Raw genomic sequence first — 550858 nt, forward strand, 5'->3', positions numbered from 1 at the left:
TCCCTGGGAATGGCTAAAATTAAAGACTGATGATGCCAAATGTTTTGTGAGGTTGTGGAGCAACAATATTTCTCAGGAACTCTCATCCACTGCTGGTGGAACTGAAATTGCTATTTACGTTTTGGAAATCAATTGGCATCATCCATTGAAGTTGAGCACATGCATGCTCTGTGACACAGCTCCACCATTCCTATACATATTTGCAACAGAAATTTGTGCACATTTGGACTTAGAAACATAGACAAGAAGGTTCCTGGCAGCATTGTTCATGGCAGCCTAAAACTGGAAATAACCAAAATAGTAAAATGAATCAGTAAATTGCGATAATCCTTCCAAAAATAACATTTAAAAAACAATTCCATGTGCCTAACAGTGTCCCCCTGAGTGCCTCTTTGTTGCTCAGATGTGGCCCTCTCTCTCTAACTGAGCCACCTCAACCTCAATGGGTGAACTCACTGCCCTCCCCCTACGTGGGACTTGACTCCCAGGGGTGTAAATCTCCCTGGCAATGCAGTATATGACTCCCGGGGACGAATCTGGACCCAGAATCATGGGATTGAGAACATCTCCTTGACCAAAAGGGGGATGCAAACTGAAATGTAATAAAGCTTCAGTTGAGAGATTTCAAATGGAGCTGAGAGGTCATTCTGGTGGACATTCTTCCGCACTATATAGATAACCCTTTTTAGGTTTTAATATATTGGAATAGCTAAAAGTAAACACCTGAAACTACCAAACTCCAACCCAGTAGCCTTGACTCTTGAAGACGATTGTATAACAGTGTAGCTTACAAGGGGTGACAGTGTGATTGTGAAAACCCTGTGGATCGCACTCCCTTTATCCAGTGTATGGATGGATGAGTAGAAAAATGGGGACAAAACCTTAATGAAAAATAGGGTGGGATGAGGGGGTCATCTGGGTGTTCTTTTTTTATTTTTATTTTTTATTCTTATTATGATTCTTTCTGGTGTAAGGAAAATGTTCAAAAATAGATTGTGGTTATGAATGCACAACTATAAGATGGTACTGTGAACAGTTGATTGTACATCATAGATGACTGTATGGTATGTGAATATTTCTCAATAAAACTGAATTTAAAAAAAAGGAACAGATATAAACCAAATTTAAAATAAAAGCTATAAAAGGTTAAAAAATTTCCATTTAAAATAGCATCAAAATGAATGAAACAGTTATAATTTTAACAAAGGAGGTGCAAGACTTGTACACTGAAAACTACAAAACATTGTTGAAAGAAATTAAAGAAGTTCTAAATAAATGGAAAAACACACCATGCTTGTGAATTGAAAGTTTTACACCCCAAATTGATTTACACATTCAACACAATCCCTATCTAAATCTTAGCTGCCTTTTTTTTTTTTTTGCATAAATTGACAAGTTGGAGATCCATAATAGCCAAAACAAACTTGAAAAGAGCATATTTGGAGGACTTACACTTCCTGATTTCAAATCTAGATCAATGGGACAGAACCAAGCATCCAGAAATAAAGATTGCATTGCCAGATTGCCTTCTGTTTGACTCCTCCCATGTTGCTTTTTTGGGACCCCTTGATTATACCAGGTCCACCTCCATGATGAAGTATAATCTCACCGTTTTGTAATCTTTGAGTTGAATACATCTGATATCCCTTTTTCCTGTAACATTCACAGGTTTTGGAGGTTAAAACATGGACATCTTTGGAGGGTCACTATTCAGCCTAAAACAGGTGCCAAGACAATTATTTCAATGAGGGGAAAATCTATATGCAAAATATGTGGATATCTGTATGCAAAAGAATCATGTTGAATTCCTACATCACACCATACACAAAAGTTAACTCTGATAGGATCAAAAACCTAAAAGTAAGAGTTAAATTTATAAAACTCTTAGAGGAAAACATGAGTAAAATTTAATGATCTTGTGTTAGGCAATAGTTTCTTATATACAACAACAAAAACACATGTGACAAAATAAAAAAAAATAAATAACCACAATCTATTTTTGAACATTTTCCTTACACCAGAAAGAATCAGAAAGAAGTCCAAATAATTTGCACTACATCAAGATTAAAAACTTTTGTGCTGCAAATGAAACCATCAAGAAAATTAAAAGATTCCCATAGAATGAGAGAAAATGTTTGCAAATCTTAAGTTATCCACAATATCCAGAATATAGGGAGAACTCTCACAACTCTATATTAAAAATTTTGGAAATTGCCCAATTAAAATTTGAATAGCTATTTCTCAAAAGAAAATATATGAATGGCCAATAAGCACATGAAAAGATACTCAACATCATTAGCCATCAGGGAAATGCAAATCAAAACCATGATGAGATACCACTTCCCACCCACCAGAATGACTATAATGAAAAAGACAGGCAATAACAAATGTTGAGGATGTGAAGAAATAGGCAAATTTGTACACTGTTGGTGAGAATATAGAATGGTGCATCCACTTTGGAAAACAGTCTGCCAGTTCCTCAAAAAGTAAACATAGAGTTACCATATGATGCAGCAATTACACTCCCAAGAGAAATGAAAGCATGTCCACACAAAGCCTTGAATATAATATTCATAGCAGCATTATTCATAATATCCAAAAAGTGGAAATGACACAAACATTCATCAACTGATGAATGGACAAATAACATGCATTATATTCACACAATGGAATATTATTTGGTAATGGAAAGAAATGAAATACTGATACATACTACAACATTGGTGAAACTTGGAAACATTATGCTCAATAAAGAAGCCCCGTCACAAAGGCCTAATATTGGATGAGTCCATTTATAAGAAATGTCCAGAGTAGAAAATCTATTTTGATAGATTTTCAAAATCTATCAAAGAGACAGAAAACAGATTAGTGTTTCCTAGGGTTTTCAGTAAGAGTAAGGGGGAAAAATGGGGAAAGATAGCTAACAGAAATTGGGACAAAAATGTTCAAAAATTATGGTGTGGTTATGACTGAACAACCCTGTGAATATATTAAAAAGCATTGTAGTGTACACTGTAACTGAGTGAAATTTATGATGTGAATTATATCACAATAAAGCTGTTAAAACTGAATTGTGGTAGTGTTGGACAATGGGACAATAGATCACAATGAAAATGAACAAACTATGCACGGAACAACAGGGATGAATTTCACAAATTTGATTTAAGTCAAAGAAGCTAGATTCAAAGACTGTATGATTCAATTTACACAAAATATGAAAATGGGCAAAATTAGACTGTAACATTGGGTGAGATAGTGGTGATGGCAGGTGACTTATGGGGCTTCTGGCATGATGGCAAAGTTCTATTTTTTAAATCTGCATGATGATTATGTGGCTTTTCATTTTATAATGATTTATTAAGTTGTACATTTATGTTTTGTCCATTTTTCCATATGTGGGTTATACTTCAATAAAATAAGCTCAGAAGAAGGACATGATAAGAAAGCGTCCCTGATCTCCAGTTGAGTCCATCACTATGGCACGCTCCTAGAATGTAGATGGGAATGTCCCGACAGAGCAGCTACTTTAAGGAAAAACACCTGTGCTGGATTGGATGTATTGTGTCCCCCAAAACTCCACGTTCTTTAATGCAGTCTTGTGGGACCAGACGTATTAGTGTTGATTAGGTTGGAATCCTTTGATTGAGTGTTTCCATGGAGATGTGACTCAATCAACTATGAGTGAAACATCTGATTGGATAATTCCCATGGAGGTGTTACCTCGCCCATTCATGGTGGGTGTTAATTAAATCACTGGAGTCACATAAAAGAGTTCACAAACAGAAGGACCTCAGAGCCTACTAAGAGTGACATTTTGTAGCTGCAGCCAAAAGAAACATTTTGAAGACGACCATTGAAAGTAGACTTTTGCTACTCCAGAATTTGTCTGGGAGAAACTAAGAGAATACCCCCAGATGCCTAGAGAAAAACATCCTGGGAGAAAGCCATTTTGGAACATAACCTGGGAGCAAAGGAAGAAGTCACCAGCCACGTACCTTCCTAGACAACGCCAGACGCCATTGGCTATTCTTTGAAGGTATCCTATTGTTGACACCTTAGCTTGGACACTTTCATGGCCTTAAGACTGTAACTGTGTAACCAAATAAACCCCCTTTTATAAAAGCCAATCCATTTCTGGTGTTTTGCATTCTGGCAGCATAGCAAACTAGAACACCCAGGTACTCCAAATGTTAGCATTGCACTACTTTTGCATTATTTTTCTCTCTCTTCATTTTATTTTGCAGCTGCATAGTACTCCATTGTGTAGAGTGCCATTTATTCAACCCATCTCTTATGTTTGAGTATTTGTTTCCAATATTTTGTCTTTGCAAGCAATATTTCAAAGAACAATATGTGTCTGTGTTGTTATGTTGTTGGATTTTTATCTTCAGGGTTAATTATAGAAGTGGGATAACTAGGTCAAAAAGTAAACACATACAGTCAATCCTCATTATTAGTGGATTCTGTATTTGAGAATTTTCCCACTCATCAAAATTTATTTGAACCCCAAAATCAATACCTAAGGTTCTTTCACAATCATTCACAGATGTGGGCAGAGTAGTGAAAGCTCGAGTGGCCCGACACACGTGTTCCCAGCTGAGGTCAAACACGGCGATGCTCCGCCTTCTTGTTTCTGCTCCCACATGTAAACAAGTGTTCTTTGCAACTATGTATTTAGTGCCACAGCTTCCCCATTTTGGTGCTTTTCTTGGGTTATTTCACCATTTAAAACGGCCCCTAAGTGTAGGGCTGAAGTGCTGACTAGTGTTCCTGAGCACACGAAGGCTCTGATATGCCTTATGGACAAAATATGTGATAGATTGGCTTTTTCTCAGGCCTGAGTTATAGTGTTGTCGGCTGTGAGTTCAATGTCAATGAATCAGCAATGTATATTAAAGTGTCTTTAAACAGAAACATACATAAAAGAAGGTTATGTATTGATAGGCTGATGAAAATAGTGTGACCAGTGGCTCACAGGAACCTAAGTCAGTTTTTCCCCTAGGAGCAGTGGTTCAGAATTCACTAGTTCTGTGTTTGTGGTGACTTTTCAGAGTGTAACTACTACTGCAGTTTAGATAGATATTGCCAAATCCCTCTTGATAAGAGTTGTACCTATCAATAATACATGAGAGTCTGTGTTTCCCCTTTATCTCACCAAAAGAATTGTTTTAGCTTGCTTTGCCAGTTTGATGGGTGAGAAACACATCTCAGGGTTGTTTTAAGTTGCTTATCTCTTATTATGAAAGATAATATGTATGTATGTATTATCATACATATCATAATACATATGTAGGCATGTTAAGGGTCATTTCTATTTCTTTTATGATAAATTGTTTCTTCATGTTTTTTGTCTGTTTTTTTAAGCCAAGGTTTTAGTTTTTTATCAGCCCTATGCCTGTAACACGTTTCAAATATTTTCTTTTGGTTTATCTGTTGTATTTTGACTTTGTTTATACTTTTGTGTGCATGTGGGGGGGGAGCTAGCAAAAATTTACATTTTTAAATTTTTAGTGAGTCAAACTTATCAATCTTTTCTTTTATTGCACTTGGATGTTTCCTTCTAGTGCTTGTATGGTTTCATTTTTTTCACATATAGATCGCTGATCCATTTGGAGTTTATTCTTGTGTGTGGTGCGAGGCAAGGATCTAATTTTATATATTTTTTCAAATGGTTCACAGTTCTCTCAGAACCACTTATTAAAGTGTCCGTATTTTCCCCAGTAATTTGAGACACCATCATCACCATTTACTAAATTTCCAAATGTACTTGGTCCTATTTCTGGCCTTTCTATGTTATTCCTCTAATTCTCTATTCATGCACCAGGACCAGTCTGTTTTCATTATGAATGCTTTATAGTATATTTTAATTTCTGATAGGTCTAGTCTCTCTCTGTAGCTCTTCTTTTCCAGTGTTTTAAAATATTTTTTTAAATTTTTCTTGGCTATTCTTGGATGTCTATTTTTCAGTATTGTTTAGTATCAGTTTTTCTATTTCCTTAAAAAAACTTACCGTATTTGTATGTGATTGCACTAAATTTAAGCTAACTTGGGAAGAACTGACATCTTTATGATGCTGAGTCATCCTATACAAGAACAAGGTCTGGCTTCCATTTGTTCAAGCCTATTTTTGGATCCTTCTGGAGTTTTTTAAAAAATGTAGGTTTTGTGCATGTCTCATTAAGTTTCTTCCTATTTTATCTTCTTTGTCAATATAGAGAAGTACAATTTCTTTCATGGATGTTGTTTGTGCATGGGGAAAAGATTTGTGGGTCTTTCAATATTTTGGTTCTCTCTTGTCTTTCAGGATGCTAAAGTTTCTCCTTTGCTTCTTTTCCTCATAACCACCCAAACTTCAAAGGGAACCTCTCTCTTGTTTTTATCTTCTTCTCTCTGGGAGAAATATCTTTCTAAGGCTGCTTTATTGTGCATATTTCTAGTTCCCTTCCTTGTTGTAAGTGTTCTGATCTACCAGACCCTTTTTCAGGATTTTCACATTTTAGGTGACTGTTTTCTTTCTGGAAATGATTTTAGATCAACCTTAGGTCTGCTACTAACTCCCTTTTTCTGCATTCTGAGTTTTTTGTTTGTTTGTTTGTTTGTTTTCTTTTTCTGGATTGTCCTTGCTCTCTTCAAAGGCTTCTAGTGGGTGAGTGATTGCTCACCAGAACTTCATGTTAATTTTACTACTTCCAGAACCATTGAAGTTTGGGGAATTTCTGTCTTTTAGATTTGTAGAAGATGTAGGTTTGTGAAGTTGTATTTGCTCATCATGTTATTTCTTTATTGGATTTTGGAGGATACATTTGGAGATTTGAATTAATAGCTGCTATCACCTTGGCTACGCAACTCCTTTGTTTTTAAGGAGGAAAATTTGTTGATCAAAAGTAACCCAGTTCGAAGTGGCAGAGCTGGACCTGGAAATGAGGCGGGACTTAATGCAGGACCCTTCCTATTCTGTCTTGTTAAGCTTGTAATACCAAAACACCCTTCTCACTGTAAATTTGGATTTATACAAGATTCGCAGCATACATGAGTTCTAGATGAAGGAAATTCTGCCAAAAGAAATTCAGCCAAAAGGAAGATCTGGAGAATTTGCAAAGCAGACTTCACACACTTTCCTTTTAGGTTCTAAAAATGCACACCCAAGGTCTATGCCATCCTGAGACCGGCTTGGTCATTCTGGTGCAGGATTTGAATCAATTATAATGAAATAAGTAGTAGTTACAATCAACTCTACTTTTGAATGAGGTATCCATCAGATTTGACTTCTGGATTAATGGTTGACTGAAAACATGTATCTAATTTCACTCCCTCTCTAAAGCTACAGTGATGGAAACTAAAAACAAAACAAAACATAAACCAACAAGGATGGGGAGCAGAGGAAACAATAGCAACATTTTGGAAGCTGGAAAGCAGATGGATAAACCTAAACTGACTTAGTAGGAACAATAAAAGCTGAACCCCTGGCTTGCAGTGGGGGAAACAAAAAGCAGATTTGAGCCTCACTGTCTCATCCTTTAAAGGCACAAGAAGTGGCTCTATCAGAGACCCTGGAGCTGAGGGTGAAGGAAGGAGTTAAACTAAGGGGAACTTAGATAAATGCTGTTGAGAGAAATTTCTTCTCAAGCTCCCTCTTCCCATTTCATCCTGCTGGGCGTTGGCTGCTTCCCAGCCTTCCAGAAGCTCTTACGGCTTTTTCTCTGGAGAAGGGAGAACAGAAGCTCTTGAGAAGGGGACTGCCAGACACAATTTTGGGGGCATTCATACTAAAAACAGGGATTAAGTGATCAACATATGTATGTTGAATGATGAATGTGAAGGCAAACCCTGTCCCTCTCCCAGAGAGCTATGGCCAAGATCTTACACTCCATATGGGAGACTGGAGAACCCTTCTTTGGGGGAATCTAATCAGCCCAAGGGGAAAGACCTCAGGATACAGACTTCAGGGGTTTCCCTGCAAATAGCCCTTTCATATCGCTCACCAGTAAAACTCAAAATCAACAAGCCTTGCTAACATGCTCAGAGCTTCAATTAGCATTTCAGTCTCCCATTTTTTATCATGAGCAGACATGGACGCGTTATTAGGCACCTGAGAAAAACCTACGAAGGATGGTAGAGGACAAAACAAGCTAAAAGAAAAATGCAAACTGGAGGAAACAGACTGCAGGGAGAACACGTCAAAACAAAATCTATTAATCTCAGAGACATAAAAGAAGACATCACATCTATTAGACAAGAACAAGTTGAGTATGAAAGGGGTTCCTGAAAGTTAAAAGCATGATAGCCAGAATGCAAAAGCCAATGTAAGGACGAGAAGGTAAAGTTGAGCAAATCTTCCTGAAAGTAGACAGGAGGAGAAGGAAAACTGAAGAAAAGATTTTAGAAAAGCATGGGACCAATTCAGGAAGTCCAGTATCCGAGTAGGAGGATTTCCAGGAAAAGAGTACAGAGAACATGAAGGGAGGAAGTCACCAAGAAAAGAATTCCTGAACTACAGGACTCTCCTGGTTAAGCTGCAAAACATCTCAAAACACCATTGCTCCCGCCCTAATAACAAGACCGGGCCAGATAAGTTGCAAAATCATGGTTTTTACAAAGCCAGTCAAATAGCTGAGGGTGCTGTCAGGAAAGAAACCTGAGTGAACTGAAATCGAGAAAGTGGGGGGCTTTTCTTAGGAGAGAAGAAACCCCCAGCTGATTTCATCTTTGGTGGAGTGATGGCAGAAGGAAGAATATGCCAAAGACACATTGAGTTATTTTCTCTTTTTGGCTATTGTGCAATTTGTTCAACAGTTTTCTGCTTATTGTAAGGAATAAGCAGAATATTTGTGTATATTCTTGTATACAAATACAAACTAGCTGTAAAAACAAAGGCAATACGTATAAGCATGCTAAAGGTGGAACCACACTGAGTTTTTTTAAATTTATTTATTAATTTTCCCAAAGTACTACATTCAGTAGCTAAAGAAAGCAAATAATGCAGAAGTTCCTGAAGTGTGAAACAATGACAGCTGGCCTCAACTCTCTCCAGCAGAAGCAACCTTTTAACTCTGTTTATAGTTCTTTTGGTTGTTTCCTTCTTGTTATTGAAAGGAATATACTTATCCCAGGATTTCTTCCTGTCTCAACACTGATATATCAATTGATTTAATGTCATGACAGATGAGCTTTTAGCTCACTCTTATCACTTTCCCATCCCAGTATAAAAGATTCTTTTATTGGTTACCTTTGTTAATTCAAGAAATATTCTTATACCTTTATTTCTTATTTTATCAAAATATGCCTCTTGATTCCCCACTTTGTAAGATGAGGATATTCATCCTCTGTACTTTTTGTCATCTCTCTTTCACCTCCCATCTCCCCTTTTTTGTTAGGTGTTCTTTTACTTTTTCATTGTCAAGCGTGATAACTTTTACAGTCTGTTCTGCAGCCAGAATGATTGATTTTGGCTTTTCTTTCTGGTTTATTCTGAAAGTTGAAAATCATCTCCTGGTGTTTACATTATGATGACACTATAAACGTTACTCTCTGCAGAGCTAAGCATGCATTAAGACTGCATTTCCTTTCTTGTACAATTTTTTTTCTTAGAGTTTCTGCTTACCTTCTGGGCAGTGGCCTCGCAGGTCCTCCCTGATGGTGACAAACACGAGGAAGGAGGCACGGATCCAAACATCCACACTTGCTGCTTCCTGGAAAGCCGGACAATCTCTTCCCTGGGCCCGGTTCAGGGCCTGGGAGGGGCCGTGCTCAGGGACCAGCCAGCTGCCAGGTGGCTCTTGCAGACATGCTTGCCCTGCTCACCCTGCAGCTTGCTCCTGGGTGGATCCAGCTCCTCATCGCCACCTCCTGCATGCCCCATCAAATGAATGTTTTCATAGTGATCTTTAATCTATCCTGGAATTGATTTTAGTACATGTTATAAAACTGTATTAGTAACCTATTGCTGCATAACAAATCACCCCCAAACTTAGTATCTCAAAACAATAATAGTGATTTATTTTCTCTTGCTTTGTGCGGATTAAGGATTCAGTCAGGGATTCAGTGAGTCACTTGAAGGCTAGGGGCTGAAATCATGTGTGCTGGTTTGAATCTGTTATGTACCCCATATAAGGCCATGTTCTTTTAATCCAATCTTGTGAGGGCCGACCTGTTATGGGTGGGATCTTTGGATTAGGTTGTCTCCATGGAGATGTGACCCTGCCCATTCAAAGGGGTCTTAATTAGTTTACCAGAGTCCTTAAACTTGAGTTCAGGGAGAGAGAGAGAGCTCAGAGCTGACACAGACCCAGACACTTGGAAATGCAGACAGAAAGATGTTTGGAGATGCTAAGCTAAGAGATGAAGCCCAGAGTTTGCCCTGGAGAAGCTAAGTGAGAACCCACGGACACTTAAGGAGAAAGCCACTGGAATCAGAAGCTGAAAGCAATGCAACCTGGGAGCAAAGGTCCAGCAGACACCAGCCGCGTGCCTTCTCAGCTGACAGAGGTGTTCCGGACACCATCAGCCTTTCTTCAGTGAAGGTATCCTCTTGTTGATGCCTTAGTTTGGACACTCTTATGGTCTTAGAACTGTATATTTGTAACCTGATAAATCCCCTTTATAAAAGTCAATCTATTTCTGGTATATTGCATTTTGGCAGCTTTAGCAAACTGGAACATCATATGAAGACTTGACTGAGGCTGGAGGATCCATTTCTGAGGTGGCTTGTCACATGGCTTGTTGGTTGGTCCTGGCAAGTTGATTTCCTTCCCATGATGGCTTCTTCACACATGAGGAGGACAGCCTGAGTGTCCTTGCAACATAGCAGTTAGTTTCCCCTGAAGTGAGTGATGAGAGAGAGAGAGAGAGAGAGAGAGAGAGAGAGAGAGAGAGAGAGAGAGCAGGAGCTGTGTCCTTTTTATGATCTAGCCTCATAGTCACAAAGCATCATACCTGCTAAATCCTATTCATTAGAAATCAGTGAGTTTGGCACACTTTCTAGGCTTTTGAGGCTTAGGAGTCAGGCTCCACCTGCTGAAGGGACAAGTTTCATGATTAGTAAATATATTTTTAAACCTCCACAGAATCTACCTTAAGTTTCATGCAAGTTTATCTATAGACAGCTGTGCATGCTACACATCAGTCCTCTATAATTCCCATGGCAACCTGAGCCATCACCACTTGCATTTACTAAAATCAAATATAAATTTGGGCCTATTCTGTTCTGAATCTATTTGTCTGTTTTTCAACCTGTAATTGCATAAATTGAAATCTAGTTTTCTGTTCTGGATCTATTTGTGTGTTTTTCAACCTGTAATTGCATAAACTGAAATCTAGTTTATCAGATGAGATGATTTCCTCAAGCACAGGAAGAACTAGGAGAGAAAGAGTTCTCCAGAACCCTGAGGGGCAGTGCTAAAAGAGGAGGAAATCCATCAAGAAGGGAAACGTGTGCTGGGGAAAAGTCAGCAATATACCGCCTTTCTCAGCTGTCCAGCACGGCTCATGTCTAACACTAAAGCTGCTTCCGCTCATTCAGAATTATGGGGCCTGGGAGTGTTGCCTCCCCTCATTGTTACCAGATGCAGAGCTGTCCATTCAGCAACTGGGACATTCGAAGGCCATAGGCAGTCAACCCCGAATCAGGCTGAGACCTCAATGGCACCACTTGGGTGTGGGGAAATGGCCGAGATGCCGGGAAGCAACCTGATTGAACAAGCAATAGCTTGTTGAGTTAAACAATCAGTGTTTCAAGGGGAAGTGAACTTGGGCTTGTTCTGCACTTGACTGATACCCACGGGGGCATGACTGGGTGAACAGGAGTGGTGGCAGCAGGAATTCGTGAGCAGTGACATTCCCAGAGTCAGGCGGGAATGGCCCTGAGGTGAGGGCAGCCATTCACACGGATGTGCCTTGGGACCCTGGGAAGAGAGCTCAGACCCCACGGAGGGGGTGGGGGGGCTGGCAAGATTTACTCAGTAGCTGAATTTCAGGACGGGATCCGGGCTCAGCAGGGAAGGGGTGGAATATAAATCAGAAGAACAGGGCTTTGGAGCTGGGAGGGAAGCTGGTATCTGTGTGTCACTCTTTTCTGGCTTAGGAAGACTGGACTGATGTTAGCGCCCCCTGCTGGAGGGAACATGGCATCTCACTGGCTGTGAATTTAGTCTCCAAGATGAGGTTGTGTTTGATGGAATCCTCCTCACTTACCCTGGCTCCACACCTTATCCCCAGGGTAATGCCTAGGGGTCTTTAGGGCACAAACAGATCAAGTTTACACATGAGTCTTGGTACTGGCGCACACCAGCCACAAATCAAAGAAAATACTGAGTGGGGAATAAAAAGGGTCAAGTTTGGACTAAGAACCTGCAGTCCTGGTTTTACCCTGGTTTATACGGGGGTCTTTGAACATGGTGACACTTGGCAAAGTAATAAGAATGGTCAGGATAATGCCAGCTGTCATCCAAACAGGACTATCATGTGTGAAACACCGGGGAGAGCCAGTACAACCGATCTGCTCTGAGCCAATTCCAGAAAGAGAGCTCAGAAAAGATTGACACTCATCAAAATGGAGCTATTCATAAAAAAACAGGCAGACAAGCTGAAAAGTTTAGGAAATTTGTCAATTGTGAGCTCAGCAAATTGTCTTTTACCCAGAGACCTGGAAAGACAAGCTTCACTCACATCAGCTCTCCTGATGATGAGACTCAGAATCAGACCCTCCAACCCCAGCAGGGTTTTTGTTTGCTTGGTTGTCTTGTTTTAAATCTTCCCTTGAGCCCTGTGCCAGTTTGGATATAATATGCCCCCCAGAAAAAGCCATGTTCTTTGATGCAATCTTGTGGGGTGGATTGAATCTTTTTGATTAGGGTGTGACCTCTTGATTGGATGTTTCCATAGACATATTACCCACCCAACTGTGGGTAATACCTTTGATTAGACTATTTTCGTAGCAGTGTGGTCCCACCCATTTCAGGGTGGTCTTGATTGATTTACTGGAGAACTTTTAAAAGAGCCACAAAGGCCCAGACAGTGCTGCAGCTGAGAGACATTTTGAAGATGGCCTTTGGAAGCTGATGCAGACATTTTGGAGAATGCCATTTTGAAACACAACCTGGGAGCAAGCAGACATCAGCCATGTGCCTTCCCAGCCAACAGAGGTTTTCCAGATGCCAATGGCCTTTCTCCAGTGAAGGTACCCTGTGTTGATGCCTTACCTTGGACACTTTATGGCCTTTAGACTATAACTTTGTATCCAAATAAACCCCCTTTATAATAGCCAATCCATTTCCGGTATTTTGCATGACAGCAGCATTAGCAAACTGGAACAAGCCCTCATTCCTCTGTCTATGCAATGAGATTAAGCTCTGCCCTCTACAAAATTAAGCTAAGGCATTCTGTATTTGTTAAGATGAAATGAGATCAGATCAAATAGTAATTATTTCTTTAAATGTGCCTTCCCCCACTAGACAGGGCAGAGGGTGTTTTCTTTTCCATTTCTAAATCCCCAGCACCTGGAACAGTGTTTAGCTCATAGCAGAATCTTCTTTACTCCTCTAGAGTAAAGAAAGGGGTGAAATTTATATGTTATAGTCTCTCTGTTTGGTAGCACAGTACCTGGCATGTAGAAAGTTATTAAAAAGATTTTGAACCAACAAATGAGTGAATGTATGAATGTATGAATGAATGAATGAATGAAGTTGCTACTGCCTTTCCTTGGCCAATGACTGAGAGGATTCATATTTTTGTGAATTAAGCTGTTGGATTAAAAACAGACCCAGGCCAGTGTTGCTTATCCAGAATTTTCACCTTAACGTGACCTCACAGGTTGTTCCCTGTAAATAGGATCATAATTGTGATGAGAGTGATATAGGGGATTCCCATCCCACTCTCCATTTATAATGCACATTTTAATCAGGACTGCTTTGGGACATCCTGGAGGTATGTGCCCTGCCCCAGAACCCAGAGGATGTGGTTCTTCCCTGGGGATAGTGTGATCTACTATCACATGAAGTACTACCGTTTTGTGTTCTCTGCAAGACCTGGTCTTGCCGTCCAACCACTGTTTGAAAGAATGGTTCAAGACCAACTATTTGAAAACCCAAATTATTCCTTCAGAAAATGCTTTTCAATACTTCTCAACTAATTTATACTGAAAAGATCATGAAGATGTTGAACTGCTTACACTTAGAGATTGTATGGGTCCTGAGTTAGAGCTTTTAGGGCTGTGGCAGGGGTTGGCAATGCCTGCTTTGGACACGCTGTAGCTGAGTTCAGTGTTCTGGTTTTGTTGTTTGTTTGTTTTTTGAGTTTTATCCCATTCATTTTTTTTTTAAATTATTTTATTCCATTCATTGTTAAAAATTATTGTGATATATATAAAACACAAAATTTCCCATTTTAATCACTATCACATAATTCAGTGGTATTAATTACATTCACAGCATTGTGATACCATCACCACCATCCACTACTAAGATTTTGTCACCACCCCAAACAGAAGCTTTGTACCCATCGAGCAATAACTCGCCATTTTCTCCTTCCTCCAGCCCCTGGTAAACTGAAATCCACTCTCTATCTCTATGTATTTGATTCTTCTAGGTATTTCATGTAAATGGAATCATACAATGTTTGTCCTTTTGTGTCTGGCTGTTTTCACTCAACATGATATCTTCATAGTTCATCCATATTGTAGCATATTTCAGAACTTCATTCCTTTTTATGACTGAATCATATGACATTAAATGTGTATATGACATTTGTTTCTCCATTCATCTATTGATGGACACTTGGGATGAGTCCACCTTTTGGCTATGATGACTAATGCTGCTATGAACACCAGTGTACAAATATCTGTTCAAGACCCTGTGTTCAATTATTATGGGATATACCTAGATGTGGAATTGCTGGGTAATATGGTAATTCTATATTTAACTTTCTGAAGAATTTTCTGAAGAATGGTAGATGGCTGTACTGTTTTACATTCCTACCAGCAATGCACAAAAGTTCCAATTCCTCTGCATCATCAACAATACCTATTTTCCATTTTCTAAATAATAGCCATCCTAGTGGGTATGAAGTGGTATCTCATTGTAGTTTAGATTTGCATTTCCCTAAAGGCTAATGATATTGAGCATCTTTTCATTTGTATATATTATTTGGAGAAATGTCTCTTCAAGTCCTTTGCCCATTTTTAAATTGGTCTCTTTGTCTTTTTGTTGTTGAGTTGTAGGAGTTCTTTATATTTCTGCATATTAAACCCTTATCAGATAAATTATTTGCAACTATTTCTCCCATTCTTTAGGTTGCCTCTCTACTTTCTTGATAATGTTTTTGATGCACAAAAGTTTTTCATTTGGATGAAGTACAGTTGATCTAGTTTTCCTTTTGTTGCTCATGCTTTTGTTATCATATCTAAGAATTCATTGCCTAATACAAGGTCCTTCAGAATCTCCCCCCATGTCTTCTGTTTTATGGTTTAGTTCTTATATTTAGGTCATTGATCCATTTTGAGTTAATTTTTGTATATGGCATGAGGTAGGGGTCAAGTTTTATTCTTTTGTAAGTAGATATCCAATTTTCTGAGTACCATTTGTTGAAGAGACTATTCTTTCCCCATTGAGTGGACTTGGCACTCTCATCAAAAATCAGTTGGTCATAGATGTGAGGTTCTATTTCTGAACTCTCAGTTCTATTCCATTGGTCTATTTGTCTGTTCTTATGCCAGCACCATGCTGCTTTGATTACTGTAGCTTTATGTAAGCTTTAAAATCAGTAACTGCAAGTCCTCCAACTTTGTTCTTTTCAAAGATTTTGGCTATTCAGGGTCCCTTACCTTTCCATATGAATTTGATGATGGGCTCTCCATTTCTGCAAAAAAAAAAAAAAAAAAAAAAAGGCTTCTGGAATTTTGATCAGGATTGCTTTGAATCTGTATACTACTTTGGGTAGTGTTCTGGTTTGCTAATGTTGCTGGGATGCAAAACACCAGAAATGGATCAGCTTTTATAAAGGAGGTTTATTTGGTTACAAAGTTACAGTCTTAAGGCCAAGGTAAGTCATCAACAATTGGGTACCTTCACTGGAGGATGGCCAATGGTGTCTGGAAAACCACTGTTAGCTGGGAAGGCATGTGGCTGGTGTCTGCTCCAAAGTTCTGGTTTCAAAATAGCTTTTTCCCAGGGTGTTCCTCTCTAGGCTTCAGTTCCTCAAAAATGTCACTGTCAGTTGCTCTTGTGGTGTTTTCCTCTCTTAGCTTCTCCGCAGCAAGAGTCTGCTTTCAACAGCTGTCTTCAAACTGTCTCTCATCTGCAGCTACTCTCTCTGTTTCTGTGCATTCTTCAAAGTGTCCCTCTTGGCATAGCAAGCTTGCTCCTTCTGTCTGAGTTTATATAGTGCTCTAGTAAACTAATCAAGGCCCATGCTGAATGGGCGGGGCCACACCTCCATGGAAATTATCCAATGAAAGATCTTACCCATAGTTGAGTGATCACATCTCCACGGAAACATCCAATCAAAAGTTTCCAACCCAATCAACACCAGTATGTTTCCTCCCCACACAAGACTGCATCAAAGATAAGGGTGTTTTGGGGGACATAATGCATCCAAACCAGCACAGGTAGTATTGACCTCTTAACAATATTAAGTCTTCCTATCCATGAACACAGAATGTCTTTCCATTTATTTAGGTCTTCCTTAATTTCTTTCAGCAACCTTTTGTAGTTCTCAGTGTGCATGTATTTAATATGCTTGTTAAATTTATTCCTAGATATTTTACTCTTTTGGGTTCTATCATAAATGGAATTGTTCTCTTGATTTCCTTTTCAGATTATTTGTTGCTAATGTATAGAAACACAACTGAGTTTTGCATGTTCATCTTATAACATGAAATTTTGTTGAATTCATTTATTAGCTCTAATAGTTTTCTTACGGATTCTTTGAGATTTTCTGTATAAAGGATTATTTCATCAGTAAATAGAGATAATTTTACTTCTTCCTTTCCAATTTGGATGTCTTTTATTTCTTTTTATTGCATACTTGCTCTGTCTAGAACTTCCAGTATGTTGAATACCTGTGGTGAAAGCAGGCATCCTTGTCTTGTTTCTGATTTTAGAGGGAAAGATTTCGGTCTTTCACCATTGAGTATGATGTTAGCTCTGGGTTTTTCCTATATGCCCTTTATCATGTTGAGGAAGTTCCTTCTATTCCTAGTTTTCTGAGTGTTTTTATCAAGAAGCATTGCTGGGTGTTGTCAAATGCTTTTTTTCTGCATCAATTGAGATGGTCCTTTTATAACATTAATGTGGCATGTTACATTGGTTGATTTTCTTATGTTGAACCACCCTTGCATTTCTGGGATAAATCCCACTTGATCATGGTGTACATGTGCTGTTGGATTTGGTTAGTATTTTGTTAGGGATTTTTGCCTCTATATTCATAAGGGACATTGACTCGTAATTTTCTTTTCTTGCGAATGTCCTTCTCTGGCTTGGGTGTTAGGCTGATGCTAGAGTGAGTTAAAAAGTGTTCCCTCCTCTTCAAATTTTTGCAAGAGTTTGAGAAGGACAGGTGTTCTTCTTTAAATATTTCCTAAAATACACCAGTGATGCCATAAGGTCCTGGACTTTTCTTTGTTGGGGGTTTTTATTTACTGATTCAATCTCTTTACTTGTTATTGGTCTGTTGAGATTTTCCATTTCTTTGTGAGTCATTTTAGGTAATTTGTGCATTTCTAGAAATGTGTCAGTTTCACATCAGTTATCTAATTTTTTGGAATACAATTGTTCATAGTATCCTCTTGTAAGCCTTTCGTTTCTGTAAGGTCAGCAGTAATGTCCCTACTTTCAATTCTGATGTTAGTTATTTTTCTCCTTGTCAATCTAGCTAAAGGTTGTCAGTTTTATTGTGACAAAAGTCCAAGTATTTGAAGAAGTCCTAAAACTCTTCTCTGAAAAAGAAAATATTTTCTCTGCCAAGAAGTCATCTAACAATTCCAGCAAAAAGCAACTGCTTAGGCTCTGTAATTACACCCGCCTTGTTTCTGCTCTCTGCTTGGGCACAGCATTGGCCTCTGCCTTATTCAGCATCAGAGAATAGTTGTCTTCAAGTCCTAGAGGAGGTAAAAGCCATCACTCCTGGCTGGCCAGCCAGTCCTCATCAAGAGCTCAGTCAGGAGAAGTGGGATCCTGGAGGATTATCTTAGGACACTGAATCATTTGTGTTTGGTTGTGTGTCACTAAACGCAGAGCACAGATGCTTAATCACAGAGGGTTAACCAAGCAAGTGCAGTGTCTACTTGATGACATCAGTGTCCCAGGATTCCTCCCTCCTTCTGCTCCGTCTTGTTTATATCTCCCACACTGCTGATTTCCTGCTGTAAGAGCAAATAAAAATAAAAGAAGACTTGAACTATGTTCAAGCCATCATCCTCGTCCATTCTTGAAACTGGACCATATTCCATGAAGACATCAACTGGGCAGCTAGAGACAGGGTCTGGAGCTGGAAGGAGGGGACTGGGTAGAGCTTTTCCCTGTAAAGTGGGAGAGCCTTCTCTGCCAAAAGTGAGGGATGAGGTGGGAGAAATGGACATTAAGATGGAAGGAGGGGATGTGACATCATCTTGCTCTGAGAGGGAGAGGGAGTTGAGCAGAGGAATGTGTTAGGAATGCTGTATGCATTGTGAAGGCCAAAACGAAATGGGCGATGACAGATTTCTCTGCTGTGTTCTTGGCTCCAGTGGTACTCAGCTGCATGCTCAGAAAGAGGAGATAGTTGTGTTTATCCAGGATTGCAGTTCTGCCTGACAGCTGCAGTGAAAAGACATAGGGGAAGGGTGTGCAGCATATTGGCAAGAGTGTGTTTAAAGTGGTGGGCCCTGGAATGTAAGCTGGAGAAGGAGACATGTGAAGAAAGGCTGATGGATTGGGAGATGTGGACTGAGAGACCTTATGGGGTAGGAGTGTTTGGACAAGCAAGAAAAGAAAGGAAGCTGCTTAGAGCTGGATGCTCAAGTTTGAGATTTTGAAGGTACAACAGGTAGTGGTGATGACAAAGTCCAGTATGTGACTGCTGGAGTGAATGGTTGAGCCAGCCTGGGAGAGGGGAGGGAGAAGAGATGGGTTGTCCACATGTAAGGGGCTGATTTTGACTGCATGTAAAAGAAAACCCAAAGAGCTGTAGCTCAAGTAAGATAGAAGTAAAATCTCTTCTCATATAATGAAAAGTCCAGAGGTAGACAGTTCAGGTCTGGCATGGTGGCTCCAAGATGTAATCAGCAGCCCAGAGTTCATCGAGCTTTGTGCTTCACCATCCTTGGGGATGTGGCCCTCTTCCTCATGCTTACAAAATGGCTGTTGGAACTCCAGCCATCACATTCAAAATTCAGGCAGACGCAAGGAGGAAGAAACAAGGTGGAAAAGGGTAAACATCAGCTGAGGGAACCACCTTAAAAGAACTTTCCTAGATCTCCAGCTAGTAGCTTCTCCTATATCTCAGTGGCCAGAACTGTGATGCATGATCACCCCTAGTTGTAAAAAGAAGCTGGGAAATGTAGAATTTTATTGCCAACTTGAATAAATAAAAGGTTCAGTTAGAAAGTATGGAATGCTCAGAGCAAATGCTGAAGATACAGGTTATGGAGCTGCAGGTCCTGAGGGCACAGTGGGAACGCAGCGTGGCTGAGGAGGGGCTGGGATTCGGACCAGGGACAAGGCAGTGCAGAGCATTATGGGGGAAATGCCATGGGAGAGAAAGTTGGAGGGAGGGAGGTTTAAGCTTTCAGTGATGACTGATGAATGCTGGAATCAGGGCAAGAGGAATTCAGACACATCAGGGCCAGACTAAGACCTTTAGAGGGTCTGTCTCTCAGTCACACATCCCCATTTCTAGATTCTGTTGAGATTGAAAATCTGTATCCTACATTTCTGGACTACCTGAAATTTCTTAGGCTTCCTATTAGGTTCTGCCCAAAAGAGGTCAGAAGGTCAGATGGCAGGAGGAAGAGATAAGCATACAATGTGGCAGGAGCTTGTAGGTAGCACCTCTTTGGTAGATCCAGAACCAAACTGTGATTATGCCTTCAAAAGTGCATCAGCAGACATGGATTCCTGAGGCTGGAATCCAACCAAGGACCAGGAGCAGCATATAATGTCTGACCATCATCCCATCTTCAATTTTCTCCTCCAATCCCAAACTCTTATAATCAAATCCCTGTATTAAATTCTTTCTGTTTGAAATACCCAGCATGGTAGCAGTTCTATCATCTTTCCTGAACATTCAATTTAATGTAAAAAGAACACTAAATCTTAACAAAGTTCAGTGTGTATCTTCCAGACTTTTGAATCTATGACTTTATGTACATTTATCTAAGTCCATACAAATGATTTGTTATTTGTGTGTGTTTACATAAGTATTATCTTTTTGCATGTATCATTATGCAACTTAATTTTTTAAAATTGGACAGGTAGCCTTGGAGATACTTCCATGTTGTTTTATACATGGAATTATTACTTTTTTTTGGTAATTGATGTTTGGTGTAATGGTGGATCCTAACATTTTTGCAACTGTTTGCTCTTAATCTGCTGTTGGTGCACATTCTTGTACATGTGCCAGTATTCCTCTGGGATAGTTACATAGAATTGGAATTGTATGGTTCTAGGGTCTGTACATGTTTAGCTTTACTATATTTCGTCCAGTTGTTCTGCAAAGTGGTTATACCAATTTATACTCCTATCAGTGGACAGGAGGGTATCCTCTCCAATACTTGATATTGCCAAACTCTTTAATTTTGGTCAGTCTGGGAATAAAATGGTATCTTGTTCTTTGTGTTAGGGTTCTCTACAGAAACAGAACCAACAGGGATTTATTATAAGGAAATGGCTTTCCAACCATAGGGGCTGGCAAGTCTAAACTCTGTAGGCAGGTCACAGCTGGAAATGCTAATAAACAAGATTTTGAAGTCCTTAGTCTAAATTCCCCAGGGGATGCATCTGGCTGGAAATTCTAGCAAGAGCTAATGCTGAAGTTGAGGTAGAAATAATTCTTCTGACCTCTGAAACGCTCAGTTTTAAGACTTAAAATGGTCTGAAATTCTTTAAAGACCTGCAACTGATTGGATGAGGGGATTCCCTACAGTGTTGAGGGCATTCTCCTTTGTTGATTGTAGATGCAATGAACTGATGACTGTAGATGCAAATCCCATGTACAAAATACCCTCACAGTAATAAGCAGATCAATGCTTGATGAAACAACTGGGCACCATAATGTAGCCAAGTTGACATATGAAATTAACCATCACACTCAAGTTTTAGTTTGTGTGTTCCTACAGATAATGCATTTAGGCATCATCTGATAGGTTGATGATTACTATTTCAAGCCAACTCCTAAGGCAGAAGTAATTGTCCTTGTGAAGTGATGTGGCTGCCCTCCTGTGGCTTTCAATGGCAAGCTTTGAGGTGGCTCTCCTTGCTAAAAACTTGCAAGAAGCTTCCCATGAGTTCCTGTGCCACCAGAAAATACTGCTGAGCCTCAGTGGGCTGAGGCTGCTGACTTGGACACAGTCAAGTAGGAGAAACAGTCCCAAGCCTGGCCCCCAGCTCGCCCTGGGCACCACGAGTGCTGATGCTCCTGGAAGTACAACACTAAGCAGCAGGAAGCAGCCCCTGGAGCAGTGGGAGGACCTGTAGGCTCTGCTGTGGCAAGCCTCTTTGAAGGACAAGTGTCAACAGAACTAAAGGATTCCTTTCGTGCATAAGGTGGGGAGACTCAGAGCAGCAGGCTTTGATGGTGAGAGTGGTGGGCTTTATTGAGAATCGATGACACAGTGCAACCTCAGGGTTCATTAAAGCATGGAAGTTGGACAGCTGTTAACCTCACCTCTTGTTTCCTCCTGATGGTATATAATCCTGTGATGAATTTTAGGTTCTGAGGCCCCAATGGGGTGTCATAATCTTTCTGCTTTGAGAAAAGGGAAAGGGGTCTGTAGCAGGAAAATGAAAAACAAAAACAAATAAACAAACAAAAAGGGAAGACCAGAGAATGGCAACACTTCAGTGTATTGTTTTGTTTTTGTTTTCTACAAGATGCTTTTCAGGAAGCTAAGGGAATCATGTTTCCTGTAGACCTCAACTACATTCTGGTGGGAAGAGAAATAACTAATTCTATTGCTAGAGGACTTGAGTTCAAGTCCAGGCTTTGTCACTCTGCCCCAGGCCCCAGCTCATGTGTTGTAGTTTGCTAATGCTGCCAGAATGCAAAACACCAGAAACGGATTGGCTTTAAAAAAGGGGGTTTATTTGGTTACACAGTTACAGTCTTAAGGCCATAAAGTGTCCAGGGTAACACATCAACAATCGGGTACCTTCACTGGAGAAAGGTCATTGGCATCCGGAAAACCTCTCTTAGCTGGGAAGACACATGGCTGGCATCTGCTTGCTCCTAGGTTGCGTTTCAAAATGGATTTCTCCAAAATGTCTGCATTACACTCCAATGGCTGTCTTCAAAATGTCTGTCTCAGCTCCAGCTTGCTATGAGCTCCTTCTGTCTGCACTTACATAGTGCTCTAGTAAACTAATCAAGGCTCATACTGAATGGGCGGTGACACGCCTCCATGGAAATTATATAATCAGAATTATCACCTACAGTTGGGTGGGTTACATACATCTCCATGGAAACACTCAAAGAATTACAATCTAATCAACACAAATAAGTCTGCCCCCACAACAATGCATTAAAGAATATGGCTTTTTCTGGGGGACATAAATATACAAACCAGCACACCGTGTAACCCGGCTCACGTCGCGTCCTGCCTGCCTCAGAGGGCTCATGCCATTGGCAGTGACAGCACTGTCCTGGAAATCAGGACTACAACTTCTAGCTCTTGCTTTGCTAGAAACTTGAGGGGTAACTTTCTGGCACACTCCTTAAGCTCTCCCTCAGTTTCTCAGTCTGTAGGAGGATATTGCGCATGCCTGTTCCATTGGCTTCCGTGAGACAAAGAGGACAGGAGGTGACCTGTTTTGATAAACACTGTGGACATTGTGCCGAGGTGCAAACTCAGGTGTGCCCCGAAGTGGCCTGCCTGGGAGTCCTCCCAGCCGCAAACGACTCAAACTGATTTTACTTCAGATGCAGAGACTATGATTTTTGGATGAAACTGGTTGGCCGAGGCGATTTCCGGCCTGTCTTCCCGGGAAGCTGGGCAGCAGAGCCAGAGAGGATTTCCAAAATAAGGACAAGCGACTCAAGAGCCCTGAACGAGCCCGGTGCCCTCCCGGTTCCCTCCAGGATCGCGCGGCCCCCAGTCAGCTGCGGCGCGCCCCCTGCTGTCCCCGGCCCTCCACTGCCCAGAAACCACGTGTAAGAAAATGCTTACAACCTAACTACGCACCCGGGTTTGGACCCGTCCTAGCCAATCCGGCAAGGGGAGGCGGGGCAGGGGAAAGCGAGCGTCCAATCATCGCCGGGCTCCCCCGGGAAGGCGGGGCTTGGGGTTTTCCACGTTGGGTTTATCCGCAGCGCTAATTACTTTTTCCGAAGACTGGAGGCTGCAGTCCGCCGGCGCCGCCGCCTCGCGCGCTGCTGCCCAGCCGGCTCGGCCGCCCCGGGACCATGTGGGACGGCGCCCTGCTGCCTCCTTTCGTGCTGCCCTTGCTGCTGCTGCTGTTGTGGGGCCTGGATCCGGACACAGGTAGCGCTTTTCCCCCTCCGTCCCCCTGCCTCTCCCGGCCCCCTTCCTCTGCGCTCCGTGTCGCGGCGTCCTCGCAGCCGGGGCTCCGGCGGCGGACAGCGCCAGGGGCCGAGTGGGAGGCGCGGGCGGCGGCGGGAGGAGACTGCGGGCGGCTCCCGGGAGGCGCCGCCGCCGGCTGTGCTCCCCGGCCGCTGGGGCGGCCGTGCCGAGCCCTTCCCCGGTGGGCGCGGGGCCCAAGCGGAGGCGCCGGCTGGAGTGGAGGCGCGGGGAGGAAGCGCCGCTCCGGGTCGCGGGGCCCCGGGCTCTGGATCCCGGGCGCGGCGGGAGGGAGGGCGGCCGGGCGGCGGCCGGCGGCCGGCGCTGACGCGTCTCCTCTCTCCCCGCAGCTGTCGGCGAGGCGGCGGCCGACGTGGAGGTAGTGCTCCTGCGGCGGGTGCGGCCCGACGAAGTGCACCTGCCGCCGCTGCCCGGCGCCCCGGGGCTCCGGGGACGGCGACCACCCCGTGCGCCCCTCGCCGCCCTGCGGGCCGGGCCCGGCGATCGCGCCCTGCTGCTGCACCTGCCGGCCTTCGGGCGCGACTTGTACCTGCAGCTGCGCCACGACCTGCGCTTCCTGTCCCGCGGCTTCGAGGTGGAGGAGGTGGTGGAGGCGGGGGCGGCCGGGCGCCGCGGACGCCCCGCCGAGCTGTGCTTCTACTCGGGCCGCGTGCTTGGTCATCCCGGGTCCCTCGCCTCGCTCAGCGCCTGCGGCGCCGCCGGCGGCCTGGTACTACCTGCGCGCCCCCCTCCGGGTCTGCCTGCCAGATCTGTGCGCGGCGCTCCGGGTGGTCTCCGCGGAGGGCTGGAGTCGGGAGGTGGGACGCCTCGGCCGGAGTTCAGCCTCCAGGGCGGGTCTGAAGGAGCTACCCAGCTTCCAACCTTCCCGAAGGCCTGGGAGTAAAGGGGGCAGGAGGGGAAGCATGTGCTTGTCCTGTGCCCTCCACTGGCTTGTACCGAGTCTCTGCAGTGTGCAGGTGCTGAGGTGACACAGGTGCGTCCGAGGGAGCTCCGATCTAGCAGGATGAAACCCCTCGGGTCCCTGGACTGAGAGGCGTCTTTCCCCCACGGGTAGAGAGAACATGGTTTCCATACGTGCAGGTGTGTGTGCGCCGTGGGGAACACCTAGATGTGTATATTCCACCTGTGTTTGGACGTGGGATGGAAATGGGGTGGACACTCACCTCCTTCTGTCCTTTTGCGTCTTTCTATGCCTGGAGAAGGAAGTTTGGAGGGGTTCTCTGATGGGCCAGGAGCTTATTGGTTGGAACTTAAGAGCCGAGCATCTTTCCTTGTTTCCTTGCATCTTTGTCCGACGTTGGCACCCACCCCCAGCCAGCTGAGGAAGGCTCTGCTTACATTGGTGGTCAGGCCCTGTCCCTTGCCCTTCAGAAGCTCTCCCCTCCCCTAGTCCTCTTCTGCTGCATTTGGGGCATCTACGACAGGTGCTCTGAGGGGCAGTGGGACATTCTTGTATATACCTGGGGCTGCCACCACCATTTTTCTTGGGCCTCTGCCCTGCTTGTGCTCCCACTGATCACTTTGCTGCACTGGTACCGGGCCAGACACTTCTCAGCTTCTCCATCCTGCCTGAGAAGTCCTCATGGCTGGCAGGTGGGCTGCCCCCCAGCAAAGCTTGGTGTGGGGTTTGAGCCAGAAGCCCACAGGTTGTTTCCCTGTCTTCCATCAGGACCAGCCTCCAGGGCGACAGTATCTGACAGCTGTCCTTCCTAGGCACCAGAAACTGCTCCCCACCTCCTCCTTCTCTGGTTCCATCACCAAGAATTCTCTAGCCCTTCCCCCATAGTCACCAAGAATCTGCAGCAAAGCTACAGAGCCTGGGGGTCCAAGTCATTATCGAGACAGATGAGTAAAGGAGTTGAGGATTATTTCCTAGGGTTAGCCTTGGTGAATTCCCCTTGCAGGAATTTTCTGAGTCCCAATCAGGGTGTGATCTGCTTTTGCTTGGCTAGTTAAGCAGGAAAAAAAAAATGATGTAGACTGTGGTGGGGGCCTGGCAGCAGGATAGTGTGAAGCAGGGGCAGAGAATCTGGGCTGGGGCCAGACGGAGGAGGCATAAATAGGAGCGAGGAAGGACTTAGGTCAAGGCTGTATCATGTTCTGGGAGGGACCGTAAGGCCCACATCATTTTTCCTGTTTTTGCCAAAGTATTTAAAGTCTAGGTCACATCACTGTACTGTACCGGGAAACATCTGAATCCCATTTGCTGCGGTTTAGTAAGTTTCTGTAGAGGTCAGAGTTTATACTTCTTGGTGTAAAGTTTCCAGTGAGGAGCTATCTGTGAAGGAGCTGTGGGTGGAAATCTGGATAGCGGTGGCTTAAAGTCCTCACAGAGATTGAGTTCTCGCCTGCTCACAGATGGGATTTACGCAGGGAGAGACAGTTGACTTAAGTCCTCCGGATTTTCAGGAAGACTGTCCTTCCCTTTGGCACCATGTGAGGGCGCTGTGCTGTAGATAAAGGAACCCCGCCAAGATCCCTGTTCAATATGCACAAGTTGCTGGGGGACTTACGAGACTTCAGATTTTAAGTTCCTGCTTCACCAGACACTTGGCGTGTTCGGTCTGCCTTGTTCGTCTCATTTGTGCAAAGCTGGACATTGAACACTTCTCCCTAATGACACAGAAGTAAAGGACTGAAGGCAGGAGGGAAGCGTGTGTGGGGAAACTGGGAATGGACTTCAGGTGGTGGTGGGCAGTATGAATAAAAGAAAACAATAGGGACTTAGACCAACCGAGTTTGCATTTCATGGAGTCTTACTTTGATTTCAGTGCTCACTTGTGTTTGAGACAGTTCAGATGGGTCATGATTGTGTTGTAGTCCTTGGTGGCTGTAGGGAAAGCGCTGTGAAGTGAGAATGTGGACTTGCGTGCGTCCTTCAGAACAGGCCCAGCTAGAGGCGTGGGAGAGAAGAGGTGCCGAGTAGATGACATCTGGTAGCCACAGATGGGGACATTTCAAAGCCTTCTTGTATCCAAAGAATCACATAGAATAGGATCGGCAAAATGTTCCTGTAAAGGCCCAAGTAGTATGTATTTTCAGCTTTGCAGGTCTCTGTTGCAACTACTGAGCACTGCCATTTTAGTGCAAAAACAGACATAAATGATACACAAGCAAATGGACGTGGCTGTGTTCCTACAGGAGTTTATGATGATGTTGACTATCATTTTAATTGTGAGTAAATTTTGCTGTTTCGAACAACTCCAAAATGGCTTCGTGGAGAGTAGTGCTGAACTCAGGAGCAGGGAGAACGCAGCCTCTGTTCCCTACTGAACGGAATTAGTGCTGTTTGTCTCTAGATATATTTGGCATCTGATGAAAGGAGATGCGCTATTAAAATAGACCATTACTTAATTGTTTAGAGAACATGACAAGTAAATCGTGTGTTTCATTTTGCTTCCTCTGCCTTTGACAGTGGGCCTTGTGACATTCTCTCTTTGTCGTATTTTGAAAAGCTGTGCAAGCTACACTTCTTGGCTCTTCAAAAACTGTAGTCTCGAGTATTAATTGTTTTCTGTTTGTGTCTTCACTTCCGGTACGATTCAGGGAGACTTTGGCCATAGTGTAGGTTTTGGAGAAGAGTTTCTAGAAGCATATATGCTTTACGAATGGGAGGAAGGTGTTTCCATCGTTACTAGTTTCCTGTGGCTACCTTAACAATTACCCCAACCTTGGTGACTTAAAACTACAGACATTTGTTGTCTCACTGTTCTGGAGACCAACAGTCTGAAATCAAGGTGTCAGCAGGTTGCACTCCCTCCAAAGACTCTAGGGGAGAATCCTTTCTTGCTTTCTCCAGCTCCTGGTGACTCCAGGTGCTCCTTGGCTTGTGGCTGCCTCACTCCAGTTTCTGCTCCATCTTCCCATGGTCTTCTCCTCCCCTGGCTCTCCACTGCATGCCTCTTATAAGAACACTTGTCACCAGATTTAGAGCCCACCCGGAAATCCAGGATGAGATCCTTGACTTAATTACATCTGCCAAGATGCTTTTCCCAAATTTACAGATTCTTGGGATTTGGATGTGGACACATCTTTTTGGGGACCGCCATTCAATACCCCCCACCCCCCATGAATTTATTTAAGTTTGGATCTGCTGCTTCTTGTAACTAGGACCAGATCACAAAGGGAAGAATTAGAATCAGGTTAAACTTCATTGGGTATAGTGGACGATGAAGATGGGACTCAAAGGAATGGAATGGGTGTCTGCCTCTGGAAAGGCTCTGTCTGTCTCTACCTTGCTTCTCTGCAATGTTCTCCGTCTCCACCCATAAAGAGAACAGAGAGGAGGGGAAGGCCAGCAGCTCCTACCGTCAGGTTTGGTCTGCCAAGCAGTGACCATTGCTCCTTAGGTGGATGTTGACAAGCTCTGAGAAGTTCACCCACCACACTCTGTCCACCTCTTTTCAGCTGGGGCCATGGTCTGCCAAGAGAGATGGGACAGAGCTGGGGAATGTGAGGGAACTGTTCCCATTTTCCATGCCACCCCAGAGGGACAGAGAGACAGCCGGGCATCCTCTCAGCGTGCCTCCTCTGAGTCACAGCCACACCTGCAGGACACTTACTTTGAGTCTCTCTTGTCCAGGTCAGTTACTGGCCGACCAGCCCAGTTGCAGAGCAGGTGGCCATTTTGGTAGCATATCATTTTTGATGCCTCTTATGGTTGTTATTCTGTACAGCTCTCCCCCACAGTCCACTTGGGAGCGTCTGAGAGAAGTCTCATCCCTGCTTTAGGGGATGAAGTTGAAGTGTCTTCCAGATAAGAAGAGATGGAGGCTGAACTCAGCTGGTCAGTGGTTAGAAGAGCTGGGAAAGCCAGTTTTCAAGGGGTGTCCTGCATTTACACAACTCCTATAAGGAAGAGGCTGGTTTGGGATGTTACTGCTTGTATTTGACAGGGGTCACCAGAGAAACAGAACTGACAGAATATACATTTATCCATTCCTATAATAGATTTATTATAGGAATTGGGTCATGCAACTGTGGGGATTGGCAGGTCCAAATTCCATAGGGCAGGCACAAGCTGGGAACTCTGATGAAGGTTTTGATGAATTCCCTGAGAGAAGCTGGCTGGCAGAAGTAGAGATGGAAATTCCTATTTCTGACTGCTGAAATCCTCAGTTCTCCCTTTTAAGGCCTTCAACTGATCGGATGAGATGTCTCTTCTCCTCAGTTGATTGTAGATGTCATCAGCCATAGATGCAGTCAACAGACTGATGATTTGAATTCACAAAATACCCTCACGGTAGCAGTCAGGCCAGTGCTGGCTCAACTGGACACCATAACCCATCCAAGTGGACATGAGAACTTAGCCATCACATTCCTTCTCCCTTTACAAAAGAGAGTTATCAATATGCCCTATTGATGATAAAATTGTCCATCTTTTGAAACCAGTTGTCAGCTGAGTCTGGTGCAGCATTTGGCCTTGGCTAAAGTTATACAGTCTGGAGACCATTTGGAAGGAAGCAACTAGACCAAACTACCTTATTATAGACCATTCTATTGATACAGGTATGAGGTGCTCATCAACTAATATTACTAAAGCATTAGCACACGTTTAAAGCTTTGTTTAAAGCAACCATTGAGTGGATGTGAAGGGGAGGCTCCTCTGTGTTTTGGTGTGACAGAAAGTAAGAAGAAGGGTGAAGACAGGTGTTTGGAAGAATTAAAGGAAGGAGCTTGACTCAGAGAATTCTAAAGCTTCCCCCCTCTTGAAGGATGTTCATGGATCCTCCTGGTGGCTTCTCATTCACCCCACTTTGAGACTGGATTCTCCCTGCACCACGGCTCGTGGGGGTGACATTGCCAAGGACTCATCGCAAGGGTGTGCAAGCAGAATCCCCCACTTTGAACTTTTATTTGGTTGGCAACATTTTTTTTAAAAAGAAAAGAAGTCCAAGATGGGATGATGAACCCAGGACGTCATCTTAGACCGACTGCATCCTTGGAGCTTATTTAATGCACTCTGGATAGCCTCAGCTGCCTGACGTTGGACTTGTGCAGTGGGAGATGTTTTTGCAGCCCATCCCTCAGAGGGAACCGTGCAGAATCACGGGCTCACCTTTCCACGTGCATGCTTCTGCAAACAAGGACACTGATTCATGGTCACGCTGTCACCCTTTAGGAAATGAAACTGAGGGCCATGTGGGACCACGAATGGGATCCTGTGGTCTTAAGCAAGTTACTCAACTCACCAGATCCATCCCATCTGCAGCCATGCAAGAGGTTGCTAGCATCGCCCTTGCATGGCTGTGGCTAGGATGAACCAAGGTAAAGCCTGTGAAATCATTGAGTGAGAGCTGGGCACATGAAGGCATTAAAAACACATCTCTTCTCTCGCCCCACAGGCAATTCCAGACTTTTCCAGTTATAAATCACCCAATCACTCATCGGTGTTCACTGAATAACCAATCATTATCACATTCCTGCCCTGTATAGGATCCCCACCACCACCACCACCACTCCTCAGGACACTCCCAGCAGGCCTCAAAGAGAATGACAATGCAGCCTCTGTCGTGGAAGGAAGGAGCACTGGAATCTGGGGTGACTGAGGAGGGCAGGAGAAAGTCTTCAGGGAGAAAGGCCACTGGGCTGGGCAGGGTGGGAGCTTATAGGCGGAGAAGGAAGAGGGGCACAGGGGGACAGTGCTCAGATTCTAGGAGGGGTGGCGATGGCAAAGCCACCCAGGCCCCAAGAGTTGGCTGTGGGGTAGGGTTGGGGGTGGTTATTTTACAGACGGGGGTAGGGGGGTGGGAGGGTGGTGGAAATGGACCAAATGAACACGTGTGCCCTGATTGCCAACCTAAGGCATTTGGGATCTCTCCCAGAGCAGGGGTTCTGGAACCCGAGTGGGCATCAGTGTCCCCTGCAGGACTTGTTGAAGAGATGGCTGGGCCCAAGCCCCAGAGTTTCTGAGACCATGGGTCTGGGGTGGGGCCTGAGAATTGTGCATTGCTAACTAGCTCCCAGGCTTGCTGATGCTGCGGGTCCTGGGGCCCCACTTTGACTACCGTTGACCTGGAGGCATTGCCAGCTGTTGATGGGGGAAGCACCTGGTGGAATCAGTGTAGGGTGGAAGGGCTAGGGGAGGCCCGCCTTTAGAAGTCTTGCGTGGCAAGGCAGAAGCCTTGGATTGTGAAAGTGAGAGAGATTTTGAAGGAGGAGTCGACAATCCCTTGTGCCTCACTCCATCTAGGGATCACAAAGAAGGAGAAGCCTGCAGTGACCCCACACCACAAGGGGAGGCAAAGCTGGCTTTGGAAAGAAGGTCAGGAGTTTGCCTTCAGGCGTCTAGAACTCTCAGTGATGGCAGCAGCTGCAGGACTTTGAAGGGAGTCGCTAAACGGGAATTTTAAGAAAAGTAGCTGAGGGGCTCGTGCGTGGAGGTTGGGAGCCCCTCTCACCTGTGCTAGTCGGGGCACGCTTCTCCCATGCAAGAGATGAGAACCACAACTGCCACCCCCAGCCCCCCAGCTCCGCTGCAGCCCCCAGGAAATCAGAGGCAGGTGCAGGGGGCCATCAGTCCTGGATGGTTTTTTCTTTCTTGGAAGCAGGCTTACCTATACTGGAAGCAAGTTCTCGACCCCATTTGCTCCACTCCGTTGGACCACCCGATGCCATCTGATCTGAACGTAGAGAAGGTGACCTAAGACCCACCCCAGTTAACCAAAGTGCCCAAGAAAGGGCTCAGGAGCGTTTGTGGGCCCCCCGTGGCACTGAAATCCCAGCAGGAGCTTCTGTAGGACAAGGTGTTTCACAGCTTCAGATGTGCAGCCTTATTCCCTTCAGTTCCAGAGCATGCAGACAAAGCCTCTCTTTACATTCTTTTAAAAGTCTTTCCTTGTTAATGCTGTTATGCTGAGAAGTTGCGCTGATGTTAGGTGGTGAACCAACACGTCCTTCACATGTTTTCCACACTACAGTGAAGAGCCGATCCTGTTTCAGGACGGGGGCAGGTTAACAGGCCCAGATTTTTAACTCTGTCTTCATGCAGTACAGGAGCCCTTCAAAGCAAGTGCCCAGAACAAAGAGAATTGGGATGGTAACCACTGAGAACTGCTGAAGTATCAGGTTATACCTGATACATTTTATTGGATGCAAACTTCTCCAATAGGATACCAGATCTCAGAAATCTTTAGATTTCTCTTTGAAGGGCAGCCTCTTGTTGAGGATTGTTGTAACCCCTAAAGCTGAATGGCCTCCAGGCAGCCATAGGCATCTTTCTTTCTTCTGATGGAAACTTAACATCCCTACTGGCATCTCCTCACTGCCTTCAGGGGCCAGGGGGGAACTTGGAAGAGCATTGCCCTGCATCCAAGCATCCGTGGTGGCTGGAGGATTGACACAAACTCAGGCTCAGCTCCCAAGGCCACGGGCAGCAGTGGGCTGGGAGCCAGGGCAGTTGGTGGAGGCCCGGGAGCCAGGTCCACGCAGGCAGCGCAATCCAGGGGACGCCAGGCATCGCAAACCCGGCAAGTAGGGTAGGCGGAGTATCTGGCACTGTTTAAGGTTGGGGCCCTGGTCTCAACTCTGGCTGCATAATGAAATCTCCCGGGAAGCTTTTTGAAAATCCCAGTGCCTGGATTGCACCTCCAGAGATTCTGATTCTGCTGGCTTGGAGTGGGGACCAGGCATCAGGAGTTTTCAGAGCCCCCCAGTGATTCCACTGTGCAGCCAGGGATGAGAACCACTGCAGGAAGTCCCATTCCATTATTCCCTGTCCCATTCCCATTCCACTCCCATCGCTTCCCATTCCCTTCCATTACATTCCTTTTCCATGTCCTTTTCATTCCTTTCCATTCCCAACTCCTTCCCCATCCCATTCTATCCCATTCCATTCCCATCCCTTCCTGTTCCATTTCACTACGTTCCATTTCCATGTCCATTTCATTCCTTTCCATTAACATCCCCTTCCTATTCCATCCTATCTCTTCCCCATCCCATTCCCAGCCAGTTGACTGAGGAAGAGAAGACTCAGGCCTGGTTTACAGATGTTTCTGCATGATATGCAGGCGCCACCTGAAAGTGGACAGCTGCAGCACTGCAGCCCCTTTCTGGGATGTCCCTGAAGGACAGTGGTGAGGGGAAATCCTCCCAGTGGGCAGAACTTCGAGCAGTGCACCTGGTTGTTCACTTTGCTTGGAAGGAGAAACTGGCCAGAGATGCGTTTGTATACTGATTCATGGGCTGTTGCTAATGGTTTGGCTGGATGGTCATGGACTTGGAAGGAACATGATTGGAAGATTGGTGACGAAGTCTGGGGAAGAGGTATGTGGATAGAGTTTTCTGAGTGGGCAAAAACCATGAAGATATTTGTGTCCCATGTGAATGCTCACCAGAGGGTGTCTTCAGCAGAAGAAGATTTTAATAATCAAGTGGATAAGATGACCCGTTTGGTGGATTCCAATCAGCCTCTTTCCCCAGCATCTCCTGTCATTGCCCAATGGGCTCATGAACAAAGTGGTCATGGTGGTAGGGATGGAGGTTATGCATGGGCTCAGCAACATGGACTTCCACTCACCAAGGCTTACCTGGCCACAGCCACTGCTGAGTGCCCAATCTGCCAGCAGCAGAGACCCACTCTCAGTCCCCTATATGGCGCCATTCCCTGAGGTGATCAGCCTGCTACGTGGTGGGAGGTTGATTACATTGGACCACTTCCATCATGGAAGGGGCAGCAATTTGTTCTTACTGGAATAAACACATACTCTGGATATGGGTTATGGGTTTGCCTTCCCTGCACAAAATGCTTCTGCCAAAACTACCATCCGTAGACTTACAGAATGCCTTATCCACCATCATGGTATTCCACACAGCATTGCTTCTGACCAAGGAACCCACTTCACAGCAAATGAAGTGAGGGGATGGGCACATGCTCATGGAATTTTCTGGTCTTACCATGTTCCCCATCATCCAGAGGCAGCTGCGTTGACAGAACAGTAGAATGACCTATTGAAGACTCAATTATGGTGCCAACTAGGTGGCAATACCTTGCAGGGCTGGGGCAGTGTTCTCCAGGAGGCTGTGTATGCTCTGAATCAGCATCCACGCTATGGTGCTGTTTCTCCTATAGCCAGGATTCATGGGTCAAGGCATCAAAGCGGTGGAAACAGGAGTGGCACCACTCACTATCACTCCTAGTGATCCATTAGGAAAATGTTTGCTTCCTGCCCTGAAAGCTTAAGCTCTGCTGGTCTATAAGTCTTAGTTCCAAAAGGAGGAGCGCTTCCACCGGGAAACACAACAATAATTCCATTGAACTGTAACTTAAGACTGCCACTGGCCACTTTGGGCTTCTTATGCCTCTGAATCACAGGCAAGGAAGGGGATTACTGTACTGGCTGGGGTGATTGATCTATCAAGGGGAAGTAGCACTGCAGCTACACAATTGAGGTAAAGAAGAGTTTTCCTGGCATACAGGAGATCCCCTAGGGTGTCTCTTAGTACTACTATGCCCTGTGATTAAAGTCAATGGAAAACTGCAACAACACCATGCAGATAGGACTACCAATGGCCAAGAAACTTCAGGAATGAAGGTTTGGGTAGCCCCACCAAGGAAAGAACCATGGCCAGCTGAAGTGCTTGCTGAGGGTAAAGGGAACATGGTTTGGGTAGTGGAAGAAGGTAGTGATAAATATGAACTATGACCATGTGACCAGTTACAGAAATGAGGACTATGATGGCATGAATATTTCCTCCTTGTTTTGGGAATGTTCGTATTTGTAAAGCAAGTATCTTTGCTTTCTTCTCTATGTTATCCCCTTGTCATATGACATAAGCTGTATTTTTCATTTTGTAGTATTTAAGTTAAAGGAAATCAATTTTAAGAGTTAATGTCACCCAAGGACTTGCACCCTATTCTGGAGAGATTTAGTGTGTTTCTGGTTGTACGCAGGATAACAATGTATTGTTAGGTGAAATAGATGTCTGTTATTGTTCTCTACTTAGAGATAAAGTATGGTTTAAAGTGATGTGTATAACTGCCAAGTTGACAAGGGTTGGACTGTGATGATTAGGTTCATGTGTCAGCTTGGCCAGGTGATGGTGCCCAGGTGTCTGGTCAAGCAAGCACTGGCCTAACCATTACTGCAAGGACATTTGTGGCTGGTTAATAAACCAGAAGGCTGGTTTATTAAATCATCAGTCAGTTGACTGCAGCTGTGACTGATTATATAAATGAAGGGTTTGTCTTCCACAAGGATAGAACGCAGTCAGCTGGATTTAATCCAATCAGCTGAAGACTTTTAAGCGAGACAAATAGAGGACCTTCACTTCTTCTTCGGCTGCCCAGCGATGCGTTTCCTGAGGAGTTCATTGAAGTTGCCAGTTCGTTTCCTGAGGAGTTCATCGAACACATTCATCGAAGTTGCCAGTTCACTGCCTGAGGAGTTCACTGAACATCTTCATTGGAGTTGCCAGTTTGCTGCCTGTCCTACAGCATTTGGACTCATGCATCCCCACAGTTACGTGAGAAACTTTTATAAAATCTTATATTTATAGATATCTCTTGTTGATTCTGTTTCTCTAGAGAACCCTAACTAATACAGGCCCTGAGATTGTCCAGGGAGAGGGGAGGCAGAAGTGATACTTTTTCAATGAAACCTTTTATTTCTGGGGTGATGATGAAGGAGATAGCTGAGAGATAGCTAGAGTTGTGAGACAGGTGGGGCGGGGCCCTTTCCTGCCCTGGCTCCCAAGGGCGGGGGCTTTGTCCAGCCCCTCCTTTCCGGATATTAGACCCAGCCACATTGCTGCTTGAAGAACAGGCCACAAGAGGGCAAGTAACTGCCAAGTAGAATACAACCCCTGAGTCCATTCATCCATCTCTCACCAGAGTTGCCATTTTCTTCTCGAAAAGCACAGAAAATAGCATGTGGGTTCCTCTGGAAAAGGACAGCTGCCCCCACAGAGGTTCATTATGCTTATATTTATAAACAAACATGCACAATTTCTAAAGGATTTCTCAGCAAGGTGAGAGTGTCCCTATATTTACAAGCTTGTATCACATTAGGGCTGACTTGGCTGTTTACATCTCAGATGTAAAGGCAAATGCTAGAACAAATGAATGAGAACTGGTTTGGAAAGCATTAGACCCGTAGGTGCCTTTGACCCTCCACAGCCAGAGAATTTTGGGAAGATTCAGCCCCCCTGCCCTCCCTGGCCACCACTTACCAGCTTCATTTTGACCACTGCCATTCCCACTGGTGGCTCTTGAGGTGTCCCAAATCTAGGTTGCTTTGCATCCAGCTATAGCGGAGTTCCATGTTTCCACACCACAACCCTCTGCCTCCACCACTTCGACTCCCCAGAAGTATCTCAGTGAGCAAGTACCCGTTTTCACTTCAAAGGAAAGGAAAGAAAGCCGTGCTTTCCTGCAGGTTGCACAGTGCCACCTCAAGACAGTTTTATTTGGGCAGTAAAATCTCTCAATTGTTGTTGGCAAAAGTTCTAATGAAATGGAAACCTTGAAATCTGCTTAAGAGTAGTAAGTACGGTCTCGCCCTGTATCTTGGGGATGAAAGGCTGTGGGAGATCTTATTTAGTGGGTGTGATTTACTAACAAAGAAGCTTGGTATTAATCCATCTTTCAGAATTTATAAGAGGACTACATCACTTGGCTTGAGTGGGCTCTGTACAGAGCCCCGAGGGCGAGCTGTGCTTTGGTTTACTGGGTTGTCACTCAAACTGTGGTTCCCTGAACCAGCAGTGTCAGTATCACCTGGGAACTTGCTAGAAATGCAAATTCTTGTGTCCCACCCAAGGCTTCCAGATGATTTTGATGTATGCTAGGGTTTGCGAACCACTGGGTTCTTAGGTCACAGCTTTTTAAAGTGAATGGGGAAGACAGAGGAGAAAGGATGTCTGAGACAGCCTGAAAAGCATCCACCTGATCTGTTGAATCTCTGCTAGCAGAGGTGGGCCTGGGGCACTATCCCAGGATAAGGGTCCGTTGACTGCACGGACAACTGTACAAAAGCCAGATCCTCTCCCAGGCCTGGCTGGCTGAGCAGGTTCCTGTGGGAGGTTTATCTTGGTTTGTTGTCTCTGCTTAAAGAGGAGGAGCTCGCAGGAGGTATCCCCAGGAAGGCAGGCAGGCAAATTGTTTTAATACTCTCAGTGTTGTTTCCAAGTGAGGGAAATTCCAAGTCCCTGCATCATATAAATATTATTTATATATTTAGAGTTAATATTCACTTAATTAAAGTGACAAATTACAAACCCTAGTTCTTTTGTAAGTTTTTCACTCAATTTACAGATCATATTCTATTTGTTAAGTCCAGCTAGTTTTCGCTATTACTTTTAAGGAGGCTTTGAATAATATTTGGCCCCACTTTCAAATTAGGTTATTAGCAACCTTTAAACATTTAAAACTATGTTTAGAAAATTAACATATTCAATTTCATTTTTAAGTTCTTTGGTGGTTTGGCTAAAAAACAAGCCCTCTGCAAGTACTTAAGTAGTTCTTACAAACCTAATGACTTAGTCTAATAAACATGGGAACTCTTAAGTTCTCCTAAATGTTCTGATACTGCTTATAAACCTTTAAGATTTTTAATTTAAAATCATAGGTCTAAATCAGTTATATACTTTAAATTAAAATCACAAATCAAATCCATTATATACTCTGCCAAATTCTCTTAAATAGTGTACCAGAAAAAGTAAAAATTCCCTATCTCAAAAATACTAATGCTAGAGATCTGACTGACTTTATATTCTCTATATTTAATTCTAAATATCTCCGGGGAAGTGATGTGTTTCCCATTAAGAATATAATTGTTGTTCCCAGTAATTTTGAGGGTTGTCTTTCCAAATGGACTTTTATTTGTGTGTGTGGGGGGGGGGGGAGGGGATGATTTTAAAAATAATTTTGTGAAGTTTTTCTTTTTTCTTTAAAGTCCATGGTTTAACTTAAGGTTCACAATGTAGTTACATTCACAATTTGTGCTACCATCACCACCATTCATTACCAAAACATTTCCATCATTCCAAACAGGAATGCTATACATTTTAAGCCTTACCTTCCCATTTCCTGTCCCCACCTGTCTCCTGATAATCTATATTCTAGATTCTGACTCTGAGTTCAGTGACATCACACAATATTTGTTCTTTTGTTGTTTGGCTTATTTCATTCAGCATCATATTTTTAAGGTTCATCCATTTTGTAGCATGCATCAGAACTTCATTCCTTTTTGCAGCTGAATACTGTTCCATTGTATGCATATACCACATTTTATTTATCCATTCATTGGTTGATGGACACTTGGGTTGCTTCCCTCTTTTGGCAATTGTAAATAAAGCTGCTGTGAACATTGGTGTGCAAATATCTGTTTGAGTCCTTGCTTTCAATTCTTTTGGGTATATACCTAGTAGTGGGATTGCCGGCTCATATGGTAGTTTTATACTTAGCTTTCTGAGGAAATGCCAAACTGCTTCCACAGTGGCTGCACCATTTTATACTGACACCAGCAATGAATGGGTGCTCTTATTTCTCCACCTCATACCCAACACTTGTTATTTTCCGTTGTTTTAATAGCAGCCATTGTAATGGGTGTGAAATGGTATCTCATTTTGGTTTTGATTTGCATTTCCTGTTGGCTAATGATGTTGAACATCTTTTCATATGCTCTGTGGCCATTTGTATATCTTCTTTGCATAGATGTCTGTTCAAGTCTTTTGCCCATTTTCTAATTGAATTGTGTCTTGTTAAGTTGAAGGATTTCTTTATATATACTGGTTATTAATCCTTTGTTGTATATGTGGTTTCCAAATATATTCTCTCCTTGTGTAGATTGTCATTTCACTTTCATGATAAAGTCCTTTGCGGAAGAAAAGTTTTTTATTTTGATGAGGTCCCATTTATCTATTTTTTCTTTTGTTGCTTGTGCTTTGGGTGTAAAGTTGAAGAAACCATTGCCTAACACAAGATCCTGAAGATATTTCCCTGTGTTTTCTTCCAGGAGTTTGATAGTTCTCGCTCTTATATTGAGATCTTTGATACATTTTGAGTCGGTTTTTGTATATAGTGTGAGGTAGGGGTCCTCCTTCTTTTGCAAATGGCGATCCAGTTTTCCCAGCACCATTTGTTGAAAAAGTTTTTTTAAATTATAAAATAATGCATCTTCTTTGAAAGCAAATGTGGAAAATGGATGCTGTTACATGTACCTCTACATCCTGCCCTCCACCCAACACACCGAATTATGGCTCCCTCTCCATCACAACTACTCAGTGTGATGTTTTCAAGTCACATGAAAGCTCACCCATGGGCTCAGGTAAAACTAAGCAAACTTCCAGGGAAAAAATCCCAGCCATGGAAAACCAGACCCCGGTAGGGGGACCTGGCTGGCCTTAGACCACTGGGGCCATGAGTGTGTGGGGATGAGGACAGTTGACCTCCCTTCTCTCCTTTCTGGCCAGGTTGGTCTCATCCAGCTTGGCCAGGAGCAGATGCTGATCCAGCCCCTCAACAATTCCCGGCACCCATTCAGCGGACACGAGCATCTGATCAGCCGCACATGGTCCTTGCCTTCTAGCCCCACTGCCGGGGACTGGACACCTGGGCAACTCTGCAAAGTTCTAACAGGTGAGTCTGAGAAATGCCCACGCACATTTGGGCATCCACCTGCACACTGTGCCCAAGCACACTGAGGTCACCTGAGAAAGAACTGTGGGAATCCACCGTTCCCTATATTTGGAAAGATATTTTATTGTTCTTAAGGCACTTCCTTCTCCTTTCTTTGTGTACTAGTGTCAATATTTCATCAGTAGCAGCAGCCCTTTGAAAAAGTCACCATTTATTTTTTGGAAGGAACCCAGGCTCTCCTTCATGCAGTGCCTCAGTTTTGTATATCATGAGCAAGCTTCGGCCCGAAGAACCTCAATGGCTTATTTGTTATCAGACCCCAGGTAGCAGAGCTGGGATGAGAATTTCTTCGCCTAACCTCCTGCCATGTTGTCACTGTTTGGAATCCCGGGGGGGATTTATAAACCAGTGGTTCTCAAAGTGTGGCCCCTGGACCAGCAACATCAGCATCACCTGGGACTTTGTTAGAAAGTCACATTCTTGGGGCCATCTCAGACCTGCTGAATCAGAAACTCTGGGGGTGGGTCCAGTACTCTGTATCATCACACACCCTCCAGGTAATTGTAATGCATGCTAACGTGTGAGAACCACGGCTCTGAGAACACGTGCCTTGGCCCCAGGAATCTGGTCTAATTGGGCTGGGCTGGTGGGCATCAGTGTTTGTAAAGGCAACTCCAATATGCAGCGTGGGTGACAATCCAGGGCTCTTCTAGTTTTAGGCTTCTTGGCAACTGTGCCTCTCTTGGAGACATCTGTGGATTATCTGTCAGTTGTTTAGAAACATTTTCTGGTGCCCTGTGCCCTGCCTGTGAGTGATGCTAATGATGGTAGGTAACCAGGCAGGTAACCAGCAGCCTGTGGTGGATGTGGTAGCCACATCCTACGAACCAGGGACCTCATGGCTGACCTTTGGGAACAGTGCTTTCGTTAGTTTGAAGATTTTCCTTTCTATATAAGATATATATATAATATCGTATATAAAAAATATATTATATATATTATATAAAATATATTAAAAATATATAAAACATAATTATATATAAAATATTTATAATATATTATATATAAATATATTTATAATATATTTTATATGATATATTTATAATATATTATATAATATATAAATATATATTATATAAATATATATATTATATAAAAATATATAAAATATATGTATTTCTGGGTTTAGTAGCCCATCAGTGACCTTGGAAATAAATTGAGTCATGATTTGCCTCTAGAATAACTTTGTTATTTTTATATACTATTCTCACATCTCAGTTTAGCTCTTGCATGTAGACCTCATCTTAGCCTGGATGTCACTCTCCTCAGCCTACTCAGCATCCAGCCAGGAGACTTTACAGGTGATTTTGCTGAAACCCCAGGAGGGCTCTCCAAGATAAATGGAGGGAGAATGCCACCACAGGTTATGGCTTTTCTTTGTTCCATCCCTCACTCTTACAAAAGTGGGGCAAACAGACTTGGGCATAACGTGACTAGTAATTACAAAATACCCTTTAATAGAGATTTTGGTTTGTCTGATTGTTGGTTGCTCGCGTGGATATGCTTTCAGTGTGTTATTTTATTTGTGAGCCCCTGACCCTGTCTAGTTTTGTCTTGGCGGATGGCTGTTAGTGAATTCTACCTGTGTGTGTGTATTCCACGGCTGACCTGAACATGTTGGTTCAGAGGCACAGGGATGACCCTCAAGGAGTGGTCCTGGCACTGGCTGTACATTGGACTCACCTGGGGAGCTTGAACAGACACTAACGCCTGGTTCCCATCTCTCAGAGATCTGATTTAATTAGTCTAGGGGGCAACTGGGCATGTGGCTCTTTAAATATCAGCAAGCTTTGAGAACCACTGTGCTGGGGACAACAAAGCACGAGTAGTAGCTCCTGGGTGCCCCTGGAATTGGATTTTCTCAGGTGAGAACCATCTAGCAGGGCAATGAAACCTGATGGCAAATAAGTTTCATTCTCACTTTTCCCTCCACACAAGCCTGTTCTCAGCAGCTGTTCTCTAGTGATCAGAAACCCATACGCACTTGTGGTTTGTCTGGTAACCATTTCCCACACTCTTTAGGGGAGTGAGGGCAAGGATGTGCTGAGAAAATGATAACTTGGGCTTGTTTGCATATTTTGTTCCTAAGGCTAGTTTCAAGGCACCCCCTTCTTTTTTATACATTTTTTATTGTGAACTTTAACATATATACATAACAGTGGTAACTTTCAAAGTATGATTTAACAAGTAGAGAGCAAATTTCAAAGAATGTTGTTGGTTACAGTTCTACAGTTACAGTTATTTCCTTATTGTGAAACATAACACAACATAACATATATACAGAAAGGTGATAACTTTCAAAGTACGATTTAACAAAATGTTATATAGGTAATTTCAAAGAATGTTATGGGTTACATTCCATAGTTTGAGTTATTTCCTTATTGTGAAATATACATACAGAAATGTGGTAACTTTCAAAGTATAGTTTAATGAGTAGCTATAGAGCAAGCTTCAAAGAATATTATACATCACAGTTCCACCATCTCAGTTATTTCCTTCTAGCTATTCTAATACCCTAGCATCTAAAAAAGTATTTATATAAATATTCAGTATTCGTAATCTCAAGGCACCCTTTTAATATATGATTTAGCCTTTAACGAAGGAAATAAAATAAATAAAACCAGGGTGGGGCGGATGTGATGGAAACCAAGTTAAAAGAAGAGCAGCTGTGCAAGACTGCAGAGAAACATTTCTGAATTTGCTTAAAAAATAATCTCCCATTCCCTGCACCCAAACTTCACATCAACTTGCTCTCCTGTTCAGAGGCAATGTGTATGTTTGTTTAAGCTGGTGCCAGACCCAGACTCTGTACTAGGAACACAGACAGAGAAGGGAGGTGTATATGTTGTTTCTGATTTTTCTTGCTTCTCATGAAACGCTCACTGGACTTCCTTGCTGCATTGAGAAAGACACCGGGTCTTTTAAAAGGCTTTGCTTATAAGCAGTCAATTAGTTTGGATTAACTATCAAAGACTGGGAGTTTAGAAATAGGAAAAATTAATTTACTGGAACACCAGAAAAGTACATTCCTGAAGTTGCTTGGAAGGATTATGAATCTGAGATTTCCCATGGGAACATGTACTTTATGGCTGAACGTGGTAGCCATAGGGGTCATTGCATCCTCTTGTTGACCTTGTGCTACCCAAGTAACCTTGGTCATGGTCTGGGGTTAGCCCGCTGGCTCATGCAGGTGAGGAAGACTGACCACCGTCTGTGCTCCATGGAGCACTCCCTTTATCTGCATGGTGCTCCAAGGTGAGCCCCCAATCTCCAGTGTTCTGTATCAGTGGGCAGGGCACTGGGAGGATCTGAGGTTGCTTTTCTAGCAGTCTTTGGGGCTCCCAGGGAGGGGATAGGCTGATCCTCTTTTCTTCATTTTTTCAGGACTGTATAAATTGATTCATAAAATTTCACTCTAGGTTGGAACTTGGCATGAAAATGTGGAGTCTGCAAGTCTTTTTTTTTTTTTTTTTTTTTTTTTTTGGTAGGAGCATGAGTTTCTGAAAGTTTTTTTGGCTTTTCTCAGCAACTAAAGTGGTACTTTGGATATTTTGAAATGCTCCTCAATTTCAAGTGGTTATTTTGACTTTAAAAATGTTGGCTTTCTCTTATACTTATTTTAATTTCTCTGTTTAGATGGAATCTTCCCACTAGTATTTTCATGCCCTTTAGTATCAGTTTTTAATTTTTTTCACTTCTTTAATGATAGAGGTTTAATGAAAGAAATAAAAAATATATATCTTAGTTTGCCGGGGCTCCTTAATAAACTGCTACAAACTGGTTGGCTTAAACAACAGGAACTTACTGCTTCATAGTTTGGAGCCTAGAAGTCTGAAATCAAGGTATTGGCTGGCCATACCTTCTCTTTAGTAATGATTTGAATCTCTTTCTCCTCCACCAATGTGGCTGGTAGAAGTAGATGGTAAAAGAGTAAGTCGAATTTACCACAAGGCACTTTCAAAATAGAAATCCTGGTAGTGACAGGCCCATTAGGGCATGAATATGCTGTCCACTGGTGATGCCTGCAACCATCTCTGCAGTTATATTATAGTATTGTCTTATTCATGTGAAGCATTATAAAGTTAATTTTAGTGAGTATTTAGAGGATACTGTAACTTCAGAATTTATGTATTGCTAATTTGTGCTCTAACTTGCATGCACAATTATGTGGATGTAAACTCTGTCTCATATAATTGGTTGGAATCTGTGTGTTGTATCAATTAAGAGTAGTCTGGTTGGAAATAGCAATTCACGTGGCTTAAATATTCAAGACATGGTTGACATTGGCTCATATAACTGGAGAACCTAGCAGTAGATTGGGGCCTCAGGTAAGGTGTGGTCAGGGTTTGGGCTCTGCTTCTCTGAAGTTCTTTTCCTGTATGGCAGTTTTGTCTTTAGCTGGCTTCTCTTGTGGTGACAAAGAGGCTACAACAGTTCCAGCCTGTGTGTTTTCAGATCACACCAGTAGAAAAGACAGTTTCTGGTTACCAGAATTCCCTGCACATCCTGAGCTTTTCATGAACTAAGAAGGTGCCCTGTAGACTGGCACTGCAGCTCAGCACAGGTCCAAGTTTCTTACCTATTCTATTACATACGGTAAAATACAAAAATCATATGTTCAGTTCATTGAATTTTTACATATGTACATATCTGTATCCACCCCTCAAACCCAGACGTAGAAGGTTTGCATCCCCCCAGGCAGTTTCCTCCTGCTTCTGTGCATTCACCAGCCCTCTTTGCCTCCACCAGAGGTAAGTATTTTTCTGACTTCTATCAGTCTGGATAAATTTTGCCTGTTCTTGTTCCTCATTTAAATGGGATGGTATGGTATGTTCTCTTCTGTGTTTGGTCTCTTTTGCACAGGATAAGGCCTGTGAGATTGGCTCAAGTCATTATATGTGGTTTGCATGTATCAATAGTTTGTTCCTTATTATCACTGTGACAGCATTCTGTTGTATATCCCACAATTTGTGTATCTACTCTCCTGCTGGTGAACACTTAAATTGCTTCCTTTTTTGGCTTTATGAATAAGAGTGAAATGAACATTCCTGTACATGTCTTTTGTGGACATATTCATTCATTTTTGTGGATTTTCTGAATGAAATTTTTGGGTCAGAGGATGGATATATATTTAACTTTATCAGAAACTGCCAAAATAGTTTTTCAAAGTGGTTGTATCATTTTACATTTTCACTATTCGAGAGTTGCTCTGTATCCTTGTCCACACTTGGTGTTGTCAGTTTTTAAAACTTTAGCCATTCTGGTAGGTGTGTAATAGTACCTTGTTGTGATTTTAATTTGCATACTGTTCTGTTTTGTTAAAGCTGCTGGAATGCAATATATCAGAAATGGATGGGCTTTTATATAGGGGTTTATTAGTTCACAAACTTACAGTTCTAAGGCCATGAGAATGTCCTAATTAAGGCATCAACCAGGCGATACCATCTCTGAAGAAAGGCCGATGGCATCTGGGGTCTCCGTCGCATGGGAAGGCGCGTGGCTGAAGTCTGTTTGTCCTCTCCTGGGTTTACCTTCTGGTTTCTGTGGCTTTCTCCAAAATGTCTCTGGGCTTCTGTCTTAGCTTCTCTCTTAGCTTCTCCTGGGGGTAAACTCTGGTGTACATATCTTAACTTCTCTGAGCTCGCTCCAAAATGTCTCTGCCTCTTTTTTCCTCTCCTAGAGGACTCCAGTGAGGGGATTAAGACCCACTTTAAGTGGGTGGGGTCACATCTCCATGGAAACAACCTATTCAAAAGGTCCCACCCACATAGTTCTGCCCCCACAAGATTGGATGAAAAGAACATAGTCTTTTCTGGGTTACGTAATGGACTCAAATCAGCATATACCCCTGATGACCAATTATGTTGAGCACCTTTTCACATGCCTATTGGACATGTGGAAACATCTCTTTTGAAGTGCCTATTTAAAACTTTTGGCCATCTTTAGATTGGATTGTCTTTTTATTACTGATTTGTAGGAGTACTTTATATAGTTGGGATATGAGTCCTCTATCAGATATATGTATTGAAAACCTTTCTCCCATCTGTTGTTTGCCTTTTCCTTTTCTTGATGGTGTTTTTTTGATAAACTGAAGATTTAAACTATCCAGTGTTATCCAGTACTAGAGGAAATAGATATACATGTGGGGAAAAAAATGAACTTTGGCCCCTACCCTCATTTCATAAGCAAAAATTCGGATGCATCATAGACCCAAAAATTTTAAAAGCCTAAACAAAATTTCTGTTAGCCATATTTTGTAGTTTTCAGTGTGTGTATGTGTGTGTGGGGTGGTGGTGGTGGGGGGTGGTCTTACAATCTGCCAACAATTTCTTTCTAGATATATGACATTTTTAGTACATTCATTTTCCAGTTGTTTGCTGTTAGTATATCAGTATACAACTGATTTTGAAAATTAACCTTGTGTATCCCACAACCTTGCTACATTCACGTATTAGTTCTAATAATATATTTGTAGATGCCTTTAGATTGTTATACTTAATTATGCCATCTGCAGTTTTACTTCTTTCTTTTCAACATTTTTGTGCCTTCCTTTTTTCCTTGCATTGTTCATGAATGAGTATACTTTTTGTTGAGTGCTTTTTCTGTATCTATTGTGATGATCATATGATTTTCCTCCTTTATTTCCATTAATGTGATAAATTACATTGATTGATTTTCCAACACTGACCCAACTCTTCATTCTGACGATAAGCTCTGCTTCATTATATGCATTATTCTTTTTATCTATTGCTGAATGGGATTTACCCATTTAAAAATGTTTTTGAATCCAGAGAGATATCATAAATGATACAAGCATAGACCCTCGTTTGTTCCTCTGCGTGTCTCCCCCCCTTCCCCACCCCAACTACTTTCTAAGATTATTTTTGTTACCTTTGGTTTTCTACATTTTGGATATTGATTTCCTAGGGGCGATTGTCTCTGCATTTATTTCACCTGGGGTTTGCTGAGCCTCTCTGTTCTGTGGCTTGAGATCGTTGATCAAATTTGGAAAATTCTCAGCTATTATCTGAGAATAATTATCTCATCAAATATTTCTCCTACCCCATCATTGTCTTCTCTGTTTCTGGGATCCCAAGTACATGCATATTACATGGATATGGTCTCTAAGGGTGGCAGCTGATCTCTCTTTTTTTTTAATTTATTTTTGTTCCCTGCAATTCAGTTGGAGTAATTTTTATTGACCTGTCTTTTAAGTTCAACATTCCTTTCTTTTGCTGTATTCAGTCTTTTGTAAGTCAGTCCAATGAATTCTTCATTTCAGATACTATATTTTTCAGCTCCAGCATTCCACTGTTCTATTTTAGAGCTTCTATGTATGTGCTGAAATTCCGTTTCTGTCTACTCATTTTGTCCATATTTTCCTCTAAGTTCTTTAACATATTTATAGTAGTTATTTTAAAGTCCTTGCCTTCTTTTTCCAACATCTAATTCATGGGTTGGCTGCCTATTGACTGTTACCTCTTGTAATTACTGGTCACATTTTCCTGCTTCTTTACATATTTCATGTATCTGTTTATTATATACTGGATCTTGTATTAAAGAATAGTGGAGCTGGAAGGAGGTGCCATTTACCATAAAAAGATCATGACCTTTCCTCTGTCAGGCAGCTAGGAGAGGCAGTGGATTTTGAGCTGGCTTGGTTTGGATTGCAACTTTAGTTACTTGCAGTTCACTGCTGTTTCCACATGTCTTGAGGGCAGAATCAGAGCTCTCTGTCCAGAAAAGCTTATGTCTCGGTTCCTACATGACCATGGAGATAGCTCTCTGCTTTCCATCCCTGTCTTTCCATCCTCAAGCCAGCATCTACTTGGTACCAGTCTGTTGGAGTAGACCCAGGACTTCCCCATCCGAGTCTGATCCAACATTCCAGCCCAAGTGGTGGTTAAGAATTGGGCCAGTTTCTCTTACTCCCACAGCATCCTCTGCCATCCCACCTGGGCCTCAGGGAGACTGGTGGCTGCTGGTCTTCACTCACTTAGGAAAGACTCAGTCTCTCTGGGATTTGGCTCCTTAGCCCTCCAGTGGGCAAGAAAATAGGATTTTGCAGTTTATCCAGTGTTTTCTTATTACAGTGATTATGATGGTCTTAACTGGAAGCAGAACCTAAAAGAAATGGAATTAAATAGCTGCTTTGAGTCTCTCCATGTTAAATCTTTGAAATATTTGTTTGCTTACACAGGTTCCAATATCATAAGCATTATTATACCACAAGAAGGAGAACGAAGAACCGGGCTAAGTGCACTTGTCGGTCTCTCTTTGGTGGGACCCCAGAGGACTCCCTTAACCAATTTGTGCCTCTGTTTTCTCATTTGTAAAACTGGGAAGCTGGTGCCTGTTTTTCAGGGCATGGCTGAGGAATACCGCAGACAAGAGGTGGTGTTACCATTTCTAGCTGCATTGGTGGGTGTGTTAAAGAAAACGCTCACAAATGCCTGAAAGATTTAAAAAAAAAAAAAAAAAACAAATTGAGAAGAAATGAGAAATGGGCCACATAAAGAGACCCTTTCTGTAGGAATAGGAATCATAGGTGGCTGGTCATCTATTCAGTTTTTTTAATCATATTTTTTATTGTAGAATATAACATTTATACATTAAAGTGATACCTTTCCAAGTGCAATTTAGCAAGTAGTTAGAGAGCAAGTTTCAAAGAATATTGAATATTATAGGTTACAGTTCCAGTTTCAGTTATTTCCTTATTATGAAATATAACATATATACAAAAAGTACTGTCTTTTAAAGTATGGTTTAACTAGTAGATATATAGGAAATTTCCAAAGTTATTATGAGTTATAGTACCATGGTTTCAGTCATTTCCTTATTGTGAACTTTAACATATATACTGAGAGGTACAGCTTTCAAGTTACCATTTAACAAGTAGCTATAGAACAAATTTCAAAGGATGCTATGGGTTACAGTTCCACCATTTCCATTTTGTCCTTCTAACTATTCTAGTACCCTAGCAGCTAAAGAAAAGAAAATTATATAAAGATTCTGTATTCGTAATCCTTTGTTAAATTCCATCTTGTCTGTTGCTACCCCTTCCTCTAATTCAGTCACTTCCCCGATCTTCAGGGATGTCTAGGCAGTGACCACCCTAACCTGTTCATGTTGAAAAGGGGTGTCAACTTTATGAGCAAAGGGGACACATCTGGTTGATGTTCTTGAAGAGGCTGTTGCCTCTGAGATTCGGGACTTAGCTGGCATAGGAGCTCTCTGAAGGATTTAAGTTTCTGACGCATAAACTTAGTGAGTGAAACTTTTATAGAGTATGGTATTTCTATTAATTATAGTCCCTAGTACACAATGTGTGGGTATTTCCCATGTACCCTTCTGTTGTCAACTCTCTTGTGTTAGCTGTGTTAGTGTCTCTATTCAGTTTTACTCTTGATGCGCAGTCATTTAATGTGTTGTGTAAACTCCAAGCAGGTTAGAAAGAGCTGAGCCTTTCTAAGCTTCCATTTGATCATCTACAGCTTAATCATATCTGCCTCTTAGGGTTTTTTTGAGTATTAAATGAGATGATGCATACTTGGCACTTAGCAGTGAATAAATACCAGCGATCGTCGAGCTGCTGTGGTTATTACTGTTTGCATACCAATTCTTCATTATCAAGGGGACCACCTCAGTGCCCTTATTCTCTAATGGGAGAGAAAGAACTGGGAGCTAAAAGCTCTCATCATTTTTCTTATCATTCTTGCCTTTTGAGCAAATCCATGAAGAAATCAAGGAGTCCTGCTATATCAAGACCAGAAGGTACCTTTACAGGGCATGTGCTTGAATTTCCCCCCTCATGTTCATTTACTCCATCATTAAGTTTGTTGACTCCTTGTTGTGTTGCATGCTGTTTTTCCAAACACTAGACCGTGGTGAATGGGATACAGCATGGTCTCTGCTCTTCGGAAGCCTGTGGTTTGATGGGGGAGATAGGTAGTATAGAAGTAATAAATGGAACTAAATTATTTTTAGTTATTAAATACTTAACATGGGCAAAAAATATAAAACAAAATAAAAAGTAGAAACTCACATACTAGATATTCAGACTTAACCAGTGTTGACCTCTGGCCATATTTGCTTCAGAACATTTTTCTCTGTTGAGAGAAATGAAAATTATGGATATGACTGAGTGTCTCTCTAACCCACTGTTCCGGTTTGCTAATGCTGCTGGAATGCAAAATACCAGAAATGGATTGGCTTTTAAAAAGGGGGTTTATTTGGTTACAAAGTTACAGTCTTAAGGCCATAAAGTGTCCAAGGTAAGGCATCAACAATAGGGTACCTGAATTGAAGGATGGCCAACAGTGTCCAGAAAACCTGTTAGTGCGGAAGGAACATGGCTGGCATCTGCTGATCCCAGGTTGCATTTCAAAATGGCGTTCTCCAAAATGTCAGTGTCAGCTTTCTACAGCCATCTTCGAAATGTGTATCTCAGCTGCAGCTAGCTATGAGCTCCTTCTGTCTGAGCTTTTATAGGGCTCCAGTGAACTAATCAAGGCCCACGCTGAATGGGCAGGGCCATACCTCCATGGAAACACTTAATCAGGGGTCACACCCTAACCAAAAGTGTCATTCACAGTTGGGTGGGTCACATCTTCATGGAAATTATCCAATCAAAAGTCTTGCCCACTGTTGATTGAGTCACATCTCCATGGAAACACTCAATAGATTCCAACCTAATCAACACTAATATGTCTGCCCCCACAAGATTGAATCAAAGAACATGGCATTTTGGGGGACGCAATACATCCAAACTGGCACACCCACCCCTCATCATTCCCTCTGGCCTACTCCCCAGAAGTAACCGTCATACTGAGTTAGGTATGACTCCTTCCCTTCAGTGTTTTTATACTTTCTTAACATTTGTGCTATATAATAATAGGCAATATATTGTATTGTTTTGCATGTTTTGAAATTTACGTAAATGGATAACAGACTGTGCAGATGGCATTGATTACTCACAATAATGCCTTCCAGGTTCATTCATGTTAATACATATTCATTCATCTTAATTGTAGAGGTTTCTCTATTTTATTAGTCTTCTCAAAGACCTAGCTTTGATTTTATTTTTCTTCCCTACTGCTTTTTTTGTTTGCTACTACTTTTTAAAAATTTCTATTTGCATTTTTTATTAGTCCTCTCTTCTATGTTCTCCAGGTTTATTCTGTTGCTTTTTTCCTAACATCTCAAGTAGAATAAATAGCTAATTAGATTTTACATTTTCTTCATTTTTAATTTATGTGTTTCAGGCTATACATTTCCCTATAAGCTCAGTTTTAGCTGCATACACATTTTCATATGTTATATTTCCAATGGTATCCACTTCTAAATATTTTCCAATTACCATTATAATATTTTTTCAGACAAGCAGTATAATGTATTGGTTAAGATTTTACAGATAGATTGACTAGGTTTGAGTTCCTGGCCTTACTAACTACTAGTTGAGTGATCTGTTAAGTTACTTAACTCTTTTGTGCCTCAGTTTTTTAAATTTGTAAAATGGTGATGATTATTGCATGTACTTTATGGAATTATTAAGATGATTAAATAAGTTAATATATATAAAGTATTTACAACAATGTTTGGCACAAAGGAAGTATTCTGTATTGCTATCTATTATTATTATTTCATATGGGTTTTTTTTTTTTTTTGCCATCTTTTAAAAACACGTCTAGTGATTGGAGAGTTTGGCCTGTATGATGTTTCCACTTGGTTCTTTTTTTTTTTTTTTTTTTTTTTAATGTTTTCTGTATCTTTGTTGAGATTTCCTATCTTTTCATTCATTGTGAGCATATTTTCCTTTAAGTCCTTGAACATAGTGATAATAGTAGCTTTAAAATTCTTATCTACCATTCAAACATCTGGCACTCATCTTAAGGGTTGCTATTCATTGATTACATTTTTCTTTTGAAAATGGGTCAAAATTTCCAGTTCTGCATATACCAAGCAATTTGGATTATATTCTGGATATTGTGAATGTAATGTGGAAACTCTGGATTCCATTTTATTCCTTTGGAGAGTATTTTAGCTGGCATTTAATTTTGTTAGACTAAAACTGCAAAATTTATCTCCTGGGTGGCAGCTCAACTCTCAATTCAGTTCTTTTAGTATTTCACAGGGTTCAGCCAGGATTTGGGCAGAATTTATATGCAGAATCTGGGGATCCTCTTCTTTGGCTCTCTCCTTTCCTGCACATTCCCCTTTGTTTACAGTCTCTTTGTTTGCCTGAACTCTATCTTTTTGCTCTTTAGACAAGAATGACTTCAGACTTTCTGTTGGAGAATTAGCCACCAGGCTTACTGTCAGGCTCTTGTGCTGTTCTCTTCTTCAAAGTATTGACTCCCCAAGGTCTGTCTGCCTTTGTTCACTTTCCAGGGCCTTCAGGTGACTGGATTTTTGTTTTTTATTTGGGTTTGTATTTGTTAGCCATGAGAGGTTTAGGTCCATTAGACACCTCTTGGCCATTCTGCATTCCGTATGATATTGATTCTTTGTTAATTGTTGAGATTTGCATTGGGGTCTAAAAGATGGGCATTTAAATATTTTACTTTTTATTCATTTTATTATTTTTTTTTTAAATAAATATTTTAAATAGAAATGAAAAAAACATGAATTCTTCAACTGTTGTGAACTGTGTTCTATATGTGTTCATTAGCCCGAGTTGTTGTCATGTCAAAATCATTCATATCCCCATTATTTTTGGCTTGCTTGATTCTTCCTTTTTTTAGAGGCATATTAAAATTCCCGTGACTTATTGTTTCTTTGCCAATTTCATCTTTTCATTCTATCAGTTTTTGTTTTGTATGCTGTGGGGCCGTATTGTTTGGTGTATCCACAACTAAGAACTATATTCCTAGTTAATTATTTCTTTAATCTTCATGTATTGGGCCATTTTTATCCCTGGTAATGCTTTTGGCCTTAGTGCTGTTTTCATCTAATATTAACATGGCAATTAAAGTTTTATTTTGGTTAATGCTTGCCTGATATTTCTTTTTCCTTGGCTTTATTATTATTTTTATATGGTTTTATTGAGATATATTCACATACCCTACAATCATCCAAAATGTACAATCAGTTCTTCACAGTACCATCATATAGTTGTGCATTCATCACCAGGATCAATTTTTGAACATTTTCTTTATTCCAAAGGAAATAAAAATAAAAGTGAAAAAGAACACCTAAAACATTCCACCCCCCCACCCCACCCTATTTTCCATTTAGTTTTTGTCCCCATGTTTCTACTCGTCTGTTCATGCACTGGATAAAGGGAGTGTGAGCCACAGGATTTTCACAATCACACTGTTACACCACATCAGCTACATAGTTATGCAGTCATCTTCAAGAATCAAGACTACTCTTAAAGCAGTCAACTCTATTCCTGAATTGTAATGCCTGTCTCTAAACTTTGAGGTGCTGTTCCCTTAGTGTATAACCTAATTGGTCTCTGGAACAATGCATATCTCTGAGACACCTGAAACTCAGAGCTAGAGCTCAGCAGATATGAATGTCAGTATTAGTGCATACAGCAACTGTTAAAAAGAAAAAGCTGAAAAAGAGCCCTAACTTCAATTAGTGATATGAATGAAGCAGATCTGGTTAAGACTAGGGCAAACCTGGCCAAAGGGTAAAGGTTGAAACTGACTGTGTTTTAAAACTTCACCTTCCATGTGAGACCAAGGGAAGAGATGTCTATTTGGTTCAGGATCTATATTGTCTAAACACTGTAACTCTATAGTTGGTTTGTTCAAACACCACAATTACATGGAACTTTGAATAGGAAGTGAGATACGGTAGGTTAGTATAGGTTAGAGTGAAATGGTGACACATCCCAAAGTAATTTGGGCAGAGAATAAAAAATATATTTACAGCCCCTCCTCACCCCAAGGAACTGGGGGAAGGTGCAGAAGTGTTGGACTTCCTCACCTGGACTGGTGTTGATGTTGTCACAAACATTGCAACTGGTGGTTTGATGTGCTGAGCCCTTGATTGTGGGGCTTGCCCTTATGAAGCTTGTTACTGCAAAGGAAAGGCTAAACTTGCATATAATTTTTCCTAATAGTCTCCCCCTGAGTACCTCTTTGTTGCTCAGATGTGGCCCTCTCTCTCTCTAACTAAGCCACCTCAGCAGGTGAACTCACTGCCCTCCCCACTATGTGGGACCCGACTTCCAGGGGTGTAAATCTCCCAGGCAATGCAGGATATGACTCCCAGGATGAATCTGGACCCAGCATTGTGGGATTGAGAATATCTTCTTGACCAAAAGGGGGATGCAAAATGAGACAAAATAGTTTCAGAGGCTGAGAGATTTCAAATGGAGTCGAGAGGTCACTCTGGTGGACATTCTTATGCACTAAATAGATAACACCTCTTAGGATTTAATGTTTTGGAATAGCTAGAAGTAAATACCTGAAACTACCAAACTCCAACTCAGTAGTCTGGACTCCTGAAGATGATTATATAATAATGTAGATTACAGGGGGTGACAGTGTGATTGTGAAAACCTTGTGGATCACACTCCCTTTATCTAGTGTATGGATGGATGAGTAGAAAAATGGGTATAAGAACTAAATGACAAATAAGGTGGAATGGGGGAGATGGTTTGAGTGTTCTTTTTTTACTTTTATTTTTTTTCTTATTCTGATTCTTTCTGATGTAAGGAAAATGTTCAGAAATAGATTGTGGTGATGAAAGCGTAACTATATGATCGTACTGTGAACAGGTGATTGTATACCATGGATGACTGTATGGTATGTGAATATATTTCAATAAAACTAAAAAAAAAAGAATCAAGGCTACTGGGTTGCAGTTTGACAGTTTCAGGTATTTCCTGCTAGCTATTCCAATATACTAAAAACTAAAGAGGGATATCTATATAGTGCATAAGAATGCCCTCCAGAGAGTGACTGCTCAACTCCGTTTGAAATCTATCAGCCACTGAAACTTTATTTTGTTTCATTTCGCTGTCCCTTTTGTCAAGAAGATGTTCTCAATCCCACAGTACCTGGTTGAGGCTCATCCCGGGGAGTCATATCCTGCGTTGCCAGGGAGATTTACACCCCTGGGAATCATGTCTCATGTAGTGGGGAGGGCAGTGAGTTTACCTGCTGTGTAGGCTTAGAGAGAGAGGGCCACATCTGAGCAAAAAAGAGGTTTTCTAGGGTAGGTTCTTAGGCACAATTGTAAGTAGGCTCAGCCTCTCCTTTGCAGCAACAAACTTTGTAAGACAAGCCCCAAGATTGAGGGCTCATCCTACTAAATTGAGAGTCCTCAAAGTTTGTGAGAGTATCAGTAATAACCCAGGTGGGGAAGTCTAAAATTTCTGCATTTCTCCCCTGCAGTTCCTCAAGGGAGCCCTGCAAATATATTTTTATTCTCTGCCAAAATTACTTTGGCTATATCAGGATTTCACACTAACGTGTACAAACCTACCAGATCTTACTTCCTATTCAAAGTTACATGTAATTATGGTGTTTGAATAAACCGATTGTACAAGTTAAATTATTCAGTGTGCGGCAGAAAATATAGATCCTGCACCCAATAAACACCTCTTCCCTTGGTCTCACACAGAAGTTGAAGTTTTAAAATACAGTGTCTTCCTTTACCCTTTGGCCTGATTTGCCTTAGTCCTAACCAGATCCTCTTTATTCATATCTCTAATTGAGGTCTGAACTTTTTTCCAGCTTTTTTTTAACAGTTGCTGTATGAGGCAATACAGACATTCATAGCCGCCAAGCTCTAGCTCTGAGTTTCAGTGTCACACAGATACCCAAAGTTCCAGAGACTGACCAGGTTATACACAAAGAGTGCAGCACCTCAGAATTTGGAGATAACATTACAATTCAGGAATAGATATGACTGCTGTAAGAGCTTACAATTTAGGAACCATTACAATAAGTGTTCTCCTGATAAGCTGTGCTCTGAGATTCAATTTTCAGAGTTTGTACATTGTAGTTAGTCCATATTGGTGAGGCATTATAATGTTTATCTTTCCGTTTCTGGTGTACTTTACTCAGAAAGCTGTCTACAGGATCCATTCACCTCCTTGCATGTCTCACAGCTTCATTCCTTCTTGCAGCTGCTCAATATTCTCTTGTATACATGCACCGCAGTTCACCATTCTGTTCATCAGACAGTGTACCCTTAGGCCACCTCCATCCGTTGCAAATCGTGAATACTGCTGCCATAAACACCAGTGTGCAAATGTCCATTCGTGTCCCTGCTCTCAGATCTTCCAAGTACATACCCCATAAGGAGGTTGTAGGACCTTATAGCACCCACATACTTCTTGGGGAACCACCACACTGTCCTCCAGAAAGGCTATACCATTCTGCCTCCTAACCAACAGTAAATACATACATCCCTTTCTCCATGTTTTATCCAGCACTTGAATTTTCCCTGCCATTTTATAGAGATATATTCACATACCATACAATCATCCACAGTGTACATCAGTTATTCACAGTATCATCATGTAGTTGTGCATTCATCACCAGTCAGCACTTGAACATAATCATTACTCCAAAAAAATTTTTTTAAAGAATAAAAAAGATTTAAGAAATTTAAAATACCGTACAAAAAAATATAATAATAAGGTCAGACAATACCACCACTACCAAGAATCCCATGTCCCTCCCTTAAATCCCCCTCTCATACACATTTAACTTTGGTATATTGCCTTTGTTACATTTAATGGTAGCATATTACAATGTTACTGTTGACCATAGACTCCAGTTTGCTTTGATTATATTTTTTCCCCACTACCATCCCTTTTTCATCACCTTGCAAGGTTGACATTCGTTCGCCCACATGTAAAAACATTTTTATATTTGTACATTTAGTCACAATCCTTGACCAGTCTAGGTAGCAGTAAGTTATACAGTCCCAGTCTTTAATGCCTATCTTTCCTTCTTGTGTCATGTAAGCCCCTAGCCCTCCTCTTTCAGCTTTACTCACAGACATCATTGTTCAGTGTACTTACAATATTGTGCTACCATCACAGTGTTATGCTATTTCTGGATCTATACAATCAATCCTGTTGAACATTCTATAGTTCTTCAGCATCAAATGCCCGATCTCTATCCTCTTTCTATCTCCTGATAGCCTGTGTTATCAGCTTTTAACTCTCAAAGTTTGCTTATTAATGTTAGTTCATATTAGTGAGACCATACAGTATTTGTCCTTCTGTTTCTGGCTAACTTCGCTCAACATAACATCCTCAAGGTTCATCCACGTTATTGTATGTCCCATGACTTTGTTCTGTGTTACAGCTGCATAATATTCCATCATGTGTATATACCACAGTTTTTTTTTATGGACTAGTCTGTTGATGAGGATTTGGGCTGCTTCCATCTCTTGGCAATCATGAATAATGCTGCTGTAAACATCAGTTTAGAAATGTCTGTGTCTTAGCTTTCAGTTCCTCTAAGTGTACCTAGTAATAGAATAGCTGGATCATAAGGCATTTCTGAACTTTGCTTCCTGAGGAACCTCCACACTGTCTTCCAGAGTGGCTGCACCATTCTACATTCCCACCAACAGTGAATAAGTGTGCCTCTTTCTCCACATCCTTTCCAGCACTTGTAGTTTTCTGTTTTTTTTTTTTTTTTTTTTTTTTTTTTTGGATAATGGCCATTCTGGTAGGTGTGAGATGATATCTCATTGTGGGTTTGATTTGCATTTCCCTAATAGCCAGTGAAGTTGAGCATCTTTTCATATGTTTTTGAACCATTTGTATTTCCTCTTCAGAAAAGTGTCTGTCCATGTCTTTTGCCTGTTTTTTAATTGGGTTGTTTGTCTTTCTGTTGTTGAGTTGTAGGATCACTTTATATAGTCTGGATATTAAACCCTTATCTGATGTGTGGTTTCCAGATTTGTGTCCCATTGCCTAGGCTGCCTTTTTACTTATTTGACAAAGTTCTTTGATGTACTAAAGTGTTTGATATTGAGGAGATTCCATTTATCTATTTCTTCTTTGATTGCTCATGCTTTGGGTATAAGGTCTAGGAAACCACCTCCTACCACAAGATCTTGAAGATATTTCCCCACATTTTCTTCTAAAAGTCTTATGGTCTTAATGCTAATGTTTAGGTCTTTGATCCATTCCAAGTTAATTTTTGCATAAGGTGTGAGAGAGGGGTCCTTTTTCATTCTTTTGGATATGAATATCTAGTTCTCCAAACACCATTTATTGAAGAGGCTGCTCTGTTCTAGTTGCTTTGGCTTGACTGCCTTATCAAAGATTAGTTGTCCATAGATGAGAGGGTCTGTTTCTGAACACTCAATTCCATTCCATTTGTGGGTATATCTATCTTTATGCCAGTACCATGCTGTTTTGACCACTGTAGCTTTGTAGTATGCTTCAAAGTCAGGTAGTGTGAGACCTCCCACTTTGTTCCCCTTTCTCAAGAGATTTTTGGCTATTGGGGCACCCTGCCCTTCCAAATAAATTTGGTTTTTCTCTTTCTGCAAAGAAGGTTGTTGGGGTTTTAATTGGTATTGCATTGATTGTATAAATCAGTTTAGGTAGAATTGACATCTTACTATTTTAGTCTTCCAATTCATGAACACAGTATGTTCTTCCATTTTTCTATGTCTTGTTCAATTTCTTTTAGCAGTTTCTTGTAGTTTTCTCTGTATAGGTCTTTTGTGGCATTGGTTAAGTTTATTGCTAAATACTTAATTCCTTTGGTTGCTGTTTGTGCCAGTTTGGATGTATTATGTCCTCCAAACACCATATTCTGTAATGCAATCTTGTGAGGGCAGATGTATTTAGTCTTGATTAGATTGGAACCTTTGGATTACATTGTTTCCATGGAGATGTGGCCCACCCAACTCTGGGTAATACCTTTGATTAGATTATTTCCATGGAGGTTTGGCCCCACCCGTTCAGCGTGGGTCTTCATTGATTTACTGGAGTCCTTTAAAAAGAGCCACACAGGCCCAGACGCTTGCTGCAGCTTAAAGAGACATTTTGAAGATGGCCGTTGAAAGCTGATGCTGACATTTTGGAGAATGCCATTTTGAAACGTGACCTGGGAGCCAGCAGACGCCAGCCACATGTCTTCTCAGCTAACAGGTTTTCCAGATGCCAGTGGCCTTTCTTCTGTGAAGGTACCCTATTGTTGATGCCTTATCTTGGACACTATGTCTTTAAGACTGTAACCAAATAAACCCCTTTATAAAAGTCAATCCATTTCTGGTGTTTTGCAAAATGGTGGCATTAGCAAACCAGAACACTATTGTAAATGGAATTTTTTTTCTTGATTTCCTCCTTGGTCTTAATTTTAATCCTTCTCTGAAACAGGATTTTATGTATGTTTCTTAAAAGTAATGTGTAACTGAATCTTCTTTTAAATGTCCAATTTGGAAATATCTGTCTTTTAACTGGCAAGGCAAATGTTTTTCTCTTTGATATTACTTATATAATTGAAATTATTTCTGCCATCTATGTTTTGTTTCCTATTTACCATACCATGATTCTTATTTGCCTCTTTTTCTTTCTTTCTTTCCCGCTTTCTATTGTTTAATCAGCTTTTCTCTATACTCCCTTTCTCTCTTCTACTGGTGTGGAATTTCTATAATATATTCAATTTTTGGTGTTAGTGTAACATCCTTTACATTTTTAAAAACATATTTGTCTTAAGGAAGTCTAATTGTATTAGGTATCTTTCATTCTCGCAAGTAATATAAGAGCCCTCAAATGCATTAACTTTGATTTTCTATGTAATTTTTTTGTCTATTAATTTAATTATATTTTGTTTTTACAACCTCCCAATTAATCATTGTAAATATCCTTTACACTTAGGATTGTTTACCAATTTATTTGCCTGTTGCTGTTTAATCCACTTCTCTGGGTGTAATGTCCTCATTCTGAAAGAATATTTTTTAATGAGGATTTGTGAGTAGCTAAATCATTATTTTTGCTTTTCCAAAAGTGTCTCTATTGTACCCTTACACTTGAATGATATTTGGCTGAATATAGACTTTTAGGTTGATTGACTATTATCTTCTCTCAGCACTTTGAAAGCTATTATTCCACTCTCTTCTGACTTCTATTTTTGCTACAAAAACGCCTTCTGTCCATCTCAGTTTAGATTCTGCACAGATAATCTGTCTTTTCTCTCTAACATCTTAAACATGTTGTCTTTTTGTGTTCTATGGTGTATCTACAGTGGGTTTCCCATATTTATCTATTTGAGACGTGTGATTTTCAAACATAAGGATTTATGGCTATGTCAATTCTGGAAAAGGCTCAGCCTCTACCTCATCAAAGAGTGTCTTTCTCCAATTCTACTTATTCTGCTCCAGGAACTCCTAGTAGATCTGTCCAAACTTTATCATTCTGTTCTCCACGCTTTGTAACCCAACATGAAACATGAAAATGATTTTGGTCTCTTTATCTCTATATTCTGTTTTGTGAATGATTTCTGCTCATTGGTCCTCCAGTTCCAATTTCTCTTAAACTGGATCTAATCTCCACTGAAGTCATCCACTGAGTTTTCAATTTGAGTGTTTATATTCTTTACCTCTAGGATTTAGACCTTTTCCAGTTCTGCCTGTCCTTTTTATGTTGTCCTGTTCTTTTCTTGTGGTTTTACCTTTCTCTTATCTCTTTAGTTATTTTTAACATAATTCTTTGAAGTCTTTTTCAAATTATTCCACCGTCTGCATCTCTTGGGGAGTTGGTCCTTCTGTTTATCGTGTCTGCTCCCTCTCCCTTATAATGGACCATTTTCCTGTAAGCTCAGTTTAGACTAGTGTGTCCCCGCATCCCCGCATCCTCCAGTCTGCCCTGTCCTCGTTAGGAGTTCTCCATGCCCTTGGGTTGTGGAAAAATCTTTGTCGAGTAGTTTCACATGTGCTTCTGTCAGATGCCCCAGGACTTTTTCCAAAGTCCAAATATGATTTCAACTTTAATGTTTTCCCTTGTGACTCCTGTACCATAAGTGTAATGTATATTTGTGTCTACCATAGGTTGGTGGTTTTAGACTCGAGACTCTATCTTTTTATTGGGGGGGGTAGCTAAATTTTGTATAGTATTTCTAGGTATTTGACGACTATTTTACTCCTCAGTATGAATGTTTTATTCCTCGGACTCAGGTGTCTTTATAGGAAATGTCACATAATTTTCTCATTTAAAAGTCAAATTACATGTTTCCCCTCCATACTGTGCCAATGTCCTGGGTCCTTATAAGTGCAGGACTTCCAGGGCAGGCCCTGGGTCCTCCTGGCTTTCTGGTCCCTGCTGAGATACACATTGTTTGAGCCTGCGGGACACCTTAAAAGGGCCCCACGGTGACTGTGCCGTCCTCGGTGACACCTCCTCCTTTGTGAGGAGCCGTGTGCCTGGGGATGAGCCCCTGTGACCATGCAGCCATCCCCTCTGTGCTCCTGCCCCCTTCCCTGGGGGCTGCGAGAGTGGGCACACCCCTGCTTCTCAGAGAACCCCCACCACAACCTTCCCAGCCCGTAAGTCTTCCCCGACGCTGTTCTGCCCTTGCCACTTCAGCCCCTGTCCCTTGTCCCAAGGGCACCGCCCGCCCTGATCATTATTCTTTTAAGGAGCTCGAGGTCTCAGAAACTAAAGCCAGGAGAGGTGGTGGGGCCAGACGGCTTCCCCTGTGGCCCCTGCTAAGCGCCTGTGCCAAAGCAGCTCTAGCAGTAACGTATCACACTAGTCTGAGAACATAAACCACGAATACCTCCGTAAATCTTCAGACTGTCGTCACTTGTATTTCTTTCATTGATCTCAAGTAATAGCATTGTCTCCCCTCTCAGTATTGCCTAAAGAAAACATTCAGTGATTTAAAATTATATGTAATTTGCATCTGTTTCCTCATGCCACAGGAGGAACTGTGACACTCCTGGCCAAGTGTGCCTTGGGGGCCTCTGCAGAGTTGTGGCATTTCTGACGTGTGCCCACCGGCTTGTCCAGAGGGTTCTGGGGCTGCTTTTAGCTGGGTGAGGATCTTTCCTCCTTCTGGGACCACATGGTCCATCAGATGCTGTGCCCTCGAGGCTAAGGAGGCTGGACTCCTTTCCCAGGGGGCCTGGCGCTCTCGGAGGCACTTTTTAGATCACCAGCTCTTTGCACCTTTTGCATTGTAAGTGTTCGATAATAATCATTTCTGCATTTGCTGTGGTTTTCCACGGTGATTTTTCATAGGCTTTCGGGAGAATCTCTGATCCTGGCGTTTGGAGCCATGTGTTTGCCTGCATGCCTCTGATTTTAGTTTTATTTCTTTTTAAGACAAGCAATTGAGAAAATCTTTTGGATTTTCTTTTGGGGTGTTTGGGTGGGTGGAGGATGTTTATTAAGCACCATCCTGGAAGGATAAAATTAAATCCTAATAATACTACTCTATACAAGTACCATTGCTGTTACTATTCCTTGAGGCTGTATGACTCAGTGGATTTGAAGCCTGTGAGATGCTGTTGAACGGACACTGACCGCTGCCTGCCCATGCGGCCTGGGAGAGGACACTGAGCTGGACAGAGACCCAGCAGCCCTGGGCGGGTTCTGATGTAGCCACCTAGCACACAATGGCGCAGAGGTGCAGAGACACGTCAGCTAATTTCTTATTCCTAAGTTTCCCCATCTGTAAAAGAGGGATAATACTTTTCTTAAATAGTTTTGCTTCACCAGGTTGCTGTGAGTTAAAGGAGCGAATGCAAATGTATTTTCATTAAGTGGAAAGTAGTAGTATTTCAGAAATAAGATGTCATCTGTCTATGGAAGTGTTTCACTTTGGGCTCCCCAAAAGCAGGCCCTCCTTCCTTTCTTCCATCCCTCTCTCCCTCCTTCCATCCTCCTATCCTTCTGCTCTTTCCATCCATCCATCCATCCATCCATCCACCCTTGCACTCTTTCCATCCTTCCATCTGTCTGTCCGTCCTTCCATCCTTTCCATCCTTTCCATCCTTTCCATCCATCCATCCTTCCATCTTTCCATCCTGTCTTTCTTTCCACCTGCCATCCTTCCATCCTTCCAAAAATTTTGTTATTCAGCAAAAGTAACTCCCAGGTCTCCAAAGGTATGTGGACAGAGCACGGCAGACCTGGGCTACATATCCCTACTTGGAGGCTCTGTAAGGCCATCTGGGAAGGTCACTCTCTCTTACCGTGGTGTGCCCGCCTGCACTCTGTGGTTCTCCCTTGGACGCTCTGCTTTCTGGGCTGGTTCCTGGGGAATCAGGACAAACAGACAAGCCAGGCTGGAGACACTGTTTCAATCTGTGAGAATAATAATAGTATTCCATATACTTTCAAGCTGTTGGTGACTTTGTGGTGTGTGTGTGTGTGTTTGTGTGTGTGTGTGTGTTTTCTCTAAATTGGCTTGAGTCTATTTTACTTTTAGGTCTCTGTGTATATTTGAACTTGTAATATGCCCTATTATCCAAGGCAGTAATTGAGTCATCTGACTTATGTTTATTTGGTGCCCGCCATGTGCTAGGTCTGTTCTGGGCACCGAGGATGCTGTAGTGAAAAGAGGGGAAATGTCCTCAAGGAGCTGACGTTCTGGCAGATGGTTGCTGACACTTGGATTTGCACGCCACGAACAGTCTTGTTCTGGGAAACTCTAGGGATAAGGCCTCCAATCTTCCAAACACCCCTTCCTCGTTGTGCCAACCTAGGGGGATGTGGAGTAGAAGGAATTTCTGATCCCCAGTGGTGTTTGCTGGGCAGGGTGGGGAAGAAAGGAAAGGGAGGGGAGGGACAAATCAGCAGATCGACTGTTGCACCTTCGCAACCTGAGCCAGTGGTGAAACATGGGACGATGCTGTTTGGTAGTGGCTCATTGCTCCCGAAGTTGGTACCTGGCGCACAAGGTGAAAGTTTTGCTTTCCACCCCTCCTTGCCCCCCTTTTCGCCTTCAGTGCAGCATTTCTAGCATCTTTTGCAGCTCTCTGGTTGCCTTTGACCTGAGACCAGTCGGGCTCACAGGGACTGAAGCATCAGAACTCAATCCTAGCCATGTTATTTGAACACAGCACGTGGTTTTTTTCCTCTGCCTTGTTTTCCTGGCACGCACAGCGGTGTTGGACAGCAGTAATCCCTCACTCCTTGTGCTTCTCCCTGTCCTAATTTATGAAATGCTTCCTCCTGGGATGGCCCTGCTTCTCCTCCTCCCCTGCCTCCAAATGTGGACAGTTTCCAGGGTGCACTTGTGGCCTTCTGCTGCTCTTTCTTTTTCTTGCTGCCGTGGAATCCTTATCCATTTCCATTCTTGAGCAGTCACCGCTCGCTGGAAATCTTCCCAGTCTCTGTCTCTAGTCCCACATCTTCCCTCTGCTCCAGCTTCACGTCTGCAGTGGCTGGCCGGAAGCGTAGCCCTTACCTGGTAACCTGGGGTTTCTGCATCAAAGCCTTGTCTGAAGATGCCTGCCTCCCCCAAACCAATACCCAATGTCCTTACCCCAAATTTTCTAATCACCCAGACTCAAGAGTAACTTTTTTCTCTTATCCTTGTCCCCTTTATTTGCATGCCCCTAGGCTTTTTGTGAACCCTTGTTTTCATATAGTTGCAAAGAGCTTTTCTATACCCGTTATCCAAATCTATCAATTGTTAACATATTGCCCAGTTTGCTTTACATTTGTTTGTTCTCTCTTCCCAACTTCCTCTACTCTCCCTTCCTCTCTCCACATACACACTTTTTTCCTGAACCACTTGAGAGTAATTTGCAGCCATCATATCCCTTTAGCTGTAAAGACTTTAGTTTATAGTTCCTAAGAACAGGGACTTTTTCGTACTAACCATAGTACATTTATTGGACTCGGGATATGTAAACATTGACGCACAACTATTATATACAGTTCATATTTAAATCTTGACAATAGTTCCATAATGTCTTATAGTTTTTTCTTTAATGGGTCCAGAACCCAATCTAGGATCATGCATTGCATTTGGTTGTCATGTTGCCATAGTCTTCTCTAATCTAGGGCAATTGCTTCGCCTTTGAGCTTCACATTTTTGGCTCAGAGTACAGACTAGTTATTTTGTAGAACATCTCTAGATTTGGTTTTATCTGAAGCTTCTTCAGGATTACATGTAGGTTATGCATTTAGGGCAGGAATAACACAGAAGTGGAGTTGTGTTCTTCTCAGTGTACCATATCCGGAGGCTCGTGCTGTTTATCCCATTACTGGAGGGGTTAGCTTTCGTTACTGGGTTAAGGCTGTATTTCTAGGTCACTCCACTCATAATAAAGTTAGTAATTTCATTACATTTAATTACATTAATTCCATATGTAATTAATGAATCATTTGTGGGGACACTTTGAGATTATGTAAATATCCTGTTCTTCATCAAACTTCCACACACATTAGCACAGGCTGAGGATTCTCAGCTGACTCATTTATGACTGTGATGGTTTCAGAATGGTGCTTCTCTAACTCCAGCATTTTCTGCACATTTTAGTTGGTGGGCTAGAGCAAGGACGGCTTCCCCGTATTCCCCACTTATTTGTTTTGTATCAGTGTGGTCTTATAGATTCTTATTTTACTCGAAGGATTCTCATTACTGTATTTATTTATTTTGATGCTCAAGTTGTCTCAGATTTGGCCAGTGTGAGTGTAGTTTTTCTTCTAACTCAGAAATGGGTATTGTATTTGCCAAAGACTTTTTCAGCATCGTGGAGGCCTTCATGTGATTTTTCTCCATAACCACGTTAATTTGGTGTTATTATGTGAATGGATTTTCTAATATTATACCAATCTTGAATTCCTGGAGTAATTCTCACTTGGCTGTGGTATATTATTTCTTTAAAGAGATGTTGCATTTTATTTGCTGATATTTTATTTAGGCTTTTTGTATCAATACTCATACGTGATGTTGCTCTGTAATTTTCTTTTTTGTGTTTACTGCCATTGTTAGTTTAGTTATCGATGTTTCACTAGCTTCATAAAAAAAAGTGTGGAAGCTTTCCTTTATTTTCAGTGCCTTGGAGCAATTTATGAATCACTGAGGCTGTCTAGTCTGAGAAAGTTTGGTAGAATCCTTTGTGGAACCTTCGCAGCTGTGTGCTTTTATGTGGCTATAGTTTCTTCATAACTGTCTCTGATTCTTCTATAAAAAGTAATCTATTTAAGCTTTGCATGGCTAATGGAAGCAATTTTGGTAAATTGAATTTTTCTAGCAAATTTCATCTAGGTTTACAAATTAGTATGCATCGAGGTCCCCCCTTACTTCATGTATTAAATAATTAAGCAATGTATTACTTAATGTGGTTCAAACTAGATTGCAGATTTCTATGTCACAAGGACCTTGGTGTATTAAAGCTATGTTTGTCTTCAGAAAATGTCTGGAATGAAATATATATATAACTGTTCTTGAAAATCCATCTTGTTTTTGGAGGCCTAGATGTTGTCACCTTCTCCAAGATGTTACCTTCTCCAAGATGTCACCTTCTCCAAGAAGTCCACCAGGATTGCCTCAGTTTTCTGGAATCCAGGGGTGCTTTGGCTATATTCTGAGTATTATACTTACCTTTTTCTGCTGTTAGTTGCCTCACTTGGGTCCAAAGCACTTTGGCTGGAAGACAAGACCCATACTTTAGTTTCCTGTAGCCACTGTAACGAATTACCACCAACTTAGTGGCCTAAAACAGTACAAATTTATTGCCTTACAGTTCTGCAGATCAGAAGTCTGAAATCAGTTTCAGTTGGCTCCAATCAAAGTGTCAGCAGGCCTTCATTCCTTCTGGAAGCTCCAGAGGAGAATCTGTTTCCTCGCCTTCTGCAGCATCTGGGGACTGCCAGCATTCCTTGGCTCGTGGCCCCTTCCTCCATTTTCAAAGCCAGCAATGGCTGGTAGAGCCTTTCTTATGCTACTTACTCTGACAATTGTGTTTTGCAGTGAAATTTCCCTTTGCCTCCCTCTTACAGGGGCCTTTGTGATCACACTGAGACCACCTGGATATTCCAGAGTCATCTTCCCATCTCCAGATCCTTAACTTAATCCCATCTGCAGAACCCCCTTCTGCCATGGAAGGTACCGTATTCACAGGCTTTGGGAATCAGGGCACAGGCATCTTTGGGAATCAGTGTTCAGCCAACCACAAACCTATACATATATCTCCTTGTTTCTGTCACAGATCTAAGCACTGAGCTCACCATCAATGTTCAATAATTTTCTTTCTCCTTCTTCCTTTATCTTTTGGATATGTTCTCTGTGAGAACACACAAATAGCACTACCAGGCCAGCATATCGGGCCTCTCTTGAATATCCCTATTACTGATTGAGCAAGAAAATTTAAAACTCCAACACCGAAGCCAAAAGAGAAAGGCCTATAGTGCCATTTCTCCGTGTGCATGTGTGTCTGAATCCTTTCTTCCCACAAGCAACTCCACCAAACGGAGGACTTGGATGTGGAGTGCACCCTTCTCTTCCCAGCCCCTGCTGTACTCTTATGCAACACCGGCCCGCCCCGCTTCAGTAACTCAAAGCAGAGGAGGCTTCCAGCTTAAATAGGAAAATCTGCCTCGAGAGGCAGACAGACCAAGAATGCAGAGTTTATTATTTAAAGGGCACCCCGGCTGGAGCTGGCCAGGTGGCTCAGGGAAACTCCTGGCAGCTGCTCTGGGGCCCAGGATGGAGGAGGGACTGTTGGCTCCCAGAGGGCACGGGCCAGGCCGCCGAGCTGACTCGGGGTTCCAGGGAGCCGTGGGGGTGGAGAGCGCTGGCCCCCTGCCAACTCCTGCAGAAGTGTCTGATTTTCGAATCAGCGGGGAGAATGTGTGACTGAGCAAGCGAGTGAGGCCGGGCTTCCATCCCAGCAGGAGGAACCGCACTGGAGGGCAGGAGAGGGAGAACGGACAGGCTGCTGACTGCCGCTCTTCCGTCTTTTTCAGCAATGCCTTTAGGGTTGCATGTTTTTTTGTTTTGTTTTGTTTTGTTTTTCCTTCTGCAAAAAGGTCTAGCCTCATCAGTCCACTCATTGCTCATGGAAAAGCCCAGCTCAGAATCTCTGCAGGACAGCTGCCCAGTCGGGTTGGGCGCTTTCCAGCAGCGAAGGCAATAGGTTGGTGTTGCACCGCCCGCTTGCAAAATGCCGGGCAATTGCTTGTGCACGACCAGACAGGGAATGTGCTGGCTGGAACTGGAACTGGCAGGGGGTTGCATGCACTGCCTTCAGGCTGAGGAGCTCGGGCCCTTCTCAGTCCATTAGCAAGTCACAGATCACACGCCTTGTCACTGGGTTTTGGATGGAGCTGGAAAGTGAACCGTAGGGAAAAAGTGCAAGAAAGCTGGGATTGTTCCTGCCCTGTTGATCAGAAAACGTCAGGCTTCATTGGTGGTCGGCATTGGGAACAGCCCCCATGCAGGAGACAGTGGGGCCAGCTCACTCACATTTGCCGTCAGGCCACCTCCCACTCAGGGCGTCAACGCCAGATCTCAGGCACAGGGAAGATTGGGCATGGGGAAGTTGCTTCTCTCCACTCCAAAGAAACAGCCAGTATTTGGAGCCAGAGCTTATATGCTGGGGTCCCACTGGTCCGTTGGGGGGCTGGGGGGGGTCCCTGGTTGGCTGTCTGGGCCCCACAAAAGTAACGAGCCATTCTTTATGTCAGTGTTTAAAGAAGTGCAGCTTTTCTCCAAGAAAACTAAACCGTCCCCCATCACTGCCAAGGCCGGCTGTCGGTGTTCTGACTCTGCTTTTGGGGGAGTCGTTGTTTCCCCTCACCTGCTCTAACTCCTGGCCATGACGTGGAGGTGTATTCTCGCCATGTAGAGCTAACGGTTGGCAGAAGGCAGAGCTCAGTGTTCAGATTTTCATCCCACACTGTCCCAGTTCATCATTTGAGCCACGTTTGGACTGTTGATTTCCTTTCTGCAAAAGAGTTAATCATTTTGTTGGTAACCGAATAGTGACAGAACCACCGAGGCTGAGGCCCTCAGTTAATTTCTGTCAGGGGCCTTGTTGGCTTGCCTCTAGGTTTGGAAAACCTCCTTATTCCATATAAATAAGGGTTTCCAAGCCGGCCACCTACATCTTGGTTATTGCAGTGACACGAGCTTTTGCAGATCCCCTCCACAGCAGGTTACCTGCTCCATCCCTGCCTCATTTCCCCTCCCTGGACCTGCCCTTGGAAGGGTCTCTGGGTCCCAGCCAATCCCATTTAAAGAGTGAGATTTTTCATGTTTACTTTGAGGAATTGCCTGGTTATTCCTTTCTCTGGTTTGAGATGACACGCTATTGCATAAGAATTTAGAAGGTCTCTTGGAGAATCCATCTGAAGATGCTCTGAGCGCCACTTCCTCTCCATGCAGTGTTCACACCAGAATGTGTGTGCCTGGCTTTTGCTGCAGATCAGGGGCTGGGGCTGGGGCATGGGCCTGAGCCACACACATGCCTGGGCACCCCAACTCTAATGCAAGCTGGGCAGGAGCCAGGGGATCTGAGAAGCTGGAGAAGGAAGGAGGTGGTGACTGGGTTTCGGGGATGCTTACTGGGGGGAGGCAGGGAGCGAGTTTTGAGCTGGGCTTGACACTGCTGGACTTGATATGGAATTGCAAGACAATCATTCCAGCGGAAGGGAACAACTGGTGTCGTCTGTAACTTTGTAAGCCATCAGCACGCCTGGCACCGTGTAGGGACCAGAATATCACGAAGCCAGGGGGTATGGGTTTTGAGGAGCACAGAGAGAACTCTGCAGAGCCCAGTATGACAAGGAATAACCCTGGAGCCAGGCAGGCCTGTGCTTTAGGTCCACAGTACATACAAACTGTGTGGTCTTGGGCATGGTGTGCCTTTTGCAGACCTCCGTCTCCTTAGTAGATTGTTGGGGAGGCTCCGTCCTAGGGCTGACCCCAGACATGGTCAGTGGTGATATGTGGGAGAGCAGGGCCAGGAGGGTAGCTCTGCTGGAATGCAGATTCCAGCCATGGTAGAAAACAGGGAGTGTGCAATTAAAAAGACACATGGGATGTGTGTGTTGTGAAAATATCTGTACTCCCCAGGAAAATGCCCTGCTTACAGTAGGAGCTAGATGATTGCTAGATTTGGGGATAGGGTGACTTGGGAAGAAACAAGACAAGACACTGATGGTCCTGAATCCAGTGTGGCTCCCTTAACTCACCTGGCCCGGGTGTAGAGCGAGTGCTCAACCTGTGTCCAGGTGGGGGGACCTTCCCCCAGCCCCCCAGGGACACCGCTGAGTCAGACTTCCCTGGAGATTCCGCACTGGATCATCCACTGGAGAAAGTAAGCCAGAGCGAAGTTGGAGAGCCGAGTCCCGGGATTCTGTTTTCCTTTCCCATGACTTTTTTTTTTTTCTTTTCATGAACGCTGACAGTATAGACTTCTTGAAGATATTCCAGTTTCAAGTGCATTAAAGAGTAGTTACTTTGAGTTCTGGTACACCAAGAACCACCTCAAAAGGGAAAGCATTTAGCAAGAGCAAGGAAGAAGGAAACCATTTTCAGGTTTTAATATAAATATTACTCTCATTTAATGACCACTTGTATTAACATCATAGGCTTTTTCTTCGGGAGGAGCCTGAGGTTTTTACCCTCGTGTGATTCAGGAGCTCTGTGGCTTGCTTTGTCTTTGGGGAGTCTGAGATTTACAACTGTCACTCTCTGCTTTTTTCCTTCCAGTTGTCTGTGACAAGTGGCCTCTTCTCAGCCCGTTTCAGATGATTGAACATCAATTCTGGTGGCCAGAAAATATTTTATAATAACTTTCTTACAAGGCTCTACTGTAAGACAGTTTGTGGGGTGTGTATGTGAGAATTGTTTTACATAATCATTTTCTTTTTCTTTTCCCAAAAAAATGGGAGAGCAAGATTTTGCTGGAAATGTAGATAAATTCCCAGTCATTATTAAAAATAGGTTTGGAACATTTGTATGTGGGAAAAACGTGGAGATGGTTATGTTCCAGAGGACATGATGTTTTAGGTATTAGATGTTGCTGAAAAGTTGTTTAAAAAGTGAGATTTTGGTAAAATGAATCAAATTTTAAATTAAGTAGAAAAGCTGATCATTTAAAAAGAAATCTGGAGTGGATCCTTCTGTGAAGGGAAGATGTTTTTAGCATATGTGTACCAGCTGTTCAGAAAGCACTTGTTGGTTGATTTTGCACTTTTCATTAAAAAAAATAAAACACACCATAATTGTTTGTCTAGATCAGATGTGTGATGATTAGATTCTCTTAGTGGGACACTTCTATATGAGCAGAGATGGTTTCCCAGTTGTGGGTGTGCCAGGTGTGCATGGCTGGGTGCCTGGTTAGATCCATAGCTGGGAGGCAGTCGTGTCTGCAGAGAGGTCTGCAGGAGCTCACGCTGGTTGTGCCGTTCCAGACGGCATCAGAAATCTGACATCCAGGGCCACTCAGAGGACGTGTGACGTACACCTGGCTCAGGCCCAGGCCCATTGCATCGTTATCTCATTTTATCCCTCCCTAAATGCTCAGCTGCAAAACTGCATGATTCCCAGTACAGCTGAGTAAACATGAAGGCTCATTTAGGGACCAGAAACAGGAGGGGGCCCCCTTGTTGGTGGAAACTCTCTCCATCTCAAGCTCAGGAAAAAATTTAAAAGGGGTATCTGTGGGCTTATGTATGAAAAGTCCTTCAGGTAATATTAGCGTCAGTCATGGCTGGATGCAGGGTTTTCAGCAATGCCGCTGAGACTTTGTTGCTTTCCCTTACTTCCTTTCGCCTCTATTTTCTTCTATTTTGGCTTAATCCTTAGGCGGGTCTTCCCTAATGGCAGCAGAGGTGGCCCCTGGCAGCTGCGGGTTTGCATGATTCTTGGTGCCTGTGAAACCAGTCACATCGGACTTCATAAAATGACCGCATTGGTTCTGCAGGGCCACATGCCCCTCCCTGGGCCAGTCACTCTGCCCAAGGACCGGAGAACCCCCTTGTGTCCAGGTAATGGGGGCACCCATGCAGCAGGGAGGTGGGGCCAGGTGGCAGACAGCCCCGTTGGTTTTGCATGGGCCCAATACACAAAGAGATATTCCATTATCAGGCTGGGGCAAAATGACAGATGTCCCCATAGGTGGCTTAGATGATTTCGCCAAACTTGGCCTCTTATCTCTGGGCCAACCGTTGTCTGGGGGTGTTTGAAAAGTGCTACTCAGTTTCTGGTACTGTCCCCTCTCAGCCACCTTCTCCGTCTCCCAAGGGCAGTGGAGGGAGGAAGTCATGTTCAAGGTCGGTGTCACACATAGGCAGGAGGCTACTCAATGGACGATTCTTTAGGCATGTGTTCTTGAGGGATCCCCAGTGCATAAATCCAGGTTAGCGCAGGTAATAAAGGTAGGTTGTTTTCCCTGATTTGGGCTTTGGAAGCATGAGCAAGGCATAAGAGTATCTGCCTAGCTCATCCTGGGAGAAAACGACAAATGTCTGGATTTACCCCTGTATTAGCTACTATTGGCCGTGTAACAAATTAGCCCAAAACTCACTGGCTTAAAACTACCACTTTAATATGCTTACAGATTCTCTGGGTCAGGAATTCAGACAGGGAACAAAAGAGATAGCTCTCCTGTGTACCACAATGTCGCAGCTTCACCTGGTATGCTAGTTTGGATGTGTTATGTCCCCCAAAATGCCATGTTCTTTGATGCAGTCTTGCGGGGCAGACGTATTAGTGTTGATTAGGTTATTTCCATGGAGATGCGACCCACCCACTGTAGGTGATAGCTCTGATTAGATAATTTCCATGGAGATGTGGCCCCGCCCATTCAGTGTAGGTCTTGATTAGTTTACTAGAGCCTTATGTAAGAGCTCAGACAGAAGGAGCTTGCTGCTACAGCTGAGACAGACATTTTGAAGATGGCCATTGAAAGCTGACACTTTGGAGAACGCCATTTTGAAACACAACCTGGGAGCAATCAGACACCAGCCATGTGCCTTCTCAGCTAACAGAGGTTTTCCTGAGACCAGTGGCCTTTCTCCAGTGAAGGTACCCTGTGTTGATGCCTTACCTTGGACACTTTATGGCCTTAAGACTGTAACTGTGTAACCAAATAAACCCCCTTTATAAAAGCCAATCCATTTCTGGTGTTTTGCAAAACAGCAGCGTTAGCAAACCGGAACACCTGGGAAAACTTGAATTGTAGGGGCTGGAGTGACCTGGATAACTCCTTCCCTCGCGTGTCTGGCACTGGGGGTGGATGACTGAAGGACTCAAACTCATACCTGGAGCACCTGCATGTGGCCTTTCTGTGTGGCTGGGCTTCCTCACAGCCTCGGAGTAGTCATATTTCTTACCTGACAGTGCAGGGCTCCAAATGCAAGAGTGATGGATATGTTCATTGTCTTGGTTGTGAGGTTGCTTTCATTGGTGGGTCCGTACATCAAAGCTTATATATCAACCTGTATTTGTATGTTCTGCTCCAACCAGGCAGAAGCCCCCCACCCCCTTTATGGCCTAGTGTCAATTCTGCTCCACTGTATTGGTTGAAGCCATCTCAAGGCCACCCAGGTCCAAGGGGAGTGGTGACAGACTCCCCCTTTCAATGTCCAAGGATTTGGGGGCCTATTTAGAACACCACAAGCCTCTATAACTGCAGGTAGGCGACACCCCTAATGAGGAAAGTCCCATTCCTATCCTCTTTTTCTTAGAGTTGCCTTTCCACAGGCTACATGGACGAGCCCTCCTAAAGGGAGGAGAGAACATGCCAGCCATTCTTCTCTTTGTCCCTGATCTTTGTGTCAGGAGTGTGGAAGATAATCATTCAGTCAATCAGTCAATCAGTCAATCAAATTTTGGCTTTATGGAGGTAAAATTAACATACAGTAAAATGGACATATTTAAAACATACAGGTTGATGTATGTCTTGATGTATGGATCCACCAGTGAAAGCAATATCACAACCAAGATAACGAACATATCCATCACCTTCAAACGCTTCCTCCTTCTCCCTGGTTCTCCCTCTTTCTTTCCTTCCCTGCATGCCTCCTTGGGAACTGCTGATCTGCTTTCTGGCACTATAGATTAGTTTGCATTTTATATACTATAATAAATGCAGTTATATATAGTAGATACTCTTTTTTGGCTTCTTTTGCTCATCATAATTATTTTGAGCTTCATCTGTGTTGTGTTTTGTATCAATAATTTATTCTTTTTTTGTTGCTAAATAGTGGTCCATTATATGTATGATCTATAGTTTGTTTATGCATTTGTCTATTTCCATTTTTGGCTGCACCAGATAAAGCTATGACCATTTGTGTACAAGCCTTTAAATTGACATGCTTTTTTTAAAATTTATTTTTTCTTCTTGGATAAATATTGCAGGATGGCTGGATAATAAGATAGGTGTTCTGTTTAACTTTTTAAGAAACTGCTGTTTTAGTTTGCTAAAGCTGACAAAATGCCATATACCAGAAATGGGTTGACTTTTACAATGGGGATTATTAACTTACAAGGATACAGTTCTGAGGCTGTGAAAATGTCCAAATCAAGACATCAAGAGATGATTCTACGGGTGATCCCCAGCTCCTCTGTCACATGGCCGGGCACATGGTGACGTCTGCTGTTCTCTCCCTTCTCTCCCGGGTTTTGTTGCTTCTAGCTTCTGGCTTCAGTGGCTTCTCTGTTTTCTCTGTGTCCTTCTCTCTCAGCTTCTCTGGCTTTTCTCTCTCAGCTTCTCTGTAGGCTTCTCTGAATTTCATCTCTTATAAAGGACTCCGGTAATAGGACTAAGACCCATCCGGGACATGTCTCAACCGAAATAACCTAATCAAAATGGCCCACTCACTGTAGGTTCACACCCACAGGAATGGATTAGCTTTAAGAACATGATTTTTAGTGGGGTACATACAGCTTCAAACCATCACAACCACCAAACAATTTTCCAGAATGGTAGTACTATGTTATATTCCCACCTTCAGTTCCGTTACTCAGCATCCTTGCAGGTACTTGGGATGGTCAGTCTTTTTGGTTGTAGCCATTCTAGTGGATTTATTGTGGTATCTTGTGATTTTAATTTGCATTTCCCTGATAACTAATGACGTTGAACATCTTTTCATGTGTGTTTTTTTTTCCGTATTTCTTCTTTGGTTAAGTGTCTATTCAAATCTTTCGCCCATTAAACTTTTTTTCTTATTATGTGGTTATAGGATTCTTTATATATCCTGCATGCAAGTTATTTATCAGATAGATGCTTTGCAAATATTTTCTCTCCGTTCACTTGCAATATTTTCTTTCTTCTATTTTTGGTAGGTAGGTGTTTCTTTTTTCTTTCTTTTTTTAATAACAGCTTTGTTTGCTATAATTCACATACCATATAATTCTCTCATTCAAAGTGTATAATTCAGTGGTTTTTAGTATATTCACAGAGTTTTGCAGCCATCACCCAAATTAATTTAGAACATTTCCATCACTCCAAAAAGAAACTCCATATGTATTAGCAGCCACTTCGTATTTCTTTCCAACCCATGCCAGCCGTAGGCAACTGCCAATCAACTTTCTGTCTCTCTGGATTTGCCTACTTGGACTTTTCGTATAATTTGTGGTTGTTTGTGACTAGCTTCTTTCAGTTAGCATAACATTTTCAAGGTTCATCCATGTTTTAGCAGGCATCAGTACTCAGTCCCTTTTATTGCCAAAAAAAAATTACGTTGCATGGATATACCACATTTTATTTATCCATTAATTTGTTAATGGATTTTTTTTAATTATTATGCATGATATTGCTATGGACATTTGTGCATATGTATTTGTGTAAAAATAAGCTTTTGTTTTTCTTGCATATATACCTAGGAGTGGAATTGCTGGGCCATAAGGTAACTCTATGTTTAAACTTTTGAGGAACTGCCAGGCTGTTTTGCAAAGTGCTACACCATTTTACATCCCCTCCAGCAGTTTAAGAGGGTCCCACTATCTCCACATTTGCATCAACATTTGTTATTGCCTGTCTTTTTATTACAGTCACTCTGGTGGATGGGAAGTGGTGTTTCTTTGGGGTATCTCATTGTGGTCTTCTTTGGAGAACTGTCTATTCAGATCTTTTGCCCATTTTTAAATTGATTATTTCTCTTTTTATTATTGGGTTATAGGAGTAATTTTCATATTTTAGATACAGGTCCCTTAAGAGATACATAATTTGTAAAAATTTTCTTCCATTCTGAGAGTTGTCTTTTCACTTTCTTGGTGGTATTCTTTGAAGCCCAGAAGTTTTAATTTTGATCACAGCCACTACATCTATTTTTTCATTGGTTTCTTGTACTTTTGGTGTCATATCTAAGAAATCATTGCCTAATCTAGGGTCAGAAAAGTTTATGCCTATGTTTTCTTCTAAGAGTTTTATAGTTTTAGCAACTACTTGAGGTCTTTAGTCCATTTTGAGTTAATTTTTTGAATATTGTTTAAGATAGAGGTCCATCTTCCCTCTTTTGTATGTGCATATGGGGTTGCCCCAGCACCATTTGTAGAAAAGACTTTTCCGATTGAGCGAGCTTGGCACCCTGGTCAAAAATCAGTTGTCCCAGATTGATCTAAGATGGTGGCATAGAGAGGAGTGGAAGCTAAGTAGTCCCCCTGGAACAACTAAAAAAACCAGAGACAACTAGTAAATAATCTGGAATAACTGCAAGGGGACAAATGTGACCATCCACTCATCATACACCAACCTGAATTGGGAGGAATGCCTGAGATCACAGCCTAAAATCTGAAAGTAAAAACTGTGTATCCAAATCCGGAGACCCCTCCCCCACAGCCTGAGCTACAAAGCCTCCTGGTACCAGAGAGAAATGTTCTGCCAGCAAGCAAATATAGCTCAGCTGAGCTCCAACTGAGGCTTTAACTAGCGAGTGTGAACTGCTGACCACGAGGTAGGAATCCCCAATAAGTAGACAGAGGCTTTGGGTGACGACTGACCTTGGAGAGCCAGAGGGTCGCTTCAGACTAGCTCTGTTCCTTTTTCGACTCAGTGGAGAAAGCCTCAGCCATTTTCATTCCCAGTTCTGTGACCAGGACAAGAGTATAGCACAGGCAGAGAGAGACCATTGAAATGCTAATGACCTCCCCATAGGGCGTCTATCTTCTATAAGAGGAAAGGGGTGGGGCCCAGCTCTACTACCTGCCTTTCATTCAGAACTTGCACCAGTCAAGAATTATAGGCTAACAGGCACCACCTGCTGGGCAGAAAAGCACAGTGACCAGAGGCATCACAGGGTGTACCAGTTTTCTAAGACACACCCTCAGGGAAACCAGATACTGAATATTTCTTTCCTCTGGGACCTGAGCCTGTTCTGGTCTGGGAAAACCTGACTTGGATAACCAAGGAAACCATGCCTAGACAACAGGAAACTACAACCTACACCAGGAAAAATGAGGTTATGGCCCAGTCAGGGGAACAAACTTGCGCTTCAGCTGTGATGCAGGAATTGAAACAACTAATAATAAGTCAATTCAAAAGTTTAGGGAAGATATGGCAAAAGAGATGAACCGTATAGTGAAAACACAGGACGTACATAAGGTAGAAATTGAAAGTTCAAAAAACCAGCTGGCAGAATCTATGGAAATGAAAGGCACAACACAAGAGATGAAAGACACATTGGAAACATACAACAGCAGATCTCAAGAGGCAGAAGAAAGCACTCAGGAACTGGAGAACAGAACACCTGAAAGCCTACATACAAAAGAACAGATAGAGAAAAGACTGGAAAAATACAAGCAATGTCTCCAGGAACTTAAGGACAAAAGGAAAATCAGTAATGTACATGTCATTCATGTCCCAGAAGGGGAGGAGAAGGAAAAAGGGCAGAAGCAATAGTAGAGGAAATAATCAATGAAAGTTTCCCATCTCTTATGAAAAACATAAAGTTATGGATCCAAGAAGTGCAGCATACCCCAAACAGAATAAATCTCAATAGGCCTACGCCAAGACACTTAATAATCAGATTATCAAATGTCACAGATAAAGAGAGAATCCTGAAAGCAGCAAGAGAAAAGCAATCCATCACATACAAAGGGAGCTTGATAAGACTATGTGCAGATTTCTCAATAGAAACCATGGAGGCAAGAAGGAAGTGTTGTGATATATTTAAGATATTGAAAGAGAAGAACCACCAACCAAGAATCCTATATCCAGCAAAACTGTCCTTCAGATATGACGGAAAGCTTAAAATATTCTCTGACAAACAGACAATGACCGAGTTTGTAAACAAGAAAACTGCTCTACAGGAAACACTAAAGGAAGCACTGCAGACAGAAAGGAGAAGACAGGAGTGAGAGGTTTGGAAAACAATTTTGGGAGATGGTAGCACAGCAGTTTAAGTACACTGAACAAAGATGACTGTGAATATGGTTGAAAGAGGAAGGCTGGGATCATGTGGGACACCAGAATAAAAGACGAACATAAAGACTGGGACTGTGTAACTCAGGGAAACCTAGGATGCTCAACGATTGTAATAAAAGGTACAAATATGTTTTTACATGAGGTAGAACAAATGAATGTCAGCATTGCAAGGTGTTAAAAATAGGGTGAGATTGGGGGGAAAATACAATCAATGCAAACTAGAGGCTAGAATTAAAAGAATCATTGTATTATGCTTCCTTTAATGTAACAAAAGCAATATACCAAAACTAAATGCATAAGGGGACGGGGTGGGGAATAGGGGAAGGGTATGAGACTCCTGACATTGGTGGTGATGTCTGACTCTTTATTCTACTTTAGGTTAATGCTATCTTTCCTTTTGTCACCTTCTAGCTATCAAGTTTTTTTGTTTGTTTCTTTTTCTCTCTCTCTTGCCTTTTTCTTTTGCCTCTCTGCCTTCTTTGACTCTTCCTCCATCTTTGTGGAAGAAATGTCCTTGTATAGAGAGTGGCGATGGTGCTCAATACATAAATACGTGACTGTACGGGAACCAATGATTGTTTACTTAGGATGGAATGTATAGTGTTTGAACAAAACCATCTTAAAAGAAATGGGTTGATGAAGAAACCTTGAGGACACTATATTGAGTGAAATAAGACAGGCAAATATTGCAGGGTCTCACTGATATGAACTAATATAATATGGAAACTCATAGACATGAAATGTAAGTTACCAGGATATAGAATGAGGCTAAAGAATGGGGAGCAATTGCTTATTATGAGCAGAATGTTCAACTAGGGTGAACTTAAATGTTTGGATGATGGTAGCATGTTGTGAGAATAACTAACAGTGCTGAAAGGTGTGTGAAGTTGGTGGAAAGGGTAAGCTCAGAGTGACGCATGTGACCGGAAGGGAAGTTGGAGGTTAAAAGATGGGAATGTATAAGACAGTGAATCTTGTGGTGGACAATGTCCATGATTAACTATACAAATATTAGAAATCTTTCTCACGAACTAGAACAAATGTATGTCACTATAACTGGAGGTTAATAATAGAGAGGCATATAGGGAAAAAATATATACCAATTGCAAACTATATACTACTGTCAGTAGTATTTTAACATTCTTTCATCAATAGTAACAAATGTACTATACCAAAACTATGACTAAATAATGGAGGGGGGGTGTGATTAGGGGTATGGGAGGATGTGAGTTTTTCTTTTTTTTTGTCTTTATTTCTTTTCTGGAGTAGTGAAAATGTTCTAAAAATTGAAAAAAAAATAATTGTGTTGATGGATGCACAGCTGTATGGTGGTGCCGTGGGCAATTGATTGTACACTTTGGATCTTTGGATAGTTGTATGGTATCTGAACAATCTCATTAAAAAAAAAAAAATCAATTGTCCCAAAAGGAATGGGTTTTTTTCTAGACTCTCCAGTCTATTCTGTTGATCTGTATGTCTGTCCTTATGCTAGTATCACCTTGTCTTGATTATTGTAGCTATGTACATTTTCCATCCTTTTACTTTCAATCTATTAGTATCTTTGACTATAGATGTGTCTCCTATGGACAGTATAGAGTTGGATCTTTGTGTTCTTTTTCTTGTTGTTAAATCATATTTCGTCCTATTCTCTGCCTTTTGATTGGATTGCTTTATTCATTTATATTTAATATTATAATTGATATAGTTGGATTTATATTTGCCATTTTATTTTTTGTTTCTATATATCATTTAAAGTTTTTTGTTCCTCTATTTCTCCTTTGTTTTCTTTTGTATTAAGTGAATATTTTGTAGTATAAAATTTTAATTCATTTAATGATTTTTTCACTATATTTTGTTAATTTTATAGTGGCTGCTTTAGAACTTATTATATGCATTTTAATTTATCAGAATCAACTGCAGATTTATATTTTAGTGAGATGTAGAAAAGTTACTCCTACATAGCTGTGATGGTTAGGTTCATGTGTCAACTTGGCCAGGTGATAGTACCCAGCTGTCTGGTCAAGCAAACACTGGTCTAACAATTGCTGTGAGGATGTTTGAGGCTGGTTAATAAACCAACAGGCTGGTTTATTAAATCATCAGTCAATTGACTGCAGCTGTGACTGATGACTCATCAAAGGGCGTGCCTTCCACAATGAGAGAATGCAATTGGCTGAATTTAATCCAATTAATCAGTTGAAGACTTATAAGCAAGACAGATAGAGGACCTTCACTTCTTTTTCGGCTGCCCAGTGAAGCATTTCCTGAGGAGTTCGTTGAAGTTGCCAGTTCGTATCCTGAGGAGTTCATTGAACACATTCGTCGAAGATCCCAGTTCATTTTCTGAGGAGTTTGTCGAAGTTGCTGGTTCATTTCCTGAGGAGTTCATTGGACATCTTCCTTGGAGTTGGCAGTTCGCTGACTGCCCTACAGAATTTGGACTCGTGCATACCCACAGTTGTGTGAGTCACTTTTACAATTTGATGGTCGGAGACACCTCTCATTGATTCTCTTTCCCTAGAGAACTCTAACTAATACAATAGCTTTTATCCTTCTTTCTCTTTTTTTGTGCCATCATTTTTATGTATTAAATCTATATATGTTACAAAGCCAACAATACATTGCCATAATTTTACTTTATCTAATTTTCTGTTAAAGAAGCTGAGAAAAGAAAGGAGAGCACGTATGTATTCATACAGTTTGTTATAGTGACCTTCATTTCATCATTTCTGGTTCTCTCCACTTGTTACCATGACATCATCTAGCGACGTTTCCTTACTCAAGGCAACTGTGATCCCACCTACTTCCTTTGTGCTGTTAATGTCAAATATATTACATTTCTGCATATTAGTGTTCCAACCACTAATATGAATTATGTTTTAATTTAATTTTATATCAGTTAAGAGAAGAAAATAGAAAGAAATATGCATCTCTGCTTTCTCTTACAGTTGCATACTCAGCTTTATCGGTGCTTGTTCGAGTTTGCTGTAGCTGCCATTGTGTAAAACACCAGAAATGGATTGGCTTTAATAAAGTGAATTTATTAGGTTACAAACTTACAGTTCTAAGGCCATAGAAGTGTCAAACTAAGGCATCAACAAGAGGATACCTTCACTGAAGAAAGGTCGATGGCGTCTGGAACACCTCTGTCAGCTGGGAAGGCACGTGGCTGGCGTCTGTTGGTCCTTTGCTCCCAGGTTGCATTTCAAAATGGCTTTCTCCAAAATGTCTCTGGGTCTCCCTTTGTTTTTCTGGGGCAAACTCTGGGCCTTATTTTTAGCTTAGCATCTCCAAATGTCCTTCTGTCTGCATCTCCAAGCATCTCTAAGCATCAGCAAGCATCTGGGTCTGTGTTGGATCTTTCCTTCTCTCTTAAATATTCCAGTAAACTAATCAAGAACCACCCTGAATGGGCGGGGCAACAATGCCATGGAAATAACCCAGTCAAAGGTTCCAACCTAATCAGAAGACTAATAGGTCTGCCCCCACAAGGTTGCATAAAAGAATAAAGCTTTTCTGGGGGACATTGTAGATCCAAACCAGCACAGTGCTCTTTGCTTTTTTCATATGGATTCAAATTACCATCTGGGGTCACTTGTTTTCAGCCTGAAGAACTTCCTTTAGTATTTCTTGTAAGGTGGGTCTGATAATGACAGGTTCTCTCAGTTTTTTTTGTTTGTTTGTTTATCTGGGAATGTCTTTATTTTTGCCTTAATTTTTGAAAGATAATCATGCTGAACGTAAGATTCTTGGTTGACAGTTTTTTTTTTTTTTTTTTTTTGGTGGTGCTTTGAATATGTCATCCCACTGCCTCTAGCCTTCACTCTTTCTGATGAGAGATGACCTGTTAACCTTATTTGGGTTCTTTTTTATGTGATGAGTTGTTTTCCTCTTGCTGCTTTCAAGATTTTCTCTTTGTCTTTCAGCATGTTTACTATGATATGTGTGGGTGTGCATCTCTTTGTGTTTATGCTATTTGGAGTTCATTGGGTTTCCTGGATGTGTAGGTCATTGTTTTCCAACACATTTGGGAAGATTTCAACCATTATTTCTTCAAATAAATTTTTTTTCTGCTGCTTTCTCCCTCTCCTCTCCTGGTACCCCCATTACGTGTATATTGGTGTGCTTAATTGTGTCCCACATTTCTCTAACATTATGGTGATTTTTCTTCATTCTTTTTTTCTCTGTTCTTTGACTGCATAACCTCTATCAATATATCCTTAAGTTTTCTGATTCTTTTTTGTCAGTTAAAATCTACTGATGAGCCCTTCTAATGAATTTTTCATTTTTGTTATTGTACTTTTCAACTCCAGATTTTCCGTTTGGTTCCTTTTTATAATTTCCTTTTTATAATTTATAATATAATTATAAAAAGGAACCAAATATCAATCTTTGGTTGATATTCTGCATTCGATGAGACATTGTCATTGTAGCTTTCTTTACTTCTTTAAGCATGTGTCCTTTAGTTCCCTGAACATTTCTTAACTGATTACTTTGAAATATTTGCCTGTTAAATCTGACATTGGGTGCTTCTCACAGGCAGTTTTTGTTGCTTGCCCCTTGTCCTGTCTGTGAATCACAATGTCATGTTTCTTTGTGAGTCTTGTAATGTTCTGTTAAAACCTGGACAGTTTAGATAATATAGTGTAGGTGCTCTGGATACTGATTTCCCTATCCCTTCTCCAGGGCTTGCTTTTATTGTTGTTTTCTTGCTTATTTCTTAAGAACAACAAGCTAGACGACAGGTCAGCAAGTTCACTAGAGAGAATGGCTAAAAAGAGCCCTCCTGGGATCAGAACAAACCTTGAAGACTAGCCTCAAAAACTAGGACCCCCACCTCTATCTCACCCACTCAATTTAATTGTATAAGACTGTTGTGCTAGTTTGTATATATTGTGTCCCCCAGAAAAAGCTATGTTCTTTAATGCAATCTTGTGGGGGCAGATGTATTAGTGTTGATTAGGTTGGAACCTTTGGATTTGGCTGTTTCCATGGAGATGCGACCCACCCAACTGTGTGGTGACTTGGCTAGACTATTTTAATGAAGTCTGTTTCTCAGTGTGAAACCTTTCGGGTTGTTCCTCAGAGGGCACAGCCTTGAGTATATGCACTGTTACCCTGGGGTGACAGTGGTTTTTAACAGGGCTCTCTTTGTCTAAGTTGTCTGCCTCATTATTATGACATACAGCTATTAGGCTTTCTGATTGCCTGCAGATGGTTCTGTGGTTTTCAACAATGTCCTGGGATATAAATTGCTTCACAGTTGTTCCGGTTTGCTAATGCTGCTGTTTTGCAAAACTCCAGAAATGGATTTTTATAAAGGGAGTTTATTTGGTTATAAAGTTACAGTCTTAAGGCCATAAAGTATCCAAGGTAAGGCATCAACAATAGGTACCTTCACTGAAGGATGGCCAATGGCATCCAGAAAACCTCTGTTAGCTCAGAAGGCATGTGGCTGGTGTCTGCTTGCTCCCAGGTTGCATTTCAAAATGGTGTTCTCCAAAATGTTGCTCTTGGGCCATTTTGTCCTCTCTTAGCTGCAGCTCCTCTTCAAAATGTCATCTTGGTTCTGTTTGTGAACTCTTTTTATAGGACTCCAGTGAACTAATCAAGACCCACCCTGAATGTGCGGGGCCATATTTCCATGGAAACATTCAATGAAGAGGTCACACCCTAATCAAAAGTGTCCCTCACAGTTGGGTGGGTTGCATCTCCATGGAAACAGCCAAATCCAAAGGTTCCAACCTAATCAACACTAATACATCTGCCCCCACAAGATTGCATTAAAGAACATAGCTTTTTCTGGGGGACACAATATATACAAACTAGCACAACAGTCTTATACGATTAAATTGAGTGGGTGAGATAGAGGTGGGGGTCCTAGTTTTTGAGGCTAGTCTTCAAGGTTTGTTCTGATCCCAGGAGGGCTCTTTTTAGCCATTCTCTCCAGTGAACTTGCTGACCTGTCGTCTAGCTTGTTGTTCTTAAGAGGAGCCACCAGCCTTCTTGTGCCGGTTTGAATGTATTATGTCCCCCAGAAAAAGCCATATTCTTTGATGCAATCTTGTGGGGCAGACAGAATAGTGGGGATTAAGTTGGAACGTTTGAATTAGGTTGTTTGCATGGAGATGCGCCCCACCCAACTGTAGATGATAACTGATGGGATATTTCCATGGAGGCGTGGCCCCACGCATTCAGGGTGGGCCTTGATCAGCAGAGCCATATAAACGTGCTGACTTAAAGAGATGGAACTCAGTGCAGCAGTGAGTGATGTTTTGAAGAGGAGCAAGCTTGCTAGAGAGGAACGTCCTGGGAGAAAGCCATTTTGAAACCAGAACTCTGGAGCAGACACCAGCCACGTGCCTTCCCAGCTAACAGAGGTTTTCTGGACGCCATTGGCCATCCTCCAGTGAAGGTACCCAATTGCTGATGTGTTACCTTGGACATTTTATGGCCTTAAGACTGTAACTGTGTAACCCAATAAACCCCCTTTTATAAAAGCCAATCCATCTCTGGTGTTTTACATTCTGCAGCATTAGCAAACTAGAATACTTCTCTTCTCTGCTTGCCACCAAAATCTGCATTAATTTTCAAGAGCACCTTATGCCTTGAACTTTCCCACACTCTGTTTCAAATAGTTAGTCATTGGGAAGAGCCTTGGAGCTTTCTGTTCTTATTGACTGCCTCTCCCTCTGGGCAAGGTCTCTGAGCCACTAATTCCATCACTGAGTGGGGTGGTAGCCTCTGGTTTTCAAGCTTGACTCTCCAGACATGAGACCTCTGTCTTATGAGTGAGCGGGGACGTGGACAGTTGGGACCCCAGTATTCTTGGTCTGCTTTGCTTGTTGTGGAGATTCTGTCCTATGAGTTAGGACTGGGTGGAGGAAGGGATCCCGTGATCTTTCCAGGAATTTAGCCTCCCCAGTTCGGAGATGGAGGGGATGAGAGGTGCTAGAAGCTTGCCCTCCCTTTAAGATTCCATATCCCTTGTCCTCTTAGCCACACTCACCTGGAGTGGAGGTTCTGTCAGGCTAAACTGGGGATGGTTCAAGGGCCACAGGCTCTCACTGTCCCTATTGAATTTTAGTAGATTTTCCTGAGTAATTGTTTCCTCATTTGCTGTATGCCTTCAGGAAAATTTCCAGAGACTGTAACTGGTTGCTTTTTAACATAGTTTCTAGCAGTGATCTTCTCACACTGCCATCCTCAAAGTGTAACCCAGGTAGGTCTTTCTAGCAGCTCATGGACTGACAGAGAAAAATGAGCAGGTAGAGACCACAGTTGTCATAAAACTGGCTTTTCTGGGTTATGGCAGGAACTGTAACTGTCAGAAATCTGAGTTCAGCCTGCTTGTAGCAGTTTAGTCCTGAAGGTCATGCCTCAGTTTGGGCACTGAAGGGGATTTTTGGAAGTGCAGTCTGTGATCTAAGATTACTTGAAGATTTCTCAGAACAAGAGAAGGCCCACTGTTGGCCATTACTTTGGGTGTGGGGGGTTTACTTTTGAGCACCAGGACAGTTCTCTGGCTCTGATTGGGGGTACACCAGAAATAAAACTCATTGGGGGTATTCTCTGAGGCAAGTAAGGTTGGTAAAGACAGCTGTCTTCTGGATTTCTCTAGCCAGCCTTTCACCCTCTCTCATGCAGAATCCGGGCAGGGACTAGGTTGACCTGCAGTGGGTTCAAGGCTACCAAGGTGGTCTCATGTGGTTACCAGTGCCTTGTCCGAGGCTCCTTCTGGGGACTCTTAGACAGGTGTGGTTATAGACTGAGACTTATCCAGAGTTGATCCCAGACCACTGCACTAGTTGGTGAGAGAGTGTAGTCACTACAAAGACAGGAGCACTTCTGGAAGTGGTCAGAATTCCATGTGGCAGAATTTACCATGGGAAGATTGCTTGCTGGGCTGATGAGTTCTGGTGGTCTGCTGTTAACACACTTCTGCAGCAGAAAATTAGTGGGGTAGGTATGGGTTCCAAGGATGCAAGTGATTGGAATCACATCCAAAAAGAAACTGACCATATGCCTACTGGAGAGAGGCTCACTTCTTGCAACACAATGGCTCAAGGGCCACTTGGAGTACTCCAGTCTTCTGCAGTGGATGTTTAGGGCAGGTATGCTAGGATCAGAGCAGGTGTGACATGACCCTGGCTTAGAAGGGGTGTTCCATAAATATGAGTGGAAAGGACTGTCTAAAGAATTGGGCAGCATGCAGTAAAAAGAGAGAAGAGATCATGGGAAACAACTCTGGCTGTATCTCAGTTCCCAAACTGCTGTCAGCATCTGGCATTGCCGTGTGGGAGTGTGGCTTCCCAGGAATTGAACTCTGAGCCCACTGGGATTATGACTCCTCGAGCCTCTTGTAAAGACCATGCCACAGAGCTCAGGGTGGTATGAATGAGTTGGTTAATGGAGACCAAGCAATGGCAGCAAATTGACTCATCAGGTTAGGAGGCCAGAGAAATGCTCTCTTATCAATCTGTGGATGACTAAAGCATGGAGGACATTGCAAAGCACACTCATGGCCTGGCCTGAGATTTCACATGACAACCAGCTGCCGGTCTTTGTTGCCTCATGGGGGGTACCACTACAACACATATGAAGATAGAAAAAGACAAAACGCATTTAAGAAATATAAAGAAAATGGACACTCTTGTCAAAATCTGTGAGGACTTTTCATAGACTGTAAAGGACAGTGGGCCTGGGTTGATAAGGGCCATCAGTGTCCTTATTAGAGTGGCTAAACCCTGCCTATCTGAAAGGGAGAAGAAGAAATATTTTCTTTCCTCCACTTGCTTCTCTTTGGTTCTGAGATTCAGAGGATTAATGATGCTTGGGGAACTGGCTAGCTGTCCCTCTTGGTGTGGCGTCCGCCACTGTCTATCAACTCCAAGATGGCCCAGTGACAGGGAAGCATGTGGCTGGCCCATTGCATTTAACATTGCCCTATGGGCAGAAGGAGACAAGTGTATCCAGAGGTAAGTGCTCACTTAGTTCAGGATGCAACAGCATCCAGCCCCTGGGAAAACTAGATGACCCACCACCTCCTGCAGAGCTGAGTAGACATGGTGTATGTCAACCTGCCCTCTAGCAGCAGATCTGAGATAGGACATTGATCCTTAGGATCAAGGAAGACCCACTGACCCCGGGTCTTGGTACTAGATTAGGCAGATCTCACAACACTGGAGTTTGAGTAAGTAGAGAAAACCAACTTGAAGACAATGAACACATACTACAGCCCAAAGGAAAGGAACCATCCAGGATATTCAGAGAAAACATACCTTCGAAAAAGATTTCTTTTCTAGGACCAGAATAAATTTTAGAAAACTGGCATGCAGAATGGAATGCAGGAAGATAGTGCTTCTAAGAAGCAAAATGCCATAGCGAATACAGGTTGAGATGTAAAAATAATAAGTTTAAAGTAAATGGGAGCTGGGTGAGATAATAAAATCACACAAAGCTTTAATTTGGTACAGCAGAATTAAAATCCACGAAGGAGACAGTACAGGGCAGATATGCCGTTACATATTTAATTAGTGATATAGAGAATAAATGAGACAATTTCCCAGGAGGTGAAGGACAAGAAAGAAGAGAATGGTGAGAAAGAAAATGATAGAAATGGGTTACACAGAATGGAAATCCAATTGAAGAACCTCTGGAGAAGGAACTCTTCCCCACCAGTTGGACTCGGAGCATTGATCAAAGATTTATAAAGAACGACTTTCTGAAAGAGTTAAGAAAATCTCAGTTTCCAGGATAAAAGGTTTACTGTATTTGGTCAGAATTAATACACATAGACTGACATTTAGATTTATTCTGGCAAAATTTGTGAATTGTAAGAGTAAAGAAAAAAAAACACTAGTATTCAAACAGACATAATAGGTTGCTCAAAAGAAATGAAAATCTGGCTGTCTTGCCCATGATGCTAACATTCCAGAAAACAGTGGAGGAAGGACTACAATATTTTGATGGGAAATGGTTGTGCCCTAAGAATTACACTGTCAAAAGTTGCTGTTCAAGTGTGAAGGCAACTGAAAGGAGACTGTTGATAGGTAAGAAGATATAAACTATATACCTGCTTGTCCTTCTTCCAAGAAGGATTTCTTTAGGGAATAATTGCAAGATGATTCTGAGCTGAAGCACAATTAAGAGCTCAGGAATAGGGAAGTCATGACATACGGAGTTGGTGTCGATAGTTGAAACTGATTTGCAATAGAGTTAAGCCTAAGTAATTGATTCAAATATAATCACAAGTGAAACACAATGATTCAATAACTAAGGGATGATCAAGACCCAAGTGTAAGAGCTAAAACTGTAAAATTCTTAGGAGAAAACTTAGGTATTAAATCTTTGTGACCTTGGATTAGGCAGTGGTTTCTTAGTTGTGTCACCAAAAGCAGAAGCAGTCAAAGAAATACAAATAACTTGGACATCATCAAAATTTAAAACTTCTGTGTTTTAAAGGGCACCATCAGGAAAGTGAAAAATTTCACAAGATGGGAGAAAACTTTTGCAAACCATCTATCTCTTCAGGGACATAATATCTGGAATATATGAAGAAACCCTACAACTCAGTAACAAAAAGACAACCCAGCTTTTACAAAAAGCATTACAAACATAACAAACAAACAAAAAGACTACAGCAAAACTTCTGAGTTTCACTGTAACAGAATAGAGTTAACTACAGTTGATATTTCAAGTCAGTAAAATATGCCAGAAGTCAAACAGTATAGGTTTTAAATGGACGTGGAAATAAAGAAAGTTTGTTCATTTATGTTTTATTATTTTTTAAAGGGGCCAACTATCTACATAGACATTTCTCAAAAAAAGATATATGAATAGCCAATAAACATATGAAAAGATACTCAACATCAGTAGGCATCAGGGAAAGGCAAATGAAAACCACGAGATACTACTTTATACCCGCTAGGATGACTAGGATAAAAAAGATGGACAAAAACGGTTGCTGAGAAGGTAGAGAAATTGAAACGCTTATAAGCTGCTGTTGGAAGTGTAAAATGGGTCAGCCACTTTGGAAAACAGTCTGGCAGTTCCTCAAAAATTTAAACATAGATTTACCTTGTGACCCAGAAATTCCACTCCTAGATATATACCACGAGAAAAGAGTACCTTATGATCACACAAAAACAGGTACATGAATGTTCATGGTGTTGACAATATTCATAATATTGAAAAGACATGGAAAGAACCCAAATGCTCATCAGTTGATAAGAGGATAAATAAAGTGTGGTATATTCATAAAAGAGAATATTATTTGACAATAAAAAGAACAAAGGACCAATGCATGCTACAACATGGATAAACTAAAAGCATTATGCTAAGTGAAAGGAGCCAGGCCCCAAAGACCATGAACTCGATGATTCTTTTTATATGAAATGTCCAAAATAGGGAAATCTATGTAGAGAGAAACTAGAGTCTGGTGATGGTGGTCAGGGTCTGGGGAAGGATTTGGGGGAGGGTGGGAATGAGGAGTGACTGCTAATGGATATGGGGTTTTCTTTTTGGGGTGATGACAGTGTTCTAAAATTGGGTGTGGAGATGGTTGCAAAACTCTGTGAATATACTAAAAACCATTGGATTGTACATTTTAAATGGGTGGATTGTATGATATTTGAATTCAATAAAACATAAAAATTAAGGGAAGACATAAAATATATAGTACCTTATCATAATAATCTGTACTTCAAATTTCAGATATATTTACAAGTCAGAGTAGTAGAAAGGAATATGGTAGGAAAAAAAGGATGTTACATTCTTCTCTTTAAAAAAGGGAAAGCCAAAATTCTACTTTGTTCTTGATGCTGATAATCAGAAAGCTGTAGATTAAAGACTGTTTATTGAGATGGTAAAGATATCTTACTAGCAAAATTGCCTATCCAATTACTAGAGATGATAAACTAAATGAAATATAGCTCAGACAGGAAAATGCAAAAAGAAAAGGAACTAAAAACATGACAGAAGATCAAACATTCTTTAAAATAATAAATATAAAGGCCTTACAATCTCTATCAAAAGATAAAGACTCAGAAGTGACACCAAAAGGGTAAAGACTTAAACATCAAACAAAATTAAAAGGTGATAAAATTTGGAAAATAATGCAAAAGTCATTTGCTCTTACATTTACTTATTTTAAAACAAATGCTCCACACCAATGCAAAGTGTTAATAATGGTGGCATACGGGAATCCTTTATTTTATGCGTGATTGTTCTGAAAACCCACAAGTTCTCTAATAAATAAAAATGAATACCAGTATTAGTGAACAACTACTGCATGCTGGGCATTAGGTATAGAGTGATTAGTAAAACTGATGCTGTTCTGCTTTCATTGAGCTTCTCATGGAATGGAAGAGACTAATACTAAAATAAAACAAATAATGACAGATAGTGGAAAGTGCTCAAACGGAAAGAAAAGTGGTGTGGTGATTTAGATTAAAGGGTCCAGAGAAATCCTCTAGGAGGAAGGGACATTTGAATTGATATCTGAAGTGTGCGTACAAGTTAGTCAGTTGCCTGTTGGGAAAAGAAATTTCCAGGTGGCGACTCAGCATGTGCAGGGATCATGGTGCGGGAAAGTGGTGAGGGGCTTGAACTCACAAAGGCCGGCTTTTTAATGCGGTGGTCTCCTACTTGGATTTTAGAGGTAGCCACCACAACACAGAGAGGCTACAGGAAATTGGAGTAAAGGGGCCTAGTGAAAATTTGTGTCTTGGCCTAAGACAGATTTCCACCTCTCCCACTGCTTGGCTGGTTTGCTCACCCTTGGTGGAGCCCCAAGCCACTTTGCACATGGAAGGCCTTCAGGAAATGGCTGACCTGACCACAAAGGGACCATCCTCCTCACGGCACCCCAGTGGGAGCATAGGAAGGTTGGGGTGGGAGCCCCAGTAGAGCAGGGTCTGCCCGTGGTACCCTGAGGAATGCGTGGTCATGCCCAGTGACGGTGCCCTTCTGGGTAGGTGCTGGGGGCAGCCTCTTTTGTTTTTGTGTCTCCCTGGAATTAGGGAAAGGGGTTGGTTGGTTTGGGAAAGAACCATGTGCTGGTGGCTGGGACCAGACCCAAAGAGGAGCCCTGGGTCTTATTTTCCCACCTCTAGGCCTGTCCATTGGTTAGTTGAGCTTTCTCTTTCCTCATCTTAGGGGAAATCTGGGGCATCTGTGCAACTCAAGAACAGTTTGGAGGAGAGAATGTCATGATTGCAAACTGCTCTGCAAGTACTCTGGGAGTTTGATACTTTTGAAGGAAACCCTGACAAGGGCTCCTAATGCTACAGATGTCTGTTTCTCTCCTTAGTGTTCAAAAAGGGGGCTGAAGAGTTGTTTGATTCTCTTGGTCGTTTGTTCATTCACTCATTCATTTATTCACTTATATATTCAAAAGCAATGGCTGAATACCTACTATTTACCCGGTGCCTTTCTCTGTGCAAAAGATATCGAGGCAAAAAGGGCAGCCCCCACCTTCCAAATTCCAGAAGCATGAGCAGTGGTCCAACAGACCACTGTTAGGTGTGCTGACACTTTTGGGGGGACTGGAGGAAGGGAGAAGGATGAAGCCTTCTGCTTTATTTTAGCTCCTATATTAAAGCAATGAAGGAGAAAAGTTGGAGTCACCACTAAGGGATAGCATGGCCCGGACCACTTACAAAGGTGGAGGAATTTCTGAGCTGCCTGCAGTTGCTTGTGACTTCCTTGTCAAAGGTGAAAGACCATCTGTCAAAAGAAACAATACCCAGGATTCCATCTGATGGGGGGGATTCCAGGTGTGGAGGCCGTGCGGATTTCTTTTCATTTCAGGCCTTTGTTTGTCCTGTCTTGCACTGGTTGAAACATGAGCACCTTCAATAATTTTTTCCCCCGAGCTGTGTGTTTTGGGGAATGTTCTTCTTTTTTTTCCCCTCTTCCATCAATTTAGAAGACAAACCTGTCCAACCCCCCAGTAGGCTAGTGAAATCTCTCAGCAACAGACTTAACTGAAAAGTTGTGGGAAAAAAGCATGTGGTTAATTCTAAGCTTTTACACTTGGTTTTTCGAATTTGCCGCTTGCATCTTGGTGGATGTCTGAAGTGACCGTCCTGCCTGTGAATTGCCACACTGACCCGACCGCGTGATTGTAAACACAATCCAAAGCTCAGGCATGCAAAGGTGACCTGCCCGCACCACACTTTTTAAGGCAGAAAAAAAGATGGATATCTTTTTCAAGTACCTTAAATGGAGGCTGGAGCAAAGAGGTTTTCGATGGATGTTGAATTAATCAGAAAATGCAGCATTCTGCTTCATTCTCAGATAGTATCCTGTGACCGCCAGTCTGCAGCATTCTGATCAGAAGGGACACAACGTTCCTTCCTAGATAATGCAAACAAGTGTCTTCCATTTTCCCTGTTTCCTTCTGTGGTGGTACAGCTTTGTCCTTTCCTGACATAACAAATAGGTTTGCTCTCACCCTTTCTCTCCAGTCTGCAGCCAGCTTTCCCCAAGAGTTCTGTGCCTTTTCCTTTTTGTGTATTCACAGAACTGTTCTTTCATCTGTGGGATATTTATAGGACTGTTAAGATTTTACATGCTTGTCTCACTGTCTTGAGGAGCACCCAGGCCACTGCCAGCCACGGAGCGGAGGCTTGATGAGTGCTTGTTGAACGACTGGAGTCTTCCTCAAGTGGTGTGAGCTTTGGGTGCATTAGAAGCCTGTTTCTCCTGGCTGGAAATCTCTAGAGCTGCCATCGCCAGTGTGCCTGGGATGGACAGCAGTAGATTCCAAGTGAAGATGGCAGTCCCCAGACACCCTGGGTTTTCTCGTCTGAAGCTCACGTTTTTCTCATCCCAAGTAAATCTTCCCTGACTCCAGTTTCCTTCTAGCTTCATTCTTGTCTCTCTCCTCCCCAGTCTTCTCCAAAGATTGTTTGCATCATTTCCTCCACTCCGGTCTGCTTTTGGCCACCACTGCCCCCCAGTAGAGCTCTCACTAAGATCTCCAGTGTTGTTGTTCTTGCTAAATCCTGACTCTGCTTGACCCTCTGCTGTGTGGGTGGAGTTGAGAAGCCCCCTTCCCTGAGGCTTTATTTTCCTCTGCTCCTGTAACACAAGCTCCCCTGTTCTTCTTGCATCCTTGGCCACTCTCTCTATCCAGCCATGTGATTTTGAGGTCCTGATCTGGGACTCCTTGTCTTCTTTCTCCCCCATAGCCCTAAGCATCAGCCAGCAATGCCTGAATATGTGTCTCTGAACTTGCCCTTGAGCTCCAAGCCTGCACCTCCAAGATCTCGATGTCTCCACTTGGGTGTTTCAAAAGCACCTGAAAAATTAACCAGATAAAAACACATACTGCTTTTCTTCAAACCTGGTTCTGTTCCAGTGGATCCGCATTGAGTAAAGGGCTTCCCATTCTCCAAGTAAATGAGCCACATACCAGGAGTTATTCTTTACTCACCCAAATGTTTCCAGGATTGTTAGTGTCAACTTCTGAAGACCTCTTGAGTTGACTCACTTATTTCCACCTTCCCAGTCGCCTCCTTTGTCCTGGTGTCTTCTGCTGTCGGTTGAATCATGTCCTCCATGGCCATGTCCAAGTCCTAACACATGGTCCTGTGGGTGCAAACCTGTTTGTAAATAGAATCTTAGAAGATCCTCTTAAGATGGGCCCAACTGAATCAGGGTGGGTCTTAATCCAATACGACTGGAGTCCTTATAAGCAGAGGAAATTTGGACACACTAGTAGAAGCCAGAGGAGACAGAAGGAGACAGATCTCATGTGATGGAGGCAGGGGTTAAGTTATGGGTTGCTGGCAAGCTCCCACCAGCCCACTATAGACTTTGGAGAAAGCATGACCCGCTGATTTCTTGTTGTTAGACTTCTAGTTTCCCCAGCTGTGAGCCAGTAAATTCCTGTTGTTTAAGCCAATCAGTGTGTGGTATTATAGAACTCTGGGAAACTAAGATACAGTTTCCCTCTCACCTGGTCTACTGCAGTAGGCTTCCCACCGTGGCCCTGTTTCACTCTTACCTCTGGAATCTGTTCTGCTCACAGTAGTCAGAACGATGTATTCGAAACCTAGGCCCTTAAATGGCTTCCCACCGCACCTTCCACACGACCCTGCATGTTTGCCCAAGCCTATTGTCCAGTCCTCCTTGCAGGCCACAGTCTCTCTTGCTCTCAACTCCCACACATCCGCCTGTCCCAGGGCCTGTGCACATGCTTTCCCCATTTTCTGCACTGCCCCCAACTTCCCTTTTTCTGCCCCAGCTGGTTAACTCATCCTTCCCATCTCACCCAAGTGTCACTTCCTTTCTTGAATCCCACAGTCTAGATAGGGCCCCTTTCTTGATAGACTCTCATAGCATTGTGTATCCTTTCTTGCCAGTGCTTGTCACACTTAAAATTTGTAATTTATTCTTGTGCTCATTTGGTTAATGTCTGTTCCTTCTGGATGGTGACCTCCATAGTGGTGTTAACCTAGCACATAGTAGGTTCTCAATAAATATTTGTTGCCTGAATTAATATCTTTGGACCTCCCCTATAGGCAGTGGGGCTTGGCTTCTTGGTACCTGTGTGGGTCTGTTCATGGTTAGAAAGTTCTGGATGCTAGCCCTGCTTTCCTACCCCTGGATCCCACCTGATTCCGGACTCCAAGGATGATCACTTCTCCATGCAGGATCTTAACCACAAAAGCACCACATTTTCCACCTTTCTTTGCAAGGAATTTACATGAGAAAGATGCCTTTCATAAAAATGACTTGGCCTTGGGGGAAGTTATTTAAAGAATTCCTACTTGGAGCATGAAGCTTTTTTTTTCCCTTTCAGAAAAAAGAAAAATAAAAAAGCCCATTATTTTTCAAGGATGTTGGATTTATGCTGCTACTGAAAAGTTCACCTGGCTTGGAGCTCTTCTGCCCATGTGGAACCATCGTTTCTAGCCACAAAGTTGGTTTCTCTATAAACAGAAACTTTGCTTTGATTAAAAAAAAAAAAAAGACAGCAGAAAGTAATTTTTTCAGACCAGACAATTTTATTGGAAAGCACAGTGTTTGTAAGCGGATGTGTGTGCAAGCTTTGAAAACCAGCTGCTGGTTCACTGGTTGATTCAGCTATTCTCTAGGTGTTTCCCCACGTTGACTCTGAAACTGTAAAAATGGCTGTCCCCAGGTGCTCGGATATAGCAGTGACAGGTTATTGAGGTGTCTGTAACACACTGTGATGCTTCCATTTCCACTGTGGGGCACCCTCGTGATTGTTTCTTGTGAAAAGGCGCCTAAGAAGGTACCTCAGCCATCCTCTCTGTGGCAGGGATTTGTAGTAGGGAAGTGCACATCCAAAGTCCTTCTGTTCCCTCGGTGAAAAAAATAAATCCTTCTGTATTAGTTAGGGTTCTCTATTCTGTAGGGAAACAGAACCAACAGGAGTTATCTGTAAATATGAGATTTTATGTAAAGTGTCTCACGCAACTGTGGAGATTCACGAGTCCAAATTCCGTAGGGCAGGATGCATGAGTCCAAATTCCGTAGGGCAGGCAGCGAGCTGGCAACTCCAATAAAGGTCTTCTATGAACTCCCCAGGAGAGGCTGGCTGGCTGAAGAAGTAAAAGTTCTCTCTCTCCTCCCTGAAGTCTTCAACTGATTGGATTAAATCCAGCTGACTGAATTCTCTCATTGTGGAAGACACTCCCTTGGTTGATATAATCAGCCACAGAGACAGTCAATTGATTGATGATTTAATAAACCAGCCTTCAGGTTTATTAACCACCCACAAATGTCCTTGCAGTAATGGTTAGGCCAGTGTTTGCTTGACCAGACACCTGGACATCATCACCTGGCCAAGTTGACACATGAACCCAACCATCACACCTTCATTCCACAACTGGGAGGAATCCTTGAAGCTTGACTCTTAATATAGAAAATTTTTTTAAAAAATTCACACATAGGAATTCATAGATAGGAAGTAGTTTGTAGTTTAAGGACCGACTCCCTCATTTTAGTCTATATCAGTTAGTGTCTTGGCAGGAAACCTGAAACCATGCTGGCTATTTCTGTCAGAGGAATTGAATGCAGGGCATTGGTTATATAAACGTTCAAGTCTCAGTGAGCAAGGGTAGGGGAGCTGAGGTACCCCAGAGACCAGCAGACAGCAGCTGGCCTGGGGAAATAAAAGGGAAGAAGTGAATTTCCAGGACCAAAGGGCTTGAAGAAGGTTTCTGTGGGGCTGGGTCTCGGACCTGGAAGGGGTCCCCGGAGCCCAGAGTGCCATACTTCTAATGTGGAAAGGGGTGGCTGGGGCTGGCAATGCCCAAAGGGTTGGAGGCTGGAGCCACAGGTATCCAGTGCTGCTGGAGCTGTGCCACCTGAGCTGAGAACAGTCTTGGCTCCTCTCCTCCTGACTTCCTGGCTCCCTGTAGCGCCCCCTACTGGCAGAGCTCAATAAGACGCCAGCTGGCAAGGAAGTCTGGGAAATAGAGTTTGCAGGCTTCCAGCCCTATTGAAAGAGCAGAAGGTAGAAGAGGGAATTTGGAGCTAGGAAGCAATAGGAAAATAATGGGCACTTGGGAAAGGGAAATGTTTCTTGTAAGTGGCATCTTCAAGGGCACTCAAATCAGGCCCAACGTTCAGCCTGAAGGTATCTTCACTAAACCCCATGGCTTCTTATTTTAGAAAAGTCCACACGGACAAAAGACAACGGAGCTGTTGGAACATGCAGGACAAAACACGCAGTTTACTCTTTTTTATGCTTGTGGCAGTAGTGACTTTGAGGCACTGAAAAGGGGTGGGTGGGACCCAGTGGGGGTTGGCACCCAGAATGCCTGGTTGTGGCAGCAGCCTCTCTCTCTCCCAAGGAGATGGCTCACAATCCGTCTTTGTGTCTGTTTTCCGTCTTGCCAAATGACATTTGATTTTCATTCTTCTGCCCTATGTGTGAAACATCACTAATGTTTCGCAGTGTGAGCAGCTGATTTCCTGTATGGTTATGTTTTATGTTCTATCATGTTTCTGATAATTAACATGCTTTCCCCTCTGGGATGTTGCATTGGGATGCTGGGCATGAGTTACAGGCTACCCCACCCCTCCCAGAGCTCTTATTTTTATATTACTTTCAGTTTACTGTTGGTTGTTTGAGGGTGGCCTGAGGAGAGAAATTCTTTCATGTCCTGTGCCCAGTAGGAAGTATGGAAGGCAGCGAGTCAGTTGGTGAGTGTCTAGACAGGAGGTTCTGGGCAGATGGATAAAACGACAACTCAAACCCTGTGGAATGCATAAGAGCATCCAACTTTGGTCATTTTTTTTTTTTTCCTAGGGACATGCAAAGTTTTAAAAATCGGTTTTTGGACCATGATAGTTAACAGCAGTAAGAAAAAAAGTAATGATAACGTAAAAAATAAGAATAGCAGCGTGCTTTGGGTGTGTTTTACGTCTGACCCCGTGTTATTAGGTACCTTCTCTTAGTTATTCCCCACAGTGATTGTAAGAAGTCGGAATCATTACCACCCTGTTTCATGGGTGAGGAAACTTGCACTAGTTAACACTGGAAGTCCATGGACAGATTCTAACCAGCTCTGCCAGATGTACCCCCCAGGCAAGGCTTTGCTGTCTCGAGAGATTTTCATTTCAGGACATTTAAGTTCCCTGAAAATTAGTTTTAGTTATTAGCTAGGAATTACAAAGAGTTTTAAAAAATTCATTCAGCTAAGTATTTATTTGCAACCCTTCCCATGTACCGGTAAGTGCTGGGTGCAGTGGTGGACCCAAAGATTAACATTTGAGTCTCTAATTTGGCAGTTTAATGAAGATGGCAAGACACAGACCCACGTTAGACTACAAAGTGGAAGGTGATACCTGTGCAGATTGCAGGAGGTGTGGTGGGGAGCTGGGCATCAGGAAGTGCTCCAAGGCTCCTTGAGTTTGGGTTTCCAGAACCCCCCCAGCAGTGGCCCGCCCTGGGTAGTCCCCAGCTCTCCAGACTCACGCTTAGTCTGGCCTGACAGCTTTTGCCATTCCCATAGTTCCTTCTGTTTTCTGGGTTTGTAGGTTTGAATTAGCTTTTGATGTGGCAGGTACTGGAAAGGAAATCTCTCCATCCATGTGTCCCAGCAGCCCCCAGCCAGCCAGGGCCCAGGGAGCCACAGACCCTCTTCTCTCCGGGGTGCTGCCCACGGGGACCCCCCTTGGGCTGTGTCACTGTGCGAGCCAGCAGCCCCGCTTTAATTCAGGTTGCCCTTGTCACCATCTCTCATCTCACCTCTTCCTGCTAATACAGACTTCCTTTCTTGGAATTGTGTTTCCCCATCGCTGCCCTCCACCCCTTACATTGTCCACTGGGCCCTCATCTGTCCTTCCGGGTAACGCAACTTCTCTCCCCGGAACAAGAGACCACTGACTTGGGACACACAAGTGGGAATTTTTCCAGAATTACCTTTGATGAATATTTAAATTTTAGGCCCTTCAGTGTTTTAGAAGGTTCTGTAAGATATAAAAAAATAAATTCATGGTCACATTTGCCATAAAACATTGTCAAAAACATTGCCTGTCACATCACCAAGTGGCCCCTATAGAAATATTTTTATTTTAGAATTTGGTGCTAGGAAAATACTGCCCCCCCCCCCCCCAAGAATGGTATCTTTCACCCTGTTGGAAGAGAGCTATCAACCTGACAGTAATCTAGCATGTTTATCCCCCACCCGCCACCACCCTGGCTTTCAGGAAATTCAGAGCTAAATTTGAAGGCAGAATGGATAAGTGTCTAGTTAGACTGTCTGAGCTGGAATCTCAGGAACTAGGTCAGTGGCCTCGGGCCAGTTAGTTAACAAAACTCTTTGTGACTCAGTTTGCCAGTCTGAAATGTAGGGTACCATTAGGCCCTGGCTCCCAGGGCTGCTATGAGTTTCCATCAGGCGAGCATGTGGAGCCCTGCAGGCTGCCTTAGGAAGTGCATCTGGGTAACGTTAAGGTTCATTATGCTTTTATCATCAGAGCTGCCATGTTGTCCCCTGTTGTTGGTGTGTTTCTATTTTATCTTCTTGGTTTTTCATTTCTCTTTCTAATGTTATTTCAGTCTGCATATCTGTGAAGTAAGCCATCTTAAATCTTTTATGCAAAGAGTAAACTTAGGAGGGTGCTTAGAATCTTTGCTTGCTTTTTGTCCTGTGTTTCTCACACAGCTTTCCATCTTTTGGAGCTGTTTCTTTTTTCAGTGTAAGTTGAGGGAATGCTGTTTTTACAGATTTCACCCTCGACTTGCTTGTTTTACCTGAATGGATTTGCAGTTCAGAGCTATGACACTTGTCTGAAACATTTACCTGCCAACCCTCAAAGGATCATGCAAGGGATGCATTTTACACTGAGGCTGGAATATCCAGAGGGCAGAGGGCTAAAGCCAGACACACTGAGGCCTGTCACTGCCCGACCCCAGAGAATGCCACCCTGTGCCCTGGGGGCTCTGCTGAAGGCCCTGAATGCCCCTGGCTTTAATTAAACGAGTCACACGCTTTTCTGCATAGACTGGCCCCTGATGGGAGTGAGTGCCTGGCTTCGTGAGGATGTGGGGGGGGATGGTGGCTGCAGCCATGGGGTGGACACAGGGACCTTCCAGGGCCCTGGGGGAAGTCAGAGCCTTTGGAGGGTGGGCAAAGCAGGTGTGTGTGGCTTTATCCTTCCCAGTGCGCATCCACCATGGCCTCAGGAGGAATAACTGCTTCCCAAGAAATGACTTTCCAAAATGTGTCTTCGGAAAGCCAGAGCTGTTTCCATAGGAATAAGGCAGGAAAAGAAAATGAGGGTTCTAATCAAAGTATAATTCTCTGAGGGGGAATCTTTATCTAAAAGCCCAAAATCTCTATACCCAAATTAGGTGTTGGGGTATGGCTTTTTACTACTTTAGTGGGTTTCTCCTGGGGTTCGGTGTGTTTCTGGGATGTGTAGGACACTATTAAGTGAGACTGACTGCCCCCTCTTCTTGCTAACAGCAGTAGTGATTGTGCTGGCTTCCTCCAAGCTGCTTTTTAAGCACTTCCTGCGAACTCATGCATTGTTTCCCCACCAGCTTTGAGCTGTTGGCTTCCATGACCTTGTCACAGGCCAGGATACTGCCCCACTGTTGGGCCCCAGGACCCCTCTCCTCATCAGCCACCAACAACCCACCAGGAACAGCACCAGCAGTCATCAGTGATGGCTTAAGCTCGGGTTTATTGAGCACTTATTATGGGCCTGGCACTCTGCTCAGGGCTTACATCTGGATCCCCTTTAATTCTCACACTAGCCCAATAGTATAGGAAATATCATCACCTTTGTTTTATTGAAGGATAATCTGAGGCTAAAAGAGGGTGTTCCGGTTTGCTAATGCTGCCGTTTTGCAAAATACCAGAAATGGATTGGCTTTTATAAAGGGGGTTTATTTGGTTACAAAGTTACAGTCTGAAGGCCATAAAGTGTCCAAGGTAAGGCATCATCAATAGGGTACTGTCACTGCAGAGGTCCGAAAACCTCTGTTAGCTGGGAAGGCACGTGGCTGGCGTCTGCTTGCTCCCAATCTGTGTTTCAAAATGGCGTTCTCCAAAATGTCAGTGTCAGCTTCCAACAGCCATTTTCAAAATGTGTCTCTCAGCTGCAGCTTCTCTGAAGTCCTTCTATTTCTGAGCTTTTATAGGGCTCCAGTAATTAAATCAAGACCCAAGCTGAATGGGTGGGGTCACATCTCCATGGAAACAATCAAAAGGTTCCAACCTAATCAACTCTAATATATCTGCCCCCACAAGATTGCATGAAAGGACATGGTGTTTTGGGGGACATCATACATCCAAACTAGCACAGAGGATAAATGATTTACCCCAGATCATGCACAAAGTCAGGGGTCAGGATTGGAATCTAGAAACCATGACTCTAGGAAGCATGTTCTTAACCATGAGGCTGCATGGCTGCCACCACCACCACCTCCACAGCCACCTTTTCCATCAGCAGCAGCAGCATAGCAAGAGGTGCCAGTTATTGAATAATTACAACATTTCTGGCAGTGCCTAAGTGCTCAGTCAACATCTTGTTTAATCACTACAAAAACCTGTGAGGTAGGTGTAGTTATTCTGATTTTGAAGATGAGTAACGCAAGGCCTGGAGAGTAACCCAAGATTGGAGGACTTGCCCAGCATCCCAGTGCTGGTCTGTGGTTGAGCTGGGCCAGGGTTGCCCCAAACCACAGCCGTCTTCTTAACTCTTGCCACCTTGGGGTGCAGAACTGCCTGCCCCTGGCATTACTCTGGGCAGTGGTGTCTCCGGTGCCTTGGGCAGCCACGATTCTGCCCACGTGGAGCCCTCTCCCTGCATTGAAGGGACTCCTCACTCAGGACTTGCAAAGACCGTGGGGGTTGGATAGAAATCACTGAGTGTGGGCTGCGAGGTGAGAATGAGGGACAGGTGCCTCTCCTGTTACCTAGGTAAATTCTTTACAGTTCACCAGCAGGTTGCCATGGGCTCCGACAGAATCCCTCTTGCTCTGCCCACCAAAGAATTGGAGATGTCTGTGGTCAGCATAGCTAGGAGAATGCCTGGATCCTGGTTCTGGAATTTCTCCACCCTCTCCCTGCCCCCAAGATGCTGAGACTCGTCCGCGGTTTCCATGTGTCTGGGTGATGGCATGGTCTTATATTCAGACCCTGAATGCCATGTGTGGGAACTTTTTATTTTTCTGATGCAAATTACTGCAAGTTTCATTTACATTTGCATCTTCCAGGTAACTCCAAGTAGGTAGATCCCAGCAGTGGCATCTGTTTTGGTCTTTGGGGCCTGCAGCGTCCTCTGCCCTTTGACGGAAATGCCCGTTGCCCTTGGGCAGCTACCTCCATTCCCTCCACTTTGCTTCTCCATTTGGGGAGATTTATCCTTCCTCTCCTTTGGCACATAGAGTAGATTGAGGTCTTACTTGGAAACGACTCGCCTTTTGGTAGAGTCCAATGTGAGGGTGGATGCCTTTTGTGTAGCTGGAAGTTGCAGCAGTTCTGGAAGGGGTTTTGGTCATTTAACTGTTTCACACCCTAACTTTTTTTTTTTTTAAAGACTGAAAGATCACTTTTAATACTGATAATGTTGATTTTGGAGAAAGTGGCTTATAATGTCTGTGGGCAAGCGGCTTCCTAATACTACCCTGGATTCAAATAGCCTTTGAACCTGTCCATCTGGAATTGTTCCCGCAGGGAGGTGGGGAGCAGACCTGGTTTTCTGCTGGCAGCCTGGCTGTCAAAGAAGAGCCCAGAGGGATTGTCTGGGCTGGGCGAGCCCTTTTTCTCTTTCCAACATAAGTAACTCTTCTTCCTCTGGGAAGTGGGATGCTAGCAGATCCCCTCTCCCTACCAATATGTAAAGAAGCCAGGAATCCAGAAGGAACAGTGTCCCTACTGTGTCCCCCCAAAGTCACCTCCTCTCCAGGGCCTTCTGGAACTCCCCTAAGCTCCACTTGCCATGTTGCCCTGTGATTGTCCATTCACGCACCTGTCTGCCCCTCTCATCTGCAAACCATCTAAAGGCATGGACCAGGTAGAATGGAGAATGGAGGGGAGCAGCACCAGGGCAAGTTTCTGCATATGACTTTCCACACCAAACATTTTTTGACCCATGGGTTCTTTTCCTCCGGTGAATATCTTTAAGAATGCAATTTCTTTTTTTCTTAACCAAAGAAGATGTGATTTTAATCAGGTGCTATACAAACTTAGCTTGTTCTCCCCCCCAGCACCATCCTGCAGAGTCTTTCAGGAAAGGGATGATTACTAGAAGTATAACTTGGGAGTCAAAAAAGTGCAGACTGGAACCAGACGGTGTGGATTTGAATCCTGGCTCTGCTCCTTGATTACAGCTGTTCTTGTGCCTCTGGTTCCCTAAGAATAAAATAATAGGACTCACCCCCCACCAAATGAATTCACCATCAAGCCAAGGTACTTCAGGTCCAGAACTGTATTGTTATTAAACTAAAGGAACTTCTATTCCATAGAGACCTTATTAATTCATAATTGAGGCTGTTTTTAGTGTGCCAAGAGCAGAACTAGTAACTACAGTGAAAATTTATGTGTTTGCTCACATTTTCAACCATCCCAAAACTCTTGTGTAACAAATAACAACTGGAATGTCCTAAAAGCACAACATGGAGAATGCCCTTTACATCTGTCTTCCTTTCTCTCCTCTCTTCCCCATCTTTTTCCAAAAGGGTATGTCTATATTTTAGAAATGTAGTAAAGAGACCATGGACTTGCATTGTCTTCCAATGTAGGAGTTCTTCTTTGTGGGTTTGTGTGTGTGTGTGTGTGTGTGTGTGTGTGTGTGTGTGTGTGGTGGGATGGGGGTGGGGGCAGAGTAAATACATAACACTTTCCTTTTTAATGAGCTAATTGGAGCAAAGGGAAAATAAGTGGAAGAAAATGTGAAGCCAGAGATTGAGAATCTACCAAGTTTGGTACCAAGCTCCAGCAATGTGCCAGCCAAGGAAACTGCTGAGCCTGACTTCAAGAGTGATCTTTGGGGTCTGTCATGCTGGGAGAGGGTTGGGGCTTGACGAGGTGTGGTCTGTCCTCATGGAGTGGGGGAGAGGCACCCTTCCGGTTCCCCCAGAGGCTGGAGACAGCAGTCATGGAGCAGAGCTGGGAGAATGTCCAGAGACCAGACAGACACACTCCTGCCTGGCCCGGGCTGAGACTTCTCTGTTGGTGACTAAATCAAGCAGCAATGGCATTCTAGAATTGGCATTTACTTCTTACTTTTCAAAGTCCACGGTCTCTTTTCTACAGTTCTAAAATCCAGAAAACTCCGTACACTAAGGATTTTTGAACTGACAGGAGGCATTCAGTATTTTTCTTTACTCTGCTTTCTACTTTGTACTGCAGAAGTATTAATGCTTTTGATTTGGAGCACTGCCCGAGCCTCACTGTAAGAGGTATGCAATACTCAGCCTTTGCACCCTACAGCCTGGAAAAATCTGGAAAATTCTGAATTCTGGGCTCTGAACCAGATCTTGGGGCCTCTCCTCTTGAATGCAGGAGCAGCACAGGGCACTGGTGTCTGTCTCCCAGGCCATCCGCCAGCCTGGAGCAGTCCTGGCCTGACAGATGAGGTCAGTGAGGTTCCTTGGAAGGAAGAGCAAGCAGGAGCCCAGTGTGTTCACAGGGGCCAGGCGGATGGTGACGTTAAGGCCTCTGAAGGGCCTCAGACCAGCTAAAGAGCATCTGAGTGGAAGGAATGCAGTGAAAGGCTGCCCAGTGGAGCTGTGTGTTCTTTTCCTGGTCAGGCACTGCAGCCTGCAGCTGCTCAGTCTAAGTTCATATATGCTCAAGGCAGAATTTTTCCTGTTGAATTTTCTGTGGTCCCTCTTCACCCTCATGGTTTTTTTTTTGTTTGTTTGTTTGTTTTTTGTTTTTTTGGTTTGCTTCATTTTATTTCTCTCTATGTCTGAAGTCTTCCTCAGTAAAATTTAATCTTTGAATAAGGGTTTCACATACTAAAGGAAGTCAGAGAACAGAATAATTCTGTCTGATCTCATAACTAAAATAATTACTATTTTGTAGGAAATATTAGGCACACCAGATAATTATAAAATACATCTTATATGGGGACACTAGCTTCTGGTGTGGCAGAATTGCTTTTGAGATTAATTTTCTGGTGGGTCCGCATGTGGCGGTGGTATGTGGACGACTGGCGGTAGCTTCTCTTGCAAACGGAGCACACGTAGGGCTTCTCGCTGGTGTGGATTCTCTCATGAGCCTGCAGGTTGGTTTTGTGGCTCAAGGACTTTTCACACGTGCTGCACTTGAAGGGCTTCTCCACTGCGTGAATCTTCTGGTGCATGTGTAGGTCTGATGTCTAGAAGAAACCTTTGAGATACTCAGCACAAACAAATGGTCTCTCGTTCCTATGTCTTCTCTGGTGGGCATCTAGCTGAGAGGGATACCTAAAGATCCTGGCGCAGTCCTCACATCTGTATGATTTGGGGGAACCGTGGACTCTTTCTTGATTTACCCCACACCTGGATGTTCCATCACTGCTCTGGTCAGTAGGGACAGGCTCGGGGGTGGCTTGGGGAGGAACAGGTGCAGGAGTGGCCTGGTCTGGCCTGGGGAGAAACTGTTGATCCAATTTCATAGGGACATCTCCATAAGAGGGTCCTCCTGGGGATCCTTCCTGGGATCTGGAGGAGCCAATCCCTGCTCTTCCAGAGTTCTGCACATCTTCAGGCTCACGGCTATCCTCTTCCCGAATAATAACTAGGGAAGGTACTTGATTGCCTTGACTAGTGATGCTGTCATTTACTTGATTGGTTTTCACAGAAATGTTGCTGCCATCTCTATATTCATCTCCTTGTCCTGTTTGAAGGGGGGAATATCTTGAGGACCCTGAAAGGGTGTCCACATGCTCTCTCCTCTTGGGGTTCCTGCTGGTATTTGTTCTATGAGATGAAAAACGACTTCTCTTAAGGGCATGTTCTCCCAGAAGAGGGCTTCCTGTCCCTGCATGTGGATGTGGACAAGGCTAGGTGACTTCATGCAATCATCGGTGAGATTGTCCATGAGTTTCTCCAGGTTTCTTCCACTTGAATTCCATCTCTCTATCAGTAGACTTGTTTCTGCAGTGTCTGTTCATCACAGACTATTCCAGGATCAATTGAGAAATCATTTCTTCCTTGCTGTGTTTTTCTGGCTGCAGCCACAAATGAAACACATTATGGAGTCTTTAGTTCCTCCCTTGCAAATGAGCCATTGCTGTTTTGATACAAGCTGAGCTGAGGGCCCTGGAACTCAGAGGTTCCCTCTCCCCCCTGGACACTAGATTTTTGGCTGGGTTCAGACTCTAGATTGTCTGACCCAGGATCACTTCTGGATGCATCACGTTGAAAGCAGGTTCTGAGATCTAAAGCCATGCTTCGCAAGACTTCTCAGAGATGCAAATTTGAGGATTCAGGCTCTACTGACTTGTATCACTCGGATCTGTATCAGCAACTGGGAGAAACTCTTCCTGGGTTGATGCTCCAAACTGGGTGATCTCGGCCTGGTTGCTGGTCAGAGTATCTGGATTCATCTCACCCTCATGTTTTAAATTCCAGTGGTCACAAAGGCAGGATGGATGGTGAACACTAGAGCTAAGGGGTTGACATCCTGGGTTCTAGGGCTAAATTCTCCACTGCCTAGTACTTAACTTCGGATTTGTTGTCTGGAATATAGGGATTCCATTCACCCATCCACTCATCTGCCCATCCATCCTCCCATCCGTCCACCTTCCCATCTATCCACCCACCCATCTATCAGTCCATCCATTCATCCATCCATCTACCCACCCATGCACACACCTACCCACTCATCCACCCACCCACCTGTCCACTCACCCACCCATCAACCCACCCATCCATCCATCCACCCATCCACCCAGCCATCTACCCACCCACCCATCCTTCCACCCATCCTCCCATCCCCCATCCATCCATTCGTCCAATGAGAATTTCTCACAAAGTCCTGGGCTAGGTGCTGATTATCTCACAGCATAACAGGAAGAGCAAATGAGGTCATTGTAGTGAAAACCCTTTAAAAAGAATAGAGCACCTGACTATTGTGAGTATTTTATTTGTTATTTAGTATTCTGGGTATATATTAACTCACATAATGTTTCACCCTATTACATCAGGTCTCCAATGTCCATTCGGGAGAAAGGGGCAGGTATTATTGTTCCTACTTTATAGATTAAGAAACTGACTTGAAAGATTGACATTCAGTGCCGCATTTTGACATGTAAAATGTCTGGGATCAACCTGCACTTGTGGTCTGGGAGTTGGGTGTCTACTTCAAGAATGCTCAGTTCTTACACATTGAAACTCCTTGTCCCCCAGAGAAGTATTAGTAATTCATTCTTTAGGCCATATGAAAACTGCAACTCTTTCCATACAAGAACCTGAAAACATATGATGAGGTGTGAAAACAAGTACTGAACAGCTAACATGGGGAAAATCTACAGATGAGAACATAAGTTTATGACTTCAGGAGAAGAGTTATAAATTACCAACTGTGCCAGTTTGAATGTATTATGCCCCCCCAAATGTCATTATCTTTGATGTAATCTTGTGGGGGCAGACTTATCAGTGTTAATTAGATTGTAATTCTTTGAGTGTTTCCATGGAGATGTGACCCATCCAACTGTGGGATGACTGGATAATTTCCACGGAGGTGTGGCCCTGCCCATTCAGCATGGGCCTTGATTAGTTTACTGGAGCACTGTATAAGCTCAGACAGAAGGAGCAAACTTGCTACAGCCAAGAGGGATGCTTTGAAGAATGCACGGAAGCTGAGAGAGAAGCTGCAGATGAGAGACAGTTTGAAGATGGCCGTTGAAAGCCGACTCTTGCTCTGTAGAAGCTAAGAGAGGACAAACACCCCAAGAGCAACCAAGAGTGACATTCTGAAGAGGAGCTGCGGCCTAGAGAGGAATGTCCTGGGAGAAAGCCATTTTGAAATCAGAACTTGGAGCAACGCCAGCCACATGCCTTCCTAGTTAACAGAGGTTTTCTGGACACCATTGGCCATTGTGATGGTTAAGTTCATGTGTCAACTTGGCCAGGTGATAGTACCCAGCTGTCTGGTCAAGCAAGCACTGGCTTAACAATTGCTGCAAGGACGTTTGTGGCTGGTTAATAAACCAACAGGCTGGTTTGTTAAATCATCAGTCAGTTGGCTGCAGCTGTGACTGATGACTCAACGAAGGGCATGTCTTCCACAATGAGAGAATGCAGTTGGCTGGATTTAATCCAGTTAATCAGTTGAAAACTTATAAGCGAGACAGATAGAGGACCTTCACTTCTTCGGCTGCCCAGTGAAGCATTTCCTGAGGAGTTCATAGAAGTTGCCAGTTCGTTTCCTGAGGAGTTCATCGAACACGTTCGTCGAAGATCCCAGTTCATTTCCTGAGGAATTCACTGAAGTTGCCGGTTCATTTCCTGAGGAGTTCAACGGACATCTTCCTTGGAGTTGCCAGTTTGCTCACTGCCCTATGGAATCTGGACTTGTACACACCCACAGTTGCGTGAGCCACTTTTATCTTATATTCATAGATACCTCTCATTGATTCTGTTTCCCTAGAGAACCCTAAATAATAACAGCCATCCTCCAGTGAAGGTACCCAATTGTTGCTGTGTTACCTTGGGCACTTTATGGCCTTAAGACTGTAACTTTGTAGCCAAATAAACCCCCTTTTATAAAAGTCAGTCCATCTCTGGTGTTTTGCATTCTGGCAGCATTAGCAAACCGAACACTAACATTGAAGAGTGCACGACCACCATTTGGATGGTGGCTTTGTTGCCTGGGAGGATGTGGGTGTGCTGGTTCAAGTTACAATAAAGCTCCCACATGGGTGGTCTTTCACTTCCACTGTTTAAAGTGAAAACAAGGCCATTCTTCATAGATTCCAGTTTGGACAGGTCTGCCTGATTCCAGCAGCAAGCGCTTGGCAAGCACACGGGACACCTGAATTTGGCTATCATCCATGTTCTGTCTTCCTCAAGTTCAGAGATAACCTGGTTGGTGGATGGGTGTAGGTCAGAAGACTGCTTTCCAACAAGGGACCATTTTCACTTTACCCAAGGCCATCTGAGATCTGCCTTAGAATGGTCCTTCCCCTTCCTCTATTCCAGAGTTGAAGCCCAGGAGTCTTGATGGGGTGTGTGAGTGTGGCTCTGGAAGAGGAGGGATCCTCTTCTGTGGGACATCTCTCCTCTTGCATTTTTGTGATAAATTGGATGGCAGCTTTGCTCCTTCATGCCTTCTTTTTATTGTTTTGAGCTTAAAGGCTGCTTCTATGTTTTTTTTAAATTCACTTGGTATTACTTTAAATAAAGTCATAGTTGCTTATATAAATTTGGAAAATATAGAAAAGAAAGAAGAAAATAAAAATCAGTTTTTCCAGGTCCGTAGGCAATCTCTCTCTCTCCCTCCCTCCCTATCCCTATCCATTTATCTATTATCTGTCTATTTGTCTATATCTTTTGGGGCCTGTAGATACTTGAATGTAAAATCTTTGCAAAATTGGTATCTAACTATAAACAGATTTATATGTGCTTTTCTCTACCTATTAAATTGTCTTCACAAGCATGGTTTTCACGGCTTCATACATTTTTGTCATTGCTGGATTTCTCTATGGTTGGGTATTTTGTTTTCCAGTTTTTCGCTATCATAAATGACATTGTGTAGAACATTCTTGTTCGTAGACTATGATCCGTATTTCAGATTATTTTATAGTAGACATTTTTGGTGATGGGACGCCTGGGTCACTTTAAGCAGCCTGTTTGTGTATATATAGGCTGTGCTTACTGCATGCAAATTGTAGCAGAGAGGGCATCCGTATAGGCTAGTTCTGAAAAGAGAAATAATAACCATCAAATTAAAGAACTTCCTTTCTATTGGCAGCTGTGTTCTGAAAAGTCCATGTTGTTCAGATCAAATAATGCTGATCAGAGGTGTTTCCATATACAAAGCCTGTGCCATTCTAGGCAGAACAACTTAGAAGGTTCCAACATGATCCTGTTAATGAATAACAATAGCTGTCAAAGTAAGGTCTTATACGGAAACTGTCATCTAAAGAGTCAACGGGATGGTGCCCTCATTTACTCATAACCATCCCTGTTGTAAGGAAAGATCAACTGAACATCTTAGCCTGGATGTGGGTGCCATATGATATTTTTGCTTTTGTTTTTCTTGAAATATTGCCTTGAGGCCTTTTCAGCTTTCATGACTCTCCCAGTGCTGCTAGAGCGCCCCCTCCAAGGCGTGGGGTGTCCCGTACCACTACCCGCCCCCCCCCAGCCTCTGGCTTCCTTGTCTCAGTTACCAGCAGTGGGTGTAGCCCTTTCAGAAAATTTGCTCCTTCTGGGCCTTCAGACCTTTCCCCGCTGGGTCAAGGCTTCCTTTTCCTCCGCAACCTTTGCGCTGCCCTCCCGATCCTCTGAAGGGACAGGTTCCCTCTTCTGTGGTATTCAGGCCAATTTGGGTTTTCCGGTGAGCTGGTAGATGCGGGGGAACCCCACCTGACCCTGGGCTGGCCCTCCCCCGCCGGCTCTAGCTTCAGCCCCCAAGAGTTCTGCCCCCAAGAGTTCTGCCCCAAGTGCCCCGCCCCCTGAGCCCCGCCCCTGAGTTCTGTGTCTGAGAGCTCCGCCCCTGAACCCCTCCCCCAGCCCTGTCCCCGAGAGCCCGGTCCCTTGAGCCCTGCCCCCAAATCCTGTCCCTGAGAGCTCCGCCCCCTGAGCTCCGCCGCCAGCCCTGTCCCCGAGAACCCCACCCCCTGAGCCCCGCACTGGAGTCTGTCCCTGAGAGCCCCGCCCCCTGAGCCCCGCCCTGGAGTCTGTCCCTGAGAGCTCCGCCCCTGAGCCCCACCCTGGAGTCTGTCCCTGAGAGCTCCGCCCCTGAGCCCCACCCTGGAGTCTGTCCCTGAGAGCTCCGCCCCTGAGCCCCACCCTGGAGTCTGTCCCTGAGAGCTCCGCCCCTGAGCCCTGCCCTGGAGTCTGTCCCTGAGAGCTCCGCCCCTGAGCCCCACCCTGGAGTCTGTCCCTGAGAGCCCCGCCCCCTGAGCCCCGCCCTGGAGTCTGTCCGAGAGCTCCGCCCCTGAACCCCTCCCCCAGCCCTGTCCCCGAGAGCCCGGTCCCTTGAGCCCTGCCCCCAAATCCTGTCCCTGAGAGCTCCGCCCCCTGAGCTCCGCCGCCAGCCCTGTCACCGAGAACCCCGCCCCCTGAGCCCCACTTTGGAGTCTGTCCCTGAGAGCCCCGCCCCCTGAGCCCTGCCCCCGAGCCCCGCCCTGGAGTCTGTCCCTGAGAGCTCCGCCCCTGAGCCCCGCCCTGGAGTCTGTCCCTGAGAGCTCCGCCCCTGAGCCCCACCCTGGAGTCTGTCCCTGAGAGTCCCGCCCCCTGAGCCCCGCCCTGGAGTCTGTCCCTGAGAGCTCCGCCCCTGAGCCCCGCCCCTTTGGTCCCACCCCCTTGAGCGGCCATGGCTCGCCCATGTGAGGGTGGAGCCGGAGGCCTCTGTGCCCATCCACTGGCCAGTGCCCGCTGGGCTCTCTGTGTAAGGCACGGTGGAAGGCCTGGTCGCTGTATGGTTTTGAAAACCCATAAGCCAAGGGCGGCACAAAACATCTCCATCGTTTTCTTTTTTTTTTTTTTTTTTTTTTTAATCATCATTTTATTGAGATATATTCACATACCACGCAGTCATACAAAACAAATTGTACTTTCGATTGTTTACAGTACCATTACATAGTTGTACATTCATCACCTAAATCAATCCCTGACACCTTCACTAGCACACACACAAAAATAACAAGAATAATAATTAGAGTGAAAAAGAGCAATTGAAGTAAAAAAGAACACTGGGTACCTTTGTCTGTTTGTTTCCTTCCCCTACTTTTCTACACATCCATCCATAAACTAGACAAAGTGGAGTTTGGTCCTTATGGCATTCCCAATCCCATTGTCACCCCTCATAAGCTACATTTTTATACAACTGTCTACGAGATTCATGGGTTCTGGGTTGTAGTTTAATAGTTTCAGGTATCCACCACCAGCTACCCCAATTCTTTAGAACCTAAAAAAGGTTGTCTAAAGTGTGCGTAAGAGTGCCCACCAGAGTGATCTCTAGGCTCGTTTTGGAATCTCTCTGCCACTGAAGCTTATTTCATTTCCTTTCACATCCCCCTTTTGGTCAAGAAGATGTTCTCCATCCCACGATGCCGGGTCTACATTCCTCCCCGGGAGTCATATTCCACGTTGCCAGGGAAATTCACTTCCCTGGGTGTCTGATCCCACGTAGGGGGGAGGGCAGTGATTTCACCTTTCAAGTTGGCTTAGCCAGAGAGAGAGGGCCACATCTGAGCAACAAAGAGGCATTCAGGAGGAGACTCTTAGGCACAAATACAGGGAGGCCTAGCCTCTCCTTTGCAGCAACCATCTTCCCAAGGGTAAAACTTATGGTAGAGGGCTCAACCCATCAAACCACCAGTCCCCTATGTCTGTGGTCATGTTAGCAACCATGGAGGTGGGGTAGGCGAATACACCTGCATTCTCCACAGGCTCCTCAAGGGGGCACTACATCTTTTTTTTTTTTTTTCCTTGTTTGTCTTTTTTCTTTTTTTTTTTTAACTTTCCCTTCTTTTTTAAATCAACTGTATGAAAAAAAAAGTTAAAAAGAAAACAAACATACAATAAAAGAACATTTCAAAGAGACCATAACAAGGGAGTAAGAAAAAGACAACTAACCTAAGATAACTGCTTAACTTCCAACATGTTCCTACTTTACCCCAAGAAAGTTACATAATATAGCAACATTTCAGTGAACTTGTTCCTACTACATCCATCAGAAATTAACAGACCATAGTCATTTCTGGGCATCCCCAGAACGTTAAATAGCTTATCTGTTCTTCTTGGATTATTGTTCCCCCTTCCTTAATTGCTCTCTACTGCTAGTTCCCCTACATTCTACATTATAAACCATTTGTTTTACATTTTTCAAAGTTCACATTAGTGGTAGCATATAATATTTCTCTTTTTGTGCCTGGCTTATTTCACTCAGCATTATGTCTTCAAGGTTCATCCATGTTGTCATATGTTTCACCAGATCGTTCCTTCTTACTGCCGCATAGTATTCCATCGTGTGTATATACCACATTTTATTTATCCACTCATCTGTTGAAGGACATTTGGGTTGTTTCCATCTCTTGGCAATTGTGAATAATGCTGCTATGAACATTGGCATGCAGATATCTGTTCGTGTCACTGCTTTCCGATCTTTCGGGTATATAGCGAGAAGTGCAATCGCTGGATCGAATGGTAGCTCTATATCTAGTTTTCTAAGGAACTGCCAGACTGATTTCCAGAGTGGCTGAACCATTATACAGACCCACCAACAATGAATAAGAGTTCCAATTTCTCCACATCCCCTCCAGCATTTGTAGTTTCCTGTTTGTTTAATGGCAGCCATTCTAACCGGTGTTAGATGGTATCTCATTGTGGTCTTAATTTGCATCTCTCTAATAGCTAGTGAAGCTGAACATTTTTTCATGTGTTTCTTGGCCATTTGTATTTCCTCTTCAGAGAACTGTCTTTTCATATCTTTTGCCCATTTTATAATTGGGCTGTCTGTACTATTGTCATTGAGTTGTAGGATTTCTTTGTATATGCAAGATATCAGTCTTTTGTCAGATACATGGTTTCCAAAAATTTTTTCCCATTGAGTTGGCTGCCTCTTTACCTTTTTGAGAAATTCCTTTGAGGTGCAGAAACTTCTAAGCTTGAGGAGTTCCCATTTATCTATTTTCTCTTTTGTTGCTTGTGCTTTGGGTGTAAAGTCTAGGAAGTGGCCTCCTAATACAAGGTCTTGAAGATGTTTTCCTACATTATCTTCTAGGAGTTTTATGGTACTTTCTTTTATATTGAGATCTTTGGTCCATTTTGAGTTAATTTTTGTGTAGGGGGTGAGGTAGGGGTCCTCTTTCATTCTTTTGGATATGGATATCCAACTCTCCCAGCCCCATTTGTTGAAAAGACCATTATGGCTCAGTTCGGTGACTTTGGGGGCCTTATCAAAGATCAGTCGGCCATAGATCTGAGGGTCTATCTCCGAATTCTCAATTCGATTCCATTGATCTATATGTCTATCTTTGTGCCAGTACCATGCTGTTTTGGCAACTGTGGCTTTATAATAAGCTTCAAAGTCAGGGAGTGTAAGTCCTCCCACTTCGTTTTTCTTTTTTAGAGTGTCTTTAGCAATTCGAGGCATCTTCCCTTTCCAAATAAATTTGATAACTAGCTTTTCCAAGTCTGCAAAGTAGGTTGTTGGAATTTTGATTGGGATTGCATTGAATCTGTAGATGAGTTTGGGTAGAATTGACATCTTAATGACATTTAGCCTTCCTATCCATGAACATGGAATATTTTTCCATCTTTTAAGGTCCCCTTCTATTTCTTTTAGTAGAGTTATGTAGTTTTCTTTGTATAGGTCTTTTACATCTTTGGTTAAGTTTATTCCTAGGTACTTGATTTTTTTAGTTGCTATTGAAAATGGTATCTTTTTCTTGAGTGTCTGTTCAGTTTGTTCATTTCTAGCATATAGAAACATTACTGACTTATGTGCATTAATCTTGTATCCCGCTACTTTGCTAAATTTGTTTATTAGCTCTAGTAGGTGTATCGTTGATTTCTCAGGGTCTTCTAGATATAAGATCATATCATCTGCAAACAATGACAGTTTTACTTCTTCTTTTCCAATTTGGATGCCTTTTATTTCTTTGTCTTGCCGGATTGCCCTGGCTAGCACTTCCAGCACAATGTTGAATAACAGTGGTGACAGCGGGCGTCCTTGTCTTGTTCCTGATCTTAGAGGGAAGGCTTTCAGTCTCTCACCATTGAGTACTATGCTGGCTGTGGGTTTTTCATATATGCTCTTTATCATGTTGAGGAAGTTTCCTTCAATTCCTACCTTTTGAAGTGTTTTTATCAAAAAGGGATGTTGGATTTTGTCAAATGCTTTTTCAGCATCTATTGAGATGATCAATTGATTTTTCCCTTTCGAGTTTTTAATGTGTTGTAATACATTGATTGTTTTTCTTATGTTGAACCATCCTTGCATGCCTGGAATGAACCCCACTTGGTCATGGTGTATGATTTTTTTAATGTGTCTTTGGATTCGATTTGCAAGTATTTTTTTGAGGATTTTTGCATCTATATTCATTAGGGAGATTGGCTGGTAGTTTTCCTTTTTTGTAGCATCTTTGCCTGGTTTTGGTATTAGATTGATGTTAGCTTCATAAAATGAGTTAGGTAGTGTTCCATTTTTTTCAATGTTTTGAAAGAGTTTGAGTAAGATTGGTGTCAGTTCTTTCTGGAAAGTTTGGTAGAATTCCCCTGTGAAGCCATCTGGCCCTGGGCATTTATTTGTGGGAAGATTTTTGATGACTGATTGGATCTCTTTGCTTGTGATGGGTTGGTTGAGGTCTTCTATTTCTTCTCTGGTCAGTCTAGGTTGTTCATATGTTTCCAGGAAATTGTCCATTTCTTCTACATTATCCAGTTTGTTGCCATACAATTGTTCATAATATCCTCTTATATTTTTTTTAATTTCTTCAGGATCTGCAGTTATGTCACCTTTTTCATTCATTATTTTGTTTATATGGGTCTTCTCTCTTTTTGATTTTGTCAGTCTAGCTAGGGGCTTGTCAATCTTGTTGATCTTCTCAAAGAACCAACTTTTGGTGATATTTATCCTCTCTATTGTTTTTTTGTTCTCTATGTCATTTATTTCTGCTTTAATCCTTGTTATTTCTTTTCTTGTACTTGGTTTAGGATTGGTTTGCTGTTCATTTTCTAGCTTCTTCAGTTGATCCATTAGTTCTTTGATTTTGGCTCTTTCTTCCTTTTTAATATATGCGTTTAGTGCTATAAATTTCCCCCTTAGCACTGCTTTTGCTGCATCCCATAGGTTTTGGTATGTTGTGTTCTCATTTTCATTCGTCTCTATATATTTAGCAATTTCTCTTGCTATTTCTTCTTTAACCCACTGATTGCTTAGGAGTGTGTTGTTTAACCTCCAGGTATTTGTGAATTTTCTAAGTCTCTGATGGTTATTGACTTCTAATTGTATTCCATTGTGGTCAGAGAATGTGCTTTGAATAATTTCAATCTTTTTAAATTTATTGAGGCTTGTTTTATATCCCAGCATATGATCTATTCTGGAGAAAGTTCCGTGAGCACTAGAAAAGTATGTGTATCCTGGTGATTTGGGATGTAATGTCCTGTAGATGTCTGTTAAATCTAATTCATTTATCAGATTGTTTAGGTTTTCAATTTCCTTATTGGTCTTCTGTCTGGTTGATCTGTCTATAGGAGAGAGTGATGTGTTGAAGTCTCCCACAATTATTGTGGAAACATCAATTGCTTCCTTTAGTTTTGCCAGTGTTTCTCTCATGTATTTTGTGGCACCTTGATTGGGTGCATAGACATTTACGATTGTTATTTCTTCTTGCTGAATTGCCCCTTTTATTAGTATGTAGTGGCCTTCTTTGTCTCTCAAAACATCCCTGCATTTGAAGTCTATTTTATCTGAGATTAATATTGCTACACCTGCTTTCTTTTGGCTGTAGCTTGCATGAAATATTTTTTTCCATCCTTTCACTTTCAGTTTCTTTGTGTCCCTGTGTCTAAGATGAGTCTCTTGTATGCAACATATTGATGGTTCATTTTTTTTGATCCATTCTGCGAATCTATATCTTTTAATTGGGGAGTTTAATCCATTTACATTCAACGTTAAAACCGTGAAGGCATTTCTTGAATAGGCCATCTTATCCTTTGGTTTATGTTTGCCATATTTTTCCCTCTCTCTATTAATATCCTTTATTGTACCCATACCGAATGTCTTTAGTACTGAACCTTTCTCCAAGTCTCTATGTCCTGTCTTTGTTTCTCTGTCTGTAGGGCTCTCTTTAGTATCTCCAGTAGGGCAAGTCTCTTGTTAGCAAATTCTCTCAGCATTTGTTTGTCTGTGAAAAATTTAAGCTCTCCCTCAAATTTGAAGGAGAGCTTTGCTGGATAAAGTATTCTTGGCTGGAAATTCCTCTCACTCAGAATTTTAAATATATCGTGCCACTGCCTTCTTGCCTCCATGGTGGCTGCTGAGTAGTCACTACTTAGTCTTATGCTGTTTCCTTTGTATGTGGTGAATTGCTTTTCTCTTGCTGCTTTCAGAACTTGCTCCTTCTCTTCTATGTTTGACAGTGTGATCAGTATATGTCTCGGAGTGGGTTTTTTTGGATTTATTCTATTTGGAGTTCGCTGAGCATTTATGATTTGTGTATTTATGTTGTTTAGAAGATTTGGGAAGTTTTCCCCAACAATTTCTTTGAATACTCTTCCTAGACCTTTACCCTTTTCTTCCCCTTCTGGGACACCAATGAGTCTTATATTCGGACGTTTCATATCATCTATCATATCCCTGAGGTCCATTTCGAGTTTTTCAATTTTTTTCCCCATTCTTTCTTTTATGCTTTCATTTTCCATTCTGTCATCTTCCAGGTCACTGATTCGTTGTTCAGCTTCCTCTAGTCTTGTACTATGAGTGTCCAGAATCTTTTTAATTTGGTCAACAGTTTCTTTAATTTCCATAAGATCATCCATTTTTTTATTTAGTCTTGCAATGTCTTCTTTATGCTCTTCTAGGGTCTTCTTGATTTCCTTCATATCCCGTACTATGGTCTCATTGTTCATCTTTAGTTCTTTGAGTAGCTGCTCTAGGTGCTGTGTCTCTTCTGGTCTTTTGATTTGGGTGCTTGGGCTTGGGTTATCCATATCGTCTGGTTTTTTCATATGCTTTATAATTTTCTGTTGTTTTTGGCCTCGTGGCATTTGCTGAACTTGATAGGGTTCTTTTAGGGTTTGTAGACCTATTGAAGTCCTTATCTCTAATTTATCAGATCTACAGCTTCGTGGAGTACACTTTCTCTAACTAACCAGCAGGTGGCGTCCACGAGCCACCTGTTCTCCACGAGCCAGTTCTCCCCTGCTTAGCCGTTTTGGTGAGTGGGGGAGTGAGTCTTGTGGGGCCCAATTGGTGTCCCAAGCTTGCGTGTGTAGTTGGTGTTGCCTGCCCTGTATGTGGGGCGTGTTTCTGGGCAGTCGGGGAGGGGGGGTGGCCCTAACAATCAAATCTCCCTGATGATCCTAGAGTTTTAAAGCTGCTGCAATAGTCTAATCCTTCAGTTCAGTCCTGCCACAGTTTGTCTCTGCCACTGACCCACAAGTCTTTGGTATTGGCGTATGGCTCCTGAGACTTGCAAGTGGGCCCCTCTTCCAGGCTGTGCACCCCGGGTCCTCTTTTGAGGGATGACTGTGCTATGTCACAGGTGAGTGCCGTCCCCCCAGGGCAGTTCTGGGCTGCTGGGCTGTGTAGGGAGGCTCCCAGTCTGCTCAAATGATGGCTGAATGGGGCTTTGTTAATTCACACTGCTCCACCTTCCCAGCTCTGGGACATTCAGCTGAGGTTGCAGGGAAGGCTAATGTCCACGCCCAGTTTTGTGGTGTGTGCCTGTTATTTGAAGCACTTCCGTCACACTGGGTTGTCTGGGGCAGCTCTGGGCTATGGGGCTGGCGATGGGCAGGAGTGTTTCCTGTCCACCAGGATGGTGGCTGTGAGCGGACACCCCCCTTTTCTTGGGAAGTTGTGTTGTTTAGTGAATTTTCTCAGCCACTGGATTATTGCCTTTTGTCTCACAGCTCTCTTAGTTCTGCTCTTGACTTGACGTGCCCAAATTGCAATTCTTTGAAGCTTTCTGTATTTGGCTTAGATTTCGCTGATCTCAGCAGTTCCACGTTTTCATGAGTGTTGTATGAAGTATGCCCAAAGACAGATTGCTCTGTGGTGTCCAGTCCACGCAGTTCCTGGCTTTTTACCTACTTTCCTGGAGGAGTAACTAAAACTTACAGCTCACCAGTCTGCCATCTTGCCCCGCCTCCTCCATCGTTTTCTAGAAAAGAAGAAGCCAAAGAGGGGCAGGCCCTCGAGGGACTGGCGGGAGCGGAGAAACGCCATCCAGCTCACCAATGAGTACACGGTGGAGACCCTGGTCGTGGCCGACGCCGACATGGTCCAGTACCACGGGGCCGAGGCAGCCCAGAGGTTCATCCTCACCATCATGAACATGGTAAGTCCGCGGTCCGTGCTCCTAATGCGGGGCGGGTTCCGTTTGCTCCTGGGCCAGCGCTCTGGAAGCGGATGCCGGGTTGTCTCCATCTTCTGAGTTAGAGGGGGGTGGGAGCACACAGCCTTGTGATCCCTGGGCCTGGCCAGGGGCTTGGGGAAGTCGTGAGGGGCGTCCGTTTCGGAGAGAGCCTACCCATTGCCTCCACCCTGCCCCCAAATCCAGGGGGGTGTTTGCTTGATGGTTTGTTCCTGCCTGAAATTTGTTACCAGATGACTCTTAAAGATCCTGCTATGTGCAAGGCCCACTCCAAGAGGGCTCAGCAGGTCCCGGTCCCTGCTGTAAAGAGTTGATGATCTGGTAGAAGGGACCAAAATCAAACCATAATATAAAACCATGTGAGGTGTGCGGTGGTTTTGCAAACTGAAAGAAGCAAGCAAGGACTCAAGAAGCTTGTGTCTACATCTGCTTGCTGACTGGGAATAGTGGGAAACTTTGTTTACATGATTGGGGGTGGGGGCTTTACACACATCCCACCTCCACCCGTCCACCCATTTTCCTAACAAATTTTTTAAAAGATCGGTTGGCAGTTCCCCTGGAAGGCACTGCTACTAGCAGATCAGTAGAGCTCCCTGTTACAGTAGACATGTCTGCAGAGATCTCTGGGGTCAAGGTGGAGGGACAGTGAGTGATTGCATCCTGCAGGATGGAGGCTTCATGAAACAGATGCCCTTGAACTGAGCAAGAGTAAGCGTTGGCAGGGGTGAAGGTGGGGACAGATAGGGCAGCTCATGCAGCATGGGCACCAGGATTCAAACCCAGAGGTGTTTCCATTACATCTGGGGATTTGATATGGCTGGATCAGGGGGCAGAGGAGACGGACGTGTGGGGATGGAGACTTGGACGGGGTGGGGGCAGGAGTGGGGCCACTGAAGTTCTAGGCAGGGATGGAACTGTGTCTCCAGCTGGGCCCTGGATGGATTGGAGCAGGAAGAGATAAGTTCATCCAGAAGGGACCAGCAGGAAGCACTGGGAATGCAGTTTGTGGGGAGAGGGTCTGGACTAAAGGAACAGGAGTGAGGATGGAGAAGTGGGTCACATGAGCGGGGCGGATGTGCTAGAAGGAAGGGCTTGACAACTGGGAAGCGGCAGGGGTTGAAGAGGCAGGGTTATGCAGGAGAAACCCAGAGTCCACTCATGCTTCAAGCCGGGTGGCAAAGCAGATGTTAGAACCACTGGCTGAGAAACGAGCAGAGGGTTTGGGGGGCATGGTGAGGAGTTCCAATTCCAGACAAGCTGAAATTGAGGTCCCTCTGGGAGATCAGGATAGAGAGCTGGGTCTGAGGCTCAGCTGCATAGAGCCGGTGGCTGAAGTGGTGGGAGTGGCTGGCCTTGCCCAGGTGGAGGACAGTTGGTGAGTAGAGGGTTCAGCAATGATGGCTCCATGGAGCTCCTGGCCTGGGAGACAGGGCAGAGGATGGGGAGTGACAGATGCAGACGTACAGGCAGAGACCCTGGAGGAGGCTGTCCCTAAGGAAAGGGACGAAAGGGGTCAGGGGGCCGTCGGGTCCCTGATGGGAACAGCTTTAGGGATTGCTGGGGATGGGTGCTTGATCAGGACGAATAAAAAAGTGAATAGTAAGTGAGGAAGCAGAAAGAGCAATTTTAGAATATCTTGGTTGAACGAGAGGAGAGAGAAGAGCACAGCTAGGTGGAATCAGGGTCAAGGAGGGCTTTGTAGAGGGAAAGGGGGAGTAGAGGTTCTGAGCATGGGGTTTAGACCCAGACAGGGCTGGGCTAGATCCATGTTCTGCCCCTCACAAGGAGAGAGACATAGGGCAGTGTCAGAACTGCTCAGAGCCAGCGTCCTTAGCAAGTTTGGGATTATTAGTTCCTGCCACAGTAAATGCACTGTGTCTGACAGCAAACGGTTGTGTTCCTTTGTGGAAAAGAAGTAGAGAAGGAAGGTTAAACAAAGGAGTGGGAAGCATGGGTGGGAGGGTGCCTCCTCCAGGCCCTGGGTTGTGGGGCGTGGGGGATGGCATGTCTCAGTACCCAGGGTCCACCTGGGATTGCCCCTGTTTCCTTGCATGCACCCTATTCCCAGCATCTGCCCCCTCCTCGGGATCTGCAGGACCTTTGGGCTGGTGTCAGCCAGGGTCTCAAGGTCTGGAGAAGGTTCAGAGCCCAGCCTGACCCAGCAGAGATGTCCTTGTCTGCCCAGGGAAATGAGCTGCGGAGGATGGGCTGTGTGGCGGGAAGGAAGTTGGCTGTGGCATGAAGCCTTGGGGTCGGGCTGCAGAGTGGCTTGAGGGCCAGCACGGGGGATGGTGGCTGAGGGCGAGGGTCCCTGGGTTGTGGTCCAAGTGGTCACCTTGAGGCCACCAGCCTGGTGGGTTGCTGGGGTGGGAGGCTGGACAAGGTTGGCAGATGGCTCTGTGCCCGTGTTGGGGTGTCATGCTGCTGAGAAGGGACCTCTGGGGTTCTTAGAGCTGGTTTGGGTGGGGCCAGGCACAAAAGCCTACCTGATCCCCAGATGTTCCATTCCCGCTGAAATCACAGCTCTGGTCCCCGTGTAGCTGGCACTGTGGGGGCTGGGAAGCTGCTTCTCCCCTAGTGGTAGGGATGGGATCCCACAGCCCATTTCCCATAGTATCCCCAGGAGCTGGGAGGAGCCAAGGAGGTCCACAAACAGAGAAGCTCAGTGACATTGGCACTGGCAGGGCCCTGGCATCAGGCCAAGCTCTCCCCTTAACCAGCCACAGGAAAATAGATTTCCCTAAATCCAGTTCCGGGTGATTGGCTGTGGTGAGCCCCCAGTGCCCCACTTGCAGTGAAGACAAGACTCTGGTAACGTGTCATCTGTTTTGTAAGATAGACTTTTCCGTGCTTGCTTTAGGCACTCTCTTAGTTGCTTGTGGCTGCTGTAACAAATTCTCATAAATGGGATGGCTTAAAACAACAGACATTTATTCTCTCATGGTTCTGGAGGCTAGAGGTACGAAGTCAAGATGTCAGCAGGGCCATGTAAGGTCCTTCCTTCCCTCTTCCAGCTTCTGGTATTTGCCAGCAATTCTTGGCCTTCCTTGGCTTGGAGCAGCAGCACTTCATTCAGTCTCTACCTCTATCTGTATATGGCTGTCTTCCCATGTCTGTCTGTCTGTGTTCAACTTTTCCTCTTCTTATAAGGTCACCGGTCATGTTGGGACCCACCTTAATCCAACTTGGCCTCATCTTAACTAATCACGTCTTCCCAGGTCCAATTTCAAAATAAGGCCATGTTCATGGGGCTGGGAGTTAGGACTTGAACGTATCTTTTGCGGGGGCACATGGTTCAACTCAGAACAGGAACACACGATGTGGTGGCTTGGAGTTAGGTACCCCAGAAAAACATGTTCTTAATCCATTCCTGTGGGTGTGAACCCCATTGTCAGTAGGACTTTTAATGACGTGGCTTCAGTTAAGGTGTGGCCCCATCGAAGCAAGAGGATTCTTAATTATATTACTGGAGGCCTTAGAGAGAAGGCCACAGAGAGAAAAAACATGGAGAAGCCAGAAGCTAGAAGCCAACAGAGCCCAAAGAGAAAGGAGAAGACACTGCCATGTGCATTGCCATGTGACAGAAAAGCCAAGGACCAAGGATCATGGGCAACCAGCTCCTGAACACCAGTCTTCTGGGAGAAAGCATCACCTTGCGGACATCCTCCTCGCTAGCCTCAAAACTGTGAGCTAATATATTCTCATTGTTTAAGCCAACCCATTGCATGGTATTTATTTTAGCAGCTGGGAAACTAGTACAGATCAGGGTGTCAGTAAGGTGATGCTTTCTCCCCAAAGACTGTGGCTCTCTGGGGATGGCCACTGGCCATCCTTTGTCTTTAGTTTGTCACATGTCAAGTTACACAGTGTTGTCTCCTCATCTCTCCCTTCTCTTCCAGGTTCTGTTGATTTCAGCTTCTGGCTGCATCCTCTGTGGCTTTCTTTCGTTACCTGAATTTCTTTCCATTTATAAAAGACTCCAGTAATAGGATTAAGACCCATCCTGATTGGGCTGAGCCATACCTTAACTGAAGTCACCTTATGAAAAGGTCCTACTTATAATGCCTCCATACCCCAGAAATGGGTTGGATTTAAGAACATGTTTTTCTGGGTACATACAGCTTCAAACCACCACAGTCTATTTGCAGTAAATTTAATTTCTCTAATTCACACTTCCTCAGACCTGCTGTGCTTTGAACTTGAAGTTGTTTCAGTAGCACTTTTTTGAGACAAGATGCTTCAGGTTGAGTTCCTGATTTCCTCGAATGACCGACTCTTCTGCAGAGTCACCGACTCATTTCTGACTTCCTCACATGACCAGCTCTTCTGCAGCGTGGACTTGAGACCCAGGCCTGGGTGACCACCAGCTGGTGATCTCTTGGTGGGATGCAAGTCTCTGAGTACACTGTGACAGCGCTGGGTTGCCCTCCCCCCACTTTAAAGTTATCAGCTCTGGGTGTTCTGTTGACCTGTGATGGTGCGTGGCCTTGGTTTCCAAGACACGCTTCTGAGTTCTTCATTTGCACAAGCTTATGTTTCCCTTGGTGGTGATTTTTGCTGTCATCATGGGGTCTGCCCAGAAGAAACCCTGGAAGAGGTCTGGGGAGATCTGGCTGCACATTGCATGCTTTCATCTACAGATAATTCCACTTCATTCATTTATTTATTTTTAAAAATTATCCAGGGCACAAGTGCAAAGGAATAAACATCCATTACAAGAAATCAAAGTGCGATAAGACAAAGCTTCCTTTCTGGTACTTGCTTTTGTAATGTATCATCTGAGCAGGGGCAGTTATTTTATCACAAGGCAGGGAGTGGGAGAGTCCACAGATCCCCTCCCCCGTGGACTGCAAGGACTAAGGGACAAGAATTGAATGGTTCTGATGCTCAGATTTAATTAGACACCCTTCTCTCCTCTTCACCTGCCTGTCCTGAGACTTGGGAGGCTCAGTGTCTTGCTGTTGAAGGCAAATCTGGGAACAAATTAATTAAATTTGCATGTGGATGCCATGGGTTGCTGTTCAGCAGATTTCAAAATATGTTGCATGTAGATGTAACACCTTGTCTGAATCAAGATCTGCTCCCTCCCCTCCACCCTACCCCAACCACCATCCTTCGAATCCTCAGGCTCTAGTTTAGGAAAGCCAAAGGAGTCTGTTCTTCCTGTGGCTGTAATAGGAGAGGGATTTCTGTTAGTAAGATAGCCTGTAAGCCAGGAGGAAGGGAGAGGATTGTGTCTGGGACAAGGAGCCTGTCATTAGATGACGCCCTCCCAGGAGTAGCAAGCAGCAACATGAAGCGTGTACATCTCCTTCCAGAGAAGGTTTGCTGCAGGGCTGCAGGAATTGAAGGGGTTCCATCTCCTTAACCCACGTAGGTTTGGAAAGACGCCTGCTGGAGCTGGTTGCCATCTTCTTTCCAAAGTGTGTTTCTCCAGGCTGTGGGAAATAGCCTTGGGTGCCCATGTCGGATGCCCCTTCGCATCCTGCCCTCCCACCAGGGTCGTGACTCCTATGGGCAGATGCCCAGCTGACCTGTGCATGCCACCTGGAGCCCCAAGAGCAACCTGGACAGGCTCGTGTCCCCAGGATCGGCCAGGGGCTCACGCTGGCCACATGCCTAAGCTGACTGGTGCTAGTCTTTGCACCCTGTCTCCAAAGCTTCTAGTGGTTTCCATGTATCATGTCAGTGTGCACCAGTGGCCCGATGACATGTGTTTATTTTATTTTATTGTGGTAAAATATATATGACATAAAATTTGCCATCTTAGCCACTTTTAAGTGTACATTTCAGTGGCATCAGTTATTTTCACAATGTTCTGCTACCATTGCCACCAACTATTCCCAAAACTTCTCCATTACTCCAAGCAGAAACTGTACCCATTTAGCAAAAACTCCCCATTGCCTCTCCTTCCACTCCCTGCTAACCTGTATTCTGCTGTCTGACTCTATGAATTTGCTTGTTCTGCATTTCTTGTAAGTGAAATCATGCAATATTTGTCCCTTTGCATCTGGCTTATTTCACTCAACATGATGTCTTCAAGATTCACCCATGTTGCTGACGGCATTTTTTGAGACGAAGGAATGACACGGACGGTTGTTTAGCAATGACGGGTGCCAGGCAGCAAGCTGGGTAATTTCCTGTCACTTCCTTCCCCCAGCCTGGTGGTTTCATCACTCCCATGTACAGAGAAGGGAATGAAGTCCTTGGGGGGTGATACATCAGGGTGCCAAGCCAGGGAGGACATGGCAGGACACGGACTCAGACCCAGGCTGGCTGAGGGACTCCCCGTGCCCCCCTTTTCAGGGTCTGGAGTCCGTCTGTCTCTCCCATCTCCACCCTGAATTCATCCCCTGTCATTTTTGACCTGGGTGAGCTTCTTTGCCAGTCTTCTCAATTCCATTCTCTTCCCCTTGAATCTACTTGCCACGGAATGGCCAGAAGACCTTCTTCTTTCAGAATTAAGGGTCCCTATGCAGCATGAGGCCTTCTCTGGCTTCACATTGTGGTAGATGGGCATCCTCCCTCTTCAGTGCAGCCCTCGTGGGCTGCAAGACCCGGGCCTGCCTGCTTCTTCCCCAGACCCACTCCCTTCTCCACCTCAGCTCTGGGAAGGCCTCGTGGGCCACCTGGTTCCCGGGCACCCCGAGCTCCTTTCTGCCTCTGGCCTTCCTTTATCAGGAGTTCTCTTCTCCCTCCTCCTTACAGAGCTAGTGTTCCCGTCCTTCAGGCCTTGTAAATGTCCCCTCTCAGGGTTCCTCCTTGCTGACCCCTCTGCAGAAGGGCCACCCTCTCTTACATGATGGTCCTTAATCTTGATTTGTAATTCCATATTTACTTGGTTCCTAAAAACCACCCTGGTTTATCTGTCCTTCCACTATCTGCAAGCTCATGAACGCAGGATGTGCCTGCCCCTTCACTGTAACTTACCCCAGGCCTGGTTCACCCACAGGAGAGGATCATGACGTACTTGTGCTTCTGTGGACACGGGAATGAGCGATGCACGCCCTACACCAACGTCGTCTGCAAAAGATTTAGTGCTGACGTCTTGGCTTTACATCTTTAATTCCCTGATTAACTTGCTTCCGGAAAGCCTTTCGAATTGCAGGCATATCTCACAGCTGTGGCGTAACAAATGCTGGTAGAAAGTGTTTCTCAATAAGTGTAATAATTTATTTGTCCAGCCCATGCAGACCTAGGGCAGCCACCGTGCTATGGTGGTCCCCTCAGCCCACCAGCCCCTGAGCGCACCATGCTGTGGCGGTCCCCCTCATTCCACTGTACAATGGGTGGTCCCCTTCAGCCCCTCTTGGCTCACAGCTTGTCTTTGAAGGAGGATGGCATCAAGAAGGAAAGGAAAAGGTGAGCATCATCAGTGGAACTGTATTGAGACAGGGCCTGGCTGCTCCCAGTGGCTTCCCATCTAAGCCTTGTCGAATTAAATTATTCCAAACTCACAGAAGCTGCTGCTATGTAAGCAAAGCCACCTTGGTCATTTCTGAGGACCTGTGAAGCATGGAAGAGGCACCAAAAAACCCCAGCGCCATGCAGAGGAGCCCAGTTTCCAAAAATGGAAGAAAGGAGTTGTGTAAACCATTGAGCTGTGGGCTGGCACTTGTATCTGCCAGGGCTTTGGATCACAAGCAACAGAAATGGGGTCTGTGCTACTCTTAGCAGTAAAGGAGTCATAGTTTTGGAGGAGCATAGGGAGGTGCCCAGAACCAAAAAGGAAGGCTGGGTCCCCCAGCTCAGAATGTGGAGAAAGGCAGGAGGGGTGGGTGAGGACAGGCAGTGGAGAGAGCTCCACCAGGGTCAGGCCAGGAGCATGGGGTGGGAATGGCTGCTGGGCATGCACTGCTGGGGGCTGGCATCCTGGGACCCTCTCCCCACTGTCCCCGGGCCCTCCATCCTGGGTGGACGTCCCAGGGGACACGTCCACCCCTGGGGCAGTCAGAGGGCATCTCCACCTCCTTTGGTTTCTGCAGTGGGGAAAGGGGCCCTCCTGTCTCCACAGTTCACCCAGTGGGAGAATGTTTCCTAAAGGGAAGAGTAATAGACGCGGTTTAGCAAAGCAAGTGCAAAAACAGAAACAAAACCAATTAAAAAACATGAAACAACAAAGGCAGCCTCCTCTGAACTCAGAATGGGGTATAAAGGAGATCCACTCATCAACGCCATTCAACTCTACTGGGCCCCCTCGTGTTCTAGGTTCTGTTCTAGGGACGGGGGACACAGGAGGGACTGTGACAGATCTCGTGTTCCCAGAGCTCGTGGAGTGGGAACGAAGACGCTATTGGATGCACAAATCAATCAGGAGGAAAACCAGAGAATGGTAACCGTGGAGCAAAGCGCAAAGTGACAGCTGGTGATGGTGGAGGTCAGGGACACCTCCGTGAGAAGTGGCCCTCCACTTAGACGAGAAGGCAGGACGCTGGCCAGTCAGCATTTATGTGGTGCAGAAAGAAGGCTGCTCTTGGTGGGTGAGGGAGTGTGGTGGGGGTGTGGTGGGAGAGGTGGGCAGGCGTAGTCTTGCAGGACTTTGTCCCCCAGGGTGTGGAGAGTGGGCTTTGCTCCAGATGCCTTGGGAAGCTGCTGGGGGACCTCAAGCAGAAGGCTGACGTTAGGGATTGAATCATGTCCTCCCAAAAGATGTGTTCAAATCCTAACCCCCAGTTCTGCGATTGTTACCCTGTGATGGTCTGGAGGCTTTATGGACCCCAGAAAAGTATGCTCTTAAGTTAATCCATTCCTGTGGGTGTAGCCCTATTGTGGGTGGGACCCTTTGATTAGGTTATTTCAGTTGAGATGTGACCCACCCCATTCAAGGTGGGTCTTAATCCTCTTCCTGGAGTCCTTATGAAAGAATAAAAGACAGAGAAACCCTAAAGAAGCTAGGAAACAGGGACACACCCACAGAAGCTGAGAGAAGAAGCCACTGAAGGCAGAAACTGGAAGCAACCAAACCCAGGAGAGAAGGACCAGCAGACGCTGCCATGTGCCTGCCTTCCCATGTGACAGAGGTGACCTGGATACCTGCAGCCTATCTTCAGGAAGAAGGTGGTGTCCTATTGATGCTTTAATTGGGACGTTTTCATAGCTTTAGAACTGTAAACCTGTAAGCTAATAAATCCCGACTGTTAAAAGCCTGTCCATTTCTGGTATATTTCATTTCGTCAGCTTTAGCAAACCGAAACAGATCCCATTTGGTAATAGGGTCTTTGAAGACATGATTAGTTAAGATGAGGCCAAACTGGATTAGGGTGGGTCTAATCCAATATGACCAGTGTGCTTATTGGCAGAGGGAATTTGGGCACAGTAATAAAGACAGAGACAGACAGAAAGACGGCCATGTGACGGAAGCAGAGATTGAATTATGGCCACAAGGCGAGACGCATGGATGGCTGGCCACCTACCAGGAGCCGGGGGAGAGTCGGGGCACCAATCCCCCTTTTTGAGAGAGAGCCTGGCCCTGCTGATGCCTTCCAGCCTCCAGAACCCTGAGACAACAAAGAAATTCCTGTTGTTTGAGGTAGTTTGTTGGAGCAGCCCTGGGAAACTAAGACACGTGATGTGTGCCAATTTGTGTGTTAAAAGGTCCCAACCCCCCCAGCCTGGCTCTTCACCTGGGGAGACTGGAGCCGTGCCCCCAGCTCTGTGCCCCCGGGAGACTGCCCACTTGCGCTGGCTCATGGGGAAGGTCCCTGAGCTGGCACCGAGCAGCAGAGTGGAAGTTTCCATTCTCGGCTTCCCTTGATTCTCCCCTGGGGCTGTACCGCCTTTGGATGTACACAACTCAATATTCTTTGGATTGGTGGAGGTTGGAGCTGGTGACCCAAGAGGGAGAAGTACTTTAAAGAACAGATCACAGCTAGAAACAGGTGGTGCCAACACCAGAAACCCTGAGTCCAGGCAGCCAGCTTGGAAACCCAGGCCCCTCTACAGAGCTTTGGTTGTTTCTAGCTTTCTTTATAGCCATGGAATGGAATGAAAAAGCCAAGGTGTTCCAGGCGAGTTCTGTTTGGAGGAAAAATGACATTAATTTTATTCAATTACCATGCGAAACAGACACAAAGCTCTGGTAACTAGCATCCTGGCCAGCGTTGTATTAGAGCAGGAGCTCTCACACTCCAGCAGGCATGGAGGCCCCCCCAGGGGGCTTGTGAAACTCAGATGGCAGGCCCACCCCCAGGGTTTCTGATTCAGCAGGTCTGTGTGTGGCCGGGAACTTGCACTCCCAAGGAGTACCTGGGTGGGGCCGGAATGCCTGGTCTGGGCATCCCAGGCCAAGAGGCTCCATGCTGGAGAATGTAGCGCCTCCTGGTTGTGCGTCTGATGGGGCTCTATGGGCATAGTGTGATGGCGGCTAATGCAGGTCCCCATCTGTCCCCAGAGCGGGCCCTGGGAGCAGCCCCTCTCCATCCCTGGGCCCTGTCTACTCTGCTCTGGCTGCGCTCTCCACACCACCCAGCCAGGGGAGCTGCAGCAGGCTCCTGGCAGCCCAACCAGTCCCTCCGGCTCAGCCCCCCTGGCTGCCAAGGAAATGTGACAGTCGTAGCCAGGGCTCTGAATGCTCCCCTGGGACATGGTCAGCTCTGGATGCCAGAGACAAAATTTCCAGACAACTTGGCTGCACTGCCTCTGCCCCGTCAGGTACCCCTCTCAACATCATGTGAGCATGGCTGCGAGTTTTTTCCTGAGCATGAATTTACATGGGAGAAAATGACTGAGACAGGTTATTCCTGGTCTCTGAGGCCCACCCACTGCTTTGGGAGCTGGGGCTGGAGTTGTGGTGGGCTCAGCAGGCGCAGGGCCATGAGGGAGATGCTGTGGGGCCATGTTGGCAGTTGCAACGGAGGGCAGGTGACAGGGAGCACACCTTAGCCGACAGGCAGCTACTCATACCTGCTCTCCTGGACAGGAGCCCCTGGTTACTCAAGGGGAAGGGCTGTGCTTCAAGCTTCCTAGAGACTATCACTTAGAGCATGGGGCTAAGAGCACAAAGCTTCCCTCCATCTCACATCAATTTTGTGTTCATGTGCTTCCAGGGTGGCAACTGAGCCTTGGGGGTAGGGGTGTATGGAATCCATACATAGTTCTGAACTGTCGTCACCTGTGCCAGTTTGAATGTATTGTGTCCCCCAAACACCATTATCTTTGTTGTAGTCTTGTGGGGCAGACATTTTGGTGCTGATTAGATTTGCTTGGAATGTGCCCCACCCAGCTGTGGGTGGTGACTCTGGTGGGATACTCCCATGGAGGCATGGCCCCGCCCATTCAGGGTGGGCCTTGATCAGTGGAGCCATATAAATGAGCTGACTCAAAGAGAAGGATCTCAGTGCAGCTGTGAGTGACGTATTGAAGAGGAACGTCCTGGGAGAAAGCCATTTTGAAACCAGAACTTTGGAGCAGATGCCAGCCACATGCCTTCCCAGCTAACAGAGGTTTTCTGGACACCATTGGCCATCCTCCAGTGAAGGTACCTGATTACTGATGTGTTACCTTGGACACTTTATGGCCTTAAGACTGTAACTGTGCAGCCAAATAAACCCCCTTTTTATAAAAGCCAGTCCATCTCTGGTGTTTTGCATTCTGCAGCATTAGCAAACTAGAACAGATTTTGGTACCAGAAGTGGGGTGTTTTTGCTGCTGAGTTTGCAAATACCAAACATATTGGAACGGCTTTTTAAATGGATAAGGGGAAGATTCTGGAAGAATTGTGAGGAGCTTGATAGAAAAGGCCTAAACTGCTTTGAAGAGACTGTTTGTGGAAATATGGACTCTAAAGATACTTCTGATGAGGCCTTGAACAGAAACGATGAAATGTGTTGTTGTGAATTGGAAGAAAGGCGATCCTTGTTTTAAAGTGGCAGAGAATTTGGCAAAATTGTGTCCTGGTGTCGGATGGAAGGAAGAATTTAAAGGCGACAACCTGGAATACTTAGCTGAGGAGATCTCCAGACTATGTGTGGAGGATGTACCCTGGCTTCTCCTTGCGACTTACAGTAAAATGTGACAGGACAGAGATAAACTTAGAACTGAACTCTTTGGTTCAAAGAAACCAGAAACTGATGGTTTGGAAAATCCCAGGCTTCCAGGGGGTGGATCCCCAGAAGCCAGAGCCCAATGTGAGGATATAGCCAAACATGGAACGCAGCTGCCATTTCAGTACAAGCCAGGATTGGAGATGGAATTATCCAGAAAGGATTTGTGGAAAGTCCTGTTGTCTGATGGCTTTGACCCCTGTGTGCTTCATGCAAAGCCAACAGAATTTTTGCGAGATCTTTATAGACAGAGCCGTTGCCGGTCTGGACTAGAGGAGACAGACAAGGAACAAATTGAAGGAAAAATTTCTTCAAAGACAGAGCCATGGAGGTTGAGGTCTGGAGTCAAGAGGCCTTGGGCTGGGAGAGTGGAGCAGCCCACATGCATGGAAAGGGTGAGTTTGCCCTGGAGGTCAAGGATGGGCATTATACCTCAATGCTCTGGAAGAGTTTTGCCACCCGAGGTCCCAAAGAGGGTGGAGCACATTCCCAGGGAATTGGGGAGAGCCTGGCTGCCACCACGCTGTTCTGAAGGGGTTGAGCGTGTGCCCCGGAGATGGAAGGGAATCCGGGAGCTGCCCCGATGTTTGAGGAGGGTGGGGCCGAGAAGGTGGTCTCCCCAATGTGTGGAAATGTTGGAGCACTCACCTAAGTGTTTGGAGAGGTACGGGCTGCCGAAAAGGCCCTTGGGAAGGGTTAGGCTCCCACTCTCTCAAGCCCCAAGGATGCAACGTTGTTCTGTAAATGACTCTCAGACTTTGAAATCTAATGGAGTTTGTCCTGTGGGTTTTAGGAACTGTTTTGGTCCTGTTAACCCTGTTTTCCTTACTCTTTCTCCTTATGGCAGTGGGAATGTTTAGCCTATGAATGTCCCTCCTTTGTATATTGGAAGCATATAACTTGTTCTAAGTCCACAGATCCAAAGCTAAAGGAGAATTATGCCTTAGGACCCACCATGCCTGTAATTGATTTTGATAGGATCTTGTACTTAACTTTTGTTACTGAAATCATTTAAGTTTTTGTGATATTGTAATGGAATGAATGTATTTTGTACTTGGAAAGATAATGTCATTTTGGGTGCCAGGGGGTGGAATGTGCCAGTTTGAATGTATTGTGTCCCCCAAACGCCATTATCTTTGATGTAGTCTTGTGGGGCAGATGTTTTGGTGCTGGTTAGATTTGCTTGGAATGTGCCCCACCCAGCTGTGGGTGATGACTCTGACTCTGATGAGATATCCCATGGAGGCATGGCCCCACCTATTCAGGGTGGGCCTTGATCAGTGGAGCCGTATAAATGGGCTGACTCAAAGAGAAGGATCTCAGTGCAGCTGTGAGTGATGTATTGAAGAGGAGCAAGCTTGCTAGAGAGGAACGTCCTGGGAGAAAGCCGTTTTGAAATCAGAACTTTGGAGCAGATGCCAGCCACGTGCCTTCCCAGCTAACAGAAGTTTTCCGGACACCATTGGCCATCCTCCAGTGAAGGCACCCGATTACTGATGTGTTACCTTGGACACTTTATGGCCTTAAGGCTGTAACTGTGCAGCCAAATAAACCCCCTTTTTATAAAAGCCAATCCCTCTCTGGTGTTTTGCATTCCGCAGCATTAGCAAACTAGAACATCACCCCATAAGATGAAGATGAGAGAGGGGTTCTAACGAGAGAGCTTCTTCTTGTAGCTTTGTTCCTCCTGAAACTGGCTTGGTTCTATACCGCTTCCTTGCTCTTTCTTTACGGGACATGCCAAACCATCACTGGGAGTTGCTTTCCCAGGTAATCTCCTTAAACCAACAAGGTTGTTTGATGGTGTGTTGCCAGCGTCAACATCACAGACACAGGGTGTCCAGATGACGCCTGGAATTCTGCGCATCGTGAATTCTCTCTTTCCTAACCTAATGTTTTTCATCCGCCCCAATTTTCATGTTTGGAAGTGAGGTTTTGAGTTTGGACCCAGTCCTAAGAGTGACTATTTCAAGAAAAGATTGAATGACAGCCTTTGGGTGGTCCTTGAAATAGAGAAAAAAGGAAAAAGCTCTGTGCTTTCCCCTTCTTCACCCAGATTTGAGGGTTGGTAGTTAAGACATGGGCTCCCCACTGGCCTGTGGATGGTCCAGTATTCAAAACAAAACAAAACACCTGCTGTTTTGTTCTTGAGGCAAGGAAACTTTGAAAAAAAATAATAAAGGACACCATAAGGAACAGCAGAACATATTCTATTTTTCCTCATAAGAAAGGGTATCGCATTATACAAAGATAGGTTTTATTTAACTGGAATACTAGTTTTCAAAGTGTACGGGTCCGGACACAGGGATTCATCTTGTCACGCGCTGCTCAGAGCTTGTGTGTGCTTGGCTGCCGGTGTTTGTGTGGTAGACACCGCGTCGCCCGCTGGCCTCAGGTTGCCTGAACCGACCCCGGCTGTTTCCTGCTGTGGTTGGTCATGGCTTTTTGCTGCTGCTGATGTGTTGATGGTGTGAACACGGCACCAACGGGGCACGTGTTTTATGCCCCTGCTGGAAAAGTCACCCTTCTAGTTACGTCTGTGACCATAAACTAAAGGGAATATTCAAGAGGTCCTCGTTCCCTCTTGCCTCTGTATCCCACTCGACCACCCTGTCACCTTCCCCACTAAGAGTCTCGGGGGGTTCCGAGTGACGGTGACCTGGGTATCTTCAAACCTAATAGGCTTTGATTCCACCCACGTGCCCTCTGGTTCCTGGGTCTTTATTTGAGGCCTCCCGTATCCCTTCACCTTTGGCTTCTTGATCCCGAGGTCCTTATAATTGCATCCTGCCAGCAAAGTGTGCAGACTTGAGAATGGCAGATCCTTCCCTGTGGCTCTAACTTTATCTCAGTGAGAGGCTTTGGTTAGAAAGAGGATTTCAGGGAATCCAAAAGAAACCTGGACTTTTTGGCTGGATACACCTGGGTTTGAATCTGGGCCATTGTTTATTCCTGGCTGAGGAGCTGAGTGGTTTGTCTTACCTGGTTTAGCTCGGTGTGGGCTAGGGTGGTGCAGGTGACTTGCCCAGGACAGAGGCTGGCACCATCCAGAGGGCAGTGGTCTCCCTTTCCTCATCATAAAGTCTCCCTTCGACCTCCTTCAGGAAAGACCAGAAGACCAGAAGGGCAATTCTGAGCTTTCTGCCAGAATCACCTAACAGCCTGTTTCTTCTTTAAAAATCCCTTGTCCCATACAATTTTTTTAACCAATAGATTTCTAGCTTAGCATTACGTGTGTGTGTGTTCTAGGGTTTCCTACCATGCACATATTTCTTTTGAGTAATTCATTTCTTGTTTGCTCTTAGAAGGCCTTTGTAGTAAAATCTGGGTTATATTTCATGTATTTATATGTATATATGTGTTTTTTTTCTGTGTTCAAATAAACCTTTATGTATATTGAAATTTCAATATGGTATAATTCTTTTGATTTTTTTTGGACTGGAAGAGCACAGGTTTCTTTTTATAGTTTTCTTATTGATAGAATTTATTTTTTATCTTATTTTTTTATTGTAGGATATAACATATATACATGAAAGTGATAACTTTTCAAGTGCAATTTAACAAGTAGTTAGAGAGCAAATTTCAAAGAATATTTTAGGTTATAATTCCATAGTTTCAGTTATTTCCTTATTATGAAATATAACATATATACAAAAAGGTAATATCTTTCAAAGTATGGTTTAACAAGTAGATATATAGGAAATTTCCAAAGTTATTATGAGTTATAGTACCATGGTTTCTGTTATTTCCTTACTGTGAAATATAACATATATACACAAAGGTATAGCTTTCAAATGACTATTTAATAAGTAGCTATAGAACAAATTTCAAAGGATTCTATGAGTTACAGTTTCACCCTTTCATTTCTTTCCTTCAAACTATTCTAATACCCTAGCAACAAAGAAAAAGAAAATTATATAAAGATTCAGTATTCATAATCCTTTGTTAAATTCCATCTTGTCTGTTGTTATCCCTTCCTCTAGGATGGAATTTAGTTTTTAGAATTTTTGTTACCAGTTTTATATTTACAGAAAAATTGAGCAGATAGTACAGAGGGTTCCTGTATACCGACTCCCCCATGCCCACAGTTTCCTTTATTATTAACATCTCTCAATAGCACAATATATTTGTTACAGCTAATGAACCGATATCAATACAGTACTGTTAACTGCTGCCCACAGCTTACTCGATGTCCTTAGTTTTTACCAAATGTAATTTTCCTTTCCCAGGCTCCCAACCAGAATTCCACTGCATTAAAAAAATATGTATGTACTCATATCTTGACTTCGTTTTCCTCTCCCTAGGTATTCAATATGTTTCAGCACCAGAGCCTGGGGATTAGACTTAACCTCCAAGTCACCAAGCTCGTCCTGCTACGACAGCGTCCCGTAAGTCCCCAGGGCCTGTTTCCCAGAACAGAGACAACGTGACTCTCCCCAAAGCTCCCTGGTTGCTGTGCGTGCTGGGGGGACAGGGGGTCCAGGTGCTTGTCTGTCTGGTTCTGCCTCCCTGGCTTTGCAGAGGACAAGGGCCTGGGATGCAATGGCAGGAGACTTTGCCAGAAGCCTGGTTGGTGCTTGGCCTGCTCAAAGCCTCAAGAGTCCTTTAGAGGCCCTGGAAAGCACAGGGCACAGCTATGCACAAAGGCCTGAAGGCGAGGGCTTTGGGACCACGGCCACCCTTCTGGAGCTCTACCCGAGCTTCAACCCATGTCTGGATTTGCTGAAGCATTGGTCCTTGACTGAGCGCATTCCCACATGACAACGTGACCTGCAGAGTCAAGCAATAATTCTGAGACTGTGGGAACAATGCTTGGTTCTGCTCCCTGTGCTGTTGGCAGAAAGGAAGAGTGTTTTCCTTTCGTAACAGGTCCTCATTTGACCTTATAAAATAAGCCCCACCAGGGGCCTCACTGCGAGTGTTCACCTCTGGGTGGGGGGGCAGCTGTCTCGACCGTAACTTCCACACCAGGTTCTGACGTAAGCTCTGGCTTCCCCAGGCCTTCGCGTCTCTAACTGCCCCGATTTCTTGCAGGCCAAGTTGTCCATCGGGCACCACGGTGAGCGGTCCCTGGAGAGCTTCTGCCACTGGCAGAACGAGGAGTATGGAGGTGCGCGGTACCTTGGCAACAACCAGGTCCCAGGCGGGAGAGACGACCCACCTGCTGTGGACGCGGCCGTGTTCGTGACAAGGTGCGGCTGGGGTCAGTCCGTGGCTGACTCGACAGCGGGAAGGGAAGGTCCTGTTTGGAGAGGGAGGGAGGCATTTTGGCTACGAATTCAGGCTTGGAAATCAGACCTCGGGCAGCCTGTCTGAGCCTCAGTTTCCTCTTCAGAAAAATGGGGATAAACGATAGCCCCTAATTCCAAGGGTGAGGATTAAAGAAGCTATTGCGCTTTTCTCAGTGCCTGGCCCAGTGCCAGGACACAGTTAATATTAGCCATTATTATTATTATTATTAATAATAATATTATAAAAGTGCTGAAATCCTAGGTAACCAAGAGTCTTACAATCTCCCCTGAAAATTAATCTATTATGTCTTCCCCTGTCTAAATGAAACACCCAGTGGGAAAGGGCCAACCTGTATTTGAAACTGCTTCCAATCTCACTGTAACACAATATTAGGGGTAGAACGAAGTGCTACAAGCTTCCCGTGGCCAAGCGGGCATGTGCGTCCTGCACTGTTTCCCTGGATTGACCGTCCTGTAGGGCATTCCAAAGACCATAAAAGCAGGCAGAGATGCCCATGGAATTCACACGGAGGCTGTCCTTGAGGCCAGGAGCTAATCTTTACGGGCTTCGGAACTGGACTTCCTCCTCTATATTGAGAGGGAAACCAGGGGGCCTGGCACTGGATGACAGAAACCAAAGGCCATCTCCACCAGCAGGCAGTGGCAACACAGATGTGGCTATTTCGTTTTTATCCTTCTTCTCAAATCTCTAATGATTTTCTTCTGTCGCTTCACTTCCATAATGTAAATAAAATGTTTTATGAATTCACACCAGAAACTCCCTTTAGAAAGTATGCAGGCATTTTTCTTAATAACTTAATCCATTAGATTAAAATTATCAAAATTTTTGTGGAGTTGCTGGGAATCTATCAACTGAATTTTAGGGATTTTTATTTTAATTTAAGGAATTTTCTCAGATTTTGTGCTTTTGGGTTGTTGTTTATTTTCTAAGTTTGAGGTAAAGTTGTGGAAGAGAAAAATTTACCATATAGTTTTAGCATGAAAACAAGCCTGTCCTTCCAAAAAGAGTTAAGTACGGTCTAAGATTTGAGTTAAGAAAGGCTCTGAGGTTGCACCATGTGGTTCAAATATACATTGGAGCATACCGATCATGTGAATAAGAGAACATTTATTGCGTCCGTAGGATGTGAGTAAATCTATAATGCAACTTTGTAGAACAGCCTCTTCGATAATTCTGATGGGCTGCAGGATGGCTGGTGTACTGCCAAGCACCAAGTCTGAGGGATGGACACAGCCTGGTTCTGGCTTTTGACCTGGGCCTGCCCACCCCGAATGGGGAGGGTCTCCAGGGACCACCCTGTCCAACAGCAGTGGCCCCACACACTCACTGCTCAGAGCTCACCATTGCTCTAAGCACTTGAAAATGGCCTTTCTGCAGAGCTCCCTGAGGGTTGCGGTGTTGGGGTAACGGGTGCCTTTGAGGTGGATGTGAGCTGGAGAAGCAGGCAGTCCCTGGGAATCATGTCTTTCTGTGACTGTCAATTAATGCGACTCATTTTCCAAATGCTCCTGGACAGGAGCACTATATAACATCATCTTTGGAATATGCAGTCAACTCCCAAGATCACTACTTTGAAAGTACTTTTTATTTAGGATACATCATCCTGGTAGTTTGTTGAAAAAAAGAAAAAATTAGTATATGTTAAAATAACAACTTGAGCAAAATTTGGTTAGATCTCAGAGAGTTTTTTTGAATCAGTTCATGAATTGGAGAGACACCAATCACCACGAGGTAGAGAGGAGTTCTTCTGATCAAAGAGAACACTGGGCTTTTAGAGACAACAAGGGAGTAGATTGGGAAGAACTTCATTGGATAATGGAGACGACATTCCCTAATATATTTAGTGCAGGTGGTTGCTTAGCACGGAGGAAATTAGCTGGGTAAGAATAGAGAGTTGGTGATAGCTGATTGGCTGATATAATTGTTTTTTCTGGGAGAGCTAGACATTTACAAGGAATAGGAACTTACTCAGATTTGGTTTTGCTGACATGGGGCTTAGCACAGGTGCCTGCACTTGACCATACTAGGTTTTATTTATCAATAACCTATAGGAATTTTTTCTCTTTCTTGCTATTCCCTTGCATCATCTGGGTGGAAAAAGCCCTCACAAGTGGTCTTGGTTTGGGAAAGAATGGCATTTTTTTCCAAAAGCAATAAAGGTCACCAAAATTAGTATTGACAAAGCTTCTGGTTTGGCCCCCCTTTTTTTTAATATTCATTTTATTGGGATATATTTACATACCATGCAGTCATACAAGAGAAATCATACATTCTGTTGTTCACAGTACCATTACATAGTTGTACATTCATCACCAAAATCAATCCCTGACAGCTTCATTACCACACACAAAAATATCAAGAATAATAATTAAAGTGAAAAAGAGCAATTAAAGTACAAAAGAACACTGGGTGCCTTTGTTTGTTTTTTTCCTTCCCCCATTTTTTCACTCATCCATCCATAAACTAGATAAAGTGGAGTGTGGTCCTTATGGCTTTCCCAACCCCATTGTCACCCCTCATAAGCTACATTTTTATACAATCATCTTCAAGATTCATGGGTTCGGGGTTGTAGTTTGATAGTTTCAGGTATCTACCGCCAGCTACCCCAATTCATTAGAACCTAAAAAGGGTTGTCTGTATTGTGCGTAAGAGTGCCCACCAGAGTGACCTCTCGGCTCATTTTGGAATCTCTCTGCCACTGAAGCTTGTTTCATTTCCTTTCATTTCCCTGGTTTGACCCTTTTTAAACAAAATCCCTCGGCAGACATGGACGCCCCCTCACCCCTCAGCTTGTGGATGCTACAGGTGCACTTGCCTTTTCCTTTGCTTTCTCCTTCCTCTTAATTGCTTACTTACCACACTGGAAGTGTTTTGTGTGAAAATGTTCTTTTCTAACTAAGGCAGTTTGGGGAGGGGAAGGGGCTCCTGATGGCAAAGGATTGTAGTCCCTCAAAAGATGTGGTCAGGTCCCAACCCCCAGTACCTATAAGTGTGGCCCTATTTGGAAATAGGGTCTTTACAGGTGGGATCAAGTTAAGATGAGGTCATACTGGATTCACATGGGCCCAAAGTCCAATGACTGGTGTCATTATAAGAGAAGGAGGAGGGAGATTTGGGTGCAGAGACACAGGGAAGACACTGAGAAGAAGGCCATGTGGTGATGGAGGCAGAGACTGGAGTGATGTGTTGTATTGGTTTGAGTCTATTATGTCCCCCACAAAAGCCATGTTCTTTAATGCTGTCTTGTGGGGACAGACCTATTACGGTGGGATTTTTCTGATTAGGTTGTTTCCATGGAGATGTGATGCACCCAACTGTGGGTGAGACCTTTTGATTAGATTACATCCATGGAGGTGTGACTCCACCCATTCAGAGTGGGTCTTGATTAGTTCACTGGAGTACTTCAGAGAGCTCATGGAGAGGAGAAGCTCAGAAAAGCTGAGAGAGACATTTTGGACAGAAGCTAAGAGCCAACACAGACCCAGACAATTGGAGATACAGACTGAAGGACATTTGGAGATGCTAAGCTAAGAGATGAAGCCCAGAGTTTGCCCCGAAGAAGCTAAGAGAGGACTCCAAGATGCTTAGAGAGAAATGCCCTGAGAGAACAAGCAAGGATGCACAGGAGCTGAGAGAGAGAAGCTAAGAGAGACAGAAGCACAGAGACATTTTGGAGAAGGCCATTTTGAAACCAGAACCCGGGAGTAAAGGACCAGCAGATACCAGCCACGTGCCTTCCCAGCTGACAGAGGTGTTCTGGACACCATCAGCCTTTCTTCAGTGAAGGTATCCTCTTGTTGATGCCTTAGTTTGGACCTTTTATGGCCTTGGAACTGTAAATTTGTAACCTAATAAACCTCCTTTATAAAAGCCAACCCATTTCAGGTATTTTGCATAAAGGCAGCTTTAGCAAACCAGAACACGTGTCTACAAGCCAAGGAACACTAAGGACTGCTGGCCACTCTGAGAAGCTAGGAGAGAGCCAAGGAACCTCCATAAGGAACCAACCCTGCTGACACCTTGAATTTGGACTTGTAGCCTCCTAAACTCCTCCTGTGGGAGAATACGTTTCTGTTGTTTTAAGCCACCGATTAGTAGTACTTGGTTACGGCAGCCACAGCGAACTACTACAGGCTGGTTTCTGAGTGTGGGTGCTGGAAGGTGTCCAGCGGCTGGGGAGGAGCGTGTCCTCATCTGGGGCCAGGAAAAGCACTGTTCCTTCCGCTGCAGGCAGCCAGGCTTTGGGAAAGTGGGTGAGACTTTCCCCCACGATGGCTCAGGAGCTGGCATTTTCTTCTCCTTTCTTGCTGACACTTCCTGAGCTACCTGAGCCCTGAGCGTCCTCTCCGCTGCTTCCCGGGGACAGCCACAATGAAGGATGGGTGCCCAGTCGCTTCTCTGGGTTGGCGCCAGATGTTAAATTGAAGACCTTTCGCAAGGGCAGGCTGGGAGGCGGTGCTGGAGCTGGGGCAGGAAGCCCGGGTTGGCAGACGATCATTGTTTAATAATTAGAGGCTGAAAGCTGCAGTTCCCTAGGTTAGGCTAACAATGGGCTGGATGTTTTCGTGAGGCAATCCAGTGCAAGCAGGCTGCCACTCCGAAGAAGCGGTCTTTTCTTCCCAGAGTAATCTGAGCTGAGTGTCTAATTGGAGGCTGCCCCAGCCAGGCAGCATTTAGAGGACTGTCCCCTGGGGTCCAGAGCCTGGGGCTGGCCAGTGTGAGGGCTTCTTCTCTTTTCTTTTTCATCCCTACGAGCTGTGGCTGCATTCTTCTGGATGCCCACCAAGCCGGCAGATGGCCACAGAGGACGTGAGTATGATTCCAGGCCCTGCAGAAGCCACTGAGCCAGGAAGAGCAGAAGCTGGGTTTTTGGCAAGCTGTAGCTGTGTCGAGAGGGGGCTCCTGAGAGGAAGGGATCTGGGGTCCTGCTGGGCTCACCCAGCAGATGGGGGCTCCAGGGGGCCCTCAGCACCCTCTGTGGCTTTTAGCTTTGACATTTGGCCCCACAGAGCCAGGGAAGTGGTGATGTCGCCACCGAGCCAGGATGCCAGGGGACTACCCAGGGCAAACCCAAGGCCCAGCCTGTGGTGGGACCCCTCCCCAGCTCACCCCAATCTTCTCAACCTGGCATAACTCCATCCAGCTCCACAGGGGCAGTTTTGCTTTCTCCTTCTGACCTCAGGGGCCACTTGCCAGGCCTTTTCATGGTGAGAGCTTAGTGGGTCTCCATGGAAACTGATGTTAACACTTTACCAGGTTTTCCAACATTGGTAAGACACATGGCCACTGTCATGCTTGCTGGGCGAATTGAAAGTGGTCTGGAAACGTCAGGTCAGTATTAATAAAAGAGCCACTAGGTATAAATTTCCAACCAAGTACTAAGCAGTAGGATGTACATGGGGCCAGCTACATAATTTGCAAGGTCGGGTGCACAATGAAAATGTGGGACCCCATATCCAAAAATTATTAAAGATTTCAAGATGGTGTCAGGAGAACCTAAACCCAGCATGGAACCCTGTGCAACTGCACATGCACATATCCTTGAAGCACGCACACCACCAGCATGCACACCATGACGTGTCCCGCAGGCCCCGCGTTAGCCTGCCTTCTCTTTGAAGAATGGACAGTGGAACCCGAACGGACCTAAAGATAGGAGAGTTGGCTCTGGACCTTCATTGTACCCCCTTCACTCCCCAAATGAACCTGCAGCTCTTGCTTTGTGGGTTTGGCTTGAGTTTGCAGTGAGATGATGTGAAAAGAGGTCCCTTATAACAGGGAGGTTACCCAGAGGTGACGTTGCCTTTGCAGGTGGCTTACTTTTCCTTTTCTGAGATGCTGCTCAGGAGAGAGAGGATTCAGATTTTGACTGGGTTCAGGGCAGGCTTCCGATAGAGCTTTGTCTTCCATGAGCAGACCCCAACTCTCCCCTTTTCCTCAGGAGAAGCAATGGGTGATGCAGCAGTGCCTATCATTTGAGACCCCCCCACCCCCATTTCTCTTCAGGAAGGCCATGGGATGGGGGAGTAGGAAGCCCAGAACCTTCCACTCCTCTCAGCTAACTGGGCTACTGTTCTCAAAGATGGCACCCAGAAGGCAAGTGTGTCGCAGCAGTTGAATAATGCCTTCCACAAATTCTGTCTCGCCACTACGGGAAGCCCAGGTCTCAGGCCAGCCTGGCTTTCATACCAGTGTGTTTGTGTGTGTATGTACGGCTGATACTCATTATTTGTGGATTCTGTTTGCTAAAATTTCTTTGTAACCCCCAAATCAATACTCATGGTGCATTCAAAGTCATTTACTGAAGATGTGCCCAAAGCAGTGAAAAATTTGAGTTACCTAACAGGCACGTTCCCAGCTGAGGTTGACTAAGGCAATGCTCAGCCTTCTTTCAGTGTCCCTTTCACAGCACATTTAGCACCAAGTGTGCGTGTGTGTTTTTTTTGTGCTTTTTGTTGGTAACTTTGCTGTTTAAAATGGTCCCAAGTGTAGTGCCAAAGTGCTGTCCAGTGTTCGTCAGTATAAGAAGTCTCTGATGTGCCTTTTGTAGAAAATACTTGTTAGAGAAGCTTCCTTCAGGAATGAGTTATAGTGCTGCTGCCCATGGGTCCAATGTTAATTAATCAGGTGTACATTAAATAAGGGGTCTTTAAACAGAAATACACTTAAAACAAGATTATGCATTGATCGGTTGATGAAAATGCTGTGACCAGAGGCTTGTGTGCACCTAACCCTGTATTTTGCATGGAGCAATGGCTGAATAGTTGCTAATTCAGTGCTTGCTGTGGCTTTATAGAATTTAACTACCATGAATAATGAGAATTACTCTCTGTGCGTGTGTGAGGGGGAGAGGGAGGCTAGAGATGTTCAAAACGTTTGAAACAAGAGTTTCAGATAAGACCTTTTAGTTCAGGGTTTGAAACATGTCGAGGCAGTGAGGGTATTTATGTCCCTGGCTTTTGGTTTCTTCTCTGCCACTACTTCTCCCCACCACCTCCACTTTAGACTTAGTGTTCTAAAAGGGAGTCTTGGACAGAAAAATCAAGTTACCGTGCTTCTTTTTCCAACTCCTTATGGTTATTCCCTCCCCATTTCCATTGGACATCCATTTGTTTTTGGAGTGGGGTTGTGAGAAGTATGGGGGATTTGAGGATGTTCTTTTCTTCTTTCTGAAAATAGTTTTTCAATGGATCACCAAAAACACATATATTTATTAAGAAAACATTAGAAAATTCATGTCACTCATGTCAGGCCACCCACCTGCCTGCCTTCTCCTTGGGGGCTTGCAGAGAGTCCGGTACTCCTAGTAGGACTTCTTCCATCAGAGGCAGCTTGGTTTGCCAAGGCTGCTATGACAAATACCACACAATGGTATTAACATGCGTTTTCTGTCTCAGGGTTTCAGAGGTTAGAAGTTCAAAATTGAGGCATCTGCAAGTTTGTACTTCCTCCTGGTGTCTCTAGCATTCTGGTGCCGGCTTACCACGATCCTCGGGGATCCTTGGCTTGCATCTCTGCCTCCCGTCACATGGTGCACCCTCTCTTTTGTGTCTACTCTTCTAATTCTGCTGACTGTCAGTTTCTGTGTTCTCCGTGTGGCTTTCTCTAACTGACCATGTCTGAATTTCTTCTGCTAATAAAGGACTCCAGTCACACGGATTAAGACCCTTCCTGATTCAGTTGGGTCACATCTTAACTAAAAATAACATCTTCAGAAGGTCCTATTTACAAACGGTTCATACCCATGGGAGTATGGATTAAGTTTAAGAACAAACCTTTTGTTGGGGCACATGATTCAGTCCACCACAGCCATAGATCTAGATCTGGGATTCCATGTATCAGTGTCCCAAGCAGAACTTGTTAAACCTACAGATCTGGGATCTGTGGGTCTTAGTGGACCTGGGGAATCCTTGTTTTCTTACAGTCCTCCGAGGTGAGCCTCAAGCAAAGCGAAGACTTTAGGAGTCACGCATGGGTTGCATTTTGGAGGCAAACACATTGAAGGTGGTGTGGGTCGGAGTGGAGGGAGGGAGGAGGACTAACAAATCACCTTAGGAGAAGGTAAACCCACAGCCCTGTGGGTGTGGAGGGTAGGTCTGTCCTCCCTGGAGGCTAGATTTTGATAGGGGGAGGGAGAACTGAGACACTGAATGACTGATTGTGGGGGGCAAGTAGCAGGGAGGGGTGTGGCCCACACCAGGATCTACCTCTTCCTTTCCCAACTTTGCTTGGTGCTAACCTTATGGAGCTGGATGCACCTTCCTTCCCAGAAGGTCTTGAAAAAGTAAAATGAGGCAAGGTGGCTCCAAAATACACCATTGAAATCTGCACCTGTGCTTCAGTGTGGTCTGAGAGCTGCAGATGAGCAGGTGTGTCCTAACAGCCTGCCCCACGGGCCGCGAGGAGCTGGCCAGGGGACTCCAGGGGTGTCCACACCTGGGGCCAGGCTGTCTGCTCTCTTCATCCAGTCCCCAGGCAGGGCATCACCTCCACCAGTCTGTGAACTAATGGACAGAATTGTGGGAATGATGGACAGAATTGTGGGAATGATCTGGATTTGGAAAAGAAGGGCCCAGATCCCTCCTTTCACACAGAGAGGGCAGAGTAAGTCACTCGCCACCTGATGGAACCAGGTCCCAGTCATCTTTCCTTTCTTATTCATCCACAGCCACACACCTGGGGGGAGTCCAGGGTGCTTTGAAGAATACAGTCTTTAAAAACGGTTCTTTTTATTGTTGTTTTCTCCTTTTCTAAGTGATACATGGTCACAGTAGCATCTAGAACCACTTGCTTCCCAAGTAGCATAAGTTGGGGAAGCCACTGCAGTTTGATGATATGGACTGATAACTGTCCCGGGCAGGAGGGCTCGCCCAACATCTTCCTCCAGAACAAACCTGTTCAGCTGTTGGGAGGAATCCTTTAGCAGCTGAGAATTATGGATAGTAGTTCAACGATCAAAGGAAGGTCTTCTGTGAGGTAACTGGGCTTGCCAGTTGGAAATGTTGTGAGGGGTTGCTCCAGGCAAACACTGGGGATTGTTATTCTTCACTAACCTATGGCATGTAAAGCCATAACGTTGCTATGGCAGGATGATTCATCAAGATAAGCTGACAGTGCATTCTTCTAGAAGTCTTGGGGGTCCTTGCATGAACCTGACTTTGATGTCTCTCTCTTTTTTTTTTTTTTTTTTTTAATTTTTAGGACAGATTTCTGCGTCCACAAAGATGAACCCTGTGACACTGTTGGTAAGTTTAGAATTAGAGTACTCATCAAAGGGTCTAGAAAACCCCATGAGAATCTGGAGACTTCTTACTGACACTTGCAGTTCGGAGGAGCTATTCACGATAAGCTCTGCATTTTCTGCTACCTCTTTTATTAGAACTTGGTTCTTTCACTTCATTTTATCTCCCCCCCCCCACCTTTTTAAAAAAGTTTTGGTGTTGATTATAGCAGAAGGCGTCTAAACAGAGAGTTATAGGGAAGATGTGGGAAGTCAAATCAAAGGGAGCAGGAGCCCCCAGGCTGCCCCGGGGTGTCTGCAGTTTGGATCACATTTGGCTCTGAGCATCTTCTCCAGGTGGGAAGGAGAACAGGTGGAGTGTCACAATTGCCAGGAGACAGTGTCCTGATTTGTTCCCGCACGTGCTGATTACCTGAACCAGCACCCTGAAAGGTGAAGCATGACGATGTAGTTGGAAGACAGGTCTCCAACCATGATCATGAGGCTAATTGCTTTATGGTCAGATAGCATGGACACAAGATGCAGGGCTGAGAAAACCACATTTTCCTTCTCCCCCTTCCCTCCCTCTTCTGCCTTCTCCATATCTCCGACTCTCCCCTTCACTTGTGCTATCCTCCACTCTATCTGGCTTGCTTTAGACTTCTCACTGGTTTCAAACTGAAACCATTCTTTGAGCATAGGAATCAAGTGCTTGGGTAAGAGAGGAAACACCAGGAGGGTTTCTGACTTTGTCTGTGAGAGCACAGACTGGAAGGTCTAAGTATTACATTGCCAGAATCAAAATTCTGAGTCTAATGTGCTTAAAATTGTAGGAAAATTGACAGGAAAAAGTATAGAGTTGAAGAAAAATATATGTATTTATGTATAGTGGAAAATTGAAAGGCAAAAGTATAGGGTTGAAAATATATATATGTATATGTATAGTGGTATTTAAATGTTAAAAACCTGGCCTTCCCATGGAGTCCTAGCAGGAGGTAACCCTGAGCCTCACTCTGATTTTGCTACTTATGAGCTGGATGGCCTTGGGTAAATCTCTGTTTCTTAATCCATAAAATGATCACTTTGGCTATATAAGGCCCTTCAAAACCTAGTGTGATGATGATAACATTTGTGTCACATTTTCGAGTTTACAGAATGATTTTTTTTGGGTATTATATGTCACCAATCCTCTAAACAAATCTGAGTACCAGGAAGCAAAAACAACCAACCAGCCAACCACTGTGCTTTGCTATTGGGGGCTGGAATCCTGGTGGAATCACCAGACAAGTGCAAAGTAAAATATGTTCCAGAGGAGGGATGGTTGACGTATGTCCGAGTCTGGTTGGGGCTGTGGAAGGTGTGTCTGCATTGGTCTCTGCTCTTTGAAGGAGCTGCCAAGCCATGTGCCGCCCTAGTAGTGGTTACTCCTTGCTGTTCCCAAATCACATTTGGTGGCTGCTACCTTTCTGTGCGGGAATGGGTCTCTCCTCCATTGTTTTCCTGACCTCGGTGCTTGCCCCCCTAGAATCGTTGCTCCAACCCATTGCCCTTGCCTGCATATCATCCCCAGAAGACCCTTAAACACGCAGAGCCAAGCTCTGGCCTTTAATTTATGCGTCCTTCAGTGCTTGACGCAGGGTATGGGAGACTTGGTCCCCACTGTTGATCGACTGAATGAATGAAGGAACAAATGGTCACAAATGAGGGAATGCCAGTGTTTCTAAACCATCTGGATCTACTCACTTGGTTTTCTTTCATGTGACCTATAGTTGGCTTTTGTTTTTCTTTTGAATATATGGCGTTGATCTCTGCCATTAACTGTGAATCCTGTATTGTATTTCAGGCCCTTGTGTATTTCAGGCACTTGTTTTAAAGTATCCCTTGTAGCTGTCGCCCAGCTCCCCCAATGGTAACATCCTTCGTAAAATATAACACATCTAAACCAGGAAATCGATGGACACGATTCAGTCCATTGGAAGAGCAGGTGGCAAATTCTAACCAAGCATCTCTCCCTCTCCTGAGCCACCTCACCACACCCAGCCCTTTACTGCCACGGGGCATCTTATGTCCTCATGTCACCTTCCAGCTGCATATGCCTCACTTCCTAAAGCGGACTGAAAGTCTTTTAATGACAGGGCTGGGTATTATCAACCTTTTGAAACCTGCCGGTTAGCTCAGAGCTGAACTAGCCCCCTTCACCTGCTTCCCCATTACATATTCTCTCCAGTGCCTCAGTGATTTTCAACTTTCCTTTAAAAAAAAAAAGTACTTAGGTGGTATTTTATCAGAATACACTTGTTTTAATGTGTCATAATTTACTTTAGATTTTATCAATTTGGGTAAGAACAGTGGGGTGATTTGATGAAAACCCAAATGTGAAGACTGGTATTCTTACTGCAGCCTCAACATCCAATTTATTTCTGTATTTATTTTCACTTTTTTGTTCTGACATAGTCATAAAATCATTTTAAAAAATTGCAGAAATAGAACAGAGAGGTCCCTTGTCCCTGTTGCCCAGCTCCCCCAGTGGTAACATCCTACGTAAAATATAACACGTTATCTAAACCAGGAAATCGATGGACACGATTCAGTTAACTGGACTTCAGATTGTATTCAGGTCTCAGCAGGTTTTGCCTGCTCTCCTTTTTTGGGGGTGTGTATGTACTTACACATGGTTCTATGCCATTTTATTACATGTGTGGAGTCGTATAATCACCGCCACAATCAAGACGCAGAATCTTCCACCACCGCAAAGGAAACCCCACTCTGTGGTCACACCCATCCTCCCTCCGTCCCCTTCCCTGGCCCTGGCCACCACTTACTCTATTCCATGTCTGTAATTTTGTCATTCCAACATCCGTTTACTTTTGGGCTTTGTTCTGATTGCACAGAATGGAAAACTAGCCTGAATCACATAGATGGGTGGCTGCCAATGTGGAGAGATTTTTAACAGCTGCCTTGCAGTGTCAGGGTCCAGCTGTGGCAGGGGTGCCATATCCCAAGTGCTGCCACAAGGGAGAACATCTGGAACCTTGGGATAACTGGAAAAGCTGGAGGATTGCCAGTGCTTTAGAGTTTGGTGTACAACAGCGTTTTTCGTTTGCTTTCTTGTTTCAAGGAGAGTGCATATAGTAAAGAGCACAAATCTTAAGTGTACAGCTCAATGGATTTTTATGTATGCCTTATACTCTTGAAACGACTATTCAGACTCAAATATAAAATATTATCAGCATGCCACCCCCCCCCCCCACTGAGGTTTTCTCCTACACCTTCCCTATCTGTATTCCCTAAAGGTAGCCTTCTGTTTTGATATTGCTTTTTATTTTTAACTTTTTCTTTAAAAACTTTGATGCCGTGACAGTGCTGCCAACAGCATTCATTTTATTGCTCAACTTCGGTAAGGGCAAATACACAATCAGTTTTTAAAAACCATGTTACTGATAAAGCTCATGTAACAACTGAGTGAAAATACAAAGAACATTAAAGCTAAAACACTCAGTAATAAATACTAATGAATGAAAGTGATAAAATTTTGCTTTTAAATCAGTTTGCAAAAAAGAATATTACATTAAGTGAACTCATTACATCAAGAAACAAAACAACTCAGCACTGATAGTGCTATAATTTCTGTTTTAAAAATAACTTAAAATATATTTCAAAGTTAATTAATCAACACATTTGAAGGACCCCTGAGAGTACTTATTGGAATTCTGGGATTCCATAAGAAATAGTTGACATCTACGCTGTCTGTGCTGATTTGAAAGTGTTATGGACCCCAGAAGAGTCATGATCTTTTAATCCAATCTTGTTGGGTGGGACCTTTTGATTGAGTGTTTCCATGGAGATGTGACCCACCCAACTGTAGGTAAGACCTTTTGATTAGATATTTCCATGGAGGTGTGAACCTGCCCATTCCAGGTGGGTCTTAATTAAATCACTGGAGCCCACACAGACCCAGATGCTTGGAGATGCAGACAGAAAGATGTTTGGAGATGCTAAACTAAGATGAAGCCCAGAGTTTGCACCAGAGAAGCTAAGAGAGGACTCCCAGATGCTTAGAGAGAAACGCCCTGGGAGAACAAGCAAGAATGCACAGGAGCTGAGAGAGAGAAGCTGAGAGAGACAGAAGCCCAGAGACATTTTGGAGAAAGCTATTTTGAAATGCAACCCAGGAGCAAAGGATCAGCAGACACCAGCCACGTGCCTTCCCAGCTGACAGAGGTGTTCTGGATGCCATCGGCCTTTCTTCAGTGAAGGTATCCTCTTGTTGATGCCTTAGTCTGGACACTTTTATGGCCTTAGAATTGTAGATCTGTAACCTAATAAATCCCCTTTATAAAAGCCAGTCCGTTTCTGGTATTTTGCATAACGGCAGCTGTAGCAAACCAGAACACTGTCCAATCTGTGTTAGCCCATTTTATCAGTCTGGATTCCCGATTGCAGAAAACAAGCAATAGGGACATTTATCCAAAGTCTGGCTGCCCAGGAAGCTGGAGGAGCAGGCTGGGAACCCAGGCAGCAACCAGGAGACCATCACCCAGATCAGTGGCAGAAACTGGTAATGGCCCCTGTGGCCTGTGTCACAGCTCAGAGTCCAGCCAGAAAGAGGGTCCCACTGGCTGCCCTAAGTCACGGGTCCGTACTGGGGTGAGAGAGGTGCTGGCCCTATGGGCTTCCATAGGGAGGGACCAGTCCCTCCGAAAAAGAGTAAACGGGATGGGGCAGAGGGGTGGTCCTCCAAGGGGATCAGTGTGCTTCTGGCAGGCTGAAGGGACGGGTGCTCAACCTTCCAGAACAACCCATGTCCACTACCCACCTGTGTGTTCATAAACATGGAAACCTGAAACCCCAGCACAACCTCAGGCTTCCTGTGTCTGAGTTTTCCAGGGGCCTGGCTGACACCGGCCGAGGTGGCGGCTCCTGGACGTGATTCTAAGGTGGGCCTGACCCCTGCACTGAGTGGGATTGGCAGACCGAATGGACAGGAGGACACACTTCTAAAGAAGGACTCTCCCTTTTGGCTTGTCCATTGGCTTCTCAGGCCCCTTTGGAAGTGGGGAGGCCTGCGGGGATGACACATCGGGGGCTCTGCTGATCGCCTCCGCGGAGGACAAATGGGGAAAAGGCAGCTCTTAAGGCAGAACAACCGGACATGGACAGACAGGCGTCCATCCCTGACGAGCAGCTGCCCCTCATCGTGACCCCACTTTGCACGTCTCAGGCCTCACCTTTATGGGGTGTCTGCTTTCTGTCTGCTGGGTTGCTTCACCCAGAGGGGTTCACTTTCCAGCCTCAATGCTAACATCGAGGGTGTTCTAGGTGAGAAGAGGTACAGGGACATGGAGTGAGGCGAGCCCAGGAAAAAGCCTTGGCCGGCCCTTGGCATTGCTGCCTCCGGATGCTCACCTGTGGGTCTGTCCTTGGGTGGTGGCCCGAGTATCCATCTCACCACAGCCCGGGTGACCAAACAGGTGTCTGAATCACAGCGGGTGTGTATGTGGCTTGTTTGTCTTGCTGCAGGCTGAGCTACAGAGATTTTTTTGAAACCCAATAACTCAAGCCAGGCTTGCTTTTTTTTTTCCCCCCCTTGCCTGGTCTCATCATCATTTTTAATGAATGGAAAAGGTTTCCTTTTCCTCCCCCTGGTAAAGGGAAGTGATAATCCCACCCAAAGGAAAATGGCGCTGTTTCATAGCCATGTGAGACATTTCACACATGGGCCAGGAAGATGCAGCCCGGGGGCCCCAACCCCCGTCTGTACACAGGGGCCCTGCTGTTGTGGCCTGGGGGTCCCCGGCTCTCCCTGACCTCGACTGGAAGGACTTACGTCCTTCTGTGTCCCTGTGTCGTGACAGCACCAAGGCACTGATAGGTCTGAGGGCCCCAGGGAAGCTTCAGAGAGGCGGCTGTTGGTCTTCAAGACATGAGTGTGCCCACAAAGGAGAAATCGAGGGCCAGTTTTTCTATGGAGGATGTGGGTCCTCAGGATGGGAGTTCCACTGACCAGGGCGATTGGGTCTGGGAATGAAGCCTTGATCTCTGACATCTGTTTCATTCCGGCCAGCCCCATGGGAGCATGAAACCAAAATGTTCTGAGGAACCAGTGAGAGGTGGGGAGAGCGGGCCGACAGCATCATGTGAAATACATGAGGTCCTAACTTAGGGGCTCAGGCTAAGACGTAATGCCACCTTTTAGGTATAAAAGCAAGCATAGCGACATTTATCCCTCCAGCTGTACTTCATCCCCTTCCCACTTGTCACCCCGGACAACCATTTGTTTATCCCAGTTGCGGTGCTGTGGCTGGACGTGTTAGACGGGTAGACCCTTCTGAGGCGAGCAGGCCTTCTGGGGTATCTTGGTGGAATTGGGGAGTCTTCAGTCTGTGAGGGTGGTTATGAATCGTGGAAGGGTCAATTCTGAATATTGCTGAATAAAGTCGATGAGGCTGGAGCATATTGTTTGAGGTAAAAATAAAAGCCTCGTACTAAAAAGACTAAGCTGGGGGTTTCTTTGTTTCTGGGGCTTTGCTGTTTCTTTTGCTTCATTTTGTTATTCCTCGTAACCTTGCAGAAGTCAAGTTTCAATGTTGCTTCAACATTGCTTGTTAGAAGTACACATTCTCTCCGGTGATTGCCTCCGAGGGGAAATTACGCCTTTGAATGCCGGTCTGTCTGAAGCCAATCTCTTTACCTTCTAATCCCATTTCGTTTGTGTTGGGCGCAGCAGATGCTTCTTTACTTTCAGGCTTAGCCACACAGTGTCTTCTGTGTCTGCTTTGAGATTACAAAAGGCTAAAGTTGAATGACGTACTAGTTTTCTCAAATCTGAGGTTTTAGCCAATACGTCTGTTTTTCAGAAGTTATATTGATATTTGTAATTGTGTTTTTGAAGTGTTCTGTGATGTCTGAGAAGTTTTACGGTAGGTTTCAATTCTGGGAATTAAATGTGCATGTGTCTAGTCATCAGGACACATGCTATTTTGATGACCACTGCCTTGATCATTGTATTATTAAAAAAAAAAAAAAAAAAACCATTCATTTAAGAAAGTTAGAAAAGCAACATTCTAAACATTGTAGGATTTTGCATCCCGTAAATTCAGCTTTGATTTCTCAACTAAGGCAGTTGCTGGGAAAGCTCAAAAGTATCTACTTTGGTAAACAAGTTTCTTTGTATTTTGAGCTTTAAACATAAATAGAAAGCATTTTCTCAAAAAATGCCAGTTAAATTGTCTGGCTGTTGGAGAGTGGCTTCTGAAAGACTGTTTGAAGGAGCCTGAGGCATGGGCTGGGGACGAGGGACCAGGCACCTTGTGTAATTGGGCTCAGGGAGAATGGAAGCCCGGGCCCTGGTGATCAAGGCCTCTCGGCTGGGAGCTGGGGAAGTGCTCCCACACACGTTTCTTGACTGTAGGCCTCGTGGTCCCTTTTCACCTCTCACGAGGACCTGTCAGCTTCACAGTGAACCCTGAGCCCATTCCCAGGAAGCCTCCCGCTCAAAGAGGGATGTGGCACTGCAATCAGATGTGCGTTCACACCTTGCTCCCACCGCTGTCCTCGTCAGAGTCTCCTACTTTCTCCAGCTCTGTTTTCTCATCTGTAAAATGGGGATAATATGACCTAGGGTTATTGTGAAGGAGCAGAGTTGTGAATTGTAGTCACTAGCATTTGTCAAAGATTTCTTCCAAGAAAAGAGGTCAGGGTGAGTACAGAAGACAGTTCCTGGAGAAGGGGTCCTCACGCTTCCTTCCATTGGGAGGCGGTATGCGGGGTGGATACACGTGGCTGCAGGGCCCTGGGGTAACTGGTGGTGGTGAGCAGTGCCGGGAAGGAGGAAGGGGCAGAACTTACGGAGGCTGGGGAGAGTCTCTGGGTGAAGAGGGAAAGGACATTTTAAGAAGCGTTGCTGGGGATTTGAATTAGAGCCTCCTCTACAGTTCTACAGGAGATACAAGGAGAGATTAGGATGCCTTTGAAAGTTTCTTTTTTGGTTGCTTGGCTGTGCTTCCGTGGATTAGATTCCAAGGTGAGATTGGCCCACATGGGCTGCCGAGACCCCAGTTAAGTTGCCGTGGATATTTCTGGATTGAGGTCAGCCCTTGTCTGCCTGTGGCATTGAAGGCATCGTTTTAGAATTGAGCCAAGAGTTCACTTTTCCCATGACTGCTCTGCTGTCAGACAGTGTGGGTCTGTCAGACCCAAGCCACTGCGGTGCTCAGAATTATCCACCGAGTCAGGGCGGGGTGACCCTCCTGGAGTGAGAACCACAATTCTGGGGAGAAAGCCCGTCCATGGCTTGCATATTTCAGACACTTCACCAATCCACTGTGGTCTTTTTGAGATCACCACATGAAAGAACCCCCAAACTCTTCCTTGTGACATTGAAAACTGTCTTGAGTTTTTACAGTTTCTACAGATAATGCTTGAGAAATAGAGTGCTTCAGGAAGGGGAGAGAAGGTTATGCCAGGCTGGCCTGGACTAGTTCACACTTTCTGGCAGCTTTGCAAAGACCAGATCTGAGTGAGACTGACTGTTATTTGGGGCTTGGATTCAAGCAGTCTTTAGAATTACTGGGATGGATGGCTTGGGTCAGAAATTCCTGGCATGTGCTGTTGCGGGTGTATGACTCGGTGGGTAGGAAGGGGGCAATGCACAGGAAAGGGCCGAGTCATGGTTAGGAAAGAGCCGATTCATGGCTAGGAAAGGGCTGAGTTATGATTAAAACATGGCACGGATAGTCCGGCATGTGATGGTAAAGACTGCCAGCTGATACCCACTCATTCTCTTTGTCCTCCCTGGAAGATTATATTTTCTGCCTTCCTTCAGTGGATATGGCCAATGTCTGAGCTCTGTCTGACGGAATGTGAGTGGAGGTGATGGAGGCTGACCTCAGTATGAGTGGAGCAGACTCACGGCTGATTCTGGACAATCTAGACTTTTGGAGTTGGGCATGCTCTGGATTTGCTGTGGTTGAGGGGAAGAGAGGCATCTGGCTGCAGGATGAGCCACACGAAGATTATAACCTGGGGACCACCTTCTTCACTGGCCAAGGATGGAGGGAGAACCTGAGGGTGGGGGGCACATCTTTCCCCAGAGGGTTTACCATTCCTTGGCTCCAGGGGTTGTCAGGCCCCACCAGTCACGTCTGATTTCTTTGTCAAGTCTTCTACGTAAGGTGACATGTCCTTGCCTGCCCTCTCTCAGTCATGTTTTCACGTTTCCCTCCGCTGGGGGCTGGCCCCTCTCTGGTAGCCCTGAGCAGGCCAGGACTCCAGATGGCTCATTACACATATATCCACCTCCCATAAGGTTGATGAGCATGGTCCCGGGACTCCCTGACTATAGTTATTACAGTTCTCCAGAGAAACAGAACTATATATATGTAAATATTAAAGGATTTATTATTGGAATTGGCTCACATGACTGTGAGAATTGGTAAACGAGAATTCCAAAGGGTAGGCTGCAAGTTGGGAACTTGGTAAAGGTGACGTTGAATGCCCTTGGAGAAGCCCCAAGTTGGAAACTCCAATGAAGATGATATTGAATACTACAGGAGAAGCAGGTTGCCTAAAGGAGAGATAGAAATTCTTCTTTCTGACTGCTAAAATCCTCACTTCTCACTTGAAGATCTCAAACTGATTACATGAGGAGACTCCTCTCATGCCTGAGGGCAATCTCCCTTGTTGATTGTAGATGCAATCAGCTGTAGATGCAATCAAGTGACTAGTGATTTAGAGAAGGTTACACTTTGAACTCAGACTCTTCACACCTGTAATGCCTTTGGCAGGCTAGGGCTTCTAGGAGTCCTAAGTTTACTGGTACTGATCGTATTAATTTCTAATAGCAAAGGAAGGGTACAGGTGGGCAAGTGTCCCCTGGGCTGTGGCTCCATGTTGTCTTAAGCAGGACTCCCAGCTCTGCTTCTCAGCTGCAGGCATGGCCTCACTGGGAAGGCAGCCACAGTCATACCTGGGAGTGGGTCCTCCCGTTGCCCTTTACTTGACCTTGGGCAAGTTGATCCTCAGTTTCCCTCCTTGTGTTAGTGAGAGATCAACAAACTTGCAGGATTGCTGTGACAATCAAATGAGAAAAGCTTGCGAAAACACTGAACATACAGCGACTGCCTGTGAATCTTGTCTTTGCTGCCTTTCAGCCTTCCTTAGGACAGATACACAGCCACCCTCATCTTGCCATTGGGTGGGCACTCTGGGAAGGGTGCTGGGTTAGGGCTTCGGCAAGGTCTGGGTGAAGCCTCTCCAAGTGTGATTAGCAGTATGTGCAAAGGCAGGGGGCTGAGGGGACTGGCGTTGGTTGAGGACTTACCACCTGCCAGGTGCTGTGCCAAGATCCCAGGAGAAAGACACAGGCTCCAGTTTATGGATGAAGAAATGAGGCTGAGTGTCTTTGTTTCCAGGCTGCTATGACAAATACCATACAGTGGGTTGGCTTAACAGGGATTTATCAGCTCACAGTGATGAGGCCAGGAGAAGTCCAAAATCCAGGCATCAGCAAGGCGATGCTTTCTCCCTGCAGACTTTGGCATCCTGGGGCTGGCTGCCTGTTATCCTTGGGTCGTTGGCTTTCCCGTAACATGCCAATGCACATGGCAGCATCTTCTCCTCTCTCTTCCAAGTTCCATTGACTTCCAGCTTCTTCCCCTCCAGCTTTTTCCCTGTGGGCTTCTCCATAAGGTCTCCAGTAAAAGGACTAAGACCCATCCTGATTCTGTTGGCCGCACCTTAACTAAAAAGAACATCTTCAAAAGGTCCTAATTATAGTGGGTTCACATCCACAGGAATAATGACGATTATGAGCATATTTCTTCCTGGGGTACATAACTCAGTCTGCCACTCTGAGTTACTCACCCCAAGTTGAGTGAGCAGTTGGCAGAGTCAGGATGACCCTATGCCAACACAACTTCCGCTTGTGTCAATAGGGGTGAGACAGTGCAGGGCAGGGGCTCTCAGGAGCCCCTCTCGCAACTTTGCATTTGGGCCTGACAGTTGCAGGAGCCAGAGGGGAGCTTCTTTCCGTGTTGTCATGCAGAGAGGAATTGGAGCTGGGAGCCATAGGCCTGGTGGAGAGAGAGGCGTGGGAAGGTGGCCAGTCCAGAGTTCCCTCCAGCAAACGACCCATCCCCACTCTGTCTTTGGGTGACAAGAGGAAGGGAGCAAGGGACAGGCAGTTAGTACTATTTTATATATAATAAAGATTTATGTATTAAATGCCCATGTTACCTGTATAGTAAATAAGGGGACTTCTTCGATTACCCTGCCTCAACATCCCCTGGGGACCTGTTAAAACCCAGACAGCTGGGCCCACCCCAGATATTCTGGTTCTTTGAGCCCAGGGAGGGCTGAATGATGCAGATACTGTAAGGAGAACCCCTGCCTTACATTATTGTGGTTGGAGGTCCTCGGTTTCTTCTGTGCCTTATTTTCCCGGGGTTGCCATATCAAAGCACCGCAAACTGAATGCTTAAACCAACAGCCATTTATTGTCTGAGTTCTAAAGGCTAGAAGTCCAAAATCTGTAGTGGAGAATCCTTCCTTGCCTCTGCCTAGCTATTGGTGGTTTGCCAGCAGTCCTAGGGCTTCAATCTCTGCCTCAGTCTCCCCTTGGATGTCTGTCTGTGGCCAAGCCTCCCTTTCTTATAAGCCTTAACCCAGCTTGCCCTCACCTAATGAATGACACGATCAAAGACCCTGTTTCTAATAACATCACAGTCACAGGACTGGTGTCAGGCCTTGAACTTGTCATTTTGGGGGACACAATTGTTCTATCAATAAAAAATGGCATGGGAGACACGAACATAAAGTAGCTCTTTCAGTATTTATTGTTGTTTCATTATTACTCGTGCAAATGGGTTAATCATTTACTTTTTTATTTTTAACAAAAGTTCCCGATGATGTGAATTTCTGAGTTACTTCCTCTGTTTCCTTGGTTTGGAGCTGAAGGAGCTCTAACAGCTGGCCTGCGTTAGAGCTGGTGGTTGAGTCAGTCGTTGTGGATTGCGGAGCTGAGTGGGATACTTGTGGCAATTAGGATGTTGACTGTCACCCAGGGCACTGGACCTGCCCCCACTGTTGCGCCACCTCGTCAGATTTTCCATGAATTCGGTGTTTGTGATTAAGAGCAGAGAGGAAGGGGTAGTGGCTTTGAGCCCAACTTCAGGGTGCCTGGTTCAAACCCCAGTTCCACTGCTACAAATGGGACCCATGGCAATTCATCCTCTTGTTTCAGCTTGTTAATCTGTAAAATGCGGATAATAATAATTCCCATGGAGGTTGTGAGAAGGCAGTGAGGTACTGCTGGCAAAGGGCATAGGATGCCCAGTAAATGCTCAGTCCACACGGGCTGTGTTGTCCTTTCAATGCCCCTTGCCCAGCAGGTGACAGAAGAGGGCCCTGGAAGTCCTCTGTGGTGCTGTTTGAGCAAAGCGTTGCTCTCAGTTAGTGGTTCTCCAAGGGGGTCCTGGATCAGCATCATCAGCTTCATCTGGAAGGGTACGAGAAATGCAAATTCTTGCTTGGCCCCACCCCAGACCTCCTGGTGGTGGAGCAGGGTGGGGGTAAAGTGGGCATCTGTCAGCTCTCCGTGTTTTAACAAGCCCTCGGGGACGCAGCTGCACATTCCGGTTTGAGAAGCACCCCCTCTAAGCTTCGGCGGTTTAAAGACACAGGATAACCTGCCGCTGGCTGGAGTTGGGGACAGCACAAGGCCGGGAGGTGTCAAGGGGACGTTGGCTGGCATGCCCAGAAAGGCTTAGCTCCGTGATGGGGACGGGAGGCAGGAGCGTGGACCCCTCCCCTGCAGCCGGCTCTGCAGACACTGGGTGTGGCCGACCTGCCAAATGCAATTCTGATCACTTCACTGTTGACAGAAGAGGCTGTCACCAAATAAGAGTTCTCTCTTCCGTTCCCCCCACCCTCAGAATCTTCTGGCTTCTTGGCTCACTGTGGGGCTGTGCCCCTTAAGCACGGACAGGGGGTACTGCCTGTTCTCTCATAAGCAGCCTCAGGGACCCCTTTCCCTGTTACCAGGCATTGCAGTGTTCTAGTCCATATAAATGATTACTTCTTCTTTGAGAAGCCAGTTCTGCTCCTTGCTTCCTCCCTCAAGTTCCCACTGCTTTTTTCTGGTTTGGTTTCATAATTCACCAGATATTTTCAATTGTCTCCTGTACCCCGTGGTTACAAAATCAAACAACACAACAGCTGTGCACGGGCTGCGGCGGGGGTGCCTCAGGAGGAGCCGGGTCGGTGATGACAAGGGGGGGCTCCCAGCAAGGCAGCCGGCGAGAGGAACTGCCGGGGAGTCCCTGGGGCCCCCTCTCGCATGCTTGCTGCAGCGCTTCTTTTGCCACCAGCTCCGATGGCCAAGAGAAACATAAGTTTTGAGATAAAGTGGAAAGCCCCGAGAGGTTTTCATCTTGGAAAAGGAACCAGTGAGACTGTCGCTGAGTTGGACCCAATAGCCCTTTCCCCTCGCACCCCTCTTGGCACACCAGAAGCCGGGTTGGATGTGAGAATGCAGGGGTGATGGACCTAAGGAGACAGGTCATGGAGCCGAGTAAGTGACCCCCAGGGGCAAACTGGCCTGGTTTGAGTACTGGCCCGACTCCCTGTGAGCCTGTGGCCTTGGGCTCGTCACCTTTACTTTCTTCATTGGTAGATTTGGGTTACTAAGACTGTGCACCTGGCAGGGGTTGTGGGTGATGAATCGGAGAATGGTGCCTGTGGTTTTTATTAGCTATTTCCTGTAGTCAGCTGGCTGGCTTATGGGCTCTATTTCAGAAAAGGTGGCTGGCACATAGATGGTACGGCTAATCCACCAGCAATTCCTGTATGTTCTACCTTCAAAAGATAGCCTTAATCAGACCTCTTCCCGCCAGCCTGCCTTTCCCCACAGCCAGTCCTCGGCCACCCCAGCTTGGCCGCTGCGGCAGCTCCTCACAGGCCCCTCGCCTCTGCAGAACCCTCTTCCACAGCTCGTTCTTGCATGGCATCCTGAGGGTTACTTTTCAGATGTACATCAAATGAGTTCCTTGTGCAAAATCCTCCAGTGGCTTCCTAACCCGCTGAGGATACCATCCACAGGTAGTGTGGACTTCAAGGCCCTGAAAGACACGGCCCATGGCTGCCTTGCTGGTGCTTGTTCCCTCAATCACCTGTTTGCCCCACTCACCTGCCCCAACCTGTTCGCCCACCCTGTCCCCGCTTCACCTGCACTGGCCCCATTCACCTGCACTGACCCTGCCGGCCTCCTTGTTCCTCCCTTGCCAAGCCCACCCCCATCCTTGCACTTGCTGCTTGCTGGGGGCTGGCATGCTCTCCCCCTGACATGTGCATGGCTCACTCTTTCCCCAACATCAGGCATCTGTTCAAATAGCCTCTCCTCAGAGAGGCAGAAGAGCCATCTCTATTTCCTTCTGCGTTATCACACCCTGATACGTTTAACTACTTGTTATGTGCCTCTGCAAGGAGAATGTAAACTTAATGAACATAAGTCATTGTCTTCATGTCCACCTCTGTATTCCCAGCAATAGCGCAAAATAATGCTTGATACATTTTTGTTGTGCAAATGAATGAATGGGTAAATGAATGAATGACCGTATTTATCACACAAATTAATTTGTCAGTCTACCCCGTAATGGTGTTTGGTGTGATTGTGTAAGGACTCAGGTCATGCTGTTAGGGAATTTTCAGCCCCATTTATGACTCCAGTTTACCATCTTAAAAAACGACGATCTCTGTCATTTTCCAATGAGTTAATCTTCTGTACTTTTTGGCACCATTTTATCTGTGCAAAGGATAAAGGAACTTCAGATTTAACCCAATGAGACTGTTAAGTGGATCTTGGAACTTAGGAGTGGTGATCTGTCCTGGGGGTGACCCTGTCGTGTTCCCGCCTCCAGCTTAGATATGCAGCCTCTGGGTCCCAGCAGGGTGTTTTTGATGAAGAAGGAAATAGGCTTGCTGGGAGAGTCTATAACTATCCTGTCCCCCCCCCCATCCACCTTCCAAGGATGTCGCCCTGCCCAGGACTGTGGGGAAGGCCTGCTGGGGGGAAGGGGTGCTGCAGGGGGGAAGCCAGCCCCCCACCCTGGCTCCAGCCACCTGCAGGCCCCTTAGTACCCAAGTCCACTCCAGAGCTGAGGAGGCTGTGTGCAGTTGGGCATTTGGGGTGAAATCTGGAACTATTTCTGGCCAGGGTTCCCCAGTTCAACCTGATTTTACCACCTGTTTTAGACCAAATTTGGGCTCAAAGGAAGAAAAATGACAAGGATTCCTCCAGATCTTTCAACTCTCCAGGGGATTACTGGACGATTATGTAATACAATGAAGGGTGAATTAAGGCCAGAAAATATCCACTCCAAGCCCAGAAGGAAGCAGCAGACCGCAGAAGATCCTATTTTGACAAGCTTTAGTGAGTTCAGGAAAATCCAGCACCTGATCAGCCTCTTGTCCTTAGAAAGCCTCGGATACACCAGGAAATTACACACAGTCTCACGTGGGCTCTGGTGAAAGCCTCTTACTCCCAAGGAAGAGATCAGCTGCCGAAACACTTAGGACAACTCTGGTCTGATTACAGGTGGCCAGCAGAGGAGGAAGCGAGGTCACACATCAGCAACTGGTCAGGATTCTCTCTCTTCCCTCGCCCCTTCCAGGCTGGTGAGCAAGAGCTGCAGTTCGTTCCTGCAAAAAGGGTGATTCGACTCCACAGAGTTGCAGCGGCTGCTTGGTGAAACAGGAAGCTTAGGCACGCCGGGAAATGTCTTTAATGAAATGAAAATCAGCCAGAGAATTAGCTGTAGGGGTCATTGCCAAAAGGCTTTGCACCGAAGCTTCTATTAAACTCTCCCTTGGATCATCTGATGATAAGTAGTTGTGCCTTGGGGCTTTTATTGTCTTTGATAAATGGCAGGGGCTCGGAATTTGCACAACGCGGCCCATAATATGACACAGTGCTGGAAATGATGAAGCCCGCCATTGCTAGACACAGAGGACTTAAATTACCCCATGGAAGTTTTTATTTTAAAGGCTGTGTCAGATTCTTTCCTCCCTGGGATGTGCAGGCTCCCCATCTGTGTTCTGATGGGAAGGGAAAAGTTTCCAACTGCATGGTGCCTTTTGATGCCAACAGATTTCTCAGCACGGGAGGAAAGGGCCACTGCCTTCCAGTTCTTACCTTGCTCTTACAAATTCCTCTGCCTCCTTTCCACTGACCTTGTCCCCTGGCTGCTGGGAGACAGGATGAGGGACTCTTAATTGAGCCCCCAGGTGGAGTCAAAACACCTGTGTCTGGAGGTGTTGGCTATAAATAGTGGAGTTGGCTGTGGCTCCACTGTGTGTATGTGTGTGGTATTTAACATCTATTTTGGTAATTGTCTTTCTCTGCAGTGTAATTATTACCCATGAGGTGTCTTCATTTAAATGATCAAACTTTTCATTAAAAATCCTGTCCTTCTGAGTCTTTTTGTTGAAGGTTTAAACCTGAAAGAAGCTTTAAACATCAGGCTCTCCTGGCCTAATCCAATTAAGGCCTAGGAGAGGGATTATTAAGATGCCCCTGGACAGTTAGAATGCTATCTTTCAGGAGCTTCTGTTTTGTGGCGGGCATGCCATTCCCATCTCTAAACCCATTCCCCCCACCCCTTGGCTCCTGCTCCTCCGGTGGGTTTAGCTTTTGCCAGCAGAGACCGCTTCTCCTCCAATGCTGTACCCCCATCTGGAGAGAGTTACACATGAGAGCCTGTTAGCATGGCCTGCCTTCACCCTTCACACTCATCCAACGGGCTCCGTAGGACTCAGAGATGACTTTGAAGGCCCCCCTTCAGTTGACCGCAAGTGTTTCCCTCAGCTAATACCCACTAGTTATCCTCGAACGCCTCACGTTGGTTGCACTCATGCAGGCTTATCCCAGAAGCTTCCAGAACTTCAGCCTGGGGTGGGTGCTCAGAGGCGGGAGCCAGTTGGAGCTTGTTGGGGTGCCCACAGAGGGAGGCCAGCATGCCCCGTTTCCCTGCATTGGTTATTTCACTTTGAGCAGCATCCAAGGCTGGTTGGGGAAGCAGCTGTGAGCTGCACAGCACCCCACCATCTTCAGACAATATGCCTTGTGTCTCCTCTCTACTCCTGCAAGGAAGGCTTTGCATTTGCTTGGGTTGGAGTCGGCTTTGTGCTTGGTTCTCCTGAGGCTCTGCGAGGGGTGGGGGTGGTGGAGGTGGTGGTAATAGGAGAAGGGGGAACTGGGAGAGGCCAGCCGCTTTTACTATGCACATCCCCTTTGAGTGCCCTCCCCTGGGATGTCGCGTGCTTCTCTGGGGTCACCATGGATGGACTGTTTGAAGGCAGGCCAGGAAACGGGGCCTGTTCCACTGAGCAGGCCCAGCCTAAAGTGCCTCCCTGATGCATGAAATCAGTGTCTGGTGAACGGGCCAGCCCACTGCGCTTCACAGAGCGAATGCCATAGTGACGAGAGTAATTGTCTGCTGACCACGGACATCCCCAAGAGTGGGGCAGGGGTTTGCAAGCACAGGCATCAGCGAGACTCGCGGTTCATATCAGAGAAACAGGGCAGGATAGGAAACAGCGCAGGATAGGAAACGGTGAGGCTGGGAAGCTTGGCCAACATGCATCTCTTCATTCAATGGTGGAAACGGGTGGGGAGAAAGGTTTAGGAGGGAGGAATATTTTGATAAGTTGCAATACCCTTTCACATCCCTCTTCTCAGGCTGTAGGGCTGAACAGGACTTAAAGTTCCACTGGCTCCTCACTGCCTGCGGAGCAAATGGCACGGCTTTGTGGGGGCTTTAGGGATTTGGAACCGGTGGTGGCTCAGCGTCAGCTTTAGTGCAGTGGAGCTGATTAGAAAAGCTCTGAACGGCACTGAGCGTATCCCCTGAGAATCACCCATTTTGTTCCCTGAATTTCACCCAAGAATGATTCCTGCTAGCCCTGCCCATCACAGACAGGGTCGGAGGTGAGACCCCCGCCCCCTGCTGCCTCTTGTGAGCCCCCTTAGGGCACCCCTTCCTCCCGCAGGCTGGCAGGAGGCAGGAGAGCCAGTGGGGCTGCGGCATCCTGCCAGCCTTTCCCCAGGACCCCCCCAGGCAGGGAGGTCACCCCGAGCCTCGGTGGCAGGAGTGTCGCTCCAGCTGAGGTCCCTCCCCCTGCAGGCTGTGTGGGCTGGAGGATCAGGGTCTCTACAGGGACACACTGAGTGTGACATTCAGCGTTCCATGCATTCCATTGTCTGTTCAGCAGTTCCCCAAGTCTCTGGCATAAAGACCCACGTCCTCATCCTGGCCTGAGTGGTCTGTACTCAGTCTTACCCTCAGGCCTCCGTCTTTCACCTGGGCCAGTCCATCTTTCAAGTGCTGTTATATTTATTCACGAATGACTCAATTAATGAACTCAGTAGTGGTCAGTAGTGCCTGCTGCGTGTCAGGCTTTGAGCCCAGTGCCAGGGTTGCAGTGGTGTGCAAAACAGATGCAGCTCCTGCCTTTAGCACGCTTACAGTCGAGTTGCAGAGACAGACTTGAAGGGAATGGTCTCAAAGGGAAGTACAGGGTGCAAGAATGAGTGGGAAAAGGGGCTTTTCTGAGGCTTCATGAGGGTTGAGATTGCAAAGTGAAAAGGAGTCAGTCATGTAAAGGTTTTGGGAAAGAATGTTCTAGATGAGGAGAGGACTCATTTTCTGAAGGTCCTGAGACAAGAAAAAGCTTGATGCATGTGAGTAACCAAATGGAACCCAGGTGGTGAGAAACAAGGCTAGGGAGGAAGGCAGGCCCACATCATGCAAGGCCTTGCAGGTTCCAGGAGGATTGTGGATTTTATCCTGGTGCGTGGATCACTGTGAAAGAGCTATGGGAAAACTTACGTGACCCAATTCACTTTTAAAGGAGGCCTGCTTGATTGGGGTGGGGGTGGGGGGCAAGAGTAGAAGCAAAGAGACCAAGTAGTCTGCTCAAGGTGGGAACACTGGTTGTTCTAAGACCATGGTGATGTGGACGGTCCCGTCATCTCTGTACCTAACAGCCATACCCCACCTTCGTCCCTCACTTGCATCTGGGCCCAGCCTCAGATGATGAAGCCGGTCATGACAATCTATTTCCTTTTGCTGCATAATCACTCCTCCAGCCTCCCTTGCAGCAGTGGCCAGGTGATCCCATTTTGGCTGAGGAAATCTAAGAAGTCTTGCTGGGAGCTTCAGAGAAAGATTGCCCTCCCTGGGAAGCTGCTGTGTAAGGATGGTTGTTGGAGCTGTGGCAGCCACCTTGAGACCATGAGGAAAAGCCCAACAGACTGCAGATAATGCCCATCCAGAGCTAAGACACAACCAAGCTACCCAATCAATCTGGAACTCCCCACCTCCACACTTCTGTCATGTACAATCATTGTTGCCTTTACTTGGAGCCAAATGCATCCTAATTTGCAGGCAGAAGAGATGAAGAAATGTGAGTAGATTTGAGCTCTCCAAATTGACAGGACTTGGTAGTGCACTGGAGATGAATGGGGAGGGACAGCGAGGGGCTCATGAGCAGCAGAGTGGATGGTGGTGGATGGGAATGACCAAAGAATATCCGTTTGTTCACCAGCCAGCATCTAGCAGAGTTCCCATAGTAGACAAGAATTACTTGGGTCAAGTGGAAACAGATTTGATTTGCAGCTGGGACTGAGGCCAAGGTTCAGTTTTGGACCTGTGATAAGTCCAAGTGGAGGTGTCCAGGAGTAAGACAACACACAGATCTAGATCTTCAGAGAGAGAGCTGGCTGAGATAGCAGAGGGATAAAGCCATGAGAGGGAGGGAGAAGGGGGAAGTGAGGATCAGAAGGAGGTGGGCCCACCTTTTCAGATCAGGCTGCCTGTTTTATTCATTTTACTGTCCTTTGAAATGATCAACATCACACCTTTGTCACTTAGTTGCATAAGATCACATATATTAGGATAAACCGCCTAAAATTGTCATCTTTATAGGTCACAGCAGTTGAACATAGGCAATTACATATGATTCATCCTCCTGTTTCTTGGCACCAACTCTGTACCAGATACCATGTTGAGTCAACCCAAACAATATGTTACCTTTAATTTTTTTATTGAAATTTACTCATGTCGCTCCCCTGCATAAAACTCAACCCTGATGGCTCCAAGCTTTCAGGGCAAAATCCAACTTAGATTCTCCTCCAAGGTCTTTTATCAGCCACCCCTTATCCACCTTTCAGGGTTCCTCTTTTACTCTCCAACCATATCTGCTCCAGATTTGCAAACACAGAAATTATGTTACAGGTTTTCTTTAGAATCACATTTCTACCAAGCGTCTCGTCTTTGCTGTGCATTTCTTTATCAGGTTCACTAAAAGTTATCTGGTTCACTTGATGGTCTAGCTGTGGAGGTTTCATATTTGTGCTTCCAAAAATGTAGAGTCCATCAAATTAACACCTGTTTACACACTACCTGGTTTCTAGGCTTGGGCCTGAAATGCCCTGCCCGCTTCGTCCCTGGGCTGACTCCTGCTTGTCTCTGGAGATGGAGCCCAGGCCAGGACCTTTGGGCAGCCTGTGGGCTCCCCAGGGTGCTCCAAGCACCCTTGCCCTCTATCTTTGAACTGCCCCAACCGGGCTGACCCCACTCCCTGCCCTGGCGCGGCCGCTGGTCCCAGTAATGGTCCCTGCTGTTGGTATCTGGGTGCGTGGCTGCGGCTTGGGTTTGATTCCGATCCCCTGGGATGCTCCCAGATCTCACAGCCACAGCCTGGAACCCTCTGTTCACTCTTGGACCTCCTGGAACCAGGCCCTGCCTCTCGACTGCCTTAATGAAGCCACATGCATTGTCCAGCGTGAACGAGAAATGATTTTGTGTGTTTCTCCCCAACTATAAAAAAAGAGAGAGAATTATTTTAGGCCTCCGCATAAATCTTTGCTCCTTCTTTCAGAAGACTTTTTGTTCAAGTTGGTGAAACACATTTGCAACAATGTGGCAATAGCTGCATATTTTGCCAAAAATGGAAGAAAAGGCCCTCTTTGTGGAATTTAGGCTCTCTGTGGCTGTGAAGTTGGCGGCAGATATTCCCTGAAGGAAGTAAGACCTGGTTCCCACGAGGCTGCAATGAACAAGGTGCCCAGGAGCTTGGGGATCCTGGCTGCTCCCCGGTCCAGGTGGAACTTTGGTGAGCGAGTTTGCGGTCTTCTTGAAGTCGCCTGCCCGGTTTCACAGCTTCCTTTGTGGGTGCTACCCCCCGAAACCCATGGGTGGCTCTGTCCTTGACAAAGAGCAGAATTTGACCATGCCCTACGATTGCCCCGTCGGCTCGCTCAGCGGCTGAACGGGGGTCCTCGACCTGCAATGTTCTCTGTACAGTCAGTGACGGACAATGAGGGCTTCTGTGTCCCCAGAACGGCTCCTTTGGAAATGCAAGCAGAGGAGAAGGCCAGGGCAGGCTGGATGGGACGCCGGGAAAACCGTGCCCTCTCCTGGCCTCTGCACTTGGGTTGAAGAGTGAGGACCTTGCAAGAAAGGAGTTTTTGCCTCTTCACAATGGCCAGCATTTTCCTTCTCAAATCAAATCCCTTTGGAGTTTTGTTTTTTCCTTTCAAAATGTATGGTGTCTTGATAATTCATGGTGTCGTAACCTCGTCTGTGTCTCAAACGATTCCTTTACCCTTGGCAACATCTGCTGCAGAAAATCATAAATGGCTGCGGAGGAGGAACTTGCCACCCGTGAGAAGTTCCCTGCTGGCAGTAGCCCCTCCTGGGTACTGCCCCTCTGTGCCCAGCCCACTCACACCTTGTATTTGATGTGTCTGTCTTGCAGAACTGCATTGTAAAACCTAAAGGCCGTGGTCAGCGTGGACATCCCTGCGTGCATGGGTCTCCGGGACAGGATTCACTGTGATTTTTGTGTGACTCCGCTTTTGGGCTGGGTGCCTGCCTTCTTTGCACTTCCTTTGACCCTCTGGGAAGGCAGGATCTAGCTTCTGGTCCCATGTGAGGGGTGAGGGGCTAGCACAGGTGGACAGCACTTTGCAGTGTGGTAATATCCCCCATACAGAAGAAGCACACTAGTTACCCAGGAGCTGCATCTGCCCTTAGCCGTGCTTGGTTTTAATTTTTTTAAGTTAATTTTCTAACGTTTAAAAAAACAAAACAAAACAATGCTTTCTCCTAAACTTCCAGCTCTCTGGCTTCTCTGGCAAGATTGAGAGATCTGGGCAAGTGCAGGCCCACATTCCCATGTGGCCGCAGTGCACTGGAGCTGAGTGAGCAGGGGCTGCCCTCCTTTGGACAGTTTTCAGTTTGCCACAGTCCCCGCCATTCCCTCTTGTCTCCCTCCTCTGAAGCTAAGTGGCTAATACCATTCCGCTTGGGTTGGTGCTGTTCTTTTCTTTGTGGAGCAGTTAAGAATTACCAGCAGTGGGGAAATGAAAGATAGGGGAGGAGGACAGAGCATTTCAAGGAAAAAAAAGACCACATGAAAGTGTATATTTCTCTGTGGAATGGCAGGCCACACCTTTGTGATGAAAATGTCAACAAAGTATATCTGTGACGAAAGGACACAAGCTAAGAGGCCATTATAAAGCAACCTGAGCCTGCCTCTCTCTTTATGATACCTACCAGGTCCCACTGGCATTTGAATTTATGGCTCTTACCCTCAAAGAGCCATTTCTCAGTGGCAGCCAGGTTGAAGTCATGGGCAAGATGGTGTCTCGTTTGCAGGATGGTCTCATGCACTACAGTAGTGACCCCCAGTTGCTGTGATTGTGACAAACACCCATCACCCCCAATATTTCCAAACACTTCCCCAGGGGGTTGGGGTAGCACTGCCTCATAGAGAACATGCAATGGGGCAGCTACGTGGACATGGGCCAGAGGGGGTGGCCCCAGCCTCTGTGCTCAGTATTGGGGGGCTCGGAGGCTTCCCAGCTGTGCCTGACACCCCCAAGCTCAGCACTGAGGCCTGTCAGATGCCTCCTCCTGTGGCACGCTGCCAGGGTCTTCAGAAGCCCCGACAGAACAAAGCTGCAGTTGTTCTTATCGCCTCTCTTTGTTCAAACGTGCCACGGTCCCTTTGATCCACAGGAGCTGGCAGGAGAGTTGGGCTCGTCCGCCAGCCTGAGATTCAGAGCGGTCCAAAGCCGGGTGCCCAAGCTTAAGGCAGACAATCGTCTGCACAAAATGGCATCTCCCCGGCGGTGACCCGCACCCCCCTCCCTTTCCAGGATCTATTGGGGTGTTTATACCCCACTCTGCATTGCTCGGTGTGGATGAGTCTGCAGTAGTTGCAAGGGGGCGCAAATTGTCAGGGGGATTGCAGTGGTGAGGCAGAACTGCCAGCCCAGCGCTCTCCGTGCTGAGGCTCTGCTGAATTGACAAGGTGGTGCAAACCTCGGGGCAGACTGCACCCAGGATGAGTAAACATGTTGGCCCAGCCCCTGTGTGGTGGGGCTGGGAGCTCCTCCAAAGCCACCAGACCCGGTCCACAGGCACTTAAGACCCCATGCTGCCTTTTGCCTTGGGGCATTTTGCTGAGGGCTGAGGCATCTCAATTGGTGGATTCTCACTAGAGGGATGTCAATGGTGGGGCTTTATTTCAGGCACCGTTGATAGAAGCCATTTCCCTAAAGTCCTTGGAATTATGACACTCTCGATAGTATCACGCCAGCTCTCAGACCATCTGCAAACCTATGTAGAAGTGCTTTTTATCCTTTTTTTTTTAGAAACAACCCTTCTGAAGGTCTTGTGATTCCATGAGAATGACATGAGGGTTTAATATATAGGGTTTTTAGCAATAGTCATGGCTGGTGGAGTATGTCTGTGGTTTTAGAACAAGTGAAAATTTATATGTTATATTTAAAAGGGACAAGTAAGCAGATTGGAATTTCTGTTATCTCAGGGCAATACTTCTGTCCCCGCAAAAGGGCAATAAGAAAAATAGAATGAAACTTTTACAATGGTTGACCTTTCAGCGTGACTTTATTGCACGAGTACTTGCAGATTCTCACCTAATCTGGCTAATTTTATGTGCTGTTGACTGCTGCAGCTAAATATTTTCTCTCTGTTCCGGTTTGCTAATGCTGCTGGAATGCAAAACACCAGAAATGGATTGGCTTTTATAAAAGGGAGTTTATTTGTTTACAGTCTTAAGGCCATAAAATGTCCAAGGCAACACATCAACAATCAGGTACCTTCACTGGAGGGTGGCCAATGGCGTCCGGAAAACCTCTCTTAGTTGGGAAGGCATGTGGCTGGCATCTGCTTGCTCCCAGGTGGTGTTTCAAAACAGTGTTCTCCAGAATGTCCACATCACCTTCCAATGGCCATCTTCAAAATGTCTCTGTAAGCTGCAGCTACTCTCTGAGCATCTGTGCATTCTTCAAAGTGTCCCTCTTGGCTGTAGCAAGCGCCTGGGCCTGTGTGGCTCTTTTTAAAGTACTCCAGTGATCCAATTAACACCCACCCTGAATGGGCGGGGTAACACCTCCATGGAAATTATCCAATCAGACATTTCACTCACAGTTGATTGAGTCACATCTCCATGGAAACCCTCAATCAAAGGATTCTAATCTAATCCACACTAAATATATCTGCCCCCACAAGATTGCATCAAAGAACATGGTGTTTTGGGGGACATGATACGTTCAAACTGGCACACTCTCATTTAAAAAAAAAATGCACACACTTTATTCAGGATTCAAGTCTTCAGGCATTGAGACAAGCTTGTACCACTGTCGTGAAACACAGGTTAGTGTTTATTAGCAAAGGTTCAGTGGACAGAAAACACTTTGACTGTGTCTTTGTGTGTATCAGGAAGCCGATTAGGTTACTTATAGAAGATCTGTGTGCATTTTGTAGGCCACGGTTTTAAGGAAAACATAAGCTTTTGCCCATTATATTGGGTGTATTAAATTGTAACTCAAGAAGTATAGGCTCAGTTCCTCAAAATGTTACAATATAAGCCAGCAATTCCACCCCTAGGTATCTACCCAAGAGAACTGAAAACATGTATCTGCCCAAGGACTTGTACATGAATGTTCATAGCGGCATTATTCACAGTAGCCCCAAAGTGGAAACAACCCAGATGCCCTTCAGTGGATGAATGGATAAACAAAATGTGGTGTACTCATACAATAGAATATTATACAGCAATAAAAAAGGAATGAAGTGCTGATACAGGTTACATTGTGGATGAACTTTGAAAATATTATGCTAAGTGAAAGAAGCCAGTCACAAAAGGACAAATATTGTTATAATAATAATAATAGTAATTTCCATTTATATGAACTGTCCGTCTATGGACACATAAAGTGGATTAGTCATTACCAGGGGCTGGGGGAAGAAGGGCTGAGGGGTGAGTGCCATTGGGTACAGGGTTTCTTTTGGGGGTAATGAAAATGTTCCAAAATTTGATCATTGCACAACTTTGTAATTATACCCAAAACTCCCTGAATTGTATACTTTAAAAGGATGTACTTTTTGGTATGTGAATTACATCTCGGTAAAAAAAAAGAGCTATATAAAGCAAATAAAGCAAAGTGTTATTAATTATTGGATCTAAGTTGAGGGCATAGGAGTGATTGCATCTCTTTTCTTTCAATTTTTCTCCATCTGGATATTTTCACAGTAAAAATTCAGGGGAAAAGCACAAAAAAGAAAAAAGAAGAAGAGAAAAGAAAATGCATACACTCCTGCTGGTACTCACAGAGGCACCCATAGTTGGGCAGGATTAAAGTTGGGAAACAGAGACACGGGAGGCGCAAGGTGGGCTTGAGGCAACTGAATGGTCCCCATTTTTTCTCAGTGTTAGTGTGACTCTGGTTGGGAGTCTCCCGCTAGAGACATCCCGACATACATCTATTGTCCATTATACAGGAAAACTTTTCTCCCGTCAGTCTATACTCCTGGTTAAATAAATGAGTGAGTGCAGAGATTGGAGGTCAGAGTGTAAACAGCAGTTACCCCAGCCGTGCACAAGGAACTGATGAGGGACAGAGACGTGCATTCTAGGCTGTCAGTTCCCTCCTCTGCAAAATGGGAATCAGAATTGCACCTGCTGCATAAAACACTTGTGAGTTAATGTGGGTGAGGGAGCTGTCACAGTTTCTGGCACTTTAAAACATTGTCACGTATAATGTCCCATCGAAGACAGAAAAGAAGGTCTCGGGGAGAAGGGAAACTAGAGGGATTCACTGAAATGGCTTATACTGTATCTTCTTTCATGACGGGGGCGTTTGCAAGTTCAGAATCCTTCTGGATTTCTAGCACCCCCAGGTCAGAGGAAGAGAAGAGTAGATAATAAATAGAACTTACCCAGAGCAGACCAAAGGGGTCTCAGACCCCTTTGCCATCTTGGAAGTATGAAGCTGCCCAGGAAAACTCCCTGGCCTTCTCCCCTCACTTGTCTCCCCCCAGGCAATGTGGGGGCCGTGACTGAATGGTTGCCTCCGCCCAGAAGTCACAAATCCAGCACTTCCAGACATGCCAGGAGCCAGTTCGCTTCTTTTACAATGAAGGCACTGGGTCTGAAATGGAAAAACCACTGTCTGAGAACAGCAGAGTTCTCTTCTTACATAGCAATGGGATCTTGAGTGGTTTGTGTTTTCCTGTTTTAAGTTCTTTGGTGTTTTTTGAGAACATCCTACTGTGTTACTCTTTGTAATTAAGACAAAAATGCTCTTTTTACAAAGGTTTTGACTGAGGGCTGGATGACATTTTTGAAACAGCTTTATTAAAATATAATTTACATGCCATCATGCTCACCTGTTGAAAACCGTAATTCTGTGGTTTTCAGTATATCGAGAGAGTTGTGAAACCATCACCACAATCAGTTTTAGAAGATTTTCATCACCCAGTACAGAAAACTTGTCACCATGACCTGTCTCTCTCTATTTCTTCTCAACCCCTCCTTCCCATCCCAGGGCACCTACTAATCTCCTCTCTCTCTCTGTGGATTTGCCTTTTCTGGATATTTCCTAAAAATGGAGCTGTTCAATATTTGTCCTTTTGTGACTGGCTTCTTTCACCTAGCATAACGTTTTCAAGGTTCATCCATGTTGTAGCATGTATCAGCACATCACTCCTTTCTATTTCTGAATAATCTTCAATTGTGTGGATGTACCACATTTTTTTTTTTTTATCCACTCATCTATTGATGGATATTTGGGTTGTTTCCACTTTGGGGCTGTTATGAATTATGCTGCTATGCACACTCAAGTAAAAGTTCCTGTGTGGACATATGTTCTCATTTCTCCCGGGTGCAAGACTTTCACCTAGAGTGGAATTGCTGAGTCATATAGTAAATCTGTGTTAAATTGTTTAAGGAAAGACCAGGCTGTTTTCCACAGCAGCTGCACCATTTTGCATTCCCACCAGCAATGCACAAGGATTCTAATTTCTCCACATCCTCAGCATCACTATCTGACTTTTTGATTCTCCCCACCCTAGTGGGCATGGAATGGTATCTCACTGTGATTTTGATTTGCAGTTCCCTGACGGTTAATGACATTGAGCATCTTTTCCTCTGTGTATTGGCCACTTATATGTCTCCTTTGGAGAAGCGTCTATTCAGATCCTTTGCCCTTTTAAAAATGAGGGTTTATTATTATTGTTATTGATTTGTGAGTATTCATTATGTGTTCTAGATACAAGTCCCTTATCAGATATATGATCTGAAAATACTTTCTCCCATTGTGTGAGGTTTTTTTTTTTTTTTATCATCATTTTATTGAGATATATTCACATACCACGCAGTCATACAAAACAAATTGTACTTTCGATTGTTTACAGTACCATTACATAGTTGTACATTCATCACCTAAATCAATCCCTGACACCTTCATTAGCACACACACAAAAATAACAAGAATAATAATTAGAGTGAAAAAGAGCAATTGAAGTAAAAAAGAACACTAGGTACCTTTGTCTGTTTGTTTGCTTCCCCTACTTTTCTACACATCCATCCATAAACTAGACAAAGTGGAGTTTGGTCCTTATGGCATTCCCAATCCCACTGTCACCCCTCATAAGCTACATTTTTATACAACTGTCTTCGAGATTCATGGGTTCTGGGTTGTAGTTTAATAGTTTCAGGTATCCACCACCAGCTACCCCAATTCTTTAGAACCTAAAAAAGGTTGTCTAAAGTGTGCGTAAGAGTGCCCACCAGAGTGATCTCTAGGCTCGTTTTGGAATCTCTCTGCCACTGAAGCTTATTTCATTTCCTTTCACATCCCCCTTTTGGTCAAGAAGATGTTCTCCATCCCACGATGCCGGGTCTACATTCCTCCCCGGGAGTCATATTCCACGTTGCCAGGGAGATTCACTTCCCTGGGTGTCTGATCCCACGTAGGGGGGAGGGCAGTGATTTCACCTTTCAAGTTGGCTTAGCCAGAGAGAGAGGGCCACATCTGAGCAACAAAGAGGCATTCAGGAGGAGACTCTTAGGCACAAATACAGGGAGGCCTAGCCTCTCCTTTGCAGCAACCGTCTTCCCAAGGGTAAAACTTATGGTAGAGGGCTCAACCCATCAAACCACCAGTCCCCTATGTCTGTGGTCATGTTAGCAACCATGGAGGTGGGGTAGGCGAATACCCCTGCATTCTCCACAGGCTCCTCAAGGGGGCACTACATCTTTTTTTTTTTTTTTTCCTTGTTTGTCTTTTTTCTTTTTTTTTTTTTTTTAACTTTCCCTTCTTTTTTCAAATCAACTGTATGAAAAAAAAAGTTAAAAAGAAAACAAACATACAATAAAAGAACATTTCAAAGAGACCATAACAAGGGAGTAAGAAAAAGACAACTAACCTAAGATAACTGCTTAACTTCCAACATGTTCCTACTTTACCCCAAGAAAGTTACATAATATAGCAACATTTCAGTGAACTTGTTCCTACTACATCCATCAGAAATTAACAGACCATAGTCATTTCTGGGCATCCCCAGAACGTTAAATAGCTTATCTGTTCTTCTTGGATTATTGTTCCCCCTTCCTTAATTGCTCTCTACTGCTAGTTCCCCTACATTCTACATTATAAACCATTTGTTTTACATTTTTCAAAGTTCACATTAGTGGTAGCATATAATATTTCTCTTTTTGTGCCTGGCTTATTTCGCTCAGCATTATGTCTTCAAGGTTCATCCATGTTGTCATATGTTTCACCAGATCGTTCCTTCTTACTGCCGCGTAGTATTTCATCGTGTGTATATACCACATTTTATTTATCCACTCATCTGTTGAAGGACATTTGGGTTGTTTCCATCTCTTGGCAATTGTGAATAATGCTGCTATGAACATTGGCGTGCAGATATCTGTTCGTGTCACTGCTTTCCGATCTTCCGGGTATATACCGAGAAGTGCAATCGCTGGATCGAATGGTAGCTCTATATCTAGTTTTCTAAGGAACTGCCAGACTGACTTCCAGAGTGGCTGAACCATTATACAGTCCCACCAACAATGAATAAGAGTTCCAATTTCTCCACATCCCCTCCAGCATTTGTAGTTTCCTGTTTGTTTAATGGCAGCCATTCTAACCGGTGTTAGATGGTATCTCATTGTGGTCTTAATTTGCATCTCTCTAATAGCTAGTGAAGCTGAACATTTTTTCATGTGTTTCTTGGCCATTTGTATTTCCTCTTCAGAGAACTGTCTTTTCATATCTTTTGCCCATTTTATAATTGGGCTGTCTGTATTATTGTCATTGAGTTGTAGGATTTCTTTGTATATGCAAGATATCAGTCTTTTGTCAGATACATGGTTTCCAAAAATTTTTTCCCATTGAGTTGGCTGCCTCTTTACCTTTTTGAGAAATTCCTTTGAGGTGCAGAAACTTCTAAGCTTGAGGAGTTCCCATTTATCTATTTTCTCTTTTGTTGCTTGTGCTTTGGGTGTAAAGTCTAGGAAGTGGCCTCCTAATACAAGGTCTTGAAGATGTTTTCCTACATTATCTTCTAGGAGTTTTATGGTACTTTCTTTTATATTGAGATCTTTGGTCCATTTTGAGTTAATTTTTGTGTAGGGGGTGAGGTAGGGGTCCTCTTTCATTCTTTTGGATATGGATATCCAACTCTCCCAGCCCCATTTGTTGAAAAGACCATTATGGCTCAGTTCGGTGACTTTGGGGGCCTTATCAAAGATCAGTCGGCCACAGATCTGAGGGTCTATCTCTGAATTCTCAATTCGATTCCATTGATCTATATGTCTATCTTTGTGCCAGTACCATGCTGTTTTGGCAACTGTGGCTTTATAATAAGCTTCAAAGTCAGGGAGTGTAAGTCCTCCCACTTCGTTTTTCTTTTTTAGAGTGTCTTTAGCAATTCGAGGCATCTTCCCTTTCCAAATAAATTTGATAACTAGCTTTTCCAAGTCTGCAAAGTAGGTTGTTGGAATTTTGATTGAGATTGCATTGAATCTGTAGATGAGTTTGGGTAGAATTGACATCTTAATGACATTTAGCCTTCCTATCCATGAACATGGAATATTTTTCCATCTTTTAAGGTCCCCTTCTATTTCTTTTAGTAGAGTTATGTAGTTTTCTTTGTATAGGTCTTTTACATCTTTGGTTAAGTTTATTCCTAGGTACTTGATTTTTTTAGTTGCTATTGAAAATGGTATCTTTTTCTTGAGTGTCTCTTCAGTTTGTTCATTTCTAGCATATAGAAACATTACTGACTTATGTGCATTAATCTTGTATCCCGCTACTTTGCTAAATTTGTTTATTAGCTCTAGTAGGTGTATCGTTGATTTCTCAGGGTTTTCTAGATATAAGATCATATCATCTGCAAACAATGACAGTTTTACTTCTTCTTTTCCAATTTGGATGCCTTTTATTTCTTTGTCTTGCCGGATTGCCCTGGCTAGCACTTCCAGCACAATGTTGAATAACAGTGGTGACAGCGGGCATCCTTGTCTTGTTCCTGATCTTAGAGGGAAGGCTTTCAGTCTCTCACCATTGAGTACTATGCTGGCTGTGGGTTTTTCATATATGCTCTTTATCATGTTGAGGAAGTTTCCTTCAATTCCTACCTTTTGAAGTGTTTTTATCAAAAAGGGATGTTGGATTTTGTCAAATGCTTTTTCAGCATCTATTGAGATGATCAATTGATTTTTCCCTTTCGAGTTTTTAATGTGTTGTAATACATTGATTGTTTTTTCTTATGTTGAACCATCCTTGCATGCCTGGAATGAACCCCACTTGGTCATGGTGTATGATTTTTTTAATGTGTCTTTGGATTCGATTTGCAAGTATTTTGTTGAGGATTTTTGCATCTATATTCATTAGGGAGATTGGCCGGTAGTTTTCCTTTTTTGTAGCATCTTTGCCTGGTTTTGGTATTAGATTGATGTTAGCTTCATAAAATGAGTTAGGTAGTGTTCCATTTTTTTCAATGTTTTGAAAGAGTTTGAGTAAGGTTGGTGTCAGTTCTTTCTGGAAAGTTTGGTAGAATTCCCCTGTGAAGCCATCTGGCCCTGGGCATTTATTTGTGGGAAGATTTTTGATGACTGATTGGATCTCTTTGCTTGTGATGTGTTGGTTGAGGTCTTCTATTTCTTCTCTGGTCAGTCTAGGTTGTTCATATGTTTCCAGGAAATTGTCCATTTCTTCTACATTATCCAGTTTGTTGCCATACAGTTGTTCATAATATCCTCTTATAATTTTTTAATTTCTTCAGGATCTGCAGTTATGTCACCTTTTTCATTCATTATTTTGTTTATATGGGTCTTCTCTCTTTTTGATTTTGTCAGTCTAGCTAGGGGCTTGTCAATCTTGTTGATCTTCTCAAAGAACCAACTTTTGGTGATATTTATCCTTTCTATTGTTTTTTTGTTCTCTATGTCATTTATTTCTGCTTTAATCCTTGTTATTTCTTTTCTTGTACTTGGTTTAGGATTGGTTTGCTGTTCATTTTCTAGCTTCTTCAGTTGATCCATTAGTTCTTTGATTTTGGCTCTTTCTTCCTTTTTAATATATGCGTTTAGTGCTATAAATTTCCCCCTTAGCACTGCTTTTGCTGCATCCCATAGGTTTTGGTATGTTGTGTTCTCATTTTCATTCGTCTCTATATATTTAGCAATTTCTCTTGCTATTTCTTCTTTAACCCACTGATTGTTTAGGAGTGTGTTGTTTAACCTCCAGGTATTTGTGCATTTTCTAAGTCTCTGATGGTTATTGACTTCTAATTGTATTCCATTGTGGTCAGAGAATGTGCTTTGAATAATTTCAATCTTTTTAAATTTATTGAGGCTTGTTTTATGTCCCAGCATATGATCTATTCTGGAGAAAGTTCCGTGAGCACTAGAAAAGTATGTGTATCCTGGTGATTTGGGATGTAATGTCCTGTAGATGTCTGTTAAATCTAATTCATTTATCAGATTGTTTAGGTTTTCAATTTCCTTATTGGTCTTCTGTCTGGTTGATCTATCTATAGGAGAGAGTGATGTGTTGAAGTCTCCCACAATTATTGTGGAAACATCAATTGCTTCCTTTAGTTTGGCCAATGTTTCTCTCATGTATTTTGTGGCACCTTGATTGGGTGCATAGACATTTACGATTGTTATTTCTTCTTGCTGAATTGCCCCTTTTATTAGTATGTAATGGCCTTCTTTGTCTCTCAAAACATCCCTGCATTTGAAGTCTATTTTATCTGAGATTAATATTGCTACACCTGCTTTCTTTTGGCTGTAGCTTGCATGAAATATTTTTTTCCATCCTTTCACTTTCAGTTTCTTTGTGTCCCTGTGTCTAAGATGAGTCTCTTGTATGCAACATATTGATGGTTCATTTTTTTTGATCCATTCTGCGAATCTATATCTTTTAATTGGGGAGTTTAATCCATTTACATTCAACGTTAAAACCGTGAAGGCATTTCTTGAATCGGCCATCTTATCCTTTGGATTATGTTTGCCATATTTTTCCCTCTCTCTATTAAGATCCTTTGTTGTACCCATACCGAATCTCTTTAGTACTGAACCTTTCTCCAAGTCTCTCTGTCCTGTCTTTGTTTCTCTGTCTGTAGGGCTCCCTTTAGTATCTCCAGTAGGGCAGGTCTCTTGTTAGCAAATTCTCTCAGCATTTCTTTGTCTGTGAAAAATTTAAGCTCTCCCTCAAATTTGAAGGAGAGCTTTGCTGGATAAAGTATTCTTGGCTGGAAATTCCTCTCACTCAGAATTTTAAATATATCGTGCCACTGCCTTCTTGCCTCCATGGTGGCTGCTGAGTAGTCACTACTTAGTCTTATGCTGTTTCCTTTGTATGTGGTGAATTGCTTTTCTCTTGCTGCTTTCAGAACTTGCTCCTTCTCTTCTATGTTTGACAGTGTGATCAGTATATGTCTCGGAGTGGGTTTTTTTGGATTTATTCTATTTGGAGTTCGCTGAGCATTTATGATTTGTGTATTTATGTTGTTTAGAAGATTTGGGAAGTTTTCCCCAACAATTTCTTTGAATACTCTTCCTAGACCTTTACCCTTTTCTTCCCCTTCTGGGACACCAATGAGTCTTATATTTGGACGTTTCATATTATCTATCATATCCCTGAGGTCCATTTCGAGTTTTTCAATTTTTTTCCCCATTCTTTCTTTTATGCTTTCATTTTCCATTCTGTCATCTTCCAGGTCACTGATTCGTTGTTCAACTTCCTCTAGTCTTGTACTATGAGTGTCCAGAATCTTTTTAATTTGGTCAACAGTTTCTTTAATTTCCATAAGATCATCCATTTTTTATTTAGTCTTGCAATGTCTTCTTTATGCTCTTCTAGGGTCTTCTTGATTTCCTTCATATCCCGTACTATGGTCTCATTGTTCATCTTTAGTTCTTTGAGTAGCTGCTCTAGGTGTGTCTCTTCTGGTCTTTTGATTTGGGTGCTTGGGCTTGGGTTATCCATATCGTCTGGTTTTTTCATATGCTTTATAATTTTCTGTTGTTTTTGGCCTCGTGGCATTTGCTGACCTTGATAGGGTTCTTTTAGGGTTTGTAGACCAGTTGAAGTCCTTATCTCTAATTTATCAGATCTACAGCTTCGTGGAGTACACTTTCTCTAACTAACCAGCAGGTGGCGTCCATGAGCCACCTGTTCTCCACAAGCCAGATCTCCCCTGCTTAGCCTTTTTGGTGAGTGGGGGAGTGAGTCTTGTGGGGCCCAATTGGTGTCCCAAGCTTGCGTGTGTAGTTGGTGTTGCCTGCCCTGTATGTGGGGCGTGTTTCTGGGCAGTCGGGGAGGGGGGGTGGCCCTAACAATCAAATCTCCCTGATGATCCTAGAGTTTTAAAGCTACTGCAATAGTCTAATCCTTCAGTTCAGTCCTGCCACAGTTTGTCTCTGCCACTGACCCACAAGTCTTTGGTATTGGCGTATGGCTCCTGAGACTTGCAAGTGGGCCCCTCTTCCAGGCTGTGCACCCCGGGTCCTCTGTTGAGGGATGACTGTGCTATGTCACAGGTGAGTGCCGTCCCCCCAGGGCAGTTCTGGGCTGCTGGGCTGTGTAGGGAGGCTCCCAGTCTGCTCAAATGATGGCTGAATGGGGCTCTGTTAATTCACACTGCTCCCCCTTCCCAGCTCTGGGACATTCAGCTGAGGTTGCAGGGAAGGCTAATGTCCACGCCCAGTTTTGTGGTGTGTGCCTGTTATTTGAAGCACTTCCGTCACACTGGGTTGTCTGGGGCAGCTCTGGGCTATGGGGCTGGCGATGGGCAGGAGTGTTTCCTGTCCACCAGGATGGTGGCTGTGAGCGGACACCCCCCTTTTCTTGGGAAGTTGTGTTGTTAGTGAATTTTCTCAGCCACTGGATTATTGCCTTTTGTCTCAGAGCTCTCTTAGTTCTGCTCTTGACTTGACGTGCCCAAATTTCAATTCTTTGAAGCTTTCTGTATTGAGCTTCTTAGAGTAATTGTTTTAGAAAAAGCAAAAAGGATTTAAAAAAAAAAAAAAAAAAAAAAAAAAAAAAAAACGGCCCTCCTCAGAGATCTAATGGGTTATTGAAATGCTAATAGACAAAGCAACCAGGGCCATTAAGGAAAGGTGCACAGGGCAGAGAGATCAGCCTTGCTTCGGGATTTGCATATGCGCCTCAAGGCCTGATCTCCGCCCTTCCCCTTTCTGTGTTCACCAGAACTCGAAAAAATCCTCTGCTTTTATTTTGGAGTTTTTCGTGTTGTTTTTTTTCTATGCCTGTCTCCTCTCTGCTGGGCTGGCTGCTCTCAGAGTCTCTGGTGTCTGGTCTCAGTCTATCTATGGTTGGAGTTTGAATCAGTAGAATGAGTTTCCGATAAGAGCAGCCACTGCAATTCTCCCTTCTCCTTCCTGGAGCTGACAGCCCCTCCTCCCCCGGGACTGAGCCTGGCAGGGAGGGGCGCGGGTCCCCTGGCCGCAAAAACTTACAGATTTCGCTGATCTCAGCAGTTCCACGTTTTCATGAGTGTTGTATGAAGTATGCCCAAAGACAGATTGCTCTATGGTGTCCAGTCCACGCAGTTCCTGGCTTTTTACCTACTTTCCTGGAGGAGTAACTAAAACATACAGCTCACCAGTCTGCCATCTTGCCCCGCCTCCCCGAGGTTTTTTTTTTTTTTTTTTTTTCGCTTTCTTGGTGGTTTGCCAGGACTGCTATACCAAATACCATAGATTGGTTGGTTTAAACAGTGGGAGTTTATTGTCTCACAATTTTGGAGGCTAGAAATCAAAATTCAAGGTGTTGGCAGATCATGCTTTCTCCAAAGCTTGTAGTGCTCTGGTGGTGGCTGAATCTCTGCCTCCATCATGTGGAGATCTGTTCCCTTCTGTCTTCTCCTCTGACTTTCTACAGCCCTGTGCAAATTTCCCCTGCTTAATAATCATCTGCTTGGATTAAGGCCCACCCTGATTCAATTTGGCTTCATAAATAGGATTTTCGAAGATCCTATGTACAAATGTGTCCATACATGTAGGACTGGGGGGTTGGTACTTTGGGTGGGACATGGTTCAGCAGTGCTCCAGTTTGCTAATGCTGCCATTATGCAAAATACCAGAAATGGATTGGGTTTTATAAAGGGGGTTTATTTGGCCATAAAAGCATCCCAACTAAGGCATTAACAAGAGTACACCTTCACTGAAGAAAGGCCAATGGCGACCAGAACACCTCTGTCAGCTGGGAAGTCACTTGGCTGGCGGCTGCTGTCCAGGTTGTCTTTCAGCTCCTGTGTGTCCTTAGCTTAGCGTCTCCAAATGTCCTTCTGTCCACAAATCCAAGCATCTCTGGGCATCTCTGTCAGCTCCCAAGTGTCTCTCCAAAAGTCTCTGTCATCTGCTCTGAGCTCCTTCTGTCTGTGAGCTCTCTTATAGGACTCCAGTGATCTAATTTAGACCCACCCTGAATGGGTGGGGCCACACCTCCATGGAAATAATTTCATCAAAGCTATCACCCATGGTTGATTGAGTCACATCTCCCTGGAAACAAACAAAAGATTGTCTGCCCTAACAAGATTGCATTGAAGAACATGGCTTTTGGGGGACATAATATATCCAAACTGGCCCATTCAGAATGTAATTGTGATAAAATCCAACTTATCAATCTTGTCATCAAGATTGTGCTTTTGGTATCATATTTTAGAAATTATTGCCTAACCCAAGGACCTGAAGATTTACTTCTATTTTCTTCTAAGAGTTTTATAGTTTTAGCTCTTATGTGTAGAACTGTGATCTACTTTGAATTGATCTTTGCATGGAATATGATGTAGGTCTCAAAATTCATGTTCTTGCCTGTGGATATCCAGTTGTCCCAGCACCATTTATTGAGAAGGACTTTATTTGACTCACTGAATTGTCCTGGCCTGGATGAGATTTGGGTAGGAAAATCCAGGAAGATATTTTTTTTTCCAATGGAATATGAGACATTCTCTTTTTTTTTTTCCTCTTTCAGAAAGATGTTTCTGAAACATAATATCCTTCCCCAGGGCAAGTCCCAATTGTTTAGTTATAAATTTAATATCAACTCTTCCTCTTGAAAATAGCATTTACTGCCTTAGGAAAATAATTTTATTATTTTTAGAATTGTTTTTAATCAAATACATATTGTTTAGTAAAAAGGAAACCAGAGGAGGCCCAGAGCAGGAAGACAACATAACCTTGGAGAAAGAACAGAAAAAGAAAAACATGACTCTTCCAAGGAGAGTTTTCGGTGTGCGCTGTGAATCCAATCTTACTAAATTTCTTTATTCATTTTTTTTTTCTGTGAATTCACCTCTTTCTAAATCTGAGAATGTTTTGTAAAGGTTCCTTTTTCCCCTTGATGCACTGGGGGAGTTATTAGCAGGCCTGGAATATCAGGACCAAGAAAATTGAGTTCCAGTGGCGTCTGGATGGAATGTTCTGGTAGCTTTTTCGGGTGGCAGGCAATGCTGCGGGCAGGTAGCAGCGTTAGCAGAAGGGATTTCCCTGAGCCTGTCTTTGAAGGGAGTCAGCCCAAAAGCCAGGTTGGAATTGGGTCAGGTGAGGGCCACCAGAGCAAGGGTGAAGAAGTAGAGTGTAATTCCCAACCTAGTTACTGTTTTGTCAGAATTTTCTGGCATCTAGTGATCTAGTGGGCTCATGACAGCTGTGCCAGGCTGGCCGCACCCTTCTCCGCAGGGCAGATAACAAGAATTGGTCCCTGATACCACCTAAGATGGTGTTCTCTGAGCCCCCAGCTGGGGGGAGCTGGGAGGAGTGTCCGTCTCTCACTTTCCAAAAATCATGCTAATAGAAGCATTTAGAGACTCATCACACCTTTACACTGGAAACTAAAACTGCCAGCAGTCATAAAATTGTTCTCTGTTTCCTGGCACAGAGTTTTTGCTTGATAAATTCTTTATTTTTTAATATGTTTTTAAAAATTTGGACTCAGGCCACAAAACTGCAGTGATAGTTAATAACTTTTAGTATTTACTAGGAGACAAATACTTTACTTGCTTTATTTCATTGCCTCCTTAAAAACTGTCTTAGTTTGCCAAGGTGGCCATAATGAAGTAACTCAGACCAGCTGGCTTAAACAACAGGCATACATTGTCTCTTGGTTTTGGAGGCATGAGGTCCAGGTCTCAGCAGAGCTGGGCTTTCTCTAAAGTCTGCTGCATTTTGGAGGTGGCTGCTGATGATCCATAACTCCATCTCTGCCTCCGTTTCTCTCTTGCGCACTCTTACTCACTGTCTCCAGATTTCTCTGTTTACATTAGTCATAATGGATCAGGGCCCACCCTAACCCAGTTTGGCCTCATCTTATCTAATAACATCTTCAAAGGTCTTATTTACAAATGGGTTCACAACGACAGGTTCAGGGGTTAGAACTAGAACATGTCTTTTCGGGAGGCATGATTAAGCCCATAACAAGGCCCACAAGGTAGGTATTGTAATTTTCATTTTACAAATGGGAGAACAGACTTGAAGAGATTAAATAATGGCCGTACACACCCCAGTGGTAAGCAGCAGAGTGGGATTCAAATGTTGATCTGAGTTCAGAGGCTGTCCTCCTTATCAACCCTCAGAATATGCTGACCCCAGGAGAAATCTGCTCTAATGCCTCATGGTTTGCATTCCCAGGAAAGGCCAAGCAAGCCTAGGGTAAGTTGTAAACAGGTGTTTCCAAGTCAGCTCTTCTTGTGTAAGCACAGGTCTGCCTCCCTTAGCAAGTTTCAGGCAACACCCTTAATTATGAATCAACATCTCTGAGTTTGAGATCAACCTGGAAGAGGGTCTCTAGTGGGGTGCCTGGACATCCTACCAGCAGCACACGTGTCTTTCTACATCTGTGTCTCCAAGTAGGAGAATGGAACTAGCTTGACACTTCCTTCGGGAGTATGTGGCAGGGGAGCCCATTGTCCCTCAGCTGTAGAGCAGCCCAGAGACTTTATGGGCCATCCTTACATCTTGGGAAGGACAGGGAAAGATCCCAGGTCCTCTGCTCCATTAGTCACTCACTCCATTCTAGCTCAAGAGTCCTTTGGCCATCAGCTGGAGGGACAGCTGGTCAACCAGGATGTTGATGACCAATGAGGTATTCTAGGGACTGTCAGCTCCACTGTTGGCTGTGAAGACCCCGTATGGAGTTGTCTACAGTGGAGAAGCTCAGATGATGAAAGGAAGAAAATCAGTCATACCTGAAATCAAGGCTCCAAGTGAGGGTTTCCCACTGTGGTGTCAGGACAGCAGTCACGGGTTGGAATTATACAAGGAATATATTTGTATATATTTGGATTCAGGTCCAAATATTGACAGATATTTGGACCCGAATCCATTTGGAAGATGTTCCAGATGAGATCCAGACATTGAATGTAGAAAAGAGTCTAGAAAAATCATCACCTCATGTCATGAGCAGCGGATCCTCACACCAATTCTTACTTTGCTTTGAGAAATTCGCTCTACCTCTTTCTGGTTCAACTCCGACGCTAGCCAGTCCATCTGATTTATTATGGCTGCTGCTTTCCAAACACGTTCATGGAGGTTGTCTCTGGCTGCAGCCAGAGTCTGCCAGCACAGGGCAGGGGTCAGGAAACAGCTGTCCACATTCTGGAATTATTTTGTTTTTGAATGAAAGATCCTACCTATATTGAGAGGGTTGAAATTACTACTTATTTCATGATAAACTGAGGTACAAAAGATAAATGAGACAATAGAATGGAACAGAGTGGGGGCAGTTCTATCCCCTTAAGAGATTGCAGGCAGTAAAATCTTGTCATGGGACAATGTCACAGTGAATCTGCACTTCATGCTATCTTTGTTCCAGTAGTGACAATCTACGTGTGTCTCAGAGGAAATCCACAATATAATTTAGGAATACTTGGAATTAGAATGACTGGTTAAAGGATGTAATGCAGGTGCCAGTAAGAAACTATTTCAGCATCCCGTTGGGTGGCAGGCTGAGCAGAGGAACCTGAAATATTCCATGGTTTCCAGTACCAGTTGTCTAAGGGAAGGCAGGAAGGGTGGAGGGTGGCCAGGTCTGTGGTGAGATTGAGAAACGGCCCACAGGATGTGTGTGACATTCCCTACTCCCTTAGAAGATCAGTCTTGAAGGAAGAAACCCCCTATGAGGGATTCTGTCCCTGTCTCGTGGAAGCCCCCAGGTTTGGTTTGTTAGGTCGTTTATGTTAGACCAAGATGGAGAGTGACTGATGGACAAACAAGGCTCTGCTCTCTTCCCATGCTGCTGGGCACTGGGTGTGGAACGTTCTTCAGCTGTGTGCTGTGGGTGGGAACATAAGCTCCTTTGGCCTTAGGCTTGAAGCTCACAGAACGGATGTTGATACCAATTTTCTGAGCAATAACGACAATTTGTCAATATCCTTCAAGTGAAGGACAAAATAAAATGGTTTTTATATCATACTTTTACTCTAAGTCACTGCAGATCATTTTCTTTTAGCAATACTGATTTGCAGAAACAAAGATTGTTGCAAACATCACTTTAAACTCTCCTCCAAGTTCATTTCCACATACACTCAATTCACACTTACCAATAAAAATGCCAGGACACTGATAAAGTTCCAACAGTTAGATGCAACCCAGGTGAGCAGATGGTGGCCTTGTCAAAACAGAATAGAGGGGTTTCCTGCAAAGTTTATATATATGACACTCAGGGATTTTTGTAAATCAAATGCATGTATGACTGCATATGTGCATATCCCTCAACTCGTAGTTTTCTTTCATTTTTATGTTCTTTTTACCTCTAGGGTGTCCAATTTATGTTGCATGCTTAATTCAAGATGTGTTCTCAATAAAGCATATGTACCTAAGTAGTCCAACCCATGGTTCACCATTTACATTACCTTGGCTGTTCTTTTACAAGCAATATTGTTGGTAAATATAATGAAAATGAGAGCCTTGCTCATTATTTCCTGAGCCAGTTAGTTGAGATCTGCAAAGAAAAGCACAGTATACAAAACATTGTTAGTTATTACCTTCTGAGGAATGCTTGGGTAGTCCCTGAGGGCTGAAGGATAATTTTCCCAGGATTTTTTGGTCTGACTTGGCTATTCAAGGGGGATTTTTTTCCTAGGGAATATCCTTGATTATATTCTGGGATTCCTGTGTTTAATGTTCTAACATTTTTTTCTTTTTGAAGTTGTGGACCCCTTTGAAATTTTGAGGAAAGCTTTAAACCCTTCTTGCAAGACATATGTACATACCAACCTTTGCAAGTTCAAGGGTAACATCATCTATCATTAGAGCCTTTTTCATTTATGCTTTAATAAAAACCTCCCTGGACTTGGAACCTTAGTAGGCAGACTTTTCACATAGTACCTGGAACACATTATGTACAGACTTGACGGGTCTGTCTCCCGAGCTTGACTTACTTTCCCTGGAGGCAAACATTTCTTTATCTTTTGTGGCAGTTAGGAGGGAGGATCTGTGGTCAGGCTCCCTGGACTTAGCAGGTTTTCCTACTTGGTTAAAGGCCACGCTTGGGAAAGATACCCTCAGTTTTCTCACCTGTAAATGAGGATGATGACACCATCCTGTCATAGGATGGTGGTCGTTTGTGTGTGTGCACAAATTTCCATGTGCGTGAGCATGTGTATGCCCATGTAAGCACATGTACAGGCCTGTGCATGCATGCACATGTGTGTGTGTGCACATGTGAGCACGTGTGTTTGCACATGGGCAGTGTCAGGGGCTGCCGGGTGGGATATGCCAATAAGGCTTATGAGCCAGGGCACAGCCACTTCTCAGCTCCAGCACAACTTTTAGCTCTTCTAGGTAGGCCAAATTGCTCTTCAGCATGGCCCGTACCAATTTGTCCTCTCATTAGCAGCAAGACTAAACTAAGCATCTTTAATCCCGACAGCCTTGCCAGGAACTGTTAGAATTTTTTCATTTTGTTGGGATTGCTGGGTGTGAATTAATATCTTCTTTGTGATTTTATTTTGCCTTTCTCTGTCTACCAGTGATGTTGACTATCTTTTCAAAATATGTATTGGCCATTCAAGTTTTCTTCTTACGTGAAACGCCTGTCATATCCTTTGCTTGTTTTTCTATTGGTTATCTCTTTTTCTTAAAAAAAAATATTGATTGGAGGAGTATCTGTAAATAGTCATAATACAGCTTTGGTCATGAGTTGAAAATATCTCCTCCATGCCTGCCCATTGTCTTTACCTTTGCTTACGATGTGTTTTATCACATAGAAGCTTTCGATGTGGATTTAGCTAAACATTTCAATTTTGTCCATTTAGATTTCTGCTTTTCAGGTGTTGTTTTAAAAATTCTTTCCTACTGTAAGATTGTAAAGATATCCACTATGTTTTCTTCTGACAGATTTAGTTTTTTTTTTTCACATTTGTGTACTGAGTCTGTTTCGAGTTTGTTTTGGGGTATGGTGTGAGGTGAGGGGTTGACTTTTTTGGTTTCATGTAGATAACCTATTGTTCTAGTAGCCTTTATTGAATAATCCCTCATGTCCTGATTTTCTGGTATTTTTAAGGAGAGTCAGGAAATCTAATCATATGTGAGCTCTCCTAATTTTTAATTGTTTGCAACTAATTTAAATTTGTATTTTAATACTAAATGGGCCAAACAAAATCCTTTTCAGGCCAAATCCTTCTGGTGGGCACCAGATCGCAGCCTCTGATGGTAAGGGTTTAGGGCAAGGCCTCTGGTCCGAAATACCCCAGACTGAATTCTGGCTCCATCAGTCACTTGCTGTTTGACCTTGGGTGAGTTGCTTGGCTGCTCAGGGTCCTAGCTTCCTCATCGGGACCTTGGGGATGATGGTATGTACCTCACCGCATGGTGTCTCAGTTTCCAGGCTGCAAAGACAAGTTCCACAACCTGGTTTTGTCTTACCAGTTGGAATTTGTTGCCTCATTGATTCAGAGGCTAGAAGGCTGGCTTCCTCCTGGGGTCAGAAGAGTTCTGGCTGGCCGGCAATCCTTGGGGCTTCTTGGCTTTCCCATTCCATAGCAATGTCCTCTTCTTTCACTTCTGGATTCCCCCTGACTTCCAGCTTTGGCTTCCCCCCAAGCTTTCTCACTTATGTCTGAATTTCTTCTGCTTATAAAGAACTCTGATAATCAGATTAAGACCCATCCTGATTTGATTAGGCTTCACCTCAAACAAAAATAATATCTTTAAAAGGTCCTATTTACAATGGGTTCACACCCACAGGAATGGGATTAAGAACATGTTTTGTTTTGTTTTTTTCCGGTATACGTGATTCGTCTGCCATAGGAGGTTATAAGCATTGCAGGAGATAATGGGTGCACATCTTTAGCATAGGAGCTGATTCGTATGTAGTAAGCATTTAACAAATGTGTTGTTCCACAGAATCATCATTATCGTGTTCCTCTGGGTTCCTGTCCACTTTTCAAGCAGCAGAGGGTGGGGTTTGTGAAGATGAACTTGGCAATACTGGTCTTCAGTCATTCAGCCACAGAATTTATTAAGGATCTGTTTAACCTACGTGGTGTTATGTAGGTTCAGTTGATGTGGATGTTGTCCTAAAGGAACTTAATGTCTTTATAGACATAAGGTTTGTTCAGATAACTGGCATGCAGTGAAGACGTGTCTCGGGCTATAGCACCTGGGGGCCTGGAGGTGGGAGAGAACATGTCCTGCAAGGTCAGGGAAGAACGGATGGAGGAGGGGCTCTTGAGTCAGGGCTTTTTAAGGACAAATTGGAATGGGGAAAGACCAGTAAGGTGACCCCTCAGGAGATTTCACAATAATCTAGGCAGGCATAAGGTGATAAAAGATGTCTGGTCTTGGAACAGGAGAGAGAGGAACTAGTCCCAGAGTTTGTGAGCAGCAGGAAATGGACTGCTGAGATGAGGAGATGAGGTGGGAGAGCCAAGTGCAGGAAGTTGACCAGGGCTGTGAGCCTTTGAACGCAGAGGGGAGGACGATTTGGGAAGGCTCAGTATGGGATGGCAAGTTGGGTTTGGTGTAGGCTGAGTTTGCGGGCAGCCTTGGTGCGTGCCACAACTGAGCTCCAGTGAGACCCTGGCCCTGGGGATGTGGTAGTTTGGGGACCTCCATCAGCAGAGAGGTGACATGAAAATGTATGACATTTCCTAAAAGGTGAAGGGCATTTGTTTCCTCTAAGCCTCTTAACCTTGAAAGGGAATCACTGGCATTTAGACTAATCCCATAGTTCTGTGATGTTCCTAAATCCTAACATAATGTATCAGTGTAGACTAGAGAAATGACTTCACCCCAGAGGCAAAATGTCTTAGTTTGCAAAGTGGCTGAAAGCAGATGCCATAAATGGGTTGGCTTAACTGTGGGAATTTACTGGCTTACAGTTTCGAGGCTGAGAAAAATGTCCAAATCAAGGCATCATCAAGGCGATGCTTTCTTCCTGAAGACCAGGTCCCGGCCACCCTTGGCCCCTCTGCCATGTGGCAGGCACGTGGCGGCATCTGCTAGTCTCACCCTTCTCTTCCAAATTTCGTTGCTTTCAGCTTCTTGCTTCTGTGGCTTTCTCTCTTTCTGAATTTCTTCCGTTAGTAAAGGACTCCAGTAAGAGGATTAAGACCCATCCTGACTGAGGTGGGTCACACCTTACCTGAAGCAGCCTCATCAAAAGAACCTGCTTACAATGGGTTCACACCCACAGGAATGGATCAACTTTAAGAACACATTTTTCTGGGGTTCATACAATTCCAAACCACCACCCAGGGCCTGGGCATTTATACCATCCACTTTCTACAGAGCCACCAACAATTCCCAGAACCTCGGAATCTTCCTTGTCTGCAGCTGATCCTGCCACGGAACAGCCTGTTTTCTCCAGATAAGGCTTGTGCTCACCTGACTCTGTAGGGCAGCTCTCATCGACATACCTTTCTTAAGAAGCTAACCTGTTTTTTGTTTTTTTCTTGGTTTCTCAAATAAAACATCATCTGTGCATCCTGTCCGCAGAGGCTGAGCTCCCCACCCGGCCTCCCCGGCCATCATCAGCAAGGAAATGGCTTCTTAGGAATGCTTGACTTTAGCATGCAAACGTTCAGTAAACATCCAAATGATACCCTGCTTCCGAGTTTGGCTCCCTCTTTAATTGAGGGACTGTGGTGCCCTGCCAGCAGGTGGATTTACACACTGGCTCTCGGGAGCTCCCGCCCCAAGCTGCTCTGTCCCTGTCCCAAGGGCCAGGGCCTGGGAGGTCCCACAGATCAAAGAGCCCATTGGAAAGGCCTGCTGTGCTGCCTTTGACTTTGTCTGTGCTCTGATTGAGAGTCCACATTTCATCCACAAGAGAATGGCTTTGCTGGCCTAAGCATTTGGCAAAAATACAGCTTCTTAATTACTCTGAGAATGCTTTTCCTTTTCTTCGCTAACTTGGCAAATATTTCTGTTCACAGCCTTGTGTTTTATTAACCTTGTAGAAAGAAAGCTATTAGCATGGTAGGGAGGGAGGCTGTTTTTCAAGGTTGTCTCAGGCAAGTTTCAAGAACATAGCACTGTAAGGGTCCGTGTCACACAGCAGTGATGAATTGTGGAAGCCACTCACAGGGTCCAAGAAATACGGGTAGTACTAGTCAGGTCTGGTGATAGAGGCTTAAAAACCTTGATTAATTAATACCACTTCCGCTAAATCAACCTGTGACCTTCAAATGCCCTGAAGACATGCTGTTGTCCTCCAGATGGTCCAGCCATCTTGACCATTTCCAGAGTCTTCCACCAGTCCGTAGGCAGCCTCTGTTTCATTTGCATGTGTATTTTTCAATTTTAATTGAAGTATAATTTACATACAGACGAGCAAGTGTACCTAAGTGTACTGCTTGAGCAAGATTCCCAAACCTGACTCACTCATAACCAGAACCCAGATCAAGAAACAGCAGTGCCAGCCCCTGCAAAGAACCCCCTCCCTTGCCCCTTCCAGTCTCTGCTCCCTCCCAAGGAACTGCAATCGGACTTTTTAAATCACGTGGTGAATTGTAAGGTGAATGTCTCGGTACCTACCATCCAGGTCAAGAAATAAGAGTTCATCCGCAGCTCAGAGACCTCTTCCCAGGCACCAATTTTTGGCTTGTCGGGGCTGCTATTACAGATACCATAGACCAGGTGTCTTAGACAGCAGGAATTTGTCGTCTCGCAGTTTTGGACTCTAGAAATCCAAAATCAAGGTGTCGGCAGGGCCACACTTCCTCTGGAAGTCTGCCGCGTTCCAGTGGTGACTTGCCGGCAACCCCAAACTCAGTGTTTGCCTCTGCCACTTGGCATCTCTGCCCACTGCCTGTCTCCTTCTGTCTCCAGCTCCTACTGTGTCCAGTTTCCTGCTTAGAAGGATTCCAGGGCTGTTGGAATAGGACCTCCCCTGACTCAGTTTGGCCTCATCTTAATAGGATCCTCGAAGACCCTCATTACAAATGGGTTTGACCTACAGGAACCTGGGGGTGAGGACTTGGGCACGACATTGGGTGGAACGTGATTCAATCCCTAACGCCAGTCCCAGTCATAGCCCCTGCCCTCCCCACAAAAAGTAACCACAGTCCTCACTTTTGTAGGAATAACTTCCTGTGTCTTCCAGCTTTGTAAGTTAGTGATTTTCGAATCTGTCGCTGTGAAAAAAAAAAATGATCAGCATTCGCATTTCCGAGCACACTACGTTTGGCCCCATGCACCTGGAGAGCCTACTTCTGTTCTCCTTTTATTGAGATTCACCAAGCAGAGCCAGCAGGAACTTTTCCAGCCATACTGTGTGTCAGGTGGGGCTCCCAGCTCCCATGCAAATCTGGAAGGTAGGTTGCATACTTGCTGTCCATGGGGCATTGCTCACCTAGTGCCCTTCTCCTTCCTTGACATTCTTTTGAATTCTTTGGGCATTTAAAGAGACAATTTCAGCCTCCGATTCTTTAGACCTAGCAGTATGTTACTTGTAGAAGACTCTTTGAAACTGATCCTCTCTCAAAGTGTGTGTATGAGTCTTACTGGAACATTTCTTAGGGACTGGGTATTTCCAAGGAGTTTACTGCAAACAGAAGGTCTGATGCTGCTGCAACTGAAGCAGATCTACGTTTGGCACATCATCCTCCCACCCTTCTCCCAGTACCTTTGTCTCCCCTCAGTGGGAATCACTGGCTCTAACTTGCCCCACACCCCACTGTGAAGTAACTGAGCGTCACCCCTGGGTCTCCAAATGGTTGAGGTGTTTTATTATCTTAAGTACACAGCATCTGTGCCTCTGTGACTCCCAGACTCCCACACAACCATATTTTTCATCCTTCTCCACCAAGCGTCTTTGCAGTGAGCTCAACCTGCTGTTCACACCCCCTCCTGGCTCCATCCCTTGCTATCGAAGCATATTGCAAACAGGGAGCCTGGTAACCCAGTGTGGTACATGGCTGCTGTGGTGGGCAGCACACTCAGGCTGGTGGTGAGCAGAGGGGACGCCGGGCACGTCTGTTTGTACCAGATGACGCCATGGGTATGATGAAGATGCATGCAGACACTCTTAACCAGCCCCAAGCACTCTGTCCTCTTCCCAGCCTTGGCTGCTCTCACAGTCTAGCATGTTCCTTCATGGCCCTGCATATGGTGTCTCTAAGAAATTTAATTGTTGAGAGAGATTATGACTCAAGGCTCAGGCCCCAGGCAGAACACCCACCTTGGGAAGGCTCAGCCAGGAATGTGCTGCTCTTTCCGGCAGCTTCCGCCCCTCCACAGGGAGCCTTCTCCTTTTCAGTGTCTTTTGGGGATATCTGGTGCTGTTGGAAAACTCAGTTGTCTCATTCCCCATGTGGTGGAGATATATTTTGGCAAACTGCATCACACTTCCCTCCAGTCTCACCCCCACCTAAAGCCTCAGCTTTCCTTAGTGAAGGTGAATTGCTTTGCCGGAGCTGCTACCACAGATACCACCAACTGGTTTTGGCATAAGCAACAGGAACTTCTTATGGCTCATGGTTTTGAGGCGAAAAGAAGTCCCAAATCAAGGCATCAGCAAGGCCTGCTTTCTCCTGGAGTCTGTACCTGGGGCTGGCTGCCAGCCGTCCTTGGGGCTCCTTGGCTTGTGTCTCTGCCTCCTGGGACGTGGTGGGGTCCTCCCCTGTCTGGCTTCTGCGACATCTGGGTTCTCTCTATAAGGCCCCCAGTGTTCCAGATTAAGGCCCACCCTCATTCAGTGAGGCCACACCTTAAGTAAGACTAACACCTTCAAGAGGTCCTGTTTACAGTGAGTTCATATCCACAGGGATGGGATTCAGATTAAGAACATGCATTTGTTGGGGTGCGTGACTCAACCTACCCCAGAGAGAGAGGGCATTCTAAGCCACCAGTGAAGTACAAACCTTCACAAAGTGAAGAAGAAGATAGTGGAGTCTTAAAACTGTCCATGTTGAACTAGAGCAGTTCATTTTTAAAATTATTGACCAAAGTAAATGGGAAGCCTTTAACCAAGCAGAGAATGTGAATGTGTTAAAGCTTTTGAAATTCATCAGGGTCCGACGCTCTAGAAGTGGAGCCTCAACCTCACACCTTAGACCAGTTCACAAGAAGAGTGTCCTGTGCTGTCCTCCCTGGACTGCATACATACTTGCACACTTCTGTGCACGCATGCGTGCACACACACACAGGTGAGATTGCAGAGTTGTGGAGGTCCACACAGTGAGCTGGTCACGTTTCCTGAATAGCAAATGCTAGAAGACGAGCAAGAGGGGTTGGTTAGCTGTGGTCCATGGTGCTCAGGAATGTTGGCCAAGTGAAGGGACATGAAAATGAGGGGATGAAGGAGGCCTTCTGTGGTGACAGGTGACCTAGAAGGAGGAGCTGAGGGTGTCAGGGGAGTGTGCATGTGTGTGTGTAGGGGGTCAGTATGGAGCTTCATCTCCAATCTCCCTTTGTGTGATCTTGCTGAAGGCCTGATGTTGGTAGATTGAATTATGTACCACAGAGAAACATGTTCTTAGCCTTAACCCATTCCTGTGAGTATGAACCATTGTAAGTAGGACCTTTTGAAGATGTTGTTTTCAGTTAAGGTGTGGCCAACTGAAGCAGGGTGGTCTTAATCCTATTACTGGAGGAGGCCTTACAGAGAAAAAGCCACTGGGAGGAGTGAGAAACTGGAAATCATTGGAACCTAGAAGAGAAAGGAGAGGACATGGCCATGGACAGGAAAGCCAAGGAACCCAAGGATGGCCGGCCAGCCAGAGCACTACCGAGCCCAGGAGGAAGCAAGCCTTCTAGCCTCCAAAACCCTGAGCCAATAAATTCCTGTTGTTAAGCCAACTCCATTGTGTGGTGTTTGTCATAGCAACTGGGAAACTAAGATTCCTGGTGTTGCCTTGGACTGCTAGGATTGTTGTCTTTCAGAGACCCGAGAGCCCACTTGTGGGCCCTGGGGTGGACTTGGCACACCTCTGCCCAGCGTTGTACCTGCCTCTGCCTCTTTGCTGGGGTGATCCTCCCCAGGCTCTTTCCCCTGGACCTGTGCTGTTCTCACTCCACTTGGAGCCTCCCACCTGGCTTGGTGCCTGACACACACAGACGTCCAGGAGACATTGATGAGTATTCATCACAACTAGAGACTTTCAAGGATCTCTGGGCAGACCTCCGTCCTGCTGTGTCCTGAGGTGAACCTGTGGGGCCCATTTCTGGAGGACGTCCTTGTCGGTTCCCGAAGTCCCCTGCACCTCGGAGGGCTCTTCCTAGGAGAGGCACACGGGTCACTAGAAGAACGCCAAGCCTGCTTCCTGGTGGTCCCCTCCCACGTGACGGACCCTCCTGAAAGTGCCACTCACCCAAGGGTGGGGATCTGCTCAACATCTCCGTGCCTTTGGCCCTGTTGATGAGGATCTGTTAAATATCAAGTTATTTATTTCTCTTCCATCCCCCTCTGCAACATGTCTGGTTTCCTCAGAATGCAGCAAGCGTTGGGCTAAACTCTGTTTCTTCCAATTTGGAAATCTCACAGGAATTTACTGCTTTGTTTACATTTCACTCATCAACATGTTGTTCTGTTAGAGCTACTGCTCCCACTCTAGGGGGTTTCTATGAGGGCTCACTGGGTCATTCTCGCCTCCGAGACAGCATCTCTTCCCAGATGATCCAAAATGGAGCCCAGAACCCTGGCGGTGCATGGGAACCTCAGAGCTGTCTTCCTGGCCTTTCTGTCCCAGGGGGCGGGCATGTTTTTTCCAAGCATGGTTCTTGTTGGTAGCCCTGTCCATGAAGAGTGAGGCCCACCACGAGTGATCATTCATGACTGTGACCCATAACCAGGAACACACTACCACAGAGCAACGGCCCAGGTGACGTCTGAGCACGTAACCTGGCTAACCCCAACTGGGGTGGCATCCAGGTGGGGGAGGGGAGGGCACGGGAAATGTCCCTCGGGACACGTGTTAGCACATCCAGTGCTTTGCTTGGCTGGTGGAATGAAGGATGCCGCCACCGTACTTCCTGCCCCCGCCCCAGCCGTTCTCCCATTATGGGGGGTTGTCTTAGTTGGTGGGGCATTTTTTCCCTTTTTTTAAATACATTTTTTTTAATTACAGAAGTTGTAGGTTTATAGAAAAAAAAGCAGAAGATGCAGAGTTCCCCCCAAAGGCGTAAATGTGATACCTTTGTTACAATTGATGAAAGAATATTATGATAATTTTGCTATTAACAGTCTCCCATGGTTTATGTTAGAGTTCACTCTTTGTGTTGTTCAGCCCTATGTTTTTTTTTTTTTAATTTGTATTCTAGTAATATATGTATAAACTAAACTTTCCCCTTTTAATCACATTCAAATATGTAATTCAGTGCTGTTAATTATGTTCACAATGTCGTACTACCATCACCACCATCCATTAGCAAAACAATTCCATCACCCCAAACAGAACTCCTGTACCAATTAAGCATTAACTCCCCATTCCCTACCCACACCCAGGCCCTGGTAACCTGTTTCCTAGTTTCCAACTCTGTGAATTCACTTATTCTGATTATTTCATATCAGTGCGATCATACAATATTTGTCCTTTTGTGTCAGGCTTATTTCAGTCAATATGATGTCTTTTTGCAGCTGAATAATATTCCATTGTATGTACATACCACATTTTGTTCATCCATTCATTTGTTACGGATACTTGGGTTGCTCTATCTTTTGGCAATTGTGAAAATGCCACTATGAACATTGGTGTGCCAATATCTGCTCAAGTCCCTGCTTTCAATCCTGTGGGTATATACCTAGAAGTGGGATTGCCAGGTCATATGGTAATTCTATACTTAACCTTCTGAGGAACTGCCAAACTGTCTTCCACAATGGCTGCACCATTTTACATTCCACTAGCAGTGAATGCATGTTCCTGTTTCTCCACAACCTCTCCAACACTTGTTTTCCATTTCTTTTAATAGAGGCCATTCTGATGGGTATGAAATGGTATCTCGTTGTTTTGATGTGCGTTTCCCTAATGGCTAATAATGTTGAGCATCTTCTCAGGTGCTTATTGGCCATTTGTATATCTTCTTTGGAGAAATGTCTATCCAAGTCTTTTGCTCAGTTTACTGGGTTTTTTGTCTTTTTGTTGTTGAGTTTTGGGATTTCTTTGAATATTCTAGATATTAAGCTCAAGTAGAGGGTCGTCTCTATTGTATCTCATCCTGCATGGAGCCTGCTTCTTGGCTTGGGCTCATGCTTGCTTGTGGCCATAGAAATCCCCCCTTTACAGGAATTCCAGTGCCCCCTCTACACTGTATGAAATAGACTTTCTCTCCTGGGTGCAGCTTGACTGTATGCAGGCACTCCTTTGCCCCAGGAAGCTTTGGCTTAATTGTTTCTTATGCTGTTTAGCTGTCTGCATGCTGCTTCTGCCTGTGGGACAAGTTCTGGGAGGATGAGCCAGAGATGAGTTTCCTGACTCAGTCTTTCAGGCTGCCACATGGTAGATTGGCACCTACATACAAATACCCCTGTATGCTCTTCCCTCCAGAACAGGGGTGGGGACCCGCAGTGGGAGCACAGGCTGGCTCCGTGCCTGGGAGGCATTGCAGGAGAGGCCAGCAAGGGCATCATGAGCTTCGCCCACTGTTTTTGAAGATGCGTTTTCTTGATTTGGGCCTTGAACAGTTACTACAACCCTTTAACTGTTTTCTGGAATTTGAGGAAAGATAGTTCTGCCAGTTTTTCCTAGTTGTGCATAGATTCTGTGGGGGGATGGCACTTTGGGGCATCTTATGCTGTCACCTTGGTTGACACTGTCTTGGCATGTAGTGGCAGCTCTACAGTGCTCTTGGGTAAGAGAGGGGATCAATGCCACTCATTGAGGCCAGTCAGCCCATGGTATAGGATAAACCTTTGGCTAAGCCATTCTCCTTCTGTTCATAATTGATCCCAAGGGACCCAGAAGAAAAGAACCAGAGAAACTGGGATAGCTACTGATACTGAATTGCTAAGACAGAGTTCGGATTGGGAGAGGTTGTCTAGCTCTGCTCCTAGGAGATGGGGGGTTGGAGCTGGGACAGGAAACCACATACAAGGCCAGGTCTGGGATGCACAGCTCCTGTCCTGGGCAGTGGGACCATGCCACCCCAGCCATCTCCCCTGCCAGCACCCCAAAGCCTTCCCATTAACATTCTCAATTGGCGAGAAGCTCTGCCTGTCCTTTGGCATTTCTGGGGTTCTGGCCCACTCTGTGCAGACTCCTGTGGAATGGTGGCCCTGGGGATCACTGATCTCAGTGAGAATGCAGGAATTGCAGCGTCAAATTATCTAGATAGTTCGGAGTTAGGAAATACAAGCAGCACTTACAGGAAAAACAAATTTGTTTATTGCAACCGGTAAGGACTTCATTTTGCCTGATAATAGGACATGAATTTTTTAGAATAGCTGTTTTTCATTTGTCACGTGTTAGACTTTTGAAGACATTTGCTCTTAAATGCTGCTCACAAATTGAAAGCAAACCTACCACCTTGCAGTGACATTTACAAGAGAATAAGGATATGTCAAGGGGCTTGAACAGGTCATTTGGCCTCAATAACTGATTGCAGAGTGAGGAGACGGAAGGTGCTTTCTCCTAGTCAACCACACAGAGTCCCAGTGATAATCCTTGCTACCTTGTGCAGTGGAGGAAAAAATCAACTGTCTCTCTCAAAGGCAGAGCCAGCGATGGTCTGACTAATTGGCAGCCAGGCCCACAGCTGCAAACTGTTTACACGTGACAATTTTTTGGATAAACTGGAGTTTTATACAGTTGTGTGTTGTTTACTCCTTAGATCCAGAGAGGATCGTATGGTCAACCCCGAGTTCAAGAATTATATGCTTATACTGTGAAGTTTCCTACAGAAAAAGAAAATAATTAAAATTCTACAAACTCATGCTCCTACCAAGCAAAAGAGAAGTAAGGGAAAAGAGAACATGTCCACACTGAGTGGACGTGGCTGGGAAGACATGACAGGCAGCTCTAGGGAACTAAACCTACTTTTCCACGTAACAGGAAAGCTCTACAGCCTTTCATTTCTACTCTCAGGGTTTCAGGTTTTTAAAAGCGTGTTTGGAGAGGGCATTCTCCAACATGAAAAACAGAGGCCAGGACCAACAGACAGGAAAGAGAGGAAAGAAGGAAAGAAAGGAGGGAGGGAAGGAGGGACTTGGAAGAAACAGAAGGAAGAGAGCCTATAAAAACATTATTTAGAGAGGCGGGGCAAGATGGAGGACTGGTGAGCTGTAAGTTTTAGTTACTCCTCCAGGAAAGTAGGTAAAAAGCCAGGAACTGCGTGGACTGGACACCACAGAGCAATCTGTCTTTGGGCATACTTCATACAACACTCATGAAAATGTCGAACTGCTGAGATCAGCGAAATCTGTAAGTTTTTGTGGCCAGGGGACCCGCGCCCCTCCCTGCCAGGCTCAGTCCCGTGGGAGGAGGGGCTGCCAGCTCCGGGAAGGAGAAGGGAGAACTGCAGTGGTAGTCCTTCTCGGAAACTCATTCTACTGATCCATACTCCAACCATAGATAGACTGAGACCAGACACCAGAGAATCTGAGAGCAGCCAGCCCAGCAGAGAGGAGACAGGCATAGGAAAAAAAAAAAATAACACGAAAAACTCCAAAATAAAAACAGAGGATTTTAGGAGTTCTGGTGAACACAGAAAGGGGAAGGGCGGAGATCAGGCCTTGAGGCGCATATGCAAATCCCGAAGAAAAGCTGATCTCTCTGCCCTGTGGACCTTTCCTTAATGGCCCTGGTTGCTTTGTCTATTAGCATTTCAATAACCCATTAGATCTCTGAGGAGGACCCTTTTTTTTTTTTTTTTTTTAATCCTTTTTTCTTTTTCTAAAACAATTACTCTAAGAAGCCCAATACAGAAAGCTTCAAAGAATTGCAATTTGGGCACGTCAAGTCAAGAGCAGAACTAAGAGAGCTCTGAGACAAAAGGCAATAATCCAGTGGCTGAGAAAATTCACTAAACAACACAACTTCCCAAGAAAAGGGGGGTGTCCGCTCACAGCCACCATCCTGGTGGACAGGAAACACTCCTGCCCATCGCCAGCCCCATAGCCCAGAGCTGCCCCAGACAGCCCAGTGTGACGGAAGTGCTTCAAATAACAGGCACACACCACAAAACTGGGCGTGGACATTAGCCTTCCCTGCAACCTCAGCTGATTGTCCCAGAGCTGGGAAGGTGGAGCAGTGTGAATTAACAAAGCCCCATTCAACCATCATTTGAGCAGACTGGGAGCCTCCCTACACAGCCCAGCAGCCCAGAACTGCCCTGGGGTGACGGCACTCACCTGTGACATAGCACAGTCATCCCTCAACAGAGGACCCGGGGTGCACAGCCTGGAAGAGGGGCCCACCTGCAAGTCTCAGGAGCCATACGCCAATACCAAAGACTTGTGGGTCAGTGGCAGAGACAAACTGTGGCAGGACTGAACTGAAGGATTAGACTATTGCAGCAGCTTTAAAACTCTAGGATCATCAGGGAGATTTGATTGTTAGGGCCACCCCCCCTCCCCGACTGCCCAGAAACACGCCCCACATACAGGGCAGGCAACACCAACTACACACGCAAGCTTGGTACACCAATTGGGCCCCACAAGACTCACTCCCCCACTCACCAAAAAGGCTAAGCAGGGGAGAACTGGCTCGTGGAGAACAGGTGGCTCGTGGACGCCACCTGCTGGTTAGTTAGAGAAAGTGTACTCCACGAAGCTGTAGATCTGATAAATTAGAGATAAGGACTTCAATAGGTCTACAAACCCTAAAAGAACCCTATCAAGTTCAGCAAATGCCACAGGCCAAAAACAACAGAAAATTATAAAGCATATGAAAAAACCAGACGATATGGATAACCCAAGCCCAAGCACCCAAATCAAAAGACCAGAAGAGACACAGCACCTAGAGCAGCTACTCAAAGAACTAAAGATGAACAATGAGACCATAGTACGGGATATAAAGGAAATCAAAAAGACTCTAGAAGAGCATAAAGAAGACATTGCAAGACTAAATAAAAAAATGGATGATCTTATGGAAATTAAAGAAACTGTTGACCAAATTAAAAAGATTCTGGACACTCATAGTACAAGACTAGAGGAAGTTGAACAACGAATCAGTGACTTGGAAGATGACAGAATGGAAAATGAAAGCATAAAAGAAAGAATGGGGAAAAAAATTGAAAAAATCGAAACGGACCTCAGGGATATGATAGATAACATGAAACGTCCAAATATAAGACTCATTGGTGTCCCAGAAGGGGAAGAAAAGGGTAAAGGTCAAGGAAGAGTATTCAAAGAAATTGTTGGGGAAAACTTCCCAAATCTTCTAAACAACATAAATACACAAATCATAAATGCTCAGCGAACTCCAAATAGAATAAATCCAAATAAACCCACTCCGAGACATATACTGATCACACTGTCAAACACAGAAGAGAAGGAGCAAGTTCTGAAAGCAGCAAGAGAAAAGCAATTCACCACATACAAAGGAAACAGCATAAGACTAAGTAGTGACTACTCAGCAGCCACCATGGAGGCAAGAAGGCAGTGGCACGATATATTTAAAATTCTGAGTGAGAAAAATTTCCAGCCAAGAATACTTTATCCAGCAAAGCTCTCCTTCAAATTGGAGGGAGAGCTTACATTTTTCACAGACAAACAAATGCTGAGAGAATTTGCTAACAAGAGACCTGCCCTACTGGAGATACTAAAGGGAGCCCTACAGACAGAGAAACAAAGACAGGACAGAGAGACTTGGAGAAAGGTTCAGTACTAAAGAGATTCGGTATGGGTACAATAAAGGATATTAATAGAGAGAGGGAAAAATCTGGCAAACATAAACCAAAGGATAAGATGGCCGATTCAAGAAATGCCTTCACGGTTTTAACGTTGAATGTAAATGGATTAAACTCCCCAATTAAAAGATATAGATTCGCAGAATGGATCAAAAAAAAATGAACCATCAATATGTTGCATACAAGAGACTCATCTTAGACACAGGGACACAAAGAAACTGAAAGTGAAAGGATGGAAAAAAATATTTCATGCAAGCTACAGCCAAAAGGAAGCAGGTGTAGCAATATTAATCTCAGATAAAATAGACTTCAAATGCAGGGATGTTTTGAGAGACAAAGAAGGCCACTACATACTAATAAAAGGGGCAATTCAGCAAGAAGAAATAACAATCGTAAATGTCTATGCACCCAATCAAGGTGCCACAAAATACATGAGAGAAACACTGGCAAAACTAAAGGAAGCAATTGATGTTTCCACAATAATTGTGGGAGACTTCAACACATCACTCTCTACTATAGATAGATCAACCAGACAGAAGACCAATAAGGAAATTGAAAACCTAAACAATCTGATAAATGAATTAGATTTAACAGACATATACAGGACATTACATCCCAAATCACCAGGATACACATACTTTTCTAGTGCTCACGGAACTTTCTCCAGAATAGATCATATGCTGGGACATAAAACAAGCCTCAATAAATTTAAAAAGATTGAAATTATTCAAAGCACATTCTCTGACCACAATGGAATACAATTAGAAGTCAATAACCATCAGAGACTTAGAAAATTCACAAATACCTGGAGGTTAAACAACACACTCCTAAACAATCAGTGGGTTAAAGAAGAAATAGCAAGAGAAATTGCTAAATATATAGAGACGAATGAAAATGAGAACACAACATACCAAAACCTATGGGATGCAGCAAAAGCGGTACTGAGGGGGAAATTTATAGCACTAAACACATATATTAAAAAGGAAGAAAGAGCCAAAATCAAAGAACTAATGGATCAACTGAAGAAGCTAGAAAATGAACAGCAAACCAATCCTAAACCAAGTAGAAGAAAAGAAATAACAAGGATTAAAGCAGAAATAAATGACATAGAGAACAAAAAAACAATAGAGAGGATAAATAACACCAAAAGTTGGTTCTTTGAGAAGATCAACAAGATTGACAAGACCCTAGCTAGACTGACAAAATCAAAAAGAGAGAAGACCCATATAAACAAAATAATGAATGAAAAAGGTGACATAACTGCAGATCCTGAAGAAATTAAAAAAATTATAAGAGGATATTATGAACAACTGTATGGCAACAAACTGGATAATGTAGAGGAAATGGAAAATTTCCTGGAAACATATGAACAACCTAGACTGACCAGAGAAGAAATAGAAGACCTCAACCAACCCATCACAAGCAAAGAGATCCAATCAGTCATCAAAAATCTTCCCACAAATAAATGCCCAGGGCCAGATGGCTTCACAGGGGAATTCTACCAAACTTTCCAGAAAGAACTGACACCAATCTTACTCAAACTCTTTCAAAACATTGAAGAAAATGGAACACTACCTAACTCATTTTATGAAGCTAACATCAATCTAATACCAAAACCAGGCAAAGATGCTACAAAAAAGGAAAACTACCGGCCAATCTCCCTAATGAATATAGATGCAAAAATCCTCAACAAAATACTTGCAAATCGAATCCAAAGACACATTAAAAAAATCATACACCATGATCAAGTGGGGTTCATTCCAGGCATGCAAGGATGGTTCAACATAAGAAAAACAATCAATGTATTACAACACATTAAAAACTCGAAAGGGAAAAATCAATTGATCATCTCAATAGATGCTGAAAAAGCATTTGACAAAATCCAACATCCCTTTTTGATAAAAACACTTCAAAAGGTAGGAATTGAAGGAAACTTCCTCAACATGATAAAGAGCATATATGAAAAACCCACAGCCAGCATAGTACTCAATGGTGAGAGACTGAAAGCCTTCGCTCTAAGATCAGGAACAAGACAAGGATGCCCGCTATCACCACTGTTATTCAACATTGTGCTGGAAGTGCTAGCCAGGGCAATCCGGCAAGACAAAGAAATAAAAGGCATCCAAATTGGAAAAGAAGAAGTAAAACTGTCATTGTTTGCAGATGATATGATCTTATATCTAGAAAACCCTGAGAAATCAACGATACACCTACTAGAGCTAATAAACAAATTTAGCAAAGTAGCGGGATACAAGATTAATGCACATAAGTCAGTAATGTTTCTATATGCTAGAAATGAACAAACTGAAGAGACACTCAAGAAAAAGATACCATTTTCAACAGCAACTAAAAAAATCAAGTACCTAGGAATAAACTTAACCAAAGATGTAAAAGACCTATACAAAGAAAACTACATAACTCTACTAAAAGAAATAGAAGGGGACCTTAAAAGATGGAAAAATATTCCATGTTCATGGATAGGAAGGCTAAATGTCATTAAGATGTCAATTCTACCCAAACTCATCTACAGATTCAATGCAATCCCAATCAAAATTCCAACAACCTACTTTGCAGACTTGGAAAAGCTAGTTATCAAATTTATTTGGAAAGGGAAGATGCCTCGAATTGCTAAAGACACTCTAAAAAAGAAAAACGAAGTGGGAGGACTTACACTCCCTGACTTTGAAGCTTATTATAAAGCCACAGTTGCCAAAACAGCATGGTACTGGCAGAAAGATAGACATATAGATCAATGGAATCGAATTGAGAATTCAGAGATAGACCCTCAGATCTATGGCCGACTGATCTTTGATAAGGCCCCCAAAGTCACTGAACTGAGTCATAATGGTCTTTTCAACAAATGGGGCTGGGAGAGTTGGATATCCATATCCAAAAGAATGAAAGAGGACCCCTACCTCACCCCCTACACAAAAATTAACTCAAAATGGACCAAAGATCTCAATATAAAAGAAAGTACCATAAAACTCCTAGAAGATAATGTAGGAAAACATCTTCAAGACCTTGTATTAGGCGGCCACTTCCTAGACTTTACACCCAAAGCACAAGCAACAAAAGAGAAAATAGATAAATGGGAACTCCTCAAGCTTAGAAGTTTCTGCACCTCAAAGGAATTTCTCAAAAAGGTAAAGAGGCAGCCAACTCAATGGGAAAAAATTTTTGGAAACCATGTATCTGACAAAAGACTGATATCTTGCATATACAAAGAAATCCTACAACTCAATGACAATAGTACAGACAGCCCAATTATAAAATGGACAAAAGATATGAAAAGACAGTTCTCTGAAGAGGAAATACAAATGGCCAAGAAACACATGAAAAAATGTTCAGCTTCACTAGCTATTAGAGAGATGCAAATTAAGACCACAATGAGATACCATCTAACACCGGTTAGAATGGCTGCCATTAAACAAACAGGAAACTACAAATGCTGGAGGGGATGTGGAGAAATTGGAACTCTTATTCATTGTTGGTGGGACTGTATAATGGTTCAGCCACTCTGGAAGTCAGTCTGGCAGTTCCTTAGAAAACTAGATATAGAGCTACCATTCGATCCAGCGATTGCACTTCTCGGTATATACCCGGAAGATCGGAAAGCAGTGACACGAACAGATATCTGCACGCCAATGTTCATAGCAGCATTATTCACAATTGCCAAGAGATGGAAACAACCCAAATGTCCTTCAACAGATGAGTGGATAAATAAAATGTGGTATATACACACGATGGAATACTACGCGGCAGTAAGAAGGAACGATCTGGTGAAACATATGACAACATGGATGAACCTTGAAGACATAATGCTGAGCGAAATAAGCCAGGCACAAAAAGAGAAATATTATATGCTACCACTAATGTGAACTTTGAAAAATGTAAAACAAATGGTTTATCATGTAGAATGTAGGGGAACTAGCAGTAGAAAGCAATTAAGGAAGGGGGAACAATAATCCAAGAAGAACAGATAAGCTATTTAACGTTCTGGGGATGCCCAGAAATGACTATGGTCTGTTAATTTCTGATGGATATAGTAGGAACAAGTTCACAGAAATGTTGCTATATTATGTAACTTTCTTGGGGTAAAGTAGGAACATGTTGGAAGTTAAGCAGTTATCTTAGGTTAGTTGTCTTTTTCTTACTCCCTTGTTATGGTCTCTTTGAAATGTTCTTTTATTGTATGTTTGTTTTCTTTTTAACTTTTTTTTTCATACAGTTGATTTAAAAAAGGGAAAGTTAAAAAAAAAAAAAAAAAGAAAAACAAGGAAAAAAAAAAAAAAAGATGTAGTGCCCCCTTGAGGAGCCTGTGGAGAATGCAGGGGTATTCGCCTACCCCACCTCGATGGTTGCTAACATGACCACAGACATAGGGGACTGGTGGGTTGATGGGTTGAGCCCTCTACCATAAGTTTTACCCTTGGGAAGACGGTTGCTGCAAAGGAGAGGCTAAGCCTCCCTATATTTGTGCCTAAGAGTCTCCTCCTGAATGCCTCTTTGTTGCTCAGATGTGGCCCTCTCTCTCTGGCTAAGCCAACTTGAAAGGTGAAATCACTGCCCTCCCCCCTACGTGGGATCAGACACCTAGGGGAGTGAATCTCCCTGGCAACGTGGAATATGACTCCCGGGGAGGAATGTAGACCTGGCATCGTGGGACAGAGAACATCTTCTTGACCAAAAGGGGGATGTGAAAGGAAATGAAATAAGCTTCAGTGGCAGAGAGATTCCAAAACGAGCCGAGAGATCACTCTGGTGGGCACTCTTACGCACACTTTAGACAACCCTTTTTAGGTTCTAAAGAATTGGGGTAGCTGGTGGTGGATACCTGAAACTATCAAACTACAACCCAGAACCCATGAATCTCGAAGACAGCTGTATAAAAATGTAGCTTATGAGGGGTGACAATGGGATTGGGAAAGCCATAAGGACCAAACTCCACTTTGTCTAGTTTATGGATGGATGAGTAGAAAAATAGGGGAAGGAAACAAACAGACAAAGGTACCCAGTGTTCTTTTTTACTTCAATTGCTCTTTTTCACTCTAATTATTATTCTTGTTATTTTTGTGTGTGTGCTAATGAAGGTGTCAGGGATTGATTTAGGTGATGAATGTACAACTATGTAATGGTACTGTAAACAATCGAAAGTACAATTTGTTTTGTATGACTGCGTGGTATGTGAATATATCTCAATAAAATGATGATTAAAAAAAAAAAAAAAGCGCGTTTGGCTCTTCCCAATCTGTGCTGTGTCGCAGAAGGGCGTGAGCCGCCGTTATAGCGTATAAATATACACTCAACTGTGTGTCACACGAGCTCCTGAGGAGGCTGTGAACTTCCTTTATCATCTGCCACTTCAGAGTCAGAATCTGGAGGGTCTTTTTAAAATTTTTTGGTCTCCCACTTCTGTGTCCGCCATATGTCCCCTTTGATAAAGGAAGCATAATCAGTAACGTAAAACTTTAATTTTAATTTTCATAGCAAAATGCATATTGTATTTCGTATAAGCCAAAAGAGAAGAGAAAGGAGAAAAATAAAAAGTAATAATTCCTTCACCAGGTTCTAGAAGTAACTATGATTAATATCGTCGTGCATATCTGTCTTGTCTATCTTCAGGCTTAAAAACATTTGGACTTAAACACGGGACGCCTTCATGCTCTCTCACCCATGTCTCCATATAAACACACATTAAGATGTATGAAACACTTCTAAATCCTCAAAGATTATTCCTTGTTGTCTATTACCGGAGTTTTGCTGAGGGTGGCCCAGGGTTTGCTTGGAGGAGTCTGGGTATTGGCCGAGAGCCCTGCATTTGTATCCTTGCTTGGGAGCCTCAGTTTTCTCATCTGTAAAGTGGGGCCAAGTTTCAGCAGAGCAGCTGCCCCAGGGAAGGGGCCTGAATAAAAGCCAGCTCTGCCTTCCTCCTGCCCTTTTGTTCTGAGGAGCTCTGTAAACATGTGGAACTCATATTTTTAAATTTTTTAAAAGTAAATTTTACCATGACTTCCTTTGTGGAGAATTTTCAATCAGGGAGGAATAAAACCGTTGGAAGAACCACTCTAGGGAGTAAGAAATCTTGCTTTCCACACACGGGAATTCCATTTTACCTAAAGGAGTCCCTCTGATCTCACAGTGTCAGTACTGAAGTTTGCAGAACGTGTGTTTAAAGCTGCATTTTTAACAACAACAACACAAAATAAGTGAATTTGGAAAGAACCAGTTTTTCTTCATTTCTTGACAAGAGCTGAGGGGGGATTTAGTAAGTTTTTCCAGGGTGGTGCTTTCTTTCTGCAGCCCGAGATACTGTCCTCTCTAACCTGCTGATTCTTCACAGGAAATATTGAATAGTGATGGGCTTTGTTTCCCTCAGACGCCCGATGTTTAATTGCTGTTTATCCCCTACCACTCTTATTTTTACAACCACCTGGGATTTTCTCCAGACGGTTTCAAGCATCCCAAGCTTGTGACCAGTACAAATCGTTAAAAACACCAGACCTTAATCCACCTTTGTGGGAGAACATTTCTTGTAAATAAACTGGATTCTTTGTTTACTAGTTAAAAAAAAAAAATCATTTGCACCCTGGAAAAGTCAAAACACAATTACGGAAAGACTCTTGGCTTCCCTGTTTCCCCAGCTTTGTGTGTTCCTTAATTAGAGGGGAAGCACAGGGCTGCCCGTGGGCGTTTGGAGTGTGGCTGGAGCCAGGGGGAGTGTTTGTGTGGCATTCGAGGCCTGCTGGGTCAGCAGGAGAGACCAGGGGGGACGCGGGGCAGCAAGCTCAGCACATCTGGCCACATTATGTCTCCCTCCCTCTCCCCCACCCCCACCCCAGCCCCCCTACTCCACTCCTCTAGGCGACTTCTCCAGGGTGTGTACATCTGATTGTTTCTAATTGATTCATTGACCCAGAGAGTGTGCCGCCTGGGCAGGGAGGCACTGTGTGTGTGTGTGTGTGTGTGTGTGTGTGTGTGTGTGCGCTGGTTACACATACCATCAGAGCTATGTCGAAACATTCCACCTAGTCACTGACGGACTTTTCACAGCAACCCACAAAGCATTTTTAAACAAAACCAGATTAATGACCTTGAACGCACTGGAAAGCCAGACCGCGTCCTTTCTTGGTGTTTTTCTGCTTCCAATGGTCCACAGTGCTGGATTATGATGTTCACGTGCAAAAAAGCATCTTGAGACCAAATAACATTTCGGATTTTTCTTTTCTTTTTTCCTTTTTAAAATCTTCAACCTGGGCCAAGCACATTGCATGTTTCCAAATAAAAATAGACACATGCTGTCATGGTCGGGCTCAGCATGGCAAGTCCTCACCCAAGGACTTCCGAGTCCCAGGGGTGACTCTCCCCCCAGTACTGGGTGCCCCAGCTGGGAGCCAGGTGAGCTCCGTCTGCCTGCACCTCATGGAGGGGATCAGAGAGGAAGGAATGTCCTGGGTTTGACTGATTTCCATAACAGTTTGAATTTGATGTAAACAAAGAGGACATTGGTTTAGCTCTTTGGGAGCTGGAGGTGGGCTAATTTTAATTAACTAATTTCTCGGATCCCCTTCTCCTCTGCTGTCTGCCCACTGCTCCCCTCCCTGACTCCTTTGCCTGCAAGGGACACCATCAGCTCATAAGACACCTGGGCGATGAGTGCAAGGAGTCCCTGGAATGGGACAGCGTGCTGCCGGGCAGGGGCATAGTCCTGGGGGTGGAAAACAAGGTGCCCCTTCCTGGGGCACCCCCAGCCCGTGACAGGGATGGGGGTGGGCACGCAGGGGCCCAGGGCTTAGTCTCCGTCCACCCTGTGACTGGGCCCACGAACAAACCCAAGAGGAAATCCTCCGACCCGTAACCCGGTCAGACCTCATGTCCTCTCATGGTGCCAGGGAAGCCCTGAGCCTCCTTCAGGCATGTGGGCCACCAGCACCCAGCTCCTTCTTTCATTTCCCAGTGGTTATCCCAGGCTTGCTGTCAGGGTGGGCAGACTCCTCCTGTAGTGGGATCAGGTGGTGGGGAGCTTTGCCGTCTTCACTCCTGTGCGGGACGTACCCCTGCTTGCCACCCCCTCTGTTCCCCAGTACTTCTGCCCAGAGGGTCTTGTTGAAATAAGCCCTGGGGTGAGGTGAAGGGTGCCTGGGCTCACCAGGGATGTCTGTCCCGGGGGCAGGGATAGCAGAGGCTCAGTGGAAGTGTGGGGAGATTCCAGGGGCAATGGGGAGCCCCCGAGGTTTGAGGCTCGAGAAGCAGAGTCAGGGTGTGACACCCCTTGCCCACCCCACCACAGCTGACTGCTCACCATCCTCCCATGTGCCCGGTACCTTCCAAGCCCCATGTTGTTCACACCCAGATCCCTCTGCCTGGAATAGCCTTTCACCCCCGGAAAACTCCCCTCTGCCCTCCCAGGGCTGGCCCCCCACGCTGCAGCCTTCCACCCCCTCCCCCAAACGCATCCTCTCGTTCACCTGACTCCACTGCAGCTGCCGCCTTCTCCTCGCGTCCTGCTTCACCTCCTGTCTTAGGGTGAGGTTCTTAGGCTCGATCAGGTGTGTACAGAGGTGAGTTAAGTCGGTCTGCGGGGCTTCTCCTCTCTCATGTCTCTTCCAGCATTCTCTCTACTCTTTCTGGGGCCTGGTGTTGCTCTCTCCAGGGCCCCTGAGACGTTTTCCTGAACGTCCTGCACAGCTTTGCATGCACTGCTCTCCTTGAGCTTCAGCCCAGGATTGGCTCACACCCTGAGAGTGGGGACCTTCCCAGGGACAGGACTAGTGGGGATGAGGGTGCCCAGTGTGCCCCATTTAAGGAGGCCCTCCCTCTCGGGGTCAGACAAGTACAGGGTCAGCACCTGAGAGGAAGCGCCTCCTTAAATTCTCCTTCCTGAGCAGCTTGCCGCCTCACCCTGGCCTGGGCCCTGGGCATGCCTGACCTGGCTGAGGGTCCCATCTGTGGACCCCTATCTGTGCCTCAGTTTCCTTCTGGCATCCCTATCACGGGTGTGTTCATTTCCTATGTCTGCTGTAGCAAGTGACCACGAAGTTAGTCGCTTCAGACAACAAAAATGCATCGTCTTGCAGTTGTGGAAGCCAGAAGTTGCAAATGGTTCCACTGGGCTGAAACCAGGTGTTGGCATCTCCCTCCGGGGGCTCTCAGAGAGAATCCCCTTCCTGGCCTTTTCCAGACCCTAGAGCTCGAGGGCCCTTTCCTCCACTCTCCAGGCCAGTGGCGGAGCTCTTTTCTTCACTGTCACCTTGCCTTCTTTTTCTGTACTCGAGCCTCCCTTTGTCTCCCTCTTCTCTGGACACTGGGGATTGGATTTAGGACCCACTCAGGTAATCTGAGATAATCTCCTCTTCTTGAGTTAATCACACCAGCAAAGTCCATTTGTCATAGAAGACAACATTCACAGCTTCTGGGGATTTAGGAGCTGCCCATTTTGGAGGGGAGGGTGCGTGCATTCATTGGCCGACCACAATGGGCCATGAAGATTCGTTCAGTTAATATGTGCAAACACTCAACACAGTGCCGGACGCAGATTGCACACCTGACAGAAATGCATGGCTGCCACTGTTGTTAGATGACCACAGAGCACCCTACCAAACAGATCCTGCAGATGCTGCAGAATCACAGGTTCAGCCCTGAGGCCAGCACTATCCCCGTCTGCCCTCCACCCTGATCGTCCTTGACCTTGACCATGCAGACCAGCCCAACAGGTCAGGGCCTCCCACATTCTGAAGCGGTTGTGTTTTGTGTCCCCGCTGCAGGAATTGCTTATTTAGGCGGCGTGTGCAGTGCGAAGAGGAAGTGTGTGCTAGCTGAAGACAATGGTCTCAATTTGGCTTTTACTATCGCTCACGAGCTGGGCCACAAGTAAGTATCAGACCCTGTTGTCTTGCCTCTTGACATTCCTCTCTTCCCATTCCAAAACGGTGCTGCTCTGGGCCTCGCCTCCTTCCTCAGTGAGGACCTTGGCCAGAAAGTCAGGGAGGCCCAGAGAGAGCAGACTGGCTCTGAGCGTTGAAATATTAATTCAATGTTCTTGTCTATTCTTTAAGCCAGTCCAGTAAAGGGAAAAGGTTTTTCTCCGTCTTACTTGCATGCCCTTTGATTTGCTCTTAAGTATACACATTTAAATGATGGGATTTATCTTTAGACTGTTGACAATTTATTTTATTTTCAGTTGGTTTCCAACAAAGTCCATCTTGCTGAATGTAGAATTTCGGTGTCTTGGTTTTAAAGAATTAAGAGCTCCTGCCTTTGCATGTGGAAATTCTTCCCTTCGGGGTGAAAGAACCACAGAACCTTACAGCCCAAAGGTGCCTTAGGGAGGCTTTGAGGCAGCCGCCTTGTTTTTCAGATGAGGAAGCAGATGGTCTGAGAGGTTGGTTGAGTGATATATCTCCAGGTTAGGATCACCCGCAGGAAGTCTCAGGGGGCCGAAAGCCAGCTGATACTAAAACTGGGGCTCGAGGGTCTCCACTGTCTCCTGGAGTGGGCTTCTGTTGTAGGTTTCTCTGGAAATATTTTCCCAAGGATAAATTGCAATATGACTGCTTGAGAACTGAACAACAACCACAATATTAAAGAATTGAAATTGAGGAGGCAAGAGCATGCCAACCAGAAGGAGATTTTATATTGGAGTGAATAGAGCATAATTAAATGGCAACCTGTTTATCACCAAATAAAAAATATTGGACAGGTTGTGTAATGACCTACACAGTAAGATGCTTGGGACGTTAACTTTTAATTCTAGATTTTGCAGTCGTGAAGTCAAATGTATAAGGAGGAGTACAAAACACAGCTGAGGCTTTGTGTTGTTTTGTTTTGTTTTGTTTATCTGGTTCCTTTTAAGTTTCTTCCTCTCCTGAAGGAGGGGTTTGGTAGTTGTCTTTTCTGTACCTTTTGGATATCATGATGTGGGTAAAGAGAATGGAAGCCAACATTATAGGTATTTCCTGGGATTAAGCTGGAAATTGCACGTTACAGACCTTGAGGAAATTGCACGTTACAGACTTTAAGGAAGATAAGCAGTTGTTTCTAATTACATGGTTATTTCATCTTGAAAGTATTTCTGAAAGATTGTTGACAACCCTGTTTTGCCCACACTACCTGAAAATAATTTTTAAAATTAAATGTAGTCAAATTTAGTATCTCTGAGTTGTTAAAAATCCTGTACCCAAGAGTGGTTGCTGGGAAAAAAGAAAGTGTGAAGTCAAATGGCTTTGGCAAATCTCCACGGACTGATCTTCCCACAAGAATATGACCCATGGGTTGCAGAGCTGTCAATGCATTCACCAAAGTCCAGGTTATTCTGGCCCTGTGAGTAGTAAATTTAAATAAGATTGAGCTCATTTAATTGCATCATTTATAATTAATAATATATGCAATTATTATATATAATAGTATAATAATATATGCAATTATATTTATATAAATATGCAATTATTATAATATAACAATTGTATTATTATATAATATAATAATATATGCAATTATATATAAATATATGCAATTATTTATATATAAAATAATAATGATTAATTGCATCATTTATAATGCATATAAATGATGCACTCCAGCATTCGTGGCAGCATTCATCACCAAACACATGCCCAAGTACTCTTTGCACATGCGTGTGCACTCATTCGTGCTGCTCAGAGGTCTTCTCTCCTTGGAGATTTAGAGAACAAAGTGCATTTTCTCCCCCAGTGACCTGTTCAGCTGTGCTGGATGGAATGCCGGCACAGGAGGCCTGCCAAGAAGAATGCTTAGATTTCAGTCATCTTTTAGTATCCTGTGGCTAGAGTCTGTTTGGAATTTCTTGGAGGACCCTTTATAGCTTGCTATTGAACCCTAATTACCTCCCCAAACAAATACCTTATTGTTAATCAAAGTCAATAAATCCTGTTAGCGTTTTGCCCTCCTGGTTGGGTGATTATGGTTTTCCCAGGGAAGTCTGTTGTCTTTGATGATTCAAAAGTGTTGGGGCAGCAGATCCCCCAAGGATGAAGCCACATCTTCCTGCTCCATGGGCCCTTCTGGTTTCCTGGGGGGCTCGGGGCAGGCGGGGAGGCCGTGAGGCGTGCTGGGAAAGGTGGAGACCCGGCTGCACCCTCAGGAGAGCCACTCACCAGGCTGCTTCACAAATACGCGATCTGAAGACTGTTCTGTGTTTTGAAATGAAATGGAGCAATTTAACTTAAAATACGGGGTGCTCCTTAAAATAAAGGATGGTAATCTCAGGGACCTGAGACACAGGTCATGTTCTCCAATGAAATTTCTTATTGAAATTTAAAAAAAAAATTAAAAAAGGGTTTCCCTCTGTGTAACCCCAGAAAGGTGCCCAGAGGCTCACCCACTGGTCCTAACCACTTAATCCTGCTGAAGTGAAACACCTGCCCTGAAAGGTGGCTGTGTGGCTTTGCCCACCAGCAGGTGTATTTTGACCCTTCTATTACTTACCTAATATTGCCTCATATGGGTCAGTGTGATCGGTTACCCTTAGCTCTGGAGAAGAATTCACTTTTCATTCACTTTCCACCCGAGCGTCACATTCCGTTTATCAGACAATGAGAGTCACAGAAGTCAGCATGATTTTCCTTCTGCTTTGACTGTCACAAAATGCAAAGCTAAATTTAGGGCTCATTTTTGGCAAGTAACTCATCTGATTCCTTGCCTTGTTCTCACCTCCCACTTCTTTTTCTAGTGTCTCTTTGTTTATGTGTTCTTATTTCAAATGCTGTAGTTAAAAAAAAACAAAACAAAACCTGTTTTTGGTACTATAAACTGATTCCGATCCAGTTTGCAACCCAGTTGGTTCTAAATTGCAAATAAAGGTAAAAATTCTTGCCATGCTGATGTCAGTTTTGCTGCTTTGGATGTGAATTAATAATTTACTAAAGATTTTTAAGCCAAATCAGATCTTTGATTTACTGAGCACCTATTGCGTGCCAGACACTGTATGTTCATTATGCTATTTAATCGGTCCTAAGAGGTAGGTGTTTAGCTTTTACTTTATGGGTCAGGAAACCAGTATTACTCTTCTAAAAAATTCCTATTCTACCTAAAATGATTTGGGGTCACTTCTATGATAATACATGCCTGTGCAATAGGAACATTAAAATAAAGATCCAAGTACCAAGAGATTGGTAGTAAAAGAAGAGAGCCAGCTATATATCAGAATACCCAGGTGCCTTGAGCTTGGTGGCAGCTAAGGCAAAAGGGGAAGTAAACGCCATGGTAGCTGCTGCTAGGTGGCAGAAGAAAGCCCAGGCATCATCAGGAGGGGTTTTCCCGGGAAACTCCAGTATCATCGATCAGATAGATGGATTCTGATGACTTACCTTGATACAGGAGCAGGCCAGAGAGACCCCTGACCCTGGCTTTAGACAGGAAATGGAAGTGTGCAGTTCACGGGGGGAGGTTGGGGCTGAGAATCTGGAAAGGGGTGTTCTGTGTTGCTCCATGAGCGATGAATTCTCTCTGACCAGCAGTTGTGCTGACAACAGCTTTGATGGCTTTTGATGAGAATCCATGATCCTAGTTGCCTTCTTGACCATGAGAGATCATCTGGGGGACAGCAGTGTGTATAGAAAGTGTTGCTAGCATAAATTTGGGCAGGGCAGCACCTCTCTTTGTGTAGCAATGATAGCTTGAAAAACCCACCTTCAAATGGGGGTGTTTTAAGCCCGTGTCTTTTTTTTTTTTTTTTTTTTTTTTAACGTTTTTTCATCCTGCAGTGACTGTTAGAAAGCAATGGTTCCTAAGCATGAGAAGATTGCTACAAAGGCCCTCTGGTGTCTGGGAGAGCTGTGGTTACCCACTGTCGTCTGTTATGAACGAATCGGAGATGGGGTGATTCCTTGCGAGAGGCAGCCCAGCTGGGCAGACGCTCTCCAGGTGTTTCCCCTCAAGAAACAAGCAGAAGGCGCCTTGTGGTGGATGTCAGTGTCCAAGATGTTTACTAATATTTGGTTTTAAAAGATAAAGAGGGAAAGCTAGAAGCAAGCTTTTGTTTTATATCAGACAAAGCCCACGCTTTGGAGGCTCAACCCTGATTAGTTATGTGAAGGGCTGTCCCTCTACAAGGGTTAGGAGCTCACATCTGTGCTGACTGCCCATGAAGGAAAGCAAAAACCAAATCCAGTGACACCCTTGGCAGTCAAGGAGGGCGTTGGTAGGGACTCTAGTAAAATACTAAAATGCCTAGGTGTAATATCGCGATTGGAATTTTAGAATATCTTGTCTGCGATGATTTGAAAGTGATAGTGTACAAGAGAGAAAGTGAGTGGCTCTAGGAAAGCTAGTTAGGGTGGCCTTTTGTTTGGAGGGAAGTGGGATCCGGGGAGGCACGTGATTGGCAGGAGTCCTCCTGCCCTAGTTGGGCACAGAAACACGTCTCAACGGGACCCTCGGGGCCCAGGAAACCCAAAACACCATGCATGCAGCAGGCTTCTTGGTCAGGTAAGACAGTGAGTCCCTGCGAAATGTCTACAGAGCCTTCTGGGTGGGGTGGGGAAGGAGGAGAGGGAATCCACTTATTGAACATTCTTTATATAGAGAAACAAGAAGCTTACCCTTGGCAGAAAAGAAATCTCTGCTTGTTTTGAATTTAGGAGGCTCTCAGACAAACTGGATCCAGGTCAGGGTGAAAAGAAAAGCCTGCTTGGGTGGGTCAGTCCAAACCTCGTGACTCTTCCAGCACAGGTCGCGTGGAAGCCACACCCCTTGCTCAGCGTTGTTACCTGTACTCCTGGAGGACAGCCTCTTGACCTGACTTCCTGTTGACCTGCTGTCCCTGAGGTTTCTCCTGTCCTCCATATGCCCTTCCTCAGGTCACAGAACAACTCTTTCCATTCTAGAATGTAGCTCTCCACTGGTCAGCAGGCTCAGCCCAGGGCCTCTGGAAAGCTTGGGAACTGGGCATTGATGACATCTGAGCAGAGCTGCCCAGGAGAAGCACCTGAGGCATTTCCAAAAATCAAATGGCCAAGGCTCACCCCAGATCAACTAGATCAGAGTCTCTGGGGAAGAGGAAGCTCAGGAAGCTATCCAGGAGGTTCCTCCGTGTGCAGCCACCATGAAGAACACTGCAGATGTGACATCTTAGGGCTTCCACGTTGCTCTTTCTAGCATCATCCACCTTCCATCTCTTGCCCCAGCACCCCCGCCCTCCTAGGCCACCTTCCATGTTGAGCCCCAGTAGTGTTGAATCATCGTCCTGCTTGCTCACTCTTACTGATTCCCGTTCTCTTAGTCACCCTGAATGCTTTGCCCTTTGCCACTTCCCTCACACTACGTCAGCTGATCACATTGAAGGCTGGCAGAGCAGGTGGGGAAGGAACAGAACATCGTGAAAGTTGCCAGCAACATCAGTGAGGTCGTAAAACAAAGGGCAGAGGGACCCGCGATGACGCAGTGGGAAGAATATGGCAGGCAGGAGCCTAGAGATGGACTGGGGTGGGCAGAGGTAGAGGGATGGGTAAAGCCTAGAGGAGAGCGCAGGGAAGAGAGATGCAGGCAGAGGGGTTAGTGATGTAGATGTTCAGCTAAGGAGCTATGTGTGTTGAGGTCTTAGCCACATCCATGCCTGCAGGCAGGTGAAAAATTATATGTATATGGAATGGGATCACGACAGGGCCTGATGCATGTCCGGGTTCTCAGACCCTCACCAATGCCCCTTGGCCCCCTGGACCATGCCCCCACTCCCCACCCCACCCCCAGGAAGCACTGCCACGCTGAAAACGTGAGAGGGATATTGAAGCAGGAGCAGAGCCAGGGACTCTATTACCCTGCCCGGTCCCACTGTGATGGGTGCAGGTGCCACAAGTGTGCCCTGAAGTAACAAGCCAAGGCTAAAACAGGGTCCCGGGCCCTGGCAGGGAACACGTGAAACTTGATAGCATCCAGTAAAGATGGATCCAGGTACTCTACATGCTTCCAATCAGAAGATGACATTGTGCAAATGTGAGCTCAGACAGTGGAGTCCCAAGATGTCCCCTTGACCGTGGGCCCGGGGACGTGCTTGCCTTTTGTGCAACAGCAGAACATGAATGGAATCAGATTCCTGAGCAGCACAGATGATGGGCAATGGGCGGGCACATGTCTGGGGAGGGCTGGGGACGGAGAAGGGAGAGGAAGGCTGTTCTGGGGTAATGATGTCATAACTGGAGTTGCCATGGTTCAAACGAAAAGGAATTGTCTCCGTCCCAGGACGGGAAGTAAAGAAAGCCCTCATCCAGATGTGTGAAGGGTGGAAATGTTCGTCTGTGATGTGTATCAAGAATGAGAAGCATGGTGCAGCGTGGGGGAACTCGAGTAAGCGCAGGACACATCTGAGCAGGAGGGTAGGGGCCAGCAGACAGTCATGGGCAATTGCTTTGTTTGGGTGCTCAGTTTGCTAAGCACAGCAAAGACCTCAGATAGGCCGGCCTTGGAAGGAGGGTGCCGCTGGGGAGAGAGAACTTCTGCAAATGTCATGACTGTTTGAAAATCCTACGGGCATGCTTTTGCTCTAATTGGATTAAGGGCAGTTGTGTTCAGACATGGGCTGGCCTCTCTCGGAACAGAATAGGGAACACACACACACATACACACACACACATACACCTGGAGGTACAGAAAGTCCCCTGCTGGGTCTGGGGCCAGGCCCCGCCCCCCAGATTCACCGAGTCCCACCCCACTCAGTTCCCACTCAACAACCACAGCCTCCAGCCAGCCTCCCTTCCAGAATGAAAAGAATAATTGGTGGTGAGCTGTGATCAGAGGTTCTCGGGTTTCCCACAGAGGGGCTTGGAGTGACTCCTAAGTAAGATTTTGGCCCCTGAATCAAAGTCGGTTTGCAAGCAGCCACTGGGCATGCCCCACATACCACAGTTGTACAGAACATTCAGGCCTTGCTTTTTGTTTTTTGTTTTTTTTTTATTTTGCTGCTGAGAATTGCAGGAATTTTCACACTCATTTACAAGCCACGTTCTTCATCTCATGGTCACCAAGCTCTTGGACTTCAGAAGAAGAGCCGCTGGAGGTTTTGCAAAGGCGGCTGCAGGGCAGACCTGCTCCTGCGTGGCTTCTCTCAGCCCCACTGGGCTTCCCCCTTAGCCTGTCCTTCCCTTTCCCCTCCTTCTCTAATCCTCTGCAAATCAAAGCAGAACTTCACTGACTGGAGACTTTGGAATGGGAAGTGCCACAGTCAGAGTAGCAAGGAACATTGCAACTCCCGGCCTTGTTTAAATTGTTTCTCTGCCATAAACAAGACAGGTTTCTGAGTATTGGCATTCATGGGGGTGGCAGGGAGGTTACAGTTAATTCCTTTGGGGTCTTACCATCAACATGGAGTTTTACATGCAGAGAGAATGCTTCTTCCAGTTACCTGGAAAACCCAGAGCCTCTGGCCTTAGACAGGCTTTGAACAGCAGCTTTGCCAAATCTGAACAGGCAAGACCTGATGCACACAGTCCAAGGGAGAAGAATACAAACACACGAAATACCGTCAAAAGCCGTTCAACCAGCAGGTGGATGCAAGTCCCACCTGCACTGTGAGCAGTGAAGACAAGCAGCTATTGGCTGGGTGTTATCACCGTGATGGAAAATCCAGTTGTATCCAAGGCCGCCCCCGCCTCCAGAGTTTCATTACTGTAACAAGGAGGGTTACAAAAGCTGGGCTGGTGTGTGTCTCTACCACAGGAATCCTTTACATCTAATTACTGGGTGGATTGCTCCACTGAAAAAATCTTGGGAGATGGGAAGGAAGTTGAATTTTGCCAAAGAACCAAATTCTGAAGTCTCTTCAGAACTTCCTTGCATTGCAGACACTTCCAGGAATTAGCTGAGATCCAATTGTCTCATTAGATGTCCAGGGCTTCTGGTAGCTTCACTTGAGCAGCTTTTCTCGTGGTTTGCAGTGCTGGAAGGAACGTCCGAAGTCATCTGAACCTCATTGCACAGATGGGAGAGGGAGGAGCAGACCACTGGGCACGTTGCTTCCCTCCCCATCGTCCTGAGTGGCCAGAGCTGAGACTCAGCCCAGGATGCCAGGACACCAGACCACTGGGCCACCAGCTCGGTGCACATTCCCCAAGTGAGCAAGATCCAAGCCATGGCCAAGCCCCCTCCACCTAGCCCTCCTGATAACTACATTCTGCTTATGTCGCTAGTGTTTTGTAGGGACTGTTGATATATGACCCCAAATTCTCTACAGACATGTTGCCCTGTTTTCCCATGTGTTTGGCTTCATGCCTGAAACTCTTGATGATCCCCTGACCACCGTGGATGGAGGATTCCAAACCAAAGACCTGAGGACACTGCAGAAGGAGGATTCCAAACTGAAAACCCCAAGACCCCAGCACATTCTTCTTGGAGCCCTGGGACCTGCCACTAGCCCATGAGGCGACCCCTTTTTGGACAGGGCCTCCCTCACCCTTGTCTATTTGTGGGCACAGGAGCGCAGTGTCATTTGCATGGAGGTGATGATTGCAAAAGACGGCGGTGGCAGGAAGGACCAGCAAGAGAGTTAGAGTGGGCTGGGAGAACCATGAAATCTGGCGCCATTTTCCTGATGTCAGAGCAGAACATTGTAGCTCCCAGGGCCCCATGTGAATGACCTCTCTTGGAAAAAAAATATATAACCAAATAGGTGGATATTGAACAGGGAGGATTATGGTTATCTTAGCAAGAAAATTCACTGGAAGCATTGAAAAGACATTGCTGTGTGAATCGCAGCCACACTTCTGTGGTGTTGAGAATGGTGCCTGGCCAAAAGAGCTGTGCAAAAAGCCCAAGAGCAGTTTCAAAGTCAGCATATAGGTACATGATTTCTTTCAGACAGAAGCAGGTGCAAAAGGCACCTATGAGCCTATACTTTGCTGAGTCGGTGGCTCTGCAGTGAAGGAGCACACAGGAGTGTTGACAAGCCTGTTCATCTTTATGATGTGTGCTCTGTAATCACACAGGACTGTTAGAAACCTGAGTATGAGCAGCAGGAAGGGGTTTGCTATTTTTTTTAAAAGGCAGCCCATTAACCATCGGCTGCCCAGTCCACATGTCACTTGGTTTATTCAGCAGAACCGGCTCCCAGAAGTCCCCGTCCTCCCACACTTGACCTGTCTTTCTGACTTTACAGTTATTACCTAAAACTCATTTATACTACACCCAGTTCAGAATCTGGCAAAGAAGAGTGTGTAAGTCTTATATGTGGTGGAGCACCAGGGACAGTTAGGAGCAACTTGGACTCATGCTTTGCCATTCAAAATGTGGTCTGAGGACCAGCAGCAGCTCCTGGGGGTCTGTTAGCAATGCTGGAACTCAAGCCAACAAAGTTGTGCAAAGAGTGTGAGAAGAACTCAGTAAAGCACAAAAAGTGGGAGCATTTCTGCCAAGCTCATCTCAGTGCAATGCTTGCTCTTAGCTTTATGCTGCAGTGCACATATGCAACTTAGTGGGGTTGAAGGGAAAAACATTCTGTGTTGTTTAGTTTTTAATCTCAAATTTTATTTTTTCTGTGAGGGAGTTTTTAGAATAGTTTTCTTGCCCTTTTTTTGGAATCTCTCTCCTCTGGTCCCTTGTTTTCACCCATGCTTTATTTCCAAGTCTTACAGGGCCAGTAGGCTCTGAGGGCCATCAGCTGTCTTCTAGAGTTTGGTGCTAGCTTTCAATTCAGCTTCCTTTATGGCTTGAAAACCATTGGTGGTACAGCCTCCATCAATCCCACCTGTCCAAGAGACCCTGCTCTAGTCTAAACATTTAATTTGATGCTTCATAAAATCTGGTTTAAAGTTTTGACTCAAGTCCAGATTGTCAAACTCTTGGATATTAGCAAACATGTATATTCAGGAACATGCTGATCATCCAGAATTCAGTTTGCCAGTAAAATGGGATTTTCCATCTAGAAGACAGAAGGGAGTGGCAAGATTGTCTGAAATACTGAACAGAAATGCCAAACACTTCCTAAAAGCCCCCAAACAGTAGTAGTTGACATGTCAAGAGGATGGACTATAAGTCCTTCACCTAAGGCTTTGAAATGCCACCATTCCCGCGATGCTCCTCTCTGATCCCCCATCTAGTTCTTTCAGTTTGGAGCAGAAGTCAACATGTGAGTGACTGTGATTTGCCTGGAGGGTGGCTTCCTTCCATCCATGCTGTCAGTGGCCCATACCTGTAGAGATGGTGCCACAGTTGCCCTGTTGGTGGAGGTATAAAGTTGGCAACTAGCCTGTTTTGTTGTCTTTTGGATCGGATGAGAAAGGCATCATTTTCCCTTTGCACATTTGGCATAATATTATCCTTAGTCCAGAAGATCAATGCAGCCCTGCATTGAAACTGCTGGAATCTGGGGATTTAGAGTAAGCCCTAAAGTCCAGGACCCTGGTCACCTTTTGCTGCAACATGGATTGAATCATGCATCCTGGGAGGCCACCCAACCTGTTGGGAGTAAAGCCTGGTGACCGCTTGGCATTAGTCTTCAGTGCTTCTTGTTTTCTGGTTCTTCTTGGGCAGATAGCAACTACTATAAAGAGAAAGCCACGAAGGCTGACTACCGAAGTGGAGAGAAAATTAAGGAGCCCCCAAAAGCAATCATATTTATGAATGTGAGGATTTGCAGAGGATTCTAAAGATACACTTTGTGAACATCTAGGGCATGTGGCGATTTAAAGAGCCAGACCCTGACAGACCCTGCCTTCGGTAACATAAAGCACAGGGCTTTATAGAACCTTGTCTTTGTCACTGTCATCATACTTGTCATGACCTTCACTTTCCCAGCGAGTCTCACACAGTTTTCATACACCCCAAGGTTTTCCAACCAGATAATGGAGGAAGGGATTAGAGATCAACCAGCTGCTTCACATGATTCCTGCAGACTGAAAGACTTGTTTGCAAACAGAAGTGCCAAACCCCTGTTGATAATTGTGGAGGAGCAATGAAGGAAGAGCAAGGAGTGCTAAAGACTGAAAGTAGGGAAACGAGACAAATGACAAAATTTTAGACTTAACGATATTAATATTGTTTGTATGAAAGATTCCAGAATGGCTCATCAAATATAATTTGGGAGCACTCAAAATAAGAGGCAACCCTAGAAGTTACCCAGGATTCATTAGTAGCAAGTCATCCAGGACAGAGTGTGCAGAGACAGGGAATATAAATTTAAGCAAGTTCTCTGCAAACCTCTTGGCACTGCTAATGGAAAGTTGGAGAACTGTTGCCTGAATATTGCTGTGGTTGAGTGGATTTGTAACCGTTGGACAACCTAACTCAAAGGATTCTTATTAATAGAGAGACCTGGGAGAGACACCTGCTGCCTGCCATGGGGCTCACTGGAATCACTGTTTGGCTCAGCTGTTTAGTTGGGACCTGGATGAGGACACAGGTGGCATGCTTGTCAACACTGGTGTATCCTAAAGATGGGAACATTCAGTATGTGAACAATTCAGAGTGCATGAAATTCTTGACCACCTAGAAAAGCAGCCAAATGCAGCAATACTGACTGCATTTAATTTTCACCCTTATCCTATGACACTTTTATGACTATTATTTGCATTCTATAGAGAGGAAAATAAGGCCCAAGGACATGCCACTAGTAAGTGGCAAAGCCAGACTTCAAGCTTTTCATCAATGTTGAAGTCTCTGCACTAAACCTATGACTTTGGGTTAAGACCCAGGTCAACCAGATGGAATGCACAAGATGGTGGAAGCCTGCCTTAATGGCAGCATGTTTAAGAAGATTTCAGTTACCACCAGCAAACCTGTCTGTCTCTACTTCCTTATTGTAATCTATTGACAGGCAGTACTAATTGATCCTAGCACCCATTTCCCCTCAATCCCAGCTCCTAATCCTTCCTAACACTGCAGGCAGTCACTGCACACAAGAGATGAAATTGATCCATCGTCCTGTAAGTAAGAGGTTATGGTTAACTTCATGCCCACAAAACCAGTGCATTCTTAGGCTGCATTACCAGGAGCCTCACCTCCAGAAATGAAGGCAGTGGTAGTTCAGCAGTGCCCTTCAGAAGTTCAGTGGTGCCCAGAGTCTTGTGTTCAGTGTTGGGCAGGCTGTTTCAAGGAGGACATCAGGAGCCAGGAGCATGTCCATGTGCAAGAGAACAGGGAGGGTAAAGGAAAGAGCTGGAAGAATTGAGTATGTTTATGTTGAAGAGGCGTGCAGGAGATCACGGGCATTTGGGAGTACATCCCCAGAGTGCAAGGGGTTTCTGTGTGGCCCCAGATGGCAAAGCTGAACCAATATGCTCAAGCTACAGGAAGAGAAATTCCAACTCAATGGAAGGAAGAAATTCAAGAATTAGAACTCTCCAGGCATGGGAAGGGCAGTGTTGATCTCATCACTTTGGGGCATTTGCACAGAGCTGGGCCCTCCTGCCTGGGGGTTGCAGTGGAGATTCTTGGAGTATGATTTAACAAACACATAGAGGATCTGTATGATGAAAATCACAAAGTGCTGATGAAAGAAAACAGGACCTAAATACTTGGAGAGAGAGAGACCATGTTCATGAATTGAAAGCTTTAAAATAATAAAGATATCAGTTCTCCCTAAATTGATCTGTAGGTTTAATGGAGTTCCTATTGAGGCTTTTTTCGGACATAGACGAGTTTATAAAATTTATAGGGAAAGGCCCTAAATTTCCAAAACAATTTTGAAAAAGAAGGGAGAAGAATCATTCTCCTGATATTAAGGCTTACTACATAGCTACAGTAATCAAGACCGGGTGGTACGTAAAGGAGTAGACACAGAGACCAACTGGAGTAGAACAGAAAATCCAAGAATAGATACACACAAATATGGCCAATTAATTTTTGACAAAGATTTAAATAGAATTCAATGGAGGAAAAATAGACTTTTCAATAAATGTTGAAAAAGCTGGACCTGATGGGGGAAAAAAATGAATCTCTATCTAAACCTCACACCTTCTGCAAAAATTAATTCAAAATAGACTATGTACTTAAATGTAATGTTTAAAGCTGTGAAACTTCCAGAAAAAAATTAGGAAAATAATCTTTGGGACCTAGGACTAGGTAAAGAGTTATTAGACTTGTCACTAAAAACATGATCCATTAAAGGAAAAATTGATAAATTAGGCTTCATCAAAATTAAAAACTTCTGCTATGTGAAAGACTGTTAATGGAATGAAGACATTAAAGACTGGGAGAAAATATTTGCAATTCACATATCCAATAGCAGACTTGTATTTAAAATATATAAAGCCCTCTCAAATTCAACAGTAAAAATTAGAAATAGTCCCTGGACTATGGGCAAATAACCATGAATAGATGTTTCACTGATGAGGAGATATAGATGGTAAATAAGCACATGAAAGCTGTTCAATGTCGTTAGTCATCAGCTAAATGCAAATTAAAACCACAGTGAGATATCACTCCATGCCTCTCAAAATGGCTAATATAAAAACAGGGACACCACCAAGTGCTGAAAAGGATGCAGAAGAACTGAATCATTTGCTGGTGGGAACGTAAAATTGTACAACTACTCAGGAAAATAGTTTGGAAGTTCCTTTTAAAACTAAAACTTATCATACAACCCTGCAGTTGCACTCTTGGGACTTGATCTCAAAGAGATGAAAACTTATTTTCACCAGGAAACTTGTAAACGAATGTTCCTAGCATCTTTTTTTATGATAGCCCCGGTTGGAAATGACCCAAATGTCTTTCAATGAGTGAACTGTAAAATTGTGAGTCATTCATATCATAAAATACTACCCAGCAAAAACAAGAATGAACCATGGATACATGCAACAAATCAGAAGGATGTTGGGATTGAATGAGATCCCCCACAAAAGGCACCTTCATGTCCCAAGCTCTGGCCCTGTAGGGTGTGAACCCATTTGTAGGTAGATCTATGAAGATGTGGTTAGTTAAGATGGGCCCAAACCGAATGAGGGTGGGCCTCCATCCAACATGGCTGAAGTCCTAATAAGCGAAGGAGATTGGACATGGAAAAAGAAGCTCCAGGGAATAACCAGAAACTGAAAATCAGTAGAACCTGCAAGCAAAAAGAGAAGACATTGCCATGTGCATTGCCATGTGGCGGAAAAGCCAAGGAACCCCAAAGATTGCCAGCCAGCCAGGAGATACCCGCCCTGGGAGGAACCCAGCCTTCCAGACCTTGAAACCGCGAGCCAATTAATTCCTGTTGTTAAGCCAACCCATTGTATGGTATTCATTTTAGCAGCTAGGAAACTAGAACAGTGATCCTCAAAGAAATTACATGGAGTAAGAAAAGCTGACTGCAAAAGGATACATCCTGCATTATTCCATTTATGTAATATTTATGAAATAAAGTAATTATAGAGATCAAGAACGGATTAGTGATTGCCAGGGTTTAGGGGATGGGGAGAAGAGGATGGTCGTGGCCATAAGGGAGTAGTCTTGTGGTGATGGTAGTTAAGTTTCTTGATTGTGATGGATGTTACACAGAACTCCATGTTTGACAAAATTGCATAGACCCATCCACACACACATGCACACACACACACACACACACACACACACAAATGAGTGCATGTATATAACTGGTGAAATCTGAATAAGCTTGATGACTGTTCTTCATTTTGATATTATATTGAAGTCAGCCTTGGGGTAGGCTGCATAAAGGATGTACAGGACCTCCCTATACCTTTCTTTTCAACTTCCTTTGGATCTGTAATTATTTCAAAATTAAAAGTTAAACAGAAGATGGTGTCTGGTGGATGTTTTAAAAAGCCAGAGAACCGATTAAATCAGGTTCTCTACAGATGGGATGGAGGCATCCGTGTTTTTAAACTCCCTAGGCGATTTGTACATGCAGCCAGGTTTGAGCAGCTGTACTCACCGATGTGAGCAGTCATTGTCATTGTCATTGACCTCTTCCTCATCGTCATCATTACAGTGATGGCATCCTTCCCTGTGCTTGTCCCCTGTTGCTGTTTAAGGCACTTGACATTCCATCATCAATATTAATCACTTTTCTTTAATCACTGCTGTCTTAGTCTCATTAGGCTCCTTCCCCATGGTGGACCAGGTACTCTCTGGTGACTCTGATGGCACAGAAAATGCTGAGTTTCTCATCCTTAAGGGAACATGAGTCATCAAGGGTTCTAGTTTGGTGCCCTCTTCTTGACTTTTCCCTACAAAGAAAGAGAAATGTCATGTGAGATTGGCAGGGGAGGGCAGTCGCTAGTGAGTACGTTTGGTGCTTGCAAGTTCTCTACCTGTTTAGAAGGAGGTAGGGATGCAGGGGCATTGAAAAAGTCTTCACTCATCGTCTTCCTTGAGATTTCATATTTCTCTTCCTCCTCTCTTTTATGGTTTGAGCACATACCTGTGCTGGTGGGTTAATTATGGGGCCAACCAGTTGGAACCAGGGAAAATGGGCCAGGGGAGGAGGTGTAGCAGTGACATGGGATCTGGGGACGCAGGACTTTACCAGCTGTAGATGCTCCTTGCAGGAAATGCTTGTGCAAACAGTGCTTTGCTGTGTGCTTTGGTTTACTCAGTAAGAAGCTACAACACGGAAGCAGAGAAGGCCCACCACGCCTTGTGGGCTGGGTTGTCTTTGTTTGGCCCCTGTCACTGGCAACAGAGCCTGGAAGGCAAGTCAGGGCAGGCCATTGTCTGGGAGTCAGCCCTGTTCTCTTAGTTTGGAGGACAGCACAGCCTCATTCCAAGGAATGCCTAGAGTAGCAGGTCAAGTCCACCACTTTGTCCGCCACCTTCAGCACACTGTATCAGCTGGCTTCCTTCTAGTTGTTTCTGTGATGCTTCCCTTCTTGGGCTACTGGGTTAATCTAATGAGAATTTCTCATGCCCTAAAAAGAAACTTCTTGACTGCTAAGTATAAATGTTTCCAAGCCTGTAAAGGTAAAAGAATGACTCTGTCTTGGGGCAGGAAATTGGAGGAGAGGGAAGAGAAAGAGAGTGTATGAAATCTTGGAGAGCAACCACTGGCTGTGTCCCATTCCCGGCTCGAGCAAGCAGAGGTGATGAGGACGGCACGAGCGGGTGGGTTCATAGGACTGAGAACCCAAGTGACAAAGTGTGGCCAAAGGGTAGAGCTGGCCAAGCCTCACCAACTGGCCCTCAAGGCCTGGAGTCTGCCTCCCTGCAGGGACACACATTGCCTCCCAGCTCCTACCATCAGTCTCTCTCTCTGCACCTCTTATTTCACACACTAAGGGTTGAAGTGTTGGCTCATTTTCCTAAAGAAAAAGAATTTTCTTAAAGAGCTCCGTATGCATTTCCTGTGGCTGCTGCAACAAATTACCACAAGCCCAAGAGATGTAAACATTTATTCGCTTATGGTTCTGGAGACCTGAAGTCCAAAATCAAGGTGTCAGTGACTGTACTCTAGGCGAGAAGCATTCCTTGCCTCTTCCAGTGCAAGGTTTCCCAGTGGCTCCAGGATTTCTTTGGTTTTCAGCTGCATCATTCCATTCTCTGCCTGCACCTTCACAAGGCCTTCTCCCGTCTGTGTCTGTGTGTCTCCAACCACCACCCCCTGCCCCTTTCTGTCATAAGGACACCAGGCACTGGATTTAAGTCTCACCAGGCAACCTAGGATGATCTCATCCTGAGGTCCTTAACGTAATGACATCTCCAAAGACCCTATTTCCAAATAAGGAAATCTTTAGGGGGGGACACAAATTCAACTCACTGCAATCCCAAATGAAAAAAGTTAAAACCAAACCTCCAGTATTTATAAATACATGAGCCCTCTGCTGCTTTCAACTCAGTGCAATCATGCTGATGTCCTACCTGGTCTCCAAGGCGAGTCTTTTGGCCTCGGGTGGGTGGCTAACGATGAGAAGGGATTGGCTGTGCCTTTGGCTGCTCGTATTTGAGACCAGTTGGTCTCGGCTCCATTGAGTTTGCCAAAGGTTGACACTAATCCCTTCTGTAAACACAGGTTGAGAGCAGACACTTAAATAAGGGACAATATCAAAATTATTTTTTTAAAAAGAGACAGGGAAGGCAGACACTTAATAACTTTGCTCATTCCAATTGCTCTTTTTGTCCAAAAGTTAAATGTAGTCCTGCCTGAGCTGGGTGGCATGTGCTAGAAGGGGAAGGCGAGTCTGCGGGCGTTGCAGCAGATTTGGCTTTGGGGACAGCAGGAACACAGGGGCTTTTATATCTTGGTGCTCTCTGCCTCAAGCTGCATATTCAGGAAAATACAGGACCTGCTGAAACCACCTCTTGCAGACACTGAGAGGCTTTTTTTGTTTTTCTGGAGCACCTTGGCCTTTTACATCTCAGATGAGATTCTTTGCGAGAGCTGCCTTTCCTGTTTCAATTTCCCGTTATCAACTACAAAGTTGCCACCAGTAAAAATATCAGTTATCACTTATGCAGTATTTTCTTTTGGCATTGCTTAAAACCACATTCCATCCTCCTATGATACTTGCCTTTAGCCAAAATTCAGAAAGGATTTGAGGACAAGTTGTGTACACATTCGCTAAGGGGTCCAAAAGAATATATTTTTATCCTGTAAATTGAATCCCAGTTAAGCAGTAGTGATTACTGCAAGAAGCTATAATTTATACTAGGGCAAGTGAAGGTTTTGTTTTTTTTAAAGGTAAAAGTATTGCTTAAGAAAAGCCGAGAGAGAGAGAGAGAGAGAGAGAGCGAGAGAGCGAGCAAGCACGCAGAACACATCCCGAAGTCTCAAGTGTGCGGAAATTTCAAGAACAAACTCTTGGTGTTAGTAAAACCATGAATCTATGCACTACTCAGGATACTCCATAAAGAGTCACACAAACCAGTATTTAATAATTTAGCCATAATGTAATCACTGTTCCTAAAATTCAGCTTTTCCTTAGAATACTTCCCAACAAGTGAGAGTACGGACAGGAAACATTTGGGCCCTGTATCTTGTATGCATCCAGAATCTGCTGATGCTACTTCCCTCCCTGGTCTCACTGGAAACTCAGGAATCTGGACAGAAATAAAGAGCAGTCAGGATTTTGACTTTAACCGAGGATTGCTTTAGGTTTTTTGTTTCCTGACTAAAACTTTGGCGGTGGGAACTCTTGCCATTTGTTATCTGGCTTGGACCTCTCTGTGGAATCTGTGGGCTGAATGGGGGAAGATTAAAGGGGGATCTGGGAGCTGTGTTGACTGTTTGAACTCTGACACATCGTGAAGAGAGGGGGCTTGCTCAGTGCTCATCAAGAAGCCACGAGAAGGCTGGTCTCAGCTCAGAATGGGAAGGAGCTGTGTCCCCAACCCCTGCCTGAGGGGTTAATGCATGGCCTGGGTCTAGAGGCGAGGCTAAGTGCTCCCGCAACCCCAACCCCACCAGCCAGGTCCTGGTACACTTCCTCTGAGGTGGGGTCCCTGTATTGGTATGTTAAAAGTTTCCCATGTGACTCAGTCTACCAAGATGGTGGCATAAGACATTCCACTGTGCTGTTCCTCCACAGAATCTTTGACCAACTAGGAAAAACTGGCAGAGCCAACTTCTTCAAAACCCCAGAAAACAAGGGTTGCAGTCACTGGGCCAGTACCAAATCAAGAAAAGGCAGCTTTAAAAACAGCAAGGAGAAGCTCATGGCTCCCTTCTGCTCCCCCCCACCCAGCCCCTCCCCAGCATGGTATGGAGCCAGCCTGCTCCCATTGTGGGTCCTTGGTCCTGTTCCAGAGGAGCCGAGTAACTCCCGTGAGCATACTGGAGTGCCTGTATGTCAGTGGCCGTCTGTCAGGTGGCAGCCTGAAAGTGAACCAGGGAACTCATCTTTGGCTCACTGTCTCAGAACATACCCTGCAGGCAGAAGTAGCTTGCAGACAGCTAAAGCAGTGTAAGAAACAATTAAGTTGAGTGGCCTCGGGCAAAGGCTTACTGGCTTTTAAAACATACAATAGAATATCTGGAGGTGTGTGTGGGGGGGCATCTATCTTCTAGGGAGTAGAGGGGGCATTTAAATTCTTATAAATTAAAAGTCCCTAAGGCCACAAGCAAACATAAGCCCAGGCCAAGCAGCAGGCTCAGAAAAGATGAAGAGGACCCTGCACTTCACTTTCACCTCAGGCTGATCTTGATAGAAGAGCTGAACTCTGAGGAGAGCACCAGCCAATGCAGAGCCAATTTGCAAAGACTGTGAAAGGTGTTTTTTTTTCAGTGGTTTCTTTGTTTTTGTTAGCTCGTGACTGAAGGAAATCTCTGTCATACCACTATCTAGATACAAACTTAAGGAACAGACAGCTCAGGGTCTAAAGCTTAGAATTAACACATTAAAATATTAAAATATACCATGTACAAAAAATAAATAAAATATACTGTGTACAAAAAAATAAAAAATAAAATAAAATATAGTGTGTACAACAAAAGGTTACAACACAAGGAAACAGGAAATGATGCTCTATCCAAAGGAACAAGGTAAAAATTCATAAACTGTCAACAAAGAAGACCATACTTTGGACATACAAGGCAAAGACTTTTAAAAAATGATCTCAGTATGCTCAAGGAGATAAAGGAAAACAAGGAAAAAGAGCTAAGGGAAATCAGAAAAGTAGTGAAGGAACAATATGAGAATCTTAATGAAAACAGACGAATTTTTGAAAAAGGAACCAAAAAACACTGGAGTTAAAGACCACAATAACTGAAATGAAAAATTCCCTAGAGAATTTCAACAGCAGATTGGAACTGGCAGAAGAAAAAAACCAGTGAACTCAAAGACAAGACAATTGGAATGATTCAGGTTGAGAAAAATAAAAGAAAAAAGAATGAAAAAAGTGAACAGAGATTAAGAGACTTGTGGGGCATCATCAAGTGTATCAATGTACACATTATGGGATTCCCAGAAGGAGAAAGAAAGAAAGGGTCAGAAAGAATATTAAAAAAAAGATGGCAGACAACTTACCAAATTTAATGAAGGGCATGAACATACACATTCAAGAATGCCAATGAACCCCAAATAGGATAAACTAAAAAAGAATTGCGCTCAGACCATAATAATAAAACTTTCAATGCCAAGGACAAGGAGAGACTTCTAAAAGCTGCAGGAGAACAGAAATGTGTTTGGTACAAGGGAGCCAAATAAGATTAAGTGCCTGTTTCTCATTGTAACCATGAGATGAAAAGGCAGTGGGGTGAAATACTTAAAGTGCTGAAAGAAAACAATTACCAACCAAGAGTTTTATATCCAGTGAGACTGTCTTTCAAAAATGAGGGAGAGCTTAAGACATTCCCAGAAAAACGAAAGCTGAGAGAGTTCATTACCGCTAGACCTGCCCTACAATCAGTGCTAAAGGGTGTTCTTGAGCCTGAAAGAAAAGGACACTAGACAGTGGATCAAGACAGCACAGAGAAAGAAGGACCCAATGAAGATAACCATATGGGTAATTATAAATGCCAGAACTAGCGTACTTTTCGGTATGTAACTCCACTTTTTGCCTCTTACAGGTTCTAAAAGGCAAATGCATAAGATATAATGATAAATCTATGCTTTCAGGCATACAAAGTATAAAGTTATAATTTGTCATAAACAAAATGATGGGGGGATGGAGAGGTGCAGGAATAGTGTTTGTGTATGCTATTGAACCTAAGTTGATAGCAAATCAAATTTAAGTGTTATAGATTTGTGATGTTAAAGTTAAGCCCCATAAATTAAGCCCATGTTAACCCTCAAGAAAATATCTGAAAAAATATGTACAGAGGAAATAAGAAGGGACTCAAAATGATAACACTATTCAAAATAAATAAATATGAAATTAGGCATTAATTTAAGAATTGAGGGACAAAAAAGGTATAAGACTTACAAAGACAAAATGGCAGAAGAGAATTCTGCATTCTTGGTAATTATTTTAAATGTAAATAGATTAAACTCTCCAGTCAAAAGTCAGAGATTACCAGGGTGGATAAAAAAGCATGACCCAATTATATGCTGTTTATAAGAGACTCACCTTAAATTCAAAGACACAAGTAGGTTGACAGTGAGAGGATGGAAAAACATATACCATGCAACTAGTAATGAAAAGAGATCAGTATTGCTGTACCAATGTCAGATAAAGTAGACTTTAAGTCAAAAACTGTTATGAGGGACAGAGAAGGTCACTATATACTGATAAATGGGTCAATTCAACAAGAAAATATAACAATTATAAATATTTATGCGCCTAACGGCAAAACCCCAAAATATATGAAAAAACACTGACAGATTTGAAGGGAGAAAGAGACAGTCCTACATTAATAGTTGGAGACTTGAATACACCACTTTCAATAGTGAACAGAACATCTGGACAGAGGTCAATAAGGAAGTAGAAGACTTGAAGGATACTACAAAGAAACTCGACCTAACATACGTAGAACACTTTACACAACGGTAAAATACACATTTTTCTCTAGCACACAAGGGTCCGAGTTCAGGACAGACTGTACATTAGCTCACAAAACAAGTCTCAAGTTTAAAATGTTGAAATCATGCTGTATATCTTCTTCAACCCACCATGGAATGAAGCTAGAAATCAACAACAGAAGTAGAAGTCGAAAATTCACAAATATGTGGAAACTAAACAACACACTCTTAAATAAGGAATGGGCCAATGTCAAAATCACAAGGGAAATTAGAAAATATATTGAGATGAATGAAAACAAATACACAAACCAAAACTGCAAATGCAGTGCTGAGAGGGAAATTTATATCTCAAAATGTTTATATTAAAAAGAAGAAAAATCCCATCAGAGACCTAACCTCAAATCTGGAGGATCTAGAAAAAGAAGAGCAAACTAAACCCAAAGTGATCAGAAGGAAGGAAAAAACAAAGATTAGAGCAGAATTAAATGAAATACAGAATTAAAAAAAATCAAAACAATAGATAAAAGCTGCATAAAGAAATAAGAATCTCCAATAAGGAACAACAGGAGTAAATATAAACACCAGTACTATTGTATTTTTGGTTTAACACCACTTCTTACTTCCTACATGACTGCAAAGGCAAATGCATAAAATGTAATAAAAAATAAAGTGGTTTGGGGCTCATAATGTATAAACATATAATTTGTAACAAGAGCTACATAAAGGTGGGGAAACAGAGGGTTATAGGAACATAGTTTGTGTATACTACTGAAGTGTAGTTGGTATCAAAGCAAGTGAGATTGTTATAAGTTTAGGATGCTAAATTTAACCCCCTTGGTAACTACAAAGAAAATATAGGAGAATAGGTAAGCTCATAGAGACAGAAAGTAGAGTACAGGATGCCAGGGTTGGGGGATAAGGGGAGTGGGGAGTTAATGCAAAATGGGTATAGGGAGATGAGGAAGTTTAGTAATGGAAAATGGTGAGGGTACCGTAATTTGGCAAATTAATCACACTAAATGGTATGTGTGGGAGTGGTTGAAATGGGAAACTTCATGTTGTATACATGTTCCCATAATTAAAAAGGAAAAAGAAAGAGCAACTAAAGAAGCAATGACATTTAATGCAAATACACAATCCTGGTTGGGATATAACAGAGGAGAGAAGGCTCAAAAGGACATTGTTGGGACATATGAAAGACTTGGAATATGGACTGTACGCTTTCTATCAATGTTAAATTTCTTGAACTTGATAAGTACACTTAAGGTGGACAAATAAGTAAATATTCTTGTTCTTAGGAAATGTACACAGCAGTATTATGTGTTGAAGGAGCATGATGCATACAACCTAAATGCAAGTCTTCAAAAAATGGATTGATAAATAGATAGGCAGGTAGATGAATTCATAAATTGATGGATCGGTAGATAAAAGGATAAAGCAAGTGTTAAAATTGGTGGGTCTGGTTATTTGGAGAATATGTTGGAGCTGTCTGTGTGAGGTTTGTATTACATTTTAACTGAGGTTTTAAAGTATTTTTTTAAAAAGATTAAAACTTTAAAAAGAGAATAAATGAAAACAAAAGTTGGTTCTTTGGAAAAAATAAATAAAATCAACAAACATTTAACTTGACTGACAAAGAATAAATAGAATGTAAATAAAAATGAAAGTGGGTGAATTACTAATGACTACGCAGAAATAACAAGAATTATGACTATACTATGGAAACCTGTATACCAACAAATTTAAAAACCTAGATGAAATGAACAGATTCCTAGAATTACACAAACTACCTACAATGACTCAAGAATAAGTAGAAGATCTCAACAGATCAGTAACAAGTAAAGGGATTGTATCTGTAACCAAAAATGTCTCCACAAAGAAAGGCCCAGGACCAAATGATTTAACTGGTGAATTTTATCAAACACTCCAAGAAGTAACACCAATCCTGCTCAAACTCTTCTAAAAAAGTAAAGAGGAGGGAGCATTCCCTAACTCATTCCGTGAAGACAGCATCATCGTAATACCAAAGCCACATAAAGATAACACAAGAAAATAAATTACAATCCATTATTTCTTATGAATATACATGAAAACATCCCCAACCAAATACAGTACCTCAAATCAAATCCAACAGCATATTAAAAGAATTATACCCCATGATCATGTGGGATTTATCCTAGGTATGCAGGAGTGGTTCAATATAAGAAAATCAATTAATATAATATACCACATTATTAGAAGAATGGGGAGAAACACATGATCATCGCCAATTGACAATTTAGGCATTGACAAAATTCAGCCCCATTTCTTGATGAAAACACTTAGAAAACTAGGAATAGAAGGAAACTTTCTCAAAATGATAAAGGGCATATATGAAAAACCCACAGCTCACATCACACTCAAAGATGAAAGAGTGAGAGCTTTCCCTCTAAGATCAGGAACAAGAACAAGGATGTCCATTGTTACCGCTTTTATTCAATATTTTACTGGAAGTTCAAGTCAGAGCAAATAGGCAATAAAGAAAAATAAAAGGCACCCAAATTGGAAAAGAAGTAAAACTTGCCCTATTCACAGATGAGATGATCCTATATGTAGGAAATCCTGAAAAATATAGCAAAGTTACTAGAGCTGATAAATGAATTCAGCAAAGTGGCAGGGCACAAAATCAACATGCAAATTCAGTAGTGTTTCTGTACAAGTGGTAATGAAGAATCTGAAAAGGAAATCAGGAAAAAAATCTGTTTATGATAGCTACTAAAAGAATCAAATAACCAGGAATAAAATTAATTGAGATGCAAATGTTTTGTACAAACAAAACTACCAAACATTGCTAAGAGAAATAAAAATAATTATAAGAGTATTCTGTGTTCATAGATTGGACAACTAAATATTGATATTAATTCTACACAAAGAAATTTACAAATTCAGTGCAGTGCCAATAGAAATTCCAACAGCTTTGTTTGCAGAAATGGAAAAGCTGAATCATCAAATATATATGGAAATGTCATGGGCCCCAAATAACCAAAACCATCTTGAAAAAGAACTGTGAGGTTGGAGGACTCACACGTCTCGATTTTAAAGTTTATTACAAAGCTACAGTAATCAAACAGCATGGTAACTGGCACAAGCACAGATATATAGACCAATGGAATTGAATTGAGAGTTCAGAGACAAACCCTCACATATATGGCCAATTGATTTTTAAATGCAATTTTATTAAGGTCTATTCACACCCAATACAATCTATCCAAAGTATACAATCAAGGGCTCACAGTATCACCATTATGCATTCATCACCATGATCAATTTTAGAACAATTTGATTACTCCAGGAAAGGAAATAAAAAAGATAACCCAAAATATCCCATACCCCTGATCTTCCCCATTACTGATCCCTGGTGTTAGTGTGGTACATTTGTTACTGTTGTTGAAAGATTATTAAGATATTACTATTTACTATAGTCCATAGTTTGCAATAGCAGCATTTTTGCTCATAAATCCCTCTATTATTAACTCCTTATAATGTCATACATTTGTTCTATTTCATGAAATAACTTTTTTATATTTGTACAGTTAATCAGTCATCATTCACCACAAGATTTACTGTGCTATACATTCCCATATTTTAACTTCTAGCTTCCCCTCTGGTGACATACATGACTCTAAACTTCTCCTTTCTACCACATTCACCCACAATTCAGCACTGTTAATTATATTCACAATAATGCAATAATGTGCTACCAGCACCTCTATCCATTTCTAAATGTTTAAGTTCTACCTAGTTAAACTTCTGCATGTATTAAGCAACTGCTCCCCAGACACTAGCCTAATTTTATATCCTGGTAACCTACATTCTAGATTTAATGTCCATGAGTTTACATGTTATAGTTAGTTCGTATCAGTGAGCTCATAAAATATTTGTACTTTTGTGTCTGACTTATTTCATTTAATGTAATGTCCTCAAGGTTCATCCATATTGTCATGTGCTTCAGAACTTCATTCCTTACTGCTGAATAATATTCCCCACATTTTGTTTATCCAGTCATTGGTTGATGGATACTTGAGTTGTTTCTGTCTTTTGGCAATTGTGAATAATCCTGCTATGAACATCAGTGTGAAAATGTCTGTTCTAGTCCCTGCTTTTGAATCTTCTGGGTATATACCTAGTAGTGGGATTGCTGGGTCATAAGACAGCTCTATACTTAGCTCTCTGAGGAACTGCCAAACCATCCTCCACAGCAGCTGTACCATTTTTTGTTGTTGTTGTTGAATTTTATTTTGAAATAAATTCAAACTTACAGGGACAGTTGCCAAAACAATACAAACCCCATACATAGAACTCCAGCATACCCCAACCCCCCTTCACCGATACCCCAGATCCACTAACTTTAACATCCTGTCACTCTACCTTTTCTTTCTTTCCCACCCTATCACCCATCATCTATTGCTCTGTCTTCTGAACATATGAGAGCAAGTTGCCAACATCCTTGAACAAACAATGTAATTCACATATACATTTCCCAAGAACAAGAACATTCAGTTATGCAATCATGTTAAGCACAGCTAAGAAGTTCAGGAAATTCAACATTGATACAAAGCTTACATTCTAGTGTTTCATTTTTTTCTTATGTCCCGTGTCCCTTTGAGCCTCCTCTTCTCCATCCTCAGATCCCATCCAGGATCATCCTTGGCATTTAATTGTCATTATCTTTTTAGACTTTTTCTTTTTCAATTGTGGAAACATATATACAGCATAAATCATCCCATTCCAACATCTCCCAAGCATTCCATTAGTGGGATTAATCACATTCACAATGTTGCAATGCCATCACCTTCCCATCATCCATTACTAGAAATTTCCCTTCACCCCAAACAGAAATCCTACACTCATTTCTTATTAACTTCCCAATGCTCCTTTCCCCACTTCTTGTAACCCATACTCTGCTTTCCATCTCTGTGATCATATTCTCTGTTACTTTGTGTTTACCATGGGGCTTAAATTTAACATCTTAAATCTATAACAATCTTGTTTTCTTTGATACCATCTTAACTTCAGTAGGACACATAATCTATGTTCCTATACTCCTCCATTCCCCCACCATTATGTAGTTCTTGTCAAAAATTACATATTTTATATTGAGTCCAAAACCACTGATTTATCATTACATTTTATGTCTTTTAGATCCTGTAGGAAGTAAATAGTGGCATTACAAATCAAAAATACGGTAGTATTGGTATTTATATTTACCATGTGATCTTTACTGGAAATTTTAATTTCTTCATGTGGTTTCAGTCAATTGTTTGGTATCCCTTCCTTTCAGCCTACACAATTCCCTTTAGCATTTCTTATAGGACTGATCTACTGATGATGAAGTCCCTCAGTTTTTGATTATCCAGGAATGTTTTCATCTCCCCCTCATTTTTAACTCCAGGTGTTTGTGAATTTTCTAAGTCTCTGATGGTTATTGACTTCTATTTGTATTCCATTGTGGTCAGAGAATGTGCTTTGAATAAATGCATTTTTTTTTTAATTTATTAAGGCTTGTTTTATGTCCCAGCATATGGTCTATTCTGGAGAAAGTTCCGAGATCACTAGAGAAGAATGTGTATCCTGGTGATTTGGGATGTGATATTCTATATATGTCTGTTAAATTTCTCTCTATCTCTCTTTTCTTTGTTTCTCTATCGGTAGGGTTCCCTTTAGTATCTGAAGTAGGTCAGGTCTTTTATTAGTAAAATCTCTCAGCATTTGTTTGTCTGAAAAATTTAAGCTCTCCCACAAATTTGAAGGAGAGTTTTGCTGGATAAAGTATTCTTGGTTGAAGATTTTTCTCTCTCAGCCTCCATGGTGGCTGCTGAGTAGTCACTACTTAGTCTTATATTGTTTCCTTTGTATGTGGTGAATTGCTTTTCTCTTGCTGCTTTCAGAACTTGCTCCTTCTCTTCAGTATTTGACAGTCTGATCAGAATATGTCTCAGAGTGGGTTTATTTGGATTTATTCTATTTGGAGTTCCTGGGCATTTATGCTTTGTGTATTTATATTGTGTAGAAGATTTGGGAAGTTTTCCCCAACAATTTCTTTGAATACACTTTCCAGACCTTTACCCTTCTCTTCCCCTTCTGGGACACTAATGAGTCTTAAATTTGGATGTTTTATTTTATCTATCATATCCCTGAGATCCATTTTGATTTTTTCAATATTTTTCTCCATTCTTTCGTTTGTTCTTTCATTTTCCATTCTGTGTTTCTCGAGGTTGCTGTGTCGTTGTTCAGCTTCCTCTAGTCTTGTACCATGAGTATCCAGTGTCTTTTTAATTTGGTCAGCAGTTTCTTTTATTTCCATAAGATCATCCATTTTTTTATTTACTCTTGCAATTCCTTCTTTGTGCTCTTCTAGGGTCTTCTTCATGTCCTTTATATCCTGTGGCATGCTCTTCTTCATGTCCTTTATATCCTGTGCCATGCTCTCATTGTTTATGTTTAGTTCTTTGATTAATTGCTCCAAGTACTGTGTCTCCTCTGATCTTTTGATTTGGGTGTTTGGGTTTGGTTTTATCCATATCATCTGGTTTTTTCATATGCTTTAAAATTTTCTGTTGTTTTTGGCCTCTTGGCATTTGCTTTACTTGATAGGGTTCTTTTAGGATATGAAGGATTATTGAAACACCAGTCTCTAATTTGTCGGATCTACCGCTTGGTGGCATACACTTTCTCTAACTAACCAGCAGATGGCTTCCCCAAGTCACCTATTCCCCTCAAGTCAGTTCTCCCTAACTTGTCTTTGTAGTGTGTGGGGGTCTGATTCTTGTGGGGTTCAATTGGTGCACCAAGTTTGGGTGTGTTGTTGGTGCTGTCTGCCGTGAATGTGGGGCATGTTTCTGAGTGGTTAGGGAGGCAGGGCAGCTTTAATAATCAAACCTCCTGGGTATTCCTGGAGATATAAGGCTGTTCCAAAAGTCTAAACCTTCAGTTCGGTCTCACCACAGATTGTCTCTGCCACTGACCCAAAAGTCCTTGGTACTGGCATATAGTCCCTAGGATTTCCGAGTGGGTCCCTCTTCCCAGCCGTGCCCTTTTTAGGGCCTCTGCTAAGGGATGGCTGTGCTATGTCACAAGTGCGCGCCATCCTTCAATGGAAATTCTGGGCCGCCAGGCCGTGCAGGGGCGTTCCCAGCCTGCTGTAAGGATGGCTGAATGGGGCATGTTAATTTCCCCCTTTTCACACAGCTCACCTTCCCAGCTCCGGGACAATTAGCTGTCGGTGCACTAAAGGCTATTGTCCATGCCCGATATTGTGGCGTGTGCTCATGTTTCTGGAAACACTTTCTGTCACACTGGGTCCCTTGGCGCATCTCTGGGCTGTGGTGCCTGCGCCAGGCAGGAGCATTCCCAGCCCGCTGTGAAGATGGCTGCAAGGGGCGTGTTTTTTTCCCCTTTTGGCTAACCTGTATCTTCCTTGCTCTGAGAGAATTAGCAGCGGGTGTACAAAAGACTGTCTTCCATGCCAGATATTGAGGTGTACTCACAGCCCGTTCCTGCCTCACTTCACTGTGCGGTTCTCGCTGCCGTATCTGCAGCCACTTTTGGGTTTTTTTTTTAAAAAGAACTAGTCTGCCTCCAAATGCCAACCCATGGTTTCCCCACACTGCAGCGCAGCTGCTGGACACTCAGCCGGCTCACTCACTCATTTCCAAATGCAGACTCCCGGTTTCACCAAGTGCATGGTCTCTGTGGATTTAGCAGACCTTGTCCAGCTGGTGCATTGCTGGAACTGGTGTTCTGGGTCACTTTCTGGCTTTTATCTAGTATTTTTCACAGAGGTGTTTTTTTGCCCTGTCTCACCTAGCTGCCATCTTAGGTTCTCGAGCAGCTGTACCATTTTATATTCCCACCAGCAGTGGATGAGTGTTTCTATTGCTCCACATCCTCTATGTTTGTAATTTCCTGTTTAATAGCAGCCACTCTAATAGGTGTGAAATGATATCTCATTGTGATTTGTAAAAATTTCTATTCATGCCCTTTGCCCTTTTTTTTATTTTTTATTTTTGGATTAATAAATGGGAATTTGTTGGTTTGGAGACTTGGAGAAGTCCAAAATCGAGGTGTCAGCAAGGTCATGGTTTCTTCCCAAAGACTGTGGCATTCTGGGGCTGGCTGCTGGTGATCCTTGGACCTTGGCTTTTCTGTCTTAGCCATGTCCACATGGCAGTGCGCATGGTATTTGCCCATTTTTTAATTGGGTTGTTTGTCTTTTTATTGTTGAGCTGTAGGACTTCTTTATATATTATGGATATCAAACCATTATCAGATATGTGGTTTCCAAAAATTTTCTCCCATTGAGTCAGCTGCCTTTTGACTAAGACCTTTGAAGCACAAAAATGTTCAATATTGAGAAGTTTCCATTTATCTATTTTTTTTCTTTCATTGCTTGTGCTTTGGGCATAAGATCCAAGAAACTCCTGCCTATCACTCTATCCTGAGGATGTTTCCCTGCATTTTCTTCTAGGAGTTTTATATTTTATATAAGATGTACTGGTTCTTATATTTAATTCTTTGATCCATTTTGAGTTAGTTTTTGCATAGGATGTGAGATAGGGGTCCTCTTTCATTTTATTTGTTTATTTTTTTTTCAGATATAGATATCCAGATCTCCCAACACCATTTATTGAAGAGACTGTTCTGTCCCAGTTGAGTGGTCTTGGGAGCCTTGTCAAAAATCATTTGACCATATATCTGAGGGTCTATGTCTGAACTCTAAATTCATTGCCGTTGATCGATATGTCTGCTTTATGCCAGTACCATGCTGTTTGGACCATTATGGCTTTATAATATGTTTAAAAATTCAGGCAGCATGAGTCTTCCCACTTCATTCTTCTTTTTTCAAGATATTTTTGGCTATTTGATGCTCCTTACCCTTACCCCTTACCCAATTTACAAATAAATTTGATAATTAGATTTTCCATTTCTGCAAAGTAGGCTGTTGGAATTTTGATTGGTATTGCATTGAATCTGTAGATCAATTTGGGTATAACTGACATCTTAATGACATGTAGCCTTTCAATCCATGAACAAGGAATGTCTTTCCATTTATTTATGTCTTCTTTGACTTCTTTTAGCAATGTTTTGTAATTTTGTATGTACAAGTCCTTTATATTCTTCGTTAAGTTTGTTCCTACATTTTTTATTCTTTTAGTTGCTATTGTAAATGGAAATTTTTTTCTTGATTGCCTCCTTGGATTGCTTGTTACTAGGTATAGAAACACCACTGATTTTTGTGTGTTGATCTTGTATCCTACCACTTCACTGAACTTACTTATTAGCTCAAGTAGCTTTATGGTGTTTTTGTTTTTGTTTTGTTTTTCAGGATTTTCTAACTATAGGTTCATGTCATCTGCAAATAAAAGTTTTACTTTTTCCTTTCTGATGTGGATACCTTTTATTTCTTTTTCCTGACTAATTGGTCTATCTAGAACTTCCAGAACAAGGTTGAATAACAGTTGTGATGGTAGGCATCCTTGTCTTGTTCCAGATCTTAGAGGGAAAGCTTTCAGTCTCTCACCATTGAGTATGATGTTAGCTGTAGGTTTTTCATATATGCCCTTTATCATGTTGAGGAAGTTTCCTTCTTCTAGTCCTATCTTTCGAAGTGTTTTTATCAAAAAAAGGTGCTGGGTTTTGTCAAATGCCTTTTCTGAGTCAATAGACATGATCATGTGGTTTTTCCTTTTCTATTTGTTAATGTGGTGTAGTATATTAATTGATTTTCTTGTGCTGAACCATCCTTCCACATCTGGAATAAAATCCACTTGGTCATGGTGTATAATTCTTTCAATGTGTTGGTGGATTTGCTTTGCAAGTATTTTATTGAGGATTTTTGCATCTATGTTCATTAGAGACTTTAGGCTGTAGCTTTCTTTTAATATCTTTATCAGGCTTTGGTATTAGGGTTATGTTGGTATCCTAGTTTGCTAATGCTGCAGAATGCAAAACACCAGAGATGGATAGGCTTTTATAAAACAGGGGTTTATTTCACTACACAATTACAGTCTTAAGGCCACAAAGTGTCCAAGGTAACACATCAGCAATTGGGTACTTTCACCGGAGGATGGCCAATAGCGTCCGGAAAACCTCTGCTAGCTAGGAAGGCAGCTGGCATCTGCTCCAAAGCTCCGGTCTCAAAACGGCTTTCTCCCAGGACTTTCCTTTCTAGCAAGCTTGCTTCTCTTCAAAACATCACTCCCAGCTGCACTCTCTTTCCTCTCTTTGAGTCAGCTCATTTAGATAGCTCCACTGATCAAGGCCCACCCTGAATGGGCGGGGCCATGCCTCCATGGGAACATCTCATCAGAATCATCTCCCACAGCTGGGTGGGGTACATTCCAAGCAAATCCAACCAGCACCAAGAATGTCTGCCCCACAAAACTACAAAGACAATGGCATTTGGGGGACACAATACATTCAAACTGGCACAGTTGGCTTCTTCAATTTTTTGGAAGAGTCTGGTAAAGAATGGTATTAATTCTTCTTGGAATGCTTGGTAAAATTTGCCCATGAAGCCATCTTTTCCTGAGCTTTTCTTTATTGGGAGATTTTTCATGACTGATTCAATCTCTTTACTTGTTACTGGTTGTTGAGATTTTCTGTTTCTTCTCAAGCCAGTGTAGGTTGTTCTTGTGTTTCTAGGAAGTTGCCCATTTCATCTAATTTGTCTAGTTGTTCAGTATCCTCTTATCTTTTTTATTTTTCAGGGTCCATGGTAATGATGCCCATCTCATTTCTGATTTACTTGCGTCTTCTCTCTCTTTGTCTTTTTCAGTCTAGCTAAAGGTTTTTTGATTTTATTGATAGTCTCAAAGAACCAACTTTTGGGATTATCGATTGTCTCTACTGATTTTTTTATTCTCCATTTCATGTATTTGCAGTCTAATCTTTGTTATTTCTTTCCTTCTGCTTGCCCTGGGATTAGTTTGCCGTTCTTTCTCTAGTTTCTCTAGTTGCTTGGTTATGTCTTTGGTTTGAGCACATTCTTCCTTTTTAATGTAGGCATGTAGGGCTATAAATTTCCCTCTCAACACTGCCTTCTCTGCATCCTATAAGTTTTTGTATGTTGTCTTCTCATTTTCATTCATCTTGAGATATTTACTGATTACTCTTGCAATTTCTTCTTTGACTCAGTGATTGTTTAAGAGTGTGCTGTTTAACCTCCATATATTTGTGAAATTTCTGGTTTTCTGGTTGTTATTGATTTCCAGCTTCATTCTATTAAATCAAAGAAAGCACTTTGTATACTTTCAGTCATTATAAATTTATTAAGACCTGTTTTGTTCCCCTGCATATCGTCTGTCCTAGAGAATGTTCCATGAGAACTTGAGAAGAATGTATATCCTGCTATTTTGGGGTGCAGTGATCTATATATGTCTGTTAAGTCTGTTTCATTTATCATGTTATTCAGGTTTTCTGTTTTCTTATTAATCCTCTTTAGATGTTCTACCTATTGAAGAGAGTGGTATGTTGAAGTCTCCCACTATTATGGTAGAATTGTCTGTTGCTCCCTTCAGTTTTGCTGGTGTTTCCCTCATGTAATTTGGGGCATCTTGATCAGGCACATAAATATTTATGATTGTTACTTCTTCTTGATGAATTGCCCCTTTTATTAACATTTAATGTCCTTACTTGTTTCTTTTAACATTTTTGCATTTAAAGTCTATTTTGTCTGATATTAGTACAGCTACCCCAGCTTTTTTTTGTTACTGCTTGCATGGAATATCTTTTTCCACCCTTTCACTTCCAACCTATTTGTATCTTTGGGTCTAAAAGATATTCTCTCATAAATAGCATATAGATGGATCATATAGACACAATCAAAATCAGTCTCTTTTGATTGGGGAATTTAATCCATTAACATTCAGTGTTATCCTTTAAAGGCAGTACTTACTTCAACCATTTTATCCTTTGGCTTTTATTTGTCAGATGTATTTTTTTCTTTTTATCTTTTTAGTTATCTTTACTGTGTTAGTTAGGGTTCCCTAGGGAAACAGAACCAACAAGAGACATCTGATAACATAAGATTTGATTAAAGTGTCTCACACAACTGTGGGGATGCATGAGTCCAAATTCCATAGGGCAGGCAGTGAACTGGCAGCTCCAGTGAAGGTGTTCGATGAACTCCTCAGGAGGCACTGGCTAGCTGAGGAAGTGGTGAAGATTCTCTTTCCTTCTCCCTTCAAAGTCTTAAACTGATTGGATTAAATCCAGCTGATTGAATTCTCTCATTGAGGAAGACATGCCCTTCATTGCCGTAATCAGCCACAGATGCAATCAGTTGACTGATGATTTAATAAACCAGCCTTCTGGTTTATTGACCAGCCACAAATGTCCTTGCAGTAATGTTCAGGTCAGTGCTTTCTTTACCAGACACCTGGGCACCATCATCTGGCCAAGCCAGCACATAAACCTAACATCACACTTCCTAATACTTGTCATTTCTGTTCCCTCCTCCAGGCCTCTCTCTCCTGCCTTTTCTTTTCATCTGGCAGAACTCCATTTAGTAATTCTTGAAGGGCAGGTCTCTTGTTAATGAACTCTTTCAGCTTCTGTTTGTCTGTGAATATTTAACTCTCTCTCATTTTTGACTGACAGCTTTGCTGGATAGAGAATTCTAGGCTGGCAGATTTTCTCTTTCAGTATCTTAAATATATAGTACTACTGCCTTCTTGGCTCCATGGTGTCTGATGAGAAATCAGCACTTAGTCTTATTTGGCTTCCCTTGTATGTGGTGAATCACTTTTCTCTCACAGCTTTTAGAATTTTCTCCTTCTCTTTGGTGTTTGATAGTGTGATTAGTAACCATATCGGGGTAGGTCTAGTTGGATTTATTCTTGGGAGTACATTGGGCTCCTTGATTTGCATATTTATGTCTTTTATAAGGTTTGGGAAATTTTCAGTGATTATTTCCTCAAAAAGTCTTTCTAGCCCTTTCCCTTGTCTTCTTTCTCTGGGACACCCATGATGCATAGGTTTTGCACTTCATGTTGTCAGTCATTTGCCTGACTCCCTGCTCACGTTTCTCCATTTTTTCCTTCATTTGTTCTTTTGTCTGTTTGAATTTGGTTGCTCTGTCTTCTCACTCGCTGATCTCTTCAAATCTGCTCTTGTGTGTTTCCTGTATATTTTTAATTTCAGTGTCTTCCATTTCCATAAGGTCTGTTATTTTTCTATGTATTCTTTCAAATTCTTTATGCTCACCTAGCGTCTTCTTGATATCCTTTATCTTTTTATCCATCTCATTGAATTTGTTTAGGAGATTTGTTCAAACATCTTTGATTAGTTGTTCCAAGTTCTGTGTCTCCTCCAACTTTTTAATTTGTTCCTTTGACTGGGTCATATCTTCCTCTATTTTAGTATGCCTTGTGATTTTTTGCTTATATATGACCTTATCATTATCTTGATGGGTCAGTTCTGCAGTTCTGAAGGTCAGTTTCTCTCTCTTGTCTAGGATTTAGTTGTTGCCCGGGTTTCTATTAGGGCACTGCTTTGACAGTTGGCTCATCAGTATTTCCCAGTCAAAATATGGCCAGGTACCTGTGCAGAGGGTGTGAACAAGCTGCAGTGGGCCTGGGATAAGGTCTGAAGAGGCTCCAAAAGTCCTGCTTTTTCCCCCTGCACTTTCTGGCCTGCCCATCAGATGGCACTCTTCAGTTACTTACTCCTGCCCAGCAGCATCTGACTAGGTAGGGCTAAAACTGCAGGGTTCCTGTGCCCTCACTTTCCAAGCCAAAATCTGTCTCAGTGTCGGGCTGTGTCCCCTGCTGTACTTGTGGCAGAGGGTTCCCTCTGCCACCCCAGTCTGCAGCCGTCCCCCTGGTAAGGATTGAGCTGCCCACTGCTGTCTCCCTCAAGGGTGGGGGATGGACACCAGGACCCTCGACTGGGGTTACAGTCTCCATCCATGTTTTCTCAGACTCTTCATTCCACACTGACCTGGGCCTTGAGATGTCCTACCTTGTCCCCCGGGCCTCCAAACAGGTGATTTGGACAGTTTCTGCCTGGATACTTGCTTCTTTTGAGAAAGAAGTAGATTCAGCATTTCTCTCCCTAGTTCTCCATTTTGGAAGCTCCTTCTTGGCACCCTTTTGTATTCCACCCTCCCTAGCAGCCTGTGTCCTGCTGTGGGTCCCTGTGGACTTGGGTCTCTGTGTCTAGATATAAGTGGGGAACTGTCTCACTGCTGAGAGAGATTTTATAGTCTGTGTCCCTGGTGAGAGGTGAGCCAGATCCTGGTCGCTGCCTCTGGGCACTTCCCATGCTGCATGGGACTGAGTGAGGGGGAGGGAAGAGGACCTGCTGGTATAGGATGGAAGTTTCCTACCTGTTGTTTTTCTCTTTCTTTGATTCAGCATTTGTGGGATCCTAAGTTAACTTCCTCCAGAGTCCTGAACAAATGAGATTTGTCTTTTTCTTTCTTTCTTTCTTTCTTTTTTTTTTTTTTTTTTTTTTGGCTAAGTCTCTGGAGAGAGGTTTTCAGTCTATGTCTCACAGCATCAAGTTGATGATGTCACTGTAAACAGCAGATTTCAGAGGCTGGCTTCCTCCAGGGTTGGTATTTTCTCACTGAAAGGCAGTCTTTGGGGTGCCTTGGCTTTTCCTCTACATGGCAGTGCACATGGTGGCATCGTCCTTTCTCTTGTGGTTCTGTTTGCCAGTTGATTTTTGACAGGGGTGTGAAGTTCACTCAATGGGGGAATGAATAGATTCTTCAACAAATGGTACTGGGAAAACTGGATTTCCATATGCAAAAGAATGAAGGTGGACACCTATGTTTTGGTTTGCTATAGCTGCGGGAATGCAATATACCAGAAATGAGTTGGCTTTTACAATGGGGATTTATTAACTGACAATTTACAGTTCCTAGGCCATGAAAATGTCCAACTCAAGGCATCAACAGGATGATATCTGGACTCTAAAGCAAGGCTGCCAGCTTCTGGGACACCTCTGTCACATGGGAAGGCACATGGCCATTGTCTGCTGGTCCTTCTCTCCCAGGTTTTATTGCGTTCAGCTTCCAGCTTCAGTGGCTTCCTCTCTGAGCTCTTGTGGGTCTTCTCTTAGCTTCTGTGGGGCTTCTGTGAGCTCTCTGGGATTTTTCTGTGTATCCTTTATCCTCTTATAAAGGACTCCAGTAAAAGAATTAAGGCCCATTTTAAATGGGCTGGGTCACATCTCAATTGAAATAACCCAACCAAAAGGCCCCACCTGTAATGGTCTGTACCCACAGGAATGGATTAAAAGAACATGTGGAGGCTGGAAGAAGATGGCAGCAGAGAGAGGAGTCAAAGCTAGTTAGACCCCCTGAAACAACTAATAAACAATGAGAAACAACTATTAAATGATCTGGAATAATTGCTGGGGGACAAACATGACTGTCCACACATTGTACACCAACCTGGATTGGGAGGAATGCCTGAGATCACAGCATAAAATCTATAAGTAAAAACTGCAGATGCAAGCTGAGAGTCCCCTCCCCCCAGGGCAGCCCAAACTGCAAATCCTCACTGTGATAGAGAGCAGTACTCTCTGAACAAATGAATATACCTCAGCCCAGCTAAAACTGAGGTTTTAATTAACAAATGTTGACTGCTTAATACAAGCTATGAATCCCTAACAAGCAGACAGACACTTTTGGTGACAACTGACCTTGGAGAGCTGGAGGACCTCTCTGGGAGGGAGGGGAAGCCCAGAGGACCGGGTGCTGTCTCTGGCCAATGGGTGAAACAGGTGGCTACAGACTGGCCCTGAAGGGGAGCTTTCTGTCCCTTTTTCAGCTCAGCAGAGAAAGCCTCAGCCGTCTTCAGTTCCCAGCGCTCTGACCCAGACAAGGGTGGAGGTAACAGAGTCAGAAAGACTATTCAAATGCAACTGATATCTCCCTAGGGGAGTGATCTTCCATAAGAGGAAAGAGGTGGTGCCAAGCTCTATTGCCCACCCACCATTCAGAACCAGACCCCAGAGCCTGGGGGAAAACAGCCACAGGTCACACCTCCTTACACCAGTGTTCTAGTTTGCTAATGCTGCGGAATGCAAAACACCAGAGATGGATTGGCTTTTATAAAAAGGGGGTTTATTTGGCTATACAGTTACAGTCTTAAGGCCATAAACTATCCAAAGTAATACATCAGTAATCGGGTGCCTTCACTGGAGGATGGCCAATGGCGTCCAGAACACCTCTGTTAGCTGGGAAGGCACGTGGCTGGCGTCTGCTCCAAAGTTCTGGTTTCAAAATGGCTTTCTCCCAGGACATTCCTCTCTAGCAAGCTTGCTCTTCTTCAAAACATCACTCACAGCTGCACTCCGTTCAGTCTCTTTGAGTCAGCATGTTTTATATGGCTCCACTGATCAAGGCCCACCCTGAATGGGTGGGGTCACACCTCCATGGGAGTATCCCACCAAAGTCACCACCCACAGCTGGGTGGGACACATTCCAAGCAAATCTAACCAGCACCAAAAGGTCTGTCCCACAAGACCACAAAGATAACGGCATTTGGGGGACACAATACATTCAAACTGGAGCAACCAGTCTGGAGCTACAGGCTGAAAGGTGCCACCTGCTGGGCAGGAAAGCACAGTGGCTTGAGGCCTCACAGGGTGTATCAGTTTTCTAAGACACACCCTCAGGGAAACCTGACACTGTTGCCTCCTTCTGAGTCCTGAGCCCGTTCTGGTCTGAGAAAACCTGACTGGGGTAACCAAGGAAACCAAATGCCTAGACAACAGAAAACTACAACTTACCCTAAGAAAAACGAAGTTATGGCCGAGTCAAAGGAACAAACTTATACTTCAACTGAGATATAGGAATTTAAACAGCAAATGTAAATCAATTCAAAAAGTTTAGGGAAGATATGGCAAAAGAAATAAAATGTATAATGAAAACACTGGGCGTACATAAGCTAGAAATCAAAAGGTCGAAAAAACAACTGGCAGAATCCATGGAAATGAAAGACACAGCACAAGACAAAAGACACAATGGAGACATACAACAGCAGATCTCAAGAGGCAGAAGAAGACACTCAGGAACTGGAGAACAAGACACCTGAAAGCCTACACACAAAAGAACAGATAGAGAAAAGAATGGAAAAATATGAGCAACATCTCCGAGAATTAAATGACAACATGAAATGCAGGAATGTACATGTCATGGGTGTCCCAAAAGGAGAAGAGAAGGGAAAAGGGGCAGAAGCAATAATATTGGAAATAATCAATGAAAATTTCCCATCTCCTATGAAAGGCATAAAATTACAGTTCCAAGAAGTGCAGCGTACCCCAAACAAAATAGATCTGAATAGGCCTATTCAAAGATATTTAATAATCAGATTATCAAATGTCAAAGACAAAGAGAGAATCCTGAAAGCAGCAAGAGTAAAGCGATCCAACACATACAAAGAAAGCTTGATAGGACTATGTGCGGATTTCTCAATAGAAACCATGGAGGCAAGAAGAAGTGGTGTGATATATTTAAGATACTGAAAGAGAAAAACCACCAACCAAGAATCCTATATCTGGCAAAACTCCTTCAAATATGAGGGAAGGCTTAAAATATTCTCTGAGAAACAATGACGGAGTTTGTGAACAAGATGACTGCTCCACAGGAAACACTAAAGGGAGCACTACAGACAGATAGGAAAAGACAGGAGTGAGGTTTGGCACACAGTTTTGGGAGATAGTAGCACAGCAATGTAAGTACACTGAACAAAGATGACTGTGAGTATGGTTGAAAGAGGAAGGTAAGGAGCATATAGGATACCAGAATGAAAGAGGAAAGATAAAGACCAGGACTGTATAACTCAGGGAAACTTAGGGTGCTCAACAATTGTGATAAAAGGCACAAATATGTTTTTACATGAGGGAGAAACAAATGAATGTCAACATTGCAAGGTGATAAAAATAGGGTGTGATTGGGGGAAAAATACAATCAATGCAAACTAGAGTCTAGATTTAACAGAAACATTGTATTATGCTTCCTTTAATGTAACAAAGGCAATATACCAAAGCTAAATGCAAATGTGGGGCATAGGAGAGGGGTATGGGACTCTTGGTATTGGTAATGTTGTCTGACTCTTTATTCTACTTTAGTTTAATGCTGTCTTTCCCTTTGTTGCTTCCTAACTGTCATGTTTGTTTGTTTTTTTCTTTCTTTTTTCTTTTTCTTTTGTCTCTCTGCCTTCTTTGACTCTTCCTCCTGCTTTGACGAAGAAATGGAGATGTCCTTATATAGATAGTGGCAATGGTGGTGAATACATAAGTACATGACTATACAGGGAACCATCAATTTTTTACTTAGGACAGAATGTATGGTGTGTGAACAAAACCATCTTTAAAAAATGGGTTGATGAAGAAAACTTGAGGGCACTATATTGAGTGAAATAAGACAGACACATAAAGGCAAATATCGCAGGGTCTCACTGATATGAACCAATTATGATATGTAGACCCATAAACATGAAATATAAGTTACTAGGATATAGAACAATGCTGAAGAATGGAGTGGTTGCTTATCATGAGCAGTATGTTCAACCAGGTTGAACTTAAATGTTTGGAAATGGACAGGGATGATGGTAGCACATTGTGAGAATAACTAACAGTGCTGAAAGGTGTGTGAATGTGGTGGAAAGGGTAAGCTCAGAGTCACAGATGTCACCAGAAGGAAAGTTGGAGGTTAAAAGATGGGAATGTATAAAACAGTGAATCTTGTGGTGGACAGTGATTAACTGTACAAATATTAGAAATCTCTCTCATGAACTAGAACAAATGTATAACACTATAACTAGAAGTTAATAATAGCGGGGCAAATAGGAAAAAATATATACCTATTGCAAACTATATACTACAGTTTGTAGTATTTTAACATTCTTTCATCAACAGTAACAAATGTACTATACCAAAACTATGAATGAATAGTGGAGGGGAGTGTGGTTAGGGGAATGGGAGGATTTGAGTTTCCTTTTTTTGTCTTTATATCTTTTCTGGATTAATGAAAATATTCTGAATATTGAAAAAAAATTAATTGTGGTTATGGATGTACAGCTGTATAATGGTACCTTGGGCAAATGACTACACTTTGGATTTTGGATAATTGTATGGTATGTGAACCATCTCAGTTAAAAAAAAAATAAAAAAAGGAATATGGTCTTCTCTGGGGTACATAATAGCTTAAAACGACCATAGCCTACCTCACACCATATACAATAATTAACTCAAAATGGATCAAAGACAATATAAGAACCAAAACTATAAAACTACTTGAAAAAATATAGGGAAGCATCTTCAGGACTTCATGTTAGGCAATGGTTTCCTAGGCTTTACACCAAAAGCACAAAAAAAAAAAAAGGAAAGAAAGGAAAAAATAGATAAATGGGACTTCATCAAAATTAAAAACTTTTGTGCATCAAAGGACTTCATCCTGAAAGCAAAAAGACAACCTACTGAGAGAAAATATTTGGAAACCACATATCCAATAAGTGTTTAATATCCAGAATATATAAAGAAATCCTACAACTCAACAACAAAAAGACAAACAACCCAGTTTAAAAATGGCCAAAATACTTGAATAGACGTTTCTTCGAACAAGATGTACAGATTACCAATAAGCACATGAAAAGATGCTCACCGTCATTAGCCGTTAGGGAAATGCAAATCAAAACCACAATGAGATACCATTTTACACCCACTAGAATGGCTACTATTAAAAAAAAAAAAGGAAAATAGGAAGTGCCGGGGACGATGAAGAGAAATAGGAACACTCATTCATTGCTGTTGGGAACGTAAAATGATGCAGCCACTGTGGGAAACAGTTTTGCACTTCCTCAGAGAGTTAAGTATGTAATTACCGTATGACCCAGCATTCCCACTTCCAGGTATACATCAGAAAAAATTGAAAGCAGGTACTCAGGTATTTGCTCACCAATGTTCATAGTGGCATGATTCACATTATTCACAATTGCTAAAAGATGGAATAAATTCAAGTGTCTATCAACAGATGAATGGATAAACAAAATGTGATATACACATGCAATTATTCAGCTGTAAAAAGGAATGAAGTTCTGATGCATGCAACAATGTGGATGAATCTTGAAGTCATTATGTTCTCCCTGATATGAAATACTTTTAATAAGCAAATTTTTAGTATCCAAAACTAGAATACAAGTTACTAACGGCCAGGGTTGGGATAAAGAATGGAGAGTTAATGCTTAATTGGTACAGGGTTTCTGTTTGGGGTGATGGAAAAATTTTTGTAATGCAACATTGCGAATGTAACTAAAAGCAGTGAATTATATATTTGAATGTGGTTAAAAGGAGGATATTTTAGGTTGTATATATGTTATTAGAGGAAAACAATTAAAAACTTTAGGACTGTACAATACAAACAGTGAGCCATAATGTAAAATATGGACTAAAGTTAATATAATTACATAATGATTCATCAGTAATAGCAAAGTGGTAATCCATAGGGAAAACTGGGTGCATAAGAGGGGGGTGTATATGGGAGCTATATATTTCTGCATGATTTTTCTGCAAACTTACGACTTCTCTAATTGGAAAAAAAAAAAAAATGGGAGAGGAAGGTTACAAAGCAAAAAAATTTCCCAGATGATTCTCATGTGCAGCCAGGGCAGACAGCCAAGGTGGGGTGCATGCTTGCTATTTCAAAGAATTCTTCATTAGCAGGGGTTCCTAGGGAGTGTTCCCTGGATAGCAGCCTCAGCATCCTCTGGGAATTTAGAAATGCAAATTCTCATCCCTCACTGTCTGCTCCCCTTTCACCTACTGAGTTGGAAACTCTGGGGTAGAGCTCAACAACATGCATTTCATAAACCCTGGGGGGCGGGATTCTAGTGCATGCTAAAGTTTGAGAACCACAGGTTTACACTGTACCAGGAGTTCTCAAACTTTGATGCACTTTAGAACTGCCTGGGAGTTTTCAAAATTCCAAATGCCTGAGTCATGCCTTATACCAGTGAAAATCAGATTCTGGTGGTGGGAGCCACCCCTCTGTGCCTTTTAGAACTCCCCTGGAGATTCCAGTGTGCAGCCACAGGTGGGAACTTGTGCTTACAGGAATTGAGCTGGGGTTTTCTTGGTTTCTAGAATTTGCCTTTGATATTCTGACCTTTCTTCCTAGTGTTGAGTTTCATTGGGCAGGATGTCAACTGCCTTATAGCAATGAATGGACAATGGAGTAACCATTTGTGCTGGTTTGAATCTATTATGTCCCCACAAAAACCATGTTCTTTTAATCCAATCTTGTGGATACAGACTTATTATGGGTGGGACCTTTTGATTAGGTTGTTTCCATGGAGATGGGACCCACCCAACCATAGGTGAGACCTTTTGATTAGATAATTTCCATGGAGACGTGACCCTGCCCATTCAGGGTAGGTCTTGATTAGTTTACTGGAGTCCTTAAAAGAGCTCAGGACTCAATACAAACCCAGATGCTTGGAGATGCTTGGAGATGCAGACAGAAAGACGTTTGGAGATGCTAAGGTAAGAGATGAAGCCCAGATTTTGCGCCAGAGAAGCTAAGAGAGGACCCCCAGATGCAGATGCTTAGAGAGAAATGCTCTGGGAGAACAAGCAAAGATGCACAGGAACTGAGAGACAGAAGCTAAGAGAGACAGAAGCCCAGAGACATTTGGATAAAGCCATTTTAAAACCAGAACCCAAGAGCAAAGGACCAGCAGACACCAGCCACGTGCCTTCCCAGCTGACAGAGGTATTCCGGATGCCATTGGCCTTTCTTCAGTGAAGGTATCCTCTTATTGATGCCTTCATTTGGACATTTTTATGGCCTTGGAACTGTAAATTTGTAACCTAACAAATTCCCTTTAAAAAGCCAATCCATTTCTAGCAGATTGCATTTCTGGCAGCTTTAGCAAACTGGAACACCATTGTTCCTTAGTGAGGGTGTGGCTGCTTGGTGCTGATTGAATCTGTTCTCAAGAGAAAGGTGTTGGGTGTTGAATTGTGTTCCCTCCCCCAAAGGTTATGCTCCATTCTTAAACCTCATGGTATCTGTGGACATGACCTTAGTTGGAAATAAGGTCATTGCAGATAGAATTTAAGAGGAGATCATACTGGACTAAGGTGGGCCCTTAATCCAGTATGGCTTATAAGGAGGGCAGAAGGGCATATGAAGACTGAGGCAGAGATTGAAGTAATGTTCTACAAGCCGGTGATGGCCAAAGGCTGCCAGTAAACACCAGAAGCTGGGAGAGGCCAGGAAAGATACCCCCTACAGGCTTCAGGGGGAGCATGACCCACCCACACCTCAATTTCAGGCTGCTTGTGTCCAGAACTGAGACAATCAATTTCTGTTTGCAGTACTTTGTTATGGCAGCCATGGAAACTAAGACGAAGGGCTTATGTGAATTCCGTGCTAGGGTGATGCTTGCAGGGACAACTTGTCAAATAGCAGGCAAAGGACCGTAGTTCCATGGGGGGTGAAACTGTTTAAGAGCTATCCTTAGATTCAGTCTCTGTTTTTTATTTTGTTCCAGGAGTTTATGAACATTTAGTGCCTCCTGGGCTGGGCTCGGGAGGTTCTGGGCTGAGGACATAAAGAAGAATGTCAAGTCCAGCCCTGTGAGGGCTCGTCCTGAAAGGGGGGAGCACAGGAGGGAGGTGCGAGCCCCTTTCAGCTGAAGAGGATCAGGGGGTGCTTCAGGGAGGATTTCACGAGGTGGGGTGTGGGAAAGGGGCATCCAGATGGGGGCGAAGGGCACGAGCAAAGGCCCTGGGGTACAGGGTTCTTGTGGATGTCGTGCAAGCTCCTGCTGTGGGGTGTGGGCTAGGATCCCTCAGGGAGACCCCCTCTTGGGGGCCTCCCTGACATGTGGCCTGCACTTCACAGCCCGGTTCCCCGTGTCTGGGGGCCCATGAGGTCTGAGGAAGAAGCACAGGCCCCTGCTCCCCAACCCCCCAGCCCACACCCCTTGGCAAGGTGGAAGAGGCAGAGTCCAAATAATTACACCATAAATTCCCACCAGGTGTGGGATTTTTTTTTTTTTTTTTTAAGAAAAAGACGGGGCAGTGGATCATTAAGAACAGGAAGCAGGCTGTCCTGAGGGTCACTGCTCTTTGATGTGTCCCTGAGAGGTCTTTGAACTCTGGGAAGCAGTGGGTTCTCTCTCAGCAACCCTCCATCCCATCTCCTGCAGTTCCCCTAATCCCCTCCTCAGCCCTGCCTTTGAAGGGGTTGGAAGTGGTGGGGGACTGGCTTCCAGAGCCCCTTAAAAGGCTGCCCCTGGAGGAATTCAGGGCCCCCCTTCTGAAGAAGGCCTAGGAAACTAGTGCTGGGGGGTGGGGTGAGGGGGCGACTCAGTTTTCACTGTGTACTGCTTTGTAGCGTTTGAATTTCTACCATATAGTTAGTTTAGCTGCTCAGTAAATGTATGGGGGCCACAAATCAGGCATTCTCTGATTGGCTGGGAATGACCCTCACTGAGAAATGGAGCAGTCACTATTGTCTGCCAATAAATCTAAGCTTCCCAGAAACCAAAGTTGTTCTGTCCAGGTGGAACTGAAAATAATCTTGTCTGATTAAGGGAGAGCGATGGTTAAAAAGAAAAAGAAACAACAACAACACCATCCTTTTGTTTCTTTGGAGGAAAAAAGTAAAAGATTGCTATAAAAGCCATTAACTTAGAGCATATATTCTAAGTAAATTCTTAAGAATGGTGTTTCTTGGAGTCACTGGTGAAGCTCACGGAAACCAAATTTAAACCGAAAGCCCACAGAGGAACTTTTAATGATCCCAATTTGAGGTCCCTGCTCAGGTTTCTAGACACTGTTCCATCCCCATTCCCAAGGTTAGGCTAAAGAAGAACCTGTGAGGCCAGAGTCTGATTTCAGACCAGAACCCTGGAGAGCCTTGGTTCCTGGCACACGAGAGCAGGTCACTTCTGCTACCCAGGCTCTGGATGCCACGAAGGCTCAGACAAAGGGGCTGTTAAAGTCTCTTGTCCTGTGGCTCTTTAAACCCACAAAAGCACCTAACATCCTAAACAGCAATCTCCCAGCAGTAGTTTTTAACATGCAAAAATTTAAGGTAGCGCAGAAAAAAAAAAGAGAGGAAGGGTAAATATCACTGAGAATGTCAGCATTTCCAACCCCAAGTCCCTGCTGTCTTTCCTCATTCCCAAACCACAGAGATGCGCCCATCTACCAACTCAGACCTTGGGGCTTCAGTCTCCCTGTCAACCCTGACCTCCAAGTCTTGGGGTATATGTAAAGGGTTGGCAGGAAGGGTCTGATTCTATTGATGTCTTGTGTACTTCAGATATGACTTCTGGGAGGTGTTGAAGCTGAAGGGAACCAACTCTGAGATAAAACCACCTCTCTGGGCCCGTCTTGTGGGTCTGAGGAGCCCTGAGTGTCCCCAGAGCCATGTCCAGGGTCTCTGGATGCCTCTCACCAATCCTTACCCTGTCGCTGGATTATCCCAGTGCCCAGGGCTCCAGACCAGGCCTGTGCCCCAAGAGCAGACTCTGAGCCCCTTTCATGCCATGAGGCTCTGCAGGGCTGCCTCAGCGGGATTTCCCTGCTGGTTCCGAGCCTCATGCCGTGGACGCGTGGTTCCCAGTGTCCTGAGGGCCCCTTGCCAGCCACCACACCTCCACGATGGCTACACTGGCACAGGCTCACTTGTCCCTGTCCTTTATTCTTCGTAGTACATTGAACTGTGTACCCCAGGAAAAAAAAAACACCTTCTTTACCCTAATCCCATTCCTGTGGGTGTGAACCCATTGTAAATAGGACCTTTTGAAGATGTCGTTTTTAGTTAAGGGGTGGCTCAACTGAATCAGAGTGGGTCTTCATCCTAGTACTGGAAGGCTTCTGAGGAGAAATCCATGGGGAAGAGCAAAAGCTGGAAGTCAGTGGAACCCAGAAGAGAAAGGAGAGGACAAGCCAAGGAATCCGAGGATTACAAACTGGCCAGAATGCTACTGACCCCCAGAGGAAGCAAACCTTCCAGACTCCAAAGTTGAAAGACAATAAATCCTCATTTAAGCCAAATCCCCTGGGCTTCCCAGGCTCAGACATGAGTGAGTGGCAGTCTTCAGCACACACAGGGTGGTGTGATACCTTACCTGCAAGAGAAGGTGGGAACACAGCTTGCAGTGATGATGCCAACATCAGTTTTGCCCCCACAACGCCTGACACACCCGCCATTATGCTCATTCTTCTGAACAGACTCACCAAGGCCGGTAATGCTAAAATGCAAGGGACTTTGGGGGTAAAGGGGGGTTACTGTGAGAAGGGAAAGAAGAGGCATCTCCCTCCCCTTCTGTACCTCGCTGCAGAGCTCGGGCCAGGTATACTCCAGAGGTAGCATGAAACTACCTTGATTGACCTTGACCTTCTGGCTTGCTTGCCACTGTGGTATCCACAGGGAACAAATCCTTAAGATTTGGGGTTGCCATGGATTTCCCTATACCTGAGAAATTCGCTCTCCATTTACACACACATAATTTTTTGCTTTCTGTTGTTACCAGCAAGTTCCATCTTGACATCTCCATGTGCGGAGGTGGGGGGCGGGGGCAGAATAAATTAGCCCAAGGTTTGCATCTTTCTAACGTTTCAGCTGTTTTTCCATTTCCTGCCCTATCCCAGTTGTGATTTTTCTGGATCTGGGGCCTGCAGCACCATGAGAACAGCAACCCTTTAGGCTAAGAAGCAGAAACCATATTCTCACTTTCACCAGCTCTCCCAGTTTCCCACACAAAGTCACACACCACTGATGGCACTGCACTCCCACTGTCTTTCCTTGACAGATCCTTGGAAGCACATTTCTCCAAAGAGAAACACTTTGTTCTCTTCAGCTCCACTGTTCTTGCTTCACACCCTGGGCACGCAGTGTGCTTGTAGAATCTCTCTGGATCCAGAATTCAGCATTGGTCAATTCTATCATCCTTAGCATTCTCTTGGCAGGCCCGAGGGCAGTGTGGAGTTCCCAGCTCAGCCCCACTCCTGCTGCATCATCCAGCATCTTCGGACTCTCCCGGGCCCCCATGCATGCCTCCCACAATCACAGTCAGGCCCACACAAAGGACCATGGAAGCCTTGAAGGGAACAGTGAGTCCCAGGAGGTCAACATGCACCTTGGGAGAGGGGCACTTCGATGGAGCACTGCCTCATTGGAGCTGCTGATGTTGGGAGTTGATGGTGTCTGCACAAGTTTCACATCATCCTGAATATCAGTGGGTCGTGTTCTTTGCTGGGGTCACCTCTGCATCCTAGACACACAAGCAGCCTCAGAAGGGATAATGGCTCTTGGAGGTGGAATTGCATTCATTGTACCTGTGGTTATTTCCAGAAGAGCTCATTTTGGCCATAGAGTCTTCTGAAACAAAACTATTTCTTCAATAAATTATCTTCCTTTAAATAGCGGAGGAGAGCTGTTTCAGCAATAAAATTATCTCCCTCGTGTTGTCTGATTAAACCTCATCATTCCCTTTTTCAACTAGTAAAGGCACATTATTTTGGCTCTTCTTTGATGAAATGCTTCTGAAACAGAGTGTCCCAGATTTAATTGCACATAAATGGCGTCCATGGGAAGGCATTTCAGGAGTCCACTTTTTGTCAGAGATTATATTTGCTCTTTAACTATCGTGTTTTCCAATGCAAATGAAATTTTAGGCTGATATTCTTTAATTCCCTTGGATGCTAGGTAAAGTCTTTTTAGGTCTTCAGATCCATGATGTCCCCCCCCCCCCCAATAGCCCTGGGTTCTTTCCAGATGGCATCATCAGCACAGCCATTTTGGAAGAGAAATGTGTATAAATTGTCATACAAAGAGTCAGTATGAGAGAATATGTGAAAGTCTCCCTTCTCTAAATGCCTACCGCTTTCAGCTTCTGACGCCCAGATCAGGGCACTGATTATTCTCCAGTTGTGTACTCAGGTTGTCTTCTCCACATAGCTGTAAGTAACTAAAGAGCACAGCTATTCCCTTATACCAGTGTGATGAGATCCACAGTGGCTCAAGTTAGCTGAATCACATTATCACCTAGACCTGCATGGTCCGGTTTGGTAGCCACTAAACACATGAGGCTATTGGAATTTCTATTAGTCAAAGTTTAGTAAAATGAAAGCTCTGGTTCCCCGGTCACACTAGCTCATTTCAAGCATTCAGCAGCCACCTGTGGCCCGTGGCCACCATGTTGGATAGCACAGACAGAGACATTTCTGTCATCATAGAAACATTTATGGATAGCACTCACTTAGACTGGTTTTGATGACCTGCTTGCATGCCTGTGACCCCCACCCAGTGGTGGGCTTCCTGCAGGCAGGGGCTGTGTGAGCCACCCACTGTGGACCTGGGGCCCTGCGAAATGTCTGAAAAAGATGGTGATCTTATTGAAAGAGCTCAGCCTACAAAATCAAGAATTGTGAATTTGCTCCATTTCCGACTGGAAAACTTTTAAACAGTCATCTGGTTCAAGTGCCTTCCTTTCCCACTAGGAAAATGGGCCAGGGCGGATTAGGTGCCTTGCCTAAGTTCCCCAGACCCACTAGTGGCAGATCTTTCACCTCAACTGGGACCTCTTTATCCTTGGTCCATCACTTTGCCAACTAGGTCAGACCATCTTTATCCTTATCCTGAGATGGCAGCAAGGGATGGCTTTTCAAATGATTATTTAGATGAAAGCACCTGTAAGCTGATCAGGTTTACCTATCAGAAATCTAGGTCAAATATATTCAGTGTGCAAATATTAGTAGCATTACTGTGCCAGTTTGGATGTATTATGTCCCCCAAAATGCCATTATCTTTGATGCAATTTTATGGGGGCAGACATTATTAGTGTTGATTAGGTTGGGATCCTTTGAGTGTTTCCATGGAGATGTGATTCAGTCAACTGTGAGTGAAATGTTTGATTGGATAATTTCCATGGAGGTGTTACCCCACCCATTCAAGGTGGATGTTAATTGGATCACAAACAGAGGGACCTCAGAGCAGCTGAGAGTGATATTTTGAAGAGGAGCTGCAACTAAGAGAGGACAGAACGCCTCAAGAGCGACATTTTGGAGAACTCCATTTTGAAACATAACCTGGGAGTAAGCAGATGCCAGCCACGTTCCTTCCAAACAGAGGTTTTCCTGACACCATTGGCCATCGTCCAGTGAAGGTACTCGAGTACTGATGTGTTACCTTGGACACTTTATGGCCTTAAGACTGTAACTGTGTAACCAAATAAACCCCCTTTTATAAAAGCCAATCCGTTCCTGGTGTTTTGCATAACGGCAGCATTAGCAAACTGGAACAATTACCATTAGATTTTAGGACAGGGTAGAGGGACCCATGTTATAACCTATATTTAACATGATTTTGGAAGTCCTGCCTGATTTTATAAGATAAGAAAAAGAAATGAGGTATCAATATTGAAAGGGAAGAGACAAAGCTAACATTATTTGGAGATTCTAAGAGAATTATCTGGAAAACTGTTGGAACCGATAGGGGTTTGTCATGGTGCCTAGTTATGAAACCGACTTACAATAATGCATGGCTTCCCTGCACACATCAGTCATGGCTTAAAGAAAAAGAAAAAGCAGACCCCCATTGTGTTAGTCTGAAGCTATGTACCCCAGAAAAGGCCATGTTCTTTTAATCCATTCCTGTGGGTGCAGACCTATTGTGGGTGGGACCTTTTGATTTGGTTATTTCAACTGAGATGGGACCCTCCTTATTGAGGATGGGTCTTAATCCTCTTGCTGGAGTCCTTTTTAAGAAGACAAAACACATACAGAAGCAAAGAGGTGAAACAGAGAAGTACAGAGAAAAGCTAAGAGAGGAACCACAGAAAACAGAGGAAGCCACTGAAGCCAGAAGCTGAAAGCAACAAAACACAGGAGAGAAGGACCAGTAGATGTGCCTTCCCATGTGACAGAGGAGTCCTGGATGCCAGCAGCCTGTCTTCAGAGTCCAGGTATCATCCTGTTTATGCCTTGAGTTGGATGTTTTCACAGCCTGAGAACTGTAAATTGTAAGTTAATAAATCCCCATTGACAAAGCCAACCCATTTCTGGTATATTGCATTCCAGCAGCTTTAGTAAACCAAAACACCCATCCACAACAAAAACCAAAGGTATGAAATATCCATGAATGATACTAAGAAGAAACATAACGCATTTATGATACAAACGAAAAAACTTTGCCAAAGAAAGCCTGAGAAAATGAAGTGCCGTATTTTCCAGGATGTCATTGCTCAGAATTTTGATGATGTCTGTTCTCCCCCAAATTAATCAAGGTATTCAGTGTAATCCCAAGCTAAAAGGACTTTTTATAGAATTTGACAAACCAAAATCATTTTGAAGAGTAACGTTATCAAAATACCTGAGATAATTCTGGAAAGAAAAAGAAAAGGCTAAAGTGAAGAAAGAAAGAGAGCTCATTACTTCTACTCCCTCTACCCCACTGGGGTAGGTTTTTTAACAAACACCCTACAGCTGTTTCATCTGAATCAATACTGTGCCCTCCACAATAGCACTTCGGCGGGGGCGGGGGCGGGGGCGGGGGGAGGTTAGATCCTTAATTCCATCAGTGGAAAGATGTCAATTCTTACCAGTTTTGGAATTTCTAACTGGAATTGCAGTCAGACCTCCCCCGCACCCCTACCCCTACTTCTATAGAATATTTTCCCAGGTCATACATCAACATAGCTTTATGGATTTTGTGTGTAAAGTTTTTACAGACATCAGTTGGCTCCAAGTGTGTTGAAGCAGCAAGCCAGGTGCTTGCATGGTCTGGCTCTGGATCCATTTGTCGAATACATTCAGCAGCCATGGGGCTGTGGGAAGAAGGGCATGAGCCTCCCAAGGAGAGGCTGCTCTTGGGTGCCTGTGTCCCCATACATTCATATTGGGGACCATCCTATTTTGCACGTGCCTCTTGCTAATGAGGCATCAGAAGGGTGGCCATCATAGGAGCCTCTGTCTTATGAACTAGTGGGTCTGTTAAATGGGCCTAGAGGTTCACCTGCTGCTTCTATTTTACGGCCATTTACAAGCCCCTGCATGTACCCAGGCTTGCTCGGGGAGCTGAAGGGTGAGACCAGGTCACTGTGACAGGTACCATCCTTGCCATGTAAGAGCAGGGCCAATTGGGCAGGGGCTGGCAAGCCAGCAAGCACCCAGGGCAGGAAGCGGCTTTTCTTTGAGATGAGAAGAGCCTCCACCCTCTAGACCTAATCCCTCCTGGCCTTTGCCAACCCCGGGCTGCTGGACACACAGAGAACCAAGCCAGAGTGAGGCCTGCTGCATTCAAACCTGGATCTGCTGCTGGGAGATGAAAACAAACAGGAAGCTCTGACCCAGGTCACCACCTTCATCCCTCTTAATGAGGCCATGCAGAGCAGAGACCAACAGTGGTCCCTGATTTTCCTTCCCCAGCGGCCCAAGGGTGGGTCCTTGGACTCCCACCAGTGGGAGGTTCCATGAAACCTCTGCTCTGGGGTCTCACACTTGCCATTCCTGGACCACATCCACCAGAACAGGCATGTTCTGTTCAGTTAGCTCATTGCAAAAGAAAAATGGGCCCTTAAGTGGGGCAGGAACTCTGCAGTTGATGACCAGCCCACCCTCCCTTTTATATTACATCTTCCCATGTGCCTCAGTAATTATGCAGCTTCCCAAGAGCACCTGAGTTTGCAGCTCCGGGTCTGTAGCCTCCTCCCCTCAGCACGTGCGTGTGCTTAGAACTGAGGTATCCTCTGTTCCATACCCACTACTTGCCAGATGCCTTGACAGAGGCTTTCCCATGTACCCCTCACCTCCATTCTTTAGAATGTAAAGTCCGTGGAAGCAGGGCTTTGCCACTGCCCAGCACCTAGAACAGTGTCTGGCTCATAGAACACATTTGATACATATTTGTTGAATGAATGAATGAATGAATGAATGAATGAATGACATTAGGTTTGTTATCCCTGTTCAGTCATAGTGAGGAAACCGAGGCTCAGAGGTTGAATGTTACTTTCTCAAGACACAGAGCTAGAGTTTTTCATCCAGGTTTGTCTGCTCCCAAAGCCAGGGCTCTTTCAACTTTAGCACTTTTATTTTAATGCAATTTTATTGAGATTTACTCACACAGCATATAAACCATCCAAAGTATACAGTCAGTGACTCAAAGTATCATCATACAGTTGTGCATTCATTGCCACAATCAACTTTCAAGCATTTTCTTTACTCCAAAATAAAGAAGAGAATATTAAAAAATAAAAAAGAACACCCAAACCATCCCATACCCCTTATCGCCCTCTATTATTTATATATTTTTGTCATTATTTTACTACTCATCTGCCCATACACTGGATAAAGGGAGTGTCAGTTACCAGGTTTTCTCTATCACATGGTCACACAGTAAAAGCTATATAGTTATACAATTATCATCAAGAATCAAGTTTTCTGGATTACCATTAAACAGATTCAGTATTCCTTCCAGCTTGTTCTAATACACTAGAAACTAAAAAGGAATATCTATATACTGCATAAGAATAACTTCCCAATTGACCTCTTGACTCCATTTGAAATCTCTCAGCCACTGAAACTCTACTTTGTTTCATTTCTCTTCCCCCTTTTGGTCCAGAAGGCTTTCTCAATCCCATGATGCACCAGGTTCAGGCTCATTCCCAGGAGTCATGTCCCGCATTGCTAGGGACATTTACACCCCTGGGAGTCATGTCCCACATAGAGGGGAGGGCAGTGAGTTCACCTGCTGAGTTGGCTTAGAGAGAATGGCCCCATATGAGCAACAAAAGAGGTTCTCTGGAGGTGACACTTAGACATAATTATTCATAGGCTTAGCTTATTTACAGGAATAAGCTTTGTAAGTGCAAGCCCTAAGATTGAGGGTTTGACTTACTAAATTGGGATTCCGTAATGCTTGTGGGAATATTGGGAATTCCCCAGGTAAGGAAGTTTAAAATTTCCACATTTTTCCCCAGTCCCTCAAGGGGACTTTGCAAGTACTTTATTATTTTCTTCCCAAAGTACCCTGGAGTGCATCGGGCTATCACAGTAACCTGTACAGAATCACAAAATCTCATCCCCCATTCTAGGTTCCATGCAACCATGTTGTTTAATTAACTGCAGCACTTTTGCTTCTAGATTGTGAAAGTGCTATGGGTTGAACTGTTTCCCCCCCCCAAAAAATGGTGAAGCTCTAAGCCCCTGGTAACTGTGAATGTAACCCAAATTGGAAATGGGGTCCTCACAGACGTGATCAAGTTAAGATGAAGTCACACTGGATTCAAGTGGGCGTGAAGTCCATGGCTGGTGTCCTTCTAAGAAGAGGAGAGGGTGGACACATGGAGAAGGCCATGGAAGGACGGAGGCTGAGATTGACATCCGCAAGCCAAGGGCTGCCGACAACCGGAAGCTGGGACTGAGGCAAGGGAGGACTCTCCCCTGCAGGTTTGAGAGGAGGCACGACCCAGCCAGCCTCTGGCTTTCGGACTTCTAGCCCCCAGAACTAAGAGAATAAACGCCTGTGGCTTTAAGCCGCCCAGTGGGTAATGCTTTGTCATGGCAGCCCTGGGAAACAAAGACAGAAGGGGGACTTCATAAAACCTCTTCATGTAAACCTCTTTGGCTGTTTGTATAGTTTCCTCGAAACGTTCACAGGATTGGAGGCAGAGCTGGAATTGGAGCAGGCTACTGTGTGTGCGTGTGTCTGAGGAGAGCGGGAGGTGGGGGGTGGGGGAGACTGTTCTGGAAGGGGAGAGGCTTAGCAGTGGTGCCTCACATGGTTGACTTGGCCCAGGAAAGACGGTCTCCTAAAAAGAAGACTAGGCCGGGAACGAGGAGACTACCCTGTTGGGTGAGACCTGAAGCAAATCACTCCATTTTTACCACCCTCAGAGTTACTCACCAAGAATGAGGGAAATGGCAGCTGCTTCTTTCCTTTGTTTCCCTGGGAGGCTGTAAGAATACAAGTGGAAATGTCAGGGATAACAGCCCAAGGACATTGCCTCTCCGACAGACATACTAAAATAAGGGTGAAAGGGGAGAATAGTGTAGTTGAAATTATATTTGAAAACCGCTAAGGTGCCACATTGGACCTGTGAGCCTGTAATGGCCACAGCCACTGTGGGAACCAACAGCCCTTTCCTTGGGCATCACATAAAATCTAAATTTCAAACATCATGCCCGAGCTGTTGGAGAAATTTGGGATTCGTGAGGCAGCAGGCTCGCTCTCTGGCTCACAGTAAGAGGTCCCCAGGCACTGAGCCTCTGGAGAGAAGGGCAAACAGGCAGCTTTAGGGCACATCCTCCAAGGGCAGGGCATGCTCAGTGTGTACCAGACACACGCTCACTGACTGGAACAGGGCTGTGAGCACACACGCCTCTCTTTTTATTTTACTCATTCTCTCTCAACCCACTGACTTGACATTTTGTCACATTAAATGTTAAAAGCCCAATTGGTGTGAATCTTCTGTACACACACACACACATACACACACACACAGGCAAGAGTTCTTTGAGGGGAGGGATGAGGGGCTGGACCTGACCCATACAGCTGACATTTTTACAAATTCAGGAACTTAACATGTTTTTGTCATTTCGGTACTCTGGTTGGTTGAAAGAGAAAGAGAGAGAAGGTGCTGTGTGTGCCTTATCCATTTTTACCTACCCTGCCATGAAACGTGTTTAACACCCACATGTTACGATCACTATTGACCAGTTAGTGATTCAGAGTTTAATGGCGTTTTAGGATTATTCTTCCTAATATGGTTCTTAAGATTATTCTTACTGACATGGTTCTGCATTGTGTTCAGTTCTGGTGTGCAGGAGGGGTAGCTGGAGTTGTGGCTGCCCCAGATCTATTCCAGGCATTGCGTTGTTCCCAAATACCTGAAAGTTGGAGGGCTGATTTTCAGGTACAAACAAATCTTATCTGGGGCAAGAAAAGTGTAATATCCTGGTTGCCTGTTTATCTCATTCTCCATCAGTGGGTTTAATGATGCTCATGACAGTTAATCCAGTTCTTCAACTGTTATATGCTAGTGCGGCTTGTTAACTACCACCACCCCCCTCCCCCAGTGACTTTTAGCCCATATAGACAAAGTTTCTGAGTGGCAGAAGATGGAGGGGGACAGTCCTGTCCTGGTCAAAAGATAGTGACAAAGGAGGCTTTCCCCTTTGGCACTGAAGCATTAGTTATCACTATGTTAATTAACAATAACTAATCCAAACCTAACCACCATTCCCTAGAAATTGCCATGAACCATCCCTATTACAGCAGCATCAAAAATCAATTATTGAACAGGGATTGACAGGCAGTGTGCTCCCAGAGCTACCAAAGTAGGGTTTGGGCTGGCCACCCACTCCGACAAACAGCCTGTGTTCGTGGGAGTCGTTTCCCTAGATTCTGCATCCTACCCCACACATTCATTTCCCAAGCCCACTCAAGGGATGCTGGATCTGACATGTATCTGGCATCAAAATTCCAAAACTTCTGAGAGCCAAGTAAAGCAGAAGCTTCCAGAATGGTAGCTGCTCCAACTCTACAACCCCTAGCCATCTCCCTTGGCTTTCAGGATTTGGGTGAAGTTGGGATGGGTTGGGACATAGTGGGAACTCTCTCAGAAACCCCTGCAGGGAACGTGTTGGATTTGCAGAAGCAAGCACAGAAGCAGCGTGTTACTCGTTTTAAGATAAAATCAACTCAAGCCTCTTAAGTTCCTGTTGTGTCTAATACATCTGGGTCCAAAGCGACACCAGGCCTGTCTGTGTCTTTAATTCCACCACGACTTAAAGTTAAAATTACTGCATGTACTTAACTCTCCGTGTTTTGGTCAAATATGTTGCCAGAAATAATAGGTGCCCTGGGACATAAACCTATAATAACAAAGACTTTTTTTCAGTCAAGTCATCTTTAACTTACACTAAAAATAACCTAAATAGTAGTCTATGGAAATCTCAAATATCAAACCTCCCAGCCCAATGCTAGTTCATCACCACCATAAATTTATGAGGGACTTAGTTAACATTTGAACATTTTGAACCAAATCAAGCCACATCTATACTGGACACAAACTCCAGAAACCCAGGAATCCCACTCTTGGCTGCCTCTCTGAGGGCGTAAAGAGTGAAACGCTAACATAGCACAACACACACCTAGTTTGTCAGATCCCTGTCAGGAATGTGTAGCCATAGACGGCACAGTCAACTTTTCTGAGTACATTTATAAACATCACTTGTGTCTCCCTAGATACCAGGGTCTGTGGCCAGCAGTCTGGCAGCAGCCTGGTGGAAGGAGGCTCTTTTCATTTTATGACCAATCTGACCACCAGAGAAAACTTGGAAACGGTCACAAGTGAAAAATTTCTCTGTGCATACACAATGAGGCCAATCTTCCAGTGCTTGGGTTTCCTCTGATCATGATTTTTCAAACATCCTCGTTGTTTTAAAAAACCAGCCGGTGGCTGCTCAGGAGATCCCAGCTGAGGGAGACGGGAAGCAGCTTGTGAAAGTAGAAAGACAGGAGAGCAACGAATTCATTTGTTGATTCTCCATAGGGTTGTGGTCTGGGTTTGTAAAGGTTTCACCACCTGAGCTGGGCGATGCCCACAATCCTGGTTGAATTGGTGGTATGGAAGGGGGTTTTGCAGAGTTTGTGTAGGGAGGGTTGAGTTCTGCTTAAGGGACTTCAACATTTCTGAAAATAAGACACTGCTGTGTCTAGTTGGTGACTGCAAATTTTGACATGTTTGACATGTCCCCCACACCACAGCTAGTGAGAGCCTCTTTACCTGGGGCTCTACCAGAACAGGGCCCTCTGTGATTGAAGACTGTAGTGAGCAGGTAACCTGGGCAAGGGGAGCCCCTGGGTGAGTGTAAACAGATGATATCCCCAGGACTCAGCTCAGAGTTCCAGAACCTTAGGCTTTCTGAAGCCATACATGTTCTCTGGAAAGGGAAACATTTCATTTCCTCCAGGCATGTGTTCCCTGAATGTTTTCGATCATTGCTACAAAGACGACCTTGAATTTGCCTCATTTCTTCCAAGTCAGGGACCACGTGGAGAAAAGTAGAAAGTCTGACCAGTGACTCAGACTGGGATCTTGGGGCCCCTGGGTCGTGGCCATCATGAACAAGGACCACACCTGCCAAGGTTGGTGACAGAACAGCTTCACCAGGTCCACGTGCTGTAATCATACCTGGTCATTCTGCCAGGTCCACGGGCTGTAATCATACCTGGTCATTGTACCAGGTCCACGTGCTGTAATCATACCTGGTCATTGTACCAGGTCCACGTGCTGTAATCATACCTGGTCATTGTACCAGGTCCACGTGCTGTAATCATACCTGGTCATTGTACCAGGTCCACGTGCTGTAATCATACCTGGTCATTCTGCCAGGTCCACGTGCTGTAATCATACCTGGTCATTCTGCCAGGTCCACGTGCTGTAATCATACCTGGTCATTCTGCCAGGTCCACGTGCTGTAATCATACCTGGTCATTCTACCAGGTCCACGTGCTGTAATCATACCTGGTCATTGTACCAGGCCCACGTGCTGTAATCATACCTGGTCATTGTACCAGGCCCACGTGCTGTAATCATACCTGGTCATTGTACCAGGTCCACGTGCTGTAATCATACCTGGTCATTCTACCAGGTCCACGGGCTGTAATCATACCTGGTCATTCTACCAGGTCCACGGGCTGTAATCATACCTGGTCATTGTACCAGGTCCACGTGCTGTAATCATACCTGGTCATTCTGCCAGGTCCACGTGCTGTAATCATACCTGGTCATTCTGCCAGGTCCACGTGCTGTAATCATACCTGGTCATTCTGCCAGGTCCACGTGCTGTAATCATACCTGGTCATTCTGCCAGGTCCACGTGCTGTAATCTTACCTGATCATTCTACCAGGTCCACGGGCTGTAATCATACCTGGTCATTCTGCCAGGTCCACATGCTGTAATCTTACCTGATCATTCTTGGGTGGAAGTTGGAGGCACTTTTTCCTTGAGAGATTCTGTATAAGTTTCTTAGGGCTTCCATAACAAAGCACATCAAACTGGGTGGCTTGACACATCAGGCATTTATTGTCTCACAGTTCTGGGGGCTAGAAGTCCAAAATCAAGGTGATGGAAGGGCCAGGCTTCCTCTTATACCTGGAGGGGAGATTCCTTCCTTGCCTCATCTGTCTTCCGGTGATTTGTCAGCAATCCATGGAGTGCTCAACCTCTGACGTCACAGGGTCCTCTTCCCTCACCTGTCTGTCTGTCTGCCCAATTTTCCCCTTCAGAGAAGGACTCCAGTCATATTGCATTAGGGTCCACCCTAATCCAGTTTGCCCTCATCTTAACTAATAGCATCTTCCAAGACCGTATTTCCAAGTCAGGTCACACTCCAGGCCCAGAGTTTAGGAATGGAACATAGTTTTTAGGTGAACACAGTTCAACCCCTAGCACATTTTATTTCTATCACCTCTACACATGTAACAGAGTTCATTGAATCCATCAAAATGTTCAGATCTATTCATTTCAAAGCTCTATCATCAGTTTTATTTAAAAATGTTAAACAGGTCAAATTTAAGGTTTGTGATCAGCCACCCACAGCCAGAGAGGCTGTGATCTTGGTAGACCCAGGTATAGTGATTGGGAAGATGGAAAAGCCACATTTTTTTCCATGAGTTTAAAGACTTGAATCCCTGCTATTCTGTAAGTCAGAGCCTTGGATGGGTTCCCATGAGCTCTTAGCTCAATGACCTAACTCTAAGGCCCACAAAACACTTTTAAATGGTTGACATTGGGCTGTTTTAATTTTTATTTAATTTTTTATGTTAAGTTTAATTTGTATTTAATTTCACTTATTTTTTTTTCATTTTTATTTCATCGTGTTTGGTGTGTCTAATCAGAAGCTTGCTGTTCAAGAACTATAGTACCACAGTTAATTACTACAGTTAGTCCTTTGCTCATTCATCTGGCATTCACTTATTTAGTGAACACTATTAGCCTCTATTAAGCGCTCAGTCAATCATCATTTACTAAAGGAGTGAATCCAGTACCTTGACGATTTCCCTACAAACTCAGGGCTCTTGGTTGCTCCATGAGAACGGGGTCTCACCCCACGTCACCTTTTGTGTTTCACACTCGGTTTAGGGTAGCCTCTGTGCCGGCGTCTGGTGCCGGACGTGAGACGCCTGTGGCCTAACTGTGCTTTTCTCCCCCTCCCTCGGGCAGCCTGGGGATGAACCACGACGACGAGCACGCGTCCTGCGCCGGCAGGTCCCACATCATGTCAGGGGAGTGGGTGAAGGGCCGGAGCCCCAGCGACCTCTCCTGGTCCTCGTGCAGTCGGGACGACCTCGAGAACTTCCTCAAGTAAGTCTTGCATCACCCTGTAGAAGCCCTACCACAGAAAGCACTTCCAACAGGCAACAATAAATCGGAGTCGCTGCAGATCCAAGAAGGAGAAATGAATGTCGTTCAGAGCCCCCAGCTGGCCAGAAGCAGGTGGGCACTGAGGCTCGTGGGCTGCTGGACGCCTCTTCCCAAGGTTGCATCTAGCATGACGTCGGGTACCTAATTGGCCACCGAAAATGGTGATCGGGATACCGAGAACCCATTTCCTTTCCTGGCAGTGTTTTGACCATGAGTAGACTCCACTCCTGGGTAGGTGCAGAACTGAGCGCTTCCTGGTCGCGGCACTGGCTCCCTCGACAAGGGAGTGAGTTGGCTGGGGAGGAGGGCTGCTCACCTCCTTGGCGTGTGGGGAGCAGATTTGTTTATCTTGTTGCGGCTCCCTTTCTGGAAAGTCTCGGGGCCATTCCGTTCTCCTCAGATTTTTGTGTAATTGGCCATCCAATTCCAGACCTTTGTCAAACAGCTATTCACACCCACAGACAATGCAGTTCCTTAGTGTCAGGATCTCAGGGATTTGTCAAGCAGTTGTGTTTTTCCAGCCTTTGAGACCTTCACTGCTTAGCCATTTTAATCCACCCACTCCAGGGATATGGAGGGAAGTCTGCAGTCTCCCCTTCCTATGCAGTTTTACCAGGAAGCCATAAATGTATGCAGTGGCTTCCGCGAAGTGGTAAGCAGGCACCACTGTAGCTCTCTCCACATCCACATCTTTCTTGATGCTTTCCTCCTGCTGGGGGCAACATTGAGTTCTTTGTACAAGGCTGCTTTGTAGTATTTGTTATCACAGAATCTGAATGAGCTTGTGGAAATCACTTGGCATTATTTCATTTTACCAAGAGGGAAACAAGGTAGGGTGTTTTCGTGTACTCAATGTGCACAGCTTTGGGCCTGCCTCTGCTCCTGGGGCTGTGTGTGTGTGCCCAAGAGAGGAGGCTCTGTGTCAGCATGCACGTACTTACATGTATGCAACTTTCTCCTTGAAGAATCTTGGCAAGTGGATGGCTTTCCACTTTACTTCCATCTGCCTTGTTTTAGGAATTGAAACATAAAAGCGTTCAAATATTTATCCTCTGAAGACAGCCATGTTCTCACGATCCCTGGTTCAGTTTTTAGTAGGTGTTTTTCTAATTGACAGTGAGCACCCCCATCCTGGCTAAGACCTCAGAGCCCCGTGCAAAGTGTCCCAGGGGTCAGCATGCAGAAATGGCAGGGGGAGTGCTGAGGTGAGAGAACCAGTCCAGTAGGGCTTCCAAGGCCTTCCAGGCCCTTCCAGGAGAACTGCCAAACAGTGCTTACTCGAGCTTTTCCTGTATTCCTAGCAACTTTTGCTCAAAGCTGTACTCTAAGAGAACATTGCAGTAATCTACTTCAAAATGCATATCCAACAAAGAAAGTGCTCAAACTCTCAAAGTTAAGTACAGTCACTTACCTGGGCCTTATCCCCAGGCCTCTTTCTTAGCTCCCGAGCTCTCACTGTCTTCAGGGTAATGACCTGCATTCCACCTGGTGGGAAAAGAGTCAGGATTCCCATAAGTACAATCCGTGCATCCGGTGCCCAGGGCCTCTGCTCATAAATAATGTGGACGTGCATCCTTCATGGTGGCTGAGAAATCAAAACACAGACCCAGGTGGTCCATTTCCAAGTCGACTTGCCTGTCACCCCTTTCAGGTCGAAAGTCAGCACCTGTTTGCTGGTCACAGACCCCAGGAGCCGCCACGCGGTGCGCCTCCCACACAAGCTGCCAGGCATGCAGTACAGCGCCGGCGAGCAGTGCCAGATCCTGTTCGGCAGCAACGCCACCTTCTGCAGGAACATGGAGGTGAGGAATGTGCAGGGCCACTCGGGGAGGGGTGACCTGGCCCTCCCACTGCAGGCTGGAGGACACAGGGTATTCATGTGCATGTTCACACATACACTCACATGCATGCACACTCCCACGCTTGCACATGTGCACACACACAACCATGCACACATTCTCACACCTGCACGCAGACTTACACCCATGGGCACATGTGCACACACTCACAATCATACACACATGTACACATACACTCATGCCTGCAACACACCCATGTGCACACACACACATGCACACATGCACATACATATACTCATACACACAGTCTTTCAGACCCACACCCACCTACACACACCCACACACGTGCACATATACAGTCTTGCACACATACAGTCTCACACCTGCACACACACCACATGCATGTGCCTACACATACACACATAGAGTCAGTCCTCACTCTCCGTGCATTCTGTATTTGGAATTTGCCTACTCTCTAAAATTTATTTGCAACCCCCAAATTAATACTCACTGTACTTTCATAGTTATTCACAGACACGCATAGAGTGGCAAAAGATTCGAGTCACCCAATGCACATCCCGGCTGGGGTCGAACAAGATGATGCCCTACCTTCTTGTTTCAGCTCATGCTGTAAACACGTGTCCTTTGCACAGACGTATTTAGTGCCATATTTTTCATACTTTTCTGCTTTGTGTTGGTGGTAAACTGTTTAGAACTAAAGTGCTATCTGTTGTTCCCAGGCATGATAATGATAAGGCTGCGATGTGCCTTATGGAGAAAATACGTGTGTTAGTGGAGCTTCGCTCAGGCCTGAGTTATTGTCTGCTGGCTGTGAGTTCAATGAATCCACGATGTATATTAAATAAGGTGTCTTTAAACAAAAACTCACATAAAATAAGGTTAAGTGTTGATCAAGTGAAGAAAATGTTCTGACCAGAGGCTCACACGACCCTAACCCTGTATTTCCCCTGGGAGTGGTGGTTCAGTATTTGCTAATGCAGTGTTTACAACAACTTTATAGAACGTAACTACTGTGAATGACAATTGTGCACATACTGATTCACATACACAGACACAAGTACACACACCTGCTCAGGAATGTATACAGGTGCACATGAATTCACATCCACACACGCGCACACACACACTCCCATATGTACAGGGTTTTGCAGAGGGATACTACAGCATTACTACCAACACCAGTGGCCTAATGTTTTAACATTAAAACTTTAGGACACTAGGGAAAAGAAAATTCCTTCTTGGAATTGATGCAGAGTCACTTTATTTCAAATTCTGAACAGATATGGAAGAGAGTTAAAATTTTCTAATGCTGGAGTATATCAGATTGAGCAAATGTAACATGGTATAAGTTTATGTACAATAATAATGACAATACCACCGTTAACAGTTTCCATTTACTGGGCAGTGCCCACGTGTGTCCAGAACTTCCAACATGTGTGCTCCCGTTTCATCCTCACAGCTCTGCAAATTACTATCCCCAGTTCATAGATGATAACACCAAGAATCAGAGGTTAAGGGGATCATTCAAAATTGCTCAGTTAGTAAGTGGCAGAGCTAGGATTTGACCCCAAGTCGATTTGACTTGGGTTCACTTTATTTTACACTGATGTGGACTGCAAGGCACATGCCTGGCCAGTTCTCTGGGGAGGGGCAAGGTGCCAAGAGGGGCCTGCCTGGGCCTGGGGCAGGGCAGTCTCCACGGAGCCTGTGGCCATCTATGCACAGACAGGGGAGGCCCTGGCCCCAAGGACGGCCAGAGCAGCTTGTGGTCCACCCCTCCAGCCCAGGGCAGAAATAGCACAGAAGCGGGAGACCCAGCTAAGGTTACTTGGGACTCAGGAGCCCCCCAGAGAATGGGTAGCCTAAGTGAGGGCTGAATAAGACCTGGGGCTCAGAGCATCCAGACTCAGAGAGGAGGTCCAGAGAGCTGGGTGGGCTTCCGGAGCAAGAGTTCAGGCTGGAGCCCACACCAAGGCAGGCAGGTACATGGCGGGACGGTGCCTCTGGAATGGGAGTCCTGGCCTCCTGGCCAGCAGAACTGGGTCAGCCCAGTTTCCAGGAGACGGGATGCTGCCACCCAAGTGCTTCCTGAGTGAAACGGTTCAAGAAATTGGGGCAAAACCTGTCAGTATTGGGAGTGCAAAACAGGGCAGTGGCTCCAAACCAGGCTGTTGCTTCTTGCTATGCTGATTCTCTAAGTAACATTTATCCAAAATTTTTTCCTGAATTTCCTCTCATTTCCCCAGGTAGCAGGCTGGCGAGGGTCCCTTCCAGGCCTTGGGAAGGGGAATCTGCCTCCCACTTAACACCCTGGGGCCTTGTGCCTTCTGCCCTATAGCAGCCAGGTCAGAGGACACCTACGTGGGGGGCACAATGAGCCCCAGTCTCTGCTCATGCCCAGCCACCTGCCTCGGGGCGTGAATGCCCATCGTCAGCCACTGCTGGCTTGCTGAGCGTCTTGCTCATACGGTCATTTGCAAGCCAGAAGGCATCCTGCTAGCCTGCCCCAGCTTCCGATCCCTTCCAATGAATTGATGTCACTTAACCACCAGAACAGGCAGGTTTCAGAGGGTCCTTGATGGTGGGGAGACAGCACGAGATCTATGTGGCTGGAGCCCCAAAAGAGGACAGTGAGCACCCAGGATGGGCAGAGGGGTCTCGGGTACCAGGGATGGAGAAGACGAAAGCCTGCAGCTGAGACAGGGGACCCAGGGCAGCCTCTCGCCCTCTCTGGAGTCTCACCCAGGGCTGGTGGGGCTGGGTGGCAGATCTGGCCATGCTTCCCCACCAGGAGTAGGACTGAGTGGGGAGGGAGCTGGGCAGATATCCCCTCCCTGACAGCTGAAGCCATCCTCCCTCCTAGGAGCCAGGGTGGGTGAGGAGCGGATGTTGGGACCCACCATCTCCCGGGCTGGGCTCTGTACTCACACTCACACGAAACCCTGACTGCAACCCTCAGAGGCAGGGGTTTTCATTTTAACCCCAATGAACAGATGAGAAAACAGGCTAAGAGGTTGGTAATGGGCCAGGGCCACCCAGCCAGAAATGGGTAAGGCTGGAAACCAAGCCCAGGTCTGTCTTTGCCCGAGAGAGTAGAGGAAGGCTGCAGTCATTCAAATACAGAGCCCAAACCCAAAAGGAGGAAGGCTCCGTGATACTTTATTTTCCTTCACCAGCATCTTTCTGCGTTCAAAGGACCATTAGAGAGTGACAAATCAGAATTTGCTCAGGTGTGTGGCACCTTTCTTTGTAGGCACTCAAAACCATCCATGTATATAAAGTGTGATCTTTCCATTTGGTAAGTTTCAATGAAGCTGAATGTTTGTTCCTACAGCTCACCAGGAACTGCAAAATATACCCTTTCCTTGAGCATTTCATAAGTAATAAGCTGAGTGAAGTCAGCGTTTTTTGTCCCCAGTCTCCAGCAGGTGTAATCCCTGAGGGACGTGAAGGAGCACCCGTCTGCAAGGCTGATTTGGTGGCTGCCCACCAGCCTCTGCTAGTTAGTGGGGTTATGTTGCCTGCGAGGCTAGTGATGTGCTCTTTAGCATGACTGTAATGGAGAGGTGACAGTGACTTTCCAACTGAAGACGATGCCACGCTCATGCTCGTTGGCACTCCTGGGGAAAACGAGGGGCAGGGAGCCTGACGTTTCCCTGTCATCCCTTGGGAACCAAGGCCTTTGGGGATGCTGCCCTGGGCCCATGGACACCTCCTGTGCATCAGATCCAAACTAACACAGAGCCACGTTTCAGGAGTCTAGGGCCTGCTTTGTCACTATGCTCCCAATTTCAGGCCTTTATGATTCTGTATTTCAGTGGATGTCCAGTTAATCAGGAGAGTGTGTCCATGTGGGCTTTGTTGCCTTCTTCCCTGTGACACTGTCTCATTGGTGCTGGTTTGTACCCAGCCCCCTCACCTCCCATCCTCACCTCCTGCTACGCTCCTCTTCGCCTGCTCTGTTCCAGCCATGCTGACCTCCCCTGTTCTTCCTTTCCCCACTAGGCACGCCCCTGGCAGGGACACAGCCCTCTTCATGCCGGCTGTTTGCTCTGCCTAGATGCTTCTCCCAGTTTGTCCACAGCACTAATAACCCTTATCTCTCTCTCTCCCTTTTTTGTAGGGAAGTTGTAGGTTTACAGAAAAATCATGCAGAAAATACATAGTTCCCACATACCCCATCCCCATTATGCACATCTTGTATTAGTGTGGTACATTTGTTACAATTGATGAATGAACATTATTATATACAAAATATGTGTATTATATAATATATTAACTATAGTTAATAGTACAATAAACCTATTGCATTAGGATTCCCTGTTTGTATTGTACAATTCTACGTTTTTAAACTTGCATTCTAGTAACATATGTAACCTAAAATTTCCCGTTTAAGCACATACACATATATTATTCAGTGGTGTGAATTACATTCACAGTGGTGTGCCACCATCGCCACCATCCATTACCAAAACTTTTCCATCACCCCACATAGAAACTCTACAATTTAAACATGAATTCCCGGTTCCCTGCCCCAACCCTGGACCCTGGTAGTCTGTATTTCTGGTTTCTGACTATCAAATTTGCTTATTCTAATTATTTCATATCAGTGAGATCATACAATATTTATCCTTTTGTATCTGGATTATTTTACTCAACATCTTGTCTTCAAGGTTCATCCATGTTGTCACATGTATCAGAACTTCATTCCTTTTACAGCTAAATAATATTCCATTGTTTATATGCACCACCTTTTGTTTATCTATTCATTGGTTGATGGACACTTGAGTTGCTTCCATCTTTTGGCAGTTGTGAACAATGCCACTATGAAAATCAGTGTGCAAATGTCTGTTCTCCCCCTGCTTTCAATTCTTTTAGGTATGTAACTATTAGTGGGATTGCCAGGCCACATGGTAATTCTATACTTAACTGTCTGAGGAACCACAAAACCACAATGACTGCACCATTTTACATTCCCACCGGCAGTGAATGAGTGTTCCTATTTCTCCACATCTTCTCCAACAGTCTTAATTTTCTGTTTTTTTTTTTTTAACAGTAGTCATTCTAATGGGTGTGAAATGGTATCTCATTATGGTTTTGATTTGCATTTCCCTAATGGCTAATGATGTTGAGCATCTTTCCTCATGCTTTTCAGACATTTAGAGAAATGACATTCTTCAGAGAAATGTCTGTTAATGTCTTTTTGCCTGTTTTTAAATTGGATTGTTTGTCGTTTTGTTGTTGACTTGCAGGATTTCTTTCTATATTCTGGTTATTAAACCCTTGTCAGATATGAGGTTTCCAAATATTTTCTCCCAGTTTGTAGGTTGTCATTTTGCTTTCATGATAAAGTCCTTTGAGGCACAAAAGTTTAAAATTTTTGTTAAAATTTTGATGAAGTCCCATTTACCTGTGTTTTCTTTTGTTGCTCTGCTTTGGGTATAAAGTCTAAGAAGCCATTACCTAACACAAGTTCCTGAAGATCCCTATGTTTTCTTCTGAGAGTTTTATAGTTCTGGTTCTTATATTTAGGTCTTTGATTCATTTTGAGTTGATTTTTGTGTATGGTGTAAGGTAGGGGTCCATCTTCATTCTTTTGCATATGAAAATCCACTTCTCCAAGAACCGTTTGTTGAAGAAACTGTTCTTTCCCAATTAAGCAATCTTTGCTCCCTTGTCAAAAATTAGTTGGCCATAAATGTGAGAGTTGATTTCTGAACTCTCAGTTCGATTTCCTTGGTCTACATGTGTGTCCTTATACCAATGTCATGCAGTTTTGATTACTGTGGCTTTGTAATAAGTTTTAAGATCAGGAAGAATGAGTCCTATTTCATTCTTCTTTTACAAAATGGCTTTGACTATTTGGGACTCCTTAGCCTTCTAAATAAATTTGATGATTGACTTTTCCATTTCTGCAAAGAAAGCTGTTGGAATTTTGAAATATTGGTTAGATTTATTCCCAGGTAGTTGATTCTTTTAGTTGCTATTGTAAATGGTGTTTTTTCCCTCAATTTCCTCTTCACATAGTTCATTACTAGTGTGTAAAAACACTACCGATTTTTGCATGTTGATCTTGTTTGCTGAATTCATTTATTAGTTCCAGTAGCTTTGTTGTGGATTTTTCCAGATTTTGTATATATAGGATCATGTCATCTGCAATAGGGAAAGCTTTATTTCTTCCTTTCCAAGTTGGATGCCTTTCATTTCTTTTTCTTGCCTAACTTCTATGGCTGTAACTTCCAGTACAATGTTGAAATAACAGAGGTGACAGTGGGCATCCTTGTCTTATCCCTGATCCTAGAGAGAAGGCTTTCAGTCTGTCACCATTGAATATGTTAGCTGTGGATTTCTCATATATGCCTTTTATTGTGTTGAGTTCTATTTCTAATTTTCTAATTCTTTTTTATCAAGAATGGATGCTGGGTTTTGTAAAATGCCTTTTCTGCCTCAGTTGAGATGGTCATGTATTTTTTCCTTTGTTCTTTAATGTGATGTATTACATAATTGATTTTCATATCCCTTATCTCTCTTGAGTTCTTTTTAATCTATCTCCTGCTAGGAGGTCTAACCCTGACCACCTTATTTGAAAGTACAACCTGCTGACGTTTTTCTCCCAACCCCTGCAATGCCCTATGTCCATAGCACTTTTTGTCTTCTAAAATACTGTATAATTTATTTATTTATCATGACTTTTTTTTTTAGAAAATCTCCCTCTGCTAAATCATAAACCCTTCAAGGGGAGGAATCTTTGTTTTTGCCTATTAGCATTTCTGAATTGCCTTGAGCAGTGCCTGGCACATGGCAGGCATATAATAAGTATGTGCTGTGTTAGGATCCCAACAGCACACTTCTTACATCCATCTTATGTGAGTTCATCCAACCACTGACAAACCTGTGGACAAGCTTGGAGTCAAGGAAGAAACCCTTGAGTCTTCCCTATATAAAGCATTGACCTCTAGCCCTGATTTCACATTTCTCCTTCTGGTTCACCAACGTAACATGTAAGACTTTGTCAAATGCCTCCCAGGACAAGAAACTATTCGAGGATGAACAGTGAGTCTGGTGCTGAGTGACTACAGACTGGTTCCTGGTGACCATCTCTTTTTCTCTGTGCCTTAGCATCCTCACTGGAAAATCTCAGGCTTCTGGTGAGTTTATACCTATAAAGTGTTGAGAACAGGATCCGTCACCGCGTCACTGCCCAAATTATGTGACCTAACATCTGGTCATTATTACCTTTCTGGATAACGTTGATTCCCATCTTTGGAAGGACAGAACCAATCTATCTGTAAATCTTCAGGTTCAGCATTTCTCCATGGTGAACTCCTGGAGACAGTGAAAAATTAAGGTATCATCCAAAACCTGTTCTCCTGAGGCAGCCAGAGACATCCAGATCCTATCAGAAATGCCTTTTAATCCAGTGCCATTGTTGATCTTCATAAGCATTATGACTCTTTAATATCCTAGAGGATTAAAATGGATATCATCAAATGAAATGATCCTGGTTCCAAAGTTGCCTATAAACTTCTTATCCCAATTCTGCTTTTGGCCAAGATGGAGCAACAGGAACAAGATTTACCCTCCTACCTGAAACATCTAACAAAACATAAAATCTATAAGTGAACAATTTTCAAGACTTTGAACATCAGAAAGTGAAGGCTGTTCCCTGGGAGATGAGAAACAAATGAGGTGAGCCCTATGTTTGCTCTAGCTTATTGCCTGGAGAGAGTCTCCTGGCTGCTGCATAGGGAGGGAAGACCGCAAAGAAGCAGCAGTCTGCCTGAGTTGAGCACTCAGAGTTGGGAGTACAGAAAGGCTAAGGCAGCTAGAGTTTGCAGGGCAGAGTATCACAGAGCAAAGAACAGCACAGAGAGAGAACCCCACACATCTGCAGAAGGTACCCTCAAATATTCAACTTAGTACTAATCAAGGCATGAGTGTGAGAAAACTACCTGAGGCCAGGAAATGAGCCATCTGAAAAGATTAGAAGGAACAATATCTAAAACTCCTATAAACTAAGAGGATTTCCTGTTCTCGCTAGCCAGCATGAAAATCTCATTTTTCATAAGGCCTAGGGTAGAATACAAAGAAGGATTTTGTCTCAGTAGTGGGACAAAATTAGCTCTGCACTAAATGCTGATCTGGTCCTGCCTAAAAACTTAAAAGCAAGTTACAAAAGGATCAAACAGATTTCATTAACTTAAGTCCTAGAACAAAGCTCAGAAATATTTATAGAAATTCAAAAATATCCAGGATCTGATATGGTAAAATTCAAACTATCTGGCATTAAATTAAAAATTACCAGGCATGCAAAGAAGCAGAAAAATATGCTCCATAATGAGGAAAATTATCAATTAAATTGGACCCAGAAATGACACAGATAATAGAATTAGTGGACAGGGGCAATAAAACACTAATTGTAACCCTATTCTGTATGTTCAAGAAGGTATCTGAAAGATTGAACATGTTAAGTAGAGACATGGAAGATATGAAAAAGACTCAAATGGAACTTACAGAAAGAAAAACTGTAGTGTCTTAGAGGAAAGGTGTCCCGGATTGGATTGATGACAAATTAGACATTGCAGGAGAAAAGATTAGTGAAGTTGAAGACATGTAATAGAAACTATCGAAAATGAAATGCAAAGAAAAATAACTGGAAAAAAGGGACACAGTAACAGTAAGCTTTGGGACTTCAAGTGACATCATAAATGTGTAATTGTTGTCTCTGAAGGAAATGAGGAGGTAGGCGAAAACAATATTTGAAGAAATAATCACTGACATTTTTCCAAATTTGATGAAATCTGTAATGCCACAGATCCAAAAAGCTGAACAAACCCCATGCACAAGAAACACAAATAAATATAGGCCAGGGAAAATCATAATCAAATTGCTTAAAAGTAGAGATAAAGAGAAAATCTTAAAAGCAGCTGGAGGAAAAAAGACACATTCCCTTAGGAGGAACAAAGAAAAACTGACAGCAGATATCCCATGAGAAACAATGCAAGTAAGAAGATGATGGAGCCACAGCTTTCAAGTTCTGAAAGAATAAACCCATCAATTCTATATCCAGTGAAAACAACTTTCAAAAATGGAAGTTAAATAGTTTTTGGCATTCAAAAGCTTTAAAAATTCCTCACCAGTAGAGCCACATTACAAGAATTATTAAAGGAAGTCCTTCAAGCAGAAGGAAAATGATACCAGGTGGAAATATAGATCTCTGCAAACAGATGAAGGACGCTGGAAGTAGAAACTCCATGGATAAATAAATATGTTTTTTTCCTTATTATTTCAATTTCGTTAGAAGATTTTTTGCATTTAAGTAACTGTTTCACCAAAAATGCTAAGAACATAGTTGTAGTAGGTAGAATAATTGCCCCCTCATCCCTCACTCCCCCAAAAATGATGTCCATCTCCACATTTCAAGTGCTATCTTACACGGAGAAGGGGGCTTTGAAGATGCAATTAAATTAAGAATCTTAAAATGGGAAGATTATCCTGGATTATCTGGGTAGGCTGGATGTAATCACAAAGGTCCTTATAAGAGAGAGGCAGAATATCAGAGTGAGAAATAGGAAATGTGACCACAGAAATAAAAGGTTGGAATGATGCCAGGAAGGGGCCCCGAGCCTAGCAATACAGCAGCCTCCAGAAGCTGAAAAAGGGAAGGGAATGGATTCTCCCTTCAAAAATTCCAGAAGGGACCAGCCCTGCTGACAGCTTGACTTTATCTCAGTGAGACTGATTTTGGATCTCTGGCCTTTGAAAGTGTAAGAGAATAAATTTATGATGTTTTCAGCCACCAAATTTGTGATAATTTGTTTCAGCAGCCTTAGAAAACTAATACTGTAGTATAGGGTTTATAACATATATAAAAAGTGTAATGTTTGATAACCACACAAAGGCTAGAAAGGGAGGAAATGGAAGTATAGTGTAGGTTTTTATACTATACCTGAAGTGGAATAATATCACATAAAGACAGACTGGGAGAAGTTAAAGACATATAACATAAGGCAACCGATAAATAATGCAGCAAAGAGTTGTAGATAATAAGCTAACAAAGGAAATAAAACATAATCATAAAATGGCTTCTGCCTGTGGTCTCTTAAGTGCATTAGAAATAGATTATGAAAGGATGAGTTGTGAAAGCACATTTGTCCTTTAAATTTCATTCCACTAAGAAGATGGTGTAATTTATGTTACATTAAGGTCCATGACATATTCCATTCAGATGTTGGTCTACTTGAGGCTCCCATCACTGTAGCATATCTCCAAACCAATGCACCGATTGTCCAGTTCTTCATACCATACTTGATATCTGTCTTAGTTTGCCAGGGCTGCTATAACAACATACCACAGAACTGGTTGACTTACACAACAGTAATCCATTGCCTTACAGTTTTGGAGACTTGAAGTCTAAAACCAAGGATTTGGTAGGCCATGCTTTCTGTAGTGCTCTGGTGATGGCTCAGTGTCTGCCTTGATCACATGGTGATCTGTGTTTTTCTGTATCCTACTGTGGCTTCTGTCTCTGTCTCCAAATTTCTTCTGCTGATAAGGACTCCAGTCCTACCACATTAAGGCTGGGGTTCAGTTGGGATCTTCATTTATCAATGAGTCCACACCCTCAGGACTGGAGATTAGGACTCGGACATGTCTTTGTGGGGAACATGATTCAGTCTACCACAATGTCATAACATCTCAAGTCATCCCATTATTTCATAGGGAACTGTGAATCAAAATTCTTTGTAAAATTCTCCAAATCATGCTTGTCCAGGGATGCATAAAGGGGGTGCAGACCAGCTCCAAAGTGTCCTGGTGAGAGGATCAGGAAGGACGCAGGAGCTTCTATGGCTCCCCAAAGGTAAATTTTCTTGGCTTGCCCAGCAAATATAGCCCTTCAACTAACTGTCCCCCACAGCCCTGAGGAACTGTATCATCCTTAAGTCTTCTGTGCCACTGCAGCCTTTGTCCAGGGTAGGTTGGAACAAGTTCTACCCTTTGAAACAGGTCCCCAGTGATCCAAAGTCACCAGTCAAAAGCCATAATCAGCAATTGGCCATGCCCTCCCCTGGTCTTGGGAAGAGGATTTTTACGTCCCTTTCTGTCACCAGTGAGCTAGCCAAAGGCTGGACCCCACTGTAGCTGCCTACTGTGAGAGTAGGGGATGGGCACTGGTAGCCGCTGCGGGGAGAGAGCAATTTACTGGCCTTTACCATAATTTCCCGGCCTCTCCCTTCCACTCTTCCCTGGATGCTGTACAGTGTTATACTGGTCTCCAAAGTTTCAAAATGGTTGTTTCAGACAGTTCCTGCCCATTTAATAGTCATTCTTGTAGAAGGACTAAGTCCTGGCACTCCCTACCCTGCCATCTTGCCCCAGTTTTCATTTTGCTCCTGACTTTTATGAGAAATAAAAGCTTATTTGCCTCAAGGACAGCCCCAGTCTCTTCACCAGTAGAAGATGCAGTGCTCCCCAGTCTCAGCAGATCACATTTCTCTTTTACCTATCTTTGTAATTGCACTAAAGCAGAGGGTCTTAGCTTCATTTAAGACCACCTCCAAGGGGTCCATGGGTAGATTTCATAGGATTCATGAACTGGGATGCAAAAAAGATTTTACCTTTATTCTTCACCAACCTGTACCTGAAATTAGTATTTCCATCCATTACAATGGAGACAGTAAGCCACAGCAGTCTTAGCCAAATCCATGACTGTTGCTGAGGGCTGGAATTGCGGATACTTTCATGTCACATCACAGTGGTGGCAGATATCTTGAAAATATCCTTGGCACTCTCCACCGCTTCAGAATCACAGTGGTTGTTAGACTCAGGGCCATGTCTTGTTATTTAATGTGTTGGTAAAGAGAAACATACAACATGCTATCATGAATATGGATTTTTTTTTGTCCTTTGATAACCATTATTTCAGTTTAATTGGTTTTCTTTAGATTCATACTTATTCTATTTTATGCATTTATAAATAAGCTTCTGCGAAGGGGTTCACTGTCTCCAGCAGTTGCCCCATAGCCCAGAGAAGGCCAGGAGCCTGGTGCTCAAGAGCATTGGGCCAGAGTCTGTCCCCAGAGCAAGCACCAGACTCACCGGGAACTCTGGCTCTTCTCTGGATGGAATTCTGGATGCAGAATCTCCTTCTGCCTGGACTTCTGTGTGTGTTCTTTTGCCATGCACAATCAGTAGCTGTTTTAAGACCAATCAGAATTAAAAGGTGCTTTCTCACTCAAATGTTTAGAATAAATAACTTGGAAAAACATTGTTATAGCTCTTTGGGAGCAGCCCCAGGTCCCAAATGTTAGCCAGGCTGCTGCTTTCTTAAACACTTACACATCAGAAAACCAAGAAAAATGTAAACACAGTCCATTTGAATTTTTAGGGCTCTTGAGCCCCCACCCCTGCACACACACATACCATCACCACTGAATCTTTCATATCTGTCTGCAGAGTGCTAGTGTTGTAAGACTCAAAGCTGTCTACGGAAATATGAATTATGGAAAAAAAAATTGGCACTGATAGCTGGCATTTGTTGCAGAAGTTATTGGCAAGTATAACCGTCTCCTCTTTTAGCCAATGGTAATGTGATGTTTTTAATTCAATAAAGCATTTCAAGAAAGTCCAAACATAAAATTTATAAACATTGGAAGGTAAATATTTGTTAGAAAAGGGCAGCGGAATTTATGCAATTAGTCCAATTGGTCTCCTTTCACGATTACAAGTTCCTCCTGTTTCAACAAGCAAAGTCACTACAATGCAAAGTCATTGTTTAACAGGACTTCAGAGCTTTCTCTAAGCTCAGCTATTATGTCAGGTGAAACAGCGGGTGAGGTGGACAAAAGTTGCCTTGTCAGCTGGCAGAAAGAAAGTATCTGGAGAAAGAAACAAGAAGGGAGGAGTGAGGACCGTGCTCTGACCATGTACTGCCTCACCAAGCCGTCATCCCGCTCCAACATGAAAGGACTGTTTGTCTGGTTCCCCTCACCACCCCAGTTCCTGGAAATTCTCTGTTGAAAAGTGCTGTTACCCTACCTGCTGCCGGGCAACACTTTCCGCCATCGTTGCTCCCATGCACACGCGTGCCTGCTGTACGAGGAAAGGAAGGGGATGTGCAGAAGTGAAGTCCACCAGCCTCGTTGGTTGACTTGAGTGTGTCTTCATGGCATGGCATTCGAAGGGATTGAGAAGTGCATGGGACGCTGCTTGTTTTTTTCTTCCAGAAGTTGTTGAGCACAGAAGCTGTAGGCAGTTGTTTTGGAAAGTTCAGAGTGTCTGCAGTGGTGATAGGTCTTAGAGTGTTGTGCATTCTTTCCTACGTAATGTTTGCTCCTTTGCTCCTTTCCATTTAATTCTCACTGTGCCTCAGTAGTGTGGAGATGCTGTCCTGAGGGCACCAGGGGTAAAGTGGCCCTCAGATTCAGGCTGCCCAGCGTTCCTGTCCTGCCTCTGCCTCTTGAGCACGTTGCATAGTATCTCTCTGCCTCAGTCGTCTAATCTGAGAAATGGGGAGAATAGCTCTACCTACACGTCATAGGGTTGTTATGAGAATTAAATAGAAAATGAATTAGAGCACTTAGTATGTCACACATGCTCCATAAATGTTAGATACTATCATTTTTCCCTCATCTCATTTCCTGGAACCAGCAGGAGAAACAGAGAGGCTGTTTGATTGACATTCACGTTGGCTTGGGTCCCGTACCTTCTCTGCTACATCTTTCTCTGTGCTGTCCTGGCCACTCCTCCTGGCACTCCCAGAGCCCACAAGCCCCAGGGATTGCTCTCCAGCAGCAGGATCTCTCTCTTGGCCAACTCCCAGTTCCCAGGCTTGAAAGCCTCCTCTTTCTATCCTTTCCCAAATTCCATGGAGATACACACAGACATCTTGATGGATGGCGAGATCCCTGTGTTATCCAGAAGTTCAGCGTTTCAAAAGTTCATCTTAGAGCAATAATACTCTTTCCTCTGATGTCAGTAGTCTCTAAACCTGGTGGGTCGTTAGAGTCTCCAGAGAATGGTTAAAAGCTGTGCCCCACTCCAGGTCTTCTGTCTTAGACTCTCCAGGGTGGCAGGTTCCAGCTGTCTGTCTCAATACAATGATTTCCCAGTGATTCTCATGCTCAGCCAGGTTTGGGAACCTCTGATCTCAACAAAATCAGTCCCTTTAATGCTGATTTACCTGGCTAGAGTGGGTGGCCGACAAGCACTGGAGCTGCACCTGCCCCGTTCAGACAAGTGGGCTGCGTGGTATAACGCCGAGCCAGGTGCCGGGTTGACAGCCATCTTGCCCATCTTGCCTCTCAGCTGCCCACCCACCACCTGCAGCCTCTCTCAAAGCTGTTAGACTTTTGCAGCAGACAGCCCCAATTTTCCAGAAGCGTTTGGAAGTTTACAGTAGACTGCCTCCACAGAGAACAATCCTGACTTTGCAAGTTGCAAGTTATAATTTCTTGTTCCCCACTGCCACGCCCCACTAGCCAAGTGCCAGGGCCCTGCCCACACATAACAGTGCCCACCCCAGCCAGGTATGGTCACTGGGCCCCTTCGCGTGGAAGAAGTGACCAAGCCCAGGGCTCAGACAGTCTTCCAGAGTGGACTTGGCATGTGGAGCTGACGTGTCGTCTTGAGGGAAGGCTTCAAACAGCAAGACGTATTTGTGGAAAATTTGGATTAGTAACTTTTTCATCCAGCTCTTAGCATTTATCTCCATTTGGCTTGTGTTATCAGCAACACATTTTTGAGAGTTCTTACGTAACAGTTCCCTTCAGTATTGTTTTGTGTTAGAGTTGCTCTCCAAACACCGTGCTGCACAGGGGATGCCCAGGGAGGAAAAGTAAGGGCTCTCCCTCTTGAAGTCAAAAGCAAATCATAAAAACCTTCGCAGTTCTTAAAAGGTTTGCCCTAGGTGTTTGCCTGGGCTGATGGCATCCAACTGCAGTACAGAGGTGGCTGCTCGGGGGGCAGGGGGAGCTGGGGGAGTCTGGGCACCTGCCCCCACCACTTCCCTCCGTCCCACCTCTGTTGAAGCTTGAGGCTGCACCTTTAGCTGTCCACACACTGTTCAATGTACAGCATTTCATTTAAACCATGCATTATGCCACCTGACAGTGCTTGCAGATAGAACATTCCATCCCACTGCAAATAAGAGATGGTGAGTACTCAATCGAGAGGCAGCAGAACCAGTGGGTAAGAGTATACATTCTAGGAACAGAGTTGGTTGCAGCTCTGAAGCTTGGGGAAATCACTTACTCTATTTCCTCATTGGCAAAATGTCGATAATGGTAGTTTATATCCTACAAGGGGGGTGGGAGGAGTAATGAGATAATTCCAGTAAAGCACTTAGCATGATGTCGGGGATCAGTAAATGCTTAGCATGTGTCAGCTTTCATCTTACCTTGTTGAAGCCAGGCATTGCTTTACTTGCTACTGTATTCATTCATTCATTCATTCATTCACTGGTTCATTCAGCAATCTAATGAGATGAGGAGACAATGAGACACAGCAGCTGCCCTCCAGGAGCTCAGGGTCCAGTGGGGCAGCGGTGGAGGAGATGATACATGTGGGACATGGAGCTGTTGCCCAACAGGACCAGTTGGGTTGGCATATTCTTGGACCCCTGATGGGCTTTCCTGGTGGGCACCGAGGAAAGGAAGGGCGACTTTGTAAGATCAGACACTTGGATTTGGCCTTGCAGAATACAGAGGACAATTGCATGACTCACTAGTAAGACAACTTCAGTTCTGCCTCTGTCCCTGGACTGAGCTCTCCGGGGGCAGGTGGCAGGTCGTGCTCAGCCTCCACTTCATTGCCTCCAGAGCAGCACTGACAGCCCTGCAGGGAGCTGGGCCTGGAGGGTGCAAGGAAGGGCTCTCTGGGCCGGATCAGCCACCTGGGCAGTGGTCCAGAGGTGTTTGGGGATGTGAGTGGTCTGGTGCAGTTAGGGCAGGGGCACAAGGAGGTGGCAGGAAAGGAGTGGGGCTGGGCTGCGATGGGCATTAGAAGGAGCCTGGACCAGGACCTGCAGAGAGGGAGGGATGGGAGGGTTAAGTCAAAAAGTGATGTGATTAGACCTGCATTCTAGAAAGACTTGACTGTTTTTTGAGCGTGAAAGAGAATGCAATCAAGAATACCCAGGGGGAACAAATGCAGCTGTCCAGATGAGAGGTGAAGAGGACTTCAGGGGGATTTTAAAGTTTTCTTTATAGAGAACTTATGCAATTCTTTTATTTAGTCCTACAGAATATTTTCATGATTTTTAAATATTTTCTTCCATTGTGTCTTCAAATTGGTCTTAGTTTGTATTTATGAAGAGCCTTGATTATTGTTTTAGTTTCCTAGGCTGCTGAAAGCAGATACCATGAAATGATTTGGCTTAAACAATGGGAATTTATTAGTTGAGAATTTGAGGCCAAGAAAATGTCCAAATCAAGGAGATGCTTTCTTCCTGAGGACTGGCTGCTGGTGATCCTGGGCTCCTCTGCCACATGGCAAGGCACATGGCAACATGTGCTGGTCTCTCCCTTCTCGCTCCCATGGTTTTCTTTCTCTCTCTCTTTATTCATTCTTTTTATAAAGGGCTTTAGTAATAGAATTAAGACCCATCCTGAATGAGGTGGGTCACACTTTAACTGAAGTAGCCTCATCAAAAAGTCCTACTTACAATGGGTTCACACCCACAGGAATGGATTAACTTTTATATACCACATTTTGTTTATCCACTCATCTGTTAGGAACAGATTAACTTTTAGATCGTGTTTTTGGTGGTATATATAGCTCCAAACCACCACAATTATCATATATTAATTTTATACCCAGCTATCTTACTAAATTATTTTAGAAATTATAATAGCTTTTTAGTTGATTCCTTTGGATTTTCTAGTTATACAATTTCATATTGTTCCCTAATTCTTCCTATCTAAATTAATAATAGCAGTTGTGATAATGGACCTCCTTTTCTTGTTCCTGACTTTGATAAGAATGCTTCTAGAGTTTCCCTATGAGATAGATATTTTATAAAGTTAAAGAAATATCCATTTATTTGCATTATATTTTATTAAGGGTTTTAATAAAGAATGGTGATTGAATTTTATTGTGCCCCTTCAGCATCCATGGAGAGTACCAAATGACTTTTCTCCTTTGTTTTATCAATATGATAAATTATAGCAACACATTTTCTAATGTTAAATCATCATTGAATTCTTGCAATAAACCTCACTTGGTCATGGTACATTAGTTTGAATCTACTAGTAGATTTTGTTCATGGTTTTTATGTCAATATTCATAAATGAGTTGGTATGATTTTTTTTCATGTGCTTACTTTGGTTTGTTATTGATGTCATATTTAATATAAAGAATCGGAAAATCTCCTCTCTTTTTTCCCATGCTCTTAAACAGTTTAAGTGCATTGGTGTTATTTGTTCCTTAAAGGTTAAATAGAATCCTCCTGTGAAAAAGCAGCTTTATGAAACCCTCTGAAGCAGAGATTTTCAGGAAATGTGACTCATCAACACCCTTCTTTGTGTCTTCTCTGTTAATACATTTTAAGTCTTTCCTGGACAATAAATTTATTAATTTAAGCATTCTTAGAAAATCAGTTTATCTCAAGTTGATATGTCCAGAACTGAGCTAAGTGGTCACTGATATTTTTAAAAATATTTTCTACATTTTAGATAGTTTCTTCTTTCATTTTTGTTTTCATTTATGCTTTCTTCCCTTTTTCTTGATAAGTTTAGCACATGGTTTATCTAATATATATTTTTCTTTATCTAATATATATATCTAATATATCTAATATATATCTAATGTATCTAATATATATATATATATATATATATATATCTAATATATATCTGATATATATTTTTATTTGGTTTTCTATCTCCTAAATAATAAATTTCTCCTTTTATCCTTATTAATTTCTTCTCTTTTCTTATAGGTTGATATTGTTCCCTATCAAACTTCTTGAGTTGCATGCTTAATTTGCTTATTTGCTTCCTTGTTTTTTAGTATGAGTATTTGATGCTCTGAATTTTCCTCCAAGCATTGCTTTAGCTGTATTCATATGTCATGATATGTAGTCTTTACATTATTTTCTTCATAATCTGCAGTTTGGACTATAGTTTTCCCCTTTGACCCAAGAATTCCTTAAAAGAGAGTTTTTTTAAAATTTCTAGGTGGTAAAGTTATTTATTCTCTAGTTGTTTTTTTTCCCCTTAGCATGATTTATTTCATCATGCTACATCTACTTTCCAGATTTTATTGAGGTTAATTTTTATGAATGATACATGACCATTGAAAATATATTTCTTTTCAGGATATAGAGCTCTATCCATTGTATCCATCTTGTTATATGTATCCTTACATAATTTTGTCCATTTTATTTGCCCTGCACTGAGAAAGGTGAATTAAACTCTTCTATTAATTTCTTTTGTGGTTTCCTCTTCTAGCTCAAGTAAGTTTTGTTTCATGAGACTTAATGTTAAACTCTTCTTATGTAACTAAATCATGATAAATTATATTTTTTTACAGTATAAGGTGTCCTTCTTTGTCTTATTTTCTGCTTTGGATTTTGGACTCAATTTTGGCTGATAGTAGATTTGTGGTCCTCTGTCTTTATTCTTGATTTTCTGAATCACATTGTTTTAGGTATGTCTTGTTGTATAACATGTAATTTGGGTTTTGGTTTGTGATCTAGTCTGAATGATTCGTTGTTTAATAGACGAATTAGCTCATTTACATTTATTGGTTTATCAGATATATCTGGTCTTATTTCTGTCACTGTATTTTATGTTGTATGTTCTGGTTTTATTGCCTTTTTTTTTCCATCATTGTATTTTCAGTTTCCCTTTCTTTTTTGTACCTTATGCTGCTTCTTTAGATTTATGTTCTGATTCCAGTAGTTCCTTTTTTAGTAACTATAACTTTATACATTTAATCCTCCATGTTTTTTGTTTGTTTATTTACTCTCTAGTTCTTTAAAGAATCTTGTCATTGGTATTTTGGAATGTATCTAAAATGTATCTATATTAGTCATCTGTTACTACCTAACAAATAGCACAAAATTGGTGGCTTAAAGCAGTACACATGTATTATCTCCTAGTGCCCATGAGTCAGGGATCTAGGCATGACTAAGCTGAGACCTCTGCTTCACAATCTTACAACCCATGTTCTTATGAGGCTTTGCAACCTCCTCTGAAGCTTCTACTGGGGAAAGCTCCAAGCTCACTCAGGGGTTGTTGGCGGCATTCAGCCCCTGGGAGATCATTAAACTGGGGGCCTTGGGTCTCTGCAGGCTGGTTGGTTAGAGGCCAGCTTCAGTTCCTTCATGTGCTCCTTTCTGACATGGGAGTTTGTTTCATCAAAGTGTGTAAGCCAAGAAGGCAGTATAGAGAGTCTGCTAGGAAGACCAAAATCATAATCCTTTTTAACCTAAGCATGGAGGTGACATCCGATCCCTCTTGCATGTCTTCGTGCAAGTCAGTAGGCTCAGCCCACACTCAAGGGGAGTGTGGTACATGTCTACTCACAGTCCAGAAGGAGAGAATAGGAAGAATGGGGAAGGGGCAATATTTGAGAAGACAATAGCTGCTGTATAACACATCCATGTAGAACAAGGAGATTCCCCACTTGGTAGCAGCAGGCAGCCTTCAGCATGGCTCTGATAACCTGCTGCTATCTCACGCCCTTATGGAACCATCTCCCCTTGAGTGTGATGAAATAAATGCACTTCCATCTCAGCCTTTTCTCTTTCATTCCCTTCAGCACCCAATTTTAGTATTTTTCTTAGCATTTGTCATTTTACCTTTAAAAATTCTTATACCTCAGTTATTTATCTTTTATGTTTCTGTTCCTTCCCCTGGCTGGAAATGATAAAGAAATTGGTATACATAGACTACCTCCTCCTCCTTCCCCCCACCACCTTTGCCAGCCTGTTCTTACCTACATCATTTCTGCATTTTCTGGGTTTACAGCACGTGTTTTAGTCTCTAACTTTAATCCTCACATTTGTTTTAATCAATGCTTTGATCCCCTCTCACTGCTAGTCCTTTTGCCACGAGCTCTCATTCATTCCTTAGTTGGCCGAAGTTCATCTTCTAGTATTTTCTTCAAAAAATATTCAAATATTTGTATGTTCAAAAATGCTTTGCTTTGCTTTTTGTTACCTGAATATGTGGGCCACAGTGTAGTTGAGATAAATTTCCTGGATCACATTTTCTTTCCTTGTGTCATGGCCTTCTGGCAGTGAATGTGGGGAAATCTGAACACAGCCTGATATCCTCCTCCATTTTAGGTGACTTGATCTCTGTGCCTGGCTGTCCAGAGGATTTTTCACTTTATCTTTGAAATCCTATGAATTGATCAGGACACGTTTCATTGTTCATTGTTCTGCGCCATTTTTCCTGGGACAGGGCTTTCCCTTTCAATCTGAGATGGAGACCTTCCTTTCTTTCAGCATTCTGTTTGAATTTATATCAGAATACTTTTTCCGTTACATTATTTTAGTTCTCTTCTTTAGGGGTCCCATTTATGCTTATGTCACAACTCCATTATCACTTACATTATCTGTCATTTCCTCTTAATGTTTTTAAATTGTTGGTTCATTTCCATTTTGTTATATTCACTTTTCCTCAGTTATGAACACTGAATTCCTTATGGCTTCTCCAGTGTTGTCTCCAGTGTTGTCTTCACTGGTGATCAGATTTTCTTTTCTCTTACATTCCTTAATGAAGTTCTGATGCCTCGTGTTTTATCTCCTTCTTTGGCCTGACTGTCTTTTCCCTAAGTTTTAGTGTGTATGCTTTTTGCTCTTTTTTATAGATACTATGTTTTTTTTAAAAATTAATGACATTATGCTTGGACATCATTCTTGTGCCCAACATGACCAATTATCTGGCGAGTCTTCCTCACCTGCCTTCCACTTCTGTTCCCTCTGCTCTTTTATTTGGACTATCTTACTGTAGATACTTTGCTGGCTGGTTCTTTTCCACCATTGCTCACTTTTGAGTTATTCGTAGACAAGCTATTTATAGGACGCTCATGCTGGAGAGAGCCAAGGCCGTTTCCCGGCCAGCAGGAGTTCTCATTATGAGAGGACCGTGGGTGTGGACAGTGGGGAGCAGGGGAGCTGAGTACCCCAGTCTTCAGAGCAGCCCAGTGTCGCCATGCAGAGTCCCTCTCCCATTCTGAGATTCGACTTCCTGCAGGTAGGGTTCGTCCTTGCGATTTCCTCACACACCCCTGCTTTCCCTGCTTCTAGCTCGTCACAAATTGGGTCCAAAGAATCTTCCGTCACCAGTCTGAGCATTCATATTTTTTCTCTCTCTTTTTGTAAGTGAATAGTTGTAATGCAGTATTATATCTCTGCAGAAAAGTACACAAACGTAAGTTTATAGCTGGATTAATTTCCGTAAAGTAAACACAACTGTGGAGCCCCACACAGATCAAGAACCAGGCTATTCACCTGGTTAAGTGAACACCCAATCCTGTGCTGCTGACCGTATTGGGAAAATGGAGAAAATGGGGAAAACCCATCTTACCGGGCCCCCACCCCAGGGCTGGGCTGTTGTAAGGCTCAAGATGACAGATGTCAGAGCACTTTGTAATTTGTAAAGCATGACGTGAATGCCAGTTACCCATATCTCAGAAGGCATCGTGGTGACAAGTGCATTCCACTCCATTCATCCACTTAGTGCAGAAGAACCGCAGGGAGGCGACTGCTTGTCTTGGGCACTCCGAGTGGTGGCGACTCAGCTTAGATCCAAGGCTGCAGTTCCAAAGTCTCCTCTTTTGCTCATTTCCACTTTGTTTTTTAAAATGAACTTAGCTGTGTAACCAGCTCCAAATCAAGAAATAGAACATTGCAGTACCTGGAAGCCCCCTCATGCTCTCTACCCACTAAAGCCACCCCTGCAAAGGTAACAACACTGTAGATTTATTTGTTGTTGAATTTTATATAAATGGAATTATACAGTTTCCCGTTGTTCTGCTATACAATAATTTATCTGTTCTGCTGTTGGGAGGCATTTGGGTTGTTTCTGATTTGAGACTAACACAAATAGTTTTGCTGGGAACATTCTTGGCAATGTCCCTGGTGAACATACATGCACATTTCTTTTTGATATGTACCTAGGAGTGGAACTGCTAGATACAGAATGTTCATATCTTCAGTTTTAGTAAATACTGCCAAGGAGTCTTCCAAGGTTGTTGGACCAAGTTGGAATCTCATCATCAGAGATACCACTTCACACCCACTACAATTGTTTTTTTTTAAAAAAATAAAAAATAAAAAACAAGGAAAGGAAAATAAGTGTTTGTGAGGATGCGGAAAAATATATATTGCTGGTGGGAGCGTGCAACCACTCTGGAACAGTTTAGCAGTTCCTCAGACTTTGAGTATAGAACTACCATATGACCTGGTAATCCCACTTCTAGATATAGACCCCAAAGAATTAAAAGCAGGGATTCAAACAGATACATATACACCAATGTTCATAGCTGCGTCATTCACAATAGCCAAAAGGTGGTAAAAAAAAAAAAACCAAAAGTGTCACTCCATCAACAGATGAATGAATACACAAAATGTGTGTGTGTGTGTATATATATATATATACACACACACACACACACAAAATGGAATATTATTTGGTCCAAAAACAATGAATTGCATATACGTGCAACAACATGGATGAAGCTTGAAGACGTCATACTTCGTGGAATAAGGCAAACACAAAAGAACAAACATTGTATGATTCCACTTTTATGAAACATCTAGAATAAGCAGATTCGTAGAGACAGAAGATTAGAGGATCCAGGGGGTTGGGAGAAGGGGAATTGATGGAGAGTTATTGCTTAAAGGGTACATTTCTGTTTGGGATAAGAAAAAAGTTTTGGTAATGGATGATAGTGATGGAAGTACAACATGGCGAATGCAGTTAGTACCACTGAAACACGCACTTAAAAATGGTTTAAATAGGAAATTTGTGTTAGATATACGTTACAGAACTTTAAAAAAAAGCCACTGTGCACAAGAGGAACAAATTGTTTGAAACAACTGTCTCATATACCAGGCAACAAGGATAGTAATTCTTAATCCATCTTAACAGAGATTAGAGAAAAGGGGGTCTTCCTGTAAAGAAGTTTTCCCTTTGACAGGAAACTAAAACATTTCCTTATTTGGACGCTACAGCAATAAGGCAATCATAGATAAATGATGCATAAAACATCTGACCTCAAGTACACAAAAGTCCCCATTGCATCACATTCTTGCCAACACTTGGTATTCATCTTTTTCATTTTAGCCATTCTGGTTGGTGTGTAGAGGTGTCAAATGTGGTTTTAATTTGCTGTTCCCTGATGACTGATGAAGCTGAGCACCTTTTCATATGTTTATTGATCATTTAGATAACCTCTTTTGCTCAGACGTTCAAGTGCATTTTTTCCTAGCGGGGCTGCCTTTTTCTTAATTGACCCATAGGAGGATTTTTAAAAAGTATCTTCTGGATGCAAATACTTCATTGGTTATATGCATTACAAATATCTTCTCTTCTGCATTCCAAATATCTTCTCCCACTTTCTCACAGGGTCTTTGGGCAAACTCAGTTTTAGAGTAGTAAAATTCATTCCTGTTTTCTTTTATGGGTTAGTGCTCTTTAGGTTCAGCCTGAGAAATCTTTGCCTGACCTCATTCTCCTTTGCTTTGAGGATTAAAAGGGTTTTATGAGAAAATCTGATGCATATAAAATGTATAATAAACAGCATACACCACCTTCTTCCTCTCTTTCTCCTGAGGCAGCAGCTATTTCTCATCCCCATAAATTCACCTCTTGGGTCAGTCTTGTCTCGTGAACCCGTGTCCACACCCTGACGCCACGTTCTCGAAGAGCTCTTAGATCGTAGTGCAGGCAATCAAATGTTTAATGAGGTACAGTGCATCTTTATAGGACCAGCTGGTGCAGCACTGGAGCTTTGCATCTTTTTACCATTCCATTGAGAGATGAACAATAAAGAGCATGTGGCGGCTTTTTCTGAACCTAAATACACCATATTCCACTTGAATCATCACTTTTAGGGCACCAGTCAGCTCCAACATACTTGAAAAATGAGAAGGAGCTTTAGGCCCATCTTAGCTCTTTGTAGAAGCACCCCTCCCCGCCTCCAGCTCTGCTGTCATTTCCTCTTTCTCCTTTATTTTCACACCTTTAACCTCTAACAAATTTTTTGGCCTGGAACAGAAGAGTTGCATATCCATTCTATGCAGATGTCTGAGAATCCTTGCAACAGCAGACATCTAAATGGAGTGGGGTACACCCTTTGCAAACCTGTGCCCCCCTTACCTTCAGCCCCGCTGGAGAGCACCACTGGGTCCTTCGGCCACATCCTCAAGGGTGGTACCTCCCCTACCCCAGCGCAGGCCTTTTCGCCCTGATTGATTGGTTTAGCCTTCTGGAAGCCCTGCATCTTTAAAAGATCCTTAAGCACATCTGTTTTCAATTGTCCGACCATGAGGCAAGGATTTGGGTGCCATTAGTTTATCTGGGAAGAGATCCCAGGAAGCACCGAGGGAGCGAGGAAGTGAGAGAAAGAGGGGAGGAAAGCCAAGAGGGGTGCACTGGTGGGCAGGCTACTGCTGTGGGCAACGGGGCCATCCCTCCGGGACCCTTGGAGAGTCACGTGGAACATGCCCCAGAGTCATCCCACGACAGATGCAGAAGATGGAGGGGTTCATCCCACTCCTACCCCTTGTGGTTGAGGGTGACCCTGGTAGGGGGCTTGGGAAACAGGCCAGGTGAGGGTGCCACGTGCAGGAGTTCCCACAGCAGAGACCAGGACACAGGACAGGGTTCAGGCAGTGTCTGCTTCAATTATTTGGATAAATGATCTCATCCCGAGCAGTTTGCCCGCGTCCAAATTTGCTAGTGCTAAACACAAAAAGGAGCCAGTGTTTTTAAGTGCCTGTTCCTCTTTTAGTAAAAATATTTAAATTGCGTATTAGGGATGTTCAGAAATTCTCTGGGTGAAATGCTGTAAGAACTATGCACAGTTCAGCTACAAGGCGGTGACCACAGGGAAAACAGAAGTTCGCCCTGTTAACCCCACAAAGGGCCCCTGAGCCCCATCAGCATGCTTTGGGCTCTCACCTCTGGGCCTGTCTTAGCAGCTACCCATCCCCCACCTCCAGCCTCAGCTCCAGAGCTGCCTCTTCCAGGAAGCCACCTCTGACTAAGGCCTGGTTGGTTGGATTCTTTTCCTAGATGCCCCTGGACAGCTCCTGGGTGTCTGCCTCATACCTTACGACATTCAGTAGAAGCTGTTCACCAGTCATGGCTGGGAGGGAGGCAGGGGCTGGGACTCCCAGCCTGTGCCCCAGGTCTGACAACTAATGGGCCCTCAGTAGTGGAGGCTGGAACCCTGAACTGAATCCCTGCAAATCAAGCCCTCCTAGAAGTTAATACATGGGATTTTGTTGAGGTGAATGTACCAGTTGAAAGAATGCACCTCTTTCTTCAATACCCAGATTTCTTGACGCTCCTTCTTCCCCTCAGGTGTCAAACCTAAATCCGAAATGGTGATCGGGCCATGCCTTCCAGCCCCAGTGGTCTCACTGGAAGCGGGTACAGCCGTAGCCCGTGCATGCTGGATGTTCCCGGGCTCTCAGCAATCGCGGTTCCTTCCCCTGTCCCCTGTCCCTGCAGCACCTGATGTGTGCCGGACTCTGGTGCCTGGTGGAAGGAGATTCATCCTGCAAGACCAAGCTCGACCCGCCCCTGGACGGCACCGAGTGCGGAGCAGACAAGGTAACCCCCGTCTCCCGGGAGGAAGGCAGCCCTGCATCTCCTGGGCATGGAGACACGTCAAGCACGCAGACATGGGCACCTCTCCTTCCGAAAGGTGGGCTGCGCTCTCTGCTCAGGTGTCCCCAAACAGCCCCCCAAACACTGAGGGACACCCACCTCACCCCACTCCTCTCTTCTCTTAAGATACAAGAAAAATTTACATAATGTTTTTGTTACATTAATTCCTTTTGTCACATAAGTGGATGCATTTAAAAGGAAAACGACTCCAGTATGCCCTAAATGGAAAATCAGTATCCCTTGCCACATGTAAAAAGCTATTTGTAAAAATGAGTTTAATGAGATCGACGTCGAATTCTAGAGAGTTATTCCAAGAGTGAGCCTGCAGCCTTATCGTCATAAACAGGAAAGATTAGCACATTTTAGAGAGGTACCCAAGAGCCAGCATCAAGGGGCTGAGACTGTCCCCCTGGGTCTTATCAGAAGATGGAAAGAGAGTTGAACAGGAAATGATATTTCACTCTGGTGCCCTCACCAAGAGCCACCAAGGTCCCGTCTCATGCCCCCAGGGCATGTGCTGTTTTAGAGGACTGGGTTGCTTTTATCCTCAGAAAGAACACCATTACCCATGCAGACTCCACTGCAGCATCTCAAAGCACCAAACCCAGCTCTGAGGTTCAAAAACCACAGAGCCGGGGCATCTCACGCTGCCTTCCAGAGAGACATCCACTCACACTGAGCCAGTTTTGCAGAAGCTCCTGTCTCTTCCCGATCCATGTGGATTCCTCCCATTTCTGGGAACTTAGAAAGTCCCCACATTCCATGTGGAAGTTTTGGGTAAAATCCCAACCCCAGAGGGATAGAGGGGTCAGGTTCAGTAAGTAGAGAATGTTGCAAAAGTTAGCAAGCCTGCCCAACCTGAAATAGTCTACCTTAATGTATATTACCAAAGAATGGACTGTTGGCGGCATGGTGTTTTTTGACACGGGTGGAAACCCTCCCCTGGCCCTTGGACAGGGTTGCCTCGCCCCTCCTGAGTGCCCCCTGCCCACGGGCCCTCCTTGCTCTGTTTCAGTGGTGCCGAGCGGGGGACTGTGTTAGCAAGACCCCAATCCCAGAGCACGTGGACGGGGACTGGAGCCTGTGGGGCCCCTGGAGCATGTGCAGCCGGACGTGTGGGACAGGCGCCCGCTTCCGGCAGAGGAAGTGCGACAACCCCCCGTAAGTTCCCCTCCACCGGGGCCTTCTCCCCGGGGCCTGGCTTGAGGTGGCTGTGAGGCCAGAACGAGGAGTCGGGGCTGTGGGCCTCGCTGCCTTCTGCAGAGCAAGGTCCATCTCCCATGCAGAATTTGGGTGCAGTGGAAACTAAATGGAGCTAAGAGGTGCCCATGTCCAGTGAGGTCTCAACAAGTCTTTCCAGGGGCTTCGTAGAGCCCTTTCCATGAGCACAGATGCAGGAAAGTTGGGTGATGAATTGAGTCCCTTTTTCCTTGTCTAGGCCCTGGGAGAAAGGTTTCCTGAGACAAGTGGATTACAAGCCCTTGTTGCCTCTACACTTGGTCCAGGGCAGTCAGAGGGAAGACTGTAGACCTCCCGGAGTGAGAGGCAAATTGGCTGCCACCTGCCAGGGAGCAGCCAGGTTAATTAACCCCAAAATGGCCCTGTTCAGCCAGCTTGTTCATCCAAATATTTTTTACCTGTCCTTTGACAGGTAAAATATTTGACAGATTGAAGTGCCTATTTTTGTATAGATTTCATCACAGGCTTCCTTTTACCAACTGTGAACAACACTATAATCCTTCTTTTTAACCTTTGCACATTTGCCTCTGAAAACACAGGGCTAGATTTGGGGCTCCATTACAATAATTCCTTCACCTCAGGCTTTTCTCTTCTCCTCATGAAATACTACATTTTTAAACTTTCTTCAAATGGTCCATTTTGTGTCTTTCATGCCATCATGCAGCATCGCATCAATTTTGAAAAAAGAGCAAGTTGTAAATCATGTCTAAAAAGAAACACTAGATATCCACTATTAAGTCATGTTGATGAATATTAGCCGGTTACTTGTGTTTAAAATGCCTGATGCTCAGGCTACAACCCAGAGCTGTTAAATCACAAACCCGGGGTGGAACCCAGGAATAAGATGTTTTAAACCTCCCCAGGTGATTTCGATGGCCAGCCAAGGCTGAGACTCTCTGGATTAAAGGAAAATTATGCTCATAGTTCAGTTGATGGTAGAAACGCCACTTTTTGCTGGCAATGCCGTAAAAATTGCATCTTATTAAATCACATACTGTATCTTATTAAAACTTTTCCCTCCCATACCCAGCAGAGTGCCTAAACCCATGGTAAGTGCTTAGTCTTTTAGGAATGACTTCTTAAAAGCATAGATGGGTAGGTGATCAGAAACCCCGTTTAGCTATAGAACGAGAAATTAATAAGAGAGTAGTTTAGTTTTTACATTGCTGGTATGTTGAAATCAAAATAATTCAAACTCGAGTCCCACGAAAAGAGCTTTGGGTTTTAAATCATGGCGCCGAGATCTGGGCCTGGCCTCATTGGTTATGCATCATGTGACCTCAAGGAAGACCCTTCCCTTTTCTGGGCCTCAGTTTCCCCCAGTAGAGGGAGCTAGCTTCAAATGTAGGACAGAAAAGTCCTCAAACCCCAGCACTGCTACTTAGAGCAATTGACACTATCTGTCTCCCCATCTAAAAGTTGGAATAATCCCGGGGTGTTTGTATAAAGTGCACAGTCTGCATTCTATGCACAGCCCCTCTCGTTCTTAGTGGAGATGAGACTGTTTCACCTGCCTTGCCTGCCTCCCAAGGCTGTTTTGAGGATCAAAGGCAAGTGCTTTCTTTGGAAACATTTTGTCATTGCATAGTGCAGTTTACAAAGGTTGTGGTTGTCCCGGCTACTGCATGCCTGCCAGTTCCAGCTGGCGTGCCCCAGTCAAGGACCAGTCTCCTTTGGCCTGTTGTGGACGTCATCCTACATCAGGCAACACCCAGTGAACACTGTAGTATGGGAATTCAGAGCTTTGATGTCCCAGAGGGACCCCATATCCTGAGATTGTTGACAACTGGATTGGGTTTAGCTGAGGGCACCCCTTGCAAGGATAAGCTACAATTGCTGCAGAGATTTTTTTAAGGGACTCAGTGTTGTCTTTTTTCTGGGATGGCAGTGGCTAAGGCATCCTCATTGGTAGCCCTAAGGGGAGGCTTTCTGGGGCTTTGTGACTCCATGCCCTGGGCTTTACTGACCCTAACTATCCTGTATCTCCTGCCCTGCCCAGCAGTGATGGCTGCGTTGGGACACAACAGGGCATTTTGTGGTGGGCGCGCCTAAAGACCCTGAGTTTTCATCCCCACCTCTCGTTCAGAGAACTGACTTAGCAGACCTCCCTGGTCTGTCCCACCGTGGGATTTCACATGTTGGGATCCTCACCCCATCCCTCCAGGCCCGACGGTCCCAGGAGAGTGGCTGTTCTGGAAACACAATCATCGTTGTAAGAGTCATCTTCCAGTCCTCATTCTTTATCAGGTGGCCCCTGTAGGGTGGTCCTGAATTTCTTCTCTCATTGCCCCTCTTCCTGTATCGCGCCCTGGAGCAATGGGGAGAGTCTGTAGGTCTGCAGCACACGGGCAGCTGGTAAATCTCAGCACACTGGATTGTTGGGGACATGGATACCTCCCAGAGAGTGGAGTTGTCCTGTCTAATCTCTGTAATCCAGCAGGAACCATGGAGCAGGGACACAGGAGATGTACCAGTGAGAAAATGCCGTCTCCTCATTTCTCCCAGCCCCCGTGCTCCTTCCCAGTGAAGACTTTCCCACACCGCGCCTTCCGAAAACCTTGACAGAGCCAAGGTCTCTGCTAGCAGTAGGCTTAGGGTGACCAGCAAAAACAGATAAAGTCTCTGCCCACCCTCAAAGGGGCTCAGTCCTGCCAACCTCCCAGACACCTCAACCTGACCATTTCCAAACTCTTCTCATCTCTTCCCCCACCCCAGCATCTCTCCCAACCCCTTTATCCCTGCTCAGTAAATAATGCCATCACACAGTGCTTTCCTCAAGTCTGCAGGCCCCCGAGTCCCTGAGTTGTCCTCTTGCCCCGCTCCTGTCCTCCTCCATGTGCCATGTACCCTTCCCGGCATTTGCGTGTGTAAAGCATCCAATGCTGCCCTGTGAGAAAAGTATTCTTTTTATCCCCATTTTATTGAGAGAGAAACTGAATCAGAGAGAGACTAAATGATGTATCCAGGATAACACAGCCAGCTGGTGGCAGGCCAGGCTTGGAACCCAACCCTGAGCCCCAATCCACACTTCCTGTCAGACCCCTCAGCACTGGCCTCCCTGCTTCCCACTTGCCCCTCCGACTCAGGCAGAAAGAAGCCAGAGCCGTCCACTCAAGCAAACCCCCACCTACGTCTCTCACCACTTCAGCTACACTTGGAGTAAAATCCACACTTCCAAGCGTGACCTCGGGACTAGCTTCCTAGGGCTACCGTAACAAATCACCACAGACTGCGTGGCTTAAAATGACAGAAACGAATTCCCTCACAGTTCTAGAAGCTGCAAGTCTGAAATCAAGGTGTCAGCAGCGTTGGTTCTTCTGGAGGCTCTGAGGGCGGAACCATTCCGTGCCTCTCCCCTGGCTTCTGCAGGCTGTGAGCCATCCTTGGTGTTCCTTGCCTTGTAGATTGTTCCTTCCAGTCTCTGCCTCCATCTTTGCGGGGTCTTCTTCCTATAATTTTGTGGCTTGTCTTCTCTTCTAAGGACATGTGCCATTAGGCTTAAGGCCCACCCAAATTCATGGTGATTTTATCACGAGATCCTTTACTTAATTACATCTACACAGACCCTTTCTCCAAATAAGGTCCTATTCATATGTTATGGTGGACAGATCTTTTTTTTTTGGAGGGAGCTACTGTTCAAACCACGACAGCCTCCAACCTCAGGACCTTTGGAGCGCTCTCTTCCATCTCCCTAACTCGCTTTTGCCGCTCTTTGGGTCTCAATGTAAATGTCTTCTCCTCAGAGAGGCCACCTTCCCTGAAAGTGAGGTGCCCGTTTAACTCTCTCAGCACCCTTTCTTAATGTTACAGGTATTATAGCACTTTATAATTACCTTGACATATTTGCTCACTTTCTTGTTCTTTGTTCTCCCCGCTGGGTATGGGCCACGCCTGCTTTAGCATCATCTTACCTTCAGTGCCTGCAACGAACAGACACCCCATAATATGTGCCGCCTGACTTACAGACCAACTGTGTGCTTGCTAAAGGAAAGCAACCTCTCTGCTCTCCCAGTGCCCCCAAACACATACCCTAACATCATATTTATTTTCCCCCAAAGACACAGGTTCTCATAAATAGTTACAGCAGGAAAGCAGGTCAGCAGGGAGACCCCTGCGCTTGCACCATCTGACCTCACTGAGCCTGGGCAGAGCCCCTCCGCCGCCCTTCTAGACAGCCTGTGCCTGCCCTTCCCCAGCGAGGGTGCAGCTCTCAGGACCAGCCTCAAGAACGAGCTTCAACCTGGGACCAGCCTTGTTTATCCTGATATGAGAGAAACAGTATGTTTCTGCTCCCATAATATTTACATCCTGGTGGCGTGTCTGATCGTTTGCAATAACAGTGCAGCTTGATTTCCCATTCTGAGCAGAAACAACCCACTCCTTCCTGTATAGTTCTCCATTCTCACCTTCATGTAACCATCCGAGGGTGAACAGAAAGAGCCAGGGCGGGTGGTTTAGCAGCAGAGGAGGAGCAGGACAGGGATGGTGTGTTATGAAGTCCAGGCGCACAACCCGACGTGAGTTTTACAAAGCACAGCTGACCGAGACCCCGGAGACAAGCCTTGTCCAAAACGACGTCCTCTCCTTCTCTCTCTCCTTCAGTCACCAGGCTCGCTGCCTTTGCAATTTCACAGTGGACGCCAGAGCTCACTGCTTGTGCTCATCTCGAATTTGGAGGGCTCTCGTGCCCCTCGCCAAGCCCCTGGCTCCTTTCCCCATCTCCTGCAGCCACCTTATTCACTGTCCAAAAATATTGGCAAGAGTCCCTCACCCCAGCCCCCTTTTTTCTCATCTTAGGCTTTGCAGCTATTGGGACTTTATTTCTTGCCAGCTGACACTGAGGCCTCGGGGACCATCTGTGTTTTTAAACCAGCTTCCTAGGCTTGTCCAAAATTTCCTGCCATAATTTGAGCCGCCAGTGGGAGTTCCCTCCAGAGGGCTGCAAGGCAGAAAGTTCATCTTTAACTTAAATTCTAGTACCCCATGAGAAGGATCAGGGAGTAGGGTGGAGAGAAAATGCTCAGAGGCTTTGTTTGAAAAGCCAGCCCTATCGGGGTGAGAGAAGGATGGGAAGGTGATGGAGTACAATTGGGGGGGACACATTGGGGTCGCTGTGCAGGAGCACGGAAGAGGAAGCAACAAGCCTTCCGAAGGCTCAGGAAAGGACAGGCTGCCATGGATTTATATGCCTGGAATTGTTTTTCGCTTCCATGGTGAAACCCCCATAGGTGTGCTTTGAATGTGCCAACAAGCTGGCACCTCATGGATAGCTTTTCAAAACCCAAGTCTTCTACCCTGGAAAATCAGTTACATGAGTGACCTGGATGTCTTTCCAAGAAGGCCTGAAAACAAGGACATAGCTGCCCTGCACTGCTCTGTAATCCCATGATTTGGCTCGCTCTCTGTTTGGAGCACGCAGTGCTGGGTGGGGGTCAAGACACAGGCGCTCCCTTGGGATATCTTCTGACTGATCATCACTGAAGAGCGCAAGGCAAAAACCTAAAAAAGAAAGCACCACCCAGCCGGCGTCTTTCTCTTGTACCCACCTCTGTCCCTGGGTGCAGATCTGCAGCCATGGCATCCTGCAAATGTAGCAGACCCCTGCTACATCCCTGCTCTGTGCTCAGTTTACCTGAAGCACCGCCAGTCCCAGCCCCTCAGGAGCTCCCAATTTGGGGAGGAACTCACCTTTCTCACCCCATCCAGTTTCCCCCTAAAGCCTCTCTGCCTTATACTTCTCCTTACTTTTAAGCACGTATATGAAAATCGAGTGCACAGAAAAGTGCATATGTGGCAGTAAGCAGCTCCCTGCTCAGCCCCGTTCATCACAGTCCTCTGTGGGTGTGTTTGGTGCTGTTGGACACGCACCCGTCTGTGCAGCCAGGCATGGAATCCCCAGCCCCAAGCACACAGGTGCTGGGGTGGGAATCTGCCAGTTTGTCCAAGTGCTTGTGTCATTCGCCACCCTGAGCAGTGATGAGGCTTCCACTTGCACCTCTTCCACCCCAGCACTTGGGGTTGCCTTTGGTGGTAGACTGAATTGTGTCTGTCCCAGAAGACAGGTTCTTAGCCTTAATCCATATGTCGGGAGTCCATGATCAGCAGAAGAAATTCAGACACAGTGAGTCAGGGCAAGCCACAGGGAGACACCAGCAGCCAGAAGCTAGAGGAAACCAGAAGAGACAGAAGGAGAAAGAGATGGCCATGTGATGAGGCAGAGGTGCAAGCCAAGGAGCCCCAGGGATTGCTGTGGGCCAGCTCCAGAACACCACGGGCTCCAGGGGAGAGCATGGCCTTGCAGCCACCTCAATTTCAAACTTCCAGTCTCCGAAACCATGAGCCCATAAATTCCTGTTGAGAACCAACCGGTCTGTATGGTATTTGTCATAGCAGCCTGGCAAACCAAGACACCAGTCTTTAGCCTTGCAGTGGGTGTGTAGAGGCACCTGGTGGAAGTTTTGATTTGCATTTTCCTGCTAAGTAGCAAGGATGAGCATCTGTTTGTGGCTTTACTTGCCATTCACATGCCCTTTCTTTGCAAAGTGCATATTTGTGTCATTTGGTTTTCTATCTGAGCTTTGACCTTATCCATGTTTAGAAAATCCTAAAAAGGTAAAAATAAAAACAGGCAGTTGGTAGTGGAGAATGCATCAACCAAAGTAAATTGCACCTTGGATGACTGTCAGTGAGGCAGGCCGCCTTTCGGGTCGGCAGCCCCTTCTGTGTCACTGCTGAAGGATCCGGAGCTCTCGTGTGCCGAATTCCATCTCACCTCCACCCTTTCCTCACCCAGGAGCAGTGGTTTAACCCACTGGAGCTTCCATCTCCTCTGCTGGAGGCTGCGGTCAGGACCCTCTCGTGACTCTGTGTGCAGATTCAAGGAAGGAACAGTGACAAAGAGCCCTCGCTGCAAGCTCTCAGGGCACATTAGCTGTTTTTAGTATCGCTGTTTATTTGAAAGTGACTCTCTCAATGCAGCTTCTCAACCATGTTCTCAGGCAACCGTTCCTCATTTCTGGATGAGATTTCCACTTGCTGATGCCACATGGGAGAGATGGAGTGAAGGATGCAGATCTGTCTTCAGCTTTCAAAAAGGGATGGTTCCTCTATTAGTGATTCTGTTATTTTAATTGTCCTTCATTTTAGCCATGCCAAGCTTTGTTTTCTTTTGTTTTTTCTTATCATCTCTGCATAGCTCAGAGGCACTTTTGGGGTGAATGAGAATCTCAGCCATCTTCTGTTCAGACTTTCTGAGACTGTTTTCTGAACCCCCCGCTGTGTGCCAGCCCAGCCCTGCCTCTCTCCTAAAGGTCACTTGTGTCCGTACAGCTCAGGCTTTGCCCACTCAGCCCAGAAGGGGCTCTTGGCAAATCCAGTCCCCCTCCTACAGAACTTCTGTCAGGAAGCCTCCCTATCAGCTACACCCCACGCTTTCCTGAAGACTCTCCTGCTATCTTATCTACACCCACATCTTGGGGGCCTCTGTCTGTTGTCTCAGGACCAGTGTTCACCAGGAGGCCCCAGCTGAAGTCTCCATCTCTCAGTAACCCCCAGACAACCTGCGTCACAGGGACAGTCACATAGCGGGAGAAGCTGAGAGAGTTCTCTGGCCCTGCCCTCCTATAGAATTGTTAGGATTTTTTGGGTGGCAACTCGCGTGGTGGTGGATTGCTTCTCTCCTTTTCCCATGCTGTTTTCCCAAGGGAAAACTGGAAAAATCAACTCTTATGGCAATTTTCAGAGAAGCTATGACAATGTAGCTCAATTCAGCCCAACTGTTCCTTATTGAAGACCATCCTGTACAAAGGTTTTCGGCTGGAGACTGCAGGGGAAGGGCAGGGGACAAGAACCCAGCTGTCCTTTACACAAGGTTGATGGTAAACCTCAGAGCAGACACCATGCAAGGTTTGAAGAGCTCAGGGCCAGAAAGAAAAATAGGCCGCAGAGAGGAGGTAGCCGCGAGGATGGGCAAGGAGTTGGGGGTCTGTGTGGGCAAGACAGGACAGTGAGCTGGATATAGGGCTGACAAAGGGGTGGCTCTGGGAGAAGGTCAGACAAAGAGAAGAAAAAGGATAAACAGAATTTGAGAAGGAGGCCAGCTGAGGGCCCCTGGTGTCCTACGGGCAGCCCCTCCCAGGCCCACTTTCTGCCGGGACCAGGAGCTCTTTCTCATCACATTTTGTCTTGTCCCCACCCCCCACTATCAGGCAGACAGGGTGGGCGTTGTACATGGGTCAGCCAGACATGAATCTGGAGAAATCAACTGACAAAGGTGGGTGAAATGAAGCTAAAATAAAGCTGGATGGTGTGTGATACAGGAAGTGCAAATCGCAGTCCACACTCCAAGGTGGACCTAGAGCTTCCTTTGTTTTTCTAGAGACCAACCTAGCTTGCATGGTTGAACTCCATCCCAGTGGGTCTTGGGCTTGTGGGCTACATCTGAGTTCTGGTCCTGAGTCTGCATACGAGTTGGGGTCCTTGTTTTCATCAGGTTCCACAGCAGCTGCTGTGCCTCTCGTCTAACCCTGGACCCCAGTCATGGGCACCCATGTGTTGCCATGGAGATGTCCCTCCAGCTGCTCCACCTGGCTCCTTGGGGCCATCCCTCTCTGCTCCTCCCATGCTGTGCTTTACGCCACAGGAACCCATTCATTTATTTGCCTTGTGCCCAGCAGATCACTCTGTCCCGGGCCCAGGGCTCCCTACCCACACTACAGTCATTTTTCTGGGGTCTGCTGCCTCCCTGGTGCTCCGGGCAGGAAACAGACCACGAGGCCCCTGTTCTCCTTTCCCATAAACCATCTGGAGGTTTGACCATTTCCTCTGGTCTTAACTTGGAAGTCAGAACTCAGGCCCCTCAGAGTCTCTGTGCCTTTACTCACCCGAGACCTCCTCCAGCCGCAGATGAGGGAATGGGATCCTGCTGTGTGTGAGATGGGCGTACGTCTGAGGGCAGCCATTCCTCCGAATCGGGATGCTTTCTCCAAGGCGCTAGTGTAGACCAGGACTCGGCAAACTATAGCCCGTGAGCCACATGTGGCTCACCACCGGGTATTGTAAGTGGCGCTTTATTGGTACACAGCTACACCCACTCCCGTGCACACTGAGTGTGCCTGCTCTGGGGCCGCCATGGCAGAGGTGAATAGTCACAACAGCTTCCCTAGGGCCTGCAAAATATTCACCATCTGGCCCTTTATAGAAAACCTGGCCGTGGTGTAGACTCCAGTGACATGAAAGCCAGGAAACCTTTGTCCATCTTTGCTGTCATTTCCCTCCCCTAAGGCAGTGACTGCAGACGGCATCACTGTCTGGAAATGAGGAAAAGAGAGACTGAAAGTAAGATTGGCTAATGTGTCAGAAATATTATCCTGCCAATAGGTGTCTTCAATGGGTGAAAACTCATTGAGCAGGACACATGCAATTTGGGCCCTTTCTCTCTTGTGTGACGGACTTCAGTAGCAAGTGCAGGGGAGAAAACCAAAAAGAAATCTTACCCCGGCGTATGGAGATGACAGGAATTGCAGAGGATGTCCAGACCCAAGTTCTCTGAGGACACCCCAGGGTCTCGTGGGAGAGCTGGGCAGAGCCACACTTCAGCCAGCCGAGCCTGGATCCTGTCCCTGCCCCTCGAGACCCCTCCAGTAAACACAGCCGGGGGCTCCAGAATGGCCTAAAACCACGGTCTGAGCCCAGAAGTGCCATTCATTCTACATGTGTGCTGTCCCGCTAGCCCGGGTCAATGTGGCAGAGCTGGGACCTAACTGGTCAACTCCAAAGCCCTGGAAGAAGAAACGCAATAATTTTGATTCTGTTCATTTCACAGTAAAGGAGAGCTATTTATTTCCTCCTCCCCAAATTTCCTGATCTCTGGAGTATTCCTAGGAGCCATTTAAAGGTCTTCGTTTCATAGAAGACCGAAATGAAAACAAAACCCAAAACCCTCCTTGGGAGTTTTAGGGTTATAGATGAAAAGACCATCGTGCTGAACTGACACTTGCTATATTCTGTTTCCAGACCTTGATTGACAGATCTTGGATGGATTGGGGTAGGGGTGGAGGGACAGGGTTTGCAGAGCAGGTGTAACATGCCATCAGCATGGGGTGGATTTCTGCAATGTGGTTTGTAAGAGCAGAGGGGGCGGCTTTGGAAACCTCACCCACTCCCCTTCTCCTCCTGGCAAGGAGGGAGAAAAGGAGCCCCCTGCTACTTCTGCCCGCCCTGTCTGGCTCTTAACGGATGGGTGCTCTCTCCCTGCAGCCCTGGGCCCGGAGGCGCGCACTGCAGCGGTGCCAGCGTGGAGCACGCAGTCTGTGAGACCCCGCCCTGCCCCAAGGGCCTGCCCAGCTTCCGGGACCAGCAGTGCCAGAGCCACGAACGGCTGAGCGGCAAGACGAAAGGCCTGCTGACCGCCGTGGTGGTGGACGGTAATGGCCACGGCGCTTCCTCCCACGCTGACCTCCCTCCCTTCTCCCCCAAGGACGTAAAAACCTCCTTGGAAATTCACAGGGTAACCCCACCACCCACCCCCACCCCTACTCCGGCTGTTACGAGTTACTTCATTTGGATTTTCAATTTGGGTCAGTGGAGGTCAGGGGCAACATAATGGGAAACTGAGGCAATCGTGTGTGAGAAAAGAGAATGTGTTGCTTACGGGTCCCAGGGGGAGCGGGAGGCCGGAGGGGTCAACTGGAGGTGCTACCAGCTCAGGGGACTCAACCAGCAGGTGGGAGAGCGAGAGGGACCCGGGGGCTGGTCCTTTGTTGTAGTCCAGGGGTTGGCGTTGGCACATTTTCTGTGGGAGTCAAGGATTGCTTAGTTAAAAGCAAACAGGTGTGAAAAGGGAAAGGGATTGGGAGGGTTGAGGGTGGTAGGGATGGTTAACTTATCCTCTGAGACCGGCTGTGGGTTCTGGGTGAGGTGTGTGGGTCGTAGGGGTGGTGGGTCTGGGGGAGTTTCTGCCCCACGGTTGGAAAGCTGCTTATTAACTAGGCCAAAGGTGTGAGGCCATGGCTCAGCCAAAGTAAGGTGGATGCCGAGGCAGCACACAAAAAATTTTTGAGAATTTTAACAATCTGTCCTTTGATGCCTCGGCATCATTCATTTGGATGGCCGCGGCAGTTTGACTAACTGGTATATATATTGCCAGGGACATAGCATTATGGAACCTGCACATAAGGCACTTGGGGATGTTGGTTATCATAAAAAGTGTCAGTTTTTATTAGCAATTTATTTATCAGCATGTAGACGGAGGGGAGCTTAGACAAAGGGAGTAAGGGCAAACCGATGGGCCCCTAGATGTTAGAAGGTGACATGTTTAGCATGCCAGCAGGGCAGAAGGGCAGAGCACAAGGCAGCTTTACAATCATGGGGGAGTGGGTGTACTCACAGCCACTGGCATTGCATAAGGAAGAAGGTCCCACGGTTGTTAGCCAGCTAGTAGTCTGCCAGTTTTTTCCCATTTCTCAAGGCAGCATCTGGGTTGACCAGCTGGCTCAAGCATTGGGGTGGCTCTGGTTTGTCAAGGTGGTGGGAGAGTCTCAGTGGCAATCAATCCAATGGTGTCATCTGAGGCCAATCCAGGGGTGGGTATCCCAAATAGTAACCCATAAAGGAGAATGTTGTCATGGGCTTTTAAATACCGCTGGGCAGCTCTAGGCATGCTATTTCTGCAGGTTTCTGTAACACAGTTGTCATCTCAGAGCCCCGTGACTTTTAGGGGTTGTATGGGATGCCATGCTTCCCTCCACAGGGAGAATATGGTTTGTCCACACTCGTAAGGCAATTGGGTATTAATTCCTTGTAGACTCTCTTTGTAATCTAAGCTCTAGGCTTAGAAGAGTGTTTCCAGCAGGCTGGAGCAGAGGACAATTAGCCATGCAGGTTTGATTTGATTATACCTGTGAGGCCATTGGTGTTATTTGAAAATCTTGGGTTATGCCTGGGTGAAGAATCATTTTATGCATTGGTGCCAGTGGGCCCATTTGATGTATAAATGGATAGCTTTGATTTGTCAGCCATGCTTGGTGGCACACTGGGCAGGGGGGTTTGAGGAGAGACAGCCAGCCATCTCCTCTGTTCCATCCCTGGGTACAATTTTAGTATAATCCTAAAATATATTTAGGAATACCCTAGAACATTTAGGAATGTTTGAACATTCCTAGACCTGCATGATGAGGCATTGTGGGTCAGAGAGTAAGCCTAAGACCCATGCAGCCAGCAAAATTACAAAAATCCAGAGCTGGGGTGGACATTGGCATTGTGCCGGTCAGCGAGGACCAGCTTATATCATGACAGCTGGACCTGGGGTTACTTTTCCCTTGCTGAGAGATTGCATGGTGCTTTTCTCTCAGGGCTTGCCACCCAGGAGTTGTCTCGTTTGGGTAATGGGCACCATGGCAGGGTAAAAGGAGGCCATTGTTTATCTGACTGGCATCCACCAAACGTAGCTTTCCTTCACCTCTAAAGGTGACCCAGACTGTTCCACTGCTTGATTTAGGAGCTATAGTCTCCACTTCCTAGTGGCTCTGGCAGTGATGGAAGTGGTCCCATCTAATATGGCAGAGGGAGGAGAGTTTATGCCCACCTTGTGGAATATCACCCCTTCTCTGGGATGCCACTGTTTGGTTTCAGAGTACAAGTTACAGCCTTTAGTGACTATTTTGGCCAGTGATGGGCCTGGAGACCATCCCTTTTAACATGCATACTCCACCAGGACAGGGAACCTCTGAGGCCTGAGATGCTAGGAACCCAGACTACCAGCTGGTAGGGGAAACTTGGGAGCCCTGAGTGGGCTGTCTCCAAGGGACATACCGGATATGCTTTGCAGGAATGAATTTTAGGAAATCTTTTTGCAGTGTAATCTGGTGTGGTGAGTCAAGCATTTGTGGCAATGGTTGAAGCTGTGAACTGCTTCCAAACGTGGAGCTCCCCAACCAAGGCCTTTATAAGAAAATTATTTTGTCTCCATTGGCGTGACCACCCTGCCGGCCCTTTGGCCACCACCCAAAAATCAGTGAAGATGTGGAGATTGGGCAACTGGCAGCTCAGAGCATCCTGGCAGGCTAACTGGATGACTATAAGCTCTGCCAACTGTGCAGACCCCAAACAGCCATCTCAGGTAAGCAGGGTTTGAGGCCATCTGACATGCCGTTGTCCCCCGGCGAGCTGCACTGAATATAAGCGTTGCCATCAGTGAGATATACTGACTCCCTTTCCACTTGGTCCCAAGGGGCTCCCCACTTGGCTAGAGGAGAGGGTCCAGATCTGCAGACAAGGGGCTCAACATGAAGGAAGCCACATCTCCTGCAATTTGGAAAGGCCCTGTTTGTAGGGTCTAACCATCTCTTGCAGCTGCCATTTCTGTCTTACCAGTGAGGTTTCCGTAGCCGTGTTGAGCTCCTGCCAGGGCTTCTCTCTCACCCATGGTGCTGTGGGAATCTGCATGCACAGGCTGACCAGTTGTGGCTCCATAAGCACCTCCATTTTTAGAAGACTCCTGTAAGCAGCCAGGACCTGCCAGGTTTAGTGAAAGGACTCTAAGAGGCATACATGCAGGTAGCCAAGGCCTCTAATCTAAAATCTATACCCAGTGGAGCAAGGGCTGTGGCTTGGGAAATGACCCCGTGTGCCAATTCTAAGGTGCTTTGCTGGGGCTCTCCCCATTGGAAGGCAGCAGATGTACATGCGATTTTGTTTCTGGGCTGTCATGAGAGTGAAAGATGCAGGATGTGTTACTTCCAGAACATGAATAAGCCTCATAGGTGTTGTGTGCATGCTGGTGTCTGAAATGGGTTTATGTTTGATGGTGGAGTCTGTCTGTCCTTAGAGGACTGGAGGATGCCCAGGAATTGGACAGAGTTGGATAGCCCTTATATTTAATGGGGTGCTATTGTCCAGCCTCGTTTCTGTAAATAATGTGTGAGCGTGGTACTCTGGGAGGCCCTCTTTAGAGTTACCCCTTAATTGGATGTCAGCTGCACAGTGCCCGTATTAAGTATGTTTTGTTTTGTTTCATTTTTAAAAAAGACAATTTGTAAGGGTCATGGCCGCAGTGGTTAGGAATTTCTTTTTCTTTAGGTATTGGTACTGAGTAAGTCCTGTTAGCCAAATCAGTCTCGGCAAAGCAACTGCCCATCTCCTGTGCATACCTTTTATTAATTAGATGATGTTGGTGATGGGGCTTGAGGGGCAGGACCTGTACCTGAAGGTCGGTTAGGGTTACGGTCAATCGCCCTTCGTCAATGGCGGCTTGAGGAACTGACTGAATGGGGCTATTGTAGAGGGAGATGTTAGGTATAAGGAATGATCCCCTCCTTGAGGAGATCTTGGATAATAGGCCTCCTGTGCCTTGTTTCAGGAGATGTTGTGCCATTTATCACCTTGATTGGCCAGGGCTGTTGCATAGAGTTCCAGTTTGGCATGGCCCACCATAGAGACGCCAAGGATTTGATCTTATTCAAGGCAAAGGTTAAAGCGTCAGTATCTACAGTGGGAAAAGTAAAAGCAGAAGTGCCAGCACTGTGGGTAGCTGTTAAATAAGAGTTTTTCCAGTAGTCACACCTCCCAGGGGAGCAGGGGACTGGGCCTTGGAGACACAGGACCAAGTGGTGGCGACCCCCTGGGAGGTGGCCGCCAGGGTCTGTTACGCTGGGATCTGTGACATGGATGGAGATGGACGTGAGTCTTCCTCCGTTCTGCCAACGATCCCACCCATCCACAGCCTCCCGATAGTAGAAATCCTGCAGATAAGATGGAGCAAGGCTGTCCAGTATTTTGGGGGGATGGGGCTCCCTGTGAGAAAATTTTCCATGAGTTGGTGTCAAAGTGGGGAGCCCTCAGGGTTGGAGACGAACCCAGGTCTCCTCAGTCTGAAAGCTCAAAGAAATGCTGTGTCCATTGCAGTATCTCAGCCTTCTGAAGTAACGATGGGGCCTCATTAATCATTTGCCAGCAACCATCTGTGTTGCCCACTATGGATAAGCATGTCCCTGAGACTTTTTCTTTTTATCCATAGAGGAGGGCCTCAGAGTCTTTAGTGCTACTAGCCAGTGCCTTGTTGCTTTTTTTTTTTCTGGAACGAGTAAAAAGTCAGACCCCGTATTAAAGACTCTCAGCAATCTGTGAGTCTTCCCCTTTCTCCTTGTCCCCTTGAACAAAATCTGTAAATATGGCTGGGACTCTCCAGTCAAGTAAAACTTGGAGTTTTCATTTTTCAATTTGGGCTCCCTTTTGGGGCCCTGCTTGACCTCATTTATGGTGATGGGGAAGGTTTGTGGTTCCCTTGAACTGGACTCAAAGCCAGCCATCTCTGTCTCTAGGGTGTCCCAGTCAAGCTCAGTGGGGTTGGGGTTTGTTTCATGCACCGTGATAGTGGTGGGATCATCAGGCATACCCCCCAGCCCGGACCACGAGAGCACAGCACCAGAGCTTTGGCGTGCCACCAAGCAGCAGCACAAGCACAGGGCCCTTGTGCCTTGCAGGGGAGCCTGACATTTCTTAAACAACTTAGGGACTTCCTCTGGTGTCTTAGGGGAGTGCTGGTGCAGTATGCTCAGGCCCCTTCTCCCCACCCCAACTAGTTCCTTAGCCACCTCCCGCCAGGGGTTAGATCTTCTCTATTCCGTGGATTCAGGGGACAAAGAGTGACAGCTGCAGATCAGCAGCCACGTAAAGATCAAAGACCCTACTGCACCATGGCTTGTGGGGCACCATTTTGCTTCCCATGGTGGGGATGCCCTCAAGCTAGCGGCGGGTTTAACACTCAGATGCCCGGTCCACAGACACAGTGGTTGGAGTCTCCCCCAGGGGCCTCCCCGCTGTTGGGGTTCGGGTGCTGGGAGGTCTAGCACTCTCCCTTTGGGCCCACGTGCCTTTAGCCCTAGCCGCCTCACTGGGGAGTCACAGCTGGGGTTGGGGGATGTCCGTCTCCTCCATGTGGGTTCCTGCATCACAACTGCAATAAGACTTCCATTATGTAGCCAGCATTACTCAGTGTCAGTGTCACCCACTGCCAGTCATTCCCATTCTGGGGAGCGCTAGAAACCACCATGGTTCCCCTCTTGTGTACTAGGGCAGGCCGTTCTGTGGGTCCCGGGAGGAGTCAGATGTACGGGACCACCAATTAGGGGTGGGAAGCTCAGGTCACACCCAGCAGAGGCGACAGGTGGCAACACAGAGCAGCAGGGACGTCAGCAAGTTGTGGACCCTGTCCAGATAGTGTTAGCTAGGAGAGCCAAAAGGCGTCACGCCTCATTTCCCGTGATCGTGACCAACACACCGCGCGCGCTGCACCACTTGTGCAAATCAGTTAATTTGGATTTTAAATTTGGGGTCCAGGTGGAGATCAGGTGTGACACCATGGGAAACTGAGGCCATAACTTATGAGTAAAGATGATTTGTTTCTCCCAGGTCCCAGGGAGAGAGGGGCCATGAGGGGTGGATGGGAAGTGCAGTCAGCTGGGGAGGGGGAGACACAGGCAGAGTGAGAGGGACACTTGGGCTGCTGCCATTACTGTGGTGCAGGGGTGGAGGTTAGTAGATTTCCTGTGGGAGTCAAGGACTGGTTAGTTTAAAGCACACATGCTCGAAAAGGGAAAGAGGCTGGGGATCCGAGGGCGGTAGGGATGGCAAGCTTATCATTTGGGACCAGTCATGAGTTTTGGGTGAGATGTGTGTGGGGGGTGGGTGGTGTCTGCAGATGGAGGTTTGGGTTCTGGGGGAATCTGTGCCCCCGGGCTGGAAAGCTGCTTATTAACTGTGCCAAGGTTGATGCAAGTGGCTTAACCAAAGTACAGTGGGTGCCGAGGCAGCACACAAAAATTTTGAGTTATCACACCCCCCTAACAGGAACAGGCCACCTGAAGCTTTCCACCCAGGTTCACCAGGGACCCACTTAGTGAACAGTGTCTTGGGCTTGGATGATCCAGCTCTGAGGGTCCCCAAAAGCAGGATGTAGAGGCAGGAAGCTCCCCAGATTCATCCTGCACCCTCATTTCTCAGCAAGGCGGGAGGAGAGCAAGGCTCTATGAGGACAGGGCAGACGATGCTTCCTTGCATTTTTTTTTTTTTTTGGCTCACTTTGGATTTGCTTTTACTCCTTGACTGAAAATTTGGGGAAATGTTGAGAACAGTTTGCAGTTTGGGCAAGATGATAAGTGTAGGTCATGTTTTCCTTCCAAGAGCTTTCTCCCAAATCAAGAGAATCTATCCCACATTTCCAGTGGCTGATAAAATTCTTGGTGGTATATTATATATAGGTAGGATTTGTGAGGTTTGTTTATTGTAGAGAAGGGCACCCAAGGACCTAGTTCAGGGTTTTTTTGCACATAAAATTCTGCTCATCTTCAGGAAATGAGTCTTTGCATTACGATGATGACAGTGTGCTCCCATTTATCAAGCATAACACATGCCAGGCCAGGTGCTGCATTAAATCAGCTCTACATACAGCATCTCATTTAATGTGCAAAAACAGCTGTGTAGGTGTGAGCTCTGTGACCCAGAGAGGTTACGTAGGATGTCCAAGTTCGTGCAGCCAATTGGAGGCAGGGGAGGGAGCAAAACGAGTCTAATGAAGTTAACTTGCCTCGCAAAAAATAACCAGTTATCCTCTGGCTTCCCAAATTCCAGCAAGACAGACAGCATGACTTCATGCTTTAGCAAGAACTACAGCTCTCAGGCCTGATTTTTAGGTATCCTCTAAAGTGTTTGGCAGGACAACATCATTCCTGTGTCAGATCTTAGATTGATTCCTGTTATGAGTTGTCATTCTGGGAGCTCAGAGAAGAACCTCTAAAATCCACATTCCGCAGGATGCTATTACAAGCTCAAGTGTGCACAGCTGCGAGGACACAAGCCTCCAGACACACAACTTTCAATCCAACAAACTGACCCATCAGCTCCAAACCAACTCCTAAAATGACGTCGGACGTTCTCCATAGCAGCAGAGAGTACCAGTCCACTCAGCTGTGGACTCCTTTTAAAGCATCAGGGAGCTCCCCAGACTTTTTTCTTTTTGAAAAGAGCACCTAGCATGGAGGGCGGCGTGGCTAGTGGACCTCCCAAGAAGCGTGGCCTTTTCCAGCAGACCCGGGAGAGACCCACCCTCCCAAAAGGGATGCACTCAGCTGAAGGCCCGCTCGCACGCTCCCTCGCCCCGTTCCGCCTGGGCAGGAGCAGACGGGCGGCTTCCAGACGTCTCAGGCACCCTCGGACCCCAATCAGGAGGGAGACAGCCCCCGAGAGAGAAGTGGCATCACTTCAGAACTTCAGGCCATTCCCAGAATGCCAGATAAAGGCATTTTCAGATCCTCTTTCGTGTCCTCTCCCACTTTGTGGGAGCAAGCAGAGGTCAGTTCTAAAACAGACTCATGCCGTTTTCATTTCCACTCAACCACGGGCACCGCCGCGTTATTATTCTTTCCTTAGTCATTTGCTTCAGCCTTAAATTCTCTTGCCTCGTTTATTCAATGCCGAAATCCCATTTTAAATGGCTGTTTTTCCACAGATTTCTCCAAACCCAGATTAAACTTCTATTTTACTTTCCAACCACTTTTGGATGGCTCACCCCTGGTTCCCTTATCATCACAGTGGCTGAAACTTGGTCTCCCCAGATTCTCCGTCCAGGAAACCCCATGGTGAAGCTATTTGGGGAAGCTCGTTGGGTTCGGAAAGTAGCTGTTCAGCCACCAGTATTTTTGGTGCTTTCTGCCCAAGTAATAAATAATCATAGCCAGAGCGCCACTCCCTTTGATGTAAAAAATATATAATCTTATTTGATAAGAACAAGCTCACAGGCTAGAAGAATTTTGCCTCTGAAAGAGAGACCCCAAGTTCAGGGTCTTGCAAGGGTAGCTGACACAGCCCCTCTTTTGGGTGACAGTGTCATGATTCCTTGTATATTCAGTTTCATTTCTCTCACAAATACAAACAGATGCCAGTATTTTTTTTTTTTTAAGGAGCAACTCACCAGGAGCATAATAACAAATTAATAAATGGCCAACTCAAAAGTCAGGGAGAGAATACAGATGGTAGCTGTTTCTCTCAAAACGTGGTTTTATAAAAGGTACAATTACAGCTCAGCTCTGATAGAAATGATTCCTGTGGTTGGGGCTGTGGGATCTTCTGAAACCCATTACGACTCGTCTATTCATAGCACTGCTATCGCGGCCGAATTCTTTGGCTGGCGACACACGGTTCAAGGAAAGGGGAAGCCATATTTTTAAAAAAAAATTTTTTTTTTCTTACTTCAAGAAAAAAAAATCTTGCCAAGGTAGATTTTCCACGGGGAGAGCTCAGGACCACAAATCCACACCACCTCCAACAGAAGACAAAGACTCTCCTTAGAAAATGGTTCGGAGTGGAAAAGCCTGTAGACAGAACCCCAGTTCGACGGCAAGTTGCCAAACCCACCCCATTCCTAGTTTCCCTGCGGAATCGCCTCTAAGTGGAAACCTTCAGGAGCTCAGTCCGCCCTGCCCGGGGCCAGCAGGCCACACGCCCACTGAAGTGTCAGAGGGCTTGCGGGGGGCGATGTCTGGACGTGGCACCGTGCTCCCCAGCGCGTGGCATGGCAGGAACCCCCTGCAGCCTGGAGCCTCCCAGGGGAACGAGCGTGGGGTGCATGGGGAGCTCTGATTTCACGTTGGCCAGGCCAGCCAGAGCTGCTTCCTGAAAACGGGGGAATGTTTGAAAGTCCCTGGGTGCCCCTCAGGACCCATGGGCAGGGGCCCCCTCAGGGGACACCCATGCTGACCACAGCTTGTTCTCAAGCTGCTTCTTCCTGTGCCCACGGCAGACATGCAAGCTGACGGAGCCATCCACAGTGGCTTTCACCTAAGTCCACAACCCCTTAGCAAATCCTTTGGAGCCAGATATGTTTCCGAATTCAGAGCATTTAAGAGGTTAATTCATAGTCGGGCAGCAGTGTTTTACTTATGACCCCCAGTGGGGTCTGGGGAGCAGCCACTGTCAGATGTATGATATCTCCCCCAGCTCACTTACAAGTCCTGCTACACAGTGCCGCAGTTACCCCTGGCTGCCGTAACAAAGCACCACAAACTGAGTGGACATTTATTGTCTGAAGGTCTGGAGGCTAGATGTTGGGAACCGAGGCATTGGCAGGGCCACCTCCCTCCGAGCTCTGCAGGGGAGAGTCTGTTGCGAGCTGCTGCTAGCTTCTGGGGGCTGGCCTTCTCCACCTCAGTTGTCACCTGGCCTCCTCCCCTCTGTCCATGTGGGTCCAAATTCCCTCTTCCGATAAGGACCCCAGTCATACTGGATTAAAGGCCCAGCCTACTTCAGTGTGACCATATTTTAACTTGTCTGATTCCATCTGTAATGACTTGATTTCCAAATAAGTTCACAGTCTGAGGTGCTGGGGCATAGGTCTTCAGCATATGTTTTTGGGGGGTGCTGTTCAATCCAGAAAAAAAAAAAAGTGGAATACTAAAGACTAGCAAGAGCCTCCTGTCAGTCGGGGCTGGTTTAAAGCCAAATGTAAAAAAAGAAAACTGCTTGCTGTTTTCAGAGCCTTTTGTACTTCTGAATTGCAGACGGGAGTGCAGACTTCTAGGGACCCACCCTGAGCAGAGGGGCCCTGGCTGGATCTGGACCCCAGTACTGGGTCCCCAGGAGGGAGCCCCTGATTGGTGCACCCATGGCCAGGTGACCCCCGCTGGTCATTGGGCCAGGACCTGGGCTGGGGAGTGCTTGGGCAAGCACTTGTGGTGGCCTCAGCATTAGACAGCGTCTCCCCCTTAGGAAGACCTCGTAACTGCTGGCAGAGATGGCAGGGAGAGTGCTGGCCCCAGAAACATCCTCTTCACTCCAGAGCTGCAGGAGGACTTCTCTGAGCTTCCACCGGGCACCTGTGGCCTGGGGCCCCCTATCCTCCAGTCAGTCTCCCCTGCCCTGTCTGTGGCTCCCCCAGCCAAGCGCGAGTCCTGCCAAGCAGCCGGGACCCAGGCCAGACAGCCCAGTCTCAGTCTGAATTTCATCCCAGCACACACCAGCCAGGCAGGGAAGATGCGCCAAGCTGCGTCTCCTTGGAGACTGTGGTTGCATAATGTTAAAGGAGAATTAGCCTCCAGCTATGCTACCAGGGCTGTGAGAGTGTTGACACACGGCCCAAAGCGGAGTCCCACAGCCATCTTCCTGCAGATTAATTTCTCATCTAAGGTGGTTGGGAGAGCATTGTCAGAGAAGTTTGAGGGACTCTGAGCTGCCTCCTGCTAGAGTTTTCTACAAGTTGTTCTCAGTCTCTTTGGGAGATAATGGTACACCTTTCTAGAGGTTTGGGGGATGATGAATTATGAGCAGAGTCCTCAGAAGAGGAGATGGGCAAGTGGAGGGAATTCCAGCAGGGTGGAGGAAGGGAGCCCATCTCAGGACTCAGCTCAAGAGCCTGGAGGTCCCAGGCTGCTGGGACTGTCTGCAGGTGGGGCAGTGGCGTGCAAATGGAGAGTGAAGTGGCATCCAGGCAGGGGGTGGGGTGGGATGCAGGTGGGGGACTGGAGTGGAGTGGAATTCAGGTGAGGGTAGAATGGAGTGCAAGTGGGGAGTAGAATGGAATGCAGGTGGGGACGGAGTCAGGGTACAGGTGGGGGTAGAGTGGGGTACAAGTAGGAGGTAAGGTGGGGGAATGGAGTGGGTGCAGCTGGGATAGTGGAGTACAGGTGGAGGATACAGGTGAGGAGTGGAGAGCAGGTGGGGAGTGGAGTGTGCAGACAGATGGTGGCATGAGTGCAGGTGGGGGAGTAGAGTGGGCTGCAGGTGAGCATGTCGAGTGCAGGTGGAGTCAGGATGCCTTCTCACCTGGAGTCGTGGCCCAATCCCCTCTCATCTGGGGTTGGGTCCCCCTGCTCTGGGGAGACCCCAGTGGCCCCCACTTCTCTGATGTTCAACCCAGAGATCCCAGGGTGAACAACCTCATCCTTTCCCTGTCTGGCCTCTGTAATTTACCTCAAATGGCCTCCACTTTTCTCCCCTAATCCCATTTCCATCTCTGCACCATACTTCCAGGAAACTGGTAGTTTGTGTTCAGCAACACCATCCTGCCCTTGTGTGTTTTTGATACTCAGAGTTCCCTGATCAGGGAGTGAACAGTGATGGTGGAAACTGAACCTGCCTGGGTGGGAGAACTGGGCCCAGCCCCTGGCCACAGGCCTCGGGCAGCGACACCTGCTCTGTGAGCCCCGTGCTCCTGCCACACGGGAACAACAGCACCACTGGACACTTAAAAAAGGCTGGGCTCATTGCCTCGCACACAGTAGCTACTCATTAAATGTCACTTATTTGTGATTGTACCACCACCACCATCGTCATCATCACTGTTATTGAATGAATCCTCAAAGCTCGATGACTCCCAATATTGAGTCCATATTTGAAAGCCACAGTTTTCAGACCGTTAAGGCAGGGGACCCTTCCTTAAAACAAGACATTCAAGGAAGCTCCTCATGTGAAGCGGACACACCAGTCAGACACAGGGGTGGGTGGAGCTGCGTCTCCCCCAAAGCCCCCCAAAATGCTCTCCAGAAACCTTCAGGGTCCCGAAGAGCACCTCCAAAGTCTTGACACAGGACCTTTCGGAACCTCATCTCGGTATACGCTGGGTCTCCTACAGCCCTCCCATCGCCACCTCCTCCGGCCACTCCAGCCACATGCAGAGCCAGTGCCCCAGCCTTCCTTCTCTGGACACAAGTCATTTCTTCCAGCTTCCTCCCTGTCCTCCGACAGCCCGGCTCAGACCCGGTTCTTGAGACTTTCCCTGTTCTGCACGTACTGAGTTTTTGTGCGTGTGTCCATGAGACCATCAGGTCCTTGAGAATCATGGATCACTCGTCTTTCTTTCCCCAGAAGTGCCTGCTGAGTGTGTGGCAGGGGCTTTGTCCATATTTATTGGATGAATAAATGTTGAAACGCACTCAGGTTGCTTAACTGGGAAGCTGAAGACCTCCAGTCTACTCTTAAGAGCACATTTTCTTGTCCCCACGACTAACTGGAAGAACTGAGTTAAGCACCAACAGCCACAGTCCTTGTAGCTCCTTTATAGTGCTCCTTTCCAAGACAAGATTTCCTTCCAAGAGCATCGACCAGCAGAGGCCCACGGAAAAGGAGCCTGTGGACAGCTCCCGAACTCAGTGGTGGTTTAATGAATGTCACCCAATCACGAAAGCTCTGAGAGGCTGGATGTCTTAGTTCACCAGGGCTGCTACGACACATGCCACTGTGTGCCTTAAACAACAAAAGTTTATTGGCTCACAGTTTGGAGGCTAGAAGTCCAACTTCAAGGTATCAGAAGACCTTGTTTTCTCTAGAGCATTCTAGTGGTAGCTTGCTGGTAATCCTTGGTCCTTGTTTGGTAGACGCATTTCTCCCTCCACCACATGGCAATCTCTCTCTCCTTCTCTAGCTTCTCCTTCCCTGTCCAATTTCTTTTGCTTATAGGATCTTCAGCCATATTGGATTAAGGCCCACCCTCTGTTCCGGTTTACTAATGCTGCCATTGTGCAAGATATCAAAATTGCATTGGCTTTTATAAAGTAGATTTTTTAAGTCACAAATTTACAGTTCTAAGGCCATAAAAGTCTCCAAACTAAGGCATCAACAAGAGGATACCTTCACTGAAGAAAGGCCAATGGTGTCTGGAACACCTCTGTCAGCTGGGAAGGCATGTGGCTGGCGTCTGTTGGTCCTTTGCTCCCGGGTTCTGGTTTCAAAATGGCTTTCTCCAAAATGTCTCTGTGCTTCTGTCTCTCTTAGCTTCTCTCTCTCTGCTCCTGTGCATTCTTGCTTGTTCTGCCAGGGCATTTCTCTCTAAGTATCTGGGGGTCCTCTCTTAGCTTCTCCGGGGCAAACTCTGAGCTTCATCTTTTATCTTAGCATCTCCAAATGTCCGTCTGTCGGCATGTCCAGGCATCTGGGTGTGTCGGCCCCTGAACCTCTTAAGGACTCCAGTAAAACTATTAATCAAGACCCACCCTGAATGGGCAGCGTCACACCTACGTGGATGTCACCCGCAATTGAGTGGGTCACATCGCCATGGAAACAACCTAATCCAATATCCCACCCATAATAGGTCTGCACCCCCAAGGTTTTGTGAGGGGCATAATAGATTCAGACCACCACACTCTCCTTTGGTTTGGGCACTCGTTAACTAATAACATCTTCAAGGGCCCTATTTACAAATGGGTTCACACCCACAGGACCAAGGCTTGGGACTTGCACATGTCTTTGTGGGAGGCATGAGTCAGTCCCCAACACTGGGTAAGACAGAACTTCGGTTCTAACAAGAACTCCCAGCTGGGATGCCAAGGTGCTCTGGAGTCAAGTCAGTTTCCGAAGCTTTTCTCCACCCCTGCCCTGCTCACCTGTGTCCAGAAGGACCCATCCTTGTGAAGGCTTGGTATAGGGACAAACGGCCGGGCAGAGGTCATACAAAGTTTTTCTCTCTTTGGAGGTTCCCTTTGCAAAAGAATCTTCTTACTGGCATCAGATATCAAGTCAATGAGAGAGAGAGATAGACAAGGGTGCGTTCTGGTTTCTTAGGGAAGACACTAAGAAGGGAAGAACGAGTCTGTTCATTTGTTCAAAAAGATTTACTGAGTCTTTCTGAGAGCCAGGTTCTGAGCTCAGCCCAGGGACATGACACGAAGCTTTGGTCCCCTGCCCTCAGAGGGCTCACCATCCCATCAGTTCTTTAGTTTAAAGGTAATTAAAATACATCCCTTTCCAACTCCTGTAACAATGGGACCCTCATAAGAAATTTCATTGTGTGTGGGAGTTGCATGAACAATGACAGGGTAATGGCAGAGGGCTTTAATGGAGGTGAGTGCAAAGTGCAAGTATGAAGGAGATATCTGTCCTACCCCAAGTCAGACGGCATGAGAGGAGCGAGCTCTGGAGTGGGGCTTTATGGGATGATGGAGTTTTCCAGAAGGCTGCATGCACTGAGGGCCTTCCGGGCAGAGGGAAGAGCCTGGGTACGAGAGTATGGCTTGTTTGGAAGCTCAGGTGGTTCAACGAGCACAGAAGGCAGGATTTCCATCCTGCCTGCAGACGCAGCTCTTAGGATTTGTCCTGTTTTTTTCCATTTTGTGCTCTACTCCCATCCTATTTCTTCCAGGACTATCTCACACATATCACAGCTCTGCAGCTTTTATCCAGCAGCTGGAGGAGCAGGAAAGCTTTTAGCAAAAGCCACTGCCCTGGATACTGCCCCCTGCCTCCCCCGACTCCCAATTCCTGGTCTCATTCCCCTTTCCCACCTGCCCCAGCCCTAGTGCAGAGGCGCAGCTCCCAAGCTCAACCCCGAAACCTGTTTGGCTTACGTAGAGGCTGGCACGCAGCCCAATGTGTTTTCAGCCTCTTATCTTCATAGCTTTCAGAAAAAGGAAATGCTGTATCTTTGCAAAGGATAAAAAGCATTTGGAAGCAGACCAGGAGAAGGAAACCCCACAAAACTCTCATCCAGGCTGCCCCCACCCAAGTCTGAGCACCCTTGCCCCGTGGCTGCCCGTGCAGGTTTCACTTGTGTGCATCGCGGACCCAGGTGCCATGTCTCTTAGACCTTGTGATTCTGCCCTGCAACCCCCCATCCCCTTGGGCTTGCCCGGCTCACACAGGCCCTGCACCCACACCTGGCCCCCTTGTTCCTTCTAACCTAAATGCACCCTCCCCTTTCCCTCCACAGACAAGCCTTGTGAGCTCCACTGCGCCCCCCTCGGGAAGGAGTCCCCACTGCTGGTGGCCGACCGTGTGCTGGACGGCACGCCCTGCGGGCCCTACGAGACAGACCTCTGCGTGCACGGCCAGTGCCAGGTGACCGCCTTTCCTTATGGCCCATGGGAGCTGCACGGGGGTCTGCAGAGGAGGCTTCTCTCTCCCCCAGAGTGGGCTGGGGGTAGGGAAGGAGGTCCCAGGGGGCCTGGGGGTGGGTGGCGAGGATTTTCTTGAGAAGCCCCTAACCCGCTCCCTGTCCACCTGCTGCCCTGACCAAGCAGGGTGCCTACCTGCCATCCCACCCTGGGTCAGGAGACGGAAAGAATAGAGGCAATGAAATCATCTTGAAATTTTTTTAAAGTATCTTTAGACCTTGTGGCGAAGAGAGGAGCAGGTGGAATGCTAAGATGCGACTGGAGGGTATATTTAAACATATGTTTTCGGACAAGCTACACTGTTTAGTTACAAAAGAAGTGTAGAGCTGAGCAGATGCCCTTGCAAGTGGAACCCAGGGAGGTCAGTGTGCCTGGTTTTGGGGAGGGCTGCACCACTGGGACAGGGACCCCAGGCCCATCCTAATGTCAGCTGTCCGTGATTCATCAGGACAGCAGTCATGTCATCGTAAAAGACAAAAAGGAAAGGAAGACAGGGAGGGACGGAGAGAGGGAAAAAAGGAAAGGGTGGAAGAAAGGAGAGAGGGAAGGAAGGGAGGGAGGGAGGGAGGAGGGACATTCCCGCTCCACCTGCATTTAAATCCACGTGAGCTGCGGGCCCACCTGTAGCACATGCCCTTCCCAGGCACCGCTCTCTGCCCTGACGTCATGGAAGTGACAGCACTCCCTGTTTGTCCATCAGGACAGGCATCCTTCTCCTGATGTCGGGCAACATCTCAGATACTGGGTGGGAGTCAAGAGACTGCAGACTTTCAGTGGCTGGAGGGACGTGGCTCAGGTGCTCCCACCTTTGGTTGCACCAGGTGTGGTCTGTTTCCTGGTGGCCCAGTTCAGTCTGCTCTCGAGAATGTTGGGAGAGGGTGGGTCCCAGGAAGCTCCTCTGCCCCCCAGCCACAGACACGTGCTTGCTGTCGTCACCACGGCCATCAGCAAGTGGGCCCACGAGAGCCTCAGGGGACAGACCCACCCCCACCCCCACCGGGGCTCCGAGCAGGTGGACCAGTGTCCAGCATGCCTTGCACGGCATCACCAACCGTTGACCACAGAAAGGAAATCCAGGTCTTTCCTCAGATTCTAGCTTCTCCTTGTTTGGCCTCCAGGGACCAGCACCTGTGTGAGATTGAGACTAAGCAAAGGGCCCACTTGCCCAGGGCCACTGGAGGGCCATTTGGTTTTACGGCAAAGAGAAACTGCTTTCCAGGGGCCTCCTGGCTGTAGACACTCCAGGGTCTCCATCCATTCCAAAGCTGACACCACCCCACCCCTGCCCCCAAGCCCACCTCCCATGCTCTGTTTCAGGGATTACACAAATTAGAAGTTCCAGGGTGGGGGTGGATGGGGAAAGACCCTGCCTGTTCTCACTTTATTGTACCAGAAACCAGTTCCAAGACCACCCACCCCCCAGCCTTCTGATGGCTCTCTGTCCCCTCCACCCCACCCCCCGATGTCTAGGAGAGTTTGGGTGAGGGTGTGAAAGACAGAATAAAAGAAAGGCCAGTAGACACAGCCAGAAAGATAGCTTCCAGGACGGTGCCTGCAGCCAGCCATTTCAACCCTAGTGGACTTTTTTCCCTGCAAAGTCCTAACCAGTCCCAAAAGGGGATTTTTCCGGGGAAAGCTTGACACACTCCAGACTTCTGCCTTGTTTTGTTATCAAATGTGGATATGTGTGGGTGACAAGCACCCAAGGGTCTTAGCAAGATGACCTCACAGGGAAGACGCCCTCCACGAGGATATTCAGGGCCGGGTGTGGGAGAGCTCTTCTTATTATTACAGAGACCTGCCAGCAAGCCAAGTGCAGGGTTTATCTCCTCCTTACGCTGCATGCTTGCAGGGGCCGTCCCGCATGCTGGTATGTGTGGCAGCCTTTGGTAATAACTTCCCAAGGAAAAGCGGGTGGACCCTCCAGAGTAGGGAAAACAGGCCACTTCCAGTGCTTGCCAGCGTCTCCCACAGTGCTCTCGCCAACACAGAGCCGTTTCCAAGCATCCTGAAATTCTCTGGCCGGCAAGGTCCCTGTTACTGGCTGGACATAATTTTGGCTCTAAGGGATCAGTGCCCTTCCGTGACCCTGTTTCTGATTGCAGCCTTTCCAACCAGGGTATCTTCCTTGGACTCTGGTGGCAGATACTTCTTTAATCAGTGGACAGGGACGATATGTCGCTGAGAGTGTTTGAATAGCGAGCCGTAAGTCCGAGGTCTTCCGGGCACCATGAAGCCAGAGTCTGCCCAGCACACATGCCTTCCTGTTCCCAGGCATCATCCCATCCCCAGACCCCCCCAATCTATTGCAAGAATGCCAGAGCACAGAGTTGCAGAGAAAGGCACCTTTTGTGAAGCTCTACAGCAGTCTCATCCTCCTTGGGAGCCCCCCCTGCTGATTGGAGAGACAGGCTGCCAGTTAGTGGAAGCCCAGTCTCCTCCACACTGATGGCCCTGGTGACCTCCGCCTCCAGGCAGTCCACCAGTCCTAGCAGAAATGCCTCAGCTCTATCAGGTGCAGCAGCACCTGCCTGCAAGCCCCTCACAAGGTGAAAACCCTGAGGAACAACTTGCTTTCTGACAGAAGCTAATTCTATCTGCACTTTTCTTACAATTCCCTTTCTTCACAGAGAGTTAACCTTTGCCTGCTCTTGAGTATACTTACCAAAAAAAATCCAGATTATTGTAGTAATATTTAGTGAAAATGTTTAATCAAGATTAGGCATACTTAAATGAGATTGCAAGAAATTAAATATAAATACAGTATTTATTCCTAATGATAGTAACTGCCAAAATGGAATGTTCTGGATTCTGGTGGTATTTATGAATAAGATAAGTAGTTAAAGAGAATAATAGTCATAGTAGTAACAGTAATAAAAAGAAATCAGGAATAGAGGATCTGAATCTATTCACTGATACAACTTCGTAATTATAAAGGATAAAACGTAGATATCACCCACACCTTGTGTAAAGCAGCACTTACAGAAATATAGCCGTGGTTTGCTATGACTTGCTAGCTTTTTTCTTCAGCTGTAGATTTTGCTAATTTGGGTTAGCGGAGGGAATTCTGGGCAATTTTGAGCAACACTGACCGGTGGGTAGGGAATGGATGGAAGAGAGACATCAAAACGACATTTTGAGTAGATTCCACTCAGCTCCAAAAAGCAGGCTGATTCAAACGCTCACACAAAATATGGAAATACCATTTTATTCTGTTTTTATGAGGATTGAGTTCAGTTTAACATCAGCGAGTCACAAAGTACGTAACATGCTGAAATTAAACTTAACAGCACCCAGAAAAACCAGAGGGAGCTGGGAGAAGAAACATCAACATTATATATTTTTCAGCAAGTCCCCACAACTCAGGAGCCCTGCCATTAGCGGTCCCTGCTGTGGGCACCCAGAAGCAAAGAATTCGAGTTGATAAGCCTCTAACGCACATCAGTTGCCCCTGAAGCTGCTGGATGCCCCATGAGCAAGTCCAACTGACGTGCAACTTTACCAGTTTGACACTGCACAGATCCAAATACACACTTGGCTCTTCTTTAATGCTTTATCAGCTCATGCACACTTATAGCCAACAAATTATCCAATTCGAGTCCTGCTTCCTTGGGACCAGAGCTTGCAAATGAATCCTGGGCTCAACAAACACCAAACCAAATGGCCTGCTGGGCCTGTGAGCATCTTCGATGCAGGGATTGTGTCTGATTACTCTGTTTCCCATGAGCCAGCACAGAAGACAGCCGTTGATGGAGTATTAAAAAAGAGAAAAGATAAGTGGATGGATGTCTGGCTGACTGGATCACCTGCTCTGAGGATCTCCAGATCTGGTGCCCATTTCATTGTCCAGTACCGATTGACCTCCCATCTTGGGCAGAAGGGTCTATTGGGCAGGTAGAATTACTGGAGGCATTTAGGAGAATTATCAGAGACGTCACCTCTATCCTCAGAGCATCCCTACCTAAAGAAGGGGCTAAAGGACAGGGGGCTCAATTGGTCACTGGTAAATTCTAAAGGACAAATGGGGTGGGATGGGGGGATGATTTGGGTGTTCCTTTTTTCACTTTCACTTTTTATTCTTGTTCTGGTTCTTTCTGATGTAAGGAAAATGTTCAGAGATAGATTGTGGTGATGAACGCATAACTATGTTATACTGTGGACAGTGGATTGTATACCATGGATGATTGTATGGTGTGTGAATGTATTTCAATAAAACTGAATTTAATAAAAAAAAAAGTCAACCAGGGAGGCAGCAGGCTCCCCCGACAGGAGAGAGAGAACGAGGCAGTAGTTGGAAGATAGCTGGTAAGCTGAAGAAAGCAAGTGTCTCTTTTCCCAGCCATAGAAAACAAAGACTGTCAAAACCGGTGAGAGAAAGCTCCAGTTCAAATTAAGAGAAAACTAAGCTATATCAAGTTGAGGGACGGGTTGCTGTCAAGGCGTGGGGTGGGGGGTACAGAAGAGTGAGACAGGGAACCCTTCTTGGAAAACAAAATTTCTTACTCCCAGCCTTGCCCAGGGGCCAGCTTGATAAGGGCGAGTTAGTTTTATGCTGTTTATTGAGCATATATTATGTGCTTAACTCCATGGCAGCTGACACACACATGGGGAGAGAGAGCACGAATGCAAAGAATTAGAAGGCACAGTCCTCCATGTGCTTACAAGCTATTAGGAAGAAGAGAAAAACTAAGAACCAGAGATAAGGGTGATGAAAAGCAGATGAGGGGGTTGGTTTAGACATCACCAAGAGTTCCTAGGGTGGAATTTTATTTATTCATTCTTTAAATATTTATTGAGCACATGCCCCAGCCAGAAGCTGTAGTGACTGCTGGGCATTCAAAGGGCCCGGTCTTGCCCTCATCCAACATACAGACCAGAAAGATGCCAACAAAGAGACACGGTAATTCCAGGACTAAGACAGGTTAAGAAGAAAATAACAGTGTCAACGAGAGACTGAGTAGGGGGTTGGGACACAGGAGGGCTGTACATAGGGTGGCCATGGCCGGGCTCCGAGGAGATGGCATTGGGGAAGACCCAGCAGCAGAGAGTGCTCCTGACGGGCGAAAGCAGGAGCAGGCCTGCCACGTTCCTGGAGCACAGGAGGCCGAGAGGAAGGTGCTTTAGAGCCAGGGGCCCAGGACATGGGGGTAGGGGGCCTGGCAGACCACGGGCAGGGCTCTGTTTTTGATTCTGAGTCACTGGAGGGTCTGAAGCAAAGAAGTGAAGTGATCTTGTTTAGGGAGAGGTGACCTTGGCGGGGGTCATGGGTGGAACCTGGGAAATCAGTTAGGGGACGGTTATAGCAGTCGGTCTAGCTGAGAAATGATGGGGGCTTGCAGGGACAGACGCAGGGTGCAGGGTGGGAAGCGGTGGGATTTAGTGTGCAGTGTGAGCAGGAGGAGGTAAAGCTGAGGTGTTAAGTCATTGGGAAGAGATTATGGAAGGTCTTGAATTCCTAATCGTGGATTGGGTTTGATAGGCAGTGGGAGGCCACGTCTGTGGTTCTTCTCATCTCCTCTTCTCATGGGAAGTTTCATCTGGGAGCAGTGGGGAGAGGAGTGGTCTGATGATAATTTATCCTGAGTAATGAGGATTGAAGCTAGGGCAGTTTTCCGGAATGTGAAGAAGAAACAGATGCTAGAGGTTTTCAAGGAACAAGGATCACCAGACTCAGCCACCATCTGTGTGTGTCAGGAGAAGGGAGAGACAGAAATGGCTCAGAGGGAAGGCTGCCATATGTGTCGGTTCCAGGAGGGACCAGAACTAAAGAAATCAGGAGAGAGCCGCTTTGGAGAAATTGATCCATTGAGTTCACTGTTTTGGCCAGAAGGCCAAGCAGGGTTGCCAAGAAGACATTTAGTAGTGTGAGCCTGGGTGGGATGGAGGAAATATTAAGCTTTAAGATTTGTCTGCATGCAAGTGATTGTCAAAGCACAAAAGGAAGGTGGAATTACCAAGAAAAATCAAAGCAAAAGAGGAACACTTTGGGAATTGACCACTTTCAGGGAGTCAAGGATGTGAGAGAAGGGAGAAGGAACAATCAAAGGGGTAGAAAGAGAATCCCACACCCAGCGTTGCAGACACCCATCCCCTCTTGAGGTTTCTGCGCCATCTTGATGCACCTCCATCTCCCCATGGGCCCAGGTGTGTCTGCCGGTTTCCACGTTGGCTTCTTCCTCTGTCTGACACCCCCTTATGTACTAGGCGTCATGTACTAGGCATCCCGATAACTGTGGGTTGAATGAATGAATATATGCACAGCCAAGCAATGTCAGAGGCTACAGAAGGGTCAAACAGGCTGAGGATTGAGAAATGGCCACTAGATGTGGTGGCCAGGAAGTTGCTTGTCCCTAGAGATCTTCCATTGAGCAATGTCAGGGTTGAGGGGTAGACTCCTGACTCCACGTTGATAAGGACCAGTAGTTCTTCTTTCCAAGCAAAGTGGCCACACAATCCATGGCCCATTCTATCCCCTGCTCCTTTCTAGAACATGATCTTTTTATTGCAATTTTATTGAGGTATATTCACACACCATAGAAATCATCCAAATTATATAATCACTGGCTCACAGTTTCATCACGTAGTTGTACATATAACCCCATGATCAAATTTAGAACATTTTCATTATTCCAGGAGAGAAATAAAAAGAAAAAAAGAAAACCCAAATCCTCCCCTTATCCCCCCTCCATATTGATCATAGTATTGGTGTGGCATATTTGTTACTGTTGATAAAAGAGTATTAAAATATTAGTTAACTACAGCCCATAGGTTGCAAACGGTACATTTCCCCATATAGCCCACTATTATTAACCCCTTGTAATAGTGTCAGACATTTGCTCAAGTTCATGAAAGAACTTTTTATATTTGTACAGTTAATCATGGACATTGTTCCCCACAAGATTCACTGTGTTATACTTTCCCATCTTTTAACCTCCAGCTTTCCTTCTGGTGACAAACATGACCCTAAGCTTCCCCTTTCCCCCACAGACACACCATTCAGCACTGTTAGTTATTCTCACAATAACGTAGAACATGATTTGAGCACTAAAACTTTTCTTACTGTATTTAAAGACATGGGGACTGTCTTTAGCAAGAAGACCTAATGCCTTCACCATCCGTTCCACACAATCGCGCATCTTTGATTATTAAGCCATGGAGTTTGCTGACCTCTTAACACACACACACACACACACACACACACACACACACACACACACACACACACAATTTAGTCAGCAGAACATGCCCCAGTCAGCAGAGGCTGGCCAGGGACTCTCACAGGCCTGCTGTGAAAGCTCAAAGATGGGTAACAAGAGTTCCAAGAGTATGTAGAAAAGTAACCGCCAAGGGTCATAGGATCGTGTAGATTTTAGAGCATTTCTTGTTTGGAGTTTCCTTGATGTTCTTGTTCTCTTGGAGCACCAAGCCTCATAAATGCTATTTTTTAAAGCTCCTCAAACATTCAGAATCAATTACTTGAATGGTATCCTATGTTAGCTTCCATTTCAAAAAAAGTCCCAGTGTTTGCCATAACATAGTTAGATATATTATTTTGCAGAATACAAAATTTTGGTGCTTTTATAAAGAAAAATACACACTTTTAAAGCCTTTTCCTGCCCTGGGTGAACCAACTTGGGCTGTGCCTCCCAGATTCACCAAGGGTAGGGGCTACCTCTGCTCTAGAAATGCCTTGTTGAAAAGGTTGGAGAGACAAAAGCCTTTCTTGGACTAGGTCACCCTAACTGCCAAATGGCAGGGAGGAGACTCACACCCAGCACTGCCCAAAGTTGCTTTGGACTTCCCAAAGTCAGTTGAGGTTCCTGCTGCATGTTCTGAGACTCGTGGCTGCTCTATCCAAGATACCAGTGACCCAGCAGCCCAGAGGAAACAAGAATTGGAAGAAATTGGGGTCCACCCACACCCCGGGCCCTCTGTCCCCCAGGCAGCTCTGAACCCACCAGGCCATCAGTGTGACATCCCCCGGGCCAGAAGAAATATTAACCACTTTGTGACTACCTTGGTATAAAGATGAATACTATCCTGGCTGGATCATGTTCCTTCTTTTCCTCTGCTCATTTTAGAAGACATAAAATTATTCCTGTGGGCCTCTGAAAGTCTCATGTCCCCGGCCTCAGTACCTGCCATGCCTGGCGGAGACCTTAGCCCTGCGGGGACATCCTCTGTAAAAGCCCCCCAGCCTCAATCCCAGAATAACCCACTGCTCTGTTGTTTAGAAAATCGGCTGTGACGGCATCATCGGGTCTGCAGCGAAAGAGGACCGGTGCGGGGTGTGCAGCGGGGACGGGAAGAGCTGCCGGGTGGTCAAGGGGGACTTCAATCACACGCGGGGCACCGGTGAGTACAGACCCACGGATGGCCACCGCCATACAGACAGACGGACGGACAGACAACAAGGGCCACAGACCTTTTGCCCTCAGCCCAGAATACAATGATCACGTTCTCCCTGCATTTCCCATTTAAGGGGTTACTGATAAGGGGTAGTTGGCCTGGCCTCTCAGGTTTATGATTTCTGAAACAAAGAAGGATATTTTCACAAGAAGGCCATCTTCATTTTAAGTTCCTGGAAGTGAATAGTTTGCCTTTCCTTTTACAGAAAAGGAAACAGCCCCTGCACTCAGTGGTTCAGCCCAAGGTCCAGAAGCTGCCCTGTCTGATGAGCTCTTAGCGATGCTTTGGTTAAATATCAGCCTGTCTCCTGTGTGCAAATGGTAGTTTTGCTTGTACTCTGCTTCTGAATTTTCTATCAGTAAAGGTATGATAGCTTTTACATGTGTCTCAATGTGGAGCATTTACACATGTATGAAGCCGTATGTCCCAGGCAATCTGAGATGCCTCTCCAACTCTGATCCCCAAGTAACTGACCCTCTCTCTTATTTCCCAAGTGTAGAAATTCCCCCAAAATTGTCCTCAGAGAGGCGTTTCAAAGTTCAGTTGATAGGCCTTCTTAATCTTTATGCTGGAAACATCTTTGCATCCACAGGCTGCCTTGTCAGAGGAAGAGATGGTTTTCTGGTCTGCTAGGCTGGAAGAGGGCAGCCTGTGATATCCAGGGAAGCATCTGTGGTGATGCTTAACGAGGGAACACAAGGCAGGCAGGTCTCCAGGAGAGGGATCTTTCCTTGAAGGCGTACTGAGTGTGCGCTCACCAGTGCCAGCAAGAACCCACCAGATCTTGCCCTCTCCATGCCCCGGGCACTGCCCATCTGCCCTGTCCTAAAATGGGCAGCCATGTGCTTCTCGGTGCCAGCCACCCTTCAGGTGCACAGGGCAGGTGGGCACTGGAGCACCCTCGGACAGGGGAGGAGGGGAGCTCGGTGATGTTCTCAGGACCCTCAGACCCCAATAAATGAGGATGGGACCATGGAGGCAGTAAACTGCAGCAAATCAGTGTGATTATCCCCACCAAATGTGGATTTGAGATAACCCAGTTGTTTTTCTTTTTCTTTTTGAATACAAAATTATTTTAACTTCTATTTAGCTTCTATCATTTTACATAGAAGTGCTTTGGTTTGATTCCACCAAACAAGAGTACAGAACCACAGTCATTCCTCCCCTTCCAAAAAACCGGCCTACAGGATAAGGCAGAGAGGAGAAATCTGCACCTGCACCCCTCTTCTCTAAGGTCTAGAGGGAATGATCCTTCCAAATACCTTGTGGAAAGGGCAACCTGTCACAGAAGCATTTTGCAGGAAATTGTGAGGGCAAACCCAGAGGCGATTGAAAGGGTGAAAGCATTACATTTCAGGCCCAGAAAAGGCTGGTTTCAAGATTTTAAAGACAAGTGCCCGGTCTGCAAAATGTAAAGCTCTTGGCAGGAGAATCTGTGCCTCCCACGTGGCTTCTGGGTAACCTGGAGAGAAGGTGAGGCTAGAGCAAGTTGGTTTAGAGGAAATTGTCCTCGAGAGCTACATGTCCCGTACAGTGGCCGCTTGAGTTCATTGAAATTTAAATTATAATTAATGAATTCAAACAAAATGAAAAATTGAGTTCCTTGGCCTCACAAGCCACATGGGAGAGAACATGCTGTCATCCCAGAGTTTGTTAGCCAGCACTGCTGTGGAACCTTGGTACTTTCTGCTATTTGTCTTTACATTTTTTATGCCACTTTCTCTACTTGCACCCCAACCCTTCATTTCCCATGAGACTTTGATCTTACCTACTGCAGCTGTGCCAACGGGGGCAGTTAGGAGTAAAACCTTCACAGTTAGCAGAAGATTCCCATTTACCGTTGATTTTTTAAAAAATAATAATAATAAACCTGAGAACCCTGTATTTGCATTGAACGTTGTGCTGAGCTCCAATAAATAGAAAGGACTACAATTATACTTTCTGTGGAAGGTAGATAGAGCCTAGCGATGCCCACCTCTACCCCTTGGTGATTCTGTAGAATGCTAAGGAAGGCTCTATCACTCACCTTCAAAACCACCTCTGTGGGCAACACAGCAGCTCACTGTGTGCGAACCCAGATCAAGGGCAAAAGTGTTTCCTCCTGTCCAAGAGTGTGACTGGTTTGCTGGCCTTTGGTTTGGGCATGGGTAGATGCATGCACCTGCCCAAAGTTACACCCTCACCCCTGCCTCTCCTTTCTCCATTCCAATGGTGCCAAGTGCCCTCCGTGCACAGCAGGTAGATGGGTAGGTCCGGAAGGCGCAGTGCCAGCGAGGCCCTGCCTCTGGCTGTGGCAGCCAACCCCCCACGGAAAGACAGACAACCATGGCTTGCAGGTTAATGTGCATCCAGCTTCGGAGGTACAAGCCTCCGGAGAAAGAGAACTTCCCATTACATCCACCCACCTGTAAGTGTTCAGTCTGTCATTCTGAGCAGTTGCCAAACGTCACATCTTCACTTTAAAGTGTGAAGGTGTTTTATTCAAATCCTCATCATTAGGGTCTGTGAGCATACACTCATATCTACATGGATTCTGCTTACTGAAAATGTATGTGTAAAGTGTGTTCACACACGAATGAATCTCTGACTGCACAGCTAATATATTTCCACGAAACTTAACCCGGCAGTAATAGACTGATGTATTGGAAGGCAATTGGTTAGAGATACCGGCAAATCCATAAGGCCACACAGCCAAGAAACTTTCATTCAGCCTGACTACATTTTAAGCCCCAGGTATTCAGAAATAAATATGCAGTTTACTGTCATCCAGTAGGTCACAGTTGAAAAGAGGGGGCTCCCAGGCTCGAGTCCCATGTGAGTGTGAGATGGGGGCTGTGGGGACCCGGAGTTCCAGTGGAAACACGCGCCCCCAGGGCTGTGGGCACAGGAAGGAGGCCCCCGAGTCTTTAAGGACAAGTAGCAGCAGAGGAGGGAGGAGGACATATCAGGCTGATGAGAAAAATGTATATTCTGTGAGACCCAATGTAGAAATCACATAAAGCCACCAGGGAATGTCATGTCTGAGAAACTCCAAGTGCAGCTCTGTAGGTTCAGGAATCCTATCAGTTTCTTTAGATAGGAAAGCAACTTTCATCTCTGCCCAGCTCAAAAGAATGAGGAAAGAAGGAATGTCTTATCACTCTTCAGGGTGAACATCAAAGGGAAACACCATTCCCCAAAGATAAAACAGGATCAAATGCAGGATTTTTTAATTTTTTTTGTCCAGTGACATAAGTTCTGACCCCTGCCTGAACTCTCCTGGGTCATCTTTCGTAACTCCTTGAGCCGAGACTCCAGAGCAGATTCACACAGGGTGCAGAGTCCAGTTCCAGCACGGGGCTCTCCCCTCTTGTGTCATGAGAGGTTCCAGGGCAGTGAGGATTGTGTTCAGCCTGTAGCCTGCTGCCTCCCCACTTTGAACAAGCAAGGTCCTTAGGAACTCCTCTATAAGAGAAATCAACTCGAATTGCCCTAGCTCATTGCTTTTCTGGTAGATGGGCTTCAAAATTGCTCAAGCCATTGATCGCGTTGAAACAGCTGAGTTCCTTGAATGTAGAAATTTGATCGTTGTGGTTTAATGCTATTACATCATGCATTCAGTTGGCCTTTTCATGTTATCACCTGAATTCCATCCTGCTCCCCAGCACTAGAAAGGTGACTGTTCGCACTCGAGATGACGCAAGTGACAGGACATTCTTGGACTGAAGTCCCTGCCGAGAACCATCCAGAGTGCCCCACAGGCTCCGAATCCCCCTGCACTTTGTTCTTGAAAAGAACAGACAAGAATCTCCTCAAAGGGAAGGTGGCATGTTCTGTCCCTCCTGAGTGTGGGTAGATCTGTGTGCCACTTATTTAATTACTGATTACTTTTAGAACCCCTGCCGGGTGTGGGGTATGGACGTCCAAGGGGAAGTTCACTGTGAAATTCATTACATGGTAACGCATAATGATGCCTCTTTCGACTGCAATGAAGAGCTACAATATCCGTTCTTAAAATGTACCAATTACCATGTATTTCTTTTTCTCAGTCAAGAATAATCTTTGCAGGAAGGTGTTCACGTGCGTGATGACAAAGGCGGTTCCCCAGTGTTTCTCATGTAAGATGTCTGGGTGTCACGTGTGGTCCTCGTGGTGGCAGCTCGGTGTGGGTTTTGCGCCTCGCTTACACGCCTGAATGTTTCCCGAATAGGGTCAATGAGAACGGGTCACACGTGAAGCCATGGATAAACACAAAGGCCATATATCATGTACTGCTTGCCACAAGGAAACACTATAGTGTAAAACTAACTTTAAACCTTAAAAAGGATGAAGAGTCGTGGGATCTAGAGACCCAACAGAAACCATGATGCCAGATTGTGCTCATGGTACAGGGAACGTCTACTGTTCACTTAATTGTTTCTTGTCTCATTTCAGAAAGTATTGGGAGAGTTTACATGTGTTTAGAATGGGGAGGAGGTGGTAGATACAGTTGGTAATTTAACTTAGATATGACACGCCACTACTAGCTAGCAACCTAAAATAGTATATTAAAGTATCAGTGGACCTGAATTCTTCCCTATTATTTCTTCTCAAGCAATTGCCTAGAACTTTGACGCAGCAAAATACGGTGGCAATGTTTTCCCAACAGTGGTGCTAGAATGTAGGAGCACTCTTTTTTTGCCAAGAATATGCTTATCATCTGCTGCAAAACCCTGGCTCACCAGTCACGCTGCAAAATCAACCAGTGATCATTATGGGTCTCCTAGGGGAATAGGCAGAGATAAAGATAAAGTCACCGCACGCCGCAGCAAGGAGGGCTCCAGTGTGGTCTGGCATTGCTGCAGAGCCATGTCACTGCCCCGGCGGATGCTCCAGCGTGCCAGGGTATATCTTCAGGCCCCTCGGCCACACTGGCACTGGGGCACGAAAAGTAGGAATGAGCCAGAGAATATAGCTTCAGCCAGCACTTCCTCCATATCGAAGTTTCCGTATGATTGGACCAGATTTCCCTATGAGCAGAAGGGTCTCCATGCTGGAGGTGACAGTCGTTGCCTTGCATTGTCTGGTCTACACAGACCTCACAGTTTTAGGGGTGAGTGAGAATAATCTAGCCTCCTGGACATTGGGCTTCCCAAGAACGAGTTCTTTTCAGTTTGACCCAGGGACAACTTCCACAGACAAATACTGATGGGAATTTTCTCACAAATCACTTTCGTAAAAAGGAAAAAAAAAAAAAAAAAATACACACTTATATAAGAGCTCTCCAAAAAATGTGTGAGTTAATTATGCAAAAAGAACCTGGATTTTTAAAATATGTCTTATACAAGCTGGGAAAAGGGATCTGGTGTACATATCCAGGGTTTTGCCCTTTGGTCCACCATGGTACCTACCAACTCAGTGGTTTTCTCCCAAAGGTGGTTTTGATGCTACTGAAATCACAAGGATAAAAAGTGCAACACCTGAAATCATCCCAAAGCAAGTCTATTTGCAAATTCAGACCAAACAGTTTCATAAGAGAATTTGTTAATGGCATGGTAATATTAGCTACTCAGAAGATTCAAGGCAAGTTTAAGGTCAACACGGCTTTGTAGTTCCTTCCAACCATTAGTCTTTATGCCAAAAATGGCATGTTCTCTAGAACAATGGCACAGGCATTTGAATTTTATCCATGGCTTCCTCAGGAAACCAAATCCTGTACCTCTGATTGGATTCCTCCTGCCTGATGACTAGAATGTAATTATTCCAAAGGTAAAGTCTGGCTACCTTGCCTAAAATGTGACTCTAACTTGTAAATTCTTAGAGTAAATCCTCCCAATGAATGGGGTGGTGTCTGGTGTCACGGCATGGGACTTTGTTCTGAGGGATGTCAAGGTGCTTTGGTGATGGGGTTCTCTCGCTTTGGTCACTTTCCTCATCAACCTCAGGGTGGGCTGGAGCTCTGGGTCAGATTAAAGGCCATTGGAAAGAAGACAGCAAGTTAAAGATTTTGTTGGCTTGAGGACGCAAGGCATGCATTTCAATTTGGGGACTTTAGTTCCCTCTGTCCTATGACTAGAGAAAATCATCTAGAAAGACAGGTTAGCAGAGTCCATCCATTGCAATGTGTGTCCCTCAGAGCTCCCCTGAGTGAGAAAGGATGAGCTCCACTTGAAATTCTGTGTCTGCCCTGAACTTCTCACCGGTCATCAGCATCTCCACCCACAGTGGAGAAAAGAGAAAGGGAGAGAAGCAAGTGCCTTTTCAGTGTTACTACTTGGGCAAGAGTTGAGCTTAAAAATAGAAGTAGTGGCCATGTATCCCTTGCAAATGTAGCTTGCAATAGGAGGTGGGGAATTAAGAAAGCTGAGCCCAGGCAGATCTGTCTGTTGCCTCAGATTCTACAGCCTGGCGATGCTAATACCAAGTAGAAAGTTTCCACTTAACAGCAACTTCTTCCAGAAAATGAGTCAGTTCCACAAGCAGATTCTGTTTTGTGGTATACATTAGATTCCACTGAAAAAGGTTTTAATCACTTTGACGCTGAGCAATTTTTTTTTGTTTGTTTTGTTTTTGATGCTTTACTGTATTGTATGTCTGGAATTTGTGTACAGTAACCTTAGAGACCCAATAGTTTTCCAAGCTACCCAGGAAGCATGGACTTCTCTAAGGGGAGCTGTATTACATAAAACTTGGTAATTGTAAAAGATATTTTTTATGACCTAACTTTCTAAGTAAGGTATCATTCTTAGAGCAAAGAAGATTTTTTGAATGCCTTGTTCTCACCCTGTTACAATGGGATTGTTCTCACCCTATAAGAGTTGGATGGTGCAGGGGCTGTTTGTAGGCTGGGCTGCTGGGCCAAGTGAATTGTTGCTGTCAGAAGTGGTTGGAAATGGATCATCCTGGAGGACCACGATACAACTAGTGAAAGTCATCCTGCCTGGGAATCAGGATGGATCAGTGTGCAAAGATTCGGCAACTACCGCCTTCAAACTGGACCATGTTTACATCTGTGGCTCATCCCTAAATATCAAGTATTTATTTGTAAAAGTCTGAGCCTGGGTCTAACATGACAATGCCAGGGCATTTGTTTTCAAAACAGAAAGAAGCTCTTAAACTTTCCATCCAAGATGGCTGTTTGAACATATACTTGTCTTCTCGTTGGCCCAAGATTGCCTTGAAATGAAAAAAAAAATTTAAAAAAGGACATTTTAATGGGTCTTGGGTGAACAAGGATATCACAGGTGAAATTCATACATGTATAAATCAGGACATTGTGGGTATGCTATAAAAGAAAAGCAGCCATGCACAGTGCAACCCCAAATCTTAGTGACTTAACACAAGCTTATTTCTCATGCCCGCTACATGTGCAACTGGGGTTGGCAGGAGGCTGTCACATTGGGTCACGCTTGGACCTAGGAACATGGAGAGAGACTTCATCTGTTCACACTGGCAGGAGAAAGGGAGCCTGGTCAACCACACCCTAGTCCTCTTAAAGCTCCCACGCAGAAGTGACGAAGGTCACTTCCACAAAACTTCTATACCCATTTTACTGGTCAAAGCTGGCCACGTGGTGACACAAGTTTAAGAAGGAAGTGAACTGCAATCTTACCATGTTTCCAGAGAAAGACCTGGAAATACTTGGTGTCCCTGACGTAGCACCTAAAGACAACCTCTCTGCATTCCGGTATTTTTGTTGCCAACTCATAGCAAGTGCTTGCTGTGGACGACAATATGTAGCCATTTGCTACATACAAGAGGCATCTAAAATAGAGAGCATGGAAAGTTTGAAAACACAAACAAAATGAAAATAGAGGTTGCAATTTTGATATCAAAATACAATTCTAAATAGCATAATCTATGGTGTAGGTTTAGTTTCTATGGATCAAACTCTGTCCCCCGAAAACAGCAATTGCACTTAAGTTTCAAGCCAATGTAATACTTACAGTAATTAACCGTATGTATTATATTTTTAAAATCAATAACCAACACCAAAAAAACTTCTTCAAAATGAAAATTTATCATTTTAAAATGTAAAAGCTCTCTTTTACATTTTACCTAAGATCAAAGAAGATAACTAAAACTGAAATTTCAGTATATCTGTAAAACAATATTATCAACAATAAAAATTGGAATCTGAGTGATACAGTGAAAGCAGTGCTTTCGGAAAACAAAATCATAGCCCTAAATATTTGGATGAAAAAACAAGAAAGAAAATAAATTCATTATCCAACTAAAGAAGTTTCTAAAAGAAGAAACTTATAAGAATAAACATGAAACTAATGAATTAGAAACATGAAAATGAGAGCACCAATAAGAAAATCCAAAAGCTAGTTATTGAAAGAAATTAGCAATATAGCAGCTCCACTGTTAACTCATCTAATCAACAAAAGGGGGTACAAATATTAAGAATAATAAAGAATGGGGAAATAAAGTATAGAAGAAATTGATAAACCACAACAGATTAGTTTGCTCAACTCTGTAAGTAAGTTTGGAACCTGTCTGGAATAAGTGATAAATTTCCACCTGTTAATCCAGAAAAAAAACAGAAAATAAACTCAGATAAATTATTATAGAAGAAGAATAAAAATGTTTAAAAAAACTACTTATTTGAAAACTGTGCCTCATGTCTCACTCAGCTTTTAAGGTAGAGATTATTACAAGGCTTTGTAGACTGATCCAGAACAGAAGGTGAAGTAAAACTTCCACATGGTTTTGATTGAAGCACGAATAATCCCAATACCAAAACCCAATCCAAACAATCTTGATACCAAAACCCAATCTGACAAAGATAGCACACAAAACATGGCAATAATAGATACTCTTACTTAGGAATAATCATGCAAAAGAAAGTTCTATGTGTAATACTAGCAGAGAATTCAACAGCCTATTAAGATAATACACTATGACCCAAGTAAGGTTTATTCAGGGACTGTGAAGATGGCTCATTATTAGAATATATGTTATTATAATGCTAATAGATCAAAATTTAAATAATCATATACTTAGATGCTCAAAAAGCATGTGATGAAATACAATTTACACTCCTAATAAAACTCTTAATCTGATAATAAATGCATACCTCCTTAGTAGGATTATATTACTTATAATATAAACTATATTCTCTATAAGATATTACATAATACATTATGTATTTATATATAAATAACCCTAAACCTATATTATATTCAATAGAGAAACACTATAAGTATTTCTATTATAATATGAAACAAAACAAAGATGTATATCTCACCATATTAGTTATCATTTTTCTGGAGGTATTTACCAATGCAATTAGAAAAGAAAAATAAGACCATGAACTTGTGAAAAGGGTAAAATAATTTTTATGGAAGTTATTATTGCTATTATTATTATCATCATTATTATTATGCATCTGGGAAAATCAAGAGAATTATCTTTAAAACTGTTATAAATTATAAGAGTATTCAATAAATTGGCTGGGGACAAAATTAGTATACAAAAATCAGTGTCCTTTAAAAATAAATTGGAAGAAATCCAATTCATGATAGAAACAAACAACCAAACTTAGAATAAACTTACCATAAATTTTATAAGAACCATATTAAAGAGTTCCTTGAGGAACACAAAAGACTTGAACAAAATTTAGCAATACCTTTTACTTATATATAAAGATTTTATATCATCAAGATGTTAATTCTCCCTAAAATAATCTATATAGCCAGTAAAATTTAAATGACTGTTAGACTGAGCAAGTTCATTGTAAATATTATATGAAAAATAAACAAAAAAGAACAGCCAGGAAAACTCTTAAAAAGAAGAGTGATACTGCCCATAATATATTGTGCACAACATAATGACAAAGTATCATTATATAAAAGGTTGTAACAGTCTCTCAATGTGCTTAGCAACATAATGGAATAGAGAAAGCACTGGACCAGCAGTTAGGAGTTCTGGATTCCAGCCCCTGCCTTGCTACTGACATAGTAGGACTTGGACATGTCACAAACTCTCTGTATTAATTAGGGTTCTCTAGGGAAACAGAATCAATGAGAGGTATCTATGACTGAAATTTATAAAAGTGACACACCACTGTGGGTATGCATGAGTCCAAATTCTGTAGAGCAGTCAGCAAACTGTCAACTCCAAGGAAGATGTCTGATGAACTCCTCAGGAAACGAACCAGCAACTTCAACGAACTCCTCAGGAAATGAACTGGGATCTTCGATGAACGTGTTTGATGAACTCCTTAGGAAGTGAACCGGCAACTTCAACAAACTCCTCAGGAAACGCTTCACTGGTCAGCTGAAGAAGAAGTGAAGGTCCTCTATCTGTCTCGCTTATAAGTCTTCAACTGATTAATTGGATTGAATCCAACCAATTGCATTCTCCTGTTGTGGAAGACATGCCCTTTGGTGAGTCATCAGTCACAGCTGCAGCCAATTGACTGATAATTTAATAAACCAGCTTGTTTGTTTATTAACCAGCCACAAACGTCCTCGCAGCAATTGTTAGGCCAGTGCTTGCTTGACCAGACAGCTGGGTACCATCACCTGGCCAAGTTGACACATGAACCTAACCATTACACTCTCCAAGCCTTTGTTTCTTCACTGGGAGATCTGAGTGTTGGACTTGATGATCCCTAAGGAGTTCATTCCGCCACAGGCCTTTTGCATATGCTATTCTCCTTGGCAGTCTTCCCCATCCACAATACAGATAACAAATCTTATTTATTCCTTAATCTTAGTTCAAATGTCTCTTTTGGGAGAAATTTCCCTGATTACCTAGACTAATTCAGTTATCCCTGTTATATGCTTTTGTAGCCCTCTCCTTTCCTTATTATTATTTATAATTACATTGTTACTTGAACAATTACTTAATTATTGTTGATCTTCCCTGCTGGACCATTTTAACCATGACAGCAGGGACTGTGTCTCTTTTAGCTCAATAGTGCACCCCCAGCACTCCACACAGTTTTCCCTATATAGTAGACATTCAGTAAATACGTGTTAAATGAATGGCTATTAATTTTTTGTATCTTTTGAGCCATAATAGAACAATAGGAAGCAGATTTACCTTCCTACCTTCAAATAACTAGAACACTGGACAAAATATATGAAACAATCTCAGGACATTGGGTAACAGGCAACAGGCAATGCTAGATTGTGATTCCTAAGAGAAGGGAAACAAGTGAAGTGAGGCCTTTGTGTGTCATGGCTTTGCCTTCTCAGGGAAGGAGAACCCAAAGAGCCTGGCAGTTGTGCTGAGGTGAGGAAAATTTGTGGGGTTGAATCCTGGAGAGAGTTGCACAGAGAGAGAACCCTAGAAATCTGTAGAGGAGTCCCCTCAAGTCTTTGGCTGAGAACTGATCTGCATATGTGTATGAGGCAAGTACCAAAACCAGGAAGAACCACTGGAAACAGTAGGCAGATCAATCCCCAGAGCTCAAACAGGGCCACAAATAGTTTGTTTCCCACCAGCTAGAGTGGAAAGTCCTCTTAATACATGGGGCATTGGGTTGAGTCCGCAGAAGAGCATTGTCTCAGCAGTGGGGCGAAATGGCTTAGACTACAGGTTTTTCTGGATCTCCCCTAAAAAGCTTAAAAGCAAGCCTCAAAAGGATTAAATGTTTTGAGTAACTTAACTGTATTCCAGAACAAAGCCCACAAATATTTAAAGGCATTGAAAAACAAACAAACAAGCAGCAACAACAAAACAACAACAAAACTCCTGGCACCCAATAGCATAAAATTCATAATCTGCCATCCAGTCAAAAATTTCCAGGCATGCAAAGAAGCAGAAAAATACAACCCATAACCAGTAGAAAAATCAATCAGTAGATACTGACTCAGAAATAAGATAAATGATAGAATTAAAAGATAAGAATGTTAAAACAGCTATTATAAACACACTCCATATGTTCATTAAACAGTTACAAAATAAACTCTGTATGTTCAAGAAAGTAAAGGAAAACATGATCATGATGAAGAGAGAAATGTGCCGTATAAAAAGACCTGCATTGAAATTCTGGAGATGAAAAATACTTCATCTGAAATGAAAAATACAAAATACAGTGGATGGGACCAACAGTAGATTAGACACTGCAGAAGAAAAGATTAGTAAACTTGAAACCATAGCAAACAAAACTACCCTACATAGAACACAGAGAGAAACAAAGACTGAAAAACAAAAATCAACAGAGCAAGAGTATGCTATGGGATTATATTAAGCAGCCCAACAGGGAGGTAATTGAATGGTGTCTGAAGTTCCAGAATGGTGGTGGTGGGCTGGGGGTGGGTGGGTGGAGGGACTTGGGGGAGGGCACAAGACAGAAAAAAAATTGAAGAAATAATGACACAAAATTTCTAAATTTGATGCAAACTGTAAACCTACAGTTCGATGAAGCTCAACAAACTTCAAGCAGAAATTCTTATATCTTTCAATAACAAAAGTTATTGTGGAATGTTAAAATGTCAAAACCTTATGAGTGAGGTCTGAGAAGTGCTTGAGCATCTCTTCTGACCTAGGTAAACATACATTCCCTAGCCAGTTTGGCTAGGACCACATGGTCCAAATAGTATCTATTAGCCACATGAAAAGAACATTTGAAATGTGGCTAGTGCAGTTGAGAAACTGAATTTTTAATTTCATTTAATTTTAGTTAATTTATATTTGCTTAATTCAATTATTAGAAAACTTTAAATAGGTTTGAAACAACTTGGGTAGGTGAATCGACTCCTTCAACTGTAAGGTTTATTGACTCTATAAACCGACCAAGTATTTCTGATGGAAATTTGCATCTGAATTGAGATGTGTTCCAAGTGTAATATACACATGAGAGTCAAAGACATAGTATGAAAAAAAGAATGTAAAATATCTCATTAATATTTTTGTATTTATTTCATGTTGAAATGATGTTATTTGGGATGTATTGGGTTAAATAAAATATATGTTTAAAATTTAAAAAAAAAAGAAGAGTGATAAAAGTGGACTACTACTCACAGATATTAAAACATATTATAAAGCCACAATATTTAAAGCAAAATGGCACTACTTCAGTAAAAGACTGAGATGTTAATGGAAAAGAACCGGAAGGTCCAGAAACAGACCCAAATACATCCAGGATTTAGTTAATAAAAAACGGATTATTCAATAAATATTGGTATACCTGCAGAACCATAATGAAAAAAAAATGATATTGAATTTCTATCGTATGCCTTATACCAAAATGGATTCCACATGAGGCCAAGATTTAAATGTAAATATATGTAAAAACCCACCTGGGAGTTTGTCTTCTGGGATTATGGCTAAATAACTGAGTGACCTCCTGCCATCCTATATATGCTACACAGGACACATGCTAAGCCGCTGCTGGTGTCAGAGGACGTGGGGAGATCCCAAGGACATGCCCCCCACCCCTAGCTGCATCTGTGGGAAGCTGAGGGGATGGACTGGAGGCAGATGACCTGATGGCGTCCCACCATCAGGAGCCCGGCTCTCCCACCAGCTGAGACTCCCAGCTCAGCCTACTCCTCAAGAGGGCAGAGATGGCCCCAGTGAGAGGCATTCCTGGTTTCCATCTTCAGAAGTAATTCTACCTGGAGGAAAAATCTCCCCGTGTATAATTCTCAAAGATGGCTATCAAACAATGAACTCATAAAGTTAACCAAACAATCGCTGTAGAACCATAAAGATAACAGATCGTGGCGCCCTGAGGTACAGAATGTAAAGTAGTCATGAATAAAATGTTTAAAGGAAAAAAGGATGCTGCCACAAAGATTAGCATGTGCTGCCTGGGACAGGGAGGGCACTTTCTGAGGGGATGGAAATGTTCTTTGGTTACATACATGGGTCAGAGTTCATCGAATTGCACACTTAAAACTGGTGGATTTTATTGTGTATAAATCATACCTCAATAAAGCTGATGTAAAAAGAAAACAAAGGGGAACATGAAACAAGAGATTGTCAGAAGTGAACAGACCAGGTTTTTTTAAAAGATAGAACTTGTGAGAACTAACAAAACGATTTTGTTGAAATAAAATTATCAGTGGAGTAGCTAGCTAGCAGAGAGAGAAAAGTAAGTAGGAAATGTGAAAAGAAGTTAAGAGATATGGAAGATCACAGACATCCATTCAGAGTCCTGGAAAGAGAGATGCAAAAGAATGATGAGGCAGTATTTGAAGAGGTTAGGGGCAGTGAATCTCACAGACACTGATAAAAACCATGAATCCACAGGCCTGATGCAAGAAGCAGAATGTAATGGAAGCAGGATGAATAAAGAGACATCCATGCCTAAAGCCATTCTAGTGAAACTACAGAACATCAAAGCTCACAGCCAGAGAGACAGACAGACCACTGAAGAAGGAATGATGGGATGCCACCTGCCTTCTAACATCAAGGAGGGAAGCCAGAAGACAGTGGATAAATACCTTTCAAATGTTAAAGGAAAATAACAACACATTTGGCATCGAATGCCCAAGAAAACCATCTCTCAAAACCGAGAACAAAATAAAGACATTTCTAGATAAACAGGGAGATTTTACAACTGAGAGGCCTCCATTTCAAGAGCTGCTAATGGATTTAAGGAAGAAGAAAAAATTATCCCAAAAGGGCAGTCTGAGATACAGGAAAGAATGGTGAGGAATAAAATGGTAAACATATACGTGAAACTAGTCAAGATAGTCTTTATAAAATAATAGTGTCTTTTTAACAGACGAAACTAAGATTTGGAACCACCATGCCATAAAGTCACAATGAGTATGAATACGGTTGAACTACTCTGAAAGCTTGGTATTGTTTAGAAGGAAAACAATTTGATGATCTCAGTAGATTCAGAAATGCATTTAATTAGCTTCAATACCTCTTCATGTTAAAAACTCTTAACAAACTAGGATAAAAGAGAACTTCCTTAACCTGATAAATGATAGCAACCAAATCCCCACAGCAAACATCATTTTCAGAGGGAAAACTTTGGAAGCATACCTATTAACATCACAAATAAGACAAGGATGCCCACAATATTATTTTACATAAGTTCAAAGTACCAACCAGAATAGTGAAAGAAGAAGAAATTAAAGGCATAAAGATGAGAAAGGAAGAAATAAAACTGCCTTATTTGCAGATGATTGGCAGATGATACAATTAGCTACATAGAAGCCCCATCAGCAGATACAAATTATTAGAAATAGTAAGTGCATTTAGCAAGGAAGTTGGCTATAGTCTGTATATTAAACCTTTTATGATCAATATACATTCTACTATAACCTTCTTTAACTTTTGAATTTTTTACCTTGGGCATGGATTGCCTAGCAAAAATCTCATCATTTTAAAGTGTCCCAATCTTTTAAAAACAAATGTAATATCCCATTCACATAAAATGATGTGTGTATGTTTATATGCATAAAGAGATACTGGAAAGTGTGATCACCATCATGATACTTGCTTAGGGGTAGTTTTCTTAGTGTGGTGTAGTGTTTCCTCCCTTTTGTTGTTTGAATTTTGTTTTCCTCCCTTATGTTGTTTGAAGTTTTTAAATAATAATGTAATGTTTTTATAATAAAAATTAAGTTATTTTCTTGTAGGAAAATGAATAAATAAATAAAACACCTCAAAGTAGATATTTCTATCACCACTGGGAGGTTGGGCCCAAAAATCTCTTATTTTTTTTAAATTCCTCTGCTGAGTCTGATGACCACATCTGGGTAGGATTCATAATCTCACTTGAGATCATCATCATAACCTAATTTGCATCATCCAAATTGCTGATGCAAGCATGTAATTCCCTTGTCTAAAACTCAAATGAAAACCCAAACAAAATGATTGCCAGCCTGCATTTCAGGATCCCACCATAATGTTGGGCTCATTTATTGATAAAATTGCCCAATTAACAAAGCATCTGCCAGTTGCTGGCTTCCTCCCCGCACACTCATTTCCTCCCTGAGTCATCAGAGAATGGGCAGAGGAAGGCTGTGGCCTTGGGAGGCCTCCCACTACTTGGAAAATGTCAAGGCAATGGGCAAAAACGTACACTGTGTTAGTTGCAAAAATGCCCAAAGGGAAGTGGATGTAGACAACAGAATGCAGTGTGTTAAGGCAAGTTTTGTCATGGGGCAAGTTGCTTAGCTTCTGCTTTCATTCTGTGGATACTTGTAAAAGTTCAAAATGCAGCCAAGAGTGAAGGAACTTCCATTAGTTGACTGTGGCCAGGGCACCCTTCACCCAAACCCTCCGGGAGGTGGCAGCCAGGCAGTATGGGCATAGACGAGAGCTCCTCCTTGTTGGTTAACCTTTTGGATTCCTCAGAGCTGCTCCAGCCTGTGGTTTCTGAAACCACCATGGGGGGCACGGTGAGGTCAATGTGGGTGGGGGGCCCACGTGGGCCTCTGGCAGAGGATGGAGGTGTGCTTCACCCGTGTGTCATCTTGTTGCCACAGGTTACATCGAAGCTGCTGTCATTCCCGCAGGAGCTCGGAGGATCCGCGTGGTGGAGGATAAGCCTGCCCACAGTTTTCTGGGTAAAACAAACAAAAAAAAAGATTTGGCTCACAATTGATTTTCGAAGTCATTTGGACAATCAGGCTGGTAATTTGGTTCTACAGGATTCTCTCTGACTATTACTTATACCTTTGTTCTAATTTTGACTCTGTAAGGACTCAGAATGGACCAAAGAGTGCTGTCATGTTTGGTGGAAGTACAGCTACCCCCAAGGTGGAGGTGGGGAACATCAGCTTTGTATGGGAAGGAAGATGACAGAGAGTGAAGGAGGGAAGCTTTGCTATCTGAAAAAAATCGGGCAAAGAGTAACCCAAAGTAACCCCAAGCAGCCTTAGCCTGAGCAGCCTGGGCCCCTTCTCCTCACTTGCAGGAAGTTTCATGCACTCTCAGTGGCTCTGGGGATGCCTCCTTAGCTGGAAAAAGAGCAACAGCCCTAAATCCAACAGACACCCAGGAAAAAATTGATTTTCACGAAGCCCTATGTCCCCCAAATTCCTACCATTCAACTCCATTGATTCCAGGCACTAATGCTGTGTCTTCCTAGGCAAGGGTTTGGTTCCATTCCAGAATGGTCTTCATTACCTTAGAAGCATGCTTACAGCCTGAGAAGAATCATTCAGTTAAATCCCTTCTTGGCTAAAGAAGACCCTCTGAGAGCATCTCAGCTCAACTTCCAGCCTCCCAAGTGGCCCCAGCACCGTCCAACCCGGTGTGCAAGCACCAGGTCAGCTGGAACACTAGGCTGAATGTGCAGATGTTCTTTATGAGAGTCAGAAGAAGCAAATGCTGCCACGGGAAACAGCCGGGGATGCCCAGGTCACTGGGATAGAGGCCTGCACTGAGCCTTTATCCATCGGTCAGCCCTCATTCTGTGTCCCTGTGCTAGGCTAAATTTCTCATTGACAGTGGCTGATCGCCTCACCATGCCCCTCTCCTGAGCTTCTTCCCTGTTGTAATCCCTCAGTCTTTCTTGCAAGGTGCTATTCAAGATGGAGAAAAAAAAAAGTGTCAGACATGATAGTGCAGATTTAAGAAATAAGTCACTTGGGCTAAACTGAAGTTACCCTCAAAACCCTTTATTTCAACTTCTATTACTGATTTTTTGTAATGACCTCTGTCCACATCCCTTCCTTTGTAGACAGTACAAAAGTATCCAAGTATCTTGTTGAAATGGTCTTTGTGCAAGAAACAAATCTCGAATAGCCGTGTTTACAGTGAAAACCACGATCATTATTTAAGAGTTGGGAGACACTTAGACTTGTACTCCTTGCACACCTGCCTTGGGAAAAGGCGGGAGCAGGGGGAGCTCTTGTTTTCCATCCCCCACACCAGGGCTCACAGCACTGCAGCTCCCTGAGTGTGCCCTGCCTGGACTGCGGGCAGCCCTGCCACCCCTCCACAGCGTCCTCACCTTGCTACCACCCTCTCTGATTCCTTGGGGCTCTGAGCAGCCAGCCCAGCCTGGCCCTCTCCTTCCCCAGCTGTCCCAACCATCACTCTACAACCAGAACGATGGCTATACACGCTTTCTAAGACAGGGCCTGTGCTGCTATTGACAGCTTCCCCAGGGTGACAGCCTCTTTACTAAGTCACCTTTCCCCCGGCTCCCCACCCACCTTGGGAAATTGGGACAACCTCACCAGTGTTTGGTTAGGAGGCCCATCTCCCAGTGTCACACCCAGAAGTTGCTTTTCCCAACTGATACATTGACCCTCCCTTGTCTTGGGGTGACATTTATGCTCCCCAGGAACACTGGGCCTCCATGGGATGCTGAGGGAGCCTCTGATCCTTCATGTTATTCAAAAATCCTGATCCCAGAATTCCAAGACCTGGCTCAATTCGAAGTTCAACTTACTGGTGGCAGGTGCCCCTGCAAATAAGTCCTGTGCCAGTTTGAATGTATTATGTCCCCCAAAACACCATTATCTTTGATGCAGTCTTGTGTGGGCAGACATACTAGTGTTGATTAAGTTGGAACATTTGGATTGGGTTGTTTCCATGGAGATGTGCCTCTCCCAACTGTGGGTGATAACTGATTGGATAATTTCCATGGGGGCATGGCCCCACCCATTCAGCGTGGGCCTTGATTAGTTTATTGGAGCACTATATAAGCTCAGAAAGAAGGAGTGGGCTTGCTACAGCCAAGAGGGACACTTTGAAGAATGCACAGGAGCTGAGAGAGGAGCTTCAGCTTACAGAGACATCTTGGAGATGGCCTTTGAAAGCAGACTTTTGCTCTGGAGAAGCTAAGAGAGGACAAACACCCCAAGAGCAACTAAGAGTGACATTTTTGAGGAACTGCAGCCTAGAGAGGAACGTCCTGGGAGAAAGCCATTTTGAAACCAGAACTTTGGAGCAGACACCAGTCACATGCCTTCCCAGCTAACAGAGGTTTTCCGGACACCATTGGCCATCCTCCAGTGAAGGTACCTGATTGTTGGTGTGTTAACTTGGACACTTTATGACCTTAAGACTGTAACTGTGTAACCAAATAAACCCCCTTTATAAAAGCTGATCCATTTCTGGTGTTTTGCATTCCGGCAGCATTAGCAAACCGGAACAAGTCCCTTGGCATAGAATCCTGGCTTTTGAGAATTCTCGATGCCAATCTTCCATCCAGCCCTAGCCCCAGGGGCCTGGCTAGAATGGGAACTTTATCTCCACCTTTCAGTAGCAGTATAGGAATGACAAAGGGTGGCAGAATCCTTTAGATCACTCTTCACCTTGTAATTCCTAGAGTAAAAACGAACTTTTCACTGAAACACATTTTAGGGCCAATCAAGCAATAAATAGTGGGTGATAGCCAAAGGAACTCATTCTCATGATTAATCCCTTTGGGCTCCCAAAGCCTAAAGGCCACAAGGAAAATATTAACAGTTACATCAGTGTTAATAACTCCCAGTCATTGAGTTCCTGCTGTGATTTAGAGACCTGATCTGGAATCCACACCCCACCCCACCCCCAACCTGCCAAATGTACTCCAAAATGTCGTTTCACGGAAGAGGAGACAGAAGCTCCAAGGGGTTCAGTAGCGTTTCCAAGTTCATCATTGCTACTGACTACTGAACTGGAATCCAAATCTGATCTTCTGCAATCCATGGAGCCTTCCAGACTGCTCCCAGGAGTCCAGTCCCAGCCAGAGCTCAACTGATGGAGAAGAGTTTTCATTGGAACACTTGGTTAAACCTGCCCTATGCTGCTACAGGATCGTGTGGACTTCAGAGAAGTGAACCTCTATTCCCAGGAGCTGGGCTTGATGCCTCAGGATGCCTCGTCAGCTCCCCAGGAGCACTGGACCTCCCTGGGAGACTCCCACAGCCCTCCAACCCCTTATCTTATCCAAAAACCAGAATCCCAGGATTCCAGGGCCTGGCGTGAGGATCTAGGGTGAGCCTGAAGGTGGTCCATGCTTGTTATGTTTCTAAAGTTAGTTCAAAGAGGCCTCGTTTCCACTCAGGGCTGGGTGCTTTGGAAGTCAACCCAGCATAACTTTCAATCACTCTCACATTTGCTGGGAGCAGTTCCTGAAGAATTTCACCCCACCTTCCTTCAGCCCACGCTGGCTGGCTAGCTGGCTGGCTGGTTTTCTGCTCAAAACCACCTGGAACAGGAAAGGCCTCTGCAGTTTGTATCCATAGCTGAGAACAGAGCTGGCGCAACTCCGAGTGGAAATAAAAGGGGCTGGCTCCAGGCCAGGATTAGAAGTCGGTTGACTGTGGGTCAGGTCTCCCAGTTGAAAGCGGGAGGGAGACAAGCAGAAGCCCCACTGCTGCACAGCTCTCTGCAGAGGAGGGCACGCGGTACATCAAACCTCTCCCACCTGCCTCCAGCCAGCCAGAAAGAGGAGCTGTGCTCCAGCATACCAGGAACGCCCCCTGCTCATCCCCTGGAATGGATCGTGGTCTTCTCACATGGTGCCTGGAACTCCAGGGAGGGTCTGTGAGTATCCACAGGGAGAAAGACAGCTGGGGTGGAAAGAGGCATTCAGCGTGTGGCCTCAAATTCCAGGCCATTTTCTGGAAAGTGCTCACCCATGCTCCTTCGACGCCATGGGGAGAGTCTCCCACTCTTGAGAGGCTTCCAGGGGATCCTAAGCAAAATGCACAAAAGAAGTCCCTGCTGCAGTTTGCATGCTGCTTTAAAACATCAGACCCCTGGCCCAGAACCAGCAAGTGAAAAAAACCCCCTTCCCCCACCAGCAAATGAGAATTTCAGGCGTTGAGACAGAATCGAGTTGCCCGGAAACTCCCTCAGTCTTAACTCTCTTATTTGCCTGTAAAATCCAAGCCTTTGTAATCATGCTAATAGCCTCCTGTAGAGTCCTTTTCTGGATCTAAAAATCTAATTTCAAATACAAACCAATGCATCTCAGGATACTCACAGGCTTATGTGAGCTTAAATGTACCCACTGATGCCCTAGGTTTGGGGGGGCAAGAACATGTGGCGCCCAAACATTTTACTTGGTGGGGAGTGGGGTGAGGGCTTCTTTTAAGAAAAAGAATGCAGCATACATACAGGGCATTGGAAAGAACTCATTCACGTTCACCGTCTCCCGGCAAATCTTCCCTGTGGTGCTTCACTGAAGACGTGACGGCAGGAGTGTTGGGGGGGAGCCCCAAGGCTGCCGCAGAATGGACTAGGAGGGGGTCAGCTCTCCCCACTCTCAGGCGTGGATATGACCCCCCCCAGTACACTTTTTCACTGAACTCTACGTTGAACCTATTTATTCACTGTTAAAGATAATCTTGATATCCCCAAAGACTGAAGTCTCGCCTTTCTGCAAGCATGTAAGACATTATAATTCCACAGAACATTGTGCTTTTTTAGCAGGGACCATGACAACCAGCAAGTTTTAAATCTTGCTAACAAAATCCATCACATCAAAGCAAATAGTTCTCAAAGCCATCCTGGTACCTTTTGGACCTGCTGGTCTTCTTTTAACTTGGCCTCTGTTCTTTCCTCTCACTGTGAAATGTATAAACCCACCGTCCTGGGGAAAGGCTTCGAGAGCCGGCCAAGGGGCAGTGGTAAAGCCAGGAAGCTTGTAGCCCTATTAAGATGCCTGTGAGCAATCCTTGGGCACGCAAAGTTAATTCCCTGCCCCGTGTGAAGGTGTGATGGTGTGGGATTTCACTGACACAGCAGATTCAGACAGGCCCTCCAAAGCTAGGACAGCTTCTTCAGAAATCAAAGGAGAGCTCAGCAGCAGTGGCATGGCTTATGAAAGTCTACTGTGCTCATCTCTTCCCAACTCTGTGATCTGTGATGCTAACCTGAAATGGGCCAGGGGGACAGCATTTACACCTTGGAAATCAACAATGGCTATAAATCAGAGCTCTTTTCCCCCAGAACTGGTCTCTAGGTTTTGCATGTTCCTCCCCATGCAGCCACTTACCTTGTCCTAGATCAGCCCGTCAGCTGCAGCCTGCTGTCCTTACTTCCCATTTCCCTTTTCCTTGTCCACCCCAGGCAATGCCTCCAAGGCCTCACCCAACCCAGCTAGCAGATCCTCTCCTGACCATCCTCCATCTACCCCTCTCAACACATCCCCCGTAGGCAAGAGAGACCCTGCTCTGGAGACCAGAGAGAAGCAACCCCCAAGCCCTTGCTGGCTCCACACTGGTCTTCTGTAGCCCTTGCTGCTGAATCTCACCCTCCAGCTAGTTCTTCTGTCTCTCTGAGCAGCAGGCTGAGTTTCACACGCTGGTTCCCACACCTCTGGGGAGTTTCTGCAGAACATTTTCTAATCATCTGCAGGTGTGCCCTCTTGCACTTCTGCAGTCCTTCCCACTCTTGACCTTTGACTTTAGGCATGGAGGTGGAGTAATTTTCAGCTTATAATTCTGTAAATCACTTTAAAACATCTTGCAGAAAGGTCCAAGGAAATCCACAAACAAAGCTGGGTGAGAAAGAGCCTCCTTATTGGAAGCAATAGTGCCTGGGACTGGAGCAGAGGCCAGAAGACAGTTTAGCTAGGATACTGGGAGTGATTTCTTGGAGTCTATAATAATATTTTTCCTTCCCTACCTACTGTGCCCCTGTCATGGTTAGTATGTAGAAAAAGAAAAAAAAAAAAAAACACCAAAAGGCAAATGGGAAAGGCAGACCCAGTTCTCACTGCTGAGCACCAACTTCAGGTAGTGCTGGATCCAGGGGCTTAAAATTATGTCACAGGAAATAGTCTCTCTCTGACTTGGCAATACTATTATCTCTAGTTGACTTTACTCTGGGAACCTCTTCCGAAGAGCTGGCAGATCTAGGCTTCCATTGAGTCTCTGGCACCTCAGAAAAAACAAAGCTGCTTCTTCCCAAAGTGAGCCAAAGTCTTGGAATTGACTCTCTCAGTGTACGGTTGGGTGTTGGGCCCAGCCCTGGAGGTGGGTGGAGTTAAGTGTCAGCTCCACATGACTGGAGAAACAACATATCCCAAAAGGAAAATTAGGGTGCCATTGCTTGAAGAAGGAAAAACAATGTCGGGCAGCACAACACATACACCAGATGTTCACGGTAGCCATGAAACAGGAACGAGGTCAGATCTTGGACGTCTAAACCCAAGGCCTCAGTCCAGGGCGTGTGTTCCGGTTTGCTAAAGCTGCCATTATGCCTATTACCAGAAATGGATTGGCTTTTATAAAGGGGATTTATTAGGTTATAAATTTACAGTTCTAAGGCCATAAAAGTGTTCAAACTAAGGCATCAACAAGAGGATACCTTCAATAAAAAGAGGCCAATGGCATCTAGAACACCTCTGTCAGCTGAGAAGGCACGTGGCTGGCGTCTGCTGGTCCTTTGCTCCTGGGTTGTGTTTCAAAATGGCTTTCTCCAAAATGTCTCTGGGTGTCTGTCTTCACTATTCTTTCTCAGCTCCTGTGCATCCTCACTTCTTTCTCCCAGGACATTTCTCTTCTGAGTGTCTGGGGGTCCTCTCTTAGCTTCTCCAGGGCAAACTTTGGGCTTTATCCCTTAGCTTAGCGTCTCCAAACATCCTTCTGTCTGCATGTCCAAGCGTCTCTAAAACATCAGCATGAGTGCCTGTGTTGCTTCTTGAACTCTTTTAAGTAGTCCAGTGAACTAATCAAGACCCACCCTGAATGGGCAGGGTCCATATCTCCATGGAAATAATTCAGTCCAAGTTCTCGCCCACAGTTGAGTGGGCCACATCTCTAAGGAAACAATCAAAAGGTTCCACCCTAATCAAGACTAATAAGTCTGCCCCCACAAGACTGCATTAAAGAACATGGCTTTTCTGGGAGATATAATAGATCCAAATTGGCACAGCATGGAATGTGGAAGACAGTGGACGTGGGTGACATTTGTGGATGTGAGAGATGGTTATTGGATGTAGGTCAGCAGAACTGGGTGAGGGTCAGTAGATGTGGTTGGGTAGAAACGGATAGTAGCCTCCCAAGCATCTCTGCTCTTTGTGTGGGAAATGGGTCCTACAGGGTGGCCCAAGCATGATTGCGGCCAGTTTACAGCCTTCTAGGAACTGTTCATTTGCTCATCTCTCTGACTCCAAGTTTGGAGATAACTTGTGTCCTCTGTCCTAGTAAAAATAGTAATTAATAGGCCTCCTCCTCCTCCTTCTCCATCCTTCTGTGGCCACTCTCCATCTCTCTCTTCCTTTTCACAGTTAGCCTCCTGCAAAGCATATTCCATCTCCGTCCACTTACTTCTCCCCCACAGTGCAACGCCTTTCCCCCATCACCCCACTCCACCATGGAGACTGGTCTGGGCAAGTTGAACCATGTCCTGGAAGGGTCAGGAGCAACTACAGGCCTCCCCTCCACCTCCCACGCTGGCAAGCAGCCTCTTCTACTTTTCTTCCAATCTCAGCATAAATGGTGTCTATTTCAGGTGGCCTTCACCTACCCCCCAACCCCTCACCCCAACCAGGACCCTGGACCCAGCTCTACAGTGGGTCTTAACAAACTGTATTATGTTTATCCATTTTCTTACCTGCCCCCCTTCTAAAATGCAAGCTCCCTGAAGGCAGGAGCTGTATCTTTAGCCCCCATCCCTAGTGGAATATACAGACCCCACATGGAGGAGGCCTTCAGAGGAGGGTGAGGGGACCTGCCTGCTGTTTCCCATAGCTTGCACTGGTTTCTAAAATCCAAATGTACACATGTGCAAGAAGCAATATTCCAAACCTAAGCACAGTACAGTGCACCATCTGTACATCCCACACTGGATTCACCAGTGGTTAACATAACCAAAGACAGCCTTGGTGATTAGTTCCCCAGATACTTGGGAAATCTGTGAGATCCATTCTTGTCATAGGAGTCCATGGAACCTGAGACTCCGTAGCAATTAGAGCCTGGAACGTGTTCTCTTTGAGAACAAGTCTTATATGTTCACATTTTAGCATCTGTCACAAAATTCTAGACTGAGGCAATAGCCTAATGACCATGGGGGTTAGAAATTGGTCGAGTGGCAAGAGCGCTGGGCTTGGTCTGTTTAGGTTCAGGGCTCCACTCTACAGCTTCATAGTTGTGTGACTTTAGGCAAGTTACTTAACCTCTCTGGGCTTCCATTTCCTCATCTGTGAAATGAATGAAATAATCGTTGACCTTATGGAGTTGTTAGGAAGATTAAATGGGGAAAAGCATTTGAAGGACCTAAACCAGAGAAAGTGCTCTCTAAATGGTGTTTTTCAGATGGTAGTAGAGAGATGAAAAAGTAGCAGCAGGGATGGGTATCCCATACCATACTCACCTGCTTTTAGTAGCCAGGAAATTTCAGTAGCAGGCAGAAATTCTTGAAAGGAAACACATTCAATTCCAAGAGGTTGAGCGTTCCCTTTTCTAAGCATTCCCTGGAATCCTGTAACCCTTAATCACTCACTGTACACAACCAGCCTGGGTTTAAAACCCACTTGGAAGACATGGCTGGCTGGAAAGCAGCCCTTCCAGCTTCTCAGTTTCTCTTGGCAGGTCCTGTAAGCAAGGAGATCTGAGCACGCAGCCCCTCTGAGTTTCCCAGGATTGCTGGGCCAGGCAGGAGCAAGCCCTGGGTCCATGGTGTTCTAGAGACAGGAAGTGGAGGCCAGGGTCCCCCCCCCGCATCACCCAACTGGTTACAGGGTGACCAGGACAGATCTACCAGGTACTAACACCAGTCCAGGGCCGATGGAGTCAGGGTCAACCGAACCCACTATTTTTGTTTCAACTCTCATTCAAAAATGTTTATCAAATGAGGGCATCTTGTTTCTGGCCTCAGTAATCAGAGAACAGGGAGTGAGTGGGGTAGAACCTGATTCCATTGGTTGTGGACTGAGAGGCACCCTAAAGTGATTTAGAGAAGTTTGGGGGCATCAGAAGCCCCCAGCTACACATACAGAGAGTAAGAGTATTGGACTGAGGGTGCCCTGGGAGCTTCATTTTTTGAAATGACATAAAGACTTGCTATCACTCTCATCATTGCCACCTTCTCCTAAACGCTAGAGTTAATTCTATTTAGTTTTCTTAAAAAAAAAAAAATTTTTTTTCACTGCGTAATGCTCTCCCTGAGAATGACATGGACTTCCAATCTACCATAAAAGAGTCCCTGGCAAACTCTACAAATAAAAAATAAATGCATGTGGCTTGTATGGAAAGCCAAGCTGTTGCTTATGGCTCTAACCAGCAAAATGCTGACTCCTTACTCTCCCGCCACATGTGTGTGCCAAGTGCAGGTGGGTGCGCGCACACCCACCAGCCTCCAGCCCGCGGAGCCCTGCTTGTCCTATCAACCCATCATGCCAGGGCCCCGGGCGCTAACCTTTGCCGAACATTCCCGCCCCATCTGTGGGGCAGCTCGCGTCTCAAAGCACAAATATCTCATGGAGCAGCAATGGTTTCTTGAAGAAAACGTCCACATTATTCTCATGGGAGGCTCAACGTAAGAGCTGTTCGAGGTGGCCTGCCCTCCATAAAAAGCCACGGATAGGCTTCAGTAAAATGAATCGATGGTTTTCGCTAGGGCGGCAAAGCATGTCCCGTAGCCTTGGGTGCGTTAAAATAGAATCAATTCAGCGGACAGAAAACCGTCTACTCTCTAAGTGCAGCAAATGTGACTGGGCGGTGATCGTTTGCATTCTCTGCCTTTCCTCCCTCCCCCGCCCTTATTCCCCGGTGTTTGATTTTCTTTCCAGCTCTCAAAGACACCAGCAAGAGATCCATCAACAGTGACTGGAAGATAGAGCTCCCCGGGGACTTTCAGATCGCAGGCACGACCTTCCGCTACGTTAGAAGGGGTCTGTGGGAGAAAATTTCTGCCAAAGGACCAACCAAAATACCACTGCACTTGATGGTAACTTGCTGTGCTTCTTCTTGTGTCTCAAAGAGGCCTCCCAGCTCCCCTGGGCTCTTGGGGAGGGGGAAAGAGCCACATTCTGGCTCCTGGTCATTGCACGAGGCTGCTTGCTGCTTAGTCCCAACTCTTTTCTGACCTAGATCCCTTTCACTGCATGCTTCAGAATTCTCATCTCTTGAAGCTTCGCAGTCACTCTTTATGGCAGAGTGCCTGTCTTTTCCAAAGGGAGCTGCCTCCATCAGGAAATGTTTAGCCATTTGGCAGCCAGGGAGAATTGGCTTCCTGGAGGAGACAGCAGCACTCTGAGTCTATGTTTTGTATCAGATGGCAGGATGCACAGATCTGCCCCCACAATCTCTGTATCTACATTGGAAACTATCCTTTGGAAATGAAGTGTTGTCTGTATCTCCACTTGGAGCTTCCAGACTCAACTTGCAACAAGCATTTGGCAATCAGGAGGGAGAACTCAGTTCTGAGTGTTTACTTACTTGATCTCTTATCTGTTGTCTCAACAAGGAGCCCATGTAAACCACTTAACGCTTCTGGTTCTTCATCCTTTTAAAACTTTTAAACATCTCCAGGGAAAGAAATACCACTGTTTCCTTCTTAGGGTCCCCAAGTTCTTTCCCCTAGCTTCTCTGATAACTCATAACAATTGAGTCCCTGCAGGATTTGTGGCAGCTTACGCATCTGTAATTGAAGCACAGTTTGTCCTCACTACCTGCCAAAGACTCCACTTGGATGTTCTTTTTTCCTGGTAATTTGTGGTCTCTGACAACCTGCTGCTATCCAAGTTACGTGACACCCAAAAATTTCTCCTGCCACAATTCCCTCTCCCCCATGCCCCAGAGAATCCGACGAGGAGACCAGCTCTGCTCGTGAGCTCCAGTCCCCATCACAGATGCCGCCCGTGGTGGCACTAACCACACTGCAGTGTCTCCTGAGACAAAAGTGAACAGTTTTCATGAGCAACATGAGCTGTCCAGAAATCTCCCATTGCAGTCCTCAGCCCACTAAATCCCCTGCAAATACAGTCTTGCAAGTTGTTTCCTGGAACCCAAGTACGTAAGCCATTTCTCTATGGTAAGACTGTTTCCCAGTCAAAGGCATTAGGACAAATCTTTCTATTCTGATCTTCTTTTTTTAACATTTTTTATTGTGAAATATAGCATATACACAGAACAGTGATAACTTTCAAAGTATGATTTAACAAGTAATTAGAGAGCAGGTTTCAAAGAATGTTATAGATTACAGTTCCATAATTTCCAGTATTTTCTTATTGTGAAATATCACATATCTATAGAAAGGTGGTAACTTTCAAAATACGATTTAACAAGTAGTTATATAGGTAATTTCAAAGAATGTTATGGGTTACAGTTCCACAGTTACAGTTATTTCCTTATTGTGAAATATCACATATATACAGAAAGGTGATAACTTTCAAAGTACGATTTAACAAGTGGTTAGAGAGCAAGTTTCAAAGAATGTTATGGGTTACAGTTCCACCATTTCTGTTATTTCCTTCTAGCTATTCTAATATGCTAGCATCAAAAAAATATATATTTATATAAAGATTCAGTGTTCATAATCCTTTGTTAACTCCTATCCTGTCTGTTGCTACCCCTTCCTCTCTTTTAATCATATTCTCCATTTTCAGGGGTGTCTAGGCAGTGACCACCCTAACTTGTTCATACTGAAAAGGGGGGTGTCAACATTATGGGGAAGGGAGTTACCTCTGGTTGATGCTCTTGAAGAGGCTGTTGCCTCTGGGTTTTGGGACTTACCTGGCATAGGAACACTCTGGAGGATTTAAGTTTGGGAAAAATAAACTTAGTGAGTGAAACTTTTATAGAGTCTCAGACAAGGACCTAGGTATTTTGAGACTACTGTTGGTTAGGACTTGGCATACTGTGGGCATTTGGCATATCTAACTGGAGCTTACATTAAGAGTAACCTCCAGGATGGCCTCTCGACTCTATTTGAAATCTCTTAGCCACTATAACCTTATTTTTTTTTTAATTGAGATTGTTCACATAGTATACAATTATCCAAATATTCAAAGTGTACAATCAATTGCCCATGATACCATCATACAGCTGTGCATCCAGCACCACAATTAATTTTTTTTCAATGTTTTTTTTTTACATTTTTTTGGAATTGTTCAGATTCCATACAATTATCCAAAGATCCAAAGTGTACAATCAGTTGCCCCTGGTACCCTCATATAGCTGTGCATCCATCACCGCACTTAATTTTTGTTCAATTTTTAGAAACTTTTTATTACTCCAGACAAGAAATAAAGTGAAAGATGTAAAAAGAAAAAAAAGAAAAAAGAAAGAAAAGGAAACTCGAATCCTCCCATAACCAAACCCCCTCAATTGTTGACTCCTAGTGTTGGTAAAGTACATTTGTCACTGTTTATGAAAGAACATTGAAACACTACTAACTGTAGTATATAGTTTGCAATAGGTATATATTTCTTCCCTATATGCCCCTCTATTATTAACTTCTAGTTCTATTGTCATACATTTGTTCTGGTTCATGGAAGAGTTTTCTAATATTTGTACAGTTAGTCATGGACATTGCCCACCACAGGATTCAGTTTTATACATTCCCATCTTTTGACCTCCAACTTTCCTTCTGGTGACATATATCACTCTGAGCTTCCCCTTTCCACCTCATTCACATGCCGTTTGGCACTGTTAGTTATTCTCACATCTCGCTACCAACACCTCTGTTCATTTCCAAATATTTAAGTTCATCCTAGTTGAACATTCTGCTCATACTAAGCAACCACTCCCCATTCTTAAGCCTCGTCCTGTATCTTGGTACCTTATATTTCATGTCTATGAGTTTACATATTATAATTAGTTCTTATCAGTGAGACCCTGCAATATTTGTCCTTATGTGTCTGGCTTATTTCACTCAGTATATATTGCCCTTGAGGTTTTGTAATCAACCCATTTTTTTTTAAGATGGTCTTGTTCACACACCATACATTCCATCCTAAGTAAACAGTCGATGGTTCTCTGTATGGTCACATATTTATGTGTTCACCATCTTCACCACTATCTATATAAGGGCAACTACATTTCTTCCACAAGGCAGGAGGGAGAGTCAAAGAAGGTAGAGAGGCAAAAGAAAGAGGAAAAAAAATGAGAGCTAGGAAGTAGCAAAAGGAAAAGTAACCTTAAATCAAAGTAGAGTAAAGAGTCAGACAACACCACCAATGTCAAGTGTCTAACATGCCTCCCCTATCCCCTCTTCTTATCTGCATTTACCTTGGTATATCGCCTTTGTTACATTAAAGGAAGCATAATACAATGATTCTGTTAGTTACAGTCTCTAATTTACGTTGATTGCATCCCTCCCCCAATGCCTCCCCATTTTTAACACCTTGCAAGGTTGACATTTGCTTGTTCTCCCTCATAAAAGAACATATTTGTACATTTTATCACCATTGTTGAACACTCTAGATTTCACCATGTTACAGTCCCATTCTTTATCTTTCCTCCTCTCTTCTGGTGTCTCACATGCTCCCAACCTTCCTCTTTCAATCATATTCATAGTTATCTTTGTTCAGTGTACTTACATTGCTGTGCTACCATCTCCCAAAATTGTGTTCCAAACCACGCACTCCTGTCTTCTCCTATCACTCTGTAGTGCTCCCTTTAGTATTTCCTGTAGGGCGGGTGTCTTGTTCACAAAGTCTCTCATTGTCTGTTTGGCAGAAAATATTTTGAGCTCTCCCTCATATTTGAAGGACAGCTTTGCTGGATATTGGATTCTTGTTTGGCGGTTTTTCTCTTTCAGTATCTTAAATATATCACACCACTTCCTTCTTGCCTCCATGGTCTCTGCTGAGGAATCTGCACACAGTCTTATCAAGCTTCCTTTGTGTGTGATGGATCACTTTTTTCTCTTGCTGCTTTCAGGATTCTCTCTTTGTCTTTGACGTTTGGTAATCTGATTGTTAAGTGTCTTGGTGTAGGCCTATTCAGATTTATTCTGTTTGGGGTACACTGTGCTTCTTGGATCCATAATTTTATGTCTTTCATAAGAGATGGGAAATTTTCATTGGTTATTTTCTCTGTTATTGCTTCTGCCCCTTTTCCCTTCTCTTCTCCTTCTGCGACACCCATGATATGTACATTCATGTGTTTCATGTGGTCATTCAATTTCCTGAGACGTTGCTCATATTTTTCCATTCTTTTTCCTATCTGTTCTTTTGTGTGTAGGCTTTCAGGTGTCTTGTTCTCCAGTTCCTGAGTGTTTTCTTCTGGCTCTTGAGATCTGCTGTTGTATGTCTCCATTGTGTCTTTCATCTCTTGTGTTGTGCCTTTCATTTCCATAGATTGTGCCAGTTGTTTTTTCGAACTTTTGATTTCTACCTTATGTACACCCAGTGTTTTCATTATATGCTTCATCTCTTTTGCCATATCTTCCCTAAATCTTTTGAATTGATTTAGCATTAGTTGTTTAAACTCCTGTATCTCAGTTAAAGTGTAAGTTTGTTCCTTTGACTGGGTCATAACTTCATTTTTCTTAGTATAGATTGTAGTTTTATGTTGTATAGGCATCTGGTTTCCTTGGTTACCCCAATCAGGTTTTCCCAGACCAGAATGGGCTCAGGTCCAGAAGGGGATAATATTCAGTATCAGGTTTCCCTGAGGATGTGTCGTCGAAGATTGACATAGCCTGCTTTTCCTAACCTGCCCAGCAGGTGGTGCCTGTCAGCCTGTCGCTCCTGACTGGTGTAAGGAGGTGTGGCCCACTTAACTTCTGTTTTAGCTTTTTTCCCCCAGGCTCTGGGGTCTGGTTCTGAATGGAAGGCCTCCTTCCTCTTAGGGAAGATGCACCCCCTAGGGAGTTATCATTTGCATTTAAATAGGTTCTTTGTCTCTCTGACTCTGCTATCTCCATTCTTGTCTGGGTCAGAGCACTACGAACTGAAAATGGCTGATGCTTTCTCCACTGAGCTGCTCAGGTTGAGAGAGAGAAAAAGGGACAGAAAGCTCCCTTTCAGGGCCAGTCCACTGTCCCCAGTTTCACCAGCTGGCCAGAGATAGCACCTGGTCCTCTGGGCTTCCCATCCCAGGACAGAGAAGTCCCCTGGCTCTTCAAGGTCAGTCATCACTAAAAGCCTCTATCTGCTTGTTGGGGATTTGCAGCTTGCATTGAGCAGTCCACGTTTGCCAATTAAAACCCCAGTTGGAGCTGTACTGAGGTATATTCGCTTGTTCAGAGAGTGCTGCTCTCTATCACAGCAAGATTTTGCAGTTCAGGATGCCATGGGGGAAGGGGTCTCCCAGCTTGGGTCCGCAGTTTCTACTCACAGATTCCACACCGCGATCTCAGGCATTCCTCCCAGTCCAGATTGGTGCATGATGTGTGGACAGTCGTGTTGTCTCCCAGCAGTTATTCCAGATCATTTACTAGTTGTTCTTGGGCGTTTATTAGTTGCTCCAGGGGGACTAACTAGCTTCCACTCCTCTCTAGGCCACCATCTTCTTCCATCTCTGTAACCTTGTTTTGTTACCTTTCTTTTCCCCCTTCTGGTCAAGAAGGCATTTTCAGTCCCTCAATGCCAGGGCCAGGCTCATTCCTGGGAGTTCTGTCTGATTTTAAAGGCATTATTCAGAGGGGCAAAAAGAGGAGGCAAAAGGGAAGATAAAATTCTTATAGAAACATCATCTATTAGCACGTGAAATTTGCTTTGTCCAGCAAACACTAAGATGAGTTTATTTCTCTGCTTTTCCCAAAAGTTTCATAAACTGAACAAATCATCAGCCTATTAAAGCTAATGCACAAGCTGGAATCATTTGGGCCAAGACAAAAAAAACTCAGATACAGCAGCTAGTGATATGTCTGAAGTTCTATACCTTCACTTAATAGTACTGATTTTTCACTCTTGAAATATGACTGCTACTTCGTGTTTTTAAACCCAGAAATGAGAAGGAAGGAACCTCTCTGCCTCGCAATAGAAAACCACTGTCCCAGCATTGCTTGCGGAGCTGGGGGCACCATTAAAACCCTGGGGACCTGCATTTGAAACCAATTGCACACACATGCAAATTATGCTTGGTTAGAAAATAGCACGAAATCGGTTTCATATGGCTTCTCAGTTCACCAGTCTCATTCCCCTTTTAAAGCACAGGTTTTTTTTAAGTTTTCTAAACTGAAGGCATTTTTCCAAATGCATTACTACAAGGATATTTTCTGGGGAAGTGGACATTTCTACACTTAGATCTGCTCTTAGCACCCCATCTCCACTCTGTAATTAAGCCCATCGAGAGCCCAGAGGTGCTTGGGAGGGAGGTGGCTCTCTGTGTCTCGCACAATTTTCTCCTGGGCCCTGCATGTTCTGCCGTAGGCTCCTGCTAGCCCGTCCTCCCAGCTGGAAGTGAATTTCCTAGCTGCTTACACCCACCCATCAGTGCCGACTGCTTCCAAGCTCGGCCTGAAAACACGTCATCCACAGTGAGCCCACTCTCAACTTCTACATGGAGCTTGTTTTGCACCATCATGTTTTGAGAAATAAAGCAGGAAGTGCTTGTCACATATATTACCAAACAAAGAGCTGACATTCTGCACCACCCATAAGGATTTCAGATGTAAAGGGTCACCAAGCTTAGGAAGGCTCACAGAAAATATGAGCGACCCTTCAACCCCCACCCCCAGCTTAAAGCCCTGAGCTGGTCCTCTGCCACTTCCGGGCTGTCATCATCCCAGCTCCCTTGGCAGCAGAAATTGCATCTCCCCAAAGACCACAGGGCTCAGCATCCTTGGACTCCTGTGGTTGGTGAGCCTGCTTTCCCCCAGGCTCCCTGGGCCCATTGGCACATAGCAAGAACTGGTGAGAGGATGGTGAAAGGCAGAGTTAAAGAATAATCCTACTTGCTTGGATGCCTTTCTAGATAAAAGCCCAGATATTTGTGTTTCCTCTGTCTTCCAAAGCAGCTCCGTGGGTGAGTGTGTGGGAACATGTATTTTTCCTGCATGGAGCAGCTCTCTCCAGGTAAAATAAAATGAAAGCCCAAAACACTGCCCCCACCCCCAAACTCCCTGTCCAAACTGGTCCCTCTGGGAGGAAAAAGTGGAGCCCCCCTGCGAATGGTTGCATGCAGACCTGGGGACTCCAAGGCTGAAATAAAGGAGTGTTCCCTGCGTTGAACCTGCTTTGAAACCCACTAAAGAGCTGGCTGCCCCTGGCCGGGTAGTAGCCACAGGGCAGGCCGGTCATGGGCTTTCGCTGGGTTTTAAGGTGGCCTTCTATTTTGCTGCCAATCCAGGTGTTGTTGTTTCATGACCAAAACTATGGAATTCACTACGAGTACACCATCCCCGTAAACGACACTGCAGAAAACCAGAGCGAGCCGGAGAGCCCCCGGGACTCTCCGTTCTTCTGGAGTCACCGCGGCTGGGAAGGATGCAGCGTGCAGTGCGGAGGCGGTGAGCAGCTGGGCTGGGGGGCCCTGATGGAGCGAGTCGGGGTGGGGGGCGCTGCTGAGGAGCAGGAAGGCGTGCTGGGAGGAGCTGCTGCCCATTTGCTTTGGGGTTTTGCTGAAGGACGGAGAAGTCAATCCAGAGCCCTCAGCAGCCAGGGCACACGGCATGGAAGAGGCCGGAACTTCAGCACTCCCCACTGAAAATCTCTGCAAAGAAAACTTGGACAGAGGCTTGCAAATGCGGAGTTGTACCCACGTGCTTCTTGGCCTACGGCCCTGGGCCCCCTCACCCTAACCAGTGAGCCAGTGTGCCAGCTTGTCTAGGATCTGATTAGCTGACCCTGGGCATGAGAAGGACAGACCTTCACCTGCTGCTTGCCGCCTGGTGGAGGGGAGGGGCGCCAGAGACTTCTCTGCCCCCAAATGCCCCATCCTCTTTGCCTCAGTAACCAAACTCCATGATAGGATGGTGTCCCGGTTTGCTAAAGCTGTCAGTATGCAAAATACCAGAAACGGATTGGCTTTTAAAATGGGGGGTTATTTGTTCACAAATTTACAGTCCTAAGGCCTTGAAAATGTCCTGATTAAGGCATCAAGAGGAAGATACCGTCTCTGAGGAAAGGCTGCTTGCATTCAGGGTTCCTCTGTCACATGGAAAGGCACATGGCTGGCTTTGCTGATGCTTCTCTCCTGGGTTTAGCTTCTGGTTTCAGTGGCTTTCTCCAGAATGTCTCAGCTTCTCTCTTAGGTTCTCCTGGATGCAAACTCTGGATTACGTATCTTAGCTTCTCTGCTTGTTTCTCCTGGGGCATTTCTGTCTAACCGTCTGGGTCTGTGTTGACTCTGAGCTCTCTCTCTCTCTCTCTGGGCTCTCCTAAAGGACTCCGGTAAACTAATTAAGACCCAACTTGAATGAGTGGGGTCACATCTCCATAGAAACAACCTAATCAAAAGATCCCACCCACAATTGGTCTTCCCCGCAGAAGAGTAGATTAAAAGAACATAGTATTTTCTAGGGTACATAACAGATTCAAACCAGCACAGATGGAAAAAAAAAAGTACTGAAGTCAGGTGAAATGTTCTGAGTTCTGGAGCCACGATTTCCCACCGTACCTCAGCAAACGACTTCCCCTCTCTGAGCTTGAAGTCTCCCACCTCTAAAATGGGGTGCTCACACCTCGCACCCATTGTGGGGTCTGTGGGGTAAGCCCAGGAGCCTGTTAAGCTGGCAAGTCACTGTGAATGAGAGGCCTGGTGTTATCACTGTGTGAGTTAGGGGGAATGATCAGAAGCTGCTCTGCACTCTTAGCCGGCAACCCCTTTACAGTGTCGTTCGTCCCCTTAACAGAGGGCACAGAAGGGCCATGGAAGACAGGACACAGGACAGGTGTTTTTTTGACTGGCTCTGACGGAGGAAAGAAGGCCGGCCTGGGCTCTGGAATGCCACCCCAAAAAGCAGGATGACAGGGTGGAACCAGGGGCCAAGCCCCCCAACCCTCATCCCCAAGCCTGAGCCACTGTTTGGCCATTTGTCACGTACCCAGTATGTACAGGATTGTTGATGACTTAAGTGACCTATCCATTTATTTCCAATGGGGAGGAATTGTTGCCATAGCATCACTGAGCCCATTTGACACTGCCCCCTCCTGCTCACCATGGCTAACCACTCCCGCTGCCTGTGCTCAGCCTTCTGCAAGCAGCCCATGGTGGATGGCAGGACCTTGGGGGTCCCTGCCAGCCCTCAGATTCTCCAACCCCCTCAGACCTTCCTTTAGCAGCCCCCAACCTCCAAATCCAGCCCAGACTCACATCCCAGATGGTAGCCAGGCCTTTCCTCTTGGACAACTTGCTGCAGACTGAGCACGGCCAAGTTGGAGTTACAGTCTCTCCTAGGCTGGGGAGGTCTGGAATGCCGCTGTCGCCACTGGCTTGGTGACATGCTTTTATGACACCAAAGACTTGCAGCTCCCAACTGTAGTTGTTGGACCTGCTGCTGAAGCTGGAATCTAGCTTGCAGCGGCTCCAAGCTTGCCTCGTCCCCACAGGGCTGCCAATGGCTGCAGTAGGAGGCTGGCAGTGTGGTGTCGGAATGCCATGATTTTGAGTCATCCCCACATGGCTGATTCTCAAGGAGACAGACCCAGCATGGAGTCTGGGATCCAAGGAGTGGTGCCTGACATCCTATTAATCTTGTATCACCCATTTCCCAAATAATAATAATTGCAACAATAATATGGAATATCAAGTGCTAACCACCTGCCAGGCCTTATTTTAAGGACTATACATTCATTCATTTTAACCATAATGAAGCACCCTAAGGCATGGTATAGGGGAATGGGGGATGGGGTTAAGTAAACAAGCCCAGTTGAGGAAACCAAGGCACAGTAGGCTTGGTAGTTAACCTGCGAGGATATGATGGCCTGGCTCCAGGGGCCTCCTCCTAATCCCACTCAGCTGGCCTCTGGACAAAGTCATGGCCAAGCAGCATGTAAGGTATGCTGGAAATGCCCGAGAGAGTAGCTTTTCATCCAGTTTGAGGGGTTAGGAAGTTTCCCAAGAGCAGGTGTTGCTTCAGCATAAGCAGCGGTTGGCTTGACAAGTTCTCCCATTGGTCCAGGACTCCCCACTAGAGGACACAGGGCTCGTGACCTTCAGAAACCTACTTGCCATGTGTCTCTCCACCCTGGCAAGTAGGAAATCTATAATGGGTAGTTGTGCTCTCTGGTGAGGACTGAGGTACAGGTATTTAATCAAGACCAGATCTGCATAGGCTTTAACCATCAAATGAGGAGATAGTAAGATTGGCAGTCTTGGGTGCCATTGATGACCCAAATCAGATTTCGCCTCGATGAATCCCGAGCTGTCCAGGGTCACAGCTAATCTGGGGTATCATCACTTTCTGATCCCATTCTAGAATCTTTCTCCTGCCCCATGCTGTACTGTCTTACACGCCCCTCATTTCTCTCTGTCAACCCATAAAGCATCGCAAGTCACTTTAAATGAAAAACGGATCAAAAGTTACACCCGAACCCTCCCCTGCAAGCCTGAACGGCCTTTCCGGGGCCATGTGTGTGGCTGCCACCGCTCAGCTCCCTGTGGCTTGGTTTTCAGGGGAACGCAGAACCATCGTGTCTTGCACACGGATTGTTAACAAGACCATGACTCTGGCGAACGACAGTGACTGCCCTCCAGCAAGCCGCCCGGAGCCCCAGGTGCGAAGGTGCAACGTGCAGCCCTGCCAGTCACGGTAAGGGGCCCTGTGCAGTAGTGCGGGTCCGGGGCTTCCGGGCAGTACTACCCATGAGCAGGTCGATTGTAATACGCAGTCAATACCACAGTCCCGTTCCGTGCCATATTTCTGTTGTCATCTTTGAATGATCTCTGCCTACTTGAAATAGTGAGTTTCCTATCACTAAGCCAAAACTCTGCTGGAGTTGTACAGTCCTAGCTGGAAGGCATCACACGGAAACCGTTAATAACATCTCACTGAGAAAAGGTAGCCATCGCCACACACCTGTAACTGGTCCACATCAGCTCCCCCAAATTACTTGGCCTTGGAGGGAAAGGAAATAAATGTGATCGTGTGAGCACCCATGAGTGAGTGTGCACAAAAATTTAGCGAATGTGGTTGAACCATTTCGGTGGCTGAAATCAGTGCCAGTGAGTGGCAGTCTTGGTGTTTAGTGTTTGGAGTCCATCAGAACTTCTGTTCTCAACCCCAGCTCTCCCGGCCATGTCACTGGCATGGTCTGAAGTGAATCCTCTTGGGTTGTCAGGTGAGATGAGTTCTGTGGCATGTGTTCATCCATCAAGCCTCTTTTTCTCAGTAGTTTTAGTGATAGACTACACTGTACCTCGGCTGTTATGTTGTACAACATCACCTCTTTGGCCTCTTCTCCTGCACTGAGTTGAACCAAATGGATGTTGTTTTGTGGTTCCATGCCGTTCGTAACTGGGCTGGACTTTTCCAATGGCAGTTTGTGATGTTTCTTAAGTGCAATAGGCACCACTGACCTGAAGCAAGAGTTTCACAAAGCATTGGGTTTTCGCACCAACCCCCAACTCTTAAGATGTGGGTGAGTAAGAGGGAGAAGACAAGAAGGCAAGCAAGAAGGTGAAAGCTGGTTCATTGATTTTATGTGGTTCTTGGCAAATTAAAAATAAGATTCTACCAAAATGCTGAAGGCTCTGAGGAAAGCATCACAGGTGAGCAGGTCTTTTTGAGCACTTGGAAAGGAGCATCTGTCCCACAACCCATCAATCCTTTCTCACACACAGTGGGGGCCAGGGCTTGAAACCAGGAGTTGACAGCCTGGCCCTTGTGAAATGATGAGAAAGTAACATGTTCTGGTTTGCTAATGCTGCCATTTTGCAAAACACCAGAAATGGATTGGCTCTTATTAAGGGGGTTTATTTGATGGCAAAGTTACAGTCTTAAGGCCATAAAGTATCCATTAACAAAGGGTACCTTCACTGGAGAAAGGCCATTGGCATCCAGAAAACCTCTGTTAGCTGAGAAGGCTCGTGGGTGGCGTCTGCTTACTTCCAGGTTGCATTTCAAAATGGGGTTCTCTAAAATGTTGCTCATGGTGTGTTTTGTCCTTTCTTAGCTGCAGCTCCTGTTCAAAATGTCACTCACAGCTGCTCTCCAAAACATCACTCATAGCTACTCTGAGCTCCTTCTTGTCTGTGAACTCTTTACATGGCTCCAGTGATTTAATTCAGACCCACCCTAAATGGGTGGGGTAAAACCTCCATGGAAATTATCCAATCAAAGGTCTTGCCCACAGTTGGTTGAGTCACATCTCCATGGAAATACTCAATAGGTTCCAACCTAATCAACACTAATATGTCTACCCCCACAAGATTGCATTAAAGAATATGGCTTTGTCTGGGGGACATAATATATACAAACCAGCACATAAGGTAAATGAATCTAGAGGAGAAGAAGTCAGTGTGGGCTCAAGGGTGTGACTGCTCAGGAATTATACCTTGAAAACACATTTTCAAACTCTTTTAGTAGCCAGATCTCTTTAGAATTACACACAGAAACCCAGCAGATGAAGCATAGGAAATCAGAGCTGCTCTGATGGAATCAAGACACATACACGATGGAGAAGAGTCCACTCAGCCTCCTTCTCATCTCTCAGAAAGCCCATAAGTCTTGACTGGCAGTTTTTAAACCTTATTCCTTGAAGTTTCGCAGTCAAGCATTCTTCCTATAAAGATGGAGTAGCTTGTATTGGACCAACCCTCCAGAGAGAACAATAGTGAACTCTTAGAGAATATATAAAAAGTAATTATTTGAAAGCTAGAGAGGGCTGGCAGAAACTGGAAGGGAGTGGATAAATGGAAGAAAGAAATGGCACTGGATGAATTCCCCAGTTTAATCACTTTCAACTGAAGGGAGGCTCCAGTGGGATTTTTGTGGATCAGTTAAACTCAGTGAGATACTTGCAATCATTCACTGGTTAAGCAATCAAAGGAGAGGGTTCACCATAGAAGCTGGAAAGTAAGGGGGGGAAATCCCAGAAAGGAGACAGCCACAGAAGGGGGACTCCCAAATTCCGTGTACAAATTTTGCCCAAATTTCTGGAAATAAGGTATATCCTGGGCAGACAACACAGCCCAGTGAGGGCTAGACCTGAACTGAGATTTCAGCTGCTGCCCATGCCAGGGGAGCCGGAGTTTGGAGATTTTTACTCCCAATCAAATTAGCTGCCCGCTCAAACAAAAATCAACTCTGTTCTAGAATAGGACTTTAGAGCAGCTCTGTTCAATATAGTAGCCACATCGAGAGATGCTCCAAGTGTAAAATAAGCACCAAATTTTAAAATTTTGGTGTGGAAAAAAGGATTGTAAAATATTAATGATTTTTAGTATTGATTGCATGTTGAAATTAGTATAGTTTGGCTATATTGAGTCAAAAAATATATTATTAAAATTAAAGTCATCTGTTTCTTTTTACTCTTTTAACATGACTACTATAAAATTAAAATTACATATATGGCTTGCATTTTATTTCTGTTTTTAGATTATTGTATCATTCACAATGTTTCAGGATACAATCAAAAATTACTAGGCATACAAGAATCAGAAAATGTTACCCATACTCAAGAGAGAAGGCAATTCATGGAGACTGATAAATAGAAGCTGCAGAGCTGCTCAAGCTTGTGATAGAGGATATCAGCATGAACAAGGCTCCTGGGTGCTCACATACCAAACACAAACACACTTTGCACTAAAAAGCAGTTTCAGAAGCACATTCTTAGTATCTCCTTAGAACAGGGATCAGCAGACTTTATCTGTGAAGGGCTAAATAGTAAACAGTTTTGACTTTGTGGGCCACATCCTTTCTCTGATGCATATATTTCTTTGGTTGTTTTTTTTTAAATAATGCTTTTAAAATGTGTTCTTAGCTCCCGGGCTCTACAAAGTAGTCTGCAGGCTAGATTTGTTCATGAGCCATAGTTTGCTAAACACTGCCTTAGAATATTACTTCCGCTTGCTTTGCTCACAGAGATATGAGGTTCCCAGAAGTGTGAACCTGAGCTCTAAAGGTATTTTCTTATTATACGAAACACATTATTATACTGAGTTACTCTTTATGGCCTAATTGTTCAATTACTCTCATTTTAGAAGCATTCAGCACAATCCAGGGTGCATAGCAAGCCTTCAGTAAATTAACTCACTCAGCGCATATTTATTGACTACCTTCCCATTCACCAGAAACTGTTCTAGGTATTTAGGGGACAGAAAGACAGATAGTTCTTTCTAACTTCTCGTCTAACTTGATAAATAATAGGTTTCTCCCTCCCTCCCACTCTCTTTCTATCCCACCCCCTTCCATTCCCTTCCTGACTCTCTAAAATCATGCAAAGCAGACTTAAAGCATGAGTGGGATTTCTAGAAGCAGAGGAGAAAGTGAAATTGATAAAAGAGAAGCCAACACCTGGAATTTGCCTAAGAGCCTAGAAAAGAAATCTCTGGACACCTGCTCTAGCTCATTTTGTTTATGAGCTTGTTTATTTATTCCAAACTATCTGACCTTATACTGTTTCTTAAAATTGGATGCACAAACATGTAGTTTCATGGTTCACCAGAGAATATTCACGGTTTGACTAAAGAAATGTGTCATCTGTTGATAGATTTCAAAACTTTTGCAAATCCTCATTAAATATGTGTGTATATATATTTATATGTTATGTACAAATATTTATATTAAATGAAGAAAAGTGGAGAGGTTGACATTAAAAGACAGGTGATAGAAAATGGGGAAAAGATTCAATCCATTAGTAAAAACCGCACTTGAGTGGGAGTTGAGGGGGTGGGGATAGACACATTGATCAGAAAAACATTTTGGAGATGCTTAGGGTCTGGAGACAAATGGCTGTTTCAATCGGGGTGGGCGTGATTGGAGGGCTGATCCCACAACCTGGAAGAAGAACCCAAGAACCCACAGTGTGAACTTTGTTAAAGAAGCCAAAATTCAACCCACTGTTGAATCTGGCAAGGTGAATGAGCCTTTCTATATTATTTTTATTCTTTGACCTTTAAAAAACAGGTATTTTTCTTTTTCCCTTGCATTTCCCTTATTTCCCCTGATCCACCTTTAATTTTCTTTGACACTCTTTTCCCATTGGGTTCCCAGTAGTTTCCTTTGCCTTCCCAACTGCATGCCATTAGCACCTCTTTATTCTAATCCTGCACCTACTCTGGGGATACTTCTCCAAAACCCTGCCCTAACAATGAGGAATCTGGAATCTGACATGAGGGGCAGATGGCCTCTCTCCAGCATCCTGCACACCAGCACAAACACAATGCCAAATCTGGCCCTGGCACTGGCAGGTGAGGCAGAAATCACACATCAGCTCAGCTGTTATGACTGTGGCCAGAAGCCTTTACCTTGCTGACCAAAGTTTGCAGGGAGGAGGCCCCACCACCATCCAAAGAGCAAAGCTGTGTGTCAGCTCATTAAGACCCAGTGCCATCGTGGGACTGAGAGTATCTTCTTGACCAAAAGGGGGTTGCAAAATGAGACGAAATAGTTTCAGTGGCTGAGAGATTCCAAATGGAGTCGAGAGGTCACTCTGGTGGACATTCTTATGCACTATATAGATAACACCTCTTAGGCTTTAATGTATTGGAATAGCTAGAAGTAAATACCTGAAACTACCAAACTCCAACCCAGCAGTCTGGACTCCTGAAGACAATTATATAATAATGTAGATTACAAGGGGTGACAGTGTGATTGTGAAGACCTTGTGGATCACACCCCCTTTATCTAGTGTATGGATGAGTGGAGGAATGGGGATAAAAACTAAAGGACAAATGGGGTAGGATGGGGGGATGATTTGGGTGTTTTTTTTCACTTTTATTTTTTATTCTTGTTCTGGTTCTTTCTGATGTAAGGAAAATGTTCAGAGATAGATTGTGGTGATGAACGCATAACTATGTTATCATACTGTGGACAGTGGATTGTATATCATGGATGATTGTATGGTGTGTGAATGTATTTGAATAAAACTGAATTTAATAATAAAAAAAAAAAAAAAAAAAAAAGACCCAGTGCCAGAGAGCCCCGGAGCAAGATGGCGGAGCTGACAGTGAGATGGGCTCATCCTGAAGCACATAGCTCGTGCTTTACCAGGTTTAACACCTCTTCAGTCTTCTAGAGCTTATTGGCCACTCAAAAAGGCCATTCCAAGTAATTAGATATTTCCCAATGGTATTTATGATTGTGACTTCATCCCAGACGGTGCATGCTGTACTGTATGTTGAATTAGGGCAATTCAGAAAAGAACATTCAACACCTTACTGGTGATTAAATTGAAGAGTCATCTGCAGAGAAACGTGTTTGATTTTTAAATTCATCCTCTTTGCTCAGTTTTCTTAACCAGATTGGCGCTGTTAAAATTAAATGGAATCCTTCATTCCTCATGAAAGCTTGTTTCATGTCTGCGTGTCTGTGTGTGTCTGTGTGTGAGAGAGAGAGAGAGATCGTGACTTAAGAATGAAGCCTGGAACTCATGAATCTTTAGCTAGAGCCAAGATCTGAAAAGATATCATTGTTTAATCCATTTCTAGCTCATCTGAAACTTAAAGGTTTTCTTTCCTGCTTTCCTCTAAATTAAAAAAAAAAAAGTAAATCTAATTCTGAATACCACTGGTCTACTGCATGCCTTGTCATCTGGTATGTGAATGGTGAGGAGAAATTTGTATTAGTTGAATTCCAGAACTTTATATGTATGTGTGTATGTATGTATATATATTATTGAGATTGTTCACATACCGTACATCTATCCAAAGATCCAAAGTATACAATCAGTTGCCCATGGTATCATCATACAGCTGTGCATCCATCACCACAATTAATTTTTTTTCAATTTTTAGAACATTTTCATTATTCCAGAGAAGAAGAAACTCAGATCCTCCCATACCCCTAACCACACCCCCCTCCATACCACCATAGTTTTGGTATAGTACATTTGTTACTGTTGATGGAAGAATGTTAAAATACTACTAACTGTAGTATATAGTTTGTAATAAGTATATATTTTTTTCCTATATGACTCTCTGTTATTAACTTCTAGTTATAGTGTCATACATTTGTTCTAGTTCATGAGAGAGATTTCTAATATTTGTATAGTTAATCAGGGACATTGTCCACCACAAGATTCACTATTTTATACATTCCCATCTTTTAACCTCCAACTTTCCTTCTGGTGACATACATGACTCTGAGCTTACCCTTTCCACCACATTCACACACCTTTCTGCACTGTTAGTTATTCTCACAATGTGCTACCATCACCTCTGTCCATTTCCAAATGTTTAAGTTCACCCTAGTTGAACATTCAGCTCATAATAAGCAACCGCTCCCCATTCTTTAGCCTCGTTCTATATCCTGGTAACTTATATTTCATGTCTATGAGTTTACATATTATAATTAGTTCATATCAGTGAGACCCTGCAACATTTGCCTTTATGTGTCTGTCTTATTTCACTCAATATAGTGCCCTCAAAGTTTCTTCATCAACCCCTTTCTTTTAAGATGGTTTTGTTCACACACCGTACTACTCCTTCCTAAGTAAACAATCTCTGGTTCCCTGTATAGTCACATATTTATGTATTCGGCACCATTGCCACTATCTATATAAGGACGTCTCCATTTCTTCCACAAAGAAGGAGGAAGAGTCAAAGAAGGCAGAGAGACAAAAGAAAAAGAAAAGAGAAAGAGAGAGAGAAAAACAACAACAACAAAAAAAAAACCATAACAGCTAGAATGCAACAAAAGGAAAGATAGCATTAACCTAAAGTAGGATAAAGAGTCAGACAACATCACTGATTCCAGGAATCCCATATCCTTTCCCTATCCCCCCCCCCCCATATGCATTTAGCTTTGATATATTGCCTTTGTTATATTAAAGGAAGCATAATACAATGTTTCCAATAATTATAGTCTCTAGTTTGTGTTGATTGTATTTTCCCCCCAATCCCACCCTATTTTTATTACCTTGCAATGTTGACATTCATTTGTTCCACCTCATGTAAAAACATATTTGGACCTTTTATTACAATTATTGAGCACCCTAGGTTTCCCTGAGTTATGCAGTCCCAGTCTTTATCGTTCATCTTTTGTTCTGGTGTCCCACATGGTCCCATCCTTCCTCTTTCAACCATACTCACAGTCATCTGTGTTCAGTGTACTTACATTGCTGTGCTACTATCTCCCAAAATTGTGTTCCAAACCTCTCACTCCTGTCTGTTCCTTTCTGTCTGCAGTGCTTTCTTTAGTGTTTCCTGTAGAGCATGTATCTTGTTCACAAACTCTGTCATTGTCTGTTTGTCTGAGAATATTTTAAGCTCTCTCTCAAATTTGAAGGACAGTTTTGCTGGATATAGGATTCTTGGTTGGCAGTTTTTCTCTTGCAGTATCTTAAATATATCACCCCACTTCCTTCTTGCCTCCATGGTTTCTACTGAGAAATCCGCACATAGTCTTATCAAGCTTCCTTTGTATGTGATGGATCGCTTTTCTCTTGCTGCTTTCAGGGTTCTCTCTTTATCTTTGATGTTTCATAATCTGATTATTAAGTGTCTTGGTGTAGGCCTATTCAGATTTATTCTGTTTGGTGTATGCGCTTCTTGAATCCATAATTTTATATCTTTCATAAGAGATGGGAAATTTTCATTGATTATTTCCTCTATTATTGCTTCTGCCCCTTTTCCCTTCTCTTCTCCTTCTGGGACATCCATGACACAGACATTCATGTGTTTTGTGTTGTCACTCAGTTCCCTGAGATGTTGCTCATATTTTTCCATTCTTTTCCCTATCTGTTCTTTTGTGTGTAGGCTTTCCGGTGTCTTGTTCTCCAGTTCCTGAGTGTTTCCTTCTGCCTCTTGAGATCTGCTCTTGTATGTTTGCATTGTGTCTTTCATCTCTTGTGTTGTGCCTTTCATTTCCATAGATTCTGCTGGTTGGTTTTTAAAACTTTCAATTTCTACCTTATATACACTCAGTTTTTCATTATGTGCTTCATCTCTTTTGCCATATCTTCCCTAAACTTTTTGAATTGACTCAGTATTAGTTGCTTAAATTCCTGTATCTCAGTTGAAGTGTAAGTTTGTTCCTTTGGCTGGGCCATAACTTTGTTTTTCTTAATGTAGGTTGTAGTTTTCTGTTGTCTAGGCATGGTTTCCTTGGTTACCCCAATCAGGTTTTCCCAGACCAGAACAGGCTCAGGTCCCAGAATGAAGAAATATTCAGTATCCAGTTTCCCTGAGGTGTATCTTAGAAAATTGGTACACTCTGTGATGCCTCAAGTCACTGTGCTTTTCTGCCCAGCAGGTGGCACCTGTCAGCCTGTAATTCCAGAATGGTGTAAGGAGGTGTAGCCCATGGCTGTTTCACTCCAGGCTCTGGGGTCTGGTTCTGAATGGAAGTCAGGTAGTAGAGCTGGGCCACACCCCTTTCCTCTTAGGAAGATAGACCCCCTAGGGGGAGGTCATTAGCATTTCAATGGTCTCTCTCTGCCTGTGCTATCTCCACCCTTGTCTGGGTCAGAGCACTGGGAACTGAAAATGGCTGAGGCTTTCTCCACTGAGCCAAAACAGGGACAGAAAGTCCCCTTCAGGGCCAGTCCGCAGCCACCCTCTGGCTCTCCTAGGTCAGTCTTCACCCAAAGCCTCTGTCTGCTTGTTGGGGTTTGTAGCTTGTAACGAGCAGTCCACACTTGGAGCAGTCCATGCTTGTTAATTAAAACCCCAGTTGGAGCTCAGCTAGGCTGCATTCACTTGCTTGGAAAGAGCTGCTCTCTAACTCCACAAGGCTTTGCAGCTCGGGCCATGGGGGGAGGGGGCTCTTGGCTTGGGTCTGCTTATAGATTTTATGCTGTGATCTTGGGCATTCCTCCCAATTCAGGTTGGTGTATAATGAGTGGATGGTCACATTTGTCCCCCCCCAGTTATTCTGGTTGTTTACTACCTGTTCCAGGGGGACTAATTAGCTTCCACTCCTCTCTATGCCACCATCTTAGAACCCTCTTGAATTCCAGAACTTTTTTCTGATATTACCCAAAATCCAGAACCTCACTTGTACTTAAATTAAATAGGTAAATTTTTTAAGACATTCTTTCTTTATCTCTATTAGGAAATATTCAATATGGAAGAAGAGAAAGTATTTTCAGGGTGCTTTCTCAGAATTAGAAAATTATGTTTTCTTCCTTCCACCATCCTAATCCTTTGATGTGAAATCCCTCCCTTTGATCATTACAGAGGGCAAGAGAATTCCAAGAAAGCATTTTCATATGTGACAGGATTTCTCCTGTTGTGAAACACTTTGCATGTAGATTCTGGACCCCATCAAGAGGTCCTTCTTTCTTCCTGACTTTCCTGAGCAATGAAATATAAAGAACATTTGAGTACTCAATATTTCCATTCTATTTTTATGTCAAATTACATGGAAGGAAAAGTAAAAGGTAAAACTCAGTCTGAGGAACACTTAAATAAAAAAAAATCCATATTACAACATGATGCATCAGAAATTTCAAGGGGAAAAATATATTCTCTGGGTTCTGGAAGAATGTCAGATCATAGAAGGAATGGCTCTGCAGTGAGGGGTGATGGGAGGGTTCCTAACTTGCCATGTCCCTGGTGAGGTTTCAGGAATGAGTTTGGGATGTCCTTGGTGACAGCCTTCCAGAACAATCCCTTCTCCTTGGAGGCTAATGAATTCCAGTTCCTATCAGAGCCCTGTGCTGGATGGCTCACTGATACAAATGAACAGACCACAGATAGGAGTAATTTGTCCCAGGGAAGGATCATTCTTTTCTCCTTAAAGTTGCATATTTATATATAAATACGTTGTAAGTAAAAGGGTGGGAAAAATATGTCATATAAATGCAACCATAAGAAAGCAGAAATGGCTATACTAATATCAAACAAAAGAGACTTGAAAAAATTTTTAAATGTTACTAGATATAAAAAGGATATTTTATAACGGTAAAAGGGTCAACCCATCAAGAAGATATAAAAATTATAAACATATATGCACCTAATAACAGAGCCCAAAAATACCTGGGCAAAAAGTGATGGGAATGAGGGGAAAATAGACAATTAAACAATTGTTTGAGACTTCAATATCTCACTTTCAATAATAGACAAAAGAAAATCTAGGTAGATGATCAACAAGGAAAAAGAGTATTTGACCAACACAATTAACAAACTAGACCTAACAGGCGTCTATATAACACTCCACCCCACAACAGTAGAATATACATTCTTCTCAAGTGCACAAGGAACAATCTCCAGGATAGGCCATGTACTAGACCATTAGATAAACCTCAATAAATGTAAATGGATTGAAATAATACAACATATGTTTTCTGACCACAATGGAATGAAATTAGAAATCAATGGCACAAAGAAATTTGGGATGCTCATAAATATGTGGAAATTAAACAGTACACTCTTAAACAACCTATGGACTAACAAGGAAATCACAAAGGAAATTAGAAAATTTTCAAATGATTTAAAATGAAGACACAAAATACCAAAACCTATGGGATGCAGCTAAAGCAGTTCTGAAGGGACATTTGTAGCTGTAAAGGAGGAAGTTCTCAAATCAATAACCAAATCTTCCACATTAAGGCACTGGAAAAGACGAGCAACTAAGCCTAAAGCAAGCAAAGGAAGGAAACAATAAAGATTGAGGCAGAGATTAATGAGAGAGTGAATAGAAAAACAATTGAGAAAATCAGTGAAACCAAATGTTGGTTCTTTGAAGAGTTCGACAAAATTGGCAAATCTTTTAGCAAGATTATCCAAAAGAAAAAGACAGAAGACCCAAATTACTAAAATCAGGGAAAAGGAGACATTATTATTGACCACAGAGGAATAAAAAGGGTTGTAAAGGGAAAGCTCTGAACAATTGTATGCCAATTTATTAGATAATGTATGTGATGTGGACAAATTCCTGGCAACCTACTGAAACTGAACAAACTTGTATCAAGTAAAGTGTTTGAATTAATTATGAAACACACTTCTTGTGCAAAAAAAGTACAGGCTTAGATGGCTTTACTAGTGAATAGTAGAGGAATCAATGCCAACCACCCCCCCCCCCAAAAAAAAATGAGGGATACTTTCCAAGTCACACTAAGAGGCCAGTATTACCTTCATACCAAAACCAAACAAAGGAATTACAAGAAAAGAACACTATAAACCAATATCTCTTATGAATAAAGATGCAAAAAAAAAAAAAATCCTCAACAAAATACTAGCAAACTGAATCCAGCAGCATATAAAAAGGATTAAACATTATGACCAAGTGGAACTTATCCCTGGAATGCAAGGTTGGTTTATCATCCAAAAATTAGTTAATAAAATACACCATGTCAATAGAATAAAAAAATTTTAAACTCAATAGATGCCATAAAAGCATTTCACAAACTCCAACAACTTTCGTGATTAAAAATAATTCAACGAACTAGGAATATAAGAGAACTTTCTCAACCTGATGAAGGGCATCTATGAAAAACTCAAAGCTGACTTCATACTTAATGGTGAAATATTGAATGCTTTCCCCCTAAAATCAGGAACAAGATAAGGATATCTTCTCTTGGTACTTCAATTCAGAATTGTACTAGAGGTTCTAGCCTGCTTAATTAAGCAAGAACAAGAATTAAAAAGCATCCAGATTGGAAAGGAAGAAGTAAAACTATCTTATTCTTAGATGACATGATCTTGTATATAGGAAATATTAAGGAATGCACTTAAAAAACTATTGGAACTAATCAATTTCAATAAGGTTTCAGGATACAAGGTCAATATAGAAAATCAGTTGTATTCTACACAATAACAATAAGCAAACCAAAAGTGAAATTAAGGAAACAGTTCAATTTATAACAACATCAAAAAGAGTAAAAATAGGAATAAAATAATAAAAGAAGTACAAAAGTCATACTCAGAAAATACAAAATGTTGGGAGAAAGTAAAGGTCTAAATAAATGGAAAGGTGTCTCTTGTTCAGGAATTGGAAGACTTAATAGGAAAGATGGCAGTATTCCCCAGATCATCTGTAGATTCAATAAAATCCCTATCAAAATTCCAACGGCCTTTATTGCAAAAGTGGACAAGCTGACCTTAAAATTCATATGGAAATTTGAGGGGTCCAGAATAGCCAAACCAAACTTGAAAAAGAAACTTACTGCGAAGCAAGGGTAATCAAGACTGTGTGGTAAATGATGTACACATGGATCAATAACATAGAATTGAGACCTTGGATATACACCCCCACGTTGACTGACAGGGGGCCCATAGTGGTTGCTTGTCTCTCTGAGCAGTGACTTGTGCATCCATAAAATGAAGAGACTGGGCAACACCATTTATTGATAACATCTATCTGTTTACTCATTCATTTCTTTTTAGTTTTGACACCATATGGCACCACGTTCCCAAAGGACTTGACATTGGGCTACTTAACATATGCCCCTCCCTACCTGGGAGGGTTTCAGTAAGCACCGGACAAGATAAGAACAGGCTTTGTAAACTGAGAAGGGAGGCCAGTCTCTGGGCTGGGAACCCCCATCCAGGGTCATTCTAGACCCTGCAAACACCCCTGCTCCTCACAGCCCTGGCTTGCCCGCAGGCTCCACACGCCTCATGGTCACTACTTAAACTGACCTGCCTCACATCCTTGTCTGAAAAAAGCACTGTCCACCATTTCTCCTTTTCTCTGGCACTTCTTCCCCAAACCCCAAAGCAGAAACATCAGGGTAACAATGAGCATACATTCCACGCCATTCAATTAAAAGAAGGACTTGACAAAAGCTATGACCAGAACCGCTTTGTACAAAGACAAGGTAACTCTTTCTTAAGTAATGTGCGTACTCTGGAAATACTCCGGCACTATTATTAGTTTTTTAAAATAAACTGGGCACATCGCTTATGGTAGCATTTTGCATCTATTCCTCATTAAGAAACCACTGAGCATTTTTAAAAAGACCCATGTAAACTAGATCCATAAACTTTCCAGGGGGATACCTAGAATGCTACTGCCATGGAAACTTGTTATTTGCACTTTTGAAGGCTGAGCTTCCACAGTAGCTCAGAGGGTTGTTTCTTGTTTGTTTGTTTGTTTTTGTTTTTGTTTGTTTTTTTACAAAATGTTCCAGTGCTTGGGGTTCCCCATCATGCTCTGCATTGTTTTTGTGCCCCTGGGGGATGGCGGGCCATTAGCTGGGAGACAGGCCAGCTCTTCTCTCACTCCCAGGAAGGAGGCATTCTGGCTCTGTGCGCCTGCACATGTCTGCCAAGGGGGTTAATGAGGAAGGAAGGAGTGAAACCTAGGATTTCTGTGGTGAGCCAAAGACATCGCCCTGGGAGGGGGAAGGTATAATCCAACCTGCAATTCTCTTGTGTGGGAATGAGTTCTCCCTCCGGGTCCTTGTCTGAGAAGGCGTGAATGCTGGAGGAATTAGATAATAAGCAGGTGCCAGCTCAGCTCAGCAGGGAGCAGGATGTGGGTTGGGGGGAGCCAAACACGGCCCAATCCCCAGTTTTGCTCGGAAACCTTCCTGACAGGGTCTTAGAGAGCAGCTTAAAATGTCAAAGAAAGGGTTTTCAAGTGAAATCTGTCAGGCTGTGTGTCGGCCAAGGCCACAGCTGCCAGGCCCCATCCTAAAGATGGTCAACAAGCCTGAATGTGACATCCATTGTCAGGTGCCGTGCACTCACTCTGGGGATTCATGGGGCCCCCGAGGCTGCAGCCCCGTGTCCCCATTCCTGAATCCCAGGCTGCTCTACAGGCCCACAGACTGCAAGTTCCATACCCCTCCTGCTAGCTGCTGACCCAGCCTCTGCCTGGCGTGTACATCGACACTGATCATGGGCAGGGTCTCCCACAGCCAGGTCCACGGCAAGTTTGGAGGAAGAAGGGATTTGCAGTCACATCAGGGAGCACTGGGTTGGACAGAGCTGCACAGGGCTCACGACTGCAGGTTCCTGCTCTGGCATGTTGCTCTGTCTTGCTGCATTTAGGATCCTACAAGAACATTGCAATGGATGCTGTTTCCCAGAAGAATTTTGGTCTTGGAACCCAACCTTCCGGGCTTCTCCAGAGACTGGTGCTCCCAGCTGCAAACTTGGGGGGCCCCACCCTGCAAGGAGACCCGGCCCCTCCACTAGAAAAGTAAACGCAGCCGATCTTTTCCTCCCGGGGAATAGATGATAAGTACGGTGTGGGAGGCAAGGAGACCACCTGATAAGGTAATGGCATAACTGCAAATGAAACTCCTGCCTCCCCTAGCCCCCCAAAGTGGTCTGCAGCCCTTGCTACTTGCATGGAAGTGGAAGGAGGTTTTCTGGTCATCATCATCTCTAAAGGACATTGGGCCTTGCCTTTGATTATAGCAAAATGCTATACTCAGGAAATGTGTGGGTCCTGGTTCTGAAACCAGATCTGAATATGTGCCAAAAAAGAATACAGAAAGAATGTGGAACAGCTCCCAGAATTGAAGAAGGGCTTAAAGCTGGGTCTTGGAGAGGGGATCTCAAGAGCAGAATCCATGGGCAGGTTTTGGCATTCACGGTGCATCTGCTCCTGACATTTTTCCCTGCTCTCAAAATCCAGATTCCTTCAAGAAGCTCTGTTGACCAGCATAAGGTGGATGTGGCATAGACATGCAAAGGAAAGCCAAGGTGTTCTGATCAGGAGAAGGAAGACGCCGCCAGGCAGGCAAAGACAACAGATACCTCCTCCCCCTTGAACACTCAGAGAGAGGCTGGTCTCATAATCAAACCAAGACTAACAAGCCAAGCCCGCCCAACAAACTATGTCCAGCTAGAATGAGAGCTGGCAAGTCTGCTCGTGGGAGGGCTACTGTACTGGAAAATTACCACGCACTCCCAAAACAGGCAAGCCAATGGGAATGTCAGCCTCCTTGACGGCCTTCCAACATCCAGCAGCTGTATGATTCTCAAAGCATGAGATTTTCTTTTTCCATATGCTCGGTGACCGGGTGTGGTACAACCAGTTACCAAACCCAGGCTGCTGATTATTTTATCCACCAAACTATACTGGCACAAGCTGCGGTTGCTGGTACGTAACCTGATCAGGTGTGGTGGCTGAGAAAAAAATGTCAGTGGGTCCAGTGAACTCGCCAGCCGCCTGCTCCATCCTGTTCGATGTCCTTGTGCTTCCCCAGGTGGGTTTAGGGTGGCCCCATATATCCCCGAGAAACTTCTGTCTCTTGAAAGAATATTTGGAAATAAATTCAGAACAAGAGCATAGAAACTTAAAACTCAGTAGTGTGCTACTTGAAAAGACGTACTTTGTGGAGGTAGCAGAAATCCAAAGCCCATTGGGAGTGGGTCCGTTCATTCTTGCCTGTTGGGGGTAAAGAGAGAAGGAAGGATTTGAATCACAAAATCATATAAGGACATGAGCCATGGGCTGTCTTGACATGAAAGCCCCACAGTCACTCTGGGAAGTTGGTGGCTTCACCCCATTTTACAGGTGAGGACTTGGAGACTGTCAGTTTAGTAACTCTCCCAAGGTCATGCCAGTTGCAAGTAGAACTCAAAACAGTGTTTACCTGCTTTAAATCTTACACACTTTCTGCTACACCATTCTCATTTTTAAAACAGTACAACCTGCTTCTACCATGGCAAGGAAAAGAAGCCTTTCTGACCAAGGGACCTGTAAATAGAAGTTCTTATTTAGACCTTCAAATGTGGGACAAGAAAAATCAACAGATACATCGGAATGGACGTCAGCTCGGGGAAACTGAGATGCAGCCGTGGTGGTTTCCTTCTCTGGAAGTGCCAAAACACAGCCAGGAGTTAGAAGTCTTGAATTCATCTACTAGAGCAGTTTCTCAGACTTGCTATAGTCAGTCAGTTTTCTGGCTTGTTCTTAGGGTTATCTGCACCCAGGCTGGAAAAGAAATTAAAATTCAGGACCTCAGCCATCCCAGGCGAGAGGGTTATGTATGAAGGTGGTTCCCTAGAAGATCCACGTGTGCATGGGGTGTTGGGGACAGCCATGAGTAGCCAGACAGCTGCATTCGTGACCCACAGCTGGTAGATCTGGGGCTCAGAGGGGCTAGGAGGAGTCCTCACACTCTCCCACACAGACCCTAAGTGACCAGAAACGGACAAGTAAGAGGTATGATCTGTGGTCCAGCCCAGAGACTTTCTGGCCCATTTGGGGATCAAACCCACGGTGCTCCATGATATCCACTATGGGCCCCCCAAAAAGTGAATTAGCCTGGACTAGATGCAGAGTATGGGCAGGACACCTCTGTCTCTTTCGTGATGATCTGCGATGACTCCGTGCATTCCTTTCTTTACTGCTCGCCTTCTTTTCCCTGCCCCTCTTCTCCAAAGGGCTGGGACCCTGCAATATTCCATTCACCCAGCAAATGTGAATTGGAGTAGAGAGCATTTACTAGGAGCCAGGCGGGCACTGGAAAGTATTACGTGTGCTGATCTACCCCAAGGCCCCAAGCACCTAGAGCTTAGAGGGTGTCAGTGAGTGATTTGAACAGATGAAAGGATCATGAGTGCTTTGTGGAGGTAAAGTGCCCCAGCCATCGCAGAATTCCTCATCTCTGTGGTCAGCCTCATTGTACCCAACACCGAGCTTTCATTCTTGCAGTGTGAGCATTTTCGCTTTGGTGGTAGATGTCTGGTGTGGACAGATGATCTGTTGACAAAGGAGCAGATGTCAGTCTGGGTTGGGGGTTCTGGCATGTGTTTGCCTGTTCCCTGGTTAAAGGATTTCCCCATCCCTAGGCAAGACCCCGTGGTGGATTTTGTCCATGCTGTGTCCCTTTTACCCTGACCTTGACCCTACCCTCTTCTTCTAGAAGCCTTTCTGGCTCCTCACTCATAGCATCAGCTCCCTATGGGAGCCCCTATTACACCTGCCCTTCACCCAGTCCCATTTCACTGGGGCCCATATTTAAGTAGGTTGTTTTTAAATTGGGAACCAAATCAAGAGCCTTATATCTTTATCACATGGAAGCAAAAAGACACAAACGGGTTAGACTCGGGAGCTAACCAAGAAGAGAATGAACTGCTCTCTCCATGTCACAGAGGGGCCTCCTCGAACAAGGAGGCAAGTGTGGTTCAGATCCCAGCCCCAACGCTAGCTGCCCACAGACCCCAGTCATGCGACCTCTGCATCCAGGAAATTCAAAAATTAGAACCTCTTTCATGGAAGCCTTGAGGAGATTAGGTGAAGTAATGCCTATAAATCCCTTAGCCCCGAGTAAGCACATGATGAACGTTGGCCAAAATCAGCGTCACTGCTCAGTTACAGAACTGTATTAATGAGAAACACCAGCCAGCTGTTGAATCCCAGCACTTTATGGGTTATCCATCATTCTTAAGACACCCACCCACTCAGCCACCCACACATGTACACACACACCCATTTTTAATATAGGGCTTAACTACATAATTTAACCCACGCTGATATTTTCCAGGTAATTAAAGATAGAGGAAAGGTGCTGGTCTCTGCTAATATTCCCCTTCTTGAAAGAACTAGTTTGTGTAATTTATATGTATTTCAGGGTAAATTGAAGCAACAGAAAAAGCGTGAGTAGTCCCTTTCTAACCTCATGAATGTTTCTGAGTCCTCTATTGGTGAATGCCAGATAATATTATCAGCAGGCTAAGGATAGGACCTGGGGAGGAAAAGGGATTATGAAAGGGTTTCAGTGACATTCGAACCCCAAAGATTGGGTTACAGGCTCAGTGTGTGACTAGAAGCTTCACAGATGCCTGGCACTCAGGTGACTCATTTACAAAACCAGGCCGGAGTGATGGCTGGAAGTAAGAATAATGAAGTTACGTTTGATGGAGAGGGATGTAGGATGCTGGCTGCTGCCAGCACTTCTGCCTGCTAACCTGTACTGGAATTTAAATACCATTGAAGGAAGGGGCCTGATGAAACGTAAGTCAGTTATTTGCAAGAGGAATTCCTTACAGCATTAAGGGCCAAAATTAGCACCAGAGAGGCAATGAACGTGGCCTGGCAGGGGACAAAATCATGTATCCCCTACCTCGGACTCCTAATCTGCTCGCTGGAAGAGGACACCTCCCACCATCTGGAGACAGCTTTGCCCTGAATCTTGAGAGGAGGGAGGGAGAAATTTTCATCTCCACCTGCCCAGTGAGTTTTCAAGAAGAACCAAGGGTGATACGAGAGCCAATCATTCCCAGGTACCTTTAAACTGAGAGCTGGTCAACAACAAGGCTTGGTCCTCTGTGAGTATTTTCCAAGCATATGCAGTGGTTCTACCATGTCAAAATCACTTGAAGGCTGGTGAAAGGACAAATTGCCGGGCCCAACTCCCAGAGTTTCTGATTCAGTAGATCTGGGATGGCACCTGAGAATTTTGCATTTCTGACATCCTCAGGTGAATAAAACGCTGGTCCAGGGACTGTACTGAGAACCACTGACATCATGGTAATAGGGTGACCTGAAATTTTAACTCAAGGTGTATGGTGGGAATAGCTGGGTTGGGTGGATTGGAGCTCACGACTTGAACATGACAGCAGAAGCTCCACCAGTAGAAAGAGCGTGGAGCGAATCTGGGAGGGAAAAGCTTTCGGTTATCTGCTCTCCTGAGGGTTGGAAGGCCCAGAGCCCAGGGAGGGGAGGGGAGAGGTAACAGGGGCCAGAGACCCCAACCAAGTAGAGAATGCGGGCAGAGCTCTCCAGGGAGGCTGCAAGCTTTGCGCAGCTGCAGCGCTGGTGACTGGAGATTTGGAGGTGCCAAGGGGGTTAACAGCTGGATGCCCAAGTTTGCAGGCACATTTCCCATCTTGCTCTTCTCCGAAAATATGAAGGATGCAATGAAAGGGCCAGTTCATCTGAATTTAATACTTACAGGCAAGGAAAGAGGAGTCATTCAGTATGACAGTGACAAAAACCTTAGAAGAAATAACTGACCCCATCAATTTGCAATTTGCCACAGCCAGGAAAGAGAATGCTGAGCAGAGTTAAATACAGACACCTGTGTTCTAAGAAAACAGAATTAATAAGGGTCAAAGTGGAGCTAGTTCTGATCCCAGAGGCCAAAAAGATAAACACAGCTCAGCATGTGGGGGAAATTCTGCAAGATTCAAGTCTGACCCCACAATCATGGACAGACCCAATAGGATGCAAAAGGGGGAACATACATGGGGCCAGGGGGCTCCCCCAGGGATGAGCTGGACATGAAAACACAAGAGCACCTGGGGAGGGGGCGTGGGGCCAATGGTGAGGAGCACGTAGGTTGGCACCTTAGTGGACAAGCTCAGGCCAGGCGGGAGTGAGCCAGGCTTAGAAGGGTTCAACAGAGAGAGCCTTTGTTGCTCATTAAATTGTCTTTTGAAGTAAGGAAAACTGGGTAGGATACGCCCAGTAAGGCCAAAAGTGATAGAAAGCAAAACCTTGTGAAGGCAGGAGAAAGTACAGGGAGAACATGACAGCCCGAGAAAGATGGGAGAAGGTAGAATATGGCTCCTGAGGAAGCAGTATGGGTTGAGGTTAGAGAACAAGCATTTAGACCACTAGTTCCAATCTCATCTCCACATTTACCACCTGGGGACTGTGGGCAGGTCGCTTAGCCTCTCTGTAAAATAGGGCACGAAGACAGTACCAACCTTCTAAGACTGTCATGAGAATTATCTGAGTTAATAGAAATAGATTGCTTAGGGCAGTTCCTGGCAATTACTAGCATTTAGTAATGTTAAATATGTCATTTTTTTTATCACAATTCTGATGATTTTTTAAAAGTGCTCAGACCCCCATTCCAGGCTGAAATCCAGTCCAAGATGCTAGAGAATATTGCAGACGTTACATCTGAGACTCTGCTGATTGCAGCTAAGAAATCACGACAGACTGAGAGAAGAGCCAGAAGTATAGGGGCTTTGGGACTTCCCAAATGCATACACAGGCAGGTCCAAGAAATGCAGCTTCAGCTTGCTGGCAAAGCCAGAGGACAAGTCAATGATGTAGACAGACAGACTGTGTACATTTTAGAAAGAAGGCTGTGTTGGTGCATCAAATGTGGGAGGGTTTAATGAGAACACTCCATGCCTGCCTGACAGTGTTATTAGGGGGTAGGCCAGGTCCTCAGAGCATTTAGCAAGTCTCCCATGATACAGGTGGGCAAGTGGCCCCTCACTAGAGGCTTCCGGCTACCTCCAGACCCTGCCTGGGTCTATCTCCAGGGAGTGCTGGTGCTGGGTCTGTCCACAGCAAGGCCGACAGCTTATCAACCTCATGCCATGGGACTCTGGCCAGGGCTCCATGGTCGGGCTGCCCCAAGGTCTGAAAGCGCCACAGGAACTCAAGGCCCTGAAGCGGCAGGACCCCTCTCGGGACTGGGGCACCCCCTTGCTTCAGTCCCCCACCTGCTTCTCTTGCAATGGAACGGGACTCAGACTCCCAGCTTCCAGGCATTGTAAGGGTCTTGGTGATATCATTACAGGGCAGCAGACAAGGAAAGAAAATGTGAACTGAGCATTTTATGTCCAGCCAAACTATCCTTTGAGTATCAAGGTTTTAGAAAAACAACTTTAAATATGCAAGACCTCAGGTTACCATATGCATGAGTCCTTATGGAAGAATCTAGTAGAGGAGAGATCAGCAAAGGATTTCTGTAAAGGGCAGACAATAAATGGTTAACGCATTGCAGGCCATAGGGTCTCTGTTGAAACTGCTCATTTTGGCCATTGTAGCACAAAAGCAGCCACCAATAATATGTAAACAAATGGGCTTGGGTGATGTTCCAGTAAGACTTTGTGTACAAAAACGAGTAGCAGGCTGGATTTGGCTCTCAGGCAACAGTTTCTCTACCCTCATACTATAGGATGCTCTTTATCCAAACAATTGAGACTGGGGAAATTTTGGCAAAGCGCAATGGAGAATGTTTTAATATGTTTAATTTTGCATTTAAGCCTAAAGCAAAGGTGGAGATAGAATATGGAAGAATATGTAAATGTTATATGTTCTAACAAAATGAATATAATGCAATTAAGACAAATGGGAAGAGGCTGGTAGAAGAAGATGGTGGCATAGAGAGGAGTGGAAGCTTGTTTGTCCCCCTGGAACAACTAATGAACAACCAGGAACAACTAGTAAATAATCTGGAATAACTGTGGGGGAACAAATGTGACCATCCACTCATCATACACCAACCTGAATTGGGAGGAATGCCCGAGATCGAAGCATAAAATCTTTAAGTAAAAACTGCAGATCCGAGCAGGGAGCCCCTCCCCCCACAGCCTGAACTGCAAAGCCTCGTGGTGCTAGACAGAAGCCTCTCCCAGCAAGCGAATATAGCTCAGCTGAGCTCCAACTGGGGTTTTAATTAACAAGTGTGGACTGCTTGATACAAGCTATGAATCCCCAACAAGCACACAGAGGCTTTTGGTGACGACTGACCTTGTAGAGCCAGAGTAGCTCTCTGGGAGGGAAGGGAAGCCCAGAGGACCAGGTGCTGTCTCTGGCCAATGGGTGAAACTGAGGGTGACCACATACTGGCCCTGAAAGGGGCTTTCTCTCCCTTTTTCGGCTCAGTAGAGAAAGCCTCAGCCATTTTCAGTTCCCAACGCTCTGACCCAGACAAGGTCAGATGGCAGAGTCAGAGAGACTATTCAAATGCTAATGACCTCTCCTTAGGGGGTGTATCTTCCCTAAGAGGAAGAAGGTGTTGCCAAGCTATACTACCTGCCTTCCATTCAGAACAAGACCCCAGAGCCTGGGGGAAAACTGCCACAGGCCACAACTCCTTACACCAGTCTGGAGCTACAGGCTGACAGGCACCACCTGCTGGGCATAAAAGCACAGTGACTTGAGGCCTCACAGGGTGTATCAATCTTCTAAGACACCCTCAGGAAAACCAGATACTATTGCCTCCTTCCAAGACCTGAGCCTGTTCTGATCTTGGAAAACCTGATTGGGGTAACAAGGAAACCAGATACCTAGACAGCAGAAAACTACAACCTACATTAAGGAAAATGAAGTTATGGCCCAGTCAAAGGAACAAACTTACACTTCAACTGAGATAAAGGAATTTAAACAACTAATGCTAAATCAATTCAAAAAGTTTAGGGAAGACATGGCAAAAGAGATGAGGTGTATAATGAAAACACTGGCTAGAAATCGAAAGTTTGAAAAAACAACTGGCAGAATCTATGGTAATGAAGGGCACAATACAATAGATGAAAGACACAATGGAGACATACAACAGCAGATCTCAAGAGCCAGAAGAGAATACTCAGGAACTGAGTGAACAAGACACCTGAAAGCCTACACACAAAAGAACAAATAGAGAAAAGAATGGAAAAATATGAGTGACAGCTCCGGGAATTGAATGACAACACGAAATGTATGAATGTACAAGTCATGGGTGTCCAAAAGGAGAAGCGAAGGGAAATGGGGCAGAAGCAATAATAGAGGAAATTATCAATGAAAATTTCCCATCTCTTATGAAAGACATAAAATTATGGATCCAAGAAGTGCAGCATACCCCAAACAGAATAGCTCTGAATAGGCCTATGCCAAGACACTTAATAATCAGATTATCAAACATCAAAGATAAAGAGAGAATCCTAAAGGAGCAAAAGAAAAGCGATCCATCACATACAAAGGAAGCTTGATAAGACTATGTGTGGATTTCTCAGCAGAAACCATGGAGGCAAGAAGGAAGTGGTGTGATATATTTAAGATACTGAAAGAGAAAAACCACCAACCAAGAATACTATATCCGGCAAAACTGTCCTTCAAATATGAGGGAGAGCTTAAAATACTCTGATAAACAGACAATGACAGAGTTTGTGAACAAGATACCTGCACTACAGGAAACACTAAAGGGAGCACTACAGACAGAAAGGAAAAGACAGGAGTGAGAGGTTTAGAAAACAATTTTGGGAGATAGTAGCACAGCAATGTAAGTACACTGAACAAAGATGACTGTGAGTATGGTTGAAAGAGGAAGGTTAGGAGCACGTGGGACACCAGAAGGAAAGAGGAAAGATAAAGACTGGGACTGTATAACTCAGTGAAACCTAGGGTGCTCAACAACTGTGATAAAAGATACAAATATGATTTTACATGAGGTAGAACAAATAAATGTCAGCATTGCAAGGTGTTAAAAATAGGGTGGGATTAGGGAAAAATACAATCAAAACTAGAGACTATAATTAACAGAAACATTGTATTATGCTTCCTTTAATATAACATAGGCAATATACCAAAGCTAAATGCATATGGGGAGTGGAGGGATAGGGGGAGGATATGGGACTCCTGGCATTGTTGACATTGTCTGACTCTTTATTCTACTTTAGGTTAATGCTATCTTTCCTTTTGTTGCCTTCTAGCTGTAATGTTTTTTCTCTCCCTGTTTCTTTCTCTTTTTCTTTTGTCTCTCTGCCTTCTTTGACTCTTCCTCCTTCTTTGTGGAAGAAATGGAGATGTCCTTATACAGATAGTGGCAATGGTGCTGAATACATAAATACGTGGCTATACAGGGAACTGTCGATTGTTTACTTAGGATGAAATGTATGGTGTGTCAATAAAACCATCTTAAAAAAAATGGGTTGATGAAGAAACGTTGCGGGCACTGTATTGAGTGAAATAAGACACACTTAAGGACAAATATTGCAGGGTCTCACTGATACGAAATAATTATAATATGTAAACTCATAGACATGAAATATAAGTTACCAGGATATAGAACAAGGCTAAAGAATGGGGAGCGGTTGCTTATTATGAGCAGAGTGTTCAACTAGGGTGAACTTAAACTTTTGGAAATGGACCGAGGTGATGGTTGCATGTTGTGAAAATAACTAACGGTGCTGAAAGATGTGTGAGTGTGATTGAAACGGTAAGCTCAGAGTCACATATGTCACCAGAAGGCAAGTTGGAGGTTAAAAGTTGGGAATGTATAAAACAGTGAATCTTGTGGTGGACAATGTCCATGATTAAGTGTATAAATATTAGAAATCTCTCTCATGAACTAGAACAATTGTATGACACTATAACTAGAAGTTAATAATAAAGAGGCATATAGGAAAAAAATATACCTATTGCAAACTGTATACTACAGTTAGTATTTTAACATTCTTTCATCAACAGTAACAAATGTACTGTACCAAGACTATGAATCAATAATGGAGGGAGTGTGGTCAGGGTCATGGGAAGATTTGAGTTTCCTTTTTTTGTCTTTACTTCTTTTCTGGAGTAATGAAAATATTCTAAAAATTGCGAAAAAAATAATTGTGATGGATTCACAACTGTATGATAGTATCATGGGCAATTGTTGTACACTTTGGATCTTTGGATAATTGTATGGTATGTGAACAATCTCAATAAAAAAAAAAGGGAAGAGGAGAGAGAAAGAAAGAAGTAGAATAACCACATCAATTGTTGCCTAGACAATGAGTGGGAGTCAAAAGATATTGAAAACTGATAAAACAGATAGTAAAAGATTAGGAAAGAGGGAACTAGGGATATTTTACAAAGGCATAAGTTCTTCCCACCTGAAAACTTATGTTCACCCTTTTCTCCTTGCCCATGATGCCATCACCTGTATTCTCCACCTGTACTCATTGAAACCATGATGTGACAGCACTGCATCCCCACCAGCATGGTTAAAGTGAAAAAGGCGTATGATACTAAGTGTTGGCAAAAACATGGAGCAATTGGAGCACTCACTGCTGGGGCAAGGATAAATTGGCATAATCTGTTTGGCATACAAATGTTCATGACCCAGAGAATCTACTCCTGTGTGTATACCCAATGGTGTGTTCAACAAATGCACAAGAATGTTCATAATAACACTATTCTTAAGAGCCCAAAGCCCAAAACCATCTGCGTACCCATCAACAGATGAATGAATAGACTGTGGGGAAGAATTCTACCCAGTGATGCGAATGAGCCACGCTCTACCAAACATTGTGGACCAGTCTCACAAACACGATGTTAAGGGAAAGAAGCCAGACACATAAGACAAAAGATGCATATCTGTGATTTCATTTACGTAAAGTACAAAACCAGGCAAAACTAATCTACAGTGAAAGAACTCAGAACTACTGAGGGGGCTGGTAACCAGGAGAGGGGAGGAGGGGCCTTCTGAGGTGCTGGTGATGTCCCATTTCTTAAGCCAAGTTGTAGTTACATGCCTTGCTTTGTTAAAATTCATTAAGCTATAGATTTACAATTTGTGTACTTTTCTCATATCTGAGTAAACAGTTTACTTAGTAAAAAAAATAGCTTAAATACAACAAAAATAAAAGCCTTTAAATACCAACAATAAATGTAAAATTAAAAGAGCAAAGAAATAAACACCACAAATAGAATATGCATAGCTAGTATAATAAAATAATATGACAGTGTCAAGACCAAACATATTAGAATGGGGTTAGTTCACCTGTTAAAAGATTTTGCATTTGGCTCACAAAGCAGGACTCAACTGTTTGTTGTATGTGAAAAATAACCTAAATCAAATTCAGAAAAGATAGATATAAAGGATGAACAAAAGTTTACCTGGAAAATGTAAACAATAAGAAAGCAGGGATAGCAATCCTGCTTCCAGGTAAAGAGGACTTCAAGCTGAAATGTGACAAAGAATGAAATTCACAGTACTAAAAGTCTCAGTTCCCAATGAAGCTATAACTGTTATGAATATTTATGCACCAAATAACACAGCAACCACTTAAAGTGAAGACCACAAATACAAGGAGATTTAAGTAGAAACTTATAGGAGACATTAATACACCACTCTCAGTATAAGACCGATCACATGGAGCAAAAATAAGGAAGTATATAAAAGACCTAAACAACATAATCAATAAGGTAGGTTATACAGAGAAATATATCAAACACAACATCTTGATAATAGAGAATACATCTTTTTCTCAAGTGTGCATAAAACATTCATAAAATCTGATTGTATATTTGGTCAGAAAGAAAACTTCAGTAGGTTCCATAAAATAGAAATATTACAAGCAACATACTCTGATCACAAAGCAATAAAGCTAGAAATTAGTAACAAAATGAAAAAAAAAAACAAAAGCAAAAATGCACATTTACCTGGAAATAAAAATATACAGATGCAGGAACCTGCAGTCAGCAGTAATTAAAAAGCAGGGGAGCACCAGGGAGTTTCCACTGACATTAAACTCAGTCTGAGGGTTCTAGGCTATTCCTTCATTCACTTATTTAACAGATATTTGCAATGTGCCTACTATGTATCACGTGATTTTTAAGTCTGGGGCTAACCTAAGATTAGTGAGATGACTCTGCCTTTTGGAACTTCCTTCTGGTGGGAGTGACCAACAGGGAAAACAGGGCAGCTCAGCCTTATGGGAAGAGCCTGGGAGTGGGGGTGTAGGACGAGCACCCTGTTAGGATTTGGGCCAGGCCATGCCAGGAAGCAGTGGCCCAACGTGTGCTAGGCAGCGGTTGGGAGTGCGCTTTGGTGCCCATGTCCCCCCTCCTTAGCCTCCTGAGCAGGTGTCTCCACCAAGACCCTCAGTTTCTTCATCTAATTGGGAATCAAGTGAAGACTAAAGCAAATACCATCTGTGACACAGAGAGGTCCAGTTAGGGTTGTTTCTGTTGTTGGTTTACTCAAAGCTGGCCAGGTTACAACCAGAACACATATTTGTTGAGGCCACATGTTAAGGAAACAGTGACCAGCTGGGAGAGTGTGAAGCAGGAGAAGGGGGTGGAGAGCAAGTGGCCTGGATTTGCTGCCTTATGAAGAGCAGCTGAAGGGCTGAGTGTGTTGGCAAAGAGAAGACCAAAGGGAGACACAGAAGGGAATTTGGAGACCTTCGTCATCTAGAGGAAGAGCTTGCCTACTCAGTGCTGCAGCAGGCTAACGGGGCAACATCCCCAAGTCACAGAGTAATGAGCTCCCCGTCACTGCAGATACCTGAGCAGTCCCTGGCTGGCCTTTTGAGTGCCATCTCTCATCACCTTCCATCCAGTACTTCCATTTCTCCCTTTGGAAATCATCTAAAATGTGGACCAATCGGCAGCAAGTGTGGACTAGTTAAGTAATTTATGGCTCTACCTATATGGTGGAGTAGATGCAAACCTTAAAAAGCCACTCTTTGCAATGACTTTTAATAGCATAGGAATTGCTTCTACTATCATAAGTGAAAAAGCAGAATACAAAATGGGTTGTGTATACTATAGCATCAATGTTAGAGGAAGTACATTTACGGGACAGAATTAGAAGGGAAATATGCCTAGAAAGGAAATGTTGACCATGTTGCCTCTTGCCAGGGTCTTGTGGGGTTATTGGGTTCTCTTGCTTTATACTTAGTGTACTTAGTGTACCTTCCAAATTTTCTACAATGCGCATGAATAGTATATATATAATCACTACAAAGTACACAAAAAATACGGCTGTAGAAGAGATTCCTATAATGTATGAAGGAGTAGACCAGCTCCCCAGGGATCCCTGGAGACCAGCATCACATGGGGACGTTCCAGTTCAATTTCCAGTTTTCTTCATTAACAACCATGGAATTCAATTAAATGAAAAAGGATGTATTGGGTTCTCAACAAGCCGCAGGCTCTGTACTAGAAACTGTCCTTGCTTCTACAACTCTAGGGGAGAAGTACTTGAGGATCCACCAGAACCAAACATGGCAGGCCTTTGGGGGTGAAGGGAGGGAAGTCTTGACTCTAAGTGGCACCAAGAATCTTACCAATGTAGGAGACAGTCTCTCCTGTTCTCTAAATAAAATTTGCTTTTAATGAAAAAAATATATTTTGCTTTTGCTAACCTAAACCAAAATGAACAACCTGCAGTACTTGGAGAAGAGAAAAGACGTCCCCAAAATCAATCCAGCAAGAGTGGATTTAGTTGTTGTTTCTCTGGGGGCTCACGGAGGCAGAGGGCAGGATGGCCAGACTGTGTGGGAAATCCTTAAAGCCCAATTAGAAAGAAACACCTTCACTGACCACAGGCTCAGGAAACCGTTTGTAAGAGTCAAGAGGCAGCAGCCATGGCCCCGTGGAAATAGATCATCCCGACACCACACTTGCCAAATAAAAATCTCAAAAGCATACATGGCAAATTCGTGCCACAGGCTCAAGAAAGGCCAGAATAAAATTAATCTCCTTCCTTTCTGTTCGGAGGGTTCAGGAACACGGTTTCTGCAGCTCGTTACCCATGAAAATGATTAGCAAATTATTATTTGCGATTGAAAGTGGTTGTGGTATTCATTATTCCCACTTGTGCCAAGACTCAGTGCAGTAGACTCAGAACATGAATTATCCAAAACAGTCCAAAGCTCCTAAATATTTTTGGACTGGGTTCGCTGACTTTGGCCCAGCAAGCCTCCCGGGCCTGAGTGCCTAAGTGTCTCCGTTACATAATTTACTGAGAACTTAATTGAAACTAATTATTGTCTCTTGTCCGCTTGCCTGAAGAACATCTGCCCAGCATCTGCTCTGAATCCATTTGGTTGGGATGTTTTCATCTTTCAGTGAAGTGAAAGGACATGAATATTTTATTGGCGATTTATCCCACTGTAACTTTTTATAGGAAACTGCTGGTTGTTTTATTAGCCAGCAGTGTGAATACGCGCTGTCTCCCTGCAACGTGCTAGAGTCAAAGTTTATGGTGTACTCGGAACACGGTGCCAGAGTGAGAGCGTCAGCTCCACCACTGAGGGGGCGGTGGGAGCGTCGGGAAAGGTGCAGTGAAATCAGTGTGTGTCTGTGTGTGCACATGCATTTGTGTGTGCATATGTGTGTGGGTGGGCATGCATGTGTGTACACATGTGGGCATGTGTGCATGTGCACATGGTGTGGGTGTGTGTGCATGCACACACGTGCAGAGCCTAGACTGCTCTGTAATGTGGCTGCTGAAAGCCTGAGTGAACCCAGAAAGGAGATACTGGACAGTGATATGCTAACCATTTATGTTGGGTCCTTGTCCCCTCTGTGTGAGAAACAAGCAAGTAGGAACCATTCACCCCATTTCACAGATGGGAAAACTGAACCCAGGGAGGTTTCATAGCCAAGGTCACCAAAGACTTAGCCGGTGGACCAGAACCAGACTCAAACCACTTGACACTGAGGAATCTCTAAGTCATAGCAAGGTTGAGACACCAAAATGGATATTCTTGGGGAAAACAGTATCACTCAGACCATTTGGATAATCTTGGAAGGGCCAGAGATGGAAGAGAGCACAGTGGGGGTCTGAGCAGCAGCTCATAAGGGGGCAGGTACTTGCCTTTGGCCTCCTGAGAGAAATAGGGGGGTGCACCAAGCAGAGGCCCCTTGTTGGCAGCACAGTCCAGGAGAGGGGCACTGTGGCTAGAGCAGGGGGAATAAAGCTGGTTTCCCTTACCTTGATCTACCCCCATTCTGATTTTCCTTGGTCCAGCATCTTGTTTGTTGTTTGTTTGCATGTGATCCTGAAACCATTTGCAGTCCTTGTTGGAATGATGGAGGAGCATGGGCTGAATGAATGACAAATTATCTGATGGGGCCTTAAATGCCACACCCGGGATGTGAACAGACAGTGGGCACTGGGGAGCCACTGAATATTGTAGAGTGAGGAAATAGCACAACTGAAGCTATAGCAGAGGTGCACAGGATTGCTTGCAAGGGAAAAGAAGTCCGATATGGGGATACCAGCTAGGAGATCGGTGGAACACCCCGGGCAAGGGCAGCCATGGAAGTGGGGAAGGGGAGGCACATTTGAGAGCCCATGTGAGTGTCAGCTTAGTGGGACCTGGCCATGTCCCGGACATGTGGTGCCGAGCAGTAAAGGCTAGAGCCCAGATCCTAAACTTACATGGCTGGTGTCTAGAAACAGAGTGGCCAGACTTCAGCCATGTGGAAAGAGGGGTGGTTTGTGAGTGCGCCCATCTGGAACCTCATGGAAGGTGGGGCTCCCTCCATCCTTTGGGCTGTTGATCACACAGGCAATAGGTGAGGGCTACAAAACATAAAAAACAAAATAAAAAAGTTATCCCTGAGAAAAGGAGCCAAAATGAACCAGCTGTGTTTAGAGAATGGGGAAGCAGTAATCGGAGAGGCAGGAGCTGCAGACTCTGGGAAATCAAGGAGGAAGCAGATAAACCAAGGAAGAGAGCTTGGTAGCATCGAAATCATCAAAGCCATCATCTCTTTCGGAATTGTTTTGGCACGTCCCGCTCACCAAGGACCCTAGTCATCTTAGTGCAAGAAGGAAGACATTGCAGAAAGCCAGCTGCTGAGTCAGGATCCATCCTCCCACACATGGTTCCAGCCTGGATGTCTACACCCCTGGGAACTTTCTTCCCAAGTTTGCCACAGACATAATCCTTTGCAAGCCACAGCCACCAGCCCCATCACCAAAATGCAGCAGCAAGTTGCCAGGTAGGGTTTCGGGGAGCCTTTGGCAGGAGGGGATGGGGGATCAAATGTGAGTCTGCTTCCAGTTGCTGGTAGTTGTGGGTAAGTGGCTGGCAGAGCCGTAAATCCTCTTACCCGCGACGCCGTGCACCAGCCCCTTGCTAGCCCTTGCCAGCCCCTCGCCAGTCCTTCTCCGCCCCCAGTGTCGTGGCCCTGCTCTGCCCTTAGCTCTCCTCTGCCCCCCTTCCTGAAGGCGTGGAAGCTGGCTCACTCCAGCTTTTGAGAACTGCCCCTGGGAACATTTTCTGCATGTCTGGTGAAATTCTGGGCATTTTCCTATCCAAAGCGGAGCCGCCGCAGTTGTGGAATGCCGGGGAGGTCTGCTCACATGTTTTCAAGTTGAATAATTCTGTGGGGCGGACAGCTGGGAGAGCCCAGCAGGGACTTCTTCTGGTGTAATAATCAGGCCTCTGGGGTTTTGTCCTTCAGCTCCGTAGCTCGGGCCTTTAGTGTTTATTTCTTACTGACACATACAGACCAGTGTCTTGGGAAAACCATGTCACCGAGTTAATTAATCCGGAAGAGTCCTTTTGTTTGTTTTCCTAATCTTTTTAGGATAAAATGCCCAGGAACGGCCTGTTAAGCCAACCGAAAAGCAGACTACTCTGTGTGTGTAATAAGAACAGGACAGGGTTGGGGGGTTACTGCGAGCAATAAAGCAGTGGCCAGACTGTGAAAGCAAGCAAAGTGCAACCTTCACATGGGAGTTAGAGAAAAACGCTGGCCATTTTGATTGAGAGTCAGATCCGCCTCCTTCTTGGAATATCAAAGTGCAAAGTCCTAGGCTGGAGGCCACCAGGCCAAATTCCACAGCAGAATTTGTTTCCAACATTTTTAATTCAGGAGATTGCAATAAAAACCCTGGCTCTGCATCTTTACTTTAAAAAAAAACAAAAGCTGTGGCAATGCTTCGCCGGCATTGCCACATGGCAGCTGACGGCTGGGGTCCCCGGGGCTGCCCTCGTAGGTGGGGTCCCACGTCCTCAGCTTATCACAGTCATGGCCACCGTGGGCATGGCTCCTGTTTGTCCAAGTACTTTTCTTATGCAGAATTTCATATATGCAGGAAAGTACTGAGATTAATTAACACCCGCATCTACACCTGCTGATTGGAACAGATCTTAACAATGGTCCTATTTGCTTCACATCCTTTAAGTGATAATGCATTAGAGACACTTTGAAAGTCCTCTTTGACCCCTCCCCAAATCCACTCTCCTACCTTCTCAGAAGTACTCACCACCACCCCCCATTGGTATGTATGCTTCTGTTCTAGTTTGCTAATGCTGCCGGAGTGCAAAACACCAGAGATGGATTGGCTTTTATAAAAGGGGGTTTATTTGGTTACACAGTTACAGTCTTAAGGCCATAAAGTGTCCAAGGTAACACATCAGCAATCGAGTACCTTCACTGGAGGGTGGCCAATGGTGTCCGGAAAACCTCTGTTAGCTGGGAAGGCACGTGGCTGGTGTCTGCTCCAAAGTTCTGGTTTCAAAATGGCTTTCTCCCAGGATGTTCCTTTCTAGGCTACAGTTCCTCAAAAATGTCACTCTTAGTTGCACTTGGGGTATTTGTCCTCTCTTAACTTCTCCGGAGCAAGAGTCTGCTTTCAACGGCTTTCTTCAAAATGTCTCTCATCTACTTTCTGTGTTCTCTTCAAAGCGTCCCTCTTGGCTGTGTCAACTTGCTCCTGCTGTCTCAGCTTATATACTGTTCCAGTAACCAGGGACCACCCTGAATGGGTGGGGCACATCTCCATGGAAACACTCAAAGAATTCCAATCTAATCAGCACTAAAATGTCTGCCCCACAAGACTGCATCAAAGAATATGGCTTTTTCTGAGGAACATAATACATTCAAACTGGCACAGCTTCCCATTAAGTTTTCCTACTTTTACTACATAAGTAAATATCCATTAAAGAAGAGACCACTATGGCACGTTGTCAACAATGCATTTGAAACTTTATCTGTATTGCCACTTTAGCAATGGTGAACACCTTTTCTTTGCTCTATATTATTTTACTTTATGTCCATATTCTGCCATGGATGGGTGTTGAGGTTGTCTCCCGTTAGGGGCTATTACAAGCAAAGATGCAGGAAATATCCTTGTCCGGTATCCTTGGGCATATGCAACCTAGTGGAATTGCTGGCTCATAAGGTAAGCATGGCTTGAGCTTTATTCCCAAGAGGTTAGCTATAGTTACTGTCCCATCAACACTGGGTAAATGCTCCCATTTCTGCAGTGGTTGCCAAATTTGGTCAGATGTCTCAGTCTTGTCAACCTGGTGGGACTGCAGTGGTGTCTCATTATTTGATTTTGTACTCCCCTGCTCCATATTGAGCTGAGCATTTTCACATATTTTGCTTCTATGAATTCTCCTATGCTTTGCCCATTATTCTATTAGGCTCTTTGTCCCTTCCTAATTGACTGGTGGGAGTTCCTCCTCTCTCTTGGGTTGCAAATATTTTCTCTCACTTTGAGACTTGTCTTTTCATGGGTAGTGTCTTTGCGTAGAAGCTTCTGTCTTTAAACTTAGTTGAATTGATTAAGCCCTTAATTCAGGGATTGTGCTTCTTTGGCCTTGTTTGAGAATTCATAAATATATTTCCTTTCCAAACTTTTAAGGTTTTGCTTTTTTATGTTTAAGACTTTAACCCATTCAGAAATTTGTGCTCTACATGGTATGCATTGAGACAATTTATTTATCCAAAATGATAAATAATGTTGCCTCTGCATTATTTGTCAGCAAATTCACCCCTTTCCCACTGGTGGATAAGACCAGATTTATGAAAAGATAATATTTATGATAACCAAGATAGCAAAACAGACCATGTTTTTGGACCACAAGAAAATTACATTAAATATCAGCAGTAAAAAATAACAGTGACCCATCCTCCTCTATGCTTTTGGGAACCACAAATATGCTTATAAAAACTCATAGGTTAAAGAGGGAATTGCATAGGAAATCATAAAATATTCAGAGCAGACTAACAGTGAAACATTTTAAATTTCTTCATCTCCCTCTCTTGACTTGGAAGCTAGAGAATATATTTCTGCTTTTTGATATCTACCCTTAAATGTTTCCCATACATTTTAACAATGAGTATTTCAGTAAAGCCCAAAGTTATGCAGAATCGCTGTCCTCCTCCCATACAGGACCTGAGCACACCTGACCTCTCAAACCACCCCCTCCTTCTCCCTGTTATTATTATCTGGAGATTTGTTGCTACTTTTTTAAATGCAAAAATGTTTCCAGTATGCCAATAAATTAGATAAATTTGATGAGATAGACGAATTCCTAAAAAAAGACACAAACTACTAAAAGTTACTCAAGAAGAAATAGAAAATACTAACAGTCCTATTACAAGTAAAGAGATTGAATTAGTAATTTCAAAAAAAAACAGAAAACAAAAAAAACAACTTCCAACAACAATGAAAAAAAAGGTTATGACCTCACTGGTGAATTTTACCAAACATTTAAAGGAAAATTAATACCATTACTTCACAAATTCTTCCAAAATATTAGAAGGGGGTAGGGGCATTTTCCAACTCACTCCTATGAGGCCAGTACTACCTTGATACCAAAACCAAATGAAGGCATCACTAGAGAAGAAAACCACAGACCAATATGAATATAGATGCAAAAATTTTCCATAAAGTGTAGCAAATTGAACCCAGCAATACATTAAAAGGAAGATATATTCTGACCAAGTGGAATTTATCCCACAAATGCAAGTCAGGCAGTTCCTCAAATGGTTAAATGTAGAGTTACCATAAGATCCAGCAATTCTGTTCCTAGGTTTATACCCAAGAGAAATGAAATCATGTTTTCACAAGAACTTGTATCTGAATGTTCATAGCAGCGTTATTCATAATAGCCCAAAAGATGTATGAACAGATTTTAAAAAAATGTGGTATATCCATGTGTGTCGGTTTGAATGTATTATGTCCCCCAGAAAAAGCCATATTCTTTGATGCAATCTTGTGGGGCAAACGTTTTAGTGCTAATTAGATTGGAATCCTTTGAGTGTTTCCATGGAGATGTGCCCCACCCAACTGTAGATGATAACTCTGATGAGATAATTTCCACGGAGGTGTGGCCCCGCCCATTCAGCCTGGGCCTTGATTACTGGAGCAGTGTATAAGCTCAGACAGAAGGAGCCAGCTTCTCACAGCCAAGACACTCTGAAGAATGCCCAGGAGCTGAGAGAGGAGCTGCAGATGAGAGACAGTTTGAAGATGGCCGTTGAAAGCAGACTCTTGCTCCAGAGAAGCTAAGAGAGGACAAATGCCCCAAGAGCAACTGAGAGTGACACTTTGAAGAGGAGCTGCAGCCTAGAGAGGAACGTCCTAGGAGAAAGCCACTTTGAAACCAGACTTTGGAGCAGATGACAGCCACATGCCTTCCCAGCTAACAGAGGTTTTCCGGACACCATTGGCCATCCTCCAGTGAAGGTGACTGATTGTTGATGTGTTACCTTGGACACTTTATGGCCTTAAGACTGTAACTGTATAAGCAAATAAATCCTCCTTATAAAAGCCAATCCATTTCTGGTGTTTTGCATTCCGGCAGCATTAGCAAACTGGAACACCATGCAATGGATTATTATTTGGTAATAAAGAGGAATGAAGAACTGATACATGCTATAACATGGTTGAACCTTGAAAACATTATGCTATATGAAAGAAGCCAGACACAAAAGCTGGTATATTGTATATATATTTCCAGAATAGGAAAATCTATAGAGACGGGAAGTAGGTTAGTGGTTGCCTAGGGCTGGGGGAAGGGACATTGGGAGGATTGGGGTGGCGGCTAAGGGGTGCTGCATTTCTTTTTGAGGTGATGAAAATGTTCCAAAATTGATTGTGGTGGTGGTTGCACATCCCTATGAATATACTAAAAACCATTGAATTGTAAACTTTAAATGGGTAGATTGTATGATAGGTGGATTACATCACAATAAAACTATTAAAAACTGATTCTGCCACTAATATGTGGCCTTGAGTAAATTACTTGCCCTCTCTGCGCCTCATTTCCTCATCTGTACAGGGAAAGATTGCAGAGGGTCAAGTAAGTTAAATCATGAAAGTACTTAGGACATTGATGCTCACATGGGAAGTTCTCAAAAGGGGTTAGCTCATATAATATCTAGATAAAATATTTTAGAATCGTTTCTCCTAAAATCATATTTCAACAAAGTGTTGAAATATTTCCTTCCTCACTTTCTTTGTCTTTCTTTACCCAGAAAATGAGATCTAACAAATGGCCCCATGACTTTTTCAGGGAGATGCAGAAGGTTTTCAGATCCTGGCACATCGCCCATTTCAATTTTCAGGGCTGTACTAACATACTCAAGTGCGGAAATAAGTGGTTTCTATCAGGATTCAAGGCTGAACGTCATTCTTTCAATAGTCCTAAAGTTTTCACCCTACAAAACAGAAACAGAACTTTTTATACATTGCTGGTCTTTTCTTTTCTTCCAGAAAAGCTCATATTCACGGACCAGTGTATTCTCAACTCATTTTGCACTCCAGGTTCTCATTTCCTCCTTTAAAAAACAAAGATGTGAATATTATTACTTTGGGGGCAAATGTATATGAGAGCTCATAAGTCCCTGAGATCTAAATGAAGAAATGATGAGCGGCACCTTCGTGCGCAGCTGTAAAGCATCACACTTATTCCCCTGGCAAGACGTCATAGTCTGGCTTATTAAAACACAGTTGTATGTCTCACCCCCATCCTTCTTTTCTGACATCTGTGCAGTAAAAGCAGAGATGTATCTTCAGAGACTAAATGGCACGTGTTAAAGTTGTGTTGATTGTTCCCATCGCAGAGTTGTTGGATCCAATCTGGGAAGACCTGTGAGAGAGACTCGATCTCTGGGAGATACACAGGTCTGACCCTGCCCGGTGCCCTCCTTGTTGTTTTGTAGGAAAAGGGTCAGGAGAATGGACTCTGGGCTGGCCAGTCCCTGCTGTGCCTCCTCAGCCCGGGCTCACAGATGATACAGTCAGTGCAGCTGCAAGCCCCCAGAAAGGCCTTGTCATCCACAGTAAAGCAGAGCCAAGCATTTGCTTTTCCTTGGTCAACGTTCACAGCCCATGGACAGCTGCCCGGTACCAAGGAGAAATGAAAGGGCTTCAATTTCCAAGAGCCCCTCACCTGCCCCCGACATCTTCCGGGGGCTTCACCCATAGCAGAAACACCATCTGATGCTTCCAGCCATGCACTCTTCTTACCCCTGTTTTATAGATGAGGAAACCAAAGCTCAGAGGAGGCAAATACCTGGGCCATTACAAGGATTCGGTGCTCCAACAAAGGCCTGCCTCTATTTTTCATGTCTTACCTGAAGCATCCAAATTTCCCGAAACTTAGAAAAAATTCATTCGAGATTGAATATTTCTATTTCTGTTTGGATTCAGAATGTCCAAATATACTGCCCACTCCAGAGGGCTTTGGGGAATACCTGCTTCCCATAAAGGAACCAATGATGAGATGAAGAGAGCAGTATCTGATTCTCACCGGGTTGAGCACTCGGTAGAGATCTGTGAGTTAATCCTCCAACCACATTTTACAGACAAGGAAACTGAGGCTTGGGGTGATGAGGCAGAAGAGGACGGACTTGAGTCTGAGTCTGTCTGGCCCCTGGATCATGGAATGTGGGCTTCTGAGAGCATGAAAAAGTGTGGTTTCAGTAAGTTGGCCCCTCTGCCTTTCATGTCATCATAATGAGAATGCCTGAGTTCATCCTAACGGAGCCTGGTTACGTGAAAATAAAAACAGAGGCCCTGGATGGAGCTCAGATGATCCACCAGTTGGTGGACCCTGGGCAAGTCCATTTCCCATCCCTGAAGGGACACAGCAGTCCTTGCATCACATGCCTGTCATAGACAGGAGGCATGGAAACGAGATCACGGGCAGTGGAAGGACATGCATACTGTACAGATATAAGGGTTATTGCAACAGTGTTACAGCCTGTACCCCTGACGCCAAGTCCCAGGGAGAGACAGCAGCTGAGCCCTGGCCCAGGCCCAGTCCCCGCCTAACCCTCCCACACTCTCCCCACCTACTGGGTCCTGGGCCGACCTCCCTGCCAGCCCCCTGCATCCTCTGATGGCCATCTGCTCCTCTGCCTGGCCCACCATGACTGTTACACAAGCCTCCGCTATGAGCAGGTGTGGCCCTCCCAGACAGTCATGGCCACAGGTGGAGGCTCCCTGCCATCCTCAGGCCACACTTGGCCACTCATGGTGTTGTCCGTTGCACATGGCTGTCCCTCTGCCTCACACTTTCCCTCCATGCAGTGCACATGGACAGAGGCTCCTAGCCCCCTGCATCTCTTTCTCAGACATCAGGGCATCTCCAGAATGACTGTTCCTACCCTTCCGAGACATCTTCCTTATCTCGACCATGAGGTCAGACCTAGTTTCCAAAGGGTGGGCATCACCCCAAGATTGAGGGTCTGCAGGGCTGGCTCTACAAGCACCAAACCAAGTCCACAGTCAAGTGTCTCCTCTTCACCCCCCATTCAAGCCTGACTGCACAGTGCCGTCATCCCCGTTCCATCTGCCTGGCCACCGTAACCAAGTCCTCTCTTCGCTCAGTAACATCTGCTTGTTGCTAAAGCCACAGAGCACTTTCTGGGCCTCACCCAACCTGAAACGATAGACTACAGTCCCCTTCCCCAAACGCTCCCTCCTCCTGCCCTGCCTGGCCTTGCTGGCTGCCCTGACTCCATCCCATTCAGAGGCTCTGACTTGGTTTGCCAGAGCTGCTATGACAAACACCACACCACAGTTTGGCTCGTGATTCTGAAGACAGAAGTCCAACATCAAGTCTCAACAGGCCGTGCTTTCTCCTCAAAGTTTGTAGCATTCTGGTGCTGGCTTGCCACCATCCTTGGGGTCCCTTGGCTTGCATCTCTGCCTGTCACATGGTCTCCTCCTGTGACTTTCTCTAACTGTATCCAAATTTTCTCTCATTATAATGCCTCCAGTAACACGGGTTAAGGCCCACCCTGATTCAGTTTGGCAACACCTAAAAAGGGTGTTTGAAGATCCTATTTATAAATGAGTCCACACTCTGACTCACCATAATATATTCAAAGATACTATTTACAAATAGTTTCACACTCACAGAAACTCAGATTAAGATATGAACATGTCTTCTCTGGGTTCCATGATTCATTCCCCAACAGACCCACTCTTATTCCAACCCTTGGGTACTTGCATCCTCCTCATCATTGCCCTCTGTCCTCTTTTCTCTTCACCATCTTCAGGCTCCCAGGTGAGTCCTTCTTACCCTTGGTTTCTACTACAACCTTCTTGCTGATCACTCCCAACCCCGTGTCTCCAACCCAGACCTCACTCACTCACCCCTGATCCCCAGAACTGCACATTCAGACCTTCCCAACACCTCCACTTGGTGACCCAGTGGCCACCTCACCCCAACCCTCTCAACACAGCTCCCACCATTCTGCTCCAGGGCAGCTCCTCTCCTGGATTCTCCATCTCAATGAAGCTATCACCAATGTTCTCAGGACCCATCAGAATCCTGAGATTGACTGTTGCCTCCTTTCTCTCCTTGATCCCACATACCTAAAGCCCTGTCCATTCAACTCTTTCATAGCTCTTAAAGCAGTTCCCGTTTTCCATCTCTACCACCACTGCCCTGGTAGAAGTCCTCATCTTATCCACAAGAGAATTAGAGGTGCCCCAAAGCAATTGGGGGTATTCCTGAGCTGGCCTTTCCAAACTTTCTTCCCACCCACCCTTAAGTACCCTCCAAGGAGCCATCCTGAACTTAGCAGTTACACCCCCACTCTCTCTCCTTGACATTTGACAGGCAGCCTCCCTCTGTCAGAGCCCTGAGTCCTTGATTGGCCTTCACTTTGACCTTCAGGACCCAACCCAAGCACTTGTCACATGGTAAAGGAATTGCCTGCTTGTATGCTTTTCTCTCCCCTATGGGCTACCCTCTTGACTGCACCCAATAAAGGTGGGAATACTGAGCCAAGTGCCCCAGCTCTTGGTTCAAGGCTTGGCATGGAATTAATGCTCATGTGTCCAGGGGAAAAACAAGTCACCTTTTCTCCCTTTAACCTTTCCTATGGCTTTCTGAATTTTCTGGTGCTATTTCCTGTCATTCTTTTTATGCTGTGATGGATTCTGCATGTTACCTATTTGATGCTATGCCTAGGATTTGCCAGTCTCTTTAAGAGGTGCTAGAGAATAATAATCCAGTCATCTTATTTCCTTACTTCTATTAATTCATCTATTATTGGGAACATTCCTAGTGTGGATATTGGCACAAAGTACGTGCTCAGCCAATGCCAGATCCTTCCTTTTCACCAATTTTGGGAAGGGATCAAGTTGACCCGACCCCATGAACAGATCACCTAATAGCCCAGGTTGTGTTGAAATACAATGTCTCGCACTGCTTATTACTGTTTGAAGTTGTTGAAAATAAATGACTTACCAGTTCTGTTTTCCATTCTCTGTATCTGAGATTCACTTTCTAGTCAACATAAAATAACTGTGTCAGAAGAATATGAACTGAAGATGCCATTGTTTCCTTGCAACAACTAAGCCACATTTCAGCAGCTCTTATGAGATCTTGCCCTGGTTTCAATCTCCTCCAAATCCAGATTTGAATAGAAACTGAACTTCAAATAGAAGCTGAAATTTTTCAGAACTTTGAACATGACAGGGTCTTGGTAGGCAGAATAATGGCCCCCAAAGATGTCTGTGATGTGCTCCCCAGAAGCTGTGAATGCACTATGGTGTGTGGCAAAGGAAATTTAGGGATGCAGATGGAATTAAGGTTGCTAATCAGCTAGCCTTAAAATTGGGAGATTTTCCTCGATTATTCTGGAGTCCTAGTGTAACCATCAGGGTCCTTAAAAGTGGAAGAGAGAGGCAGAAGAAGGGGATGGAGTGATGCACTATGAGAAAGGCTTGTCCTGCCATCGCTGGCATTGAGGGTGGAGGAGAACACCCCAAGGTGAGGAATGCGGGTGGCTTCTAGAAGCTTGAAGAGGCAGCAAATGGTTCTCCATGAGCACATCCAGAAGGAATGCAGCCCCACTGACACCTTGGCCTTAGCCCAGTAAGACTCATGTCAGACTTATGACCTCCACAACTGTAAGACAGTGAACTTGTCTTGTTTTGTAACTGTGTTACAAGAGCAACAGAAAATCAGATAGACTTTCACATAGTGACTGAGCTGCTCGAAGGATCTCATTACAGTGAGTTGACTTGAAGTACATGCAGGGAGTTGAGTCTGCTGTGCTGGACAGAGAAGGAATTAAGAGTCCACCCTGACTCCTTCAGAAGAAGCAGGGAAAGAGTGGCCTGAATTAGGAAAGTGTTAACTGTGGCCTTCTAAAGAATTACAGATTTATTCCTTTTGAGAAGGGTTGCTAACTTGAACTTGGCTAGTAAATGTTGCCATTAAGGTTTTTAGGGAGCCCAGGTGAAAACATAAAAGGCTTAAGTTGTCATCGTAATGTAAATTGTCTTATGTTACTGCAGTTCCTCTCCCAAATTACTGAGCTTGGAATTAATGAGATTTTACTGTGATATTCAGTTTTACAGTGTTGGGCAAATGTTGTAAGTGGACGTCCTACAGCCGTAGCCATCAGGTGAAATGGTTCTTCCAGCCACCAAAAAAAAAGTTGCAAGACTTCTCTTGAATTTTCTTCCCCTCACACCATGATATATTTGTCAAGATCAGGAGTAAAATGTTGTTCTAGTTTGCTAATGCTTCCAGAATGCAAAACACCAGAAATGGATCAGCTTTTATAAAGGGGGTTTATTTGGTTACACAGTTACAGTCTTAAGGCCATAAAGTGTCCAAGGTAACACATCACAATCGGGTACCTTCACTGGAGGATGGCCAATGGTGTCTGGAAAACCTCTGTTAGCTGGGAAGGCAAGTGGCTGGTGTCTGCTCCAAGTTCTGGTTTCAAAATGGCTTTCTCCCAGAACGGTCCTCTCAGCTTCAGCTCCTCAAGAACGTCACTCTTTGTTGCTCTTGCGGTGTTTGTCCTCTCTTAGCTTCTCCAAAGCAAAAGTCTGCTTTCAAAGGTCATCTCTAAAATGTCTTTGTAAGCTGAAGCTCGTCTCTCAGTTCCAGTGCGTTCTTCAAAGGGTCCCTCTTGGCTGTAGCTCCTCTTCAAAACATCACTCACAGCTGCACTGAGTTCCCTCTGCCCGTCAGCTCATTTATATGGCTCCACTGATCAAGGGCCACCCTGAATGGGTGCGGCCATGCCTCCATAATACATTCAAACCAGCACAAATGTCTATCTGAAAAATAGCTGAAATGCACTGCCAAGTGTCTGTGTGTGTGGCATAGGAACTCTTTTATGGACACTCACCACGTATTTCAGACATGGATGTGTGTTCTCAGGTACTTAGAGCCCAGTGTCGGCACAGGCTGAAGACCAGGCTCCTCTCCTGTGTCTTGGGTCTCACCTTCAGCTGCCTGGGATTTGGAATCACTTCACTTCTTTACCCATTTTTCATCTTGCTCCCTGCTTCTAACCATCCATTACCATCACTTTGTTTTTTTTTTTAAATCTCTCATATGTTAGAATGACAAATAACCATGGAGGAAGACAGTATACAGGGGCCTTGCTGCTTCGTGGCCAAGTGCTGCTTGTGTTTCAAGCCTCAGCTCAGACTTCACCTCCTCCTACTCCCTGACTCCAAGATGGAGTGAGGTGCCCTCTGTACACCCCCACACCTCAGCAGTGAGCTTTGCACACACAGTGTCTGGTCATCTGTCCATCTCCGAAGCCCCTGTGCCATATTCCTGTCTGTACACCTAGAACCCAGCACAGAGCTGGAAAGCAGGAGGAAGGGACTGGGGGAGCAGAAGTTTGTCAAGGGAGCTGGGACTGTACTGTGAGCTGCCCTGTGGGGACTTCCAGTAATGTTCATCCATGTGCCCTTCTCACTCCCCAACCCCACCCCACCCCCTACCAGTTCATCTGTGAGAACCAAAGTCCTAAATGGTGGGGAAGGATTGATGCATCCCCAGAAGGATGAGTTAAAGTCCTAGACCCCATCCCTTGAACATGACCTTATGTGGAAACGGGGGGTCTTTGCAGATGGAATCAAGTTAAGATGAGGTCATCCTGGATTAGGGTGGGTCCTCACTCCAGTGACCAGTGTCCTTATAAGACAAGGAGAAGGACATACAGACAAAGGGAAGGCAGCCACGTGATGACGGAGGCAGAGACCAGAGTAAGGGTCCGACAGCAGAGAAAGGCCGAGGATGGCCGGCCGATACCAGAAGCTAGAAGAGGTGGGGCCAGCCACAGGTGGGGCTCTGCAGTCTACTCCTGCATGAAGAATCTAAGGAGCTGACACACTCTTCTGGAAAGGGTTGGGTGGAAGGTTCCCAATAAATATGCAGTGAGTGGACGGGTATATGAGCTGGAACTGGAGATGAACTACCCAGTGCCCACATGAAGGTCCCCATCAGTGGAAAGGCCACCTGTGATGGTTGGGTTCATGTGTCAACTTGGTCAGGTGGTGGTGTCCGGGTGTCTGGTCAGGCAAGCACTGGCCTAACCGTTACGCAGGGACATTTGTGGCTGCTTAATAAACCAGAAGGCTGCTTTAGTAAATCGTCAGTCAGTTGACTGCACTTGTGACTGATTACATCAACAAAGGGTGTGTCTTCTGCAATGAGAGAATTCAATCAGCTGATTTTAATCCAATCAGTTGAAGAATTTTAAAGGAGAAGAGAGAACTTTCACTACTTCTTCAGCCAGCCAGCTTCTCCTGGGGAGTTCATCGAAGACCTTCATTGGAATTGCCAGCTCGCTGCCTGCTCTACAGAATTTGGACTCATGCATCCCAACAGTTGCATGAGACACTTTTATAAAATCTCATATTTATAGATATCTCCTGTTGGTTCTGTTTCCCTAAAAAACCCTAACTAATACACCATCCCACCCAACCCCCGATGTTTCTCTTTCATTTTTGGAATTTAGGAATATTTTAACCAATAAGGAAGAGCTGAGTGGCTATCACCACTGTCATCCCACAGGTTTAGCTACTTTGACAAGTGGTAAGGTCCTGGGCACTAGGAGTATCTGAACAAGGACGAGAAAGAGGGCATCATCTTGGTCTATCCAGGGCCCAAAGCAAAAAGGAGTCCTTTTGTGTCCCCAGAAGGGCATCCAACGCCTCACTGGTGTACTGAGAAATCATGATTCCTAAACTGCTCCTTTTCCTTCTGATACCTTGAGGTCAACAGAGACACTTTCAAAATTGGGTTCCTTGAAATACTAGGCAGGGAGGCAAAGTTTTTGAACAGCACTTTGTAACTGATGACCTCAAAGCTTAGTCTCCCCATAGCCTATAAGTTGCCATACTCAAGAAGAATCCTGGTTTCCATTCATCAGGGGCCTCCCTCTTTGGGAAGCAGGGAACACCTTGTCTTGGGATAATCAAACCGGGACTGGAGGATCCTTTGTCAGGGATTGTACTAGCCAGCTTTGGTTGCAGCAACAAATGACCCCCCATGTCTCGGTGACTTACAACAAAATAAAAACACTTCTTGCTCAACACAAGTGAGGGCTACGGGTGGCTTTGGATTGGCAGGCTTGGCTGAGCTCCACATGTCAGCTTATTCCAGAACACAGCTGTAGGAGCATACCCTTTATTGGGACCTGCTGTTCTCACGGTAGAGGGTGGGAAACGAGGAAAGTCAGAATCAAATGACATAATCACATTGAAAGCACCTGGTTGGACATGGCAAGCAGATGTGTTGTTTGCTCACACCCTACTGAGCATGTCACATGACCAAGCACCAAGCCATGTGACAGTGGGCAGGGTGGGCAATCACACCGCAGGGAGGGAGTGATCAGTCGGGGACAGTAATAATTCAGTTGACCATTCAGGTCACTAGTTTGCTTTGATTCTCTGGAATTATTGCCAAAGTGGATTGCAAAGGCCCCCAAGTCCACCTCCCTCCCTCCCACCACACACCCACAATCCCAAGGGACAGGTGCCCTCTCCATCCAGTTCATCTCTCACTGTCTGTCCTTTCCCCTGGGCAGGTGGGTGGCGGGGCCGTGGAGCCCCTGCTCAGCGACCTGTGAGAAGGGCATCCAGCATCGGGAGGTGACCTGCATGTACCAGCTGCAAAACGGTACCCATGTTGCCACCCGGCCCCTCTACTGCCCGGGCCCCCGGCCGTCACCCGTGCAGAGCTGCGAAGGCCAGGACTGTCTGTCCATCTGGGAGGCGTCTGAGTGGTCACAGGTGGGTGCCTGGGTTTTTCCACCAGTGGGGAGACCACCAGGAGGGCCTCTGGGCCCTGCCCCGGGACCCCAGGTGGTACCTTTCACTCCAGAGTGTTCGTGAGGTGCTACATCCATCCCCATGCCCTCCTCCTCCCCATCCCAAGGTTCTTTTCAGCCCACATATTCTCCAACTCCATTTGGGATAACATGCTCCTCCTTGTTGCTGATAAATGGATATGCTGACACAACAGTGAAAAAGTAAGACTTGATCCCATTTCCTGTGCAAATTCACATGCAAATACATATGTGTATGTATGTGTATATGTGCTTGTGTATATGTATATATATATATGTATGTGTATATATGTATGTGTGTGCATGTGTATGTGTGTATATACCTTTTGGTTTTTCCTTTGGGCGTACTTGAACTGTAGTGTGATCAGTTCAGGGAGCTAGTTTCAGAGGCTTTCCTTTAACTCCATGGCGGATTTTTATTTGACAGGAGCTGGGCTGAAAAGGTCAGCTGTTAGTGTGCGAGTCAGAGCTACAACTCTGGTGCCATCAAACGTTTTGGGAAGAGGTCAATTAAGCCTTAAGTTTTAACTTTGAAGTCTGGCCCTGGAAACCTCATTTTATCTTTGGTGACATCCCCCTTCAAGGCCTACTTTACATTAATGATTTTGATATTTTGGCTATAAAGCAAGCAAAACAAAAATAGCTGAATAAAGGGCAAGCCTCCCTCAGGTCTCCCATCAAAAGTGTTTCAGAAAACTCAGAAGGCTAAATCCAAGACACTCTTCACCGTGGAAAATATTTCAGAGTTCCTTTTTATTACTGAACAGTTGAAAGTATTTTGAACAAGAGCATATTCAGCTCATTTTTAATGAACAAAAAAGGCTTGCTCTTGGCTGTTCTACAACTGAGTTTGGTTTTCAGACCAATTTTAACGTGTGTTCATTAAAAGACCTGAGTCTTTAAACCTACTCTTTATGATATCTTAGGGAATGGAGAGAAGTAAATAAGTATGTTGTTTGATTTGTGTTAATTTATATGTACTTAGGTTTGCATGTTTAACGATCAAGGGACTTATATTCTTTTTTTTTTCCTAAATAAAACAAAACATTTATTTTGAAATTTTTAAACATACAGGGCAGTTATAAAAATAATACAGAGAACTCCAACACACCCCTATCTGCCCCTAGATATCTGGAGCCACCAATTTTAACATTTTGTCAAATTTGCTGTATCATTCCATCTATCTATCCATCTATCCATCCGTCTGTATGTCAGTCTTTCAATTGCATATAGGTTGTATACATCATGCTCCTAGAACAATTAATACCACCATGTACATTTCCAAGAATAATGATCTTCAATTACGTAAGTCCCCACACACATTTTTTGAGTCAACCATTTGAAAGATACAGATAGAATTCTCCTTACCCCTAAATCCATCAGCACGTATCTAAGATGAAGACATTTCTTCTTAGGGTCACAGTACCACTGTCGTATCTAAGGAGATTAATAATTCCTTAACTGATATCCACTTCATATTCAAATTTTCTTAGTCATCTTGAAAATATCTTTTATAACCAGGTTTAAAAAATTTTTTTAAAGCTGACATCAAACGAGTTTTGCACATTGTATTTGCTTATTATGTCTCTTTAATCTTAAACTGTTCCCTGCCTTTTACTTTTTGTCCTGTTTGTTTCTTTTAATGATAATGACTTTTTTTTGAAGAGACCTGGCCTTATAGAATGCTGCACATTTTGGGTTTTTCTGATCATTTCCTCATGATAACTTTCCCTTGTTTCTCTACCCCCCACATTTCTTATAACTATATTTCTTATAAACTAGAATTAGGTCTAAAGTTTGATTAGATGTGAGTTAAATATGTCTGGCAGAAATGTTTCATAGGTGATGCACAATTCTTACTGAATTTTTACAGGAGGAACTCAGGGTTTTCAAACCATAAATAAGATTATACTTCAGCAGCTTTAAATTTGGTCATTTGAATAAGGTGATGATCATTGGATCTTACCACTTTAAGGTACCTTTGAATACTCTGTTCCTCAAAATAACTTTTCACCTAAGGTTTTAACATCTGTATTAGTTTCCTGGCTGCTAAAATAAATACCTCGCAATGGATAGGATCTTACCATTTTAAGATACTTTTGAATCCTCTGTTCCTCAAAAATAACTTCACCTAATGGTTTTTTTTTTTAATTTTTTTTTATTAAATTCAGTTTTATTGAAATACATTCACACACCACACAATCATCCATGGTATACAATCCACTGTCCACAGTATGATAACATAGTTACGCGTTCATCACCACAATCTATCTCTGAACATTTTCCTTACATCAGAAAGAACCAGAACAAGAATAAAAAATAAAAGTGAAAAAAGAACACCCAAATCATCCCCTCATCCCACCCCATTTGTCCTTTAGTTTTTATCCCCATTTTTCTACTCATCCATACACTAGAGAAAGGGGGTGTGATCCACAAGGTCTTCACAACCACACTGTCACCCCTTGTAATCTACATTATTATATAATTGTCTTCAGGAGTCCAGACTGCTGGGTTGGAGTTTGGTAGTTTCAGGTATTTACTTCTAGCTATTCCAATACATTAAAACCTAAGAGGTGTTATCTATATAGTGCATAAGAACGTCCACCAGAGTGACCTCTCGACTCCATTTGAAATCTCTCAGCCACTGAAACTATTTCGTCTCATTTTGCATACCCCTTTTAGTCAAGAAGATACTCTCAGTCCCACGATGCTGGGTCCACATTCATCCCCGGGAGTCATACTCTGTATTGCCAGGGAGATTTACACCCCTGGGAGTCGGGTCCCACGTAGAGGGGAGGGCAGCGAGTTCAACTGTCGAGATGGCTTAGTTAGAGAGAGGGCCACATCTGAGCAACAAAGAGGTACTAAGGGGGAGACTCTTAGGCACAATTACATGCAAGTTTAGACTCTCCTTTGTGGTAATGAGCTTCATAAGGACAAGTCCCATGATCGAGGACTCAGCACATCAAACCTCCAGTCCCAATGTTTGTGACAACATCAACCCCAGTCCAGGTGAGGATGTCCAACACATCCACACCTTCCCCCAGATCCTCGGGGCTGGGGAGGGGGAGGCTGTAAATATATTTTTTATTATCTGCCCAAATTACTCTGGGATGTGTCACTATTTCACTCCAGCCTATACTAACCTACCGTATCTCACTTCCTATTCAAAGTTCCATGTAATTGTGGTGTTTGAACAAATCGACTGTAGAGTTGTACTGTTTAGAAAATTTAGATCCTGTACCAAATAGATATCTCTTCCCTTGGTCTCATATGGAAGTTGAAGTTTTAAAATACAATCAGTTTCAACCTTTACCCTTTGGCCTGGCTTGCCCTGGTCTTAACCAGACCTGCTTCATTCATATCACTAATTGAAGTTTGGGTTCTTTTTCGGCTTTTTTTTTTTTTTTTCTTTTTTGACAGTGGCTGTATGCACTAATACTGACATTCATATCTGCTGAGCTCTAGCTCTGAGTTTCAGGTGTCTCAGAGATATGCATTGTTCCAGAGACCAATCAGGTTATACACTAGGGGATCAGCATCTCAAAGTTTAGAGATAGGCCTTACAATTCAGGGATAGAGTTAACTGCTGTAAGAGCTTACAATCTAGGGACTATTACAATTATTGTGTCCACGTTAGGCTATGTTCTAAGATTCAATTCTGGGTTTACACATTGTAGTTAGTCCATATTGGTGAGGCATCATCCCTCTCACCATGTTTTCTCCAACACTTTTACTCCTATATATATATTTTCCTACAATTTTATAGAGTTATATTCACATACCATACATTTATCCACAGTGTACAATCAGTTGTTCATGGTATCATCATAACGTTGTACATTTATCACCACAGTCAGCACTTGAACATACTGATTGCTACAAGAAAAATTGTTTTTTTTTTTTTTAGCAATAAGAAAAAAATAATAAAAAGAAAAATAACATGTCATACAATACAATATACTAGTAAGGACAGCAAATAACACCACTACCAAGAATCCCATATTCCTCCCCTATATCCCCCTCTCATATACATTTAGCATTGGCATATTGCCTTTGTTACATTTAATGGAGGTATATTACAATGTTGCTATTGACCATAGACTCCAGTTTGCTTTATTATGTTTTTTCCTGAATACCATCCCCTTTTCAGCTCTCTACATGGTTGACATTCATTTGCTTTTCCACATGCAAAAACATTTTTTTATTTGTATATTTAGTAACAGTCATTGGCCACTCCAGTTTTTGCCACGTTATACAGTCCCAGTCTTTATCATCTATCTTTACCTCTCGTGTCATACATTCTCCTATCCCACCTCTTTCAGCTTTACTCACAGACATCTTTGTTCAGTGTACTTACAATACTGCGCTACCATCACACAGTATTATGCTATCTATTTCTGGATCTATGCAATCAGTCCTAAACATTCTGAAGTCCTTCAGCATCAAATGGCTGGTCTCTGCCTTCTTTCTATCTCCTGGTCACCTGTGTTGTCAGCTTTTAACTCCCAAAGTTTGTTCATTAATATCTGCTCATATTAGTGAGACCATACAGAATCTGTCCTTTTGTTTCTGGCTAACTTCACTCAACATAATGTCCTCAAGGTTCATCCACATTATTATATGATCCATGTCTTTGTTCTGTCTTACAGCTGCATAATATTCCATCATGTGTATATACCACAGTTTGTTTATCCACTTGTCCTTTGATGGACATTTGGGCTGTTTCCATCTCTTGGCAATTGTGAATAATGCTGCAATAAACATCGGTTTACAAATGTCTGTTTGTGTCTTAAGTTTCAGTTCCTCTGAGTATATACCTAGCAATGGAATAGCTGGGTCATATGGCAAATCTATACTTAGCTTCCTGAGGAACCTCCACACTGTCTTCCAGAGTGGTTGCACCATTCTACATTCCCACCAACAATGAATAAGTGTGCCTCTTTCTCCACATCCTCTCCAGCACTTGTCATTTTCTGTTTTTTGGATAATGGCCATTCTGGTAGGTGTGAGATGATATCTCATTGTGGTTTTGATTTGCATTTCCTTAATAGCCAGTGAAGTTGAGCATTTTTTCATATGTTTTTGAGCCATTTGTGTTTCCTCTTCAGAAAAATGTCTGTTCATGTCTTTGGCCCATTTTTTAATTGGATTGTTTGTCTTTCCATTATTGAGATGCAGGATTCCTTTATATATTCGGGATATTAAACCCTTATCTGATATGTAGTTTCCAAATATCATCTCCCATTGTGTAGGTTGCCTTTTTACTTTTCTGACAAAGTCCTTTGATGTACAAAAGTGTTTAATTTTGAGGAGATCCCATTTGTCTATTTGTTCTTTGGTTGCTCACGCCTTGGGTGTGAGATCTAAGAAACCACCTCCCATCACAAGATCTTTAAGATATTACCCTACATTTTCTTCTAAGAGTTTTATGGTCTTGGTGCTAATGTTTAGGTCTCTGATCCACTTTGAGTTAATTTTGGTATAAGGTGTGAGATGGACATCCTCTTTCATTCTTTTGGAAATGGATATCCAGTTCTCCAAACACCATTTATTGAACAGGCTGCTCTTTCCCAGTTGCTTCGGCTTCACTGCCTTATCAAAGATCAGTTGTCATAGATGTGAGGGTCTACTTCTGAACACTCAATTCGATTCCACTGATCAGTATATCTGTCCTTATGCCAGTACCATGCTGTTTTGAGCACTGTAGCTTTGTAATATGCTTCAAAGTCAGGTAGTGTGAGACCTCCCACTTCATTCCTCTTTCTCAAGATATTTTTGGCTATTCGGGGCACCTTAGCCTTCCAAATAAATTTAGTTATTGGTTTTTCTATTTCTGTAAAGTAAGTTGTTGGGATTTGAATTGGTATTGCATTGAATCTGTGAATCAGTTTAGGTAAAATTGCCATCTTAACTATATTTAGTCTTCCAATCCATGAACATGGTATGTTCTTCCATTTTTTTAGGTCTTGTTCAGTTTCTTTTAGCAGTTTCTTATACTTTTCTATGTAAAGGTCTTTTGTGTCCTTGGTTAAGTTTATTCCTAAATACTTGATTCTTTTGGTTGCTATTGTAAATGGGATTTTTTTCTTGATTTCCTCCTCTTGTTGCACATTACTTGTGTATAGGAACACTACAGATTTTTGCATGTTGATCTTGTAGCCTGCTACTTTGCTGTATTCATTGACTAGTTCTACTAGCTTTGCTGTAGATTTTTCTGGATTTCCTACATATAGAATCATGTCATCTGCAAATAGTGAAAATTTTACTTCTTTCTCTCCAATTTGGATGCCTTTTATTTCTTTTTCTTGCCTAATTGCTCTAGCTAGAACTTCCAGCACAATGTTGAATAACAATGGTGATAGTGGGCATCCCTGTCTTGTTCCTGATCTTAGAGGAAAAGCTTTCAGTCTCTCCCCATTGAGTGTGATGTTAGCTGTGGGTTTTTCATATATTGCCTCTATCATATTGAAAAAGTTCCCTTCTATTCCTATCCTTTGAAGTGTTTTCATCAGGAAAGGATGTTGAATTTTGTCAAATGCCTTTTCTGCATCAATTGAGATGATCATGTGGTTCTTCTGCTTTGATTTATTGATGTGGTGTACTACATTAATTTATTTTCTTGTGTTGAACCAGCCTTGCATACCTGGAATAAATCCCACCTAGTCGTGATGTATAATTCTTTTAATGTGCTGCTGGATTCGATTTACAAGTATCTTGTTGAGGATTTTTGCATCTATATTCATTAAAGAAATTGGTCTATAATTTTCTTTTTTTGTAGTATCTTTGTCTGGTTTTGGTATTAAGGTGATGTTGGCTTCGTAGAAAGAGTTAGGTAGCTTTCCCTCTTCTTCAGTTTTTTTGAAGAGTTTGAGCAGGATTGGTACTAATTCGTTCTTGAACGCTTGGTAGAATTCACATGTGAAACCATCTGGACCCGGGCTTTTCCTTTTTGGGAGCTTTTTGATGACTGACTCAATCTCTTTACTTGTGATTGGTTTGTTGAGGTCGTCTATTTCTTCTTGAGTTAATGTTGGTTGTTTATGCTTTTCTAGGAAGTTGTCCATTTCATCTAAGTTGTCTAGTTTATTAGCATATAGTTGCTCATAGTATCTTCTCATTATCTCCTTAATTTCTGCAGGGTCAGTAGTTATATTTCCTTTCCCATTTCTGATTGTGTTTATTTGCATCTGCTCTCTTTTTTTTTTTTTTTTTTTTGTTAGCCTAGCCAGTGGTCCATTGATTTTTTTGATTTTCTCAAAGAACCAACTTCTGGTTTTGTTGATTCTCTCTATTGTTTGCCTGTTCTCAATTGCATTTATTTCTGCTGTAATCTTTGTTATTTCTTCCCTTCTGCTTGCTTTGGGGTTGGTTTGCTGTTCTTTTCTAATTCCTCCAGGTGAGCAGTTAACTCTTCAATTTTTGCTCTCCCTTCTCTTTTAATATAGGCATTTAGGGCAATAAATTTCCCTCTCAGCACCGCCTTTGCTGCATCCCATAAGTTTTGATAAGTTGTGTTTTCATTGTCATTTGCCTAGAGGTATTTACTAATTTCTCTTGTAATTTCTTCCTTTACCCACTGGTTTTCTAAGAGGGTGTTGTTTAGCCTCCATATGTTTGTGAATTTTATGACCTTCTGCCTTTTATTTATTTCCAACTTCATTCCATTGTGGTCTGAGAAAGTGTTTTGTATGATATCAATATTTTTAAATTTGTTGAGACTTGCTTTGTGACCCAACATGTGGTCTATCCTAGAGAATGTTCCATGAGCACTTGAGAAAAAAAAGTGTATCCTTCTGTTGTTGGATGCAGTGTTCTATAAATGTTTGTCAAGTCTAGTTCATTTGTCATACAATTCAACATCTCTGTTTCTTTAGTGATCCTCTGTCTAGATGTTCTATCCATTGATGAGAGTGGTGTATTGAAGTCTCCAACTATTATTGTAGAGGTATCTATTTCTCCTTTCAGTGATCGCAGTGTTTGCCGCATGAATTTTGGGGCATTCTGGCTTGGTGCATAAATATTTATGATTGTTATGTTTTCTTAATGAATTGACCCTTTATTAATATATAGTGTCCTTCTTTGTCTCTTTTAATTGTTTCGCTTTTGAAGTCTAACTTGTCTGATAATATAGCTACTCCCACTTTTTTCTGGTTGTTGTTTGCATGAAATATCTTTTTCCAACCTTTCACTTTCAGTCTATTTTTGTCCTTGTGTCTAAAGTGAGTTTCTTGTAGACAGCATATAGATGGGTCCTGTTTTTTAATCCATTCTGCCAGTCTGTGTCTTTTTATTGGGGAGTTTAATCCATTTACATTTAGTGTTATTACTGTAAGGGCAGTACTTTCTACTACCATTTTGTTTTTTGGAATTTATATGTCATATATGGGACTTATATTCTTGATACTTGCTAGAGGGGGAGGGGACAGGTAGGCAGCTCCATTCCCACCCTGCTCCACCACCACCACCCCATAGATGAGCCTTAGAGCCTGGGTAACATGACCTTTGATCCAAACAAAATTTGTGCTTTATTCTGATAAAAACAGTAAATTTTCCACTCATACTCTCTCTTATGGGGAAAAAAAATGCCCTCTTGAGAAACAGCAGCACTGACATCATCAATCAATATTGAGGCATTAAATAACTATATTTGAAAAATATGAGACAATTGAAGCAAGATTTAAAGAAATATCTGTATTTATAATCTATATATCTATATCTATATATGCCTCATATCCTCACAAAATAGTCTAAACTCTGGTTCATCCCAAGCATTAACAAAATGCTCCCTAGAAGCACTTTAGAATCAAATCTGTTCCCATGAGAATCTGGCATTTCTGAAGTTTCACCGTATTTAAGCTCCTTGAGCCTCTCTTTTTCTGGAACTGAATGGGTTCATTTTCTGCAAGGGAGCATTTCTAGACATGGTTGTTTTAATTTGGCAGTGTAGATTCCGCACCACCTACCCCCCAGCTTTTTCCTGATTTGGGATGAAAAACAAACCACACACATCCCAAGGGAAGCAAAAAGCAGTGGCTCTTCTTGACCAAAAGGGGGAAGAGAAATGAAACAAAATAAAGTTTCAGTGGCTGAGAGATCTCAAATAGAGTTGAGAGATTATTCTGGAGGTTATTCTTATGCATGATATAGATATCCCTTTTTAGTTTTTGCTATATTGGAATAGCTAGAAGGAAACACCTGAAACTATTGAACTGCAACCCAGTAGCCTTGCTTCTTGAAGACAAATGTATAACTATATAGCTTACACTGTATGACCATGTGATTGTGAAATCCTTGTGGCTCACAATCTCTCTGTCTAGTGTATGGAGATGAATGGAGGGATGAGGACAAAAAGTAAATGAATAATGGGCGGATGTTTTGGGTGTTCTTTTCTACTTTTGTTTTTATTCTTATTTATATTTATTTATTTTTTGGAGTAATGAATATGTTCAAGGGCTGATTGTGGTGATGCACACACAACTCTGTGATGACACTGTGAACAACTATTGTACACTTTGGATGATTTAGGGGATGTGAATATATCTCAATAAAATTGCCGGGGGTGGGGGAAATGGCGGCGGCTCCAGCCCTGGCTCAGAAGCCGAGGGAGATGCCGAGCGCCCACACCCTGCCCTTGCCCGGGCCTGGAGATCACCAATGTGGGTCTGCCAGTCAACAGGAGCCAAACCAGGCAAGAAATAGGCTGGAATTGAGTGTTTCAAGGGAAAGGGGCAAAAGAAGCCAAACTGAATGAGACAAAGCAGGATCTTGGGCAAAAATGAGGAGGGTCTTGGTTTGGAAGGAGCCAGCCACGTGGACACTGGGCCCTGGGAGAAGCCCCCCATCTAAGTGACGAGTACAAACTTGATGCAATGGTCAGAAAGACTTTCCATGAGGAGATGCAGAATTGTCAGCCCTCCTGCCATCATCCAGGCATTCCACCACAGCCCTCCTGGTGTCCTGGACTCAGCCCACCATGGCTGGAGGCCCCGTGGGCCCATCCTGCTGTGTGCTGATCCCCAGCACTCGGGGGGCCCCTCAAACCAGCCCCTCACCCCTTGCCCAGTTCAGGTGCACCCCCACCTTCCCCCAGGTTATATCATAACCAGTTTCTGAAGCAAGTACAATTCTTCTAAAAGAAACCATTTTATACCAATCTAAAAAGAAAACCCAGTGGCACTTCTAGGCAGACAGCTAAAGTGAATTCAAAGGAAAAAGAAATCTCAACGACATTTTGGGATACATGTTAATAACAGAAATATCAAGAATAATGTGTACCTTATGTACATTTTTTTTCAAGCAAACACAGTGGAACTTCTTAGAAGTCAGGTTGGTTGCAGCTCAAGAAAATCACCACCATAGCCTCCCCTATTTTGGTAAATTGAGCAAGTGTGAAACTGAAATTAAAGATTTGGAGGCTCCATTTTGGGCTGTTGTAGCCCATGAACACACCTCACGGGTTAGTAGCTCTGGGACCCAGCTGTCAGGAGGAAGCAGGATGCAGCCTTCAGCCCCCGTCTTCACACATTCTGTGTGTCTGTCCATCATGGAGAGGGCCTTCTGCAAGACACGTTGGAGGGAGGGCTTCCCAGGACTGCCAGACCCTGTCACTTCTGTTTGCTCGCCAGCCCATAAGCACCTGTCAGCCGTGACCTTCCAGAGCTTTCCATTGGAGGTGGGTGAGCACTCTGCTCCAGCCAGCTCACCGCCTCCCATGAGCCTGGGGTGGGGCAGGCTGGGACAGGCACGAACACATCCCAGAACATCCTTCATGTCCACCAGCTGTCCTTCCTCCCTCCTTCCAGGGATCTTGCTGCTTGAGCCCCTGGGACTCCTGAGCTCTTGAGGCTTGCACATCCTTTGTCCCCTCTCAGGCCTTACTCTGTCCCCTCCTTGCACTGTCTCCCACCCATCTCCTAGAACCTTGAAGGGACGTTCTTCTGATACTGTGCCTGGTGTCCACCTAAAAACATTCCTTGTAGCTCTCTGGCTTCAAGGGCTCGCCAACTGCCTTCCATGGAAGTCACCTGTGGCTTTGCTCTCCTCCTCCTTCTCTCCACCTGGGCAAAGTACATGTACCTAGAGGCCAGCCAGGGGGAGCCAGGAGCCTCAAACTTCTTTATTTCAGTTTCCTCACCTCCCTCCACCTGACCTCTGATCGCTGCTCCACTCCAGGGTCCACCAGCATCTGCCCTTTGACCTCGCCCACTGTCCTTGGGACCTGGCCACGGCCACTGCCACTCAGTTCTACTCTCCTAGTTTGACCTTCTAGGTGCCCCGATTCCTCCCTCTCCTGGCTCTGATGATCCTTCTCACCCTACGCTCACATCCCTGGCCACGTGGCTGGAGAAGACGCCAGGAAGACAATGAGCTTTTAGAGTCCGGAGACCACGTCGTCCTCATTTGTGTGTCCCCAGGTCTGGCCCACAGCAGGGACTCACTAGGTGCTGACAAACTGAAACCAAAATGGGCTGGATTAAATGTCTAAGGGTGTCTTGCAGTGTTCTGCCAACTGCGGAGCAGGAACACAAAGACGCACGGTGACCTGCACCAACCCACAAGGAAACTGCGATGCATCCAGGAGGCCGAAAGCCGAGGCGGCGTGCGAGGACTACTCAGGCTGCTATGAGTGGAAAACAGGGGACTGGTCAAAGGTAAGTGTTTTCCGGCTGCAGCCGTGCAGGGGACTGGAGAGTCAGGAAGCCGGCTCTTGTCACGGGCCCCCATGCTATGAGGTACCCCCGGGTTCACCTGGAAATCCATTTTCTTTCCAAACTCCCCACCTGCCAGGGGCTCCATGGGCTGTATTCCAGAACCTTCTCTCTGGCCTGGAGCCTGGCAGGATGCACTCAGCACGTGGCTCGGGGGCTGGCTGCCACAAGGCGGGGTGCTGGGTGCCAGGTCAGCTGTCCTGGATGGGGTGCCGGGAGTACCCCAGCTTCGCACAGAGGGCTTGGCTCCCACCATCATGAAAGCCTTGTAAATGTGGGGGAACCGTCGTGGAGGCAGACCTGGAGGGGACTCACTTTCATTCATTGCCAGGACCTCAGAGGCCCTGGGCGCAGGAAAAAGAAGGAGGCCATAGCCAGCTAATCGGTGCTCCCAGGCAGTAAGAATAAGAAGGATTTATGGAATGGCCTCCCCTGGAAGCCAGCACCCGTGTGTCTGTGAACCAAGCATAAGCCAGACAGCCCTGCCCTAGCCAGCAGCAGGCTAGACAGAGCTGGGGATCTCAGCACCGAGCACCCAGAACTGGGGCAGGCTTGTTCTAGCAGGTTGAGAGGAACTGCAGGGGCGCGAAGCTGGAAGGGTGTGTGTATGTACGTGTGTGTGTATGTGTGTGCATGCATGCATGCGTGCATTGGTGCATGGCAGGTGCAGAGAACTCAGCCAAGAGACCCCCACCACACTGTCTGCCTCACTGCCACTCCCTTCTACTCATGGAGGCCAGCCAGGCAAACACCCCCCATGCAGTTCTGTGAAGCTGCCCATTGCTTTTCCCTCTCTGCCTCCTGAGTACAGTTCCCTGGGGAGCCCCCACATCTTCTGTCCCCCAATGTGCATCCTCCCAGATGGGTGTTCTCTCCCAGCTTTCATTTGTCCCGATTGTCTGTTTTGCTGTACGAGTTGACGTTGCTGTTGACTGAGGGGGTTGGGGTGCCACTGTCACTCACTTGGGCTCCAGTGGATTCCAAAAGCAGCCACCCTTGGTTGCTTTTCTGCTTTCACGTGTCTGGCTTTGGAGGCAGCAGGCACATTGCCTCGAAGGAAAGCAGAGAGAAGGCTAAACACTGGCAGAGGAGTGTTGTATCCAAAGGAATCCTTTGAAATCCCAGTCGCCAGGGTGAAAACGCTATGGTTGCAGGCATGCACTTCAACAAGAAGAAGACGGGAAACTTCTGTGTACTGGGTCAGGGAGCTCAGAGGGTGTGTGTCTGCAAACGTACTCTCCAGGGGATGGAAGGTTTGACATCAAGGTAATCTCTAGTGACTTATCCCCAGGGTGCTATTGAGAAAGACAACCCTGTTTTCAGGGAGGATTGGCCATCAAGTCCAAGGATATGCCACATGCTGTCTTGGGCTCCTTGAAACAAGAAGGACCAGTGTCATGGGGAGAGGCTGCCTGAGAACGGCTGTGCCCCCCACCCACCCACGCAGCCCTCCTGGCCTGTGGAACCCCCTAAGCTCCAGAAGCGGGGCGGGCATGCACACTCGGAAGGAAGAGCTGTTCCTCTCCCTCTGACTGGGCCAGAGAGCAGAACCCCAATCAGGCCATTCCCCGTCTGGCTCTCATGTGTTTGAAAAGTGGCCTGCAGCCACTTAGCTGTTTCTAGATCTATGCAAATCATAGATTAAATGCTGAGTCCCTGTATCCAGCCCATGGGAGAGCACTTTAAATGTGGAGAGGGAAGTCTCATTTCTTTTTAGAAAACATGGCTTCTGAGCAATAGTTGAGATATTTTTTATACAAGACTGGAAGCATCGAGAGCCGTGGAAATAATGGGATGTTTCTAATGAGGAATAAATTATTCTGGAGGGATTTCAGTGGATGGTGTTCTTAAGGAAAATGTTGGCTGTCCACATTAAAAGTAGCTGTCTCCCTTTTACTGAAAAGATCAATCTTGCAGTAGATTTCCTGGTGCATGTGGGGGTCCCATGCGGGGAGCCTGGTCTGTAGGTGTGAGGCCTCAGATCAAATCCCAGGGGTGCCCCTTACTACCCCAATACATCTCCGAGCCCCTGTCTTCTCTGCAATGTGAGGATAGCAGCTCCTTTCAGAGGCGTTGGAAGATCGGGTGAAACGGTGTGCACAGAAAGACCTGTGAGCTACAGAGCCCCAGGCAGAAGTTAAGGAGAGCCGGTCTCTGGTCAAGGTCACACAAACATTACTACATCTGTACATTCCGCTGTTGGACGGCATCCTGCGTACTGGGCAGGGAAGTGAGGGCTCAGGGCCCCCTGACCTTAGCAGTGAATGTCGTGTCATGAGAGGGGGTAGTTACAGGAAGCGTCACCACTCCGACACCACTTGCGAAGCCAGACCCTGCTCTGGTGGGGTCTTTCCACCCTCTCCACCTCCCCAGCCTGCCCACCCAGTAGGGGTTCTCCCTTGGGCCTGTGGCCAAGTTGCTGCAATTCAGCCAGAATTTCCTGAGCTTCTGTTCTGTGCCAGACCCTGCACTGGGCACTAAGGGTACAAGAGTGGATAACGACACAGCCTAGATACAGAAAGACAGACAGAAAGACAGCCAACTACAGGAGGCTATGCTAAGTCCCACTGGGGCAGATGTGAAATCGGGGCTGTGCAACCCAGCCCCTGCCTGGGGAAGCCACGGATGGGAGTGCTGGTGGAGGGGATACTACTCTTATGAGGATCAGAGGCATTGGCCCCTGATGCCCACCAATGATTTAAAATTTACAGAGCACTTTCCCCCATGTCTCATTTGATCCCCACAACCACTTCTATCCCCATTTTATGGATGAGGAGACTGAGGCTCAGAAAGGTGAAGTAGCTTTTTTCCCCAAGGTCGCACAACTAGAAAATGGCAGGACTAGGAGTCAGGTCCCTGTCTTCTTACTCTAGACCTACCTTTCAAGTAAATGGTGATATCGAAGACATAGATTCTTAATTTGAAAAGTAAAGGAGCTGAAGTCTAGGATGGCTGCAGCTGTAATCATTATAGGCAATCCTTGTTATAAACCAAGTATCTGCCCAGTCTCTCTACAATCCAACCTCTCCATTAAAACCTGCTCCCCCAAATAGGGCTTTGTATCAGTCATTTACACTTTAGTATAGATCTGTTGTCTCATAGGAAAGCCTGCATTTTGAGTCATACCTTATATATGAGATAAAAAGCTGAGTCCTAATTAGAGGAAACTTGAACATCAAAAAGGAAGTATGAGAGGTTCTGGGGACACTAGGACCATTTTCTGGGGTGTGTGAAATCATACAATGGAGGCAGCCAGCACTCTGCATTAACATGGAGGAAAGCAGAGCCTTCATCCAATATTCCTCTTGGGAGTGTGCAGCAACAGTGAAGTGGGGGGGGGGGCCTCAAAATTCAGAGCTTTTCTGGGCAGGAACTTGGAGTGGAGCCCTTCGTGTGGGTGAACAGAGTTTGCCCCTGGGCCATGGGGTTACAGAGAAAAGTCCAGGGCCCAGACCCTATTTGGTTGAAAGAAATGAGTTTTCTGAAGAGTAATAAGAGTCCCCAGAAATTTCTAGGAGAGGCTCCTGCATGGAGGGTGAGGACAGGTTATAGGTGCTGAGCTCAGGAGTCTAAAGGTCTCCTTTGACCCTCTGCTGTCCCCTCCATTCTCCCAGACTCCTCATCAAACCAATCACCTTCAAGCGGCATGAGGTAAGAGCACGGCCACCAGGCCACTCACTCCCCAGGCCTCCTCTACCCCACACTGTGGGTTCCCTCCAGTGTCTGGAACAGGGCCATTGGTCAGAGGCACCATCATCACTAGGAATGCTTCTATTTCACCACACGCCATGTCCATGGCCTCGGAGTCAGGTCCTGGGGTCCACAGCCTGGCTCTGCGGTGACCGGGGCAAGTGACTGTCTAACCTTGTCTCGGTATCGCCCTCTGTTGATGGGTCCAAAGATGCCCGCCCCGGAGGGCTGACCGAGGATGGATGAGAGCCTTATAGGGCACGTAGCCCAACGCCTGTGGATAGGAGATGCCCAGCAGACGCTCATGTTTATCATCATCACCATCATCGTCATCATCCCAAACACTCCCAGCTATCTTGTTTCTCATCAGAATCCCATTTCTTATATGGGCTTGTAAAATATTTATGTCTTGGGAGAACAATTCTTTGGATGTGGTCCAGGCCCCATAAAATGGTGCCTGCCCTGGCTGGGTGCCCGCATGGGATGAGCATGGCTGGGGGCAGGGCACGGTTCCCCAGCAGTGCTGAGCACTTGGGCCTCCTCTCCCAAGGGGGTCTTTTCAGACAGCCACTGATGGGGCAACGATGTTAGCACACTGTCGAGAGCCACCCTTCCAGCCTCCTTGGTGGGCCGGGCTCCAGCCTCCATAACCAGAATCAAGAGCACTGGGGGGTCATGCAGCCACCTTCAGGGCCCTGGGGTCACCTTGGCCTTTTGGTCCCCTGGCCACAGAGACCCAACCAAAATCTGCAGGTGGGCAGGCTGCAAATGCAGAGGAGTGGAGAGAAACCCAGAGCCAAGGCTGAGGGAAAGAAGAAAATAATCAGCTTGAAAAGAAGCATGCACTGAAGTGGGGGAGGGTGTGTGTGTGTGTGTGTGTGTGCATGCCCACGTGTGTGGAAGCTGAGGCAAAGAGAATGGGAATTTTCATTATTGCTCCAACCTGCCACTTCAGGTTTCAACAACTTCTGAGGTTTTCATAGCTCATGCCGAGCATGGAATACGGGGGGCAATCTGTCAAAAATGCTTTGGAAGAGCTTTTGACATTTCACCAGCCAAGCCTTTCAGACACAGACACACACAGAAAAGTGGAGTTACTGTAAAGATTCTTCCCCCAGTCCCTTTCATTCTTTGCTCTCCAGGACCTGCCTGAGAAAATAACCTGCTGGAATCCCTGGGGGAGAGCAGGGAGGGGTGTCTGTGTGCATTGAGGGGCTCCCCCGTCCGCTGCTTCACTCTAACAGAGATCCTCGCCCCAGCCTGGGCATGCTCTGTAGGAACCAGACTTCATGTATTTATTGGACATCCATGTAGCATTTTCCTCTTCCAGAAATTTCTATGACCTCCTTTAGCTAATTCTCAAAGCATCCCTTTGGGATCCAGTGTTATTTATCTTTGTGATTTTACTGATGGGAGTACTGAGGCATAAGGGGTCACCACCATGGTGGAGCGTGTCCGCCAGGGTGCAGGGAGCAGAGAGCTGGGGAACAGTGTGGCCAAGGAGAAAGGACACAGTTCTCTGGCCGAGCAGGCCAGGGCCTGGGGCCCCTTGCTGTGTGTCTTGGGGAAAATGACCCAGACCCTCTGAGCTTCACATTCTGCCTCTGGATGGCCGTGTCCTGTCCCTGCAGAACTCCTCCATGCATTTATTGCATGTATCCTACATTCAAGCATTGCCTTGGCCACAGCACTGTTTAAGATTACCACAAAAGTCAGCGTGAGAATTACAGGGAATGCAGGTCAGCCCTGAGCCCAGGATGTGATTGCTGTGCAGGAGGTGGGCCCTGCTACTATTTTTATTATTATTAATCATAACAGCTTCACAGTGCCTCGCTGTCACCACTCCAAAGAACAGAAGGCCTTTCCCCCTTTTGTGTAGAAATTCTTATCTACGTGGAGGGAACCCTTCTTCTCATGGTCACTAAAGAATTTACATCAATATCATATAAGTAAATCCACATCAATAAATACTTGTCTCTCCTTTGTGGCCAGAAACCTTCTGTTACCACACCAAAAATTTCCGCTCAGTTTTTGCTTCTCCAGTGAGACCTCACCCCAGTGTCTTTTGATGTATCCTCTGCACCCAGATCAGGTCCCACCCGACGTGAGGGGGACAAAGGGGTCCTACCGGGCTTGCTGGGGCCACCCAGGCATTGTGTGTGGAGCACAGCTGCAGGCGCTTGCTGGGGAGGACTGGGAGGGGCCAGGTTTTGTCAGGTTGTCTGGCAAGAATCTTTACCGGTAAATTTATTGCTGCTCCCATTTATGCCTCAGTTAGCTGAGTCTCAGGGAGACACGTTAAATTTCAGAGTAATGGCATGCCTTGAAAAAATGCCCATCGGTGGAAGCGAGCATCAGACAAGACCAGATACGTTGTTTTACCACTCTGTTTGTTTGGATTTTGAGAGCCTGGAAAATGTCTGTGCAGCCATGCTTGGGGCTGAGGCAATGCTATCAGTTGCATGGACTCCTCCACTGTTTAGCTAAAGGTGGAGGCATGTTGGGGAAGCTGAGACATGAAATTCATCATGGGCACCTGTTACCGCAGCGTGGGTTACAGAAGATGGCTCAAAACAACCCCTTCTGACTTGTCCGGAATCTCGTTTGTCTCCAGAGCCAAGTGGGAAAATCAGCCTCTAACTGTGGTCCTGGGGTCTGGCTGAGCCGCTGGCTCCCCTCTGGGGGTTTCCCGCCCGCCTGATGCCAGATGTTGGCAGCCAGGGGAGAGCTAAAGAAGTAGATTGGGCAGCAGAGCATCCTTTCCAAGCTCAGCTCTCTTTGCCCTTGCTGGTAATAATAATAGCCATCCTTATTGAGCACTAACTGTATTCTAGACTTCCTACGGGGCACGCTACTAGACATGTTGTCTCGAATTGTGGAAACCAGCCTGCATGGAGGGTTTTCTTATCCTTGTGCAACACGTGACGACATTGAGGCACAGGCATTTGCTATAGGTCACTGAGCTAGTAAGTGGGTGTGCTCTACGCCCACAGGCCCATTCTTCTGGCCATTGCACCATCCATCACACTACCCGGCCTCCCTGGAGAAACTCCAGTCGAGGAGTGTGATCACACCTGTGGGCAGCATGGCCCACCCAAAGCGCATGGATTTTAGGTCAGGGCCAGGTTTCGCACTCACCTTGACTTGAACAGAAAGTGCCGGTGTGGAAGGCAGGCAGCCAGCAGGCACGGCAAAGGGTCAGCAGGCTGAATTTGCCACTTTTGTTTTTTAATTATTTAGGTAATTCTGTCTTACAATAGAAAACACCAAAAGAGAAAAAGTAGTTCCACAAACCATAGGATAACATGGTACTATATCTGATGGATTGTCTTCCAGACTTTTACATCGGTACACACCTTCACATAAATTGTTCAAAAATGGGCGGATTTCTGGTTTCTGTACATACTAGTTTGTAACCTTTATTTTTTCCACCTAACACATTGAAGTATCCACTGTGCCACTGGCTCAGACGCAGTTCTCAAGTAGACAAGCAAACATCCCCACGTTCTGGAACGTTCTTCCAGGTGCTCTAAAATCATTCACAGCCTATAGTTATGAGAACTGCCCACGCCCACCCCTAGGATTCCAGCTAAAATTTAGCCTAAACCTAATCCCAAGGGTAAAATCCATAGGAGGGGCAGAGTCTGGGGCACTGCCAGCCGGAACAGTGGTGCAGCAGTGAGCCCCAAAGCAGCCCGTCAGCAGCTGAGGGGCCCCCCGGCTTGCAATCACCTAGCCTCACAGAGACACCCTCCCATGATCTCCTGGAGCAGTTCTTTTTATGAAGAATGGAAAATTAAAAGCCCGCAACCCAGGCTAGGAAAGATAATGGGTAAAAGGTGGAACTAGCCAACCACCCCAGTCTCTGATTCCTGGTGTCCCATAAAGCACCATTCATGAAACGCTGTTGTTCATACAAGAGGATTCAGTCCTTGGGGCAAGGCAGGTGGGGTCCCCAACTCCGTGACCATGGGTGAGACGTGACCCCTTGGAGCTCAGGGCCTGCATCAACCTCGGAGGGGGCTTGTGGCCTTCTGGGAGCCCACGGGAGGAGCTGGCACAGGGCTGAGCCCGGAACGGGAGTGAGTCGGCCGGGCTGCTCCCTCGGCACCCGGGGCTGGGTTACCTCGTGGTCAGGCTGTGCAGAGGGAGCCAGGTGGGAGTCACGGTGGGGGCGTCCCTTCCCGGACCCGGACACCCAGCATCTGCCTGCCCTGCCCTCTGTGCGCTCCCTCTCCCAAAAGGAATGTGGAGACTTTTCTGGAAGAGAGTCATGCTTATGCCAAATAGTCACAGAATGGAGACCCCAAGTGTAGGCCAATCCCCTGCTTCCCCAGAGAGCAGGGCTTTTTTTTAATTGTATTACCAATTTAGATGTAGAAGCCCCTTTAATGGTGTGGGTAGACTAGTCAAAGACCTGCTTAAATATGTCCCTCACTAAGGAAAGTACACATTCGTATTGAAAGTTAAATGTTATAAAGATATTTTAATTTAGGAATATTATTTTCTCTCTCTAGCATGTTCTAACGTTAACCCAGATGAGATGGCATAAGTGATTCATAAAGATTTGAAGTATGTTCCCAGTTGCCACGAGCTCCACTTTCTGGGTCACCGGGCCCATTTAGGTGGTCACTGAGCTGCAGCTCCTTTTGAGCCTGGGCATGCTGCTCTCACCAGATTTGCCTTTTGCACTGCTTTGTATTCTCTTCCTTTCCCCCCTGGGTGTACATTCACGGGCTCTGGGTAAAACCACCCTCCCGTCGGCTTCTGAAAGTGAGCCTCCAAAACCCCTCCCACGTCCTCCCTCATGGGTCATTGTGAAGTCTGCTTCTGCTTCCCTTACATTTCTTCACCACCTTTTTTTTTTTTGAAACCCCAGGTGAGCATCTCAATCAGATCCCTAGGGAGCACTGATTGAGGTCCCTCAGTTTAGTGTGACTTTCCCAACAGTCCTGTGAGTACAAAATAATTGAGGGCACTCCTTGCTCCTACCCCCGAACCGTGAGAGGGTTGATTCTTACTTAAATATAAGGCAACTTACTGTTTGCGAGGTGTAATTTTGGGAGAAAGCCTTCCCCCAGCCCTTTGAGCACACCTATCATTTGGGTGGGCACTGTGGCTGGCTGTCAGTGCTTCTTGCCTTAATCATACATATTCACATATAAATAACTCTCCTTAATAGTATGAAAAGAGAGCTCCTTGCTTGCAAGCTTGGCCACTAGGAAGGTCCCGCTAAGTAAGAGGTTCTCCACTCTGGGTGCCCATTGCAGTCTCCTGGAGGACTTTCAAAAACACGGTGCCTGGACCTCCAGAAATCCTGCTTCCATTGGTCGGGACATCAGGACTTTTAAAAGCTCTGGTAAGTCAGGGGACGTCTCAGAGGGCACCGGCAGCTGCACGACGGGATCAGATCCCAGTAGCTGCCGGCACCCTCCGAGACATCCCCTAGACAGAGAAGTTCCTTCCAGGTGGCACTGGGGCCTGTGGAGCAGCTCCCTGTCTGTGGGAGACTGCCTCAGGCAACCTCAAACTTCTGTGTGCCTGGGTGCCAACTCCCAAGGGCTGGATGGAGCCTGGGAATCCGCATTTCTAATGCAGGACTCGCTCTTGAGGATGCCACCATATCCTGAGGGTATATGGAGCACAGCCCCATGGCCTTTGCCCTTTCCCTTTTGGACATGCCCAGGGTGACAGACTCTTGTGGTTTTGCCACCTCTTGTGTGACTCAAAAAGATTCGGACCCCTTTGGAGCATCGTTCCCTCTTACCTGCCTTTGGGATTCTAAGGTATAAAGGCATAGTCCTGCTTATCAGACCAGAAAGCAGAGGGGCACACCTGAAGCACACAAGCCCCTGGGAGAGCAGGCGGGTATGATATGGTATCGCCATGGGCTCCTGCCAAGCCTGTCCTGGGTGACTCCTCACAGCCCAAGGGAGCCCCTTCCTCCAGCTCAGCCCATGATCAGGCCCCAGGAGGAGACAGGAGCACAGCATCTGGAGGACACCTGGTGTCCTTGGCATCTATGGACATGGGGAGGCCAGAGCTCCTTCCCCAACCTTCCAGGCCCCGTGCCCTCTCCACTGGGAGGCTCCTTTATTAATTCCAGCTGGGACTCACCGCCCCCCCACTGCCTTACTCTCCAAACCCTGCAATCACAGCCTGTAGACCTTTGGGGGACACCAGACTGAGGAGGTACACAGAAGGAGCTGGCCTCTGTCTGGGAAAGACCAGCTTCATGGACAGACAGTTCCTTGGAGAGTGGGCACAAGTCTCCCTGAGGGGCTGGGAGAGCTGGGGAGGGCAGGGAGTAGGGCGCCTGGCAGGCTTCTCTCTGAAATACTTTAAAAGAGGGAGACGGGGAACAGCAAGGAGGAAAGAACTGCGTAGTAAAGTCTCACCAGGCCCACAGATTGGGAATCTGGAACCATCCATTGAACTGCATTGATTCTTAGTTGTAGCAAGCCCAGCCTCCTCTAGCTAAGTCTGCAACTACTAGAGGTGCCACAAGTTAGTGCTTTGGTATCTAAATTAGAACTGTTAGCCACATTCCACTCCTAGATATATAACCCCAAAGAATTAAAAACAGGGATTTGAGCAGATAACGTATAAACCAACATTCGTAGCAGCATTATTTACCATCACCAAGAGGGGAAAGCAACCCGAGTGTCCATCCACAGATGGATGGATAAGCAAAACGTGGCATAGCCATACAATGGAATACCACAAATCATATACAGGAATGAACTTCCAAAACATGCAACAACGTGGATGTACCGTGACGACATCACAACTGAGTGAAATAAGCCAGACACAAAAGTGATTCCACTAATATGAAATGGCTAGAACAAGCAAATTCGTAGAGACAGTAAGTTGATTCCAGGTTACTAGGAGCTGGGGATGGGAATGGAGAATTAGAGCTCCATGAGCGCAGAGTTTCTGTTTGGGGTGATGGGAACGTGTTGGTACTGGATGCTGGTGACAGGGGCACGACGTTGTGAATGTGATTAATACTGCTGAAGTGTATACTTAAAAATGGCTACATTGGGAAACTTTGTGCTTTTTATATGTTATAACAGCAGCAAAAAAGCCACAAATATTAGCCCATGGTTCTGTTACACAAGAAGGTTTTACTTCTTTATTTTCTTTAACTTAGTTCTGAGCCCCAACCATCCAGGCTTGTGGGAAATTGAGCTCCAGTCATTGTTGGGCTCTTCTCCGTGCCAAGGACAGGCAGAGGCCCATGTCTTTCCCAGCACAGAGCCCCTGAGAGACCCCTACGGTGATGGGGCCCCCATCTCTCTTGGTGCCATTGGCCGCCCTGTCCATTGTCCCCAGAATTCCAAAGCCCAGCTCTTTGCTTGGAGCAGGGGTGACAGGCTGGGAGGTGCAATGCAGAGGAAACCAATATAAATTAATCTTCCAGCAATAATTTTGAAACAGTCTCCGCCCGGATGGCCGCTCAGCTCTGCCCTGCAGTTATCCCAGGGAGCAGGGGACAGCACCTGGGGCTGTCAATATTGGGAGGCCTCCAGCTCAGGCCGTCTCGGTCCCCACAGTGCTCGGCGACCTGCGGGAAGGGCCTGCAGTCCCGGGTCGTCCAGTGCATGCACAAGGTCACCGGGCGCCACGGCAACGAGTGCCCTGCCCTCGCGAAGCCAGCCGCCTACAGACAATGCCACCAGGAGGTCTGCAACGACAAGATCAACGTCAACACCATCACGTCCCCCCGCCTCGGTGAGTGCCTCTGCAGCCACCGGTCCCCAGGGCGGCCAGGAAGCCCCCTTCTTGGCAGTCCTAGAGGCCGACACATGTCAGCTCTGTAGGAGAGATTTCAGAGATGAAACGGAGACAAAACGGCAGTCTCAGACGCAGTGGGTTGACTATCCTGCTGTGGGGAACACATGAGAAAGTCCCTCAAACGTTTGAGAGTTCCCAAGAGTGGGAGAGCCAGGGGAAGTGCTTGTCTCTGGGAACAACAGCTCTGTGGGCTCCTTCCTTCACTGAGGCCCTGAGGTGCATACAGGGGGTGCCCTTTGGGCTGATGTTTGAGGAGAAGATAGGCACATAGGGTAGAAAGGAGTCAGTAAATTCTTCGGGGGGCTGCCGTGTGAGCAGCTTTGACTCAGGGTGCTCCAAACCGTCCCTTTCCCAGTCCAGACTTCGGGCCAGGGAGGCCTGAGCAGTCAGAGAGAAACTTTGAATACTGATGAATCCTTTTAACAGCGTTTCTGCTTTTGCAAATAGAAATCCTTGGGGAATATTTCCCCATCCGAAGCCCCTTTTCCTAAGGCTGGAACCTCAGGAAACAAAGGTGGTTTCTGAGCAAGCTCATTGAGGGTGCTTTCAGGCTGCAGAGTTGCCCGGGTAGCTTGGCAAGCACATGCCTCCATGGCAGCCTCCAGAGCTTCTAGCAGGGCCTTCGCTCTGGATACCAGGACTGGGGGAGATTTGGGCCTCTTGTCTGGGCTTGCAATGCCTCTTGTTTGCGACCCCACCCGCCCATGCCCACTGCTTTTATAGATGCTATGGCTCAAAAACAGGGTGGCCAGTGTGCACTTCCCTAAAGAGGCAGCGAGGCCACCAAACACAGTCGCGGTGGTTCAGGCTGCTGTAGTGTGCAAGCAGCATCCATGGTCCATGGAAGTGGTAGGTGCAGGGGAGCCCCAAGAGTGTCAGAGCAAAGCCATGTTCTGGAGGGCCCGTGTTTCACGCCGTTCCCACGCTGTGCATAACCCACGGGCTCTCTCTCTCCCCCGTCCCCTTAGCCGCTCTGACCTACAAATGCACACGAGACCAGTGGACAGTGTATTGCCGGGTCATTCGAGAAAAGAACCTCTGCCAGGACATGAGGTGGTACCAGCGCTGCTGTCAAACTTGCAGAGACTTCTATGCCAGCAAGATGCGCCCACCGCCGCCGAGCTCCTGACACAGCCCGGAGACCCCAGAGCCCCGGCACCGGGTCCAGGGACTGGAGCTCAGCAGGTCCTGACAGCACCCCCACCCCAACCAGGAGCTCACCATCCTGCAGCCTGCGCCTCCCAAAGTGACCGTCGCCCATCCACGGGCCGTCTCCAGAATCCAATCACGTAGAACCTGAGAGCGCACTTGACGTTGGCCATCAGTGCGTTTTACTTAATATATTATTAACAGCCACCGGATGGCTTTCTACAGTAAGAAAATAGACCAGAGTCACAAAATAATTATAGTTTCTAAGTTCTGTGTACCTCGAAAGGAAATACTTTTGGCAAACCGTGGTGAAGAGAGAGAGGGAGAGACGTCATTTAGTGTTTCCAAACTGGCTGTCCTTGGACGTTTGGATTCCTGGCGTTTGGTGCACCACAAGGGGACAATCCCATAAATGAAACATTTCATGTTAAAAGAGGCTTTATTCTGAAAGCCACACATCGCAAATGGAAGGACAGATATCAACAAGCCTCTCCTAACGGCTCTCCGGAGAAGGCTGGACTGCCAAAGACCACAATCCTTTTAATCTGCATTCTTGACGATGCACGTCAAGGAATTTGCTTCTCTACCCGTCCCTGAAAGCATCTTCTTCTTTCCATCCTGGGCCTTGCCTTGGAAGCCTGTCCCTGAGTGTTTAAATCTGTGTAAGCAATAAGGTCACCAGCACCCTGGAGTTCTGCAGGAGAGAATATTCAAGAAGGGTTCGGGTTTGGGGAGGCACCATAGTTTTCAGATCTCTGCTGACCACCTTACAAGGGAACCTCCCTCCAAGGTGCTGTTGACACAAGGTAATTTTGGCAGTGGAATTGCTTCCAGGCATAACGGTGAGCTTGGGCATCATCAGGTGTGTGATGAAGCGCTGCCTCCTGGAGCCTCTGATCTAGCCAGTATTCATCAAGCTTTGCACATTACAGATGCCACAGCCCTTCCAGGTGGCTTCCCATTGGCCTCTGCCATTTATCTGAAGTCAAGTATTTTTAGACCCTCTTGGGACTCAAGCTCAGGCCCGGGGTCTGCAGCGGAAGGCCTGACTTCTTCATCCTGGCATTGGCTGTCTGTCCCCAGGGCCGTTCAGCTGGGATCAGGGAGGAGAGCCCCTGGCTGGGCCCGTTGTCACCGTCCCTCCCAAGCCTTCACGTAGCTCAGACCCTCTTGGACCCATCACCATCATGGTTGTCATTATGGACTCATCTTCTTGGTGGGGCAAGAATGGTGCTCAGAAAGACACAAAGAAGGTCTTTCCCTCTTGCAGTCCCCTCACCTTCTCCAGAAGCCAGGGAGGGAGGCCTCCTTGAGAGCGTAACGGATGGTCAGCCAGCCTGGGAGTAGAAGGCCTGTTCCAGCACCAGCTTGGTGGGTGTTTCATGAGTGCTTGTGTTCCAGGACTTTGAGAAGCCACCTTCTCCTCCCTTATTTCAGACAGAGGATCTCACTTAGGCTCATTTCCCGGCAATCATCTCCACATTCCCTTGATTTATTGGTGCTGTGTTTATGCTTTTGCTCTTTTTTTTCTTATGTCCCAAGTTTAGGGTTAGCTTAAATCAAAAAGAAAAAAATAGAAAACTCTCTACCACCTTCTCCCCTGTCTTTGGGTTATTTGTTTGCTTTTGATTTTTAAAACTCTAGAGACAGAGACGTGATGGGGATGTCAGGGAATTTCTTCAGTTCCACTTGAATCAACAAGAAGCTATTGAGAAATCCTTTAGGAGCTCTCTGGAAAGCACCGAGCAGAGGACCCAGCCTGCAGGGGCCAGCAGTTGCCCAGGGCCTGTGCAAGCAGGCTGTCCCCCATGCCACTCAGGTTCGGCCACCAGCCAGCTTCCCCAGCCCCCCTTTCCACAAAGCCCTCAGAGGCTTGAGGAGTGGGTTTCCGTTTTTCCCCAACCCCAAACCGGCTCTTCCTTCACCACAGGACAACAGAAAGACCTCTTGGGGCTGTGGAACAGAGCTGGGACAGCCAGCTGAGGAAGCCCATGGCCACTTTGCTTGCTCATCTGCATGGGCTGGGCGGGCGTGCACTCTCCTGATGCCCCCCTGACTGGGTCAGCTGGACTCCCCCTGTCAAGGGCCCCAGCACCCTGCGAATGCCAGTGACTGCTTCCATTGCCACTGCTCCAGGACCGCGTGTCTTTCAAACTCTTTGAACCATCCCTATTGTTGTTGTTCTGAAAGCCCTCAGCCCACCTCCTATTTATGCCACCAGCGATGACTTGCTTCGGTGATGCAATCCGAAGCGCCCGTGACAGTCTTGTTCCACTCTGTAGAGGAGACGTTGAAGTTCTGTGACCCCAATAACGATGCTTCTGTGTTGTTAACAATACCCTGTACTGTTACTCGAGTACTGTACCCTTTTGTTTGCACACATGTGCTCCTGACCACAGTCTCTCTATCTTATTGGTGCTATTTTTATCGGTGCAAAAGAAACCCTCTGAGTTGACCTTGGGCTGATGTTCTCCAAATAGAGGGATAGAGCCTCAAGGACAATAATAACATTGCTTTTCTTTTTCGTTTCAGAGTCAAATGTATATATTTTCCATTAGTTAACTTTCAGTATGTACTGTATCCGTGGTATTTTTATTTTACTTTTTGGTGCTGGTTTTGGAAAAAAAAAACAAAGAAAAATGAATAGAAGACAAACATTGGAAACCATTGTCAGTGAAAACAATGAACCATTTCATTGGAAGCAAGTTGAATATGTTTAATAAATTTTTTTTTTCTCCGGAACAATTTTAAGACAGTCTGTGGAGTAATAGACAAAACCCAGTCCTCCTGGGCTGACAGGCAGGCCATGCCCCTCTGTCACCTGGGTTTTGGCTGCATCAGGCTGCAGCCTGCCAGCCCAAGCTATGGCCAGTGTCAGAGGTCACTGTTAAGTCACTGGCAGGTGGCTGCATCTCCCCGAGCAAGCACCAGCAAATCTGTGGCGCATCCCTGTGTGCTTGCAAATTCCCAGGCAGGGACATGAAAGGTGACAGCTGTACAGAGTCTGTGTGTCTGATGCTAGCAGCAGCCGCCTCACTGGCCGGGCTGCACAGGGGTGACCCTCCTGCAGGGGACCCCTCAGACGGAGCTCAGGCCCAGAGTGGGCCAGAATGGGCCCCTGCTCCCTACAACACCAGCTCTCCAAACTTGACTCCCACGCTCCAGCCTGCTGACAGCCCAAGTGGGTACCCTCCTCCAGCAGATACGAGCAGGAGTCCTGGCCCCTTTGAAGCCCCAGCACTAGGGACACAGCAAGGGGACCCCAACATTTTAACTGGGGCAATTGCATCTGGGCCTGGCTTGGAGCAGGGGTGTCCCAGATCCTGGTTGGTTTCGCCTCCTCCTTGTATCAAGGAGAAAGAGCTCCCTATTGAAGAGCTTGCAGCCACCTTAGACAGAGGGCATCCTCTTACGTCAGAGCAGCACACAGAAATTTCGCTCAATGAAAACAATGTGTTTCACAGACAACAAACTCCCCCAGCCCCTTGGTTGCCAGGAAACCTGTAGCTAGTGTTAATGCTCAGGAACAATCATCCGCTTGTCCCAGGGACCTTTTAGAACCTTCTCCTCCTTTCCCTCTGTGTTCTGATCTCTCCAGTGATGTAAATTTTTTAATGCGCTTTTATTTGGCTATGTTCACACACCGTATAATCCATCCAAAATATACAGTCAGTGGCTCACAGTGTGATCATATAGTTGTGCACTCATTGTCACAATCCATTTTAGAATATTTTCATTACTCCAAAATAAAGAAGAAATCAAAATCAAAAAGAATACCCAAAACATCCCATACCCCTTATCCCTCCCTATTAGTTATATATTCTTCTGTCTTTATTTTATTACTCATCTGGATACACTGGATAAAGGACATCTCAAGATTTTCACAATCACATGGTCACACAATAAAAGCCATATAGTTATACAATCATCAAGAATCAAGTCAACTGGATTACTGTTCAACAGATTCAGGTATTTCCTTCTAGCTATTCTAATACATTAGAAACTAAAAAGGAATATCTATATAGTGCATAAGAATAGCCTCCAGAATCACCTCTCAACTCTATTTGAAATCTCTTAGCCACTAAAACTTTATTTTGTTCCATTTCTTTTCCCCCTCTTGTTCAAGAAGGCATTCTCAATCCCACGATGCCAGGGCCAGGCTAATCCCTGGGAGTCATGTCCCACGTAGGGGGGAGGACAGTGAGTTTATTTGCAGGTTGGCTGAGAGACAGAGGTCCAGTGGTGTACATTTTTAACAGCCCTGTTGGTGTAACATTTCTTTATAAGCTGCTCCGATGCCTGGGTGACCCTCAGCGACTCTGGTTCGTTAGATTGGCAAGTTCTCAATCAAGTGTTGGGCAAGCTGCTGTTAGGAACCCAGCACTTCTTAGAACTGCAAAGAATGCAAAAGAAAGAACAGAAGATGGGCTCAGGAGTCGATGGCCCTGCTGGGCAGACAAGCCTGGGGACCGGACCATGGAGAACAAGTGAGATCAGCAGGAACTGCCAAAAGGAGAAGGTCAGGGACTTCCTTCATGTGTCTGTTGATTGACAGTCCTGTTCTGGAGCTCAGAAGGGTTGGGTTGGGGTATCTTACAGTGAAGCTCTCCCTCTCCAAAGGGTCTCAGCAAAACCCTAATGTTCCCTCTTCCAGACAAATCTTCCTGCATCTGTGCCCACCTTCCCTGCCTGGCTCTCTTCCCTCTGTGTTGTCTACACTGTCTCCACCTCCTAACTTCCATTCATTCCCCAGACCACTCCACTGGCTTTCACCCACTGCACTGCAGAATGTCAGTGACGTTCGTGGGGTCAAATCCCCACTCATGCTCTCAGCTTTCCTGATAGTTGCTTGCCCTCTCCTTTGCGATATCCTCTTCTCCCAGCTTCTGGCATGCCATACTCTCCCACTTTTTCTCCTCCTCCTGGTTTGGCTGGCTCCACCTTCTCTGCCTGCTCTCTGAGTGGTGGAAAGCTCAGTCCTTCACCCTCATCTCTCTCTCTCCCTACTTTCTCTCTAGGTGATATCACCCAGACCCAAGACTTGTAAAACCATGTGCATTCTGACATCTCCCAAGTGAATATCTTTCACCCTGACCTCTCCTTGTTCTCCACACTCACACGTGACCTCTGCACTTATATCACTAACAGATACCTCATCCTAGGTTGGATTCCCCGGGAACTGAGGGCTTAAGTGCAGGAAGTTTCTTGGGAGGTACTCATGGGAACCACACTTTTGTAGGGGGAGGAGAGCAGGATTGGGCAAAGGAAGTTACAATGAAGGGTCCCACTCGGCCCCACAGGATGCTTTGGGATTGGAATGGCCCTTCAGAGCTGTCCCAAATCTGCAATTTGGGCAGGGGGTTCGGTGAGGACAGTGCTCCGTGTGGTGTCAGCTGGGGTGGCCCAAAGGACAAATAGAGGCTGGGATAATCAGAAGGCTCACACACATGTCTGGCAGCTAATGCCACTGTCAGTTAGACACTCAGTGGGACTGTCAGCCAGGACACCTACAAGTGCCTCTGCAAAGCACTTCTTGACTCCCTTGCAGCATGGTGGTGGGGTTTTAGTGGCAAACATCTTAGAGCATGGAGGAGCCAAGTCATCTCATATGACAACTTGGAATTTACACAGTGTCATTTCCACCATACTCTTAATAGTAAAGACAGTTCAACAGGAGGGGACATAGGGCCCACCTCTTGCTGGGGCAGTGCCAAGGTTCTGGAAGAACAGATGGGATGGGAAATATTGTTGCAGCCATTTGGGGAAGAATCACATGCAGCTACACACAAATTCACTCACCCTTCCCTATCCCAAACACTACCACAAAAGTCTCATCCTATTTCAGCACAGGCTCAGGCTCATGGTCCAGGATTGCATCATCTAAATCAGGTCCTCCTGTCTGGTTCCTCAGGCACAGCTCCTTGAACACCCTTTCTCTCCACCTGAAGACCTGTGAACTAGAGAGAGACATCTGCCCAAAAGAAATGATAGACAGGCGTAAGATAACTGCTATAGACACTCCCTATTTAAATAGAATGCAAAGGGGAAACACACAGCAGTCACTGTCCATATGAATTCTCAAGTCCAGCCAGGCACGTGTTGCCAGTTCCTTCATCAGGTCCCAGTCCCACTGCCTGTGGAGGATTCTCCTTGGGGTTCCTCAAGAACCCAAAGAGACGTACCACATATTGTAAGTCATTCGTAACGGTAGGGGAAGCAGGATGCAATAGAGTGTCCTTTCCTTTGGAGAGAATATCCTGACATACCCCAGACTGCTGGACTCTTGAGATCTTTACTGATAAAATGGGTCCTGGATCTTTATAGAGTTCAAAGCCCACTCTCTCGAGTGCTCCAATTCACGCCACTGCTGGTTCGTCTGGTCTGATTAACATGATGTCATTGATAACAGTGGATCAATGTGATATTTGGTGATACACTGTGGTAGACAGATACAGTCCAGGTCCTTTATAATAGCAGGTGGGAGAGTTCACATCATTCTGGGGAAGACTGTAAATGGGTACGCTGTTGTCTGTCACATGAACGTGAACTTCTCTGGTCTTCCCTCGTGATAGGCATGGAAAAGAATGCATTTACCAGGTCCATGGCCATATACCTTGTATCCAAACCCTGTTAATCTACTCTAGCAAAGAAACCAGCATAGCCATTCAGTTGGAGATTGCTATGACAGTTGGATTAATTCTTGGGTAAGATTGTGGTTGCCCACTGTCATCTCACAGGAGCCATTCTAAATTTTGTAGGGGCCAGACTGATGAGTTACATGGACATAAGATGAGGGCAGCCACCCCTGCATTCTTTAGGTCCTTAAGCATGACAGTGGGTTACCTTGTGGCTATTGATTTACTCTCTTGCTCAGGGAGAAGAAGGCAGTTTCACCAGCTTCCACTTGGCTTTCCCCACTACAATAGTTCTTAGCCCACGGGCCAAGGATCAAGTCCATCCATTCTAATTACACCTTCAGGGACAGGAACACTTTTGGACCCACTGGACCCGCTATGAACCAAACCTGAACCAGGAAGCCATTTATTATTTAAACGCTATTGCATTTAACTTTAAAACGGGGGACCGTGATGACATTTTGCCCTCCTCCCCCAGGTATCAATGTCAATATCGAAGATCCTATGTGCAGTAGTCCTCTAAATGTCTGTGTATTTCTCCTTCCCCAAATAAATGGTTTTAGGTCCCTTTGGGGAAGGATTGGGGGCGATCGTTTCATTCCCTTTCTCCTGGAACCCAGCATCTCTAGTCTCTTCTTCAGTCAATTGATTCTGCTTACGATAACTGAATCAGGACTAGAAACAGGACTAGAAACTGGGCAAAGTATCATGACTTTGGTGGGATGGTTGCTCTCATGGCCATTCATCCTTGATTTTTGATGTATAGATTGAATAATACCCTTGATGGCTGCCCATCTACCTTGCCTGATAGATGGTTCTATCGACTATCTCCATAGCTATCTGGAAGCCAGATCTCATCTCCTACTTTGACCTTGTCACTCAACATGATAATTGTATCCACCTTGTTTCTCATGGTTAAGAGCTGCCACCTGGCCTCTATTATTTGGGGATTCAATTAACCCATTGCTATCAGGGAGCCCAGTTCTGCAACAGCATCGCCTACCGTCAGCTACAACCTACAGAAGCCCACCATCACTGAACCTCTCAACAAGGCTGGTGCCCTCTCACCAGGACCTTCTTTTTCCTTCAGGAGATGGCGTATCCTGTGGGCCCTCCTGGGGAACATCGTCCTCTAGTGGGTTTTCCAGACTTTTCAAAAAATATCCTCACTAGCAGGCCCATTCTCTCAGCCCTTGATCCCTTTTCTCACCACGCACCATGGCATGTTTACATCACTTTTTGTGGACCATCACTTTCCCCAGGATCCCACGAGCTATTTGTCTCCCAGGGTCCTTGCCAGAGGGTCAAATCCTGTACCATGTGAGAGTGCTCTCATGCCAGTAAACTTTTCCCATCCACCTTATGTTCCATTGTTCTTGCTCAGGTCTAGACCCCTGCATAGTCCCCCAGCTTCTGTGTCTACATGTGTGCTTGGTAGGGCCTGCAGCTCTTCCAGGACATATTGCCGTCCTTCCATGGGATTCCCAGCCCTTCCCCAGCTGGGTTATACTGTGACCTTGTTTTTGATCTGGTGGCCAGGAGGAGAGGTGGGGGCAGACCCTGAGGGTGGCTCATGTTATCTTGCAAGTCCTCTGAATCATCGTCACACAAAGGGTGTGATAGTCACTATTAGAGAAGAGAGGGTCACTTTTGCAGACGGAGGAAGTTCATGGGAATCTGGAGTTGCAACGTTTTTGAGGATATTGGCCAAGATATCCCCACTCCAATCTCAGGGTCCCACTCCTTCCTAATCGGTCCTGTAGCAGGCCTGTTGGGGCTGCAAATTTAACCTTCTTTACAGCTTCCCTAATCATTATCATTAAATCCTGCCCTCGAGCCTCAGCTTTCCCTACCCTCCAGCGGTAGGAGATGGGTCTCATTGTATGCTGCCAAGGAGGGCCCCTGACTCTGACACTTTACCTTAAATTAGTGATGAATCATCCTCAGCATTTGTATTGTCTTTCTTCAGTGCATCACTAACACTCAGCAACAGGCATTTTATTTCTTTGCCTTACAATTACTATTTCCCTAAATCTTTCAACTGCTCAAGATATTACACCGCTGATGAAAGCGTGACCCATTACCCGGTATAGTTGCCAGGGGCTTCCTTCCCATGATCAGGTCCTCACAGCCAACTGGCAGGTGATCCGGCTACAAAAGCCTATTTTAGGATCTGCCTCCTAAGACCCTTCCTGGCACCGATGGCCTATAGTTTGGGTTCTCAGGAACCAGTCTCTGAGATGGACTTTTATGGGCAGGAAGTTTTACGAGAGGTGCTCTCAGGGATAACCCCTTTGATGGAACAAGGGATGCAGGATTGGGCAGAGGGAGATCTTGGGCACAGGATATGGGGCTTCAGGAGATACGGGGCATAGGTGGACATAGGGCGTTGGGAGATACCAAACTTGGATGAAGTCACAACAAAGGCTCAGTCGATCCCATAAGGAGCCTTGGAACTGGAATGACTCTTCAAAGTTGTTTCAAATTGAGGCAAAGGGACAGGCCTTTGTACATCATTGGCTGCAGGCTGCCCCAGGGTAAGGGGCACCAGCTTGAAAGCCAGCTCCCTTCTGCTGAAGGCAATTCCTGGAGCTAGACTCAACCCTGTGTCATCAGGAGCCGACGTTTCTGGAAGCTGGGGAATTGGAGGCTCTGTCCGGAAGGCAGGTGGTCTGTGCAGTGTGCCACGGCATCCATGGCATGCCTCAAACTTAGATTTTTTTCTTTATTTACCAATTTTTATTTATAAACACTCTATACTCACCAAGCAAAAAGTCTGCATTCCCCCTGCCCCACCCACTGCATCCCCTGATAAACCCAACTTGAAATGATGACAGTTAAATTCCCAATTTCCTCCTCCTTTAGACCCTTTCCCTCCGGAGGCTTCCCCATCTCAGTAAATGGCCCCACTATCCAGTTAATGTCTGACGTCAAAACCTGAAAGTTATCCTTGTTTCCTCAGTTTCCCTTTCTATGTCCAATCAAATTCAGTAAATACCGTTCATTGCTTCTACCTCCAAAATATGTCTCTAATCTGTCCACTCCTTATCTCCACTGCCGCCGCTGGGCACCAAGCCACAGGCGTCTCTCTGGGCCCCTGCAATGGCTTCCTGACTGTTAGGGATCCACTTGTGCCCCAACTAAGTCATGTTCAAGTCCTAATCCCCAGTCCAGAGGGTTTTTAAATATGCTTTTGGTTAAGATGAGGCCAAACTGAATAAGGGTGGGTCTTCTATATGACTGGAGTCCTTACAAGCAGAGGAAGTTTGGACACAGTCTGTGGGAGACAGATGGGGAAAGAGACAGAGGGAGATGGCCATGTGACAGAGGCAGAAATGGAGTTATGGTGTGCCGGCAAGCCCCCACCAGAACTCTACAGACTCCAGAGGTCCGACGGCCCTGCCAACACCTTGCTTTGGGACTCCTAGCCTCCAAAATGGTGAGCCAGTAAGTGCCTGTAGTTCAAGCCAACTAGCCCGTGGTATTTGTTACAGCAGCCCTAGCAAACTGAGACACCAATTATCTCCCTCTCTCTACCCTGTCTCCCTCAAATATGTCCTTTCTAGAGTAATATTGGAAAAACATAAATCAGGTCATGTTATCTACCCCCCTCTTAAAATCCTGCAGGTTTCTCATGGCCTGAGGGATCCTCCTCAAACGTGAGGCATTAGCCAATACCATCACTTTCTGCCCCATTATCGCTGCACCTCTTCCCTACCCTTGGGCCTTGATGGGTGTTATTTCATCTGTTTATGATGCTCCCACCCACCCCTGCAACTCTTCTATGGCTGATTTATCTACACCCTTTATGTCTCCACTGAGATGCTGTTATTCAGATGCTAGTCCCTAAAGACTCTACCCAAAGTGGCTTCCCAGACACGCTGCCATCTTTATCCCCTCCACGGCACTTGTTGCCTCCTATAATTATCTTGTAAATTTTATACTTGCATACTTTCTACTTTCCCATCTAGAATGCGAGTTCCATGAGGGCAGAAGAATTGTCCTTCTGTGATCACTGGACATCCGTTGCCCAGCACACGTGACCTTGGTCTGTTCACTTACCCTCTACATTTATATAGATAAATTAAGGATTGTGCCAGAAGATGTTTATACTGAGTAATATAAGTACACTCTAAATTCAGCAATTTTTTTTGCTTATGCCTTAAATGGTACAAATATTTGGGCAAATAGCTTTTAAGTCAATGAAAACAAGGCGTTTGCAGTTTTTCAAGTTCTACCCCTTGTCAACCACCCCTCAAGAGCAGAGTTGTACATTTCCAAGTAGACAGCACAGAATCTGGAGGCTCTTTTCTCTTCTTTACATTTTATCTGTTGTGCAAGAGAGTGGCAAACTCGGGAGGCAGAGAAAGTTTACGGTTTGGTGAGGATCTGTTTAAAGTTTGGTGTGGAGCCACAATCTGCTATTTCTAGAGTATTTCTAGAGTTGTCAAGACAAAGCCTGCGTGCCTGGCTGGGACCAGGAGCCCTCTGACTCCTGGTTTCCAGGGGACAAAGACATAGTGCTGACTGAGGGGTTTCCTTGGCCAGGGATCACTCTCATGATTCCCTCCTTTTGCATTAAGGGCTTTGAAGCCCTTCTCAAAAAATAAATAAATAAATAAATAAATAAATAACTCCTTTCAGATCTCAAGCAGCTTTAGCATTTGGGGGGATTTTATTCAAACAATGACCAAGAAATAAGAAAATTTTCCTCCTGGAATTTCTTAGTGGTCCACTGGAGTTTCCTTTGGAAAAGACCAGATGTTCAAGTCTGAGGGACTCCAACCCACTATTGGAAGAATGTAACTGGTCCGGGGAGCCAAAGGCTTACCTTGGTAGACAGAGCTCGGTCAAGCCAAAACAAAACCTCTTTCTGGCAGGAGGCAAATGTTAGCACCACCAGGACTGCTTTACAACACGCTGAGTTATTTTGATATTTATACAACAGTCCAAGGCTTCTGAATGAGGCATACAAGTTACTCTTATGGATGTGCAGTTGCGCTTAAGTGAGGCTCAGAGAAAATGATAATGGCCCTGAAGTTTCCACAGACCTCTTCCCATTTCCCAGCTCCCTCTTCCTCTCCGCCTCTTCAAACTTCGTCATCTCTCACTTGTGCTTTTTGTCTTGCCATCTCTCTCTTTTTCCATCTCTTTCTTATGTCAATATTTATTTATTGTCCATCTCTCTTGCCCCCCTTTTCCACTTTCTACATTTTTTCCCCAGTGTCTCCAATTTAGGGTGATTGTCCTCTTCTGACTGTGACCCTTTGTAGACATAGGAACGTCTACTGAGACCCCACTCCCAAGTGCCCAGTGAATGGGAACTGCTCGGTGTTTCCACCAAGGCTTTGTATGGCCATGTACCCCTTAAAAATTCACTCTCAAACTGCTCACCCAAGTTCCTTGCAAACTGTTCTCTAGAAGTTTGAGAGGTCTCTGATGGTCCCTTACGGCTTAGTTCTGTGTGTCCTAATCCGACGGTCAACAAGTCCTTGACTAATGATGTATCTGCAGCCACTGGTTTTCTCACCTCTGAGGTTAGTTATAACATACCAGTCGATAGTTATAAAACAGCAATTCTGGAAGGCCCATCCAAGGATTGCTGTGTATTAACACATCATTAAAACAGTCGATTGCAGAGCAAACATATGATTGCAATTGTTGACCTATTAAATACTGAGGCCTCGGTGGAAGCCAAATGACTGTATGTTAAACTGAGATACAGTAAAAGGAAGAGAGAGTGTTGTAAATGTTGTAATGGTGTTGGTTGGATGTGTTAATGGTTTTTGCCAGAAATTTCTTTTAGGAAAAAAAATGTATATAATACATCCACATATATTATATTGTAACATGTTGCATTTTTATTTTATATGTAAGTATGCACATATACACACACGCAATGCATAATGGGAAGTTTGACCACAGGGTTGATTGGGATAATCTAGCATGACTTACATAATGACCTTCGAGTAATTTCATCAGAGCCCCTACATCTGTTGACACAATGCTTGGAGCAATGGCCACATGATTCAGTTAGGAAAGAGGTTCCCAAGGCACTGCAAAACCCATCCAAAAGCATACACTGTGGTACATAAAATGCATTTATATCATGACTCATATATTAAACAGCCATTTTACAATGTAAGTCAATAACTTTTTATGGAGCAGCATGGTCAACGTAGAGCGGAGGAATAAAAGATGACTACCACACAGGCCCCTGTCCTCTGAGAATCCTAACAATCTGTTGTTGGATCCTTCTCTTGGCAAATGAGGAGTTCAGCCCAAATGTGGAAAAATATTTGTCGGCTCAAAATGAATAGGGCGGTTGGCTCCGAAGGCAGGATAAACAAGCCTCTGCCCAAAGAGAAACCAGATCTGCTGTCTTCCTGCTCTCACTCAGCAGAGCCAAGTCCTCCAGGGCCAAGGGCCTCACTCACGAGCACCCTCAAACGAACTCCTTTCCCTGACACCACAGTGACCACAGATGTAACTTCACAATTACATGGGCGGAGCTTTCCAAGCCCACTGGTGGGCCAGTCCACATGGGATTGTCCTTTGCACTTTTCCCTTCCCAGGCAAGGCTGGATAGACGTTTCTGGCTGCCCACAGCCAGTTTCCAGATGTGAGCTGGACTCTTCCACGACGACTTTAGGATGCTTGAAGAAATAAATCAAGGAGCAGCACACATTTTAAAAGAACAGGAAATCGTGAAATGAAATCAAGTAGATATGAAAAAGAACCAATAAGAAAGCTTGGCATTGAAAAGCAACATCATTAAAATGAAACACTCAAAGCCCTGGATAAACTCTGGAGGATCAGTGAATTGGAAGGTAGTATCGAAGAATTTACTCAAAAGGCAATATACGTTCATTTTAAAAATGAACGTGCAGTCAAGAAAGGGAAGAGAGTTTGAAAGGTGTAACTTTTGTCTAAAGAGGGCCCCAGAAGACCAGAATAAAAGAAATGGTGGAGGAGCCATATTTGAAGGGAAGATTGCTGAGAGTGTCCCAGATCAAAGACAGATGTGAGTTCCTTGGATCACAAGGGACTGCAAATACTGAACAGAATAAATGGAAATAAATCCACACCTCACACATCATAGAGAAGCTGCAGAATGTCAAGGATAAGGAGAACGTCCTAGAAGTCACCAAAGAGAAAAGACAGCTATCCCCCAAAGGAATAATAGCTCATCTGAAAGCAGATAGTGGAAAGAGATGGAGTCATCTCTTGAAAGCACCGAGAAGCCACACCCGCTTTTGTTTAGTCACCTCTCCCGGGCTGGTGAAACAGGCCTTGGGAAGCCCAACTTCATCCTTCTCCAGTTTCCCACCATGACAGGGGTCAGCTCTCCTGCCCAGGGCTCCGCTCCAGGCTGATTCATCTTGAAGGTGACTCCTCCATCACCCATTGTTATAAAAGCCAGAAATCTGAGAATCAGCCCTATATCCCCCTACCCCAGCCCACAGATAGGACCCTGTCCCACCCATGTCCTGCCACTTTCTGAATTCTACATTCTTTCTGGTGTATCCCTCTCTCCGCCCACTGCACTAGTCTGCTGGCTAGATCACTGCCTCCAGCTAGATAGACCATATTAAGACCACTTGTCTAATCGGGGCTTCCTCTCCTGCTTCCCTGTTCAAAGCCCATCCCTGTCTCCCAGTCCAGGCAGGACAGAGCCCAGCTCACCCTCGAGGCTACCTGCCCCGCCAGCTGCGTCCATGCCCATCCCCTCCTTCACCCTGCCCACACCTGCCTGTGGACCCCCAGCGCTCTAACCCAGGGGTCTGCAAACTACAGCCTGTGGGCCAAATCCTACTCATTGCCTGTTCTTGTAAATCAAGTTTTATGGAACAAGCCACGCCCATCGTTTATGTATTGTCTGTAGCTGCTCTCACGCTACAAAGATGAAGTCGAGTGGTTGGACACACAGCGTACGGTCTGTACAGCCTAAAATATTTTCTGACTGACCCTTTAGTGAAAGGGCTTGTGGGCCGCTGCTCTAGGCTCTCTGGCAGCCCAGGCTGTCCACATGCAGCTCCCTCAGCAGGACCTCCCCATTTCTCGGACGGGAGTTCTCACATCCCTTGGTGCCCCTTCAGCTGTCTACACATGCCCCACTCAGATACAGCACACACCGTGCTGCAGTTCTCTGTGGTTGGATCTGTCTCCCAGTTAGGCTGCGAGCCCCAAACAGGCAGAGGATGGACGTCCCGCTCTCCATTCCTGGCACAGCACCAACGCATGGTGGACATTCAGCCCATGTGGACAGAAGAGTGAATGGCTGAGGGAGAGGACAACCCCAGCGTGTCTCTTGTGGCCATGTGAGCCCCCCTGTTCAGGGAGGTACAGAGCATTGTCTCGGTGGCTGCAGGCAGCCTGCTGGTCACCACTGCTGCAGGCCATCCCCAGGGCACAGAGGCTGCCCAGCTCGGTGTCGGTGCCTGCCTGACGTCATCCAGACAGCCACGCAGTTCCCCAGTGACACCCCCCTAGGTGTTGTCTGAGCTTGAACTTTGAGGGCTACTAATGGTGGCCTAATCGGCTTCTCATTCTACATCTTTCATCCCAATAACACCTCATCCTTGCAGATGCCAATGGGTACAGCTTCCTGCTGACTTAACTGAAATGTCAGAGGACTGAAGATGATTAAAGAAAGCAAACCTTGGTTCCTCAGCAGCTGTGGCTCCCTTGTCTCTTAGTTTCTCATCTTCTGGGCTGTGTGGACACAGCCTCTGCCAGCTCCTGGTTGGGGTTCATGCCCACCCTTGCCACAGCCACTGCTTTCAGCAGGAACCTGCAGGTAACTCTGAGTGCAGCACTCTCCGCCCCCCTCACCCAGGACCACTCCCGGCCCCCATGGCAATGCAGGCACGCAGCCCTCCCTTCCACATCACCGTCTCCTGCCTGCCATGCCCCGGCAGGTACTGGGCAGGGCACGGGCTGCACCCCAGACCCCTGACCCCCTCAAGGTTCCCTGGTGCTGCTGGGAAATGCTTGGAGGGTCATGTCTGCCCACACAGGAGCCCCAGGTCCATCAGAGATGAGAAGCCAGAGCAGTGATGAGAGCCAGGGAGGTGGGGGGAAGCAGGGAGCCATGTGCACTGGGTGAAAGGTGATGGGGGAAGTCATGGGGACCCTCAGGATGATTCAAGCTAGGAGGCACAGGTGCATCCTATGGGGCTCGTCTGCCTGGACAGGTGGGGTGGTGGTTTGAAACTGGATATACCCCCAGAAGATCATGTTCTTAAAGTTAACCCATTCCTGGGGGTATAAACCTATTGTAAGTAAGACCTTTTCATTAAGTTACTTCAGTTAAGGCATGGCCCAGGGTGGGTCTTAATCCTCTTACTGGAGTCGTTTATAAACGGGGTGAATACAGAGAGAGAGAGCCATGGAAGAAAGAAGCTGAAAGCAGCAAAACCCAGAAGAGAAGGGCGAGGCCAGCAGATGCCGCCATGTGCTTGCCATGTGTCAAAAGAGTCAAGGATCACCGGCTGCCTGTCTTCTGGAAGAAAGCATCGCCTTGATGATGGCTCGATTTGGACATTGTTGTCAGCCTTGAAACTGTAAGCTAATAAATCCCCATTGTTAAAAGTCAGCCCATTTCATGGTCTCTGCTTTCAGCAGCCCAGCAAACCAAAACAGCTGGGTTCCACGGGAGGAAACCAGATGGGGTCAGCAGGTTATGCTGAAGCAAGTGCTCGACTCTGCCCTGCCACACTCAGCCACCCACCCTTAAACGACCTTGCTCAGATTGGGAAACAAGCGTACCTCTTCCCAGCTCTCCTCTGAAAGGAAAAACACTAATAAACCAAATGTGAAAGCATGTATTCTTATCATCTTGTGAGCCTCTTGGGGTCTTTGGACCGTCTCTCTCACCCCCCTGCCCACCCCCGCAGCAGACCCCAGACCCATCACAAAGACACTGTGCCCCCAGAGGTCCAAGGGATGCCAGCTGCAGGGTCCAGGTCCCCAGGTAGGTTTAGGGATGGAACCACCTCAGAATGAGGCCCTGTTTGACTTTGAGTAATTAAGTCCCCCATGAGCAATAAAAATCATCCTCCACACCACAGAGAGAGTAGGTGCTGCCCCATTCTGCACCAGGACTTCCAGGGCTGGGTAAGCTCTGGCTCTGTCCTCACTTCCTAGTGACACAACCAGAGAGCAACTCACTCTGTTAAGGGAGTCCCTAGACACCTCGCAGAGAAGGTACTAGAAATGGGGAGGGGAGGTTGCTGGGACATGGGTGCAGCACTGTGGGAGTGATAGGAGCTGAAGCTGGAAATGCAAAGACCACTGTGTTTTCAGTTTTGCACCCCCCAGGCAAAGCACTGGGCCTGGTACAGATGAAGGACTCAGTAAAGATGCTGGAACAAACGAACAAGGACATAAATGGACAGACAAGCAGGATCTTGAACTCCAGGCCAACAGCATTTTGCCCTCTGCCCTGAGTGAGGCAGTCGGGCTCCAGGCATAAAGGAACACTTAGTTAGACTCTGTTGCTTCTGCAAAACCATGCCAGGATAGCCGGGAGCGTGTCTGGGCTAAACTGGATGAGCTGGTTAAGCCATGCTCCTAAAATAAATAACTTGTACTGTTTGTCCCCCAAGGACAAAATATGTTTCGTGGAGCCTGTCTCATCATTCCTTGCAACATACATATGCAAAATATTAACCAGCAGACTCCTCCACTCCGAATTGTTTAGATGGAACAAACCAGACTCAGAGGGAGTAAAGATTTTCACCAAGGTCACACCAGTGGAAGCAGCGGTGACCTTTAGCCCCTTTGCTCTAACTATGTTTCTCTCAGATTTACCTCCTGCTTTGGCCAAGGGCCAAAGCTGATCCACCAAAGCGTGTACTCAGCTGGGACCTGACACCCAGGCCCGGGCCAGGGTCTCCTCTGCTCTAGTGGGGCTGAGACCCTGGCTCTCTCCAGCTGTCCGCGGCCTGCTCACAGCAGTGTAGCTCTGTCCTAGGGCCAGTGATGGCTCCTTTTGGGGGTGCATGTGGGATTATAGCCCTTCTGCAGAAAAAGATAGCTCCTGTCTGTCTGGAAGGAGGCAAGGAACAGGTGGAAGCCGTGCCCAATGGAAATGGGAGCCTGGCCGCTCCCCGTGGGAGATGTTCAGATGATGATATTCCCCAGCCATGTGGCACTTAGGCTCCCTTCACAGGACAGATCTCCTCAACTCCTTCGGAAGGCCCAGCATCTTTATGTGATTCCCAATCCCTCCTTCTGGCACTAGAAAACTGGTCTCTCATTTCCATTCAGTAATACTTCACAATTATTTACTGAGCCCTTGTTATGCGCCAGGCTCTCTAACTGACTTCCATGTGTCAACAACCACACGCACAATAATGTGGGCTCTGCACCAGGTGCATTAGAAGGTAAAGGGTATGGTGATAAATATGACAGCCACGCCCCTGCCCTCATCAGCTCACAGCCTTGGACTCTCCCATTTCAGAGGGTTGTGGAAAGAGCACAGACCTTAGAGCCAGAGGGACCTGGATTCAAGATGTGGGTCTAGCTTCTTACTGGCTGTGTATTAAATGTGAAAATGGAAGTTTGGGCTGATGTCAATACATTCCATCAGGCAGTGCCTGACAAAAGTTGTCAAACCAAGGGGCGAAACCAGTTACACGTCTCTTGAAGCCCCCACTCACATTATGGATCTAAGACAGGTGGGTGTTGGTGATCAAAGAAGGATTTCTTTGGAGGTGGCTGTTGTGAGCCATGAGCCTCATTCCAGCCCTACCCAGTGGGGAGAGATGGATCATGCCTCCTATTCCTCTTGAGCCTAGATAGAGGGGCTGCACGGGGGCTTCTCAAAGGTTTTAACATGTGTGCCTAGAGGTTTGAGAAGCCTGGCAGACTGGTGCCTGGCTCACACCTGAGAAACCTAACGGACAAGAAGTGGGCTGCCTAGCTACTTTAATGCAGAGCAAAAGAGAAGTAGCTGCAACAGAATCCACCTGAACTTGCAGAGTGTGTCAGGGCAAAGAATGTGTGAGCCAGTGAGGGGGGATTCACTTAGGTCTTGTCCAAGAGGACTAGGTGGAGAGGTGAGGGGAATGCAACAGGGGTGATCCGTCTGCACCCTAGAAGCTGAGGAAGGAGCGTTGGCTGCATGTGGAGGATAGCACATGTCCCACATCAAGCCCTATAGGTGAGAGTCCCAGTAGAGAATGGAGTGATGGATGTCCATCTCCAAATAAACCTGTGAATGTGCTCCTTGAGGAAAGTCAGTTTTAAGCACTGACGAGCGCTTATACTTGAAAACCGTATCAGTACCCATCAAGAAGTAACTTCTCAGGAGAGCAATTTGACTTTGGGCATACTTCATGCAACACTCATGAACACGTGAAACAGCTGAGATCAGCAAAATCTGTAAGTTCTCACAGCCAGGGGACTTGTGACCTTCCCTGCCAGGTGGGAGAACTGCAGTTGCAGCTCTTATTGAAACCTCAGACTGCTGATCCAAATTCCAAACATAGATAGACTGAGACCAGGCAGCAGAGAATCTGGGAGCAGTCAGCCCAGTGGAGAGGAGGTAGGGCTAGCAAAAACAGCCAAAAAAAAAAAAAACAACCCAAAAATAAAAACAGAGACTTTCTGGAGTTCTGGTGAACATAGAACGGAGAAGGGCAGGGCTCAAACAGAGTCAGGCTCATATGCAAATCCAGAGGGTGCATTTCCTTGTCTGAAGAGCTGGTTTCTCTGCTTTCTTGATTGTTCCTTAATGGCCCTAATCTCCTTGTCTCTTAGTATTTCAATAGTCCATTAGATCTGCAAGGAGGGCCCTTCATGTTTCTTTTTTAATCTTTTTCTCTTTTTCTAAAACAATTACTCTAAGAAGCCAATTACAGAAAGCCTCAAAGACTTGCAATTTGGGCCCAGACAAGAGCAGAGCTAAGAGAGCTCTGAGACACAAAGCAAGAAGTTCAGTGGCTGAGACAATTCACTAAACACCACAACTTCCCAAGAAAAAGGGGGCATCCCCTTACAGCCGTCTTCCCAGTGGACTGGGAACATTCCTGCCCAGTGCCAGCGCCACAGCCCAGAGCTTCCCCAAACAACCCAGTGTGATGGGAAGTGTTTCCAACAACACACGCACACACCACAATATCAGGCGTGGATGATAGCCTTTCCCACACCCTCAGCTAACTGTCCCAGAGCTGGGAAGTCAGAGCGCTGTGAGAAGGGGGAAATTAACATGCCCCATTCAGCCATCCTTTCAGCAGACTGGGAATGCCCCCACACAGCCCTGCAGCCCAGAACCTCCCTTGGGGGATGGTGCTCACCTGTGATGTAGCACAGTCATCCCCCAGCAGAGGACTTGGGAGTGCCCGGCTTGGAAGGGGGACCCACTCGCAAGTCCCAGGGACCAGACACCAATACCAAGGACTTGTGGGTCAGCAGCAGAGACAAACTGTGGCGAGACTGAACTGAAGGATTAGACTATTGCAACAGCTTTAAATCTCCAGGAACGCCTGGGAGATTTGATTATTAAAGCCGCCCCCCTCCCTAACCTCTCAGACACATGCCCCACATTCAGGGTGGGCAGCATCAACTACACACGCAAACTTGGTGCACCAGTTGGACCCTTCAAGACTCACACCCCCACTCACCACAAAGACAAAGTGGGGGAGAACTGATTTGAGGGGAATAGGTGGCTTGCAGATGCCACCTGCTGGTTAGAGAAAGTGTTCTCCACAAAGCTGTAGATCTGACAAATTAGAGATAAGGGTTTGAATCAGTCTACATATCCTAAAAGAACCCTATCAAGTTAAGCAAATGCCAAGAGGCCAAAAACAACAGAAAATTTTAAAGCATATGGAAAAAAAACGTACAATATGGATAACCCAAACCCAAGCACCCAACTCAAAAGATCAGAACAATTAATCAAAGAACTAAAGATGAACAACAAGAGCATGGCACAGAATATAAAGGACATGAAGAAGGCCCTAGAAGAACATAAGGAAGAAATTCCAAGAGTAAATTATAAAATAGACGATATTATGGAAACAAAAGAAAATGTTGACCAAAGATTCTGGATACTCATAGCACAAGACTAGAGGAAGCTGAACAGCAAATCAGTGACCTAGAGGATGACAGAATGGAAAAATGAAAGAACAAAAGAAAGAATGGAGAAAAAATCAAAAAATTCAAAATGGACCTCAGGGATATGATAAACAATATAAAATGTTCAAATATTAAGACTCATTGGTGTTCCAGAAGGGGAAGAGAACAGTAAAGGTCTAGGAAGAGTATTCAAAGAAATTGTTGGGGAAAACTTCCCAAATCTTCTAAACAACATAAATGCACAAATCATAAATGCCCAGGAACTCCAAATAGAATAAATTCAAATAAACCCACTCTGAGACATATTATGATCAGACTATCAAATAGGGAAGAGAGGGAGCAAGTTCTGAAAGCAGCAAGAGAAAAGCAATTCACCACATACAAAGGAAACAGCACAAGACTAAGTAGTGACTACTCAGCAGCCACCATGGAGGTGAGAAGGCAGTGGCATGAGATATTTAAAATTCTGAGAGAGAAAAATTGCCAACTAAGAATTCTTTATCCAGCAAAGCTCTCCTTCAGATTTGAGGGAGAGCTTAAATTTTTCACAAACAAATGCTGAGAGAATTTGCTAACAAGAGACCTGCCCTACTTGAGATACTAAAGGGAGCCCTACAGACAGAGAAACAAAGAAAGGAGAGAGAGAGATGGAGAAAGGTTCAGTACTAAAGAGATTCAGTATGGGTACATTAAAGGACATTAAAAGAGAGGGGAGAAAATATATCTGACAAACATAAACCAAAGGATAAGATGGCTGATTCAAGAAATGCCTTCACTGTAATAACGTTGAATGTATGTGGATTAAACTCCCCAATCAAAAGATGTAGGTTGGCAGAATGGATCAAAAAAGAATGAACCATCAATATGTTGCATACAAGAGACTCATCTTAGACACAGGGACACACAGAAATTGAAAGTGAAAGGATGGAAAAAAATATTTCATGCAAGCTACAGCCAATAGAAAGCAGGAGTAGCAATATTAATCTCAGATAAAATAGACTTTAAATGCAAGGATGTTATGAGAGACAAAGAAGGCCACTACATACTAATAAAAGGGGCAATTCAACAAGAAGAAATAACAATCATAAATGTTTATGCACCAAGTCAAGGTGCCACAAAATACATGAGACAAACACTGGCAAAACTAAAGGAAGCAATTGATGTTTACACAATAATTGTGGGAGACTTCAACACATCACTCTCTCCTATAGATAGATCAACCAGACAGAAGACCAATAAGGAAACTGAAAACCTAAACAATCTGATAAATGAATTTGATTTAACAGACATATATAGAACATTATTCCCATATCACCAGAATACACATTCTTCTCTAGTGCTCATGGAACTTTCTCCAGAATAGATCATATGCTGGGACATAAAACAAGCCTCAATAAATTAAAAAAAGAAAAAAAAATACAATTGAACATATTCAAAGCACAATCTCTGACCACAATGGAATACAAATAGAAGTCAATAATTTTTGAATTGTAGCTCCACTACTTACTTCCTACGTGATATAAAATACACAAACTCTAATGACAAATCAGTGATTTTGAACTCAATGTAAAATATGTAATTTTTGACAAGAACTATATAAAGGTGGGGGAATGGAGGAGTATAGGTATATAGTTTATGTGTCCTATTGAAATTAAGTTGTTATGAAAGAAAAACAAGATTGTTGTGGATTTAAGAGTTTAATTTTAAGCCCCACAGTAAACACAAAGAAATTATCAGAGAATATAATCATAGAGATGAAAAGTAGAGTATAGGTTAAGAGAAATGGGGGAAGGGGCAATGGGGAGTTAAGAAATGAGTGTAGGGTTGCTGTTTGAGGTGAAGGGAAATTTCTAGTAATGGATGGTGGGAAGGCGATAGCATTACAATATCCTAAATGTGATTAATCCCATTAATGGAATGCTAGGGAGGGGGTGGAATGGGAAGATTTAGGCTGTATATATGTTTCCACAATTGAGGGAAAAAAAAAAAAGAAAGTCTAAATAGATGACAATTGAATGCCAAGGATGACCCTGGATGGGATCTGAGGATGGAGGACAAGAGGCTCAAAGGGACACAGTTGAGACCTAAGGAAAAGGAAATACAGAACGTAAGCTTCATATCATTGTTGAATCTCTTGTACTTCTTAGCTGCGCTTAATGGGATTGCATAAAAGAATGTTCTTTTTCATGGGAATTGTATATGTGAATTATAGTGTTTGTTCAAGGATGTGTGCAGCTAGCTCTCATATGTTCAGAAGACAGAGCAACAGATGATGGATGATAGATAAGGAGAGAGGGAGGGGGAGGGAGGGAGGGAGGAAGGGAAAGAAATAGCGGTCTGACAACATGTTAAAGTTAGTGGATCGGGGTATCGGGGGGGTCAGGGAATGCTGGAGTTCTGTTATGGGGTTTGTATTGTTTTTGCAACTGTTTCTATAACTTTCAATTTATTTCAAAACAAAATGTGAAGAAAAAAGATGAACGTAACATACTTTCAAAGAAAATTTAGAAAATATAGCAGACTAAAAGAATGAAAGAAAAATTGCCTTAATATATTCAAAAAAAAAAAAAGATAGTACCATAAAACTCCTAGAAGATAATGTAGGAAAACATCTTCAAGACCTTATATTAGGCAGCCACTTCCTAGACTTTACACCCAAAGCACAAGCAACAAAAGAAAAAAATAGATAAATAGGAACTTCTCAAGCTTAGAAGTTTCTGTACCTCAAAGGAATTTGTCAAAAAGGTGAAGAGGCAGCCAACTCAATGGGAAAAAATTTTTGGAAACCATGTATCTGACAAAAGACTGATCTCTTGCATATATAAAGAAATCCTACAACTCAATGATAATAGCACAGATAGCCCAATTATAAAATGGGCAACAGATATGAAAAGACAGTTCTCTGAAGAAGAAATACAAATGGCCAAGAAACACATGAAAAAATGTTCAGCTTCACTAGCTATTAGAGAGATGCAAATTAAGACCATAATGAGATCCCATCTCACACCAATTAGAATGGCTGCCATTAAACAAACAGGAAACTACAAATGCTGGAGGGGATATGGAGAAATTGGGACTCTTATTCATTGTTGGTGGGACTGTATAATGGTTCAGCCACTCTGGAAGTCAGTCTGGCAGTTCCTTAGAAAACTAGATATAGAGATACCCTTTGATCCAGCAATTACACTTCTCGGTATATACCCGGAAGATCTGAAACAGTGATACAAACAGATATCTGCACGCCAATGCTCATAGCAGCATTATTCACAAATGCCAAGAGATGGAAACAACCCAAATGTCTTTCAACAGATGAATGGATAAATAAAATGTGGTATATACACACGATGGAATACTACGCGGCAGTAAGAAGGAACGATCTCGTGAAACGTATGACAACATGGATGAACCTTGAAGACATAATGCTGAGCGAAATAAGCCAGACACAAAAAGAGAAATGTTATATGCTACCACTAATGTGAACATTGAAAAATGTAAAAAAAAAAGAGGTTTATAATGTATAATGTAGGGGAACTAGCAATAGAGAGCAATTAAGGAAGGGAGAATAATAACCCAATAAGAACAGATAAGCTATTGTGGGTAAATTTAACATTCTGGGAATGCCCAGGAATGACTATGGTCTGTTAATTTCTGATGGGTATGGTAGGAACAAGTTCACAGAAATGCTGCTATAACAAGTTATTTTCTTGGGATAGAGTAGGAACATGTTGGAAGTAAAGTAGTTCTGTTAGGTTAGTTGTCTTTTTCTTACTCCCCTGTTATGGTTTGTTTGAAATTTTTTTTTATTGTATGTTATTTTTTATTTATTTTTTTATATAGTTGATTTAAAAAAAAAGTTAATAAGAAAAAAAAAGAAAAGAAAAGAAAAAAACAATGAAAAAATATGCAGATCCCTCCTAGGGAGCTGGTGGAGAATTCAGGGATGTTGGGCTTCCCCACCTCGATGGTTGCTAATGTGCTCACAGACATGGGGGACTGTTGGGTTGATGGGTTGATCCCTCTACCACAGGACTTTCCCTTGGGAAGACTGTTGCTGCAAAGGAGAGGCTAGGCCTGCTTATAATTGTGCCTAAGTGTCTCCTCCCGAATGCCTCTTTGTTGCTCAGATGTGACCCCCTCTCTCTAGCTAAGCCAACTTGGCAGGTGAAATCACTGCCCTCCACCCTACATGGGATATGACACCCAGGGGAGTGAATCTCCCTGGTAACGTGGAATATGACTCCCAGGGAAGAATCTAGACCTGGCATCATGGGATGGAGAACATCTTCTTGACCAAAAACAGGATGCAAAAGGAAATGAAATAAGCTTCAGTGGCAGAGATTCCAAAAGGAGCCAAGAGGTCACTCTGGTGGGCACTCTTATGCACAATATAGACAACCCTTTTTAGGTTCTAATGAATTGGAGTAGCTAGCAGTAAATGCCTGAAACTATCAGACTACAACCCAGAACCCATGAATCTTGATGATTGTATAAAAATGTAGCTTATGAGGGGTGACAATGTGATTGGGAAAGCCATATGGACCACACTCCCCTTTGTCTAGTTCATGGATGGTTGAGTAGAAAAATGGGGGAAGAAAAAAAGGCACCCAGAGTTCTTTTTTACTTTAATTGTTCTTATTCACTTTAATTTTTATTCTTATTATTTTTGTGTGTGTGGTAATGAAAATGTCAAAAATTAATTTTGGTGATGAATGCGCAGCTATATAATAGCACTGTAAATAATTGAATGTACACTTTGTTTTGTATGACTGCATGGTATGTGAATATATCTCAAAAAAAAGGAATTGAAAAAAAAAGTTACTTCTCTGCTCCCCTTTCCTCTCCACCCTTCCCCAGAAAGAAGTGGCGTGCCCACGTGGGGAAAGCTCAAAGAGACTTCTCATAGACCTCTTCCCCCAAACAGGCTTCCTGCCCGAGTTGGAGAAGGAAAAATAAACTTGACTTTAAATCAAGTTCAGAGCTTTGATTATTACATGAAACTGGATATTTGTATTACTGAATTGAGACAGTATTTTGCAACTTAAGTTGACTTGAGAAAGTGACTGGGGAACTGTTTTTATTATGTAGGAGAGTCCAAAAACAAAATCATGGGGTCAAAGTTTTCACCCAGGGCCAAAGGGAGAATTAGCCCCATAGAGTGGATTTACAGAGACAGTCAAGAAGCAGCAAAATGTTGCTTTGTGAGCTTCCCGTCCCCCACCCTGAACCCTGGAATTTATGTGTGTTCAACATCACAGTACACACAGTACATGCTTTTCTCATCTTAAAATAGGGAACACCATTGATTAGTTCTTTAACAATGACCCTGAATAATGTAGCTACCATGAAATTAAATGAAAATAAAACTATGTGTCAATGTCTGTGAAACACCTAGGACAGTTAGGCACAGAGTAAGTCCAAAGAGATAGTGACCAGTATAATTATCGTTCATGATGACAGCAGTAGCTGTGCTGACAGCATTAAAAATCTTCTTTGAAGTTCCTGCAGCTCCGCGCTTGATTTGTATCTTTTCCCTCCAGAGTTGACTATCATCTTTAGGTCAGTAAAGTTCACAGCTGCAAGAAAATCCGGCCCTTCTCCCCAGCCTAATACAGATTTGGAATTTTATGTAGAAATCTTAAACCTCTTCTTCTCGTTCGGGCTCCATTTGGAGCCTTGAAAAATACAAGATGTGCTGCCTCTGGTTTCTCCCCAGACATATGCTGAATATGAATTACTGTTTTCCAGAAAGCCCAGCATCTGGGCAGCTATCTAGCCCCTGGGATCACCATCGAAATTGGACTCACTCCAAGGACTGGTTACCGCAATACGTCATCTGCCCATGAACATCATTACATGAGCTTTGTTTCAAGAAACGTTAAGCCTGCAACCTCTAGCTCACTTTAGTCTTTTCCCAGCACTCCAGAATATGATTAACCATGACAACACACCACAAATAAGTTATGCGTGTCTCGCAACTCTCATTCACCATTGATTAGTTCTTTAACAATGACCCTGAATAATGTAGTGTTAATGGTCAGCCCTAGTGGTCTGCTCCTACCGGAAACCCATTACTAAGTCTACTGTCTTACGGTATCCCTACTGGCACCCAATATCTGCAATATGTGCGGAGAGTTGGCTAGAGTAGAACAGAGAGTGTGGGGGCTACTGCCCTAGCCTTCCAGAGGCAAGATGGAAAAGATGTTATTTTTTGAATGTCAGTTCACCAGCAAGTGGATGATGAGTGTTTCGATAGATTGTGAAGTCAATGCTGTGATGGTTGGCTTCATGTGTCCTCTAGGTTATTCAAACACTAATCGAGCTGTGGCTGTGAAGGTGTTTTGTAGAGGTGGTTAACATCTACAATCAGTTAACTTTAAGTAAAGGCGAGGACCCTCCAAAATGTGGGTGGGCCTCATCCAATCAGCTGACAGTCTTAGAAGCAAAAACTCAGGTTTCCCAGAAAAAGAAGAAATTCTGCCTCAAGACTGCAGCCTGAGTTTCCAGACAGCCAACCCTATGGACTGACTTCAGTCTTGCCAGCCCCCACAATTGTGGGAGACAATCCCTTGAAATTAATCTCTTTATACATAAGGATATTTAATCTCCTATTGGTTCTGTTCCTCTGAAGAACCCGGACTGGGACAGATGTCCTCATGTTTCACTCAGGATGAGGGAGGGAGAGAAGGCAGCCTGTGAGGAGGGACGTGGATTGGAAGTGACAGTCTTCTAGGCCCAAAGGATGAAATGAAAGAATGCTTAAAACTGTGGGCAAGAAAAGATTAGACATGAGGAGGAACCAACAGAAAGGCACAAGGGGCTGGTGGCAAAGATACGTGAAGGCGAGACGCAGAGATCCAGGGGTTGGAACACAGTCACGGAATGTGCCGGAAGGTTGGCTTTGTAGGGTGGGAGAAGCCTTCACTGCAGCCTCTATTCTGCATATGTTTGTACAGTTTATGAGAAGCTGGGTCTGGACTGTCAGACCTAAGAAGTCATCCACCTCAAGAAACGATCTCAGACGCTACTTCACAGAGACCAACTGACCAGCAGGGCCGTTGGTGCTCTGACTTGGTATTTCTTTCAACCACAAAGACACTGCTTTTCCTCACATACCTTGTCCTCTCCTTCCAGATGGTTTGCCAGTGAGGCAGGTAGGAAGGGGAGCCAGGTAGGGATGGAGCACGTGATCCGACGAGGGCTTGCCTGGAACACACAAAGAAGCACCCACGGGGAGTTTTCCTCATTCCTGTAGAACAGGTTGCATTAAAGACACATCCCTCCTCTTCACCTGGGAGTTAGACGTCCTCTAATCTGTGAGTTCCTTCTCTGAAGGGAGAAACTGTGCAAAGTAAAACCTTCCATGCAGACCCCTCAATACTGGTGAGAACTGGAAAAGGGGAATGGCAGAGGCCTCCCCTTCCTTGTAGGATGGTGTGCTCTAGAAGTCAGTGCTCCTCGCCGGAAACCTCAAACATTCCAAGCATTTCTCCTGCTCCTCTTCCAACTATTGGGAAAAGGATTTGGAACGTTATGGCTGTAGATACTCGGAACATTTCCATCCACCTCCCGGTTGGTCTGCAGGGTGGCTGGCCCCTGACCCCACAGAGCACCCTCTTCACCCTCTACCCGGGGCAGATTGTGAGATGCTGCTGCCCACCTGGATGTCCTGTCTCATGAGCCACACAATCAGCCAACCTACCAACCCTCAAGGGGCATCAGGGTGCCCAACTGGCCAAGGTGATGGGCAGAAGTGGGGTGTCATCCCATTAGCCCCTGTGTGCCCATTTAGGGGATATTATTATCCCCATGTGACAGTGCAGCCTGCCAGTCTTGAGCTCCCAGATCCCCTTTTTTTGCCCTCCTGGCAGCCACACCCTAACTCCCAGGCTGGATATCAGAGGAGTCTTTGGAGAAATCAAACGGCCCTCAATGATACCAAATTTGGGGGAAACCATGAGATGGCCAGGGGAGGGGTTCCTCCCGATCGGGATCAGAATTGCTTGGCGGAATTTTGGTTTTGAATATAGAGCTATATAGAGAAATCTACTTATCTGTCTATGAATAGATATGTGTGAACAGATCACATTGTGAAATGTGTCTCTTCACTGTGAGCCAAAGCATCAAAAAAGTTGGCAAAGCCCTGTGACTTAGTAGATCAGACCCTGCCTTTCCCACCAGCCCCACGTAGTCTCTGTCCTTCTCCCTCCCTCTTTCCCCATCTCCCACAAGCACTCCCTGCCGTCTTGGTTTTCCCTAAGTTTGAAGTCTTCTCCCTGCCGCATCCCTCCCCCACTTTTCCACTCTGTCAACCTTCAGGCTCATCTTCTTTGAGGATGATTTTCCAACACACAAGGCTCAGCCGCACCTTCCCCGAGACCCTGCGTGTCTCTATGCTCTGTACAGCTCATTATTCAAATAATTATTTGGATTTATCAGCCTTTATCCTGGTAAGCTCTTGGTCAGGAATTACCTGTCTGCCTTGTTCACTTCTGGATCCCAGAACCTAGCAGAACGATGGCTCAGAAATGATCGATAAACACACAGAGGCAGGCTGGCTGCCCAGGCAACAGCTGGTTTGTTTGGGTTTCATTTCTGGGGTTGTGGGGGCAGTGACCTTTTGCAACAAGTAGCCCCGTATAAGCAGGCCTCACGTGCTGGTGGACTGTGTCATTGTTACAGAGCATTGGATTTGCAATCGGTTCCTATGTAGGATGTTCATTTCCCAGTATATGGAATCCTGGCCCCTAGCTACCTCCATGTGACTTCAGTTAGAATAACGGAAGCCCTGGTTTATCCCAGGCATAAGTGAGCAAGGTGAAAAAGCGAGATCTGACTATATTAAAACCAACTCCTTAATAAACAAATAAATATTGGTTAAGTATTAGTTGCTAACTTGCATAAGAACTTTAAGGGAAAAACGTGTCTGAAACAAAATTTAAAGAACTAAAGCAAATCTAATAACTAGCCCACAAAAGTTCACTTGTTATCCAACACTCCATAACTAACTTGGCTTCCCTTTATCATTTCTATCTGTTTTTATTACATAATTCATACAAACTTAATGTAAAAAATTAGACAATTAAAATAATTTTCAACCCCATTATTTAGAAATAAATAATTAATTATAGAATTATCTACTTCCAAGCTTTTGTCAGTGCATAGATATACATTTTACAAAAAAAAAATCCCTTTTTATTATTCTTTTCCAAAAGTCCTAAAATTGAATACAAGCCCTCAGTGTGTACAGCCACCCTGTAGCTCTAGATTACAAATCCTTGCAGCCATTCAGTTTTGCTGCATCAGTATATCATTTTCCCTGGAAGAACATTTAAGCCTGGGGCTTACACCTGTCAGAGCCAGAACCTCCCCTTGGTTTTCAATCTGTTTACTGTAGATCACCTCCCTCTGAAGTAAAAGCCTCAGAAGTTTTCACCTTATGGGGTGGCTTACAAAGCATTTTGGGAGGGCCATAGTTATTCTATTTTGACATGATAATATGGAACTATATATATTTTGTGATAGGACTGGGCAATAACTCCTAGTGGAATGAAAACTCACAGAACTTCCAAATTAATAAGGAGGGGAGAAGATGAGGTAGGATGGAAATGAACAGAAACTTGACCAAGTCGGCAAAAATAAGAAAAGGAGAAAACAGAACACAATGCAAGAGAAGAAATAAAGTCGGGTCAATTAATGACAATACTTATGCAATGGGCTGAAATTAGAATCAAAAGGTAGAAATTGCCAGATTGAGTTAAAAAGTAAAACCTAGCTTTATGTTGTTTAGCAAGAAACCCACCAAATCAAAGCAACAAAATAAAGTTCAAAATAAAGGACTGGGCAAAGAGATTCTACAAGTAAATCCAACCCTAAAACAGACAAGAACCACAATATCAATATCAGGCAAAATTCAAGGCCCAAAGTGTTAAACAGAAGGGAAATTATATCCTGATAAAAGGTATGCATCACAAAGATGACACAATTGGTCAATGGTACTAAATCTTTTGTGCACCACCATCATGGCTCCTGGTTCTATAAAGCAAAAACTATAGACACAGAAAGAGTAAACAAGTAAACAATCAAGATGGAAGATATTACTGCTCCTATTTAAGAATTTCAGGCACAGATAAGCAATGTTTTTTCATGAATTGTAACAAATGTAGCACACGAATGCAGTTTTAATAATAGGGTGGTATGTGGGAGCTCTGTATTTTATGCATGATTTTTCTGTAAACATAACTTCTCTAAAAAATTTTAAAAGACACTGGATGCCCCACCCCCACCCCGCCCAGTGGAAATTGATTACTTCCACCTCCACCACAATCACCCCATCCCTCCCCTCCTTTGTCACATTTCTTTAGTGAATGGAGCCATGACAGTTGGGGAAATGAATCAAATCGCTTACAAAAGACACATTCAAATCTTAATCCGAGTTCCTGTGGGGGGTGAACCCACTTGTAAAGAGGACCTTTCAGCTATAATTAGTGAATTTGTGGATTCATTTGTGACTAGGATCTTAAAAGATCCTGTTTAGATCAGGTAAAATTGAATCAGGGTAATCAGGGTAGGCTTTAATCCAAATGATTGGAGTCCTTATAAAGCAGAGGAAATTCGGGATGGAAATGAGAGAAGTAGATGACAAGGAGAGTGTCTGGCCATGTGACAGAGGCTGAAATGCAAGCCAAGGAACCACAAAGATTGCAAGGAGCCAGCAGCAGAACTCCACAGACTCTGGAGGAAAGCATGGCCTTGCCTATACTTTGAGTTTGGACTTCTAGCCTCCAAAATCAAGAGACTATAAATTTCTGTTCTTTAACCAACCAGTCATGCATGGTGTTTGTTATACCAGCCCTGGCAAACTAAGAAAAATACTTGGAAATAAATTTCTTACTTAACTCTAAATTTGACAATTTAAGCTTGTATCAAAGCCAAATGTGACTTTTTAAAATTAGAGATATAATTCACTTACCAAAAAAGTCATCAATTCAATAGTTTTTAGTATACTCACAAGGTTATACAACCAGCACCATTATCTACTTCCAGAACATTTTCATCACCCCCAAAAGAAACCCTGTACCCATTAGCAGTCACTCCCCATCTCTCCCTTCCTCCAGTCCCGGATAACCACTAATCTACTTTCTGTCTCTATGGACAATTCATATAAATGGAATTATATAATATGTGGTCTTTTGTGACTGGCTGCTTTACTTAGCATAATGTCTTCCAGGTTCATCCATGTTGCCACATGTATCAGGACTTCATTCCTTTTTATGGCTGAGTAATACTCCATTGTATGGCTATACCACACTTTGTTTATCCATTCATCAATTGATGGACATTTAGGTTGTTCCCACTTTTTGGCTATTATGAATAATACTGGTATGAACATTCAGGTACAAGAATTTGTGTGGGTGTAGATTTTCATTTTTCTAGGGGAAGAATTGCTGTGTCTTATGTTAACTCTAATTTTAACATTTTGAAAAATTGCCAAAGTGTTTTCCATAGTGGCTACACCATTTTACGTTCCCACCAGCAATGGACGAAGATTCCAATTCCTCTACATCCTCACCAACAATTGTTATTGTCTGCCTTTTTAATTATGGCTATAATGTTTTCTTTATTAGAGAAGTTATGGGTTTATAGAACAATCATGCATAAAATACAGGATGCCCATGCACCACCCTATTAGTATCACCTTGCATTGGTGTGACATTTGTTACAATTGATGAAAGCACAATGTTACAGTTGTGCTATGAACTATATGGTTTAACTTGGGGTTTGCAGTTGGGGTAGTGCAGTTCCATGGATTTTTTTTTTAATGTGATTTTTATTCTGTTACCGTGTATGCAACCTAACATTTCCCGCTTTTAACCACATTCAGATAAATATATCGGTGCTGTTAATTATGTTCTCAAGCTAGGGAAGGGTTCTGCCAGAGAGCTAGCCACTATTTGGTGCTGTTGTAGTGGGTGGGACAGAGGGACAGGCTGGCAATCACGTTTGTCCCAGGCATTAGTCATGAAGAGTAACAACCCTTCTTTAAAGCTGCAGTCTCCTTATTGAGGCTTGTAGTTTACTTTAGGTGCAGAGTCAACCGGCTCCCACTATTCCTAGCTCACCATCACAATTCCTCTGTGCAAGCTCCTGCTCCTATCGTATTTATAGGATTGATTCATTCTTCTTTATTCCCTGCATATTCTCTGCATACTCTCACCCCTGCATATTCACCCACCGCTGTGATAACCATCCTCACCTCTGTCCCCTGGTGCATGGATCTTTGGGATGGATGCCCACGTACAAGTTGTGTTCAGTATTTGTATTGAACACAACTAAGCACTCCCACATTCTGCCTTCCCCAATGACTATATGGGGCTATGCGGCAGTCGCGGGGTGCCTCTCCCTTCTTCTTCCGTGGCTGATGTGTGCTCTGAGGGAGGCCACTGTAGCTCATCGTCTAGAATTAGCAAGAAAAAGCCACCACTTCCAAGGACAGTCTTGGGCATGTCATTCAAGACAGTCTCCTGAAAGGCAGTGGTATGGGTTGAATTGTCTCCTGGATGGGTGGGTCTTGATTTAATCACTGGAGTCCTATAAAAGAGTTCAGAAACAGAAGGAGCTCAGAGCAGCTGAGGGGGACATTTTGGAGAGAAGCTAAGAGCTGACACTGAGGCTGAGACTTGGAGATGCTTGGAGATATTTGGAGATGCTAGCCCAGAGTTTGCTCTAGAGAAGCTAAGAGAGGGCCCCTATGCTTAGATGCACAGGAGCTGAAGAAGCTAAGAGAGACCCAAAGACATTTTGGAGAAAGCCATTTTGAAACACAATCTGGGAGCAAAGAACCAGCAGACGCCAGCCACGTGCCTTCCCAGCTGACAGAGGTGCTCTGGATGCCATCGGCCTTTCTTCAGTGAAGGTATCCTCTTGTTGATGTCTTAGTTTGGACACTTTGATAGCCTTAGAACTATAAATTTATAACCTAATAAATCCCCTTTATAAAAGCCAATCCATTTCTGGTATTTTGCATAAAAGCAGCTTTAGCAAACAGGAACACATACCTTATTTGGAATAGGCTTATGTCCAATGGGATTTATTTAATCAAGATGAAGCTAAACTGGTAAGCAGCATGGGTCCTAATCCAGTATTAGAGACAGACAGACAGGGGAGAAGGCCATGTGGAGATGGAGGCAAAGGTTGAAGTGCTGCAGCAGACAGCCAAGGAACACCAGGGATTGCCAAGAAAAATCAGAAGCTGGAAGAGGCTGGGAAGGAATCTCCCCTACAGGTTTGGAAGGGAGCACGGACCTGCCAACACCTCGATTTCAGACTTCCAGCCTCCAGAACTGTGAGAGAATAGATGTCTGTCACTTCAAGCCACCCCAGTTTATGGAACTTTGCCATGACAGTCCTAGGGAATGAAAACAGGCAACACTTCGCAAGTGGATATCCTGTTCCATTTTAAACTAGCTTGAGGTCCTCCCTGGGGGGCAGAATTCTCCTTCACATCCCCAAAACTTCTCCACCCTCCTAGGCAGGCCTCCCTACAATGGACTTGGCAGCTTGGGTAAGGCAGGTGGGCAGAGCTGGGGAGCCAGCCAACCAGAGGTGAAGTGCAGTGGCTTTGGCAAGTTTGGGGGCACCCGGGAGAGAAGTGAGCTCTGGTCCTAGGTGAGGTTTTAAATTTACAGTTTTTAAATTCTCCCCCTTCCCCCAAATCGATTGCATGATGCTCACAGGAGCCCTAGGGAACAGGTAGGTATGTGTGACCTGGCCCATTGCAAAGATGAATAACCTCTTTTCCAAAAGTGAGAGGGTTCACCTCGGATGAGTGGTTGAGTGGTGTCTCAGTTTTGCCAAGCTGCTATGACAAAGACCACACAATGGGTTGGCTTAAACAATGGGGATTTATTGGCTCGTGGTTTTGGAGGCTGGAAGCCTGGCTTCCTCCTGGGATTGGGAGCACTCTGACTGGCCAGCAATCCTTGGGTTTCTTGCCTCCCATCACATGGCAATGTCCTCTCCTTTCTCCTCCAGGTTCCTGCTGACTTCCAGCTTCTGGCTCCTCCCTGTGGCTTTTTCTTACTCTGAGTTTCTTCTGCTTATCAAGGACACCAGTAATCCAGATTAAGGCTCACCCTTATTCAGTTGCACCACACCTTAATTTAAAATAACATCTCTTGAAAGATCCTATCTACAATGGGTTCACACCCACGGGAATGTGGATGAAGATTAAGAACATGCCTAAATCAGGGTACATAATTCAGTCCTCCACCTCTCTTTGACATTCAGGACCCAGTAGGGTAGGGGTGGGAGACTTGGAAAAGAAAGGGCAAGAGAGCCAGGCCAGAATTGCAGATCAACAAAGGCAGCCCCCTGGCTGGGCCCCAGGGCACCAGAAGCCAGAACTGCAGATAGAATCTACTTTAATCCTCAATTGCCAGCAGAGCCTCGATTGTTTCTCACTTCCTCACGGGGCACCAGGTATTCTGAGTCTGCAGCATCCCTGGCTCAGGGCCGACTCGTCTGAACCAGAGGATTCCTATTTAATTCCAGGGTCCCCACTGCCAGCCAGGCAGGCCAGGGGCATGACGGGACCTCCAGGAAATAAAGCTGTCGCAGCCATTTGCTGGGTGTGTAGCTTTGCCTGGGATTAAAAAGCCTCTACACATATTTGTTATTGGGGGGAGTGGGGGGCAGTTTTTCTGCTCCCTTCTCTGGAACCCATGAGGCCACCAGGCGGCTTTCAGGCTGGGCTCAGCATCTCTCAACCACCTTCCACCAGCTATTCACTGGGGACTCTGGCCTAAGCCTGCTGTCCTTGGCCTCTCCTCTCTATTGCCACTGGCATTGGGAGAGCAGAGCTGGATGGGGAAGGGGTGGAGGGAGAGGAGGAGTTCCCTCAGAAGCAGGAAGCCCCTCTCTAGACCACAGCAAAGACAAGGCACCCTTGCCTTGGGATGGACAGTTTTCTCTAGCCCCTCCTGGGTCTCTACCTGGAAACCTTTCCCTTCCCCAGTCGAACACCCAGAATCTCAAACTGGGCCAAGGCCAAGAGCAAATCTCTCCTCTTCTGCAGAGCGGTTTTCTCATTTATACACCCCAGAGGAGCATAACTGAGCTTGGAGGGATTCTGAGCAGGTGGTTGGTTTTTCTGGAAAAGAGGCCTCATCAGGTGGCTCCCGAGCAGGGGAAATGAGAAATGGGGCCAGTAGATTGATGGAGAGAGAGGGGATGCCAGGTGGAGATCCCACAGGACCATCCCGTCATAGTCATTGGCTCTCAGGAGGCAGAGATGGATGGGGCAGGTGTGTCCAGGCCCCCGAGTTGAAGACCTTGGAGGGGAGAGGAGGCCTTGGGCTACAGATTTGCCAGGACCTATCATGGGGTCAGCCAGAGAAGGCAGTGGAATCTTGGCACTGCCTGGGTTCACTGGTCACCTCCTGGCCATGAAGAGCCTCTGGACCATGAGCTGGAACAGCACGTACAGCTCACAGAACGAGAGCGTGAGCTTACCCCAGGCAGTCAGGCCTCACCAGGTCTTTTCCCTACCCTGACCCAGGATGGCCAAATCCAGGAAGAGAGAGGGGACAGATGGACCACCCATATCCCTCTCCAGCTACTAAATCACCAAGGTTGGCTTGCCCTGGGTGGAAGGGAGAAGAGAGGATTGAAGTTTCAAATGAACTGTAAGGAAACATCCATTGGCAGCCATATGCAAACTAGATAACTTAAAAAACACACCCACTGCCATATGCCCAGAATTGCTGGGAAAAATACAACAGAGATGGCTTTAAGTACATAGCTGGCCTTGTAGGAAGTAAAGGGCCACAAGATGAAAAAGGGAAGCACAGTTGGAGCTGCAGGTGCCTGAGTCCTGGCCAGCTGCCCTGCAGAGGGCTGGTGCTCTAAGCAACCCAGGGGCTCAGGTTTTAATGCTACAGGGAGCTGGGAGAGGAGACCTTGGATCTGACACCCCCCCCCCCACACACACACACACACAGACACCCAACACGCAGGCATAAATCAGGGGCCCTTGCAAGAGTCAACTAGAAAGAATTCATCCTTTGGCACTTATGTCAGGGAAGTTGGACTTGGCCTGATCTCTGAATAGGGAAAATGACTCTCCTGAGAATATGTCATCACAGCTCTGCACCTACACAGGTGTAAGTTAGGTTGTAGACCACCCACATGGTCCACAAACCCCCAAGCCAAAGCATCAGTATGAAATGTGGTCCCGATACCCCATGGCACCTGGAAGACGCAAACCCAAAAGCATTTTAGAGGAATCCATGCTCATCTGGGCACCTGAGATTCCCACCAAGAAGACCCCATTAAGACCAGCTCTTAAGATGATCCCAAATTACAAAGCACAGGTGACAAGCCAATTGTGATGGTTAGGTTCACGTGTCAACTTGGCCAGATGATAGTACCCAGGTGTCTGGTCAAGCAAGCACTGGCCTAACCATTACTGCAAGGACATTTGTGGCTGGTTAATAAACCAGAAGGCTGGTTTATGAAATCATCAGTCAATTGGCTGCAGCTGTAACTGATTATATCAACAAAGGATGTGTCTTCCACAGTGAGAGAATTCAATCAGCTGGATTTGATCCAATCAGTTGAAGACTTTTAAGCAAGAAAGTTAGAGGACCTTCACTTCTTCTTCGGCTAACCAGCAAAGTGTTTCCTGAGGAGTTCATTGAAGTTGCCAGTTTGTTTCCTGAGGAGTTCATCGAACACGTTCATTGAAGTTGCCAGTTTGCTGCCTGAGGAGTTCATCAGACGTCTTCATTGGAGTTGCCAGTTTGCTGCCTGCCCTATGGAATTTGGACTCATGCATCCAAACAGTTGCATGAGACACTTTTATAAAATCTTGTATTTATATACATCTCTTGTTGATTCTGTTTCCCTAGAGAACCCTAACTAATACACCAATGAACCCCAGGAGTGGAAAGACAGTAGGACAACCAAGCAGTGTCTATAATTTGGTCTCAAATCACTAACAACTTAAAAGAAGGATTAAAAAAATCAGAAAAAATCAAGGTACATGAAAACATTATTGGCAGATTTGAAAAGGAACCATTTGAAAAACATAGTTACTAAAAATTTGAAAAACATAGTTACTAAAATAGTAATATCGATAATAATAATGATAATATCTCCATGGATGGGTCACCATTGGTTCTCAAGTTTTGCCATACATCAAAATCTCCTAGAGGGCCTGCTAAACTCAGATTGCAGAGCTAGCCCAAGTTTCTGATTTGGTTGGTCTGCAGGGAGGCTTGAGAATCTGCATTTTTAACAAATTCCTGGCTACTGATCTGGGGACTACAATCTGAGAACCACTGGGTTACGCAGGTTAGCTCTAGCCATTGAGGAAATTTCTAACTAACCCAAAGTAGCTGATAAATTGTTGAATCAGGCTGGGGTACTTTTACTAGAGCTGTCTAAGGATAGAAGTTTCAACAGTCTATAGTTGAAAGCAGTAATTGAGAAAAAAAAAATTCATAACATTTTCATGTGTATATTTTAATTATTTATCCAGACATCTCCATGGCCCAGTTTAAATGATCTTATCCACAGCCAGCAGGTGGCAGTCTGGTGTGACACGGAGCCTGTGCCATTGGGCAGGGCCGGTCAGGCCCCTGTTTGCACGTGGGCACTTCCTCCACCTGGCAGCCCAGCAAAAGTCAAGGCTCGTAGAGTTGGTGCAGCTCTTTTTTCCGCCCAGGAGGGAATGGCCCTGCCCCGCCATCCCCGCTCCATCCCACCTCCCTCTGCACACCTCCCACTTCCCAGAACTCTTCCCAGCTCCAGTGAGCAGGACTTGCCAGCTCACATTCCCCTGGGCCCACCTGCTCCCGGGCAACATCTCTGCAGGCCCCTCACCCACTCCCACTTGCTCCGGAGGCCTGGGGAGCAGTGACTGCAGGCACACACTGGGCAAGCCATTCTTCCCGGCAGCGCCGAAGGGACATCTGCCACTGGAGAAGGACAGCTGTGCCATCAGCTGCCCAGATCCCACCCCATAGCACCGCCCCCATGCCCATCACCACCAAATTCCCTATCCCACCTCCCATCCTCTACCACATCCAAATCTGAGGGGCTCATAGGCCACCCAGCAGCCCCAATGCATTTTAGCAGAGGCCTCAGTGGCTACTTTAACAAAGCACTACAAACTCAGTGGCTTAAAACAACACAAATTTATTAAATCTTACAGTTCTAGAAGTCTGAAATGGGCTTTTGCAGGGCTAAAATCAAGGTGTTGGCAGGGCTGCAATCCCTCCTGGGGGTCTAGGAGAGAACCCACTCCCTTGCCTCCTCCAGCTCCTGCCCGCGTTCCTTGGGGCATGGCCTCCTTCCTCCATCTTTAAAACCAGCCATGTTGGTTTGGGGCCAAATCCTCCCGTTCACACTGCCATTTCTCCAGTCCTTGCTCTTCTCCCTCCCTCTTCCAATCATAAGGGCCCCTGTTGATTACATCGGCCAGCCCAGATAATCCAGGGCCATCTCTTTGTCCCAAACTGATTAGCAACCTTTGTTCCCCTTTGCCATGTAATATAAGGTAGTCCCAGATTCTGGGAAGTAGCCTGTGGACATCTTTGGGGGAGGGAGGGAATTAACCTACCAACCACGGTGGGGGACTTCAGACCCTGTGGGGTGATGTTTGGGACTAGATCCCTTAAATCCTTCCTCGGTTGCAGGGTCAACCTAGAGCTGTCAAACAGCCACGTGGGTGTGGCGACACGGGGCTCTGACTCCTCTGACTGCAAGGCCCTGAGTCAGGCGCTTGTTCAGGGACCCACAGCTCTTTGCAGTTCCCGGGTTAAAGCTAAGACCCAGGGAAGAGGGCAGAGGAAGCGGGCAGAGGGCGCCTCAAGGGATGCTGCTGTGGGCTGTGAGTCTTCCATCTGTCCCAAGGAAGGCCTGGAAAGAGAGTCGAGGCCCGGTGCGGGGCGCAGCCTGAATTCTGCGGAAACTGAGCCACGGACAGTGGGAAAATCGTGGTCATCGGTGTCGGTGAGACCCGGGTTTAAATCCAAGCCCTGCCACCCGCCAGCTGCCGTGCTCTTGGGCAAATGCCAGAGGAGGGGAAGCAGGTTCGCCAAGCTGGAGCCACGGCGACGCCACAGTGCCCCCTGCCGGCCAGCATGGGGGAGGCACCGCCGCGCTTCCTCTCCCGCTCCCGCCCGCAGGGTCCACAGCGCACCTGGGCGCGCGCTCGGGCCTGCGCCAAGTGCGCATGAACACGCACGTGAGCGCGCACCCTGGACGCACCGCTCTTCCTGGACGCGCACACTCTCCCTGGACCTTGGTCTTGCCTCCTGGCTTAGGACACTGGAAGGTGAGAGCCCGGCCACGTACCCAGGTGGCCGCTGCTGGCCCGAGGGGAAACCCACCGCCCACGGCTGAGGCTCTTCCACAGACTTGCAGGGGTGGGGGTGGGGGGCAGAAAGGTAGTCGGGTTTCTATCCGAATTTTCCTCTGCACTACTAACTGCTGGGCCTAAGATGGTTGTACAAGCCCCAGGGGACCCCTGAACCTGCCTGCCTTAATTGTGCATGAAGGGGAGTCCAGTCGCTACTGCATTCATTCTAAAAGCAAAAGCTACTGTTATTTGCCAAACACTTTAATATGTGTTTTATGAACCATTCATTCATCCGTCAAACGTTTATTGAAGATCTCTGTGCTAGGTTCTAGGTCGTAGGTTAGAAGATTGGGAGACAGAGGTGATGAGCACAACCTGCCGCAAATATTTCTATCCCTTTTACTTTAGCAGCATTATTTCTCTCCGTAGCATTTATCACCATTGCAAATACCATGTTTTACTTGTATTTTTCTTATTTTGTTGTATGGAACTTTTTGTTTTTGTTCACTGTTGTATCCTTGCCGCTTAGAATGGTGCCCTACACATAGGAGATGCTCAATTAATATTTATTGACTCAATTTGATTTATTCCTCAAAATTCCCTGACGTTAGGTAGGGGATTATATTCTCCATTTTACAGGTAAAAGCTGAGGATCAGGAGCTTATGTGCCTTACACAGAGTCATTAAACTGGTAGTGGGGAGTTGGGCGGCAAACCCAGGTCTGTTCTCTAATCAACCCTCCTTCCCCATAAGCCTATTACCAAATAAAGCAGAGAGAAATAAGGGAAACCACTATTATTAGCCTTGTTTTAAATGTAATGTTATTTAAGTAATGAGTTAACAGTGAAATCCACATGGCAAAATGCTAGACTACATCTATAAGGAAAAAAAAAAACTTCCAGGATATTACATATAAAATGACTAATAATGTAATTTTTGCTATATTTTTTGAATGAGCTATGAATAAGTAAGAAAAAGTCAGAAGGCAGAAATCATAATGAAATCCAGATTCTACAGTAGTGAGCGGACTTGTCCTGAAGGCTTCTGCTCCTCATCCCTAGTGGCCTAGAGTTGCAAATAGCCCGAGCTGTGCTGGGCACGAGAAACAAAAGTAGGAAGGAGGTTGGTTTGGGGGAAGAGTTCCCATCAGACACCCCTGTATACACACGTGTGCTCACACACACACACAAATTAAGAGATTTACTGTAAGGAATTGGCCCATACAACTGTGGAGCTGGAAAGTCTGAATTCTGTAGGGCAGTCCACAGCTGGAAGTTCAGATAAAGGTGATACTGAAGTCCTTAGTCCAAATTCCCCAGAGTGTTTTCCAATGTTTCTGGATATTTTTTAAATTTGATTTTCTTGCTTAATTGCCCTGGCCAAAACCTCCAGTTCAATGTTGAATACAAATGATTAGAGTGGTCATCCTTGTCTTGTTCCTGGTCTTAGGAGAAGAGTATTCAATCTTTTCCCGTTAAATATGATGTTAGTGGTGGGTTTGGCATAGATGTGTTTTATCAGGTTGATGCCCTTTTTCAACATCATGAAAGGGTGTTGGATATCATCGAATGCTTTTTATGTCTATTGAAATGATTGTGTGGTTTTTGTCTTTATTCTATTCGTATGGTATATCATATGTTTTCATATGTTGAGACAACCTTGTATTCCTGGGATAAATCCCACTTGGTGATGGTGTATAATCCTTTTTATAAGCTGCTGCACTCAGTTTGCTAATATTTTGTAGGGGATTTTTGTGTCTATATTCATAAGGGATAGGTAGATGGCATATATTTTTCTTGTGATGTCTTTGTCTGGAAAACTTTGGTTGTTTTCCTGTAATAGAGAAGAGAAGGTATCATCAATTAGATTGAATAATACAGTTTTTAAAAATTAGTTTATCAAACCAAATACTGTAAACCTATTAAGTGTTTGCTGATCTAAATGCCTGTTACTATAGCAACTATTAAAATAACTGGACTTGGTCAAATAGCAAAACAGTTATTCTGTGTTTAATAAAGCATGAATTAGATATAATTCATTTTCAAAATATGTTAAATTGCATTCCAAAAAAAAAATGGTACAGACTTTTTGTTTAGGGAAATGGAAAAGTTTTGGTAATGGGTGGTGGTGTCCTCAGTATTAGGATAATACCATTCTCAGAATGAGTTGGGAAGTGTTCCCTCCCTCTACTATGTTTTGGAAGAATTTGTGAAGGATTAACGTCAATTCTTCAATCATTTGTAGAATTCACCAGTGAAGCCATATAGTCTTAGTTCTGACTTTGAGGGAAGTTTTTTTTGTTTGTTTGTTTTTGACAAGTAATTCAATCACTTTACTTGTTACAGTTTTGTTCAAATTTACTAATTCCTCTTGAGTCAGTTGTGAGAATTTGTGCCTTTCAAAAAATTTGACCATTTCATCTAGGTTATCTAATTTGTTGACATTGAATTGTTCATGGGATTTCCATATAACTTATTTTATTTCTGTAAGGCTGGTGGCAATGTTCACTCTATCACTCCTGAATGCAGTAATTTGAATCTTCTCTCTTTTGGGTGGTGGAGGGGCAGGCTAGCTAAAGGTTTGTGAATTTTGTTGATCTTTTCAAAGAATCAACTTTTAATTTCTTTGGTTTTCTCTATTGTTCTATTCTCTGTTTCATTATTTTCTTCTCTGCTCTTCATTATTTCCTTTCTTCTGCTGCTTCCTTTGAGTTTAGTTTGCACTTCCAGTTTCTAACACGAAAGGTTGAGTTATTTGGGTGCTTTCTTCATTTTTTGGGGGGGCTGGGTGTACTTTGTTGATGGTACATGACAAAGTAGGGCTCTCAGCTCCTCCCCTTCCTCAGGGGGTCTGGGATGGAAGCTGTGGAGGATGGCGACGCTCGGTGTCGGGGGATGGATTTGGGGCCAGGATTCCCCAGCAGCTGACGGCCTCTCTTCCTCTCTTGCTGTCTCTGGGGCTTGTGGTCCAGGGGCTCTTACTCCTTGGACGCCATCTAGACCATAAGGTTCACCACCCTGTTGCTGTAGGCAAATTCATTGTCATACCAGGAAATGAGCTTGATGAAATGGTCATTGAGGGCAATGCCAACCCCAGCATCAAAAGTGGAAGAGTGGGAGTCACTATTAAAGTCGCAGGAGACAACCTTGCCCTCAGTGTAGCCCAGGATGCCCTTCAGGGGGCCCTCTATTGCCTGCTTCACCACCTTCTTGATGTCATTGTATTTGGCCGCTTTCTCCAGCCAGCAGGGCAGATCCACGACGGACACATTGGGGGTGGAGGCGCAGAAGGCCATACCAGTCAGCTTCCCATTCAGCTCCAGGATGACTGATGACCTTGCCCACTGCCTTGGCAGTGCTGGTAGATGCAGGAATGATGCTCTGGGCAGGCCCACAGCCATCACGCCACAGTTTCCCAGAGGGGCCATCCACAGTCTTCTGGGTGGCAGTGATGGCATGGACGGTGGTCATGAGTCCCTCCACGATGCCAAAGTTGTCATGGATGACGTTGGACAGGGGGTCCAGGCAGTTGGTGGTGCAGGAAGCATTGCTGACGATCTTGAGGGAGTTGTCATCCTTCTCATGGTTCACGCCCATCACAAACACGGGGCATCGGCCAAAGGGGCAGAGATGATGACTCTCTTGGCACCACCCTTCAAGTGAGCCCCAGCCTTCTGCATTGTTGTGAAGACACCGGTGGACTCCACAACATGTTCAGCACCAGCATCACCCCATTTGATGTCGGTGGGCTCTCGCTCCTGGAAGATAGTAATTGGATTCCCATTGATGACAAGCTTCCCATTCTCAACCTGGATGGTGCCTTTGAATTTGCCATGGGTGGAGTCATACTGGAACATGTAGACCATGTAGTTGAGGTCAATGAAGGGGTCATTGATGGCCACAACCTGCACTTTGCCGGAGGTTACAGCAGCCCTGGTGACCAGGCACCCAATACAGCCAAATCTGTTTATTCCAACCTTCACCACCATGTCTTGGAGATGCGGCTGGCACTTCACGGAAAGATACAGGTCTCTGGTGAGTGGGCAGGAGCAGAGAACCGCTTTCTTCATTTTTAAGAAGAAAATTTATAGCTCCAATGGCTATATATTTTCGTCTGATTACTATGCTTGCTTTATCCCATAAATGTTGATATATTGTGTTTTTGTTTTGAGTTATCTCAAAGTATTTTTTAATTTCCCTTGTGATTTCTTCTTTGATCCAATGGTTATTTAGGAATGTATTGTTTAATTTCCATGTATTTAAGAATTGCCCAAATTTCCTTTGAAATTGATCATTTCTAATTTCATTCAATTGTGGCCAGAAAACATACTTTGTAGGATTTCAATCATTTTGAATTTACTGAGACTTGTTTTATAGCACAGCACTGAGAAGAATGTGTATTCTTGTATAGTTGGTTGGAGTGTTCTCTAGATAGATGTTGGACATGGTTGGTTTACAGTTTTGTTCTGGTCTTCTATTTCCTTGTTGGCTTTCTGCCTAGTTGTTCTATCCATGATTGAAAGTAGGGTATTGATGTCTCCAGCCATTACTGTGGAATTGTCTCTTTTCCCCTTCCATGCTGTTAGGTTTTTGGTTTGGTTTGTTTTGGTATTCTATCAGGAAAAATACTTCACGTTTTTTTTATAAGAGAAGTGGGTTTACAGAAAAATCCTGCAGAAAGTACAGAGTTCCAATGTGCTACACACGTATACACACACACAGAGTTTTCCCTATTATACACTTTGCATTAGTGTGGTAATTTTCTTATAACTGAAGAAACAATATTATTATAATTACATTATTAACTATAGTCCATAATTTACAGTAGGGTTCACTCCATGTTATACTTTGTTTGGTTTTTAAAAAAATATTCATTCTAGTAACAGATATACAACCTAAACTTTTCCCTTTTAATCACATACAAATATACAATTCAGGGGTATTGTACACTTTTTAAAGTTAAAATATAATTACATATGGTGAAATCCATAGACCATTTTATTTGATATTTAAAATTTTTTTTTTTATTAGAGAAGTTTGTAGACTTTCAGAAAAATCATGCTGGGAAGACAGAGTTCCCATATAACCCCTTCCCCATTATTAACACTTTTATTAGTGTGACACCTTTGTTACAATTAAAAAAGGATATTATTGTAATTATACTATTAATTATAGTCAATATTTTATACTAGAGTTTGCTGGTTGTATTGTACAGTTCCATTTTAGTAGCATATATACAACCTAAAATTTCCCCTTTATCCACATTCAAATTCAGTGCAGCTAATTATGCTCACAATGTTGTGCTACCATCACCATCATCCATTACCAAAACTTTTCCATCTCCCTAAACAAAAAGTCTATACCAATTAAGTATTAACTATCCATTCCATCCCCACCCCACCCCCATACCTCAGTCCTATAACCTGTATTCTCATTTCTGACTCTACAAATTACTTATTCTAATTAATACATATCAATGAGATCATACAATATTTGTCCTTTTGTGCCTGGCTTATTTCACTCGACATGTTGTTTTCAAGTTTCATCCATGTTGTTGCATGTATCAGAACTTTATTCCTTTTTATGGCTGAATAATACTCCATTTTATGTATATACCAAATTTTATTCATCCATTCATCTTTTGATGGACACTTGGGTTGCTTCTATCTTTTGGCAATTGTGAATAATGCCACTGTAAACATTGGTGTGCAAATATCTGTTTGAATCCTGCTTTCAGTTCTTTTGGGTATATACCTAGAAGTGGAACTGTTGGATCATATGGCAATACTATACTTAAATTCCTGAGGAATTTCCAAACTTTTTTCTGTAGTGGCTGCACCATTTTACATTCCTACCTACAATACATGTGTTCCTATTTCCCCACATCCTTTCCAACACTTGTTATCTTTTCATTTTTTTTTTAATAGTAGCAGTTCCAGTTTGCTAATGCTTCCATTATGCAAAATACCAGAAATGGATTGGCTTTTATAAAGAGGGTTTATTTGGTAACAGATTTATAGTCTGAAGTCCATGAAAATATCCAAATTAAGGCATCAACATGAGTATACCTTCACTGAAGAAAGGCCGATGGCGTCTGGAAAACCTGTTAGCTGGGAAGGCAGGTGGCTGGCGTCTGCTGATCCTGGGTTATGTTCCAGCTCCACTCTCAGCTCCTGTGCATTCTTGGTTCTTTCTCCCTGGACATTTCTCTCTAAGCATCTGGGGGTGTTCTCTTAGTTTATCCCGAGGTAAACTCTGGGCTTATGTCTTAGCTAAATGTCCTTCTGTCTGCATCTCCAAGCATGTCTAAGCATCAGTAAGTGACTGGGCCTGTCAGCCCCTTTTAAAGGACTCCAGTAAACTAATCAAGACCCATGCTGAATGGGTGGGGCCACACCTCCATGGAAATAATCTAATCAAAATTATCACCTACAGTTGGGTAAGTCATATCTCCATGGAAACAATCTAATCCAAATATCTTACAAGATTGGATTAAAAGATCATGGCTTTTCCTTGGAGGATTTAATATATCCAAACTGGCACAGCAGCCATTCTTGTGAGTGTGAAATGGCATCTCATTGTGGTTTTGATTTGCATTTCCCTAATGGCTAATGATGTTGAACATCTTTTCATGTGCCTTTGGTCATTTGTGTATCTTCTTTGAAGAAATGTCTGTTAATTCTTTGGCCCATTTTTAAATTGGGTTATTTGTCTTTTTTGTTGTTGAGTTGTAAGATTTCTTTATATATTCTGGATATTAAACCCTTATCAGATATATGATTTTCAAATATTTTCTCCCATTCTTCAGGCTGTCTTTTTATTTTCATGATGAAGTACTTTGATGCACAAAAGTTTTTAATCTTGATGAAGTCCCATTTATCTATCTTTTCTTTTGTTGCTTGTGCTTTTGATTAAAGTCTAAGAAACCACTGCTTATGACAAGTTCCTGAAGAGGCTTCCCTATGTTTCCTTATAAGAGTTTGATAGTTTGGGTTTTTGTATTTAGGTCTTTGATACATTTTGAGTTGATTTTTGTATATGGCATGAGGTAGGGGCCTTCATTCTTTTGCATATGGGTATTTGTTGAAGAGACTATTCTTTCCTCAAGGAGTGAACATGCCTTTGTTATAAGTTAATTCCCCATAGATGTGATGGTTGATTTCTGAACTCTCAACTTGATTCCATTGGTCTATATGTCCTTGTGCAAGTACCATGCTGTTGCAATTACTGAGGCTTTGTAATAAGTTTTTGAATAGGGTAATGTGAGTCCTCCAACTCCATTCTTCTTTTTTAAGATGGTTTTGGCTATTCAGGGCCCCTTACTCCTTCATATAAATTTGATGGTTGGCTTTTCCATTTCTGCAAAGAAAAAAAGAAGGCTGTTGGAATTTTGATTGGGAATGCATTGAAGATTACCTTGCTTCGTGTAGTACTGATATCTTAACAATATTTAGTCTTCCAATCCATGAACACAAAATGTCCTTCCATTTATTTAGGTCTTCTTTGATGTATTTAGCAATGTTTTGTAGCTTTGCATTATAAGTCCCTTACAACCCAGGCTAAATTTATTCCTAGATATTTGATTTTTTTTTTGTTTCTATTATAAATGGATTTTTTCTTGATTTTCCTCTTCAAATTGTGCATTACTAGCATATAGAAACACCGCTGATTTTTGCATGTTGATCTTGTACCCTAACACTTTGCAGAGTTTGCTTATTAGCTCTAGCAACTTTCTTGTGGATTTTTTAGGATTTTGTATATGTAGAATCATGTAATCTACAAATAGGGAAAATTTTACTTCTTCCTTTACAATTTGGATGGCTTTTATTTCTCTTTCTTGCCCAATTTATCTGTCTAGGGCTTCCAGTACAATGTTAAATAAGCATCCTTGTTCCTGGTCTTAGAGAGAAGTCTTTCCTTCTTTAACTGGTAAGTAGGATGTTAACTGTGAGTTTTTCATATATGCTCTTTATCATGTTGAGGAGGTTTCCTTCTATTCCTAGTTTTCTAAGTGTTTTTAATCAAGAAGTGGTCCTGAATTTTGTCAAATGCCTTTTCTGTACCAGTTGAGATGATCTTGTGTTTTACTTTCCTTCATTCTGTTAATGTGGCGTATTACATTGATTTTCTTATGTTGAACCACCTTTGACTAAGTGAGATAAGTCCCACCTGACCATGGTGTATAATTCTTTTAATGTACCATTGGATTCGGTTTGCTAGTATTTTGTTCAGGATATTTGTGTCTATATTCATAAAGGATATTGATCTACAGTTTTCTTCTGGTATCTTTATCTGGCTTTGATATTAGGATGATTTTGGCCTCATAGAATGAGTTAAGGAGTTTTCCCTCTTCTTCGATTCTTTGGAAGACTTTGAATGGGTTAGGTGTTAATTCTTCTTGGAAAGTTTGGTAAAATTCACCTGTGAAGCCATCTGGTCTTGTGCTTTCTTTGTTGGAAGGTTTTTTGATGACTGATTCATTATCCTTCCCACTAATTGATCAGAAAAAGACAAAACAATTTTGTAAATATACAACAAATCTGAAGAGGCACTTTACTAAAGACTGTATCCAAATGGCCAATAACTGTGAAACTATACTCTTTCATTAGTAAGCAGGGAATTATACATTTACACCATAATGAACTACTACCAAATACCCACCATAATGGCTAAAATTAAAAAGACAAGGAATAACAAGTGTTGACAAGATATGGAGCAACTGAAACTTTCTTACATTTCTGGTGTGTGCTAGTTTGGATATATCATGTCCCACCAAAAGCCATATTCTTTGATGCAGTCTTTTGGGGGCAGATGTATTAGTGTTGATTAGATTGGAATCCTTTGAGTGTTTCCATGGAGATATGACTCAATCAACTGGGAGTGAAACATTTGATTGGAAAATTTCCATGGAGGTCTTACCCTGTCCATTCAGGTTGGGTGTTAATTGGATCACTGGAGTTGTATAAAGGAATTCACAGTCAGAAGGACAGCAGAGCAACTGAGAGTGACATTTTGGAGAGCAGCTGCAGCTGAGAGACACATTTTGAAGATGGCCATTGGAAGCTGACACTGACATTTTGGAGAACACCATTTTTGAAACACAACCTGGGAGCAAGCAGACACCAGCCACGTGCCTTCCAAGTTAGCACATCTTCTGGAGGCCATTGGCCTTCCTTCAGTGAAGGTATACTTGTTGACACCATAGCTTGGACACTTTTATGGCCTTAAGACTGTAACCTGTGACCAAATTATAAAAGCCAATCCATTTCTGGTATTTTGCATAACAGCAGCATTGACAAACTGGAACATGGTGGTATGGTAACTTCATAAAACCATACGGCAATATTTTTAAAGTTGAACATATGCATAACCTATGATTATGACTGCTTGGTCCTAGGGTATGCAACAGAGTCATGTACATGAATGTTTAGAGCAGTATTATTTGTAAAAGCCCCAAAGTGAAAAATACCAAAATCCCCATCAAGAGAATAATGCACAAATAAACAATGATATAGTCACACAAGAGAATGAATATATCATGCAATAAAAATGACCAAACTACTGCCATACACAATAATACAGATGAATTTCACAAAGTCTCATGCTTTGCTGATTATATTTCTGTTGCTTTTTAGCTGTGTTCTTGCCTATATGTGCTTTCTTCTATATTACAGGAGGATGGAACCCTATAAAAATTTTCCAGACTCCTTTGTCATTTGGCTTCCTGTTAAGTTTGCCTATAGAAAGGATTGGCTATTAAAAGATGGGAGCAAGAAAGAGATGTTTTATTTTTATGCTTTTGTTGATGCCTCCTGCAGCTTTAGGTGCAACTAACAGCAAGCTTAAAGTGTTTGTATTAAAAAAGAGTAGAGCCCTAAATCAGTAATATAAGCTTCCAACTTGAGATGTTTTTGCTTCATGTACTTTGATCCTCTGTTGTTACGTGCATATACATTTATAATTGTTGTATCTTCCTGCTGTATTGACTATTTTATCATTATGAACACTATGATATGTCCTTTTTCTCCAATAATATGATGTTTGTAAATCTGTTTTGCCCAATATTAGATAGCCACTCCAGCTCTCCCATAGTTTCTGTTTGTATGATATATCTTCTTCCATTCTTTTACTTTCAACATATTTGTATTAGTGAATCAAAAGCATCTCTCGTAGATAGCATATGGTTGGATCTTGCTTTCTTATCCAGTCTTAAAATCTCTATCTTTTGACTGGAGTGTTTAGTCCATTAATATTTAATCTAATTACTGGCATGATTGGAACTACATCTGCCATTTTCTGTTTGTTTTCTTTTGTCCCATATCTTTTCTTGATGCTTTCTTCCTCCTTTACTGCATTCATTCCTGCTAAATAAATAATTTTCATTGTACTACTTTAATTCTTCTGCTGATTTGTAAGAACAGTTTTCTGAGTTGTTTTCTTAGTGGTTGCACTTGGGATCATAACACACATCTTTAACTTATCACAATCTGTTCAGGTTAATACTGACTTAATTCCAGTGAAATATTGAAACCTTGCTTCATTACAGTTCCAATTCCTCTCTCTCTCCCTCTGTTATTGTTATAAGCTCAACAGCATTTTCCATTTCTGGTGCTCTTCCTTCCTTTCAGTGGAGTCCAAGTCACCATCTGGTGTCCTCTCTTTGACCCTGCAGGACTTCTTCAGCATCTCTCGTAGGCAGGTGTGGTAGGCAGACTTCTAATATGGCCCCCATATTCCCCACCTCCTGGTATTCCTACTCTTGTGTATGGACCTAGTAACTTGCTTCTAACCAATACAATACATCTGTGATTAGGTCACAAAAACATCGGGGCTTCAGTCTTGCTAGCAGTCCATCTCTATTGTCTTCTTTGTTTGTGCACTTTGATGAAGCAAGTTGCCATGTTGGCAAGACCCATGTGGCAAGGAACCAAGGATGCCCTCCAGCCAACAGCCAGCAAGGAGCTGAGATCCTGAGTCCAACAGCCCACAAGAAACCGAGTCCTGCCAACAACCACATGAGCTTGGACATCCTTCCCCAGTCGAGCTGGGGGATGACTACAGCCTACTCGATGCCTTGATTGCAGCTTGTGGGAGACACTGAGCAGAAGGCCCAGCTAAATCATGACCAGATCCCTGGTGCACAGAAACTGTGGGACAATGAATATCTGTTGTTAAAAGCCACTGAGTTTTGTGGCAATTTGTTATACAGGAAAAGATAACTGGTACAGCCAGCAACAAATTCTCTTATTTTATTTATCTGTGAATGTCTTCATTTTGTCTTCAGCTTTGAAGGGTAGTTTTGCTGAAAATAGAACTCTTGGTTGATAATTGTGGTTGTTGGCCACCTGGAAGGAATTAACTCTTGCTAGCCCCATTGGTGCTGCTGAGGAGCTGAGACCTGGGGGTATTCTGTAACTTCTGGTTCCTACCTTTGCACATTTTATTTCTAGGCAGCATCTGTCTGGTAAACTTTATGTATGCCTGATGCATGCCAGGCCCTGCATGGAGCATGTATTAGTTAGAGTCCTCTAGGGAAACAGAACCAATAGGAGGTATCTGTAAATATGAGATTTTATAAAAATGTCTCATGCAACCGTGGAGATGCACGAGTCCAAATTCCTTAGGGCAGGCGGCGAGCTGGCAACTCGGATGAAGGTCTTCGATGAACTCTCCAGGAGAGGCTGGCTGGCTGAAGAAGTGGAAAGTACTCTCTTTTCTCCCTTAAAAGTCTTCGACTGATTGTAATCAACCACAGATGCAGTCAATTGACTAATTATTTAATAAACCAGCCTTCTGGTTTATTAACCAGCCACAAATGTCCTTGCAGTAACAGTTAGGCCAGTGCTTGCTTGACCAGACACCTGGACACCATCACCTGGACAAGTTCGCACATGAACCCAACCGTCACAGAGAGCCTGGAGGCAAAGGACCCGAAAGCCTTCTCTTGGGTAGCCCATTGTCTTCTTGTGACAAACTCTGTCTGGAAGCAGGTTTCAGTGAAAGTGGCCCTTTAGGCTGGGCTTTCCCATGTGCCAGAGGTTCAACCAGTCAGAAAAGGGGGAAAAGGGTCTTCTGAACTGGGGGATCGCATGAGTTAAGGCATGGAGGTAGAAGAGGGCATGGTGCTTTCAAAGGACAGTGGACAGATCTGTGTAATTGCTCTCAGCATTCATGAGGAAGGAAGGAGGTTTACAGCGATGGAAAGGTGGCTTGCGGGGAAGCCTTGTGCACTATCCAGTAGACAGTGCAAAAGCAATGCAGGGGCATAGGGGTAAGGGGGCACACACCTGGTTTGTGTTTTCAGAAGACCGTTCCATCAGAGGTGTCGGAATGAGTGGGAACCAGGACAAGGAGTGACGCTGGGAGATTTACAGTGTTGATGAGGACAGGAAAAAGCGAGTGGGTGTGGTGGGGATTTAAGAGGTCCCATTGGCAGGGCTGATGGGCCAACAGTGTTGTGCACCTCAGGACGCTAAATGACAATAACTGTGCACATGTCATTTCCCACTCAAGCCCATGAGAGAAATCTTATGGATCTACCCTAAAGCCGGGGAGTCTCATGATTTCAATTCTGCCAAATCAGAATGACCCTCAGCAGTAGTGACATTTGTGAACACGTGTAGCTGAAATGCACAATGTGCCTCAAGATTCCTTCTGTTCCTCAGGAGTTGGGGTACCTCTCAGCCCCTCCAGCTGCTGGGGGACACCTGCTACCCATTGAAGCTGCCAGAAGAGTGATTTGGAAAAGGAGGGTCTGGACATCTTCTAGGGACCTCAAGATAAAAGAGACAGCACTTTTACAGCTACCAGAGCATGCGTATGCTGCTGAGATTGTCTGTAAACAGGTTAATGAGCCCCAGAGAGGGCCCAGTTCATTTTGGGCAAGGAGAAAGGGGGAAAATCAGCCAGAGCAAACAGGAGGCTCATGGCAGCTTTGGGGCCTTATCAGTCACCCCAGCAGGTAACAGGGCATCTTCCAAAGCCCAGCAGCAGTGAACCCTACTGGCAGGAGGCTGTGGATCCACCATGGTGCCACCGGTGGGGATCCACAGGAGAGTCAGGGCCCAGGGCAGATGGTGTCGATTGACATAAATTCCACCATCCCTGCCACAAGAAGTGTTAGAGAAGGTGTCACTGGACCTGGGGGGATGGACCAGGGAAGAAGTCACTAGAGAAGGACCCAGATGCAGCAGGAGACACAGGGCTCACTGAACACTCTGCTCTGGCTTCTTAACCCCAGCCCATCTGGAGATCAGGGCAGGGCAGAGTGCATTTCAGATGATGAAATAGAAAGTGCATCTGGTGTACAGGGGAGATTATGTATGAAAGCTGCAATTCCAGGTGGGAGTTTTCTGAGCCAACAGTAAGTTTGAAACTAGCTTTCTTCTTTCCTTCCTTCCCTCCCTCTCTCCCTTCCTCTCTCCTTCCTTTCTTTCTCCCTTTCTCTTTCAGTCAGGCAGTCACTCAGTCAATCAACAAACTTTTGGTGTGCTGGTTTTAGAAAACAGGCAGTGATTTAGAGAGGTGGAGACGAAAGATGAGGATTGCACCCTAACATGAAAATAGATGGGCTGCACGTGTGTGTGGTGGCTGCTGCCATGACAGAGGGAACACGTAGAACTCTGGAAGGCACAGTGTTCTAGTTTGCTAATGCTGCCATTATGCAAAACACCAGAAATGGATTGGCTTTTATAAAGGGGGTTTATTTGGTTACACAGTTATAGTCTTAAGGCCATAAAGTGTCCAAGGTAACACATCAGCAATTGGGCGCTTTCACTGGAGGATGGCCAATGGTGTCCAGAAAACCTCTGTTAGCTAGGAAGGCACGTGGCTGGTGTCTGCTCCAAAGTTCTGGTTTCAAAATTGCTTTCTCCCAGGACATTCCTCTCTAGGCTGCAGTTCCTCAAAAATGTCACTTTTAATTGCACTTGGGGTATTTATCCTCTCTTAGCTTCTCCGGAGCAATAGTCTGCTTTCAACGGCTGTCTTCAAACTGTCTCTCATCTGCAGCTCCTGTGCTTTCTTCAAAGTGTCCATCTTGGCTGTAGTAGTTTGCTCCTTCTGTCTGAGCTTATATAGTGCTCCAGAAATTTAATTCAGACCCACCCTGAATGGGCAGGCCAGCACCTCCATGGAAATTATCCAATCAGAGTCCTCACCTACAGTTGGGTGGGGAACATCTCCATGGAAACACTCAAAGAATTACAATCTAATTAACACTGATAGGTCTGCCCACACAAGATTACATCAAAGATAATGGTGTTTGGGGGACATAATACATTCAAACTGGCATACACAGCTTACCTGCTTTTGCCCCCCTCAGGTCCTACACTAACCAGGAAGTGTCAGCCTGGCCCAGATGCCATCTGTAATGACCCCTAACATCTTTAACTCAGGCTTTGTGCAGATGACAAAGGGAGCAGAGAGAATGCCAAGGAAAACATGCTCTGAGATGGGACTACCTCCCTTCCTGTGGGCTCCATTATCAGCACCTGCTCTATCTCTCCATGAAGGAGAGGTAAGTAAGGACACACTCTTCCAGACCAGCCCTTCTCCCTCGGCTCTAGGGCCTCAGACCCTAGGCATGGTCTCTCTGTCCTCAGTTATCCAGCTCTCTCTTTGGCAGGCTTTGCTGACTTCCAGGATGTCTTGAGATGCACAGAGGACTGTGCTGCCAGCTAATGGGCCTGGCTGAGTGCGCTGCAGCCCTGGTCTGTCCACTCACCCCTGAGTGTGCTGTGCCAGCATCCTTGTCCCTGAAGGGCCTGCAGCCACACCAGCCAGCAGCAATTCTGTGTCACCACTCATGACCAGGGCTCTGTGGCCCACCCCTTCAATAGGGGGTCCAGGGCAGGCGCTTTAGATCTTCTTGGAGGAATCAGGGATGTTTGCAAAGAACTTCATATTTGAATTGGGTCTTGAGAAAAAAATAGGAACTCCTCCAGTAGACAGAAGGAGAAAGGAGATCCAAATGGAAAAGTGAAATGGGCATGTCCAGTGGGGTGCAGACCTGAGATGCTATAGCAGATGCCTGCAAGGGGCTGGGCATCAGGGAGGAGGGCCGACTTCTAGAGAAATCTCAGGCAGTACAGATGAGATCTGGTGGCCTGTTGGACGAGGGCCAAGGGAGAAGGAAATATGGAGGGGACCCCCAGGTTCCCAGGCAGGATAATGAATATCTTCCACCCTGTAAAAGTAGTGTTTTCATCCAAGTGCAACCCATAAAAACTGGAATTTGACCATAATGACAGATATTGTCATCCACATATGCTCATTGGGTATCCTAACATGCATACATTTCCAACACCACCACTCAACTCTTCTTCATCTTTACTTAGGGGTGAATTTAAAACTTCATTGAGAAAGGACCCACCTCCAGGGGTTCACTTGCAGGGGCGCTAAGCTATGTGGCGAGCTCATCACTGGGTCCTGAAATGTCACCCTGTTTGGCAAATCCCTTGGAATCGTATCATCAGCTGTCTCCCCTTAAAATGCAAGCACTGTGGGCCAGCAACACTGACATACTCCTAACCTTGTCAGGTTTATCCCATCTTGGCTATTCTAGGGACACGAAGAGAAGGAAATGGTTTGTCCAGGCCAGGGGCAAGTGGACCAGCCTTGGAGTTTGTTAGAGTCTCTTGAGTCTGCTCTGGACCATGGTGGGGACAGTTTGAAGAGCCCCAGACAGCCAAAGCAACTTGCTTCTGTGCTGGAGAAAGTTTTCTGAAGTTAATTGTTGGCAGCAGCCCTGGTGCAGGGGGCTTGAAAATTGGAGTCATGTTTGATAGACATGTTATTTGTCTTTTTTTAACATAGAAGACTTGGGCAGGAATCCTCGTTTTGCAAGAAGCCTGGGCATCTGGACATTGCCAAAACAAGAAATAGGTGCAAATACAAATCTATGAACATGCATCCAAATCTGTAACATGTCTGTTTGCTCATTGGTGTATGTGTGTATGTGTGTTTATATATACCTGGTTCTTTCAAAAAGGATTTGAGGCATTGTTTTAGCAGCTGAGAAACTAAATACCACACAACGAGTTGGCTCAAACAACAGGAATTTATTGGCTTGTGGTTTCAGAGGCTAGAAGACTGGCTTCCATCCAGGGTTGGTATCTTCTGGCTGACCAACAATCTTTGGGGTTCCTTGGTTTTTCCATCACATGATATTGTATATGGTGGCATCTTCTTTCTCTTCTGGGTCCCATTGACTTCCAGCTTCTGGCTGCTCCCCGTGGCTTCTCTCTCTGTGGCCTTCTCTAAAAGACCTCCAGGAACAGGATTAAGGCCCATCCTGATTGAGGTGGGTCACACCTTAACTGAAGTCACCTCATTAAAAGGTCCTATGTACAAAGGGTTCACACTTACAGGAATGGGATTAGGAACATGTTTTTCTGGGGTACGGAATTTCAAGCCACCACAGGCATCTTACAAAATTAGACATGTGATAGAAGCATAAAATTTGAAAACTATGAGAGTTAAACCACTCACTGGGCTTAAGCTTTAATTTTGCTCTCATCTTCCTGGCAGCCAGAGCAAAGGGGACACATCCTAAGTTTCATGATTCTCACGATCATAACATCTTATAATTCCTCCCCTCAACCTGGTCTCTCACCCCTCACTAACATCCTCCCATATTCGGTGGCATCTGCTGTGTGCCAGACACAGCAAGTGACAGAGGGCTGTCCTCAAAGTGCTCATGGCCAAGGGCAGTGTTTTCTAGGCTATTGTCAACATGACCCATTTGTAGGCCATGAAGTCAATGGAGTGGATCACACAACCAGCATTTTACCAAATGCAGTGGTATCCAAAAGAAAATATCAAAAGTGTCACATGTGGTGAGGGTAGGGATCAATTTTATTCTTATTTTTTAAATTTTTATTGTGGTAACACATATGTTCTGGTTTGCTAAAGCCACTGGAGTGCAAAATACCAGAAATGGATTGGCTTTAATAACGGGGATATATTAGGTTACAAATTTACAGTTCTAAGGCTATAAAGTGTCCAAACCAAGGCATCAGCAAGAGGATACCTTCACTGAAGAAAGGCCAATGGCGTCCAGAACACCTCTGTCAGCTGGGAAGGCACGTGGCTGGTGTCTGCTGGTCCTCTGCTCCCAGCTTCTGGTTTCAGAATGGCTTTCTCCAAAATGTCTCTGGGCTTCTGTCTCTCTCAGCTTCTCTCAGCTCTCTGCTTGGTCTCTGGGGGCATTTCTCTCTGAGCATCTGGGGGTCCTCTCTTAGCTTCTCTGGGGCAAACTCTGAGCTTCATCTTTTAGCTTAGCATCTACAAATGTCCATCTATCTGCATCTCCAAGCATTTCCAAGTATCTGGATCTGTGTCAGCTCTTAGCTTCTCTTCAAAATGTCTCTCTTGGCTTCTCTGAACTCCTTCTCCCTGTGAGCTCTCTTAAGGACTCCAGTAAACTAATTAAGACCCACCTTGAAAGGGTGGGGTCACATCTCCAAGGAAACAATCTAATCAAATGTCCCACCCAAAATAGGTTTGCCCTCACAGATTGGATTTGAAAAGCATGGCATTTTCTGGGGTACATAATAGATTCAAACCAGCACAATATAGATACACACACACAAAACCTGTTCTTACCATTCAAAGAGTATAATTCAGGACACTTAAATTCCGTACCCATTATTCAGGAACTCCCCATTCCTCCCAGCCCCCTGATAACCTCTGGTCTACTTTCTGTCTCTATGAAGATAGGGATTATTTTTAAAACTATTTATATTTATTCATATTTTTTAACTGCTGTCAGTCGTAGGTATGGCTGTGAGTCCTGGCATGCAATGTGGAATACATTTCTCCCTGGAGGGCACAGCCAAAAAAGTTTGAAATACAGTGGCAACACCAGCTGCATTCCAGCAGACATGCACTTGCAAGGCCCACAGAGGGAGCCTGCCGTCTGCCTGGCTGCCCCTCTTCTCCCGCCTTGAGATTCTTCCAGAAGTTTCCATCTGACAGCACTAAGTTAGGTTTCCAAAGCAGTTTCCTCAGGATTTTTCCTCTTAATTCCCACAGCTACCCTTAGAGAAGTAGACCCCAGCCAGGAGAGTAGAAAACACTCCTCCCACCTCCCAAGCCCTGTTCTTGTCAATTCTGGCATCTGAATCTTCAGAAAAAGTCATTTCTGTTGTGGAGGGAGTAAAATGTAGCGAGCTCAGAAGATGGTCTAATTGAGAGCAGAGAAGGCCCAGTCGCAGGCACCCTGGGGTGTGTGTGTGTGTCTGTGTGTGTGTGTGCAGAAACGGGGTCCCTTTAGAGGAGCTGGAGCCCAAAATTGGCACAAGACTTCTCACTGCTACCTTCCCCAGCTGAACTGGAAAGGAAAAGGGCTGTGGGATGTGGGAAGTTTTGTAGTTTTTATAAGCCCAAGCAGTCTCTTAGAAGTAAACAGTGCCAGGCCCCAGCACAAAGCAAACAGCCCAGGCCTGGCAGGGTGACAGCCACTGGTCCTATTCCAGGGGAGGGTCCTGGGGTCCTGGGGGCTTGTGTCAAAGAGCAGAGCATCTAGGGGAGGGGCTGCCTGTGACCGACTTACACAGTAAATTACAGCCTGATTTGCATGGACCTGTACATTGAGAACCTTCTCACCTCTTGGTTCTACCCTGGAGGACAGGACTGCCCAGACTGAGCCACTGTCTTAGTTTGCCAGGGCTGCTATGACAAATACCACTCCATGGACCAAACAATAGGAATCTATGGTCTCGCAGCTTTGGAGGCTGGAAGTCCATCATCAGGGTATCAGCAGGGCTTGCTCTCTGCTGCATTTTGTAGCATCACATGCCGAGCTCTCTCTCCTTATGTCTGCTTCTCTGGTTTCCACTGATTTCTGGCTTCTGCTTCCGTGTCCAGTTTCCTTTGCTTATAAGGAATAAGCACAGTCTTATTAGTCCTATTGGCCACCCCTGAACCAGTAATAGCCTGTTCAAAGGTCTTGTTCACACCCACAGGAATGCAGATTAAGACTTGAACATGTGTTTTGTGGGGGACACAATCCAATTCCCAACAGCTGGTCAGGAGGCCTGAAGCCCAGAACCAGGGAAAGAGCAGGAAAGAGCTAGAAGGACATATCTCCTCCAGAGAATGGGCTTGTCGCCAATTGTATCCTTGCAAGTGGCAGAGCACTACTGAGGCACGGCTCTGGGGCTCTGTGCCCCATGCCTGCTTTGAATCCTGACTCAGACCTTAGCTGTGTGACCTTGGGCAGGTTACTTAACCTCTCTGTCTCCATTTCTTCATCTGTAAAATGGGGGCGAGGGGTGGGGGGAGTGTGATGATACAGATCCACAATACCTTGGCTGCAATTCCAAAGTCGAAAAAGCTCTGACAAAGTCAAAAAGAAGAATTATAACTAATTGGGAGAAACACCTAACTTGTATTGATCCCAGGTCATTTATATCCTTTACTTAGACCCACTTGGTAGGGCTATTCATATGTTTTACTACAAAACATATAAATGTGCTTAATAACAGGGTTCCTTTCTGTATCCTGCTGGAGGTGTTGTATAATAAAATATTTGCTAGCGACCAAGTGAATTTGGAATTCCGGAGTATATCTGGCCCCAGGGGTTTCATAAAAGAGTTTGTGGCCTTGGGGTCTTTACCTCAAGGACTTTAGTGCAAGTTCAATGGGAAGAAGCACGTGATCACTTAGAGCCATGCCGCACACACAGATGTGCCCTGTGACTATGATGATGGTGCAAGAGAAATATCCTTAGAGTCTATGGTTGTTAGACCACAATAAAGCCCCTCCCTAGCTACCTCGAGCTTGCAGGATGCCCTGTCATTGCCTCTTCATTCACACCCAAATGAAGTTTACACAACCATAAACCACGGGCTTTTCAGAAGTTTTATGGGGAGACAGTTGGGAGCATTTCATCTGCAGAATTCATTCAACAGAATACTGTCAGCTATTAACTAGGAACAAATTAAAACAATTCTAAGTGATGAAAGCCCAGAATGGATGTGCCAAGAACTGTGAAGGGACAGAGATTTTACTCTGCTTGCCAGCTAACAATTTAGCCTGCCTCTTTAGGTTTCATGGATGCTAATAGAAGCCACAAGACTCCTGGGTCAGAGCAAAAGGACTCTATTACTCACAGCAGGCAGTAGGAGTTTCGTGTTGTGTTGGTTCTCCTTGATCCCCGAGTCCCATGGGGGCTACACAGAAGTGGATGCTGCACAGGCAGTGGTTTTGTGTCCCAGCAAGGAACGCTGAGCTTAGGTTACCTCATTCCTTTGCTTGGGGTGGAGATGTTTTCTTTGTTATACTGGATGGCAGACAAACCTGCTGTGTGCGGGGCAAAAGGCTGTCAGTGCCTCTGCTCAGAGGACCTGCAGAAACATGAAAGACCCGCTGGGAATTGTCTCCCAACAATATCCACCCTTTGTTTCTACACCATTTTCTATACCATTCACCATCTTGTGAATTTTTCCCTAAGTAAACCACTCCATTGGGCACTCTGTTATTTCTGACCAGCAGGGGCTGGGACCAAATCCATTCACTTTTTCTCATATGGTATTTGACAGGACTGTTGATAGGGCTACATGCAACAAGTCAATGAGACACCATGCAGCAGGATGAGACCAAACTGCGTATTTTAACCATGACCCCCTGGGTCCAAGACCCAACCAGAAGAAGCAATCCCATTAAGCATCAAGATGTACCTTAGATATCAGGGTGGCTTCCTCCTCACATTTCTGTACTGGCCTTTCCACTTGGCCAGGTACAGCAGGATATGTTAGCAATTATTTTAGCAGAGGGGAGGTCTAGGGAATTCCCATTACCCATGACAACTCTTGCCAGTGTGTTGAGACCTAATAGCTTTCAGGGCCGAGATGATGTCATTGGGCACTTCAGTTAAATTTCATACCATCTCTTCTAATTGGATGATTTCCATTTCAGAGAAAACTGACTGCAGAATGCACAGTTGTCCCTCAAGGAAACTGACCCCCAGTCACCAAGGGTCATCTCATTTGGAGGGGTCTCTACAGTCATCGGAGGGCTACGTGATCTACCTGTGGTGTTTCCTTAAAGATTTGAGGTCTCCTGTGCCCACTTCTAAGGTGAAGGGTCTGTGTATCTGGGAGGGAGACATGTGAAGTCCTGGTTACAAGAAGTACAAGTCCAAGGGTACACGGGGCATCCCTGGAAAGAAAGTTTGTTTACAGTTGTTGTAGACGATCCAAGTAAGACCTAGATCAGTCGGGGCACTGGTTGACAGTGCCTCCAATGTAGCCTCCTGGTTCCTCACCCAATCAGTTGAAAGCCTTAAAGGAAGAACTGAAAATTTCAGCAGGGACACAAAAAGAATTTCTCTGTCTACTTCTGCTACTCAGCATCTCCTGGGGAATTCATCATCACCTTCATCAGAGTTTCCCACTTGCAGCCAGCCCTATGAAATTCAGACTTGCCCATCCCCATGGTCACATGAACCAATCCCTATAATTAATCTCTTAATATTTACATATATGTGTATATCCCATTGGTTCTGTTTTTCTGAAGAATGCTGTTAGCCCACGCGGGCCCTAGTCCTTTGTCTTCAGAAAGCCCCCCATTCTCTCTCAGCACTAAAAACTGTCACAAACAGTGAAGGGTCTGAGATTTTACCTTTCTGCATGCTCACAAGTTAGCCTGCCATAATTACCCAGAAGCTGGCAGAAGACACAAGATGCCTGGGTCAGAGAAGAAGGGCTTTATCACTCACAGCAGAGCAGGGATCATGAGCTTCATGTTCTCATCAATTCCTCTTGCCTCCATACCACCCTGCTCCAAATCCCATGGCGGTGACCAGTGGCAGGCATAGATAGATGTTCAGCCTGCCGTGGGTTTGCATCACAGCTGGGAGCCATGAAACCTCATTCTTTTATAATGGGCTATAAGCAAGCCTGCCCAACTTTTGCCCCTGGAAGAGACCTTATCTTGGACAGCAAATAAATCTGCCCATTGCCCCAGAAAGAGACAGTATATTAAGGCATAGCAAGCAGCCTTGAAAAGATAGTCCAGAACAAAAAGCTGCCAGTGCCTCTGCCCACAGATATGCAAAATGCAAGAGACTACTGAGAACTGCCTCCCAACAGGACACAGCCCTGGTGGAGGGACAGAGGAACATGAGAAGCTGATGTGATACTTCTGAACCCAAGATGTTCAGGGGCCACAGTTTCTACCATACTGGATGCAGGCCTGAGCTGAGCTTGGCTCTTGGGGAAGGCTAGTTGTCTCAGTCTCCAGGTGCTATGCAGTGGGTTAAACACTGGGAATTAACTGGCTCATGGTTTCAGAGGCTAGAAGACTGGCCATTTTGACTGGCCAGCAATCCTTGGGTTCCATGGCTTTCCTGTCACATGGCAATGTCCTCTCCTTTCCCTTCTGGGTTCTCACTGACTTCAAGCTTCTGGCTCCTTCCCTTGGCTCGCTCTCTGTCTGAATTTCTTCTGCTTATAAAGGACTCCAGTAATCAGATTAAGGCTCACCCTCACCCTAAATAAAACAACATCTTCAAGAGATCCCATTTACAATGGGCTCGCATCCCCAGGAATGCAGACTAAGACCAAAAGCAAGTGTACTTTGGGGTACATAATTCAACCTACCATACTGGTCGACCTCTTTGTGTTTCTTCTCCCACTTCTCTTCCATGCAGCAGACTTTGCAGCGGACTTAATAAGCCAGGTCAGCCTCCCCTTCAGGGCCCTGCAACCCTTCTGCTCCCTCTTTTCCCATGTGGCAGCTTGACCCAAGCTCAGACAAGGGGCCTAGGCCTGGTTGGACACACCAGACAAACATGCCTGTGCCATCTGTCTGTCCATTTTATCTCTGGCACTGGGGGTGCACTGCAGGCTGCCCTGCCTTCCCATGGCAGGGAACTGGGCAAGTGCAGCTTGGAGGTAACCTGAATGGGCTCTGGAGTTAGATCGCCTGGTCCTGAGGTCCAGCTCTACTTCTGAGAGATCTCAGGCAAGTTTCTAAATCTTCCCAAGTCCCAGCCTCCTCATCTGTAAGATAGAGACCATAATGAGAGTCCCTAACTCATGGGGCTGTTATGGGCTAAGGGAGTTGATACAGGTAAAGTGCAGATTATTCTCAAAACCATGGCTGCAGAGTAAGACATTGCTCTGGGGGTGGGTGGGGAATGTGTAAGACCTGAAATCTACCCCCTAACATTTTGGAGTCCAGTAGGAAGCTGAGCGAGTCAGGGTGGCTGATGGAGCATGTTGCAAGGAAGCCAGAGCACTTGAATGTGTGAATTGCCCACTGAAGTGACCCCCAACAATACTGTGCCCACTGCAAAATACTCTGGCACAGGCTGTGGTGGTTTGGAGCTGTATGTACCCCAGAAAAACGTTCTTAAAAATAATCCATTCCTGTGGGTGTAAACCCTAAGCAGGACATTTTGATGAGGCTACTTCAGTTAGGGAGTGGCCCAGCCCAATCAGGATGGGTCTTAATCCTATTACTGGAGTCTTTTATTATTATTTATTATAATTCTGTCACTGGAGAAAGCCACAGGAAACAAGAAGCCAAAATTCAGTAGAACCCAGAAGAGAAGGGAGAGCCAGGAGAGGCCGGCCACCATGTGCATTGCCACATGACCGAAGAGCCAAAGACCAAAATCGCTGGCAGCCAGCCCCGGAACACCAGTCTTGGGAAGAAAGAATTGCCTTGATGAAGACTTGATGATTTTCTCCTAGTTTCAAAATCATGAGCTAATAAATTCCCATGGTTTAAACCAACCCATTGCAAGGTATTTACTTGAGCAGCCCTGGAAACAAAACACAGGCCAAGGACTTGAATTAGGTTATGTGAAAAGGAAAGCATGGATGACTTTGGAAGATTGCAACTTGCCCAGCATATGGCCTTCTCTAGACCATCACCAGGCAAGAACCAGCAGAGAAAGGGCCAGAGAGGGAAGGGTGGGAAGCCCATTTGTTTCAAATAAGTAAAAAAGTTAAAAGTTACTATTACCAAAAAAAGTCCCCAAATAAATCCCATTGTGTGTGTGAATTTAGTGTTCACCAAAGATGGTATTTCAACTCAGCAGGAAATGGATGGGCCACTTAATAAATGGTTCTGGCACAATTGGCCATCCAGCTGGGAGTCTATCAAGTTGAAGCCTGTGTTACACCATACACAAAACAATTGAAGATTTAATTTAAAAAAAAGTAATGCAACTCAAATATTAGAAGAAAATATAAGATACTCCATCTATATGAAACCATCTCTGCCCATATAGGCAACCCAGAAGCTATAAAAGAAAAGGGAAGGAATGTGCCCTCTTTTGTGCCTGCTTCTTTCTTTCCTCTTGGAATGAGGACATGATGCCTGGAGCTCTAGCAGCTATCTTGGAACATGGGGCTAAGGACCATGGCTGTTCCCTGAGGGGAGTGAAATGGAGCACTAGAAGATATCTGGGTCACTGATGAATTTACAAAGCCATCATACCAATCCAGCACTGCCTACCTCCAGGACCCTTTTACAGGAGACAGAAATAAACTATCCAGTTTAAGCCTCTGTTATTTTTGGGTTTTCCACTATATGCAGCTGAAACTAATCCAATTAATACAACAATTCACAGAGAAGTAAACCCAAATAACCAACATAAAAAGGTACTCAAACTGGTTAATAGGGAAATGCAAATTAGTGAAACAGCATATCACTTTATACCTGACAGACTGATTAAAATAAGTATTAATATGTATTGTGGGCAAAAAGGTTCTCTAATACATTGTTGCTGAAATGTGAATTGTTATGGCATTTTTAGGAAGCAATCTGGCATACCTACTCAATTTAAAACTACAATCCAGCCATCCCAGTCCTGGAATCTAACTCAGAGTAATGAAAGAACCCATATGTATTTACAGCTATATTTACATGAATGTTAATTGTAGCAATGTTTTTCTTGGCAAAATAGGAAAACAAAGTGAGGGTCATTGACAAGGAAATGGTTGGATGCATTACGGTTTATTGGCATCTTGAAATAATATTGTCTTAGGATAAATTCCCCCAGAAACAGTTGCTGAGACTGACAGCAACAAGCAGAAGGTTTATTGGGATATGCACTTGGGGGAACCACTTCTCTTAGGGAGGCCCCCACCAGTCCCATGGAGAGCTGGAGCTGGACAGGCCGTTCAGAGCTGCCCTGAATTGCACACAAGCGCCAGGCTTTTGTACTTGCACACAGCCGGACTTAACCTGGAGTGAAGCAGCCTTCAGCAGAGGTCAATTCCCAGAGAGAGATTCAGCTCAGACCATGGATGACCCCAAATCCTGGCAACAGGGGCGTGAAGTCCTCCTTCCCGGTGGCGGGACCTGAGTGGGACAATGTGGGCTTTGCCGCTATACACCCCTTGCCCTTCTGATTCATTTGTTCAGTTCTTTTATGTCCAGGAACAGCTCCTTTAAGATCCGGGTGGCAAGGGTATAAATCTCCTTGGCAACGTGGAATATGACTCTCGGGGAGGAATCTAGACCCAGCATCGTGGGATGGAGAACATCTTCTTGACCAAAAGGGGGATGTGAAAGGAAATGAAATAAGCTACAGTGGCAGAGAGATTCCAAAAGGAGCCAAGAGGTCACTCTGGTGGGCACTCTTACGCACAATATAGACAACCCTTTTTAGGTTCTAATGACTTGGAATAGCTAGCAGTAAATACCTGAAACTATCAAACTACAACCCAGAACCCATGAATCTTGAAGATGATTGTATAAAAATGTAGCTTCTGAGGGGTGACAATGTGATTGGGAAAGCCATATGGACCACACTCCGCTTTGTCCAGTGTGTGGATGGATGAGTAGAAAAACGGAGGCAAAAAAAAAAAAAACAAACTAAAGGAAGAATGGGTGGGTGCAATTTGGGTGTTCTGTTTTTACTCTTGTTTTTTTTATTCTTGCTTTCACTTTTTCTGATACAAAGAAAATGTTAAAAAAAATTGATCGCAGTGATGAATAAACAACTATATGATGGTAATGTGATCAATGGGCTATATACTTTGGATGACTGTATGGTATGTGAATAAATCTTAATTTAAAAAAAATGATGGTATTTTTAAAGTACTTACTATGTTTGATAAAATCTCAGATGCCATCTAATGTGCAAAGTTGTTAAAATGTGTGTGTGTGTATGTGTACCCCAAAACATTTTTTGAAATTTGCTCTCTGTTAAATCACATTTTGAAAGTTGTCACAGTTCTGTATATATGTTAAATTTCACAATAAAAAAAGAACAAGGAGAAAAAAAAAAAGATCCGGGTGGGTCTCTTTTATTGGAGAAACTCACAGGCTAATTAGCCAAACTCTAATGCCCACTGCTGACAGGCCCCAGCAGATGCTCTCCCTTCCCTGCTCTGCAACCCCTTCTCCATTCCCCTCAAGCCCGACTAACAACTCAGCTGGTCTAGGGGACTTAGCCAATATCCCTAAGTGCTCTGAGCCCCTGATCACCAAGGCTTCTCAGGCCACGGCTGCTGCATCAGTCCATTTACCATCCAAATTGGGTGTGGAGAAACCAAGAGACCCTGCCCACCCCATGTATACCCTAGGGAGCCAAATGCATTTTTCCTTGCTCTGTCTTGCAATAGCAGCCCTACCTCCTCCTGATGGCCAGAGTCAAATAATTGTCCCAGTTTAGGTTGAGACTTGATCCTAGTCTAGTACAAGGTACATACTGATCTCAAGGCAGAATCTTTTGCATCACCTGCAAGCAAAGGGGCAGTGCTAGCCTTCTGCAGGCTCAGAAGACTCAGGGGAGTCCAAGGTTTCAAAGTTTCTCAGTGTATCAACCGGTTTCTCCCCAGCATGACTCAGGCTTCCATCCCTTCCCAAGTCATGTCTTGACTTTGGTGAAGCAGGCCAGTGGGGTTGCAAATTCAACCATCCTTGGAGCTTGGCTTCCTTTATAACTAAGTCTTTGGCCTGATCCTCCGTTGTTTTTTTTGTTTTTTTGTTTTTTCTTCCCACCAGCTGCAGGAGATGAGATTCCCTTTTTATGCTGTCAACCTTTAAATACCTTCAGTGTTTTATTGTTTGTCTTCGGTGCCTTAGTAGTGCTCAGCAATAGCCATCTGATTCTATAAACTCCTTATCATTGCTTCTTTTTCTGAACCTCTCAAGAGTCTGAAATATGGCACCCACCAGTGAATATCCTTCCACCAATATTCCATCCCAGTTTCCACCCATGAAAGTAAGCCATAGTACCACTGAGCAAGCAAGAGCTCATTTGTACTCCACCAGGGATGGGGTTTTCACTGCCAGCTCGTGGGAAGTAAGCCAGCTTTAAAGTCCTATGCTTGCGGCTGCTTCCTTAGGCTATGCCTGGGTTCCCAGGGGTTCTGGTTTGCTAATGCTGCCGGAATGCAAAACACCAGAAATGGATTGGCTTTTATAAAGGGGGTTTATTTGGTTACACAGTTACAGTCTTAAGGCCATAAAGTGTCCAAGGTAACACATCAATAATCGGGTACCTTCACTGGAGGATGGCCAATGGCATCCGGAAACCTCTGTTAGCTGGGAAGGCACGTGGCTGGTGTCTGCTCTCAAAGACCATCTCCAAAATGTAAGCTGCAGCTACTCTTTCAGCTCTTATGTGTTCTTCAAAGTGTCCCTCTTGGCTGTAGCAAGCTCACTCCTTCTGTCTGAGCTTATATAGTGCTCTAGTAAACTAATCAAGGCCCAGGCTGATTGGGCGGGGCCACGCCTCCATGGAAATTATCCAGTAAGAGTTATCACCCACAGTTGGGTGGGTCACATCTCCATGGAAACACTCAACCAAAGAATTATAATCTAATCAACCTTAATACGTCTGCCCACACAAGATTTCATCAAAGATAATGGCGTTTTGGGGGATGTAATACATCCAAGCCAGCACACCAGGAAACAGATTTGAATGGAGATTTTCAGTTAAGAAATTTACTAAGGCTCTTGAGAACAAACGGATGAGGGCAAGGAAAGCACAATTGGGCCCCTGCTGCAAAGGCCTCAGCTCACAGGAAACTCTGGAGCTGGAATAGCCTTCAGAGTTGTCCCTAAATGAAGCAAGAGGCCGCGTCTTGGCACCCGTGCATGGAGCACTGTTGGATATCGACTGTCCCCAGGAGGAGAGCCAGCCCTGGGCGTGACAGCTCCCTTGGGCTGAGGGAGGGAAATGCCCAAGGAGGAACCAGGTGTGCTGAGTCATTCTCTGACTCATTCGTGGATCCAGCTTTGAGGAGGAGTCTGTGTGGCACAGCAACATCCCCTACAATTAAGCAACCATAGAAAGAACCAGAGGGAGTGTCTTAGTTTGCCAGGCTGCTATGATGAACACCACACAATGGGTGGGCAACAGGAATTTATTGGTGCATGATTTTAAGGCTAGAAGAAGTCCAAAATCAGCAAAGCTTGCTTTCTTCTGAAAATCTGAAGTGGTCCAATGTTGGCTGCCAGCTATCCTTGGGGTTCCTTGGCTTGCACGTCTGCTCCCGTCCTATGGTGATGTCTTCTCCTTTCTCACTTCTGTGACTTCCAGGTTCTCTTTATAAGGCCCCCAGTAATACAGAATAAGCTCCATCTAGACTAAGTTGGGTCACACCTTAATTAAAAATAACGTCTTTAAGAGATCCAATTTATATACCTGTAGGGATGCAGATGAAGATTTGGAACCTGTGTTTCTGGGGGTACTTAATCCTATTAACATAAGGTATCATTGAGTGATAGAAAGAAAGCAAAAACAAGAAGTGTATAATATCGCACTGTAATAAAAAGTGACAGGGTTTCCCACGTACAGGTGCATGCTCCTCTAGACATATACAGTCTCTGTATCCCTCACCGTAAAAGCCTAAGTTCTTACGTGTTCTACAAGCCTGATATGTGGTGACCTGGCCACCTCCTGGGCTTCTCCTCTCCCCTACACTCCCTCTGCCCCTTCTAGGGGCCAGACCTGCCCCATCCCCCAGCCTTGCCCCTTTTTCTTCTCTGCCTGGACACTCTTCCATATGAAATCTACAAACCTCAGTCTGTCAGTTCCTTTGGGTCTTTGTTCAACTGTTGCATAACTAGTATGACCATCCCTGACCACTCTATATAAATAGCAGTATCCTTTCTACCCTCTCCCACAACATGCCCAATCTCCACCTTTATTTTCCCCAAAGCATTATCACCACTGACACAATATATTGACTTTTTATTCAAATGCCACCTCCACAACTTCTCCCACGTCCCTATTTTAAAGTGTAATCTTCATTCTTTCTGTCCCTACTTTATTTTTCTAAAACACATATTACCATCTAAAATGCTGTATATTTCACTTATTTCATTTTTTCACTCTCTTTCCCTGACACTGGAATGTAAGTTGCATAAGGGCAAAGCTTTTTGCATGTTTTGATGACTGCTGCATGCCAGGGTCTAGAACTGTCTCCGAGAACAGGAACGTAGGAGGTGCTCAGTAAATATTCATTGAGTGGAGAAATGAACGGCTAGTCCTGGGGGATGGTTTTGCCCATGATGCTGGCCTCACGTTTCCCAGCAATTTAGTGAGATACTTTCAATAAGGTACTTTTTAGCTCAAGTGGAGGAGGAGCCTGGGGCTAAGAATCCTGATGGATCCAGTGTGTTGACTGTGGGTGAAACCACAGGATAAGGGAGATTGAAAATTTGTGGTGGATTGTGTGCGTGTGTGTGTGTGTAATAGGCAATTTAAAAGGCATTTAAACAATAAGAAATGAAGCTCAGATACATTATTTTTCAAACAAAATAAGAGTTTTCAAGGAAATATTTACACTTGAAGAGAACAGGGGAGGGAAAACCCTCCTTTGCTTAGTACTTATGAGGTTTTACAGACCTAACTTCATGTAATCCTGGCAACCATCCAATGCAGTAAACATTACTTGACATGCTCAGAGAAGCTAAGCAACTTGCTCAAGGTCACACAGGAAGTGCATGGAAGCCAGTCACCCCAGCCTGTTTGATTCCAAAGCTTGTCCTACTTATATCACTCTTCCACCTACTGTCCTTACACAGAAAATGGGGATGAGAAAACCTGTCCTGCAGACCTTACCAGGTTATTACAAAGATCAAATAAGGACAATTTTAAGAAAAGAACCACCCAAATGAAAGGGTTGTTCGTAGTCACAGACACTCACAGTCATTGCTATTTCACAATGCCCATGGGGCTGGGTTCATTTAACTTGGGAAGTGTGCTACGTGCAGGTTACAGCAAGAAGTTAAAGAGTACACTTTGCTGAGGATCAGAAATCCAAATCACGCCACCCTTTCCTGAGTCAGACTTATCCTGAAAGAAACCCATCCCTTTGGCTTTATTCATCCATATGCATTATGTCTGTGGTTGAGTTTTAATAGAAACCGTCAGGACTGATGAACATAGGGTGTCCTATGAGAAGCAGGGCCTGCAGCAAATGCCTTCTCCACCTTCTCTATCGCAGGCTTTGTGCTCCGGTGTGAAGGAGGGTACAGCTCAAGCAGAACATCAGTTATAGCATTGTTCCATGGATACAGCAGGTGGCAGCTGTAAAGGATACATCTCCTCCCTCCCACCGTCCCTCTATCCTTTCCCTCCCTCCTGCCTTTTAAGGTTTGTGTTTTTATCAAAGCGATAAAGCACCTGGTCTTGAGTCCAATAGGTCTGTAATTCTCTCCGTTTCCAATTTCCCTTTCCCAGGAGCAAATGCATTCAACCCTTTCATCAGATTCTTTTGGTATTTATCTTTGTATATCTAAGTGTTCCAGTTTGCTAATGCTGCTGTTATGCAAAGTACCAGAAGTAGATTGGCTTTTATAAATGGGGTTTATTTGGTTACAAAATTTACAGTCTGGAGGCCATAAAAAATGTCCAAATGAAGGCATCAACACTAGTATACCTTCAGCGAAGGAAGGCTAATGGCAACCAGAAAACCTGTTAGCTGGGAAGGCATGTGGCTGGCATCAGCTGATGCTGGGTTGTGTTCCAGCTCCTCTCTCAGCTCCTGTGCATTCTTCAAAATGTTGCTCTTGGGGCGTTTTGTCCTCTCTTAGCTTCTCTGGAGCAAACACTGGGCTAGTATCTCCAAAGCATCAGCAAAAGTCTGCTTTCAACATCCGTCTCCAAAATGTCCTTCTAAGCTGCAGCTGCTCTGAGGTCCTTCTGTTTGTGAGCTCTTTTATAGGACTCCAGTGATTAAATCAAGACCCACCCTGAATGGGCAGGGTCCATATCTCCATGGAAATAATTCAATCAGATGTTTCACCCACAGTTGATTGAGTCAATTTCCATGGAAACACTCAATCAAAGGATTCCAACCCAACCAACACTAATATGTCTGTCCCCATAAGATTACATCAAAGAACATGCATTTTGGGGGACATAACACATCCAAACCAGCACACTAAGTAACATGCCTTGATTGCTACTTTTGATTTTTTTCAATGTGAAGTATTATCTATGGGCTTCCCACTTTAGAAGATGAGGCTTTTTCCTCCTCATACTGTGACCATGGAGTGCCACAAATGTGGGAGTCCCGTGTACTCCACTGTACCATAAACACCCTTCCTCTCTGCAACCCGCCCCCAAGTAGAGCTACAGCTGGGTTGGATCAGCATCCACTTTGCAACCGAGTTGCGTAGTATGCCATTTTAGATTCTGCACTATTTTTTTTTTCCTGGAGCTATAATTGTTGGATTTTATGAATAATCAGATCCTAAACTCCCTGCCAATCTCTCTCAGTATATTCAGACATGTCTGGCTTGCTCTGATCTGATCTGGGTGCCCCCACTGCCACCCCACGCCATGCAAACCCTTCACCTTCCCTTTTTCTTCTGTGCTGGATTCTCTATTTCTTGGATGATTTTTCATCTCTTCTTTTGGAGGAATCATCTGTCAGTAGCATACTAATTAAAGGTATATGGCAGATAAATTATGGGGAATCTTGCATGTCCCGCACTGTCTTTACTACATCCTCTGGCTAAATTGATCATTTTGTTGGGTATAGAAATTCTAGATTGAAAACCATTTATTTTCAGAATTTTGAAGGCATTATGACAACTGTCTATTTGCTTCCAGCATGATAATGAGAAGTCTGAAGTCATTATGATGACATTCTTTAAATGTGACCTGGTTTTTTCATTGCCCTCTTGAGGCTTGTAAGATAGTCTCTTTGTTACCCATTGTTTTAGTTTCCTGGCTGCTAAAACAAATACCATACACTGGGTGGGCTTAACAACAGAAATTTATTGGCTCACAGTTTCTATGGTTAGAAGGCTTGCTTCCTCCCAAGTTCAGTAGCTGGCAGCCACCTTTAGGGTTCCTTGGCTTTTCTGTCACACAGCAATGCACATAGCGGCAGCATCTTTCTTTTATGGATTCTGTTGACTTCCAGCTTCTGGCTGTTCCCCATGGCTTCTCTCTCTGTGGCCTCCTCTAAAAGACCTCTAGGAATAGGATTAAGACCCATCCTGATGCAGTTAACTGAGGTAACCTCATCAAAAGCTCCTATTTGTACTGGCTTCACACCCACAGGAATGGATTAAGATTGAGAACATGTTTTTCTGGAGTACACAATGCCAAGCTACTACATCGGTATTGAAAAATCCTTCATGATGTACCTGGGTATGAGTCTACTTCACCCTTCAAAACCAAATGCTCATTTTCCAGCTGTGGGGAATTATCTTGAAATACTTTTTGATTATTTCTTTCCCTCTATTTTCCTTGTCTTCTCTTTATGAAATGCCTATTATTTTGATATTCGACTTCTTGGATCACCCTCTACTAATTCTTATATTTTTTTCTCCTAGCTTCCATCTCTGATTTTTGCTCTACTGGAGGATTTTCTCAACATTATATTCTAACCTATTTAGTGTGTATTATTTCTGTTATCACATTTTTAATTTTCAAGAGTTTTTTTTTTTTTTTTTTGAGTGGAATATCTTTTTCCATTCTTTTGCTTTCAACTTCTTTGTGTCTTTGGATCTAAAATGAGTCCCTTGTAAACAGCATATATATGTATCATATTTTTTAATCCATTCTGCCAATCTCTGTCATTTGTTTGGGGAGTTTAATCCATTAGCATTCAAGGTTATCACTGTAAAGGTAGCTCTTACTTCAATCATCTTTCCTTTGGTTTTTATTTATCAGATCTGTTTTTCTCTCTGTTTATCCTTTTAGTCACCCTTACTAATACTCTTTAATTTTTTACCCTTCTCCAGGCCTTTCTCTCCTGTCTTTTATTTTCAGCCAGCAGAACTCCCTTTAGTAGTTCTTGTAGGGCAAGTCTCTTATTAACAAACTCTCTCAGCTTCTGCATATCTGTGAATATTTTAAAATCTCCCTCATTTTTGAAGGACAGCTTTGCTGGGTAGAGAATTCTTGGCTGGCAATTTTTCTCTTTCAGTGTCTTAAATGTATCATACCACCACATTCTTTTCTCCATGATGTCTGATGAGAAATCAGCACTTAGTCTTATTTGGCTTCCTTTGTATGTGGTGAATCACTTTTCTCTTGCTGCTTTCAGAATTTTCTCCTTCTCTTTGGCATTTGACAGCCAGATCAGTATGTGTCTTGGAGTGGGTCTATTGGGATTTATTGTTAGGAGTACATTGGACTTCTTGGATTTGCATATTTATGTCCTTTATAAGTGTTGAAAATTTTCAGCCATTATTTCTTTGAATATTCTTCCTGGTCCTTTTGCCTTCTCTTCTCCTTCTGGGACAAGTTTGTGTGCTTTGTGTTGTCAATCATTTCACTAAGACCCTGCTCAAAGTTTTCCATACTTTTCTCCATTTGTTCTTCTGTCTATTCAAATTCGGTTGCTGTGTCTTCTAGCTTACTGACTTTTTTTTTTTTTTTGAGCAAGTAGGTAGAAAATTTATTAGGTACCCCATGTGTGAAAACATGCAGGCACCCTTGAAAAAAAAAGAAAGGTCAGAGTGAGAGGCCTTATTTGTTTTTGAAATATCTGCTTTTAATAGCATCCTGCTTTTGTTTCATGGATCTGGTATCTTCTTTTCTTTCTTATTTTCTTCATCTCCTTCCTTCCTTCTTTCCTCCCTCCCTCCCTTCCTTCCTTTCTTCCTGTCATTTCATTCTCTATTTTCATTGTTTCACTCAAGTCTCTTTTTCTCTGCTTCTGTGTTCTGATCATATTGTTCACGTTGACAGCTTTCTTCAAATGTCTGCTTATCAGTGACTGTCTGCTCATGCTTAGGGGTAAATGATTAAAACCATACTTGTTTGTTTCAAGCACATGGTGGGCTTGTAGATACTGAGCTTCACTGTCAGGCAGGTTTTGCAACCTCAGTATTATTGACATTTTGAGCTGGAAAGTTCTTTGTTATGGGGGACTGTCCTGTGCAATGTTTAGAAGCATACACACACACCCAGTTATGACAACCAAAATGTTTCCAGGCATTGCCAAATGTCCCCTGGGGGGCAAAATCACCCCCAGTTGAGAACAAATGTTATAGAGTGATCAGGCTGGGCCATTCATGAGGGAATCCCAGATGTCAGTATCTTCAGGTCTTTCCCTTGTAATGTTAGTTCCTTCCTTCCCTCTCATCCTTCCTTCCTTCCTCTCTTTCTTCTCTCTCTAGTATAGATTCTCATTCCTTCAAGGCTGATCTCTCTGCTTTCACAAGAGTTAGTAATCTAAGATGTGAGGACCCCACATTCTTCCCTCTGACAGAATATGGATCATTTCCAGGGCAGGCATTAGGATATAATCTGTTTTGGCTCAGGTTCTGATCCTAGGGTGATGGTGGCAACAAAGAGGAAAGCCCAAACCAAACATGTTAAGTATCTTGGCTGAGAATAGCCAAAAACAGTATTTATAAAACTTATTATGGACACTTGTTCTTAAGATTGCCAAAGACTTTAGGAATTGAGTCCCTTATTTCTCGTTTTAAGATGCTAAAATACTGAGGATAGTGGGAGTGTCCCTTCAGTTGTAAGCATTGAAAAGGGAAAAAAAGGTGGTTGCTTCCTTGTACCCCTGAATTCAAATGGAAACCCTGTTTTCTCAACCCCTATAACTACTGGCTACCCAATACTGAGACCCTCACATACAAAGCAGGTAAAAGCTGTGTCTACTAGACACATCAAATCTAAATGAAACCTAGAAAACTTCAGTCAGTGTTCAAATGTTTCCCTTAATGAAACTACAACCAAAAAATCATAAATCTACGTCCTTCCACGTTCCATCCCATAGGATCATACTTGATGCATTTAAATCCACAGGTGTGTCTTCCCTGTCACCGTTCTTAGTTCTCATTAATTCACCTGGCCTACTGAGACCAGAAGGTCAACTGCCCCTCATTATTAATTGCAACACGCAGTTCAGCTCAAAAGGTGAATGTGAATGGTAAAGTTTATGATTGGTGAAATATTGCCAATAATGCTGTAAAAAAAGAAGTGAATGTGAATGGAGTGGTTAGGGACTACAGTATTTGTTCTCATGCAGACTGACTGAGAGGCAATCTTTGATTACAGAGACAGCCATAGCCCTGACTGTCAATCTATGGCCCCAAGCTGAGTCCAGGTGACGGGGAAGGGTCCCCGTGCTGGTTTCAAGGAAGCTGTTCTTCAGGAATACCTGAAGACAGAGGTGGCAGAGGCGTTGGTCACCGACAGGCACGAGAAGGTCTGAACTGAGCACCACTGGGTGATTTAGATGCTTATTGCCTAGCCTAAAAATCCTGATGAGCCAGAAAATAGATGACTCAAATACTATGGCAAGGCTCATCAAGTCTGAAAGGAGTTAGACTGACTTAGCGACCTGGAGACTCAGCCTTTTCTCTGCCACATCTGTCATCCTGGAGGAAGGGGCCGCCTTTGGGCATTTGGGAAGGCATTTCTGTGCTGCTGTCAGTAAGGAAATCTCAGCAGTGGGTTCCCTGCACTCATGGACATGGATTTGTGCTGAATCCTGACTCCACCAGCCAAGCAGGGTCTTGGGCAGGCAGTTCAATTCTTACAATAGCAACGCTCTTTCACAGTGACGGTGACCACTGGAGATGGTATGGGGCCAAGGCACATGTGCCCTGAGATCATCGCCCTTCTCATCTCTTGGCTTTGATTTGCAGAGGCGCTCACAGGGCAGCTGGCTTCCTGCTGGATTCTGCCAATAGCAGGCTCGCGCATGGAGACCGGAGCGCTCTGGGGCGCGCTGGGGCACACTGGGGCACACCTCCTGCTTCACGTGGTAGCTCCGCAGCATTTGCTTCCCCTCTTTGGCGGATTCCCGCTCCCACTCAGCCAGCTCCTGGTCATTCCCAGGGCTGCAGTAGCACCGCCTCCCTCCTCTGCCCTCCAGCCGAAGCTGTGGTACCTTCCACCAGCCACGAATCTCGGTGTTCCCCCAGTGTCCTCTGCGGAACCAGCCCCTGCTTTGGAGCCCCTCCGTTGTGAATACCCCTAGTAGTTTCTTGGTAAAGCCACAAATGATGCAAAGATCCTCCTGCTCAGGCAAGGGTTCGAGGCTGGAAATAGCGCTGGAATGGTAAGCGGCAGAGCAGCCCCTCCGCCTACGCGTCAGCCACTAGCCAAGTACAGACTCACATCAACTAGATGATCATTTTTCTGAACCCTTTCTGGGAATAACAAGGTGTTTACAACCTGGTGCTGAGGACACAGCAGCTTGAAGTCTGTGTCAAGGCGACAACCGTCTAGCTGATTCTGGACATTGCTGTGTGTGCGTAATCAAAGCTTCCACAGCCTTGTTGGGGGGGGGGTCCCCAAAAGCATCACATTACCAGAGGTACCAGTAAGGCTATGGTTTCATGCCCTGATCTGCAATAGCACAGAGTTTCAGCCAAACAGTCCCTCGAGACAGCAAATGATGGTGGTCTCCACAGGGCACCCTGAAGAGCCGTCTCTGGGGGACGCGCGGCTGAGGGCCTGGCACCCCCCCACCACACTCCTGGAATGAGGGGCCCCTTCCTCATGTACCTTTGCCGCCTCTGGCCTCGCCTCTCCATTGCTGCCAAGACCCGGGCTTCATGCGCTGCTGCCCATTGTCGCCCCCAGCTCCTCTTTCTGGGTGTCCCGTTCACACTCCGCCCTCTGAAATATTACTCAGTGCAGTCTGCTGCTTGACCATCCCCTAGTACCAGTGGCCCCTGAGTCTTCAGGTGGCAGACTTTGCACCTGCCCCTACCAGCCTTGCTACTCCCTATGCCCACCCACTCCCCACTGCCAGGGGCTTCGGGCAGGGAAGAGCTGAGCAACAAATCTCAGGGTCCAAAGATCCTGGCTGGAGTGTCTGGGAGGGCCGGGGTAGGGAGCATTGTGCTAAAAGCTTCTCTTCAGCATTTTTCCCACCTCCTTTTCATCCCGTGGCCGGCTGTTCCCAGTCCCTGCCAACCTGTCAACCTCCTGGCCAAGCCCAGACCTGAGGAGAATGATCCAGATGTTCACATTTGAAGAGGGGCTCCTTAGACAACAAGGAGACCTGCAGACAAAGCAAGTCTCTGACCAGTGGTCCCCGCAGGCAGCGAGAGATCTTAGAGCAGCGCTTTCCCAGAGAAATGTAATGCAAGCTCCAGATGTCATTTAAAATTTTTGAGTAGCCACATCAGCACAAAGTAAAAAAGAAACTGGTGAAATTAATTTTAATAATATTTTATGAATCACCTCCGGCTACTTAAGTGAGGGCAACAATGTATGTTTTAATAAAAAAATAACTTTGGACTTTTGCTGTTTCTTCCTTAATAATAATGATAAACAACACTACCTGGATGTTTACTGTCTGTTGGGGTTTGCCTGACACTTGACATTTTATCCTGACAGCAGCAAATCCCATTTTACAGATGCAGAAACAGAGGGTTGCAGGTGTCATAGAATTTGGAATTGCACAGGATTCAAAGTTGGATATGTGACTTCAGAACCTGTGGTTTAAACCGCTGTGTGGTAGGTACACCATCTCCTCATAACAAGTAAAAATGTGCAGTAAAGATGGTTTAAAATAGAAATAAGCAATAAAAATCACCCTGTAATAACCATTCTGAGCATTCTGCTTTAAAACACTCAAGACATATGTGGGGTGATAAGGTGGGGTATTTCATTCCTTACTTCATTTTCTGGCAATTTTTAAAGCAATACTTTTTATCCGTAAACATCTTTCCATGTCAGTAACTAATTCTATAAGATTATTTTAAATGCACACACTTTATTCCATATTATAAATGAGCTAAATTAATTCAACCTAATCTGACCTTTCCCCCCTCATTTTTCACTATTTAGAACAATCTTTTAGCTAATCTTTTTACGTGTCCTAATTACTTCCTTGGTAAGCTCCTAAATGTGGTATATCAGAATCAAAGGATATGCACATTTAGAAAGTTATTGCTAGCTAATGATACGAATGTCCCAATTTATACTCCCACGAGCCAGGCTTAAAGAGTTCTCCTTTCCCCACACATACTAGCCACATTCCATATAATCTTTTTAGGTTTGACTTTTCCTAGTTTTGTAGGCTAGAAAGAGTTTCTTACAGTTATTTGAGTTTCCATTTATTTGACTAGCTGCAAAGCTGACACTTTCTTCTATATGTTTATTGGGTCATTAGTATTTCTTTAGTGAATTGTTTGCATCATTTGACAATTTTTCTATGGAGTGTTTGTTTTTTCTTGTTGAAGTCTCACGGCCCTTTATATATTAAGGCTATTAAGATATCTAATGTCAAATTGGCAAACATTTTTACCCTATTTGTCATATGCCCTTTAACTTTTTAATGGTGCTTTTTTGCTGTTCAAAATGCAATATGTTTCTTAAAATCTTTTTCCTCTCCCATGAACTCCTGAAGTTGGCAACCTCATTGGAGTTATGGGCTTTAACACTCACAGCCATATTTCTGCCAAGGGCCTCCTTTCTACAATAAGTAGAAGGATACCAGGACATTTTGTTCTTCCCTTTTTATGGCTCAAAGACTGAGTCCCAATGACCAATGGATTTTCTTCAGTCACTAGAAAACTCAAGACCTAAGAAATCAAATACTAGGTACCATGAGTAGGGATGACAAATCATTTTCACCTCCCCTGACAATGTTGGTTGATTGGTCATGGCTGTCTTGGATACTGTGTGCAGGCCTGGCAGCTCTCTGGACCTCTTATGAACCGGTAATGTCTGCTGGTGGGGGGCAAATGGGGGAAACGTGTACAGTACACGTAGTGCATGGGCCAGGTGGGCAGACTGCCACAGAGAGAGGCACATGGTGTGTCCAGACACTTACAAGAAGGGAAGAGGTGTTAATAATAATTGTGCTGTCTCAAGAGGCCCCAACAGGAATTTTCCATCCCTGGAGTAGGGAACCATGCCAAGGGGCCTCCATCCAGCTGGAGAGTGCAGAGCTGGCTTTGGGCTCCAGCTCTGTGCTTCTTCCACTGGGCCTCATGGCTGTGCAACCTTGGACAAGTTCCCTCATGTCTCTGGGTTTTAAATTTCTCTCTAGAAAATGAGAAATTGGGCTTGAGAAATTCCGACAGATTTGGCCATAAAATTCTCATCTCCCTATCCACTGGAGTTATGGAGCTTCTAGTAAAAGTCAGCCTCTTAGGCCCTCTCTCTCTAAGCTCACTTGGCAGGTGATCTCACTGCCCTCCCCACTACGTGGGACCTGACTCCCAGGGGTGTAAATCTCCCTGGCAATGCAGGATATGATTCCCAGGGATGAATCTGGACCCAGCATTATGGGATTGAGAACATCTTCTTGACCAAAAGGGGGATGCGAAATGAAATGAAATAAAGCTTCAGTGGCTGAGAAATTTCAAATGGAGTCGAGAGGTCACCCTGGTGGACATTCTTACACATTACATAGATATCTCTCTTTAGTTTTTAGTATTTTGGAATAGCTAGAAGGAAATATCTGAAACTGTCAAACTGCAACCCAGTAGCTTGATTCTTGAAGATGATTGTATAACTGTGTAGCTTACAAGGGGTGACAGTGTGATTGTGAAAACTCTGTGGATCACACTTCCTTTATCCAGTTTATGGATGGATGGATGAGTAGTAAAATGGGGACAAAAACTAAATGAAAAATAGGGTGGGATGGGGGGATGATTTGGGTGTTCTTTTTTACTTTTCTTATTCTTATTTTGATTCTTTCTGGTATAAGGAAAATGTTCAAAAATAGATTGGGGTGATGGATGCATAAGTATATGATGGTACTGTGAACAGTTGATTGTACACCATGGATGGTTGTATGGTATGTGAATATATCTCAATAAAACTGAATTAAAAAACAAACAAACAAATAAACAAAAAAGTCAGCCACTAAGCATCTGCTCCCTGCCATCTCTCCTGGGTCTCCCACAGGAAAAGGTCAGGCACAGGGAAAGATGGCCTAGGCTTGGCAGGAGTGTTAGGGTATCTGAGTGGACCTGGCTGTTTATGGAGGTTTGAGTGCAGCTTTCCTGGGGCCAGAGCAGTGAGTTTCTCCTTGGTGGGAGTGACTCTGACACACTTCAGTTGGTGAGCTATGTTGCTCCAACACCTCCATGGGCCTTACCTGAACCCAGGAGCTGTGTCTCACCTAGCCTGGCCGAGCATCTGGGGTATAAAATAGGGTATGCCTCTGAGGGAACTTTTGCCTCCTGAGCTGGGTTGGGGTAACAGGGACAGCAACACTGAACTCTGCTCAGCTTTCCTAAGACTGTGGACTTCTGAAGGAGTCTTTGGAGTGTGAGTTGTATCCTGCCTCTTGTACTTACCAGCAAAGATGTCTTGGGCAAGTAACAACCTTGCCATGCCTAAGGATGTAACTTAGAAATTAGTTCATGCCTTAGTTTCATAGGGATGCTGTATAAATGATCACAAACTGGCTTAAAATAACAGAAATTTACACTTTCGGTTCTAGAAGCCAGAATTTAGAAATTGAGGCATCAGCAGGGCCATGCTCCCTTTGATGGCTCTAGGGAAGGAAACTTCCTTGCCTCTTCCAAATCCTGGTGGTTGCAGGCAGTCCTTGGGTTGTGGTAGCATAACCCCAATTATGGTAGCATAACCACTTCTCTGCCTCTGTCTCTTTCCCTGTGTCTCTGTGTCCAAATTTCCCTCTTCTTATAAGGATACCAGTCATTGACTTAGGGCCCTCCCTAATCCAGTATGACCTCATCTTAACTTGATTACATCTTCAAAGACCCCATTACTCCAAATAAGGTCACATTCACTAGTTCCAGGTGGACATAAAGGTTGGGGGAACACTAGTCTATCCAGTACAGTTGAGCTGCTAATAGCTTAACATTAGCTTAAACAATGAGGACATTTATTATGTCAATATCATACATCTTCCATCTTTCTCCTCTGCCATCCATAGCATATGGATTCTAGCTCAATGTTGCCTCATGGTCCAAGATGGCTACTGGTGCTCCAACCATTACATCTTTTTTTTTAAACATTATCTTCAGTTTGTTGTACAATCATCATCACTCTCAACTTTAAACAATTATCACAATATAATACATCCCAGAGCTCTTATCAGCTGCTAATTATTCATCCCTAGCATTAGTATAGAGTTGGTAAGATATTCCTGTTAAATATAGTCTTTAATACATAATGGGTAGTTTTTCCATACCACACTGTTGTTAACCCTTTGCACTAGTGTCATATGTTATAAGTATAGTATGCTAACACTTTTTAGGTTTGTGGTGCTACTCTGTGGGTTACTTGCCTTTAAACAGCCATTTACAAACATGTTCACCTTTAATGCATCACTGATACTTATAATCCCATTAACAAACCATAGTCGCACCTGACCATTCCCATAAGATCACCCTCATTATCATATCTGTACATATTAGATTATTGTACCCCCTTTATTAGCTTCTGTCTATCTCTAGGTCCCTGTGCTGGTTTGGATGTATTATGTCCCCCAAAACACCATGTTCTTTGATGTAATCTTGTGGGGGAAGATGTTATTAGTATTGATTAGATTGTAAGCCTTTGTTTCCACAGAGATGTGACCCATCCAACTGTACGTGATGACTCTGATTAGATAATTTCCATGGAGGTGTGGCCCCACTCATTCAGCATGGACCTTGATTAGTTCACTGGAGCCCTATATAACCTCAGACAGAAGGAGCGAGCTTGCTACAGCCAAGAGGGACACTTCGAAGAATGCACAGAAGCTGAGAGAGAGGCTGCAGATGAGAGACAGTTTGAAGACAGCTGTTGAAAGCAGACTCTTGCTCCAGAGAAGCTAGGAGAGGACAAACACCCCAAGAGCAACTAAGAGTGGCATTTTTGAGTAGCTAAAGCCTGTAGAGGAACGTCCTGGGAGAAAGCCACTTTGAAACCAGAACGTGGAGCAGATGCCAGCCACATGACTTCCCAACTAACAGAGGTTTTTCGGACACCATTGGCCATCCTCCAGTGATGGTACCCAATTGCTGATGTGTTACCTTGGATACTTTATGGCTTAAGACTCTAACTGTGTAACCAAATAAACCCCCTTTTATAAAAGCCAATTCATTTCTGGTGTTTTGCATTCTGGCAGCATTAACAAACCAGAACAGTCCCCTATATTCTACATTATAGGACACTTATTTTACATTTTCTACAGAGTTCACATTAGGGGTAACATACAGTATCCTCCTTTTGTGTCTGACTTATTTCACTCAGCACTATGTCTTCAAGGTTCATCCATGTTTCACAATCTCATTCCTTCTTACTGCTGCCTAGTATTCCATCATGTGTATACACCACATTTTGTTTATGCACTTATCCGTTGAGGGGCATTTGGATTGTTTCCATTTCTTGGCAATTGTGAATAATGCCACTATGAACACTGGTGTGCAAATATCTGTTTGTGTCACTGTTTTCATATCTTCTGGGTATATACTAAGAAGTGCAATTGCTGCATTGTAGGGTAACTTGTTATCTAGTTTTCTGAAGAGCCACCAAACTGTCTTCCAGAGGGGCTTCATCATTATACAGTCCCACCAGTAATGAGTAAGAGTTCCAATTTCTCCACATCCTCTCCAGCATTTGTAGTTTCCTGTTTGTTTAAAGGCAGCCATTCTTATTGGTATGAGATGATATCTCATTGTAGTCTTGCTTTGCATCTCTCTAATAGCTCATGAATATGAACATTTTCTTCTGTGTTTTTTAGCTATTTGTATTTCCTGTTCAGAAAATGTCTTTTCATATCTTTTGCTCATTTTATAATTGGGCTGTTTGTAAGTACTGTCATTGAGTTGTAGGATTTCTTTATATATGCAAGATATCAGTCTCTTTTGAGATACATGGTTTCCAAATATTTTCTCCCATTAAGTTGGCTGCCTCTTTACCTTTTTGACAAATTCTTTTGAGGTACAGAAGCTTTTAATTTTGAGGAGTTCCCATTTATCTATTTTTCTTTTGTTGCTTGTGCTTCGGATGTAAGGTCTAAGAAATGACCTCCTAATACAAGGTCTTGAAGATGTTTCCCTACATTATGTTCTAGGAGTTTTATGGTACTGTCTCTTATATTGAAGTCTTTGCTCCACTTTGAGTTAATTTTTGTATAGGGTGTGAGGTAGGGGTTCTCTTTCATTCTTTTGGATATGGATACCCAGTTCTCCAAGCTCCATTTGTTGAAGAGACTGTTAGGTCCCAGTTCAGTGGATTTGGGGGCTTTATCAAAAATTAGTCCACTGTAGATCTTGGGGTCTATTTCTAAATTCTAAATTCGATTCCATTGATCACTATGTCTATCTTTGTGCTAATACCATGCTGTTTTGACTACTGTGGCTTTATAGTAAACTTCAAAGTTGGGAAATGTAAGTCCTCCTACTTTGCTTTGCTTTTCTAGAATGTTTTTAGCAATTCAAGGCATCTTTCCCTTCCAAATAAATTTGATAACTAGCTTTTCCAAGTCTGCAAAGTAGGTTGTTGGAATTTTGATTGGAATTGCATTGACTCTGTAGATCAGTTTGGGTAGCATTCAACCATTGCATCTTAATTCCAGGCAGCAAGAGAAAAAGGGCACATGTATTTTAAAGAGATTTTCCAGATGTCCCCCTTATAAGAGCATCTTCAGAAGTCCCACCCAACATTTTCCTCTTACATCTCATTTTCTGGAACTTATTCACATGGGTACCCCCATTGCAAGGAAGGCTGGGAAATGTAGTCTTAGCTTGGCATGTTGTTGCCACAAATAATATTGAGGTTCTGTTTCTAAGGAAAAAAAGTGAGACTCGATATTGGGTGGGCAACTCAAAATTTCTCCCATATGCAGTTTTTCCATCTGTATAATGGGAATTATAGCAGCATCTTCCTCTTAGTGTTGTGCTCACATATGTTGCCTGGCACCCAGTAAGGACTCTTCTCATGGGAGCTAAATTACTGTACATTCAAGACAGAATAATGTGAAAAAGGCAAATAATGTTAGCATTACTATGAAAGTAGTTTTGACCTCACAGACAACCTGATGGGGTCTCAGGGAGGCCCAGGATCCCCAGCCCACACTTTGAGAACCCCTTGAGAATCAGTTAAATCTTGGGCACACCGGCCACACAACACTCCACTATGATATTGAAAGGGCACATTGCCACCCTTTTGCCTTTACGAGGTTTGGTTAATTTTTATTCACAGACATGCCCTAGTTTGTATCTTTCATAGTTTTAGCGTACTCTATAATGATCTTTTCTGTGTATTTTTTATTTCTTTTCACCATCTCTCTCTGGGACAGCTTGCCAGCTTTGCCAACCACTGCTCCTATCCCCAGTGCTTGGTCCACTGCAGGAACTCCATAAACATAAGATCAATGAACCAAACAAACATAACCGATAAGAGTGGCTTTATTAAAGCAGGTGTGCAAATTGTGTTCTGACTCCTTTCACCATTAACTCCACTTTTAAATTCTGACCCCCCAGACTTGTCAGACTTCCTGGTGCCTCCAGTCAGAACAACAGCTGGGCAGCCAAAGGGACCTGGAATCAGACACACCGGGGTTTGGATTCTTTGTATCCTGGCTCCTCTCACTCAGCCCTCACCTATTCAACCAGTACGTATCAAGCACCTTCTAAGTACAGAAGAGCTTTACTCAGCTCTTAGATCTGAGACTGGGAAGTACACTGGAGAGAGAGACTCAGAGATGATAATTGGGGACAGGGGGATTTAGACAATAAAACAAGTAATTTAAAGCCAACTGAAAAAACAATAAAGAATTTGGCTTTAAAGTGGGATGGAAAGCACTGTCAGATTTCTGAATTCTTGTTTGAATTTGCATTTATTCGCTTGTTAGGGAGGTGTAATTTTTTTCTCCGTTAACCATTTGTATTCTTTGGTTAATTATTTGCTTCTGTTCTCCACCCATTTATCTACTGGGGTCTCCGTGTCTTTCTAATCCATTTGATGAAGTCCCTCTGGATTAAACTTTTTAATCCTTTCTCATATTCAGGCGCATCTGTTTTCCCTAGATTATTGCTTGCTCTTTAATTTTGGCTTCCTTCTCTGGATAGATGTTTCAAGCGTTTGCTTCTCAGTGTTCGTCTATCACTTTTAAGCTTAGGAAGTCTTCCACCATTTCATATTTGATAAATTTTACTTAAGTTGATGGCCCGTGTTGTCGTGGTTTCATGTTTCACCTTCATGCACTTTATTGTTTCTATCCTCCTCCTCCCGGTCCTGGTCCCCAAAGGCTCCGGATTTGCAGAGCCGCTTCCCCCCGCGTAAAGGGGCCGCCGGACATTCACACGCAGGACGGGGTCGAAGACCTGTTCTACGAGTGAGAAAAGTGAGGCTCAACAGAAAGCTGTGCCCCTTGGGAGGTGGGTGTCAAAGCCTTCTACAGCCCCGACCAGGGGCAAAATCCGGAGCTAAGAGGATCCGACGTCGCGGTCTCACCCCGCCACGCCAAGGTCAGGCTGGGGCACTGGGCCCCACCCCTTGATCCGCCCCCGGACCCGCCCCCGCCGCTGGCCACGCCCCGGAGTCGGCCGGTCCCGTGCTGACCTCTTAGCGTCACTTGACGTGTTCCAGTGCCCGCCCACCACTGATTTCATTGGCTGCCTCTCAGGCCCCGCCCTCGCGCGGCGGCTGCAGCGGCGGTGGGGCTGGGCGGAACTTGTACTCCGAGGTACCCCGGCCTGCAGCGGGAGGCGGTGGGCTTGACTGGGGTCCCCGCAGGCCCTGTGCGGCGCCAGGCCTGGCTACGCTTGTGGGTCTGGGGGCGAGCCGCCACTTCCCAGGCGGCTAGGCCACCCTCCTCCAGCTGGAGGGGCGGTGACCGCGACCGTCGAGGGCCGGCCGGACACGCAGGGGTTGGAGGTCAGAGGTCGGAGGCCGCGCATACGTGGAACGCCGGGGCCGCGCTCGTCTAACCCAGGGGTCGGCCGCTGCTGGGTTTGTTCGTCATCTGTTCCGTGAGGACCCTTTTCGCGTGAGGGACTTGGAGAAACTGAGGCCTGAGTGGCCGGGGCGCCCTGTGGGCCCTGAGTCAGCACCGTAAGTTCCGGCCCCGACCCCGATCCCGATCCCGGGCCGCCGCCAAGTCTCCTCAGCGCCGCTTGGCCCCCCAAAGAGAGCCGGACGCCTCCACGCCCCTCCTGCGGGCCGCAGGGGCTCTGGTCACGGAGTGCGGGGTGGGGGCTGGGGGTCGGGGCGGCTTCGAGGACCCAGCCTCCCGAGGGCCGGGGTGGGGATCAGGGCCTCCGAGGTCCCAGCCTCCTTGGAGGGAAGTCTGGGGTGGGGTTTCCCGGATGGCAGCTGCCCTGTGGCCCCCAAGGTAGCCACACTGCCTTTTGAGGCCGTCAGCTCCCGTGTTTGCGATTTCAGTTCTGGACTCCCATGCTAACAAGTCGGAGAGGGGAAATGCGATGCTGTGGTTTTTGCATTTGGCTGACAGTGAAAGTAAACACTAGACATGCGGGTGTAGTGAAAGCAGGGTGACCTGTGAGAAACTGGATGGATTTCTTAGAATTATGTACTTGAGGCTGTTTCAATTTTAATATATGGATTTTTGGTTTCATACGGCTTCTTAGCAAGCGTCCTTCCTATTTGACCTTAGTGAAGACGCTTTCCAATGCCTAAAGTATTTTTTTTGTAAAGAGGCTCTGAGTTTAAGAGTCTCCGTGGCAAGGAAGCTAGGAATACAGTATTTACCTCTCACTGTAAGAGATAAGTATCCCCATGTAATCGTGTATCCCCATGATTTTTTAATCCTCTGAGACCGTAAATAGAAGTTGTTTCCTTCTATATGTGGACATGGGGGAGATATAGCCGATGGATGAGGAATGAGGAGAAAAGATAGAAGATCCCTGTTTTCTGTGCAAAAAGTATGCCATTTGAAAAAAAAAAGTTTTCCTTTTGCCTGTCTTTTCCTGTGCTGCTAGCATAGGCACATTTTGTTTGTGCTGAGTAATTACAGTGCTTAGGGAAAGGAATAATCTAATAATCTAATGTAGCCACAGAAGAATGAAGATGCTTTATGTGGAATTAACCCTCCTCTTTGGTTTCTAGTTAAGAAAATGAGGCAGAAGGAAGTGTTAACTGAGACCTTCCAAGGCCCAGCTGTGGTCTGCAGGACTCCCACCAGCCATGTTTACATGTTCAGGAATGGCAGCGGGGACACGGGGGACTCCTCTGAGGAAGAGTCACACCGGGTGGTGCTGCGGCCCCGGGGCAAGGAACTCCAGAGCGAAGCCCACCGCCCTGGCCAGCCACGAGCTGGGGACTTGGTGCTGATGCGGCGGGAGCTGGCCCAGGAGGACAGCCTCAACAAGCTCGCCCTTCAGTACGGCTGCAAAGTAAGAAGCCCCTCAGGTGAAGAAGTTTATAGGAACACAGAGGAAATCATTGAAAGGTGGGGGGCCCTCCCTTCCTTACACACCTGACAGGTGGTTGGGAGAGGCCTGCTGAAGCCAGAGGGGCTGGTGGAAGTAAAGTACCTTTAGTTCTGAACCCCCTGGGGTCTTGGAGAGTGAGGGTCACTTCCCACTCCACCCCTCCAAATTGAAATTCTGAAACTAATTTTCTTCTTTGGAGCACATTTTACTTAATACCTAAGGGGACTGGAGATGCCAGGCAGAATTTATCTAAGATTTCTTTGGTGAGCTTGTTTTTCTTGCTACTTTAATTTTTCTGAGCTTTTCTTGTTGCTAGCTTATTTGGTAAAGTTTTACCTTCTGTCTTTTAAAATTGCATGATCTTGTCTTTGTATGCTGTGTATCTGTATAACTTGTTTTTCTTTTTAATTATGTTTTTAGCATTCAGAATGATTAACAATGGCAAAGTAAGTAGGAAAATGTTTACAGAATTCCTGCATTTTCTCCTAGATTGAAACTATTTATTTCATTTTGCTAACATTGTGTTACAAATTTTGCTGGCCTTCTCTAAGGCTGTATAAGCTACTTATTAAAATAAATCTTTTCTTCCTTAAAGCGTCTGTCTGTCATTTATCTAACAAGGTCCAAATGGCTAAACACACTGTGTGGGTGTTATGTTCTCCCCCAGGGAAATAACCAGGTCAAGTTTCCTGTGATGAAGAGCAGATTTTATACTGTAATCTTGACTTTCATGGTCAGCTTTTGTGGACATATTGTGTTCTTTATAGGGCAAAAGTTGAAAAGCAAATCCAACCTCCAAAGCCCTGAATAGATGTGATAGGCTTTTTGGAATGTTGATGTCTAATAAATCAGTGAAGAAAAATATAATACCTCCTCTAAATGATCACATTTCCTATTTGAAGTAAATAATTTGCTGTTCGTTTATCAGCGGCAAAGACAAACAGATCTCGAGCGTCTCATGCATTAGTTAGTTTCAGGATGTAATAAATTAAAAATGTCCCCTGCTCCAGTTTAATTAAAGGGTAAAAGCAGTTGTTTGACTAAGGCTCTATCTATGCTCTAGATTAAGTGAACTTAGGAGTTAAAACATTAGAATCCACTCCTGATGTTGTTAGATGAGTTTTCAAAGTTAGCTTCTGGAAAAATTTACCTTTTGGCTGACATTCCCCCCAACTTAAATCTTGAGGTCAGAAGTTAGCATGCTGTTATGAGAAGAGCTTGTGATGAACTTTATGTTATTTGATAAAACTCATAGTGATATGTGTTCCTTTCTCCTTGAGACCTAACACTGGAATAGAACATCTCAGTCCATAGCTTCCAACTTGATTTGTGATCCCCTACATATTTCTAATTGTAAGAAGTGTTGTGGAATTCTCGAAGTGAATTAATTATAGGTCACTATTTTAAAAATAAGTTTATATGCCATAAAGCCCTGGGAAAGAAAATGTGATCAAGTGGTGAGGGCACACCTCTCAAAACGTCCTTACCCACAAACTAGGCTCTGAGTGTGTCTGGAGGTGGCTGAGTGAACCAAGTCCAGGGCCCCACCTGAACTGGTCCTGATGTGAGGGGGAAGTCGGCCAGATGGGGGCACTGTTGCCTCAAAAGTTAAAAGAAATATTAAGGGCTATAGCTTTCATTTTAGTACCATGATTGTGTTTCATCTGAAAGCACTTCGTTGTCACACTTGAAAAAAATTCTGTTTTCCAAATCTGTTCTTAAGTTGTTCAGACTTGTCAATCTAGAGAAAAACTTGATTATTAAGATACACATTAAGGCTTAGAGCCAAAATCAGTTACTCAGCCTAAACTAGTTTTGGGTGTAGGTGTCGTTTTCCAATGTTCATCAGGTAATCTTAAGTGGGGTGGGTAGGTCCATCACCCAGAAAGATTAAGAACTGATTTCTGGATACTAGTTTTAAGGAGCTTAACATGTTTCATAATTTTTTTTCCTGGCTTCTCTAGGTCGCAGATATCAAGAAAGTCAACAACTTCATAAGAGAACAAGACTTATATGCTTTAAAATCTATTAAGATTCCAGTGAAAAACCATGGGATTCTAACAGAGACCCACAGAGAGCTAAAACCCCTCCCGAATCCATGCTCAGAGACCAGAGTGACCTTCGTGGACCTCCCAGACCCAGAAAGAACAGCCACAGGCGCCGGGGTCCAGGCCAGCCAACTGGCAGATTTCTTTAAGGTGATCGACCAGGATATTGAGAAGGTTGTGCAGTCCGAAGTCTTTTTAAGTGAAAGCTACTGCACAGAGGCCTGCAGTCAGCCGCTGCTCCCAGCTACTCAGAAGACACCGGCAGATGGTGCAGACTGTGGAATTCAGTGGTGGAATGCTGTTTTCCTCATGCTTCTGATTGTGATTGTTTTGCCAGTATTTTATTTGGTCTATTTTAAAATGCAAGCCTATGGTGAGACACCTAATAGCTTGAACACAACTGCTGTCCCCAATAGCTTGATAGCAATGAGCGCAGTGCCAGGGAAGCCCCTGAAATTGGCAATTCCTGTGCCAACCATCACCTCTTCAGACAGCCATTTCAGTCAACCCCCCCAGGCAGGGAACTAAACTATTTTTGTTTTAAAGAATCAGCCCCACTCTAGCAGTTGGGTTCCTGATGTGCATCAACTGACCTCAGCCATATCCTATGGGTGCTATGCTTTCTGTGACTTACGGACAGTGAACAGAAGTCTGTTGTGTTCTCAACCACGCTGACTCTGGCGAGTGGCCTGGCCTAATACAAGGCTGCATGAGCCAGAACACCAGTGCCATCAGCCTCGTATATCCAGAGACGTGTGGCAGGAGGGACATTTACATGTGACAGGTTGCCATTTCTTAAAGATGCACAGGGGACTGGCTATGAGTGTTTTCACAGTCCTGTAGTACTGTGTGGGTCCCCAAGTTGGATGTGGTTGGGGGGAAAGGAATGGCTTGTCTACAAAGGGACCTGTGGGGTAGGCGCTCCTGGGGCCCAGCTTCTGGCTGCCTGGCTGTTGGCAGTGCCCACTTTCTCCTGTGGCGGGGAGACTGCCTCCGAGAGCTGGGGTTCTGGGTCTCCCCAGCAAGGGTTCCTATGGAGTAGTATTGATATGTCACTCTCTTTAGAGAGTGACACCTTAACGTTATAACAAGCCCTGCATCATGTCTGCCTCAAGTGTTAGCCTTTTGTGAGGCTATGTCACTTCTAGAATTGAAAAAGGTCCCAAATGCAAACTAATAACTGAGAAAGCTAGTTCTTGTTCTCATTTTAGAGAGAACAGTTGATGCTCATTATTCGTGGACTCTGTATTTGAAAATGCGCCCACTTGCTAAAATGTATTTGTAACCCCCAAATCAGTAGCAGAGTGGCAGAAAATGTGAGCTGCTCAATGTATGTGTGCCCAGCTGAGGTTGAACAAGGTGATGCTCTGCATTCTTGTCTCTGCTTTCTTATTGTAAACGTGTCCTTTTTGCGGTTTATGTAGTACCACGTTTTTCTTACTTTCTGCTTTTCGTTGGTGATATCATTGTTTAAAGTGGCCCCCAGGCGCAGTGCTGAGGTGCTGTCTAGTGTTCCGAAGGACAGTAAGGCTGGGTTGTGCCTTACAGACAGAGTACGTGTGTTTGATGAGCTTTGTTCAGGCCTGAGTTACAGTGCTGTTAACCATGAATCCAATGTTAGTGAATGAGCTTTCTATACGTGTATATTATGTAAGGTGTCTTTAAACAGAAATACGTGTAAGACAAGGTTATGTATCGATTGGTTGACAAAATTGTGATCAGAGGCTCGCAGGAGCCCAGGCCAACCCCTCAGAGCAGTGGTTCAGTGTTGCTAATTCAGTGTTTGAGGCAACTACAGAACACAGTGACACTGAGTAATGAACATCGATGGTTCTTAATTTGAAACAAGGGTTCAGACAGCACTTCTTGGCCAGAAGGCAGGGGCTCATTGCCCAGTTTGACGTGACGGGCATTTCCACAGTGATCTCTATGGAGTTGTCCAAGTTAGCTTTCTTTGAAAGATCTCTTGCTGGCACAGTATCTAGCCCCGGAGTAAGTGTAGAGAGAAGGATGAGTGTGTATCTTTAATGAGGTTGTAACATGTACATTTATTGTCTGCCTCACTTTTCTGAGGACGAATAGTCAGCCAGCGAAGTGTCACCAAGAGCAGCCACCCCTGTGTGTGCTGGAAGGGCCGAGCAGGGAGAACTGGCCACACTTGCTGCTGCTTCCCTGACCCATTCTTAGGATTAGAGAGCCATGCAAAATGGGGTTCTTCATTTTCCTTTGGGTGATTCCCCTAGAGTAACACCACATGCAGTGTAGCTTATAAAGTGAAAAGGCTAGACACCTAACTAATAGCCTAGAGGTGACCATGTAAACAGAGGAGCTGATATCTGTTGCCTGAGGTTTGTCCTCAGTTCTTTCCTGTACAGAGATGGGGGAGGGGCCAGGGCTGGAGAGCAGGAGTGTGGGGAGGGAAAGGGCTGGATGGCCTCTGGCCCTGCCAGGTGGGCAGGTGTGAATGGGTGGGGGAAGAGCCTATTGCTGCACAGGATGCTGCTTTGGCAAGGTGCTACCTTGGCCCCACAGAGGAGTGGAAACAGGCTAGAGAGCCTTGTGGTTTGTAGCTCAGCATTGGTGAGGGTTCTCAGAAAAGAAAACTGACTAAATACTGAGATTTGGGGTTGGCTTATGGTATTTGACCACCTGGGATTGGCTTTTGGAAAGGGCTTGCTTTGGTAAGGTCTTGACACATTTGGCCTGGAGATATATTTAAAAGATCTCATCATGTAAGAGGTGGGAAGTGTGGCAGAAGAGTGCTTGAAATGACCTTCCAGTTTCTTTCAGTTCACGTGCAAAAACAGCCATTTACCTGGGTTCAATTAGCAAACTTAAATTATCTTCATAAATAACAAAATGATCATCAGTATAAAATGAGCTGGTGAAACTTGGCTACAGGAAATGTTTTAATCATGTAAATGCTTTAACAGCCAAATGTTTCTGCTGGCTCTGTCACTGAGAGAGGTTTTTCCATTTGTCACTATTGACTTCAGCAGGCAGGGCTCACAGTCTCATGGGAAAATCACTTTTTTCAGATGTGATTTGGAGCTGTGTATACCTCAGAAAAACGTCCTTAAATTTGATTCATTCCTGTGGGTGTGAACCCATTGTAAGTAGGAACTTAGATGAGGTTACTTCAGTCTAGGTATAGCCCATCTCAAGCAAGTGGGTCTTAATCCTATTACTGGAGTCCTTTATAAGCAGAGTGAAATTCAGACAGAGAAAGAGAAAGCCACAGGAAGCCAGAAGCTGAACATCAGTGGAACCCAGAAGAGAAGGGGGAGACCAGGAGATACTGCCATGTGCCTTGCCATGTGACAGCCTAAGGACCAAGAATCTCTGGCAGCCAACTTCAGGAAAAAAGCATTGCCTTGATAACAATTTGATTTGGACTTTCTTTTAGCCTCAAAACCATAAGCAAATAAATTCCCACTGTCTGCACTGCCACATTGCATGGTATTTGCTTGAGCAGTCCAGGAAACGAACAGATTTTGATACCGGGAGTGGGGTGCTGCTATTGCAAATACCAAAAATGTGGAAACAGCTATGGGATTGGGTAATGGGTAGAGGCTGGAAGAATTGAGAAGTGCTTAATAGAAAAAGCCTAGTTTGCTTTGAAGAGATTGGTGGTAGAAATATGGATGCTGAAGGTACTTCCAATGAGGCCTTAGAAGGAAATAAATGTGTTAATGGAAACTAGAGGAAAAGCGATCTTTGTTTTAAAATGGCAGTGAGCTTGGCAAAATTGAGTTCTGATGTCAGATAGAAGGCAGAACTTGAAAGCCATTTATTTAGCTGAGTTGATTTCCAAGCCATGTGGAAAGTACAGCCTGGCTTCTTGCAGCTTAATAAAATGGAAGAGGAAACAGATAAGCTGAGAACTGAACTCCTGGGCAGAAGGAAACCAGAAATTGATGGTTTGGGAAATTCTGAGAAAGTGAGTCCCCAGAGAGCAGTGTTCCATGTGAGGCTTTAACTGGACATGCATGGAACCAGTCAGCCGTTTCAGTGCAAGTCAGGATTGGAGATGCAGTTACTCAGGAAGGATCTGTGGGAAGTTGTTTTGTCTGATGGTTTGGACCCCTGTGTACTACATACAAAACCAACAAGTTTTTTGTGGTATTCGTATGAGCAGAACCACTGCCAGCCTGGACTAAAAGGGACAGAGAAGGGACAAATTGAAGGAAGTTTAACTTCAAGGCAGAGCCGTGGAAGTTGAGGTCTGGACTGAAGACATCCCCCTGGGCCAAGAGAGAGGGCAGGGCACAGCCATGTGTGTGGGAAGGGCTGGATCACCCTGTGCTTGGAGGGGGCAGGCCTTCTGCCCTGTTGTTCAGGGAGAGGGCTGCCACCCCAGTGCTCAAGGATGATGGGGCCTATGCCCGGGGTTTGCAGAGAGCTTGGCTGCCATTCTGATGTTTGGAGAGGACGGAACCTTCACTCCAGTGTTGGGGGAGAGCATGGCCCCTGGGCAAGCCCTTAGAAGGGGTTGGACCTCTGCTCCATCAGGCCCAGGGGACAAAACACCCTTCCATAGATGATTCTCAGAGCTTGAAATTAAATTTGCCCTGCTGGGATTTGGAATTGTTTGGGATCCATAACCTCTGCTTTCCTTCCAATTTCTCCCTATGGGAATAAAAATATTTATCCTATGCCTGTCCCTTCATTACATATTAGAAGCAGATAACTTGGTTTCTAGGTTTCACAGGTCCACAGAGGGGAATTCTGCCCCAGGACAGACTACACCCATAACCAATTTTGATGAGACTTTATACTTAGCATTGCTTCTCAAATGACTTAAGGCTTTTGGGATATTGTGATGGAATGAATGTATTTTGCATATAGAAAGAACATGTCTTTTTGGGGTCCAGAGGGTGGAGTGTGGTAGTTTGAAGCTGTATGTACCCCAGAAAAAAACACGTTCTTAAAGCTAATCCATGCCTGTGAGTGTGAATCCATTGTAAGGAGGACCTTTTGATGAGGTTACTTCAGTTGAGGTATGACCTACCTATTCAGGATGGGTCTTAATTCTGTCATTGGAGTTCCTAATAAGCAGAATAAAGTTGGCAAAGAGAAAGCCACAGAGGGAGCAACCAAAAACTGAACATCAGCAGAACCCAGAAGAGAAGGGAGAGCCTAGGAGCTGCCATCCTGTGCCTCACCATGTGACAACCTAAGGACCAGGGATCACTGGCAGCCAGCCCCAGAATGCCAGTCTTCAGGAAGAAAGCATCGTCTTGATGACACCTTGATTTGGACTTTCTTTTAGCCTCAAGACTGTAAGCAAATAAATTCCCATTGTCTATGCTGGCCCATTGTATATGCTTGAACAGTCCAGGAAACTAAAACACCAGGCAAAGAATAAATATCTGTATCCTTTACTTTTCTCAAATGGAATTAAATGATTGGGACAGTGCTGGAGAAGGTGAAGGCATCTGTGCTCTGCAGAAGCTCAGGGCTTTAACCTGAGATGACACGAGCAAGTGCAGGACAGGAAGTGGGAGCCAGCAAACTTGGCTGACTGGTCTGTATCACGTTTTAAAATGGTTTGATTAAGTTCACATAAGAGATACCACAAAGCTCATTTTCTACATTCTTAACACCATTTTCAGTGGCTTTGGGGAGTTAATGTTTTATAGAAGTAATTAAATATGTTAGATTAATAATCTTCAATCTTTTTGGTTGAATGATAGTGTGTAATATTGAAGCCTAAGGAATCTCCATTGTTGGGCAATGCTGCTCCCAGTTTACTGTGGGGAGACAAGGCTGCAGGGACAAAGCAAGGCCTCGGGGTCAGCCGGGACAGCAACTGGGAGCCTCCACCCAGGCCACAGCCCATTCCTGGAGAAGGTATTTCTACACACTTCTGCTCTGTGTTGAGTTGTACAGATGGCCTTGGGTGGAGGGGGAATGATTGGGCACGGAAATGACTATTTACAGAGAGGATTTAGCATTTTCACCAGGTCTAACTAAGTAGTTTACTTTCGGGCTGTCCAACACAGTTTTAAAGGAATCCATTTTAATTGGTTTGCAATATTTCCTCCGCCCTTGTTTAGAGAGCCAGAAGTCTCGTATTTGACTATTATTTTTGGTAGAGAAAATTTGTAATTGCTGACTGTTACTACAATTTTCTTCTATTTTACTAAAATATAAATTCATCCATTCAGTGGACAATTTGCTGACTGTATGTCTGGCCCCATCAGGGAAGATAGGAGCGTGTCTCCCCCCTGCTGGACAGTGAACAGTAAACCATAAACAAACACAATAATTTCAGACAGGCAAAGTGCTGTGAAGATGCTACCTGGGGGCTGTGGTATAGTGTGCCTATATGGGGGTTATTGGGGTGTGCTTTGGATTTTTGAGGTGGCATTTGTACTGCATCCACAGGTAGAATCCTGGAAGATCCCACCAAACAGTCCTTACTCAATTTCAGTTTGCACTCTGAAGCTTTTGGGTGAGAGAATGAATCCCAGTGTTTGAATAGACAAAAAATATAAGCCCAGGAAATACTTAAAGGACACAAGTTGGGGAAAAGCCAGTCAGACAAACATTGTCCATAATTACCTCTGGAAAGAAAAAAGTAGAAAAATCTCAGTGGTGTTATTGTCTAAAACCATTGCCCAGTGCAAAGAGGCTTGGTCCAGGATTACCAGGGTAAGGGCTGCAGCTTGTCTGAGGTGGTTTGGAGGTGATCCAGGCCCCAGGGGACACTTTGAACAAATAATCTTCACTGAGCATAGTTTTTTTTTTCCTTATTGTGAAATATGTATACAAAAAGGTGATAGTTTTCAAATTACAATTTAACAAGTAGCTATAGAACAAATGTCAAAGGATGTCATTTGTTACAGTGCCACCATTTCAATTCTTCTAGCTATTCTAATACCCTAGTAACTAAGAAAAAGAAAATTATATAGAGATTCAGTATTCATAACCCTTGTTAAATTCTATCCTGTCTGTTGCTACCCCTTCCTCTAGTTTAATCACTTTCCCAATCTTCAGGGATGTCTAGGCAGTGACCGCCCTAACCTGTTCATGTTGAAGAGTGGTGTTGACTTTATGAGCAAAGGGGACACATTGAGTGCAGTTTTTAAAGGAGCAAGATTTGAGGTACAGATTTCTGTATAAAATGACACAATGGAACTTTGGTTTCCTAATCAACTGGTGTTGGAATTCTGTTGCCAATTAGGACAGGGCTTTGAAAGCTGTCGATGGGAAGCTTTTCTCTCCGAAGGGTTTGCAGTTCACTTGTAGCTACTCCTCTGGAGGCACAGCTGGCTTTTTCCCTGTGGGTTTGATATTCTACAGCTACAATGGTTGTTTTGGTGTCATTTTTAGCAAAGAGAATCTTTCATGTCCCTCTCCTGCCCCATTTTCCATCATTCCTCTGAAGCTTCCTTGTGACAAGACAGAAGCTCCTTGATTGTGGACTTGTTTGGCTTACAGAGTTGCAACTGTTAGTGTGTGACATGGAGCCTGGGGATAACTGACTGTAGTTTGGCTGGTTTGGCATGGCCCTTCCCTCACGCCATGGGTCCTTTGGTGCCCTGTAAAGAGAGTGTCAGGGAAAGCAGTGGCATGATCTTGCAGTGGGTAGTTCATCTGTTTATGGCAGTGACATGTAGGCAGCACAGCCACTGTGCTGCACCCGGGTGCCAGCTGGGCATGGGCTGCAGAGGGGAAGAAGGTGTGGCCTGGCCTGGGAGTGTGTGGCTTGCGGGACAGTCAGGGACTCTGTGCAAGGATTCTAGGCTGCAGTGTGATGGAGTGAGGGGTTAGAAGAGACCAGCCTAAAGTCACTGAATTGAGAGACTAGCCACTTGGGCTGGCAGGAGCAGGAGGCTGGACTTGGCTGTAGGAAGGACCCAAAGAGCCATGAAGAGTTCTCTTTGGGAAAAGACTGGGTAGCAGTCGTGCCACAGCCCAGAGTGCCTACTAGATGCCGTGTAGTGCTCTAAGATCATGGTTCAGTAACTCATGTTATCCTCAGCATGCTCACAAGGCAGGGGCCGTAATTATCCCCATTTGACAGATGGGAAAACCAGGCCATCTAAGAGCGCTGGGTGGTAATGGGAGGCGGGGAGTCTTAGTGCTCTCAGCCACTTTACCACAAGACTTGCGGCTCTGCCACTGGCCTGGTGGTCCACTGTGGCCTGGTGGGGGGCACCAATGGGCGCCATCCAGGCCCACAGAGCGCAGTGGCTGCTCGGGCCTCAGCACTGGGCTGGACCTTCTGGCTTCCCAAGAGGGGGCAGCAAAGAGAACTAAGGCAATTTCTACTGGTCCACCTGGGGTCACCAACTCTGCAGGGATAAGAAATGTCAGGCCCACTGCCTGAACCCTAAAGAGAACTGCAGAGTCAGCGTTTATCTGCTGGTTGTCTTGGTGGTGCGGTAGCAACTGGATATAGACCTCGAGCCAGGGAGCCAAGTTCCTTGACTGTGAGAAATAAACCCGATTTGTGTCAGTAAAGGAGCCTCCTTTAAGCTGCTTCCCTCCAATATTTAATGTCTTGGGCAGGGCTCCTCCAGGCTTCTTTCCTGAGAGGAAGGACAGTTGGTGTCTTAGTTTGCCAGGGCTGCTGTGACAGACACCACACACTGGGTTGGCTTAAATGACAAGCATTTATTGTCTCACGGTTTTGAAGGCTAGAGGCCCAAAATCGAGGTGCTGGCAAGGATGCTTTCTCTAGCCTGTCACATTCTGGTGATGGCAGTCGTCTTCCCACAGCCATCTCTGTCTTCTTGTGCCTGCTCTTCTGGTTTCCCCTGACTTCTTCCTGAGGCTTTCTCTGACTGACTGCATCTAAATTTTCTCTATTTATAAGTAAGGACTCCAGGCATGTGGATTAAGACCCACCCTGATACAATTTAGTCATCCCTTAACTAATGATAATATCTTCAAAAGGTCCTATTTACAAATGGGTTCACACCCACAGGAAAGCAAAGCAGATTAAGACTTGAACATGACTTCTGTGGGGGACACCAACGCTAGGTTATCTTTAATCACCTTCACTACCCTGAATAAGGACCACGTACTACTTTTCTCTTTCTCTTCCTTTCCATCTCCCTCTTTCTTTTCCTTCTCTCTCTCTCCCTTCCTCCTTGCCTTCCCCTTCCTACCCCTCCCTTTTCCATTTTTCTTTTCTCTCTCCCTCCCTTTCCTTTCCTTTCCCTCCCCTCCCCTTCTCTCCCCTCCCCTTTCCTTTCTTTTCCTTTCCTTCCTCCTACTTTTCTACTTTCCTCCCTCTCTCCCTTTCTTCCTTCCTTCTTAGATGTTTCCAGAATACCAGTTTGGTTGGGGGATAAAGTAGCTATTTGATTATGAAGAGCCTTGGATAGTTTTCTCATTTCTTCTGTTTGGAATGCAAGTTTCTTGGATCTATGGTAAATTTTAGGGGGTGGGTGCTGGATTTGTTGAATTCCTTTAAATATTTTTAGGTTTTGTTTTGGGACTCCGTTACTTGAAATCATTTTGATCCTTTTGAAGCTTGCTGTTAAGCTTTGTGAGGGCAGATCCAGAGTCTAGGGCTAATTCAGTACCACTATGATCGTGATGTCCTTCTGAAGGTTCACCACTGCTGCATATGTTAGGATGTCTTTCCACTGTGGTGGTTGGGAGCTGAATTATTCCTGGTTCTGAGTGAGCGCTGAGGATTGTTCCATGTCCTTTTTTCTGTTGGTTCTTTTCCAGACCTTGCTGATTTCCTTAGATGCATGTGCGTATCAGTACTCGGCTGAAGACTTGAGGGGATCTCCATTAAGTTCTCCCCCAGTACTCTGCCCCCACAAATTCTAGCTGCCTTGGCATCCTTGAAAAATCTGTCTCCTTGATGCAGCAAGATGACTGGGCTGTTTATGCTGTGGTCTGGAAACTCCAGGCAGCAGGCTGGGTCACTGTGCAGGTTTGTGTATTTATGTCCCCCAGAAAAAGCCATATTCTTTAATGCATTCTTGTGGGGGCCGACATATTGGTATGGATTGGGTTGGAACCTATTGGTTCAGTGTCCATGGAGATGTGACCCACCCAACTGTAGGTGATAACTCTGATTGGATAATTTCCATGGAGGCGTGGCCCTGCCCATGCAGCGTGGGCCTTGTTTAGTTTACTGGAGCACTGTATACGCTCAGACTGAAGGAGCGAGCTTGCTACAGCCAAGAGGAACACTTTGAAGAACACACATGATTTGAAAGAGGAGCTGCAGATGAGAGACAGTTGGAGACAGCCGTTGAAAGCAGACTCTTGCTCCAGAGAAGCTAAGAAAGGACAAATGCCCCAAGAGCAACTGAGAGTGACATTTTGAAGAGGAGCTGCGGCCTAGAGAGGAACGTCCTGGGAGAAAGCCGTTTTGAAACCAGAACTTGAAGCAGACGGCAGCCATGTGCCTTCCCAGCTAACAGAGGTTTTCTGGACGCCATTGGCCATCCTCCAGTGAAGGTACCCAACTGCTGATGTGTTACCCTGGACACTTTATGGCCTTCAGACTGTAACTGTGTAACCAAATAAACCCTCTTTTATAAAAGCCAATCCATTTCTGGTGTTTTGCATTCCGGCATCATTAGCAAACCAGAACAGTCACTCATCAGTTTTACCTAATTTCTTTCTCTTCTCTCAGCAACCACTGTCCTGCACTGCTTGTCCAGTGTCTCATATATTTTGCCCTTTTTTTGTTTTTGTTTTTGTTTTGAGGTGGAAGGATACATCTGGTCCCTGTTCCATTATGGCCTGAAGTGGATGTTTACAGATCATAGGGCAAGAGCAGCCAAAATGGTGGCATAAGGCGGGGGGCAAGATTGATTCAGAGGTAGAGCCAAGTGAGCAGGCCTGTTGATGGACTCTGAATTTGTGAGCCTGTACTGGTTCCTGGGACAGGAAGTTAAAGGGGCAGATTTACTTGGGGTGCATGGGAGTGAGTTCACTGAATTCCATACACTCATGAGACACTTGCACTCAGAGGTGTGGTTGATTTGGGTTCAACAAACATTACTGCATTCCCCAGTATGTCAGATGCTGGGCTGCATGGTGTTAAGTGTGTTATCTCAGCTGAGTAGTTGGCAAGGAAGGATAGCCCCTGTACCCACAGTCCAGAAGTGGAGGAGGTGGTGTCCTTGTTGATTATTGCCGTTCTGAGGTCACCGCTCTTCCCTGTTCCCTAAATCCTCTTGCGTCTCTGAAGCACATGTTCTCAGAACATAGTACCTCCTACCCTTTCTTGTTGGATCATCTGTGATCTGGTCACTCCCTCTCTTCACTGAAGATGTTAACACCTGTCCTCTTCTTGGTATCCATGTAGATTAGTTCTTCTCCATCTTTTTCAGGTCATAACACATGCAGAAAATAAGACACTTACAGCACTCTGGGTAAACTGGAAGGCATTTGATGCTCTCTACAAGGGCTCTAGTGTTGTAGATGACAAAGGGAGAAGTAGCTAGAGGGTTTTGTTCTGTTTTGGTTTGTTTTAAATATGGGTGATAGAAAGGCATGCTTTTGTGCTGATGGGAATGATCTAGAAGAGAGGGAGAAAGTGATGCTGCCAGCGAGAGGGAATAGTTGCAGGAGAGCAGACCTTGAGAAGGAAAGAGGTGATGAAAGTTAATGTACAACACAGAGGGCTCAGCCTTAGATGAAAGCGCAGACAGTTCATCCACAGCCACTGGAGGAAGGCTGGACTTGTGGGTACAGATGCAGGCCAGTTCCTGGGTTTCATGAGGGGAAGATTATTGCTCATTTGATTGTATCTATTTTCTCAATGAAAAATGTGAGAGGAAGTAATCACCTGGGAATAAGAAGTGGTCCCTGGAAGTCACGGCAAGATGGTGCAGTGGTGAGGAGCAGAATTTCGTCTCTCCCCTAGAGCAGCTGGCAATTACCCAAGAACTATATGAAACAGTGTTTTCGGGGTCTCCAGTAACCAGTCACACATTGGGCACAAGTCTGGAATTGGAGGAAAAGCTGAGATCGCAGCGAACACTGTAAGTTCCCCGGACCAGGGGTCTGGCGCCTCTCCCCACCCAGACCTCACAGACTGTCTTGCTGCCGGCTCCCTGAAAGGGGCGGGGGGGGGACCAAAAAACAGCAGTCTGCTGAGGGCAAGAAGGGAGACTCAATCCAGCCTCAGCTGCAGAATTAATTAACAAATTATTTAACTAACTTTGGGAGCTGGGGTGCTAAAGAAGGGCTGGGCTCCAAGAAGTGGGGGCACGTAAAAGCAGGCACCCATTCCCAGACTCCAAAAAAGCCATTTTTTTTTCCCCTTACATTTTGTCCCTTTTGGCTTCTCACTGATCCCTTATCTTTTTGCATTTCAATAGCCCCCGGCAGGGGTGGAACTGAAGCGGTTGGAGAGTAATTATCAGACAATAGCCCAAAGCATATCTTTAAATGCTCTATTCCGACACTGACAAAACTTCCAGGCTGGGGAAAGACGTTTAAAAGAGACTCTTTTTTTTTTCTTTCCTTTTTTCTTTTTCTTGATTTCTTTTCTACTTTTTTTTTTTTTAATCTAAAAGTAATATATGTGGTTATTTTCTATCAGAAAACCCAGGTTGAGGGACTAGGCTGGGCTTGAGGGGAGACAGAGTACCCACAGTGTCTTTGAGTTCCGTATTCACTACTGAAGGCCTCCAGCCTTGTCTTTAATTGGCAACTCAGGCTGACCAAGGAGTCTACCTGGAGAGGCCCCAAAGAGGAGAGAGGAGAAGGGAATAGTGCCCCTGAGAGACAACTGGAATTCTGAGGACTGGGAGAGTGGAGGGAGGCCCAGCTCAACTGGCAGTCCTCCTTCTGGGAATTCACATCCCAGGGGCTGGAATTCAGATTCCAGCTTCAGTCAGCCACGCCCCTGACAGGATCAGAGTCACCAGGAGAACTAAAGGCTCCATACCTCCTTACACTGGTGGGGGAGCTGCGGGCTGGCCAGCGCCACCTGCTGGACAGGAGAGGAAAAGCACCAATTCTAAAGGCCTCATAGGAGGGTCTCATTCTCAGGAAAACTCCATACCCTCCCAATGAGACCTGGGCCTCACTAGACTGGGAAAATCTGACTAGGGTCGACCATATCTGAGGAGACCCACTCACAAAAAGGTTACATAGAGGCAGAGCAAGAAACAGAAAAAACAAGAGGGGAAAAATTCTGATCAACTAAACAGAACCTAAGTTAGAGGTCTAGAATAAGTTGAACTGAATAACAGAGGCCAGAAAACAAAGCCAACCAACAAGAAAACCACTAGGTAAAAGACAGAAAACAAGCTCCAAAATAAACTAATCAAGAGAATCAGATGCCTAGACAACTTAAGATAACAAGCCATACCAGGAAACACAAAAACATGGACCAGCCAAAGGAACAAACTAATAGCTCAGCTGAGACACAGGAGTGGAGGCAACTAATGCTAAAGAAGTGGTCCCTGAAGGTTTGACTAGAGAGGAGAAAGTATAAAATAGTGATGCTGGAAAGTGAGGAGGTGAATATGCTAGGGAATTGTACTTCCATTTTTGAGCAATGTTGAGTCCATTAAAGAGGATTGTGGGAAGATGGCAGAGCAGGATGCTACAGGAATCAGTCCCCCCACCAAAAAACTTTGAACTGGCAGGAACTATCTGAATCAACTACTTGGAAACTCTGGAGATGTGTGGTCTCATTTCAGATCTGTACCTTTTATCAGCTACTTCAGAATTGCAGCAGCTGCTTCAGATTGCTGGGGCTGACACTGATGGTGGCCACATTCCAACCCCACTGGGAAAAGGCAGCAGAGGAATATAGGCAGTAACCTTCCTCAAAATGATGGAAACCAGTTAAAGGGCTGCATTAACTGGGCAAGTGCTGAATTAAGAAAATGCAGCTTCAAAAACCACAGAAGCCGCTCCTGGTGTCCTTGCTGGCCCTTCCTACACCTCAGTGCAGGGTGGAGCCAGCTTGCACTTCCGTTCCAGAGGGAGCAGTGGCCTCTGTGTGCACACTGGGGTGCTTGTATATTAGTGCCAATCTATCAGGTGGAAGTCTGAGGGTCTGAGCTGGGAAGTATGCCTCAGGGTCACCCTCCCAGAAGGCAGAGAAGCTATTTGCAGATAGCTGGGACAGTCTGAGAAACAGCCTGGGCAGAGGACTGAGTCACTTGAAAGAGCACCCATGAGGGGGAGTAGTTCTGTTCCAAAGGTCACCTAGGGGTTGCTGACTTAAACTTCTGTGGACTGTAAATGGGAACACTGGGGCCTCTAGCAAGCACAGGTCCAGCAGAAGAAGGCAGCTCTCCTGGACAGGCTATTCAAGACAGAAAGAACCCTGCACTTCCTATTTGCCTCAGGCTGATCTGCTTGATAGGAGGGCAAGCTCTTAAGGATACCACCAGCCATAGCAGAACCAATTTGCAAACAGCATGAAAGGTACTTCTTGCCTTTATTTGTTTTGATTAGTTCCTGGCATTCAAGAAAATCTGTCATATTACTAGCTGGATGCAAATTTAAAGGACATTCCAGAGACTAAATCCCAGAGTTAACACTTACAGTCATTAAAATGTGCAGTGTGCAATAAAAGATTACAAGACAAATAGGAAATGATGGCCCATCTAAAGGAACAAGATAAAAATCCTGAATCCTTCAATGGATAGGACCAAACTTTGGTTTCACTGGACAGAACTTTAAAATAATGATCCTCAATATGCTCAAGGAGATAAAAGAAAACATGGAGAAATAACTAAAGGAGATGAACAATATGAAAATCTCAACAGAGAAATGAGTAGAAGAATGCAATAACTGAAGTGAAAAATTCCCAAGATGGCTTTAACAGCTGATTAGAGGTGGCAGAAGAAAGAAAAAGTAAACTTAAAGACAAGTCAGGCTGAGAAGCAGAAAGATAAAGAATAAAAAATTATAAAAAGAGCCTAAGAGAACTGTGGGACATCATCAAGCATACCAATAAATATATTATAGGGGTCCCAGAAGGAGAAGAAACAGAAAAAGAAGCAGAAACAATGGCAGAAAACTCCCCAAATTTAATGGAAGACGTGAATATGCACATTCAAGGAGCCCAATGAACCCAAAGTAGGATAAATTCAAAGAGAACCATGATCTGACACATAATCAAATTGTCCAGAGCAAAGGATAAGGAGAGCGTTCCAAAAGCTGCAAGAGGAAAGTGCCAAGTTATGTACAAGAGAATCCCAGTAAGATTAAGGACTGATTTCTCATCAGGAATATGGTGGCAAGAAGGCCAGGGTACAAAATATTTAAAGTCCTGAAAGAAAAATATTCTCAACCAAGAATCTTCTATCTTGCTCCCAGGATGCATTTCTCTGTAGGAATCTTGGGGTGTTCTCTTAGTTTCTCCCAGGCAAACTCTGGACTAGCAAAAGTCTGCTTTCAATGTCTGTCTTAGCTGTAGCAGTGAGCTCCTTCTGTCTGAGCTCCTACAGGGCTCTAGTAAACTAATCAAGACCTACACTGAATGGGTGGGTCACATCTCCATGGAAACAAACTAATCCAAAGATTCCATCCTAATCAACACTAATAGGTCTGCCTCCACAAGACTGCATTAAAGAACATGGCATTTTGGGGGAAATAATACATCCAAACTGGTGCAGCCACCTTCAATAATGGATAGAACATCTAGACAGAAGAACAGTAAAGAAATAGAAGACTTGAACGACACTCTAAACCAACTAGACCTAACAGACACATATAGAACACTTCATCCAAGAGCAGGAGACTATACATTATTCTCTAGTGTGCACATGGATCATTCTCCAGGATAGACCATGTTAGGTCACAAAAGAAGTCTCAAATTCAAAAATATTGAAATCATACAATTTATCTTCTCTGGTCACAATGGAATGAAGCTAGAAATCAATAACAGAGGGAGAAATAGAAAATTCACAAATATGTGGAAATTAAACAGTGTACTTTTAAACAAGTTATGGATCAAAGAAGAAATCACACACAAAAATAATAAAATAAAATAAAGAAACCACAAGGGAAATTAGGAAATATGTTGAGGTGAATGAAAAGAGAAACATACCAAAACTTATGCAATGCAGCAAAGGCAGTGCTGAGAAAAATTTAGAGCTCTAAATGCTACATTAAAAAAAAAAAAAAAAAAAAAAAACTCAAATCAGAAACATTACTTCAGAATTAGAGGATCTAGAAAAAGAACAAACGAAACCCAAATTGAGCAGAAGGAAGGAAATGAAAAAGATTAGAGTGGAGATAAATAAAATAGAAAAAAAAATGGAGAGAATCAGCAAAACCAAAAGTTTGTTCTTTTAAAAACCTTTAGCTAGACTTCTGAAGAAAAAAAGGACACAAATGAAACTAAAATCAGAATTGAAAATGGAAACATTGTTACTGACCCCACAGAAATAAAAAGGGCTATAAGAAGATACTATAAACTGTAGGCTAACAAATTGGATAACCTAGGATGAAATGGACAAATTCTTTGAAACACACAAACTACTTACACTGATTTAAGAAGAAACAAGATCTCAACAAATAGCTAGTAAAAAGACTGAATCAGTTATCAAGAACCTCCCAACAAAGAAAAGACCAGGACCAGATGGCTTCACAGGGGATTTCTACCAATCATTCCAAGAACACTTGACTTCAATTCCCCTCAGACTGTTCTATAATATTGTAGAGGAGGGAACACCCCTATTTTATTCTATGAGGCCAACATTACCTTCATACTAAAGCCAGATAAAGATACCATAAGAAAACTCCAAACCAACAGCTCTTGTGAATAGAGATGTAAAAATCTTCAAAAAAAAAATTAACAAACTGAATCCAACTGCACATCAAAAGAATTATATATCATGATCAAGTGGGATTCATCTCAGGTTAAAGGGTGACTCATAAGAAAATCAATAGAACAAAGGGGAAAAACATGAATAGAACAAAGGGAAAAAACATGTGATCATCTCAATTGATGCAGAAAAGGCATTTCACAAAATTTAGCACCCCTTCATGAGAAAACTAGGAACAGATGGAAACTTCCTCAACATGGTAAAGGGCATTAATGAAAAGCCTCCATAGCTAACATCCTACTTAATGGCAAAAGACTGAAAGCTTTCCCTCTAAGATTAGGAACAAGACAGGGATGCCCATTGTCATTGCTGTTATTCAACATTGAGCTTGAAGTTCTTGCCAGAGCATTTAGGCAAGAAAAAGAAATTTAAAAGCATCTACGTTGGAAAGGAAGAAGTAAAACTTTCCCTATTTGCAGATGACATGATCCTATATATAGAAAACCCTTAGAAATCCACAAACTCCTAGAATTCTTAAATGAATTCAGCAAAGTGGTGGGGTACAAGATCAACACCCAAAAATGAGTAGTGCTTCTATACATAAGCAGTGAATAACTGGAAGAAATTAGGAAAAGAATTCCATTCACAATAGCAACTAAAAGAATCAAATATCTAGGAGTAAATCTGACCAAAGATGTAAAGGACTTGTACACAGAAAACTACAAAACATGACAAAAAGGAATCAAAGATGACCTAAGTAAATGTAAAGACATTCCATGTTCATAGATTGGAAGACTATCATTAAGATGTCAACACTACCCAAAGCAATTTATAGATTCAATGCAATCCCAATCAAAATTCCAACAGCCTTCTTTCCTTCTTTGCAGAAATGGGAAAGCTAATCATTAAGTTTATATGGAAGGGTAAGGGGCCCCAAAATATCCAAAGCCACCTTGAAAAAGAAATACAAAGTTGGAGAGATCACACTTCCTGATCTTAAAACTTACTCCAAAGCCACAGTAATCAAAAGAGCGTGATACTGAGAGAAGAGGCAAGATGTTGGCATAGAGAGGTGTGGAATTTAGATAGTCCCCTGGAGCAACTAATCAACAACCAGGAACAACTAGTAAATAATCTGGAACAACTGCTGGGGGACAACTGTGACTTTCCACACATCGTACACCAACCTGGATTGGGTGGAATGGCTGAGATCACAACATAAAATCTGTAAGTAAAAACTGCAGACCTGTGCCAGGGGCCCTCTCCCCCCACAGCAGGCTGAACTGCAAGACCTCACTGTGGGAGAAAGCAGCATTCCTGGAGCAAGTGAATATAGCTCAGCCCAGTTCCAACTGGTGTTTTAATTAACAAATGTGGACTGCTGAATACAAGCTATAAACAGACAAACCCTGAGGTTGCTCCCAGTGGAGGGGAGGTAGGGCTGATGGGGGAAAAAAAATACACACACACACACATGCACACACACACATAAACACACAGAGGCATTTAGAGACTGACCTTAGAGAGCCAGAAAACACCTGTACCCCAGGAAAAGGAGCCCAGAAGACCAGGTGCTCTAGCTGACCAGTAGGCAAAACTGGGGGGCCATGGACTGGCTCTGAAAGGGGCTTTCTTTCCCTTTTTCTCTCTCAAGCTTAGTGGCTCAGTGGACAGAGCCTCAGCCATTTTTGGTTCCCAGGGCTCTGACCTAGATGGGTGGAGTGAACAGAGTCAGGGAGACAGAGGAGCTATTCAAATGCAGAAGATAACTCCCTAGGGGGTATATCTTCCCTAAGACAAAGGAGGTGGGGCCCAGCTCTAGGGCCAGCCTACCCTTCAGAACTCAGACCTCCAGGCCTGGGGGAAAACAGTCAAAACTGAAACAAACAAAGCTAAGAATTAAAGGGGCCACACCTCCCTACACCAGTTGGGAGTGACAGGCTGACAGGCGCCACCTGCTGGGCAGGTTAGGAAAAGCACAGTGGCTAGAGACCTCACAGGAAAGTCTCTCAATCTTCTAAGACACGTCCTCAGGGAAACTTGACTCTGAGTATAGCCCCACTCTGAGACCTGAATCCAGTCTGGTCTGGGAAAATCTGATTAGGGTAACCAAGGAAACCAGATTCCTAGACAACAGAAAACTACAAATTACATTAGGAAAAATGAAGTTATGGCCCAGTCAAAGGAACTCAATTAAGATAGAGTTGAGGTATTGTTTCACTTTAATGAAACAATCAATTAAAGATTTTCAAATAAATATGCTAAATCATATCAAAAACCAAGTCAATGAGTTCAGGGAAGATATGGCAAAAGAGATGAAGGCTATAAAGAAATCACTGGGTGAACATAAGGTAGAAATAGAAAGTTTGAAAAAACTGGCAGAATCTATAGAAACGAAAGGCACAACACAGATGAAAAACACAATGGAGACATACAAGAGCAAATCTCAAGAGGCAGAAGAAAACACTCAGGAACTGGAGAACAAAACACCTGAAATCCTACGCACAAAGGAACAAATAGGAAAAAGAATGGAAAAATATGAGCAAAGTCTCAGGGAATTGAATGACATCAATGAAGCACATGAGTGTACATGTCATGGGTATCCCAGAAGGAGAAAAGAAGGGAAAAGGGGCAGAGGCAATAATAGAGGAAATAATCAATGAAAATTTCCCATCTTTTATGAAAGACATAAAATTACAGTTCCAAGAAGTGCAGCATACGCCGAACAGAATAGATCTGAATAGGCCTAAGCCAAGACACTTAATAATCAGATTATCAAATGTCAAAGACAAAAAGAGAATCCTGAAGGCAGCAAGAGAAAAGCAATTCATCACATACAAAGGAAGCTTGATGAGACTGTGCAGAATTCTCAGTAGAAACCATGGAGGCAAGAAGGAAGTGGTGTGATATATTTAAAATACTAAAAGAGAAAAACTGCCAACCAAGAATCCTGTATCTGGCAAAACTGTCCTTCAAATGTGAGGGAGAGCTTAAAATATTCTCTGACAACAGACAATGACAGAGTTTGTGAACAAGATACTTGCTCTATAGGAAATAGTAAAGGGAAAACTACAGACAGATAGGAAAAGACAGGAGTGAGAGGTTTGGAACACAATTTTGGGTGATGGTAGCACAATGATATAAGTATACTGCACAAAGATGACTGAGAGTATGGTTGAAAGAGGAAGGTTAGGAGCATGTGGGACACCAGAAGGAAAGAGGAAAGATAAAGACTGGGACTGTATTAACTCAGTGAAACCTAGAGTACTCAACAATTGTGATAAAATGTACAAATATATTTTTACATGAGGGAGAACAAATGAATGTCAACCTTGCAAGTGTTAAAAATGGAGTGGTATTGGGGAAAAAATACAATCAATGCAAACTAGAGACTATAGTTAACAGAAACATTGTATTATGCTTCCTTTAATGTAACAAAGGCAATATACCAAAGCTAAATGCCTATAAGTGGGAGATACAAGGGAGGGATATGGGACTCTTGGCATTGGTGATGTTGTCTGACTCTTTTATTGTACTTTAGTTTAATTCTGTTTTTCCTTTTGTT

At 44.6% G+C, this 550858-nt stretch overlaps 2 protein-coding genes and 1 pseudogene across 12 annotated transcripts; 2 read left to right on the top strand and 1 right to left on the bottom strand.

Moving 5' to 3' along the window:
- Nucleotides 1-23513: 23513 nt before the first annotated feature.
- ADAMTS17 (ADAM metallopeptidase with thrombospondin type 1 motif 17) lies at nt 23514-443451 on the top strand. 5 transcript variants are annotated; one of them, XM_037832907.1, is made up of 24 exons: nt 23514-23665; nt 24052-24431; nt 39134-39299; nt 118132-118304; nt 134686-134769; nt 135416-135573; nt 144833-144876; nt 210749-210854; nt 270521-270661; nt 272373-272523; nt 298236-298337; nt 299410-299555; nt 309891-310057; nt 325321-325448; nt 333739-333859; nt 337942-338010; nt 350284-350364; nt 360480-360637; nt 367933-368092; nt 371200-371335; nt 416093-416297; nt 427855-428007; nt 439311-439488; nt 440520-443451. In XM_037832907.1, the coding sequence occupies exons 1-24, from the start codon at nt 23587-23589 to the stop codon at nt 440678-440680; spliced, it is 3447 nt and encodes a 1148-aa protein (XP_037688835.1). In that variant the 5' UTR covers nt 23514-23586; the 3' UTR covers nt 440681-443451. The 5 variants fall into 5 exon arrangements, with proteins under 5 accessions (XP_037688835.1, XP_037688836.1, XP_037688837.1 ...); XM_037832908.1 differs by lacking the exon at nt 337942-338010; XM_037832910.1 differs by lacking the exons at nt 23514-23665; nt 24052-24431 and adding an exon at nt 24605-24802.
- A 40309-nt stretch (nt 443452-483760) lies between these two features.
- LOC119531562 lies at nt 483761-484762 on the bottom strand (annotated as a pseudogene).
- Nucleotides 484763-526766: 42004 nt separating this feature from the next.
- Nucleotides 526767-535435, top strand: LYSMD4 (LysM domain containing 4). 7 transcript variants are annotated; one of them, XM_037832913.1, is made up of 3 exons: nt 526767-527180; nt 528190-528476; nt 530480-535435. In XM_037832913.1, exons 2-3 carry the CDS (start codon nt 528198-528200, stop codon nt 531089-531091), a joined length of 891 nt encoding a protein of 296 aa, XP_037688841.1. In that variant the 5' UTR covers nt 526767-527180; nt 528190-528197; the 3' UTR covers nt 531092-535435. The 7 variants fall into 7 exon arrangements, 6 of the variants coding, with proteins under 6 accessions (XP_037688841.1, XP_037688840.1, XP_037688842.1 ...); XM_037832912.1 differs by having other exon boundaries at nt 526767-527175; XM_037832914.1 differs by having other exon boundaries at nt 526767-527110.
- The last annotated feature ends 15423 nt before the right edge of the window (nt 535436-550858 follow it).

The sequence above is a fragment of the Choloepus didactylus genome, chromosome 4 (genome assembly GCF_015220235.1).
Source record: "Choloepus didactylus isolate mChoDid1 chromosome 4, mChoDid1.pri, whole genome shotgun sequence".
Taxonomy (NCBI): domain Eukaryota; kingdom Metazoa; phylum Chordata; class Mammalia; order Pilosa; family Megalonychidae; genus Choloepus; species Choloepus didactylus.

Excerpts from the sequence above, each read along its gene's own strand:
- ADAMTS17 (XM_037832907.1), top strand. The coding sequence starts at position 23,587 with ATGTGGGACGGCGCCCTGCTGCCTCCTTTCGTGCTGCCCTTGCTGCTG. Across the intron at positions 299,556-309,890 it reads AGGAAGTGCGACAACCCCCC|CCCTGGGCCCGGAGGCGCGC; the intron begins GTAAGTTCCCCT and ends CTCTCCCTGCAG. Across the intron at positions 416,298-427,854 it reads AGGCGTCTGAGTGGTCACAG|TGTTCTGCCAACTGCGGAGC; the intron begins GTGGGTGCCTGG and ends GGTGTCTTGCAG.
- LYSMD4 (XM_037832913.1), top strand. The coding sequence starts at position 528,198 with ATGAGGCAGAAGGAAGTGTTAACTGAGACCTTCCAAGGCCCAGCTGTG. Across the intron at positions 528,477-530,479 it reads CCCTTCAGTACGGCTGCAAA|GTCGCAGATATCAAGAAAGT; the intron begins GTAAGAAGCCCC and ends TGGCTTCTCTAG.